The 576,716-nt window shown below is 38.8% G+C and overlaps 3 protein-coding genes and 1 pseudogene across 6 annotated transcripts; 2 read left to right on the top strand and 2 right to left on the bottom strand.

Moving 5' to 3' along the window:
• Positions 1 to 16,311: 16,311 nt before the first annotated feature.
• Positions 16,312 to 19,303, top strand: MARS2 (methionyl-tRNA synthetase 2, mitochondrial). Its single transcript, XM_058549511.1, has one exon. It carries the CDS (start codon positions 16,341 to 16,343, stop codon positions 18,120 to 18,122), a length of 1,782 nt encoding a protein of 593 aa, XP_058405494.1. The 5' UTR covers positions 16,312 to 16,340; the 3' UTR covers positions 18,123 to 19,303.
• Positions 19,304 to 27,920: 8,617 nt separating this feature from the next.
• Positions 27,921 to 90,685, bottom strand: BOLL (boule homolog, RNA binding protein). Of its 2 annotated transcripts, none has more exons than XM_058549513.1 (11): positions 90,480 to 90,685; positions 86,703 to 86,846; positions 83,917 to 84,008; positions 81,982 to 82,036; positions 80,072 to 80,147; positions 77,696 to 77,823; positions 75,350 to 75,421; positions 70,894 to 70,941; positions 69,976 to 70,104; positions 69,444 to 69,542; positions 27,921 to 29,230 (listed from the first exon to the last, which is right to left on the bottom strand). In XM_058549513.1, exons 1-11 carry the CDS (start codon positions 90,498 to 90,500, stop codon positions 29,072 to 29,074), a joined length of 1,023 nt encoding a protein of 340 aa, XP_058405496.1. In that variant the 5' UTR covers positions 90,501 to 90,685; the 3' UTR covers positions 27,921 to 29,071. The 2 variants fall into 2 exon arrangements, with proteins under 2 accessions (XP_058405496.1, XP_058405495.1); XM_058549512.1 differs by lacking the exon at positions 27,921 to 29,230 and adding an exon at positions 38,701 to 39,102.
• Positions 90,686 to 91,023: 338 nt separating this feature from the next.
• Positions 91,024 to 416,300, top strand: PLCL1 (phospholipase C like 1 (inactive)). Of its 3 annotated transcripts, none has more exons than XM_058549516.1 (6): positions 91,024 to 91,345; positions 349,131 to 351,605; positions 353,997 to 354,200; positions 372,054 to 372,129; positions 374,534 to 374,643; positions 415,830 to 416,300. In XM_058549516.1, exons 2-6 carry the CDS (start codon positions 349,185 to 349,187, stop codon positions 416,010 to 416,012), a joined length of 2,994 nt encoding a protein of 997 aa, XP_058405499.1. In that variant the 5' UTR covers positions 91,024 to 91,345; positions 349,131 to 349,184; the 3' UTR covers positions 416,013 to 416,300. The 3 variants fall into 3 exon arrangements, with proteins under 3 accessions (XP_058405499.1, XP_058405498.1, XP_058405497.1); XM_058549515.1 differs by having other exon boundaries at positions 91,204 to 91,261; XM_058549514.1 differs by lacking the exon at positions 91,024 to 91,345 and adding an exon at positions 108,419 to 109,029.
• LOC131410951 (large ribosomal subunit protein eL33-like) lies at positions 121,708 to 122,043 on the bottom strand (annotated as a pseudogene).
• Positions 416,301 to 576,716: the final 160,416 nt, after the last annotated feature.

The raw sequence follows: 576,716 nt of genomic DNA on the forward strand, positions 1-576,716 counted from the left end.
TTAAATGGAAAAATCAAAGGAGGAATTTGAAGTGGGCAAGTACATCAGTTTCTATTTTCCGTGGGTCACTGTGGTTGCTCTGAGGAAGATGGTCTTAAAGGGAGTGAGAATGGAGGGTGATCAGTCAGAGTACTGCAGTAGTCCAGCTGAGAGCTGATGACTATAGGAGTGAATGAATATGGTCCATCAAGTCCTTAAAGAATTTCTATTATCTTTAGTAAAATAAACTACAGTTCCTTTAGTTCACAAATGAGTCATCGCTTAATCATTTTTCTCTCCAAAAGTCCAACAAAATAAAATTTTACTTGACCTTAATGATATTTCAAGAACACATTTCCATGTATCAATATGGCACACATTCCTGCTATTTTAACAATTATATGGGATTTCCTTGTATTACTACAATGTTTAATAAGTAACATTTTGGCTATTTTCAAATTTTTATGGTGAAGATTTTGATAAAGATTACTTTTTTCCCCACTTTGGATTATTTCCTAAATACTTGGATTCTACTTCATATACGGTCAAAGGAAATAGTGTACTTACAAGGAAATCAGTTAGAAAGTAATAAGAGGGCCAGCCGTGTGGCTTAGCGGTTAAGTGTGCGCGTTCCGCTACTGGCGGCCCAGGTTCGGATCCCGGCGCGTACAGACACACCGCTTCTCCGGCCATGCTGAGGCCGCGTCCCACAGACAGCAACTAGAAGAATGTGCAACTGTGACATACAACTATCTACTGGGGCTTTGGGGGAAAAAAAAAAAGAAGGAGGATTGGCAATAGATATTAGCTCAGAGCCGGTCTTCCTCAGCCAAAAGAGGAGGATTAGCATGGATGTTAGCTCAGGGCTGATCTTCCTCACAAAAACAACAACAACAACAACAACAACTGTATTTTCGTCAGTAAGCTTTTGTTGGTTATCACATATATTTGCTCCACACCTCTTTAATGTCTGTATATTTTTTTCAATTATTTTATTGAGGTCATAATAGTTTATAACATTGTGTAATTTCAGGTGTACATTATTGTTTATCAGTTTCTGTATGGACTGCATTGTGCTCACCACCAATAGTCTAATTTTTATCTGTCACCGTAGATATGTGCCCCTTTACCCCTTTCACCCACCCCCAACTCCCATCCCCTCTAGTAACCACTAATCTGTTCTCTTTATCCATGTGTTTGTTTATCTTCCACATATGAGTGAAATCATGTGGTGTTTGTCTTCCTCTGTTTAGCTTATTTCACTTAACATAACACCCTCAAGGTCCATCCATGTTATTGCAAATGGGATGATTTTCTCTTTTTTTATGGCTAAGTAGTATTGCATTCTATATATATACCACATCTTCTTTATCCATTCATCTGTTGCTGGGCACTTGGGTTGCTTCCACATCTTGGCTATTGTAAATAATGCTGCAATGAACATAGGGGTGCATAAGTCTCTTTGAACTGTTGATTTCAAGTTCTTTGGATAAATACCCAATAGTGGGAAAGCTGGATCATGTGGTATTTCTATTTTTAATATTTTGAGAAATCTCCATACTGTTTTCCATAGTGGCTGCACCAGTTTGCATTCCCACGAGCAGTGTATGTATGAGGGTTCCCTTTTCTCCACATCGTCTCCAACATATGTTATTTTTTGTCTTGGCAATTATAGTCATTCTAACAGGTGTGAGGTGCTATCTCATGGTAGTTTTTTTTTTTTGTTTGTTTGTTTTGTGAGGAAGATAAGCCCTGAGCTAACATCCATGCTAATCCTCCTCTTTTTGCTGAGGAAGACCGGCTCTGAGCTAACATCTATTGCCAATCCTCCTCCTTTTTTTCCCCAAAGCCCCAGTAGATAGTTGTATGTCATAGTTGCACATCCTTCTAGTTGCTGTATGTGGGATGCGGCCTCAGCATGGCCGGAGAAGTGGTGCGTCAGTGCGTGCCCGGGATCCGAACCCAGGCCGCCAGTAACGGAGCGCTCGCACTTAACCGCTAAGCCACAGGGCCAGCCCTCTTGGTAGTTTTGATTTGCATTTCCCTGATGATTAGTGATGTTGAACATCTTTTCATGTTCCTGTTGGCCGTCTGTAAATCTTCTTTGGAAAAATGTCTGTTCATATCCTCTGCCCATTTTTTGATTGGGTTGTTTGTTTTTTTGTTGCTGAGTTGTGTGAGTTCTTTATATATTTTGGAAATTAACCCCTTGTTGGATATATGATTGGCAAATATTTTCTCCCAGTTGGTGGGTTGTCTTTTCATTTTGTTCACAGTTTCCTTTGCCTTGCAGAAGCTCTTTAGTCTGATGTAGTCCCATTTGTTTGTTTTTTCTTTTGCTTTCCATGCCTGTGTAGACATGGCATTCGAAAAGATGCTTCTAAGACCAGTGTCAAAGAGTATACTGCCTATATTTTCTTCTAGGAATTTTATGGTTTCAGGTCTTAAATTCGAGTCTTTAATCCATTTTGAGTTAATTTTTGTGTATGGTGTAAGATAATGGTCTACTTTCATTCTTTTGCGTGGAGCTGTCCAGTTTTCCCAACACCATTTATTAAAGAGACTGTCCTTTCTTCCTTGTATGTTCTTGGCTCCTTTGTTGAAGATTAGCTGTCCATAGATGTGTGGTTTTATTTCTGGGCTTCAATTCTGTTCCATTGATCTGTGTGTCTGTTTTTGTGCCAGTACCATGCTGTTTGGATTACTATAGCTTTGTAGTATATTTTGAAGTTAGGGATTGTGATGCCTCCAGCTTTGTTCTTTTTTTCTCAGGATTACTTTAGCTATTCAGGGTCTTTTGTTGTTCCATATAAATTTTAGGATTCTTCTATTTCCATGAAGAGTGTCATTGGGATTCTGATTGGGACTGCACTGAATCTGTAGATTGCTTTAGATAATATGGATATTTTAACTATGTTTATTCTTCCAATCCACGTGCATGGAATATCTTTCCATTTCTTTATGTGATCTTCAATATCTCTCAATAATGTCTTATAGTTTTCAGTGTGTAGGTCTTTCACCTCATTGGTTAAACTTATTCCTAGATATTTTATTCTTTTTGTTATGATTGTAAATGGGATTGTATTCTTGACTTGTCTTTCTGCTAGCTCGTTATTAGTGTATAGAAATGCAACTGATTTTGTAAGTTGATTTTGTACCTTGCAACTTTGCTGTATCTGTTGATTATTTCTAATTGTTTCCGGTGGATTCCTTAGGGTTTTCTATATATAGATAGGATCATGTTGTATGCAAACAGCGAGAGTTTCACTTCTTTATTGACAATTTGGATACCTTTTATTTCTTTTTCTTACCTAATTTCTCTGGCCTAAACCTCTAGTACTATGTTGAATATGAGTAGTGAGAGTGGGCACGCTTGTCTTGTTCCTGTTCTCAGAAGGATGGCTTTCAGTTTTTCACCATTGAGTATGATGTTGGCTGTGGGTTTGTAATATATGGCCTTTACTATGTTGAGGTACTTTCCTTCTATACCCATTTTATTGACAATTTTTATCATACATAGATGTTGGATCTTGTCAAATGCTTTCTCTGCCTCTATTGAGATGATCAGGTGACTTTTATTCCTCATTTTGTTAATGTGGTATATCACATTGATTGACTTGTGGATATTTTATCATCCCTCTCTGTGTCCCTGGTATAAATCCCACTTGATCATGGTATATGATCCTTTTAATGTATTGCTGTATTCAGTTTGCCAATATTTTGCTGAGGATTTTTCCATCTATGTTCATCAGCAATATTAGCCTGTAATTTTCCTTCTTTGTGTTGTCCTGTCTGGTTTTGGTATCAGGGTGATGTTGGCCTCATAGAATGAGTTAGGAAGCATTCCGTCTTCTTCAATTTTTGGAATAGTTTGAGAAGGATAGGTATTAAATCTTCTCTGAATGTTTGGTAGAATTCTCCAGAGAAGCCATCTGGTCTTGGACTTTTGTTTTTTGGGGAGGTTTTTGATTACTGTTTCAATTTCTTTACTTGTGATTGGTCTATTCAGATTCTCTTTTTCTTCTTGATTCAGTTCTGGGAGGCTGTATGAGTGTAAGAATGTATCCATTTCTTCTAGGTTATCCAAATTGTTGGCATATAGTTTTTCATAGTATTCTATTATAATCCTTTGTATTTCCATAGTATCCATTGTAATTTTTCCTCTTTCATTTCTAATTTTTTTGAGCCTTGTCTCTTTTTTTCTTAGTGAGTCTGGCTAAGGGTTTGTCAATTTTGTTTATCTTCTTAAAGAATGAGGTCTTAGTTTCATTGACCCTTTCTACTGTTTTTTTTTTTTTGATCTCTATTTCATTTATTTCTGCTCTTTTTTTTTTAAATTTTTTGTTTATTGCAGTAACATTGGTTTATGACATTGTAAAAATTTCAGGTGTACATCATTGTACTTCTATTTCTGCATAGATTACATCATGTTCACCACCAAAATACTAATTACAACCCATCACCACACACATGTACCAAATTAGCCCTTTCACCCTCCTCCCTCCCCCCTTCCCCTCTGGTAACCACCAATCCCATCTCTGTCCCTATGTGTTTGTTTATTGTTGTTATTATCTACTACTTAATGAAGGAAATCATACGGTATTTGACCTTCTCCCTCTGACTTATTTCACTTTGCATTATACCCTCAATGTCCATCCATGTTGTCACAAATGGCTGGATTTCATCGTTTCTTATGGCTGAGTAGTATTCCATTGTGTATATATACCACAGCTTCTTTATCCATTTGTCCCTTGATGGGCACTTAGGTTGCTTCCAAGTCTTGGCTATTGTGAATAACGCTGCAATGAACACAGGGGTGCATGTACCTTTGCAAATTGGTGTTTTCAAGTTCTTTGGATAAATACCCAACAGTGGAATAGCTGGATCATATGGTAGTTCTATCCTTGATTTTTTGAGGAATCTCCATACTGTTTTCCATAGTGGCTGGACCAGTTTGCACTCCCACCAGCAGTGTATGAGAGTTCCCTTCTCTCCACATCCTCTCCAACACATGTTGTTTCCTGTCTTGTTAATTATAGCCATTCTGACAGGCGTGAGGTGATATCTCATTGTAGTTTTGATTTGCATTTCCCTGATAGTGATTTTGAACATCTTTTCATGTGTCTGTTGGCCATCTGTATATCTTCTTTGGAGAAATGTCTGTTCAGGTCTTTTGCCCATTTTTTAATTGGGTTGGTAGTTTTTTTTGTTGTTGAGATGCATGAGTTCTTTATATATTTTGGAGATTAAGCCCTTATCAGAAGTATGGTTTGCGAATATCTTCTCCCAATTTTTAGGTTGTCTTTTCGTTTTGTTGATGGTTTCCTTTGCTGTGCAGAAGCTTTTTAGTTTGATGTCGTCCCATTTGTTTATTTTTTCTATTGTTTCTCTTGCCCGGTCAGACGTGGTGTTTGAAAAGATGTTGCTAAGACCGATGTCGAAGGGCGTACTGCCTATGTTTTCTTCTAGAAGTTTCACAGTTTCAGATCTTACATTCAAGTCTTTAATCAATTGGGAGTTAATTTTTGTGTATGGTGTAAGGTAAGGGTCTACTTTCATTTTTTTGCATATGGCTATCCAGTTTTTCCAACACCATTTGTTGAAGAGACTTTCTTTTCCCCATTGTATGTTCTTGGCTCCTTTGTCAAAGATTAGCTGTCCATAGATGTGTGGGTTTATTTCTGGGCTTTCGATTCTATTCCATTGATCTGTGTATCTGTTTTTGTGCCAGTACCAAGCTGTTTTGGTTACTATAGCTTTGTAGTATATTTTGAAATCAGGGAGTGTGATACCTCCAGCTTTGTTCTTTTTTCTCAGGATTCCTTTAGCTATTCAGGGTCTTTTGTTGTTCCATATAAATTTTAGGATTCTTTGTTCTATTTCTGTGAAAAATGTTGTTGGCACTTTGATAGGGATTGCATTGAATCTATAGATGGCTTTAGGAAGTATGGACATCCTAACTATGTTAATTCTTCCAATCCAAGAGCACGGAATATCTTTCCATTTCTTTGTGTCTTCTTCAATTTCTTTCAGAAATGTTTTATAGTTTTCGGCGTACAGATCTTTCACCTCTTTGGTTAAGTTTATTCCTAGGTATTTTATTCTTTTTGTTGCAATTGTAAATGGGATGGTATTCTTAATTTCTCTTTCTGCTACTTCGTTGTTAGTGTACAGAAATGCAACTGATTTTTGTATGTTGATTTTGTATCCTGCAACTTTACCATATTCGTTTACTACTTCTAAAAGTTTTCTGGTGGATTCTTTAGGGTTTTCTATATATAAAATCATGTCATCTGCAAATAGTGACAGTTTCACTTCTTCCTTTCCAATTTGGATCCCTTTTATTTCTTTCTCTTGCCTAATTGCTCTGGCTAGGACTTCCAGTACTATGTTAAATAGGAGTGGTGACAGTGGGCATCCTTGTCTGGTTCCTGTTCTTAGAGGGATGGCTTTCAGTTTTTCACCATTGAGGATGATATTAGCTGTGGGTTTCTCATATATGGTCTTTATTATGTTGAGATACTTTCCTTCTATACCCATTTTATTCAGAGTTTTTATCATAAATGGATGCTGTATCTTGTCAAATGCTTTCTCTGCATCTATTGAGATGATCATGTCATTTTTATTCTTCATTTTATTAATGTGGTGTATTACATTAATTGATTTGCAAATGTTAAACCATCCCTGCATCCCTGGAATAAATCCCACTTGATCATGGTGTACAATCTTTTTAACATATTGTTGTATGCGATTTGCTAGTATTTTGTTGAGGATTTTTGCATCAATGTTCATCAGTGATATTGGCCTGTAATTTTCTTATTTTGTGTTGTCCTTGTCTGGTTTTGGTATCAGGGTAATGTCTCTGCTCTAACTTTTATTATTTCCCTCCTTCTGTTGACCTTGGGCTTTGTTTGTTCTTCTTTTCTAGTTCTGTTAGGTGTAATTTAAGATTACTTATTTGAGATTTTTCTTGTGTGTTGAGGTGGGCCTGTATTGCTATGAATTTCCCTCCTAGAACTGCTTTTGCTGCATTGCATAAGAGTTGGTATGATGTATTTTCATTTTCATTTGTCTCCAGGTATTTTTTTGTTTTCTCCTTTGATTTCTTCATTGACCCAATGGTTGTTCAGTGGCATCTTGTTTAGTCTCCCCATATTTGTGACTTTCCTAGCTTTTTTCTTGTAGTTGATTTCTAGTTTCATAGAATTGTGGTCGGAAAAGATATTTGATATGATTTCAATCTTCTTAAATTTATTGCAGCCTGCCTTGTTTCCCAACATATGGTCTATCTTTGAGAATGTTCCATGTGCACTTGAGAAGAATGTGTATTTTGCTGTTTTTAGATGGAATGCTCTTTCTATGTGTATTAAGTCCATCTGGTCTAGTTTTTTGTTAAGTCCACTATTTTCTTGTTGACTTTCTGTCTGGATGATCTATCCATTGATATAAGTGGGATGTTGAGTCCCCTACTATTATTGTTTTGATGTTAATTTCTCCCTTTAGGTCTGTTAATCATTGCTTTATATACTTTGGTGCTCCTGTGTTAGGTGCATATATATTCATAAGTGTAATGTCCCCTTGGTGGAACATCTCTTTCATCATTATAGACTGCCCCTCTTTGTCTCTCACTGCCTTTTTTATCTTGAAGTCTTTCTTGTCTTATATAAGTATGGCAACACCTGCTTTCTTTTGCTTGCCATTTGCATCATCTTCCATCCCTTCACTCTGAGCCTGTGTTTGTCTTCAGAGCTGAGATATATTTCCTGGAGGCAGCATATTATTGGGTCTTGTTCTTTAATCCATTCAGCCACTCTGTGTCTTTTGATTGGAGAATTCAATCTATTTACATTTAGAGTGATTATTGATATATGAGGGCTTAATATGCCATTTTATCTCTTGCTTTCCAGTTGTTCTATATTTCCCTTGTTTCTCTTCCCTTGTATTTATGACTGCCATTTTAGTTTGGTGGTTTTCTGTTATGGTTTTCTCAGTTTTCTCTTTATTTATTATTTGTGTCTCTGCTGTGATTTTTTGTTTAGTGGTTACCATGAGGTTTGTATAAAAGATCTTGTAGATTAGATAGTCCATTTTCTGACAGCCTCATATCTCCATTAGCCTAAGCAGGTTCCATCCCTTTCCTCTTCCCCATCAAAGGTTTTGCTGTCACAAATTATTCTGTTTTAACAGTGTTGTGAGTTTGTGTTTAAAATGAAGTGTTCATAGTTACTTTTTTTCCTGAGGAAGATTCGCCCTGAGCTAACATCTGTCGCCAATCTTTCTCTTATTTTTGCTTGAGGAAGATTAGCCCTGAGCTAACATCTCTGTCAATCCTCCTCTATTTTGTATGTGGGTCACTGCCACAGCATGGCTGCTGAGTGGTGTAGGTCTGTGCCCAGATCTGAACCTGCGAACTCAGGCCACTGAAGCAGAGTACACCGAACTTAACCACTATGCCACGGGACTGGCCCCCCCATAGTTATTTTTGATGTTTCTCATCTCTTTATCTTTTATGTTATAATTAAGTGTTTACTAACCTGTTTTAACAGAAAGCTGCAATTTTCTGATTTTGTCTATTTATCTCCTTGCTCAAGGCTTTGTAAACCTTTGCCTTTTTGTTTCAGGTGTGAGGGCATCCTTGATCATTTCTTGTAAGGGAGGTCTGGTGGTGATGAACTCCCTCAGCTTTTGTTTATCTGGGAAAGTTTTTATTTCTCCATCATATCTGAAGGATAGTTTCTCTGGATAGAGTATTCTTGGTTGGAAATTTTTGTCTTTCAGTATTTTGAATATATCATTCCTGTCTCTCCAAGCCTGTAAGGTTTCTGCTGAGAAATCTGCTGAAAGCCTGATAGGGGTTCCTTTGTAGATATTCTCTTCTGCATTGCTGCCCTTAATATTTTTTCCTTGTTACTGACTTTTGCCATTTTTACTATTATATGCCTAGGAGAAGGTGTTTTTTGCATTGATGTAATTAGGAGTTCTATTGGTTTCACATACTTGTAAATCCAGTTCCTTCCCCAGGTTTGGGAAGTTCTCAGCTATTATTTCTTTGAACAAGCTCTCTGCTCCTTTCTCCCTCTCTTCTCCCTCCGGAATACCTATAATCCTTATGTTGCATTTCCTAATTGAGTTGGATATTTCTCGAAGAGTTTCTTTATTTTTTTTAAAGTCTTAGTTCTCTCTCCTCCTCCACCTGAAGCATTTCTATATTTCTAGCCTCTAAATTATTAATTGTCCTCCATAACACCAGCTGTATTTTTTAAGGCTTCTAGATTTTTTTTTCTCATTCATTGTGTTCTTTGTCTCCAAAATTTTTTTTAGAGCTTCAATATGTTTTGTGAAGAATTCCTTCTGCTCATTAATTTTATGAGCTCACTGAACTGTCTTTCTGAATTTTCTTGTAACTCGTTGAGTTTCTCTATGATAGCTATTTTGAATTCTCTGTCATTTAGATTATAGAGTTCTGCGACTTCAGGATTGGTTTCTGGAGACTTGTCATTTTCCTTCTGCTCTGGAGTGTTAATGTAGTTTGTTATGATGTTTGATGAAGGGATTCTTTGCTAGAACACAGTGGTAGTATCATGTTGCAGATTCCACCTGCCACCACTTGGTGGGGGGAGAAGGACCTGTGTTTTCTGAAGCCACTGCATCTGCTGGAAGTTGTGCCAATAGGGCTCATCTGCACTTGCCCACCGGCCACAGCCACTTGGCAGGTCACACATGCATGCACAGGTGCTCTGGTGTGGGTTGGCTGCCTTAGCCGGGGACTGGCTGAGCTCGTGTGCTAGGCGGTGGGGGAGGGTGTTTTCTTTTGCCTGCACCCAGGCCCACTCTACAATCACCGGTGGTTCCCCTGGGCTGCTGTGCTCAGTGGGGGTGTCCACACAGTGGCTGAGCCATGCCACTTGGTGCAGAGTGTTCCCATGGGCAGTCTTCAACTCGGAAAGTGAAAGCATTCGCATGCAGGCCTGTCTGCCCTCTCCCCTGCTGCATCCTCTTACAGTCGCATGCTGGCTGCTGCGTGAGGACCTGCGACCCAGATCGCTGCCACTGGGGAGGAGGAGGGGATCTGCTCACCTCTATCCACCGCTTCCCGGGGATCCCGTACCCCCACTTTCAGATGTATGGGTGTGTGGATCTCTCAGATGTCCTATTGTGCTTTGCAAGGAATCATCTGTTGGTTAATGAATATCTGTTTGGTTGTAACTTAGAGGGGAGAGATTAAGGGAACAGCTCACTCTGCCATGATGCTGACGTCACTCAATGCATACACATTTTTAAACAAATACTTTCAGTGAAAAAATTTTCCACCTCTCCATTTTGTCCTTAAGAAAAATGTACATTTCTTCAATAGCATATTTCTCCTTTTGAAACAAATGCTCTATTTGCTGGTTTTTGTTTTTTAAATAAATAAACTTGAAATTTTAGAGCAATATTAGGTTCATAGCAAAATTGAGCAGAAAGTACAGAGTTCCCATATATCCCCTGTCACCACATATGCACAACCTTCCACTAATATCCTGCACCACAGTGGTGCATTTGTTACAATCAATGAACCTGCATTGATACATCATTATCACCCAGAGTCCATAGTTTACATTAGGGTTCACTCTATTAGGGTTCAAAACTCATTCTATGAGTTTTGACAAATGTAAAATGACATGTATCCATCATTATAGTATCATACAGAACAGTTTCACTGTCATAAAAATCTGTGCTCCTCCTATTCATCCTCTCCTTACTTCTTAACTCTGATGCATCTGTCAATTGTAATATGAGGGATAAAATAAGGATCTAAGTCAGTTCTCTTCCACCCTGATATCCAACTGTCACAACTACATTTGTTTTCATAGATAATCTTTTATTTATCAGGTTTCTCCAGGTTTGGCATATATTGAGTACTTACAGTAATTAGGATAAACTTTCAGAATAAATGTTTTCTAATACTGGCCATTTTTTTCTGCATGTGATTATATTTATTTGCTGCCAATTGTAGATTTCAGGGTCAGCTTTCAGTTCTGTATTGTAAATGGTGTTTCCCCAAGTGCAGGCTCTTCCGTGGCTGGATATGATGGAGATGTATTATCAATTCTTGTCTGTGTTCTAGTATGGGCTCACTAAGTCCTTGAATGAGTGAATGAACCTTAGGAAAACATTCTCCATAACTGGTAGCATATTAATCTCATAGTTACTAGTCAAGTTTGGATCACCTAAGTTTGCCAAAGTCTTAAAACTTCTAGGAGGTAATTATGTATCATCCAACTCATTCCCTACAGAGAAAAGATTTTGCATAATAGTAGCTTTTAAAGCCAATCTATTTTATGTGGCCCTGCTGCAAAGAAGTAAATTCAACAATAATTCAACAAGTTTTTATGGAGCACCTACTAGATATGTAAGGCATAACATCAACACAGAGATGAAAAAGCCAGTTTATGTTCTCCAGACTTCAAAAGCTAGCAGATCAACATGGAGTTTTAACTATTTAATGTAGTGTTAGTTTCACAATGTAGTCAAGTTTCCTAAGTAATCAATGACTTATTGAAAGTACTACTTATTGAAAAAGCCATTCCCTTTGTTGTGAGTAGAAATGCCACATTCATCACAAACTTAATCGTTACATAGACAAAGATTTGTATTTTGACTTCTTATTTTGTTCTATAGTCTGGCTTCTCAACATTACATATTTAAAATTTTTTATGGCTATATAATCTTTCAATGTCCAGCAGTTCACAAAATTATTCTTTTAAAAAATTATTGACTATTCTTAACTGTTTATTCTTTTAGATCAGAAGTTTTCAAACTATGCATGGCAGATCCCTCTGGTTTCAAAGAGGTGGCAGCTTTGGTGAAGAAAGGGGGCTTGGTCACAAGGGGAAGCCGAGCAGGCAGGGCTCTGTGTCCCCCCACCTCTGTTTCTTCAAACAGAATACCTTAGATTTTATCAGTTTCATACACGAGTAACAACTAAAAAGCCATAATTTTCAGAAAAGGACACCATTTACATTATTGATAAGTGATGTAGTTTCTAGGAATAAATCTACCAAAATATAAGCCAGACTTGTTTGTAGAAAGTTATAAAACTTTACTAAACAGCATTAAAGGAGACTTAAGTAAATGGAGAGACATGCATAGTCATTTTTAGAAACAATATTGTAAATATATCACCTCCCAGTGCTTGACACCTGTAATTGAGCTATAGATTTAATGCAATGGTGACCTTAACCCCAACAGACTTTTTACATGTAATTTGTCAAGTTGATTTTAATATTTATGTGGAAGATAAAAGGGCCAAGAATGTCTACGTTACTTCTGAAAAAGAATAAGGAGGAGAGATTAGTTCTCTCTATATTAAGACTTATTATAAGGCTATGGTAATTAAAGCTGTTTTTAGCATAGCATAGACAAATTTACCACTGCAATAGAATAAAGAGCCTAGAAACAGAAACCTGCATATGTGGAAACTTAATATATGATGCAGGTGGCATGGCAGATCAGTAGGGAAATGGAGCTGAGACAATTGGTTATCTATTTGGAGAAGAAACTGGATCCCCACCTCATAGCATACATAAAAATTTCAATTCTACATACAGAAGTTGAACATCAAAAGCAAAAACTTTATACTCATATGAAAATAAGGATAAATATTTATTCTGACATCAGAGTACTAAAAGTATTTTTAAGGCAAAAAGATAATCATAAAATAATCATAAATGATTAATCATAAAATGAAAATCATTAAGATAAATTTTGATAAATTCCACTATATTAAAATTAAAAACTTCTGTTCATTAAGCTTCTTTAATGTGAAAAGACAAGATACAAATCGGTAGATGGTATGTGCAAAAATATCAACCAATAAGGGAAGAGTATTTAGAATATATAAAGAACTCCTGCAAATAAAGAAAAAAACAAGTCAATAGAAAAATAGACACAAAATATAAAAAGGCACTTCACAGACAAAGAAAAATATATGGTTAATAAGCATATAAAGAGATGCTTAACTTGCACTTCTATTTAGGGACATGCAAATCAAGACCACAGTGAAATAACATTTTATTGTGGTAAAATAAACATAATATAAAATTTACCATTTTAATCATTTTATTTTTATTTTTTTTTGCTTTTTATTATTTTATTTTATTTTATTATTTTTTGCTGAGGAAGATTGGCCCTAGGCTAACATCTGTGCCCATCTTCCTCTACTGTACATGTGGGACGCCTCCCACAGCATGGCTTGATAAGTGGTGCGTAGGTCTACACCCGGGATCCAAACCTGCAAACCCCTGGGCTGCAGAAGCAGAGTGTGTGAACTTAACCATTACGCCACTGGGCTGGCCCCCTTAACCATTTTAAAGTGTATAATTCAGTGGTATTAAGTACATCCACAATATTGAACAATGCTCATCACTACCTAGCTTCAGAACTTTTTCATCACCCCAAGAAGAAAATCTATATTCTTTAAGCATTTATTCTCCATTCTAACCCTCCCTCAGCTGCTGGCAACCACTAATTTCCTTTCTGTCTCTATGCTTTTGTTTATTCTGGATATTTCATATAAATGGAATCTACAAAATCTGGCCTTTTGTTTCTTTAATTTAGCACACTGTTTTAAAGGTTTATCCTTGTGGTGGCATGTATCAGTATTTCATTCCTTTTCATGGCTGAGTAATGTTCCATTGTATGTATATACTACATTTGTTTATCTATTCATCAGATGGTAGATATTTGGGTCATTTCCACCTTTTAGCTATTGTGAACAGTGCTTCTGTGAACATTAGTGAGATAACATTTTATACTTATTTGACTGGCAGATAATTAAGAAGTAGATAATATCAAGCATTGGAGAGATCTCTTTAAGGGTATGTTGCTGATGGGGATGTAAATTTGTTTAACCACGTTGGAAAACAACTTGCCCTTATATTGTGAAATTGAACATTAACATCCTCTATGATCCAGCAATATCCCTCCAGATATATATCCCAGAGAAACTTGAGCATATAAGCACCAGGAGATATATACAAGAAAGTTAATAGCAGTACCGCTCCTGAGAGCAAACAACTTGAACCACTCAAATGTGCATGAACAGCCATTTCTTTCAAGAAGTTCTGCTACAAAGGGAAGAAAAGAAATGGAGCAGTAGTGGGTGTTGAGAATTTTTTCCTTTTTAAGATGGGATTAAAAAATAGCATCTTTGTATGCTGAGGAATTGACTCCAAGAAAAAGGGTGAGGGGTAGGGGGAAGAGAATTGCTGGAGAACCTGACTTCTCAGGCCCTTGGCCTGGATTTGTTTCCTAGTTCTGGAGGGTGCTGCACATATCCTCTAGTTTTAAGTTTTACCTACCCTTCATCTGCCCTTCATAAACTGCTGATGAAATAGAGCACATCAACTAGGTACCCAAAGGATATTTGTTCTACCTAGTGTAACTCTTATAGAGAATTTGACTGGCCCACTTTCCATATTACCACAGAAATCAGATCCCACTTACCTTATGCCTCCATTCATAAATTATTAAACAGTAGTCAAAATGAATTAACTAGAATTACAGGCAAAAACATAGATGAATCTTAGTAACAAACTGTTGACTGAAAAATGCAAGTCGAAGAAGACTACATGTAGTATGACATCCTTTTTTAGACTGTTTAAATAAAAGCAAAATTAATGTGTTGCTTAGACATACTATATGTGTGATAACATAAATGCAAAAGTACAAAATTCAGGACAATGATTACCTCTGGGAGGAAGACAGGAAGGCAAGGAGAAAAAAGCACATAGATCTAAATCGTTGGCAATCTCCTGGTTCAGTGGTTCTCAAACTGTACTATGTGTCAGAATCACCTGGAGAGCTCAGTAAAATCTGGATTGCTGGGTCCCATCCTCGAGTTTGATTCACTAGGTGGAGGCGTGGGGCCTAAGAATACGCCTTTCTAACAAGGTTCCCAATGCTGCTATTGCTGCTCTTCTGGGACCACTTAGAGAACCACTTCTAGTTCTTAGGTTGGGTTGTGGGTTCACAGGTGTTTCATTCCATTTTATTACTAAATAAGTATAGTACTTAAATTAAATGGAAAATAAAAGCTGTCTAGTCAGACAAAAGATGAGACTCTGTCATGAAGGAAGGATTAATATTAATCCAATTCTGGGCTCCTGAGGTATCCCTCCCAAAAAGCTAGGGTTCTGTTACTAAAAGCAAATTTGAAACACTGCTGTAGAAGAGCCTCAAGACCATTTTAAAAGAAAATTACTAACAACTACTTTGAGAAATAAATTTGAAGATTGACTTTCTTATGTGCACAGAGACAACGTATTGCATTCCACCTCCCTGGATCTCAGTAATCTTTGGCACATCACACATCTACCTCTTTTGCTGATTCAACAAAAATTGAGTGTGTTTAGAGAAAAGATTTCTCTTACTTTTTCAGTTCTTATCTTTCCCTCAAGTGCTCTAGACAATTATTTTTCTTCCTTCCTTTCTCCCTCCCTTCTTCCAGGTTTATTGCGTCCACTAGGTTCTGAGATAAAATTTAGATGATATTTCAGATCCCTTCGTTGACCAAGGCATATGTAGAGGCACACTCTGTGTCCTGCAATGTGCCAGCCACTGACTGGGGTTTGAGGAACGCCTGAAGATAAAATTCTCGCCCACCAGGAGCTCAGCCTAGAGAGGAAAACAGATCCACAAACATAAAATTACAACCCAAAGTAAGACACACAGATGTTATAGAAAGATAAAAGATTTAAATGCTTCCATAACCTCTCCCAAGCCCAGTGCCTCAAAGTTATCTTCCTCGCGCGTCCACAATTCCCAGCCCAACGACGAAGCCGGCGGAGGAAGGCGGCGCGGGCGCGGCGGGCGGGGCAGCGGCGGGAGGCGGTGCGGGAGGGGAGGCAGGGGGCGGGGCGGCGGCGGGAGGCGGTGCGGGAGGGGAGGCAGGGGGCGGGGCGGCGGTGGGAGGCGGTGCGGGAGGGGAGGCAGGAGGCGGTGCGGGAGGGGAGGCAGGGGGCGGTGCGGGAGGGGAGGCAGGGGGCGGTGCGGCGGAGGGAGGCGGTGCAGGCGGGGCGGTGGAGAGAGGCGGGGCGGCAGGGGGCGGGGCGGCAGGAGAAGGCGGGGCGGGCGGGGAAGCTGAGGGGGGCGGGGCGGCAGGGGGCGGGGCGGGGCGGCAGGGGAAGGCGGGGCGGGCGGGGCGGCGGAGGGGGGCGGTGCAGGCGGGGAAGCGGACGGAGGCGGGGCGGCAGGGGGCTGGAGCTTGGGGCCGGGCCTCATTGGCTTTCCGGCCGGAAGCGGCGTGCGACAGGCTGCGCATGCGCCCCTCACACGTGCTTCCAGAACGCCCCTGCCGCCGTCTGGTCCCGGCCGGCACCATGCTGCGAGTTTCTGCCTTGAGGCTGCCAGGACGTTCGGGGGCAAGTAGGGTCCTGGTCCTGCAGGACTCGAGTCCACGCCACTACAGTTCGGGTTCTCTCGGTGCCCGCGACGATACCCGCGACGCGCGCGCCTACTTCACGACACCCATTTTCTACGTGAACGCGGCGCCGCATATCGGACACCTGTACTCGGCGCTACTGGCGGACGCCTTGTGCCGCCACCGTCGCCTCCGAGTTCCCAGCGCCGCCGCCACGCGCTTCTCCACCGGTACCGACGAGCACGGCCTGAAGATTCAGCAGGCGGCAGCCGCTGCAGGCCTAGCCCCGATCGAGCTGTGCGACCAGGTCTCTACCCAGTTCCAGCAGCTTTTCCGGGAGGCCGGCATCTCCTCCACCGACTTCATCCGCACCACCGAGGCCCGGCACCGGGTGGCTGTGCAGCACTTCTGGGGGGTGCTGAAAGCCCGGGGTCTGCTCTACAAGGGGCTCTATGAAGGTTGGTACTGTGCCTCTGACGAGTGCTTCCTGCCAGAGGCCAAGGTCACCCGGCAGCCGGGCCCGTCGGGAGACTCGTGTCCCGTCTCTCTCGAGAGTGGGCATCCCGTCTCCTGGACCAAGGAAGAAAACTACATTTTCAGGCTTTCCCAGTTTCGGGAGCCGCTCCAGCAGTGGCTACGGGGCGACCCTCAGGCGATCACCCCCGAGCCATTCCATCACGCAGTCCTTCAGTGGCTGGAGGAGGAGCTGCCGGACCTGTCCGTGTCTCGCAGAAGCAGCCACTTGCACTGGGGCATTCCGGTGCCCGGGGACGATTCGCAGACCATCTACGTGTGGCTAGATGCCTTGGTCAACTACCTTACTGTAATCGGCTACCCAAATGCTGAGTTTAAATCTTGGTGGCCGGCCACCTCTCATATTATAGGCAAAGACATTCTCAAATTTCATGCTATCTATTGGCCTGCTTTTCTCTTAGGGGCCGGCATGAGCCCACCACACCGCATCTACGTCCACTCTCACTGGACGGTCTGTGGCCAAAAGATGTCTAAGAGCTTGGGTAACGTGGTGGATCCCAGGACTTGCCTTGACCGCTATACTGTGGATGGTTTCCGCTACTTTCTCCTTCGGCAGGGAGTCCCCAACTGGGACTGTGATTACTATGATGAAAAGGTGGTTAAGTTACTAGACTCCGAGCTGGCAGATGCTTTGGGAGGTCTCTTGAACAGATGCACTGCCAAGAGAATAAATCCTTCCGGGACCTACCCGGCCTTCTGCACCACCTGCTTTCCCAGTGAGCCAGCGCTGGCGGGGCCCTTGGTTCGTGCTCAGGCAGAGGACTATGCTCTGGTGAGCGCAGTGGCCACTTTGCCCAAGCAGGTAGCAGACCACTATGATAACTTTCAGATCTATAAGGCTCTGGAGGCAGTATCCAGCTGTATCCGGCAAACGAATGGCTTTGTCCAAAGGCATGCACCATGGAAGTTGAACTGGGAGAGCCCAGTGGATGCTCCCTGGCTGGGTACTGTGCTTCATGTGGCCTTGGAATGTTTGCGAGTCTTTGGAACTTTGCTCCAGCCTGTCACCCCAAGCCTAGCTGATAAGCTACTATCCAGGTTGGGGGTCTCTGCCACAGAGAGGGGCCTTGGAGAGCTCTACTTCTTGCCTCGATTCTATGGACATCCATGCCCTTTTGAAGGGAGGAGGTTGGGACCTGAGACTGGGCTCTTGTTTCCAAGACTGGACCAGTCCAGAGCCTGGCTGGTGAAAGCCCATAGGACCTAGAAACTCAGTTCTTATTGGCTTGTGGTAAAAAGACAAATGTGTTATTTTCTTATTTTGCATTTTCAGGAAAAGTTATACTAAATGTTTTCTAAAGTGTTGCATCAAATGAGCACATAAGCAATGTCCCTGTGAAAAGGGGTTTGTAGCTTTTCAGCTGCTTACCCCTACTCTTCAGTTCTCTGTGCCCATTAACCACTGTCCTTTGCACACCAGTGTCGGTGTCTCCAGGGGAAAGATGGGTAAGAGACAACTTTGCTGATAATATTCCTCCTTATTGTGCCTCCTTCCAAACCACAGTAGTGTTATTTGCCCAACTACCTCTCATGGCTTGTTTTTCATTGGCCTGGCCTCTGCTGGGCAAATTAGTGAGAGTGGGGGTTGGAGGCCCCCTACCTCATCTTTTACAGGGCAGCCCTATTTTGTTATATATGTTGGGTCTCCTATTAAAAAGAGATTTTTATTAAACCTTTAAAAACCAGTGTCTTAGACTAGATGACTCTTGCCCATGTAAGTTCTTAAAACCATGACTTAAGTTAATAGTCCAATAGTTGTGCTTGTAACATTACACTTCAACCAGCAGATGGCTCTAGTCTCACATATTTAATTACCTAACATTGAGGTTTCAGAATATTTAGAATAAATTAGTTTTCTGCTTTCTAATTTTGCTGAATTTAAATTTGAAGAAAATTTTTATTTCTTTTCTTAAGGGATAAATGCGATGGCTACTGTTTTATGGAAAGCAATAAACAAAAGATCAGAATTCTGTTTTTTCAGACTACTGAAAAAGGACATTTACGGTATTAAATGTTTAGTAAGCTAATAAGTAAATGTATCAAGTTTGGACAATCTATGATAAATTATAAAGCTCTCTTGAGGTACTTGGTATGTTAAAAATTTTAAACTTTAATAACATTAGGTTTACGGGTATGATTTAAAAAATCTGTAAGTCCAAAAGGGCAATATATTTTTTTAATATTTCTTAGTCTTAATTTTGTTATCCACATATATAATTTACCTTACATGATTTCTTTTGGTCAATCAGGATCTATAATATAATATATAGAAATTGTGGAATAGTAATTATAAATGTTAATATGTTTACTTTCAAGTAGTTTTTACTGATTATTTCTTTTACTCTTTTTACTTAAGTTATTAAAGTTTAAAAGTTTGTAAGTACCTTATTCAGATCCCTTCTGTTGCATTTGTTAAAGGATGGTGAAGGGAGGAAATCATCAATGCTCTAGGAATCTCAAACTGGATTTAGGGATCTGTTCAAGGCTCCATAAGAGAACACCACAGAGAAGATGTTAAGGTATCAGTTTATACAATGACTACAACACAGTAAGCCAGTGTTATATCTCATAAGTGATTGAACAGCTAGGCCAAAGTTTAAAATGAGAACTTGCCTTGAAATATCCATTCTAAGCAAGGTAGCAAGCAGAGAGGGCTCACTATGAAGTAAACTGTTGTGCTAGCAGTCCCCCCAGATTTATTCTAGGTGCTACTACTCAGCTGCAGTTCCTGTTTATTAATAAGTGTGGTGAGAGATTTCTGGTTGGTTGGAAATACTGCTTAGGAAAGAATGCTTCAAGGCATTCTAAAGGTGGAAGGACCGTTTCTACGAATGTCCCTTCAGACCCTCCTTATTATTCATAATGGAATCCTGGGCTTTCCATATGACATATTCCAGTTACCTGCTGGGATTACTTAGGCAGATTACTGGGGCCTAGGATGGAGTATATCTCCTAGGGCTGGATAGAGGAGAGTGGTGCAAGAGATGGGATGTGTTTACATAGATGAAGGAAAAAAGACTTAGAAGACCAGTGGTATGATAACCTCTGCCTTTGAAGTGCCCTTATAGCAGTCTTACAGTTCCTATTATGAACGGAGAGACCGTGTCTTCCACTTCAGTGGTCTGTCTTATGGTCAATACACTGGACCTTGGCTTGCTGTGTGTTAATGGAGTTCCTTTTGTGCAGTCTGTCATTTATGCAGGCACTTAATTGGCTACCAGAATATCTGTGGTACTGGAGGGCACAAGGGAATAGGGGAACCAAAGAGGAAAGGGCATAATTATTACAGAGGACAGGATATTTTGAGTGAAGAAGAGTGGTAAGTTGGATCTGATTTATTCTGTGGTGATATGGAAGATGAACCAGTTGATTCTCTGTAGGAGGCAAAATAGGTAAAGCAAATATCCTTTGGGTACTCAGTTGATATGTTCAGTTTGATCCAGCAGTTTAAGAATGGCAAGTGGAGGATAGGTGAAACTTAAAACTGGAGGGCAAGCACTTCCAAGAGAGGGGGCATCCTAACCACTTCTGGGAGATGATGATGGCAAATTTGTAGACATCTAAGAATCTCCCTACTCCAGAACTGTTAACACCTTATGTAGCATCTTATGGATCCCTTGACCAGAAAGGAATTTTCTCCCAAATACTACCCTTGAGGCTTTAAAATATTCATTTTTGGGTATTCTCGGAGGCAGTGCTGCAGGAGGTGATAGAGGACTGGTCAGGTGTTCCCGGAATGTCATGTTGAAGTAATTACAAGCTGTCAACTCAGTAGACTATAGTCCTATCTCTGAAGTCATGCAAGAAGTTGTGGGCCACGTATATTTAAGTGGCACCATTGTATACTGGAGGGCTTTTCCACAAGTGAACTCATAGATTAGGCTCCTCATACATCAGAAGATCTATGGTTGTATAGAGGTCAAGAATAGGCAGTAACTAATAGATATAATTTCTGATTTCATTGAAATAGCAGTTATTCTGGAAGTAGGCCTCACTATTTTTCTTAAGGACTTGTGTGATTGTAGGGGCTGAGAAGGGCCTGATAAATTGAATATTAACTTGATGCCAAAGTACTCAAGAAGGCCTAGGCTGGAACATGGGCCCTGAGGCACAGGTCTTTTTTTTCGCAGTTGTACCTGTGATAGGGACACAGATCTTTAGATCTAAGTTCTGAAACTGAAGTAAAGCCTGTAGTTGGTGAGGCTGTATGCCTCTAACTAGGATGACTTATAATCATTAAGTAGCTTGGGCAGCAGGTGGCAGTACCAAGCATTCAACAGAATCCTCCTTGAGCATTACGGTAGGGATGGTTTCCTGGATCTGTGACTGCCCCAGCCCTAGTGAGTATATAGTTGCAGTGTCGGCCTGCATTAGTGTAACCTTGAGTTATGGGGGAGGCCATGCCTTTTGACTAAGACTTGGTCCATAAAGCTGCTGTATGATAATCTATAATTACCTCCTGGAGGCAATTCCTTGCTATTCATAGTTCTACCAGATATAAAACAACTGTTCTTATTGGTGAGTTCTAGGTGCTGTAAACCTTGGTGGGTCCTTGCCCTCATCTTTTGCTAGAGTGAATAATATCAGTGGACCTAAAAGGGTGTGGACATAGTGACAGCCATGTGTCTATTTTTGCAGCAAAGGTTTAGTAGTTCAGAGAGCTTGGGGGGAGCTAGGCACAGGCTGAGGTAACCAAGAGCACAGCTTAGGGGGCTCACTTCTCAAAGAAAGCCTTTGAGTCCCTTGCAAAACTAAGACAGCATGAAATATGTTATTTCAGCACAACACAGCTGGCCCTGCCCCTTCCTCTTGCAGGAGCTCTGGAGAGGTTTGGTTGACTTCTGTCAGTAGGAACATACCTCATCCTATTGGTTAATAGGTTATTATTGCTAGAAGGGCCAGAACAGTAACAACCAAGTTAATTAAGGTTAATTAGTGGGGATTTTAACCTTCCAAGAATAGTGTCTTCCTCTTTTTTGAGACAGAGGATAAGAGAAGCCCAGCCTAAGTTGCTTTCCTCTCTCACCAAGAACTACTTTGAGCTGAGGGGAAGGGACTAACCAGTTTAGAGGTGAAATTGGCTTCTTCTCCTTAGTTTTCAGGTAGTCCTGGGTTACCCAGTACAGATCCTCTGAATTAAGGGAACCACCTAACAGGGAAGAGTTGACCATATTTAAAATATTCTGCTTAAAATTATATCACCATAATCAGTTTCTGCATTTTCATGATGAGGAAAGGAAATTGGGAAGAGCTACACACCAAGAGGATCTTCCTATGGCCTTGGCAACTAGAAATAATACACTCTCTAATTTGCCTCTTGTCATGAATAGCTATTGGGAGGTTTAGCAGTACTTGGATCTCCACCAAAGTAAGGTGAGGCTACAGTATAGAAGTTCCATCCTTGCCTATGAACTGAATTTCACTCCCACTTGGTTATGTCACAGTTTACTTACCATGGATTTTAATAAGTCCACAGCTCCTCACTTAAGAACAGGATAATATGAGATGTCAGGACATTTTAGGAAACCTAGTGCGCCATCTGCAAGAAGAAAATTATAGCTCCAAGGAGAGATAAGCCCTGCCTTCAAGTCATTAAGGATTTCTAGATGAGACATCTGCAAAGGGCGTAGAAGACTCACTGGGTAAGCTGGAGGGACAGCTCTAGGAATAACTATGGAAATGGACGATGCCACTTTTCTTAGTGTATGATAGGGGAAAATGGTCCTAATGTCACTGTGCTACCACTCCTAAGGCTAGGCCTTGTGCATGTACCCCTCATTAGTTGACAATCACTGGTTTGTGGGATTACACATGAAGATGAACCTTCAAAAACTAGTTTAGGATCGACTGTTATACACTGGAATCATTGTTCTCTTAATTCAATACATTGAATAAAAATATGACCAATTACACATTTTTTCTTGATTAAAATATTTTTAAAAGGGTAATAACTTTTACTTTGGAACACATTAAATACGAAAGTTTCAGTAGTGTGGTTTCCTTTGAACTAGTTCAGAAGTGTCTCTTGGTTAAAAAGCTATAAATATTAAAAATATAAAGTTAACAAGCATGTTATAAATTTTAGGCTAATGAGTAAAATAATACAAGTAGAATGTATTTCTTCAAGCCATATGAAAAGAAATGTTAAAGAAAACTCAGTCTAACAGAAGACAGGAAGAAGGAAAAAAGGGTAAAGAAAAATGAAAAATATAGTAAAAGAAAACCCTAAGATGGCAGAAATAAATACAAATATATCAGTAATTGTAATAAAATACAATGTCATAGGATGAACCTTCTGTCAAAAGACAGCAGTGTTCAAGCTTAAATTTAAAAAGTTGGCAATATGTAGTTAAAAAGTATATACTTAACAGAAAATAAGACGGGAAGAAACACTAGGCATATATTAACCAAAAGAAAGCTGCTATTGTAATATTAATAGTAAACAATCTATGTTGAGGGGAAAACCATTACTAAAGATAAAGTGAGACAATATAAAAGGAATAATGCATCAGCAAATTATAACAATTATGAACTTGTATGATCTAACAACATAGCCTCAAAATGTAAAAAGCTAAAATTGAAAATGACAAATGTTTAAACAAGTCTGCAAAAAAACGAGACTGCCATTCCCGAGTTCAGAGAAGCCATGCAATGAGAAAGTAAAAATACAATAACTTGCACTAGATATTAGCACTGCAGTCTTCTACCAAGTGTATCATCACTGCTAAATGTAAAAAAAATAAAAATTTTATAGCAGGCAAGGTTTTGTGACTCTACAATTTTGTCTTTTTCCATGTATGCCTCTGAAAATAACAACTTGCTTTTTGAATAGAAATGACAGCAAATATACTTGTTCAGTAAATCCTCTCTATGGATTGTTAAAAGGGGAGAATCCCATGGCCATAATTTTGCCGAATTCTCTAATTGTTAGTTCAGTAATAAGCAAAGGTGACAGGAGAGAACCAACAGTTCTGTGTTCCTTATTTGTATTCTCTCATTTACTTTTCCCATCAACTCTATGAAGTATTATTCTTTCTCTATGTAACTGACAAGAAATTGAGGCACAGAGATTAAGTAACTAGGCTAAGGTTGTACAGCTTGTAAACCAGGAACACCTAGACTCAAATTTGTCTCGATGCCAGAGCCTCAGCACTATCCTTAGCACCAACACCACCATCAATCACTGAGAATATACTGAGGACATTGTATCATGGGGATGAGGAAGTAGTATAATCAGATCCAAAAACTGAAGATGAGAAGTCTTTAAGTAAGAACTCGAACCTTCAATGAAATACATCAATGAGTGTTTCAAGATGAGCAATTAGTTCTTGACAGCTAGATTACGAAACAGATGAGTGCCAAAATAGAAACTTAGAAAAAATACTTAACCTTTATCATGAAATATGTATTTCTCTTTTGCTTTCAATAGTTTCCTTTATTTCCTAAGTCTGCTTATGTGTGCTGGTATAAATTGATAAAAATTTTAATAACTCTATAGTCTCTATTTTTCTTTTTCTTTAAGATTATTTTGTTTCTTATTTTCAGAACACTGTTCCAAATTCTTTAATCCAACAGTACTCCTTTAAGTGAAAGTATGTTGTCATAAATTCATGAATCTAAGTATTCTGAAATAACATTTTACTTTAAATACACATTTATCTCTAAACATGAAAACATATCAATATTCAAGTTTTATTTCAATTAACTATTACTGTAACAAAGCCAGAGATTTTATTAGAGGTCACAAACACTGAAACTTTTCCATACATACAGTTTTAATACAGGTGAACTTATTAAAAGACTCATCTATTTACTAACAATTTAAGTTCTCTGAATTTACTGAACATTTATTACTGTATTCTTAAGATATCTTTCCTAATAAGCCTGCAGAAACCAGATTAGATGCCCCTTAACTCCAGTTATTACCAAAGCAAATACCACCCCATTAGCTAAAGTGCCACATATTAGATAATTCCTGGTAAATTATATCTCATATATGACAGTCAAGACATGTTCTAACTTCCCAAAATTAAAGACTTTATTATGAATTGCATAAAGAATACTATATTTACATTTTTTATGAAATGATAGTTATTGTGTTGGACATGGACTACACCTTGAAGAAGTGTGATGAAACCTATGAAGAATTGTGATGAAACCTATGTTTATATAGGTCTCTTAGCTATCATCTAAATTGTATTTTTAAAAATGTATCAAAAGTATTAAAGTCCTCGCTAACTTGGAAGGCCAAGAACACCTACATCTTTATTCTGTTTTAAATAATTTCTTTAGAACTCTTGTTGAAATTTAAGCTACACAGTCCCCTAGTTAAGCAAGGGATGATGGGTACTTTTTCAGTAATTTTTGCATGGTAGATTATGACTTACTGATAGAATCAGACTGATGCATTATAAAAAACATCCTATATAACATTTTTTTATGTTTCCTTTAAAAATCACTTACTAAAGGAATTTATAAAGGCTTTCATAAAGCAAAGAATCTTCAATCCTGGTAAACTGAAATTACTACATTCACTTTTTATATTTAAATGTCTATAAAACTTATTTTATGGAAACACTCTACATTTTTAAAAAGCAAAACTCTAGTCCTGAGTTCAGTTTCATTTTATAACTCATTACTGGAATGTAATTAGATAAATCAAGTTACAATGTGTAAGAAGCCTATTTTGGTATTATAGAAGAAAATCATAAGTACTAAGATAAAATGAATTATTAAAAAATATGAATGGTTAATTGCATGAAAGCTGATGGTTGGATTTTCATGCCATTTTAAGATCTGCAAGTATTTTTTTTGCTGAATATAAAGGAAATATTTTTAACATTCATTATGACATTGTCTGACCTAGTATAAAAGAAATTGTTAGTTAATAATCAAGCCTCAAAATAAAGTTTTTCTTATTAAAATATCCACATAAAAATCAGCCTCTAGAATGTGGTTAATTCATAACAAATTTTAAATAAAACATTTTTGGATGTAACTGATGTCATAAATTAGTTTTCTAGCCTAAGAAGATTATATAGCACTTCTTCCTTTTTCCATAATCCACAGAGACCATCTAAAAGTGGAGCTATCATTTCTGGGACATAAAACCAATATAAATGTAACTGTGTGTAGCTAAGTGTAAAAATTAGGAAATCAACCTAATCTCAGACTGAACAACAAAGGAAAAATAGTGAAAACTTATTGCTTAACATCAAGAGTAGTGAGAAGAGCACTAGGCAAGTTCAACCAAGTTACTAAACACATCATTCGTAAGTTTGTAGAGGTATATGTTTTAAATATTCAATATGTGAAGGTAGGTAAGTCTGAGCTCAAGAGTTTTAAACAAGTCATTCTCTAAAGATAGACACGTAGCTACGGCACAGGCATAAAAATCTATTTTGTAAACATAGGATTGTTGCTGAGTTTATTTACATTTTTCCTTTGGCACAGACATAAGGATATTAAATATTATTTTAATTGAAAGCTCTTCTCACAAACAGTTGGATATAGCCTGAATAAAATAATCCTAAGGTTAACTTTACTGATCAGTAGTTGGGCATACACAGAGCAGGAAAAATTTACATATATTAGTATCTTTTTTTAATAGTTTGCATAATAGGTCAGATACCAATAAGGATTTTAGAAAGTTTCTTTTATGTGTTGCTAAAAATGTGTTATATAAGTGGATACTGTGTAGCTTTCTTTGCTTTGGTACCAAAGTTAGACATGTTAAAAACAAAGATCCTAGTATGATTAGCAAGAAACACATTGAAAGTATTAAAAATTGTTAATGTGTATTTTAAAATTATTATCCTTTGGATGTTTTCTCAAAACATCAAAGGAAAAAATATGCTTTTTAGGCAATACTTTTTGTATTAATCAAACATTTCAATATACTACTATTGGTCATTTCAGAACTATATGAGCCTAAGGGTGCGGCTTTAGTCTCTGTATCTTTGTTCATTTTTATATTATGACTTGTAGTAAAAAGAGCCTTGGTGATTAAAAGCTAAAACATTGATCTCTTATAGTTATTAAAGCTGTTTTTGCTATCTTGGATATGTTACATTATCTATAAAAATAAGAGCAAAATATCACAATTTAAGCAGAATAGGTTTTTTTTTTTTGGTACATTAATGAATTTTCATACCACCTTCATTTTCTATACTTTATGTCTGGAGAGAAAAATGATGCAATATAATCTTTATAGAATTGAATGAATGTACTGTGGAAGTATATGAATACATTTTGGTAAAGAGCACAATTGCCTAAAATAAATTAGCTAAGAAAAACACTTCAGATGTAAATCTTTTTTGAAGCAAAATACAATTTATCTTGGACCCTTAAATTTATAAAAGTTTTAGAACAAAAATGCCTTGGCATATACTGGATAAGCCTAAGCCTGAATGATAAATATAGGAATAAAATGTATACTGAAAACACCACACAAATGGGAGCATTAAATAGATTGTTTCATGATATTTTTGACTAGGGCTCAATTATAGAACATCAGACCTTAACACACAGAATGTTACTTTTAAAGTAAATGTAGCAAAATAAAATATTCTCAGTAGATGGAGTGGCCTTAGGATGTGCCAGAATATTCTTTAATATAACTATGCTATTACATTTTATTCCTCAACCTAAATATTTTAGCCCAGAAACATTCTGGTGATATTCCCCTAAAATATATACATCAATGGATAGTTCATTATCCTTTATGAGACAGGATAAAAAACTTAACTCATTATAATTGGGTTATCATCTTCCTAATATTATAAGAAGGTTTGAATATATAATTCTTATTCTTTCCCAACAGAAATGCAAACTAGTTTTAGTTCTTGGAGTGGACATGAAATTAAAATAGTGAAAAAAAATAAGACTCTTTCCTAGTATTACGCAAACAGATTTTAAATATTGCTTATTTACATAACTTTTTATTGTTTTTAATAATCCAATCTATAAAAGGAATATAAAGTTTTTACAGAAGAAAATTGGGATATATATTAAACAGGAAGCATTTAAAAAAAAGCTGGCATGGCCATTTTTGAATTTTAAAAAGTTCTACTTTAGTGTGGCATTTTTTCATTATAAAAAACTTTTTCAATTCTATAAGAGCAGACAGTCATAGCTTCTTTGTATTTAAAAGGTAAAATATAATGTTATGGGTAAGTTTTATTCAGTCAAAGTTAATGTTTCGAGAGCCTAGAAACCTCACAAACTAGGACCTGAATGAAATATAAAAAGGAATATTAAATTAAAAAAAAAAAGGAATATTGACAGTGTCACTGTGTTAAAGGAAGAAATATGTATTGAATCTGACATGATATATGCAGTGAATGCTTCTACTTGCCAAGATGCTGTAAGAACCCTATACTTCTTGTATGAATGACAAAACAGGGCCAGAAATAGATTTGGGAATATCTAAGCATTTTTAAGAATAGTGTCAACTTTGGCCATAGTAATTGGTATCAAATAAATGGTCACAATGTGACAGATTTCCAGATATTATATATACAAATTATTTGCATATGTATTAATGTCTGTCAAAATTTCTAATGTAAACCAAGAATCTGAAATGTTTTATCAAAAACATTTAATATAGGTAAAATACACACAAACCTAAACACAGTGAAACTAAAATAAGGTGGAAGCTAGAATCTTCCACACATATTATCTCCCTAAGAAGACAGCGTTTTTTTTTTTAATTTACTATATTACAACAAATGGCCTTTTGCTATCAATATTCTGTATATGCTATAGCTATGTCTACAAATATGAAGCATCTGGAATAAAACTGAAAAATCCAAACACCAAAGATTAAGTGGTGTATATGACATTACCATGTTGATAAGATAGCCAGATGATAACCAAATTTTTCAAATTTATCAAGATGTTTGTTGTTTTATAGATATAACCTTTGTTCTGTTTGTTACAGATTAAAAATCTATGTTACTTAAGTGTGTGTGAATAAATAAAGGAAACCATGATTTTATCCTGCACCTCCAATGTTCTGGCTACCAAGATTTCTTTAATTCCCTTAAAAAGCAAAAACATTTAACCTTAAGCACATCCAAAACCCTCATATTTGTTACCAGACCATACATGGGGCTAGTTGTTTTCTATTATTGGATAAAATAGTTATCCAAGACTCTACTTAACAGAATCAGTAGAGGAAGATGGAGTAAAAATTGAATCCTCTGCTCTGAAATCTTTTCTAGGATGAAAGTGTGGGCTTCGAGAATATCGAGGTTTCAAACCTATAGATGAAGGTTGAGAAAAGCTTCTTCTCACAGAATGTAACCTTGGTTCCTATTAAGAGATTTAAAGAAAATTAGGGTTTTAATGCATTTTAAATGGCTTTTATTTTACAATTACTTAAGGGAAAGATTTAAAAAATAATATTAACTGGGTCTGGATTCTGAGGAGAGAAGGTGTGCTTCAGGAAATTCCCACTAGAAAGAGTAGGTTACCTTATAACTTGCTGCTGGACAGGAAAGCATCCTAGGGCTATAAAAAAGACTCACTACATAGGATCTGGGAATAGACAAATCTAATGGTATTTCTAAATTATTACGTTTGTGCCTTCTGAACCATCCCTTTGTGCCATCCCTGAACTTTGGTAAAGATTAAAAAAAAAAAAAGATTTATGTATTTAGTGACATACAAAATTAGAGTCAGATCCTATGGTTGAGAAAGCAGCTACCCAGAGAAAAATCAAGGAATTATTCATAAACTTTCACGTTAATAAAGTAACATGAAATTTTATCCTACTGTTAAGTAAAACATCCAGTGAATAGACTGTGTTCCAGCAAATGAGTTTTATTTGATCCACTGCTGAACATAAGGATTGCTGGACATCCTATTTGCTCAAGATACTTGAGAATAGGAAAATTTCAGCTAAGGCACCTATAATGACTAAATGCCTACTTCAGAGCACCAGTGTTGAGCCAAATCCTTTTGCCTAAAAATCGCATCATTTGCTTTGCTCTGCCTGCTTTAAATGATTTGAGTTTGAATGTTGTGATTCAAGAAGAATGCAGGCATCAAGGAACCTGAGTTTATCTCATAAAGCTGAATAAAACTTTGGAAGTAGGACATAGGCCAAATCAATTGCCCAACCGGAATCTGACAACAGAAATTTAATACCAAGTATTCTAGTAGTTCTTCTAAAAACTTAACTAGCAACTTATATAAAGTTAAGGGAAACAAACTAAATCTTCTAAGATAAGCAAAATTTCTCTAAAGAGGAATGGTTGATTCTATACTGTTGTACTTTCCATGATCTGGGCACAAACGCCACTCTACTGACCTACCAAGACTGAGCATGTCTACTAACAATGAAACAACTTGCCAATGCTAGAATAGGTAACTATCAAGAATAAGTCATAAAAACAATGGGTAATTTTTTATGGCATATCAGACCTAGATGCTTCTATGGTTAAAAATGTTTTAAATTGTGCAATTACACAGAGAGTTTATTTATATCACTCCAAGATACTTTGTGAAATTATAAAAGTCTTCTAACCAGAAAACAAACATTTATGGAGTATTGTAATGTAAGTTAAAGATAGTTATCAAAATCAGTGTTGTGAGAAAATTCACTCCAATGACATCAGGCTATATATAACCTTAGGCACTGTTACAATTTTTGAGCTAAGGGGACTTCAGTAGGCAATTATGATAATGATCCATTTATCTTAGCACCATACACATTTTATCAATATAAAAAATGGCATGAGTTTGGCACTTGTCATTAGGGTGTAAAAAAGAAAACTAAACTAGAATAACCGTTTCCGAAACAGAAAATACTACATGGAAGGTCCATACAAAGACTGATAATTGCCTATATTGCAATTATTAACAAGAAGAATGGGAAGAAAGAAGAAAAGCAACCAAAGATTCATTGGCTTTTGTTGGTGGACTTGATGCTTTCAAAAAACACATAAAAATGTGCCATGTTCCCAAAATATAAAGAGTAGATGGCACTACCTGTAGATATCTTTTGCTATCAGAGGGATTAAAATTTTGGGGAGATAATTTAGAAAGCCTTTCTTCTCACCTCGTGTTCCTTATTTTCCAAAATGATGAACTGCACAACACTTTTAAAGAAAATTTTTGACTAATAATGTAAAAATTAAATTCTAGGGTAATTTTATTTCCACTATTTTGGTTAGGAAACTGTTCATACTTAGGTTACTTGATAAAAGCATGATTAAACAGTTTCATGATTATCATAATTTGTTTATTTTAAAATTGAAATATTTTCTGATCCTGATTTCCAGATGCTTAAGGGATCAGAATAGACATTTTATTTGTGTCTAAGATTTAATTTGTGTAAGATTTAATTTTAGTGATTTAACAAAAGATGGTCCATAACTCTTGGATGAGACAAAAATTATTTCTGAAAAGTACGGTGTCTCTAAGGATCTTCCCCTCTCAACCCTCCACTCCCCAGAAATGACTTGCTTCCTTACAGGTGACAATTTATTAGTAATCAGAAGGTCTGGGTTTTACCACTTAATAGTAATGTCATCTTGGGAAATTCTCTTAACCTTTCTAAGCCTCTCTTCTCTTATAAAACGTTGCCTGATTACCTCAAAAAAATACTGAGTGGATGAAATGAGATAATGTATGTGAAGTGCTCGTAAACTGTAAGATGCTATATAAATATAAGGTATTATTCTTTTTTTTTTTTTTTGTGAGGAAGATCAGCCCTGAGCTAACATCCGTGCTAATCCTCCTCTTTTTGCTGAGGAAGACTGGCTCTGAGCTAACATCTATTGCCAATCCTCCTCCTTTTTTCCCCCCAAAGCCCCAGGAGATAGTTGTGTGTCATAGTTGCACATCCTTCTAGTTGCTGTATGTGGGACACGGCCTCAGCATGGCCAGACAACCGGTGCGTTGTTGCGCGCCTGGGATCCAAATCTGGGCTGCTAGTAGCGGAGCGTGCACACTTAACCACTAAACCACAGGGCCGGCCCCTAAGGTATTATTCTTACCTTGGAATAATATAGTATACAAAACGTGATATTCTAAGCATGATTTTATAGAAGATTATCATCAACATCAACAAATTAATACAATTTTTATAAGAAATATTATCACGGACTTTAAACAATCTTTAATGACTTAACTTTTCTTTAGAACAACCTAGTAATTATACAGCAAATTTAGTTACACAGGTTAAGCTACCAATATTTTAAGACTAATATCTTAAGATGATTCCACAGTTGTAGCTTCTTTAGTCCTTAAGGTATATGATTCCATGATTTCATGTTTATAACATAGGGAAACAGGCTTATACCTAAACATAATTCAGTTTATTTATATAGCTGTGTCAATGGCTAAACCAGAAACGATAAAGCTTCAAGGGTTAAAGGGTTTATGGTTAAACCATAAAGTAATAGAGGAGTTCAGGCCTATCTTTTATGGTTTAATGCCTTTCAGACTATACTTTTTGAAAAGCCTTTTATACTATACTAAACTATACCAGTTTAATGTTTATTCATTTTATAATATATTAATAGAGTTACCTACATCCCAATTTACCTGGGACGGTCTAGGTTTATGCCTATTATTGGAATTTCAATGTTGAAAAATAGTCTCTGAATAGAATGATTTTATAGGTATATTAATAGGATAAACTTCTTTGTTGGTCAATAAGTACATATTTCAAAAATTATATTATTTTAATTATTTTTGGTGCCCCCTTTCACTCTCAAGTATCTTGATTTGCATGATAAATGTATCATTTCTACATATGAGAAGAACTTGAAACAGAGATCAGCAAAGTCAAGAACTTTCTGACTATTACAAGGAGCAGAAGTGAAAGCAGAACTTGGTATGATAAGAACATCAGAGGACCTTGTCTATAGGTAAAAGGCCTAGGTTTCTATAAAGATAATCAAATCAAGTGTGTCTGCTGCTCATCAATGAAGGTGGGAGTGAGATTCAAGAGCAAATATGTGCTAGAGAACAAGGACTCTTAATTCTGAATCCAGATAATCATATTTCAGAGAAAGTTAAGCTAATATTCATATTGGAACTTGGCAAGTCTCTGAGAATGTAATTATCTTTGAGAAAAGACATAGTCACATTCTTAAACATGATCTTATTCAGACAGACCCTAACTGCAAGCTTGTCTTACTATAATAGAAGGAACTGTACTTTATTAACAACAGAGACTAGATTTTTTTGAAATTGCATGACCTGAGATTAAATCATGTCAGTGAAAACTATATTGTTGGTTACCTTTACCTAGAGCATATAAAAGATGTTTGGTTTGAAGGATGTTTAATAAAAGTAGACCAACTGGATAATTTATATGAAGAAATGATCTTTAGAATAAATTTTGGATACTTTCCCAAATAATTCATCATTTAGAAGAAAATAAGGAAAGCTGAATTCTCTGTAACGGGTATATAAAACTTAAGCAAAGGTGATGATGATTTAGAAAGTAATTTTCAAGAAGCAAGTGAATAGATTAAATGAATGGTACAGTGTTAGGTTTATATCCTAAATCAGAGTTAGAATCTTTAAAAGAAGTTTTTAACTTCAAAAATACAAATCTGCTAAAGTCCAATACAAAATGTCTGTATTACATTATTATCTAGGATTGCACCTATGAATTTCTTTGAGGAAACTGGACAGCCTTTTTGAAATCAAGAATAAGCTATAGATGTACAAAAAAAGATGTGTATTAACTAACATATGCTTTCCAGTTGCATCTTATCTTCAGGAATTAGACACAAAGGTAACTGTGCCTGATTATCACCTTTAAAATTTTCCTTTTATGATATTTACAATATGTAAAAAGCAAAAGAAATTGAGGATTAAAAGGATAACATTCCATGTTCAAGCAAAAGCTATCCTGGTTCTTTATTTTCATACTTCCAAAATGCTCACTCTATTACTATTAGGAGCCATTGTGAAAAACGTAGAGCTTTAAGAGTACCAATGAGTTCAGAAATGGAAGAAGGAAAGAAGCTGTAAAAACCAAGAATGACACGGTCAAGTATGAATTAGCTGCTTTTAAGCTGAATTCCTTAAGCCAAAACATCTTTCCCCACATTGCCTGAATTTTTTCATGTTACATTATACTGTTGGAAATTCTACCAAAGTGTTTCGGTTAACAGGGAATTCTCTTTAACCCTATTCTTAAGGAAGGTGAAGTGGGGAAAGATCCTTTTTTCTCCCTTGCTTTTATTCCCAAAATCTAGAATTCAAGTTAGGATTATTAGATTATATATGTAGCCCAATATAGATATCGTTTGTGGGAATATCCTATGAATTTAAATATCATTGGTAATATGGGTGGAATTGGACAAAACTTCCAAAATTAAGTATGCTTGACTGCATTTCTTTCAGTTTAGAGCCATATTTGAAAATGAAAGCAGAGATGACAATGCATAAAGAATGGCTACATAGTAAATATCCTTAAGCTCTATCATTTTCAGTCAAAGCAAGTTAATTGAATTGGGTAGATAAGAAAAGACTCAGGGTCTCTCAAAATTTGGAGAAATTCTATCCAAAATAGAAAATAGAGGTCCCTCAGAATGCTTATAGCCAGAAGAGGGGAAAGCCAGATGGAGGGAGGTCTTTCTCTTTGCCAGCATACTGACAGCATACATTCTTTTTATTGATCAAACAATAAGGATATCGTACTTGGAAACCAAGTTGGAAAGGAGATATTCAGGTGAATAGACAGGGAATTCTTCCCATATTGAAAAAAGACAACTGGTAGGCTTAGGGAATTCATGGGACAGGAATAATATAGTTTGATTTTTAGCTTGGAATTTTCCAAAGGGAAAAGTGCTTTTTTAAGCACTGAAACCTATCAAAGACAAAGATCTAGAGAGAATGCCACAAAGCTGGTTGATGGTAAATAATGGGAGGAAAATAAATGCTAAGAACTTTGAGACATTTACTTTGAAGTCTCTATACTTTAGAGCAGAAACTTGACTCTCCTTATAAAACAAAATAACAACCCAAAACTACCAGCCCCTCAAAAGCGTTACTTTCCCCAGGAAAGAAAAGCTCTTGGAGCTGTATTTTATCCTCTGTATTCCACGAAGGAAAAAATGAAGAAAAAAGTCAGAGTCTAATCAAAGGACTTTCTTATTAGAAATTATCTCTTTAGGCCTAAGAGCATACTGGAATCTTGTAGGTACATCCCAAAGGAGTGTGAGATCTAGGACCCTCCAAATGATAAGGAAAAAACCCCAGGAAGTGAAAGGGCTCACGTGAGGAAAAGATTCTTAGCAGGCGACAAAGGAAAAGGCTTTAGTCTTTAAATACAGAAAGGCACCTTCTCACATCCCTGTTTTTCAAAGGGAAGAAGTACACCAAGATGTTTATGACTCCAATTACCTTTAGAGAAATACTACATGACAATTACTTGTGGGTGCACACCTTGACAGAAATGCAAAACTGAGGTTAACATACTAGCTTCACTAAGAAAATTATGCATCAAAATATCAGTAAATAATCAAGTATTGGCACTTTTTAACTATGAAATACATATCAAATGAGGAAAACTGACAAATCAGTAAGCGGAAAAATTTTAAACTGCATGTTTTAAAAATAAGTCAGATATCAACATCACTCACTCACTGGCCTAAATAAAATGTGTTAATGACTATTTGGCCTGTTACTGTGTATCTTCACTTCAATACATTCAGGCTTGGCATTATATTGATAATATTTTAAGCAGCATGCCTAAAAAGAATGATAAAACTGGAATCCTCAATCAGTTAGTTCATTAGTTTGAAATCTATGCCTGCTATTTTATATTTGGCGATCTGACAGGTCAGAAAGTAGGTAACATTGAGATAACCATGAAATTAGTATATAGAAAACTGAAGGATTATGTCATATGGAAAGAAGAAATAAAATAATGACAATGTGAAATAAAACAAGTGATCTTGAATGGCACTTGATTTCTGAGAGGAACCAGGAGAATGCATAAAATATTAGCAAATTTATGCAATACATAAAAGCAAAGAGACACAAACACCTACAGGAGGTCCAACAAACAGCAATAACTGTAGCTGCTAATCAGAACGTGGTACTCAACATGGAAGGACAGAAGCTGATAGCACATTTTTAGGAATTTATGCACAAGAATAAAAACAATGAATAGAGTTAAAAGAAACAGCATCAGTTATGAATATTACATCCATCTTTTGGATAAAATTTTGCCCTTTTCCTCTTTTAAGTCTGTAGAGATTTCAGAATAAATTTTAGTCAAAGTATAGGTCTAGGACCAGCAATTTACTGTTATAACAATAGGGCATGTTGATGCATGATATCAAAGTTGGATTGGATGCGTTCCTAAAGTCTTTTCTAGTCCTTTGGTTCTATATTTTAATATTATCCAAGCACTACTTCTGGGAAAGATACAAAGAATTTTTGTGTATGTGACTCCAATTCTTCATTTTATAGTTAAATATAGCATATCCAGGAAACACACTCCTACATGTGGGAGTTACTATGTATAAATTTGTTTGAAAATACTGTACTGCCATTATTGGCAGTATAAAGCAATGTTTTTAACTAAATCATACCTCTTTATTCTAAGCCATCCTTCTGAAATCAGCTGACAGAGGAAGTTAGTCTTAATTTTCCAAGATCCTTTATCTTTTTTTTTTTTTTTTGGTGAGGAAGATTAGCCCTGAGCTAATATCTGCTGCCAATCCTCCTCTTTTTGCTGAGGAAGATTGGCCCTGAGCTAACATCCGTGCCCATCTTCCTCTACTTTATATGTGGGATGCCTGCCACAGCATGGCTTGATAAGTGGTGCATAGGACCGTGTCTGGGATCTGCACCTGCGAAACCCAGGCCACAGAAGCGGAGTGTGCGAACTTAACCACTACACCAGCGGGCCGGCCCCAGGATCCTTTATCTTTTGACAAGCTACCATCTTTCTATTTCGATTGTATTAAAGATTTTGGGAAACAGTTGCAAAGTTATTACCTTGTGATTTTGGTAAATGTACTAATATTTGTACTATCCATTTCACTCTAACACAGAGTGAATTTCAGATGTTTCCAGATTGGCCTTTCAAAATGGGTACTAAGTAAGTAAAAACTTACTTCTCAAATTTATCTCTAGAAGATATACTACAAGAAAGAAAAAAATAAAATGGGCTTTACTTAGTATATGTAAGGAGAATTTTCATCCTCCAAATCTGTCTGTTTTTAGAAGTAAAATGTTTGGGCTACGAAGTTATGCCATGAAGAAGGTTGATGCTGTCCTCCATGTATTCAGGTTGACAATAAATTCCACCGTTTTGATTAGCGTCTCAAAATAAAGCTAAATTCTAAGAAAGTGTATATGTATGAATTATATATGTGTGGATATATGCGTCTATGTGTGTATGCATATAATTTGTGTGTGTGTGTACATATACGTGTTTATGCATATAATCTCTAAGGCTGTGCAGAAGAAACACACTTGGGTATCAATTATTATCAAAATCCCTTATCCAATAATACATTATTAATTTTTATTAACAGTCCAGGATTTGTTTAGCATCATGTTTAACATTTTGAAAATCACAACAACTTTTTTTGTCATCAAGGACAGTGCTATCAAAAGAAGATCTCTAACATCAATGGTTAATAATTTTTACTTACAGAAGAAAAACTTTTGAAATTTCATTGTGGGACTTACTCATCTATTTATATTTCTGAGAACTGAGAATATTAATGTACATGAGGTCCTTGTATGCTAGTTTATATTCATATGGTCCTATTGTTCTCCTGAAACCATTTGACTGGCAAACATATTCATTATGGTTCCAAAAGAAACACCCTATTCGACTCACTAGGAAAAACTTTGAGGTCTATGTCCTATTATTTTTGTTGCTACTGCTGCTGCTGATCATGGAATACATTTGGGGATGGAACAGGAGAGGACACAGATAGATTTATTAGGGTAATGCTGATATTTACGGCTTTTCTCCTTCTCTCCTAAAATCAGGAAGTCAGTGAGAGAACTGCAAATCAATGTAAGAAGGACTTTTTTATACTACTACAGAAATTTCGGTGATAAAAACACTTAGGATTTGTTCTGTAACTTTTGAACAATGGCTTTTCCTCCTCACCTATTTTCCAACTTTATAATAAGAATTGGTTTTAGAATCAGAATTTAAAGTTTTTCTTTGGTGTAAGAAGTAGTTTTGCTATTTATTAAAACAATTACTTGTCCTTTTTAAAATTAATAACATGTAATATATTGGTAACGTATAAGAATAAAAGGTCAAAAGATTAAAGCATTCAAAGAACACTAAAATACAGTGGAATATCAGTCAGTAAATATCAGTCAATGATCATGTCAGAAGTGAGCCCTTCTTTTATCGAAACAATTCTAGGTGATCCAAATTATATAAAATTTGGTACCAAATGGCTTATGTTATAGGAAGGCTGCTGCAGTATTATCTCAAATATTAGAGAAAAAATTTAATATAGTGAAATTAATCACATGAAAAGGCAAGAATATTGATCATGTTGATGGTATTTCTAATATTTGGAAAATGTTATAAAAAAAAGCAGTATAAATAGTATTCAAATTCTGAAAACTGTGGCAGAAGCAAAATTAAAGAGTAGCAGTAACAATAAACAAAAAATTAGACAAAAGCATATTAAATGACAAAATAGCAAAGTAGTAGAACTGAATCATTAAGATTAAATATACTATATGCTAAAAGGCATGAAAGTATTAAAAATTCTTTTAGAATTAGGAATGACTTTTATCCTAAATATTAAAATAAACAGCAAAGAATATGAAACATAACTTCTAAAAGGTTGAGAAGAAAAATAACACAAAGCAGAGAAAATGAAAGACACCTCACTATTCCCAAGGTGGTTATTATTTACGGAATGGATAAAACATGTTGTATAAAATGTTACTACAGTTAGATAAACACATAAAAACACCAACATGCCACATCTACCTAAATAATTTTGTATAACAGCTGAAAAAGCAAATTTCATCAAATTTAGACAGCTTATAGTGGAATAAATATAGTGAGGTATTAACTAACCCTAAGTTTCACAACGGGCAGCTTCTAGCCGGTTCGTTGAAGCTGGATCTCGGCCACACAAGGATCATTGGACAAGAAATCAGTTGAGCTGGACTAGAGCTGCCCAGTTGTCTTAATAATGAATGCTCCACAGTGTCTGTTAAGTAAAGAGAAAGAAAATATAGATCAGAAAGACTGAATGGGAAAAAAAAGAGTAAGTTAGAGTAGATGAGCGTAGGATATCAATAAACATTTACTAAATACTTGCAGAACATGTGGTACTAATTATATTAGATTAGAGTATTATGAAGTGAGAGGCTAGAGATTAGGAGGGGTCCAGAGCTTCCTGCTCTCTGAGAGCTTACAATCTATTTTAGACAATCTCTAGTCTAGTGTCACAGTATAAATGTTTAGTATATAAAAATGGGGAACAGGCAACACAGAAACGAGTTATAACATTCCTTCTATTTTTGAAAATATTATTGGTGGGTTTTAAAAATATGTTTTTAAAAGGGAAGTGGAATTTGGCAGAAGGCTATTTAGAAAGTTGTCCAAAACCCAAAAAGTACCCTTCAAGTTGGCATTGGTAGGACAGGCATATAGGTACTGATGCCATATAATACCGAGTAATTCCATATATCTGTGTCATCCTGAGATTTTTGTGTGTGTGTTAAGATTAGTTTGGGTCAAAGAAACAACCAAGTTGCTATTACCTTTTCGGCACTTTGGGTGTAAGCCAGCTCCTAATTTAGGGAACCAAGCTGTCCTATGACATACTTGTAGTTTTGGATAGGCTCAAAATTCTCCATATTTGTTCAATATCTGTACAGAAGTACTGTCTGATAGAACTTTCTATGTTGATGGAAAAGTTCTATATCTACACTGCCAAATATGGTAGCCCACGTGGGGCTATTTAGCACTTGAAATGTGGCTAGTTGCTACTGAGGAACCAAATTTTAAATTTAATTTCATTTTAATTAATTTAAAATTGAAATTAACTAGTCTCATGGGGCTAGTGGTTACCATGCTAGTGAAAGCATGACAGTGTTGGTGACAGACAAACCAGTGTTGTCTGGTTTGCTAAACTCTATAGACTGGCCTGGATTTCTCTGGCCTGTTCAATACTGCCCAATACCACTTATTGTTCATTGATGTATTCTCAGTGTCTAGAATATTGGGTTGCACATGGTAGATGCTCAATAAATATTTGGTAAACGAATGAAATCTACTGTGGTAATATACAGCTATTCATGCCTAGTCAACTACTCATAGCTTATTGGCAATATGCTCTGGTTCTCTAAGGAAAAATAGATAAGTGAAGTTAAACTATTCCATGTATGTGGAATTGCTTTGTTGAAGGCTCAATATGCCTAGACAGAACAGGAGCAGAGCTTGCTTCATTATTATAGCTCAAAGAAAAGCAACATAAATAGTTGTATATGAATAATTTAGGTTGGTAAGTATGTGAAAACCGAAGGGAGAATATTTAATGGTAAAGAATTTGGTAAGGATGTATAAGAGCTGATGAGATTCATAAGAGGGAAAAAAACTAACTTCAGATTAAAAAAACTAAATTCAGATTTATGTATGACTAAAGGGTGGAAACTGAAGACAGTGACATCTTGAAGAAATATACAGTAAACTGGTTAGGCAATAATAGAGCTTAGGAAAGGTATTTGGCAGTGGAAAGAGAAATAAATATATTATTCTTAGCAAGTTAGCTGAAAAAGGGACACAAAGACAAGAGGTCAGAAAAATCACTGGTATTGTTTTGATTTTAGGTGAAAAGGAAGATGGGCAAAGTAACACATAAGAGGTGAGGATTCTGAAAATAAATGTAAGAAATTGTGTATTCGTGAGTTTCAATTTGAGAAGGTAGTGACCATCCATCCAAGTGTTGTTCTAGGGTTAAATTAGGAAGAGAATCAAAGCACTAGGGTCAGATTCACTTTTAAACACTACTAAAATGCAGAAAACTGGAAACTCCCTTAGAAGACAATTTAGAGGGCAAAGAGAATCGTGCCATGATTAGTAGCTGGTAAAAGAGGAAGAAATATATTTCTGAAAAAGACACCGAAAGATCAAACTTAATGCAAGGAAAGAGAGCCACATCTGAAAATTAAAATTTGAGCACAGGCTAGTTGACAGTAGAATTAAATTAAAAAGAACCTAAGAGGACAAGAACTACGACAAACCCTTGGGATTTGGCTAATAAGAAGTCATCAAATCTTGGCAATAAATCTTAGATAAGTAGTTTGAATAGATCTCAACACTAAAAGAACAATAATTTCATATGGAATGAAAAAGATAACCCTATACTCCTCCCTCATGTCTTTCCAAAACAGATAATTTTAAAATATTAGTGAAGTGTGGAATATAAAATCCTACTGCTTGTTATGATGTATCCTCAAAATGGGGGAAGATGTTACCCAAAAAAAGTTTAGAAAACAATTCTGTAAGGGATTAAGATTTGATGAGTTGAATCTTATGTTGTGAAGATACTCATCCAAGTAGTCTAAGGGAAAAGAAAAAAGATTGAGTAAAAGGAGAAAAAATGTTCAATTAGAGGGAATGACAGACTCAGAATGCAAGGAAAGTAAGTGCTCAAACTAAGAATGAAAACACATAACTGGATATGCAAATAAAATGTACCACACAGTAAGACAGATTTCCCCCATAAAAGAAGTATAAAATTTACTTAGAATACTGTATAAACTAATACCTATCCTTACACAGTAATTAATAAATATCTCAAATTATCTTTAGCCACACTTCCCCCCACATTAATTAAGTATCTTGGCCGGTAAGAACTTATGGCAAATGTAAATATTAAAGCAGTCCAGAGGCTAAGAGTCAATAATCCATGTTAGATTAAAAGATTAAAAAGGGAATATAGTCAATAATATTGCAATAACTTTGTATGGTGACAGATGGTAACTAAACTTATTGTGGGGATCATTTTGTAATGTATAAAAATATCCAATCACTATGATATACACCTGAAACTAACAGGATATTGTATATCAATTACACTTCAATAAAAAAATAATTAAATTTTATAAAAAAATAAATTTTATGAAAAAATAATTAAAAGTGAAAATATAACTAAAGCATTTGTACTATATTTCACATTATACTTTAAGAGGATACATGAACTTGACAATAGGTTAATTCAAGGGTCATGAAACTACGTCCTGTAGGCCAAATCTGGCCCGTCATTTGTTTTAGTAAATAAAGTTTGACTGGAACACAGTCACACTCATTGTTTCTATTTTATCTATGGTCATTTTCACACTACAACAGCAGTGTCGAATAGTTAAGATAGAGACTGCGTGGCTTGCAAAGCTTAAAATATTTACTAATGGGCTCTTTACAGAAAGTTTGTTGACCCCTGGTTTAACCTACTCAGGCTAGAAAGAAATTTTCAGGCTGAGAACTTCTGAAAATCTAGGAAAGAAAACCTTAATAAGATGCCTTAAATTCAAAGAGTGTATATACTCTATATTGTGGAAATAATTATTACCAGCCTTAAATATATTGGACTCACCTTGATTAAATGAACGTCAAAATCAGAAACTACAAGTTTAATAGAAATCTTGAGAGAAACTAAGAAGCTACTGATACTAATGCTTTTTGACTACAAAGAACAGGATTAACTAGGTATATGTTTAGTTATATAAGAAGGTAAGTATTTGTACACTAGTTACCATAATGTTTAAGTTAAATCTATACTTATTCTATGTTTTACCATCAGAAAGTTGTGGGTTTTTTAAATTTTTCTGTGAGGAAGATTAGCCCCAAGCTAACATCCGTGCCCATCTTCCTCTACTGTATATGGGATGCCTACCACAGGATGGCTTGATAAGCGGTGCGTAGGTCCAAGCCTGGGATCCAAACCTGCGAACCCCGGGCTGCCAAAGTGGAGTGCGTGAACTTAACCACTATGCCACCAGGCTTGCTCCAGAAAGTTAAGTTTTTTTTTTTTTTTTTTGTGAGGAAGATTAGCCCTGAGCTAACATCTGTTGCCAATCCTCCTCTTTTTGCTGAGGAAGATTGGACCTGGGCTAACATCTGTGCCCATCTCCCTCTACTTTAATTTTTTTTTTAATTTTTTTTTTTTTTGTGAGGAAGATCAGCCCTGAGCTAACATCCATGCTAATCCTCCTCTTTTTGCTGAGGAAGACTGGCTCTGAGCTAACATCCACTGCCAATCCTCCTCCTTTTTCTCCCCAAAGCCCCAGCAGATAGTTGTATGTCACAGTTGCACATCCTTCTAGTTGCTGTATGTGGGACGCGGCCTCACCATGGCCGGAGAAGCAGTGCGTCGGTGCGCGCCCGGGATCCGAACCCAGGCCGCCAGTAGCGGAGCGCGCGCACTTAACTGCTAAGCCACGGGGCCAGCCCCTCCCTTTACATTATATGGGACGCCGCCACAGCGTGGCTTGATAAGAGGTGCGTAGGTCCACACCTGGGATCCGAACCTGTAAACCCAGGGCCGCCAAAGCAGAGCATGCAAACTTAACCACTACGCCACCCCACCGGCCCCAGAAAGTTGAGTTTTTAAGTCTTCACAAAAGCACAAAGATCTTTCCTGTAATATTGAAAAATTTAGTACTTCCAAGCCCTTGGCTTTTTCACATTGAGACTATTAGTGTTTTTTTTTTTATAGAAAATTACATTTGTTATAATGTTTCTTGTAGAAAGCTGTGTTTACTTAATGTGGTAAACTGTATTTATAATATCTGGTTGGTATTATTCCTCATCAACTTGCTTCCTATGTCATCGCTTATCTAGTTTGAATAACCTCAACCTGTATGGAAGACTAAAAAGCTCCCAGAATTAGGAACATGTAGCTAAAGACATTCTTCCTTGTAAAAATTTATGTTACAAGTGAACTAAAGAGACTCTAACATAGAGGGTAACTGGTTTTTTTTTATTCTTAACTTTTGCTTTTTCTATATGTTTATTACAGGTACAACAGAGGTCTTCATAAATAGTTGCAAGAGGGTAACTATTTTTGTGCCTGTGTGCCATGGACTCCTTTGGCAGTCTACTGATGCCTATGGACTCCTTCTCAGAATAATGTTTTTAAATATATAAAATAAAATACACAGAATTATAAGGGAAACAAATTATATTATAATATACTTATATCCACAGACTCTTTAGGAGGGGGTCTTTGGACCAGATTCACTTTAAAACTCAATGCAGGGCTGGCCCCGTGGCTTAGTGGTTAAGTGCGTGCGCTCCGGTGCTGGCGGCCCGGGTTCGGATCCTGGGCATGCATCGACGCACCACTTCTCCAGCCATGCTGAGGCCGCGTCCCACATACAGCAACTAGAAGGATGTGCAGCTATGACATACAACCATCTACTGGGGCTTTGGGGGAAAAAATAAATAAATAAATAAAATTATTTAAAAAAAAAACAACCCTCAACGCAGGATCTTAGTATCTCTTTTCCTTGAACTCAAAGATTAAATGTAAATGATTGGAATGGAGATTATGCTATAACACCAGTAAGAATCAGTATGTCACTCTTGGGGCCGGCCCTGTGGCCTAGTGGCTGAATTCAGTGTGTTCTGCTTCAGTGGTCTGGGTTCGGTTCCCAGGTGTGGACCTACACTGCTCGTCAGCTGCCATGCTTGGGCAGTGACCCACACACAAAATAGAGGAAGACTGGCACAGATGTGAGCTCAGGGCGAACCGTCCTCAAGCAAAAAGAGGAAGATTGGCAACAGATGTTAGCTCAGGGTGAATCTTCCTCAGGAAAAATAGAAAAGAATCAGTATGTCACTCTTTTTGCTGCAAAGGTACTCATGATGGCAAATGGATCCCATCTTGCATCCCATTACTATTTACATTTCAAGTATAAAAAGTGACATAATATTCAGTTTGGCTATCTTAAGGCAATCTTAGATTTGATTTCAACATTTCAGGAAAACCAAAGGCAATAAGATTCAGGTCTACATATTTTCTTAAGAGCAGCAACTAAGTTCTGAACTTAATTAACTAAAAATGTAATTCCCTAATTCTTTTAGAGAATCTGATTGAGCTGGGATATACTACCACTTAAAATGTGTTAAGAAGATAAAAAGTAAAGTGTGGTGATATGAACTGTCATTTATCAGAAAAACAAAAACTTTCAACAATTATATAATATATAAATCTAATATATATTATAGATAATGCATATATATAATATATATAAATATAAGGCATTATATTAACTTTATAAGAAGATAGGTGTATAAAGAAAAGATTGTCATAATTATCACAGCTGTCATGGACTAGTGGGAAATAATTATTGACAGTATTTCAATGTTTTCTTTTTAGTACTGGGTACATTCACAACTAACTATACTACTAAACATAAGAATCAATAGTTAAAGGTTCTGGGTTGAAACCTGGGTACCTTAATAATTAAAAAATTAAGAGACTATTTTTTAGAGCAGCTTTAGTTTCACAGCAAAAATTGGACAGAAAGTTCCCATAAACTCCCATGTATATATTTAATATATTTTGACTGTTTACTACGTAGCAGGGAATTCTGCTTATTCCTGTACGACCTAGTTTCTTAGTGAAACTCCTGCATCATCACTTTAGGGAAATGGGACTATATCTCTAGTAAAGAAGCACAGATTGATTAACTGTTGTGATGGTAATATGAATCTTGCTTGCAGTGTACTTGTTTAGGAAAGTAAGCATACTCTTTATGATTAAATGATGGCAGTTACCTATTTCACACTCATATTTATGCTTCTGACCCATCCCATGGGTTGGAACTCAGTACCAAGACAGTCTACTTTAAGGATTCCCCTACTCTTTCATATGCCCTCATCCCATCACCACTCACTGCACTGCTTCACAGCTATTACCACTGTACTGCAAATATGAAATAAAACTGTAATTGTGACCTAGTGTCCAAGCCTAGAGTATTACTAAACTTTATTTATAGAGAGTGCATTACAGTATCAAAATCTTCTAAAACAGACTTCCTCTGATGTTAATATTTTCTCCAAATATACTTCTCTAGAAATAGCTGAAAAGGCTGCACCATATTAGGTAAGTGCTAATTATTTTCAGTAACTGATATTAAACACAAATGATTGAAGTTGTACTGCTTGAATAATTCCAATAGAGGATGGCGTGGTACTAAGAGAAATTTTGAAAGAATGTTAAGGTTAACATTATTATTTTATTTTTTATTTTTTGTGAGGAAGATCAGCCCTGAGCTAACATCCATGCCAATCCTCCTCTTTCTGCTGAGGAAGACCGGCTCTGTGCTAACATCTATTGCCAACCCTCTTCCTTTTTTTCCCCAAAGGCCCAGTAGATAGTTGCATGTCATAGCTGCACATCCTTCTATAGTTGCTGTATGTGGGATGCCGCTTCAGCATGGCCAGAGAAGCGGTGCGTTGGTGCACACCCAGGATCTGAACCCAGGCCGCCAGTAGCAGAGCACTTGCACTTAACTGCTAAGCCACGGGGCTGGCCCAAGGTTAACATTCTTAATTTAAAGTTTAATTCTTCTAGTTTAAGAGCATATACTTTTCTACGTTGTCTTAGATTTGTGAGTAGAAAATGGCAGAAATTGTACAGAGAAACTATCTTACTCTTCAATTTAATCATGTAAAAATTACACATACATTAAATATAAATCATAACAGAGGCATGAATAGATATCTTTCTTTGTGCACATAAGCATAAAACTGGAATCAGAAACCTGCTTCTCGCATGTCTATAGAAAAGCTGCTAAGAGGAACTTTACCCCTTTGATCCTGATCTTTGCTCTACTATGCAACAGACCAAAGGGTGAACAAAACCACTGACTTGTTTTGATTCAGCATTTAAGCTGTCTTGTTAAGGGTTATAATAATTCTGGTTATCACATGGGATATATCCTAGGGAATATTTTGGTTCTGCCAAAGGTAAGATTTAAGGATTAGGGAAGAGTTGAAAAGCTATGAGGTGCGGTTAACTAGCTTACTCTAAAGCCCACGTCTCACACAACTGTAATATCAGATTTCATCAAATCAGAGACATGATGGATCGTAAGACACACCATTATTTTATGTTTCACTTCCAAAACTAAAAAAACATTGCAATCAATTGTAAACATACCCTGATTCAGAGGTTTTGAAATATAAAAAAATATATATATCTCAGAACCAATGAAATTTGGCATGTTTTATTTTTAATTTAGAGATGCAGGACCATAGGAAGCTTGAGTTAGGAGGGACAGGAAAAAAAACCCCCACAATTCCCCTTTTGTTAGAGATGAGAAAAAAAAGAGAATAATTTAATAAACTTTCAAAGTCAAAACTGGAACACAGGGCTACATATAGAGTTTTATATTTCTGGCTTTTATTTTTTAAGGTGGAATGTTCTATGTATTTTATAGTCAATATTTTTCTTTAAGTGATTTGGTGGCTCTCAATAGACAATGGTGCCCCACTCAGGGACAGAAACTCCAAAACTACTTCTATACTTTTCTAAAACTATAGAACCCCATAGAAATGCTTTACTATACCAGTTTTACTCTGTGGAAAATTATCTACTTTTGTTTATAGTGCATTTCTATTATAACACAGAAATCTTAATACACAAATGTTGATATATCATTAGGAAACAATTTTTTCCTAAAATGCATTAAAGTAGACTAATATTAAAATATTGAAATTTGAGACATTAACCTTTATTCTTCCTATGCAAATTTTCCCTGGTATACCAAAAGCCTTGATGACTTAAAATAGAAATACAGAGAATAGGCTAGTCTTAATATTTTAGAAATAGATAAAATATTATAGAAATAGAAAATAGAAATAGATAAAATATTTCTTAAAATAGAAAGGTGGAATAGAAGTCTTTGGGTAGTGAACATGCTGTAGTCTACACAGAAATTGAAATATAATGATGTACACTTAAAATTTATATAATGTTATAAACCAATGTTACCTCAATAAAAAAATAAATTAAAAGAAAAAGAAAAAGTGGAAATATTCCTTGGAAGAATTTGAGCCTGTTGTTTTTATAAATGTAAGTCATTTTTAAAACTCTAATGATTATAATTTTAAGGATGTAAATTGGATTTATCCCAAAGTAGCAAATTCAGATGTCAAAACTATCTTGAAGCAACAAATCTAATCAATGAAATAGAAACCTTATTCAGAGCTCAGAGCACAAGTCTAACTGCTATAAAAGACTGCCAGAAACTGCTCATTGGATGCATATATTATAAAGCAGACCAATAGAGAAACTACTAGGTTAATATACGATTAATTAAGGCTATCATTCCCTAATTCAGCAGAGTCACATCTTATACAGAATCAAGTTTCAAGTCAATAAAGCAAAATCACATAATGTCAAAATTATCTCATTGAACTAGAGTACAGAAGGAATGGAAGGAAAATCTTTGTATATTTGGGCACTTGAACTATTATGCTTTTAAGATCGATATCAAATCCCTAGGTAAGAAGGGTATAAGTGGAGAATTATAAGTGTTTCTGTTTTCTTAGAGTGTTTTTCCATTTTTGCATTAATATAAGTGTCCAATAAATTTGTTCTTATAATAATTAATTGAGATACTGGAAACTGGGGAAATTATAATTTGAAGTTCACTTTTAAGTTAAATGTTTGTTTTATTTAACTCCAATATATACTAGCTATTAACGAAAACATTTGATATTAAGGATAACATTTAACTGCTTGCCAGGCTATGAGGAATTTCTTCTAATTAAAGCACTGATTGGACTTGAATGAAAAACATAGCTATTTGCCTGTTACACCTTACCCTTTGGAAAGACAGTATGATTCAAAAGTAAATTGGAAAGGGATTTAACCTACTACCACTGTCTATTATTTCTAGCTCAGAGACCTATAACATGCACTCACCTAAAAATTAGTAACTATCTCTACTTTACAAAAAAATTGCACTACTATCTACTTCCTAACCATTTCCTCATTTCAGTATCATTAACACTTCTTATAAAGCAATTTAGAGACGAAAATTCCTTCATATTCAGCAAGACCTTAGGGTAGAGGAGGACAAAAGGAAAGCATGGTTTTCTAAGGGCAGGGACAGGAAAGCCTGTGCTTTGTAGCTCCGGGCATACAGGAAGGTATAAGTTTTCATGCGCTATACAGAGTCAAACTATAGGTAGCCTCAGATTCTAGGGAATAAATTATTTTACTCAATGGTCAGAGAACTAGGCAGCAGGAGCAAAAAAAGCTCACCCAGTTAGGCACTAGAAAGTGCACAGGTTCTGTGAGTATCAAACCTCCTCCTTACTATAAATATAAGAGAGGGGACAGAGGACAGTAAGGTGAATCAAGGACTCATGAAACCAATCTTTTAGTATCATCACGGACAGATCTCCATTCAAGGATAAGTAAACAGAAAAGTATACACTGTGTGGGTCCTATGAAAAATTTTTCACATATGGCACTACACTGAAGGCAAGGATAACTAGCATATGTATGTGTATATATATATAAAATAACACATATACGAGGAAATTAAATAAATTAAAAAAATATATTGCATGTTCCCAGTAATTAGAAACTGAAAAACAGGGAAGATGAAATAGTTGCTGGTCAGCATAGAAAAAAAAATGTATGAAATTATTGATACGATGGAAAGAATTAAATTTATCTTTGCCATTAAGGGCCAGTAATCACTAAGAAAATCAAACCCTTGATACAGTTTTTAAAAATCCTCTCATAATGCAAAAAAAAAGATAATATGAAAGATGAAATGATGAAAGATAAAACGCGAGAATAGAGAGACAAGTAATTCTCAAAAAGAATACAGAACGTGGGCGAAGAGCAAATAGGTAAGAGTGGCCGCAGGGCTGGAGCAGGCCACGGGCCAGAGTGGCCTGGGCTGCCATTCTTCAGTTTGTAAACGTCAGCAATAATTAAATAAAACAAAACAGAGGTAATGTCAGCAACATGGCAGAGTGAGCTGTTCTCTTTACCTCTCCCCCTTTCAACTACAACTAAATGGACATTCATTGTTTGATGGAGGATACTCACACAGCACAACAGGATGTCTGAGAGACCCTAGCAGCTATACATCCAAAGGTGGATGGACTACTGCCGGAGAGTTGGTAGAGACAAGTGAGCACTCTCTGGCTGCCTGTGCATGTGTGCGAATGCTCTCACAGCTGGAGCACACATAGTACTGCTGCGGCCCTGAAGGTGGGAGTGTACCTGGGTGTGACTGCGGGAACAGGTGACAGCAGTCCTGAGCCCCTGCATGACTGCTTTCCCGTCCGCTGGGAGAGCCCATGGTGCCGCTTCAGTCCCAGGCTCAGCCCAGTGGGGAGGCCCTGCCCACCAAGCACAACAGCATGTGCAACCTAGGAAGAGGTGGTGGCGGATCTGCGCACCTGGATGAATGAATTCCCAGCTGCTGTGAACACCCATAGTACAAGCGTGGCCCCAAAGGTGGGAGCGAGTGTCGGCGGGACTGTAGGATCAGGTGGTGGCAGCCCTGAGTACCTGCATGATTGCTTTCCCATTTGGTGGGAGAACTCACGGTGCTGCTGCAGTCCCAAGGAGTGGTCCAGGTTCAGACAGGGACAACTGACAGAGATCGTGGCAGGCTTGGAACACACAGCTCCTGCCCCACCGCGAAGTGGCAGCAGGTAGAATCTGCGACCAGATACTATTACTATGCCAAAGCACAAATCCATCCCACCAAATAGTATGAAGAATTATATTAATACTCCAGACTAGAAGGAAAAAGACAAACACACAGAAATCAATCCTGAGGCCGGCCCCGTGGCTTAGCAGTTAAGCGCACACGCTCCGCTACTGGTGGCCCGGGTTCGCATCCCAGGCGCGCACCGATGCACCGCTTCTCCGGCCATGCTGAGGCCGTGTCCCACATACAGTGACTAGAAGGATGTGCAACTATGATATATAACTATCTACTGGGGCTTTGGGGGAAAAAAACCAGGAGGATTGGCAATAGATGTTAGCTCAGAGCTGGTCTTCCTCAGAAAAAAGAGGAGGATCAGCATGGATGTTAGCTCAGGGCAGATCTTCCTCACAAAAAAAAAAAAAAGAAATCAATCCTGAAGGCACAGAAATTTATAATCTAAATGACAGAGAATTCAAAATAGCTATCACAAAAAAACTCAAAGAAAACTCAAAGATAGTTCAATGAAATCAGGAATAAAATTAATGAACAGAGAGAATTCTACACAAAAGACATTGAAACTATAAAGAAAACCAATCAGAAATGTTGGTGATGAAAAACACAATGAATGAGATAAAGAAAAATCTGGAGTCCCTAAATAACAGAGCTGATTTTATGGAGGACAGAATTGGCAATTTAGAGGACAGAAATGTAGAAATGTTTCAGGTGGAGGAGGAGAGAGAACTAAGACTAAAAAGAAATGAAGAAATTCTCAAAGAAACATCCAACTCAATTAGGAAATGCAACATAAGAATTATAAGTATTCCAGAGGGAGAAAAGTGGGAGAAAGGAGCAGAGAGCTTGTTCAAAGAAATAATAGCTGAGAACGTCCCAAACCTGGGGAAGGAGCTGGAATTACAAGCAAAAGGAGCTAATAGAATTCCTAATTACATCAATGTAAAAAGGTCTTCTCCAAGGCATATATTAGTAAAACTGACAAAAGACAATGACAAAGAAAAAATACTAAGGGCAGCAAGGCAGAAGAAAATAACCTACAAAGGAACCCCTATCAGACTTTCACCAGATTTCTCAGCAGAAAACTTACAGGCTAGGAGAGAGTGGAATGATATATTCAAAATTCTGAAAGACAAAAATTTTCAGCCAAGAATACACTATCCAGAGAAAATATCCTTCAGATATGATGGAGAAACAAAAACTTTCCCAGATAAACAAAAGTGGAGGGAGTTCATCACCACAAGACCCCTCTCTACAAGAAATAATGCAGAAGGCCCTCATTCCTGGGAAAAAAAAAAAAAAAAAAAGAATGGGTTTACAAAGCCTTGAGCCAGGAGATAAACAGGCAGACAAAATCAGAAAATTGCAGCTCTCTATCAGAACAGGTCAGGAAACACTCAATTATAACATTAAAGATAAAGGGAAGGAAAACATCAAGAATAACTATAATCACTTCATTTTAACCACAAAATGGGATAAGTTGTGACAACAACTTAGATGGGGATGAGGAAAGGGATGGAACTGGCTTAGACTAAGGAAACAAGTGGGTATCAGAAAATGGACTATCTCATCTATGAGATCTTTTATACAAACCTCATGGTAACCACTAAAAAAAAAATCAGAACAGAGCCACAAATGATTAATAAAGAGAAAACTGAGAAAACCATCACAGAGAACCACCAAACTGAACTGGCAGTCCAAAACACATGGGACAAGAAACCAGGGAAATACAGAACAACCAGAAAATAAGTGATAAAATGGCATCATTAAGCCCTCATATGTCAATAATCATTCTAAATGTAAATGCATTGAATTCTCCAATCAAAAGACACAGAGTGGCTGGATGGATTAAAAACCAAGACCCAACAACCTGCTGCCTCCAGGAAACACACCTCAGTTCTAAAGACAAATAGAGGCTCAGAGTGAAGGGATGGAAGACAATACTCCAAGCTAATGGCAAAGAGAAGAAAGGAGGTGTTGCCACACTTATGTCGGACAAAGTAGATTTCAAGATAGAAAAGGCAATGAGAGACAAAGAGGGTCAGTATATAATGATAAAAGGGACACTCCACCAAGAGGACATAACACTTATAAATATATGAGCACTTAACACAGGAGCACCAAAGTATATAAAGCAACTATTAACTGACCTAAAAGGAGATATTAACAGCAACACAATAGTAGGGGACTCAACACCCCACTTACATCAATGGATAGATCATCTAGAAAGTCAACAAGGAAATAGCAGAATTAAACAAAAAACTAAACCAGATGGATGTAATAGATATATATATACATATAGAACACTCCATCCAAAAACAGCAGAATACACGTTCTCCAGTGCACATGGAACATTCTCAAACACAGACCATATGTTGGAAAACAAGGCAAACCTCAATAAATTTAAGAAGATTGAAATCATATCAAGCATCTTTTCTGACCATAATGCTATGAAACTAGAAATAAACTACAAGAAAAAGCTGGGAAACTGACAAATATGTGGAGACTTTTAAAAAACACGCGACTACGGGCTGGCCCAGTGGCACAAGTGGTTAAGTGAGCGCGCTCTGCTGTGGTGGCCCAGGGTTTGCTGGTTCAGATCCTGGGCACGCACTGACGCACTGCTTGTCAAACCATGCTGTGGTGGTGTCCCATATAAAGTGGAGGAAGATGGGCACAGATGTTAGCCCAGGGCCAGTCTTCCTCAGCAAAAAGAGGAGGATTGGCAGATGTTAGCTCAGAGCTGATATTCCTCACAGAAAAAAAAAAAAATGCTACTGAACAACCAATGGATCACAGAGGAAATTAAATGAGAAATCAAAAAATATCTGGAAAATTATCTGTCCATAGACGAGTGGGTTTATTTCTGAGCTCTTGATTCTGTTCCATTGATCTATGTGTCTGTTTTTGTATCAGTACCATGCTGTTTTGACTACTATAGCTTTGTAGTATATTTTGAAGTCAGGGAGTATGATACCTCCACCTTTGTTCCTTTTTCTCAGGATTCCTTTGGATATCCAGGGTCTTTTGTTCTTCCATATAAATTTTAAGATTCTTTGTTCTACTTCTGTGAAAAATGTTGTTGGAACTTTGATAGAGATTTGCACTGAATCTGTAGATTTCTTTAGGAAGTATGGACATTTTAACTATGTCAATTCTTCCAATCCAAGAGCACGGAATATCTTTCCATTTCTTTGTGTCTTCTTTTATTTCTTTCAACAGTGTTTACAGTTTTCAATGTACAAGTCTTTCACCTCTTTGGTTAAGTTTATTCCTAGGTATTTTATTCTTTTTGTTGTGATTGTAAACGGGATTGTATTTTTAATTTATCTTTTTGCTACTTCATTATTAGTGTATAGAAATGCAACTGATTTTTGTATGTTGATTTTGTATCCTGCAACTTTACCATATTCATTTATTATTTCTAAAAGTTTTTTGGTGGACTCTTTAGGGTTTTCTATATACAGAATCACATCATCTGCAAATAGTGACAGTTTCACTTCTTCCTTTCCAATTTGGATCCCTTTTATTTCTTTTTCTTGCCTGATTGCTCTGGCTAGGACCTCCAATACTATGTTAAATGAGAGTGGTGAAAGTGGGCATCCTTGTCTGGTTCCTGTTCTTAAGGGATGGCTTTCAGTTTTTCTCCATTGAGAATGATATTAGCTGTGGGTTTGTCATATATGGCCTTCATTATGTTGAGGTACTTTCCTTCTCTACCCATTTTATTCAGGGTTTATCATAAATGGATGCTGTATTTTGTCAAATGCTTTCTCTGCATCTATTGAGATGATCATGTCATTTTTATTCTTCATTTTGTTAACGTGGTGTATCATGTTGACTGATTTGCAGATGTTGAACCATCCCTGCATCCCTGGAATAAATCCCACTTGATCATGGCTTATGATCTTTTTAATGTACTGTTGTATCTGATTTGATAGTATTTGGTTGAAGATTTTTGCTTTGATGTTCATCAGTGATATTGGCCTGTAATTTTCTTTTTTTTGTGTTGTCCTTGTCTGGTTTTGGAATCAGGGTAATGTTGGCTTCGTAGAATGAGTTAGGAAGCTTCCCTTCCTTTGAGAAGGACAGGAATTAAGTCTTCTTGGCATGTTTGATAGAATTCACCAACGAAGCCATCTGGTCCTGGACTTTTACTTTTTGGGAGGTTTTTTGATTACTGTTTCGATCTCCTCACTGGTGATTGGTCTATTTAAATTGTCTATTTCTTCTTACTTTAGTTGTGGAAGGTTGTATAATTCTAAGAATTTATCCATTTCTTCTATATTATCCAATTTGTTAGCGTATAGCTTTTTGTATTATTTTCTTGTAATCTTTTGTATTTCTGAGGGGTCCTCAGAAATTTTTAATTTCTCCTCTTTCATTTCTGATTTTATTTATTTGAGCCTTCTCTCTTTTTTTCTTAGTGAATCTGGCTAAGGGTTTGTCAATTTTGTTCCTCTTTTCAAAGAACCAGCTCTTAGTTTCACTGATTTTTTTCTGTTTTTAGTCTCTATTTCATTTATTTCTGCTCTGATTTGTATTATTTTCTTCCTTCTACTGATTTGGGGCTTTGTTTTTCTTTTTCCAGTTCCTTTAGGTGCGCTGTTAGACTATTTGAGATTTTTCTTGTTTGTTGAGGTAGGCCTGTATTGCTATAAACTTCCCTCTTAGAACTGCTTCTGCTGTGTCTCATACATTTTGGTATGTCATTTTCATTTGTCTCCAGGTATTTTTTGATTTCTCTTTTGATTTCTTCATAGACCCAATCTTTGTTCAGTAGCATTTTGTTAAATCTCCACATATTTGTGGCTTTTCTGATTTTCTTCCTGTAGTTGTTTTCTAGTTTCATTCTGTTGTGGTCAGAAAAGATGCTTGGTATTATTTTAATCTTCTTAAATTTACTAAGACTTGTTTTGTGGCCTAATATGTGAACTATCCTGGAGAATGTTCCATGTGCATTTGAAAACAATGTGTATTCTACAGTTTTTGAATGGAATGTTCTGTATATATCTACTAACTACAACTGGTCTAATCTGTCATTTAAGGACAATGTTTCCTTATTGATCTTCTGTTTGGATGATCTATCTATTGGTGTTAAGTGGAGTATTAAAGTCCCCTGCTATTATTGTGATACTGTCTATTTCTTCTTTTACGTCTGTTAATAACTGCTTTATATATTTAGGTGCTCCTATATTGGGTGCATAGATATTTACAAGTGTTATAACCTCTTGTTGGATTGTTCCCTTTATCATTATGTAGTGCCCTTCTTTGTCTCTTGTTACAGTTTTTGATTTAAAGTCTATTTTGTCTGAGATAAGTATTGCTACCCCAGCTTTCTTTTCATTGCCATTTGCATGGAGTAACTTTTTTCATCCCCTCACTTTCAGCCTGTTAGTGTCTTTAGGTCTGAAGCGTGTCTCTTGAATGCAGCATACATGTGGATCTTGTTTTTTTATCCAATCAGCCACCCTATGCCTTTTCATTGGAGCATTTAGTCCATTGACATTTAAAGTAGCTATTGATAAGAATGTACTAATTGCCATTTTGTTACTTTTTTCTGGGTCTTTTAGTAGTTCTTCCCTGTTTCTTTCTTCTTCTCTTGCTCTCTTCCCTCGTGGTTTGATGACTTTCTTCTAGTATTATGTTTGGGTTCCTTTTTCTTAATTTTTTGTGTATTTATTATAGGTTTCTGGTTTGTGATTACCATGAGGTTCATATATAATAAACTACATATATAGCAATCTATATTAAGTTGATGGTATCTTTAGTTTTACCTCTTGCTAAAAGCTCTACTCCTTTACTCCCCTCCTCCCATATTTTATGTTTTTGATATTATATCTAATACAGCTAATTTTCGAGAAGGGAGCCAAGAACATACAATGGAGAAAGGAAAGTCTCTTCAATAAATGGTGTTGGGAAAACCAGATAGCCACATGCAAAAGAATGAAAGCAGACCATTACCTTACACCACACACAAAAATTAACTCAAAATGGATTAAAGACTTGAATGTAAGACCTGAAACCATGAAACTTCTAGAAGTAAACATAAGCAGTACACTCTTCGACATCAGTCTTAGCAGCATATTTTCAAGTACCAAGTCTACTCGGACAAGGGAAACAATAGGAAAAACAAACAAAAGGGACTACATCAAACTAAAAAGCTTCTGCATAGCAAAGGAAACCATCAACAAAATGAAGAGGCAACCTAAAAATTGGAAGAAGATGTTTGCAAACCATATATCTCATAAGGGGTTAACATCCAAAATATAAAGAACTCATACATCTCGGCAGCAAAAAAACTAACAAGCCAATTAAAAAGTGGGCAAAAGATCTAAACAGACATTTCCCAAAGAAGATATACAGATGGCCAACAGGCACATAAAAAGATGTTTAACATCACTAATAATCAGGGAAACGCAAATCAAAACTAGAATGAGATACCACCTCACGCCTGTCAGAATGGCTATAATTGACAAGACAGGGGAAATAATAAGTGTTGGAGAGGATGTGGAGAAAAGGGAACTGTCATACACTGCTGGTGGGAGTGCAAACTGGTGCAGCCACTATGGAAAACAGTACGGAGATGCCTCAAAAAATTAATAGAACTGCCATACAATATACCTATTTCACTGCTGGGTATTTATCCAAAGAACGTGAAAACATGAATGCCTGAAGATATATGCCCCCCCATGTTCACTGCAGCATTATTCACAACAACCAAGACTTGGAAGCAACCTAGGACCCCATCAAGGGACGAATGGACAAAGACGATGTGGTATGTACACACAATGGAATACCACTCAGCCATAAAAAAGATGAAATCTGGCCATTTATGACAACACGGATGGACCTTGAGGGTATTATGCCAAGCAAAATAAGTAAGAAGGGGAAGGTCAAATACCAAATCTCACTCATAAATAGAAGATAAAAACAACAACAAACAAACACATAGAGACAGAGATCGGATTGGTGCTTATCAGAGGGGAAGAGGGGAATGATGAGGGTGAAAGGGTTGATTAGGTACATGTGTATGGTGATGGACTGTAATTAGTTTTTGGGTGGTGAACATGATGTAATCTACACAGCAATTGAAATACAATGATGTACACCCAAAATATAAACCAATGTTACCACAATAAAAAAAAAAAAAAAAGAGGAAAAAATATCTGGAGATAAATCAAAACGAAAATACATCATAGCAACTCATGTGATGTGGCAAAAGTGGTCCCAAGAGGGAAATTCATAGCATACAGGCCCACCTCAATAAACAAGAAAAATCTCAAATAAGTAATTTTAAACTACACCAGCAGAGCTAGAAAAAGAAGAACAAACAAAGCCCAAAGTCAGCAGATTGAAGCAAATAACAAAAGAGCAGAAAAATATGAAATTGAAACCAAAAAAACAGTAGAAAGGATCAATGAAACTATGAGCTGGTTCTTTGAGAAGATAAACAAAATTGACAAACCCTTAGCAAGATTCACTAAGAAAAAACGAGAGAAGGCTCAAATAAATAAAATTAGAAATGAAAGAGGAGAAATTACAACAGATACCACAGAAACACAAAACATTATAAGAGAATACTATGTAAAACTATATGCCAACAAACTGTACAACTTAGACCAGACCTATAAATTCTTAGACTCATACAACCTCCCAAAACTGAATTAAGATGTAGACAATCTGAATAGACCAATCACAAGTAAAGTGATTGAAACAGTAATCAAAAACCACCCCTGGAATAAAATTCCAGGACCAGATGGCTTCTCTGGAGAATTCTACCAAACATTCAAAGAAGATTTAATATCTATCTTTCTCAAACTATTCCAAAAAACTGAAGAAGACAGAACACTTCCTATGAGGCCAACATCACCCTCATCTCAAAGCCAGATAGGACAACACAAAGAAGGAAAATTACAGGCCAATACTGCTGATGAAAAATAGATGCAAAAATCCTCAACAAAATATCGGCAAACTGAATACAGCAATACATTAAAAGGATCATACACCATGATCAAGTGGGATTTATACCAGGGACGCAGGGAGGGATGGTTCAACAACTGAAAATCAATCAATGTGATACACCACATTAATAAAATGAGAAATAAAAACCATATGATCATCTCCATAGAGACAGAGAAAGCATTTGACAAGATCCAATATCCATTTATGATAAAAACTGTCAATAAAATGGGTATAGAAGGAAAGTAACACAAACTAATAAAGGCCATATATGACAAACCCACAGCCAACATCATACTCAATGGGGAAAATCTGAAAGCCATACCTATGAGAACAGGAACAAGACGAGGGTGCTCACTCTTGCCACTCTTATTCAACATAGTACTGGAGATTTAGGCCAGAGAAATTAGGCAAGAAAAAGAAATAAAAGGTATCCAAATTGTCAATGAAGAAGTGAAACTCTTGCTATTTGCAGACGACATGATTTTATATATAGAAAACCCTAAAGAATCCAGCAGAAAACTATTAGAAATAATCAACAACTACAGCAAAGTTGCAGGGTACAAAATCAATTCACAAAAATCAGTGGCATTTCTGTACTCTAAGAACGAACTAACAGAAAGAGAACTCAAGAATACAATCTCATTTACAATCGCAACAAAAAGAATAAAATATCTAGGAATAAATTTAACCAAGGAGGAGAAAGACCTATACAATGAAAACTATAAGACATATTGAAAGAATTCGATGATGACATAAAGAAATGGAAAGATATTCCAGGCACGTGGATTGTAAGAATAAACATAGTTAAAATGTCCATACTACCTAAAGAAATGTACAGATTCAATGCAATCCCAATCAGAATCTCAATGACATTCTTCATCAAAATAGAACAAAGAATCCTAAAATTCATATGGAACAACAAAAGACCTGAGTAGCTACAGCAATCCTGAGAAAAAAGAACAAAGCTGGAGGCATCACAATCCCTGACTTCAAAATATGCTGCAAAGCTATAGTAATCACAACAGCATGGTACTGGTACAAAAACAGACACACTGATCAATGGAACAGAACTGAAAACCCAGAAATAAAACCACACATCTACAGAGAGCTAATCTTTGACAAAGGAGCTAAGAACATACAACGGAAAAAGGAAAGTCTCTTCAATAAATGGTGCTGGGAAAACTGGACAGCCACATGCAAAATAATGAAAGTGGACCATTATCTTTTGCCATACATAAAAATTAACTCAAAATGGATTAAAGACTTGATGGTAAGACTTGAAACCATAAAACTAGAAGAAAATATAGGCAGTACACTCTTTGACATTGGTCTTAGAAGGATCTTTTCGCATACCATGCCTACTCAGGCAAGGGAAACAAAAGAAAAAATAAACACATCGGACTTCATCAGACTAAAGAGCTTCTGCAAGGCAAAGGAAACCAGGAACAAAACAAAAAGACAACCCACCAACTGGGAGAAAATATTTGTAAATCATATATCCAACAAGGGGTTAGTCTCCAAAATATATAAAGACTTCATACAATTCAACAACAACAAAAAACAAACAATCTGATCAAAAAATGGGCAGAGGATGGGGCTGGCCCGGTGGCGCAAGTTGCTAAGCGCGTGCGCTTCACTGTGGTGGCCTGGGGTTTGCTGGTTCAGATCCCGGGCGTGCACTGATGCACCGCCTGTCAAGCCATGCTGTGGCGGCGTCCCATATAAAATGGAGGAAGATGGGCATGGATGTTAGTCCAGGGCCAGTCTTCCTCAGCAAAAAGAGGAGAATTGGCAGATGTTAGCTCAGGGTTGATCTTCCTCACAAAAAAAAAAAAAATGGGCAGAGGATATGAACAGACATTTTTCCAAAGAAGATATACAGATGGCCAACAGGCACATGAAGAGATGTTCAACATCACTAATCATCAGGGAAATGCAAATCAAAACTACAACGAGATATCACCTCACACCTGTTAGAATGGCTATAATTACCAAGACAAAACATAACAAATGTTGGAAAGGATATGGAGAAAAGGGAACTCTCATACACTGCTAGTGGGAATTCAAAATGGTGCAGCCACTATGGAAAACAGTATGGAGATTTCTCAAAAAATTAAAAATAGAAATACCATATGACCCAGCTATCCCACTATTGGGTATTTATCCAAAGAACTTGAAATCAACAGTTCAGAGAGACTTATGCACCCCTATGTTCGCTGGAGCATTATTCACAACAGCCAAGACGTGGAAGCAACCCAAGTGCCCATCGACGGATGAATGGATAAAGAAGATGTGGTATATATATATACATAATGGCTTACTACTCAGCCATAAAAAAGAGAAAATTGTCCAATTTGCAATAACATGGATGGACATTGAGGGTATTATGTTAAGCGAAACAAGCCAGACAGAGAAATACAAACACCGTATGATTTCACTCATATGTGGAAGATAAACAAACACGTGAACAAAGAAGACAGATTAGTGGTTACCAGATGGGAAGGGGGTTGAGGGGTGGGCATAATGGGTAAAGGGGCACATATATATGGTGACTGACAAATAATAATGTACAACTGAAATTTCACTGTTATGAACTATTATGACCTCAATAAAAAGAAAAGAATACAGAACAAATTGAACAAAAAGAATGAGCAGAAAATTTAACAGTAAAACAAAAAACACCCTTGATTTGTTTGAATTTAGAAGTCAAAAAGGATTCACCATGCTTCAAGCAAAATTAATGAGAGGCAATCTATGCATAAATATTCTGGCAAATATCTCTTTCCCTCTCCCCAATATCCTGGTCCTTTTAACTTTTTTTAACCATTTATTTTAAAATAATTTTAGACTTACAGAAAAGCTACAAAAATAGTACAGAGTTCATGTATCCCTTGATCCCAAGTTTCCTAACTTTAACAACTTATATAATCATAGAACAATTAGGAAAAACAAAAAATTAGCGTTGGTATACTACTACTAACTAAACTACAGACCCCATTTAAACTTGACCAGTTCTTCCACTACTGTTCTTTTTCCATTCCACCATCCCACATTACATTAATTTGTCATGTTTCCTTATTCTCCTCCAATGTGTGAAATTTACACAGTCTTTTCTTGTCTTTTCTGACCTTGACACTTTTAAAGAGTACTGGTCAGTTATTTTGTAGACTATCCGTATAAAAAATTTTTAGTCTGATATTTTCTTTTGATTACATAGAAGTTATGCATTTAGCACAAGAATATTGCAGAAGTGATGTGCCTTCTCAGTGTATCATATCAGGGGATACAAGATGTCAATATATCTGAGTACTGGTAATGTTAACCTTGATCACTTTAAGCATAAAAAGTAACTTGCCCAAGGTAGCATAGCCAGTAAGTGGCAAATCCAGGATTCTAACCCATGCATGGTCTCTGCCACAGAGAAAAAGTTAGCAATGGCCCACTGAAATCCCTACAGTGAAGCTCCCTGACAAACCCATCCATGCATAAAGAACTTCCCATCAGGATTTTAGTGCCTCCCTCTTCAATATGGACATACAGTCACACCAGAAGAAAGCCTCTAGAATAAGAGACCAAAAAAAAACCAAAAAAAAAAAAAAAAAAAGAAATTCAGAAGAAACATATGACGCAAGGAGCAGAAGAAAATATACTACTGTAATATAGTGTATATACTATAACTAATACCCTCTCAGAAATAAGAGAAAATTAATGAGAAGTGGTCCATGTAAAGACATCCTGGCAAACACTTCATTTTTTTTCAAATATCTTTGTCCTTTTAATTTTTTTTTAAACTTTGTATTTTGAAATAATTTCAGATAGAAAATTTGTAGAAATAATAGAGTTTCTGGAAATGTTTGACTGGAGGGCACTGGTACAGGATTAATACAATCCTCTTAACTAAACTACACACCTTATTCAAATTTCACTAGTTTTTCCACTAATATGATAATTGGAATAAATTACATGTGAAAGGGTTAGATATTATAGGCAAGAGCTTTCAGAAAATAGAACAAAAAGAAGACAGAGGTGAATAATAATAGAGAAAAAGATAAAATTAGAAGATTAATCCAAGAAGTCAAATATTAATTCCAGAAAAAGAAATAGACAAATAGTTAGGAGGAAATTAGCAAAAAAAAAATAATATAAGAAAATTCCCTACAGTGTTAAGGACAAGCTTCCCCAGATTAAAAGGGCCCACCAACTACTTGGCACAATTACTGCAAAAGAGTCACATTAAGGTAAATTATTGTGAAATTTCAGAATGGTAGGAATAAAAGAATCCTAAAAACCCCTAGAGAGAGAAAACAGATCATATACAAAGGATCAGCAACACTGGAAGCTAGAAAACAATGGAGCAAAGCTTTAAAATTTAGATAAGTATAAATTAAAAAGACATTTTCATACAGTAGAGTCTCAAAAAATTTATATCACATGCATCTTTTCTCAGGATGCTACTGAGCATGTATTTTGCCAAACAAGAGAATAAACTAAGAAAAGACATTGGATCAAAAAAAAAAAAAAACAATAAAAACCAAAGAGGCATCCAACACAGGGTAGAGGCAAAGGGAATTCCCAGGATGACAACAAAAGGAAGTCATGGTGACGGCTGTTGAGCTGATTTAGAGAGCAACCAGTCTAGATTAGAGCAAGACTCAGGATGGTTCTCTGTAGGAAATAATTTTTGTGTAGAAAATTATATTAGGTATCTTACAAAGCTGTTGAAGGGTATGGAGAGACTTAGCCATAGGTTTAAAGAAAATTACATGAATGGAGAAAAAGCAGGCAATTAGTGACAAACAAAAAGTTGTTCAAGAAAGAAAACGTAATTACAGCACACCACCTGGCTCATTAGTGAACAGTATTTCCTTAAGCATAATAATGAAAATAACATAAATTTAAGCAAAACTTATGACATAAAGAGGATGGGAAACTAAAGAGATATAAGGGGGTTAAAATTCTTACTACCATATAGTAAGTCATTAGATAACGAATGAAATCGTTCAGTTAATAGAGATAGGAATATGGAAATAAATACTAGAAGAAACAACTCAAACAAGTGAATGTGGCCACCTCTCAAGAAGTGAAGTGGGATGGGGGGGTCCCTTTTTTCCTTACTCTTTAACCACTATTTGACTTTTAAAACTACGTATTGATTACTTTAATAAAAATAAAATTAACGTCAAAAGAGCAAAGAACACCAGATTGAGTTTTTCCAGCCAATAGATATATAAGGCAAACATGAACAACAGTAGGAGAAAAAAACCCAGGATGATGTTAATACAAGAAAGTAAACTTCAAAGTAAAAAGTACTAAACAAGACAGAGAAGGCCAGTTTATTGTGATAAAAGGTTAAATCTATAATGAATAAGTCTAATAATGTAACATCAAAAACATAAAGTAAAAACTGCTAGAAATACCAGGAGAGAGACAACTGTGATGGGAGACTTTAATATCATGATCATACTCAGATTTCAATAAATAAGACCTAAAAAATATTATAGATGAATAATACATAATGAATTTTGTGCCTTGCAAAGAGAAAGCTATTTCTTTGGTAATATTTTACTCACAAAGTAAATCTCCACAAATTCAATAAATTTGTACTAGTCATATTCTCTGACTATAATGAGTACTACGTATAGTCAAAGAAAAGCATTGTGCAAGGCAGAAATATTGAGAGACTGACTCTCTGGCAGGCAAGGTTGCCTGCTGAAATGGCAACAAGTGGGTTCATAAAGCCTGGATAATGGTACCAAGAGCTCTATGTCCTGGGCATGAAAACCCCACTCCTTCTCAAACCACTGCATGAGCCAGGGCCTGGTTTGGCCCACTATCCACCCCTCTATTTTTTTCCACTCCTCTAAATATTACCAACCATCTTAAGCTGATGATACTTGCAGGAAAAAATTGTCTCAAGGCAAAAATCACAAAACATCTGAGAAGAACAATATAAGTGACCCCAAAAAAGAGAAGAACGTTATCAATATTAGCTATTCCTTACACATGTAGCTCAAAGAAGCAAATTTTTAAAATAAATAATAAAACCATCAGCTTCATGCATCTTTGAGAGAATTATCTCAGACTTCACACTCATGCTTAAATTTTTTTTTCCTTTCTCTTGATCTTATCCATTTTTAAAAATAAAGTTTACAGATAACTTTTACCTCAAACTTATGTTACCTGGACATAATTACATATGTCAGTGGACCACGTTTTTTTCCTTCGACAAATTTTTTTTACAATTGAGCTATAATTGACATATAACATGATATTAGTTTCAGGGGTACATACAACACAATGATTCAATATACGTACATATTGCAAAATGATCACCACAATAAGTCTAGTTAACACTCAAAACCTCACATAGTTACAACTTTTTTCTTGTGATAAGAACTTTTAAGATCTACTCTCTTCACAACTTTCAAATATACCATATAGTATTATTAATTATAGTCACCATGCTGTACATCAGTGGTCCACTTTTTAACAAAGTGTTCTATATTTTTGTATTACCAAAGCAGTCATTTTTCTGCTTACTTTTTCATTCCTCAGACTTAAGACAAGGTTCTGTCAATTTGAGTTAGTTTTCTCCACAAACTAAATCAGATAAAATATACTGAAATTTCTTATACATTCTCTTGGCCATTCTTTCATCAGTACTTCAGACTTTAGTTATACTCTTCATGAAACAGTACTGCTTGAGGGTGTTGTATTTGTTGCTTATCTTTAAAACTTCAGAATGAACACATCAGTAACAGATTTTAAAGTACTTGTAAATTGCAAAATACCTTATCTTTCTTTATTCTTTCTCCAATGAAATGTTCTCAACCTAAACAGTATAAGCTCTTCATTGCAAAGTGAAAAAATCCTCCTGTTTCCTCCTGTAAACCTTTAAGGAAGAGTCCTTTATGTCATTCTGGAAATTCTAACCAAGGTTTATTTAAAAACCTCCTCTCAACTTTAAAAATTGGCCAAATAATTTTTACCTGAAAAATATTTATAGGATATATTTTCTGTTTCATACCGTCCATTTTGTCTTTTTCCTATAATGTTTATACTACCTGGAAGTTACCTCAACTCCTTTATTTTCACTTCCTATCTTGACTTTTAGTAATTTATTTTTCCTTTTTAGAATGCTCCTTAAGAAAGTTTCTTAAAAATAAGGAAAGAGAGGCAAAATCAAATAAGTTTGTTTATCCTTCTAATCTGACAAAAAAGATTTAATTTGGGGCTGGCCCGGTGGCATAGTAGTTAAATTTTCAGGCTCCGCTTTGGTGGCCCGGGGTTCACAGGTTCGGATCCCGGGCATGGACCTATATACCACTTGTTAAGCAATGCTGTGGTGGCGTCCCATATACAAAATACAGGAAGACTGGCATAGATGTTAGCTCAGGGACCATCTTCCTCAAGCAAAAAGAGGAAGACTGCAACAGATGTTAGCTCAGGGCCAATCTTCCTCACCAAAAAAAAAAAAAGGATTTAATTGGAGGATGAGATTAAAACTATAGCTAAAATAAATCTTTAAATTATTTACAGATTTAAATTATCCATTGTTCTTTCTGTCACATATTACTATGTACTGTCAAATATGGTAGAATCTAAATGAATTATGGGCTATTAGTTAATTAATAAATCACATAAATAAGTTGCCCCTTGTAAAGACATATCATATGGACTTTATCTACCATATGACAAGCCTTAAGTAACAACTCATTCTCAGTAGTTCGATTCCTCAAACATTTATTGAACATAACATTTGAAAAATAATATTTGAAGTGTTATAGGTACAATTAATCAGACTTCACCCTTAAGATTACATTCAGCTCTGTTCATGCCCTGAGTCCATAGTTTTCTTCTAATTTTAACTGTTACTTTAGAATTGTTAATGGCTACTTTGTTTACGTATGGCAAAATTCATGTAGATGTACTTTTTATTGAAACTAGCAGGAGATGACTTAAATTGTTTTGTTTGTCTTGTTTTGGAATAAAGTAAAAGGAATAAATGAGAAAAATGTCAATGGATCTTTTTTAGAATATCAGGTTAAATTACATAATATCTGTTGTAATGTTACATTAAAAAATTACTTGTGTGAGCATTTAGTGGACTCAAAGGTATCACTTCTCTATTTTTAAATGTAATAAAAATTATTAATCAGGAACAAGGCAAGCATGTCCCCTCTCACTCCTCCTTCTCAACATTGTACTGGAAGTCCTAGCTAACACAATAACACAAGAAAAGGAAAGGAAATAAAAGTATACAGATTGGGAAAGAAAAAATAAAACTCTCTTTGTTTGCAGAAGACATGATCATCTACGTAGAAAATCTGAAAGAAATGACCAAAAAACTCCTGGAACTAATAAGCAATTATAGCAAGGCTGCAGGATAGAAGGTCAATTACTTTTCTATTTACCAGAAATTAATAAAAAAATGAAATACTTAGGTATAAATCTAACAAAATATGTACAAGGTCTAGATGAGGAAAACTACAAAACTCTGATGAAAGAAATCAAAGAACTAAATAAATGGAGAGATATTCTGTGTGCCTAGATAGGAAGACTCCAAATTGTCAAGATGTCAGTTCTTCCCAACGTGATCTACAGTTCAACAAATCTCAATCAAAATTCCAGCAAGTTATTTTGTGGATGTCAACAAGGTGATTCTAAAGTTTATATGATAAGGCAAAAGACCCAGAATAGCCAATATAATATTAAAGGAGAAGAACAAAGTCGGAAGACTGACATCACCCAACTTCAAAACATTACAAAGCAACAATAATTAAGACAGTGTGGTATTGACAAAAGAAAAGACAAACAGATCAATGGAACAGAATAGAAAGCCCATAAATAGACTCACATAAATATAGTCAACTGATTTTTGACAAAGCAGCAAATGGAATACAATGGAACAAAGATAGTCTTTTCAACAAACAATGCTGGAACAACTGGATATCCACATGCAAAAAAGTGAATCTAGATACAGATGTTACACTCCTCAAAAAAATTAACTCAAAATTGATCACAGACCTAAATTCAAAATGTAAAACTATAAGACTCATAAAAGATAACATAGGAGAAAATCTAGATGACCTTGGGCTTGATGACTTTTCAGATACAACACCAAAGGCACACGCCATGAGAGAAATAATTGATAACCTGGGATTCATTAAAATTAACTTCTGTTCTGTGAGAGACAGTGTCAAGAGAATGAGAAGACAAGCCACAGACTGAGAGAAAATATTTGCAAAAAACATATCTCATAAAGGAACGTTATCCAAAATATATGAAGAAGTCTTAAAACTCAACAACAAGAAAATGAACAACCTGATTAAAAAATGGGGCAAAGGCCTTCACAGGACACTAACCAAAGAAGACATACAGCTGGCAAATAAACATATGAAAATATACTTACCATACGTCATTAGAGAATTGCGAATTAAAACAACGAGATGTCATTACACACCTATTAGAATGACAAAAATCCAAAACACTGACAATACCAAATGCTGACATGGCTGTGGAACAACAGGAACTCTCATTCATTGTTGGCAGGAATGCAAAATGGTACAACCACTTTGGAAGACAGTTTGGCAGTTTCTTAAAAAACTAACCACACTAATCATAGAATCTAGCAACTGCATTCTCATGTATTTACCTAAATGAGTTGAAAACTTACGTCCATACAAAAACTTGCACACAGATGTTTACAGCAACCTTATTCATAACGGCCAAAACTTAGAAGCAACCAAGATGCCCTTCAGTAGGTGAATGGATAAATAAACTGTAGTACATCCAGAGAATGAAATATTATTTTGTGCTAAAAAGAAATGAGCTACCAAGCCATGAAAAGACATGGAGGAACCTTAAATGTGTATTACTAAGTAAAAGAAGGAAATGTGAAAATGCTACCTACTGTATGATTCCAACTATATGACATTTTGGAAAAGGCAAAATTATGGAGACAGCAAAAAATATCAGTGGTTGCCAGGGGTTGGGGAGAGGGAGACATGAATAGGCAGAGCAAAAAGGATTTTTAGGTCAGTGAAACTATTCTGTATGATAGTATAATGATGGATACAAGTCATTATACATTTGTCAAAACCCATAGAATGTAGAACACCAACAGTGAACCCTAGTGTAAACTACGGACTTTGGGTGATACTGATGTGTCAGTGTAGGCTCATTAATTACAACAAATGCACCATTCTGGTGCCAGATGTTATTGAAGGAGGTTGTGCACATATGGGGGTAAGATCTAACTAGATTACCACTCTGACCTGGATCCGATTTAGGATGCATGAGCACAATTCTCAAACTGGAAAAGTAGATCATGAACTGTTTTCATCTCCCCATAAATGTTACATGCTTTTATCACAGTCAAAATCTGAGTATACGAAATATCTAGGCAAATTCACAGAGACAGAAAGTAGATTAGAGGTTACCAGGGACTGGAGGGAGGAGGGGAATGGAAAGTTATTGCTTAATGTAGAGTTTCTATTTGGGGTGATACAAAATTTTGGAAATAGATAGTGATGAATTTGTACAGCATTGTGGATGTAATTAATACCACTTAGTTGTACACTTAAAAATGGCAAATTTTAAGTTATATATATTTTACCACAGTAAATAAAACATTTTTGACCATATGTGGTCAAAAATCCATAACTTATTCAAAATTAATTAATAAGAATTATAGTTAATTTAGAATTGTATTTCCTTCACAGGAAAGAGTTCACTAATTCACTAGTTCACTAATTATATCATCACCAATGTGATATAAATATGCAAAGTTGTTCCTTTTCAGAAGGGAAATTTAGAAAACTTGAAATATGACTGAAGAAAAACAGAAAAAAAATCAAAACAAACTGCTTACTTTAATTGGTTCAGGCTGCATCACAGGTGCAGGCATAGCAATGGCACTTGGAGCATAAACCTGGTGATATGTTGCTTGAACTCCATGATCAGAATAAGGCTAATACAAAAAGAAGGAAAAAAAAAGGTATTGTACTTCACTTATTAATTTTTGAAGGAAGAATTTTTTTTAGAATTTTTCTTCTTTGACTTAATTTTTATATGCTTTCAATTGACAGAATGTTAGCAACAATACAGATTGACAGGCAAATCAGAAGAAGCATTTGGTATCCTCTCTTAGAAGAAGATTGGGTCAGGGATTAGCTTGGTAGAGCGAACAGCTGATTTGAGAAATGGTTCAGAACTAGTTAGTGAAGGAGTCTAAGATGAAGCATTCTTACATATAAAAAAGGGGAAGAGATGTGAATAAACCAAAGAAAATATAAGATGTGCAGCTTCAATGAGGGTCTTGAACAAATACTTTTAGAAAAGAAAAAGAAATAAATGTTAAGATGAGGTAATTATAGATAAATTACTTTGAGACTAATACATACCTCTGCAATTGAAGTTTCCATCAGAGACAGTGGAGGAGGAACACATCCACCATCTTGTGCAATTTCCATTGGTTGATAAATAACCTCAGAAGGTTGGAGGTATAAGAACGGAGCAGAAGAGGCAGGAGACTAAAACATAAAACCATATTTCTAATTCAGATATGACTAGTTATTTCAATTAAACAAATGATTACCCAACAAATGAGAGAAATATTTGTTTCATATTTTCCTAAAGTTATTTTTCAGGGATAGCACAGAATTATCTTAGCAAGAAACTAGGATCTCTGGGTCGTTATAAATTCCAGTTGTGTAGATGTCATGAAAGAACTTTATCACTGGTAAGTACTAAAAGTTCTTAGTGCTTCCGAACCTCATATATAAATTCAGATAACAATTATATTGAGATCACTGTTAAAGGTTGTAATAATATAACCTATGGTATATTGCATATATATCTATTCTCAGCTTTGTGACTTCCCATGGAAGTGGGAAATGTCATTAAACAATATGTTTGGTGATATACTATTTGTTATCAAAAGTTGGGAGATGGAATACTCATTTAGGAGCATAAATCAAACTGAAGCAAAATCTGAAGTAAAGCTAGAACAATGCTAAATTTTTCCAATAATACTAATAGTAAAAATAATTTTTCATGTTTATATAGCACTCACTTATTTATAAAATGTTTTCATTTACATGATCTCATTTGATCTTCACAAAAATCATGTGAGGAAACTTACAAAGGTATAGTATCATTATTTCCATTTTACAAATGAGGAAGCTGAGAAATGTAATGATTAAATGAACCAAAGGTATCACAGTTAATAAACAGAAGAGGAAGGTCTCAAATCTAGTTCTCCTGACTTTAATATTCATGCAGTCTTCACAAAAACACAATAAAAAAAAGCTAATATTTACCTGAGGAACACCCCACTGCCACTGTCCTGGTAGACATTGTGCAGGGGCCTAAAATGAAAAAAAAAAAAGAAAAAAAAAGAACCCACCCAGATTATAAACAAGGGTTAAATCTGGTTATCTATATGCAAAAAGTTGAAGTTGGACCCCTATACCTCAAACCATATACAAAAATAACTCAAAATGCATCAAAGACCTAAATGTAAGGGCTAAAGCTATATAACTCTTAGAAGAAAACATAGGTGTAAATCTTTGTGAATTAGGTAATTTTTAAAATTATGACATCAAAAGCACAAGCAACAAAGTAACAAAAGAAAAAAGAGAAAGTTGGACATTAAAATTAAAAACTTTTGTGCTGCAAAGGACACCATCAAAGAAGTGAAAATAAACCCAGGATGGGAGAAAATATTTACAAATTACATATCTGATAAGGGACTTGTATCTAGAATATATAAAGAACTCTTATAACTCAATAATAAAAAGACAAGTAACCCAATTTAAAAATGGGTAAGGGATATGAATAGACATTTATCCAAAGAAGATATATAAAAAAGGCTAATAAGCATATGAAAAGATAATCAATATTATGGAAACCAAAACTACAATGTGATACCACTTCACATCCACTAGGATGGCTATAATCAGAAAGGTAGATGATGAGTGTTGGCAAGGATGTGGAGAAATTAGAACCCTCATAAACTGCTGGTAGGAGTGTAAAATGGTGCAGCCTTTTTGGAAAACAGTAAGACATGTCCTCAAAAGGTTAAACATAGAGATATCATATGACTCAGCAATTCCACTCCTACCTAGGAGGAGTGGACCTAAGAGAAATGAAAATATGTCCACACAAAAACTTGTATGTGAATGTTCATAGCAGAATTATTTATAACAGCCCAAAAGTGGAAACAACCCAAATTTCCATCATCTGATGAATGGATAAACAAAATGTGATATACACATCCATACAATGGAATACTATTCAGCCATAAAAAGGAGTGAAGTACTGATACACGCCACCACATGGATAAACCTTGAAAACATTATGCTAAGTGAAAGAATCCAGTCACGAAAGACCACATAACGTAGATTCCATTTATATGAAATGTCCAGAATAAGCAAATCTATGAAGACAGAAAGTAGATTACTGGTTGCCTAGGGCTGGGGGCGGGGGAAATAGGAATGACTGCTACTGGATAAGGTGTTTTGTTTTGTTTTGTTTTTTTGTGGAATGATTAAAATATTCTAAAACTGACTGTGCTGTGGTTGCACAACTCTGTGAATTTAGTAAAAACCACTCTACTGTACATTTTAAACAGGTGAATTGTGTGCTATGTGAATTATATCTAAATAAAGCTATTATTGTAAAAAAAGAAGGTCAAATTATTTAAGGTACTTATTGTAAGATGCCAATATAAAAGATAGACTTTTTATTTCTTAAATTAGTTTTATTATTTAATAATGTTTTATTCTTTACTTACTTCCCATTTTTAACAAAGTCTTTTTTCATTACTAAAGTCAAAGAACCAAAAACAAAAACAAGACCCACGGATCTACCATCTAAACCAAGTCACTGCTAATTTAGTGCTGACCACTTCAACTGCTAGTGGATAACATCACTGTATTATACTAATGAATAAGATAATGTGACATCTATATTCTGTATACTATACCATGCAAAAAGGGAGGATAATGTATAATCTCTTAAGACAATATTTTAATTAAAAATCTGAAATAAAATGATGTATACATAGATTTGTCAGATAAATGAAAATACTATCTATTTATGAAGTGAGAAATATGAAGGAGATAAATACTGATAAACCATGCCATTACCTGATTTGACTAACAAAAACTGATAAAGCTACCAATCTTAGAATTTGTAAAACGAAAGAGCAAGGTAAGAGTCTTATCAAAGTGGCAAGTTTAAGGGCGGAATGATGATGAATATATATAACTGGAAAGAAATATGTGAAGTGAAATTATTTCTTATATTACAAAATATTATGATGTTATAAACTGGTACCAAAATCTTTCCTGAGTATACCTAGGTAACATACTTTCAATTTTATAATTTATTTCAAGCAGAAAACCAGAGTCAAAGTGTAAATTTAAATTGCACAGAAACTTTTCAGGATAAATCTGGTATGTCAAGTGAGCTACAGCTGTGAATAATCAATTAATGAAGGAGGAGCTGGACTCCACAGAGCATAACTAGAAAGCAACCTTATTCTTTCTCACCCTTGCCACTTTAAAAGCACTGGGTTGAGCTGTTCTTCCTTGACCCTGGATAGAAAATTACGACGCATCACTTTATGGGGTGTGACAGATTTCAAATGCCAACTCTAGTTAGGCACTTTACTAGATTCTTTGGTGATCTCCCTGCTGAAAACTTCTGACTGCAATTCTAGCCCTTGATTCTAGAAGTCTACTTCACACAGGTTCTTTCTTTACTGGGGTCACCCTAAAGTTTTTTGGAATGAGTCTTTTCTGTGAGGTTCACATCTTGCTATTAGGAAACATAAACCTATGCTTGCTGTAAATAGAAGTTCAACACATTCCCACTGTAGCCTTCTCTCCTGGCTCTGCTTTCATAGACTACGCTAGCTTCTTCTTTGGATTTTTTTAGGAGAGGTCAGGTCCAAGTGGTACCATCTCACAAATTTCACAAGATAAAAATATTAAGCTCAGTCATTTTCCGAAGTCCTCTTCACTTGGTTAAGGAGAAGAGGAAATGCCATAGCACTCTGACAACGCTCTTTTTCAAGAAAGCCTCGTTACCAATCTCCCTCATCAAGCTCAACCTCCTCTCACATGTGCTAAAGGCGAGCAATGAGCTAAGGGTCCCCAAACTGGTTTCACAAGTTTGGCTTGCCATGTTAAATGGTCTGGTATCTGATGTTCTGTCTTTGGGGCCTCTGTTGAAATTCTGAAGCAGCTTAGGAAAAGTCATGCTACACACATATTTATTTATTTGTTTGTTTGTGAGGAAGATCAGCCCTGAGCTAACATCCGTGCTAATCCTCCTCATTTTGCTGAGGAAGACTGGCTCTGAACTAACATCTATTGCCAATCCTCCTCCTTTCTTTTTCCCCCAAAGCCCCAGTAGATAGTTGTATGTCATAGTTGCACATCCTTCTAGTTTCTGTATGTGGGACATGGCCTCAGCATGGCCGGAGAAGCGGTGCGTTGGTGCGCACCTGGGATCCAAACCCGGGCCACCAGTAGTGGAGCGCGCGCACTTAACCGCTAAGCCACGGGGCTGGCCCGCTACATACATATTTTAAATAAATACCATTAAGTTACTTCCACTTTTAGTATGTGAAGGAAACACTTTAGACAGTTTTATATTTAGCACGGTAATAGAATTTAAAAATAACTGATCTCCGCAAAACCCAGTCTGATACTATAAAGAATTCTAATAACTGTAACATTTCATGTGGGTCTATTTTTGTGTGTGTGTGTGAGGAAGATTAGCCCTGAGCTAACATCTGTTGCCAATCCTCCTCTTTTTGCTGAGGAAGATTAGCCCTGAGCTAACATCTGTGCCCATCTTCCTCTACTTTATATGTGGGACACCTGCCACAGCATGGCTTGACAAGTGGTGGGTAGGTTTGCGCCCAGGATTCGAACCTGCCAACCCCAGGCTGCTGAAGTGGAGCGTGCGAACTCAACCATTATGACACTGGGCTGGCCCCTCATGTGGGTCTATTTTAAAAGGTCAAAAAGAATAAAAAAAGAAACAGAAATAAATTCTCCTCTACTATTCCAGAGGTATGAGAGAATGTGATTTTATTTTTGAATGCTATAGACCAGAGGTTGGCAAACTTTCTGTAAAGGGCCAGAAGGTAAATATTTTAAGCTTTGCAGGCCATAGTATCTCTGTTGCAACTACTCAATCCTGCCATTGCAGCACAAAAGCAGCCATAGACAATATGTAAACAAATATGGCTGTGTTCCAATTACACTTTATTTACAAAAACCAAAATCGTCTGGCATTATAGTTAACTTATCCCCAGTCTCCCATAAGAATTAATGAAGAAGAGTGCTGGTTAACTAAGAGAGGCTGTTATAATATAAACCACAATATATTACTATTTTCATATACATTATATTAAATATAATAACAAGAAACTGACATAATGTTAACGGTAACAATAAAAATCAGCCTGTGGTCCAATATCGGTATCTTACTTTGGGAATTACTTCTAAAGACTTTTTAGATTAAATATTAGCCAGGGGAGCAAAACTGACCTCATTAAATTTGGCAAAAGGAAGCAAACAATCCACCTTCCCATGTGACGCTGTTAAGTTCCCTCATAAAAAAAAAAAAACACTGCTATCAAGGCTTAACTATTTCTTTTTAATTACAAAAGTATTTGATGAGAAAGAACAGAATGAAAGTTACCCAAAAAAGGACTGAAAGTATCAAAGAGGATTTTCATTGTAATTTAATGTTTACCTGGTAGTGATATGCAGGCTGCTGATAAACAGGCTGAGCTACCATCACAGGGGAACTAGATACTGAACGTGACTATAAGAGGAAAGGAAAATAGAAAAATTATTTTAGGCAAAATTCTTTAAAATAGTTTATAATAAAATTTATCTTCAATTGTTTCCTAAACCCAGTCAACTTATGGTTTATGATTGGAAATGTCATTTTTCCACCTCTTTATATTATCAACTCCACTTCAGTCTATCAAAATCAACACAACATTCCTACTTCCATGTGGTTTCATTTCCACAGTAATGCTAAAAAACAACCATCAGAAAAGTTGCTTTTAGTCCAAAGATTATGAAAATATAGTTCTAAGAAAATATTTAGAGGAAAACGGCAGCTAGACTTACAGTGACACTGCCTATTTTCATTGTAGAGACCAGCAGTAGATAATGTTTACATAGCATTTAGAATGAATGAATAACCGTATCTGATTTTGCCACTAAAAATCTAGTAAATTAAAGGGTTGGCATATCGCAGAGAAAATGGAGCTCTTACAAACTTTTAGCTGAAGTATAAACTGGTACACACTGGGAGGGTCTTTGGCAACTCCTAGTTGCCAAAGTCAAAGATGCGTCTACTCTATGAATGTGAAATTCTACTTATACACATATATCGCAGCCTAGACCAAGGTAGGGGAACATAAAAATTTTCCAGTGGTACATGGGCAGGAATAGGTTTAAGAGTATTAATTTTCAGAGCCTAAATTTCCTGTGTCCTCCTTCCTGATTTGATCTGTCTGAGAACGTGTCTATGTACTATGGATTCTTCTTTTCAAAACTGCCCTTTCACAATTACCCTTTTCCTTCATTATGAAAAGCACACTTCTCTCTCATTCTGATCTTGCTATAATGCTTGGTTCTGGAACGTAAAAACCAACAGGGCATCAAACAAACAGACAATGCAAGAAGGCAATGCCCTTGAGAAACAGGAGAGCAAAGCAAAAAGAGCTTGTATAGGAAATATTAAAGGGGAGATGGTACCTTATTTCATCCAGGAAGCAAAATAAATTACATCATGGTTACAGGGATATACGTTAACTCATTTATTTGAACTTAAAGCCAGAATTTTCTAAGAGAAACTAAGTTTTATTTGATTGATTAGTTTTATTTGGTTTACTAGTTTTGTTAACTGAGTTACAGAGCAGACATTTTCCAGTCTTTTTTTTTTTGGTGAGGAAGATTGGTCCTGAGCTAACATCTATTGCCAATCTTCTTCTTTTTGCTTGAGGAAGATTGGCCCTGAGCTAACATCTATGCCAATCTTCTTCTATTTTGTATATGGGACACCACCACAGCATGGCTTGATAAGTGGTGCCTAGGTCTGCCTCTGGGATCTGAACCTGTGAACCCTGGGCCACCAAAGTGGAGCACATGAACTCAACCACTATGCCACCACACCGGCCCCTACTCTTTTTTTTCTATTGAGATATAATTGACATATAACATTATATTAGTTTCAGGTGTACAACACAATGATTCAATACATGCATATATTGTGAAATGATAACCATAATAAGTCTAGTTAACATCCATCCACACATAGGACATTTTCTATTCTTAAACGAAATCTATAGCTATGAAGTTTTATAAAAATATATCTAAAGCAAATCTACAATATATAATATGTCTAAACTATTTAAAATTATGATAAATTTCATATATCAATTTAAAAACGAGTGAGAGTATTCATAATTTTTCATAAAAATTTTAGAGACTATATAAACAAACTTTGAAGACCACTGTCCTAGACAAACTCGCACACAATACATACAAGATTTGGATGTTCATTGTAGTCTTGATTGCAGAACAAACGTAAAATGTCCTTAAATAGGGGAATATACACTCATACGATGGAATCTTATACAATATTAAAATAAGTGAACTAGATATACTAGGATCAACACGGTTTACTCTCAAAAACATAACATTCAATAGAAAAACCAGATTATTTATATAACATTTAAAAACCACCCAAAGCAATACCATATATTGTTTAAGGATACCTACATTTGTAGTAAAAACATATAAAATGGACAGGGAAGATATTCTGGTTACCTCTGAGGAGGAAAAGAGGGTAAAGAGAATGGGGGCAGGGAGATTTTATCTGAATTTATCATATTTTATTCCCCCTATTAAAAGAACTTAAATATGGCAAAATGTTAACATCTACTAAATTTGAGCGGTGGCTACATGATAGTTATATTATTATTTGTACTTGTCTGTGGTTGAAATATTTCAGAAATAAAATAATATTTTAAAATAATATGATAGTAATAGATGGAAACTCTTCTAAAATGAAATTACTTACAGGCCATGGTGGTAGGACAGAAGTTACCTCTGGAGTATGAAAATAAGCAACACCATTATGATAAGTGTAGGGATATCCAGTTGAAGTTGTTAGATACATTGTTCCAGCTGCTGGCATTATACTGGAACCTAAAAGCAAAGATTAAATAATAATAATTGAAATGTTCAATTTAATTTTTCAAAATGTAATTTCTGAACACCGGAAAATGTTTGTCTTAACACACCTATATAGCTACAGTAAAAATTCAATGTTACAAATTCTTTAAAAAAAATTCCATATGTTAAAGTATCTTTGAAGTATATACAGTCATGCATCACTCAACAACAGGGATATGTTCTGAGAAATGCGTCATTAGCTGATTTCACTGTTGTGGGAACATCAGAGTGTACTTACACAAACCTAGATGGTACAGCCTACTACACACTTAGGCTATATGGTACTAATCTTACGGGACCACCGTCATATATGCTGTCTGTCATTGATTGAAACATCGTTATGTGGCGCATGACTATATTTTCAACTCACTACCTTAGAGCTTTTATTAGCCTAAGGTGAATAAAACAAAAAGAAACAAGTTTAATAAGGATTATTAAAAATTCACCAATTCAGATTTTAATACCAGTATAATGAAACACAAAGCTTAACAATTTAGATTATCACCAAAGTCATTATTTTTACAAATATAAATTATATACAATTTAGAGTTACCTGAAGACTATATAGTGAAGTTCCTAAGACCTTAGTAAGACCTATTTGTAAAAGGCCAAAGATGGTGGAGGCAATGAAGTTGGAGAAGGTTCTACTTTGCTGAAGACATTTTGGTTCCACTCTACAAATTCTTTAGATCTACTATCAGCAAACATTCATTCATGCCATGACTCTCTTTTATCCTCTATTCTCCCTTTGCTACAACTGCTGCATTATAAACACGACCACAACTCTTCACGTGGCTCGTTTTGGGTCCCCATCTCTTTTCCCAGGTTAAGTTATATATACCCCTCCCCCCAAAATAAAAAAATAATATTGTTATTTGTCAGGATGACTTTAAAAATTTATATTAGCCAAGTTAGATTAAGTACTCGACCAGCAAGGTTATATAAATTACTGGAAATGGCAATCCTCCTTCCACTGTACCAGTGCTTCTCAAAATTTAACACACTTTAGAATCACCTGGACAGTTTATTAGAATACAAATTCCAGGGCCCCATCTCCAGAGATTTTGATTCAGTAAGTCTGGGATAGGCCTGAGGATTTGCTGGCTGCAAACCACACTGTAAGCAGTACTGGCCTAGCACTTTAGGTAGCACTACCACTTCTCAGCTTTTATATTTTCAAAGCATTTCATCTAGTATTGTTACTGCTTATTTTAGTGGTTTTTAATCCAATCCTTTTGAGAATCTGATGAAAGCCACAGACCCTCTCCTCAGAAACATACACATTCAAACAAAATTTTGTACATAATTCAGGAGGTTCATGGATTTCCCTCCAACGATCATCAAGGAACCAAAGGTTTATCTGTTAAATAAATAAATTTTGAGTGAGCACAATTACATGGCATTGAACTAGGCTCTGGTGATACAGCTAAAAAAGAAAAGAAAAAATTGGACATGCCATGGTCTCTATCTTCATAGAAATTAGGTTCTGCTGGGGAAGACAGTCATTAGCTAATTACACAATTAACTAATTAAATACAATTTTGATAAATACACAGAGGTAGTATGGGGTATTATACTGGCTAGTATAGGGTACTATGCTGTACATTTCAATTACATATATATAGAGAGATTTTAATAAATAGTTAAGTGTCAAGGTACCTAATTTAATAAATGGAAAGACTGAGAAAAAAAGAAGAATAGAGTTAAAAGCATCACTGAAATTTGAGGAAGGCACATAACTTAGCCAATTCCTAAAGCTTTAAGGGATTGTTCACTCTGATAATTATGACTTATGTGGTTGGATTATAGTACATACTGTGCACAGTTTCTGAGATTGGTTCTATATTTTCACTTTTAGTATTTTTACTCTAATTTTAAATTACTTTCCTAATTAGAAAATTTTCTAATTAGTAAATCTTAATTACTTTTAATTACTTTTGAAATTTTAAATTATATTTTTACCAGATTTTTCCTTTAAAGATATAACTATATGGAATATATATAAGCATTACTATTTATGTAAATTTTTCCCTAGCCCCCCCCAAATCTAATATGTATTAATTTGTGATAAGGAATATTCATTTGACCACCAACTTTGCTAATAATTTTATTAAATGAAAGAAAGCTAATATTTTAGTAAAGTTCTATAAAAAGTCTAGTATTTCAAAAAAGAACCATGCAAAAATATTGAAAGAAAGATACGTTAGTTCTCAATACATACGAGGGATCCCTACTTGTTGTTTTCTTATTGCTGGACCAATGTTCAGTTTCTTATCCTTATAATTAAGTTTTTCAGCCTAAAATAAGAAAAAATAAATTTATTATTTTGGCACTATTTTTAATAAAACCAATAAGGAAAAACTAGTGAAAAACAATTTTTAAATTCAGACTATAACATCCTTTGAAAGCAGCAAGGCCTAGTGGAAAGGGCAAAGTATTTGTATTTAAATAGATCTGGATCTTAGTTCCAATGCTATGACCCTAACTCCTCATCGGGAATAGTCAATCCTCTATTCATGGATCCTGTATTTGGGAATTAGCCTATTCACTAAAATTTATTTGTAACCTCCAAATCAATACTCATTGGCAATTTAGTGGTTATTAGTGGACATGAGTGGAGAGGTGAAAAATATGAGTTGACTGCATTATTCACAAAAGCCAAGATTTGGAAGCAACCTAAGTGCCTATCAATGGATGAATGGATAAAGAAGATGTGGTATATATATACAACGGAATACTACTCAGCCATAAAAAAGACAAAATCTTGCCATTTGCAACAACATGGATGGACTTTGAGGGTATTATGCTAAGTGAAATAAGTTAGACAGAGAAAGGCAAATACCTTATGACTTCACTCATATGTGGAAGATAAACAAATAAATAAACACATAGATACAGAGAACAGACTGGCGGTCACCAAAGGGAAAGGAGGTGGGCGGAGGGTGAAAGGGGTGAAGGGGCACATGTGTACAGTGACAGCTGGCAACTAGACTTTTGGTGATGAACATGATGCAGTCTATACAGAAGTTGAAATATAATTATGTACACCTGAAATTTATATAATCTTATAAAGCAGTGTTACCTCAGTTAAAAAAAAAAAGAGTTTATTGACACACACGGTCTCAGCTGAGGTCAAACAAGGCTGTCTTCTTGTTTCAGCTCCTGTACTGTAAACAAGTGTCCCCTTTCATGTTCTATTTAGTGCCATGTTTTTCACATTTTTGTGTTTTACGTTGGTGATTTTGTTATTTAAAATAGCCCTCAAGCATAGTGCTGACGTGCTGGCTAGTGTTTCTAAGGGCAAGAAGACTGTCATGTGCCTTATGCAGAAAATATGTGTTAGATGGGCTTAATTCAGGCACGAGTTATTGTGCTGTTGGCCATGAAGTCAATGTTAATGAAACAACAATATACATTAGATACGACGTCTTTCAACAGAAACACACATAAAACAAAGTTATGTATTGATTGATTGATGAAAATATTGTGACCAGAAGCTTGCAGGAACCTAGTCCTGTATTTCTTCTTGGAGCAGCACTTGAATATTTGCTAATTCAGTGTTTGCGGTGACTTTACAGAACACAACTACTATGAATAATGAGAATCGACTGCATGTAATTTAATAATATGTAATTCAAATTCTATTTTTTCCTAAAAAAATTAAATGTTACGTTCATCAAATTTAAAGTTATTACACTGAACTGCAGGCTATAGATTTTTTTCTATGAATGCTCTTAGTTTATATAGTTTTTCATAGTAGTGAAATAATCTCAGATAACCTCACTCTAGGAATTCATATTTGTAGTGTTTTTAGGAATCCAAAGTGCTATTAACACTTCAGAAAAGATACATCCCCAAGTTATTAGTATAAGCAAATAAAGGGAAAAATTATATCACAACTTCACAACCATACTCATGTAACGATTTGGAATTTTTCTGCAGATAAAGTTACTCTTTAATTCTATTTTTTTGGAGACCAATGTCAATCTTAAGATGCAAATAAGTTAAAAAATTTCCTTTTTAGCAATTGATCCTTGCACTGGAACCCTACTATTAAAATAAATACCTTAAAGGATTAGTTTCAAAGAAAGAAGTTCCGAAAATGAAGTTAAATACACCAAAAGATCTTACCTCTTGTAAAATTTTTTGTGCATCTTCTTGTGTTTCAAAAGTGACGAAACCATACCTAAGTAAATGTATTAAATATTTTCTTAGGACATTATATTAGCATTATACAAAGATTTAAAAAATTTTTGTTTTTTAAGAATGGGCCACTGTAGGATTGAGCCTTTTTCTATGGTGCACCAGCATGCAAAACTTAGGAGAATCATTCACAACTTAACACTGTCACCTCCTCTTAGAGTCAGGGGACTGAAATTAAAAAAAAAGAGGGATTTCAAAACGTTTTCAGATCTGGGCTGTTACGCAGGAAAGCATGAGAGATTCATGTTCTGACTTACAAATTAGGATGCAATGAATTTCAGTCTAGAGCAATAATCTCCTTTTAAGATAAAAAACTGGCTTAAATAGGAAATCAAAGTAGAAAAAAACTTTAAAAATTTAAACACAATATTTTTAGATTGGTAAATGAGTTTACAGACATATTATTTACTATTATTAGCACATATAAACTGATAATGTAATTATTAGTATATTTTCCAAACAAAATCAATTAAAAATATATATAACCCAGACTTTATATCTGCTTTTTATATATAATTGTTACTTTCAGAGTATAATTCACATAATGTTCAAGAAACAAATACACGACGTATGCCATGTCCAAAAAGCCAAAATAGGTAGACGAAAAGAAACAAAAGAAATAAAAGGTATATTCCCCCCAAAGTTTAACTTCTTTTTAGTTAAGGAAACTCTTTTGAGTAGTACTAAATATCTTGACTACTATTTTCTTCAGTTCAATTACTGTATTATATATAAAATTTGTTTTTCTAACAAAGGAATTTTTCTTTTTCTATTTGCCCAAACATTAAACAAGGGTTAAGAAAATATTTATACACTAAATTTTTTGGTAGAACACATACACCACCCAGGGGAAAAGGCAAGAAATACAGTTTACATTTCTATGGATATTTTTCAATGATAAAAAATGGATATTACCAAGATATTGCAAATTTTATTAGCCAAACCAAAGAGGTACAATCTCACTTCATCCTAATACTGTTTGTCAGTCTGAGGAAGTATCTCATTTCTTTAAAAATAACCTCTCCGTAGGATCCCATCTCTTCCAAAGTGCCCCCTTGTCACACTTACATGTTGTTTCCTACTAATATAATTTTTTATCCACCTCATTGGTCTCTTCCCTTATGCCTATAAATATGCATGTCTTGCCTCTCTTTCACGAAAACAAACACAATTCTTTATTGATCTCCACTGCCTTACCATTTTATTTTCTTTAAATCTGCAGTCAAACTTCTTAAGTGAGTACACCATGTAAACTACCTTTTTCTTGTCTGAAATTTGGCGTTTGTATACACCAATCCACCAAAACATTTCTACGGTCATTAGACATTTCTAGACAAATCCTACTGCTTCCTTCTCAATTTTAATTCTCCTTGATTCAGCAATTAAAAATCATTCTCATTAGAATTATATTTCCCAAATTAGTCCACTAATTAGGTCTCTGAGGCACAATCTACAGACATTCCTCTGTGTCAGCTTTTTTCAAATAAAGCTCTCTAGTCTAAAGTAGGTATACAATTCCAAAAGTATCTGATTCCTTCAGCTTCTGGTTCCTTAGCTACTGGACATTAGCGACTCAACATTAAATGCTTGCTACCTAACACTGAATGGTCCCTCAGCCCATGCAAGAATAACTTCCCAACAAATTAAGGAATATTATTGTGTCCCCCTCCCTCCAAAATACATACATACACACATACACACATACACACACACACGAAATAGGAGATCAAAAGGTAGGAAGAAAGAAGAGGGTATGAAATTCTCTTTTTAAAAAATGGAATCAAAGTAAGTTAGCATACAAAACCTAGTAATCCAATAAAAATACACCTGTTAATTCTACATACTATCTATAGTGATACTAACCCTTTGGACACTCCAGCTCTGTCATTTACAATCTTCACTTCTTTTACAGACCCATACTGGGAAAAAAATTTTCTTAAATCATTTTCATTTGTCTAATGGCATAAAAAGAGAACATAAAAAATTTTTTGTAGTTGATATAAGTTGAAACAACTCTCATGCTTGTTTTGGAGGCAGAAAATTTATAAATAAATAATAATATGGATATAAGAATGCCTCTCATCATAAAGACAGGGCATGAAACCAACAGGTTATTAAAATCAATATAAATACTTCACTTTATGCAGTAACTATGTTGTTAAATTATCACATATCAATAAAAAAAACTTGAAGCAGAATTGTTTAAAACTACAAAGAAAGCTTACTGTTTAAAGGAATTCTTATTCTCTAGTTGGCCAGTTTTTAAAAAAATAATGTGAATTAGGCATGGCTATAACTAAAGTAAGGGCATATTACGATTGGTCCTTGCGGCTTACAGAAGCCCAGACATGGCAGTGCAATTAGGTTATGTTGGCCTACACCAGTCACTCTATTTTAATCAGCATTGTCTCCAGAAGAGTAAGGTCTTAGGAAAATAACATATTTCCAAAAGTACTTGAACTCAATTTGTGATAACAATGAAGCAGCTACAAGATTTAAAGTTTTTAGTTGCTTTATCTGTACTTGATATACATTTCAGCTAAATACAGACATTATGATAACATTCAAAATAAAAATTTGAGTCATAATTAGACTATAACGTACAAGATGTCTACAAAGATAGTTTTGGCATATCTGGTTTTAATTGAAATAGTCTCATAATAGACTCATAACACCTTTTCCTAGAGTACTCACACTAAATTCATTGTAATTTCATTTTCTGGTTCAACTGTAACTGCCTCCAAGAGGAACTCTAAATATCCCTAGAAAAAAATTTTCTTCATATACATAGGAAAAGACATGCCTAACAGTAGAGCTACACCTCTTGAGTTCCTCACTACTTATATACACTATTGGTTTTTAGTTTGTAACTAAAGCCTGTTAAACTAGATGATGACAAATACTGAGTTAATCTAAGAATAACCGAATGCCTCTTATTTCAATAAACACAAAATGGAATCAATGCCAGGATAAGGATTTCTATTAGAGATCTGAAAACAAATTAATTCAAAACATTGTCTGGCAGAAGAATCACTAGCTCAGTTTTGCAGCTCCACTTCTTCATTGAAAGGTAAGGAACAGAAAGTCAAGATGATTAAATATTATGAGGGATGGGCTGTAAACTTCTAAAAGGAAGAGTTTTAAAAAGTTTGAGACTGCTTGCTCCTACAATAAACTATTTCCTTGCTGGCATTTATCTGTGGTTTTGGAAAAGGTATAAGAAAGGGAACCCTAACAGTTACCTTAAAGCTATGACTGCACTGTAACAATGGTCTCCCAAAGTTCATATCATAGCAGATAGGCTCCAGTAACCTAGAATAACCTAGCCATACAAATGTTTACATTTATTGATGATTTATTTAAAAAATACACTAAGCTACAGCAATACAAATAAATTCTGAACAAGAATACTTAACTTGAATATTTATGCTCAGCCATTAATATTTTCCATAGAAACAGAAAATCTTTTTAAAAATAAGCATTTCATAATAAATCATTTCTATTTTTAGTAAACCAATCACATACTTGCTTAAGACTCATTATTTTGACAACACTAAGTGTAACATTTCTCTTGAGCAGGAAAAAAGTAATTCCATCCAAATTGTGACAGACTGATTATAGTGAAATGGTGAGTTATAAATGTCAAATATCATACCCTAATGGCACAAGGATTTTTTTCCTAATTAAGAAAGACAGCTCTCTCCGTAATTTCTAATATGTAATAGGGAAGCTTGGAAATCCTTCTATATATCCACTTGGAAGTAAGGGTAATCCATTTAAAGTGTTCAGGCTTGCCTTTCCTATAGGTGTAGCGTGCTGCAGGCATCTCACAAACTATGCCTCTCTGAAAGGGAAATGGCTGATTACATTATTTAAATATATTACTGCTAAGATTCTTTATTCTAAAAATAACATAGGCCTTTTTTGGTGATCAATTCTAAATTAGGCGCTACAAAGCAATTTGCAAAAGATGGAAGTCTAGGGGGTTACTCAGGAATCTGAGATAAAAGTTGCAAGAAAGAAACAAGAACTAGAAGGATGTGTCACTATGACATACAACTATCTACTGGGGCTTTGGGGAAGAAAAAAAGGAGGAGGACTGGCAATAGATGTTAGCTCAGGGCCGGTCTTCCTCAGCAAAAAGAGGAGGATTAGCACGGATGTTAGCTCAGGGCTGATCTCCCTCACAAAAAAAAAAAAAAAAGAAACAAGATTTTACAGGACTAAGTTTCAGGTGTGTTTTTTTTAACTGAGTCTTCTTTTGAAAATTGTAATCACTCATTATTTGGACTATTGGAGTACTGTGTAAGAAAGTATAATTAGTGTGGCATGGGAAATAAGGTATACGGAGTTATGGGTCAGAAAACTAGGATTCTAGTCTTCACTCTGTCACTAAGTAGCTAGGCGCCTACAGACAAGACAATGAGCCTCAATTTCCTTGTATGTGAAATGGGACAATTATGTATGCTCTATTTAACCTCCATTGTTGTTGAAAAGATTCTCGATATTAAGACAATTTGAAACCTACTAATCATTATGCAAATAGCAAATATGTTATTATTTTTATAGTTGCACAAAGAAACAATTTCTGAGAAATAAAATAACTTCTAATGCAAAAAATACACTATGTTACATGCATAAATAGGTACCTTAAAGTCAATTCCTCCTACAAAGATGCGATTAGGGATCACTGTTCCATATCTTGGGGCACTTGTTGGGTTATTCAAAGGCACAGGTGACACAGGATTAGGGGATGGAGATAATGAATCTGTTTGCGTCTGATTTGATGTTTGCTGTAAAATAAAACTCTTTTAAACTTTTAGCACTGGGTATAAGTTTTGATGCAGGCTGAAAAGAAATATTTTTCAAAAAGATGAATCATTTAGACAAATGCAATATTTTAGACTTTAATTTTATTCTAATATTATGAAAATTATAATTAGAGCTAATAACTTGTGGGGAAACAAATATGGGAAATGTAGAATCTACTACAGAGAAAATCTTAAATGTCAAATATATTATTTAAATATACTTATGTTAACTATTATTAAATATACTACTTAAATATTATAAATATTAAGGAGGACTATTAAATTCAAAAAGAAGTTTGAGAAAGACAAAAGCAGCCCTGGACAGCTAAGAGCTGGCCTGGCACAACCAACTAGCTCCTGATGTTGTTGGGAGTTGGCTTGGAACTCACAGCGAGGCTGTGGTGGTCTCTCATGAACACAACACCAACATCAGGCAAGGCTACTCTGTGACTGTGATGCATCAAGACAAAAAACAAGACCACTCCATAATCATGTCTGAACACTGACAAAAACAAAAGCACTGTCCAAACCACAAGAATAACCAAATATCCTCTATCCTGGCTGATATGAGGGATTGCTCCTTCTTTATCAATAACAGCTTTAGCCTAGATCTATTTTTCTTGCCTTCTAGATAAGAATTAACATACCCAATCACAGAATTACTCCCACTTCCTGACAACATGAATTTCAGAGAAAAGCCCTTCTTCCTTAAACCCTCTCTAAAAAAGGGCTTAACACGAGCCTAAAATCTATAATAAATTTTTTCTAACACTCTCTTACTGAGAGGCTCCATGGTGTATATTCTTCCTTGTTGCAACAATTCAACAGACCCAACTTGATCAAACTACAGATGTGTTCCGGGTGGTCTCTGGCTAAAGGGCATTGACAAGTTAACAAACTCTGATGTTCAAGTTCACTGTTTTTCAGCTCTAAAGTCAAATTTTTAAATGCACTTGTCAATTTGAAGATCGGACTGATTTTGTAAAAACAAATTATACTCCTTTAATTCATAGGTATAAATTTTTATACCAAAGAATTGAGCTCATAGTACATATTCACTGTTTACAATTTTAAGGACCTAATTTAGATTTTAATAAGTATATATTAACATATAAGCCTTTACACAAGGGCAAGATAGTAGACTCTTAAGGTACATCTGGAAAAAAACAAGACTTGGCGAAAAGAATTTTGAAGAGAATCTAATTCAAGAACTTGCTAATTATTTTCCTTCCAGGAACACTAAACAGACTTCTGAGGCAGTCTAACATACTAAATGAGTGCTTCACAAAGTCTGAAGTTCATAATTTCAATTATCTGAGAAACAAATACATGAAAAGGAATTTCCAACTTAGGTAACAGAGTTGTTCTTTTTCACATTTGTTCTCACCTTTCACTTCACTGGCCAGTAAAGCCATAATCCCTAAATTAATCTCTGCAAGATGTACAGAGAAATGACTAGGCCAGTGGCGACTATGGGGCTACAGGTTGGACTTAGGGGCTCTATTCCATACCTAGCATTAAGGGGGAAAAACACTCCCTAATAAGGGAGTTCATAAAAACATCCACGAAACCACAGAAAAGTCATCACATTTAATAATTGCTATGTTGTAGTTTCCAAGTAAAGAAATTGGGAATCCAATCTTAACAGCATCCTCTCTGGGCATTTGGAGGTAATCTCTAACTTCTGTCACTTTACATGTAGGACATAGTGCCCAGAATGGTTGATCCTGGGACGATTAGTCTTATTTTTCAACCCTGGATTTGTACTGCTAGAGGCAACAGAACAGCTCTGGTAGTTATAATCTTGTCTCTGCCTGCTTTCCCAGAAAATGTAGAAATTACCTATTTGCAAAATTAAAAAAAAATCAGTCTTCATGAAATTTTCTTCTAAAAAAAATGAGTTCAATAGATGAACTCATTTGTTCTCAAATTTGTTTAAATAAAAGTCAACTTCATTATTTTTCATTGAGAGAGGGATGACGTGACCGGAAGTGAAGGAGTGCTTTATTTCCAGTCTTGAGAAACTAGTTAAACGATACTGAGAAAAGAAAAATATCAACTTTTTACATCCAATTCACTTCATTCTCATGTTTCTAAAGCTCCTGCTCTATTGTGGGTTCCAACTGTTTTATTTTTCTCCTTACCACTTATCACTTTCCAACATACTATGTAATTTACTTATGTTAATTGTTTGTCTCTATAGAGTAATGTTCATGAGAAAAGGGATTTTGCCTGTTTTATCGCTGCAGCATCTAAGCAGCGACGGCAGATAGCAGGTGCCCAATACATATCTGCTGAACGAATGAAGAAACGAATGAATCATTTCCTCCTGCTCACGATATGCCAAGCATTAGGCAGCGGGCTGAAGAACAACAGGAACAACCTCGAAAGTATTTAATGTTAGCAGTAACAAGACTCAGGTAGAGCCAACACCTAAGGCCCTCGGAGGTTAGCGATGCACTAAGTTAAACAATAAAGCAAGCCTCACATTCCACTGGCAATAACTCTGCAAATGTATGAAAAGCACCCAGGCAGGTGCTGTTATTGGGTCAGAATTAAGCGTCCTTAGCTCAGTAAAACTTCTAGCCCTAAAGAGTTTATTAAAAATTTCCACCAAAGTAATGTCCCTCTCTGCCTCCTCTCCTTGAGGGTTAACCTCGAAGTCTATCGTCTACTTCGCCGGCGAGAACAACGGCAAGAGGGCGGGCTAACCGTCGTGGTCACAGCCTCGGCGCTCCTTCCCCTCCGCGGCCACCAAGTTGAGGCGCTGGTGGAAATGGCCGCGGCGACAACTTCCTCCGGCTCCCTCAGGTCATCATGAACTTGGGCACTGACATGAGGATCCACCCCCTCCCCACCAAAGTGCGGGAGGGAAAAGAAGGCTAGCCAGCGAGAAATTTTGCCCCGCGAACCCGCCAGCACCAGCGTCGGGAACCCTCAACCGCACCGACCCGACGTCGGCCTTGTGCGAAGCCAACCCCGCGGCGCTCGTGTGGTGCGCGCTGATTGGCTGCCGGCGGCGCGGGGCGGGGCGCGGCGGCACGCTGCCGTGGCCCTTCGGGCCTGCTCGGCCTCCCGCCCCTCCCCCCCCCCCCCCCCCCCCCCCGGCCCCGACCAGCTCGGCGCGCACCCGGTGGTGGAGTGTGCGGTCCGACCTGGGCCACAGGTGGTCCCTCCAGGTCCCTCAGGCCTTCCGGTCCCCACTGACCAGTAGGGGAGAGGGGGCGTCGGCCGCCCTGGCAACCCCTCGCGGGGGGCGGCATCTGGCTGCAGCGAGCGTCGAAGACGCCGCCGAGCCCGGTTTCGGCGGGAAAGCTGTTTCTCCCGCCGGATCGGCTGGCGCACAGGGCCCGGCCTCCCGCCCGCTCCCGAGGCCCCCCGGCCCGCCTACGCCCAGTCGAGGCCGGTGGCCGCACCTCCCCGACCCCACGACACAGCCGACGGGCCTGCAGGCGGCCGCGCTTCGCGGCGGTCGACGGGCACCCTGTCCGCGCTTCTTCCCGCCCCACAAGCGGCGTCTGGGCTCTAGCCCTCGCCCTTCCCGCCCCTCAGGGCCGGAGTCCACCTCGCTCCCTGCCCGCTTCCCCGGGGCCGGGGCCCTGGCCGCCTACTCACCGCCCCGCACTGGCTCTCCATCTTCCTCGACGCCCCTCAGCCACCGGGGGAAACGACCAGAAACCTGAAGTTTGAAAGGCCCTCACACCGAGGAAGCCACACCACGTTTCCCGACGGAGCCTCTCTCCCCCTGGCGGCGGCGGCGGCGGCGGCAGCAGCTGCAGGGGCGCAGGCTCGGACCCGGGGCCTGAATCTGCCCCCGGGGGGTGGGGAGGGGCGGGCGACGACGCGGCGGGGCGGGCGGGCGCCGCAAGCCGCGGAGGGGCGCGGGCGGGCGGTTTCGGCGGTGGCCCGGGGTCGCCGAGCTGGGCCGTCCCAGGGCCCGAGCGTGCGGCGAGTCGGGGCGGGCGTGGGGGGTGCGGTCGAGGGCTCGGCTCTGGGGCCCCTCTGGGCTGCTTTCCGGCGGCCGGGGAGGAGCGAGCGAGCGCTCGTGCAGAGCTCCATGCGCCGCGCGCCTGTCCCTCTCCTCCCCTGTGGAGAGAAGTCGGCCTCTGGGACGGGTGGGCTTCGAGAGGTGGAGGTGACCTCAGGCTTTACTAAGGTACAGGACGCTGGCTGAGGGGCGACTTCGGAAGGCTGGTGCCAGGCGACGAGGGCAGTTTCCAAACTCTGACCCCCGGGGCCTGACGCGCCAAACTCGGGTGCTCCGGAGACGCCGCGCTGCACCTGTTGTCGCCGTCACTCATGCCCGCCGGGCGGGCGGGGCGGCCTGGCCGGGACCCGCGGAGCAGCGCCCGCCGCCCAGCCTCGGAGCCGGTCGGGAGGAAGCCACCGCGCCGAGGGTGAGGACTGTGCGCCGTGGCCGCGCGGCAAGAGCCACCGGGAGCCTCGGGGTCTCCTTTGAAGGAAAAAGTATTTCTCAAAAGGTAGCTGAGAATGGTATATATCGCCAGTATAACATATTGACGACGTATATATTATATAACCCAGTTGTAAATGATTACGACTAGGTAAACTTCCGTAATAATGGCGATGATGGTTATAGCTAGCATTTGTCAATGGCGCCCTTGGTGCCCGGCGCAGCGCTTCATCCGTAGTATCATTTAATCTTTTCATTCCCTCAGCAGCCCCTCAGATAGATGCTCCTGTTGTCTTCATCTTACAGGTGAGGAGATGAAGATTTGGAGTTAAGTAAGTTGGTCAAGGTCTAAAGCTGTAGAAGGTTTAACCGGGGGTCTCTCTGGCAACAGTTCGTGAACGTAAGCATTTTGACATATATTTTTAAAGAATCAGTCGTAGCAACTGTTAAAAGTTACGTCAGTAATAACTTTTGTACTCTCTATTTTAAAAGTTTGACTTTGGGTTATTGTACTTTCAAGATAAGGAGTTAAAAAATAAGCAGCGTGACTGCATTGTAATCTGTTCCAAGATCAGCTCTTCATGTTATTTACCAGAAATAAAATGGGAAACATAATTTTCCCCCCCGCTGAATACAGTTCAGCTAAAGCATCTTAAAAGTCATAATTTCTGCATGCAATTTGAGCTCATTTTCTCAGGTTTTAGTTTCTGTGGAAACAGAGAATACAAACCTATTCAAATTAAAGCATATTCTGGAGCAGAAGAATTTTGCTGTTCAATACCATTAGAACTGATTTCTTTGGGCATTTTTTTCCAGTAGTAATGATGGATTTAAGTAGATATTACTATCCTCTCTTTTGCCCAAGTCTTTTTCGACTAAAAACACTTATTTTTGAAGACTGTATTCCCCACAGTAGGTGTTCAGTTGGCGACACACAAATTAACACAGTTTAGGGAACATTGATTATACTTCAAGGCCTATGTTGGGTGCTAGCGGGATATACTGTATTTACAGTATGGTTATTCTCTGTTCTGCTTCTCTTAATTCTTAAAGCAAAAGGAATTTTTTATTTTAAAACTTGGGTAAATCATGTAAAATGATTCAATTCAATTTAGTAGACATTTATAGAGTCCTCTTATGGGCAGTACATAATGCTGTGTGCTGTGGGAGATAAGACAATGTGCAAGATCAAACCTTCATCCTTGAGGTGTTTTCAATCTAGAAGGGAAGAAAAAACTACTCCAAATAATAATTATATCAAAATATGCTTGTAATAAATAAGATACAAGCAGAATAGGGTAAGTAAGATATGCACTATGATCATAGGTCTGTGGGAGCACAGAGTACAGCTTTGAGGAGCACAGCGTCCAGGGCTGGTAAGGGCACCATCAAGGCTGAAATACAGGTCTGGCTCCTGTCATGTACCCAGCACTGGGCGTGGCACATTCTTTTTTAATCTTCTTAGCTTTCATCCCCTCTCTCTCCCTCTGGAAATCTGAGCCTTAGAGGGGTAAAAGTGACTTGTGTAGTCACATTGCTGGTAAGTGGTAGATGCAATTTTCAAAACTTAGTTCTTTTTGACTCTGCTGCCCTTGCACAGTGCACTCTGCCATGTTATTTATACAATGGTAATAAGGACTAGGGATTTTATTCTGGAGGTCTTTGCAAATAGAGGGCCATTGAAGGTTATTGAATTAGGAAGTTATAGAATCAGAGCCAAAATTTAGGAAGATATTCTCAGACCAGAGAATAGTTTTTAAGGGACTGGAAACAGAATTGAATTAGGAGAATACTACTCTAGTGAAAGTATTGGGGAGCTAAAAAAAAAAGTGGCAGCAATGGGAATAAAATACTGGGAAAGGGTTAAGAAGAAACTGGAGAGAAACTGAGACTGTTGGGCATGAGTGATGATGGAGAGGGATTGGTGAGGATCCTTCAGAAGTCTCAAGTTTCAGATACTGGGGATGACACTGACAAAGATAAATATAAAAGTACAACACATAACATATTGCAAACCTAAATATCCCATTTTCTTAGTTTTGCACTGGAATCTCATTGTCATCTTTTTGCTTCACACAGTCTCCTCAGAGCATAGTTCTTGTTTCAGGGATTTGCCCAAGCCTGCTCTCCTTGTTTGCCTTCACTCACTGGCAGTTCTTCGATTCTTGCTTTGAGTTTTCTAGCTACAGAGTCTAACTCCTAGTATCTATTTCAGGCAGTCCTTTTCTTGATAACCCTTTTGATGCATTCTCTAGGTTATAGGCCTAGGTAACCATTGGCATCCATCCTGTGGACCAGCGTTTACTCGAAGGCAGGGGATATGGCAAGGATTAAGACCTGGTTCTTGCTTGCCAGCAGCCCAGGTCTAGTGGGAGAAGGAGCTAAGTTAATAGAAAGTTTATAAACTCCATGTGCTCTGTGTAGCAGTAGAAGAGTTGCCGGGTGCAGAGATAGCCTAGACCAGGGAGTGACTTAACTTGGTAGATAAAACAGCATGAAAAGACATGTTTAGAAGATTCCTCTGCTTCCATCTTATTTCTTTCTTGTTCCCAAGTCTATTAACCTATTGTATTTTGGAGGATTATTAGGTGCTTTCTTTTTCTCTATGTTGGTTACATATTTGAAATAGGAGAGGTGAGTGATGGGAGTAAAAAAAAAATCTGCCTCAAGGAAGCAAAGAGGTCAGTTCAGATCTTTCCTCTACAGGGAACACAATACTTAACACTTAGAGAGTATGTTACAGAGATGGTGTAGACTAGAGCGGTATCTGGTGTATTGGAAAATTCTTTGTAAAAATCAATTGGTTTATTTGATTATGCTGTTTACTTTGAACAATTACTTAGACACAAGAATATACAATATAGAACTCACTGTGCAGTATAAGGTAGGAACTCAATAAATATTTGTGGAATAAGAGACTAAATGAACAGACAACCCTCACTCCAACTTCCACTTTTCCCCCACCCCTCACCATTTTACTCTTCCTTCTGAACTGAGAGTGAAGAACAATCAGTCAGTCATCGCCAGAGAACCTTTTTCTTGATTCATTCACACAAGTATCGTTTGATAATTATGCACATGTTTTCAGTTGCTTTTTAGGGGAAGACTGTATGTTTGGAACATCTCACTTGCAAAATCCTTTGAACGTTCTCAGATATTTCAGTAAGAGCAAATAACATTATTATATACAAAAATAAGACATACAGCAAAACTTCAGTATAGGAATGATCACCCAGAACATATTGCCCACTGTAGACTCAGGCCTAGTGTTTGCCCTGTCTTGTCCCCCTTTATTGAACCCTTACCTACCTGCTCTCACCTCCTGACCACTAACATGGCTGATTTTTATCCTCTTTCCATTCTTATCTCATCCTTAGATTTGATCTGTAGGGGAGGAAAAAGTTTCTCTTAACCTTCTTAGGGTTCCTGGCTGGGTCTGAAAATTAAGCTGACAAAGACAGATTAACAGGAGAAAAGCATAGAAATATTATTGAATTTTTACATGTACATGGGAGCCTTCACAAGAGAATGAAGACCTGAAGAAGTGAACAGAGCAGGAAGCTTTTATATGTTTTAGAGAAAGAAACAATAAATTTATGAGAAATTGACAAGACCAAGGGGTTTGGGCTAGAGATAGCAAATGGTGAAGAAGTAACTAGGAAGATAAGGGTTAGTTTAACAAGGTTTGTTTGCAGATTCCTCTGGTGCCTTTCTCTGGGCTGATAAGAATCTGTCTCCAGTAGAAGGAGCATTTATTTCCTGCCTTTAGGCAGAAAAGGAGGAGCTTTTTCTGTGTTTACTGCTTCTTAATTGCCTTCAACTCAAAATAATTAGTATGTCAAGGAGACATATTTTGGGGTGACATGTTCTGGTTTCCTTCAGATGCTTGCGGTATTTTCACTACTATCATGACACCTCTTAATTCATTTTTCTTACACCTTTAGGCATCTTGGCAATATTTCATATCCCTAATGTCCTTCTATCCATGATGTTTCAAACGTGTATAAACATTTGTTGAATTAAATTGTTACTTGTCCACTCCTCCAGCAACTGCATTGTTTTTGAGTAGTGGGCAATTGTTCCCTTGGTGCCCTCTGATCTAAAAGAGGCCATCATGTACTGTTGTGTAGATTACTCGATGCCTAAGGGTGTCTGGCCAAAGGAGCTAGCAGGCTGAAATCCAGCCCTTGCTGCTCCACTCGCATAACCATGTAGCCACAGGCCCCCATCCATTCAATGAGAGGGCCTTTTTCTAATTCATAAAAAGGTGCTGAAGGGGCCAGTGGCAGCCCTGCCTAAATATAGCTCCTGTACTATAAGATGGTATCAGGAAACACTGGTTTATGTTCATCATGTTTTACTGTCACATTCTCAGACATCAGTTAACTGCTTGACATTTGGAAAAATTTTTGTCTTGGTGAGCGTTGCAAGTTGGGTTCCTCAGGAAATAGACTCTGAGAAATCTGAGACTCTGAGAAATGCAGGAGTTTTTGGGGGACCTGAGCTTGGGAATGCACCTGAGAAGAGGAAGGGAAGCAGGACTGAGCAAAAGAAGCTGATGTCATGTTGCAACAGAATCCTCAGCAATCCTAGGATGACCTTCAGAGTTGTCTCTAGAGAGATCAGGGTCCCCCGCATCCTCTCCACTCCCCTCTACCCATCTACAGTCATTGGATGCAGGCTGCTCCCAGAGAGGAGACCTCACTTTGGACAAGATTGTTTTCTTCCGCTGAGGGCGATTTTTGGAGGACTCAGGTGAGAACAATCCACAGTCCCAACATCTGGTGGAACAATGGCTCAGTACTGAAGGGGGATTTGGGCACACCACAGCATATGCTAAAGTGAGGTCATACCATCAAATGACTTTTTCTCCACAATAGGATTAAGCAGGTTACTACTGCTTGCTTTTGATTGAAGGAAAATATGATAGAAACAGAATAAGTCCAGGAAAAATTCAAACTTCTTTTTTCTTAAGAGGGCAGCCCAGAAGTTGCAGATGGGATGACTACCAAGAGCATAGATTCAGTAACCTAAGATTGTGACACTGAAAGTCCAGATTGCACATTGTATTTAATGACTGCAGGCTTGAGAACATCTTCCCATGAGTTTGCCCTCTGTTGATTCCCTGCTCAAGAAAATATCGATATTGATTATCGTTGGGGAAATATAATTAAAAAACAAGCTTCTCCCGATGTGGAAAACCGCTTCACAAAGGTGATAAGGGCAGAAAACAGTTTCATTATAGAGTAAACATGAAACCTGTCGTGTGCATCACAGGCAATCCACTAAGATCTTGCAGAGACAGAAAGGACTCTCACTCTCTTATAGCCCAGCAGATACAACCTATTACACATAGTTCATCTTAACTTTACCTGGTAATTGGGGTGACCATCTTATTGGCTTTATCCAGAGGAAAAACTTTTTATACGTTTGTAACAGGAGGTGTTACAAAAACAGGAGGTGTTACATTAGTTTTGCAAATGGAAGCAAGGCAACCACCAAAGTTGGCTTTTTTTTTTTTTTGAGAAAGATTGGCCCTGAGCTAAGATCTGTTGCCAGTCTTCCTCCTTTTTTTCCTCCCCAAAGCCCCAGTAAATAGTTGTATGTCATAGTTGTACATCCTTCTTGCTCTATGTGGGACACTGCCTCAGCATGGCCTGCACCCAGGATCCGAACCCTGGGCCACCAAAGCAGAGAGCACGAACTTAACTGCTATGCCATGGGGCTGGCCCCATAGGCTTCTTGATGAAACTGGGAGATTGGGGGACTATCTGCCTTGATGTTTGCATTTCAAAAAGATGTTTCTTGAGGACACGTTCCTGAGTTGTGAGACTGGCAAGAGGCTTATTTAGCCATTATAAAGATTTACGTACATTTGAAACAGAAAAATTCTGAAAGAAAGAGAGGGAGAAGTCTCTTCCCTTATTTTCAATAGGGAGAATTAAGCCTCTTATTTTAGTTTGTATTTGCCCTTACATTATATATCTGGATCTGTTTAAGGTTGGGTCTCCTTGAAGCACTGAGAAATTTTATAAGCAACTAGAATTTAAAGCCATCATTCAAGCATCTAGAGAGCTTCATTGACCATCATCTGTTGATAAGCTTGGGTAATGTCAAATTTTGAGAGGCAGTATTATATCATGGTGATTCAGTGGTGGTGGGGCTTTGGATTTTGACTCTGCTTTGTGCCCTGGAGGGAGTTATATAACCTCTGTTTTTCATCCCCAAAATAAGGATTATAGCATCTACTACTACTGGCTATTGTGAAGATTAATTGAGATAATGTATGCAAAAGTCCTAGCACAAAACCCACATTCAATAGGTGCTCATTGATTGTTTTTTTTTCCTGGGATCTATTTCCCCATAAGAATATTAAAAAGTTGATTAACTTAATTATTTTGTTTATAATACAAATATGTTCACACAAAACCCTCAGTTTAATTTAGTTTTCTTTTTAGGGTACTAGTTACTTTGGCCCACTGGATTTATTAACTTAATTTGGGTACAGTGTATTTGATTATGAAGTCAAAATGCAAGCTTTCCTTTAGCTTGCTCTTTTTTCCTTTGGAGAAAGTGGACACGAGCACTGGCTGTCCATTGTAGGAGAATGCCTTGGGAGATACCTTGACAAATTTGAATTGTTCTAATGGCTTGAATGCCTTTAGAATGTGCTGATTCCTATCAGAATGGACCAATTCCTCTTCATGAGGTTTTTGCTTTGCTCCTGTTTACTTTCCTAGACTCTTCTTCATGCTTCCTTTCCCATGATTCCACCATTAATTTCCCTCCCATCCTTTCCCCATAACTTAATTCATTGTAAAGAAACTCCTTTATTCTCAACATGTTCGATGAATACTTTCTCTACCTTCTTTACCTAATAAAATATAAGTAGACCGTGTGGACCTCACTCTTCTGTAGGTGTCTCCACACTTTTGTTTGCACACTCTTGCTGGTTTTTGAGGATGCCCATCATTTATATTTATTTGTTTATCTATTATATACATGTTTCTCTCTACTAGTACTTATGCACATCATAAAACATACACAAAAAAGAATTTTTAAAAGATGAAGTAAATGTTACTTTAACATGTTTTGCTAGTGGTCATGGCTTCATGCTACCGTTAGCTAATATCTTAAGACACAACATCCATTCAGGGCCTTCTGTTGTTTTTAGAAGTGGGTGTACATCCACATAACAAAAAGTCAAATTTTTTTTTTGCTGACTTCTTTTTGGATGTATTGTCATTGTTTTTACCTCATAATATGGCCAGTGATGGCATTGTATAGGAAGTGGAGAAGGGTCAGCTCTGCTATTTGTGAAATGTTCATAGAATTATCTTTACTTCATGATGTTTTCCAGGAATATTTTAAACTGTTCACCCATTTTGGGTTAGTTTAGTTTGAACTACAAAATATAATTTTTAAATTTATTCAACTGGGTTCATGTATCAGGCTATGAGTTGGTGCTGTCAACTTCTCCATGTTCTGGAACTCCCAATCTTCCCTCGAAATACCTCATTCTTCCACATAGGGACCAAATGATGGTACCAGTGAAATCTGCATGTTAAACATAGGCAAAGATTGATTTACTTCTTATTCAACTTAGATAAATATAAATATAAGTCCTAATATTTTCTTACCACACCCCCAGAGGACCACTGCTCTAGTTCAATAGTTTAAGAAACATTTATGGAATGCCTGTTTTGTATCATCACTGGGTTAAGTTCTCAGTGTACCAAAATGAGTTAGACCTGAATTTTACAGTCTAAAGCAGAAGGCAGACACACTTAAAAAGGTGTATCAATATAGTACAATAGGTACAAAATTTATGGGTTTTGGAAAGGCTTCCTGGAGAAGATGATGTCTGAACTGAATTTTGAAGAAAGAATAACGGTTAGTTCAGTGAAGAGAGGTGAGAAAGACATTTCATGTAACCAAAATGTGACAGCATGAAACAGCATGTGGTATTCAGTGGACTGCAAATAGTCTGATAGTCCTAGAGTATGAAGGAAGAGAAGTGGAGTAGTCAGGAAGCCAGTGATGTAGATAGGACCCGTGGCCACATGTACCAAAGAGCCTGGACCCTATTCAGCTGGCACTGAGAAGCTAATAAAGCTTTATAGTAGGGAGTCAGATTTGTACTTTAGGTAAATCCCTCTAGCTACAATGTAGAGGGAGTATGGATATTAGAACATACTGCAAAGTCACTATATTCAAATTAATATGGTATTGGATGGGTATCAGAACAGACAACCCAGAGTAGATTGAAGTACATTTGAGAATTTAACATATGATAAGAGAGAGAATTCAATTCAGTGAGAAGAGTAGATTATTTAATGAAGAAGACAAAAGTAGACCACCATCTTATTTTTAGAAATTTATTTAACACTTGTACACACTTATATAGTGTATATAAACACTTATATACACATATAAACTAAATTCAAAAATAGACCAAATATTTAAATATCAAAAAGAAAAAGCAATAAAAATTTTGCAAGAAAAGGTAGAAGATTACACGTACAATCTAGGGGTTGGACAGTGCTTCTTAACCAATGCTGAAAAGAGAGATATATGTGATAATATGAAAATTAATATAATGTATAGGCAAAAGATACCATAAACAAAATCAATAAGCAATAGTTCTGGAAAAAAATGTTATTAAAGCAGTTGATATAATAAGGATAACATCTATGATATGCCCGTTGGGTTCTCTGAGAAGCTTGTGGAGTTAGAGATGCAAAAGATTTATTGGAAAGAAACACATGTAGAGGGAAGGGGGAAGAGCAGGACTGGGCAAGAGGAGCCCAGATACAGACCTGACAAAATCTCAGCCAGCCCAAGGGGCAGCTGTGGAGCAATGATTGCCTGTTGGAGGAGTCCTGCTGTGGTGGAAATGGCTAGAGCTCATTGGCTGGAGATTGCCCAGGGAAGAGAAAAGCTTGCCCCCAGCTATCAATGCCTCACTGATTCATTGGCAAGAGGCTGCCCTGAGAAGAGCATGACCTTGGTTCCGAAGTTGAGGTGGACCCTGAGTAATCAAACAGCTGAAGGCTGTCATTGAACCGTATGCCATGCAGCTGTAGAATGAGCACTTTATTGAAACAAGATCTCAGTGTGGCATCCCTATGTTTGCTGCAGAACTGTTACCAACTGAGAAGAAAAAGGCATTCGATTCAATGGAAAATAAGGCAAAGCACAGGTGTAGAGAGTTTACTGAAGACTAAGTCCAAATGGCCAAGAAACATTTGAAACGATGCTTAGTAATCTGGAAAGTGAAAATTAAAATAACAATGGAATATAATTTTATACCTACAAGATGGGCAGAAATTAATGAGAGCTACAATACCCATTAAGGTGGAATGTGAAGTGTTGTGATTCTTTGGGAAATGTATCTAGCATTATCTATTAAAATTAGGGGCTGACCCGGTGGCCTAGTGGTTAAGTTCACGTGCTCTGCTTCAGTGGCCCAGGGTTTATGGGTTTGGATCCTCGGTGTGGACTTATGTATCAGTCATCAAGCCATGCTGTGGCATTGTCCCACATAGAAAAAATAGAGGAAGATTGGCACAGATGTTAGCTCAAGAGCAATCTTCCTCAAGCAAAAAGAGGAAGATTGGCAACAGATGTTAGCTCAGGGCCAATCTTCCTCAGCAAAAATAAATACATACATACATATATACATACATATACCCTTTGACCCATAAATTCTGTTCTTGGGAATCTATGTGATGGAAGTTAAATGACTGGTTCATAAAGACATGTACAAAAATGATTATTACAGCGTTGTTTGTAGTGGTGAAAAACTAGAAATAAATTGAATACCTCAAATAGGGCAATGCCTGAATGAATTCTGATATATCCATACCATGGAATATTATGTATTTATTTAAGAGAATCAGTTAATAGATGTTGCAGTTGAGGTGGTAGGATTCTTACCAAGTATTGTTGAGTGAGAAAAGAAAGATGCAGACAAGTATGTATAAAAATATCTCTTCCTCCCCCTCTTTTTTTGGTAAATCAAACTGACAAAAACACACTTTCTATATGTAAATATACATATATGAATTTAGACCAAATCTGAAAAGATGCATATTAGGTTGTTAACTTGAATTACCTTGCAACGAGTGGGAGGGTTGATGTGGGTGGAGGAGGAGAGAAATGTGCAAGACAGGTAAAAGAAGATAAGAAAAAATTGTCTGAATAAAAGCATGCATATGATCACGTTTATGCTATCATTTCTAAACCTAATAAGAAAGGCAAAAATCAGGGGCTTACACAGTTTGCAGGAAAGAAAGAAATGAGAAAAATATGTCACAGAAATGGAAATAACTATAAACAATTTTATTGGAGATACAAAAATTTTTAGTTTTTACTAGTTTAGTAGATGCCAAGAATGTTTATTTGCTGTAAATGTTTACATTGTTTATTTATTGTAAATCAAACAATGTCTGGCTGCATGAACCAATAGCATGGTTGTGGAAGGAATAGGGCTTTCAGTAAACTTTCGTGTCTGTATCAGTCAGGAGAGGCTAGGTTCTACTGCAGTAACAAATGACCCCCAGATCTGAGGGGCTTATAACAAAGGTGGTTTTCTTGCTCATGTTACACATCCACTGTAGATTGACTTCTGCTCTGCTCGACACCATTTTCACTCAGGATCTAGCCTCTATCTGGTGAACAATTAATCTTGTGGCAGAGGAAAATGAGATCATGGTTAAGTACATGCTGGCTCTTAAAGCTTCTGTTTAGGAGGAGTCCTTCCTCTCATCTTTCATTGACCAATGCAAGTCACATGGCTGAGCCTGCTGTCAGTGGGATGAGAATGTATAACCACCTGACCGGGAGGATCAGTGAACATCTCCCAGAGTAGGAAGATCTGTGTTTTGGCAGAGTGTTAATGAAGTATTTTTATGTGCTCAGACTAGTGAATGTTATTAATGATGGGTGAGTGTGGAGAATTAAGATGAGAAATAAGAGAAAATACTTTTTTTATAATTAAATCAATGCTACTTTTCTCATCCACTGGGTATACAGGGAGGAGGTACTCCTTTTGACTTTAATGCAGTTTCAATCACAGATCACAGACCATTCTTTACATTTTCAGAAAACAAACTAAAACCATTTTAATCCATATTTTGAAGACAGGAAAAATTAAGGTAGATGGAAGGGTAAGATTCCATTTTGTCCACATATTTTATTTTTCTGAAGCTTAGAATTCACAGCAGTATGTTGATGATAAATGTAATATCTATTAAAAATCAGAAAAATATTCCTTCCTTTAGAAATGATAGTCTAAAAAATAATAGTGTTTGGTACTTTTTGCCTAGAGTTTAAGTATTTGCTCATAAAGAATCTTCCAAATAAATTCTATCTGCAGCTATCAGTTATTAAAATCCCATTTTGCAATGGGAAAATTTAAAGAAAGCTCTATAACCTCTCATTACGCTAAGTGCAGTATTGTACTATATTTGTTGCTTATTATCCCACCTCACAGTTTAAATTAAATTTCAGTTCTTTGCTGCTGCTTAATATTTCAGATGATTCCTGCAACATGCTTTTTGTTTTTTTTCCTAATCTTTCGAAAACAATGTGACATTATCTGAACAGTTTCACCAGTACATTTTATATAGAACAGAGAATGGCAGGATTCCCAAGTGCAGTTCAACAGCTGTTGCTCCTCCACTGTGGAGAGGCAGTTGTATCCATGGTGACTTATATGAGTCAGTGAGGGTGGTAACTGTGGGATTCTCACAGGGGTTAATGACAGAGCAAATGCTAGCAATCCAGCTTTCATCAAATGGATTTTTTTTTAAAGAAAGGACTCAGTTTTGATAACTCCTCATTTTGTAAAGCAGATAAACTTGTATTGTGCTTAATGAAAGAGCTATATACCTGAAAACTTACGAGGAACTAAAAAGGGCTTACAAAAGAGACCATACTTTACTCTTGTCTTATGTTTTAATTTAGAACATGCATTACGATTTTGTGTTTATTTAAATATTGCTTTCTGCTTCTTCCTCTCAAAAGATGTGAGGTAGATTGCAACAAAAGCACATCAATAAGGTTAACGAGATAGGTATAAGAGTAATATATCATGATCACAGGAAAGGAGTGCCTTAGAGAAAAAAATTAGACTCAGTGATTTCTGCCATTGGGTCCTAGAATGCCGAAAAGCATTAATAAACTTCATATCTTGGCTTAAATTGGAGGAAAACCCCACCACCACATGCAGATGAATTAGATTAGGGGTATTTACCTGGGATGGGGGAGAGGAGGTGGGGCCTACCCCATATTCGCTCCTGCAGCACAAGTTTCAGGCATTGGGAATATGTTTGATTTGAAGAGTTTATATTATAACTTCATACCTGGAAAGATCCAAGTTGTCAAATAAAATAGAGAAAGAAGAGAAACAGGTTTTCTTGGGGGCCTCATTGGTGCCATTCCAGTGGTACTGTTCTTAAATGCCTCTATGGCTTCTGCATCAGTGGGGAACATAATCGTGACATGAGCCTCAACTCCAGGATCCATGTCAAAGTAAGTTAATACATAGAAAGTAAATCAACACTGACTGTCTATTTTTAAAAGACATTTGTCCTGCACATACAGACTGTTCCCAGACGATTGGCCTGGGGCTCCTGATAGTGTATCTTAGCCTCAGGGTCTACATGGGGTGATTCCTGATTCCCGAGAGGGCAGTGTTAATGGACAGACCCCTGGGCATTCTGTTCTGCAGATCATAGAGGTTTCCCAATACCTAAAAGAAGCAACAGCAGTCAGACATTGAAGAACATTGGCTGTAATTGGAGATTTCTTAAATTTATCACCTTTCAGTACTTTGAAGAGTTATTAAACTGGTGAATCTAGATCTATTCTAAATAATTTGTAACTTTTCATTTTTGTAGGATCTTTATCATGGAGTGGAGTTTACTTGTACTTTGAAATAAAATTAGTTGATTTTTATGTTTAGTTACTGAAATTTCCTACTTAATTGCTAATATAAGGGACAAAGGAATACCTTTCAAGAAAAAAAACCCTCTGAATTTTAAGAGTATATTTAAGTTTTGCTTATCTTTTATTAACTTTGTATATATTTACTCTAATATTTATACTACAAATTACTCTGCAAATTCTGTTTTCTTGAACTAGCAAATTGAAATGATTACCATGTGTATTGAGGAGTGCTATGGCTGAATATAAAGCTATATGTGACTCTACTGAAAATGCTGTACTCACTTTCAATGCATCTTTGAACTTATCAGGAGAACTGGCTCTTAGTACCATATTCTTTCTTATACATATGTAGATGAGAGGATAAATGTGTCTCCTCACACGGGTACATCAGCCAGCCTCATACTCTGTCTTGATGACAAAAGGTAATGCTGATGTTAAAAGAAGAGGTCATCGTGGCTAATGTGAGTGGTCCCCTATCTGAAGGAGTGGTTCTCAGAATAGGCAAAGTCTCCAGGACCGTCACTGGACTTGCACCTTGTGAGAGCCTTGTGTAGCAGAAAGAGCACAAGCTTCAAAGTCGCTGACTGGGACTCAAATCCTGGTTCCATCACTCCCTGTTGGTCTGACTCTCAGCAAGTTAACTGACCCTTTTGATCCTTAGTTTCCTTGTCTGTAAAGTGGAGATCAAATACTTCGTAGAAGATTATCTGGTACATAGCAAGCAGTTACCAGAATGACTTCTCTTCCCCATCTGTGAATTCCTGGTAGTGTGTGGAAAGTCGTAATATTCTCGCTGAATATTTTTTTAGGCTCAGGGTTCTGGAGTGACTTCCCTGGGCTGCAAGGACTACGTTGACATATCTGGTCTTTGATTCTGGACTAGGTATTTTCAGGTTTGCTGGACCTGGGTAGGTTCCTATCAGTTGTCTTTCTAATTCTAGATTACAATTTACTCCAATTTATAAGCATCCTTCCAATATTGCAACTGCTTGCTTTGGGTCGGCTCTGATTTCTGCCCTAGGACAGAATTCTAGGATCTTTGATGGTGAGAAGTTCTATTGTGTGGGCAGTGACAGAGCCATTTTTCTTTATCAGAAGTGGTTGTTTTATTCAGTCAGAGGACTGCAAAGGTGAAGATTCTGTCCACAAATATTTACTGAGGACCTACTCTGTGTCAGGCATGGTTCTGGGAGCTGGAGATAGAGCAATGTACAAAACAGACAAGGCCTTTATGCACATAGAGATTATATTCTTCATTTCAGTGGGGCAGAGATAGGAGGTCAGTATGACAGAATATCTAAGTAAACGATTCCATGGACAGGATAGTTTATTAACAGTGATAAAATCCTATAAGAAAACAAAACAATAATATGAGTAACCTGGTATGTGTGTGGGGTTGAAGGAGCAACTTGAGATTTGTGGTCAGAGAAGACCTCTGAGGTGGTGACATTTGAATTGCCAATTCATTCCTCTTCTTCACATCCCTTCCCCCTGCACCCCCCAGTTTCCAATCTGCCAGTCAAGTGATTGCAGAGTTACTTGGTGAAAGGGTAGGAGGCAGGAACTGTGGGTGATAGTAATTTGGAAAGGGGGGTTGTTAATGGAGGGGTAGGAATGTGCCTGTGGGTGCTGACTTAACCGAATCTGGCTAAACCTGTCTCTTAGTCTTGGGATTGGGGCCACAGAGTGGAATCTGTCCCCAGATAGGAGCAGGTTCAATGGAGGGTTCATTTTTTTTTTCAGTGCAAATATGAGTAACAGGAGAAGCCGCCTGCGCTTATGCTAGAAGACAACAGTATGAAAGACTTGCAAAACAGCATCCAACTATTTTCTCAAAGTAGAATGGCAGACAACAGCCTTTATGACTAGATGCTCAGAGCAAGGGACTCAGAGCTGTGCGTGTGTGTGAGAGAGGCAGAGAAAGAGAGAGACTGAGCGTGTGCATGTGTGCATTTGTGTTTCTCTCTCACATGAGGGTGAGAGAGAAGGCTGCTAAGGGAGGGAAGCGATAAGAGTCCAACTGGACATGGTCTAGTTGAAACTTAAATTTTATACAGTATATGCTATACTTTCTGGTTTCTTTCTTTTTTTTTTTTTTGAAGATCACTGCCCTTAAATGTTAGTGAGGTGACACTAATTTTAATACTTTAAAAAACAAATTATCATCAGAATGGTATACAAACCTGTAGGATGGGAAATCCTTATAAATGATATTAATATTGTAGAACAAGATGATGAATGAGATAATTACAGTTTTACATTTCTCAGAGGACACCCCAAGAATGGAATTTTTGTTAGGGTAACAAAGAAAAATGAATCCCTGAAAGCAACTGTAGAAGATGGAAGGAAACCACAGTAATAATTGAATATCAAAGAAAAAAATGATAGCCTAAAATAGGTTATGTTTGTGAGGATAGCAAGTAAAAATAGTTGCTATACAAGATAGATGGGAATTCCTTGAACTAATGCAGATGAAGGACATGTACAGTTGTTTTAAGTCTGGGGCCCTTTTCCTTCCTTCCTCCAGTCTGGATTATAAAGACAGATTAGTTGAAAAGGAAACTTTGAGTTTCCTTTCCTGTCTTTTACATATCAGAAAGAAAGAAAAAAGCATTTGCTATTATGGGTGCAGTTCTCAGGAACTCACTAGAGGGTGGTGTTGGTTCTAAAACCAGAAGTTACTAATCTACAGTACATTCATTGCTGGGCTCCATTATATTTAAAGAAAAGGTAAAGTCAAGCCGTTTCAGTCTTCCCTAAAAGTTGGTGAATGTCAAATCTGACCTCCCAAGGGCCTCATCCAGTTCTGCCTGCTTGCAGCCTCAGAGGAGCCAGATAAAGTAGTGAAGAGATTACTGGAGGAGTTCAGTGGCAGATTCTAATTTCAGCTCCTGCACTAACTAGGAGGCAAGAAACTAATGCTCCCTATGCCTTCATCTCATCTGTAAAATAAAATGCCCTAGATGATGGCTAAATCTCGTTGCATCTCTAAAATTCTGAGATTCTAACAAATTCTAGGTCTAAAAGCTGAAGAATTTTCATGTTCTTGGCCAGACCAAGGAACAAATAACAACTCTATTAAATTATAAATAATTAAAATAGAATTTAATGTTATAAATGATATTTAATATAGATTCTAATATTTAAAAACCTTTAAATTAAAATGTCAAGTCTTCTGTCATACCAGGGAACCTCAGAGCCATCATTTGCATCTATCTGAGCATTCTGTGGTTAATTTCAGTGACTTAATGCATCATCCAAAGGTATGTCTCTTCTTGGTTGCTAGCTTGCCGGAAATGAGCAACATATGTTTATAAAGGATTATTTAGAGAAAGGAAGTTGAACCATTTTCAAATAGGGATCTTTTAGGATAGAGACTAAATCCCCCACCTCACCTTGTATTTAGCCAACTTCCATCATATCTGTGGTTTGTTAGGAGTCAACCCTCCAGAGGGATATGGTTGGTTCAGTTTCTTATTACCCTCACCTCTTTTATCTGATTCCCGATCCTTGTCATATTTATTCACATTGCACAGTGAACTGAAGATCTTTTCATGGAACCTAAAGCAAATTATTCAATTCCAGGGTTCTAGTAAACCCTAGTTTATCTCTGCTTGGACTTGACTTCTAAAGGTTGGCATGAGAGCCTGCACTTAACCCCGGGTGGTGCGAAGCTGTACTCCATCACCTCAAACGCTTTGATATTAATACTCAACACCCTCTTTCCTCCAGATTGCTTTGCTTTGCAGACTGTTTCCTAATTCCCGTCCGCTCCCCCACCCCCTATTTTGTTGCATCTTCCGGCTCATTTCGAACGTCTAAACTTCGCAAAACATACGGAGCGCCTACGGGTGCGCACAGGCGGGCGCGCGCGCGCTCCCAACCTCGCTCGAGTACACGAGCGCGGCTGGGCCGGCTCCCAGTTACTGAACACATTCCATTCTTCGCGCTCGGGCACACCCCTCCGCAGTGGGGATTGGTCGGGCCGACCACCCCTCGGCGAGGCGAGGCTCCTAAGAGGCCCAGACGCCTGCCAATCCCCACGGGCTGTCAAAACAAGTCTTTCCTCCCTGTCACAACAGAGCGGAGTGGAGGCCGCCGCCGCACTTCCTGGGGCCGCTGCGCCGCCGTCCGCGGGCAGGTGGCGGGTGCGCCGGGCCGCGGTCGCCCTGCTCCGGCCCGTCTCAGGCCGTGCGCGTCCCGGCCTCGGAGGCCGCCCGGCAGGCGCCGGTGCCCTTTGTCTGGTGCAGAGCGGGCGTTTGCATCACACTTCGGACACCTCCCTCTCCTTTTCGCCTCTCCTTCTCCTTCCCGCTCACATCTCCTCCCCATCCCCGCCGCCATCCCCCCGCGGACTGCTGGCCGCCTGGACCAAAGCCGCGGACGTCTCTACCCGAGCGATGTCTCCTCTCCAGAAAGTTGCCGCTGCCGCCGGGCGATGAAACAAAGTCTGGCGGGGCCGCCTCCCGGTGCATGAGCGCACCCGTGCCCAGCGGCCGGACTGCGCTGCCGGGCGTGCCGTCTGCCCCCGGGGAGCCCGAGACGCGCCGGGCCATGGCCGAGGGCGCGGCCGGCAGGGAGGGTCCCGCGCCGCCTGACACAGCCGGGAGCGAAGACGACCCCCGAGTGGGCCCGGACGCCGCCTGCGGGGACGGCGTGGCGGCGGGCCCTGGGGGCCGGGCGAGGGACCGTCGCAGCGGGGTCGTGCTGCCCGGCGCTGCAGGGCCCCCGGCGGACAGCGAGGCTGGCCTCCTGGAGGCGGCGCGGGCGACCCCCCGGCGCAGCAGCATCATCAAGGTAAGCGAGGCCGCGCCGCCCCGGAGCGTGGGTGTGGGCTCTGGGTGGGTGGGGGACCCGGGCAGGATGTACGGTGTCGCGAGGCATCGCAGGCTCGGCATTGTTTTCTCCCACCTCCTTCATTACCAAACCTTCCTTCCTCATCCGGAGGTTCCCAGACTCAGCTCTTCGCCATGAGAAGCAGTGACTTTCTTTTTTCCTGACAGCAGAGGAAAAGTTCCGCTCTGCGACTTTGCGTTTTGATGGATGCTTTTCCTCATTTTCTCTGAGAGCTTCATTAAACCTTTGATGAAAGGAGGAAGGGAGGATTCAATATAAATGCAGACCCACTGGATGGTTGTGCACTGCTCTCCAGCGAAAGGTTAGCTTTTCCAGCACAGTAACGGAAATGCACAGTTTACCCTCAAGTGGGAGAAAAAAAAAAAAAGCCAAAAAACTCAAATGATCCCAAAATCCCAAGAGGGGTGAACTTGCTCGGTAGCTAGGCAGAGTTCTCAGTAGACCCTGCGGCAAAGTGAAGAGCCGTGGTGGAGCCCTGACTGTCTGCGCTGCAAAAAGCGGGACCGGAAAGCAGTCAATCCCCTCACCATAGTCCCGTGTCCATGTGGTTACCACCACAACCAGGGAAAACGCTTCCTGCCCCCTCAACTACCGGCCAGGGTTTTTCTCCAATCATTTGGCAAGAAATTTGTTAGGCTCGCTCCTCCCTTATCTCTTTATGTCTTCCTTCCACTTGGGGCTTGTTTCCTGTTACAGATTTCATCTTTCGGGTGCATGACATCGGGGTAAGGTTTCCTGGAAGTCAGAACCCTCCCACAGGCTTTGGAAAAGGGCCTTTTAGCATAAATGCATGTGAGTAATCATATGCATTTGAGATTAAAATCGATTTTGGTAGAGCAGTCAGTATGAAACTACTTATATATGAAAGAGAAGCCAAAGATGATAATGAAAGATGAACTTGGAACTACTCACTATTCAACTTACTTGGTGTACTAATACATTCAAAAACCCTTGTTCAGGTTTAAGCTGTGTAACCTCCGCAGAATGCATGTCTCTTTCTCAAGCTCTAAATTGGAGCTCTCAGCGCCAGTGTGTAGATTGCTCCCACACTGCATCCATCCAGCTCGCTCCAAGTATGGTCTAGGCTTTTTCCCAACAGTGACACATGGAAGTTTAGAACCAACAGGGAGGGAGATTTCTATATTAAAAGAAGAGTAGGTGGTAGTTGCAAATAACTTGTAGTAGTTTCTGTTATTTTGTGACTTTTAGATTATGTGAAAAGGAGTGTTCTATTCTGGGTGTGAATTTGGATAAAAAGGAAATGATCCCTTTTTTTTTTCCTTTTAACCCACAGGTCAGAAAACTTATTGTCTAGAAATTTAAAAAAAAATCACAATTAGGAAACATATTTTGGATTCTAAGATATCGATATTACATGTGGTCCTGTGTGTGTGAAAACAAGCATCGCAAGAGAGTTTAAAATATACCATCATGAAAAGCAGTAGGCTCTGTAGTGTTGTAAACAATAAAAGTAATGGAGTGTAAGGAATATACAAATTCTTGCAGCTAAATTTGCAATTTTTAAATTGTACTATGTGCTGGTTTATATTCTCAGAAGGGTCCTTGCTGAGTAATGGTGCCTGTTTTGTTTTGAAGTTTCTTTTTGACAAAAAAGGAGGGAGGCAACAGAGTATTGGCTTGATCTTTGCCCTATTTAATAGTAAAATAAGCATTTAATAAATGGCCTTTAAAATTAAAGTTATAGAAAATGAACTGAATTATTATTATTTTAAATTAGGTTTTATTGAAAAAGTAATATATGCATATGATAAAAACAACTGTTGCAAAGGAGTATGAAGGGAAGACCTCCAGCTACTCCACACTCCCACATAACATAGTCTACTACCATAGCTGTTAACACTTTCTTATGTATCCTTCCAGAAATATTCCATGTATATGTAAGCTTAAGTATCTGTACGTATCTTTGGTGGACTACTGATGCTCCTGATTTATATAATAAAATTTGACTAGAGTTTTATAGGCCTGTATCTTCAGATTTGCTCCAAACATTTTTGATGCCTAGAGGGTTGTCTAAGGTCATTGTGATGAGTCAGTTAATCTTCAAGGATAACCTGGTAGGTCATTAGTAGGTTTTGGTCCTCGGGGCCTGTCCCAGAGGCCTTCATTCCCTTCCAGTGGGGAAAGAGGCAGATGTTGGGCTCTGTTCCACTCCCTCTCAGAGATGAAGGACCTTTCTGTTGACATCTTGAATCTGCTGCCCCATGGTTTGTTCACTTTAGCTTAGTAAAAATGAGAGTTCCTTAAAAAGGTCTAGATCATATAAGAAATAAGTAGTACATGTTCTGTATTGAGAGAAGAATATGTTCTTCATAGTTTTTCTGAGTTCTTTTTATTTGGCATTGAAGTATACACAAAAAAGAAAGGCTTTAGTACAGATTATACTAATCAAACTATTAAATACTGTTCCGAATAGCCTTAGTACAGTAATAATTGATATTATGATCATAACTCTGAGCCCTTGAAAGACTGTGAATCATCAAATATTAAATTATTTTCAGCTCAATTTAGAGTATTGTTCTATTCTAATTATTTGACTGCTAATTCTCTATTAACTTAAATATTATATAAATCAGAATAGTGCATTCCTCTATCATGCCAGAAAACAGACTGTCTTGTATATTAATAAAAGGAATGTTTTCAGTAAATTTGCCCTCCCTAATTTGTGAAAACATGTGTTTAGTTGAGAAACAGTTTCATTCTCAGCTGATGAAAACAATGACAACATTTATCTTGACACATCTTCAGAAAGTCTTCTTTTTAGTATAATTGTGTTTTTTTCCTTTTATGCCCCATCCTAAATTTTAAGAAATTTAATGTGAGAATTAAACTAGTTTCTTTTTAATCTGTCCTTTTTCTCCCTGTGGTTTTTTGTGTGATTATTTTCAGCAGCATTGACATTGATAAATGTTGCATGTTTTTTGGTAAGTGCATTGTTGTATACCACAGTATTGCAATAGACTCCATCTTAATTGCTTCTTGATGACTTGTGGTTTAAAATGACAAGTTAGTTACATGCAAGACTGATAATATCTAACAATTATGTACTATTCTGCATTTGAATCTATTTCTACTTAAGAAATTAGACCATTTATCTATCTGATACTTGATACCAAACTTATATGTTTAAAATATTTAACATTTTAGATTCTAATTTATAGTTCTATAACTCTGTAATGTTATGGAAATAGAAAGCGGTGTAGCTTATTCCCTATACTAGGTGGTGGGAATTGAGATACACACATGTTTTTAAAATAGCAGTTGTTTTTTCTTCCCTTATATGTAAAATATTGAAGGGTTCTACTTTTTTCCATTTCCTTTTGATTCTACTTAAGTATGAATTCTCTAGAAGAAATTATCGCTTGGATTTCATGGACATAGGTGTGTGGGATGAAGATAGGAGTTGGGAACAAGGTGCTGAGACCTGCGCCGAGGCAGTTAAAGTAATGGCTTTGGTGTTGTTCATGTCTCAGTATTTTATATCATGGCCATTCTCATTCTGTCATGTTCATTGTGGGGCTGGTGCAGTGGATTTCTGAGCTACAGTCTCAAAGATGTGCCTTGGGTGCCTGTTGACCCATCTCAAAATTATGGCCCTCCTCAGAGGGGCAAGAGGAATTTTATTCACTTTTATGAAGTGCTGCCTACTATGTGTCAGGTACTAAACTAGAAGCTTTCATGCATTATATCACTTAATCCTCAAGCAAACCCTCGGAAGTAGAGAAGGGAGGCAAAGAGCTACTGATGCAACGTGAGGTCAGGATTCATACTTGTGTCTTCTTCACTCCAGAACTTGTGCTCGTATGCTGATTCTTAGGTGCAGGAAGCCCACAATCCATGAATGCTTTCTAGGTTAGAAACAACATGAACATGTAAGAGAGGGGCAGAAGAGTCTGAATCTTGGGCCCCAAGGCTTGTGGGGTCAATTCCTCCCTGCTCCTCCCCAATTCAGAACACCTAGAGATGGGTGACTCAGAAACAGATTGCAAACTTTTCTGTCTTTGGTCATTTTGTTAGGCCTGCACTGTATTGAAAAGGCAGAGCAATTTGGCAGTTGTTCTACTTGTCAAAATATGGAGAGCACACCTGTTGTTTTATACCAGGCCCACTTCTCCCATGCGCTGCAGACGGTTGAGTTTGTGAAGGGTTGTCTTCTCTTTTAGACTGATGTGTAGAGGGATCAAGTACCTGGGGGATAGCAATATGTATTATTCTAGGGGAGAGATGGAATAGATGATCTTAAGTTAGAGCTCTGAAAGCTTTTTTTATAGAGATAGTTATGATTGACAAATAACTTAATTTTAGGCACACTGTAAGTTAAACAGGCTTCTGTAGATTGGCCTGGGAATTAATCAGCATTTATAGACTTTTTTGTGTCTGTTGAAATATGTGTTAAAAGTTTCAAATAACCAACTTGTGGGTGACTTTTGGAGAAACAACCTGATTGTACTACAGAGCTGGCCAACCTTGACTATAAAGGGATGCTGTGGACATGCCTGAATGGCTTCAGTTGGGGGTGCTCCTTCTAAGGTATGATTCAGCTGTATTAATGGTATTAAACTTCTTGGGTGGATATGTTTTATTATCCCAGTAACTTCAGTCAGAGTGTTTCCTTTCTCTGAAATTGTGATAGAAACATGGTCACATTTCACCTTAGAAGTGGTTGCTTCTCATTGTGGTGCCTTTCTGATGTGATTTCTTATAGCATCTCTCAAGAGAATTAGGAATAGAATTTAGACAAAGAGGCTTGTCATTTTTTGATGAAAGATTTTAGAAGTTCCTGTTGATTACAGTTTGCTACTACGATCAGAATTTACACTATTTGTTTTCCTTCTTGGAAAATATATTAAGGTTCAAAAAGTTTAAGTTACATAGCCATTGAGGGGTTAAATGTACATTGCAATTAAGACTGAATGGTTGTTTTCCCAGCCTTTCCCTTTTTACAGTAGAGAAAACAGGTAATTAAATTTTGTGCAGTAAAATGTCAATTGAACATATATTGCCAAATAGCACCTCAGGCACAGCAGGGTGTTATGAAAAGACACTAGGAGACAGCCGACTTTTCCTTTGGTGCTACTGAACAAGCAGTCCATTAATGCTTCTAGGTAATGCTGAGCAACTGGTCAGGCCGCAGGCGGGGAGTAACTCCGGGAAAGAATTGCAGCCGTTTTCCCTGCTCCACCAGGGACTTCTGTTCAGCTTTAATAACTGTGAACATGAAATGTAATTCCATTTTCAGGAGCAATATCCGAACTGAGACACGTATAAGATTGTAAATTCAAAAAAATTATCCAGCTTAGAATTACTAAACAGAAGTAAGAGGCAACAGCAAAGTTACTTTTTGAGTTTCCTATTGGGATCTCAGCACCAGCAAATGAACCATTGGTTATTTGATGGAGAGAGAGAATAATCTGATTGTACTTTCGATCTAAATCTAAGGTAATAAATCAGTAAATCTTGCTGCAGTGAAACCTGTCAGTTCTACAAAATCCTCGTATTTTGATGTGTTTTAATAATGTAAAGAAGGTTTATTTGTATTTTTATCAATCTTATTTGTCTCTGTATCCCAGTTCATCTCTGTGTCCCAGTTCCTATAATAGAATACAATGGGCAGAATTTATTGCAATTCATGAGTATACTAAAGTGATAATAGCAATTAGGACCAGATGGTCAACTTCTATAGCAACAATATTCTGTCTTGTTTTCAGTTTTGGCCGATGTATTGTGTATTTCAGCTAACATTTGATGGCAACAAAATCAGAGTATGACGAAGCATTGGAATAGTCCCTTGGATTTAAAATTGGATTGGATTTGTAGTTGTATTTGTAACATCTTATGTGGATGTGTTTAAGAGAGACATAATCTAGTTTATTTTCAACAGTACCATTTTAACTCAACTCACTAATAATTAATCTAGTATTACTTTGAGAAAAGTAGGATTTACGTGGTGAGCAGAAAAGAATCATTATTTATATTATCATTATCACTCCAGGAAGAAGAAAGGCAAGTTAATTTTGAAAACAATGCAGTCCATTCAAAACGACATAACAACTAAACTATTTTAGTAAGTGTGCTTAGTTTCCAAAGATTTCTTCCTTTGTATTTGTAAATTTATGGAAGTGTGTAGCTATTACAGGCAAGGATATTGTGTTTTTCCTTAACCATACAACTTTGCATTCAAAAGTTTAAAATATCTTTGAAAGATAATATCTGCTTCGTTAATTCTTTCACACTGACCTGTTCGAGAGCCTTTTACAAGATGCTCAGTACGTACTGGACTAAGCACAGCTGGTAGGTATAAGTAGGTAAACTTGTATTACGGTATGGTACAACGTAAAGGGTGGAAATGATGGTGGTGAGATAGTATTCAGAACACCTTCCCTGTGAGGTGTTGAGGGAGGTAAACTAAGTGCATGAGGAAGACAAAAAGAGACAAAGGACACTTTACCGTTAGCTGTCCACATTACAAGGCAGAACTTAAGAAGGCTGCTGATGGGTCTGGCCCCCGTGGCTTAGCGGTTAAGTGCGCAAGCGCTGGGGGCCCGGGTTCGGACCGGGCGCGCACCCGACACACCCCTTGTCCCGCAGTGCTGAGGCCGCGTCCCACGTGCAGCAACTAGAAGGATGTGCAGCTGTAACATACAACTATCTACTGGGGTTTTGGGGGGAAAAAATAAATAGATAAAATTATAAAAATAAAAAAAGAAGGCTGCTGATCAAGTTGTAGGTGCTTTTCCCTAAGGCCCAAGTGACTTCAAACCAAAGCAGGCCGAATAGCCTGTGTGCTCAAAGCCCACACCCCACATCCAGATCTGTCAGCTGGTGATGAGGGTAGGCCGCTCAGGAGCACACCCCCTACGGTAGAGAGTGAGGAGTCAGCAGGGGGAGAATGTGTTTCCCCTCCAAGCCTCCCTTGGCTCAGGCTGGGTTAGGGTCTGCCTCCGGAGAAGGGCCGATGGGTGGGAAGAGTGAGTGCAAACTGCCCTGCTCTGCTCCCCTTCAGGTCAGCCCATTGTTGGGTTGAGGAGAGAGAGAGGAGACCATGCTATGTGCACTCTGACCTTTTTCTTCTTTGAAAGTTTCACTTCCATAAAATATAGGCCATCAGTGTCTTTGAACTTGCAGTTTCTTAATTATTTATCATGACTAATTTTTGGAGGAGGGAGTAAGGGTGGGGGTGGGGGTGGGACGGAGTCTGTACATCCCCTAGAGGCTGACATACCAGATGCAAAGACACTTTCAGCTTTTGGTGAACTCTCCTTGTTAAAATATTTTGGAATTATTGATTCCATGCTATAAATGTTATATATTTAGAAATGCTATTAATAATTAAGCAACTTTCTTTTTGTGTTTAATCTAATAGATAAAACACACGGTGACATCTTGAAGAGATTTTCCTATTGAGAAATCTTTATAATAATAGCAAATGCTTATATAATTTGTGTTATGAGTCTAGCATTGTTCCAAGCACTTCCTGTGTATTAACTCAGTCAGTCCTCACAATAACCATATAACCATATGAGGTGAGTATTTTTTATTATTGTCTTCATTTTTATAGATGGAGAGATGTTAAGTGACCTGCCCAAGGTCACATAGCTGGTAAATGGCAGAGCCAGTAAATGGACCCGAATAGTCTGGCTCTACAGGTTGCTTTCAATCTTTATGGTATATATTCTCTTAAATAATATCGATTTAAACCCTAGCTATTGTGGATGAATTAGCAGACATTTTATGGTTACCTTAAAAACTAAGCTTAGCTGACAAATCAAAAAGAAATGATTCTGAGAACAGTTTTGGGAAACTCTCTTAAGGATCATTTGAATAAATGTTTTTAGTTTCATAACCTTTCCTGTAAAATACCCATGACTTTACATTAGTCTTGTACCCCACTTTCTCTTGAGAGAAGTGGAACTCTTATTAGTATATTTTTACTCTTTTACCAGAATTAGCATCTTTACCATGAAGCAAGAGTTTATGATCCAACTTTGGTATAAATGACACAGGCTATGGATTTTTGTCTTCCAGCATCAAAAAATCAATAAGGAGTATCCGACTTTCTAATCCAAGGAAGTTGCAATTTTGTTAAGTGGTAGTGGATATGGTGTTGTATGATTGAGATTTCCTTCTAATTACATTTGAGGTAGGTATAGTTCCTCACACACAGGAGGAGCTTGGTAAATATTTGTGAGATTCCATTAAACTGAAAGTCTCTCTAATCATTTAATTCCTTTCTTTTTTGGTAGAAATTACAAAGTTAATATGTGGCTCATTCAAATATATGATTATGTCATGAAATTATGCTTATGGCTGCTTTTTTGTATTAAAAGTAATAAATGCCTTCTGCTGTGTAGGGATACAGTAAGGTGGCCAAATGGTACCCAGAGGTGTGTCCCCATCACTTGGAGAATGGCCAGGTGTTAAAGGCACAGTCAGCTCCTTTGTTGAAACACTCATGTTTCAGCTTTAATGATCTACCTGCAGTTATGTTAAGTTATTGGAAGGACATAGGACTTTGGCCTTTTCTTTCGTTCTCTCTCTCTCTCTCTCTCTCCTTTTTTTTCTATTGCAGCATTTGCACAATAGGGTATTTGGTTAAATTCTCTTAAAGTGGATTTTTTTTGGAAAAAAATATAAGGCTTTCCTCAAACATCTGAAACTTAAAGGAAATATTTTCCCTAACACTTTCTCATGTTCAATTAGTATGAGAGCTAATTTTGTGATAAATACAGTGGGGTGTATGCATGTATGTGTGTGTATATGTGTGTATACACTTGTGCTAGACACACTGAAAGTCAGAAGCCTCCATAGCAGGTGACCTTTTGATCCCCAGCTTTCTACCTTACAGCCGGGATGATGATCTTCATCCAGAGACATGTGTGTCACAAAAGTAGCTGCGTGGGCTGTGAGAAGCACACTCAGAAGTGTTAGCAGTTAAACTTGACCAGAAGTTGAGATTTCTGGGGTTTGGGGAGAAGAGAAAGAGAAGAATCAAGGTGGGCTAGAGGGGAATGGTGTCAGATGTGACCATATTTATAAATGGGCGGGGTAAATGGCTCAACAAATGTATGTTTACCTGGATCATTCTGCCAGAAGTTGTATATTTGGGAATTCATTTTTTTTTTTTTTATTATAATGCCTTTTTGGTTCTTTTGGAGAGCCTTTTAACTAATTAATACCTCACCCCTTAACACAGTTAATAGTAGTTCCTGGGCACAAAGCCCTTTGAACCTAGAGATTCCTGGGAAGATCTAGGAAGGATTGGTCTGGGTTGTTGGTGGGAATGCTTGGCATTAAAGATAAACTTTGTCTATTTTGCTGTTTTGCTAGCCCTAGCCCTAGGAAAGTTCAAGGAAATTCTTCATGGTTGCACCCTCAGCATTACAGGTTCACCAATACAGAGAAATGGCTTCTGACAAATAAATCTCACAGAAGTTGGTGTAACAGAATGGGAGTAGTTTTGAGTGCTGGAATTAACCATCACAGCTTAAAACAAAAGGCCTAAGACTCCATGGATTCAGGGAACCATGAACTGTCGTGTTCAGCCACCACTCTCTGTCTTATGGAGAGGCGGCTTCACTACTGCTCTTGCCCACGCCTCCTCCCCAGGCTAAATAAGAGGAGGACTGGGAGGGAGGAGGTAACCTTGGAGGGAGGTTAGGCTTCCTGAAGACAGCCTGTTCCTTCCACTTTCTTCCTTGTGGGGGGAAGAGCTCAGTCCACTTTCTGAGATTGAGAGAGAAGGGACTCAAGAGAATGTGTGATTGTGGTGGCATCCAACAGTCCCCCTCCCTACCAAGTCTCCCTATAAGTTGGGACTGATGCTCATCCCTTCTCTGGAAGGTACTGAGTTACTGGACCATCAGAGCCCCTAATGCTGTCCTGGGTTTGGAGAACACTGTAGAATATGGTCACGCCTCTTGCTGGTGCCCCACCCAAAGAGGCCATTTGGGCAGAGGGACTCTATTAACAAAATGTTGGGGCAAGGGCTGGGTAAGGGATGGGAGGAAGAGGTCAGCGTTCAAGCCAGATCTCTAACACCTGGATGATGAATATGCAGGGAAGAAGGGCACTGTGGAGAAGCAGCAACTCCACAGAGGATCAGCATTTGGATGCCTGCCTCATAGAGAGAACCAATAGTCAGTTCACTATCAACCTGAGGAGAAGAAAAAACCAACCCAGTGGGGCCTGCAGCATCCCTATGGGACCATCTATGGGGAGACCTCTCCTGTCCTTCCTCCCCAACCCTAGAAGGGAAGTGCAGGGAGGAAGAGGAAGGGAGAAGTGGGTACAGTAGACCCACTCCAGTCCCAGCCACTCTGCCCACCATTCTAGCTTGCCTTGGGGGCGAAGGGGTAGAGATGAGCACCTTGAATTGAACATGAGATTGAAGTTTTAAAATGAACAGGACTGAGTTTTTAAGGACTTGAAAGAACCCTTCTAATAACTAAAGAGACAGAAACCTTATGGAATCTGAGTGAGCTATTGGTAATAACTTGAGTACCCAGGGGGCACAGGGGATCTGAGATGGCATATGGCATAGTTGGGAGGGAGCAGTTGTGGGAAAAATAAAACTCACATGTTTATACTCCAACAACTTGAGACTGCTTAATTATCCAATTACATTATTATAGAATTGGAGAACTTAGAGATCATTCTCTAATTTTACCCCTTCAGTTACTAAGCATGGCTGTCACCATCTCTCCCATTCTTCAAGGGAGCCATTAGAGAGATTGTTTATCATGCAATCGATAGGTAATGGAGGGTTCTTTAAAAATTTCTTGGTATAGGATAATAAGGGGCACTAACATTGTCAAGGTCGTACATTATCTTTCATTCTTATAACAGCCTGGCAAGACATAGCTATCATTATTATTTCAACCTTTCAGATCAGAAAGCCAGGCTCTGAGAGTTGCGGAAACTTGTTCCAGGTCTCATAGCCATTAAGTGTGTGTGCATGTATGGTAGGGTGTGGGGAGGGCAGAATTTTCTTCCTATTTTCTTTTTCTCTTGGTGAGGAAGATTCTCCCTGAGCTAACATCCATTGCCAATCCTCCTCATTTTTGCTTGAGGAAGATTAGCCCTGAGCTATCATCTGAGCCAATCCTCCTCTATTTTTTGTACGTGGGATGCCTCTACAGCATGGCTGATGAGTGGAGTAGGTCCGTGCCCAGGATCCAAACCCGCAAACCTGGGCCGCTGAAGCAGAGCACATGGAACTCGAACCACTCAGCCACGGGGCCGACTGCCCTCCCTATTTTCTTTTATCCACCAAACCAACAATACCCCAATGCCAATACCCCAAATTTCCAAAAAACGATGATTTAAGAACATACTGATCTGGTTGGAATGGGGCCAGGCAGAAAGCAAAGTTAAGGTGGTTCAACCTTGCATTGTTCTGCAGTAAAAGCAAGCATTTATTGAGCTAGTGCACATACATCATTTCATTTAAGTTGGAAGTCAGAGGGATCTAAGAAACAACAATATATCTGATGAGATTGGGATCTAAGAAACAACAATATATCTGATGAGACTGGAGGTTTGGGCTTCTTACTCTTCAAAACCTACATTTTAGAAACACTAAATATTAATTTCCTATCGCTGCTGTAACAAATTACCACAAACTTAGTGGCTTCAAACAACACAAGTTTATTATTTTACAGTTCTAGAGGTCTGAAGTCTGCAATGTGTCTCACTTTGCTAAAATCAAGGTATTGGCAGGGCGGTGTTCCTTTTTGAAGGTTCTAGGGGGAAATCCATTTTCATGCCCCTTTCATCTTCTAGAATCTGCCTGCATTCTTTGGATCATGACCCCTTCCATCTTCAAAGCCAGCAATGGCCGGTGGAGTCTTTTTCACATCACACCACCTTAACTTTTATTTTCTATCCTGCCCCATTCTAACTATTCTGCCTCCGTCTTCAATATTTAAGCATCCTTGTTATTACATTGGGCTCACTTAGATAATTTTCCCATTTTAAAGTCAGTTGATTAGCGATCTTAATTCTATCTGTAATCTTAGTTCCTCTTTGTCAGGAAACCTAACATATTCATAGGTTGTGGAGAATAGGATATTAAGATTTTGGGGGGCCATTATTCTATCACATCCTAGTTTCAGAACTAGGTCATTGTTGTAGTGATGATTTTTTCCAATTCTAGATAAGTTTTATTAGATTCTTTAAATAAAAATATAATTTGTTAACAAATATAAACAGTCCACTGGGTTAAGATTTAGGATTTTGATAGTGGTTTTAAAGAAAATTAGTTTATGGATTTTAGGAACATTTCATTTCTAATGGCATCTGCAGTTTTACGTGATATAATTTTTATACTTTAATATATAGAACTTTAATAGAAGAGTGAACTGAAAGAATTCTTAGAGTTTACCTCACAATGGTTGAATCCACCTCTTTACAGATTTGGAAACTGAGACTTAATGACAGGGTTATGTTCTGAGAAACGTGTTGTTAGGCAGTTTCATTGTTGTGTGACATCATAGGGCGTACTGAAGGGCAACAAAATTTGCCACCCTAAAATGTATCTCTTTATTATTTTTAAAATTTTTTTACTTTTTACACATTCACACTTTTATGAATTTACTTTTCAATAAGTTTAAATCCTTGCAGGGTACAGCATCACATGGATTCTGTATCCAATGGCCTTAGCAGGAAGGTTGCTTTGGAATTTGGCACGAACCATGCCACTGTTTCCATGAGCATGAGTTACCTTTCCCCAGCATACTTTGGTTTTATTAGGTTTGCCACCAGGAATCACTGTGTTGTTCTTTGTTTGTACACATAAGCACATCTCTTGTCTAGATAGAATTCAGTTTCATCTCAAGTGTAAACACCTTCAATTTTAAGGGCTGTGTGCTCCCTCTGGTTCCAGAGAACCTGCTTATAGCCAGCAAAAATGGCCTTGGACCAGAGCCTTCCAGACATACTTATTGTTTTAGAACTCCTGTCTCTAGCATGCCTCCACAGCCTCCAAGGTGGCGGAAAGAGCAAAATGTATCTCTTTAACATGAGGATTATTTTAGACTGATGGTTTTTAAGAAACAAAAGACTCAAAGTTTTTCTTGTTACCTCTCCCTTAACTGCCTGAAAGAATTCAGACAAAAAAACCTGGCTCAGGAAGTGAGCTATCACCTTAGCATAGCATGAACTAGGTGGTAGACAGGGAGGAACCTAGAAAAGCTTGTTTGTTTGGCTCCCCTCTGTGTTATTCTGTTTCTGTGTGGCCAAACACTTGTTTTCCGAATGTTTGCTCCTTTTCACCTACCTGTGAATTGCCTTTCTTCCCTTTGAAGTCCCTGACTCTCCCCACTCCAACATCTTCCTTTGCCTTTAGCTGAGGATGGTATTTAAGGTGAGGGCTTTGGCCATTTTGGCTAGTTACTTAAGTTTTCCTGGGTTTCTCCCACGTATACATGTTGTTAAACTTTGGTTTGTTTTTCACCTGTTAATTTATCTCATGCCAGTTTAATTCTTAGACCAGCCAGAAGAATCTAGAAGGGTAGAAGAAAATTTCTTCCTTCTCTACAGTACTTACACAAACCTATATGGTATAGCCTACTACACACTTAGGCTATTTTTTTTTTTAATGTTATTTATTTATTTTTTTCCCCCGAAGCCCCAGTAGATAGTTGTATGTCATAGCTGCACATCCTTCTAGTTGCTGTATGTGGGACGCGGCCTCAGCATGGCCGGAGAAGCAGTGCGTCGGTGCGCACCTGGGATCCAAACCCAGGCCGCCAGCAGCGGAGCGCGCTCACTTAACTACTAAGCCATGGGGCCGGCTATTTGGTACTAATCTTACGGGACCACCATCATATGTGTGTTCTGTCATTGACTGAAATGTTATTATGTGGCACATGACTGTGTTGTCAGTGTTAGGGGGTTTCCAGCCTGTATGAAAATGTAAGATGTTAAAATAAGAATAAGGCCCACAGTTTCCTCAGTGCTGCATATATTAAAGGGTAGTTTCCATGCAAGCTCACATCATAGAGAACCAATTGCTATCTGGTTTCATGGATAATAAGACCAGCTTATGGAATGTTTTCCATTGCATAAAGCCTGTTAAAAGTACTCTCCACTGACGTTGGGATCAACTGAGAATGTAGTGGGTTTAGTGGTATTAAATAAGATTAAAAAAGTTGGAATCATAATTTAAAAAATTCCTGGATGTAGATAATAGATATTTATATAAAATGAAAACCACACCGGATATTTTTGTTGTTCTGAACTCCTTTAAGAAAAGTCTGGAGAAAGCCAAACTGTGATTTAAGTCCTTTAACAACTATTCCTAATATTATCTTTTAAAAATATGCTTTTTTACAAAGTACAAAAACATTGCTCTGAGGCTTCTTATGGACATAAAAGCTTAACTTTGTGTTTATCTTATTATGTCTTAAATCCTCCTGAACTCTTATTCATGGTTTCAATTTTCATTTTTAGTTTTTACAGTTGAAAATGGCTAAAGCATTTTGAAGATCAAGTAAATGACTAAGGTAGATTATTTGTCTTATTCCTATAAGGATCCTGGTGCTATGACCCTCGAGGGACTGTCTTTGTACTTTTCTTCAAGTATTCTTTTTCTTTTATCATTTGAGTCTTTTCCTTCATAAACTATTCTGTTTCCAGCTTTCAGGAAGTATGCCATTCATGGTTGTACCCAGTATCGTTTTCCTTAGGTGGTTGGTTTGATCTACATCAGAATTTAAAATTTCACTATAAAAATCTTTATTAAAGGTGGAATTTAGCAGAGAATATTTATACATAAATCTCTGAGCCTTTGAAATGAGGGAGTTCACTCTCCATGTTTATAAATATTTGCATTTATTAGGAAGTTAAGTTGCTCTAACAGAGAGATCCCAACATATAGTGGCTTAAACAGGATAGAAGTTTATTTCTCTAATAAGTAACATTCCCCCAGTAGGCAAGTTATTCTGAGTCAGGTAAGTGGCTCTGCTCCATAAAGTAATTCAGGGATCCAGGTTCCTTTTGTCTTCATCCTTTAGGATGTTGTCTTGTCCCTTTGATTAAACTGGCCCACCGCCACCACATCCTCCTTCTAGCCCATAGGAAGGAGGCAAAAAGAAAGTGGAGGGCAAGTAGCTTTCTTTTAAGGAAGTAACGTATAAGTTGCACATATTACTTCTACTCATATCCCATTGGGCTGTTAGTCATATGGCCATACCCAGTGGCAAAAGGCTAGGAAATGTAGTCTGTACCAGACAGCCATGTGCTCAGCTTACAGTTTAGGAGATTCTTTTTTTTTTTTTTTTTTTTTTGTGAGGAGATCAGCCCTGAGCTAACATCCGCCAATCCTCCTCTTTTTTTTTGCTGAGGAAGACGGCCCTGGGCTAACATCGGTGCCCATCTTCCTCCACTTTATATGGGACGCCGCCACAGCATGGCCTACCAAGCAGTGCGTCGGTGCGCGCCCGGGATCCGAACCAGCGAACCCCGGGCCACCGCAGTGGAGCGCGCGCACTTAACCGCTTGTGCCACCGGGCCGGCCCCAGTTTAGGAGATTCTTATTAGTAAAATGAAGAAGAGGAAACTCTAAGGTTAAAAGAATTAGTCATGGAATATATTCTTACCTTGAAGAAGGAATCAAAGTGTTTTGTGTGATATGAAGGAGTCAAACATGATGTTTTGAGGTCACATTGTTTGATCTGGTTAGGGCAATTGACAAGAACATGGCTTGTGTGCTACTAGGGCCTATTTCAATATTTGTGTGAACTAGTTAACTTCAAAGTTATGTCTTACAGACATGAACTGCACTTTTTATCCTGACTCGCAAATGCATACCATATGTGAATCATAGAGAAATCTCAAACAAGAACAATACAAGATGTCATGAGTAACTCCTGTGTGCCACACACTGTAGGAAAGACTCTGATGGACTGTCTTAGGTGAGCCTCTGGAGGTTGTCGGGTGCAGGTAACCACACCAGAGCAGGAGCCCCTGTGATGTGTGGATATTGGCCTCTGTTAGCAGGGAGCTCCTTCTCTCATAAGGGGGCCAATTCTGTTTTCAGGCTGCTTTTGTTGTTTGAAAACATTCTTATGTTGAGCCCAAATCAAATTCTTCTGTGATGCATTTCCTAGTCAGTTTAATTTCTATCTTCAGGGGCTAGAAAAAGTAGTTTTTAAGTCCTCATGTGACAGTTCTTGACATGTTTGAAGGGAGTTATGTCTCCTCCCACACTCCCACCACAATAATAACCCCTGACATTTATTGAGTATTTACCATGTTTCCGTGTTCTAAGCACTTCACATGTATTAACTCATATAATTCTCAATAGGCTTATGAAGTAGGCACTGTCTACTCCATTTCATAGATGAGGAAATTGAGGCACAGATAGGTTAAATAACTTGCCCGGATTCACACAACAAGTTAGTGGCATGTTCTGACTTGTCAGTGTTTCATTTAAAATGTTGTTTCTAAACCACAACACTGGTTGCTATGCTAGATGCACTGTGGTCCATTATAGTGCAATGTTTTACCTCCCTTTCTCTGGATGCTGTATTTCTATAAATATAAATTATCAGGGCAATTTTACTTCTGGGGAAAAAAAAACCATATTCCATTCACAGCCGTTCAGTAAGTTGTCTTTATATTCAAGAGGCTATGTGTCTGAATTCAAGAGGATATGATGGGTTGACTGAGGGCAGGCTTGATATGGCAGCTGCTTTCAATTTAATATAATCTGTAAAGCCATTTTCTTAAATAGAGAAGTAACTGGTTAAAAAAAAAATAGTTAAGAAATATTTTTCTTAATAACTGTGTGAAACAGTGGAAATAAATTTGGGATTAGGAGAATGGCCAGAAGTTTCTAGAATTAGGTGCTAGGTCCAGGAGGTGCCTGCCATTAAAGGGGTGGGCCCTAGGATTGGACTACTTGTAATGGAATCCTGATTCTCTTTTTTTTTTTTAGTTCTGTGACATCAGGCAGGTTCCTTAATCTTTTTGACTCAGCTTCATCACTATAGTAGAACCTACTTCATAGGGTAGTTGGGAGGATTAAATGAGAGAATTAATGTAGAGTGCTTAGTTAGGTAGTTGACACATGGTAGATAGTCAATAAATGCTAGTTATTATTTGGAAATAGAAAAGATAAAATCTGAGACTAGTTTTGAGGTAGGAATAGTCAGGACTTTTCAGAGATATAAAGGAATCAATACGTAAAAATAATTCTTAAGATTTTGATCATGAAGGTCTTTGAACAGAGTGGTATTTATTTATTTTTTTTGGTGAGGAAGATCAGCTCTGAGCTAACATCCATGCCAATCCTCCTCTTTTTGCTGAGGAAGACTGGCCCTGGGCTAACATCCGTGCCCATATTCCTCTACTTTATATGGGATGCCACCACAGCGTGGCCTGACAAGCGGTGCGTCGGTGTGTGCCCGGGATCTCAACCTGGGCCGCCAGCAGTGGAGCACGCACACTTAACCACTACGCCACAGGGCCGGCCCCCAGAGTGGGTCATGGAGCAAAACCTGTCTTTTGGCTGCTGGGTATAACCTGACTGGGGTTGAGGTGGTCACTCTTCTGATGTTATGGGGACTCCAGTGTCTCTGCTCATCGTCTTTGGAGTTGTAGAGATTGGTCATCACTGGTTTTTCTCTGATTTCTTGCAGCACTATAAAGAAAAATATGTAGAAACTTTGATGTTAGCTGATATAGTTGATAATTATAGTTGATATAGTCAATAGTTATTCAAAAAAAAGAGCTTCCCATCCCTACCAAAGAAGTCCTGTAAACCAACCAGCAGTATTTTTAATTGTGACCCTATTTGCTCCTTCTCGAAAAACAGTTGTATGGTTTTTGCTATAGGGTCAAGTTGGTTCAAAGATGTGTTTCAGCTTCCTCAAATTCTAGAGTAAAAGCATGAGCTATATATGAATTTAGTGTAGCTCCATTTAGTTCAGCAAATGATTTTTAAGTGCTTACTGCGTTTGACACTGTTCAAGTTGATTGCTTCAAGTTGATTGAAATTTTAGAAGAAGCCCCCCTAACCCCTACCCTGGCACTAACTCAGCCTTGGGGAACACCAAAAACTTGGTAAAGGCATCTATTAGAAATAGCTTCCTCATTAATGTAACTGAACTGATTTCACCTTACAATTCAACTAAATCTTTGCTTTTTATTTAATAAAAGATATCTTACAGCTAATTACTTCAGACTCCTTTTTTCTCCTGGAATTATTCTCATTTTGGGATAGTTTGTGAGTATATGCAAAATGTGAATGAAAACTTGACTAAGTTTTAAAGAAATCATGTCTGACTCAGACTCAAGTTTTCTGCACGTTTAAGTTTCTGTTTTCCTTGTTAGATTGTAAATTCCTTAAAAGCAAGAATTCTTTCAAACTGTTTGGTTTGTGGTCCTTGGAAGGGACCACAAAAGGATAGAGTATAATGCTCTGTAAAGATAGGAGCCTTAAATAAATAATGACCAATCTTAAAATAAATCTTTAAAATTAAGGAAAGGAGTGAACCGTAAAATTGGCATCTATTACTCAATTTATTATGAGTAATAGTATGGTTAAGGGGCAATGTTGTCTATTTTTTTCTGCGGTCTTTTCAACCAAGGCTACTGAGAATCCGAGAAGCCTCCTCCTGGCCTCCTGTCTTAGATGTTGCCTTTTGCTAGATTCTGATGGGTGAGGTGCAAGTCAGTGGGTGGAAGAGGATATAAAGGATGCAACATTTTCTGCCTCTTTCTTTATATTCATTAGACTTAAATACAGCTTCCTTTATTAAGGCATTCAGAAAAAATTGGAATTTCGGCTGGAATCCTTGTGCAAAACAATCATGGATTCAGTCTGAAAGGTTGTAATAAGAACTAGAAATAATGTTTTGCTGCATGACACTTGGCCCAATCCTAGCAACCCCCAGTATTCTCTCAGTTTATCAACTATAACCTTGATTTTCACAAGAAGGAAATAAGTTAGAAAATATCCTATAATCATGGGAAATTACAGTGTCCTTTGTTTTTTCTTTGTTAGAATCGTTTTACCAACTCTGAAGAGAGGGACCACATTTTAGACTTTTCTTGTTTCCTCTATAGCTCCTACTAAGTGTTACACACATACTTGATTTATTTCTCTTCCCAAATTGAACCAAGATGACTTGTTCTCTTCCATTTTCCTGAGAGGATCCTTGACCTTAGTTAACGTGGTCTGCCATCACTAGGTTCATTTGACTTAATAAGAACTTAAATATTTGGTAGACAGCTTGGGCAGGGAAGAGGACACAGACTTGAGAATTGGATCTGGAGTCCTGGAATCTCAGCTTTGCTACTTACTAACTGTGTGATCATAAGCCAGTTTTTAAATTTTTCTGAGCCTGAGTTTCTTCATTGGTAAAATGGGAATTATGATGCCTGTCCTGCAAGTTTGCTATAAAGCCTGGAGGTGAGGAATGTGACGTATCTATATAGATATATTTAAGATATATTTTAGGTATATCTGTACCTAAAAAAGAGAGGACTTGACAATCCATTTAACTGGCAGCTCCTCTATTAAAAATACTACCCATATGGAAAGTCTATAATTCTACAAAAATCTTTATGACACGGTTTATGTACTTTCCGAGCAGCTGTGGCCAGTATTTCCTTCTGAATGGCTTTTCACCCAACCTCACAACAGCAGTGAACTAGTGTTATGAGAAGTCCTACTGACTGCCACCATCTCTTAATTAAACCATATATGACATTCATTCAGTCAAATTATCCTTCAGTTATCTTAAGATGCCTTGCCTGCAATATTTTAAGTTAACGTGTGTGAATATGGGCCATACCTGGCATCTGAGCCCTGTCATTTACCTACACTTCATTCTGTGAGTTATAACTGAAGTAAAAACAATGTTAACTTTTTAGGTAATTATGTATTAAGGAATTTCTTAGTTATGGTAGATTTTGACTCTTTCATTCAAATATTGAAAATTGAATTGACATGTAATAATATATATGTCAGGATGGGGAAGGATGTGGGCCTTGTGTCTCGTTGTTCAATGTTTTACATTATTAAATGTTTAAATATGTGCTTAATATCTCTTCTGTGGAGCCAAGGCCATTGAAATTTGACTCTACTAACAGCCTTTTTGGCAGTGCTCATCATTATTTTTTCATGCTATGCTATTTGGCAAAGTTACTTTTAATGATTGATTTATTCATTTGTCTTTTCGTTGATGCTTCTAATATCTGTGACAGGACTATACTTTGTAATATAGAAATTCAAAGATGAGGCAGACATACTTTATACCTAATGTATTAAAACTATAAAAAAGAGGTGCTGTAAATGAGGTAGAGATCTGAGCTAGGTGCTTAAAAATGCTTATTGAATGAATGAATATGTCCAGGCCTGTATATTTATTTGCTGGATATTTCTATGTGCCCAGATTGCCTTTCTATGTCTTTCCCAGCCCGTGAACAGCACTATCATCTCCCCAGTTGCCATTGCTAGCAATCTGGTTGTCATCTTTGGCTCCTTCTCTCTCCCATCACATCCAATCTATTCCCATGTTCTCTGGGTTCTACCTCCTGAATAGTTCTCATTGCTACTCTAGTTCAGGATACTTCCACACTTGCCTACTATCACCACAGCATCTTCCTAGCTGACTTCTGCCTCCAACCACCTTCTTTTTCCTAATCCATTCTCCAGAATAGTAGCTAGAGTCATATTTCTAAAAGGCAAATCTAATTGTATTATTTTCCTGCTTAGAACTTTTTGAATAGTTCCCACTGCAGATCCCTTCACATGGTTCAGGAGGCCTGGTACAATGTGGACTCTGCTTATCTTTCCAGCTCCATCTCCTACCTCTTCGTACCTCTCGCATTCCATTTTATGAGATGACACCATATATAGAGCATAGTGTCCTGCCCGTAGCTGCTCGATATATGTTAGCTAGTCTTCATGTGCCTTCTCTGAAAGTGGCACAGCTGGAAAAAAATGTTTTCAGGAGCATCAAACAAGGGAGATTGAAAGGGAGAGAAGCTCAAAGTTGATAAGAGGATATAATAATATAATCTAGGTATTGGCAACTAAATGGATAATGGATACCATGACAGAGATTAAGAAATTATTAAATCCATTAAACTTTTGAAAAACATTTTTTTGGGTTGGTTTTGAAAAATAATTCAGTGTAGCATATAAAAAAGGACTCTCTTGGATCTTAGATTTATTTTTTCCTGACATTATGATCTAGTTTAGAAAAGTTGCCAGATAGTCACTCTTCAAGATTTACATTGTTTTCCAAAGCCGCCAAATGGTCATGGCACTGTTGTTAAGTGTTTAGTTGGCTACAGAATTTCCTTAAATTGTGATTTTTAGTCAATGGAATATGATGACTCACAGGGAATGTAACTGTTTTCTGATTTAGCTTACTGATCTTTATCTTTACGTGGTCAAAAGTCTACCTTTCTATTACTCTCACAGATTAGCAAATGTGTTTGTGTATAAGGGAGGAAATAAAATTTAATTTAGCTAACATTTTGTGTCTAGCCTGACAAATATTATTAACTTGAGGCTGACTCGTTTAGGTCATGCTTTAGAGATGAATAGAGAAAAATTTGTCAGTACTGTTTTTCTGTAGTATTATTATAATTTGGGTCGAAAGATTCATTTTCATTAGTTTGGAGTAAATAGACCTTTTGAAAATATCACTATTTCAATGATGTTGCTTTGTTTAATGAAACTTTTTGCAAGAGGTTGGTTGGTTTATCTGATGACTGTTGTCAAATATCTTTGGAATAGTATAAATACTACATAAAGGATTTTCTTATATTGTTGAGATGTTTTGATGATCAAAATTACCTTTGGGTTCAAAACTTAAGGAAACTGATAGTAAAAAACAAAACAGAACATATAATGCCTTTGAATTTTTAAATTGGATTCAAAGTTTTAATTTTTTGCTAATTCAAAATATATGTTTGATTAAGTAGAATTGTTATCTAGTGTAGAATTTAAAAATTCTTATGCTTGGATGATTATGATTTAACAATCAAGTATGAATTTTGGAAAAACATTCAGTAATGGTAATTTGGAAGTTTAGAACAAATCTTTTAAAATTTCTCATAGCTTTGTTATGTCAAGGAAACCTTTGTAAAAGTATCCACATAGTGATGTGAAATGCACTTGTATGGGCAGAAAATTGATTGCTGTGACCAATTTTATAATTATGTGCATAAATCCATAATTAAATATTCTAATCATTCCATTTGGATAAAAGCAAATACTAAAAGCTGTTATGCCCCCTTAAGAGGCATATTAAGAATAGATGGAAACAGAGTGTCTTTTACTGTCCTATAACAATTCTACAAATGGTTACCACTGTCTTTCAAAAGTTAGGGGTCCTGTTGAATCCATTATAGTTCTTTACAGCGGCTGCCAGCTGATTGTGTAATTATATGCCGTAGAGCACAAAGCATGATTTATGATGCTGTTGTTATGGTGTTTCTTACTAAATAGGAGAATGAAAAATAGAAAGTATAGTGTTGGGCAGAAATACTGTAGGTAGGGTTGTCAGACAAAATACAGGATGCCCAGTTAAATTTGCGTTTCAGATAAACAACACATAATTTTTCAGTATACGTATGTCTAATGCAAAAGTTATGTATTGTTTATCTGAAATTCATATTTAACTGGGCGTCCTGCATTTTTATTTGTTGAAACTGGCAACCCTGGCTGTGAGTGATTGGGTAAAATATAGGTAACAGTGAAGGAATAGATTTTTCTGAAGGAAGAGAATTTTTCCTCAAAATTCCTCCAGAATCAAATAATTGGGTGTCTTTGTCACCCAGCTGGTAAATCAATCTGGAGCTTGGATTTGAACCCAGGGTATTAGCCTCAAGAGCCATGCTCTATCACTACCTCTCATATACTGGTGTTTGTGTTAGTGAAATTAAAAGTAATTCTGATATTGCACATTATTTCATCTTGTATTATATTGAAGTTTTGACATCATTAAAGTCATTAAAAGATATCTTTTGTTTTACATTAAGAAATTAACTTTGTTCATAAATTGAATTTTTCTCTTTTCTAAAGTTAGGTATTTTTGACTTGAGAATTTTCAAAAAACATGTAGGCTTTTGTCGTTCTGTTTTAAGTGGTGTTCATTAGTTTAATGAAATGTTTTTTTGCTGCATGATTAATAGTGCTTTGCTTTTAATTTTCTTGTTAAGACTGAATTACTGTGTTTGCACCATGCAACTGGGAAGCAGCCATGATTTGGAGCCGCCCACTGCTCTGCTTGTTTCTTTAGCTCGGCTGGCCTCTCTCTCTTCTGCTGTAGCCATCCATCATCTGGTGCTCTTTCCATGCTATATAGGACATATTTTTTCCCAGGAGTGACAGTGGTTGCCTTTTATGACTTAGCCCCCCATATAATCAGGCAGGTATCACATACGATATCTTGCAATAATTCATGATCTGCATTCATTCATTTATAAATATAAATGCATAAAATCTAACAGTCACAAAAGACTAGAAACTGGAACCTCTTAAATACAAAGATGAGAACATTGCAAGCTACGTTGTTAAAATAAGTTCTTGCGAATGGTTGAAATGACTGAGCTTGATTTTTATTTTTTAACATCTTTTTGTCTTTTCTGTTCTAATGGAACCTTTCCTCATAGGGACATCCAATAGTGATACCAATTTAGAATATTCAAGAGTAGAGAAGGAGACACTTTGATTAAATGATAGAAAAACAGACTAGGAACTATTCAGAAAGATGATAAGGGCTTATTTACTAATTAATTAATTTAATCAAACATAACTGATATTGGACTATAGGAGTAAATGGACTAATGTCTTTCAGAGTTTTTTTTTCTTAGTCTACATTTTATGTTTTAAAAACAAACTCTGTGAAAGAATCTAATGAGATCCTAGTGAGTGGTATAAAAAAGTATCAATTACAGTGATACAACATTTGCGTTTAAAAATGTGTATCATTATTTCAGTCTGCAGCTTCAGATTATGTTGAAATTTCCCACTACGACAATCAGATAACTGAAATGTCCAAGATTTTCTTTTTAAATTAAGGTGGAGCTGACATAATGTTGTATTAGTTTCACTTGTACATTATAATGATTCAATATTGGTATATGCTGGGACATGATCACCATGATAAGTCATTACCATCTATCACCATACAAAGCTACAGATTTTTTTTTCTTGTCTTGAGAACTTTTAAGATTTACTCTCTTAGCACCTTTCAAATATGCAATAAAGTTTTATTTATTATTTATTTATTTATTTTTTTGTGAGGAAGATTGGCCCTGAGCTAACATCTGTTGCCAATCCTCCTCTTTTTTCTGAGGAAGACTGGCCCTGGTCTAACATCCATGCCCATCTTCCTCCACTTTATATGGAACGCCACCACAGCATGGCTCGACAAGCAGTGCGTCAGTGCGCGCCCTGGATCCGAACCGGTGAACCCCGGGCTGCTGCAGCGGAGCGCACGCGCTTAACCGCTTGCGCCACCGGGCTGGCCCCACAATAAAGTTTTATAAACCATAGTCACCATGCTGTACATTACATCCCCATGACTTATTTATTTTATAACTGGAGGTTTGTACCTCTTGACCCCCTTCACCCATTTTACGCACCCCCAAACCCCCTCCCCTCTGGCAACCACCAGTCTGTTCTTTGTATATATTAGTTTGGTTTTATTTTGTTTGTTTATTTGTTTTGTTTTTTAGAATCCACATGTAAATGAAATCATAGGGTATTTGTCTTTCTCTGTCTGACTTATTTCACCTAGCATAATATCCTCCAGGTCCATCCATGTTGTTGCCATGGCAAGATTTTGTTTTTTTTAATGGCTGATTAGTATTCCATTGTGTATGCCACATCTTCTTTATCCATGCATCCATTGATGGACACTTAGGTTGTTTCCATATCTTGGCTATTGTAAATAATGCTGCAATGAACATAGGGGTGTATATATCTTTTTGAATTAGTGTTTCCATTTTCTTGAATAAATTACCCAGAAGTGGAATTGCTGGATCATATAGTAGCTCTATTTTAAATTTTTTGAGGAACCTCCATACTGTTTTCCATAGTGGCTGTACCAGTTTACGTTCTCATCAACAGTCCATGAGGGTCCCCTTTTCTCCATGTCCTCGCCAACACTTGTTATTTCTTGTCTTTTGATAATAGCCATTCTAACAGGCATGGGGTGATATCTTTTTGTGGTTTCGATTTGCATTTCCCTGATTAGTAATGTCGAGCATCTTTTCATGTGCCTGTTGTATGTCTGCTTTGGAAAAATGTCTATTCAGCTCTTCTGCCCATTTTTTAATCAGATTGTTTGTTTTTTTGTTATTGAGTTGTATGTGTTCTTTATATATTTTGGATCTTAACCCCATATCAGATATGTGACTTACAAATATCTTCTCTCATTCAGTAGGTTGCCTTTTCATTTTGTTGATGGTTTCCTTTGCTATGCAGAAGCTTTTTAGTTTGAGATAGTCCTACTTGTTTATTTTTTCTTTTGTTGCCCCTGCCTTTGGAGTCAGATCCAAAAAATCATCACCAAGACCTATGTTAAGGAGCTTACTGCCTATGTTTTCTTCTAGGAGTTTTATGATTTCAGGTTCTTACATTAAAGTCTTTAATCTATTTTGAGTTAATTTTTGTGCATGGTGTAAGATGGTTGTCCAGTTTCATTCTTTTGCATGTGGCTGTCTGGTTTTCCCAACACCATTTATTGAAGAGATTGTCCTTTCTCCACTGTATATTCTTGCCTCCTTTGTTGTAAATTAATTGACCATGTATTTTTGGGCTCTCTATTCTGTTCCATTGATCTATGTGTCTGTTTTTATGCCAGTATCACACAGTCTTGATCACTATGGCTTTGTAATATAGTTTGAATTCAGCGAGTATGATGCTTCCAGCTGTGTTTCTTTCTCAAGATTGCTGGGCTGTTTGGAGTCTTTTGTGGTTCCATACAAATTTTAGGATTGTTTGTTCTATTTTTGTGAAAATGCCGTTGGAATTTTGATAGGGATTGCGTTGAATCTGTAGATTGCTTTGGATAATATGAACTTTTTAACAATATTCATTCTTCCAGTCCATAAGCATGGAATATCTTCCCGTTTATTTGTGTTCTTCAATTTCATTCATCAATGTCATATAGTTTTCAGTGTACAGGTCTTTTGCCTTGTTGGTTAAATTTATTCCTAAGTATTTTATTCTGTTTGATGCAATTGTCAATGGGATTGTTTTCTTAATTTCTCTTTCTGATAGTTCCTTGTTAGTGTATAAAAATGCAACAGATTTTTGTATATTGATTTTGTACCTTGCAACTTTATTGAATTTGTTGATTCTAACAGTTTTTTGGTGGCGTCTTTAGGGTTTTCTATATATAAAATCATGTTGTCCACAAATAGTGACAGTTTTACTTTTTCCTTTCCAGTTTGGATACCTTTTATTTCTTTCTATTGCCTAATTGCTCTGGCTAGGACTTCCAATACTTTGTTCAATAAAAGTAGTGAGAGCAGGCATCCTTGTTTTGTTCCTGACCTTAGAGGAAAAGATTTCAGCTTTTCACCATTGAGTATGATGTTAGCTGTGGGCTTGTCGTATATGGCCTTTATTCTGTTGAAATATATTCCTTCTATACCTACTTTGTTAAGGATTTTTATCATGATTGGATGTTGAATTTTTTCAAATGCTTTTTCTGCATCTATTGAGATGATCATGTGATTCTTATTCCTCATTTTGTTAGTGTGGTGTATCACGTTGATTGATTTGCGGATGCTGAACCATCATTGCATCCCTTGAATAAATCCCACTTGGTCATGGTGGGATTTTAACCCTTTTAATGCATTGTTGAATTGAAACGTCCATCATTTTAAAGCCTTCTGAACTCTGTGTTAAAATTATAGAATTTGTAGGAAACCAAAAAAATGGGTATGATGTTGAACGCTATTTCTTTTTCACTGTGGTAAAATATACAGAACATAAATTCATCATTTTAACCATTTTAAAATGTACAGTTCAGGGGCCAGCCCGGTGGCACAAGCAGTTAAGTGTGTGCGCTCCGCTGCAGCAGCCCAGGGTTTGCCGGTTCGGATCCGGGCGCGCACCCGACACACTGCTTGGCAAGCCATGCTGTGGCGGCATCCCATATAAAGTGGAGGAAGATAGGCACGAATGTTAGCCCAGGGCCAGTCTTCCTCAGCAAAAAAAGAGGAGGATTGGCAGATGTTAGCACAGGACTGATCTCCTCACACACAAAAAATGTACAGTTCATTGGCATTAAGTACATTCACATTATTGTGCAACCGTCACCACCATCCACCTCCAAAACTTTTTTGTCACCCCAAACTGAAATTCTTTACCCATTAAACAATAATTCCTCAATCTTTCCTTCCCCCAGCCCCTGACAACCACCATTCTACTTTCTGTCTCTATGAATTTATGAAGGCGATTTTTAATAGTGCTGAAAATTGATACTCACTATTAATAGGAGCAGCACGAGAAGGTGGGAAAAATCTGGGACTGGAGTCAAACCCTTTCTGCTATTTTCCAGTTTTGTAATCTGGATCAAATTATCTGACCTCTCTGAGCATCAGTTTCCTCACCTCTAAAATGGAACTAGTAATTTATTGTACTGTTGGGAGGATAAAATGAGATAATGTATGTAAAGCATCTGGCTCATAATAGGCATTCAATAAGTAATATTATTACATATATAAGAATATTATCAAAATATTGTCATGTTTTTAGTTAGATAATTTTTAAATGACTTCAGCAGGAGCCAGTGAAAAAATAGTTTAATATCAGGGCATTGTGAATTCAAATCTGTTTCCCAGATGGTTTATAATATGTTACAAATGACACTTTTTTACCTTGGAAAGTAGAAATTGTAAATTATTGCATTTTACAAACTGAAGTTTTAAGTGGTGTTTTTTTTTTTTTTTTTTTTGTGAGGAGGATCAGCCCTGAGCTAACATCTGCCAATCGTCCTCTTTCTGCCGAGGAAGACTGGCCCTGGGCTAACATCCATGCCCATCTTCCACCACTTTATATGAGACGCCACCACAGCATGGCTTGCCAAGCGGTGCGTCGGTGTGCGCCCGGGATCCAAACCGGCGAACCCTGGGCCGCTGCAGCAGAGCGCGTGCACTTAACCGCCTGCGCCACCAGGCTGGCCCCCTTAAGTAGTGTTTTGATATATCTGCAGAAATAAAATTTTTAGCTATTGCCAGTAGAACAGTAAATAGTGATTTAGCTCATAAATTTCATTTTTGGTCTTTTTTTTTTATCATTCTGTATTGTTTCTAATCAAATTATCCTATTTGTAAACAATCCATGTTCTTTTGTCCAAGTCACTATTTGTCACTTCCATCTTAGAGCATATAGGTAAAATAAAAGGAGGTTTAACTTAAGTTTGCCAAAATTTTGTTAGCTCTGGTAAGGATTTATAAAACAGGTTTTCTGTATTACAGGAATCAAAGAGTGTGTTAAACCACCCAAATAATAAAGTTGTGCAAATTTAGTCAAATTCCTATATTTTCATAAGTTACATATTAACTATTTTTGATTTATTCATTGACAAATATTTACTGTGCACTTTCTAATTTAAAGTATTAGGGATTAGTTTCTACGAGGGATTTAAAAAAGTCTAAATGATGGTCTTTTCCCTCAGAGAGTTTACAATCCCCTTGGAAAGGGAGACTACCTGTGCCTTCAAGTTTAAGGTAGCAGTTTGATAAGTTCAGGAGCGTGGATTTTGAGAGAGAGATGATGATTCAGGCTGTAGCTGTGTTGTATCTGAGGTGAAGATGGAGTATCCTAATTTAGATGAGGCCCTGGGCCTCAGGACAAAAGATTGGAGAGTTAGCTCCATAAAGGGTTTTATGCACATTAAAGAAAAAAGCAGAATGTTGGCAGAATTTGTAAATCTTGCTCCCTAAATAGTAGGTATATTTTAAATGTTGGACAAAATGATCAAGTTTAATAATAGTTCTCGGTTGTTACCTCTCTCTGTGGTCTCCACTTGCTTAGCCATTTTCTCAAAATCATTGCTTCTTAAAGATAGAAGAATCTATGTTTGAAGAGCGTCAAGTATATATTAGGATTGAATCTCAAGCTCAGTCCAGTCAGGCCACACATCTTCACTGCTTCTTCCAGACAGATGGATGCCAAAAATACATTTTGGCTGCATTAAAGATGGGAATTGAAGGATGAGGGGTAGAGAGCCAGCACTGAGTAGGTCCAGTAGTTTCCAGAGGATGAACCACTGAATCAACTGAGTGGAGAGTTTCAGTACACAAAGTTAGAGGGTAATACTGTTAGCTAAAATTAGGTTTCTGAAAAAATTTTTGGGACTTTATTCCAAATGTTATATATGTCGATCTTTAATTATTGTAGAAATCATTTGGTCCATATTGGAAGTGGAAGAAAACGTGCATCCTGATTAGAATATTATGCAATTTAGCATCACCAGGGAGGGGAAACAGTAGCAATATTTCTGTTTGAGATTGAGGGCTCCTTCTTCCAATTGCATTTTTCAAAAGTTGTTATAATCTGTGACTTTTTTCAAAGAACAAAAAATCATTAGTAAATTGAATTCAGCCAAGCATTAAATGATCATTGTAATCTCAAATTTGTACGTGATGCGTACGGTTTCTTTCCTCAGTAGCTGAAATTGACAGGTTGAGTTAAAGATGAAAATATGTAGCATCTAAACTGGTCTGGAAGGAGGCAGTATGTTCTGAAGAAGCCCGCCCTAGGGGCTGTGGGCTTGTTTGAGTGCTGTCGTTACTGGTGATGCTGGCCAGTCATCTCTCAGGGTTTTAGTTTCCCTTTGGCTATCTCAAGGGGTCAAATCTGATAAACTGGCTTTTGCCTTCCTCACTTAGCACTTAGCGTGCTTCTGCGCTTGAAGAGCTTTTAGCTTCTCCAAAGAAAAGTGTTTAACCAACTAATGAATCATGAGTCCTAATGCTTTTCATGGTTAATATTTAAATTTTACTTTGTAGTGGTAGAAAAATCTAGACAGTGGTTATTTCTTCAGTTTTAATGATGGGAAAGGATAAAGCTGAGATTTTCAGGAAATGAATGACTTTCTAACTTGAGAGCTATTGGATCCAAAGAACACGAGCAAGCTTTCAGTTTCTTTTAGGAAAAAAATCATGAATTGGAAAAGTCTTAAAAAGCCTTCCGTTTATACTAGGTACTTCTATACCATTAGGACCTAAGTCTGGGGACACTGTTCAATGGAAATATAAATGTGTACGTCACAGAATGATTGAAATTTGACTTTAAGGGGGTGAGCGGCAGTGAAGCTTCTGCTAAGTACGCTTCCTGTTTTGTTTTACAGGGGAGGATGGAGTTGGCAGTGGAGGGACTGACTTGGTTCTACATGGATATGTCAGTAACATGAGCCAAAGTTGGCCACATCCTGACCCACAGGAGAACCAATGGTTCAGTTTAAGTGACCAATGAATGATTTTCTCCCTGATTCGTCTAAAGAGGTCACTGAGAATTCTCTTAGGAACCTACTTTATCTTAGAAATATGGCAACTAGTAAAATTGTAAATATGAACAATCCACTGTTTTAGTGCATATGCATTTAAGTGGAAGACTGTTTTGTGGAAAAGGTATTGCCTTATATATATCCACTCTTTGCAGATTTTTAATCCCTAATGATGTTGTTTACTTTTGTAAAAGAAAAATTTAATACCACATTATTTCTTCTTATATCTAGTTTTGAAAAGCAATTGTTCTCAACACTACCCCAAATACTTAAAAAGAAAAGCATTTCACTAACACAAAATGTGTTATTTAATATCTCCCTGTCAACAGTATACAGGGTAATCTTATAAAAAACTTTGAAAACAACCTTTAGAAATAGTCCAGACTCATAGTTCATGTCAAACAAACTTACACTCTAAATAATAATTCTAACAAGCCACCTTAATATGAAATGCAAGAATACAGTGCATTATGGAGAAAAATGTTGTTTAAAGAAACAGGTTTTGTATTTCATATCTCTAGGGAGTCCTTTAAGTCAGTTAAACTATTCAGAAAAATTACCCACATATTATCTTTTAAAAATTGCATTAGTATTTTCCAAAGCTGCATTTTCATTTCTTTTGTGGTTTTAACCTTTAGGGAGCTCAGCTAGAAATACTTATTAGAGAAGAATTCTAGGAACATAAATGTAAACAGAAACTCAGGCTGAATTTGTTTTTCATCTCTACAAGAACTGTTTAAACCCTGGCAGCAGAAGACTGTTCTCTTGTTTACAAAGTATTATAGTAGAAAATGCAAGGTCATCTGTAAATACAAAAGACTGTGGATTTCTAAGGAAAGAATGTATCTTAAGAAGAGTAAATGAAATAGTTGGCTAGAGGGGAAGGGAAATTTCCTTATTTCACCCTGAAACTTGGCAGCATTTCTGAAACAGAGCTTGAAACTTTGGGACGAATTAAAGATAATTTGACTCACCTTCTTTGGAAGCTTTTTTGCACCCAATTTGCTTTACCCATGTCGAGTCAGTAAGTAACTTCATCTTCAGAGATTTTGCAAAACTTTGCTGGTTGAATAAAATGCAAATAGCAACCTTTTGATAAGAAAATAATTTCAATTTTGTCAGTTTGGGAGATCTGTCCACATACACCATAGGTGAGATAAAATGGGTTTTCAGATCTGAATATTTGTGTAGCCTTGTTCATTAACTTCTGTTTGCCAACTGAAGTCCATTCTTTCAAGCTACTTTGCTTTGTGTATTGTGGGAAGATGGAGGGTGGGTAAATAGGAGATTTTGGCACAGCTCAAGCTGCTCAATTGTATTTTAAACAAGTCCTGATGGCAGGGAGCATCCTACTCTCAGCACCATCTTCTGTAGAAATAAGATGAATAAACTCTTTTAAAATATATGCAAAGGAAGGAAGGATAGGATAGAGGCCATGGTCTCTGGGTCCAGAGATATATCTGTCTCCAGATTATCTATCTGTCTGTCTGTCTATCTATCTATCTATCTATCTATCTATCTATCTATCTATCTATCTATCTGTCATCTACCTACTTTATCTATCTATCTATCTATCTATCTATCTATCTATCTATCTATCTATCTATCTATCTCTATCTATAGAGCTCTCTCTCTATGTGTAGGTGTATGTGTATATTTATACAATTCAGCTCAAGGCAGACATTAGGTAAGTGAGTGTTTTGGTGCTGTGTGTATAGGCTATAGTAGATTAACAAGCTATTCAATCTTATTGCTGTGTTTTCGGATTTGAATCATTTAATATTTGTAGAACTTCCATAAGATAAGAAATTAAGATGTGGGGGAAAAAATGACACAGGAACTCTGAATTCCTTTCTTTGAGGAACAGCGTATAATTTTGTCAGGATAATGACATATGTGAATAAGGAGAACCCTAGACCTCAAGAAGCTGACAATTAAATCCAGTAAAGAACTTAAGATAATTGGGATGAAAGATAAAATATTTTGTGATGCATAAGTGCCCAGCAATTTACAAAATAATTATTTCCTAATTTAATTTGACATAGGTAAGAAAGAAGTAGTGCAAATATTTAGGGTAAGAAAGAAAAATTGCACAAATACAGTGGTTTGACGGTAAACGTTGGCAAAGCAGAGCCATATGTACCTGATAGACCCTTAAGGATGTTTTATGGGTTTAATATATTGATGATGAAAAGTAGGTCCTGTTCTTTAGGGAGGGATCTGGGGAGTTGGGCAGTTGTGCTGCTGGTATGAGACTTATGGCTTCTTTTCCACATTTTATAACTATGAAGTAGTGGGTTGGGTCATTGAGCAAATGTGTGTTCTTTGGTTTGCATGAATGGTATGTACTTTGAATTCTCAAAATAGAACTCCAGTTTATTTTCTCAGTAGTCCCAGTGAGAAAAGCTATATTTCTTAAATATGGTCAGAAAGCACTTGGGGAGGAGTGTTTACTAGAGGAACCTGTGATTGTCTACAGGTGCCAGCATAAATATGTTTTCATTCTTGAGCCCAGGGGGATAATCTCATTATTAAACCTGTACAACTTTCAAGTCAGTTTACTTCTTAGTGCTTCTTTTAGTACTGTAAAAGCAACAAGTGAACATGGGAAAAAGTTAAACAATAAAATAGAGTATATAATGAATAGGAAGCCCCAGATCCCCAGCACCCCAGAGGCAAAGACCATTAACAGTTTCTAGTAGTCTTTCACACAATGGATGTTTTATTTTTATAGTAAGAATGGTTTTTATTTTACCTCTGGAAGATGTAAAGGTAACTATAATTCCCCGGCAATGCAGTCAGCAATGATCTTCAACTTCTCTTTCCAAGGTGACTTTGAAACATGAGTTTTTTTTTTTTAAAGGCATATCCCTCAATGCTTCCTTTTTTTTTTTTTTTGAGGAAGATTGGCCATGCGCTAAAATCTGTTGCCCATATTCCTCTTTTTCTTTTTTCTTCCCAAAGCCCCAGTAGATAGTTGTATGTCATAGTTGTACATCCTTCTAGTTGCTCTATGTGGTCACTGCCTCAGCATGGCTTGATGGGCAGTGAGTTAGGTCCGTGCCCAGGATCCAAACCTGGGAACCCTGGGCCGCCAAAGTGGAATGTGTGAACTTAACCGATACGCCGCCGGACTGGCCCTGAAACATGAGTTTTGAGGAGTGAGTCTCTCTGACCTAAGAGACATAGATATTTGGATTTCTGTGAAGACATGTCCCCACTGATAGTGACATTTGGAAGAGCTGGAATTACTAGCTTCTTTCCTCATGCTGAAACATGGGGGTTTAATGCTTTGGCTCTAATTATGCATTTATGTTATATTCTGAATGATGCAAAGGAAAATATTCAAATATTGTAGACCATCAGAATACTTTTCCCACTCTCATTGTATTTGTGCTGAAATGACAAGCTGCGTATAAGACAGTGGAAAAGTTGGCAGTATCTCTCTTAGAATTAGCTTTCACATGCAGCTTCAAACACCTTTGTGGTTTGGGTTGTATTTTGACAGTTGTTAGGTAGCTTGAATCAGAGAGTACAGCTGTGCAATTTAAGATGATTTTTTCCTATCCCAGCCTCTAAAGAGAGCTAAATGAAATGAAACTATAATCAGACTTTTAAAGTGTTCAAGTTGACCAAACTATAATCAGACTTCTAAAGTGTTAAAGTTGACCAATCTATTTAGGACCCATACAATAGAACAAAATGGATGAATTTCGACTAAAATGCTTATATACTAAATTATACCAGTGAATATAGGTCAGGTGAAACTAGGTAGGCTCAGCATAAACAGATGAACTTCTGAAATTTTGAACTGTTTCACTGAAAGGGAAACACTGGGTTTGGGAGCACATGGACTTCTTGGCACAGGTGTGTTTGGCACTCATTAACCACTAAACTCCAACCTGAACATGCTGTTTATGATGGAGAGTCAGGGAGAGAGACTAAGATTTCTGAACAGAAAGAGTAGAAGAAAACGCAGAAATCCAACTTTCCTGGTAAATTGGGAACACTTCGGGATTTGAAACTTAGAAGTGCGTTCTCATAAAAGGAGAAATAAAGATGGCTTATTAAAAGTTTCCTTTCTGAGAATTGTTCTAGTTGATTTTACTGACCAGGACGAGGCTGAGGTATGTTTGATATAAATGAGGACAATCATTTGTTAGGACTGTAGTGGACTGCTGTTGGAGAACATTGTTCACAAAATAAATAGAGAAGGAACAAAAACTAAAAACTTCGTGGAAAGTTATTCAAGACCTATCCCGGAGATGGGAAGGATGAGAAGATAAACTAGAACAAATGACTATGGAAATAGGCTAGGTCAAGATTTTTCTGGGCAAGTGAGACAGTCAAACCAGCTAGAGGTCTTGTGTTGCTGCCTGGAAATTGATTTGGGCCTGATTCCTGTGATGGTGTCTGGAAAGCCAGACCGTTACCTGGAGAAGTATAGGGCCGTGGCGATGAGAGAAGAAGTGCTACCAGTTCTGGGGGTAGAGTAAGAAATAAAGGGAAGGAAAATTCCTTTCTTTAAATAGAGGGAACAGTCCCTGCAGCCACCTTGCAGATCTGTGTCTCTTGTGCTGATACACTTCACAAGGTATGTCTTATGCCGTAGGTGCTTAACTGAGTTAATGCTGAAGACTCTGTATTGAGGGAATTAAAGAGTAGGCAGGGCTCAGTTGCCAAGGTCACAGTCCACAGAGTATAACCCTCCTCCCTGCCTCCTTTAATCCCTGGATGATGGTAGCAGGCAAGGGAATAGCAAACGCAGGGAACAGTAGGTTTGCAGTACCATTGACAAATGTGTGTGTACACACACACACACACACACACACAGACATACACAAGAGACTGGCAGCCGGGAAGCCTGGCCCACTCACCAGGCAGCGGCATGCCTTTGGGCAAGTGGTTTCACCTTTCCTTGCTGAGGTTAGCACGACAGGATAGGATCAGATTTTCTCCAAGGTTCTGTTCAGCTCTAACCCTTCTGTTCTGAGGCATTGATCTCATTCTCTCCCTCTCACCCCACCATTTCCTCTTGCCTCCACTGTAATTAAATGATTCCCAGTTCAGACAGTGAGCTAAGTGCTTTTCTGAACATATGAACTCAAGGAGTACAGGAATGATTTGAGAAAGCATAAACCCTGCCTGGAATCCAGAATATATGAGTGCCAAATTGTCTTAATAAATATGAGTGTGTGTTTGTGTGAAATAGAGAACACATATAAGAGATGGGAACAAATGAGCAAGCTTACAATTTTTAGTAATATTTGGAATGAGAAAAATTAGGATTGTGTGGTACTTGATGAGAATTTGGGTTTCATAAAGAGATTAAACCTTCAGGAGAGTTGCTTTATTGCTTATACTTTTCTCTCCCTTCCAATCTTGAGGAAGGCAGGTCATACTGCCTATACAACAACTATACCTAGCTACTTAAGGTCTTCACCTTTTGTTTTATTTTAATGCAATTTTTGTTATATGGAGATAGGATTTCTGGAAACTTCAGACTTTGGGGGCAGTTGTGTATATAGAAATACATAGAACAAATAAAAAAACTCAGTACAGATGTTTTTGGTAATGATATCAAGCAACAGCCAGCCTAAAACCTGAAGATTTTTTCTACTGCACAGTGGTGGGAGTATTGATTAGCTAGTTGCAAAGGAAAGCAGTGTTATGTTGGCTGCAGGGGTCTTTATTTAAAGAAGGATATGAAGTAATTGGTGTTTATGAGAAGGCGTGGTGCCTGAACCACCATATTTATTGTCCTTGCTCTGGGAAATGTTTCCCATGATCCAAGTAATAACAAGAAAGACTTCTCCAATGATCCCTAAAACCTGTGTACAAGTGAGAGGAGAGAGAAGAGACAAGAAATGGGGAAAGTGGTGAAAAGCAGCAGGGACAGTGGGAGAGACAAGACAGCCGCTCCAGGGGAGCAACTTCACTTCTGGCACCCCTCACTCGAAGCTCCTGGTGCAGAAAGAGGTGTGGCAGAGGAGACCAGGAGGTTAGGAGATTAGGAGAGTACAGCTTTGGATGAAGTTCAAGGGCCCTTGAACCTGTACAAGGTGAAAAAGGAGGAGAACTGGGACCGGGCTCCCTTCACCCGACTCCCTCTCCCCCAAGCTCTGATGATTGTATATTAAGATGGAGTATCTGCGCCAGTGTGAGGCCACATGAAAAATCGCTTGTGGCCTGGCATTTGGATTTCCCATTAGCAGAGAAAGGTGAATGTAGACGATTATCAAATGACCCTCCTCTCATGTATAAATAAGTACGGCTGGCATTTGATTTTGCTGTGTGTTTGAAAGCTGTGGCAAATGCCGTGCATGAATTCAATGACAGGCTGCGGCCATGTTTTTGATGTACTGCGTGGTGATACTTGGAGGTAGGAGAGACAGAACAGCATGCAGAATGAGGGCACAAGTGTCATTCAAGGCAATGTGCCTCTCAATTCCTGGCAACCCCTGCTGCACAGCTGCAGTGTGGCAGGGTGGGGGAGGGAGCAGGGGGGACAGGGAGACGGCACCACTGTGTGCAGCAGCCTGCCCTGGCTGGCCAAACTCTGACACATCAGCTGCAGAGTACCAGTCCTGGCTCTAGATTGTCATCTGATTACGTGTTATTTTACCACCTTTGTGACTGTTATCTGTTTACTCTGCCTTTTGAATAAATCATTATGCATGTAGTGTTTAAAAAGATAGGCAGCACTTAATAATGCTCATTCATCTGCATTTATGGTAGATTAAAGGAGGAAATGAAAGTCTGTAACTATTCTTTTTTAAAATTTTTTAAGTCAAATCTTTTTAAATCTTTTTTTTTTTTTTGCGGGGGAAGAGTCGCTCTAAGCTAACATCTGTTGCCAATCTTCCTCCTTTTTTCTTCTCCCCCCGCCAAAAGCCCCAGTATACAGTTGTGTATAGTTGTGAGTTCTTCTAGTTTTTCTATGTGAGCCGCCACCACAGCATAGCTACTGACAGACAAGTGGTTTTGTTCTGTGCCTGGAAACCTGGCCTGGCCGCTGTAGCGGGAGCGCTGAACTTGAACTGCTAGGCCATCAGGGCTGGCTTTGTAACTATTCTTTTAAATCACTTTGCTATCAGGATTAATGCATCACATTGCTTCTTTTCATTTAAAAATTTCATCTTTGTAGTGATTGATTTTTCTTCAATATTCCAATACATACAGAGATATTGATAGGTGCCAGTCACTGATAATTAATATTATGATTCTAAGATGGTAGTGAGTTGTTGGTGGTTTTGGCCAAACTCTTTAAACTTCTCCTATTTTGGCCCTGAGGATGAAACTAGTTGGTAACTCTAGGAAACAGAGATGAGCTTGAGTCCTGGTGTAGCTACTAGGACAAATATTAAAAAAAGAAGTTTTTATTGTGGTAAAATATACATAACAAAATTTACCATTTTAACCACTTTTACATACAGTTCTATGGCATTAAGTACATTCACATTGTAGTGTAACCATCACCACCATCCATCTCCGAACTTTTTAATCTTACCCAGCTGAACTTCTATACCCATTGAATAATAGCTCCCCATCCTTCCCTCCCCTCAGCCCCTGGCAATTACTTTTCTACTTTCTGTCACTATGAATTTGACTACTCTAGATACCTCATATAAGGGGAATCATACAATATTTGTCCTAAGTGAAATGTCCTAGCACGTTTCACTTAGCATAATGTCTTCAGGGTTTATCCACGTTGTGGCATATATCAGATTTCATTCTTTTTTAAGGATGAATAATATTGTATTATATGTATGTATCATATAATTTTGTTTGTCCATTCATCTGTTGATGGACACTTGGGTGGTTTCCATCTTTTGGCTATTGTGAATAATGCTGCTATGAACATAGGTGTACAAATATAGTTCAAGTATCTGCTTTCAATTCTTTTGGGTAGATATACCCAAATTGCTGGATCATATGGTAATTCTATGTTTAATTTTTTGAGGAGCTGCCTGTCTTTGTAAGTTTGGGCTGCTATAACAGAATATCATAGACCGGGTGGCTTATAAACAACAGAAATTTATTTCTCACTGTTTTGGAGGCTGGAAGTCTGAGATCAGGGTGCCAATATGGTTGGTTCTGGTGAGGGCCCTCTTCCTGGTTGTAGATTGCCATCTTCTCATTGTGTCTTCATATAGCAGAATTCATATGGATTCTCTTTTATAAGGACACTATTCTCACTCATGAGGGCTCCACCCTCATGACCCAATCACCTCCCAAAGGCCCACCTCCTGTCATCACATTGGGGGTTAGGATTTCAACATATGAATCTGGGAGGACACAAACATTCAGTCCATAATACCATCATATTATTTCCTAGGACAAATTTTAATCTCTCTGAGCCTTACTTTCCTCATTTGTAAAATAGGAATAATAATCCTTACTCTGAAGTGGGTTGTGAGGGTTAGAGATAATGTAGGTGAAGCTCCAGCATCATTTCTTGCCTCAAAGACTGTAGCAACAAAATGTGTAGTTTCTGCTCAAACCTTGTTGTTTCTCACCTGTCTCTGCTCTTGCTGCCTCTCTGTAATACACCCTCTTGCCAGGCTCCCTCCTACTTACCTATAAGACTTGCCCAGGGGCTGCCTTCTCCAGGAAGTTGTCCCTGCTTCTCCCCAAGCTGTGTTACATGCCCCCTTTTATCCCTTTATGGCACCTCTATTACTACATCTATGATATTGTATGGGGATTGTGTCTTCATTCTTCTCTCTCCTGTTTGTAGATTCATTCAGTGCATACTGAAATATTTACTATGTTCTCAGTGCTGGGGATTCAGTGGTGTCACAGACACACACAGAACTTATTTGCTGGGAGCTCCTTCTGGACCAGTTTCTCATTGTGTGGTTTAAAAGACCACCTGCATGAGAATCACTTGGAAGCTTTGGGGACCCACTCTGGGCCCAGGCATCTGAATTTTTAACATTCACCTCGGGTGACTCTTGTGCACACTGGCCTGTGAGTTAGGAGATTCCACGAGGGCGTGCCTTTGTTAGTTCAGCACCTCATCCTTAGCCCTGAGCACAATTCCTGGCATGAAGTAGGTACACAGAAAATATTTGTTGAAGAAGTAGGGTACTCTAGGACTTGTATACTACTGCTTTTTGCTGAAGTGTAGAAGAGAGAGGTTTATTTTTGAGCATTAGTGTGAAGGAGAAAAGGTGGGTAGATATGAATTAAGGGACTGAAATTACTAACAGTTAGGATCTACTTGCGTTAGTTATAGAGTGGCTAAATGTCATTCTGGATATTACTTGTGTTTAAGATAAAGACAGAATTTTTGCAGCCAGTCCTATAGTCGTTGTGAATATTCTTTTAGATAACCAAATTGGTCAGGCACTGAGATAAATATCCCTGTGGTAGGAGAGGCCCTCTTTCAGCTAATACCCTGGGAGCAAATAACCTAATAAAACTCATAAGTATTCAGGTTAGTAAACTGATTTCCTCATTTAGTTTAAGGAAAATGCAGAAGGAATTTTGGTAAACTGAGCACTGGACCCAGAGAATAAGATCTGTGCTTGTGATTGGCACCTGGCATTAGTTTCCTCTCATCTGAAGTGCTTACCCTTTTTTCTCCATCTAACTAAATCCCACTCTTCATTTTAGCTTTGCCCTCTTCCAGCACTCTGGTATTTTTCAGAGCTGGAGCCACTTAATTCCTGCATATGGGTTCTGCCCTCTTTTAGGTTTTGGTGCAAATCCTGTTCTTGGCTTAGTTTGGTCATTCACAACAAATCAACCTTTGGTTGGTTTTGCTATGCCCTTATTTGATTCTGAAAATAGACCTTATTCTTGTTCCTTGTGGCCAAACTTCTCCGTTGTTGCCTTCCGTCCACCTTGTCTGGTAGCCCAGTTATTCTGGGCCTGGGCTCCTACTTGGCTTCTGGAACTGGAACAACCTGGTTGACTGGGGTTTAATTTACCTGCTGCCACGTCTTCCTAGTGCCAAAAGCTTGATTCCTCAGACCTCTGTCTAACTCTACTGGTGCCTGCATGGGCTTTCCCACTTGATGTCCTTTTCCTGTCCCAAAATACCTCCCACTTGGGTGAGTCTGTTTCATCTTTGGTCCTAGCCTTCCTTAATATGGCCCATCCTGCTTCACTTGAGTCCCAATGTGGAGAACCAAAGACCAATTCAGTGTCTAAATTATCAACATCTGTGCTTTTGATCACTAAAAGATAAATGTCTCGGGTAACTTCTGTGTCTCAAACAGTTGTTCAAATGTGCCATTTGAGCACAATAAAATATGTCATTTCATAATGTTACTCAGTAAGGGCATCTATTTTAGCTTGGCTGCCTCATTTTGACTGAAAACAGAATTCAGCCATATCTAAGCAAAGGTCATCATCACCAATTTTCTCCCATTGCGTAAGATTTACCTTCTAAAGTGATTCTGAACTGACCTTTAAGAACACAGCAGGCAATTTTGATTTGCTTGTTTAGTTGTGCTTTTTATTGTATGGATCCTAGAGAAATGACACATATGCACAACATTTTGTATTCAAATTCAGGAGTTATGGACCTCGTAGAGGTCTATAGGCCCAGGCCCATAGGCCACAGTGATGCTGTGATAGAACTTTTACCTTCCCCTCGTGGTTGTCAGGTACTATTGTAAAGGCAATCTATAAATGAGAATGGAAGTTGAAATAAGTTAGAAGAGAATGATGCTAAATCTTCTTTAGCAGCATAGGTTCTCAGATTTATGCTATTTTGCTTGCTATTATTACAATGATAATTTTATAAATGTTACTTTTTAAAAACAATCTATCAGAAGCTACATATGTATGGAATGAATGTGAAAAAATAAGAAAAACATTTATTTTGAACAGAATGTTATTGTGAAAACATTTTTCATTTGTTGTATGTATGCAGTTAGACATGATATAAAAACGAATTTTGGCCAGCAACTAAAGGCCATATTTTATTTGAATCATTTGGAATTTTATTAAAATTCAAATCTGGAATATTGTAATTGGAAGTGGAAGAATTACAGCTAGCCCAGTGGTTTACATAACGTATAAGATATGAAAACCACTTGCAAGGACATTTCACTGGTGTGTTGCCAAGTGTCTATAACCAACGTACAGATAAAGATGAAACGAGCCCTTATTTCGCCATTATTTACAAGATTTGTGACTTAGCATTTATTATCTATGTTATTCTGTTGTTTAAACTACTTGTTGAAATACATTTTGATGACGCTGTTTGAAGTTTTTTCAAAATGAGGTTTTTAAAATCTGTGAGAAGATTGTATGTTTAGAATTCCCACACTTTAAAAGTATCTATTGAGAATTGAACACTTTTTTAAAAAGATCACTTTGATAAGGATAAAAGAGAAGTCAGTAGATTCATAGAATTTTACAGCTGAAGGGACCAGAAAGGTCACCCAGGCCAACCGTTTCTGGTGGAGGCCCAGAGATGGCAAGTGGCTAGTTGACGTCTCTGATCCCGTCCTGCTTTCTTTCCGATACGCCAGGCTGCCTAGCCTGCTTTAAATCACCACCAGTACGATCTCTGCAGAGAGCTTTAGCTATTTTCCCCAGCAGCTTAATTTTTCTCCCAAGGTTAAACCTTATACAGCAAGTTTGTTCTCTGATAGGAATAGGTACATTGAATAAACTACTGCAGTACCGTTGATCAAGACTCTGACCTTGAAACCAAGCTGCAAAACACATGATCAGCTGATTGGAACAGCTTAGTGAGGTGAAGAGCTAGGAATTCCTTGCAAGCAAACAGCCTATGTAAATGTTAAACGAGAAGAAATCTGTTTTCCATGCTGTAGTAATGATTTACCGGTTTTCTAGTAGAGGTCATTTGAAAGGAGAGGGAGCAGTGATGGATATAGCTGAACACAGAAGGATTAGAAATTAAAATCTGGCTTCATTTTGGGCTGATTCTGCATAGGCAAGTTTAGATTTGCGCTTGTAGGAACTTGATATAAATAGACCAGGCAGGAGGAGACGATGCTACGGAACGAATGGAAAAATGCAATGGCCCAGGCATAAACAGGTAGGAGAGCAGTATAGCTGTACTCAATGTTTTTGGCATCATATCTAACCTTGCTATGAGGAAGTTGGCATATGGTAAAACAGATCCTAAAAGAAAGAAAGGAAGCTAAAAAAAGTCTCTGGTTTAGGGCATTCACCCTGCAGTTTCTTCACCTAATCAGAGAAATGGACAGGAAGCCAGGCTCTCTTGTTCCTGCTTCACAGGGCTGTTGAGCATACCTCATGAGATGAGAAACTCCTGGATGGGCTCTTTCAGCGAAATTCTGTTTCCATGGGGATACGTTTGGGGATATGGAAGTAGAAGTGTTTTCACTTGATATAAAACTTGGTATGGAGTAGATCACAAGGTAGAAAAGAAAGCATGAATAGTACAAAGAGCACATGTTTTGGAAACAAAGGAACCTGAGCTCAGATCCTGGCTCTTCAGCTCACCATCCACGTCCCCTAAGATGAGTGACAGCCATGCAGAGTTGCAGCTCCTCTTTGTAAAACGGAGTAGTAATGTTAACTGGTGAAGTGAATTTCCTATGAAGTTAGGGAAGCTTAGTTCGTGAAGCTCCCTGGGAAGGGCCCTAGCCATGTGTTCCCAGGCCATGTATTTTTATGAAGCCACTTTCCGTTCTGATTTCTCCTCCATCACACTTCCCCTTGTGTGGGGTGGCACTGGAGTGGCCATGGACATCTTTAGGTTTAGTGTTATATATTTATGTCCTTTGTATTTGTAATTTTGTCTTATTTTCTTATTTTTTTAATATGTAGTATTTTTCCAAAAGAGGACTCCCTAAATTATAAAAACTTTATGCCTCACAAAACCTGGGTTGGTCCTGGTTCACCTCATAAGATTCTTACCAAGATTAAGTGAAATAACCATGTAAAGCACTGTATCCATTAGTTATTGCTAAATAACAACCCACCCCTCAAATTTAGAGGCTTAGAACAACAACTACAGTCAGATATTGCTTAATGCCAGGGATACGTTCTGAGAAATGCTTCATTAGGCAATTTTGTCATTGTGTGAACACCATAGAGTGTACCTACACAAACCTAGATGGTATAGCCTACTACACACCTAGGCTGCATGGTACTAATCTTATGGGATCACTGTCATATATGCAGCCTGCCGTTGACCGAAACATCATTGTGTGGCACATGACTGTATTTCATTTGCTCACAATTCTGCTGCTCAGCGCTTTGGCCTAAGCTCAGCTTGGTGGTTCTTCTGCTGGTCTCTCCTGGGCTCACTTCTGCGGTAGCAGTCACTTGGTGGCTTGGCAGGGACTGAATGGTTTTGGATAGCTTCACTGAAATGTCTGGCAGTTGTCTGACTGCCAGTCTGATTACCTTGTTTCTTGTCCTTGGAGCCTCTCCAGTGGGCTAGCTCAGACCTGTTCATGTGGCACCAGTGTTCCAGGGGGGAGAGTGGAAGCTGCAAGGCCCACAACCCCCACAGTGCTACTTGTGCTGCATTCTGTTTGTGAAAGCAAGTCAGGAGGTCAGTCCAGGTTCAAGGGGTGGAGGAACAGACTCCACTTGTGATAAAATGAGCTGCAAAGAATTTGTGGCCGTTTTTAATCTACCACAAATTCTGTGCCTGAAATAGAAGATGCTGATATATGTTAGCTTTCTTTTCCTCTTCCTCTTCCCACCTTGCTTCTTATTTCTGTGGAATATAAATACATCAGAACTGAAGAGAGGCTTCCACGGAAGAAGAGAAAAATTGGATATAAATAAGGCTTCCACCAATGTGTCTGATATTTAATTTTGTAAATTCTTAATCTGTCATTTAAATTAGATTGAATTTTTAACCCAGTTATACCTTTTTAAAAAATAAAATGCTTAGAATTTTTATGATATTTTAATAAAAATGTTTATATATGAGACATTAAATGTCTTTCCTTTATTCTGTTTATATCAAAGAATTTGCTCAAGAAAGCTTGGTTTTGGAATAAAAGTGAATTAATAATTTAAAACAGAAAAAGGGATATGGTTAGCAGTTTATTAATGAAGGCTCATGACTCTCTTCTAGTTTAGTGGAATCGTATACATAGCATTAGGACAATCCAATAAAGCAGACTTCTAGGATTTTCCTCTTTAAGTGATAGTTAATGAGACAATTAACTTATTGAGTAATTAAATCAATCAGTCTAATGATAGATGAGTTACATGCTGGTGTTTAATGATTTAGATATCATCTATAACTTTTAAAAGCCTGTTAAATGGTTATGAGAGTCAGCCAGGTCCTCCTGGTGATGCTGTGATCATGATAATCAGCATCACAACTAAAAACAATCATTTGGAGAATGAGCTTGAAATAACTTGTTCTTTAGATAGTTGACAATAATAAGTGTTTCTCTTATGAATACTAACTTGACTTTATGACTATTGAAGGGATAATAATGAGTGAAAAGAAACAGAAATAACAGGAAAAGGAAATACAAGCTGTTCATTGTCTTTAGTTTCCTTAGTTGCAAAGGACAGAAACGAAAAATGGAAAATTACTGGCTCCTATAAAGAGAGAGTCAAGAGGAAGACGTTTGGGTATAGCTGGATGCAGGGGCCCTAGTAGGAAATCAGGACCCAGGTTTTCTTTCTCCATGTTTTGCGTCTCCTTCACCTGTGTTGACGTCAGTCTCAGGCTTAATATGGGACAGTTTGGCTGTAGTAGTTTGGCTGTAGTAGTTTGGCTGTAGTAGTTTAAAACCTCTTAGGTTTAAGTACAGTGGAAAAGAGTGGTTGTTTAGGAAAAGCCCCCGAGATTAGCTCTGATTAGTCGTGCTGGGTTTGACGTGAGTCATGTGTCTGTCCATCCCTGGACAAACTGATATGACCAGGAGGATGACATACATTAATTTTCTCGGGCCTCTTTCATGCTTCACATGCTCTGCTTCTGGAGCCAGGTCAGGGAGCCCCATCCCAACCCCACAGACTGAGGTTGGGAAAGAGTGGATCCCAAACAACAACTGGGGGCTGTTGCTAGAAGTAAGGCGAAATTATGATGGCAAGCCAAACATAGCTAAAGTCTATTACACATGTAATGTGCATATTCCCAGCATATAGTAGAAGCTCAATAATATGTCTTAAATTAGAGATGGTTGTAAGCAAAGGATATTTTAGTTACTTTTTTTATGTAGTTACTTTGCTTTCAGATCTCTGCTGAGTAGATACAGATAAGAATTTTTCACTTTCTGGTCATTTTCAAAGCATTTGTTAATGATTATGTTTCTTCCATCTAGCTACTTAGCAATAATAATGTTCCCATTTTACAGATGGAAGACACTGTATGTGATGAAGAGGCTTGATGGACAGTACTGGACAAACTTAGAAGAAAATGTTTTATCCATTAGGAAATTTTTTAAATTGTGTTAAAAAAGTACTCAAAATAGATAGCTATATTTATTATATTTGCCGTAATCAATTTTTAAACATGTGACTGTTAGTCTGATAACAGATAGATGCATGTGATATATTATTGCATTCCTTTGGGAGGCTTGTCATATGATACTATTTGTAGAATTTTGGGGCACAATTGATGTATTACTTTAACAACCACAATAGATATTCTAATTTATTTTACCTGTTGGTAAAATTCAAGTCAGACGTGAATTAGCTCTTGCCAACTTGGCCTGCTTAAGAAGTTTGGGGACTTTATACCATAAGGTATTATGAAGTTGCCTTTTATTGTCACAGATTACTGTATAAATAGGTGATCATGTAATCAATTATCCAAACCAGGACATTGTTGCGAGTGAAAGGAGAAAATTACACTGGGAGACCGAGTGTAATCTAGATAGACCAGGCTTATAGAAGTCATCCTATGTATAAATAATATAACTTTTATTAACTGTAAACTTAATATTAAATTCTCTATATGAGGGACAATGTCAGAGTACTTTTTTCTGCAAAGTGCTCTGATGAGTGAGCTCTTAGTCATGTGACTTTTTTTAGCGTGGACTGTTTTTCCTTTAAGAGATAACGATATTTTAAACATTTGTAGATCATGATAGCATTGGAAAGCCCCACTGCTTCTTTCTGCGTTTTCTGGCAGAGTATTTAGTATCTGGAAGAATTAATTTTTTGAGTGACAGATTTAGCTCTCTAACTGTGTCCCTAGTCACCTATTAGATTGATTTAGGCTGCACGAGTTCAACTATGAGAGCAATGTTTGGTAAAGGCATCATGATGGTGTGTGTAATTGACAATCCTTCAATAAGGCAGTGGAAGTTGGAAGAACACCAAGAGGTCTGCTACTGTTGTCCCACGTTGGCCTTGCCAATTTCAGTATATTATATGAAAGTTATTTGTCCCGTATCCTTGTCTCTCTGGGTGGCATTTAAAATTTGAGTATCATGGTAACAGAGGGCGAAGAATGAAGGCAACAAATCTCATATTGACTCTTCCTTTTTTCGTTGCTCTATTTCTGTTGTTTATTTTTATTTTTTAAAGAATGGACTCTCTTTGTTAAATATAATTTTTGTTCTACTACAGTAATTTAATACATATTTAATGGTGTGATTTCATATGTCAATAGCATTTTTAAAAGCCATAAAAACGTGTTAAAACCCAGCAATTACAGAAACAGCTGAGATTTTCCTTGTGAGAGCACAGTGCACACAGTACTTATCTTCCAAGTCGTTTGAGTGCTACTAATTGCACCTTGATCTGAGCTGCTTTACATTAAGCCATCTAGTTAGTTGGGTCTTGAGCCCACAGCACAAAGACCCTCTAATTCTGCATAATGACTTGCACTTTAGTGCTCAATCAGTGCTAGAATGGAGGAAATATGCAGCACACATCTTTTTACAATTGAAGAGTCTAAGGTAGAGGAAGATAAGCGACTTCCTGAAGGATAAAGAGTTCAGAATAAAATCCAAGGTTGTGGTTGCCCAGCTCTGCTGGGAGAGCTTCCCTAGTCCTGTGGTCCTTTAGTGAAACCGAGGAAACTAGCAGGGGAGGCAGGTCAGAGAGTTTATAAAGGTGAGTTACAGATTGAGTATTGTAAGGGGCATTTCTCAGCACTGGAGAAATTCCACTAGGTTCTGATTCTCCTTTTCAAATTATTAAAAACAAAACAAGATTGGCTTTTAAAAAATTAGAAAATAAACCTTACTTCTTGTTAAAAGTTTGAAAAATACCAAGAAATAAAAGAAAAGAGAAACCTCCATAATCCACTACCCAGAAATATCACCTGTTCCTGTTTTGATATGATGCCTTCTAGTTTTCAGGTTTTTTTCTTTTTCTCTGAGTATATATATGCACTTAAATGTTACAAAACATTTTGTCGCATCACACCTAGTTTTGAAGTCTGATTTTTAAAAATTTAACATACTGTGAGCCTGTTTTGATTACATCCTTAAATTATTGTTATACACACTCACACACACACATAATTTTGCATAGACTTGTGATATGGAGATATTATAATTTACTTAGAGATTCCCCTATTTCTTTTCGTTTTAAAACTGTTTTAAACACTGTATAATTCTATGCCTGTTTCTCTAGTATGCATTCCTTGACAGAAATGTAATTTTGTAAGGTTTTGGACATGTATTGCCAAATTGTGCTCTCAAAGGGTTCTTCTAATACATTCCCAGAAGCAGTGTATGAGAGCACCAATTTTCCTGTATCCTCCATAACAATAAGTAATTATAATTTTAAAGACTCTTTCCAAATGTGGTAGATAAAAAGTGGTATTTTATGGTTTTAATTTGGATTTATTTGATTTTTAGCATTTTAAATATTTTCTTATGTTTATTGACAATTTGTATTTTTTTGTGAATTGCTTGTATAGAACCTTTGCACTTTGGGGGTTCATGTCTTTTTCTTATTGATTTGTAATAATTCTTAATGTATTAAGAAAAATAACTTTTTCTATCCTCCATGGGCAAATATTTCCCTCCATTTAACATTTGCCTTTAATTTTAGGGTATCTTTTTAAAACAATGAACAGATGTTTTAAATTTTTCTGTAGTCAAATCCATTAGTCTTTTTCCATATGATGAATTCTGCCTTTACATGTGTATTGAAAAAGGCCTTTTTCTTAAAAAAAATTTTAAATCAGATACATACTTACCTATATTTTTCCTAGCTTTAAAATATATATATATTTATTTCTTGAATCCATATGGAATTTACTTTGGAGTATTATAGGAATTAGTCACATAAATTAATCCTCCCCCAAATAGTTAAATGTTATAATGACTATATAATGAAAATCCATTCTTCCCTACTAATTTGAAAAGAAACTTTATCATGTGTTAATTTCTTATATATAGTAAACGTATATTTTGCTGGCTTTCCATTTAGTTCCATTAATTTGCCCACATTTTTTACTATCTGAAAAATGTCTATCCCAATTTTGAAAAGGAAGTCTTGTTTTGCAGCATGGGTAGCAGGCAGAACAAGGACTTTGGAGTGATCAAAGTTTGAACCCCAGTTACTCCCTCTGATGAGTGGGGCCCAAGGTTCCCCAGCTGTAAAATGAGAATAATAGGTATCTGTCTACCTTGCAGGATTGCTTGAAGATTATGAATAATTTTGTTAAATGCCTGGTATGTAGGTTTTATTCTTATGCTACTCTTCCTAAAAAAATGCTCACACATCTCTAGTAATTTCCTTTTTGCCTTCTCTGTTTGGCTTACAAGCCCTATCAGTCTGGCTCTCATCTACAGGCTAGTGATAAGTGATGAAGAAGGCAAAGGAGATCTCTGTTTTTGTGGAACTTATCTTTTAGTGGTGTAGGTAGATTAAATTAATTAAGAATCTTTCCAGTTGCGTTAAATTCCATGGGAAGACAAAATGGGATTTTATGACAGAGAGTGCTGGAGGTGGTTGACATTTGAGCTAAGATCTGAATGAAGAGAAGGGGCAGCCTTGCCAAGATCCACGGAAGAGTAGTACAGGCAGAGCGAATGGGAAGCACAAAGGACTGAGGCAGGAACAGAAATCAGTCCAGAGGGGTTGGAGCATGGCGAGTGAGGGAAAGAAACATGGGAGATGGAAGCAGAGAGAGAGTCACGGCCCAGATCATGTAACTTCCCAATATACACTCCAGTCCCCTTTCAGACAGTCCCCTCACTATCCTTTACCCTATCATGCCCCCTAGATGCCTTTGCTCATGCTGTTTTCCCTTTAACTGAAATATTTTCTCCTTTCTGTGTTTCCAAATTCTATCCATTCTTAAAAACCCAGTTAAAGTTTCATCTTCTCTCTCTTTAAATGAATGCAGCCCTTACTGGTCTCATTCTTCTCTGAGTTCCTGTTGCTCTTATGCCATATCCATAGTTTTGTGTGTTGGTCTCCCTCTGCCCCCTTCACCTTCCCCACCTGCTGGATTGTGATATCCTTGAGGGTAGGGGACTGGGTCTAATATTTCTTTTGTGTTCCTTTTTAAATGTCTGGTATAGTGTTGGGAACACACTGGACACATCATTTGCTATTCTAGATAGAAGCTTAGGACCTTGAGTTTATCCTATTATAAATCTTTAAAAACAATTTTGACTAAAAAAAGTCCAAATGTAGATTAAAAATGCTAATTAGCACATTAAAATAAATGAAATGTCAATAGAATCAAACCTTATATTTCAAATGATGTATTTTAATATTTTAAATATTTATTATAGATTAAGATGAACAAAATTGAATAGCTAGGCAGAAATTTGTAATAGCTTTTCTTAGATTAAACACTAAAAGTATCCTGAACATTTGCGTTGGCTGAAAATGTTCTGGGTAAATAGCAAGAACAAAGCTGCAGTTCTCATTGTTTTTTTAGAAGAGAATTATATTTCCTTGTACTTTCACATTGAATTAGTTTGTCATTTATTCTAGTGGACAAATAAACATAGAACTAGTTTACCTGAATGTTGACATAGCACATTCTGCCAGCACACACCCTTATCCCTGGGACCTTTCACTCTGCTCCAATGGATTTCCAGCTGTCAGCATCTGCCCCTCTGTGTCTGAGGGCTGCCCCTCAAAGGCCAATTTGTCATGGTCAGCCGGTCAGTTTCGGGGAATTCCCCCTTCTCCAGCAGGCTTCATCCAATAACTCCCTGTAGCTGGCATGCAAAATACCCCAGGTCTCTTGCCCTCAGATGAGATAATTCTGAGACTGTGTTTTACACTATTTCCCAAGGTTTCCCCAGGGAATTCAACTCTAGGCACCTACCCTGGCAGCTGATTTGAGAGCTAACCCTTTATTAGATGCCTTCCCTTCTTTGTCTCCCGTCCCCACTTCCTTACCATTGTTCCCTGCACTTCCCGAACAAACAACTTGCACTTAAATCCTTGTCTTGAGGTCTGCTTCTGGAGACCCCAAACTAAATCCCAACATTAGGCATGATTGTTATTACACTTCTGTGCACCTCCTAGATTAACCCCGTGAAGATCATGGTTTAGGAGTTCTCAAGTGTTTTACATGAAAAGCATTGTTTTTAAAGCTAAAGAAGGCCCTGCAGGATCAATAGTGCACGCTAATGAACTGGAAGAGTTATCTGGCATGGCCCAAGATACATTAGCACACACAGGAAATCTGGCCTTTGGAGGAAGCCCCTCACCTGACCTGGAGAGTAAGGCTCATGTTAGAGCGATGGACCTTCCTTACGCCATGTCAACATGGCTTTGGATTTGCTGCACAGCTAGCAGTCTAGGGAGGAGGATTTCTGCAATGACTTCTTTTACCCTTGCATTTCCTTCCTTGCCTGATTGATGTTGGCAGTGATCTCATCTTAGTGTTTATTCCTAAATCTTCCAGGGCACTATACACATAGATAGTGAATACTTGTTGACTAATGGGCTGCCGTGTGCTTAACACAGTGCTGTCAGGAACTATATAAAATTCTGTTACGTCAGTTACTATTAGCAGCTATGAGTCTCTTTTGGACCGTAAGGCCCGGTCTTTGTCGATATTACATTATAGAGCATTGCCAAACATTTTATTTTATCTTCAAGGAATCCTTGGCAAGATTAGCTTCTAATTATTTATTTTTGAAAGCTAGTGATGAAATAGTAGTGAAATAAATACTACTTCTGACCTTTTGTTTCAGCTCTCATTAGTTCTGTGCAACTCTCATTAGTCCCCCATAGCAATATGGGGACTTTCCTATACCAAGGAAATCTTCAGCTTTCCCCAGCAACAGTCTGGCTGATTGCTGCTGACAACCCCCGACTCTGCACCTTGCCTCTCTGGCTGCGATTTGCTGGGATCCTCAGGGCAGCAGTTAGGTGAAAACTGCCATTCTTTCTCCTCTACTCTGCTCAAGGGTTTCCGGTGTGGCTCACCATCCCCAACCTGACGTCCTTATCAGCAGTTCCTTAGAGATGTCGCTCTGATTCTTGCGGGGATCTCACAGAAATACTTGTAAAAATGTGAGATTTGGGGGCCAGCCGGGTGGCATAGCGGTTAAGTTTGCGTGCTCCGCTTCGGCGGCCTGGGGTTCGCAGGTTCGGATCCTGGGTGTGGACTGACGCACCGCTTGTCAAGCCATGCTGTGGCGGCATCCCACATAAAGTAGAGGAAGATGGGCATGGATGTTAGCCCAGGGCCAATCTTCCTCAGCAAAAAGAGGAGGATTGGTAATGAATGTTAGCTCAGGGCTAGGCTAGTCTTCCTCACAAAAGAAAAAAAAATGTGAGCAATGCTCTTTGCCATGAGTTGCCTTTCTCAATTTGGAGTCATACCTCTGTAACTGCTCTTAATCATTTTAGTGCCAACTGCATGAATGTATTGTGTACTTTAAACTTGACCATGCTGGATCCTATAGGTAAAATACCAGATGATAATTGAAAACAAGGGGCAAGGATTTTTATAATTAAAAAACCTACCTACCCCATTACCACTGCATTATTCATTAGTCTTAGCTATTATAACTTCTTCTGGAAGTTCTGTGAACCTTTTGTGTCCCGTCAAAACTGCATACTCTACATATGCTTATGAATATGGTTTCAAGCCAAACAAGTGTTCATATCCATATTTTTCTATTTAAATACATTCTTAGGCTTTTACTGGCAAGTGAGCTGATTACCGCAGCCTCTTTTTTTTAACCAGCTGTTGCTTATCTGGCAACCTCAACTTGGTGGAAGCTAGCCAAGAAGCAGGTAAGGCGCTGCATTTATCTTGTGAGATGACTGCGAGATAGCCCATGTCTGTGCAGTACCTGTTCTCATGCACTTTACTCACTGAAGAGCGCCTTGAAGACCTCCATGCAGAATCTGCTCTTTTTCATTTTACACTTGATTTTAACAGATTTGGTTCAGTTGTATGATTTTTCTGGTTAGTAGCAAACTAGAAGGGGGAAGGGAATATACTACTAGAGAAAAACACTAAGAAACTATATTAATACTTAAATTAGATTGTTAAACTTAGTGGAAGAGTGAGTTTTAGTCATATTTTAATTGAAAAACTGGTAACAGTTGTGTTAGAAGGCTTCAAACTGACCCTTTATTGAGTGCCTGTTAATGTGCCAAGCAATGCAAGCCCTCTTTACCGATGTCCTCTCTCGTCCTGACAGCCTGTCTTTAGATACACATTATTATTGCCATTTAAAAAATAAGAAAACAGCTAAGGCTCGTATGAGGGAAATGATTTGCTCAAAGCCAAGTAGTAAGTGACTGAGCCAGAATTACACAGCACTGTCTGATTTAAAACCCTCTGTTGTTTCCGTCATACCAAGTTGCTTCCATGTGGAACATTCCAGAATGCACTTGGTGGAATTATTATTTTAAGAGCAATACGCTCCTTAGAGGGACTTAATACTAACCTCCTCTGACTCTCCTGAATTTACATCTTGTCTTTTTTGCCCGTGAATGGATATATAGAAATCTTGATTATTTTGGTTTATATTGTATAAATAACTTTCCCACTGTGTGTAGATTTGGTTTGTGACTCTAATAATACTGTTTCTGGCCTCAGGCCTGATGCCCTTTGACTCGCACAGTTATATACTTGCTCTTTGAGTGTTTGTGGTGAGCGATTGTGTGAAGGAAAGAGCAGCCAGAAAAGCATCGAAGGAACCCTTTGCAAGATAATTGTGGCAGCTGCCATTGGTGGTAGGGTGATTAAAAAGAACAGATAGTTGTGTACAAGTGATTTCTTTGCTGAGCTGTCACTGACACAGAGAGCAAAATAACGGGCACAGATGTGACTGATAGAAGTTTGATGTTATCCTAGTGTTTGGTTTCAATTTCTCCCCAGCCCTTAATACTTGTGGTTTTTATGTGTCATGTGAAAACAGAGGCAGCAACCCGAGGAGAAGGTCTGCCACAATAGCAAGTTTCATGGTGAAACTTCTTACATAATTCAGGGATCACAGGAAAGAGAACCATGTTGTCTTCTAGCTTCTTACCTGATTGAGTAAAATGGTTTGAGCGTACATTTTTTTCGTAGATGTTATTTATCAGAAATCATAAATGGTAGAAACCAAACTTTGTCACACATGAAGGGTAATAAAATTCCAGGGTGGCACGGAGGCCACGCAGCACCATGGAGTTTTTGTTTGTTTCTCTCTGGAGTTAACTGGTTTTAGTACTTCTGCTGAACTTTAGCTAAAATGAGTTAAAAAAAAAAAACTAATTGGAGTTGGTTTATGCCAGGAATAGAATCAGTAAAGCATGAAGAATTTGGAATAAATTCTAAGGGGATGTCTTCCTGTCTCTAGGGCGTTTGATCTGTTGTGAATTCTGATCTGATCACTTACTAGCGTCCATCTGCGGATTGCAGCGGGGTCCCGTGCAAGGAGCACTCAAGCACAGGCAGGCTCCAATCCCTATCTAGGCTTACATCTTGGTGAGCCAGATTGACCTTGTGTTTTGATTTTAGCATAAAATGTGGACTAGAGGCCTAAGTTATCTATCCTGTATTTCCTTTTTCTAGAGGTAGAGCCCCACCCTAGACCTGTTGAATCAGAATCTCTTGGTGTGGGGTCTAGAAATGTCCATTTTGAATATAATCCGCAGGTGAGTCTCATGAGTGTTTAGGAACCGCTGCATAGGCCTCCTAGGTATGACAGCACCTCCCAAATATGTGGCACTTCTAAGCCTCAGATGGTGTTACTGTGTTTGTTGAGAGGGAAGGATGAGAGAAAGTGTCATCCTTAAATAGGGGAGAACTTTGAACCTCTTTATTCTACTTCAAAACCTCCAAGCCCAACTGCCTTGGCCTAATTGTATTTCTTTAAAATCCGTATTTTCCTTGAGCTCTGACAGAGCTCCTTCTCCTCAGGCATGGAATTGAGGTGGAGTGGATGGCAGTGACACTCTTCCTAGAGCAGAGATTCTTAAACAATATTACAAAAAAAAAAGAAGACCAGGCTACCCCTATCCCGACCTCCCCTTTCTGATTCCCTGTCTTTGGTGACTGTAATTCAGATGCTCACCCCTGGGTAAGAGCATATCTTAGTCTGTTTGGGCTGCTATAACAAAGTACCGTAGACTAGGTGGTTGTAAACAACAGAAGTTTATTTCTCTGAGTTCTGGAGGCTGGGAAGTCTAAGATCAAGGTGCCAGCGGATTCTGGGTCTTTGAGAGCCCTTTTCCTAGTTTCCTGATGGCCTTCTTCTTGCTCTCCCTTCACATGGTGGAAAGAGAGGAAGAGAGCTCTCTGGCTCCCTTTTATAAGGGCACTATCCCATTCATGAGGGCTCCACCTTTGTGATCTCATATAATCCTAATTACCTCCCAAGGTCCCCTCTCCTAATACCATCATATCGGTGGGTAGGGTTTCTACCTAGGAATTTTGGGGGGACACAAACATTCAGTCCATAACAGAGCTGTTTTTCTAGATTAGAGTATGTGACCAAGAGTGAACATTTTGTATTTGTGTAAAATTCCATGTTTAGGCTGATGTTAGAGTTGGGGACACTTTCGTGGACTTACCACCAAACAAAGGGGCTTGACACCCTCAAGTAGAAATGAGGAGACACATTCAGATTTCTAGTCCCTAATTTAGACTTCTTCTCCTGGAGAGTTAGCCGAGGAGTGTGAAGGGCCTGTAGAGCTGCAAACTCACTGGCTCGATCCCACATAGATCCTTGCTGAGCTGGCAAGCAGTCCCTGGTCTTCTCCACATCCGTTGCTTCACTGTCCCTTGGACCCATTCTCAGAATGAGGGTCATAAGAGGGAGGCAGCGTGGCCTCCTGAGGCCGGAGGGAATAGGATAGGGCAGAGGTTCTCAGGTGTTCTTGGGCACCAGAATCACCTGGGGTGCTTGGTAAAATGCAGATTCACAGACACCAGCCTGAATCTACCAAGGGTAGTGTGTTAGTTTCCTAGGGCTGCCGTAACATGTTACCACAAACTTGGTGGCTTAAAACAGAAATTTATTCTCTCAAAGTTTTGGAGGCTGAAATCAAGGTATCAGCAGGAGGCTCTGAAGGAGAATCCATTCTATGCCTCTCTCTTAGCTTCTGGTGGCTGCTGGCAAATCCTTGGTGTAACTTGGCTTGTAGACGCGTCACTCTAATCTCTGCCTCTATCTTCCCATCCCCTTCTCCTCTGTTTGTCTTCTGCCCTTCTGTTCTAAGGATACCAATCATTGGATTTATCACTCATCCTAATCCAGGATGATTTCATCTTGAGGTCCTTAATTACACCTGCAAAGAGCCTTTTCCCAAATAAGGTCTCACTCACAGATTCTGAGGGGGCATATCTTCTGGGGGTCATAATTCAACCCACTATGGATGTCTAGGGCTCTGCTTTTAAACAAATTCCCCCAGTGATTCTGAAACAGATGGTCTTAGGACTGCACTTTGAGAAATACTGAGATGGGCGTGTCAGTCTCTGGGGCTGCCCAGGATGGATTCTTTTGCACTATAAACACTTGAAAAAGCAAATCATTGTTAGAATTTTCTGTAATAGCACTGTGTTAAATGCTTTAATATACATGATCTTGTTTAATAGTCACAATACTCTGAGAAAGAGAGATTATGGTCTCATCTTGAAAGGTTAAGGAACTGCCAGTGTCATGTAGTAAGTGGCAATGGGGATTTCAACCCAGGTCTTTGTGATAACCAAGCCAGAACACTGAACCACTTTGTTATGCAATCTCCAAACACTTCATGCATCTCAGGCTTGACCTCCCCAGGAAGACTTCTTTGAACTCTCCTTCTGCCCGCCACCCCAAACAATACAAAACAAAAACAACAAAATCTACAGCCTAAGTTAAGTTAGGTGGTCTCCTTAGTAGCCCCCTCCTTTACTGCTCTGCCTAAGTCTCTGGTTGGTCTGGTTGTAACCATTCAGCTCATAAAACAACTGGACTGCAATGCAGATGTGTGTGACGAGGAAATCTGTGCTTTCCCTTCCATACCACATCACCCACTACCCCACAGAGGCCCTGAGAAGCTCTTCAGCCGGTCAACCCTGTGAACTTTCTAAGCAGGTGGCCTCCAGTGGGTGAGAGCTGGGACAGGTAACTCCTTGACTTCTAGTTTGCTCAGCTGGGCTCTAGCTTTATTGCTGTTTATTCCAGTGTGGATTAAAAACATTTTGTGAGCAACTCTTTGACTAATATTTACAATGCAGGCAGACATAAAATAAAACAATGTCAGTTGACCTGAAATAGTTTGTTAGGTTTTTTTCCCTGGCCTAATCCAAGAGCTTTCTGCTTAGTTCATCAGGCCCTTCGGTGACCTTAATTTAGTTTTAGGTAGCAAAGTTCTTGCTCCATGCACGTAGAGGAATTTCTTTGAGTTAAAAACAGCAAAATCAGCACAATACCAATCACCTTTCTAATTAATCCTTTATACTAAGTCTGGAAGGCATTTAGTGTCTTGAATCTCTTTGCCTGCCTGCTTTGTCCCTCCCTCCCCATTTATATTCTCTCTCTCTCTGTTTTACCTCTTTAAACTGTTGATAGACATCAATGCCAACCATAAGTTGATACTGAACATGTGATTGGCACCCCTTGCTGGAAGGCATTGTACCCTAATGGTTAAGGGCTGAGCTGCAGATCCAGGTTTGTATTCCAGCTCTACCATTTACTAGCTTGTGACCTTCGGCAAGTTATTCAACTTCTCTAAGATTCAGTTTTCCCATCTGTAAAATGGGGACGATGAAGAGGAGGAGGAGGAGGAGGAGGAGGAGGAGGAGGAGGATATCTACTTCATGGGATGATTGAGAAGATTAGATGAGATAATGCTTATAAAGTGCTTGGCATATAAGTTCTCAGTAAGTGTTAGGTACTTTTGTGATTACTGTTATTATAATAATAATTATTTTATTATTGTTTCTATTGTTATCTAAACTCTGCTTTCTCTATTCTATTTTGTTTAAAATGCATATAAGATAGACTTGAAAAAAAAGATTTGTCATCATAGAAAAGAAGCCAGCGACTACAGGATGATAGGCTGAAATACGGTTATTTGGAACATGGATTAGGCTCTTCATAGGAGTTAGCACCATTCTAATGTGTCTCCCATGCATGATCTTGTTTAATCATCATGGCATGTTAAGAACTATTACTACTATCCCACTTTCCTGATGAGAAAACTGAAGCACAGAGAGATTGAGTAACTTGTTCAAAATTTCTACCAGGTGCCATGTTAGAGTCACTGCACTGGCTTCAGTATTCCAGGATAATGAAGGGAGTATTTCCAAATTACTTATTTTTACTATAAAATTATTCAACATGAAGTTTATGTTTATTCAATAAAAATTGTCCACTACAAAATTATTCAAAAAACTTTTCTATTGATATGCATATCACAAATACATGTCCTTTGGGGTAGGAGTAAAGCCTCAGTATCTGAACCTCTAGGTAGGAGCCTGCAGGCATGGAGTGCTTTGTTTCTCTCTGGTGGCTGCCTAGGCCACAGAACCAGCACGAGGTCCGGTGCCTGTGGCTGGTGGAGGAACAGCATGGACTCTGCAGTGAGATGGTACCATCAAGCTGTGATGGTTAGGTTCCTAAACTCTGTGGTAGAGAACTCCCTCTCTTGGAGAGGCTCTTCTGTGCTGTGGCTGCTCACAACCAGGCTATAACTGGCCTCTGCTAAGTAGCAAGCAAGTAGCTTTGCTACCCCCAACCATCTGCCTGTGAGTTTTACGCATATGCAAATGATGGAACCCTTATTTGTGGCTGTCCCTGGGACTTATGAGTCACGACTCATGCATCCATATGGTCTACAGTGTCACACAGCCAGGGGTGGCTGGGTGGGTGGGGGGCAGATAGAGCATTCAGATTCAGGCAGTTCTGCCTTCCTTACCTCTGTGCCTTCCCACTGTATCGGAGCACCTTCCTTGAATAGGAAAATCTTTAAAAATCACACAATGAATAAAAGACCTGAAATCAGTGTCTCAATCTTTGCCAGATTCTTGGCACAACACCATCAGGGCTTAAATTGTGATGCAGAACATTCTGGACAAGACTTTACTAGACTGAAAAACATAAAAACAAACCTTTGAAGTTTAATGGCTTAGCATTTCTAGTTGTTTACTTATTTGTTTGTTTCTTGTTGATCTCCCAGTATAGTTCATTTCGTCTTCACACTTGTTAGCTGATAACATTTTCTTCTTAGAGGGAACAATTTTTGTTTTTGCTCTTGTTGATGTGAGTAACACGATACTATCGATAGTATCTAGAATGGCTCTTTAACCAAAATGTAAGCATAATTTCAAAGCCAGCTTATGAAATTTTACTTATAAATATTTTTGCCCCTTTCAAAGATAAAATAAATGGATAAACCATTTATTTGCTGGTTTATCCAAACACACTTTATTCAATGAGGAAGGGAAACTAGATTATTTTTGAATATTGCAATTTGAAGGCTGATGAAATTATTTTCATTAAAGAAAAAAGTAACTTTTATAATTATGATAGTTATAGTTTAGGAACTTTAGAATGTGTAAATAAGCAAAAAGAAAAGAAAATAGTAATCTCTCCACTCAGAGATAACCATTGTTAAATGGTTATAATGAAATGATTTTTTAAAATTACCATTTATTACAGGAAAATATATTAACAGAAAATGAAATGATCTGTTCTGACTAACATTGATAGATTTTTCAAAAGAGACCTGAGTCCTGCAAACCATTGAAAAAAGTAAGAAAAACCTCATCTGAAATTTTAAAAGGCAAAAAAAGCAAATTAAATGTTTCTTACATAAATGTTTTATATTTAGATTAAGTTTAGGATTCCATAGTTATATTTTTGTGTTAGGTAGCATAATTTTGTGTTGGGATACAATTTGCGTATGATACACTGAGGTTTCTAATACATTGATTGTGTGTAGTCTATTTGTGCCTGTTTTCTAGGGTTTGGAGCATAATTTTATTAATTTAAATTTGTAATAGTCAAAACAATCAAAATGTTCTTTAACAGTAGAATAGATAATAATGATTTACATCATTATGTGGAATACTATGCAGCAGTGAAAATAAGTGAACTACAGCCATGCACAACAACATGGATAAATCTCACAAACATGTTGTCTGAAAGAAGCCAGACACAAAATAATACGTGTACTGTGTGATTGTATTTATATAAAGCTCAAACATAGGTATAACTAAACCATGGTTGGGATAATCAGGATAGTTAGGAAGTCAAATATTGTTGGGAAGTCAGGATACTTGTTACTTTTGGGAGGCAGAAGAGGTTAGTGATTGGGAAGGGCAGAGGGAACATAAAAATGATCTGTTTGTTGACTTGGGTGGTGGTTACTACATAGGTGTTATTCACTTTAAAAATAATTCATTGAGCTTCATTTACATTTTGTATATTGTGCTATATGTATGATATATTTCAATATAAAAATGTATGCAGTTATTAAAGAAGTCCTATTTATTTGATATTTACTCTTTGCTGGCCACATAAGATTCAATCTTCATATCATTTCCTCAGGGAAATATGATCTGCTTTACTGTCATTCATTCATGGTTTCCAAGAATGCATTGGGCTTAAAAAAAAAAAAAGGTAGAACTGTTACCATTTGTTTTTTCTCTGTTGTGATAAAATTTCCAAGTCATTTAAATATTTTCTAGATGGTTGAGAAATTTTATTAGTTCTTGTGCACAGAGGATGTGTGAGACAGGCTGGTATTGCTGTCTCCATTGTTCAGATAAGGAAAATAGACACAGGAGAGTAAATGTTTGGCTGAGCCTGGAATTGGAATGCAGTTCTTTTGACATTCCTTTGTGCTGTCTGATTATAGAGCTCTGCTACAGTCGTAGATATCTTAGAATTTCAAAAAATCTTGGACTTAGGGGAAAAAAGATGTCCATGAGCATGAACAGGCACTAACTATAAAAATATTTTTGTAGATTAAATTCATATTTGTCTCTAAGAACTGTGGATAAGCACATTGCAGGAGGGGGAGGGTATTCATTGATTCAACAAGCATTTCTGAGCACAGGGTACTGTGTCTGCCTCTGGGGGAAACGGACCAAGGAGGACGACTATAACACAATGTAATATGTGAAATGATGGAGGTTTGAAGAGGACTTTGTGGGGCAGAGGAGGGGGCAGTAACCAGCTTCATAAGAAAGGAATATCTGGGAGGTCTTCTGAAGAAGGGAATAACTGAATGTAATCTTGAATATATAAGGTTGTATGTAAAACTAGATAGGTCAGTTACATTTCCTACATTATTCCCTTGTGATATTTCCACCTCCCAATTTTAGGAAACTTTAGATTCTCAGAGAGCATATATCTTTCTGAATTTGAAACACTAGATTGAATTTCCAGAGATGGCAGCTGGATGGTAAGCTCCTTGAAGACAGGGTATCTTATTAATACTTCATTTTTTCTACAGGATACAGCAGCATAGTATCCTGTTCAGTAAGACCATTCTCGAGCTGGTTTTGGAAGGGGCTTTTCTTTTCATAAAGACTTAATTTTTTTTTTTTTTGTGAGGAAGATTGGTCCTGAGCTAACATCTGCCAATCCTCCTCTTTTTTTTTTTTTTTTTTGCTGAGGAATATTGGCCCTGGGCTAACATCCATGCCCATCTTCCTCCACTTTATATGGGATGCCGCCACAGCGTGGCTTGACAAGCTGTGCGTCAGTGTGCCCCCGGGGTCCGAACCGGTGAACCCCGGGCTGCCGCAGCAGAGAGCGTGCACTTAACCACTTGCGCCACCGGGCCGGCCCTGTAAAGACTTAATTTTTTAGAGTAGTTTTAGGTTTGTAGCACAATTGAGAGGAAGATACAGAGATTTCCCCTTTACCCCTTGCCCCTACACCTGCTTGCCTCTCCCATTATGAAAATCTCCCACCAGAGTAGTACATTTGTTACAATTAATGAATCTGCATTGACACATCATAATCACCCAAAGTCCATAGTTTACATTAGGGTTCACTCTTGGTGTCGTACAGTCTATGAGTTTTGACAAATGTATAATGACATGGATCCATCATTATAGTATAATACAGAGTATTTTCATTGCCCTAAACATCCTCTGTGCTCTGTGGAAGGGGTTATTTTTGGTAGGAGTAATTTCTTCAGTTTTATACCACATTTGCCTTATTTGTCAGCAAATATAAAGTGCTGAGCTGTTGGGTTCAAGGTTGTTCAGATGTTTTATTTCAGCCAAATTCTACCACCATCAAATCATGCATATCAAACTCCAATAGCAAATAAATTCAGTTGAGCTGCATTGAGCCTGTTGATGGTAATAATTTTTAAAAATAGGCTATGCTATGGATTTCATTTATAGGCATTTAAATGAGCTTAAAGCTCCCAAGAAGCAAAATCTCATGTATATTGCATACTGCCAAAACAGTCGACCTCCCAAGGTTGACATTTTTGTTTTTCAGATCTGATGTCTGCATCAACTTATTCTTTTCATTAGGTTCAATACATGACCTCTTGTTTGTAAACAGAGGTCAGACCTAACCAAATTTCAGCAATGAGATTCAGTTATAGAAGGAGAATACGATAGTATCAAAACCTTGATCCAGAAGTATTATTTTGCATTTCCCGACTGACATATCTTAGCATCTCTAATGACATTCAGTAAGGTGGCTCACTAAAATATTTTATAATCACTGCTAGAGAAGTTAGGTAATAAATAGGTAATTCCTTGAATCTTGCCTCTTTTTTATAGTAGGAGTGCCTTGAAAATTCAAGCGGGAGACAGCAATGATAAAGCAAAGGACACTTGAGGGCTCTGTATTCATTCATGGATTTTGATAGTTGATTATACCATTTTTTAAAAAAATAGTAAAATGGAAAATATTGGCCCATCTCACTTGGTAGCTGAGGGAAATGTCTTTTGAAAGTGATGCTTTCATACTCTGCCCCCTTTCCACATCACCTAAGTATTTGTAACAACCTAATAATGGAAAGGAAAAACCACTGAAGGTCCGTAAATTTAAAAAGCACACGTTTTAGCAAGTGAATGGTAACCTATTCTTAGCCAATACAATAGCCTAATTTATCTGCTCAGGCCTGACTGGTTTAAAAATGATTGTAATTCTCAAACATGAAAGATTATTTGAATATATATAAACAAGAAAGTAAATGCATGCAAGTGTGCTGCCTTAATTTCTTAGAGCATATCCTGAAATAAATGTTTTTAGAAGGTTAGCATAAATGAAACAAAAATGAAATTATAGTACTTTCGCAGTAGAGTTCTTAAATAAGAGCCCTTGGATGGATTTCTTCAGAGAGTCCTTGAACCTCTTAAAATCATGTGCAAAATGTGGTAAATCAAAGCATTTTTTTCGGGGTCAGGGTGGTCCTCCACTTTTATCAGGTTCTTAAAAGAGTTAAGAACCATTGATTAAACCAATGTGATCACCAGAGTGTGTTTATTAGAGATAGCAGGTAAATAGTTGGAAAATATAACAAGCCTGTAAAATGCGTCCATGTATATGGTAACAAAGATGAAAGGCACTTAGATTTCTGGGAATGCAATAAAATGCTATGTTATTGCAATGTTTGCATAGATTAGTCTTTTGCTTGAGATGCAAAACTTTTCTTTTCCTCTGTGCCATGTTGCTTTACTCTGTAAATAATGAGAAATAACATTCTCCACTCTCAGAGCTGTGTATGAATCAGGAGTTTGGACTTTTTCTGTTTATTCTTCTCCTGTTACCGTGCTTTGCTTGTACCACATCACAGACTGAATGATGAATAAAGCAAGTGGACCTGGTGGCAGCAAGCATTTGACTTATCCCTGAGAATGAGCTTATTGGATTTTGAATGGGTTACTTCATACCCCTGAGAACAATTTGCAGCTAAGTACATTTTGTTTTTTGTTAAGCCAAAGACAACTGTAATTAAGGTCAGCCTATCTTTTGGCATATAAATGTGTTTTAATGGATTTCCATTTTCTTGGGTACACGCAAGCATGATATCCCTTAACTCAGTGATGGAAGTGCTTCAGAAATGATTTGTAATCCTGGATCTGTAAAAAAAAAAATGTGTGTGTATGTGTATGTGTGCATAAAATTTGTTGAAAAAAGTATGGTAGGAAATAGTGTCTCCCTTAGGATCAAACCGAAGTCTCCAAAACATTTTTAATGTTCCTTTGACTAGACTCCCACAGTGGCCTCCAAGACTGTGCATTACCAAGTTGGTGGAGGGGGAGTCAAGGAAATATTTTACTGCTTTCTTTCTCCATAGTTTCTCTGAGATCTCAAACTGGCAGCCAGCTGGCTGAATCTGCCCACAGACATGTTTTATTTGGCCCGTGCAGTGCTTTTAAAAATTTGCTATATTTAATAGGAAGATTTCACATACTAATCTGCATTTCTGGCTTGTCTTGAGAAATCAGAAGATAGGGGAACAATTGGCTGGAGCTCAGGGGCAGCTTTCCCCCTCCTGGGCTGCAGCCCCACTCTGCAGCTCATTCAAGTGCCCCCACTCTCGAGGAACTTATATAGTTATTTACCTGCTGGAACACTGGAGGCCTCTGAGTTTCAGACTGGTTTAAGGCTGCTTTGAGACTACCTTAGTTTTCTGATTAATAACCGGGTTTTGTATAACAGCGATCTTCTTGATCGCTTCTTGATCTTATTATTTATTGTTACATTGACATCTGGCCATCAAATTTAATAATTTTCAGGTTCAAAGGATTTAGAATTCGTAATTTGGGTCCAGGATGGACAAGGAGTGCAGATAAAGAGGACATAAATGCCTAAAATGCTTATCTTTCCTAACAAACATCCAATTTCTGTTGTTTTCTACCCAAACTGGTCTGAAGCTGTAATTTTATTGGTGCTATAACTAAATCATGCTTGCTGATTTTGGAATTTGATCATGAAAAACTTTTTTTTGTTTTTGCATTAAGAGAAACAGTTGATTCATTTAAAAGGCCTCGAAACATATAGACTCCTAGGACATTATAATTTCTTTATGCTTTGAAGTACAATGGACAAAGTCCTGAGGAAAATTTAATAGATTTTGCGTTGTCTCTTTTATTCATGAGGTTGCAAATTTCTAATTTCTAAACTTTCAATTATTTTGGTCAGGATAGAGGGGTAGGCAAATTCCGGCATCCCTCCTTTCCAGTTCTTCCAAATAACCCTTTCTGGTGAAGACAGAGAAATCTTGCCAAAACTTATATTCAACTTGTTGGAGGGCTAGACTTTATCTTGTTATCTAAGGTCTATGCAAACTATTTTTAATCCCAGTAAATTATGCAGTTTAGTTATGATAGAGGTACTGAGACATGAGGTGTTTATAGTAATGTCATGAATGTGAAGGTAATTAGTAATTAACTTTTAAAAGAAAGAAGTGAAGACTTTCCAAGTGTGGTAACTTGAAGCTATAATATTTCCTTCAAAACTATTTAGTTTTCATATACTGCTGGACTAGCAGTGCAGTAGAAGCATAACAGCATAAAAGCTCAGGGAATTTGAATATGGGAATGGGTAAATATTTTATAGTGAGAGAGAATTATTATCCAACTTTAGGAATAAAAGTTCCACAAAATTATGAATGTCCAAATCAATAACATTTTTCATATCTATAAATCATTTTGCGCAATGCTTATTTATGAATAGAGAAGTGAGCTAACAATTATGAAATTAGGTGACTTGCGTTTTTACTTCTTTGTGTTTTTCTTTTCTCATAGAGGCAGCCAAGGGACTCTGAGTCAACCACTTTAGCTTGCTAATTTTCCCCCAACAGTGAAATTTTTGGAAATACGTTTGAATGTTCTGAGTATAGATTATATTATTTTTGTAATTTTTTTTCAGACTGACCAGAGGAGACGTCTATTTTTATGTGCAAAGTAAAAACAGGGTACCTTAAGAGAGTTGAATTTGGGTGCTGGCCCCGTGGCTTAGCGGTTAAGTGCGCACGTTCGACTACCGGCGGCCCGGGTTCGGATCCCGGGCGCGCACCGACGCACCGCTTGTCCGGCCATGCTGAGGCAGCATCCCGCATACAGCAACTAGAAGGATGTGCAACTATGACATACAACTATCTACTGGGGCTTTGGAGAGAAAAAGGGAAAAAAAAAAAAAAAGGAGGAGGATTGGCAGTAGATGTTAGCTCAGGGCCGGTCTTCCTCAGCAAAAAGAGGAGGATTGGCATGGATGTTAGCTCACGGCTGATCTTCCTCGCAAAAAAAAAAAGTGGAAAAGAAGTAAAAAAACAAATTCAACTCTCTTTTTTTTTTTTTTTTGTGAAGAAGATCAGCCGTGAGCTAACATCCATGCCAATCCTCCTCTTTTTGCTGAGGAAGACCGGCCCTGAGCTAACATCTACTGCCAATCCTCCTCCTTTTTTTTTTTTTTCCCTTTTTCTCTCCAAAGCCCCAGTAGATAGTTGTATGTCATAGTTGCACATCCTTCTAGTTGCTGTATGCGGGATGCTGCCTCAGCATGGCCGGACAAGCGGTGCGTCGGTGCGCGCCCGGGATCCGAACCCGGGCCGCCGGTAGTCGAACGTGCGCACTTAACCGCTAAGCCACGGGGCTGGCCCCATTTTTCCACTTTTTAAAGTCATATTATTTCTAGTATACAATGGAAAACACAAGAAAAAACTTGAATTCCTTTCCTAGTCTATTAGGGGGAAGGCAGTCTATTCCAAAAGAACTAGAGGTGAGAATATGCCCGATTAAGACTTTGTCTAGCATGTCTAGGGTTTCGGATGGAAAACATTTATATATAAAAGGAAAATGCAACATTTGTAGTCTATGCAATTTGGTCTTGCCTTGTTCCTTCACTTATGAAATGTTAAGTACATTTTTACTCTGTGCTAGTTTGTCCATGGGCTTTGTCCTCAAAGAGCTTAAATCTCCTTGAAAGTCATTCGTATAGCTCCCTTACGGGAACATCACCTGGGAAAATGTTCAAAATATAGGTGTCACAGTCAAAAGGACACATTTACCAATGCCTGACCATTTTTGTCTCCTTATAGGCAGTTGCTTTCACCTTATTAGAGCCTGATGATTGACTGGTTAGAATAGAACCGTACCTGGTTTATTTATTTCTGCTGGCTTACTTCTTTAAAATTAGGCACAAGTGAAAATGACTAAATGTGCAGAAGTGTAGTTTTTAAAGGTAAGTCGATCTGAATCTAGAGCTATACCAAATTTAGAATTTAGGGAAAAGGTTGCTGGAGTACGCTGTGGTTCTCCATCAGAATTATTAGATTAATAATCCTCTGCCAGCCTGGGAGCTCCTGAGGGCAAGGGCTGTGCTCAGGTCTGCAGTCACTCCAGCTCCGACCACATGTGTTGGCATATAGTAAATGCTCAGTGTACCCTGTCTGACTGACAGGTGATTGGGAATTAGCCTCAAGGGTTCCTGTTGCTTGTGTGTGTGTGTCTCAGCACCCTGAGGAAGCCATGTGACTTTAGGAGAGGCAGAGGTGAGCTCAACAATCATGTAAACAAACATAACATTCTTGCCTTACTGATCAGACGTTCTCTCTTTAATAAGGCGGACAGCCCCTCTTAGTGCAGAGCTCAATTTGTGAAATAGTCCATGATTTTAAGCCCTAGGTGGTGTCTCTTTTGTCTGAATTCTTATGCATCTAGTTTGGACTAGCTTTGTGGCTTTTGCCACCTACCACTCTGCATTGCAGCGGTCTGATTAGAAGAGAGAGCTGTGTGTGTGTGTGTGTGTGTGTGTGTGTGTGTGTGTGAGACAGAGACCTAGTTTTCAGTATCACTTTTGCCACCAACTGTGTGACCTTGGTAAAACACTTAACCTCTAGGCCTCAGAGTCACTCCTTTCTGGGTGTTGTCTTGACTTTAAAATGCCAGGGTTGGGGTACATAACTGCTATCTCTCCTTTAAATTCCAAGTGGCTATTTGAGTGCTTGTATTAGCATTTCTGTTAGTCTGTATGTTCCTGGAGGTCAGAGGCTATCTTACACATTTTTTATGTTTTTCTTTAAACTTTTTATTATAGAGAATTTTGAATGTACACAAAAGCAGACAGATCAGCTTAATGAATCCCCTAGGATTCATCACTCAGCTCCAACAGTCAGTCCATCAACTCATGGCCAATTCTGCCCCATCACAGTCCATTCTCTTACCCTCCTTTATTTGGAAGCAAATCTTAGATATATGTCATTTAATCTGTAAATATTTCATACTTATACATTTTTTTTGCCTCTCAGGCACCTAACACAGAACCTTGTACCCATTAGATAATGAGAAGATAAACTTTGAATAAATGAATGAGAGTGAGCTGAGAATGGATAAGAGGTTAGGCACCCAACCCACACCCAAAATTATGCATATTTTAAACACTTAATAAAATTTGCTAACCTTTAATTTCTCAGAGTAGAAGAGAAGGATAAGCCAAGGCTTCCAGTTGTTGGGAATCCTTATATGGTTGTACTATTAAAGGGCTTCCTTATCTATTACACATAATCACCCCATCACTAGGGAGCCCCAGCATGCTCCAAGAAGTTGAGGTGCAAAGATCAGCAAAAAGCCATCCAACTTTATGGGTACATCTTGAGGAACCATCTTAGTGGTAGTAGATATACAACCTAAAGGCCAAACTGTGATTATCTAATTCACTGGGAACTTGAAAATTCATAGGAAGGACTTGATCCTGCTACTTGTCTCCGTTTTCCATTTTCTAGTACCTGTGTCCTAAGCTCTCTCTATCTCCTTTACAACAGCCTCTTTACCCCTTTCTGTTCTTTTCATTATTTTCCTAACAATGCTTAAGTACTCATGGGAGTTTTGCTCAGAGAATTGAATTAGGCATAATACATTTTAGCCAAAGTATATGTGCTTGCTTTGGATGTATTACTCCCAAATGTATAGGCAATGTAGTTTGTATAACATCATGAATAAAACAAAAACAAGAATAAAAAACTCAAAGTGAAAAATCCCGCTTAGTATGCACTGAAAGACATGGATGAGAACATTCATAGCAGCATTATTTGTCATACCTAAAACTGCAAATAATTCAAATGTCCATTAACAGAATGAATAAATGGAATATTATGCAGTAATTAAAAAGAATAAACTATGGTTTTCTGGAACAATATGGATGATTTTTACATACATAATGTTAAGTGAAAATATATATATATATATATATATATATATATATATATATATATCGTGTTGTTCCATTTATATTAGGTTCAAAACTAGGCAACATGAATCTGTGGAATCAGAAGTCAGGATAGTGGTTAACTTTGTGGGGGTGATGACTGGAGGGGCATGAGGGAGAGTTCTAGGTGTTGGAAATATTCTGTAACCTGATCTGGGTGGTGGCCACACAGGTGTGCACACTTTGTAACATTTCATCAAGATGTCCACTTAAGGTCTGTATACTTCACAGTGTGTATATTATACTTGAAGGAAAAAGAAAAAGAAAAAACCTTCCCTTTTGACTACTTAGAAACACCTAAAGTTTAAGCTAGTTGTCCACTTGACCTTATAAGAAACAAGGCTTGCCTCACTAATCTAATTTTCTCTCTTTTATAGGACAGAACTGGTAGATTGAGGATGGAGTGATAGATGCAAAATGTTGTTATTGTACAAAACATTTGTTTCTCTGCTTCATGAGATAATCATCAATAAACTGTGAAACTGTGGTCAAGATGAACTGCCATTCACATCTGTTGGTACAGGGAGGTCTGGAGAACTTATCATTACTATCCTATGAGGGCGTAATTAATGGGTCTTGTGAGGGAAGGTCCTGGCTCAGTGTTGGCGTGCATAGTATTAGAATCCCGAATTACCTTAGTATGGCAAGAGGAATTCAGAGTGAAGTTCAGCATATATTTAACTACAAGAAAGTGAATAAATATAAGTAGCATTTTAATAGCATAAATATAAAGTAGCATTTTAATACCACAGAAAAAAACCTAGGGCTGAATGGATCAGGTGAATATAGTTAAAAATGTATTGCCTTTAAAAAAGGGTAAAGCAAGCATGATACAATACTGACATCATGTAAATAGTAACATCTTTATATAGGAATGATTCTTCCTTCTATCAGATGGAGTAGGGCTATTTTGGTGTACCATGTGCAGAACTGGTCCTAGTCATGATTGTGTTACTGGAGACATTTGACTCTGGTGCCTTCCTTCTCTTCTTCTTTTTCAGTACAGGATGATATAGTGTAAAAACATGAACTTTGAAGTCAGACTGCCTTTGTTTTAAATCTTGCCTCTATCTCAAGCTGTCTGACTATGGGCAAATAACTTCTCTGACGCTCAGTTTTCTCATACTTAAAATGGGGACTCTACCTAACTGAGATATTTAATAGGCATATCATATATATCTTTACATCTCTGTATCAGTTATGATTTTGTTTGGCTGCATGAATCAGAAATTCAAAATAACTATAAACACACAAGAATTTATTCCACTTAAAAGAAGCCCAGAGATAGGCAGTCCTGCACTGGTATGTCTGCTCCCCGAAGTCGCCAGCAATTTAGGCTCTATTTAAACTCTTTAATCTGTCATACTTAGCATGTGAGTTACATTCTGAACGTTACTTCATGACTCACATGGCTGCTGGAGCTCCAGCCATCTTCCACATCACAGGCGGGAAGAAGGAAGATGGGGCATAGGGCAAAAAATTACAACTCCCAGCTGAGTTAGCTCTCTTTCACTTGCCCTAGAAGTCCTGTAAATACTTCTACGTATTTTTTATTGGCCAGAATTTAGCTACATAACGTCACTTAGCAGTAGAAAGAGGCTGGGAAATGTAGTGTTTTAGCTGGAATAAAATTGGGGTTCAGCTACTTGGGAAGAAGTGTAAAGTGCGTTTTGGGTGGCAACTGGGAGTCTTGGCCACAATGTTCGCAACAGAACTCACCCTCCCCTCCTTTCCCTATCTTAGTAAATGGTACCACCATCCACCAGATAGCTTGGTCTGAGAATCTGGGATTCGTTCACCAATCCTTTCTTTTCTCTGTACCCCATATCCGAATTATCACCAAGTCTCACAGCTCTGAAATATATCCTGAAATCTGAACTGTCTCTACATCTCCACTGTTAAATTCACAGTTCAAGTCACCATCATTTCTCATCTGAATTATTTCAGTTGCCTCCTGACTGGTCTTCCTGCTTGTTGTCTTGCTTCCCTACGGATCATTACCTGCACAGTAAACAGAATTATTGTCTCAAAAAATAAGTGAGTTCATATTATTCCCTTACCTAAAGCCCTCTAATAGGTAGCTTCCCATTGTAGTAAAAATAAATGTTACCTTCTTACCTTGTCCTACAAGGCTTTACATGGTTTGGCCTCTGCCTCTTTTAACTCATTGTCTACCTCTCATCCCCGGGTTCATATGCTCCAGTCATAGTGGCTACCTTTCTTTCCCTTGAGTGTACCAAGAATGGGCTACCTCAGATCTTTGCCCTGGGACATTCTTCCCCATTTTTGTGGCCAACTCCTTCCCACAGTTTGGGTCTCAGCTCAAGCATCCCTCCCTCAGGTAGGCCTTTGCTGACCACTCGGCTAAAGTGGTTCTTTCTAACCTCATCTCTAAGTTGTAGGGGAGCAGAATTTGCCACCCCAAAATGTGTCTCTTTGACTTGATTATTTTTAAGATCAAAAGACTCAGGAAGTAACTTTGACTTTTCCCCTAACTGCCTAAAAGAATTTAAGATAGAAGGCCTGTTTTAGGAAGCAGTTGTCACCATAGATAACTATAGTATAATATGAACCAGGTGTGGTAGACAGGGAGGAACCTAGCAAGGCATGTTTGACATCCTGTCCATGTCCCATTGTCTCTGCCTGGCATGGCAAACATTTATTTACCAAACATTTGCTTTTCCATCTCCATGTGAATTGTCTTCCTCCTCTTTGAAGTCCCAAACCACTACCCGCAACATCCTCCTTTGTCTTTAGCTGGAGATGGTATTTAAGGTAGTGGCTTCAGCCATTTTGGTGAGTTACTCAGTTTTCCTGGGTTTCTCCCATGTATACATGTTGTTAAACTTTGATTTTCTCCTGTTGTTCTGTCTCATGTCAATTTAACTCTTACACCAGCCAGAAGAACCTGGAAGGGTAGAGGAAAATTTCTTCCTCCCTACAAAGTCGTCCTGTGTCTCACTATCTAATTATATTTGATCCAATGCTTGACATGTACTTCCACCCAGCTCCGCCAGCTAGACAAAAACATTTAGCCATGTGCTGCATTGACCATGGCATGGGGAAAGGCACTCTCCTACACCATCAGTGGAGAATGCATCAGTTAAAACCTGTTTGAAGGGCAATTTTACAGTATCTATTAGAACTAAAATCTCTAGCTTCACGAGGGCAAGGGACCATAGCTGCAGTAGGAATTTGGTAACTTACTGAAAGAATGGTGATTCTGAAGATTAAATCAGAAAGTGTCTGATCCCAGTTTTCTTCCCCCTCATTTTTTTCTCCATACCCTTCATCTCACATTTAAGGTCTCCTCTGCTAAGATGTTAATACATATCTTTTAAAGTCAAATTCCTCAAACTGGTGTATCTCAGTTCCTGGGGAAAGGCCTCAAGATTAACCGAGTGCCTCTTCCTGAATTGTCAATTCTACTTGAAAGATTGTGAGAAAAAAAATATTTTTCTATCAAAAAAGGTATGGACATATTAAGTTTGAGGGCCTTTTTATTTGGCTGAGGAAGATTTACCCCGAGCTAACATCTGTTGCCAATCTTCCTCTATTTTGTATGTGAGTCACCCCCACAGCATGGCCAGTGAGTGGTGTAGGTCTGCGCCTGGACCTGAACCTGAGTTGCTGAAGTAGGGCACACTGAATTTAACCACTAGGCCACAGGCTGGCCCCTTGAGGGCCTTTTGATGTACCTTCTAGGTCCCTGGGGGACTGAGCTCAGTATCTGAGACATTAGGGCCAGTTTGGTAGAAAGGTTTGAGGAAGTACTGCTAACAGGTGTTAGCTCTTGGGTGGATATTTGCATTTTAATAGAGAATTCTTCAACTATCAACAAGTGTCTATTGAGGAGTTGTGCTTGCTGGGTTTGGCTAGAGTCAGTAGGTGCTGGGGCAATAAAAAGTCTTCCTGAGCTGTTAGTAATAAAACAATGACCAGGATGCCTTACTGTTTATGTATTCTCCTCAGTAAGCAAAATGCTTTGACATACATTATTTTATCTAATTGGATTGTTACGTCAGCCAAGTTGAGTATACTTGCTAACAAATATTTAAAAAATATGTATATGTAAATATATATATATTGAGTATATAACCACTACACCACCAGGTCAGCCCCTCTGCCATATATTTTAAATATTTGTTCCCAAGTAATTGTTTATGAGCAATTATTTACTTTAAATTCAGTAAAACCACGCTTCATTAGAAACATAAAGATTTATGAGCTAGTGGATGAGAGCAGAGGCTCGGGAAAAGGTCAGGAGGTTGAGTCATGGATCTGGTGCTTTCTAGCCTTATGACCTTGGACTGTTACTTAATGTCAGGGAGTCTCAGCTTCCTCAACTATAGAGTGGGGATGATTACAGTCCTTCCTCTTAGAGTCTTGAAGGTGTAGTATCATCATGTGTGTGAAAGAGCTCTATCAATAGTACTAAGTGAATATTAGTTTCTATTACTGATTTGATAACTGAGCTATCTTGTACACTGGAGTATAATATTCTTGGAAATTGGAATTTCTGCCTTAAGTTATTTTTTTTGAAAACAAAATTGTTATCAATATATCTCAGATATTTTTTTGCCTTTAGCTTGTCTCATGATTCCTGCTGATTCAATAGTTAGAAAAGCCAAATTTGTTTCTAGTTGTGGGACTGGAAAAAACAGGTATGGTTTAATAATGCTAATGAGTAATAAAGGATGATACAATTATTGAAAAGTAAATAATTATGTTAAAATGGTAGGATTATATCTTCTTCCTTTTTTCAAAATTTTAGTGGAAAAAAATCTGTTAAAATGCAGTTCTTTTACCTGCAGTTTCCATAGATTATAAAAATATGATGTTTTCAGGTTGTGTATCTGTGGACAAAATGTGTAGAATTAGAGCTTTAAAAATTTTTGATTTGGAAAGAACCTAGACATCATTTAGCTCAAGTCTGTGTTTACAGATGAGGAAGTCAGAAACTCTGAGAAGCAAAGTAACTGACTAGAGTTGTGGGTCACTGCAGAACAAAAGGGAAGAACTTTTCTGTCTCCCCCTTTCACTATCCTGTGACGTTTTGGACGTCTAGGTTGCATGTCTGCGTATTTGGGGTTTATGACAATAGCTATACTTCTTCTAAACTTGTCAAATGAGCAGCCATGTTTCTTGAACCTAGTGAGTAATAAGTCATAGTCAAATTTTGCCTTTTTGGAGGGATTATTTTGAGCTAGGTTAAAAAAAACCCTAGCTTTAAAAATTCTGATATTTCAATTTACATTGAATTTTAATATCCTAGCAAGCCTTTTAAAGTTGTTTTTTCTCTATTTACTTTACTTTTTCATGAGGTAAGGACATTTCAGGAGAACCCAAGTAGGAAATGTGTTCAATACATACATACAATAACACTATAAAAAACATATTTTTTGTTGATATTATTCAAGAAGAATATATATTTAAAGCATTCAGAATTGATCCAAACTGTAATAAAATCCTACTAGTGACTAATAAAAATTATTTCTATTTTTTCTCTTTGCAAATCTTTGTTTTGCTTTTGCTTTAGGTTGAATGTTGAAATTAATGAAAAGAATACGGGATTAATTGACACATTCTTCCTGTTATTGGAGGTGTGATTTTAATTTATTTTAGTTATTTTTCTTCAAACCATCTTCATTTCATATAAAATGTTAATTAAAATGAATTTTGCCTGTAGGTTTCCTTTATAGTAGAAGAAAAAAGGCTGCAGGCATCCTCCACCCTCCCCACCCACACTTCTCATAGCAGAAACAATGCCCCAATTTGATGATAGTAACTGAAAGTCATTGACATCAGGTAACACATCCAGTTTTGGTATCATGCTAAATAGAGTAAAACATAGTACTTAACAAATTCATCTTGGATGGTGAACATTCTGAAAAGTAAGAGAAGAGGCAACAGGGGAAGTGAGATGAAGTTGGAAGCTGATTTTTACAACTGAAAAAATTGACATAAAGTTTCTTTATGCTGAGAAAAATTGATATTGTCCAAATTGTTTCCATTGGAAGCCATAGTTTTTATTAGAAAACTGTTATTTAATAAGATATTAAAGGACATTTAAATATTTTTCTAAATCCCAGACAATAGGAGGAACATTGGTGAGAGCCAGTTGCTAAGGACTTCCCATTTCCTACTTTCTCCTTCTTCTTAGCAACAATATAGCCGACCATTGGTTCATTGCCAACCTTTGGATCATTGCCAACCTTTGGAAATCCCTGTCCTTGGAAGCTGAATAAGTAAAGCCATCATTTACTATAACAACATTCATTCCATAAGCATTTAAAATGGGAATAGCTTTAAAATTTTAAAAAGTTATACATGCTTGTTGTAAAAAAATTCAATAATAGATATGAAGAAGAGAATAACGTCATTCATAATCCCACCACTCAGAGAGAATCATTGTTAACATTTTGGTGTAGATTCTTCAAGATCATTTTGTATTTAAGTTTGCAATTTGCTTTTTTTGCTATATATCCTGGATATCCTTCCAATCAATAAATAATCAATGTCATCATTTTTAATGAATGCGTATTATTCCACTGGATGGTTGTACTATAATTAGTTTAGGTAGTTTCCAAATGACGGAGTTCAAGGTTGTTTTAGTTTCTTTTTTCCTGGAATAAGCAGTGCTGCAGTAAATCAGCAAATATTGAACATTTACTCTGCCAGACAATGTGCTAGATGTTGGGGATACATGGATGCATAGTATGCATGTCCTGCATTCAGGGACTCAAAGGAGAAATAGGCATGGAAACATGTAATTGCAGTACTGTGTGAGGTGGACAACAAGAGAGCTGTGGATGGGGCCAGTGTTGGCACTAAGGATGGAGTAACTCCCTCTGCTTGGGTACATTGGGAGAAACTTGATCAAGGATGAGAGACTTAGTCTGAAAGGATGGGCGATTATTTCCCAAGAATCGCCTGGGAGAACTGGTTAAGATCATTCCTTCTCAGTTTTATTCCCTAGAGAACATGATTTAGAAGGTCAAGCGTGGGGCTCCAGGTGGTTCTGTTGCAGGTGGTCTGCTCTTTACGCTTTGAGAAATAGACATAGGGCACATGAAGGCACTAGAGTGGAACACCGAGTTGGAAAAGGGTTTGCTGCCAGATGATGGAGGACCTTGATTATCAAACTAAGGACTTTAGATTTTATTTGGTAGATGACGGGAAGTCATTGCAGGTTTTGATTGTGATTATTAGGAAAGTGTTTTAGGTAAACTAATCTGACAGGCAGAATATTATGAAAGTGTTTTCCCAGCTTCTTGTGCAGAGGTAATTAACTTCTTGATTTGCTGGTTATTTCTATCAACAATAAATCAGAACTAAATGCTGGCTGGGCAAGGATCAGTGCTTCTCAAACTTTAATGTGCCTATGAATCACCTGAAATATTGTTAAAATACAGATTCTTATTCAGTAGGTCTGGGGTTGGGGGACTGACATTCTGCTTTTCTAACAAGCTCCGGGGTGATATTGACAGCCATGAGCTGTGGATTACGCTAGCAGAGAAGATATACTAGTAGAAGATTTTTGATTAAGTGAGAATTTCTATTTTATTTTTCACATGTGAATGTGCCCTACAATCTTAGGACTTCACTAAGCTCACTTTGCAAATCTACTATGTTAATACCCCCAACAAAGTTATATTTCAGTTGACCTCTTTCTATGTGCAAGTATCATCCTGTTTACTCATGATTTGCTATGTGAAAGCTTCAATGCAGAGCCAACCTATATATATGTATATAACTCAGAGCCAATTTTTGACTTCAATCTTAAGCATTTTCAAAGAACTGAGAAATGCTATTAAGTAGCAGAAGCTTTCACAGAATAAGAGGTTTGAAGTTGGTTAACTGTCTTGTGTAACAAATTTCTTGCTGTAGTTGTTCCTTAATCAAATACAACCAACCAACAGATGAGTTAAAAAGTAGGATTTAGAATGGTTGTAACTTTAGAGTTTTGTTTGCCTTGACTACACTTATCCTTTGTCTCATTGGGTGGAACCTCTCCTGGTGTACAGACTCTATGTCGGCTAGAGAGGTAGCATAAGTATCTTACAGGCAAGAACAATTAAAAAACCCATTAAGTAGTATCTTGTTTAGTGTTCTTCCATCAACTCAGGGCCATTGTATATTTGCTGTAGGATTTGGGGATGGGAGAGGTGGCAAGTAAATATATACAAGGAGCATACAACTTTTACATTCATGTAGCACTTGAGGGTTTATTCAGTCAGGTCCTTCATTTGACTGTCATAACAACCATGTGACATAGGCAGGGCATGCATCATTATCCCCATTTTACAAATGTGAGAAGCCTGAGGCTCAGAGGGGTGAAATGATTTGCCTAAGGTCAAAAGCAGTCATTGTCAATGCCTGGTTTAGAGTCCAGTGTATTATCCATTGCAGCATGCAAAACTCAGAAAGTAAGGTGGGTGCTTAAATGCTCTAGTTAGCTGGACTTGAGGTGAGTACTTTCCACTGACATTGTTTGTATCTGTTAGGGAAACGTTCAACTTCAAGCAACAGAAAGCTTGACTCAAAGTGGTTTAACCAAATGGGGTTCAGTGTTTTCATACAACTAGAAGCCTGGAGGTAGGCAGTTGCTGGTGCAGGTTCTGCTGCTCAGTGACCCAGGCTCTTTCTGACTTTTTGCTCTGCCATTCTTATACTCATTGACTTTCATCTTCATGCTTGTCTCCTCATACTTGCAAGATGGCTGCCCCAGCTTTGGGCAGAAAGGGGATGGAGTGTGTGTGCGGTAGGGGGAATGCTATCTTTATCTGTCTCTCTTATCAGGAAAACAAAAGGCTGCCCAGAAATTCCGCACAGCTGACTTCTATTTAAGTTGTATTGGCCAGAGTTGGCACATGTCCCTGAGTCCCCTCTCCCCTCCTCACACCTTACAAGAGGCAGAGAGTCAATATTTGGCTTTGTCAACATTAAAAATAGAGGTAGGCAAGGGAGAAAGGTGGTTGGCAATGGGTGTTAGGTGAGCCAGCTTATAGTGTCTGTCACAGTCTTACTAGACTTACTGTATTTCCATTTGGAGCAAATAGTATTGGAAAAGCATCAGGTGAAGATCCCTGTACATTCCTGCTACTGTAGGAAGTTTGTGATTATTGCTTCTGAGTGCTGGGTAGCTTTTTCCTGATCACCTCCTGAGAAAGTCAAATTTAACTAACTCCCATTTCATTTATTTTGGTGTCATTACATGGGGGGAAGCGGGTAGGAGATTGGGTTGTTTTTGCTTAGTAGTTCTTTTCCAGCATATCTATTTCATGAGATTATTTGTGAGATCGTTACACATCTACTTTATTATCCTTTGTAAACATTCATTTTCTGCATGCTTATAAATTAGTAAAGAGAAGGAATTAAAATGTGCTTGTTGTCTCTAAGAATGGTGCATAGGATCAGCAGGCCTTGGATTGTGTGTTTGCCTAGAGCTGAGTGTTCTTAGGAAGAAGCACAGGACTATTCATGAAGCTACTTTAAGTTATAGCAAAATGATGGCACATGTTACTTTTCCCAGGTGAGTGGAGTAGGGAGAACAGTTCTGCAGTCAGGTGGACTTGTGTTACAATCCTGGACCACCTCCTGAGCCACAGTCTCCTCATTTTTCAAGTGCAGGTAACGGTGCTCACCTCCGAGCTGGAGAATTCATGATGTGACACGTGACTGGCAGTGCCACAGAGCTGGGGTAGAGAAGGAGTTTGCTGTGTCTCAGCTCCCCTTTCTCTCTGTAATTCCTTGCTTCCCTTACAACATCCTGGCTTGTTGAACTTGGAAGCAGTGTATCTGTTTCCCTTGATAAAAAGGTTTAGTTTTTGTTTCTTACAGAAAGGGGAAGTAATTTAGAAATTTTGGCCCAGTGGACTTCCCTTCTGATTAAATCCACAGCAGTCCTGTCTAATGAAAGAAAGGCAAGTACCCAATTAAATGATCGTTGAGTTATCACTTTGGAGAAAGGATACTCTTGACCTAGGATAAGAGTGCTCCCTCAAAATGGAATCCATTGCCATCTCCTGCCCCCCTTTCCTCTTCATCCCACTGTAGTAAGCTATCCTAAGTCAGAGGAAGTAAAAAGTACCATTGTAAAGTCATTTTGAAAAGAAAACTCTAATTTGGTTGTGTGAATCTAAAAGAATAATATAGGTAAATCAAACATCATTTTAATTTTTCTTTTTGTTGTGTATTTCTCATATATATGTAACCAAATTTTCATATGTAGAAATTCATGTAATTCTTAATGAAGTCAATGAGGGCTACTTTCTGAGACAGTTGGTTGTAAAATATAATTAAATGCTACCATCCCTTTGGTTTGCTAGTTCCAATGAGCACTTTAGAAAATTTCGTTATATTTATTTTAAACAGTATACTTTGAAAACAATTTCTTTTACAAATTTGGTAAACGACCAAGAAGCGCTTCGGTGATAAGTTGAATTTCACCATACAAAGGCCATTTGTATATAGTAGAAGCCAAGTTTGGAACTTTGCAGTTTGGTGTCGTAGAATGATCATGAGAACCAAAGTAAATGTGTGAAATATGGGCCTTGAGTGAGGCATGAGGAGAGTGAAACACATGGTGAAGCTCTAAGGCATTGTAGTTTTAAAGCTGATTGGAACTATACCCTGCAATTCCTACTGAATTGGTCATCTTTTGGTGATACTGTCACATATAATGAGGTCTTTTTTCAGTAACTGCTGTCCTCATTCAAGGATTATATGTCACCCTTCGTTTTATAGGCCAAAATGCATTTTTGAAATGGCTAGCTGAGATTAGAATTATAAATCTGAGGAACATAAGAAATCAAATTAGGTCTTGAGAAAAGAAAATGGAACCCATGACTTTGACCTAGCTGTCCCACGCTTTCAATGAACTAAATGAAGCAGATTATAAACTGTATGCTATTTAGTAGAGGCATTTGCATCCTGCTCATACTCTGAATTTTAAATTGTTAGCAGCGATTATTTTATCTAGTGTACAAATATATACCAAAATTAATACAAATGCAATATGTACTTTAAAAGCTCTTAAACAGATAAAAAAAAACTTTTCAGGGCCGGCCCCGTGGCTTAGTGGTTGGGTGCGCGCGCTCCGCTGCTGGCGGCCTGGGTTCAGATCCCGGGCGCGCTGAGGCACCGCTTGTCAGGCCATGCTGAGGCTGCGTCCCACATACAGCAACTGGAGGGATGTGCAACTTTATGGCATACAACTATCTACTGGGGCTTTGGGGAGAAAAAGGGAAAAAAGAAAGGAGGAGGATTGGCAATAGATGTTACCTCAGAGCCGGTCTTCCTCAGCAAAAAGAGGAGGATTGGCACAGATGTTAGCTCAGGGCTGATCTTCCTCACAAAAAAACACGAAACTTTTCATTATGGGATGTGTCAGATCTACACATAAATAAGTAGAATAGTAGAAAGAAAACATCAAGAGAATTGAATAGCGAACCTTCATGAATCTACCCCCAGTTTTAGCAATTCACAGCTCACAGCCTACCTTGTTTCACCTGCTCCTCCTTCCACTTCCCTCTTTTCCCAGTACAGATGATTTTGAAGCAAATCATATCATTTCATTCATAAATATTTCAGTATGTTACTCTAAAAGATAAAGACTATTCCCAATATTAAGCAGTTTGAAATGGCTTTTTAAAATGGTTGACGTGTAAAATGTGAGAATGGCGCTTGACATGAGGCATATCAAATTGCATATCCACATGGCTTTCATACATCTGTCTGCTTCCAAGCTCATTTTCTATAATCCACTGCTTTTGCTGCTTAACGTTTGTGGTCTTTATTTACATATAATTTAGTTACAATGTTAAAACAGCTTTGAGTTTGTTTTCCTTTCATCGGTGACTTTTTTCCAGATGGAAATTTTTGTCTCCACGGAGTAGTCGATCTTATTTTACATGGAGATATCTCTAAGGACGTTTCCACATGACCTCTGATGACTCTCCAACAGCACTCTTCTGTCATGAAACCACCCCCTGCATTTGAAAGCTGACGGAAAGAAGATAAAAACCCCTAAATTTAAGATTTGGGATTTAAGACAGATATGCCATTTTCATTTGAAAAACTATATATTACTTTTAGTATTTTTTGATTAAGCTACAAAGTATAGTTGAACATTTTCATAATGATACTTTTGGGAACAGGACTATGACCTATTTTTTTGTTTAATTCTGTTATATGTAGTATCTAGCTGTGCTGGATTAGAGGATTTGATTTGACATGAATGGATTTGCAGATTAATGTATAGGGACATACATTGTAATGAAGTTTTATTTTTGTAGAAGAGAATGGAGGCAATATATTCAGATTGTGGTTCAGATTGTGGTTTCTAGCGTCAAACTGCCCAGGGTTTGAGTACCTGCTCCACCAACTAATAGCCATGTGGTCTTGGCTATGTCACATAACTTCTCAAGCCTCAGTTTCCTTATCTATAATAATAGAATAATAAGAGTTCTTACCTCCTGTATTTTTTTGAAGTGGATTAAATGAGATGAAAATAAAAGTTATCATTAATTTTGGCTTAAATTCAATAGAGGTATTTATCTGTTACTGAACATTTTTTTTGTAATGCTGTAATTGTTTAGTAATGTAAAACATAAGGATTGTTGGTTTCTGGATGTCAGGTGAATGTACATTATAGGTTTAAAAGTATTAAGAGGCAAATTTGTTATTCTGAGGTCTGGTAGCTACTGAAAATTTTCTATGAGAAGTTTCATGCATTTCAGGCCTGTGATCCATTCAGGTCTACTGTTGCATTTGGTGTACAACTTTGCCTCAAGAAGCATGTGATGGACGCTGAGGCTGATCTTTGTCATCTTAGAAGTGGTCCTAGTTTACCTTAAATCCCATTTAGATTCATTTAAGAAGCTCTTAAGCGTGTTTGTATTTTCAGTTTGTGCCACGTGTTGGAGTAAGGAGTTCAACAGGTTCACCATCTCCATGTAGAGCAGCCAGGCACTTTAGCTGAAAGGCTTGTGTCCACTTTGAGGAGGTACAGCTTAGCTGCAGTGTTCTGGCATTTGCTCCTAAGGACTAGGCCTGGCTGGGCTCTTTCTAGTCCACAGGACTTGATATTCTACCCTGAACCGCAAGCCTTTGATTAGGTTGAATTTCAGTTCTTGGCTGGCTTAGTGGGTCGTTGGGGCCTTTAGCCTTAGCTTTGCCCTGGGATAGGTTACTGGGCCCAAGGGCCCTGATAGATCAGAGGCAAGTGGAATACTCTGAGACAGGGAAGCAGCACTGAAGTGGAAATTGGAGAGACACCTACCTGCTTCATGGAGTTGCCAGATCCCATTCTTGGGTCCTGTGAACTTAGAGCTTGTCACTCTCTAAGTATACTTTGTTTTATTTTTGTCACGTTGGCATTTCACACCCCAGAGATGCTTAATGTGTCATTTGCAAAATTTGAAACATCAGATTACTCAGTCTCTTCTAGTCCATTTATAAAATGTACAGTGAGGCTGATCTTGACATCACTCCAAGAACCCTCATGTTTTACCCTTCTTCCCTCTGAGAAGTACCTCTTCATCCCTAAATTTGTGCTCTGTTCCTGTTTCATGTTCCTGATGGGACATTTCTCATAATATCTATAATTTATTAAAATGAGATTTTGTGTGTGTGTGTTTCCTTGTGTGTGTGTTCGTTGACTCAAACATCCTGGGTTCAAATCTGAGTTCTGGCACTTACAAATTGGTCAGGTTCACCTCTTTCAGTCTCTGTTCTCTCAACTATAATATATGGATAATAATAGTATCTGCTTCATGAAGTTGGGCATGCTGCATACAGTACTGCAGAGCATTCAGCACAATGCCTGCCCTCCCTTAAGGACTCACAGAATATTATTGGTTTTGTTATTGTCATCACCACACCAACATAGCCTCTTTGACCAAAATAACACAGCACATTTCTATCTCCTTTTGGTCATATTCCTATTTGCTCTTCAATATTTATTGAGTGTCTAGTGGACACCTCAGGGACTGTTTTCTAGGCACTGGGAATGCAGGGTTGAGCAAAACAGTCTCCACTAAAATCAAGCTTTTGCTTCTATTACTTTGGTGAAATTGCATTGGCTAAGATCTCCAGTGACTTTTCTGCCAAATCAAAAGGATTTTTTGGTTCTACTTTTATTTGATGCTTCCTAATATTTGAAACTGTTAATTATTCCCTTCTTTAAATTCTCTCTTCCCTTGAATACTCTAATACCCACACTTTCTTTCGATTCTCTTCCTAACTTTCTGACTGTTCCCTCTGACCATTGACCTAATTTCTTCGCATGCCATTTGAATTATTCCCTAGGTTTCTGTTCCTGATCCATTTTTTTCTCCCTTACTCTTCTCAGAGATTGTAAACTTGTGTCTTATACATCAAACCAATATGCCATTGAGCTTCTTGGCCTGAAAAGAATTTCAAAAAAAATTTTTAATGAGTTGCCAACTTAAAAAAATTGACCGATTTTGTATAATAATTTGAATTTCACTTTCTCTTGAAAATAACACATCTCATTTTTTTTTTCCAGTAGCTTCTAGTACTAATTACATGCTATGAGACCAACATATTTTTCTTTACATCTGATGTTCTGTAGGCAACAAGACTCAATCTGTTCAAAATTAAACTCATTGTATACCTTATTTTGTCTTTTCTAGTCTAGTTAATAGAGTGCTATTTACTGAGGCACTCAAGCCAGGGCCTGATGAGAGAGAAGTCTGTGGTAGAACCCACGTTACTTCACTTGTATGGTCTTCCTATTACTCCTTGCTGTCCATGGCTCCCAGGGTCTTCTCATTACCTCTCTGCCCTACCCTGCACCATGGGATTCACACTGGCAGACATCTAGCTCTCTGACATGCTTCTTATTTTAAATGCAAACTTATGTGTTTTGGCTATCACTTTAGTAATTTTAGCCTTCATTTGGTTCCTTTAAGAATCATTTATTATTTCAGCAAATATTTATTGAGTGTCTAATAAACAGCTCAGGTACTGTGTTCTAGGTAGTACCTAGAAAGGTACTAGAAGATAGAGTGTTGAACAAAACAGATCCTCTGCTTTCATGGAGCTTAAGTTCTAGTAGAGGAGAAAGACGATACATAAATAAGTATAATGTTAGTAGTGAATAAGTATGATGAAGAATTCTTAGACACCTATCTAGTAATTTATATACATTTAGGTTGTCATTTCATTTACTGAGACAGACTAAGGCCAAGAATAAATACAAGACTTTGGAGGGACTGAATTACTATCACATGAAGTCATGCGTCACATCTAGGATGCTTTAGAGCCAGGATCTGGTTTTGTCCCTCCGGAACTATCTGAATGCTTACTAGTACTCAGCAATAATTAATTCAAGGGGATAGTGTAGTTTAGATTATTTTGCATTTTATATGGCCATTTCTATTGGTAAAGTAATTTAAAAAAATAGTATAAAGTTTATGAGCCTTAATTAAATGAAGCCTTCAGCTGGTGTAATCTGATGAGCTATAGAGTTTCCTAATTATCCATTGCTGTTCCTTGACCAGACCAAGCAGGCTCCTGCCTCAGGGCCTTGGCACTTAAGTTGTTTCTCCCAGGAATGTTATTCTAGATTTTTGCAAGATTTTCTCCCTTGCTTCACCATTCACCATGCTACCAAAAATAGTGCTCTCTCCCTAGCACTTTCTAGTTCATTACTCTGCTTCACTTTTTTTTTATAGCACTTAACACCCCCTGACATACACATGTCTGTTATCTGTCTCCCCCACTAAAATATAAGCTCTTTGAGAGCAAGAATTAGTGTGGTTTGATCACTTCTATATTCCCCAGCACCTAGAACAGTGAATGGCACATAGTAAGTGGTCAATAAATATCCACTAAGTGAATAAATCAATGCAAAAGAGTTTATTGACTTTGCAGAGGAAATGTTTTAGAATATATTAAGTAGGACAGATTAAATTCTAAGTTTAGGTGAAATGGAGCTAAAGATCATGATTGTTTTCATAAGAGGAATAAGGCAAGTAATGATTGACTTTAAATGGAATGGACTCTTGGAGGAAATAAAATAATTCTTAGTTGGGGAAATTAAGAAAAGAATAAGAAAAAGGAACGGGCAGGCAATTTAATATTATTCATTTCAGTACATTGTCCAAGAGTATAAATATTCAGAAATATCTGAGTGCAGAAGATGCTATGGCTCTCATGAGTGTCTGAAAGAACAAACCATCCTTGGACCTTGAGATCATTGTCTAACTTAGCTCTGGTGCAAAATCCCTGAAGAATCTGGGCAACATAAATCAAGTCATTGGCATCTCATTTCAGTTTTTATTATTACCTCTTAGTCTCCTGTGCTCTTATTGGTAAGTTTTTATTTTGCACTCAACTAATATATTTATTGGTTGCTTACAAAGTAAAAGGGTTACCATGGATAACTTTTTTCAAATAAAGAGAAAGCTTAATTTCTGACAACTAGTAAAACCTAAGGGCTTTTCTGGAGGATGCTTGCTTGAAGGTGCAAGAGAAAGATGGTTGAAGTGGATATCCTGTCCCCACCCCTAAAGTTTTCACATCTACAGTGATTTTTCTCCAAAGATTGTACACATTTTTTTTTTAACCCCCCGTTGCCATCCTCTCTCTTACTCAACTTCACCAGCTGGAATTTTGAAAAAAAGTCTCTAAACTAGAGAAACAGAAAAATATACATTGAGAACTGATGTCTTTTGGGATTGAATCTGTGACTAGCAGGTAATTTACTCAATCATAAAGATACGTGTTTCTAAAATGTACCCCTTTCATGGTAGGAACTACAGATGATAGAAATTAAGCCTTTACTAATCAGAATCTGGAATCAGTATATGAGGAGACTTTCAATCTATTTTATTCATCATTACATTGTTACTCAGCACAGGTTGAATGCTTATGTGTGAGATATAAGGTGTACAAAGCTAAGTAAGAAATAAGGAGTTTATAATCTAGCAGAAAGGATAAGGCAAATATACAACCACTGCAATACAGGTGAGTACTAAAGTAAATGAATAAAATAAAAGCTGACAAAGGGACTGCTCTTAGTCAGGATTCAGAAAAGGCAAGAGGCAGGAAGCAATGTTTGTGCTGGATCTTGAATAAGATTTTCTGATGAATGGATAGGCAATCCATATGAGCAGAGGTATGGAGGGGGAAAATTATGGGTCATGTTTGCAGCAACAATGTTCCAGAAGAGGCAGAAGGAGATAAAGTCGAGAGCCTGGGTGGAAAATTTACCTATGATAAGGAAGGACACCTCCAATTTAGAGAGAGAAACAAAGACCTACAGGGTGAATATTCAGAGCAATCTGAAGTGGAGGGGTGGAGGAGATTCTTTCACAGCTTCAAGCTCAGTAGATTAGGGGGCAAGGTCATCTGTTGAGAAGGAAGGGGATGGAAGTTATCTTCAGATCCACTTATTCCAAGAACTTTACTTCAGAGATATATGTCTTGAGAGGTTATGGCCTTGTCCAAGGTGACAGTTTGATTTAGGAAACTAGAATCCAGGTCCTCTGATTTCAACTCCAAGTGTTCTTTCTTGGCAAAAGTCAAAATCCCCCAGAGATCTATATACCAAAAATAATTTTCTAAGTCAAGCATTTCTCATCAAGTAAGTAACTCTGATCTGTGAACATGATAATGCAGATTATAAAAGAAATCAAATGAACTCTTATAAACATCTCTTTTGTGTGTGTGTGTGTGTGTGTGTGTGTGTGTGTGTGAGTGAGGAAGATCAGCCCTGAGCTAACATCCATGCCAATCCTCCTCTTTTTGCTGAGAAAGACCAGCCTTGAGCTAACATCTATTGCCAATCCTCCTCCTTTTTTCCCCCTTATCCTCCCCAAAGCCCCAGTAGATAGTTGTATGTCATAGTTGCACATCCTTCTAGTTGCTGTATGTGGGACGTGGCCTCAGCATGGCTGGACAAGCAGTACCTCAGTGCGCGCCCGGGATCCGAACCCGGGCCGCCAGTAGTGGAACGTGTGCACTTAACTGCTAAGCCACGGGGCCGGCCCTAAACATCTCTTTTTAAAAGAGAAAAAATGGAGGTTTATTTCTTTCAACTGAAAGACCACAACAGAAGCACTGTGTGTCAAATAAGGACGGTGTCCTGGCTGTGGCTCTGGAGACTATTGGGGTCCACTGAGTAGCCCCTTTTTCTTTACTATCACACTGTTTTTGTTGGCCTGGTATCCACCTATCCTGGTACAACCATGAAAGAGAACTCTTGGTCTGCTGCTTTTGTGGATCTATAGACCCTGAAGTGGATAGTTCCAAACGATGTCTTAGTTTTGGTTAATTTCATGGGTTTTGCATAATTAGAAGTTAGACATTCAAAATGCTTTCTGGTCATTCATGCCACTTGATCATCGAAGGATTAAGTGGTAATATCAGTGATTGTTGGACTTTAGGCAGCATGGCAAGTTTGGGGTTGGCAGCTGTCAGTCTCAAGTGTGAATGCAACATTGCCTCATTGGTATCACATGAGGGCTTAGATGAGGACAAGGTGTTAAGGTTATAGAGGAGCAAGTTTGGATAGACAACGTATCCCTGTTCTTTATCTCTGACAGAGGCAGCTCCCCAATAGTTTTGTAGGCTGAAAGATTATTTGCACAGATATAAAAGTGAACGTACTGGGATGAAGAGAAGGATGGACTTACCCCACCTTGGCTTTTAAAAACGGCAAATGCCAAGCTTTTCCATGTGCACTTGTGTGTGCTAAGAGGCTGAAAATCTCCTTGAGGTAATCCTTGGGTCAGCATTTGGGGAAACACTGGATTGAGTCCTGGGAATGAACTTCTCTGATTCTAAGTGAACCCTGACCCTTTGCAAGAGGGGTTGTTTTAGGTTCTGAGATTTCCTCACCAGGATTTCAGATTTAGTTTCAGTGACAGACCTTAGCATCCAGAGCAGGTGACTGCTGATTTTGTACTCGTTTTACTATTGATCTCGAGGAAGCTGCATTTTGTACAAAATTTGTGTCTAAAATCTGTTGACATGGTTCATGAGATTTTACAGGCTGCGGGACAGTTAACCTAAACAAACCATTTATGGAAAGTACCAAAAAGAAATTTTAGTCCATTAGTGGGCCAACTTGTGTTAGCATGTTTTGATACAATATTTTTTCTTCACATTAGTCTTTGTTAGGAGAAGTCATAATAATTCTCTAGCTCAGGGTTGGGCATCTTTTTTTTTTTTTTTTTTTTTGTGAGGAGATCAGCCCTGAGCTAACATCCGCCAATTCTCCTCTTTTTTTGCTGAGGAAGACGGCCCTGGGCTAACATCTGTGCCTATCTTCCTCCACTTTATGTGGGACGCCGCCACAGCATGGCTTACCAAGCAGTGCGTCGGTGCGCGCCCGGGATCCGAACCAGCGAACCCCGGGCCGCCGCAGCGGAGCGCGCGCACTTAACCGCTTGCGCCACCGGGCCGGCCCCTGGGCATCTTTTCTTAAAGGATCAGATAGCAAGTATTTTAGGATTTACAGGCCCTATAGTGTCTATTGCAAGTACTTAATGCTAGCTAGTGTTTTAACACAAAAGCGACCACAGACAATATGCAAACGAATGGGCTTGGTTATGTTCCAATAAATCTTTATTATAAAAGCAGGTAGTAAGCCATAGTTTGGTGATCTTTGCTGTAGTCCAATGATTGTATTTTACTAAATCCCAGAGAAGTGTCTGACTACAGGTTACACATGGCAGGCTTGGGACAGAAATCTAGATATCTTCATTTCCGTTGAAAATTTTTTTAAAAATTATTTTAATTGTTAATAATTAGAAAAGAATATTCATTAGGTATGTAGAAGGTATAAAGAATAACAATGAAGTGAACATCTGTGACCATCAGAAGTCAGTTTAAGAAGAGAACATGACCATTTCCTTTCAAGCCCTGTGTGCGCCCCTCTCCAATCCCTTCCCTTTTTCTCTCCACCCCAGAGGTATTCACGCCTGAGTTTTGGGTTCTTTATTCCTTTGTTTTTCTTCATGGTTTCACCCCAGGTATTTATATCCTTTTTGAGGGTTCAAAAAGTTATTCTTAGATGGTTTTATTTCATGTCTTTAGTATTTAAAGTTTAAAAGAAGACAGCCGATTTTCCTTAGTGAATAGTTACAGATTTCTCTTTGGGTTTCTTCTTGGCAATATGCTGAGAGGTGCAGGAAGCCAGAGTAGAGTGCCCTCAGTATCTGACTTCAATTCACTTCATGGCCTATTCTTGGGTTTCTCGTGCCAGAGCAGAGAACGTCATGGGCTGACAGACAAGTGTAGGAGTTTAGTGGCTTTCTACTCCCACCCTCCTTCCTGAGGAAATTGCTGTGGTAAATGAGGGCTGTTTCTAGAAATGGCAAGGTCTATTAGTCTGACAGTGATTTTATGTTTGAGCTGAATGCATATGATAGTACCATAAGTTTTCCAGGTTCTATTAATTGGAGAAATTTTTTTAAAGAAAAATTTTGTTTGTGGCATATAATAAATAAAAAAGATCAATCTCAAGCATGATATTTGGTCAACAATCAAAGACATAACTAATTCTAATATTTGTGAATATTAATATGTGAATATTAGATATTAGATTATGATTTAGATGGATACATTTCTTTGCTTTCTAGGTACCCAAAACTTTTTTAGAATCTAATTTTTAGGGCATTCCTGTGGTGACTCTGTATGAAAAGCATTTTTTGATCTACTTACATAAATGCTCTAGTTTTTTTTTTCATACATCTGTAGATGATTTGCCTGGCTCACTATAGGTTGTTCCCCAGGGATAGTGAAAAGTTTGAGCTGATCCATCCACATATCTCACCTGGTTGCCTCTGTGAGATGACTGGTTGGTGGGTTTTAGTCTCTGACCATGGCATGGGATGAAAAGAACCGGGGTTTTGCCATGAGAGGTTGGCACCATGCTCCAATATCTCCCTCAGATTTCCATCCTAACTGAAACTGCCCTAGTCCATAATTTCTTATTTCCCTTACTTCAATACCTTCCTATTTGGCCTGCTTACCTATTTTTCAGTGGTTCTTAGTTCTGGCTGCACATTGGAATCACCTGAGAGCTTTAAAAAATATGCCAGGTCTGTCCCTCAGAGATTTTGACTTAATGGTCTGGGGTACAGTCTGGGCATATTAAAATCATATTACATTTTTAAAAGCTCTCCAGATGAGTCTAATGAGCAGCTAAGGTTGAGAGCCACTGCTCTAGTACAAGAGCGTCATCTGTTTTAACCTATCACCTGATGTAACAGATATTTGAGAGGGAGAATGGATAGGACTTGGGGAGTGATCCCATGTTTGGGATGAAGAAGAGGGATGTGAATAGGATGTTGCTTCAGTTTTGGGCTTGTTCAATGGATAGATGGTGGTGCCATTTACTGAGATGCAAAAATAGGCACAATGCTTAGGAGAGAAAAAAATGAATCAGTTTTGGACTGAGAATTCGAGCAACCCATAGGACATCCAGTTGGAGATAAAGAACATCTCACACATTAGAGCTGCTAATTAGAATAGCTAAAATAGCTCAGAACTTCTTTCTTTCTTTCTTTCTTTCTCTCTCTCTCTCCCTCCCTCCCTCTCTCTTCTTCCTTCTTTCAGGAGGATCGGCCCTGAGCTAACATCTGCCAATCCTCCTCTTTTTTTTGCTGAGGAAGACTGGCCCTGGGCTAACATCCATGCCCATCTTCCTCTACTTTATATGGGACGCCGCCACATTGACAAGCGGTGCGTCGGTGTGCGCCCGGGATCCGAACTGGCGAACCCTGGGCTGCCGCAGCAGAGCGCGCACACTTAACCGCTTGCGCCACCCGGCCGGCCCCAGAAGTTCTTTCTTATACTGACCCCGAACATGTCTTGCTGCCAACCTCTATCCAGTAGTCCTTTTCCTGCTTTTGGAGGTTTTCATTATAAGTTCACTCTCTCTTCCATGCCTCAGAAGAAATTTATCCTCGAATGTTCTCTTCCTTGGGATGGTTACCAGTTCCTCATTTAACATGTTTGCAATAGCCATACTTTCTAACATGTCTTCTTATCAAGCCATCTAAAACATAAGTGTTAAATACCCTAAGCTTGATTAGTTAGGAGAATAAGCGTTTCCTGATCACGTCTTCATCTAAAGACGTTAAATATCATAACTCTTTAAAAAACTCTATATATGTTTGCAGTGTAGAAGAAGCAATATTCTCTGAAATAGCTGTTTTTCTTTCTTTCTATGCCGTATTAAAAAATAGATTTAGAAATAGAATATTCATGTAAAATATATTACACTTTGTTAAAAGATCACTTAAAATTATCTTAAGAATTTATCTCAGTGTGGAAAAATAAAAATACTTGACATCTTTGTTTAAAGAGAAGATAGTGGTCATTTAAAAGTCTGTAAAGTTGTAGAAGAATATCATCACTTTGAAAAAGGCCAAAATATGAGACTTTTGCTATTCCTCTTGTGGAAGATTTAATCTTCAAGAATAAATGTGGCCTTCAATTTCCCACTGCTTCTATTCCAGAAGGTATGCACACATTTGGACAACTTATCTCCCTCTTCTTCCCTTGGAAACTGTTTTGAGCTTGGAATTTGTTGTTTAGATCATGATTCATACGTCAGAGAAGAATTGGAGAGTCTCCTTTAGGTACTTGGCCGAGCCAGGACATGTTTCCATATATAGCTGGAAAATCCTTTGTCGCCCATTCTGGCTTGAGAGAATGTTATTAAAAGTTCATTCCTGAGTTCTTTTTTGCTAAGGAACAGCTGAAAATTTGTGCCTGGAAGAACTAAGGTTTGCTCAAACATACATCTATGTTGTGTGTTCCAGAAACTTCCCTAGGTGTCCCCCGTCATAGCACTTCCATGGACATCTGTGGGTGGCTGTTGTTGATTCTTCCTGGCCCACTTCCTACTCTTGGCCCTGGGAAGCCCCACAGACAGCCTTTGCAGAGATGAATCAAGGCGATGCCTAATCTCCTGAGTCATAGCCAGAGGCTTCTCAGTTACTCTCTGAGGATGGGCTCTGTTTACCTCAGAGTTCCCTTTCTGAGAGGATATTTGGAATTTTGGATGGTGGCCTGGAATTTTGGAGAGTGGAGTTCTCTAGGGAAAAGTTGTGCTAGTAGCAGTCAGCTTATAAAGTTTATACTGTCTGCCCTTTGATAAGGGTCAGATGATGTAGTAAATGTTCTTTGGGAAAATGAAAAGTCCAGTGGACCTTCAGATCTGGCTTTGCACATCTGTGACCTGCAGGCATCAGCACAGGGAGTGAGCAGGGAGCTCTCTGTACCTTTCCTTCCAGCTCCAGCTGTTGCTATTCTACTCAGCTTTCAAGTTCATCTTCAAGTCAGACTGAGACAGACCTGTGTTTGAATCTTGGTCCTTTCTTGAAATATGGAACTTTGGTAAAGTTAATTTGCCTCTTCGGACTTGTTTTCCTCATCTGTAAAAGGGAGTTAACAATGCCTATTGCACTAGGTGTTAGGTGGGGATCAAATGAGACTAGATGGATTAATGTATACAAAGTGGTCAGCAAATCTTCTCAGGAAAGCAAGTGTTTTTATTCAAAAGAGCATGAACTTAGGAACCCTTCACATTTGGGTTCTGTCCTGTTCTGTTCTTTCCTAGCTGCATGATCTCTAATTGAAGATGTTCAAGCATTTATGTTCTGTAATCCTCAGATTCATTCTAAGTAAAACTGTATTATCCTCAGAAGGCTGTTTTAGGATTTAAGTGGACCATCTTGCCCTGCTTGGGCAGCATTTAGTAGACACTCAAGAAGTGTTAGCTCCTTTTCTCACTCCCCTTCTCCAAAGGCTTTTCCCAAGCCCTCCCCCACCACACCACTCCTCAGAGATAATTATTCCTTTCCTCGCCCTTTTAGTTTTCCTTTTGTTTTTGTTTATAACTTCACGCCATAAGTTATTTCATTCTGTTTCTCACTGCATGTCTGTCTCTTCTCCACTTGATGGCAATTACTTGGAAGCAGAGTCTTCATCTCTTTGTTCCAGTAAGCCTCAGATACTGAACCACATTCCTTTCTTCCCAGCAACTTGGAAAAATCTCTTTAAATTCTTTTAAACTTGAATTCCAGTTTAATTCAAAGTTAATTTTTTAATCTTTTCTGCCCAGCTCAAATATCCTATAATAAATTACCAGAGAAGTAAATAGCTTTGTGTTCAATGTAATGCATATTACATTTGGCATTTACTTCAAAGTCCAATAACTTTGCGTCTTCATTGTTGCTCTTCAGAGTTGTAAGAGAGAAGCTAGAATAAATAAAGACTATCCAGAAATGAAAGCTTTACCCTTTGATATAAAATTAAGGGACATGGTGTTCATTTAAAACAAACTAAGCTTGCACATATTGTAAAATGAATTGTAATCCAGAATGTAGATATTTTGGGTACTAGGCACCTTATTTAAAAGCCCCAAGAGCACATATTTGTGATATTGATTCAGTCATCTTTTAATAATAATTTAGCAATTTGGAAAAGATTTTGAGAGAATATCCAAAAATCAGATTTTCTTCAAGAGTAGAAGAAAATCAGGTTTCCTTCAGAGATGATAAAGGTTTAAATACAAATTCAAACTGCATGGCACAGTAGATTTTATTTGCCTTTGAAGATCATCCCTTGCTTGTAGGTATCATAAGTATTAGGCAGGCAGAATTCAGAAGTTCCAGATACTGTGAATCATTCCTCTCTTTTTCTTCTCTTCTTTTTCTAGCACCCTGCTTAATGTATGTGGCATGCATCATATCCTGAGTCTGGTACCTTCACACTTTTAGAATATAATGTTGATTGGAACAAGAGGTCAAGAATAGTTTTCAGTAAAACATTGAGCATTTGCTCAATGACCCGTAACATAGCCTGTGCCTGTTGTCCCAGGCTCCAGTATCTGCTGCCCCTGCCAGAACACACAGAGAAGCATTCTAGGCCCCCCTGGAATGCATTCCTTGCATGCATAGCAATCTCTGGAAAGTTATGCTTTTGAAGAAAATGGAGAGAGGTGCTACAACTTCATACATCTTTACACCTCCGGGGTTATTTCCTAATACCAGACGCTTAAGGCCTCATTAAAAATAGATTTGAGTGGCAGCATTGGACACTACTACGGGGAATATTGAAGCTATATTCACTGCCTTAGCTATCACACGAAGTGATGGCTGAGGAAGAGGGTACTGTCTGTGAACTATCGACTTGGTTTTCTAGCTAGGCAAGGAATATAAAACCTTTTTCTTTTTTGCTGGACTTTCAGATTTTAGTTTGGGAAAGGACCTTTGACTTCTATAGTGTAAGCTGAAATACATAGAGGTAAAATGATGGGAGCAATGTGGAAACTATTTTAGTATAAAGAATAGGAAGTGAATAGCTTTCCCCGTAGTAGTGTGACTTCATTGGTGTTTCCCACTCTTTCTTTCTGGAAGCAGAGGCAGCTTTTAGTTACTAGGTAAGAAATACCTATGTGAAAAGACTTGGAATTGAAGCTGGGTACCTGAGGGTTCCTGTGGATATTCAGTAAGTTTTCTTGTTTAACCTGAGGGGTGACTCAGGGGTCCTGAGGATTTGGGAACTTGTTTTGCAGAACAAAGAGAATGCTTTCAGGGAGGTTGAGATCACTGGATTATAAGCCCCCAGCTGCAGTTCATGCCCAGAAGTCAGATTGCTCAAGGGCATCCTTGGAGTGAAAGATTACACCTTTGTTTCTCTGAAACTCTTCCTACCAAACCCTTAGCTCTATAAAACCCCCTGCTTTCCTCTGCTGTTAAGGTGGATTTGTGAGAACCCATGCTCCCACCTTCTTGTTTTGGCCAATTCAAATAAACCTTTCTCCATCTCCAAGCACTGATGTTTGGCTTACTGCCCACAAATTTGAGATTAAGAGATTTGGTATCAGAAGGTTTTCATGTATATGTTAATCCTATTTGGTACTCCAAATACTCTAACTTGGCCATGTTAGAGTCCTATACCCTAGGATTCTAATGAGGGTTGCTAATCTATTCTCCATCAATGATATTCAGCTGTAGAAAAGGCTGCTTCACAGTTAAAGCTTTCTTAGCATAAAGTGCTAAGAATAAAATAAAAGCAGCAACAAACAGGAATCAGTTTACAGGGGTGTTGCAAACTGTCCTAAGCCAATGTGTTATTTAGGACTATTAGGTTCTTTTTGATACATAACAGCTGCCAGTTAGAGGTGGGCAAAGGTTAGCTTCTCCACTATAGTCCCCATCCAGGTTACAGTGAAAGTAAGACTTGACCCCATTCCATCACACACACAGACAAGTTTTAGATAAATATTTATTAGACAACTTGTTCTGTAAACTTGATGGAGTTGCAAGTGATCAGGGCAGAAATGCTTTGTGCACGCATTGCATGGCAGGTTTACTCAAGGCAGATAAGACAATATTCTAGGAGCAAGATTCAGTTAACTCTTTCCCAGAATTCTCCAAACCTATGACCCAACACAGGATTATTTAGATCAGCCTTCAATGCCATCTTGAAGGGTGGAGGCGAAGGGTCTCCTAGGTCCCTACATCCTTTTCACACAAGGGCGGGAGTATCTCTGTAATATTTTCTAACCAATTCACATAGCTTGAATATCACTAATTGTTCCAATGACATTCCAGTTTTAACATCCCTTATACTAAATAATAAGCCATTATTTTCACCTGTGAAAACTCATCTCTAACATTCATTATGCTAATTAGTAAAGCCTCTGGTTATGACCAGAGATAAAGAAATCTGAAGCATTTGTAGTGGCCACTAATAGTGCGGCCTTTCTGATTAAATGTTAGCTAACCATCCCAGGGGTGTGAGTCCCTGATTAAGGTAAGTGAAACACTTTAGTGTAGCTTAAGTTAATTCACACATTCATAATGTTGAAGCATTTGAGAGTAAGCTAGAGACATCGTGAAATGGGGTATAAAAAAAAGGAAAAAGTGAATCAAAGTGAATATCTGATTTATATTTTTGTGCAAGTGCCTAGATCCTATTTGGTTTTGTATTATATTTTTATGTTGAAACATTTCCTCAGCACATGAGATACTGTTAAACAGCTTTATCCAGTAAGAACCCTGTGTGTCTCAGGCTAAGTCAGTTAATTCAATAAACATTTATTGAGTGCCTACTGGGACACACAGATGAATCTTGTATCAAGAACAACCCCATCTTCCCAATGAGATTGACCTGATTAGTAAACTTGGCGCTCAGAAGGGGTTTAATCTTCGAATAATCTGCTAACTTTTTTTTTTTAATGTTTGGAAACAATAATGATTTACATGATTAAAGCTGATCTCAAGGATCATCCAGTAAAAGAAGTAATGGCAGTGTCAACAATGAAAATAAACTAGCAGAATTTGTATATAGACAGTCCTATTTTACAGAAAGCCAAGAAGTCCCAATCTTACTTTTGTGGATATTTAAATGGGGAGTGAGTTCAGGAGGGATTTTAAGTGTTAAGTGTGAAAGAAAGAAGAGAAATAGTCAGAAGATATTCTTCCAGAAACTCTGTGGATAAAGGGAAATTTTTGTCTAACCTCAAAATTTTACTTGCCAGCAGGAGATTAAAACAAAAAAGCAAGTCCTGGTGACAGCAGGATATGAAGCGCCCAGTTGAATGGTGCTGGGATTTCAGCAGAAGAAGATGGAATGTGTTTCTTCTTAACAGTGTGTTCTCCTTTCACAGAAGTGGCTGGCTAATCCTTAGGGAAGATTTCAGACAGCCTAATGATGATTTCCAGCCCAGAAGCATTCACTTCCGTGAGGCACTGACACCCTATTTGTGTCTGAGAAGGTGGTGATTTCCCCTCCATCTCAAAGCTCCAACTCAAATGGCTGGAGGGGCTTGGTGGTGGGGAGGCTGGGAGGCATTGAGGGGTCATTCTTTTGCCAGTGACACTTCCTGAGGTATTTTAGTTGTTGTGACTTCTATAATTAGCGTAAGATTTTTCAGAGGACAGTGGGAGAAATGGCTAAATTAGCATCAAACAATACAGCAGCTTAGTTGCTACAGCTGAGGAGCCTGGTAGGTATAGGTCTGTGCTGCTTATGGTCACACAATGCTATGATTTGGAGATGTTGAAACCTTCCTTTGTGCTAAGCATTACATCCTTGAGGCAAGAACTGTGCTTCTCTGTATCTTAACTTCTTCTCTATCTTATTTAGTAGCAGTACATTTCCAGTGTTAAGATAAATTATTTTGACTACTAATCAGTTGTGGAGATGAGTGGTTTGTTCCATACCTGTTTCATATGTCGTGATGATTTTTTTTTTTTTTTACCGTTTCCAGAAATGACTGATTTGGTGTCTTGAATGAAGTATTTTAAGAACTGGGAAATAATATAAATTGTTTCTAGCTTTTTGCCTTTAGTTTCTAGGCAGCATGAATATTCCATAGTGGTTAAGATCGCAGGCTTTAGACTCAACCTCCCTGGGTTCAAATAGTGGCTCAGTTGCTTACTAACTATAAACATGGGCAAGTTTCTTAATGTTCCCTAAGTCTCAGTTTCCTCATTTATAAAACAGGGATACTGATAGTACCTACCTTTTAGGGTTGTTGTGAGGAGTAAAGAAATAATCCATGCAATGCACTCAGAGTATCTGGTACATCATTAGCACTCAAAACATATTAGCATGATCATCATGATCATTGCCATCATCATTATCATCACGAGCTGCAGCAGCTTAGAGGACAGGATGGAGTAATAGTTAAAAGTGCAGGCTTTTAGAGAAGGCCAATTCAAACTGCATACCAGATACTCCTCAAAAATTGGAGTGAAGGGAAAAATCAAGGATGGACTCTGATACCCAGTGCCCAGGAAAATAATCTATGCTAAAAAGTTATCCCTGAACAAACACCACACTAAAGAAGATATACAGATGACAAGCATATGAAAAGATATACTCAAAGTTATTTGTCCTAAAGGAACTGCAAATTAAAACAACAATGTGATACCACTACAAATCCTTTAGAATGGCAAAAATCCAAAAAAACTGACAGTACTGATTGCTGGCAAAGATGCAGAGCAACTGGAACTCTCATTCATTGCTAGTGGGAGATAGTCTGGCAGTTTCTTACAAAGCTAAAAATAGTCTTACCATACAATCCAGCACTTGCTCTCCTAGGTATGTACCAGACTGCTTTGAAAACTTACTTCCACATAAATACCTACATGCGAATGTTTATGGTAGTGATGGTGCTCAGGGCAAGCTGCCCCAGGAAGCACCACTCTGGTATGCGGATTATTTCGAGCTGAAGACAATAAGGACTCAGAGAGCTCAGGAAAAATATTTGAGTTTCCCCTCCCAAACTGCCTAAAAAATTTAAAACCAAAAAAAATCTGTTTTAGGAAGGGGTTATTATCATGACTGCTATAAAAGATAATTTAGGATAGAGGTTACAATAGAAAAGGCACCAACAAGCCCATCTTATCGGGAGTCCTGTCTCTCTGGCCACATTCTTTGGATGGCCCTGCGAGGAGTTGCCAGACAATCATTTACATTTATAAGGGAAATCTCCATTTGTAAAGGTATCTCCCTCTCTGTTTGGAGAAGAGAGGGGGGGTGAGCTCATTTCTAGTAACTTATCAATGTGGAAGATGAGGCCTTGGGGCTGTATAATAAACCTTACTCTTGTTTACTGTGCTTTAGTGGTAATCTCCTGTAATTGACTCCCCCACCCCCAAAATCCTCCTTTGTCATTGGCTGAAAATGATATTTAAGACGAGAATTTCTGCTATCGTGTTGAGAAACGCAGTGTCCCTGCTTTCTCCCATGTATACATGTTATTAAACTTGGTATTATTTTCTCCTGCTAACCTGTCTTGTTGATTATTTGGCCAGCCAGAAGAACCTTAAGGGAAAGGGCAGAGGGAGATTCTCCCTCTTCCCCCGACAGTAGCTATATTAATAATCACCAAAAACTGGAATCAACCAAGATGTCCTTCAGCAGGTGATTGGATAAAAAACTGTGGTATATCCATACAATGAAATATTCAGTGATCAAAAGAAATGAGCTATCAAGCCGCAAAATGACATGGATGAATTTTAAATGCATGTTGCTTAATGAAAGTCTACATACTGTATAATTCCAATTATATGACCTTCTGGAAAAGGTAAAACTATAGTGACAGTAAAACTATCAGTGCAGGTGACAGGATTGAATAGGTGAAGCTCAGGGGATTTTTTAGGTTGGTGAAACTGTTTTGAATGGTACTATAATTGTGGATACGTGGTACTATGCATTTGTTAAAACCGATATAACTTTATAGCACAAAGAGTGAACCTTAGGGGCCGCCCCGTGGTGTAGCAGTTAAGTGCGCGCGCTCCGCTGCTGGAGGCCCAGGTTCGGATCCCAGGTGTGCACTGATGCACCGCTTGTCAGGCCATGCTGTGGTGGCGTCCCATGTAAGGTAGAGGAAGATAGGCATGTATGTTAGCCAGGGCCAGTCTTCCTCAGCAAAAAGAGGAGGATTGTCATGGATGTTAGCTCAGGGCTGATCTTCCTCACACACACACACACACACACACACACACAAAAGAGTGCACCTTACTATATGAAAATAAAAAAAATCATTTAGGAGGTCAGGGGTTCCCAGGATTAAATGAAGAATGTGACAAAACAATCTAACTGTATTGCAAATAAGAAACAACTTCACTGAAGGGAGTGATGGAAAAAGTAACTTTCCATTACCTAAGTAACTTTGGAAATGAATGTGTAAGACTAAAGGCAAAAGAAACTGTACGTAAGCACTGTAATCTAGTTGAAGGAGTTGTTTTCATGGGATATGGGTTAACAATTCTGATATTGCTCTACACGTATACTGGAATTAAATAAATTAGTAGTGGATGGTGGGAGCCAGGTTTCTCACTTTTGGAGTAGGAGTTTACAAATAAGCCAGGCAAAGAGGCTAGAATAATCCATATGAGATTATAAAGATATAAAGATAGATACATAAATATTTATAGATATGTATATATACATGGGTTAGTATATACTCATGTATCTCCTTGCTCTGACAGCCAAGAGCATCTATAAACAATGACCCTCTAGTAGCAAATGAGCACACCTAATGCCCAGATCTTGGGCCAGATTTTAATTTTAATACCGTTCTCCAACAAAAGGAGCCAGGGTTTCTTAGAGAAATGGATGATTCTAGAACTGGGCAGGAAATATACAAGATGAGCCTGTAGCATTTTGTAGTGCAGAAAGTAAGAAAGTGCTCAAAACAAACCAAAACAACACCACCCCCCTCCTCCCCCAAAAAACCCCCCACAAAAGCAACAACAACAAAAAACAAACCCACAATGATGGGTTATATTAAAGGGACATAGGAGCCAACTGAAAGACTCCCAATGGCCAATACTGGAATTATTTGAGCAACAAAATAAAATAAAGTAGTGTTGGATTATAATCTAAAATATAAAATAAATATCCATGAGTCCATACTGATACAAAAATAGAGTACAGAAAGGAGGGAAGAGAAACTTTACAGTGGAGACACCTGACAAACATCAGCCAGGTCAAGGTGGTCAAGGTCAACATCAACAGTGATAAGTGATTTGATAAAATGTATTTTTGATATGATGTGATAAAAACGGTACTTTACTTTCGTAATCTTCCTCCCCAAAACCCATAACCCTAGTCTGATCATGAGAAAAACATGAGACAAATCACAATTGAGGGATAATCTACAAAATACTTGACTAGTACTCCTTAGAACTATGAAGGCCATCAAAAACAAGGAGTCTGAGAAACTATCACAGCCAAGAGGAGCCTAAGGAGACGTGATAATTAAATGTAATATAGTATCCTAGATGGGATGCTAGAACAGAAAAAATGTACTAGGTAAAAATAAAGGAAATCTGGACAAAGTACGGACTTTGGTTTAATAATGATTTCAGTTATGGTTCATTAACTGTAAAAAAGTACCATTCTAATGTAAAATGTTAATAGGGGAAATTGAGTGTAGGGTATATAGGAACCCTTTGTACTAGCTTCATAATTTTTCTATAACTCTAAAACAGCTCTAAAAATTAAAGTTTATTATAAAAAATAAGTGGTATAGTTAAAGGATAGTTTTTAAAAAGGTAAAATCATGACTCTCATACAGAAATAAAAATGATTATAGTGTTAAAGCTTTTGTTCATCTAATAATGAAGGAAGCAGGAAGATGTTATAACCCTTTAAAGAAGAATCTAAAGATTCGACACATTTATAGATCAAGAATATTGAAGTGAATGTACAAATGGAAGCAAAACTTGCTTCTTTCACCATGAAAGAGGCAAGTTAATTTAACCTCTACTGGACAAGATAGAGTTTGCATGTCTATGGACAAGAGTTATTTTGCATTGCAATCAGTTATCCACAGATTTGTAAAATATTGACAGAGTTGTAAAATAACACCCGTAGAATCAGAATTGGATAACCCAGAGGGGTGTTTTCTAGAGAGTGCATAGTTTTCCACTGAAGCACTTTTTCCTTCTACAACACATTTCCATTTACTGTAAAGATATTTCAACATAACTAAAATATATTGAGGTCCTTCTTGGAAGCTCCACCTTCTTGCCAATCCTAATGTTGTCCCTTTGTCTTTGAAACCCCCATTCATTGACTTCTTTTATGATTGTCATTAGTTCTCTTCCAAAATACTTTGGCTCTCTACCTTTCTGGCACAGGGTAAGATTGCATTTCCCATCTGCTCTGAAGTTTGGCATAGCCAGGTGACTTATGATGACCAATGAAATAAGAGAGGAAATGACTTTATGTTCCTTCCAGGAGGAAGTTTTAGGAGCTGTTCGAGATTTGTCACACTTCCTTTTCCTGCCTTCGTGAGTGAGGAAATACGTGTTTTCCTTCTGTATGCCTTCATGCGCCTGACTCTCTGAGTGACTGTAAAGAGCAGATCCCCCCCTGACAACCTGTGTTGGACGTATAGCATGAATGAGAAATGCACTTTCATTGTGTTAAGTCACTGGAAGAAAAATTACAAGTTCTTAAGTCAGATTGCTTGGGTTTGAATCTTGGCTACACCATTTACTAGTTTTGTGATCTTATGCAAGCCCCTTAACCTTTGATTTCCTCATGTGTAGAATGAGGATAATAATAATGCCTATGTCATAAGATTGTTGTAATGATTAAATAAGGCAATATATGCCATCCCTTGACACAAAGTTAATAACAACTGGGTCCTTGTTTATTCTTTGGTCTTTTTGCTTCTGTAACTCAAAGTATATCAGTGCTCTCACAAATTATACTTTTGAATGTAATATATTACGCACAATGCTGTTCAGAATAGTACAGCTATTCCTACAGGGACAGCTGTTCCACAGACTGTCTCAGAATGCTCCCTGGCAGGCTCACTTGTGTCATCTTTCTCTCTAGCGCTTTTGATGTTGAGTGGTTTGTGAAACATGAGGAAACTGGATACCACAATGTAGTATGAGATGCTACATTAGCGGCAGCCAGAGGACAGAGTGCCTGAGGAAGACTGAGATTTCTTTCTTGGAATTGGAAATTGTTACTATTTTTCTAGCTCCTGAAGTGGTGTCTTCATCTTTTTTTTTATTATTAACCAAATGTCCGCTTCATTTTATTGTAACATTTCTGCTAAGTGAAACAATTGAAATTAATGAAATGATTGCAAAATAGAGCAAGTATACAATAAAATATGCAAAAAGTACCTAAGGTTGCTCACATAGGTTAATGGGTACTCAAATTATGGTAGTTATTATGGACTGTGTCTGTTGTGAAAAGATACGCCTGCTATGATCTTGTGACCTCTAGAAGAATATATATATAACTAAGAATGGAATGAGTTGGCATATTTTCTATAAATTTATTGCACTGTTTTCCAAAAGTGGACAAATATCCAGCATTATTTGCAAGCCAATTTAATGTTCATGGCAAACAAAAGCACACAAGCCCTTTGTACTTTGATTTATGAGCAGTTTAATTTCCCAGCTCAGTGAAAAAGGATATAGAGGTGAAATTGAAGGTATATTTATGCCTGTTAGTATCTAGTGGTTATATTTCTTCTGAAAAGTTGGTTTATATTTAATGATAGCAAGTATCTTGGTCCATTTGGGCTGCTATAACAGAATATCATAGACTGGGTGGGCTTACAAACAACAAAAATTTACTTGTCACAGTTCTGGAGGCTGGAAGTCCAAGATCAAGGCACCAGCAGATTTGACGTCTGGTGAGGGCCCACTTCCTGGTTCGTAGATGGCTGTCTTCATTCTAAACCTCACATGGTGAAAGAGTTGAGGGAGCTCTTTGGGGCCACTTTTATAAGGGCACTAATCCCACTCATGAGGGCTCTACCAAAGGCCTCTCAGAGAGCCCACCTACAAATACCATCACATTGAGTGTCAGGTTTCAACACATGAATTTTGGGGGGACACAAATATTCAGTCTATATCAGCAAGCCACTCAGGTTATGTTAGGCATCTATCAATTGCTGAGTGTTATGTACAATGGCATGGAACCTATGAAGTAGATAAATAAGAGGCACCTTTATTAATTGGGGTCCTTTTCAAAGTTTAGGGGTGAAAAGTTGTTAGATGTGATAAGAATGTATGCCTTGATTACAAATACTGGCATGTAGAAAATACTCACATTTAATTCTGACAGATGGAAGCTTCTAATAAAGGCAACGTCATTTAATTAAACAGACAAAAGTTGAAAATAAAAATAGAAATAAAAATTTAATAAATAAAGAAGCATTCCTTTAGCTCAAGCTTGCAGAAATGTACCTGTACTTAACCAGCAAGATCTCTCTGTTTTTGTCACTTAATTTCTATGCATGCTTCACTCCTGTCCCCACTTCTGTACCTTTGATCACACTATCTCTCCATGTGAAATGCACTTCTTGAGCTTAATGGCCAACAGAAATTGTGTATCTTTTCCAAAATATCAGCTGACTTCTCTGGCCCACACTGATCTTTCTTAGAATTTCTACAAATCTCGTAGTTGGCATCTTACAATCCGAGAGTTATGCAATCTTGTGTTATTATTTCTATGTTTCATGCTTCTGTATTTTTTTCCCTTTGCATTTGGGCTGTGTTTATTTAAGGAAAGCACCCTATCTACAGAATTCTGGGCACCGATGGAGATATTAAGTGCAGATTGATGGATGAATTCTTAATTGCTGGCGAATTGAAGGCAGTTACATCACAATACACAAACAGCTTTTCAGATGAACCTTCCATTGGCGTTGACAATGGAGGAAGCTCTGATAGATTTGAGTTAATTTGAGTTGTAGTAAATTCTAATAACAACAACAATAATAGTAGCATCTAAAATGTATATAGTGCTTTCTCTGCCGTGCATTATATGAAGTATTTTATACATATCACTTTGTTTAATCCTCATAACAACCCCATGAACAAAACTATTATCACCGACACTCTACAGACAAGGAAACTGAAGCAAAGAGGGCTTAAGCTGTTTACTGAAGGTCCCACAGAGCTGGGACTGCCTCCAGAGCTGCACTCCCTGTCAGCATAGGGCAGGCGGCAGCTCAGTTAATCTCTCATTTTGTGGGTCATAAGTAGAAAAGTATTCATTATATTCTGAGGACTTAAGTGGTTGACTGAAAATTCTGACCACTTGCAGATTAAACATTTAGGGTTTCCATAATAATTGGGGCTGATCCAGAACTGACTGTAGAAAAAAGTGAAGAGAATACAGATTTCTAGCTCTGGTTTTCCTACCAATTTGTTGAACAAATTAGGGCAGTAGACCATCTTGAGATGTAGCATAAAATGGATGTTTTTGAGATGGAAAAAGTGGCTTATAATTCAGAAGATTAAGAATCCCTCTTGACTTTTCCTGTTGGTCTTTTGTGAATAGTTATATAATTCTTAATAATCTCCAATTTATGAATGTACTGGCTAGGAAATTATCAATAATACATGCAGTTTCCCACATTGAAAACATTTAAGTATTTAGAAAAAAATCTGTATTTATTTGGGTGCTTAAGTAAAAAATATAAATTCTTAATAACTGTGTAGGATTTGTTTATATGTTATGGAAGAGTGTTGGGAAGTATTTAAAATCAGTTAGCTAAAAAAATCAGTTAGCTTGAATTTTGGGTGAGGTGGCTCAGTTCTAGCCAGTGGATTACTTAATTAGTCATCAATGTTCAACTTCTGGGAAGAAATGTATTCCCAAGTGAATACAGTAGACTCTCGGCTTTCTCAGATTTAACATTTTTAGTTTCCAGTACTTGAGAATGAACCTTAAGCTCTGCAATGCTGTGATTTATAATTCTGTCAAATCATAAATATGACATTGAGAATGCAAGGCTGGTTTGTTAGAGCCACTCACAGCCAAGGAGAAAGTTTGGACCCCCATCTTCTCAATGTGTATTTTATAGAGGAAATCATATGCTGTGCTAGTATTTACAAAAACCCAGGGACATCCATCACAAATGCTAATGGTCTAGTAGTTGTACGTAAATTACAGGTTTTTCCATTCATTCATTTACTTACTCACTTACTCACTCACTCACTCACTGAGACCTCCTCTGTGCCTCCTGCCAAACCTTTCCCACACCTTTGTCATTGGCCTCTTCTCATTTTCATCTGTAACTAATAGCCTGATTTTTCTACTTAGTTTCAAATGCTCTTAAATATAAGATTTAAAGTCACTTCTTTCATAGCACGTCCATCTTCTTTTCTTCTGTATTCCAAACACATTCTGAATCAAGTTCAACCTTGTTTTGAAGGTTGTCTTTCGTTGTATTCCAACTATCTGTCTGCCTGTTACCGCTTTTTGTCCCTCTTTGAGGGGCCTTGTTTTCTCTCTCATCTTTATGAATCCTTACTTGCTGCTCTACAACGTGCGTGAACGTCCTATTCGTGGCATGTCAGCAAATAACTTGTAAAACTTCAGTGGGCTCTTTGTGATTCTTTTCAACCTCTGAAGAGTATGTAGAGTAGACTCAATGTCTACTCCAGGAGAGCAATGCTACGAAGCCCCAAACCAGCCCTGTGGGAGAGGTCAGAGTTGCCCTCAGATCCTGCACCGAAAACTCAGGAATAAGCAGTGACATCTGAACAGAGAACATCAGGACGTGTCAAGCATGGGCTGAACGCACTTCTGGATTTTGCACTGCCATTTTACTTCCCTAAGCAAAATAACAGATTTCTGTTTCCTGATCCCAGTCTCTTCTTTTAGAAACTTTCCATGTTCACATTCTTCATCTCTTTGTGCAATGTTTCCCAAATGTCAGCCATTCACAGCTATTCACCATTACATTTTTTGTCGTAAGCTTTCAAACTCAAATTATAATATACTTAATACTTAAAAAAATTCTCTCTTTAACTTTAATATATTCATATGAAGTTTCTCTTTTTAATCATTACCATAAATAAAAAAACCCACTATCAACATAAATAAGATGAATAAATAAGATTGCTATAAACATAAATAAGATGAAAAGAAAGCAGTCTTTTTATACTTTCTGCTATTAGCCTGTGCACTTGCTGAACCTGAGCCTATTCTTTTTTTCTTGAAAAGGGAAAGCAGGAATTGTTCTGGTTATCACTTGCTGCAAAACAAACCACCCAAAATTTAGCGGCTTAAAATAACATTTTATTACTGTCTCTCATGGTTTTGTGGGTTGACTTAGGTCATCTGGCACTTCTCACGTGGGGTCTTTCATGAAGTTTCAGTCAGCAGCCAGGGCAGGAGTCATCTGAAGTCTGGATTGGGCTGGATGTCATGATGGCTCTCTCACTTGGCTAGGCAATGAATGCTGGCTCTTTGCTGGGACTTCTCCAGGGGTTGTTTACTGTAGTGCCTACACATTGCTTCTTCACGTGACTTGTCCTTCTCCCACATGACAGCTGGGTTCCAAGAGTAAGCGTTCAAAGAGGTCTGAATGGGCACTATGGGGCTTCTTATGACCTAGCCTCTGAAGTCCCATAACATCTTAATCACTTTCTATTGGTTAAGAAGTCACTAAGACCAATTCAGATTCAAGCAGAAAAATGGCAAAGGATTTGTGGTCAATCTTTAATCTAGCACAGCTACAGTTCGAGTGGTATTAAAGACTAGCACCAAACTTAGATGTTCTCCATGATAGAATCAGAATGTTGAAAGAGAACTGAAAGAGGAATGGCTTTCTCACATATAATTCAATGTTATTCAATTCTGCTTCCATTCACCACTTAAACCTATCTTGGTGTTGCCAATGGCGGTGAGCCCCTCCTTAGTGTATTCACCCTCTTCTGTGTGCCTCTTGCCTTTGGGATTTCAGGTATTAATTTGGCTGGTATATGCTCACATTCTCATTCTGAGGGTTACCTTCTGCCTTTTGCTAATGGTAGTCATCCAAAAAAAAAAAAAAAAAAAGGTAGAAAGCCAAAAGAAGCATTGTAATAAAATTAGCTCTTTCAAGGCAAAGAGCCAGGTATTATATAAGTCTACTTAGAGGGCATCTATACAAAAATTCTGGAGAAATGGCTGCACTGGTTTCCAGATTTAGAAACTTCTCTGGCTCATTTGGAAAGACTATTTGGGAGGAGGGATTCTCAGTAGACATCTTTGTGTGTGTGCGTGTGAGGAAGATTGGCCCTGAGCTAACATCTCTTACCAATCTTCCTCGTTTTGCTTGTGGAAGATTGTCCCTGAGCTAACATCTGTGCCAATCTTCCTCTATTTTGTATATGGGACGCCGCCACAGCATGGCTTGATGAGCAGGGTATAGGTCCACGCCTGGGATCTGAACCCGCGAACCCTGGGCCGCTGTAGTGGAGTGTGCGAACTTAATCACTACACCACTGAGCTGGCCCCTAGACATCTTTCTTCATGGCTCGGATTTCTGAGTCAAATGTGTGTGGGTAAGATATTAATATTTTTCCCAAGGGTTGGATGGTGGTGTTCTGTTTCTAAGATGAAATAATTTGATTATCAACATCCGTATGTATTATGGAAAATTTTAAGGTTATGTGGTTTGTTGGGAATAACTCAAACAGATACTTATAATTAGCATTAGCGAAGTTATTGCAAGCTCATGTGAAAATTGATAAACAGATATGGTGTAGTTTTTTCCTCTTCTAGGAAAAGCACAAAGATCTATTTTTTTGAGAAAGGCACAAACTATTAAGCTTAAATTTGGAACCAAAGGTCATTTTAATTGAAATTTTATGGTATGAAATTTTTTTGAATTGGTGTATTGCTTTAGATCTGTTAGATCTAGTTATTATGTGCATATATTTCAAGTAAAGGTATAAGGTTTCAGAACTTTCCTTTCATACAAGTGTCAATGTTTCCTTTAGCATTGCTCAATACATTATGTTGTGGGTAAACATACAGAATGATATATTAGCTCTTCATTTTGGAAAAGCAATTTTTTCAAATTTACATTTTATCACTCAACATAAATGGCTTAACTGTCAAGGTTAAATCTCCTTGGCTCTCTACTCAGTGGCATTAAGCAAGCAAATGTTGCTATTTGGTAGAAAGTCCTAACAGTGAAGAGCTGTTAGGAGTTTCTAGGCAGTTACTGATACAAAAACTTTCTCTTGAGCCAATTACATTTTTAAAGAAGTAAGATAGCTACTAGCCAGTGTGTGGAATATATTTTGGATACATATTCAAGATGTTCTGAGTGGAATCCATGCTAACGTTATTGTCACTGATACAGTTTTTAGTTCTGAAGTTTTCTGAAATGGATTATTTTTTGAAAGTGGCGTTCAACACTGTTAAGGACCTGTCTCTCTCTCTTAAATTACACTAGATCCCACAATTTAAAAAGTGCTTATGAGAATAATATGATAAAATGTATCTTTGAACTTTTTTTTTTTTTTTTTTTTGTGAGGAGATCAGCCCTGTGCTAACATCTGCCAATCCTCTTCTTTTTTTGCCGAGGAAGACTGGCCCTGGGCTAACATCTGTGCCCATCTTCCTCCACTTTATATGGGACCCTGCCACAGCATGGCTTGACAAGCAGTGCGTTCGTGTGCGCCCGGGATCCGAACCGGCGAACCCCGGGCCGCTGCAGCGGAGCATGCACACTTAACCGCTTGTGCCACCGGGCCAGCCCCTGAACTTTCTTTTTTGTGTCTGTTAAATCACTGATGAGTCACTGTCTCTACTCTTGCTTATTTTCAAGATTAAATTCAGTCAGAAACATCGTATTTATAAAGAGTTGCTAATAACTTAGATGTTGCAGCAGTAAATGAAATAACAGGATCCACAATTATGTACACATCTGGGCACAACAATATAAAAATAAATATACCTAGAAAAATATCTGAAGAAAATATACTAGCATGTCAATAATCATTGTCTTAATATGTTTGATGATGTTTTTTTCCCTTTGGTGATTTTTTTCTTTAATTTTAACTTTTCTAGGATGAGAACATTTTGGCATACACATGCATCAAATAACTAAATGAGATCCTGTAATTGCTAATGTTTATGCTTCAGCTGAATCGTTAGCTTTTAAATTATGTTCATGAATAAACATTAAAGAAAAAGTTTCTAGGTCAGCCATTTTCTAGCTTCATTTGTGCTATAGTGACTGTTGTTATACACATCTGCCACCTGTTTACTTGTACACATTTATTTTAGCGATCTTGTAAACACTCCGGTGGAAACAGCTCCAGCTTCCAGGTGATGAGGCTGTATGTTCCTCTGCTGGTGAATGAAGATGCTCTCCCTTTTCACTCTTTGGTGGCCAGGAAGGCTCCTATTCCTCACTTGGAGGTGACTGCAGCCTCTGTTGTTAGCAGACCAGCGGGAGTGGCCTGGCCCATTTCTGTGGCTCACAGTGACTCACTGGGATCCTCAGCAAAAATTCTTTCCCTCTTCTCTTATCAGCTTTCAGGAGATTCAGAAGGTTAGGTAGAAGGGATATGAATGATTAAAGGATGGTTTATAGGAATAATTGAGAGCTGGGCATTTTATATATTTTTATTCTAGGGTACAGGATGGGAAATCTATGCATTTGGATTCTGGGCAGGTGCAAATTCTCATGAGTAACCATGTGAAACAATGTTAGGTAACCAGCAAAATGAGTGATACAGAAGACTTGATACTTGTGCCTCTTCCATGTTTGTTTCTTATTCTTTGACTTGTATCATCTCTCATCTTTTCTCTACTCTATCAGTGTGAGGTTATAGAATAATGGAAAAAAAATAAAGAAACAATATACTTAATACTAATCCATTTATAGAATGAAACTTATTGCCTAAAGTTGTTCTGTTGCCATTTTTTTTCCTGTAATACACAAATGTCTCATTGCGTGAGGGAGAAGAGGAAGTCATTCTCATGGGGTGAATCTGCGTCAAAGAGTATGCAGTAATTTGTGCAAATGACTACTAGTCACAGAACTTCTGGAGTAAAGAAAAATCCATTACTACTGCTCTGTATAAATATGAACAAGCTAAAAGTAATTGAAATGGTTTGAAATGGAATATGTGCCATTTGGGTTCTTGTTACCAGACCACGCTTTTATAAGAGAAGATAGTGGCCTTTTAGCATGTGAGACTTACCACATATCCCAACCTCCCATTTAAAGAGATCCTTTTGAAAATATCAGTCAAGGAGAATCTTCAATTACTACATTACTTCAAGAAACCATACAATTTTTGTGGTTAGAAACACTACTCCAACAGATCTGTTCTTCACAAAATAGAATATATGCAAATGATATGACTGAACTCAACCTCAGATATTTTGCACTTGAGCTGTTAGGTGCTGTATCTTGAAAGAAAGATGTTTGGGTTCTTTTATATTTGTTGACTTTGGATATTAAGGGGTTAAAAATAAAATGAACTAACTGGGTCTTTTATTTTCCTTCTTAATAGTTTATTGTGTAAAGAAACCTTATTTTCCTACTATGCCTTATTCTTTCATACTTTTCATTTCCTTGTAAGCTTAGAAAAAGTGATGTATGTTCATACATCTCTAGTTTATTGATTTGTATCAAACAGCTGCTTTTATCAGTGGCCAGGCCTGCTGAGCTACAAAGTGTGAATGCTGACCGGAACTCTAATCCAGTAGGTCATCTGCCTCCATCGTTTTCAGAGACCATTCTGCAACTGCCAGGATATATCTTGAGGGGCATGTTTGCAGTTTTATTAATTGCATTTGTAACTCACAGAAGTTCTTAGACAAGGAGGATGGGCAAAGTTTTTCTTTCCATCTGGAAAGGGTTTATTTGGTATATTGTATCTTCTATTATCTCCTTTTCTATAGAGATAGTTTACTGAATGATGTAGAAAGTTACTCTTTATGATATTCATGTTTCGTTCTGTATCAAAGCTCTGAGTGTGCATGGTCTGTGGACAGCAGGGTCATGAGGGAGGGGTTGGCTGGAGGATGGCAGGGAAGTTGTGTGAGGGATTTGGACCAAGTCACATTCTGTGCTTGCTCTCTTAAATTTCACATGGGATGAAAATAAGGGCCACGTGGACAGGGAAAGGGAGGTGGGAGGGGTCTCAGAAGGGAAGACAGTGTCTCTTGCCAAGCCCGGCCTCCCTTTGTCCCTATAAAAGCATTTAGGTGAGACCAGTGGAAGTCATTTTCATCACCACCTCCCTGGTACCTCACCCCCTCAGAGTGGCAATCTGGAACTGGTGCTATAATTTATATACTCTGAGAATACTTCAGATTTCTTTTTTTTTTTCAAGAGAATAAAGTAATTGACCTGGACTAGAATTATAGGGGGCTCACCTGTTGCTGTGGGCAGCGACAACTTATAAGGCAGTCTGCACTGGCTGGTCCTTAATTAAGTTATTAATTTCTGTCTCCGAATTCCACTTATTCTTTAACCTTTCATGGCAGAAAAACTACCAGTACCTTTACATAGATGGTCTTGGTGGGGATTCTGTCTTCCTGTTTGAGCATGTATTGAGCATGATTTCAGGGACATTAGGATGTACCTCTTGCCCTCCTCCAACTAACCTATCTACCAACTGGCTAACCAACTAACCCACTTATTTTTTTTTACCGTGGGACAGAGCCCTTTATTCCCAGGTTTAAATTCAGTGTGAAGTAAAAAGGGCCAGGATACAATTCTCTCTTTCTTTTTTTCTGTGAGGAAGATCAGCCCTGAGCTAACATCCATGCTAATCCTCTTCTTTTTGCTGAGGAAGACCGGCTCTGAGCTAACATCCATTGCCAATCTTCCTCCTTTTTTTTTTTTCCCCCCAAAGCTCCAGTAGATAGTTGTATGTCATAGTTGCACATCCTTCTAGTTGCTGTATGTGGGATGCGGCCTCAGCATGGCCGGAAAAGCGGTGCGTGGGTGTGCGCCTGGGATCCGAACCCGGGCCTGCCAGTAGCGGAGCGCGCACACTTAACTGTTAAGCCACGGGGCCGGCCCCTACAATTCTTTCTTGAATGTTTTCATCGCTACAAGTTCAGTTGAACATGAAAAGGGAAATGGAGAGGTTAAAGGTGTGAGGGAGGTTATTGAAATGGGAGGGCTGTGGTCATTTTACACATATATTCCCAATTTTGTTTAGGGCTAGACTATCAAATATCCTTCACGGATCAGGACTGGGCTATCTTAGAAGAAATTCTCTTGAGTGGTAAATGAGTAAGACATAGTGCAACTAAAGGACCCGAAGCATCACCAGGTTCTCTGTTTTAGGCTCTACATCCTCCCCACACTTTCTCTATTTGGCCATTGCTACTCATGTTGATTGCGGGGCCCTGATACTTAGTGACCTTTCCACAGAGTTACCATCTGAGGGGATTTGACTAGTTTCAGTGCTCTGATCCTGTGGAAGGAGGTTGTGTGGGAACTTGGGTATTTCTTCAGCTTGCGATGGTTTAGGAATTGCCATCGTAAGACATCTCTACCACACTGGACACAGTTATTCCCATTTCTAGGTACTTACGCTTCCTTTATAACTCACTATTTTGTGTGTGTGTGTGTGTGTGTAGAAAGGTGTTTTCCATTTAGTTTAATTCACGAGCTATTCCTTGGTCACCTATGATGAGGAAGACATTCTTCCAGGTATTGCAGGGGTTCCAAGTGAGGCATGAGTTAATATTAAAGTGACGGGGAGATGGGGTTCAGAATGGTGAAGAGAGAGAAGACAGCATTGTCAGCACTTCACTGTGAGTGTGAAAAGGAAAGGAGACCACATCTAATAGGCAAGGCATCCTGATTTGCTCAGGTCTGCTGGTTTGGCTTTGTTTTCTCCTCCTTCTTCTTTGGTGAGACTTAGGGTCAATCTATAAAATATGAGAAATTAATAAAGGAAATAGTTTAAAGTACCTGCTCCTAGAAACAAAGCAGGTCTGAGGGGAGCCGTTGCTGGCTTTCTGCTTTTTTAGAGGCTTGTCCTTCACGAAAGGCTATGGAAAGAGAATTTTTGAAAATTTTAATGAGTGGGGTGGGCACTGTTTCTTAGCTGATTCTAATATTCAGGAGCTCATTCTCTCTGTCATTTCTGTATGTTAATTCCTCTGTAGCTGGTAGAAAGGAAAATAAAAAGATTAATTGCAAATCTTTAGAAAGCTTGATTGAGGAAAAAGCTGTGATGTTTGGGTGAAATGAGGGTAATTGGTGGGTTGGCTGATCATTCTGGTTCATCATCATCATGGATAATGACTGGTGGAAGTCAAGGGAACTGGACCTGCTGAGTGACTTAAGATCAAGGTGTGTCTTGGACAAGAGTGGGAGGAAGGTTCTGGATGCCCATAGTTTTTCCTTATTTTATTTATTGTCCTGAACTATAGCCTGCGTTATATAATAACTTTATAAAGTCTTTATGCTTTTCTTTTTTTAAAACAGTATTTAAATTTCTGAGCCTAAAATAAACTTCCTGGAAGAGTAAGCTGGGTTAAAAATAGTTATGGCTGCAGAAATACATGCTGTGAGATACTTCCAGAAATCTGTAAGGCAAATGCGAGAGCATTTTGGCTCAACACACTCAATTCTAATGCGTCTCAGCCAATTAGAGTTTATGGCAACTGTCATTTAATATTAGCAGCTATAGTTAAAAAATGAGTACTTTAAAATGAATGTGTTTATGGTTCCTTCTCTTATCTCTGGAAAAATGGTTTGGTTTACCAGCAAGTGGTTTTTTGTTGGGATCCCTTCTAGGCTGTAAATAGAAAGGAAGCTGCATTCCAAGAGTTTTCTTTCTTCAGCTCTTTTAAAAGTAATGTAAGCAAGGCGGCCTGGTGGCATTGTGGGTTAGTTCCCGCTTCGCTTCAGTGGACTGGTGTTCCAGGTTCGGATCCTGGACATGGACCTACACACCACTCATCAAGTCATGCTGTGGCGGTATCCTGCATACAAAAAAAGAGGAAGATTGGCAACAGATGTTAGCTCAGGGCCAATCTTCCTCATCAAAAACAAAACAAAAACAAAAATTAATGTGAGCAAAGGATAATATGATAAAATGCCTAATGGATCGCTGAACCCGCTTTCACTGAGTTCATGGTAGTTTATAAATGTGCAGCTGTAGTGGGAGAGTGTCCATTAGAGCTGAGAAGATTCCTGTTCACGCTTTTGACTTTTGAGGTGGCAGCATGTCCACCTCCACAATGTCTTTCCCATAACCATAGCAATCAAGCCAGAAGGTCTCTCTCTCTCTTTCTTTTTCGTATTCAAAAGCACTGTTAAGATGATTGATATTATTTGAATGAGTACTTTCAGATAAGAGAGGCATAAGTTTAAATTCTGATCTCTGGATGAAATTTCTTAAGCCCATTTCTCTCCTTGTCTCATCTCCCTCACCAGCTACTTGTATAGCTTGCAGTCACCAAGTGCCCTGTGATGTCTCCGGCATACCGGCCTCTAAATGTTGCAGAGATTGTTTGGATAAAGACATTTTAGAAATAAACTTTAGACATAGAATTTTGAAAACAAACACAAACTACACACAGTTACAATGAAAGATTTAATAGAAATCAATCACATGTTTGACCTAAGGATTAAAGACCTTAAAGTCAATTTGTCCCCAAAAGAAATGGCTGTAAAATAAAACCAAAAAAAAGAGTAAAAGTTTTGTGATTTCCCATGTAGCAGAATGACTGGCTGGGGGTCCCGTACTCTTCCCTAAGTATTTAAGATGGGATTTGGATGGCTGTGCTTGCTTTGCTCTTTGTATCTGGCATGGGGCATGCAATGACCCAAGGCTGGAGATGAATAGAGAAGTTACTCCCAAATTACCTCTGGAACAGACTTGGTTGAACTTTAGATTCATGCTTTCAACTCTGATCTGACAGCTCCACATTTGTGTCTCACGGACATCTCAAATTTTACATGGTTATATTTCTTGATCTCCTAGAAATATGCTTCTCTTCTAGTCTTCGCAAGTAAATAATGCCACTATCTTCTTAGAAACTTGGGAGCCATCTTTGACACCTCCCTCTACATCCAGTGCATCATCAGTTCACGTTGATTGTACTTCCAAAGTGTACCTTCGCCCCACTGACTTCCCAACTCCACCTCCATTGCCACTGTGTCAGTCCAAGCCCCCAACTCCTGCGCCTGGACTTCTGCAGTAACCCTTAACTGATCTCGTAACTTCCATGTTTTCCTTTCTTCAAACTCTTCTCCACACAAGGGTTTGAATATGGTACAAGCTATACCACTGTAATGTAGTGTCCCCAAAATAGAGTGTTTCAGACAAGATAGACATTTAATTCTCTTTCAAGTAATATCTAAGGTAGGTAGGGGGTCTTCAGCTGCTGGGCTGTTCTGCTATCCTCAAAACACAGTTTCTATTTTGGGCCCCAGACTCCACCTGTTACCCTCTCCCACCAGCAGGTAGGAGGGAAAGGGCCAGGGGAACACATACCCAGTCCTTTCAAGAGGACTGCCTAGAAGCTTTGAGAGTTTATGTAAGTTTCCTGAAGGTCACACAGCTGTTTGGTGGCAGAGATGATTGGATCAGAAGCCATGAGACCACTCTTAGTGGGACAGAAAACGTAGAGCTGTTGCACTCCAAGTTAACATTGATCCTTTTAAAATCCATATTATGACATAATTATATGAAGTTTTCAGTTAGTACAGACAAAAATGGCAGTATTAAGAGTGAAAAGATAGAGAATTAGAAATAAGAACATTTGAAAACTATATCTGTGAATTATAGGAAACAAACGTATCACCACCATAAGAAAAAAAATACCTTCCACTGATAGGGGTGGGAATGGAGGTGAGAAAGAGTCAATGGCACCTTCTCTTGTGGGAGTTTTTAACTGGGTGAAGCAAAGTCCTCAATAAAATAAAAAACTCATTTTTCTATTCAATTTCTTGGTTATATCTATTTAATAGCTTCCGTAGGGAGATGGTACAAGGTAAGTAGCTGCTCTCTCAAGTTAACCTCAAGTAGGAAACAGGTGAAGTCAGACTTCAGGATACCTAAAGCAGTGGCTCTTAACCCTGGACACACGTTAAAATCTCCCGAGGAGCGTTTAAAACGCCCTGATCCCAGGCTGCCTCTATGCCTATGGCATCAGAAGTCTAGGGTTGGGACGTGTATTAGTTTGCTAGGGCTGCCGTAACAAAGTACCACAGTCTGGTACTTTGTTTATTTATTTTCTACGATGTGTTTTCTCACGATTCTGGAGGCTATAAGTCTGAGATCAAGGTGTCCTCAGGGTTGGTTTCTTCTGAGGCCTCTCTTCTTGGCTTGTAGATGGTGGTCTTTTCCTCCCTGTTGCTTCACGTGGTCTTCCCTCTGTACCTGTCTGTGTCCTAATCTCCTTTTCTTGTAAGGACTCCTATTCTTATAAGGATTAGGGCCCACACTAATGACCTCATTTTACCTCTTTAAAGAAGCCGTCTCCAAGTATAGTCACATTCTGAGTTACTAGGTGTGGGACTTCAACATATGAATTTTTTGGGGGGACACAATTCAGCCCATAACAGAACCAAAGAAGCAGTGTTTTTAACCCCTGCCCCCAAGTAATTCCAATGTGCAGCCAAATTTGAGTGCCCTAAGTAGGATTCTCAAAACTGGCTGCATTAGAATCACCTGGGTAGCTTTAAAAAAGTCAAAAACACCAATGCTGAAGTATCACCCTCAGAGATTTGATTTGATCTGTGTGGGATGGGGTTTTATTGTTAGATTCAAAAGGCTCCCAGGTGATTTAAATGTGTAGCCAGGTTTGAACACCACTGTCCTAATGTATGTGTTTCTTAACTGTATAAATGAAAGCATATTTCTCACCTTTCTCTAAATTTTTCTTTGAAAATTCCTAAGAAACACAGCTCCTTTTAATACATGAAAGATGTATTATATCCAATGAAGTAGTATTCAGGTCTAAAAAAGAGCTAAGTAGTTCTAAGGTGGTATAGTTTCAAATGTCAAGCATGGGTTTTGTAGTATAATTTTGCAGGCAACTTACAGTTTTTTTCTGCTTAAGGAAAATAAATCAAAGGAATTCGGGCAAACGAAGTGATGTAACTGACACTTTAATGATTAAGTTGACTAAAATGTCATAACTTTTAGTGAGGAAATTTCTTGATTAAAGAAATGGTGTTTTTCAGCTTTCAGAAGGAGGCTAGATTTTCCTTTCCAGATGATATCAAAATCTGCTAGAAATCCATTGATTTAATCAGCCCAATTTCTGTGTTTCGAAGTAAAGCCACTTATCTGGCATTTTTTATTAAGGCTTGACAGCAGCTGGCCGCTTCCCAGAATGCAGTACTGTGATGGAGATTATCTTATAAAACCAGGGATCAGCTGCCTTTGTAATTTGCTTAAATTGATTATGTGTACATTTCTTCACTCTCTGGGCTTAAAAAAAGGCTGCAACTTGGGTGAGGAAGTATTATTGTTTCAATGAAAAAAGACCATTTCTACCACACTGTGTTACACACAGACACAGTGGCTTTCCCATTGTGCCTTCATAGTATTTTTGGTTTCAGTTTTTTTCGAAAGTTATTTTTAAATACTATGATTTCTATTTTGACTGAATTATATAGCTTTAATCAAGTGATTTAGAAGCAATATTTAAGAATCAGAAAAGCATCATTTGAACTATATAAGTACCCAGTTCCAGGAGAGTAGTTAATTTTTACTTTTCTTTCTGTTGATTTCAGACATAGACATGTGAGGAAGTGAACTTTTAACTTAAAAAAAAAAAACTATTATTATATCTCTATAGTATGTCTTGCTGAAAGCTCTACAAGAATTCCAAGGGCTGAGATTAAACTAGACTTAATATTATATCAATAAGTTTAGATATGTTATTTAAGAACACTTAAGAATGCAGCCCTAGAAGTTCACTAGCAAAGAACCCAAAGAGAGGAACCAAATTATGTTTTCCTTTTATTCAAACTGAGGACTGACCTGGGACCCAAGTGCCCACGTGGACTGAGGTAATGATTTTCTCAATGAAGGGAGCTACTTTTGATTAAAATTTGTACTGAATAAAAAGGAATGAGAAATGAGGTTATGTGTTCTGGTTTTAATCATTTTTACCATGGAACCAGAAGGTGAGGTTTGGTCAGCAACTCAGTGCTGCTGTAATTCCCGGTTATTGTATGGATTATTAGCCCTCACAATTCTACTTTCTCTCTCTCTTTCTTCCACTGTTGGAGAAAATAACAAAACCTCATAAATATGACTCATTGCACACATTTACGTTTTGGCCTTACTGGTGCCTTGAATACTGTTTGGAATTCTTTTATTCGTATCTTGGGAATCCCTAGCCAGTGGCTTCCAGACTGTGCTACTGGTAGAGATCCCATGGGGAGACTGCTAAAAATTGATCCCAGTTTCACCTGGACCTATTGCATCAGAGTTTCAGTTTGACTCCCTGTCTGGGTGATTCTTGGGGAGGTCAGCCTTTTCCTGATTCAGGGAACGGTCTTTGAGGACTCCTGGTGGTCCACCCTTGAAAAATGACTTTGCTCAATTCCTTCCACTCTCGTTAAATTCCCCTTAGAAGGTGACTGGGTCCTTTCTTTCACTCAAAAACTAAGGCCATCCAGGAAATATCCTACATATTCCCTTCTTTTTACCTCAAAAACCTCTCTCTAGATAATTATCGTATTTCTTTGAATTTCACAGGAAAGGGCTCCCTGGTTGAAAGGTAGACTCCTTCACTTGCGCTTTTCAGTTTATCCATTTCCATCTTTAGTTTCCCTTCACACCACCATCTAACTTTTTTTTTTTTTATTGCATCTTTTCCCTTTCCCTTTGAACAATACAGATTTCCCCTATCTGGAAATTTGTTTTCCACATAACCCTTGCTACCATTGAATTTCTCAGTCTTTTCCCGACCAAAATTCCAGAAGGAATGATTTGTATCTTCCTTACCACCAAGTTTTGTGGCTCTTGTTCTTAACACTCTAAACTTCCGCCCTAGGTAGTTTCCTCTAATTATGAAATCAATTTTCTTTTCTAGAAGTTAGATTGATGTTTCAAAGCAGGCAATAAAAAGTATGAAGAGAATTATGAAAAGAAAAGGTTTTTCTTTATCTTTTTTAGAAAATGAAATTAGAAACACCAAAGGATAGGTTCATTTTATCTATTATGAACATTTGTTGAGTAAGTATGGTTGCCCCAGTAAAGATTATGGCCGCCCCAAAAGATAAGGTCAGAACAGAAATCTGTCCTGATTTATCCTGGACATGGTCATCACAGGTTCTCTTGGTTCTCTTGGTTCTCTAATGGTTCACAACTGGAGGCTTTGATTACAGTACCTGATGGTGGGTACTCAGATTCTTGCAAGATGTTTCAACCAGACCTCTCCCAAATTGGGAATTTTTTTCTGTTGTTACAATGTGGGAATATCTTTATTATTAGAATATCACAATAATTTTCACCTTCTTTGGAGTTGCCCATAACTTATAGATTATTTTATTTTTTAATTATTTAAATTAAAAATTATGGTGAAAGTATTACATGAACATGATTGTCAAATATTTCTATAAAGCATATAACAATAGACAATATTCTTTTCTCTCTTCTCTTATTGCCTTGTTCCACTTACTAGAAGAACCACTTCAATGTTTTTAGCTGTTTGTTCTGGTATTTAGCTCCTTCTTTGAAAATAATATGCCTCTTGATTAAACAATTTACTTCCTATTAGGGTATATTAGGATCTTCACTCACTTATACCTCCTCTTCCTTCAAGTTCAAAATCTCACCATCAACTGCTGTAATTTCAAAGCATGCTTTGATCTGAAATGTGTATTCTACAAAGCTGCACTGAATAATTTGGTCTATGTAGCAAAGTAAAAAATTTCACTTCCTTCTTATATAATTTATTATGTCTAAAGTTTTGGTCATATCTTTTTGTAGTATTTTATAATGACTGTGTGTTTTCCACAGTTGAGTGATCTTCTCTGTGACTGCATTTCTTTTATTTTTGTTGTCATTTTTACCTGGAGTTAATAATTGCCTCATTTTTTCCTTTGGTTTAATTTTCTTTGAATGCTGTGTGTGTGTCTTCCAGCATCCTCTAGCAGTTCTGTAAAATATCTCTCAGTGAAGTGTTCCACATGCTCAAGCAGTCAGATAATTTACCAGCTTCTTTTTTATTCCTGCTTCCTGGAGCCTCTGCCTCCTGCCAAGTGTGCACTGTGTTTACTAGGCCTGAGGCACAGCTGTCACTCTGGGAATGCCCATTGCCTGTCTTCTGTGTTTCCTAAATGCACATCCTCTTCTTCTTTGGTTTATTCCTTTGTTTTGGTGGGGCATATCCTGTAGTGGCTTCTTAAGAAAGTATGCTTAGGAATGAATTTTTTAGACCTGCTTGTCTGGGTAGACTAATTAACTGTAGGATGATCAGACAAGTTAGCTAGATTTTTCATTGAGCACCCCCACCCCCCCAATATCATTAAACATAAATCTTTTTTCTTAGGTAGTTTAGTTCCTCCATAGAAGAATCTCCAGTCTCCTGATAGGGGAATGCAACCTGAATGGTGATGTTCTGGGGTTGAAGGAACTCAGTGATCAATATACAGATTTTCACATATTCTTCCTATTTTCAGCACTGTACCTCTCACTTGCCCTCTTTTGTGACTGCTGTGCCTGAGCCTGAAACCCCCATGGTTCACTTTCTCCGGAGAATAACCTCAGGTTTCTAGTGGGTGGTGAAGGTTAGGACTTGGGAGCTGTGGTGTGCTGGTAAATGTTTAACAACTAGCTCTCTGAAAAAATCAAAACAAAACTCTGATTTGTAGAATTTGTCAGTTTCTGTACTGTAAATATTCCCAGTATGGTTGATTTCAAGCTACCAATGTGAGGTCACTGCAAAGTTCACTCTTGCAAGCCGGTACAAGCCAGCTGCAGCCCACCAATGATGTAGAGTCTAAATACACCTTCATTTTAGCAACTGCCTTTACTTTCATCTTCCAAAGTACCCAGTGTCTCTATTTCCTAAGCGTTTCCAGGGCAAATTGGCTTGGGTCTTGTAGTCATTGGCGTGACTTTTCTCCTCTCTGCTAAAATGTTTCCTCCATCTGCTTTCCATCTTCGAATGTTGGATTATAGTCACTTCTTCAAAGTGACTGCTTTCCAACTTCGAAGTTGGAGTTTGTGTTTTTGTTTCCTGTCATCTTTGTGGTTTTAGAATCTTGAGAGAAGAAAGGAGCAAAACTGTCTTTACTATGCCATCATGAAACTGAAAGTTCTACTCATTTTTCTAAACAAAAACTAAAGTTATAAAATGACACCTGTTGTTCGTAGTATTTTGAATAATCTTGTCTAAATCTTTAAAAATCTAATTTATTGTATAAGATGCCGAGAAGTAATTTCTGACTTGCTACATGGATCAGATTATCCTGTGCAGCTCTGTAGTATATACATTTCAGATCGGGGCATGCTTGGAAATGGCAGAAGTTCATGGTGGGATTTGAACTTAAAAGATGTGAAGGAATGTGAGTTGGTTGAGAGAGAGATCAAGTTTTCAGTTACCTTGTGTTGGACTTTCATAGGTCCTTTGTCAGATATTGTAGCCGAAGGCATTATTGACTTTTGAGTTAGGTATTTTTTTTTGGAGGCTGGATGACGGTGGGGATCGGGGCATGCTTACTCAATTTTTGTATTAAAAATAGAGAATTAGAAATACAGAATGTCCCAATAAAATGTGTACACCTTTTAGATGTTAACAGCAGAAACAGCCTGTTGCTCTTTCTGTTTGGTGGTCAACAATGATCTGCGAGGCAGGATTACCTGTGGGTTAAAGCACAGGATCCTCAGTGCTTCCGTCCCAGAGTGCGACTCTGCCAATTGCTAGTCGTGGACCTTAAGCAGGTTTCTTCATCTTTTGGTGCCTCCATATTCTCATCTGTAAAATTAAGATAGGAATAGAAACTCCTCATAGGCTTGTTTTGAGGATTAAATGAGTTAACATGTTTAACGCGCTTATAGTGTGTGAAACATAGTAAGTGCTCGATAAACATTAGTTATTATTATTGTTACTTTTGTTGGCACTAGTGATAACCCAATTGCTATTGTTTAACACCTGTCCACTTTATTTATTAAAATGTACGTTAGTATACTTTAATATCACATTAAAGTCATACATGAACACACATCTTATTGGAATGTATTGTTGTATGTGATCCACAACTATTTTATACCTTTGTCACCCTTCTGATAATTTAACAAACATAAATTGAGTGTCAACTATGTACAGTTTTATTATGCTAAATGTAACTGAGGTTAGAGTTTCCCAAATGGACTTGTTATTTGGAAAAAAATAAAACTGGAACTTTTCCTCAACCTTCACACCAAAATGAACTCCAGATGGATCAAAGATTTAAACCTAAAAAAATAAAAAATAGAGCTATAGAAGTACTGGTAGGATATATAGGTGAATATTTTAATATATTTGGAATGGAGGAAGTTTTTCTATTTATAGATGAAAATCAGAAACTCTCGAGTAAAAGATTGGTATATTTGACTAAATAAAATTTTAACTTCTGACTGAGGGAGGAATCACCAAAACAAAGTGAAGAGGGAAACAAACTGTTTAACTGGAAACACAGACTGGAAAAATAACGACAGCACATCTGATTGACAAGAGTAAATTTAGTTACCAATCAATTAGAAAATGGCAAACAGCCTAAAAGAGAACTACGAGAAGAGGCCATTTATGGAAAAAGAAGTTACAAACGGTACGTAAAGACACGCAAAGGTTCTCACTGTAATTTAAAGAAATTTAAATCAAATAAAAGATATTTCTCATCTGTGGGGAATGGCGGTGCGGGCAGAGGGTGGGAAGAGACACTCATGTGAGCAGATAACCGTGATTCCCAGAGTCCCCAGTGGGAGAGTCTCCCCAGAGTCTCCCCAAGGGAGAATATCCTTTGGGGGTGGGATTATCTTGGCCCCTGACCTGAGAGCCCAGCCTCCTCATCTCTGCTTTGAAGATACCCTCTTGAATGCTCTTCCCCTGCAGTTTTGTTTCCTTGGAAAGGTGCCCTGGCAGGTTACCTGAGATTTAATGAGGCCTTCCAGCTGTGCGTTAGTCACAGGTAGCAATTACTTCACATTCATATGAGCCAAGCCTGTTCAACATTTAAAAACGCTCCCTTCTGAAGGAGCTGGAGTTGGCTGTGTGGCCATTTGGTCGGATTTTGATCTTGTTTTCTGAGACCTTCTCCTGTAGATCCCTGTGCACATCTTCCTCAGGGCTGCTGTCTGTCAAGGAAAACAAAACAGGTAAAACAAACCCTTAGGACTTCTGGGGGAGAAAGGGACTAGATTAGTTTGTTTGTGGGTTCATTTATTCAATAAATATTTATTAAGTACTTACTGTGTGTCAGATGCTATTCTAATCATTGGGCATATAGGAGTTAAGATAAGTTTCCATGGAGCTTATATTTTAGGGGGGTAGGGACAGGCCATCAAAAAAATTAAATAAGAATTTCAGGTGACTGCTATGAAGAAGATAAAATCAGATAATAAAGAGTAGAGGGATGGAGGTGGTCAGATAAATGTATACACATGTACAAACATTGTGTGTGTGTGTGTGTATATATGCACATACATACACACACACCCAATACTGCTTCTCAGACTTTAGTGTGCATCAGAATCACTTGTAGGACTTATTAACCACAGATTGCTGGGCCCCTCCCTCAGAGTGTCCGATTCAGTAGGAGTCTGGTGTGGGGCCCGGGAATTTACACTTTTAATGAGTTATCGGGTGGTGCTGCTACTGCTGCGCTGGTGACTACACTTTGAAACAACTGGTGTAGGGTATAGGGTGGTCCCGGAAAACCTCTCCAAAGAGATGGTATTTGGGTAGCAAACTGAATGCTGAGAAGGAACCCATGATGTGAAGCTGATCAGTGTTGGAGGGTAGAGGATGGGAATGAAGAAGAGCTTTCCAGGTAAAGCAGAGAAACTGGTTTGAAGGAAGCTAAGAGGCTAGTGAGTTTGCAGTGTAACGAATGGAGGGGACAGTGGCAGCCAGTTGAAATCGGAGAGGAAGATGGATAGAGGGCAGGCCATGGAGAGCAGTGGTCCTCTACTTTGAAAACACACTTACCACCTCCAGAGACTCTGATTTGATTTATCTAGGTGGCACTTAGGTATTTTTAAAAGCTCCCAAGGTGATTCTGGTAAGCAGCCAAGGCTGAGAATGATGGGTACAGACCCTTTGTAGCGTGTAAAGTTAAGATTTTATTTCAAGTGTGATGGGAAGCCACTGAGCAGTAGAGGACATAATTGGATTTAGTTTCTAGCTGCTAGAATGAATTTTATAAGGGATTAAGAGCAAATGAAGATACCAGTTAGAAAATGTTACAATTGTCCAGGTTAAAAGTGATGTTGGCTTTGTTTAGATGGTAGTGGTGGGGATGGTGAGAAATGGGATGCAGGATGGTGAATGGGATTTCGGGAAGAGAACAGAAAGGATTTGCTGATGGATTAGATATGGGAAGTGAGAGAGAGGGAGTAGACGCAAATATGACTCCAAGGTCACCTTTCAACTGGGTAAAAGGGGATACCATTAACCAAGAACGTTGGAGTAGAAGCAGATTTGGGGGGAAATTAAAATTTTTATTTTGGACATGTTAACTCTAAGATGTCTTTTAGGAACAGTTAGGAACCAGATTGTTTGCAGGGAAAGGGCATGGGACTGAAGGTAGACAGATGCCTTGCTCCTTTGACAGACCTGTTTTGATAGCTAGCTAGGAAAGGATTACTTTTTATGTGGATTTCATGTGCATCTTGGAAAAGGTAACCTCTCCTGTAATATGTGGGTTTTTAAATGAATGAATAGAATCATGGTAGGAGCTTTCTAGAGGCTTAAACTTGTGAGCTTAAGCTGGTGGTCACTCAATATATATTTGTTGAATTAACCAATGAATGAATGAGTGAACTCACTTCTATATATCAAGCCCATTTATCATTTTGATGGACTTTGTGGATTCAGATCACATTGTAGAAGGGACATCAGATATCCAGTGGTTAAAGATTATGTCTTGATTAGGTTATTGTAAAGTATTTAACTGGTCGAATGAATCCACTGAATCCAAAAGGGCAGAGGGTTTTTTTTGTGTCAGCAATGTTGTGTTCCTTGTGTTACACAGGGCAAAGGGACAGTAAATACGATCTCCTAAGACCTGTCTGGGCCTCTAGTTCCATGTCTCTATCATTTTGCTTTTTCTCATGAGCCAATGTCATCTGTGATTTCAGCAGAATCAGATCAGATTTGGAACCTGACTTCACAGAAAGTCCTCCTGCTTCTCTGTATTCCAGGGCCTCCCAGGCACAGTGGGGAGAGGGTGCAGCGGTAAGAGCTCCTATTAGCCAGCTTGGTGCAGTGTGGAATGTTGTGGCTGGGGTCAGAGCTGATTCTCCTAAGGCTTCAAAGATGATCAACATTTGCTTATAAGTACCTCTTCTGATTAACCAAATGTCAGAATTTATTTCTGTAAAGGTGAGTCGGTTCCACAACCAGAGAGATCAGAGAAGTGCTGAGAACTGTTCGCAGACTATATTCAGATGCCCAACCTTGTGAATGAGCAGGTGGAGTCTCTCCCTGGTCCAGGCTGCCGTATCCCTAGATTGTGGAGTGGAGAGTGACCCAAACTCATTTCTCCATATTAGCTCCATTTAGGGACCAATGATTCCACTTCAATCTTGTGTAATGGGAGTCAGAAGTTAAATCTATGATCTTAACAGCTGTCACTGAAGTTCTTCTGAAGGAAGGAAAACTCTATTTGTGAAAATACCTTGATAATTCATTAAGGGGCACAAAGCAGAACTGGAGAACATGTTGGAAGCTAGACCCAAGGTAGCAGAAGAGAATGGTTAAGTTGACACCCTGCCATGAGGAGGGACATTTGTTGTGCTCTTTCCAAGGAAATATGCCTCCCTTTAAATAATGGACAAGGTCTCTTATATTCATGGAAGCTTTGTTGAATGGGGTTTATGGGTAGGGAACTCAAGAAAGCTTGAGCTTCGCATCAGGTCTAATGGTGGAGAAGAGAGAGTTGTGGAAGCAGGACTTGAGCTGACTTTGAGAATGCAAGTGCTGCCCCCATCCCCACCCTATACACACCTCAGGGATCCTCAGAAATTTTGGGCAGGGTTTTTGGTGGGAGACCCAAATTCCAGGTGACACTTGGATAGCAAAGATGATTTCTCTCCACAAAATTTAAGATTCTAGCTCTTTTAAAGTGATGTAGGCCCCACTGGATCTTCTTCGGCTCTACTAGATGTTTCATTAAACCATGATCCTGACTCGTGGATCTCTCCACTGTCTGCATCTCCAACCAGCTCAGACTTATTTGTCTGATCTCCCTTTGTTTTGGATCTGGTTTTCCTTCCCTTGCTCCTGTGGCCATGGAGACCAATTCTTCAGTTCCGCACCTGGGGACCTGTTGTACACTGTCCAGCATCTGAACCCAGGAGACCTCTGATGACCCAGGAAGGGAGGTCAGACATGACTAACATTCTGGGAGATTGTTTTCCTGAGCGTGAGTATGGGTGGGGCATTTGTTTTTCAAAGATCATGTATTGCATGATCACCTGGATTTAAACAGGTAAGGATTTATGGCATATCAAGTAATATTAATAGCTCATTTCAATCAAGAGAGGAAGAAGACAACAAAAGATTCATTATTAGCTATATTGTAAACCTCAGAACCAGCATCTTGAAAATCCTTTTTATACTGCTGACGTCAACGTCACTGCACACCTTTTTGGAGGAAATAATTACACATGCTAATATAAGATAAATATAAGATAAATAATAATATAAGATATAATATTAAAATATTTTAATATTCCTACTGACTCTATTTTTCTACTTCAAAATTTGCCAAGTATAAGTAGGCAGAATTGTAAGGTAGGAATGTGGTTTATATGTGGATACTGACCTTTTGACTTCACTCTAAGAGTTACTTAATATTCTCCTATAATTAAATTATCTCCAGTAATAAAATTGCATTGCAAAAACTTCTCAGGTTATCTGAGGCCAAAATTAGTCACCCAGAATAACAAGAAAATAATTCTCCCCTGAGGGCTGCTCTAGGACAAGAGAAGCTTAGTTGTGAAATCATTGTGAGTGTGTGCCCTTCTGTAGAAGTTGCTACTGCGGAGGTTCATTGTGTTCCAGCTAAGAGTCTGGAGGTGGGAATGCTAGGAATAGTGGGCTGAGAAGGTGAAGGATACAATAGGTTACCTGGCTTGAATGGCTGTAAAATTTATGGCCCATGGTTAAGATTGGTGAAGGTTTATTTACAAAATGAACAAACATAAATGTTTTCATACCATGCTGATCATTGAAATAAAAATTGCGTATAAATATGCAGTGGTCTGTCATTGTTGTCTATCCAACCCTCCCCTCAGCTTTGCTTCTGGGAACAGTGCCCCTTCCCTTTGGGAATGGCTCGAGCTTCCAGTGGGCACTGCCTTATTCTTTATATGCCCCTACCCCTTCCCTACTCCCTTCCTTTCCCTTACTGGGGCCACAGTGGACTGGCCAGGAGTGGGTATCTGACTCAAACTGGTCTTTCCCCTGAGATTTTCAAGAGAATTGGGAAAGAGTCAGTTCTTTTTGGCAGTGGAATTTATGAGATGTGAAACCCAGGAGCTTCTGATAGCCAGGTTTACTAGCCTGGTCTACAGTGAGAGGGTCAGACTGTGGAGAGAAGCATACTTCTTACAGTTTGAGTGTTCAGTCTCTTAGTAACATAGGATACTTTCCTTTGCTTCCCATATATTTTCACGTTGCTTAAGCTCATATAAGCTGGGTTTCTGTCACTTAACAAAAAGAATCCTGAGGGACACATAGGCACTGTACATAGGAAAGATGTTTTATTAAAAACTGGACAGCTGTTGGCATCAGAGTAATCCTGAGGTATATAACACACTGAACTGGTTGGTTGTTGGACATGACCGAGGGACATGGACTTGTGTCGGTAGAAATCCTAATGTTTGAGTGATTGATTGTCTTCCGATAAATATCTATGGTTCCACAAGGCCAGTCAAGAGACCTAGAGCTAATCAGTCTCTTTTGGTTAGTGAGGACAGTTGTCCAACCTCATTCTGTCTGTGTGATGAGCAGTCAGGATGAATTTGCTAGGACTGATAGGACTCAGTCACTGTGTGCTCTAGCTGAGAAAACAGGTCCTTTCTGAAACTTGAGTCAGGAAAGCCTAGGAGAATACACTTGAGGCTGTTTATTGGCAATATAGCCAGGGAGTGAAAGTTTATATTCTGTCTGAAACCTTCCCAGCCCTAAGTCAGTACTCTCCTGATGATCAGCTAAAAAACTGATAAACTCTCTGCTGAAGTAAAATTCATTGATGATGGCTTATTTTGTTGTCCTTTTCTGGTAGTACTTACCTTCAGTGAGTTAGTTGTGGATTTAAGGTACTGACGTAAGAAGAGGGGGACTTGACTTTTTGTGGAAGCAGCACTCAGTTACCAGTAGTAGAAGTCATTAAATTTATCAATGCGGAAATTCCTCCTAGTGGTGAGCCTCTCATAGAGCATAACCAGTCTGGATAAATAGTATTTTTTATCATATATATATATATATATATATATATATTCTGATATGTATCCTACATCATTGCTCTTGTATGGGTGAATCATACTTCCATATAGTATAATAGTAGATATTTGCAGAGCTGCCATGTGCTAGATACTGCTAGTGCTTTCCCACTTTATCTCATTGAATTCAATCTTCAGGACAATGTTATGAAGTAGATATTATCCTCGTTTTACAGGAGAGGAAAACTAAGCATAAAGAAGTTAAGCAGCTTGGCTCAGGTCGTATGGCTAATGAGAAGGCATAACTCAGAAGACACTCACCAGTGCCGCTTTTTTACAAATTGGACCTCTTGCCTGTATGACTTACCTCCTTACCTGCCTTTATGTGGGGAGTGGGCAGAGGTTGCCATGGTACTCCCAAGGGAACAAAAAGCTTCTGGCAGCTTGCATGGATCATGACTGAATCCAGCTATGGATGAGTCTTGCTATCAACCAAGAATCACTAAATGATACACACAGACTGAGTACAGGTTGATTGTCTGCTATTTTGATCAGAGGCTAATTTCTTGGGGTTATTGGGAATTATTAGGTGATACCTTATGGTGACTGAATTACTGATTGAGAACATATGGGTCTTTTAATAACTTCTTATAATTCTGACTCCTAGAAGTATATCAGAGTTAGTTCATACCTGAAAGTTCTAAATGGACAAAATCATACTTTTGCTTATATATTAATATATTAGTAATCAACATCTCATCCTCAACTCCATTTTAGAGGCATCTAGATTAATGTATTGGTATTCTTTTCTTAAATTGAATTGGATCTATAAGGATCAAAAGCTTTATGAGTGTTTTTATTCTTTTCTAAGTGTTTTTAGTATCACTTTGTGTGTTCCAGAGTTGTTTTTTCAATGTTGTCCTATTTAGGCTAGCTTCCTGAGTAGACACCAATGCCATAGAGGAGTAAATCTACATGGAATGAATCTGCATGAATGTTGACTGGTTCACAATCTGGAAACAATACACATCTCCATGGTGGGATAAAGCTGAAGCAATCTTGCCTTGTGTGTATATGGCCGGTCTTTTATTTCTCTGCCTTGACTATGACCCAGTATATAATACTGGGGCCAATACCCCATCACTTGTGTACATGGATGTTTAGAAATGAAGGCTTGTGAGAGACAATGTGGAGGGCAGTGGAAAGAACCTTAAACTGGCAGTGAAAATACTTATGCTTTGCCATACCAGCTGTAGGACATGATCCTCATTTTTCCTGGCCTTAGAATGAGGTGACTGAGAGAAAGGATCTGCAGGTTTCATTTGAACCTAAAAGCTGGAAATCTCTAATGCCAGATAATTGGAGATTTGTTTTCTGGTGTCTGGTCACAAACCCTTTTGGAAATAGAAGAAAACACCACAAATTATGTTGTTTACTGTATTGGGATAGAAATTGAAGGCAGGAAGGCCTGCAGAGAGCCTCAGCTTAGTTTCTCAGATGGCTTGCCTCCTGTTCTCTTCAAAATGATGGCAGAGATTTTAATCTCTATTGTTTCAGCCTCTGTGGTTTCTTTCATGTGGAAGCATCATAGTGGGCGTCAAGAAATATGTTGTAATTTACAATTATTCCACTGCATCATGTAAGGTGTGCATTTGAGAATAATAGTTTTAGAGGTATTTGTTTACTGAAGTATGATCATATTCAGAAAGGAAGAGCTTTCTAAGTGACAGAAGCTGCAGACTTCTATGAATTTCACGTTTTAAGCCCATTAACGGCAGGGACTGTTTTTGGCTTTCTTCAATGTGCGTTGTTCCTTGGTCTTTCCTCTACATGGCAGTTGTGGGAGAACCTCTGACAGTGATAATGGTGATTTATTTTGATGTAGAGGCTAAAAAATATTGAAAGGAAATTTCTCTTTGAGAAGAAACATTTGAGGAATGCTTTAAGAATTTGAGGATGGTATGTCAAGAATTACCATCCTGGAATGGGGAAGTTTCTAATTCTGGTGGGCATATACGTATTCATTTTCTGGGCAGTGTATAAGCTAATTAATATCAGAACATTCCACATTTTAAGAACAGGTATTGCTTCCATTAATCTTTTCCTTCCCATACCTATACCCATTCCCTTAGTTTAGGCATTCATTAGCACTCTTCTGGAATAGTGTAGGAGTCTCCTAGTTTTTCTCCAGGCTCTCACTCTTTTCTAAATGCCATCTTGAACCTCATCATATAGACCAAACCCAGCTATCATCAAGGCAAAGCCTTCAGTGGCTTCCTATTGTCTAGCAAATAAAGCCAAACACTGAGGCTTAGCAGTGAAGGTCTCTGACAGTCAGGTGGGGTTCCAGCCTTGTCCCCATAACTCTCCAGCCAGTACTCTAAGTCCTAGTGGATTAGGCTACTTGCTTTGCTTGGTTATTCTCTGTTCTTTCCTTCACACGCATCTGCCTGTGCCACTTCTTCATATGTTGCTCTCCTTCCACCTTATAATCAAGTCAAGCCTGCCTATTCAGGCCTTCTCAAAAGCCCTTAACTCCATTCCTTCTTTCCAACTCACTTCTGTTAGAATAATCCTTCCTTCCTTTAACGTAGCTAGAATACTGAAACTCACTTAAACATTATGATTGTTCCTTTGTGTCACTATTGTTTGTTGTATATGTGTTCTTTCCGTTGTATCCTTTGACTAGCTTGTAACTGTTTGGGTCAGGGGCCAAGTTTTTTTGCTTTGTTTGTGGTTTTTCCCTTGAATGGTACCTTGCACAGGGTTGGCTTTGGTAACTGCTAGTTGAATGGGCCAGTAGGTAAAGGGTTTTGATAAAACTCCTACCCTTGCAGCTTCTTTATTCTTGTTTCTTTCTTTTATCTGGAAATCCCTCACTAGTGTGAAGTTGGTGAGTTTTGTGTGCTATTGGGTACATGTAAATGTGTTAGTTGGTCGTTAGGCTGATAAATTGTAACCACTGGTATTCTAGTCCTGAATCTAGTCTCAGATTGCTGATCTTCTCACATATCCTCAGACCATCTCTTCTGCAGGGAAGAGCCACACCATCCTTGGCCCATCTGCCTATGCTCAATCAGGATGACCCTTCCTGGAGAGCCTCTCAACCCTATTCAAGCTCTAAATGGAAGAATGATACTTTTTATACCTAAGCCTTATTTTGCACACATCTTTATTTTCTTGGGTATATTCCCTCTCTTCTAAGTCAAATCCTGTACTAATAGTTGGTTTCATTGTTTTTATTTTTCACCTTCAGTTCCTTAATTGTGCCACATGGGACCTGCAAAATATTTCCCATGTTTTAAGTTGTCCTAAAGCAGACCCACTCTGTTAAAAGACTACTTTTAACCTTCTCAAATTCAAATGCAAAGTGATCTCAAATTTACATCCAGTTCTAAATGATCAAAAAGACCACAATATTTCTGGCCTCTCTCCATTTTCTCTCCTATGGCTTGCCTTTACTTATGTGCTAGTTACTGTGTTTGTGCAGGTCCAGTTTATTAGCTGATAACTGCTCTCTGGTTAAGAGTTTGGTGGGATTAAAAATTTGAAGGATGAGTGAATTGGACTTTTGTCCGGGGCAGGGTGAAGACTTAAGTATTCTATGTGTCCATATTATTTCTAGCCTAATTTTAAACTACTGTATGTATATCCTTTAGATATTATCATCACAACTTTCTAGTGAAAGAACCTAAGATCAAAGCCATTATGTTAGTGTGAAAATTTAATTCAAGAAATACTTATTTTGAATAACTATTATGGAGGCTGTCTGAGCTAGGGGCTGGAGAACTAAAACATAAATAAAATATAGCCTCAACCTTTATAGAAATAGAGAAGAGGATCAGTAGATTACAGAAAGACCACACTACCTAAGAAATCTCTCTCACTATCTTCACACTACGTGCTACACATATACAGCAAACTCTCCGTTAGATGTCATAGTCAACTGTGGTATTCAGGCTGATCAAATGTTTTAATCTCTAGGAAGTTACCATAGATATTACACACAAATTACCAAGTTGCAAAGAATTTGCATAAAATGAAATACACAGCATCTAACATTGATCTTTGCTTTAGAAAGTATTTCAAGATCTTCAAGTGCCACTGTGATCATCACTATAAATATTAATTAGCATGATACTGAAAATGTGCCAGAACACCTGTGACGAGAGAGTTTAGTAATAATAGCTACCATTAATTATATGCTAATTATGCATATGTGTTTACAACCTTTCCTTGTTCAATCCTCACATCTTCTCTGGGATGTGAGGTGTGAAGTGTACTCTACTCTGAAGCACAGGGGCAAAATAACTGGCCCAAGGTCACTCACGTAGCTGGTAAGTAGTGGAGTTGGGCTTCAAACCCAGGCAATTTGGCTCCCGAATCTATGTTCTTAACCACTAATCTGTATTGCTTCTTAATCCCTCCAGTGTTCTCACTTTGGTGTGCATAGGAATCATCTTGGGGAGATGCCAAGACACAGATTTCTGGGCCCCAATCCTGGAGAGCTGGATTCAATCAGCTGGCCTAGGAATCTGCATCTAAACAAACATCTACATGATTCTATAGTGCTGCAACTACGCTGTGAGAAATAGATGTTGTACGTGCTGTCTCAGGTTTTTGTAATGTATATACATACACATAGACATACCTGTAATGCCATCTCCCACTCCACACGAATTACTGCTCCAGTATAGTGTACTGGAACATACTCTGGACAAAGAGTTAGAGCAATTCTATTTTTTTTTTTTAACTCAAATTAGTTATATGACTTTGGCCAAATCAATTGTATTAGTTAGGTTTCTCCAGGGAAACAGAACCGATAGCATGTGTATATATATATATATATAGAAAGAGATTTATTATTAGGAATTGGCTCATGAGATTATGGAAGCTAGAGAGTCCCAAATCCGTGGTATGGGCTAGCAGGCATGGGACCCAGGAGAGCCAAGGGTGCAGATGAAGTCTGAAAGCAGTCTTTTGGAGAATTCTCCCTTGCTCAGGGATCCCACTCTTTTTGTTCTGTTCAGGCCTTCAGATGATTGGATGAGGCCCACCCACATTAAGGAGGGCAATCTGCTTTACCCAAAATTCACTGATTTAAATGTTAATCTCATTCAAAAACACCCTCCAAATTGACATATAAAATTAACCATCACATCACTCAATCCCTCTGGGTTCCATAGGTAAAATCCCATTGGTAAGATCGTCAGGGATTGGGCCAGGTGATCGTAATTATGTAAAAGAGGCACCAAACAGTGACCAGTGGGGCACACCCTGACAACTGATGGTTTTAGTTTGGCTTACCCAGAATTGTCCTACCTAGTATTTTTTAAAATTTAAATTACTGATAGTTGCTAACAAATTTCACATAAAAGTCTGTATTTCTGGTTTCTTAAAAAAACCTGATGATCTGGCAACATTTCATGGCCACAATGTAGCTGACTCACAGATGCCACCTGTAGGAGGGGTTTACCATCTCCTGGATCTCCACCACTCCCTGTATCTCACTCACTTGGTCCACAGCATTTATTTCTTATTTTCTTTGAGCTGCTGAGCCCCTGTGGGCATTTGAGTTTTTGACTCCTGCTTTGCTCGCTATTCTTTGTGGCAGCTCCACCTCTCTGATTAAAAATGACGAAGAGAGAAGTAGGATTTCTGAAACACGTGAAAGCCTGTGCTTTGTTGGGAAGTAGCTTTTCTTTATTGTGTGCGGTGTGGTTTATCACCTTTCCCAGGGTTGCCTTCTCTGGGCTCCTCAGATCACTGCCTTCTTTCAAATTAATAAAAGGGAAGCTTTTATATTTCTGCATACTTCTTTTGGTAGGAGATGATAGAAATGGTGAACTGGATTTTTCAGAGTCACTGAGTGGGGTCACCAGATAAAAAGATAGAGGAACATTGATGTAAAAAGAGCATGTGCTAATTCTGCATAGAGTTGAATTCGTTTAAGAAGCAGTTTCAAATGTGAGCATTACCTCTCCTATTGCAAGGCTGGCTTTATAGGAAAACAGAATGGGCCGTTGTTTAATAGTAAGATTTCAAAGGTAAAATAGCCTCATAATCTCCCCAGTTGCTCTCTGAATGCTGAAACTACTTCAACCAGGACAAAGCCTCTTATTTCATAATGGAAAGGAAAGCAGAGACCTCTGAGAGTAGCAACACATGGCCTAAATTGACACAGGAACAAAGTGGTGATATTAAATCCATATTGCAAATACATTTTGATGGGGACTAGGAAAAACATGAAACCCAGAGGCCTTGTAGGCCTCTTTCTGTAGAGGAAAAGAGGGTACAGTAAGGGAGAGGCTTAGAGGACAAGATTTACTTTACTCACTGCTTAGTATGGCTGGCCCAGCCACACCCTTTCTTTCATGTTAACAAACCTATGGCTACTTTTTTTTTTTGACAAAATATATATAAATTGTCTTCAGAGCCTTGAAAATTAATTCCATCAGGCATAAGGTTTGCAAACATGCTCTACTTTTCTATGTTTAAAAAAATATATTTCAGATGTATAGCATTATTATGGTTTCTCTAGAAGTCATCCTTCATAGAAGTAATTCAGGAATGTTAGAATCTTTGTTAGTTTCTTGGCGAACAGTGTTCAATTATATGTTCATGCTCCATGGGACACACAATTTTAGAAGTATTCTGGAATGTTTCCAAATTTTATTTTGGAACTCAGCATTTGGTTACTCTTTATTAATCCCAATCAATAATAGTTTACAATAGTCGTAAATGTGTTAGCTCTAAATAGCTGCTGTATTCCATTTCAGCAAGAATGTTTTTGCTGTTCTTTTTCCTAGAGTGTATGTTTGAATATTGATTTTTGTGTGCAGGGTTTTTTCTTTGATACTTGGATTCCTGTGGATAATTTGTATGAAGATCGTCCAGAGAGAGAAAACATAGGTTTTAATGTCTATCAGATTTTCTGCTTGGGGTGCATATGCTTTCCTCTGTATTTTCCATTCTTAGATCATTTCCTATTACCTTCTCTTTCTATTAATTTTGAACGTATTAAGGTCATCATTAACTCTAGCCACTTGGTTTTTTCATCTTGAATAGATTTTAGCTTTCTTATTCTTAAATCTACCTAGTAGTATATTTCTAAATCCCTTTTCCTTTAAATCATAGAAAGATATATATACTTAGCAGAAGTTTTCTGCTTCCTATGCTGTCTTGGGAGTAATTTTAGTAAATTACTGACTAGAGCTCTTGGAAGATTGCTTATTATGCCATTCTATTAGGAACTGCAGTCTTGTTTGGCTCAGTGACAAAATAAGCTTAGGTCCTAGGGCCATGGCAGTTAGCATCTTTTTCCTCCAACCAGATAATAGACTCTATGTGAGAGGTGGTTTTGGAAATGAAACTTCAGACCTCAGGGGGTTATTTTTGATCTACAAAGATAGGTGATAATGGTGCTTTCTCTTGGCTGAAAGGCTGAGATACTTCCTGCCTCTCCATTCAGGTAAAAGGTGGAAAGTAACAAGAAATATATTATGTTTTAGAAAAATAAATAAATGGACTTGGAGGAAGACTGTATCTGTTTGCAGTCATCATTCTGTTAGAATTAGAAACATGAATAATTTGTGTTTGAATAATAGAAGTGACTAAACTATCCTTGGAGTTTGCTTGGCATAGTATATAGTAAAGCTTTTCTTTTTAAATGAGAGAAAAATAAATTGTAAAAGGCTCCATGTCCTCAGAATAGCCTGCAGATTTTGTTCATAATCCCTTTCTCTTCATTCTTGTCCTCTTTCTCCCTTTAGAGATAAATTAACACAAAAGGAAAGATGTACATGTATTGATGTGTCATTTAGAGTGTCAGCGGAAAGACCACCCTGTGTGCCCATGAGCACACTGCTGATGTTCAGAGTCACCATTGCAGTTTGGGGCATTTAAACAGGAGTAAAATCCAAATAGTTTGTCTGTGTTACTGCTTGATTAACTACAGGTGAGTTATATGTGGTGGTTTTGAAATTTCTGGTTAGTTCTTTTCTTCAGCTCAGAGTTCTTCTGGACCACCCGTCATTGTGTGCTGACTAATGCCAACTAATTTCTTGTACAGCCTAGGCCCTAAAGGATCATCAGAGTCTAGGGCAGAACCAAACCTGGAAGAGATTGCTGCTCCAGCTTGGAAATTAGAGGGGCAGGGAGGTGAGCAGGTGCTGCGAGTGTGGGACCCCAGGGAGGACTTGTCCCTACAGCCTTATGGAAACCTGCTTTTCTGCAGCGGGGGAGAATCTCCATGTGATGTTAGAGGTTTCGTTCACTTTCTTCTCACTCGCTGATAACTGTCCTAAGTTTAGAAGAAACCTAGGTATCATTAGATACATACCAGCAACTGGAATACATTCTAACCTTAGTAGTTAGGACGGAAATTATTAGTCTGCTTAAAGAAAGGAACACTGCAGGGCTGGCCCCGTGGCTTAGCGGTTGAGTGCGCGTGCTCTGCTGCTGGTGGCCTAGGTTCGGATCCCGGGCGTGCACTGACGCACCGCTTCTCTGGCCATGCTGAGGCTGTGTCCCACATACAGCAACTGGAAGGATGTGCAACTATGACATACAACTATCTACTGGGGCTTTGGGGGAAAAAATAAATAAATAAAATTATAAAAAAAGAAAGAAAGGAACACTGCTTTCCATTTTGTTTGATAATTTATTTTAGGGGTTTCTGTAGTGACTCTCCAATGACTTGTATGCATATTCATTATCTATCTGACAGTTAAAAAGTTGGTCAGAAAAGTTATGTCTCCCTCGTGATCCTAAATGAAAAGGTAAGAAACCCAGAGGAAAAATTGTGTCTTCTCTCGTGGTTTATTTTTAATATTAATAAAATGTCAGTGCTTTTTAAATGCTGAACTTTGTAACGTACGTGTACTTTGAATTATTTTGTTCAATAGAGAGATGTGTGGAAAAATATTATATGCTTCCTCATGTAGCTCAAAGGTCAGATCCATCAAAGCTGGGAAAGATACAGTCATCCTGGGTGCCTTTCAGTGTCTCCCTTGTTCTGCAAGGCCCACTCTCTTCTACACACTAATGTTCTCTTAACAGCTTCCCACTGGTGATGTGTGTCTGGCTGAGGAACTTCTAGTGAACATAACCGTTAACTGTCTTTCACTTATTATTCCAGGGACATTCTATTACTTCAAGATAATTTACAAGTCTAATTTACCTATGTGGATATTGCTTTTGTACATTACGTTATGTTCTAGAATTTCAAGGCTCTGAAATTACTTTCTACTTTTTAGGGGTCCCCAAACCAAGCTGTTTTCCATTATCTTCTTTAATCTTCACAAGTAAATTGGATCTGGTTGGATGGACCTCTGGTCTTTGGAGAGCTAAGCCCAAGTGGTCACATAAAATCCAGAAACCGTGAAGTCTCCATGAGACCAATCCAGAGGTCCCAGCAAGGTGAATGCACCGCATAAAATGATCAGGGACCTCTTAATAATGATAATAATGAGAATAGCTGTCATTTTGGGGACACTTACTAGGTTTTTGGACTCTTTATATATATTATCCTAAGGCAATCAACTGGGAGCTGAGAATACAGTTCAAAATCCTTTTCTTTGCATTGAAGGGCTTCCAGCATACCACAGTGGCAACTTAGCTTTCCAGTTTTAGTTTCCATTCCTCTACTATCAAAATTGTTTTATCTAGTCAGAATGGTCTATTTATAGTTCCCCAAAAACACACCTTGTGTTTTTTTTAAAGAACAGTTTTACTGAGATATAATTCACATAACCACACAATTCACCTATTTAAAGTGTACAACTCAATGGTTTTTAGTATATTCACGGAGTTGTGCAGCCATCACCACAGTCAATTTTAGAACATTCTCATCACCCCTACTGCCCCAAAACCCCGTGCACATTAGCAGTCACTCCCCCTCTCCCCTCCACCCACTAATCTACTCTCTGTCTCTATAAATTTGCCTATTCTGGACATTTCAAGTAAATGGAACCATACCATATGTGGTCTTTTGTGACTGGCTTCTTTCATTTAGCATAGTGTTTTCAAAGTTCACCCATGTTGTAGCATATGCCAATACTTCATTTCTTTTTATTGCCAAATAATATTTTATTATACGAATATACCATATTTTTTATCCATTCATCAGTTGGTAGACATTTGGGTTGCTTCTACTTTTTGGCTATTCTGAGTGTGCTGCTATGAACATTCATGTACAAGTTTTTGTGTGGATGCATGTTTTTAGTTCTCATTGGTATATGTCTAGGAGTGGATTTGCGGGGTCATATGGTAGCTCTATGTTCAATCCTTTGAGGAAGTACCAGACTGTTTTCCAAAGCAGCTGTATCATTTTACATTCTCTCCAGTATTGCTGAGGGTTCTGATTTCTCCACATCCTTGACATTATTATTATCTTGCATTGTTATTATCTGTCTTTTTGATTATAGCCATCCTACTGTGTGCAAAGTGGTATCTCATTGTGGTTTTGATTTGTATTTCCCTGGTAGCTAATGATGTTGAGAATCTTTCTGTGTATTTATTGGTCATTTGTATATCTTGTTTGGAGAACTGTCTATTCAGATTCTTTGCCCGTCTTTAACTGGATTATTGGTGTTTTTGTTATTCAGTTGTAAGAGTTCTTTATGTATTCCAGATATAAGTCCCTTATCAGTTATATGAGTTGCAATATTTTCTCTCCTGTGGGTTGTCATTTCACTTTCTTAATGGTGAAGCACAAAAGTTTTTAATTTTAATGAAGTCCAACATATCTATTTTTCTTTTGTTGCTTTTGTTGTCATAATTAAAAAGCCATTGCCAAATCTGAGGTCTTGAAGTTTTACCTGTTTTCTTCTAAGAATTTTATAGTTTTAGCTCTTACATTTATGCCTTTTATCCATTTTGAGTTAATTTTTGTATATGTGTGAGGTAGAGGTCCAGCTTCATTCTTTTGCATATGGATATCCGGTTGTTTCAGCACACACCTTGCATTTTTGAACTTTTATTTCTTCCCGGAATGCTTGTCTATCTTCCCCTTGGCTGTTGAAATCTTTTGGGTCAGCTCACCTTCGGCTACCTCTGAGATATCTTTTGACCCCCTTAACCTAAAGTGACTTCTCTCCTTTTAACTTATCTTTTCGTAGGTATATACCTTTCTGTTCTTCAGAGCTGCGGGCGGGGGACTATATCTTATACTCTTGGTGACCCACAGTGTCAACTGATCAGTGTCCCTGTATGCCACTGTCAAGGCCAGTGGAAGGCTGGAAGAGCGATAGGTTCTACTTGGTGCTGTAATTCTGACACTCTTAATAGTCTCATATGTGCCTATGTTTGAGATGCAGAAAGTAATCAGAGGTGTTATAGCTATTTCATGGTGATATTCTGTAGGTTCTTATGATCTTATGACAATTAAGTTAAGTAGATTAAAACCTCTAGTATCTACTGAATTGTTAAAGAACAACAATACTGACATTTATATAAAGCCTTCAGGATTTAGTAAATAATTATCTAACGTTTGGTTTTTGTGTGAAAAGAATTAGGGGACAAGGTTTCTTCTGATGAGAAATTCTGTGTGTTATTATGAATATCTAATATGGTTTTACCTTAAATTTTTGACAGAATGAGATGCATCTTTTGTAGATTAGTGGATCAGTAGATATTTTGCAAAGTCTTATTGTTCTTTTCTGGATTGTACATTGGTGACCCTGCTATTTCCAGTGCAAAAAAGAATTGTCTGCCTTTTGGTTTCTGGGAGAGGATATGGTTTGGGGGATAAGGTTGTATTTCATGAGAAATACTGCAGGTTATTTTGCATATCTAATATGCTCCCTTTAATGATTGACAAAATGGGATGTGTCTTATGCAACAGATGGCAAATCAGTAGATATTCTACTAGGTGTAATTGTCTTTTTCTGAGGTTTACATTACTGAACCACCCACCTATGCAGACATATGGGGACAAGTTGTCCTCTGTTTTCCATGAGATATTCTCTGGAAGGTGGCATTCACCAGTTCTACATTCTTTGATACTTTCTAGTACAGTAATGTCACAACTCTATAATATATAAGATATTCCCAGTTACAACTAGCACCTCTATAAATGGTCCGAGAAGGCTACAAGGGCAAAGGAGAAGGTCTCTTGACCAAACAGTCTCTCAATAACTTCACAGGATATTGCTTAGGAAATGAAATTGTCTTCTTGATACTTTCCAAATTTTTCATTGCATTTCTTGTTCTCCTGGAGGTTTTCAGAGTGTTTCCAGAATATAGTGCAGTGTTAGTCACTGCAGATTTCTCCGCTGCCCTTCCCCTCTTCTGAGACCTTTGAATGGTCTCGGTGATCTGATGGCTGGTTCGGAGACGGCTGTTTTATAACTTCAGAGTGAGTGGTTTAAAAGGGTAATTTACATAAAATTGCCCTCAAAGTGCAAGTGCGAGTCTAGTATACATTGTATTGTACATTTTTATAGGGTGTGTGCAGTGGCAATTTGTACTCTATAATAGAGACGAGATATCTGGTTTCTTGAGGCTAGCCTGTGAGTTAATTAGGTGGCACCATCTTCCAGATGTGTAAGATAGTTCCAGACAAGTACTTACTATTTATAGCCGCTTCTCCATTGGTGCCAGAAGTAACTTGGCTCTTCCCTGAACACTCGCAGCATTTTATCTGTCCCTTGCTGAGTGCTGTCATCACCTCCCACCCCCTGTTGTAGCTTAGCTCTGGCTATCTACCTCTTTATCTCCCTTCTTGCATTTCACATAGTTTGACTCATGATGTTTGCTTAATAGATGTAGTAATCTTTGCTGTTGGGCAGCAAATATTCCTGCTCTCAGCTTTCTGGGCAGGTGATAGGATTGCACTTCCTGCTGCCTTTGGCTACATAACTTGCTTTGGTGCAGAAGTAATGCATGTCACTTTCAGGTGGAAGCGCTTGATAGCCAGTGTTGAAGTCCCACTTTTCCTTCCTGTTAACTGTGTGGAGATGGAGCCTGAGTCTCCCAATGACTGTGAAAACCAGAGGCCCCTGCTGACCTGCAAAAGACATGTAGCTTGAGCGAGAAATACATTTTTGGTGCTTTAAGCAGCTGAGATGTTGAGGTTGTTTGTACACAGCATAACTTAGTCTGTTCTGACAGATACACTAGACCTGTGCTTCCAATACGATAGCCATCAGCCACATGTGGCTCTTGAGCCCTTGAGATAAGGCTAGTCCAACTGGAGATGTGCTGTAAGTATAAAACACACACGGGGTTTTGAAGACTTAGTATGCAAAAAAGTATCTAAAATATCTCATTAGTAATTTTTATTTTGTGAGCAACATCGGCCCTGAGCTAACCTCTGCCAATCCTCCTCTTTTTGCTGAGGGAGACTGGCCCTGGGCTAACATCCATGCCCGTCTTCCTCTACTTTATATGGGACGCCGCCACAGCATGGCTTTCCAAGCGGTGCATGGGTGCCCGCAGGATCCGAATCAGCGAACCCCAGGCCGCGCAGCGGAGCACGCGCACTTAACAGCTTGCGCCACCGGGCCGGCCCCTCCTTAGTAATTTTTAACTGTTGAAATAATATTTTGGGTTACATAAAATATATGAAATATATTATTAAAATTAGTTTCACCTGTTTCTTTTTACTTTTTAAAAAGTATACCTGTAGCTTGCATTATCTTTCAGTTGCACAGTGCTGCACTGAACTATAAGCTTATTGAAGATAGGAGCTCTGTCTGTTTCACCCCGGTTTTCCCACAATGTCTAACAGTGTCTGGAATATAGAGTATGTTAAATAAATATAGGTTTAGTGAATGAACTACGTCTCCATTAACATTTAGCTTTTTTTTTTTTTTTGGTGAGGAAGATCAGCCCTGAGCTAACATCTGACGCCAATCTTCTGCTGCTTCTTTTTTTTTTCCTGAGGAAGACTGGCCCTGAGCTAACATCCGTGCCCATCTTCCTCTACTTTGTATGGGACGCCACCACAGCATGGCTCAACAAGCAGTGCGTTGGTGCCTGCCCGGGATCCGAACCGGCGAACCCCGGGTGGCCACAGCAGAACGCGCACACTTAACTACTTGCACCCCTGGGCTGGCCCCTCCAGTCACATTTAGTTTAACATTTAAAAAACAATGCGATCTTCAACATGAAGCTGATTCGTATTTTTGTTTAATAATCCCCTCTTTTAGTTCCTTTAGCTAAAGGATAAAAACCCTTAATCTTTTTAAGCCATCAGAAAATTGAATGCTGTTTTGTGTTATGTTTATATTATGTTCATGTTTTTAAAATATTGCACCCTGCAAACATGCTGGGATTATGGTCATTAAATACTTGCCCTGATCAAATTGTTAGCAAGGTCACTCTTTATGGCTAGCATTTTCTTATCTTTGTACAAGTAACCAAGAAGTCCCTGTTTGTTCAGTCATAATTGTGACCTTTATTTATTTGCCAATGCCATCTATTTAGATTATTTATTATATTGTCTTGCCCTTTGTATGACAACTTGTGCTATAAATCAAAAGGAAACAGAAAGGGAGAAATGGAGCAGCCCTGAGGACCTTCTGCAACTGGCAGGTGTGTGTCGGGGGTCCCTCATGCCAGGAAGCAGGGCTTTCAGTTTCTAGACAAGTGGGACCGAAAGCAAAATAGTCGGTGAAAGGAGCCCTCAAAAGTAACAACATGTCTTTAAAAAATAAAGGTTGGGGGCTGGCCCCGTGGCGCAAGTGGTTAAGTGCATGCGCTCCGCCGCGGCGGCCCGGGGTTCGCTGGTTCGGATCCCAGGCCCGCACCGATGCACTGCTTGGCAAGCCATGCCATGGCGGTGTTCCATATAAAGTGGAGGAGGATGAGCATGGATGTTAGCCCAGGGCCAGTCTTCCTCAAGAGAAAAAAAAAAGAGGAGGATTGGCATATGTTAGCACAGGGCTGATCTCCTCATAAAAAAATGAATAAAAAAAAATAAATAAAGGTGGAGGAAACACAAAGTAACAAAGATGCTGGAAAAAATTTTAAGCACTTAATGAATTAGAGCTATTGGCAAAAGAGTGTACGAACCTTGAGGGAATTATGGAAGGACATATACTAGGCTGTTCCATTGGCTAAGGAGGGGATGGAGAGGTGGTACAGGGAAAGGGGAGATAGATGCCTCCATCAAAAGACTGTAGAAGAAGCAAGGACAAACCAATCTATATACTATTTCATATGCACAAAATTGTATACGTATTTGTGTATGTGCATAGAAAGACATACAACACAGCGGTTATCACAGTTTTAGTGATGATTCTGTCTCTGGACAGTGGCTTCAGGTGATTTTTACTTTCTTTGTTATATATTTTGAATTTTTTGTGAAATGAGCATACCATTTGTATCATCAGTAAATAATCTGATCCAGCATTTTTGCATTTATGTGTAACATCAGGACAAAAGTTTAAGGACCCAACTAGAAGTTGTCTATATTATTTGTATTCTGTTGAAACAACTGTCAAATTATTATGAATAAAAAAAGAGAAATAATCAGAAATGTGCTAAGTGAACACATTCATTTCAGTTATTAGGGAATATTTTAAATGCACATATTTATAGGTGTGGTAGCCTCCTTCCTGAGTTAGGCTCCGATTGACTTCCTAACTGACAAAGGGAAATAGCTGGTTCAGATCATGGAAGCACCTTATCTGAAAGTGAACGCTTCTTCAGAAAGAAAGAAAATGCTTTTGTAAGATTATAGAGGATTTGGGAATTACGCCATGAGGGCACATGCTGAGTAATGTCAGTTTTCGAGGCAGGCTGCCAAGTTTTGTCAAAAAAAGGCAAATATGGGGTTTGTTTTGCAATATCTGGAAAACTTGGACCTCTGATTTCTTGGAAAATCTTTCCAAGATAAATTTAGTGTGAAGGCATTCTGCTTCAAAAAATTACGTGTAGCAAGAGGAAAGGAAAAACAAAGTGTAACAAGATGTGAGACTCGAGAAGGTTTTTCTTCCCCCCGAGAGATTGTGACCTTGTTAAATTCAATTACGTGTCTGACAACCTCATAGAAAACATCCTCATAAGGTTAATTTTACCGAAACTCCTGAGCTAGGACAAAGTAAAGAAAATTATCTTTCACGATCAGTTCATTTTTCTTCATCTTTAAAAATGTGCAAAAGATAAGGTGTTATGTATTAAAAACATTCTGAATTGCTAGGGGATCTTGAGCGAGTCATTTAAACTTCCTAGGTCTCGTTTTTCTCGAGTCTGGAGAATTTGGATTGTAAAACCTGCTATGGTCTTTCCTAGGTTTTATTTTAAAGTAAAACACAAACTATTTAATGATTTTTGACATATTCATATACTGTTTGATATGTATCAGCAAAGAAATTTCTTTTAGTCAAGGTCTAATTCTTCTATGGTGTGAAAAGCATTGGGGGTGATTTTATAGCATTGCCCAGAACTGTGACCTCCCCCAAAGTCCCTTCAGGTTCTCTGCACAGTTTGAAAGCTTTTGCATGGTTGTCACAAGAGTCGTGGTGATTGACAGGAAGAATCCAACTGATACAGGTTCATGTCTATACCTACAAGATGGCTACACAGAGCAGGATACTCAGCAATGTTCTCCTCATGGCAGGGGCAAGCGTCCCTTGGAATCACCCTGCTGCTGGTGACTCTGTCTGCCTGAGATGGGACGTCTGCTTGGGTTCTTCAAGAAACAAATCTGATTCTTTATCAGATGAGTCCCAGCTGCTCTGAGAGCCTCCTAGCCAGAACAGTGCGTGTAGGTGTGAATTATGAAGCTGTAGAGGCTACAAGTGCATTTTTCTCTGGGACTGTTCACCTCCATCGCTTCTCATCAGCTTGGGAGCTGGTGGGAGTCAATCCAGCAGATTTCTGAGCAACTTTTGAATTGCAGGTGAATTCCGAGTGACCTTGAGACTTGCTTGTCCCAAGCAGGATGATATTTTAAGCATGCCTGATGTGTTTACTATACTCCAATTGAAGAAAAATTGTGTATGGTTTATTCATTAATTCTACATTTATTGAGCACCTGCTCTATGCCATCTTGGTGACAAGTTTGAAAAAATAAAACAGTATAATGCAATAAAGACCAGAAGGAGATACTAATTAAAATTGTTGGGGACAGCTTCATTGAGGAGGTAACATTTCCTTCTTGGTGAAAAGAAGAAGCCAGCCATGGAAAGGTCTGGTGTTAGGAAATTTCAGGCAGAGGGACTAGCTAAGGAAGAGCGGAGATGAGCGCCACAAGTTCAGAGAGCAGAAGGAAGGCCGGTGAGGCCAGAGTGCGGTGTGTGTGGAGGAGAATGACAGGAGTTGAGGTCAGAGAGGTGGGCAGGCGTGAGGTCAGGTGAGCCTTGTAGGGAAAAGTTTGGATTTCATTGTAAGAGCAATTAACCATTAGAGGGTTTGAGCAAGAGAATGACACCATCTGAGTTGTGCCTTTCACAGTTCCTGTCTGTTAGGTGGAGAATGGATGGTGGAGGAGAAAGGAGAATGGTTAGGGAGTTAGTCGTCCAGTAATCCAGGTGACAGATGACGGTGACTCAGACAAGATCAGTGGCAACTGAGAAGGAGAGAAGTGTCATGGCTTTGGGACATATTTTAGAGGAGAGCCCACAGGGCTTGTTAATAGATGCTTGTAGGGAAATAAGAAAAAGCGTGAGTCAAGGATGATTCCCATGTTTTGGGCTTGAATAACTGGGTGGCTGGTGGTGCCATTTACTGAGGAGGGGGAAACCTGGGGAGGGACTGGTTTGGAGGCATACCAAGAGTTCTGTTTTTGCCATGTTAAGTTTGAGCTGCTATTAGATATTGAAGGGGAGATGTCAGAGAGGTCACTTGGACCTCAATGGAAAGGCCTGGACTGGAGATTTAAATTTGGGAATCATTGACATCGATCTAGTATGGATTGTGGAAGCTAAATAAAATTGTAAACCAGTAATTTACCTTGAGTGTGTGCAACTTCCAGATAGAAAAAAAAATCTCCTTTGTGAAAGGATATGGTAATTATTACTTATTACTTAGGTTTTTGTAGTAGTTGATTATCAGGCAATTGGAATAACCACATCACTTTGATAATTAGAGTTAATTTGCAAGTACTGATAATAGGCTGAGTCACTGAATAGACAAAATACAGAGCATGAAGTTTGTCTCTACAATCACGTGTGTGAAGTTTCTCTTCAGGTCTGTTTAGGCTCAGGGCTGCTGAATTATTGCAGTTCAATTCAGAATTTTCATTGCTAGGACAATGGCTTTATTCTCTAAGAGTACTGTATACTTTGAGAAGAATGCTGTTGGGGGAAATTCTTATCCCCCCACTCACCCTCATTTGAGCTGTACCTTCAAATGCTGTTTGCACTGGCAGGCCTAGAAGCTTGGAAGCCAAGTGTTGTAACACAGTGATGCTCTACCTCATCGAGTGTCCACTAAATGCCTGTCATGATGCTGGTTGTTTTGCATAGATTATCTTGAAATTTTATTAAAACTCCTGCAAAGTAGGCATTTTCATTTCCATTTTAATTGATGAGGAAACAAAAGCTTAAGGTTTCGTGGCTAGTAAATGGCAGAGCCAGGACTCAGATCTAGGTTTATCTGCTTCCAAATTTATTTACAATTTTTATCCTGCCAGACTGTTAAACTACCAAAATTCCCCTTAGTGTATTCTCCCAGCCCTGTTTTCCCCTATCAACGCTTTTATGTCTTTCTAGTCAAATACCCAGTTAACTACCACCCACATTTCTCTTTTTAAAAACAGTCACCTGAGGTACACATGTGCACCCTCTGATGCTTCCGCTTTCTGTCTATAGATTTCAGCCTGAACCTCCTGTGCCATGCCTGCCTTCTCTCCAGCCATGCCCTTCTCCTACACTCTAGTATTCTATTAGTTAAACAAACCTCACAGTCTTTAACCTTTCCTTCAACATTTCCCTATACTCTTGCCAAAACTCAGTCTTGGCTTTACTCTAAGTTATAAGTTCCTGAGCCAAATTCGTCACTAGTGGTCACTTCTTCCACTTTCTCTGGCTTTCAGAGTGAGGAACAGGGGTCAGCAAATTTCCTGCTTCCCACCATCACATCCAGACATTAGTTTGTTCATTGCCTCTCAAGAACTTGTGTTTTGAACTCCACTCTATCCTTGTATACCACACTTTTTCCATCTTATATTCAACTCATACCTTCTGCTTGTTTCTTACTTCATTAAGAATCTGCTTTTGCTTTCTTTCTCTCCTTCTTCCACCATCTTCAGGAATCTGAACACTTATCTGGGGTTCCAGTCCCTGTCCCCAGAGATCTGTGGCCTCTGGACCTTAAGCAACTTTATTTCCATGACATTCTTGCTCCTTATAGGCACAGCCACACTCGTCATGTGAAATTATCTTTTCAAATGATATTGGTTGTGGTTCTACTTCTCTGAATCTCCTCTCCTGTTGGATCTTGGTTTTATTCTTTCTGTAACAGCTCCTTACCTCACCCATTGGCTTGACATACCGCATTGGCCTCATCTATCTCCCTATCCATATGGACCTTTTGGTTTGCCATTTAAACTCGGTTTTTCCTAGCTTCATGGCCTTCAGATTTGCTCTGCAAATCTCTATTTCTGAATAGACTCTACCATCTGATTTCTCTACTCCTGCTTTCACATTACTGAGTAAAAAAGAAAAAGTCATAAACTCTGATTTCTTTTACAATAAGGAAAATTTATTATAACATTTTAGCACATAGCCAAAAGTCCCATGGTTAGTTAACCAATGACTCAATAACATCATCAAAGACCTGAGATCTTTTCATTCTCTCCCTGCCCATTAGGCCACCTTCAGTCTGACTAGTTATCTTCTTGATTGCAGGACAGCTGCTGCAGTTCCCCAGGCCAGACAGAGATAAGACCCAGCAGAAAAATTGGTCTGATTGATCTTACCACAAATATCAACCCACAGTGAGACCTCTCTGGCTCCATTGCAATGTTGTTGCTAATTAGCTTCCCACTGTGTTCCCTACTTGGACTAGTCTGAATCTTTTTCAATCCCAATCTTATCAAGCCCCACCTACTTTCTTTTTTTTTGCCTCAGAATTTTCTCCCATATCTGTTCCTGTTGCCCCTACCTATGCTCCCACCCATTTGCTCCATTTTACGTACCCCTGACAAGTGACTCTTCCTGAAGCGTGGTGCTGAGCATGTCACTTCTTTGTTCAATCCACCTCTAGTGGGTCCCTCAAGTTCAGACTCCTCTGAGTGGCATTCGAGGTCCATCATGACCTGGCCCCATGCTGTGAAACGCTTTCAATCTTAATTTCCATTATTCCTGTTCATGTACCCAATGACCAATCACACTGGAAATCCCTAGCCCTTCCTTCTGTGCTCCCAGATTTTCCCGCCTCTGTCATTGTTCCCTTTTTCTGAGGAGGACTTCCCCTCAACTCTGCAAGTGAAATGACTACACGCTTTAAGGTCTAATTCCAGTATCATTTATTGTAAAAGCTTTCCGGATCTCTCTCATTTCCAGCAGAAATTATAGTCTTTTCTGAATTCTGAAGTTGGTTTGTTAGGACATTTTTTATTTTGTAGGATTATTTTTATATACCTCCACTATCAATTCCTCTGTAGCCCGTTTTCAGTATTTCCCACTAATAGCATTCGAACAATTCTTCAAGTGCTTTGTGTTTGGTTGTTTTAGTTGTTGTTTAGACATTTTTTTCTGGCCTCTGATCCTACCAAAGCTAATTGTATCTCTTATGTGCTTAGAGGACATCTGGCTTTAGGACTCTCTGGGACTGGAAATAGTTTTGCCTGGAAAAAGCCCAAACACTGTAACGAAATTTTTCCCCTGGGTACTTAGTTCTATCGATATGAGGTTGTTTGTATCTTTTCAGTTTTAATTGAGTGTTTTAGTTAAGAAACATAGCAAAAAAGATTTAAACAAGTATTACCAAGTTAATATTGGGGTACCCAGTTTTTTCTAACATCACCCAACTTCATTGATTCTACCTTTAAAATACCTGTGAAATCTGTCTCCTTCTCTCCATTGGCACTGCTGGTACCTCATTTCTTTTTCTTTTCTTTTCTTTTTTTTTGGTGAGGAAGATTAGCCTTGAGCTAACAACTGATGCCAATCCTCCTCTTTTTTCTGAGGAAAACTGGCCCTGGGCTAACATCTGTGCCCATCTTCCTCTAGTTTATACGGGAGGCCGCCACAGCATGGCTTGACAGGCAGTAGGTTGGTGTGCACCCAGGATCTGAACCTGTGAAGCCCGGGCCACCCAAGCGGAGTGTGCGCACTTAACTGCTACGCCACCGGCAGGCCACTAGTACCTTATTTCTGACTCTCACCACCTCTCCCTGCCACCAGTTCCTTCCCATTGCTATCTGTCCATAGCAGAGTTGTCTCTACTCAAAACAAATCTGGCAGTGTCACTCCTCTGCTAATACACATTTTCTGATTTCCTGTGTCTTCTAGAAGTAAGTCCAAATTCACTTATGGGACCTCAAGTTCCCTTTAGATTCTCAGTTGCCTTCCCCAGGTTCATCTCTTGCTACTTACTCAGCTGTGTCTCCTGTCTCAGCCATGCTGAGAGTTTCACTATTCCCAGAAAAGCCCATGGTCTTCTGAAGGCTGAAATATCCTCCTCATTTCTTACCATGGCCAATTCCCATTGATCATTTAAGACCAGCTCAAATATCACCTTGTCTGTGGGGCCTTTCCTGACATCTTCAGATAGTGGCTCCTTTTCTGTTTTTCTATATCAATCATTCATTCATTCATGTGTTGAAATCCAGGTGGTGAAAAATGCTGGGTTACAATGACACATAGAGCCTTACATAGGTGCTGTAAGAGGCTGTACAGGGAGATGTACAAGAAAATGACAATACAGAGAGAATAGAGGGGATCAAATGCAAAACCAATGCGTTAGAAAGAAATACCAAGACTTAGTGCCTGATTAGGTGTGATAGGATGCAGAAAGTGGAAGAGAATAGAATAATCCCCAGATTTCTGCCTTGTGTGACACAATAGGTATATGAACATCCATGGAGATAGGAAATAAAAGGAAAGAGCACGCCAGATGGGAAGTATGAGTTTAGTTTTAAAGTGCTTCTAGGATATCTGAGTAGATATGTCCAGCACACAATGGGATACAGTAATGCCCCCTTATCAGTGGGGGATACATCCCAAGACCCTCAGTGGATGCCTGAAACCACAGATAGTACCAAACCCTGTATATACTATGTTTTTTCCTATACATATATACCCATGATGAAGTCTAATTTGTAAATTAGGCACAGTAAGAGATTAACAACAATAACTAATAATAAAACAGAATAATTATAACAATATGCTATAATAAAAGTTACTGTAGAGCTTAGCAACCTCAGCATACAATTTATTTTCTTTCCTTATAAAGTCAAGAACTTTTACCTTTTCACTTAAAGGAAGCATTTTACGGCTTCTCTTCAGCATATCCAAATTGCCAGCATCGATGCTCTTGCACTTTGGGGCTTATTAAGTAAAATACAGGTTCCTTGAACACAAGCACTGTAATACCGTGACAGTCGATCTGATAACCGAGACGGCTACTAAGTGACTAATGGGCAGGTAGTGTATATAGCGTGGATCCGCTGGACAAAGCGATGATTCTCGTCCTGGGCGGAACAAAGCAGAACGGCTTGAGATTTCGGCATGCTACTCAGGATGGTGCATTTAAAATTTAAAACTTATGAATTGTTTATTTCTGGAATTTTTCATTTAATATTTTCAGACTGTGGTTGACCACAGGTAACTGAAACTGTGGAAAGTGAAACCACGGATAAGGGGGACTACTGTATATGTATCAAGAGCTCAGATGAAATAAATTTCTGGGAGATTCCAACAAGCAAATGGCAGTTGATGTCAGGGAGGTTTCTGAGCTCACCAGTTACTTGATTTCTACCTTCCTTTTGTTTCCATACTATGTTGTAACATAATTATCTGGTGATATGCCTTGGTTCCCCCATAAGGACACAGACTCACTTATTAATCCACCTTGTATCCTATCACACTGTTTCGTACATAAAAATTCCATTTCAAATAAGAGAATGAATATATGAGTTCACGAGTGTGCCTTAATCCTGGGTGAGAGAAGAATGTAATTAATTCATTTAATAAATAACTTATTGAGCACTTTCCATGTACTGGGCAGTGTCCTAAACACTGGAAATACAGCAGCGAAAATGACAGTGGGGGGACAACAGGAAAGTAAATAAACAAGATAATATCTGATAATAGCTAATGCTATGGAGTTTTTATTACGTGTCAGGTCCTGTTCTCAGCATTTAACATGGATTTAAAATGTTAATCCTCACAGAATCCTACAAGGCAGGTGGTGATAAGTTCTATGAGGGAAATTAAACAGGGCAATATGGTGGCAAGTGACTCAGGGGCAGTGGGTTGGAACTTTGCTTAGAATGGTCAGAGAAGGTCTCCGAGGTTACATTTGAGCTGGCCTGTGAAGGAGCCAGCCATCAGGAGATCTGGAGGAGGGGTGTTCTGTGCACAGTTCAAGTAAATTAAAAACCTTCTTATGTTTTTTTAATACTAAAAGAATAAAGACTTTTCTTAAGCGTTGGAGTTGCATTCACTAGCCTTTAAGTACACCACACCTCAATCCACCTACAATCAATCAAACCAGCAGTAGTTCCTCCTGTACAATGTGAAGTTCCGGGCAAAAGATCTTTCAATGTACATTAAGACACCCGCTTAGCTTCTGTGGGTGGGAATTGGGGAATTACAGCTCTTTCTAATCACTAATGTATGACAAAGATTATCAGGGAAATTATATGAAAACAAATGTAAAGAAATGATTCTGATTTTGGGGTAGATTAAGTTTGGAAACAGAAACAGCAAAATCAGAGAGCGATGCCTGCTTTACCTGCTCAACTGCTCAATCTAAATTCTTAATGAGAAAGTTCTCAAGAAGAAGCAATTATGTTATCCCTTTTTTATTAATTTTTCCCTTATCTGTATAGGTATTTTGCAAATGAATCGTATTGACACACAGCTTTCACTCTAGGTCAATCATTTAGGGTGACTATGAAGACTTGTAGTTGGAATTCTAACTTTTATTTCCTTTCCTGTTCTCACGTAGAGTTTTTGATGAGACTGTGATGGCTAAAGGGAGAAAGGAAGTTCATTAAGGGTCTGAAATATCTGTCTGTCCTAGAAAGGAGCCTCCACTTTCCAAAATGAATTTATCTATAGTAATCAGTAAAAGAAATCCATTAGGAAGACCTCTAAAACTAGAGCATGATGAAAATTAGTACCATGCTACAGGAAAGAAGCTGAGAAGGGATCTTCTAATCCAGTTTCCTCACAGTTTATAAATGAGGAAAGGCCAAGTGTCTTTCGAAGGTCACAGCCTTGAAGGGATAGAGGGATAGGATTCTGGGTAGCATTTCTTGGCAGACTTGGTGTGTTTGCCTAGAACTTTGCACTTATAATCTTATCTATAGATTTTGATCATTTAACTTAAAAAAGAGTCTTTGTAATATAGTTGTGAATTTTAAATTTAATTATATTCTTTATTCTTAAGAAGCAATGGCTTAATTTATCTGTATTTAACCATGGGAAAGTAAAACCTCTTGTTATTATATTTGGCTTACCAAATTCATGAGGAAATTAATTTCTGTCTGAATTTTTATTAAAAGTGATATGCTTTGACCAGTATAATGTATATATATATTGTATTAGTTGGCTTGGGCTGCCATAACAAAATACTATGGACTGGGTGACTTAAACAATAGAAATTTATTCTCTTACAGTTCTGGAGATTGGAAGTCCAAGATCAAGGTGCCAGAGGGTTGGTGTCTGGTGAGAGCTCTCTCTTGGGGTTACAGATGGCTGCCTTTTCTCTGTGTGCTCATGTGGTCTTTCCTTTGTGTGTGCCCATGGAGAAAGTGAGCGAGTGAGTGAGCTCTCTAGTGTCTTTTCTTATAAAGACACTGATCCTCTGGGATCAGGGCCCCACCCTTATGACCTCATTTAACTTTAATTACTTCCTTAGAGGCTCTATTTCCAAATACACACTGGAGTTAGGGCCTCAACATACAGATTTTAGGAGGACTCAAACATTCAGTCCATAACATATATGGAAGTCTAAAACTGACAAACAAAATAAAAAGACAATGAACATTAAGGGGCCCTGTATAACTCTGCTATCTTTTTGGCTTCCTATTTTCACATTACAGTAGTCACTTGGTATCCATGGGAGATTGGTTCCAGGACCCCCGTGGATACCAAAATCTGAGGATGCATAAGTCCCTTATATAAAATAGTGTAGTATTTGTATATAATCTATGCACATCCTCCCGTATACGTTAAATCATCTCTAGATTACTTATAATACCTAATACAATGTAAATATTTTGTAAATAGTTGTTGTACTGTTTAGGGAATAATGACAAGAAAAAAAAGTCTGTACGTGTTCAGTGTAGACGTGACCACCATAGGCCTTTCAATCTGTAGTTTGTTGAATCCCTGGATGCAGAACCCGTGGATACAGAGGGCCAACTGTATTTCTACTTCCACTGATGCCCAAACACTTTCTAAATTTAAGTGAACAATTCCAGAGGACAGCTGAATTTGCTGAAGGACAGTAGAAAAAGCTATACGTGTAATTTTTTTAAACCTTCCTCCATGGAAACAAACTAAATAGATAAAGAAAATGTGGTATAACATACAATGGAATATTGTTCAGCCTTAAAAAACAAGGAAATCCTGCCATATGTGACAACATGGATGAATCTAGAAGGCATTATGCTAAGTGAAATAAGCTAGTCACAGAAGACAAATACTGCATGATTCCACTTATATGAGGCATCTAAAGTAGTTAAACTCATAGAAGCAGAGAGTAGAATGGTGGTTGCCAGGGGTTGGGGGAGGGAGAAATGGGGAGTTGTTTTCAATGAGTGTAAAGTTTCAGTTATACAAGATGAGTAAGCTCTAGAGATCTGTTGTACAAAATGTGCCTATGGTTAACAATACTGTATTATGCACTTAAAAATTTATTAAGAGGGTAGATTTCATGTTAACTGTTCTTACCACAATAATAACAATAAAAAAACCTTCCCTGTGCTTTCTAAGAAGTTAATCTTTTTCTATTTTTTGATTTCATCAGGTACTTGGCCAACTCTTGCCATTCTCCTGCAGTTTAATCTAAATTCTGTTTCTAGAATTTTATGAATCTCAAAAGTTTGAAAACTACTGACCATTCTGGAGAATATTCAGTTATGGAGCCTTACATGTATATACATTAACATACCACTTCATAATTTAAGTGGGCTTTACCATTGTTTTGCTTCCTTTTGTGATATAAATGTGAAATAGCCCGAGCTATTGAGAGAATAGGTGTGATCCGAGTTGAATGACTTGCCCCAGATACTACAAGCCAGGGTTGGAGTCTTGAATGAAATTGCTTCCATCCTAAGCTACAGGTCAACTGGCTTTTCTCAAGAAAAGAAAAGCCTTAACAATTTGTTGATTCAACCCTTTTAAATATCAATATTTTTCCATGAATAGTTTTACTTGTCTAACTTTTAAGGGATGATCTTTCTCTTAGCTAAATGGCTGCTTAATTTTAAAGAAAAAAATATAAAAAATTAGCTTACAAATTAATCATTTTGATAGAATAGATTTTAGTTTATCATTTGTAAAATATTTTTCTTCCTCCTTATACCTCTGTTCAAGAGAGGAATTTGGGAGGGGAGTGGTTATTTGCATTGTAAAGCTTCTCTTGGGTTTATAAATGGGCGTGCTGAGGAGCTCTTTGCAAGGGTGAACTCCTCATTTCATTTAAAATAGGATTACAAATATATGGGTTAACGTATTTGTTCATTTATTTAAAATTTACTTAGCACTTAGTAATATCAGGTTGTTTTGAGGCTTAAATAAGCATTTTTTTTTAAAAAGACTTATTGGCATAGATCCTGGTATATGGAAAATCTAGAATTAATATTAGTTGTTATTTTTATGATTATTATTGCCAGACCCTGTGCTAGGCACTGAATATAGAAAGCAGATAAAAGGACACTATTTCAAAGAGATCAAAGCCTGGTATGAGGCCAGAAGAGATGGAGTTAGAATTACCGTTCTTCTCTGAAAACAGAATTTTGGCTGTTTTGTAGGTTGGATCCAGAGCCTTCTGTCAGCTTACACTCCAGGTCTGTGCATCTACAATTTAATGCGTAGATCTACAAAATGCACAAAGGATTACAGAAGGATGAATAAAGCGTAATATTTTCATCACAACATAGCTTTAAACTCCAGCATCCTCTAGTTAAAAAGTTTGACTGTGCTTCCAGGTTTTTTATTTTATTTTGTCAGTTGCCTCTTCCATATCCATTCAAGGGAACCATAACTGGACTGCAACTACCAGTTGTGTTTATATTAAGCTTCATCTGATTGGTTATCAAAGCACAAATCTTGCTTTGCTGAAGAACTTTTTAGATTTGTTTTTATTAGTGTAGTGATTAAGCAGATCTGTGGAAGAAAATGGGTACTTTCCAATTTCTTGAAAATCTAAACGTGTTTTAATGGTTTGTTTCAACATGTTTTACTTTCTACGTTTCAGTAGTTAAAGGCAGATTACTGATTAGAAGACAAGGAAACTCTTTTGAATTACTTTATTAATTTTACATTTATCCCTTATAGTAATTTATAGTTAGAAAAATTTGGTTACCTTAAAAACATTTGAAACTAATTTTTCTTAGCACCTAAAATGGTGTAATGTTTAGATGTGTTACAAAACCTGCAAGAGTGACTGGCTCTGATTTCCAAGGAAGTTATGCTACATTACTTCCTTGGAAATCAAAGCCAGTAGATTGGATTTTACAAAGGATGAACTAAAATCTATTGAAAACATTTTCAATATTAAGAAAATACATTTAAAAAACCCATTTAAATATGATTTACCAGATCCTTCCTCAATAGAAAGAGTATCATATTCATGATCTCTTTCTGCTACACATTTGGATTTTTTAAATAATGGGGTTCTTTCCTTTGAATGGTTGTCTCCTGGGTTGGTCCATAATATCGATTTTGTTAGATTTGCAAAATAGATTTGTATTTCAAATTTAAGCACAAGAAAAGGCAAAACAAGTTTCTAGTGACATTGTAGTGAGAGAGTGAGAAGGCCCAGTGAAAATGCCAGAAAAAGGATTTATCTTATCTAGAAAAATCTATTGCATTAGAAATAGTCCTGTTATTACTTCATTGACTTCTTCTACAAAAGAGTTTGTAAATAAAATTTTATAGGCCCAACTGAAAATAAAATGGTAGTGAATGGAATTTAGCCTTATTTTTCCTGTTGTGTTAAAGCATGATTCATTTCTGCTAAAATTTTTTAAATACTCACTTTCATTATGAACATTCTTTAATGAAAGTTTAATGAGTATCCATATCTCAGATTAGCTCAGGAATTTTTGGAGGCATTCAGAAATTCCTGAGTATACCACATGGGCAGCTGAATGCTTTGGTGGAAGGACAAGGTAAGGTCGGAGAAAACCTAGGATGAAATCCTGGCAATGTCATCTACTAGGTGTGCAACATTGAGCCAGTTAATTAAGCTTCCTAAGTCTCAATTTCCTCACTTGTAAAATAGGGAGCAAAATAACTACCTTATAGGGTTGCTTTGAGAAAAAAGCGAAATCCATTATGTAGAGCATCTTGCAGTGTTTTGTTAGTTTTACTTGGCATCTTTTTTCATAAAAATAATTCTTCTACAAAAGTTCAATATTATCTGATTTTGGATATAGCTCACAGAATGAAATGAATACATAGTCCAAGCAAGGGGCTGGCAAACTATGGCCTTCTGCCTCTTCTGTAAATATGGTTTCATTGCAGCACAGCCTGGCTCATTCATTAGGTATAGTCTATGGCTGCTTTCGCACTACCACAGTAACGTAGTTGCCACAGAGATCCTTTGGCCCGTAAAGCCTGCAATATTTACTATCTGGCCTTTTACAGAAAACGTTTGCCAACCCCTGGTCTAAGCTGTTGTCAAGGGATTGCTGAACTGATATTATGAAGTGTCATGGTTTGCACAAATGGGAGGATCCACTTTAAGTGAGGCGCCATGGGAGTAGACTACAGTATTACTTAGCTATTCCCGGGGTTAACCAGAGAAGTCTAAGGATTATCTGTGATTAGTGGTGAGGTCCTCTGGAACAGTTAGGAATAACAAATCTAGGCCCTACAGAAGAGGATTTGGACAGGACTGAAACTCTTGTGGTTCAGTTTCAGAGAGAGGAGGAACTAGAGACTGATACCAGATCTCACCATATGGCGTCCTTTATCAGCCTACAGCTATGGAAATTGTGCAGAGCTCTCATTGCACAGTTTGCATTCAGTCATTCTCAACAGGTCCTTATGTATCATTCTATGTCCTGAGTAACAAGATTGCCACCAGGTAATCTATCCAGAGACCCTGAACTGAGTGGATTTTACCTGGTTATTGGAGTGGATGCTTCAAGTACCAGAGTGGGCCACACTAGATAAAGCTATATGTGTGCTACAAATTACCTGAAGGTTTGAAACCACATTCCACTTAATTTAATAATTTTAATAGATTTAACGTCAGAACAATTATTGGCCTCTACAGGAAGTTTTGAGAGGTCTCTTTCTTTTATTTTTCACAATAAGGAATATTCGGCTAACCTCAAAGGCTGTCTTTTCCTCCTGAATTGATCTTTGGGGAGTTAGACAATATAGGAATCATTCCTGAGAGCTGTTTAGTGCTTTAGAGTTTACAAAGTGCTTCCATTTATACAATTTCATTCAAATATGATCGTCACCCTACAAGTTAGAAGGATTGGAATTATCTCTATTTTACAGATGATGGAAATTTCTGTTTCCAAGAAGTTAAGCCATTTGCCTAAAGCCATACAGCTCTAAAGGGTGAAGGAGGGAGGAGGGACATGAATTTGTCTTCTGACTTCATATCCTGTGTTTTCTCTGCCATGTCATTTTGTCTGATGTTCCCTCTCAGCCGAGTTTATTGAAAAAGGGGTAAAATGTAAAATCTCATTAGTTTATAAAATAAGCATCTAGAGGCGAGAACATAGAGAATTTTATATTAGAAAGAAAGAAAGATTATCTAAACCCGAGGTTGCAAACTGTTGGTCCATAGGTTCCCATCTGGCCTGCAGATGTGGCTGGCTTAGCTTATACAATATCAGCTTATAGACGGTTTTATTTAAAAAAATACATAGCATTAGCTGTCAATTAATAACACAAATAAGTTCTGATTTCCAGCTTCTTTAGACAAGTCAAAAGAGCTGGCCGTACTGGGCCCACGTTCCTACATGGCAGTGGGCTGGATTTAAACACTTGTCTCCTTTGGAGCTGGCACATGATTTCCAGTTTCCGTCAGTCTCTATCTCTCCCTATTGTCCTCCCAGCCAAATCTTGCTTCAGTCATTTATAGTGTCTGTCTGACTTGTGTTGGCATGTGAGTTTGTGACTCCTGATCTAGACTAGAATACTCTGTGAATGAGGAAATGAAATCCGAAGTAGTAAGGTAATTTGGCAACACCAAGATTAGAACTCATTTTCCTCAGACAGAGCCTTTTCTTGGGCTCTGGCACTGTGTTCATACTATTCACTATTACTGAAGAACAATAGAACAGCGAGGGAATAGTAATTAGTCAAGAAATGATGCACTTTTTAATAAATTGAAAATGTTTTAGTGAGGGTCTGCTATGTATTTTATATTCTGCCATATGAGCCAGATTTCAAATATTTTGTTATCAGACTATGGGTTGTAGGTTTCAATTCAGAAAATATGGTTATGGAAATTAAATGAATGAAGTTTACTTTCTGTATTGGAAAAGTGGTTGGAAGGTGCATTTTTGAGTGGATTTTAGCACAGAGACTGAGTTTCACTTTTAGAAGCAGAAGTGTGTTTTTCTCTTGTGTGTAATGGAAGCATCGTCAGGCATGTGATAAATGCCTCCTTTGTGGAAGGCCTTATGCTGGGCAATAGTGTATGTTAAAGAGAAACTGAGGGAAAGAGGCGACCATCGATAATCGTGAGTATGTACTGAGAGACTGGAAAGAGCAGTGTAGGCTGGGCAGACTAGCACTCTGTCATAAGGAGGAATATGCAGAGGCTGAGTGAGTATAGGCGGTTTAAAGGAATTTGTGGTGGGACCTACTCAGTGATAAGAAAGGGTGTCAGGTATACAAATAGGCTGAGGGAAGCACAGTGTTTATCCCTTATTTTTTCTGAAGTGTAATTTCTAGGATGAATTATATAGTTCAAACCCAAAGAAATAAATTATTTCCTATTGAGTGAAACGACTAACTGGAGGACTTGCAAAAAATAACTGTAGTAAACAATGAATAGTTGACATTATTGTTTTGAATGAAATTTTAAAATGTGTAAAACAAAATGTGAGGTGAATACATTTCCAGATGGTTATGATTGCTGTTCTTGTTATTATTCATTCATTCGATAATTATATATGACAGTTTGCTGTGTGTAGGGCACCATACTAAGCAGTGGGGAATATCCAAAGAGAGAATTGCTAGTCCCTCCCTCTAGGTTGCTTTCAACCTAGTGGAGGAGTTAAGATAGGAAGATAGGAAAAATTCTACACAAGCCCAGCCCACGTGAGTCAGTGTTTTGACAGTTTAGGGAAAGAAACACCACTTTTCCTGGCTTGATCTGGAGAAAGACTATCTGAGGCATGAGGACGAGGGATTTGAACTAGACCTTGAAGGATGAGTAGGATTTGAAATACCAAAGGAATGGTAGAAGTTTCTTCAGAGAGGGCTAGTGGCTGAGCAAAGGCCCAGCAGCAGTGAGCTGCAAGGAGACAAATGTGGCTGAAGGACATGAACTTCCTGACAGAGTGGGAGAGAGAGCTGGGCCGGTTGGAGGGTGCTGAGCTGTGAAAGGCCTTGACTCCTAGGCTAGAGAATTTGCATTTTAAAGATATGGTTTCCATGGTTGACCAAGGGAACCAAGATTCTGGTATATATTTATAAGTGTTTGGGAATGGATTACTCTCTACGGAGCTTGTAAAATGCCTTTGTTAATAGTTGCAATTTAGAAGACAGTTTGCTCAGGAGAGAATACACACATTCCTAAGTAGAAATAACTCCCCAGACTCTCACTTGGCACCCAACTGGGGACTCTCCAAGGCATGACATAGGAGGTATAGACACCAGTGTCTCACATGGAGGGCAAATGTACAGAAGAGTGCCTACCAGGAAAAGGTTGCAGTTGGAGAATCCTATTTTGCTAAAGATAGTATGAGTCTGGAATGTCATTTTATTTTCAGTCTCTGTGTATGCCTGTGGGAGTCACCTTATATTGGAATCCTTGTCAAGTCTCTCGTGTTACAGGACACTTGCTCAATTACCTTATTTTGAACAGCAAAGTACTATTTGAGGAAGATACATTAGACTGAAATGACCTCAATCAGTGCTATTTTTATTTGCTCATAGAGGTGTGCTGACATGTGGGTAAAAAAAGAAGCAAAGAAATTTGATACAGTTTCTGTTATTATTCCTGGAGCTATGATTTTGCAGTTGCAGGTGCTAGATATAATTTTAAACAAGCAGGACAGCAGGTATTTATGTTGTGGATATCACGCATGTATACCTCACTACAAAAGACAAACAAATCTCTAACCTAATGACTGGCAGCTCCTGGCTTGTAATAACATTTCCACTGAGGGGCCGATTCAGAAAATGGTGTTTCTCTAACAATTTAGACAGATGGGAAGATGTGCTTTTGGGAAAACACAGTTTGAGTAGAAGTTTGGGTAGAAATGGAGAGTCTCAATAAAATTGTTTCATGAAATTTGCAATATTCTAAAACTAATATATCATTTTATAGGATGTGTGTTTTAAAACATGGACAATTAAATTAGTTGTAAAACCATTAGGTTTGAACAAGTATTAATCATGGAGGGTCATCATCAAGCAACTCAGTTTTTGTCACCTGCTGTTCTTTTAGATTTATTCTGTGCTCCTACTTAGTCTTCTTGCTCTTGTTTGACATTAAATACAGCCTCCTGACCCTTCCATTCACTTCCACTGCCTCTGGAAGGTTCTGAAACACAGTCTCTGTTTAGTAACTAATATGTTCAGTACAGGGTAATTATCCCAAACTTCAAATTTTATTGAAGTTAAAGCTTCCCCTTCTTTCAGTGCAGGGCTGTCACAGACGGGCCGTCCGCAGTGGGAGACGTGCCGAGAAGCTGCTCTTTCCCACTCAGCACTTCTGCTTCTTCTCCTCCTCTCCCAGCTTGCCAACCTTGAAGCACGGTGGGTGTGTAATCAGAGAGAGGAAAGGTTGGGGCGGGAAAGTACTCACTATCTTCTCTGGGTTCTGGAAATCCCTCCCTCACTGGGGATTGCTTACCTGTAATTTCGTTACATGGATGACAGCATTTCTCCTGGCTGGGTCCCTCACAATGCTGTCCTTAGCTCCTAGCTTCTGGCCATACACCTCCAGTTCCTTTTGTTAAGGCCTCTCACCTGCCTAAAAGCATTCTTTTTTTTCAAACTGTGGTAAAATATATATAACATAAAATTTACGATTTTAGTGATTTTTTTTTTGTGTGTGTGAGGAAGATTAGCCCTGAGCTAACGTCTGATGCCAATCCTCCTCTTTTTGCTGGGGAAGATGGGCCTTGGGCTAACATCCGTGCCCATCTATTTTCACTTTATATGGGACGCCGCCACAGCATGGCTTGAGAAGGGGTGTGTTGGTCTGTGCCCAGGATCCGAACCCACGAACTCCAGACTGCCGAAGCAGAGTGCACAAAGTTAAACGCTAGGCCACCGGGCTGGCCCCAGATTTTAGTGATTTTTAAGTATATAGTTTTGTGGTATTAAGTACATTCACATTGTGGTGCAACTATCACCATCATATATCCCCAGAACTTTTTCATCTTTCCAAATGGAAACTGCTTACCTGTTAAATACTAACTCTCTCTTCCCCACACCCTTCAGCCCCTGGCAACCACCATTGTCCTTTCTGTCTCTATGAATTTGACTAGTGTAGGCACCTCACATAAGAAGTGCCATACAGGGGGCCAGCCCTGTGGCCTAGTGGTTAAGTTTGGTGTGCTCTGCTTTGGTGGCCCAGGTTTGGTTCCTGGGCATGGACCTACACCATTTGTCAGTGGCCATGCTGTGGTGTCAACCCACAAACAAAGTAGAGGAAGACTGGCGCAGATGTTAGCTCAGGGCAAATCTTCCTCAAGCAAAGGGGGGAAGATTGGCAACAGATGTTAGCTCAGGGCGACTCTTCCTCAGCAAAAAAAAAAAAAACAAAAAACAAAAGAGGAGCCATACAATATTTGTCCTTTTGTGGCTAGCTTATTTCACTTAGCATAATGTCCTCAAGGTTCAACCATGTTGTAGAATGTGTCAGATTTCCTTCCTGTTTAAGACTGAATAATATTCCGTTATATGTATATACTATATTTTGTTTATCCACTCATCTGTTGATAGACACTAGGGTTTTTTTCTACCTTTTGTCTGTTGTGAAGAATGCTGCTATGAAAATGAGTATACAGATATCTGTTCAAGTCCCTGGGTTCACTTTTTTTGGGTATAAGCCCTAAGTAGAATTGCTGGGTTGTATGGTAGTTCTCTGTTTAATTTTTTGAGGAACTGCCACACTGTCTTCCATAGCAGCTGTACCACTTTACACTGTGCACCAGCAATGCACAAGGGTTCTCCACCTACACTTGTTATTTTCTATCCTTTTTTTTGTTATTATAATAGCCATTCTCATGGATGTGACGTGATGTCACAGTGTGGTTTTGATTTTTGATTTGCATTTCCCTAGTGACTAGTGAGGTTGGGCATATTTTCATGTATTTAGTGGCCCTTAGTGTATCTTCTTTGGAAAAATGTCTATTCAAGTCCTTTGCCCATTTTCTAATTGGGTTGTTTGTGTTTTTGTTGTTGAGCATCAGCATTCTTGGATGGGATCTTTGGCCACCCCATGCTGGCCCCTGTGTGCTATATCATCTGGGTCTGGGAAGAACACGGATGGCACACTCCAGCAGAGGAACCGAGGAGAATTTGGTGAAGGGACTATTCACAGAAGTGTGGGCAGGGTTAAAGGACACCAATAAGGGATGTTGAAACACCCCTTGTTAACAGCTTAGAGCCATTATTGCCCCTGGGCCTAGGGGACAAAGGAAAGGAGTGGTGACAGAGAGCCTGGAGAGAGCTCTATCTGTAGGAGAGGACTGCCCAGCAGGAGGGGTGGGCTTCACAAGAGCTTCTGTTAACTTACAGCCTGCTGTGGAGGTGGTGGGGGAAGTGGGGGAATAAACAGCCCATCTCTCTCCTCCCTTACTCTCATCTTTTGCTGGTACCTCCCATTGGCCAACCCTAACTGGAAGCCTCATTGATACAAGATACAGAGGTCAGCGTCCAGGGCACAGAGCAGGATGGTAAAAGGTAGAGGCTGGATCTGGATTGGTAAGTAAGACATCCAGATGGAGTTCTCATTTGGTCAACGGGACCTTCTATCCATGACTGGAGTGTAGTTACTTCTCAAACCACAGCCCCTCGTTTGCTGCTCCAGGCTGCTTCAGCCAGCCTCTTGCCCTTTAGAGTTCTCAGGTGTGTGAGTCAGTTGCCATTCCAGCGCATCCAGGAAACACAAGTTACTGTAAGTAGTTACATTGAAGCTCCTCACCCAGGCTTGAGGTGAGGGTCAAGTCCTTCCCGAGCCCCTCCCTCGTGGAGGGAGGATGAGGCTTGAAGCACACCAATAGCTTTCTCCAAATAGTCTCCTTTATTTTCCAACTACCTACCCTTTTATGCCCTCACTATGGAGGAGGAAAAGGGGTAAAAGCCATGAAAATGCAGGTCTTGCACAGTGATCTCACACCTCATTCTGGACTATATCAGCTATGGTCTAGGGACTTCAGCAGAAACTGGGGCTGAATTAGTTCTCTTTTATCATCCTGTTACAAACATCATATGTAATCTGTATCCCTAAAAGTTTGTATATTTGGGTTAATGTAAACTTTTTTTCAAATCATCTCAATGGAAAGTGGGGAAGATTGCTTCACATTTGGGAAGACTATATTTGGGGATATAAGATGTGCTTTCTTTGGAGGCTTTTCTGATGTAGAAACACAGGTCAATTAGGATAGCTCATGATTTCCATGAAATTTACTCAGATATTGTCTAGCTTTAAAAAGCTAAAACTTAAATTAGGTAAATCAAAATAGTTCAAATTTGATAAGGTGTGCCTAAATTAAACTTTATACTACAAATATTCTTGTTCAATTTCAGGTAAGTTCAATAGAGTATCTTCCTTGGAATAATTTCACTTCTGATTTGTATGTACTTTTTGATTTGTTCTAATTGTGACAGCCTAATTTCTGAATTTAATTTAGAATGAGCTTTAAGCCATTTTCTTCTTCATGTATATGCTCACTTGAAGCAGATGTGTTCTAGGAACTGGTTTCCTTATCTTGTAAGAGTGACAGTGGAGAAAAGCGTATCCTGTCATCTGCATTCAGAAACAAGGTATTAAGCTGTCACTTCTCAAAGCCTTCTCCTAATACTTGCTCCGTAATTTTCAGGTTTTAAAAAGATTTAGTCGAACTTTGAAGCTTTGACTTGTGACACATATCCATGACTTTAATACATTACAAATACTAAATGTTGTCCTTTCTGGTACAGATGTATTGTCATTTGCTTTGTTTTCACTTATAGCTTCAGCCTTCTTTCTGTTATTGATGTAGTTTCATGTGCTACCATTTTAGGTAAAGACTTTCCTGTTCTCTCCTGTGTATCTTCTGAGAATGGGCCCATTCTGAGAACCAGTGGTTCCAGGAGTGTGGGGCAGGGTGCAGGGATGGATAGGTGGAGCACGGGGCATTTTTAGGGCAGTGAAACTATTCCGTATGATATCCTAACTGTGGATATATGACATTACATATTCGCCAAAATCTATAGAACTATACAGCACAAAGAGTGAACCCTAATGTAAACTATGGACTTTAGTTAATAATAATGTACTGATATTGGTTCATGTACCACACATTGGTAAATGTACCACACTAATGCAAGATGTTAATAATAGAGGAAACTACAGAGGGTGGGGAGAGTGGATATGAGAACTCTTTGCACTTTCTGCACAATTTTTCTGTAAATCTAAAACTGCTCTAAAAAATAAAGTCTATTAATTAACAAATTTTTGCCTGTGATTATCAGTTATGAGCACAGCACCTTTGCTTTTGCAGAATCTCTTTGGCGAGCTTACTCTTCAGGCTTACATAATACGGTTAAGAGAAAAAAAACCACTCGTCTCAGAGAAATAATCAGTTGAACAAATCGGTGGTTATCAGAATGCAGGCTGTAGTACATCCTGTTTTTCTAACTCCTCCAATTTACTAGTAAAGCAACCCAAATTGCATGGAGGAGGGGAGGATGTTGCTTGCTTTTAAGGCTGCGTTAATGTTGTTAGGGCCCCATTAGAACACTTGAGGAGAGTCTTCAGTACAACAGATTCTAGCATTTTGAAAGAATCTTGCATGGAGAGAGACGCTGTGCTTTATTCTATCCCCTGAAGGAGACTCAACTGTAAAATATTTTCAGTGTAGTTTTTTTGTGCTCACTGAATACCAAATACCCACTCTGTACCAGGCCACTGCCACTTTCTCTATTTTCTGGTTTTGGTGTCAAAGTTCAAGTGGCAGCTGAGTGGTTTCTTGTGGTCTGTGGAGGTCAGTCTCTAATCATCAGTAGTGATAGGTGGTGACTTTCCCTTCTTAACCTGCAACCAAGACGTGTTCCCTCCCACACTGCACTCCCAGTTCTGAAACAGTGTGTAACGGAAATGGTCCTTTGTTAATAGAGCTTGTTCTGAGCACTGGAAGATCTTCCTGATTCACACCCATAGGAGGCCTTTCCGTGGCCCTGTGCCTGATTTCTGTTTCAGATAGACAGCTCCACTTGAATCTCTTCAGTTATGTGTGTGAAGGGGCAACCTGGTTTCTGAAATTTAACTAGGTTAGATTGAGTTTGCATTGTAGGTTTGAGGAAGCATGCTATTCCTGATCTTCATCTTCTATTTCATGAACCCTTGGAGTGGACCCACCAAGAAAGAAAAAACAGAAGAAAGAAGGCCTTGCGTTAGTCTGATGAGGTCATGCCCCATGCAGTGAAATTCTAAGAGCCACAAGAAGGGTCCTTTGCCACCAAAAAAGTACACTGAAGGCCGGTTCCTTTAATTCTATAATAATGTGTTTAATACCACTTTAGATCAAGGATTGTCTTACGTTAAAATATAAATACCTCATGGGTATAACTTGTTTCAATCCTGGTCTTTGTAGTGAATGAATTACTGAGCTCAGATATTGATAAAACAAGTGAAGGAGAAAGTATGAGGATTTGGTGGCCTGATTTGGGTGGGAGTGAAGGAGAGTGACACTGAGGGACACAGAAAGTGAAAACTGAAGCCAACAGAAGAGAAACTGTGCTTGTTTATTCAGTTTTCCCTGGGAGTTTCCTTGAGAGGAATTGAGCAGGGTGTGTGCGTACTATATGAGAGATTTTGTGTGTGCGTGTGTGTGTGTGTGTGAGAGAGAGAGAGAGATGTGTGTGTTAAAGGGTGTGGTGGGAAGGTTGGGATAGAAAATGACAGCTAGGAAGAGCCAGACATTTAGTCTACTCTTCTCAACTAACACACATCTTCTTAGAATGATGCTAGGTTCCCTGGAGACTTTATGACATGGGTGCCGAGTCTCTGAGGGGTGTGTGTGACTGTGGTGTGCGCATGTGCACCCGTGGGTGTAGGTGTGGGTGTGGGTGTCTGTGGGTGGGGAAGCAGGCAGTACACAGTGATACTTTCATAGATGTCCAGCACACCACTTTTGTGAAACCACTGTTTGTCTTTTCTTGATCTCTAGCCTGTTAGAGTAATGTATTTATTGCCACTTCCTCCATTATTGCCCCCACTTCATCTAGTCGTGGAGGCTTCTTGTTTCTGTGGTAACATAGGAAATCAGGACTGTGGATGATGTTGCATCAGAAAAGCTTTTATCTCCACTTGGTTTAAGCCTGACAGAGGAGTTGGCGGCATTGCACTTCCACAGACAGCTGATCCAGGGACTTAAAATGAACCTGCTCTTATGCCCCAACCCTCCACAGTTGAGATCTGCTCATTCACCCAATCCAACGTGTACAACTCCTTTACTTCTATCTCTTCACCCTCTTACCACCTTTATCAAACAGATGACACGCTCAAAGGGGTAATTGAGGGGAGTTTACAAAGATGTGGGTGGGAAAGAAACAACAAATGATGGTGAATCACCCAGAGATGAGCAACAGGTGGAAACATTGCCTCCTTTAAGTCTGAAGGGGCCAGAGAAGAGAGTTCATTCTTGGAACTAGCAAGAGCTGCAGCTCTGGGTGAGGGGCCTCCCAACAGGAGCTGTGGCCATAGGTAGAAGAACTCAACCACTTCAAGGCCGTGGCCTGGCAGGGAGAGAACAGAGGAGGAATCAGTATCCTGATATTTCTCTCTTCAGCTGATCCCTTCATTGGTGGAACCCCAAGAGAAGTGTGAGGACCAGGGTCCATAGCTTCCTGGGGAACAGAGCAGGGCAGAGAAGGGTGAAGAATCTAAGTTTCCCCATCTATAAAATGAAGATGTAGACTACCAGGATTAAAGATCTACGGAAGCATTTAGCACAGCACCTGGAGCATAATAAGTCCCCTATAAACTTAGGCCCGTGGGAGGAGTAGTAGTGATAGTAAGATTAGGGCATTTTTAGTACATTTTAGCTATATCATTGCTCAGTGGCTCTCCCTGTAGAGAGAGATAGTTAACGTCACTTTCATATCCCAACATTATTATGGAATAGACTTAAGTAAGACCTGTTTGTTTTGTCAGTCATACCTGTAGCTGTGAACTTATAGCTACATGCCTCTTCAATTTTGACAGATGGAAATGTGCAGAGTCGTAATTTAATCATTATTTCAACTGTACAAAATTCTGTAGATTAGATGTGTAGGGCATTACAGCCCTAATGGATACCTATAACAAAGAAATACCCAGTCTGTTCCTTTCTCAATGTATGCCTTAATGCCAATTCTGGAAAGGAGGGGATGGACCATGAGCTTTAAGGTGAATGGATAGATATAGCTATGGGAATTGAATAGAACCAACATTCCCTTTTTTCTCCCCTCCCTCCTCTCATTATGTGTGTATGTGTGTGTGTGTATCCACAGAATGTGTGAATTTGAGAAGGAAAACAGAGATACAGATGCCTAAGGTGGTGCAGCTGCACATAGCTAGAAGGCCTAATGAGTTGTTAATTATATTTTTGTTTGGAGCAAATTATTAAATGTATGAATTGCCCACTTTCATTGTCAAATTACCCAGAGTATTATCTCCAATAATCTTCAACCTCCTAGAGTTAATGATAGTTTTATGCTGAAAGTAGAATCTTTTTTTGTGCACCCAAAGTGTATCTTAAATTACCTACCTTAAATTACCTATAAGAAAGGTGATGCCAGAGTAGTTACAGAGCGAGGCTTCAGTTTTGTCCCAGTTCAGTACATATAACTGCAGTTCTTTGCACCCCACAGATACTCGTGAGTGCAGAGATGTCTGCTTAGTTTGGAGTTTTAGAAGAAAAAGCTAATGAGATTCCATTAGAGATATTCCCTTCTCCCCCAGGCCAATTTAGTGAGCCCCAAGTTGAAAAAGTAGTGCTATAATAGCATTATGCACTTTTCAAAAGTACTTCGACATTTAATATCCATTTGTGGGGCCTTCTTTGTGGTCATGGAGGCCTAGTATATTTGGCCCCCCTTACACTTTGAAGGGATCAGAGAAGTCATAGGGTTTAGAGCCTTGTTTTATGAATGAGGAAACTGATGCCCACAGGGCCTCAGGACTTATGCAGGGTCACAGCACTGGTGAACTAGAGAACAACCAGTCATCACTTTATTTACTTTCAGGTTTTTTTGTGTGTGTGAGGAAGATTGTCCCCTGAGCTAACATCTGTTGCCAATCCTCCTCTTTTTGCTGAGGAAGATTGGCCCTGGGCTAACATCCGTGCCCATCATCCTCTACTTTATATATTGGACACCTGCCACAGCATGGCTTGATAAGCAATGCTTAGATCTGCACCTGGGATCTGAACCTGCAAACCCTGGGCCGCTGAAGTGGAGCGTGTGAACTTAACCACAATGCTACCAGGCCAGCCCCCTACTTTCAGTTTTTATGTTGGAAACTTTTATTAAAAAGAACCATTCAAATTTTCATTTAGGCCCATATTTGTGAGATCTGAGTGTTCTAATTTAGTTATTCATTAAAAAATATTTATTAATCTTGTATTATGTGCTGGGCACTGGGCTAGATATATAATCTGTATAAAGCAGTGAAAAATATACATGGTTTCTGCTATCATGGAGCCTGCAGTTGATTTATGGATACTTATCCTGTTATAATATGAATCATCATAATAAATTACTATATGCCAGACACTATGTTCTACAAATATAAAAGCAGGAGCTGAGGGCTGTATACATCCTCTCATTTATTTAAGACTTGGAGAACTTTGTAATGAAGATGCCTCTAACACCAACCACAGGGAATAATTGAGATCAGACTCTCCAGACATGATGGGTGGTACATGAGGCTGAGTCAATTTTGTTCACCCAAGACTACTGAACTGAGAGAAGACTGGGGTGGTAATAATTTAGCTAGTTAAGCCAATTATTAACTTAGTTAAGCTAATTAACTTTTCAGAGCCTTAAGTTTACTATAGACCCAGCAAACTTAGTAAAAACTTGGGTTTTGAAAGCAGAAAGATGTAGTTTGAATCCTGTTTTTTCTGTTTTCTAGCTATGTAACCAACTCACAGTGGAAGAATAGCTTTCCTGTAGGGTTGTTTAGAGGATAAAATGAGGGAAACTGCATAAAGTACGTGCTGTTTATTTCCTTCCTACTGCATCTGTAAATTTGGGATAATCTTGCACAACCTGTCCACCACACAGGATTGTGATCGTCATGGGGACATTGGATGGGAAAGGGCACTGTAAACAATGGAGCATTACTGTTACACTGCTTATTGAAGGACTTTTTTACACTTTATTTAGTTATTTTAATATAATCCTTCTATTGAAATTTAACATGCATACAGGACAGTACACACATCGTTAGGTACAACTCCATGAATTTTCACAAAGTAAACATGCCCATGTAACCAGAACCCAGGTCGTAAAATAGAACATCCTAGAAGGTCCTGTGGCATCCTTTCCCAGTCGCTACCCCACCACAAAGATAATTTTCTTGACTTCTAATGCCATAGGTTAGTTTTTCCTATTTTGGAACTTTTTATAGATGGAACCATATAGAATGTTCTCTTGCACTTCTGGCTTCTTTAGCTCCTGTTAATGTTTGAGAAGCTGATCCATTTTGTTCCATGTAGTTCCTTCCTTCTTATGGCTTTAGAGTATTCTGTTGTGTGAATATACCACAATTTATATATCCTTTCTTTGAGTGATGGACATGTAAGTTGTTTCCAATTTTTGGCTTTTATGAATAGTGCTGCCATGATCATTCTTATACATATCTTTTGAAAACATATATGTGCATTTTTGTTTTGTATGTATCTTGGAATGAAATTACTGAGTAACATATGGGTATATATATGTTTGATTTTTTTTTTTTTTTGGTGAGGAAGATCGACCCTGAGCGAACATCTGTTGCCAATCATCCTCTTTTTGCTTGTGGAAGATTATCCCTGAGCTAACATCTGTGCCAACCTTCCTCTATTTTGTATGTGGGATGCCACTATAGCATGGCTTGATGAGCAGTGTGTAGGTCCATGCTTGGGATCCAAACCCGTGAACCCTGGGCCACCAAAGTGGAGCAGACAAACAACCACTATGCCACTGGGCCAGCCCCTACATATGTTTGATTTTAATAGATACTGACAAATAATTTTCCAAAGTGATTGTACCAATTTATACTTCCACAAATAGAATATTTTTTAACATCTGTAAAATTCTGTTAAATCCATAGTAGGATTTTACAAATATACAGTTTGAATCATATGAAAAATGGGTATATGATTTTGTCTTTTGTTGACATGCTATTTTAGTTAAATTCTTATATTGCGTGGAACAGAGCCTCATTTCCATTAACTTAGCTCGCAGGGAGAGATTGTTATTGTCAAGATTCATATGCACGTGAAATTAGAAAAAGCTGAACCTTGTAGCTTTAGAAAGTTCACAAAAATGCAGAAAGACCAGGCTGTGGGATCTTGAGTGTTCTGCTCTTTAGGCTTGCTTCTTCCTGTAAGGTATGCTGGCATCCTGAGGGACAGTCCATCCTCACTGGGCCTGTGTGTTCTGCAGGCGGTTATTACTAGTACCGCTGTGAGCTGGCCTCCATTCCAACTATTTGAGCATCTCTTCTGATTGATTGCTCCTCTGCCACATGCTTTGTTAAACATCTGATTATCACCTCTACTTAAGGGGAGCTATTCTTTGCAATCAATTGTCAGGATTTCCAGCCTTCTATCTGAGCTGTGTACCATTCCTAAGCCAATCAGCCTCTGGAAGCTGCCTGCTCCCATCAAGTCCCAGGGAGCAGATGTATGTACTAGTTAGCTTTCTAGATCCAGGAGTTGATAGATACACTTTGTGTACATTAGATGCTAAATAAAATACACAGAATAATAAGAAAGTCATAAGAAAATTTTAGCCATTTTTTGAACTTAGAACATGAAATCTTGTTTTACAATAGACATCTTAATGCAGGCCTGTATTAAGACTTACTGTTTTTATGGATCTTTATAGCTTAAAAAACAAGGGACAGGGCTTGCCATTTTGTGCTAACTTAGTCTATGCTGGTTCAACTAGTCTTGGTCAAGGAAGAAATCGATTATGGGGGGCAGGGAAAACAGGTCTAAACAGTTCTGCACTTAATGGGACAAATAAATGGATAATAGAGGTTCTCCTTATGGAACCCAGGCAGGAAACCCATTCTTGAAACTGCCACATCTTAGAGTTACTTTCTGGAATCCTTTATTGGTTCAATGGGTTTAGCTGTAATGTGGGAAGTGATAGCCAGAAACTTACACTCTTGCCTCCAGCTTTTAGACTCTCCACTCAAGATAGAGGACCCATCTATTTCAGCTATCCGCCTTCTAGTACTACAGATAATTTCCCCTGGGTATTTTCTTGGCCTAATTTATGCTTAATATTTTTAGCTAAAGCCTACTTTGTCATCATCTGAGTGGTTTGCAGAATATGGCCTATGCAGATAACTTCTTACTTTACATTCTTTATACAGACCTATACAGATATTTCCACAGCACTTCTGAACTGGAGGCGTTACAAGTGTTGTGGTTGGAAAAGGTTGGGCTTCTGATGAGTTCAGCTTTTTCTTCAAGACCTCTTTCCACCACAGACACACAACTAAAGATCCTAATTAGAGAATCCATTAAAAAGAACTTGACCTAGTCTGTGGCTTAATTTATATGTGTGATGCTTTTCTGAAAGTGAAATGATTAATATTAGTCAGTGCATACATAGGACCAGAAAGTCTTGTTCCTAATACATTATTAAATTAACAGGGTAATTAAAAATTGAAACTAAAGTGTCAGTTCTCGACTGTATTCCTAAATTAAGTTAAAGTGTAAGCATTATTTAAGGCTTCAGTGTAATATATTTAGCACGCTTTTTTTATTTTTAAAACTAGTCTGGAAGCTGGGTCTGTTTCTATACATGTTCTGCTCAGTAGCTAGCCTTTTGTGGAAACATTAGATTTTAAACACTTTGTTCTTTAAATTACTTCTCTTTTTGCTTTCAAGAAAGATTGAGAAGAGTTACAAGGAAGTTTAGTGGATTAGTCATTCAATTCCTTGATGGATCCTTCACATGTACCAATGCCAGAAAACATTTAATTGATGAAAATGTTCTGAATGAATTTGTTCTTTGAAAGTACTCTTTGAATGAATGTCTTTATTATATTGAATATATTCTACTGATATTGTTTAGGCTTGCTTCCAATATTAATTCATAATAGGCTCTGGCTAACTTCTCCATAGAATGTGTGTCCAACTCAAGTCCATGATGTATTTGGTTAAAGAATCTTTGTGGCTCTTGAAAGAAATACAGGAATTTAACAGCCAGTATTGTTTATAAAATCTAGGGTGGTCATATTTAAATGATAATAAATTTAAGAATGAGATGATTAATTTTACAACTTTTTTTGGTGACAAACCTTAAGTACTAGAAAGAATAGATTCTTTAAAAAACCCCTAATATTTAAAACTCACGTTTTTAAACATATATCAGTCTTGGTCTCATATACAAAAAAACCCTAAGCTTATAGCATTGTTGACCAGCATAAGCACCTCCTGCATCCTTTTGTATAAGAGGTTTCTTGAGAGAGAATAGATTTGCTGTGTCAGACTGGTTACTTGAAATCTAAGTTCTGTTTCCAATTTCAGATTCTTAACAAGGTCTGGCTTGGCCAACGAACATAAAAGTGCTTACTGCTAAATTAGCTGCAGAACATGAAAGGAAATCACGAGGCCATTAACACATCTAGAAATAGTCCTTTTCTAGCCTTCGGTTCCTAAGATAGCTTAGTGAAAATGAAATATTCAGATAACGTAGGGTAGGGAGGGGAGTTTTTAAACTATTTTCTTTTCAACTTTCCTTCCTTCTCACCCTCCAATACTTCCATCCCTCCTTTATTTCTCCTTCTCCAAGTGTCTTCACTTAAAACTTCACATTCAAGGTCTTCCTAGTGCTGAGTGATGGGAGCAGTGAAGTACACACTTTATCCCTGTGTATACAATGAGTGAAAAAGATGAGAATTATAGCAACTCCCCGCTAGATTTCAAAGGTTAAAATGCCCTTCTTGTACCAGGGTTTGATGTGACCTTCAGCAGAACATGCCCACTCTGTTGATGGGGAAGGAAAGTTCTCCTTGAGGGGCTGAAAAGGAGACTGCTCTTCAAATATACCCCGAGAATCCCTCCAGGCTGGTGCTCGAGAAAGATCTCTATTTCCTTCATTCTTTTATTTCTTCATTACAGAATATTTATTGACTGCCCACCTTACATTAGACACTGAGCTAGGTCCTGGGGTCCTGCCCACAAGATTAAAGTGTTAAGTGGGTGGCAGACATTAGTTACAGACTCACACAGATACCAACTGACACAAAGGGATGAAAAGGTATGAGATGCCGGGAGAGTGTGTAGCAGGGTGGGAGGTGGTCAGGGAAGCCTGAAACTGGTTAACTGGGCAAAGGGGGCAGAGAAAGAGGCTCCAGGCAGATCCCCTGAGGAGAGGAGTCAAGGCTGGTGGCCAGGAGAGTGGACTGTCACACAAAGTAATGCCAGAAGATGCAGAGAGCTGAGGGCCTCTTTCAGCTGGGTGAACGGTGCAGATTTCTTCAACTCAGACTGTCCCTTTTCTAATAAGATGGGAACATCCATATCTGTATGACACAGCCCATGTGTGTATATAATAGCTGCTTAATAAATACTTATTGAAATAGGAGGGCTGATTAAGGCACTTAGGCCAGCAGTTGAAGTATGCTTAACACATTCAAAGATGATACCTGGATGTGAAGAAAAGGATATTTTAAACAAAGAGAATATAGAGGCAGTTTAACAGTTTCTCCCCCTTGAAAAGAAGTAAGGTAGAAGGATGGGACTTGTTAAAAGTGGGGATGAGATGTCTGATGACAGAAAACACGAGAAAATTAAGTTAGTGATTCAGAAGTAAGTTATCGTTATTAAGAGTGATAACAGCATTGGTTTTGTGAAGATGAACAGTTCTTTTCTCCCCTTAAATGTCAGTGTATGTGTGTGTGTGCCATGTGTACTTGCATACTTGAGGCCAAATTAGATTTTGATAAAAGAGGGGAGAGTTGCCAGATTTAGTACATAAAATGTAAGATGCCTAAATTTGAACTTCAGGTAAACAAATAATAATTTTTAGTACACATATGTCCCAAATACCCTACAAGAGGGGCATTTTCTTCTAAGAACTTCGGGATGAGTTGTCCATTTCTCCATATTTTAAACCATTGCATATATAATGTTTATATTTATGTTTACCTCTTCTCGGTTCATTCCTGCCACATGTGTTTTTAGAATCAGAATTTTCTGAACAGTCTGGAACCTCTGGTGAGTGTGTGGTGACATGTTCAAGGATCCCTTTCCTGGGGAGCCTGATGATTTATAGCCAAGACTCTGCCTCCTTGCTCTGGGCTTCTGTCTCTCCAGTGTTAATACTCCAGGAATAAGACTGGAGCATTTTGCTAACTGTGGTGTCCCTTGAAGCACTGAAACAGAGGGCAGCCTTGCCTGCAAAGGCCCTGCAGAATAGTCATTGATCTGCCTTCTAAAAACTGAGCTCTGACTCCAAAGCCTCTTACCAGTTTCATAAGGCATCTTCTTCTCAAGAAGATCTTTCAGATAAGGGATGGGAAGCCCTATTGCCCTATGATACCAAGTAAACAGCTCACTGTGTGTAGATACCATGAAAGAGTAACAGATACAGGAAGATAAAGACTAGAAGGTAATCTACACAAAGGAAAACAATTGTTGCTTTGGGTGGCAAGATTTTAAAATGTTCCTCAATATTGATAATGATGAATTAAAAAAATAGAATCAGATTAGGACACATAGAAGCAGCTATAATATGCACAATGATCTGTTTTTCTAGAGAGGAAAGTAGAAATTTAAAAACTGGAATGTTAATATGAGGATTGATGTGTCAGATGAAATACCGTCTATAAAAATGTTTTGTAAACCGTGAAGTACTCATACCCCTACAATTTAAAGGCGACACATTCTTAGAATTAATAAATGCCATAAAGTGAGTAAATTTTTTTGCCTCAAATATTAGCACATTTTAAATTAAAATTGTAGACCATCAAATCCAGCAAGTGGTGTTAAAGATCAGCTCAGCTCTTTTCACTGATGAGGCTTAGAGAAGGGAAATGATTTGTTTAGGGTCACCTGGCTGATTAGAACCTGGTATAGCATCCACACATCCAGATAAACTCTCTAGTGCTCTTCATTCTTCATTTGGCTACGTCACTTTTGAAGCTTCCACTATGGACCTCAAATCTGTGTTGTTGAAACTTTCATACAAGGAACTGGCTATTTAGCATATTTTACATATAGTACAGATTATAGTCAAAAGGGATTACATGGTGTATTACTTTCCTAAGGCTGCAGTAATAAATTATCAGAAACTTGGTGACTTAAAACAACAAAAATTTATTTTCTCAAAGCTCTGGAATCCAGAAGTCTGAAATCAAGGTGTCGGCAGGGCCACACTCCCTCTGTCCAGAGGCTCTGGGGGAGAGTCTACTCTTCGCCTCTTCTAGCTTCTGGTGGCCGCTGGCATTCCCGGACTTGTGGCTGCATCACTCCAGTCTCGGCCTCTGTCTTCGCACTGCATTGTCCTCTGTGTGTGTGTCTTATCCTCTTCTGCCTCTCTTTTGTAAAGATACTTGTGATAATTAGGGCCCACCAGGATAATCCAGGGTCATCTCCTCATCTCAAAATCCTTAATTTATTCACATCTGCCAAACTACCATATAAGGTAATATTCACAGGTTCTACAGGACTGATGTCTTTGGGGACCACCATTCAGCCCACTACACACAGTGAGGAAATAAAACTCCTTGGAAACCTAGAAATTGAAACAAAAAGTGTCCTGATTTGTCTGTATTCTCTTCTGATAACCTACTAGCTGTTTAGTTATATTAAAGTGGTTTTGAATTTCAAGAACCCACACAGACTAGCTGGAATTACCCATCTCAATAGTGACAACTAACATACATGTGTGTAATTCGATACATGCATTAAAAATACCAAATTTACAATATTACAGGCAAAAAGGAACCCACTAATGTGACGTTTCACTGAAATGATGCAGATATTAATTAAATATCACTTTATCTCAGAGTAAAGGAACCATTGTATTAGTGGGATGTTAGTGCTCTCTTTTATGACTCAGTTATGCCGATTTCATCAAAAACCTAAAAAAATAATTTAGCAGCTAGATGTACTAAAGATTTGTATAACTGTTTTCATCGGTCAGTTGTTTAAAGTTCAGATTCTCCTCCTCATTTTCCACAAGCATTCATATTTCCTAATTTATTTATAATTTACACCCTGACTACTTCCAAAAATGATATAAAGTGGCTTACCATGAAACATATATGCAATTAGAAATAAAATTTCAAACAACTATAGAAAGAGAAATAAATATGCCTCCCAAACCTAGGCTAATATGCTCATTAAGAATGAGCACAAACACTTATTTCTCAGCTTCCTTGAAGCCAAAGTGAGAGGGGTCTCCAATCACGTAGGATAATACTCATTATTTGTGTTTATTTTTACTGCTTCCCCCGTCCCAAGCTGAGATTGTTCTAGAAATGTTAGTGATCACCTCCAGTCTTGGTTATTATCTCCAGAAACACAGTTAAGCTTTGATTGACAATCGCAATGAACTCTTCCAGTTTTACACTCTACATTACATTTGCTGGAATAATTCTTTGGGCCCGGTTTTAGATTTTTATACGGTGAAATCCATCTGTGACAGTAAGTGCTGTGACTAGATGACACTGTTGTCATTATCCTTCAACTGTGAGCACTTTATTAGGATCAGTGCTTTTCCCTCAAGTTCTTTCTTTGTTTCCAGCAGAATCCCATTAAATGACTTAAGGCACTTTGAGAAAATCTTCTTATCCCGATACTCTAAACATGTCTCCGTACCACGTTTATAAATGTTACCCTGGGAAGTGGTTTGCTGTTTTATTCAACCATTGCTTAATTGCAGATCTTTTGACTTTCACTAAGAAAATCTGAGAAAGCATTCCATAGCAGGTCTGAATGTAAGGCAATATCGGCAGTGCTTAGACAAATTCTCGATAAGCAGGTAAGGAAGCTGTGAGAAGGTGCATGAGATGCATCATGATTAAATACCAGTAAACCAGCACTTGGGGATTTAGACGTCTGTGTGGGCTTAGTGTATCATTTTATGTAGCCGAACCAAATTAAAACAATCTTTTGTGTGAGCATTAAACTTTACTTTCTTAAGGCTGAATACTATGGGGATTTGGCATCATAGAATTACTGATTTTCAGCCCAAGTAGTTCACACCTCTTTTGAGATCTTAATGCTATTTGTGGCCATTTGGGCAGGTGAGATTGTGAAGCAGTGAACTCTGCTTTCTTCGTGGCCACAGCTTCTGCCCCTAATTCCTCTGGCCTGTTTCAACTTGCATATCATTGCTCCCGGGCTGAAGTAGGTGAAAGAATGTTGATGGATCATCGCTTCTAGAAAAGCATCTCAGAGCATATTTCACATCAACAATTGGTTAACAAAGTAATCTTTTTATGTTATAGGAAGTAGTACAGTCTCATATAATGAACTGGTCTGCTTTCTATGAGGATGTGCTCTGGCTTAATGATTCTTTGGCTATCTTAGGTAGAAAGGTTTAAGTTTGAAAGAAAAGTGACATTTGTTTCAAAGGAATGGAAATTCTTAGGTTTTAGCTATAGTTTATTACTTAAGAGCTTAGCTCTGGCTCAAGGGTTAGACTGCTTGAGTTCAAATTCAAATTGCTCCATTTACCATCTGTGTGACCTTGGTCAAGTTATTCCTCGAATTGTCAGTTTTCTCATCTATAAAATGGGCCCAATGATAGGACCATATATAGGACAATATAATGGGTTATGATTAGAATTATATATACTACTCTGTAAAGCACAGTGCCTGGTACATGACAAGTTCTCAAAGGTATTAGCTCTTTTTGTTGTTGATGTTATCTTCATTATTATCGTGTGGGAAATTTTGTGCTGAATGATGTGATATTGGATTTTTTTTATAGAGAATGTGTGATAGCATCTGTAATGAGCACGTAAACAATTCTTGCATTTCCCCAAGTGCCGAATTCATTTAAATGAAAGATTCATGACTCAGTTCAAATGTACAAGTAGATTAGCCTTTGCAAATAGTTCACTTAAGAGCAGCTACACTATGTGCAATTCTTTTCAAATCCTTGATCTCTGGGAGGTGTACAGAGGGGGTCTACCTGTGCAAATTGCTTTCCTTTTTATTTCATCAATCCTGAAAACATAGGTTGATTACAGGAATGTTTTTCCCCTGAAGATTTTTGAACTTCTTGCAGTTTTGCGTAGCTGTTGCTAGCACAGTGATCCTCATCGCTTTCTCTGGTGTAGTCACTGAGCCATTTTGTCTTAATGTTTCAGAACTTATTGTCTGCTTTACCCTTGGCACTTACATGTTCAGAGGTTCAGAAGAAACAGAAATGAAGAAACTCTCTGATTCCCACCCCACTGGAAACAGGAAAGCAAAAAGAAAGTGACAAGATGTGTATCCTGTTTTCCTTTCATTTTATCAAATCTGAAACCTTGGGGAGATTATGTCTAAATGTTGGGCATCTTACTGCTCTTGCCTCCCTATCTATCTATCTATCTATCTATCTACCTACCTACCTACCTATCTATCTATCTACCTACCTACCTACCTACCTACCTATCATCGTCATCTATCTATAGCTGTCTATCCATCTATCTCTATGTATCTATCTATCATCTATGTATGTATGTCTGTATCTATCTATCATCTCTCTCATCTCTATCTATCTATCTATCTATCTATCTATCTATATTTGTCTATCTATTTATCTACTTATCTAATCTATATAATTTGTTTTAGGGGCACAAAGAGGAGTTTAATAGGACTACAAAAGCAGAGTAACAGGGTCATTGGAAGATAAATTTACAAGAGTGGGAAATGATAACTACTTAGAAAAGAAATATAAAACATTATTTCATAAAGCATAATTTTTCACAAATTCTTCACAATTCAAATAATCACATGAAAAATCAGAAAGCAGAATTTATTTGGCCTAAATCTAGTTGGTTTGTAGTAAATCTTGTTGGTTATGGTGAGCAATCAATTAATAGCTGTTAAGAAATACTTGACTTAATAAGAGATATATCGACTGTGTTTCTGTGTGGAAATGATTTATTTATTCAAGAAATATTTATTGAGTGGGCTAGATGCTATTTTAAATACTGGTAATACAAATGGTGAATAAAACAGTCTACAGTCCAAAGGAGGGGACAGACAGTTCCAAGTTAACAAATAAATAAAAATATAACTACATATGTGATACAGGTAGTGCAGACAATGAGGGGCGGTCATGGTGGTCGTAGTAACCTACCTTAACTAGTGTACTCAGAGCACTGTGCTTGATAAATGAAGCTGATGCAGCATGTTTAAACCGTTGGAGCCAGAATTTTGAGTACCCAACTGAAATCATTTTTTTTTTTTGTGAGGAAGACTAGCCTTGAGCTAACATCCGTCACCAATCCTCCTCTTTTTGCTGAGGAAGACTGGCCCTGGGCTAACATCCATGCCCATCTTCCTCTACTTTATATGGGACGCCACCACAGCATGGCTTGACAAGTGGTGCGTCGGTGGGCACCCAAGATCCCAACCTGTGAACCCCAGGACACTGAAGCAGAGCGCGCGCACTTAACCGCTATGCTACCAGGCTGGCCCCTGAAATCCCTTTGGAACAGGAGTTGCGCTTAGAATGATGCATTAAAAAAAAAAATTTATTTATATATATATATATATATATATATATATATATATATATATGATTATCTCTCTAAAGGTAAACTTATCTTACAACTTTACCTGACATGATCTGTCCAAGATTACAGTGGATTTTATGTGTTAGAAAACATTTATGTGAAATGTACAATGAGTTTGACATGTGGCTTAAAAATTTTTTTACTTTCAAAATTGCTATTATGTCCTGTATAATGTGTAAAATAGAGACATGAATGCCTTGCTCAGTGTGGAGGCAGATGCTGCCCGGGAGGGAGAGATGAATGGTTCCAGTTGGTAGCAGCACATTTGAAGTTCTAGCTGATCAATAGAGTCTTTCACTTCTAGGTTCAAGGTGGTAACAGCCAATTAATAGGAGAGCAGGCGAAAGAGTAAGAGATCTACACGCTAATGTTACTTGTGCTGTTCACACAAAGCAAACCGGTTTTGTGTGAGAAAATTGTTTTCCCCCAACTTGAAAGCATTAACAATTTGCTCCCCTGGGAGCTTTCTTTGATACTCCTCCCTCAAGTCCCATATGGCTCTCTCCCTTCTAAGAAAGCCTTTTATAAACTGCTCTTTGCCACTGTAAGCACCTGAGGCTGTGGCCTAGTGGAAGTGTTTTGGGGTCAGAGGTAGCTCTGAATTCAAATCCCAACTGTGGCTCTTCCTAGCTGTGTGATTTGAGCAAGTTAATTAACTTTCTAGATCAACTTCCTCGACTCTGAAATGGGAGAGAATAAAACCTCCCTTACAGGATTGTGTGGGGGTTAATGAGATGACCATAGGTAAGGCTTCTTGTACAGTGTTGGGCACTTGGTTGGTTCTGCTTAATACTTAAGGCTCAACTCTGAAAGCGCTTGAGGTTACAAAGCTCAGTCTCAGGTTATTTTCATGCCGTTTCATCTGTACGTCTCATTTCCCTCACAGTATGGTGAGAATCTTGAAGACAGGAAACATATTTCATGCTTCTTGTCTATCTTCTATTGCAGTCCTAGCGGAGTCTGCGTTACCAAATCAGTACTTATAAATGTTTATATTGCAACTTCCGGACTGTCTTTTGAAAGTTTCTTAAAATTAGGGACCACGAAGCATATGGAGAATGGTGCTTTTCACACTGTGCTCCCACAGACTTGGGTGGGGATGGGGGAAAGAAGGTGGCACCATATGAAATCAACTCTTAAAATCATGATGGTTTTAAGGAAAATAAAATGTGCCATGTTGTTTGACAATCTCTATGCATAGCCAAAATTGCATGATGTATTTTATTACGATTAAAACCACAATGAAATGTGTTGCCTGTTTAGCATGCTCCAAAACACAAGGGGACTTCACCTTCATGAAGAACAATAGTCATGGGGCCAAGACCAGTTTTAAACATCTGCTTTTTCCTGGGACAGTCTGGAATTATTTTATGGGATTCAGCCCCGGAACTGGGCTCAGGTGCAGAGGGCCTGGGTTAAATTATATCTGAGGAGACCCAGGTTGGCTGAACGTGTAGGGTGGCAATGTCCTTGTCCTAATAAATCTGCAGAGGCTGTATTCTGTCCTACAGTGGAGTTTTTCCAGGCTTTCTGTCAGCGCTGCAGTTACCTACCATAACAAAGGAATCTAGGAAAAATGTTTCACATAGTAGGCCCTCAATACTTATTTAATGAATGAAGGGACGAAAAAAAGAGATGTTCTCTTTGTATACCTCCATGTGACCCTAAGATTTCCAAGCTGATTTTTGGCATTATTCTAATTCAGCATAAAGATTTGGACAGACTCATGTGGTATGTTGTAATCATATTTGACTTGTTGATTTCTCAGCTCTAAGGAAATCTTAGCTTCCGGCAATAGGGACAGATAATCCTGTTCTTCTCTTTAATGCTTTGGGACTAACATAGCTGTCCAAAATGCTAAACTTTATTCTGCAAAGTTATAAGCTGAAACAGATTTTTAAGCGAGTTTATATATATTCCCTGAGCAACATTGGTCAAACATTCATTTAACAGTAAACATTTATTTAAGCGCACACTATGTACTGTTCTAGTTTGTGTGGGAGTTTCAAAGATAAATGAGGTTCTATCTTTGCCACTAAGATATTACAGTTATTTATTATATAGACACTATGTAATTTCACATCTTGAAGCAATTGATGGCTAACAATTACTACAATGAATGATAAATATTTTTATACTAATATCTCATTTATGTGGCATCATGAGAAATGCTGAATAGATGAATTTCCCTAATTAACTTAATTCCATTATTCTTAGAGACTTTAACATAATTTCTAATGATAGTACCATTAACAACAGGACTATCAAATACAATTTTCAAGATTTCTTTGTGGTTATTTTAATCCTTAGGATATTTCCGGTTGGGGTGTATAGTCAAAATTTGGTATTTTAAATTCAACTTGATATACAATTAGGTTCATTTGTTTCAGTTTGTTTTTTATTTCTAGAGATCGCCTTATTTTTTTCCTTTTGATTTAACTTTGATTTTTAGTGATCTAAAACTTGTACCTGGTTCTAAAATCAAAACTAGAAAACAAGGTATCTTTGGAGGAATTATTCCTGTCTACTCTTTACCCCTATTTCAAAAACTAATCTTTTTTTTTTTTTTTTTATGAAGAAGATTTGCCCTGAGCTAACATCTGTGCCAGTCTTTCTCTATTTTGTTTATGGGACACTGCCACAGCATGGCTTGATGAGCTGTGTGTAGGTCCACGCCCAGAATCCGAACCCTGAGCCTCTGAAGCGGAGCGTGCAAACTTAACTTCTATGGCACCGAGCCAGCCCTTAAAAAACTAATTTTTATTTTATTTTATTTGTTTGTTTCTTTTTGAAAATATAAGCAAATATATATACACACATATAAAATAAAAGATAACTATATGAATATTTATACATACATCTATTCATAAATCCCTTCCTATTCTTACACAAATGGAGTATACTGGACACACTCTTTTGGACTTGCTTTTTTCATCTAAAAATAGATCCTGAAGATCACTCCATTTCTTTTTACAGCTGCACAGTATCATGTTATGTGGTTACACAATATTTTATTCATTAGGTTGCTTATTGGTAGACATATAAGTTGTCATATCAGGCTTTAAATAATATTTCCCAAGAGGTAAAGGAAATGGGCTGATCAGCTGACCTGAACGTCTATCCTCTTGGTGGTTATGTTTCTCATTGCAGACTTGTACTTAATATAAATCACTGTTTTTGTGTGAGTTTGAATATCATTTTTTCAGTTTTGGCACAACCCTGAGGAGAACACTGGCATCACAGACCTTTTACATCCAGTGTGACTAAAGCTGCCAAGACATAAGCCCCATGGAGGTCTTATCCTGGATGGTTTGGGAAGAGTCCTATATAGATGTTAAGAACCCAGAAAAAGGAGTGTTTAGGGAGTGGTAATTATCACTTAGGACTTTTTTTTCCTAAAAATCTGAAAGATGTTAGATTATGAATTTTTAAAATAGTGATTAATAACCTGTTCTGGAGCCATTGGACCAAAAGTTTGGTTCCAAGTGAAAATAAGGTAGAGTTTATCATATTTGTGATGGGGTCATTTGTTGTCTCTTTATAGGTTTGATTTACAAGGTTGGCATTAGAGTCTTTTTCAAAAAACTTCCTGGGCACTGTGTCTGAGATCTTGGTAGAGGCAATCAGGTGGGTGGTGGTGTATATATTGGTTTCATGGACTCATACAGTATTTGCCACAGCACACTCTTGGGAACAAACTATATGCCTGGGAGCAGAGTTCCATGATCAAATAAATTTGAAAAATTGTGGCTTAGGCAAGTTTCTTTACTGCAAAATTTCTCAGAGCCTTTAATAGCTAATACATACGTGACTTCTCAAGACAGGGATATAAAATGCTGCTTTTCACAGACTTTTTTCTATATGGAGCTTATTTTTCATGGAGCACATTTTGGGAAAGTTGGATGTCATGGTTAAGCTTCTTACAGTTATGAATGATTTAGAGTGAGCTGGAAGAAGAGAGAGAATCGACTGAACAGGGTAGGTATCATTCCTATGGTACAGGGGAGGAAAATGAGGCTCGGGTGTTAGTGACGTGCCTATCATGGATTGAAGACAGATCTTCACATTGCACATCGATATCATCACCATATGTAAAGATTTGAAGAAATAAAAAATCTGGAAAGAGTTTAGTAGTTTTCTTAAAAATATCAGTTGCTATGTCTAATGCAAAATTTTCCTAGCATCACTAGGACTTTGTATTTTAAGAGCAAAAAATTTTCTAGACCTCATATAATTTCAGCAGGAGTGAGATTGGGATTGCCACTGGCCTTCCCTTTCTGTGCAGAATTTTAGATGAACGTGTAGACAGAGGATGCTTGTTCCTTTGCTTCGGATGCCTTGTAATGAAAACCCTGATAGGAGGATTTATCCTGTTTTCAACTTAGCAGAAGTAAGGAATTATTTTATCCTTCAAACAGTTCTTTTTTTCACTCTGAGTATTTCCCATTCCCTAAATTTTTTCCCCTGACTAGAGTAAAATTAGTTATTCTTCATGTGACTCTGGAAGAGAGAGGTCACAGTTGTTTTGTACACAAACCTTCTGTACCTCACATCACAGTTGACCTTTTTCTATTCAGGTAGAAGGGTATTAATTGCCTGCTTTCTCACCAACTTCCTTTGCTTTTGATGTTTGGAGTTGTTATAAAAGCAAATTTGAAATATCATGGAATTATTTTCTTTCATTGAGGCAACAGGCTTCTATCTGGTGTATTCACACAAGCTGTTCCATCTTGGAACTTCCTTTTTTTTATACAGAACATACATTTTAAGTCTACATAAAGAGAAGAGATTTCAAACAAATATACAATGATTTTCAAACATTCTGCAATTGGATAGTGTTGGATTCAGATGAATGGAATAAATAAATGAATGACAATTCTTGACTTGGTATATTTACTGCATATCAAGGAAGGAGTAACTAGATTTACTTCCTTATTCGCAGCACGGTTGTGAATTTTAGTTGGTGTTGCAATCTCTCTGATGCTGGGACTAAGAGTAGTTCATCTTCAGACAGACTTTCTGTCTTTAGGAAGGTGATAGTTCCTGTCTGGCTTTTCTGACACTTCTCACAATTTAATCATTTTTTGCATGCTCATTGCTTTCTTTACTTCATTGTTTAGGTCCCACACTAGAAAGTCAGATTGATTTTGTCTGTCTTATCAAGCTCAGAAAACAGAATTGTTTTAGAATGTAATTTAAAGATTTTTACAAACACATAACAACTTTTCTACTAGATAGCATCATTAGGAATTATATTTCTCCCGTAGTGAGGATGAGAATTGCATTCTGTTTGGGATCTAAGTTGCTTTGGTGACAGGCATTTTGTGCATTGTTATCACTGTTTCTTTGAGGGACAACCAGAGCATAGGGAAAGCAGTATTTTAGACAAATGGTAGAGGGATGTACCATGTGGGCCAGTGGCTACATTGGCATCACCACATCGAGGATTCGACCCCTTTGCCAAGTACAGGAGGTGGAAGCCCTCTGCAGCCAGTGCCAGCATGGCTGATCCTTCCCCCAGCATGTCCCTTTCTCTCTGGCTATTGTTGAGTTAGGGAGTGGCGAATGCTGCCTGGTGAGGGTGCTGTCACCTCTGTCCTCCAAAGTTTTGGATCCTAGAATTACTAAAAACTATGTAAAAGGCTTTACTCAAATCGAGGGAAGGAAGGTGAAAGAAATTTAGGAAGGAGAGAAGGCTGTAATGGAGTTTTTAATAGCCTTTGTGTGCGATCGACGTGGTTATTGAATGTGTATGTACAAATGCAACAAACTAGCAATAATAGGATGATAATGATAGTAGAAGTTATCATTTATTGAGCACTTACTGTGTGCCTGACACAGTGTAACTGCTTTACGTTCGTTATCAATTTCTTTAACCGCTCTACGGTTAAGTGCTTTGTTACTGATACTAATGAGAAAACTGCAGCTTAGAAAGTTTAGTGGAGAAACTTAGCCACGTTTACACAGTTAGAGGAAGAATTCTAACCAAAGCACTTCTTACTCCATTTTCTCTACTTTGACCCAGGAGGCATGGTAGGTACTTGTACCTGAACTAGTGAATGTTGTAACAGAGAACATAGACTTCCCATGTTCATAGGGCACCAGGGTCTATGAAAGATTTCCTCTTTTGCTTCATTTTACATTTTATTCAAAGGTTCAAAATTGGTAAGCTTAATTAAAATATTAGTTCCTTAATAAGGTTTCCTAAAGCATGTATAAATAAAATCCTGTACATCGTACCTTGGTTGCTTTAGTAATATAATGGTAAATAAATATTTTCTACTTTTTGTCATTACATTATTATTGAATTTTTAAAAGTACAGTTTAGTGGGGGCCAGCCCGGTGGCATAGCGGTTAAGCGCTTGAGCTCTGCTGCTGGCGGCCCGGGTTCGGATCCCTGGCGCGCAGAGAGGCACCGCTTGTCAAGCCATGCTGTGGGGGCGTCCCATATAAAGTGGAGGAAGACAGGCACAGATGTTAGCCCAGGGCCAGTCTTCCTCGGCAAAAAGAGGAGGATTGGCATGGATGTTAGCTCAGGGCTGATCTTCCTCACACACACACAAAAAAAAAGTAAAAAAAAAAAATACAATTTAGTTTTAACATGATGAATCAGTGTAGTGATTTTAGGATTGACTCATCTCCTGGAGTGCAGTTATCAGAATATTTTGAGTTAGTGAGTATTTAGTTTAAAACAACATTTTTGGTATTGGTTATTTTTAAATTATGATGTTTACTTTATTTAGAAATATCAGCAATGTTAAAGGAAGGGGTGGAGTTTTATATTTATCAACTATAAGGATTAACCATTCAGTAGTACTTTATCTTTTCTTACACATCACTTTTGGTTTCTATAATTGTTATTCATATATCTTTCTATCTTCTTTCTCCTTATTGAACTGGAAGTTCTTTGAGATTTTTTTTCATTTCATAGATCCTCAATAAATATTTGTCTCGAGAATGACTGAATATTTACTCTGTTATTAAATTCGTGCCTCTCAATATGTTGGGTGACAATCAGAAATTGATGATAATTGTATCAAAATAATTTGAGAGCCCAAATCCTATAGCGTTGTTATGTAAGGATGGTACCTATAGACTTAGGTGATTTTTCATTCTTTGGGCATGTGGAATGAATCCATAAAATTCAGTGGGAGTGAAGCTTATTTCTGCATGTGTATTAAGAGAGACATATATTGATTCTTCTCCTTGGAAAAAAAGAAAAGTTAATGACTAAAATTTCTTTGTGATCTCTATGATAGTTTTATCACATATGTCTCCAAAAAAATAATCATTTTCTAAGAACAAATCTCTCTGTGTGCTAACAGACTGTGAAAATTTATCAGTTGCTTTTCTTTTCTTTTTTTTTTTAACCAAAGTCAAAAGAAGTCAGCCTTTAAATATTTGAAAGTTTTTCTCTGAGGTACGGCTGTACTAGGCAAACACACTGGCATTAACATTTCTAAAGCAGGCTCAAAATAAATGAGATTTAAAAAAACACCAAACTCCTTCCAATCCCTCTGTTAATTGTTGTTTTAATTAAAGCTTCTGGTGTTATCAGTGGCAGGAGATTGCCCCAGAAAGATAAAGTAAGACTGTGTCCGTCTTTGGCTTTCATAAAGGCAAAAGGAGGGTACAAGAAACCAAATAGCCAGATAAATCTGCCATTACATTAAAATAAAATTTGCCAAGCATCAGGTGAACTACATTATTAGTTGATTAGCATCCTTTTCTGTAGATTATTGCATTTCCTAATCTAACTAAAGGGTGGATTTCTTGTCTGCGGGCTTAAGCTGGTGTGTGCTAGACTCTTCTAACACAGACTGTTTTATGGAGATAAAGGAATCTGGAAATGGAAATTACTTTTTTCAGTGGGTTTTGATTTGAAATTTTATTTATTCAGGTTACTACAAGGTTGTGAGATCACATAAGGAACATACTTGAAAGAGCTTTGTAAAATGTAGAATATTGTTATCATCTTAATTATTATTATCTGGACAACGAAGTAAAATGCCTGTGTTTATTCAACTCCTCTTTCTGACCCACATTGCTCTATTAGAAAATTGGGAATTTTCTTTAGTCCATCTGTTTAAAAGCTAAGAACTAGGACTTGGGGTTTGCTGCTCAAGGGTTCCTAGCCCAAGCATTATAAACTTTACAAAATCAAATAAATATAAGATCATATAAATATAAGGTCATATATGGTCATATAAAATCATATAAATATGGGGTCATATAAATATAGGGTCAGTAAATACAGGTGGCATGTAAAGAGCAGTGTCGTCATTTCTCTCAGCTTCTGGGCCAAGTTGAAAATGTGTTTTATTGTAGAATAGGTAAAATCTGATTCTTGTCAATGGAGAACAAAAGAATAATTTTAATGATGAAGACAAACCTAGAATCTGAACCTCAAAGATAAAATACAATCAGAGAAGCACTGAAGACTATTCAGTGCACTCAGCACACAAAATTACCAGGCGCAGCATTTGCATCTCTCTAAGGCCTTAGCTTAATTAAACCCAGTCATCTGAAATGACTTGGCGAATGCAGGTTCTCCCACAAAGACTCTCATTCCGTGCTGCAGGGAAAGCCACATTTTCCAAAGAATTGTCTCTTCACTGGAGGGAACCCAGACAGGGAGGCCTGGACTAACTGGCTTCAGGAACGCTCCATCTGAGAGTGCTGTGAAGTGCTGTGAAGATGGAGCTTTGGAGATACCAGGTGTTCTCAAGTGCAACAGATTTTACTAATACTGTTTTCTTGTGGGAGCCAGTACAATGAGAGCCCCTTGAGGACAGTGTCTGAGTTTCTGTATTTCCATCATGTATGCCCACGCTTCACATATTCGCAACATACATGTGGTTAAATTAGGACCTTTAGGCCCAAACTGCCCAAACCTGTTACTCTATCCAAGCACACCTGGTTTACTTTTGTGCAACATTGGAAATCACCAGGCTTTCCTCCTGTTGGACACTGTCCTTGACTTTCCTGATTTTCCTTTTACAAGATTTATTGCTGCTACTTCTTCTTTTTTTTCTGAGTCGTAGTTCCCACCCCCTCAAGCTGGCTATTTCCTGTGATTCTGTTCCCAGCCTTCTTCTTTATATTCTTTGTCTGGCTGGCTGTGCCTTAGAATCACCTAGAAGCCTCCTCAATCCCCATCCCGCTGTATAACACCGTGTGTGTGTGTGTGTGTGTGTGTGTGTGTGTGTGTGTGTGTGTGTTGCATACTTTTCTGAAATGTTTGTGAGTAAATTACAGACTTAATGTCCCTTTATACCTCAGTGTATATTTCTAAAAACAAGGACATTCTCTTATATAACCACAATATAATTATCAAAAATCAGAAAATTAGTTTAAGAATTCTATTATCTAACCTATAAACTTCATTCAGATTTTGCCAATTGTCCCACTAATGTCTTTATAGCAAAGGGAAAAAAACACGATTTTTGTGGTCTAGGAATTTAATCTAGGATCACAAGTTGCATTTTGCTCTCATTTTTTGTAGTCTCTTTTAATTTGGAACAGTTCTTCAGTATTTCTTTGTTTTTCATGACCTTGACATTTTTGAAGTGTACAGGCCAGTTATTTTGGGTTTGTCTGATGTTTCCTAATGATTAGATTTAGATTTTGTATTTTTGGCAGGAATACCACAGAAATGATGTTGTGTCCTTTTTTAATGTCTTGTATCAGGGGCACGTGATATCTACTTATGCCATTATTTGTGGTCACTTAGTTAATGTGGTATCTGTCATATTTCTGCCTGTAAAATTACTTTTTGTCTTATAATTAATAACTATCTTGTGGGGAGACACTTTGAGAATCTGAAAATAAATACATCTATTATGGATAATAAGGGTCAGGTTTCTTGCTGTTGGAGAAGAGAATTATAAATATGGAAAGGTAGAAGCCTAGAATGAACCCATGCTGTGTCAGATTGGGATTGGATATATCAGTAGGAACACGTGGTTTTTTTATATCTATATAGATATAGATGTCTGTCTGTCTATCTATATATCTATCTATCTTCCTAGTTCTGTCCTCTGAGAGGATAAAGAAACGATGATAACTCAGTAACAGTGAGTACAACTGGTACCATATCTTGTTTTCTAAATACCATTCTCCATTAAAAATCAACCAAATCTTCCTTGCTGTGGCAGGAAAAGAACGAGATAAGCTAGGACAGCTTGTTTTATCAGAAAGTAAGGAAGTGAGCAAAGAATGATGGAGACATGTCAAAAGGACTCAGGAGCCAGCTTGAAGGGCTAATTCCCACTGAACCTAAAAAATAATTGGTACTAACAGAATAAAATAGGAATCTATGAATCCATAAATAAATAAATAAAGAGGGAAAGTTATTCTTTGCGATAGAATTCCACCAAATAAATGTAGAAGGAAATTTGAATGAAAATCACCATTTGTCAGCTACCATAGTAATTGTTGTTTGAGGCAAGAATTATCAGTGGATTCTTCCCACTTTTGATAATATTGGATTTGCTCTTCCTGACACCTCCCCACCCAGTCATTCAATCCATAGCTTTCAGGACACAATTATGTCAAATCTGTTTTTAAGCTGGCCTCCCCTCTGCACATCTTGCCATGTGCCCGAGTGTCTGAGACCAGGAAATACCCTGCTTTCTCACTATTGGATTAATATCTTATCCCATCTGTTCAAATTCCTTAGACTTTCCACAGAAACATTTAGCTTATTTTATCTGAATAAGATGAATCAAGATGAATCTGAATCAAGATGAGAGCTAGAGAAATTCCCTGGAAGCATCTTTTCCTGCAGCTAACGTGAGTACATTTTCAAACACGCTATTGGTGAAATCCAGATAGGTAAGAGGAGGCTGTCTGTCTGGGAAGCAGATAAAACAGAATCTGTTGGGGGGAACTAAGACTTTTGGGGCTCCTCCTACATCATAGGATAGATGGGTAGATAATTTCTTCTGCCTTGGAGAAAGGCGTTGAGAACTGACCTGAGCTGGTGGTCATGCACAGCCCTGAGGTTTCTTTGTTTTGTCTTGTTTGTTTTTCTTTTTGCTTTTTCCCCCTTGGTTCATAATTTAGAAGAGATTTGAAGTGAATGAGCATTATCCACTTTGCTACTATATTATAATAAAAGCAAGTCTGGGACTAAACACTGCTACACACAGAAACATTAAGGAAACACATTAGTAAGCAAGCAAAAAACGGTTTATACAGCATGTTTTATGACTTGTTAGGAAGTCTTGTTCCACTGCCTTATATAAAGGTTCCTTCAAGGCAGACAGGACAACATTTAGAGGCTGAATTCACACAGCCAACAGGCAACCCCAACTCTTTGTAAACTGACAGGGGGATACAGGACCATTTAGAGATCAAACCTCAGGGCCATCTCCATGGGGAGAGCCTCTGTGGATCCTTATATTCTGTTCAAACTACAGTGGAGAGTGTCTCTAAAATAGTTTTGCTATTCCACATATTCTTGACTATCTTTAATTTTACTTATGAGAGTCCACTTCTAGATTCTTCATATTAATTAATAAGCCACTAGTTTCATCAATTAAAATATATTGCTAACAGTCATTATAGTGATGATCAAAGTCTTAGGTGTTAATATGGATGATAGAAGTACTCATACTGTAATAAAAATATGGATCATAGAAGTATTTACAGTGGTTGCTTCCGGTGTGTTGCCTTTCCGGTGAAATACAGGTTGAACGTGGAGTCTTGTTTAGGGCAACTTACTGCCCCCAGAGTTAAAACTTGAACTAACTGGCGTGCACCCGCTATCACACTGTCCATGTTGAGGTTTTAAAAAGTAAATTACACAAGCTGTAATGGAATTGGGGGAGGAGGAGAAGGTCTAAGCACCAGGATGTACCCAGGAAGCCCAGTCCCAAGAGGTTCTTCATGAAAACAAAGTCCTTGATCAAATGTATTAAGAAAACACTGCATTCCATGGCACCATCTTGGAAATGAAAAATGCACATTAGCTATTTAGAAGTCAGTGTCCTGCAGTTAAGGTACTTGCTTAGCGTTGTTGAATTTCATATTTCCCCAGCTTAGTTGACCACAGAGTCCTTGTTTTTCTTCTCACTCTTAAAATTAGTTTTCCCTGGGACGTACTTTAGAAAACACTGCTTCAGAGATTATAGAAGAGGGTTTCTTGACCGACATCCACTTATCTGACACTCAGCACTCCCCTCCTAAAACTTGAGATCAGCAGGCTCCTCGCTAATGCGCTCTCCCATCACTTGAGTTGTGTGCTTACAAAGAGTCAATTGAGTTTTTTCAAAACCTGTTTATTCCATTTGTACTTGTAATTACAATTACATAACTTAATTAAATATTACATAATCCTGTGACTTGTGAGTGTAAATATAAAGAGTTATTGTTTCTTTGAAAAATAAATTGAATACTTTGGAAAGACACAGTAAAGGAGAATTGTGCGAGTTTTGTTAAATTAGGTGAGAGCAGGGCAACTATCAAAGATTTGGGAAAAAAAGCAATAAAAAAGGATTTTCTATGTAGGTTGCTTTGCAAGTTGTCTTTTAAGTTATTGATTAATTTTAAAGAAACTGAAATGTATCATTATTCAAGAAAGATTAAGTGGAGAACTTGAACTGAGTGGAGCCATACTCAGCCTTCCATTTAAATAAAACATCTAAGATACTTATATACCAATTTTTATTTCCCACTTCTACTGAATTTTTTGATTAAGTGACAAATTATAGGCCCTGTGGGTGTCAGATCAAAGGGCTTGTGTTCTAGAGAGAGAGAATTGAAGACGAGACTTCACAAAGGGAAGTGTATATATACTCTGTGGTATGTTTTTAAGTATTCAGCATGGATTTTGTCCATGTCGCTAAAGCCAGGTACAGTTGCCTTTAGAATTTTGCCATTCTTGATTGCTGCCTTCATTTTTTTGGTTTTATTATAAATCCATGGGATTGCTTAGTGCCATAACACTTTCTTAGTGTTAAGAGAGGAGGATTAAAATTTTAGTTTCTCTCTGGGAGTGGTCTATACATATACACATGTGTATCCTTTTGAGTCCAGTCCTCTGTTTTTGGTTTTGTGGCTGGGAACAAATTTTATTTATCACTCATCTATTTTTTCAGTGTTATTTTGTAGTAAAAGTTCTCGAAAGAATGTGCCATAAATAACATTTGATTTCTATCTGGGTTCTCTTAGACTTGGTCCCATGGCAACCTACAATTTAAGGTTAAGGTTATGTAGCTATTTAAGAATTTTTAGGATCTGTACTCACACATGCTGTGTAAACAAAACAATTACTCTATTGTGGACCAATTTTTTCTTTTGAAATGCATAATCCAGCAGTCATTTTTCAGGCTTCATTAAGACTGTGCTTGTACAGAGATCTGTAGTTTATAAACGCTATGAAGCAAGGAAGTGCTTTTGTTATGTATAAAATGGAACAAAAAGAGACAATATTGCATGATCCTTTCATTAAAGAAAAAAGAGGACACTCAGACAAATCTGGAATTCACTCAATTTTTTATCTTATGTTTTTTTCACGAATACCAGAAACAGAGCCACAGGAGTAATTTGTCAAACTACATGTTAAGCTGGTATTTGAATATGAAAAGGATATTTCCACCCAGTGCAATATTGCTTTTTTTTTTTTTTTTGTGAGGAGATCAGCCCTGAGCTAACATCCGCCAATCCTCCTCCTTTTTTTGCTGAGGAAGACGGCCCTGGGCTAACATCCGTGCCCATCCTCCTCCACTTTATATGGGACGCCGCCACAGCATGGCTTACCTAGCAGTGCGTCGGTGCACGCCCGGGATTCGAACCAGCGAACCCCGGGCCGCCGCAGCGGAGCGCGCGCACTTAACCGCTTGCGCCACCGGGCCGGCCCCGCAATATTGCTTTTTTTAAACATTAAAAACCCTTATATTAGGATGGTAATTGAATGAAAGATTAAAAAAAAAACCCGTGTGCTTCATTTTGACAGATCCTATGTACGTTTTTTTTTGAGGGTAACCATGTCAGGATGTAGTGGGACTTGGGGGGTGGAATTGAATAGAGGTGCAGAGGTATAGCTTTTCACTCTCAAGAAGAGTAGCAGTTGGCAGGAATGTTTTGGGATCTGCATGTAGTTGTTTTAGATTCAATATGGAAAAATTATTCTACACCCTAGCAATCCACCTGCCCATACTTGATGCTGAGCAGCGTGGATTATTTGCTATCAGTACCTATAGACTTTTAAGGAGCCCTCTTGATGTTATGTTGAAATGTTATTCCTGTAGTTATTGACCTGATTTTCTACCAAACCCCTTGTGGAATTGATACATAATTATTTCTCAGGATTTGGTTGTTATTATAGTAATGGAATCTTTTCCTGTTTCTTGGTATACCTACATGTTGTTTTCTTTATTTTCTAAGTCCGATGAAAGAGGGATGACTTCTATTTTTGTGCTATTGTAATTAAATATAGCAAACATATCTCTTGATCCACATCAAAAACATCGGAGTGACATTGCGATGGGAGTTAGAGAGAGGGAATGAACCAGATATGGACATTGTGTCCTAAATAGGGCAATAAATTGTGTCCTAACTAATACTCACTTCCCAAATCCAAGAGTAATATTTGCAGTAATATTTCTTTCAGGTGTACTTCCTTTTTTAAATCTTACTTTGTAGTAGAAGTGACAAAACATGCTGGTATTCTCAGCATAGAGGGCTAGTTGAGGAACGTGGGGGAAAATGTAGGCAAAATGGGACAGAATTTTTAACAGATGAGCATTGGCTTGTTTGAAAAATTGGCTTTTGGTCTATGACAATCAGCATAGTGGTCCCTTTCAGTGATTATTTCACAGGAGGTAATATTTGTGTTTTTGCTCTCCTTGAAAATGCAGCCATGGTAATACTATCCTGTGGTGTTGAAAGCAGTGCAGGTAGAGAAAGGAGGTCTCTTTTCAGCTTTGCCCCAAGGCCTGCCTTTGGGTCTTCCTTGTCCTGGTAGAGACTGGGGAAGAGATGCAGGGAGAAACCTGGCAGCCAGCAAGGGTGCATGCGTCCAGACTGCCCATCCCTGGAATTTCAGCTCCTGATGAGGACCTGAGGAGGTTTACGAGCCTTCCTCTGAACTGCTTTCTTTTTCCAAATTCTGAAAGACTCTCCTCATTCAGTCCCAAGAGGAATGAAGCAAACGCTGCACAGCTGACTATTCTGCGGGCTCCCTGATGAGTGGTGAAGCTGCAGGTTTTCTTGTTGGAGGAAACATATTCCCATACATTTTAGCTTAACTACTCAGGAAATAGGACAAGCAAAGGGCAATAAGCAAATTATAAGGACTGTTTAAAAACCTGGTTGGTAGGGGGTTGAGGGGATTGTGTCTCTTGTGTAAGTTGCGCCCAGTTTGAAATCTTAGTACACTTCCAAGCTGCTCCGTGGCTGACAGCAGCGTTAGGCGGAGGTCTCTTAATCCCTATATAGATCAGCATCTCTCTAAAATAAATCACTTGACTTCTTTCTGCCTCGCATTACAGGGAACGGCTTAGGAGACTAACCCTCAGGTTTGAAATGTCTGCAAACTGCTTCTTTACTTGACAATTTTGAATTTTACTTAGCTCTACTAGTCTTTTTAGGTTTCTCAAAGGAAACGGATTATATTTTGCTACCTTTGTCGCTAAAGTGCAAATATAATCATTGTTATTTTCTTGTCTTGTGGAGTATATTTTGACCAAAATAAGTACATAATCTACTATTTTCAAAGTCCCAACCACAGTGTTTTTTTTACGTTTAGTAATTCACATATTGTTCTTTCTAGGCAATTATGGAATTTTTCAGTCAGTTAGTCATTTACTAAGCACATATCATGTTTTCAATGGTGTGCAAGGAACTGGGGCATACAAAAGAAATCTGAGGCGCAGTTCTTGTCTTCATGTAGGTTATGGTATTTGTAGAGAAATGAAACCAAGTCAGAGGGAACAAAGAAAAATTAAATGTTCAACTGTGTAGTACTCACTATAGGAACCACATGTAAGTAAATACTAAATATGGATGAATGAATGAATTTAAAAGATGTTCATTCAAGGAAAAAATTATTGTGGACTGGAACGTGTCACAGAGTGGATGGGATATGAGCAGAGCGATGAAGGATGAATAGGATTTGGCAAGCAGAGAGAAGTGGAGGAAAGATGTTGAGGATAAAGAGAGCAAAGTTAGAAAGGTGGAGGTGAACATGGCATATGTTTGGGACAGTGAGAGAAGAGACCAGGCTGACCAGAGGACAAGCTTAGTATGCAGGAGGAATAAAAAATAAAGTTGGGCATCCCTTCTTCCTGGATAAGTAAACCTCAGTTTTGTGCCCACCTGCAAGTGATGGGTCATGATCGGTCTAATCCACTCATGACAATTCTAGTACCTACTTTCCCAGCCTCCTTTGCAGATAGGACAGCTCTCATTCTGGCCAAGCTGAAGAATGCTGATGGCATTTCTGGAAATGTTTTTTTTCTCTTTATAAAAAGGTGGAACTCACTTTTCCCCTCTTCCCTCCCTTGAATGAAGATTGAGAGTTTCAAGCTATACAGTAACTTTGCTGCAATGAGGAAAAGACTGAGAGGTGTTGTCTCTGACACTGCTGAACTCCTGTACCTACACCAACAGCTGTCTACTTCTGGACTTCCTTTTATGTGACAAAAACCAACCTTGTTTATGTAAAACACTCTAAGTCATGGTTTTTCACTTGCAGTGTTTTAACATTATTTTAAGAAAGCTAATCTGTAATAGTGTGCAAGGTGAATTGGAAAGGGGTAAAAATTAAGGTGGTTGTTGTAGCAACATAGGCCTGAGCTGAAAAGGTTCTGGACAAGACTTCTGGGAAGGGGAAAAGGGAGGGAGGCAGACATCTCAGAGAAGAAGCAGAAGGATTCAGTACAGAGTCAATGCAGGAGAGAAGAAGCCAGATAATTTCAAAGTTTCTAAACATGAAGATAAGTGGGATAGCCATACAGCTTTGGGGAGAGGCAACTGATGATAAAGATAAATGTTGAGTTTGAGATGATGATGGGACATCCAAGTAGAAATGTTCTGTAAGTAGTTGGAAATATAGCATTTGAATTCAGGTGAGTCTATAGTGTGCGTATGACCTCGGACACAGACAGAGAGAAAAGCATTAAACGATGCCTCCAGTTATGAGTTGAGAGGAAAAAAAGAGGTCAGTTGTATAAACATGGAGACAAAGAAAGGAGATAACACAGGGTTAGAACATTAAATAGGGTCCAACCATCAAAGCAAAGGGCACATATTGGGGCATCAATAAATGCCTGTTGCAGGGATGAATGAGATCGTCATCAGTATCCAGTGCTCTAGAGAGGTCAAGGAAGGTGATACTGAGGAGAGAAGAAGTGAATCTGGTAAATGTAGGGCACCAATTATTTCCAAGAGAGGAGTTTCTACAGACTTAAGAGCCATATATCAGCTGCCCAGAGGAAGCTGATCAGGAAGAGCATGGGGGAGTAAGTGGGAAGGGAAGGGAGTAGAAGCTGAAGGTGTTAGAGAAAAGTCATTCATTGAAGGAGTTGGGAATTGAGAAGAAGGGCTGATTCTTGCAGGGGAAGTAGACTTAGCAAAAGATGGTTTTAAAAATATTGAAAGCCAAGAGGGAAGAAGTTAGTGAAAGGTCCAAACACACAGCAAAAGTAAAGGCTATAGGTGGTGCTGGAGAAAGACTTTAGTGTCAGGGAAGTTCAGATGTTCCTCTGAAGTTGGAGGCAAGGACAACGACAAGGAGCTGTGGAAACTAGTGAGTGGGAGCAAATATACTTGGGTGTGTCTGTTTCCATAAGCTAGGTGAAGTCAGGTGTTAGGAGCTGGGCTGGTGGTGGGGAGAAGCAGAGGGGGAGCCTTGGGAGAAATTAACTCTGGAGGAGCTATCGTAAGGATTTATGTTAAAGAGGTGTCCGTGCAAAGATCAACAGGCCTAACCTAGGTGAGATGGCAACAATCTGTCAAGGGCAAGGCTGCAGGATTTTGTATCTTCCTCAGGTAGACTGTAGCAGAGAACCAGGAGCTGGGGAAGAGACCCAGTATCTGGTGGAGGTTTCATGGGGAGTTGCAGAGGTGACAGATTCTAGAACAATGTTCTTGAGGGGGAGGAAGATGAGGAGTCTAGTGTGCCAGGAAGAGGGAAGATTGTCCAGAGGACAGAGAAGAGATTTGGAGGGTGTGGTGGGGGTCAGTGACAGAGAAAGGGGTGGTGACCTGAGAAGAATAAATGCAGATCTCAGATGTGGAGCAGGACCTCGAGATGGTGAGGCCCAGGCATTGCGTCTTAGTGGGCTCAGAGACAGTGGCTTGTTACAAGCAGAGATTTAATTCTTGTTCTAATAATTCTTTTTTTGGAGAAAAACACTTGGGCAAAACTAGATGGCATTTATTTAAAATATACTAGTGTATTATTTACTTAAAAATACAATTTAGGCTGAGTATAAGTTAAGCACAAATCTAATGAGCTTTATCTCATTTTGGTGAGACTTCCTAAATACGAAATAAAAAGCTACTGATGTTCCAATTCTGGCAATATTTTGCCCTTCACATAGACAACCACACTCTTGCTGGACTCAGCCTTGGGTTTCCTACAGCATTGCTGAAACCTGCCATCCATTCATAGTGGCTTCTCCTCGTAATCTCGATGAGGCACGATTTTTAAAAACCCCTTGAAAAAGCATACTGCTTTAATGAGATGGCAGATGGCGTTTTTCGTGATTTCCTAACTGGTGTTCCTTCCACGCTGTAATTGAACAATGTAAAGAACTTGCTCTCAACTCAGGAGGAATCCTGTGAAACTCAAGTTTATATTAACTTATAAAGAGATAATTTCTGGATATTGGGACTGGTTTTGTAGCACCAGTTTTATTATGTAAAAACTACACATAAACCATAAGGGATAAAAATGATAGCTGCAAATTGTGAGGACTTTAGTAGGTCTTCACATTCTTATTTTCTTTTGATTTTTTAAGAGTGAGTCAATATCATGCTAGAAAATTTGAAAAATAAGGAAAAAGGAAAAACGAAGTAAAATTGCTCCAACTTCCTGGAGATAACCACTATTAGCTTAATTTTGGGTGGGGGGAGGGGATTTTTTTCTGAAACTGGGATCATATTAAATGGACTTTTGTTTTCTACTTCAGTAGGTCAATTCAATTCTAATTTTAGTTTCGTTTTCTGAAAACTCACTGAGGTCAACAAGAAAGAGAAGGAGGTAGCATGTAACATAAGGGTTCGCAAAAAGCTTAATTTCTGTGGGAGATAGAAAAACTGACTAATTTGCCACCTCCACTAACTTTCTACTCAGAAAAATGTGGTTGCAGTGAGTAAAGTCTCCATTGCCTCTAATCTTTAGAAGATAATGATTTAACTCTATTATGATTTATACTATATTCTTTTCAGGATTAACTCTGAGTATAAAAAAATCTTAGTTTTATACCTTGATTATAATTATTTACTTACAGCTCAAAATATAGGAATTAATTTTGGGTAAAAAGTTCTTTTATGTTGTCAGGTTATTTTCTTTTTAACATTTGCATATGGTTTTTTGCGTTATATCTTCTAATGGAAATCAAATGTCCATTAGAGTAAATTAACTGACTATTCAAGTCAGATTTGCTTTAATCTTTCAGTATTTATTCAGTTTTATTTAATATTGTAGCTTTATGAGGGTTATGAATCATAGGAATGTAGAGAATATGAAACATGTTGCATTATTTTAGGCAGAAAGTTAAACTGTTTGAAATTTGAATATGTTGTCCTAATTTTTATTACATAGGATATTTTCACTGTTACTTTAACTGTGGAAATATTTGATGTGTCAGTTCATCTTTTTAGAATTTCCATTTTTAAATTGAGAATGAAAAGGAATAATTATTTTGCATTAATTTATATTGAATATAAGCACTTAAGAAGTAACCAGGAACAGAAGAGGGAAGACATTCAAGGATATGCATTCTGGAGTACGTAATGAATTTTAGTTGCCAGAAATCAGTGGATCAGCCCAAGACTCAAATGTTAATCTTTAATAAATAGACATTTGCTTAGGAATTGATTTCTTTGGACTCACATGAAACATAAAAATAACTGAAAATTGTCAATAATGGTACATAATTGCTCATTTGAGTTTAGCTATGATTATTTCAGGAATAAAATACTCAAGGATGAGGTGGGATGTAAGGGGCCACAGAAATCTTGGAAGTGAGTCCTACCTGGCACAAATGTACCACTTAATTTGACAGAGATCTTCATTGAGGTATATATATCTTATCACTGTTAATTTCAATTTAATGAGCAGTCAAAAACTTGTTGTGTTGAGTTAGAATTACAGTGGTGAGTGGTGGAGTGGCAGTATATCATTTGTCTCTTCTGATGTTTTCATAGTTTAAGTGAGGTCAGCAAACTGGCCTATAGGCTTAGTCCAGCTACCCCGTTTTTGTAAATAATGTTTTTATTAGAACACAGCCACACTAATTTGTTTATGTATTGTTTATGGCTGCTTTCACACTACAATGGCAGAGTTAAGTATTTCATCAGAAGCTGTATGGACTGCAAAGCTTATATTGACCATCTGCCTTTTTACTGAAGAAATTTGTAAAGTCCTAGTTTAAGGAAAAGTCTCAAACTTTTTCCTTCTAGTAGTCTTTAAACCTGACAGTGTACTATGGTTTATGTGTCAATTTGGAATCAAACTGTCAAGATGCTAAGAGAGATAGAAAAGAAGTGAAAAACCTGTTTCCTGCCCTGGAGAACTTTTCAGACAAGATGTACATAAATGAAATAACCAGAGAAAAACATGACACTTTATAATCAAGGACTAAATTGTGTGATAGTAGCAAAAAAAAAAAACCCCTACATTTTATATCATAAACATATGTGAATTGAAAGTCATTTGAATCTGGTCAGAGCTAGAGTTCACAAAATTACAATGTGAGCACATTAATATATTAGGATATTTTTGAATTTAAGACTTGGAAATGGGAGCATCAACTTTTTGCCACATAGCTGTATGGTTGAATATAGTTTAGGCAGGGTTCTAAAGGAGTTTGGGGCTTTTCTAGAGATTGTGGGGTAGAAAGTATGATGTACTAGGCTTTCTTGAGTATGGGCTAGGAAAGAGGTAGTTACTTCAGGATAGTTCTGTGATCAGTGTATAGGGATGCCTCCACAACTGTTCCTAAAAAACGTAGTTTTAGTAGGGACTTGGGTGGAGAGGCTTGCAATCAAAACGTAGTGGATTTCTATCTTCAAAGATTAAAAGGAGCTGAGAAAAATAACCTGGCACACAATTGAACATATGTAGGGAAAAGGGTGAACTTGGAAGGGGCACTAGAAGCAATTATAAATTGGTGTTAACTTACGTACAAGCATGAGCAACACGAGATGATGTATCTGTAATTTGTTTCATTTACATTTAATTTTGTACCTTGACTTTCATGAATTATAATAAAGCAGGTCCCAGCTTTAAACAGGGGAATGTTTCTGTTCTATATTGAAATGGCTATCACAGGGCAGGAGGTTAAAATCAGAGAGTGGGGTATCCACTCGCCTTGTATATCTCTTCTATGTGAATGTTAGCAGATTAAGAACCTTCTATAGTAGAACTATTTTGTCACACTATACCAACTACAAAATGCCAGAGGAATCAAAAGAAAGATGTCAATGTGGTGGTCTGGACTAGCTAGGAAAAACTTGGTGGAGAACATTGGATTTGATCTCAGTTTTTGAGAGAAGTATGAATTTGGTTTGATAGAGAAACAAGATGGTGATTCTGGGATTTGAGTGAACATGGTTTGTGTGGAAGATGAGCTTGGACGGAACAAATGGTTTATGTAATTAGTTGAGTAGCAAGAAAGGTGGGGAGAGGTGGGGTTAGGTGGGTGGGTGGTGAACATAAAGGAACTAAGGCGCCATTTTTGTCAGCCTGGTTTCTGTGATTCCATTACATTGTGGGATTGAGTGTTTAATGCTCAGAAGCATCACCTGATGTAAAGCATAGACACGTCACGTGTGTCAGCAGGTCTGCCTTGTTTGGGAATCATCAGGATTGTTTTGTCTGCTTCTTGTTGTAACTGATGACATAGCACATTCCTGGATGGAAGGATCATCAAGTGCCTAAAATACAACAGCATAAATCCTCTCTCTGTAACAGGCAGCACCTGTAGCTTTCTGGCCCTCTGCCCTAAACCTTTGATAGAAGAATATAGGGTATAAATAGTAAATAAAATTATCTCCTGATTTTATTTCACTATACAGCTAGTTGGGAATATCTCTCCTTTTGAGAGCAGTCACAGAGAGAAAGAAAACAAAGCAGAGATAGGACCTTTTCTGTCATTTCCCCAAATTGACTTTCCTGATGAGTATTGCCTTTTTAATGAAGGTGCACGGCAGAGCAAGCTTTTCAGTGTTGTTTAACCGTAAATTCTCTGAAGAGGGAGGCAGTGCTGTCCAATATCCCAGGGCATGGCGGTGGAGTTGGCAGAGGCTGCAGAAGCAGCAGGTGCTTATAGGTCCAGAAATCCCCAGCTCATTAGGACTCCTGTAAATCACAGCATCTTTCACGCCTTTTGAGGGAAACTTGGCACCTCCAGTTTACTACTGAGTGGTGATCACACCATCCCTGAGTTCAACAATATTAATAGATGGCACCTTCCATTGAACAATGAGACTGGGTAGGTCTGCGCCAGTATGATGGATTGGGAGGCTGAAAGGTTCTATAGAGAAGAGAGTAAGGATGCCAAGGAAGCCTGCCTTTTAAGAGTTGATGGGCGCATCTATCACGCACAGTGTCATTGCATCCCGGAAGAGCTTGTGTGAAAGCTGTGGGAAAGGCTTTGGCAAGAAAGAATGCCCCAGCACCTGGATGAGCATGGGCCTTGCAGGCTGGCTGGTTAGGGAGGGGCGAGGAGGTGAGGTTTATGACATGCAAATTGGCCTCCTGTTGTGTTCAGTCTGATGTGGAAAGTCTTCTGGCTCACACTTGCATGGTTGGGCCATGGAAATGGCTCTAGCTTAATATTCAGGGCCTCTGTCTGCCAAGGCTGTTTTCTTTTTCATCTTTTTCCTTCATGGTTATTATTGTATGTAGACAATGGTAGGTGGGATTTGGAAGAAATAAGAGACTTGAGGAAAATAGACTTTACCAAAAGAGTAAAAGTTAACTCTTTTCAGTATCCAATAACATGACTAATATGTAGATGCTTAAAGATCATTTATCCCTCTTGCATCCCTGGGAGGCGGTGGGTTGTGGGGAGCAGAGGGAGAGAAAGGAAAAAAGAAAAGAAAAGGAAGGCATCTTCTGTTTGAGTGTATAAAATGAAGATCTAACAAAGGTATCATTTTGGGAACATTGGGAGTGATAAAAAGAAAAGAAAACACTTAATAGAACTCTTTTAGTTTAAAGCTGAATGTTAAAAGATTGTTTTGCCTGATGTGTGCTGCGAGAAGATTTTACAATATGTCTTATAACATTCCTTTGACTTAGATGGTGGTATCTAAGTTAAGACTTACATTCACTCGGTCAGTTTGACTGATATGAAATGATCTCTAATTAAAAACTGCTGTCTCTAGCTTTTCCCCTAACAAGTCCCTGTCTTCTTATACTATTTTGCTCTCCTTTGCCTCTTCTTTCCTTCTTATTCTTGTATTTTCTCTCATATGCTAAAGAACATCTGGAAACTCTCTCTTTAGAGGCTTCTATGATCCTAGATTAAGCAGTTTGTTACCCAGTCAACACCTGTGTGAGCTATTTTCGATTTTCTGAAACTGGTTTTCTTAAAATAGTTATATTTGAAAGTGCTATGCAGTATAATTATTTGAAGGGGCAACATTTTAATATGGTACAACCACAACGTAGAGAGTGGAATTTAAGCTGAGTGAGTTTTCTCTCTTTCAAGTTCAAATTGCTAGATTTTCCTGGCTTGAACACAAAATGAAATCAGATGGAAGGATCAGAGGTGACAAGAAAGCTATGAGGAGAAGAAAGTCCTTGGAAAGGGGACTGAAAAATGGAGAACAAGAGGAACAAACACAGGGGTCTTCCATATTGATGGTATGACATTCCATAGGAAGCATGGACACTTTAAACATACAGTGGATTTAAAAATAAGCTTTTTATTTTGCAATAATTTTAGATTAATAGGAAAGTTGTAAAGATAGTATGGTAGTTCCTGTGAAGATAGTATACTATCTTATGGTTGTGAAGATGGTATAGTAGTTCCTTCACCCAGCTTTTCCTAATGTTAACATAGCTTTATATTTTTAATGGTTATGATAAGCAGGAGTCTGTGGTTTATAGATATCACTACTTTCTTACATCATTAGAAAGAAATTAGAAATAGTAAATTTTCTACTCAAAACTTCATATTCCTTTTTACACTTTAAGACTATGTAATATCTTCTGGGGCTTCTCGTGCCCATCAGTGTGGTCTGTGTGGTTTGGGGAGGGAGAATCGCCTTTTTCACTCTATCACAAATCCTCTGCCCTGGCCTTTCTACAAGAGTGAAGTGGGTAAGGTTTGTTTAAGGGCCCTGACACCTCTATTTTGTACCTTTTCCATTTGTTAATGGCAATTCCTGCTCAGCTCCATAGTTAAACTGAGGCACTCAACATCTCTTCTTTCTCTACTCTTAAAACTCGATCTTAGGAAAGACTCCCAACTGCATTCATATCAAGAAAAATAAGAAAAAAAATCCACAACAATAAAATCTGATAATAGCTTAAAAAAACTGTCCTTCTCCAGAGTTATTTACATTTTAGCAGGGACACAAAGCTTTATGCCCAAGCTTCCCAAATTTAGGTATGTTACCATGGCACATTATCCTGGGAAATTCCTTCTGCTGGAACATTTTTTGGGGGAAAATCTTATTATTTTTATATTGAAATGCACATGGAATTATTATAGAGTATAATATAAAATTCATGCAGTTTTTAAGGTCAAATTTATCTTAAAGTGGGACTGTGGTGTGCAGACCCTAGAGGTACAGGTTCACTCTGCCTAAAAGTATGGCTATTAGGTTGAAAAAAAAATTGAAAAACTTAAGTTTTTCAATTAAGTTAAGTTAACTGCCTCAAGTTAACTGACCTAAACTTCGAAAGTAAAATTTTAGTACCAATCGGTACATGTTCCCCAGCCTTTTACAACCATTCCTCCCTTTTGGTGGACATTTTAAAAAAGGCGCATACACACCCAGAGTCTGATTAATTCTATCTTACTGAATATCATTGAATATGTATATTTCAGCATTTGATAAACGAATTTTGAAAATAAACGAATGAAAAGGTAGAGTATTATTTTGGCATGTGGGGCCTTCCTTGTGTCTCCTAAAATCCTACCTGGGAAGCATTCACTTATTCCGGGACAGACAGGCTCCCCTGATCAATCTCATGTGTTCTGGGCCTTGGCCGGGAGGGGATTGACCAGTGCCAACATCAGCTTATGGTGCTGGGGACCTCTGAAAAAGATGCAGTACCTTACTCTTCATTTCTAACCTGGGAGAAAACTGGAACCTCCAGATGATAGTTCTAGTCCCTATTTATTATTTAGAAGTAATCAAATACCAAATCCCATTATAGTGTAAATGTTATAGCTGAAAAGCGACTGGCAAGAGAAGGCAGTGAAGGCTGGAAGAAAAAGGAGTTTAGAGTTGGAGAGATCAAGGCTCAGACTTTGGCTGCACCGTTTGAGTCCAGGCATGGTACTTGTCCTCTTGAGATGTAATTTCCTAGTATGTAAAGTGGGAGTATCAGTTATCTCTTGTGAGAACTAAATATAATAGAGTAGATTTAGCTTCTAAGCTAGTCTTTGTACTTTTTGCTATCAGAGCTATATCTTATCTCCCACTCACCTTCTCTGCATGGCAGAGGGTCCAGCCCCTGGAGACAGATTTCCCAGCTTTGATTCTGGCCAGTGGGAGGTCCTGGTAGGAGATGGGAGAGTGTGGCAGCTGTCTTTGCTTTGTGGCTCCAGCTTCTGCAAGACAGGCCCACTGTGGTTCCAGCTTCTTTCTTGATTTTGGCCTTTGGGTGCTGGTTAACACCACCTCCTCCTTTTGTCCCTCCAGCCAGGAGTGGAGTAACTACCTGCAGTTGCTAATCTCTGGGTTGCCTCTGGGCTTCTCAGCTCTTCTAGCACTTATATATCCAATGCCTTGTATTAAATTCCCTCTCTTTTAAGCACTTGAAGTGGTTTCTATTTCCCTCATTGGACCCTTATTGATACATCCATTTCAGTAGTCTAACTGTGAGCTGAGGGGAGCTTCAGCTAGTCTGGTAGTGATAGGAATAGGAGAGAAAGAGAGATGTGTTAAAGGAGGAAGGGACAAAGCAGTGACAAATTAGATGAAAGAGGCAAAGATCAGAAGAAATCAGGCAGTTCAGATAATGATGACTGCCACTGATGGAGATAGGCATATGGAAGGGGAGCTGGCTTTGGGGTAGAAGCTGTGGGTTTGGTGTAGAGCATCAGAGAAGAAACTCCATGATTTCACGGTCTTTGCGCCCTTTGCCTTTCACACTCAAGTGTACTGCAGCTGCAGGAGTATTTGCAGAGTTGCTTTTCTCTCTTGGGAAAGGGTAAGGGGAGAAGTTCAGAGGGAAGAGAGGAGAGCAGTGTGTGGCCCAGAAGAAAATGTCCTCTGGTGCCTTGCTGAGCCTGGAACACATCTTTCCAATGCCATTGCCTCCATCCCCATCCCTATAAACTTTTTGGGGAGTAGAATTGGAGGCTGGCTTCCCAGAACTCATTCTTTGCCGGTTGGGCAGCAGCTCTGCACTAAAGGGACTGAGATGAACAGGGTGTTCATCTTGCCAGTGCAGCATTTGCAAAAGGAGTGCTGTGGGAGGAGGTAAAAATTGACTTCCAAATGGCCTGCAGAAATCAAGAGACATTTTTGGGACCAGCTTTTAGGTCCAGACTCAATAAACAAAGCAGCAGATACTTGGGGTTTTGTTTTCCCCATGGGTTAAGATAGTTCCTAGTGGGGCTGGTCCATATTGCTGCAGCAGGCTGAAATCCACTTCCTCAGTGTGCGGGGCATTATGGAAAATGATCTCTGAGGGAGAAAAATGAGTTTCATCTTCAGGAACAATGTCTAGATATATTAAGAAATGACCTCAGATGAAAAACAAACATAAAGTCATTCTGGAAAATCAGAGAGAGCACATTACGTGGCATTCATTAACTGTTTTATATGTGTGTTGGGAAAGAGAAGAGTCTAATAAATGAGGACAAACAGGAAGCCCTTCCCAAACTCTCTTCCCAAATACTCTTCAGTCACGTTGTGCAGGTCGAAGGTTCTGGGAAGAAACAGCTCGTGCTCTGACCTGCCTTCTGCAAATATAATGTTTCCTGTTTTGTAGGAGCTTGGGGCTGAAAAGTGCACAATCCAATTGACTTAAACTCTTAAAGTCAAAATATTCACAAACTTCAAGGACTATTGGTTGAAGTCTTTGTGTGTGTGTGTGTGTGTGTGTGTGTGTGTGTGTGTGTGTGCGTGCGAGAGAGAGAGATTCCAGATGTCCTTGGAGGGTCACATTATATCTAACTTCCAGATAATCTCCAGTTAATTGAGTAATTGATTCAATTGAAAGTTAAGTGCATCAATATTTTATAGTTTCCCAAACTAATCTATTTTCTATGGTCTTTTTCAATTCTGAGTGAATCAGGTTTGCCTGGAGAAATGTCCTCTAAAATATGATAAGGTGAAGCGTGGTTCTCCTTGGATTGATGTTCACATTAATAAAGCTTTTATTCACAACAACCTAAATAATACAAAATTAAAATCAATTGGTGACCTCAGAGAACAAGCAGATTTTTTGATAAGGGTTGTGTACCCCCCTTTATACTTCTTCCTTTCCTTTTTAATAAATGATGAAAGCTCCAGTGTTGTCATAAAGTTGCATTTATTTACAGTGATAAGGATAAAGCTAATCCCTAGTTTCATCACTCTGGTCAGCGGTCACACAAACACAATGGAACCTGACATGCTGGCAGCCTCTGCTTGTTCCAGCTTTCCAGCTAACCTCCAAGCTCATGGCTGGAAGTCAAATGGGGTGGGCTGGTTCCAAGGAAGAAAGAAAAATAATTGGCTTTGGAGAGAAAAGGATTATTAAAATTTCCATATGAAATTTCCACCACTTCTTGGTGGAATGGTAGTTACACTAAGATGCCTCTGTTTCAATTTTGAAATCAAAAGCATTCAAAGAGACGAAGAAAATTATTGTAGACAACAACAACCACTTCCATAACATTTCCCTGTCTTCATGTTGTTTATCCTATTATTAATTACCTACTAATTAAAAACAAAATAACTAGAAAAATTCTAGCAACAAAATTTTTCATCAGGGAAGTCTTTTGGTTAAAGAATTTTTTCCTGTCCTTACAATATCAAGCTGTTCTCCCACCCAAAAGAGATTGATCAATTTTTTTAAATTGCTGTAGACATCAAGGAAAGAGCATAATGCTCATTGATATGATGTGATATGAAACATCATTTGCAGACAAAGGCAACTTTTGTGTCCATCTGGTCTTTAGAGACAAACACTTCAGAGTCTGACAGACCCAGGCTTAAATGTTCAATGATATCTCCTTGACCTAGGCTTGAACCTCAAGTCATCTCTGCTGTGTGATCTTGGGCAGGTTCCTTCATCTCTCTAAACCTCAATTTCTCCATCTGAAAGATAGAGATAATGAAACTCCCATGAAGACCTGTTGTGAGGGGAAAATAAGGTAATGTATGTCAAGAGCTTACATGACAGAGAGCCTGGTACATAGTAAGATTCAAACCATAGTAGCCGGTTTTTATCATTATTATTATTTGTCTATTTACTTTTCTGACTATTAGCATTTGGCAATCTGTTTACTGCGTCACTAAATTTTGTCTTCATAGAGTAGTCCCTGAGTGACGATTGAGACCTCACAGATTAGATGGAATCATGGAAGCATTGGGTGTTGCTGACTCTCATTTGGACCCTCGGGTACGCCATACAGCACTTGTATAGCTTTAGCAGCAATGGCAAAAAATAAATTCCATTTCAGTCAGTGCTGCCCACAATCCTTGGTTTTGGCTTTTTGAATAAAAATAGGATTTTATGCTTGAGGATATAACACTCTTTGAGCTGCTGAGTGAGACTGCACCTGGCTTGTGTGGGTACCCTGGTGCAAACCCAGAGAGCTTTGCCTTTCATTGTATTTTTAATAAAACTTAGCAAGTAGCAGAATTAGACTTGTGAAACATTCTAACAACTACTTTTCTTAATGGAGATGAGCCTCTTTATCTCTTAGTAGTTAATACTTTGTGGTTCTAAATTAGGATCCTTGATGTGATTGTATTCCTCTCAAACATTATTAAGAAATTTTACAGTAGAGAGGCTTGTAATTCAAGCAGTCAGGGGAACAAGGCCTTCCAGGCTTTTGGTGCCTCTGGGTTGAAGGAGAGGACGAGCTGGGTGGGATATGGCCAGGATGTGGTCTCTTGTGTGGGGAGAGGTAGGGAGGAAACATTTATTTACTGTGTACTAGAAGCTTTGCATACATTGTTTCATTTAGTCCTCTCAGTGCATCTTTAAGGCATGTGTTATCACGCCCATTTCATAGGCTCAGAGAGATGTTTTGTCCGGGATTACATAGTGAATAGAAAAACGGTATTAAAAGAAGAAAATACCAGTTCTAGTTACACAGTGTATTCTGTGAAAATCCATCAAGCTGTGTATTTATAATTTGTGCACTTTTCTGTGTATATGCTAGACTTCAGTAAAAAGGTACTTATTGAAACAAACTGATCTGTCTATGCCCTTTTTCTCTTTTGTGCTGCCTCCAAAGAGGCATACGATGGATAGAATTCCAAGGAATTTCCTCCATCAGTCACAGCTGGGTGTGGCCAGAAATAGTGCTACCCTTATTAAATAGACCTGGCTTTAAAAGACTTGAATATTTCCAAGGAAAGATACACTCAGAGGAGTGCAGTTTCCAAAAAATGAGGATGCGTATGTGTTAGACTTAAAAGAGAATTCTAAAATGGTGCTCTGAAAATGCATTGAGCTCGTTGGAGAGTTGTTCATAATAGTGAAAAATTGGGGGGAAAAACCCTGAAGTATCCATAAAGAAGAATTAAATAAATAAATACTAGGTGGTTTAAAAAACTGCTTAGTTTGAATGGTGCTTACCGCACCCGGGATCCGAACCCACGAACCCCTGGCCACTGAAGCAGAGCGTGTGAACTCAACCACTATGCCACCAGGCTGGCCCCTGTTTTAATTTTTAATAAAATAATACCTTTAAGCAAAGGCTGCATCCTGAATTAATTATATCCCTTCTCAAGTTGTCTACTGTGAAGGAGGAAATGCTCATTTTACTGTATGAATTCTGACACATTAAAATGATATTATATTGCCTTATAGTCAAGCCACAGGCGAGCATTTTCAGGAGTACAAAGAGCCATTTTGTAAGATGAAGCGCATGCAATTACCAGACTCCTTGGCTTCTTGAAGCATTTTAAAAAATCATTTTAAGGAAATAGTTTAAAATATTAAAAATAATAAAATATTTTAATTCTATTCTTTATAAGCAGGATGTTCTACCTCCCTCTACCAGATATTACAGCAATCTGAAAAATAGCCGTTTTACTTACCCAGGTATATGTCTTTTATGACTCAGTTTTTAAAATTCTCCATTCTCTTTAGACTTTAGTATAATGATCAAGACACATGATTGCTTTATTTTTTTTTATTCCATTTTATTTCATTCTAGTGACTTTCTTCCTTCAATCAGGCTAAACAAAGACAGATTACATATTCATGCAAAAAACATAATAGAGCAGGATATGACTTTCTTTTCTGTCTTTTTCTTAAAGATTTTCAAGAAACTAGCAGAAGAGAATCTTGAATATATCTCTCTGCGGGTGTCATTAATATATGCTGTTTCATCACCTATAACCCCCAATACACATCATGAGATCTGGCTGAGTTTGTATAATTACTACCCCTTGAGCAATTAGCAGTCTCAACAACATTTTCCCCTTTCAGATAAGAAGGTCCCCAATCTGGATTGCTGTCCCCCACACTTATCTGAATTTACCTGTCAGAAACATCTCAAGCCTTTTGGGCCCAGCAAGCTCTCTCCTTTGAACACATATAACGATGAAAGTGGACAATGTGGTCTGACAAAATTCTTTTTCTGTTTGTGAATTGATATGTATGGAAAGACTTAGAATGTATAAAAAGAAAAGCAAACATTTGTGTTTAACAAGTCTCGTTGATTAAAAAGAATGTATGAAGATCAAAATTCTTCTCTGGAAAATCTAGCTGTTTGGATTCTGTAGAGTTCAGTAACACTGATTTTTATATTGTATGTTTTATATATCATGAGGTAGGAAAATGTCTTTAGGTTAACTGTGTCTAACAGACACCATCTCTTTTACCTAAGCAAGGTATTCTGTTTGGGGAGAAAGGAATACTTTGCTTACCAGAGAAAGAAGAGACCCTGAGGAGTTCGAGTGTAGTTGGAAGAAAGCAGTTTTACCTTTGAAGGAGAAGAAAGTTGAGGGAGGACAGAGAGAGTGGAATTGGAGCCAATGAAATGGCTGTCAGGTAAGACCCTGCCTCCTCTGCTCAGGACATATACCTTCAGGGTCTTAAGTAAAATCATGAAGTTTATTTATGTGTGGATTTCTGAGGAAGTTGGGAAAGGTTCTGACTTCTATGTTTTGCATGCTGGAAACTTCTAGAATAGAGGTAGCCCAGGCAAACAGAGGCAGGAGATAGAAGACAGCCCGAGGGCATTTATGTTGCAGGAACTTCAGAGATGCATGTGGTCAGGGGCTCTTTGGGCTGTCATGGGCTGTAGAATTGGAGCCAGGCCATGCTGCTGAGCCCCATCTCTGAGAATGTGGGTTGGCAGGGCTGGGTCGGGGTGTCTGGCTGCACATAATGTTACGGGCAGGGCATGTGCCCTCCCCACATACACGTGCAGGGGTGGTATGTGCCGCTGACAGCTCATAATATCCTACTGGATATCTGATATCCTGTTGGATTTGAATCCTTTAAAAAAGACCACCAGTCAGCTTTTCTTACTTCTGTTTCCCTAAAAATGAAATCGGAAACTACCGTTCCACTTAAAATACACAGAGGGAAAGCCTTTGATGGTCTGTTGGCTCACTTCCCACCATCTTCACAACAGAAAAATGTACTAACGTTAAGGGACTAAGGTAAGGGCAGTGGATTCAAATTCAATATTCAGCGGAAAATTCTTCAGCTAATTCTGATAAAGGTGCATGATTAGTCAGTGAGTTGAAGCTGTTTCTAAGTCATTACCAATGTTAGGTTTAGCATAGACATATAAATTCCCAGACTGCAGAATATTGCAGAACACACTCCCACTCAAATAAGCTGCTTGTTGAGTTGGTCTCAGATGAATTTTCCTGCTGAGCTGCAGCAGGAGTTACAGATGAATTGGAACACTTCAGCTCTATAGTTCACCATCATGCCGTCAATGTGTCCATGGAGACGGCTATGGGAGCGCGTCAGCACATACATGTGCTCTTGAAATCTTGATGGAGTCCTTCTTTCCCTCCTTCCACCCAAACCTTCATACAGAACTTTTTGATTAATACATTTCAAATTATGTTTTGAAAATAAATGAATTAGGTTAAATTGATCAGAGCTTTCTGCCTTTGCATTACTATTTGTTAAAAGAAATAATGTCGAATTCTTTCTTATAATATAGAGGTAGATTTCATTTCCTGAGGTGACTTGAAAAATGTCTTTCTCATGTCACCCTCCTTTAAATTACCATTAAATGAAATGAACGTGAGGAATGTTAATAGGATTGTTTCAGATCAACCCACTGATATTGGTATATCAAATATTGTGGTTATTAGCAGAAAGTGTTTATCAACACTGTTGGGTATGGAAGACCCAGACCCTCTTTTGAAAATTCATTAGCAGCTATATGGAACTTTCTATTTAAGTTTTTTAGTAAGCTACTCTGGATGTAAACGAAACTGAATTGGAAGTAAGGACTGCAAATTTGACTCAGTAAGTGTAATGATTAGCATTGTAAATGTCCCATTGTGGAACTCTAGTTCCATCTGCTAGTGAAAAAAAGATTATGGGTAATTACAATTAGGAAGTCAGTGTGTGACAGTGGATTAGATGTGAAAGGAATGATTGCTGAAAGCCACTCATAATGGAGGGAGGCATAAGGAATGTGAAAATTTTGTCTGGAACCGACGCAGCACATTTTGTTAATTAGTGACTCTCAATACCTTTATCCTGCAGGTAGACTTACTATTATTTCTTGAGTATTGGAAAATGCTGGGCTGCAAGTGTTTCCTGGTATAATTTGTACTACCTACACATGTTAAAGGGTTGTTACCCATTCACATCCTCTATAATGACCCCCAACAGAGAAGGATAGTGGTGGGGGTGGGGAGGAACAGCTGTTCCTGAAGAGGGGAAATGTGAGAAGGGAGCTAAGAGGAATTGGTGAAACTGGCTTCACTGGTGTATAGGCTGGGAGAGTGGGAAACACTGGGTTAGGAATTGTCAAATTATTCCTCACTTTCCAATGCGTTATTAAGATCAATAGATATGTTGATTCTTACTTTTTCGACTGCATACATATTGCGTGATACTGAGAGAGAAGGTATTTCACCCTGTCTGGTTGGACTTTAGTAAATGACAGCTCCTTTCCTCTTCAGCTGAGTACATTTAACAGCTACAGCCTATTAACCAGAAATTAGAAACTTCTAGAACATGGTGAACGCTAGCGACTACTGCTCGGGAAATTAAAGTGGAGATTTAAAGTAAGCCCCAAACCAGCCCTTCAAGTTATTTATTTATAATAGGATTTGCCACACTTGCACATAACTATTTTTGTGTGTGTGAAATGGCAAAGATTACCCTTTCTGGTAAATTTTGTACATTAAAAAAACAAGTTTTAGCTACACTAGAAGAGCTCCAGATTTATATAAGATTGTTGTGATGAATTCTTTCTTAAAGCGAGAAATCCTTTATAATGCAAATAGAAATCCTTTATTAATTTCCCAATGCTTGAATGGATATTGGGCTTTTCTCAAAACTGCTACAATTATACGTAACTATTAATCTCTCAAACTCTGGAATTATATTAATTCTCTAGAACTGCTTATCTAAAGCAGTATTTCCTAACATTTTTCAAGTGATGATCCCTATTATTTTCCTTGATTTTGTGATACCCTTCCTCTTCTTCCTGACCTAACAGTAGAATTTAAATTAAAGTGTTGCAAAAATATGGTTTCAATATACAAATATTCCTAACTTGGAAGTATCACATAATTTTATACAATGTCTACCTTTTAAAAAAATAAGTGTACAAAGTTGAATATCCTAATTTGGTGCAGTGTTTTCAAATTTCCCTGACCATAAGAATATTTCTGGTAGGAGTGGGGTGTCATTTGTTAAAAATGTGTATTCCTGGGACCTACCTCAGACCTACTGAGTCAGATGGATAGGACCTGGGAATACGTTATTTTAATGAGCGATTCTTACGGTCAGGTGACATTGGGACCAGGAATGTAATGCAGTAAAACTTTAGGCATGAGAATCATCCTTGTCTTACTAAAACTCAAATTTCTGGACCCCACCCCAGATTCAGTGGGTCTAGGGTGAAGCCTGAAAATCTACATTTTTGACAAATTCCCTGTTGATGGTCTTGCTGCTGGTCCAGGCACCACGCTTTGGGAACCATTGAAGTAGTGAGAAGAATGTAGACTTGAGATCAGATATATCTGTGTTCCAATCCCATTTATTATCTGCGAAGCTTTAGTGTAGTTACTTAATAACCCTTAGCTTTTTTCTCTTCTTTCTCTATTTTCTGTTTTTATAGAGTTAAATAAATTTATACATACGTAGTATGTATATTATGTTTGGGAAGTGCAAGATCAGCTAAACTAGTTAATTATGGAGTACAGATGGAAGCTGAGAAGGAGAAGGCAGAAATGGGAGTAAGAGAGGAGGCTGAGAAGCGGGTACAAGGGAGGGTGAGTGGTCAGCAAAGTAATAACTATGTGCTGGAATAACCAGCTCCTAGCAAAACAACATAATCTGAATCCAACTCAAGAATACAGAGTGCATCTGTTAATAGTCAAGCTAACTTAACTTTGTGAGAAGGGAAAGGTCACTTGGCTGTATGGGTTTGATAGCATTGATTAATCTTAATGTTTTGTCTGAAAGCCTTACTGTCGAGATTCTGTAAGTTCAGATACTGAAGAGAAGAAAATAATGTTGAAATGGAGAAACCAATCATCTCAGAGCTGTTTCTCATGTCAGTTGAGGTTAAAATCATTGCTACCCGCTCTCCTTATGCATAACTGATGACATATTTGTAAATTTAGTTGAGTTCTAAGAAAGAAATAGTCATCACATTCAGGGTTCAAACACCACTATTTAAACATGGATATTTTGTTCCATGGCTTCTCATGGAAGTCAAACATTTAAGAAGTATTTCTTTTTCTCCATGATAGGAATAAAAGCCAATTTGAATGTAAAAATCCAATGTTCATGTAGAAGCCATATGTTATATGGAGATGGTGTTCTCATGGAATTAAAATCCTGGAGGAGCTGTTAAGAGAAATGGCCCAGGAGTCGGATGCCTGGGTTCAAATCTTGCTTCTACCTCTTAGGCTGGGCCCTTAGCACAGTGCCTGTGCCATAGTAAATGCTCAATTAGCTAATAATAATAATCATAGCATGCAGTTATGGAATTCCTACAAGCTGTCTTTTTTTTGGGGGGGGGGGAGACTAGCCCTGAGCTAACATCTGTTGCCAATCCTCCTCTTTTTTGCTGAGGAAGATTGGCCCTGGGCCAACATCCGTGCCCATCCTGCTCTACTTTACGTGGAACGCCGCCACAGCATGGCTTGATAAGTGGTGCGTAGGTCCACCCAGGATCAAAACCTGCGAACCCTGGGCCACGGAAGCAGAGCGCACGCACTCAACCGCTATGCCACCGGCCGGCTCCCTACAAGATTTTTTTATTCAATAAATATTTGCCGAGTGCCTACAGAGGGCCAGGCATGGTCCTAGGTGCTGGGGACATCTACTCTTAGGGAGCTCGGGGGGATAACCGATAAACTTGTGAATGAGAAAGTTGCTGTAATAACATTAAGTGCTAAAGATGGAGCAATGGGCAAAACAGAAACAAAGTCCTTATCTTTGTGAACTTCCATTTCATTACCTTATATTTAAGTTTGTTCATATTATTCCAGCTCATATAGCTTAGATTTCCGCCTCGAATTTTCTGATTTAACCATTACACTGAATTCCTTAATTCAATGATTTAACAGAGGTTAGTTTGCCACTTAAAAAAAATTATTCATTTCCGTCCTCTCTTAGGCATTAATAGATTTTGTCCATATTACCAGTGCAAATAACAGTGAACTTTCTGTTTTTACTCTCTACTTGATGTGGCTGTAATTTAAGACTTAGCCACAATTAAAATATTATAGCTATAATTCTAAAATTTATGTTCATTTTATAATTTCTTAGGAATTCCTTTATTTATAATTCAGTAATTTTCATTTTGTTGAGGACAGATTAGTCTATGAAATCTAGGAAACTATTGATTCCTACTAACCTCATCATTTTTATAGTCTTATGTTTGAAATTTTGAGTGAAATTTGTTTCCTGAGCCAAAAGGAGAGTGCTATTTTAGTTTTGCCAAAATATGCCCAAGTTGTATTAATTATGAAGCATGACTTATTTGTGACTGTACTTCCTTCTATAAGGTTGTAACTAATTTAAAGCAAAGACTGAATGAAAGTCTTTATGTTTTGCAGACGAGAGAGAACCCATTTGTCCTCAGGCATATGAATTGTTGGAAAAATAATTGCAGGGGACCGTTTGGAATAGGGAAGATTATGGAGGCCGATTTCCTTCTGGCCTAGGGACCAACACCAGTTTCTCTATGACAAAAAGAAGACACTGTAACATTATTTCTGCTCGAAAGTCTACCCACCTGGAGGATTTTTAGCATGGTCAGTACATACTTTAGATGGATAGATTTGCCTGTGCACGTGAATGTTGAAAACTAACAGAGCCCCACGGAAGCCCAAAAATCAGAGCACACAAGCAGCATAGAGGTAGCAAGAAAACACCGTACTAGAAACTTTAAAGCTTAATGTAGATATGAAAAAAATATGACAGAGAGTAATTTAGGGTTGCAAGGATAATTGGAATGACTCAGCATGTAAGTGAGATCCAAAAGCAGTATCATAAAAGATACATAATAATAAGTACTGCCCTAGGAGCCTTGAGGCCATCTTTTCACTACACTTAGCACTGGTCTGACCATTAATGATTTGTCCAGGTAAGTAAAATGCTTGTTCAGATAGAAACTGCACAGATAATTAAAGCTGCAGAAAATAGGATTCATAAGGAAAACGAAAGGCATTAAGATTTTTAAATGCAAAATAAAAGACTGAGGGCCAGCAAAGATTTCTTCTTCAAGAATGCAGATGCCCACGCATACGTTGTGTAGACCTTGCACTGTAGAGAAGAGTGGAATGCTCTAAGGCATCTAAGATGAGAACAGAGAGAAGTGCTCTCCATTGTTTGAAGGAATGAGGAATAATTTTTAGGAAGTGAGACTAGTAGAGAGAAATTTTGCATCTTCTCTGGATTGATTTAGATGTCACCTTGTGAGAAAACCTCTGCAGGAAACTTCTTTGGAAAACTTCTTTCTTTGGTTTAGAAAACTTCTTCAGTCCAGGGTTCCCTCCATCCAGGATTGGTAAGACTAATCACTTTTCTAATCCAAATGAGTAGGAAAGTCAGAAAGAGCTATTTCACATCTTGATAATCTAATTCTTACGGAATTCTCTCCAATAATTGCTTAATAAATGTCAATTCAATGAAATGACTGTTACATTTAGAATCTTGGTAAAAATTTTTTCCATATCGTTCAGAGTAATTTTTTTTAAACTTCCCTGAATATTTGTCTTGTCAATGACTCATTATTTTGTCACCCTATTAATGTGTGTTTCCTTTGTCATTCATAACAAGGTCGTATTCTTTGCCTTTATGGAAGGATGCTGACTGAGCACCTGCAAATGTTTGCTTTATTGGCATTGAGAGAGAAGAGAGAAAATGATTTGTTTCACTGACAATGAATTATTGCATCTGTTTGTGGCTGTTAAATAATTTAGTAGAATTTATAGGGTCTGTTTTCCCTTGGTTAAACTGTGGGCAAATATCCGTCTCTGCCTCATCTTGGATACAAACTTGGAAGAAAGCCATCTTCTTAATTTGTCTTTTGCCAGTTTAGATGTTGATAAGATGCTAAGTGATCTTATATCCTTTTTACATTTAAGTTGAATATGTCTTTAATTTAAATTTTAGACAAAGGAAAGATTGTTACACAGCAAAATTAAGAGGAAGGTACAGAGGTTTCTCATATACCACTTGCTCCTACACATTCATAGCCTACCTCATTATCAACATCTCCCAACAGAGTGGTACATTTGTTACAATCTATGAACCTACATTGACATGTCATTATCACTTAAAGTCTGTGGTTTACATTAAGATTCACTCTTGGTCTTGTACATTCTGTGGGGTTGGACAAATGTATAGTGACATGTATCCATCATTATAGTATCAAACAGAGTATTTTCACTACCCAAAAAATCCTCTGTGCTCCGTCTATTCATCCCTCCCCTTACCCAACCTCTGGCAACCACTGATCTTTTTACTGTCCCCACAGTTTTGCCTTTTCCAGAATGTCATATAGTTGGAATCATACAGTATGTAGCTTTTTCAGACTGACTTTTTTCACTCAATAATATGCATTTAAGTTTCCTCCATGTCTTTTCATGGCTTAATAGCTCACTTCCACTTAGTGCTGAAAAATGTTCCATTGTCTGGATGTATCACAGTTTATTTATCCATTCCCCTACTGAAGGACATCTTTGTTGCTTCCAAGTTTCAGCAGTTGTGAATAAAGCTGCTATAAACATCTGTGTGCAGATTTTTGTGTGGATATATGTTTTCAACTCTTTTGGGTAAATACCAAAGAGTGCAATTGCTGGCTCTATGGTAAGAGCATGTATAGCTTTGTAAGAAACCGCCAGACTGTCTTCCAAAGTGGCTGTACCATTTTGCAATCATACCAGCAGTGAGTGAGAGTTCCTGTTACTCCACATTCTTACCAGCATTTGGTGTAGTCGGTGTTCTGGATTTTGGCCATTCTAATAGGTATCTCGTTGTTTTAATTTGTATTTCCTTGATGACATATGATGTGGAGCATCTTCTTGTGTGCTTATTTTTCATCTATATATCTTCTTTGGTGAGATGTCTGTTAAGGTTTTTGGCCCATTTTTTTAGTGGGGTTGTTTGTTTCCTTGTAGTTGACTTTTAAGTGTTCTTTGTGTATTTTGGATAACAGTCCTATATCAGATGTGTCTTGCAAATATTTTCTCCCAGTCTGTGGCTTATCTTCTCATTCTCTTATATTACTTTTGCTTTTAATAACTTATTTGTTTTTATCATATAATAGTATTAGTACTTGTATCAAATTGCTAATTATACTAAATATCAAAGGGTTAGGTATTATTATTGAAAATTGCAAGGAATTTGATTTGTTTAGTGGAAATCCTGAGGTTATTGATATCACCGTAAGTTAATGATACTCAGCCTTAAAATGGACCCACAACAATGCCTGACAATCATTTCTCTAGTAAGTTATTCTCCTACTTTCTCCAAGGATTAATATCACTCTGTATCAGTCAGGATGCCTTTGCTTGCAAGTGTCAACAATGCAACTTATACACTCATTCTTTCAATCAGAAAGGAGTGTTGGCTCAGAAACTGATGTCTGAGAGTCTCCAGCTTCATCCAGGGCAACAAAAAGTCATCAAGATCTCTTTTTCTTTCCATCTTTTAACTCTGTGTGCCTCAGGTTTGCTTCCCAGATGTGATAAAGATGGCTGCCAGTAGTTCTAGACTTACATCCTACCGTGTTTGGAGCCCCAGAGGAAAGAGTGTGCTTCTTTCCCAGAGGCTTCTTCTTTCCCAATGGTTTCATCAAAAGTTCTTGGTTTGGGTTTCACTGGGTTGAAGCAATGACTAATGCAAGTTGACCAGACCTGAGCATGCCCACCCTAGGGTATAGGTTGGTGGTGGGAGTGATGGGGATGGAAAGGGGAGGGGAGACTAGTGTCAGCTCCATCTGAAGACCAGAGACTGAGGATGAGGAAAGGTGATTCCCTAAGGAACACTGTTAATGGGAATGTGAATGGTGGCTGAGTCAGCAAAAACAACCTAAGACTGTTTCCTCTCCACTCTTGTCAAAACTCTGATTTTTTTAATCTCCTTCTCTACCCTCAACAAATGACGTTGCCTTGTTCTTTAGAGATAAAATAGAAGCCACCAGATGGGAATTCCTCTCACCTACTTGTTTTTGCAGTTATCCTCTTTTTCTTCTTGTTACAATGGAGGAAGAATTTCTGTGATCAAAGCTATTCCCTCCACATGAGCCCTAGATCTCCTTTTCTCTCTTCTCAGTTATCCCCCACCTTTCTTTCTCCTTAGTACAATAGCAAAACAAATAACAAACCTCTTTGATTCATTTCCTTCTCAAGCCATTGTTTTGTCTCTCAATTCCCCTCAGCAAAACTTTTGTAGAGTATTCTTTACACAATTATTCTTCAATCTACTACTTTCTACTCTCTATATCCACCACTCCACCTCTCCACTGATCTGCTCTTTCTAAGATCACCAATAGCATTCATACTACCAGATCTAGTGGACATCTTTCTTCCTCTCCCTAGACCTCTTACTAGTGTTCACCACAGATGACCACTCCCTCCTTGCAATGTTCTCTTCTCTTGGCTGTCATGACAACATACCCTTCTGGTTTCCTCCTACTGCTTTGGCTTTCATTATCCATCTCCTTTGTTAGCTTTTCTTTTAACTGATCTCAAAATGTGCTTTCCCAAAGGTCGTGCTAGCTACGTTTCTCTTTTTATTCTGCTTTCTTTCCCTAAGTTATCTCATCCAGTCCTGTGGCTTCAGATACCACTAATAACCTGACAGTTCCTAACTCCCAAATTTATGTCTTGAACCCAGACGTCTATTCTGAGATCTAGTCCGTTTTCTGCATCTTCGTTCTCAACACCTCCAGAACCACCTGCAAATCTGTTCTTTCTTTGTTTTTACAAATGGCTCCTTCAACCTCTCAGTTGCTCAAACCAGAGATCTGAGGGTCGTTCGTGGTATTCCCTTCTCCCTCTCCCCATTGCCTCACTCCGGTTCCAGTAAGTCCTGAAATAAACCCGCTTCTCTCTTTTCCCACCCTAGTTCAGTATATTCTGATCTTTTCTGTAATCATCATCATCTAAGGGGAATTCCCCTTAATAGTTTTATATCCCCCAAATCCATTCTCCAACAGCTATATATATATAAGTTCATATATATAGATGAACTTTCACCTCTCTGCCTTAAACCTGCATGGAATACACTCCAGATTTTTAAGAAATGGCTTTCACAGCCCCACGTGCTCTGGCTTCTGCCTGACCGTCCAGCTTCATTTCATTCTTTTCCTTCTCTTACTGTGCATTTGCTACACTGGCCTCCTGTTAGCGCAGTTATTTCAGGATCTTCCCATTTTGTGTGTTTTGCATAGAATATTCTTCCTACACTATTTGCCTGGCAATTTGCCTAGCTTAAAAGTTAGTTCCTCAAGGGACCAATAGGACCCCACCCTTGTCTAAATTAGCCCCTCTACCTAAAATACCCTGTATTTTGTTTCAGAACATTTCTTATATTTTTTAATTACATGTTTGATTATCTTTTAGCCTATCTTCCTCCTACAAGTGCTATTACAGTGCACCTGCTCTATGCCTAGCTCATTGCCTGGTACTCAGTTGGGGCTTCTTAAATGTCTCTTGAAAGAATTTCAAATATTCCAAAATTACGAGGAATTTTCCATACCATATCCTTTTTTTTTGTGGCCCCTCTTTTTGAGGGGCATTTTTGCCAAGAAATATAGCACCATTGGGAAGAGATAACTAGTGTAAACGACAATCCCTTTTATTCAACATTCAGTGGGAGAAAATAGCGATGGCTGTAAAACTTGCATTCCTTCCCATGGTGAAGGGTGAGGAAATACACTAGGAACTGGAGGAGTATAGCAGTAAGTGCAGAGGTAGTATGAGCTTGTGGAAAGAGACCCAACCAGGAATGGGAACAGGTCCGTGTCGTGGCCAAGTCTACCACTGATCTATATGCTTCGGGCAAGTTCTTCAGTCTCCTTGTGGCGATCTCACGAGGAAACAAGTGTGGAAGCCCTTTGAAAAGTGTGAAACTTAGAAATGTGAGACGCTCTTACTCTCCTTATTTTGATTTTCATTTATGAACATAAAGTGATTTTACCTGGAGGTTGTTAAAAGAATAATGAAATTAGTCACTCTCATCAATAGGACTAGCTGTTACTTTTTCTCCATTTATACAAGTTACTATGAAGAAACCACCTAGGGATGATAATATGAAAGTAAGTAAGTGTAATAAATTCATTGTGGATTTCCTTTTTAATTCTTTACAAGCTTTCCTCATAGCAATGCTAATTTAATTTAAATATGTTGGAGTGTCAAGTCTCTTTTTCTAAGAGATTAACTAGAGATTAGTCTCTAAACTATTTGTAAATTACTATGCCTTTTTCATTGTAAAGTGGGGAAATGCTGTTTCAGGAAAATGATTACAGATTATAAATGGTTTCATTAAGTACTTTGTTTTCTTGTCATTCTACCAGTTCAATAGTAAGAAAGGATTTTAATGTTTTTTTTTAACTGAGCATTGAAATGAGATCTAAGAGATGAAACATTGTTTTGAAACAAGTTTAATTTAATTGACCCAGCATGGCTTGGAATCCTTGCTGTCCATGATCCTTTTATGATTCAGTACTAGTGAAGAATCTGTAATGTGAATATTTTTCTTTTATTTCTTCACCATAGGATTCACACTCCCTGGGATAGAATATCTTATCCTTTTCAGAGAACATTAGTAGACATATGAGAAATTTATCCTCTCAGGGGTTGTGCCAGTCAGTTTCATCAGCAAATGAGATTGAGAGCCGTTTAGTAAAGCTAATAGCTTTATATAACAAAAAACACCCCCCACACAACTCAAATTGTGTTTTAAATATCTTCATGTTCAGACAAATTGATAGGCTAGAGATCAGTATGTGTTAATTTATAGTCCTGTAAAAGGCTGTGATGTTCATCCCATTTTTAAAACTGCTAAAATGATCAAGCCTAACTATTTCAAATTTCACAGGGTTTTGTAAACTTCTCTTAGTGCCAAGAAAGCAAGCCACCTGGCAGTTTTTTAAAACAGTGAGCCAAGATTTAAGAATATGCACCAGAATTGACTGCTAATATTTCAACTGAATTTGATGCAGATTTACATGGGATATGAGAGCATTTTTATTTTAGTTACCATTTCTTATTATCTCTTATGATTATATTCTCATGTTACAGATTATATTCTCATGAGGCACCCATCCTGGTGGTAATTGAGCAGATTTAGTGTGTTTTAATATATTGACAATCATTATTTTTCCTGAAAGTGTAAAAATGGTTCAGAAAAATATTCTTCTTTTAAGTAGTGTTCAAGGTAAAATATTGGGTTCATTGGTTGGGTTTCCTAAGATTCACAAGTTAAATGTAGAGAGGTAAGTGCAGTTGGTAGAAGAGTGTTTTAAGTGGCCAAGATGGACAGAAATTACTTGGTGAGTTGAGTTTAGTTGGGTTTAGACAAGGAACCTCTATTAAAGAAGAGACTCTATAGCTATAATTAAAGAAATAAAGGAATGTGGGTTAGGAGACAATGAAAGACACTTTTTTGCACTATAATATGTTTTCTGAACACTTAGGAGTGTGTTAAGAAGGACAGAATGCACAGGCAAGTTTGGAATCACATATCTAGATGTGAAAATAGAGGGATAGGCCAAGGCTACCTAATGAAGAACTTTTTTTTTTTTTTTTTTTTTTTGTGAGGAGATCAGCCCTGAGCTAACATCCGCCAATCCTCCTCCTTTTTTTGCTGAGGAAGACGGCCCTGGGCTAACATCGGTGCCTATCTTCCTCCACTTTATATGGGACGCCGCCACAGCATGGCTTACCAAGCAGTGCGTCGGTGCGCGCCCGGGATCCGAACCAGCGAACCCCGGGCCGCCGCAGCGGAGCGCGCGCACTTAACCGCCTGCGCCACCGGGCCGGCCCCCTAATGAAGAACTTTTAAGGCTACACTTTGTATTGGATGAAAATAGTAGAAATTTTTACAATTAGGTTGTGTGCTCTGAAAGATTATAGTTCTTTTAACCTGTATGGAATTCTTGTTGAGTTCAATTTCTTTGAAATATATTTAAGTCCTAATTTAATACAACAGATTTGAATCTCATTATCAGTGGAGTGCATTTAATTGAAACCAAATTGATTTAAGCAACTAGTCAGGAAATCTCAGTTTAATCTCCTTTTCTTCCTCTGGGAACATTCATCTACTTATATCTACTCTCAAAGCTTAGAGGTAGCAGAAGTTTGATTTAAGAGGAGACATACATTTTCATTTAAATTAATTGTTTAAGTACTTATGAGATTAATTTTATAGGTACATTATAAAATTGAATTGTGTGTTGGACATTCTTTTCACCAAGGCTAATTAAAGTTGATAGTTCTCAAGTGTAAGATTCTACAATAATTTTCAAATTGAAGGTTTATCATGATATTTAAGGGATATTTTGCCATGCTATACTACGGATGCGTTGACGATTCCCTAATACCAAGAACAATAAATATTTAAAATATTGTATTTACCTAAAACAACAGCACTGTAATTATTTTAATAAAAATAAACCCATGCACTTTGAAGTTTTATCCATTTTAGTTATGCCTCAAGTCTTAAAGAGATAGATATCATTAATTATCTCTACAGATAATCTCTGCATCTTTCTGATAATTAATGAGGTAATTATTGGACTAGTGCTATGGAAATATCTTTAATAAGTTTTCTCATAATATATGCTAATATATGCTAATTTTAAATAATTTGAGCAGGACAGTGAAAACTAATTCCATAATTTTGCTCCTTTTTCCATAGAGATAACCACCATTACCAATTGGAATATATCTTTCCAGTCTTGTCAAATATAAATAATGAGATCTCATACCATATGTACCCTTCTATATTACCTACTTTTTAAGTACACAGACACACACACCCACACACACACATTATCCATTTTAAAATTTGTAGATCTATGTCATCCATTATAAGGGCTGCATAGAATTCCAGTGCATGAATGTACCTTAATTTATTTTGCCAATATTTACTGGGGATGGGTTTTTAATTTATTCATTTATTTCTATTTTTTTTTATATCATTGACAGAGTGGCATCGAATTGCCTTATATATATATCTTTGCCCATTTGTTCAAATATTTCCTTAAAATAAGTTTTCAAAAATGATATTGCTAGATCAAAGTAGATGCATCTTTAACATTTTGAAGCATATTAACATATTCTCTTCCAGAAAAGTTGTACCAGTTTATATTCAACATAACATTGTATGAAAATTCCATTTCCCCATAACCTGACATTTTTAAACCTTTATAATCTGATATGCAAAAATAATAATTTTATTTGTGTATATGTATATGTACATGTAATTATTTGTGTTTGAGCATCTTTTTATATAATTTTGAAGCAGTTGTATAATTTTGTGAATTTGTCTTTTCCAAAATTAGTTTGTGAACGCTTTTTATAAATTAAGGAACACATAGCAAATATTTTTCAGTTTGAGTTGTTTAAAAAAATTTGGACGTAGTTTTAAGTTTTTATGTGGTCAGATTTATCAGTCTTTTCCTTTATGGTTTCTGGCCTTGATATATTTGTTAAGAAGAGATCTTCCCCACCCTAAAATTATACAAATATATATTTGCATTTTTTTCTGGTACTTCTACGTTTTATTTAATCTTTAATCCATCTAAAATTATTTTTTGGTCTGGCATGAAGCAGAAATCTAGTTATATTTTTCTGTTCAAATGGATAGTGAATTTTTCAACACTAATAATTGAATAATACATTGTTTCCTTTGTTACTTGAAATGCTACTTCCACCCCTACCCCTTGAAACAATCCCATGGGGCTTTTCATTACGGTTTTATTGTATTTGTCTACTAATTAGTGAAGAACTTAAATTTTGCCAATATTATCTTTCCAGTAAGTAATTTTTTGTTTGCATTTATTTGATCCTTCCTTTTTTGACTTTAAATGAAATGAAATTCTGTGTATAGTTTTTGCATGTATCTTGTTAAATTTTTTTCTTGGCTTGTTTATAATATCTGTCATTAATTTGAATGAGATTGCCCTCACTCCCACCCACCCCTGCAATTACATTTAAAAGCAGGTTGGTGTATAAGACAGCTATTAATTTTTCTATATTTATATTTTATTTTACCACCATCACTTTTATTCTAATAATTTTTCAGTTGATCTTTTGGAATTTTCTAGGTAAACAATTATATTCTCTGCAAGTAGTAATGATCTCTCACCTTCTTTACATTATTTTATACTTAATTTCTTAACCTTGCCATATTGCTTTGGCTTAGATGTCTAAAATTATGTTCAAATTATTTATTTGAACCTATTTATTTATTGAATTACATTGATGGATTGCCTAATGTTGTTCCATTCTTACATTCCTGGAATAAACCTGAATTTTTGAAGAATTTATTGTTCTTTTAATACACTGCCATATTTTACTTATATTATAAATAAGATGGATCTATAATTCACTGTTTTGGTATTTTATGCTGTTCGAAGTGCTTTTAGCATGCTTTTTTTCGTTTGATCCTTGAATCACACAGCCCTGTGAATTAGGCCAGGAATTATTATAGTCTTTTGCAAATAAAATCAGTAGGCATAGAACTTTTTCCTTGGCACAAAGTCATGCAAGAAAGTGGTGATGGTGAAAGTAAAATCCATTAGTTTCCAATCTAGTGCTTTGGGGAGAAGGAATTTAATTATTTCATCAGCTTCTGTTGGTAAGGTTTTTATGGACTTGGAGTTTTATTATCTCAAATAAAAATTATCCTTACATAGTTTCCTTTTACATTTTTCTAAATTAAGACAATAGATTTGTTTCCACTTTGATCGTGGATATCAATGGGGGAGGGAGGGCGTTCACCCTAAAGGAGTCTCTGGGCTGAGAATGTGCGTTCTCTGAGGTCTGCCATCTGTTTGTTCCCCATGGACAGATGCTGATGTCCAGTTAATCAGAGATAATACAATAAGGATTAAAGTGTTAGATGGTTCTAAGCCATTCCGGAAGTTATGAAACCTTTAATCAGATTCATCTTGATGTTCAAGTCAAGTTGGCTATTTGAGCCAAAGCTTTTATATGTCTATGGTAACTAGTCTTGAAGGGCATATTCTATTATCACTATAAGAGAAAAAAATATTAAGGATGTGTTTGCACATTGCATTGGATCAAGAGAATTCACCTTCCATTTTATATGTGATTCAGGGATCTACCTTATAGAAAGCTCAGAGATTGCCCTTAGGGATTTATTACAGAAGAAATATTCAGTTGGGAAGTTTAAAATAATTTAAATGTAAGTTTTAGAATCTATAAAGATTTAATACAAATCAAGAAATGGTCCCTTTGTTAATATATACATCCATTTATTAAATGGTAGACTAGACTTCTCAAAGTCTAGAGAAAAATGAATTTACACTATAAATGAATTGTTTCTTAAGTTTGAATAGAATTATGCTTTTATAAAATCGACACTTAATCTCCACGTCCCAAGTCACACACATTTACAAAATGTTTTTAAAAAATAAATACATTGTTTTTAAATCTCCTGTAAAATTTTTTTTCTTAATGAGAGACCTGCATGTGTCTATTCCTATATAGTACAATAGCACTGATTCCATCTCTAAGAAATAACATTAATAGTTATATGTTTTATGTGTACCCTAATTGGAATTTATAAATGATCTATATAATCTGAAATCTTGTCCTTACCAAATATTGCACAGAAAACTATGAATTCCTGGAAGTTGACCATTTTTCAAAGTCTATTTTGTTAATAGAACTTTATGCTCTGAAGCAAGGCTGACTATATCTCTCGTTTCCATTTAAGCTAATATAACTCTAAATGATTTTTTTAAATTGAGATGTAATTGACATATAACATTGTTTTTGTTTTAGGTGTACAACATAATGATTTATATATGTATATATTGGGAAATAATTACCAGAATAAGTTTAGTTAACATCCATCACCACACATAGTTATAATTTTTTTCTTGTGATGAGAACTTTTACAATCTGCTCTTCTAGCAACTTTCAAATTCTAAATGATTTTCTTATTTTTATAAATCACATCTGTTTCTGAAACTCAGCTCCAATAACACCTTATGATAACAAATGGTAGCCCTCACATAGTATTGAAATATACTGGGTATTTCCTTTTCAGTTTTAAATATGCTTTAGTCAAATTTAGATGACTGGAGAATATGTTTAAATTCCAAAGTGACTAAAATCAATGTAATTGGTATATTGGGTTCTCATATTTGAGGGTAAATATTAGCATTAGAAATTGAAAAGTCACAACAGAGAAACTATTCTGTGAACTGGCTATTTAGTACACAAAGGACAATGGGAAATTTTGTCAGGAACATTTGTGAAATGAACTCCATTTAATAATGTTCCATCAAATAAAGTAGTGTAAGTAAATGTGCAACATTATTTAGAATGAAAGAAACAAAATTTGATTTTATTTATAATAAAATTTTTATTTATTATAAATAAAATAAGATTTGAAGGCCCAACTAATTATTTATCAATTTCTGATGGATGCTCTAATTAATACCTATGAAATAATTAGGGCATTACATTTAATCTCTACACTAATACGCTGAAAGAAATGCATTAGATGTAGGTATTAAAAGTATACATTTACATATTCTTCATTATAGATTTTCTTTTTAAAGGGACCATAACATGCTGCTTTCCATAAAGAGCCCCTCTGATTAATCCTCACACCAGAAACAACAAAGTTGGCACTGGCATAAGTTCAGCCAGGATTCCTGAGCCTTGCTGTGCAGGGAGTCTCATGAGGAAGGACCGAATCATATCTCAGTCTCCAGGCCCACTTGGCTCTTGGCACCTCTGCTGAGAGTTGCACTGGCTACTGATGAATTTTAAATGCAGTGTTTTTGAGTGTGAGGTGGACATCTGTCTTAGAGGAACAGGATTGATAGCAGCATGTCATTCCTCAGAGGCCATGGAGTAGCTGTCGGATGACCGTTATTGGTGTCTACCTCATTTTGTTCATATTGGCGCTGTTAAGGCACAGCGCTGTAGCATATCCTCCTGTGACTTATAATAAACAAAACCACACATTGCAGCAGTAGGGTTAGTTGAAAAAGGTCATGTTTTTGACTAGAAAAATGGGAGTGTTAATGTTCCTTGTAACTGTATACAAAGTAGATCGTGTAGGATGCAAGAGGAGATTACTAAGATTTAAGTGCCATACCCATGAAAGCAGTTGACACATAAAGGAGCATCTATGCTTGTGAACTTGAGGGGAAATCAGAGTTGAGAACAGAAACCTCATCAGTCAGTGAGTTTTCACAATGAACAATTGCATGTTTGTGCCCTAATGCTGTGGGGAAAACAGAAATGGCAGGAATCAATGGAACAATAGAAAGAATTGGGTGTCTGGAGATACAGGCTTCCAAAGCCATTATCTACCTGGATTCCTCTGTGGCCAGGTCTCCTGACTTATATGGACTTAATTTCCTCATTAAAAAAGAAAAAAAAATCCCAAACAGGTGAAACAGTCTTTGATTCTACCTGTTAGCATTGATCTACAATGAAAGGTCAGTGATTTTCATTAGGTTTTAATGATTTTGCTTCTTGAATGAATTACAGAGATGAAGGAATATAGAAAAAGATTCAAGGAGAGGTAATTCGTCACCTCTACTCCACTGTGGTTGAATAAATGTCATATAGTAGGTTTGTTTCAGATGTTGAATAAATAACATTTTAAATATATAAATCAAGATATGGTGTTCTTTAAATTGTGACTCAGAAAAGATATTTTGGTCTCGTTTACTGTTATTCCTACCATTCCTTTGAGTCAGTTTCTACCCAGTTTTTGTTAAAAATTTCAAACCAAAGCCTTTTTAGTCTGTGACAAACATTATGGTCTAGGGGAGGATAAAGAAACCTGATCTCAAAAATGAAAATGATAGAACGTGACTTCTTAATCCTGGTTTTGCTTTCCCGTTATCTTAGGAGACATTGTAAAATTATTCCCTGCAGCAAACTCTTACAAATTACACTGTTAGTGGCATGGTCTTTCTAGCACATCTAGGAATAATGGAGTCCCAGGTAGAGCTGTGTAATTTAAGATTTTTTCCATGATGTAAAATTATAGTGAGGATCCATGTGGAAGTCATTTTTGTTTTCTTGTTAAATGACAATGCTTTTATTCATTTATTTTTTATTTATTTATTTTTTATTTATTTTTTTTCCCCCCAAAGCCCCAGTAGATAGTTGTATGTCATAGCTGCACATCCTTCCAGTTGCTATATGTGGGATGCAGCCTCAGCATGGCAGGAGAAGTGGTGCGTCAGTGCGCGCCCGGCATCCAAACCCTGGGCCGCCAGCAGCGGAGTGCGCGCACTTAACCGCTAAGCCACAGGGCCGGCCCTGACAATGTTTTTAAAATTATTTTTCCTAAGCCCATCTTGATAGATTTTGAAAATTTCAATGCTTAGTTTGTTTCTTGTTTGGTTTTAAGTATCTCAATAAGGGCCCTAGTCTTAAAGATATAACTTAACTATACATAATTGCTGTAGTACTTCTTTTTAATGTTGCCTCATCAGCTCTTGTGCCCCTTTGTGATCTTGGTTCTCAAACATCCTTAAAGTTTTTTAAAGCTGTTATTATTTATTTAGAAGCATTCATTATATGCTATGCTCTAATTATTAAATGTGATGATTTTTGTCATTATTCTGTTTACTAATTTCATCGGTTATAAAAACCTATACATTAAAAGAGTGATAGAGAGAAAGTATTTATTCTAGGCACCATTGGTGTTGGGATTAATGATGCTTTAAAGAACAAATCACTAGGACAGTGCCTTGCGCATGGTAGGTGCTCAGTCAGTCTTTGTATAAGCAAATGCTGTATTTTGAAATAATACCTGGGCATGCATAGTAAGAGTCATACTTGCAGAAAAACTCTAAGTGGATAGAAGTCATGCCACAGAAGAGCTTGAGATCATCACTTTTATTTAGAGGCATTTCTTAATGAGTTCTAATGAGTGAATGATTGCAGTGAAATATGGCAAAATGGAACCTTGCTCTGTTCTACACAACAAATCAATGGTACTAAGAACCCACCCTGAAATGGACTCATTCTATTATCTCTCCGCATCTTTGCCTATAGAACATCGGTTATTTTTGCTTTCAAGTAAGGAGAATCATTTCAGAGAAGATGTCATTCAAGAGAATGTCTAGAGGCTTGCTGGCTTCCTATAATTCAATTGGTTTCCTTTCCCCGCCGCAGCGTGTACATATTGGAGTAGGTTTCCTAAAGGAGATGGCTTTAGTGCGTGTTAGTAAATGGATCACCTTTTATAAATGAAATATAACGTTAAATACAGCCATAAAACTTAATTTGGTGAGAGATATGTGAATGCATACACTTAGCATTGCTGTTAATTAATTCTGTTGAATTATAAGATGGTGTAGAGAATGAATGCTTCCCTTATGGATAACAAAATAGCTATTCAGCTTCTTACCAATGAGACTTAGGGAGCCACCAAGGAGAGCCTGTGGTTCGCAGAGCTGGGGTCAGGCTTCAGCCTCTTCTCAGCAGTGAATATCAGGGCCTCCACCTCCACCATACCACAGAGTGACGTTAGGGGGGTCACATGGTGTTAGTCAGACGTAGTTATGTCACCTGTTTGTGGCTTTGCATTAAGTAATTTGAGTTTACTGTGAATTTTACTTTACTTTGGGAATTTTAATGTGGAATGAATACTGTAATTCTATAGTTACCTGAAAGGTGAAGGCAACAGATGTAGTGAGGACACACCTCCCCCACCTCCTTGAGTTTTGTGTGAAGAGTTAGGCCTTGTGTGTGGAGATGGGTTTTCTCTAGACTGCCTAACTGCCCAACCTGGGTGTATTTTTGGGCATAGGCCCATTGGACAGGCTACATTAGGTAAATGTATACGTTACATATATTTAATGTATACACCAGATCTGAATTCCATTCCTTGAGGTATTACTGATCCAAGTCAATAAAGCCAGCATTTTGGAAGATAGTCTTCTCCTGGATTTTCACTCTCGGCCTCTGCCTGTTGTTCCAGCCTTATTTGGGGCCACTCTACCCCTCACTTATGATACTATAGTCATCCTGGCCTTCTTTCCCGCCAAAGGACCCTTGTACCTGCTCTTCTCCTTTCTTGAACCCTTTGCTCTCTTTTCAGGCTGCAGCTGGGCTCTTGCCCCTATCCTCACCAGCCTGAAGGCAACATAAGGCATTCTCTCATCAAGATTACTAGTAAACATCTTAGCAGCTGAATGCAATAAGCCATTTTAACCTCTTATTGTCCAGCGCTCGCTCCTTCAAGTCTGTTCCTTGGCTTCTGTGAGAGCTCATGCTCCTGGTTCTCTTATCTCTCAACCTTTTCTTTTAGGTCTTCTTTGCACAGCCTCTTCACCTAGATGGCCCATGATCATCTAAAATCCACCGTGGCCCAAAGTAAACTTAGTTCCCCTTCAACTTCATCTCTCCTGGTATTCCATATCTCAGCGATGTTTCTACTCACATGTCATTCAAACCAGAAACCTAGGAGTCATCCTAGACCCAGTCAGGAACTTCTGATTTTACCTCATATTTCTTGATACTTCCCACTTCTCTCCATGCCTTTTATTAGTAACCTACCTCAGGCCATCACCTTCTCTTTCCTTTAATGCTGCTGTGGTCACCTACTGTACCATCTTCAGTTTTGTCCATATCAAGTCCTTTTAGCGCACATCCAGAGTGAACTATCTGAGATAAAAATCAGACCTTATTAATTTCTTCAAAACTCTACACTGTGCTAGTCCCTAGCATGGAGTAGGTACCTATTATTGTTTGTTGAATGAATGAATGAAGAATGGAGACCAGAGGCCTATCAGTATCCACAATTGGGGCTCATTTGGATTCTAGACTGTATTATCCACAATCCTTTGAAGACTTCATGTATTAACCAAACCTTTTATTTCTGAGTTTTGCTTGGAAGTTCATAAAACCAGAATGAATATCATTAGTATGGTGTTATAGTTCATAGGTTGTCTATAAGAACAAGATAGGATCCGTATGGTGAAAATAAGATTTATGTGCCTATATTTTTGTTTTTTTAGTTATTATCTATTAAATTTTTATGTGAAGACTTTCTTAAGAGAACTGTTCAAAAATAAGTGTTTTCCCCTCCCTTATACTAAAAGGAAAAAGTGACACTTTTAGTGTATCTGCATTTATGTAGCTGGATTTCTGCATTATGAAACAAAGATTCCTTCTAATTGCAGTTTGACAACTGGTATTTTGATTGCTATTCTTTAAAGTTTTGTAAATTTGTTCTGTTTTAACAAAGAATCATCTTATGTTCTAAGCATCTTAGTTTGCTTAAAAGCAACTTGCCAAGAAAATGAAAAGAAGACGTGATGATATAATTAGATGTTTAAACATGTTTGTCAGGTCGGAGGTAGGGAAACGTAGATATGATGTTTCTTTTACTCTTAGATTTTTGTATGGTGGTTCAGTATACTCTTCTTTGTTGTAAAATATACATAACATAAAATTTACCATTTTAAACATTTTTAAGTGGCATTAGATACATTCACATTTTTATGCTGCTTTAGTATACTTTTTCTCATGAAATTATTATATTGAAATAATTCAATAGTTTCGTGATTGAAACCCAAAGCTGTGCTTGCAATTGAGCAAGCAGAGTTCTCTCTGGGGCTGATCAGTGTGTTCTGAAGAAAAATGGTTCTGTTTGTTGAGTTTTTGTTAAGGAACTTGCGGCATATCCAACCTTGTTGGGCTCAGAGAGCAAATGCCAATGGGAACTTATGGGAACAGGTTTATAAATTTGGCTTATTGGAACATTTTTTTCCAATTTTAGTTTAATAAAACATATTTAGGGAGCCATCAAGCTTTTACTGTTGTGTAGGAATCTCATTTAATCATGAGTGGTATCCTATTCCTAGTAGTAGATAAGTAACAATGTTGTAGAAAATAATGAAAAATTAAAAAAAACTAAAACAACATTTGGCCATTTCTCCCTAGTATTTTGAAATTATTTCTAAGATTAGAAATCAACCCTTACATCATGAGATTAGATGGAATCTTTATGATAGGAATATATTAGAAACAGTGCTCATTGACAAATTGATGTCTTATATTGTTTTAATAAAAGAGTAAAACATTTGTCTATTTTACTTTACTAGTTTATGAGACTCTTCTTGATTCTGATGATTAAATCCTTTATAAAAAGTACTAATTTAAGTAATATAAAGCAATTATTTTAAGAAGAGAGTAGATCCAAAATGTAAAGTATTATCTAGAAATGTTTAGAGACCATATAAACACAATTTGGTTTATTTGTTTTTATTATTCAGCTTTGTTTAAATGTAATCACTTCTTGTGAAATGATAATTTGGAAACTTAAACACAGAATGTTAGGAAATAGAAAGGATTGAGCTCAATGCCTAATTCTTGGACCCACTAGAATATGAGACCAAGCTCTAATTTAGGGGACAGAGGCATCACAATGTGCTGTTCATCCTAATAAATTTAAACATTTTTTGGTAAGCTGCTCTAAGAGAAATTTTGGGAGGAATTGGAACTTTAGCCTTTTCCTTTCCTCCCAGAGTGAGGAAGTTTAGCTTTGAAATGAATGGAAAGTCCTCACTTTATAATAATCTCCTGGATGGACCTTATGGTCATTAGAGTCAATTCAATCATCTAATGTGCTAGAAGCTGACAAGAGCGCACCTGAGCTGATGACGAACTTGGTTTCTCTTGGAAAGCGCCCAAAGGACCTGTCTTCCCAGTCTACAGATAATTACAATGGATTTGCTCTAATTTCATCATCAAATATTTTTTGTATTTATCGACAAGGAAGTTCTATAACCAACACTTCAACTATTTCCAGTTGGGGATATCCCCTGTCTGTTTACATGAACAGTCCCCCTTCCCTACCACCAATCTGCCAAGATCTTCTTGAGGGAAATAAAGATGTGGGGGTATAGGGCTCTGCAAAGAGGCCATGATGGTGAAGAAGTTCAGAAGGAGATTTGGAGTCCTCCATTCTCCCTGTCCACTCTAACACATTTTCCGTCTCCCCTCCTCCCAACTCTTCAGAGCTAATGCATAGCATGATCATTGAAAGAACAGACCTAGAGAAATATCAGAGTCTGAAACTTTTCCAGTATATTTTGAATACAAATAATCTTGGCTCTATTTAACAGCAGACGAGCTAATTATTTGTTCACATGTGCTATGGCCAGTTTTTTGCTCATTTGGGGCCTTGTAATAACTTTAGGTTTTGTCCTTTGTGTGAGATAACAACCTAACGTTGTATCTTTTCCACTGGTTCCAAGTTTTCAGGTGTTTTGGGATAAGTTTTAAAATCGTGTAGGAATTGCAGGTCAAAACAAGAAATACGCATTATGTGGGGCAGGTGGATTCTTTTGTAGGCTAGATATAAAACATTTCTCTCCTGAAGGCTTAACTTACTTGGAGAGAAAGTCTTGAATTAAGGAGATATCACCAGAAAGAAGAGAGGCTTATGAGAGAAAGCTATTCTGACAGCAGTAGTTTTGTTCTCATAAACGAACAGTGGCTCAAGTCGAGAGCGGTGCATTAGGCTGTGGAGGTTGGTACAGGGGCTATATACATGCATTTAGAGGAACAGTAATTTCCCATTTAAGGTTTGTTAGGAACTATTAGAGGTTTTATAACTCTGTTGACAATAATCCTTTTGGAACATGATCTGCTTATATAAAAATAATTTTTAATATGAAAGATCTCATTAGCTTGAAAGGCTAGTCAAATGGTAGCTTTAAAATCTGACTCACAGTCTAATTTACCATCAGAATTCACAGTTTCCCTCTTTATTTTTCTTGGTAGATTAATGCCATCTCACTAGTGCCATTAGGTGCCTGCCTTGTTGGTGTGGAAAATACACATAAACACCTGATATTTCTGAGCATGTGGGTTGTGACAAATTTAAATATGTTCTAATAGTTCATCTGCGTGTAAACAGCTGAAGATTTATAGCTGTTTTTTTTAACTTATGGAAGAGGAAATTGACCACGATGGGATAATTAAAAATAACAACTCTCTGGAAAAGCAGGAGCTGAGTTTTTAAATGCCAGGGCACCAAGAGACAATGTTCTCTAACCTAAATTGGGTAATTTATATCTTTGTCACTTGAAGATCAGATATATATTTGAGTTGATGCATCATCCCACCCACATCCCATAACTAAAGCAAATTTTGTTTCCTTTTCACAGGCAGGGTTTTAGTCAATTGAATAATAAATCATCCTGCCATTTCCTGAATCATAGGACAGCAAGGTTCTTACAGGCAAGACTACAATTAAATGAGGCCTTAGAGGAGAGAGTCTACCCTGTGTTAAAAGAATGCCAGTGAAGGAGACAGCCCAGACTACTTTGGCTAGAATTTTCAATGTTTAAAATAGTAATATCATGTGGCTGTTTTTAAACATTTTTAGTTTATCAGTGAAGATTTATTTTAAATGCTCAGAAGTCAGGAATGAATCAACTTCTTTCTGACCCCCAATATCCTGGTCAGTGCCTGCTGATGGTCCTGCAGTGACCAAGTGTATGGTCCTCTCCCTTCAAAAAGAATAAGCTTGTAAGCACTTACAGTTTACAAAGAATATTCATGTGCATTTTCTGTTTTGAGTCTCATGATAACACTCTATTATACATAAGGGTTATTAAATCCTATTTAAAAGCAGAAATTAAGATTCAGAGAGGCTAAGTGACTTGCCCAAGGTCATGTATCTAGTGAGTGGGATAATCACAACTTGAGGCTAGTTATTTTTGTCCTAAGGACAATGCCTTTTGCACACTGCACTTTGCTGCCTCCTTGACATGCTTATCAAATAGGGCACTATAAACATGCAGTAAGATGCTTTGGGGAAATTTGTTCCTGGGGGAATTGTCTGAATTGATGATGTGGTTGGGACCATTATTAATTTGAGTCTATGATCTGAACAGGAATGTATAAAGAAATATCCAGTTTTAAGTGGCATTGGTCAGATGTTCAGTGTAAATGAATTGGGAGTGATAGACTCAGTGGACAGTCCAGGACTAGATGAAATCCATCATCTCATAATCATGACTATTCAGGGGGGGACCTGTAATTTAGGAAAGACAATAGGTGAGAAGGCCTAGAGGCACCCAAGAAGGAAACAGATGTAAGAAATGATTGACCTGCTAAAGAAACACTAGCCCAAACAGATGACGTTCCATGCCCTGTTGTCAGTGTTGAGCAGGGAAAGGTGAAGTGGGCTGAGGAGACCGGGGTTCTGTGAGACTGAGATCCAAGGACACTTACCGAAATGGGAAAAGGCAAGGTGCAAGTGTCCCCTGGGAAATCTTATGGCAAAAGGCTTTGAAATTTTGTTTATGTTGGAAGAACCTTGAAAGTTAGTGGAGCCATTCATATTTCTCTTTGGTTCTAAGCTGTGGCTGCCAATAGCATTATACTGAAATGCAGGTGTGAATGCTCATAATCTTCGTTTAAATTATTTACCTCAGTCTGAAAAATTTGCTCGAGTGAGAGTCATTTGTCTATTGGTAGCTCTCAGTCTGACTTTCAAGACACTTATATTCTTCAAAATAATTTGAGGAAAAAAAGTGATTTTTAGTTAAGCTATATTGTAAGCCCTTTGTGATGTAAAGTGTGTTAAGGCAAAAATCTTTTATTCGAACTAGTTTTAAGTATAAAACTTAAACTGTTGCAAAGTATAAATGAGGAAAACTTTTTAAAGAAATCCAGCTTAATTTCTTTCACAAATCTATAGGGACTTGCATTAGGCAGTCGAAATACGAACATGTAGGGTTCCTAGAACATCTATTTTAATGAATAAATAACAGTGATTTGCAGTTAACTTAATACTTGATTTTATGCCAAAGAACATACAGGCATTTGAAAAATAAGCTTTTTTCTGAACCTAATAATATCAATTTTCTCAGTGGTTTTTCTTTTCTGAAACAGTGAAAAGGTAAATTTTAGGCTAGTCTTCTGTCCAAATAATCATAATATCTGAATGGAATCTGAGGAGTTCCTAGGGTGTTACTGAATTTGTCTATTTTCTAAAGGAAACTGATTATTTTCAAATTATTTTACAGGATCCTTCAAACCAAAAATGTGGTGGAAGAAAGAAAACTGTGTCTTTCAGCAGCATGCCATCGGAAAAGAAAATTAGCAGCGCTAGTGACTGTATCAGCTTCATGCAAGCTGGCTGTGAACTGAAGAAAGTCCGGCCAAATTCTCGCATTTACAACCGTTTTTTCACCCTGGACACAGACCTCCAAGCTCTTCGCTGGGAACCTTCCAAGAAAGACCTTGAGAAAGCTAAGCTTGATATTTCTGCCATAAAAGAGATCAGACTGGGCAAGAACACAGAAACATTTAGAAACAATGGCCTTGCTGACCAGATTTGTGAGGACTGTGCCTTTTCCATACTCCACGGGGAAAACTACGAGTCTCTGGATCTGGTTGCCAATTCAGCAGACGTAGCAAATATCTGGGTATCAGGGTTACGATACTTGGTTTCTCGGAGTAAGCAACCACTTGATTTTATAGAGGGCAACCAGAACACACCAAGGTTCATGTGGTTGAAAACAGTGTTTGAAGCGGCAGATGTTGATGGGAATGGGATTATGCTAGAAGACACCTCCGTAGAGTTAATAAAACAACTCAACCCTACCCTGAAGGAATCCAAGATCAGGTTAAAGTTTAAAGAAATCCAGAAGAGCAAAGAAAAACTAACCACTCGGGTGACAGAAGAGGAATTTTGCGAAGCTTTTTGTGAACTTTGCACTAGACCGGAAGTGTATTTCTTACTTGTACAGATATCTAAAAACAAAGAATATTTGGATGCCAACGATCTGATGCTCTTTTTGGAAGCTGAGCAAGGAGTCACCCATATCACTGAGGATATGTGCTTAGACATTATTCGGAGATATGAACTTTCTGAAGAGGGACGTCAAAAAGGGTTTCTCGCGATTGATGGCTTTACCCAGTATTTGTTGTCACCAGAATGTGACGTTTTTGATCCTGAACAAAAAAATATTGCCCAAGATATGACCCAGCCGTTATCTCACTACTACATCAACGCCTCTCACAACACCTATCTCATAGAAGACCAGTTCAGGGGGCCGGCTGATATTAACGGGTATGTCAGAGCTCTGAAAATGGGCTGTCGAAGCATTGAACTTGATGTAAGTGACGGTTCAGACAATGAACCAATCCTATGTAATCGAAATAACATGACGACACACCTTTCCTTTCTAAGTGTCATAGAGGTGATAAATAAATTTGCCTTTGTTGCTTCTGAGTACCCACTCATTCTGTGCTTGGGGAATCACTGCTCCGTGCCACAGCAGAAGGTAATGGTCCAACAGATGAAAAAGATTTTTGGCAATAAACTCTACACTGAAGCACCTTTGCCATCAGAATCCTACCTCCCATCACCAGAAAAATTAAAAAGAATGATCATTGTGAAAGGAAAGAAATTGCCTTCTGATACAGATATTTTAGAAGGAGAAGTAACAGACGAAGATGAAGAAGCTGAAATGTCACGAAGGATGTCAGTAGATTACAATGGTGAGCAGAAACAAGTCTGGCTGTGTAGGGAGCTCTCTGATTTGGTATCTATCTGTCAATCTGTTCAGTACAGGGATTTTGAACTGTCTATGAAAAGCCAAAACTACTGGGAAATTTGTTCATTTAGTGAAACAGAGGCCAGCCGAATTGCAAATGAATACCCAGAGGATTTTGTAAATTATAATAAGAAGTTCTTATCAAGAATCTATCCAAGTGCCATGAGAATTGATTCTAGTAACTTGAATCCACAAGACTTTTGGAACTGTGGCTGTCAGATTGTGGCAATGAATTTTCAGACTCCAGGTCCAATGATGGACCTTCACACGGGCTGGTTTCTTCAAAATGGAGGTTGTGGTTATGTTCTGAGGCCATCTATCATGCGAGATGAAGTTTCTTACTTCAGCGCCAATACAAAGGGCATTGTACCTGGGGTGTCTCCTCTGGCTCTTCATATCAAGATCATCAGTGGTCAGAATTTTCCAAAGCCCAAGGGAGCTTGTGCCAAAGGGGATGTCATAGATCCCTATGTTTGTATAGAGATACATGGAATTCCGGCAGATTGTTCTGAACAAAGAACTAAAACCGTACAACAAAACAGTGATAATCCTATTTTTGATGAAACTTTTGAGTTTCAAGTAAACCTACCTGAGCTGGCCATGATCCGCTTTGTCGTTCTGGATGATGACTACATTGGGGATGAGTTTATAGGGCAATACACAATACCATTTGAATGTTTGCAGCCTGGATATCGGCATGTCCCCCTGCGTTCCTTTGTGGGTGACATCATGGAGCACGTAACCCTTTTTGTCCACATAGCAATAACTAATCGAAGTGGAGGAGGAAAGGCACAGAAGCGCAGCCTTTCAGTGAGAATGGGGAAGAAAGTTCGGGAATACACCATGCTCAGGAATATCGGTCTTAAAACCATAGATGACATCTTTAAAATAGCAGTTCATCCCTTGCGAGAAGCCATAGATATGAGAGAAAATATGCAGGTAGGAAAAATTCCATATTCTCCTCCCCTGCCCCTACTTCTTCCTCTCCTCTCTTACTGGTGAACATTGTGTTTTATTAATAAATCTGATTCCTCAAAAAATTATCAGAAAGATTGTGTAAATCCATGAACCACTGAACTGAGTTCAGTATTGCCTGTGATCAAGCAAATATGTTTTACGTTTCTAATTGTGAATACTGTGTTACATTTGGCTTGAGCTAAGTAAGCCAGTTAATGGAGTATCAACGTAGCAAAATGCTGTATACCCATTAAACGTCCCTAGTACATAACCAAATTGATATATGTAATGTGTATAAAATAATGTGAAAAGAGTAGAATATCAAATATTATGTGTGTGTAATATATAAAATATTAAATATACAAACACGCATACTGATTACGAGTATATGTGTAAAATATTTGCAGATGTGAACATGAAATGGAATTTCAAGTTGTACGAAACAAATGTAACATCTGTTAGGTTACTTTTTAGTTGTTTAAGTGTACAACAACAGTAATAATAAGTTACTCCCCGCAAGAGCAAACAAAACTAAACAAATAAAGTTTAGCACTTGAACTTGCTGAAAACTATTTTTTCTTAAAAATGTGGTTTAATTGAAAGATTGTGGATTCTGGATTTAACTCTATCCCCATGTGATCTTGAGCAAATTATTTCAGGTCATAGTCAAACTCTGATCCTTAGTTTTCTCCACATAAGGTAAGAAAAATAGTAATACTTACCTCACAGGATTATAATGAGAAATAAGGAAGAGTTTATGTAGATTGCCCAGCCTTGGCATGTAGAAATTCAACGTTAGTTTCCTTCCCTTCATTAATGCTTGTAATCAGAGATGGCTGCAAACTTTTTTCATCAATATTATTTAATATACTTATTCTAGGCTCAATGTCACTGAGAAGCAGTCAACAACAAATCCTAAGTTTCTGCAATGTGCAAGGAGGTCTTGGCTGGCAGAAGCAGCAGCAGTCTATGTATGAGAGCAAAACAGGAGAGGAATATTTTTCAATGCACTTTATTTGCTCCTTTAGCTAACATTTTTACGGTAACCCTCACCAAAAAATCCCCACTTTCAAGATGGAAAACAAGCTTGAAAACCTTAAGTAATTTCCCAAATATTGCAGTTAATAAATAGCAATGTTGGGCTTTAAATCCAGAATTGCCTACTACTACGACCATGATCATTCATGGTTTATAGTCACGTGATGCCAAACCCCAAACCCATGACTTGGTGAAAACTTTATTTTTACAATATTTCACAGGGAAATTCTAGGACTGGCTTAAAATAAATTTTAAATAGCCAAAGTGGTGGAAAATAGCATGGTACATAAGTCATATGTAAATCCTTAGATTGTAAGCATGTAATTTGAGGTGGGGTGCCTTAGCCACTATTTTAAAAACAGGCTCCAAATATTAGCCTCTTCTACCTGACTTTTACTGACATAATTCTCTAACTATTATAAATTCATATATGAGATTAGTTACAAATCATTTCTACACCTAAATTTATATATTAGAAGTAGATTTTATATATTTTGATATAATTCTTGAAATATATCTTTTACATATATTATATGTTTAAAATACACATTAAGGAGAGTTGGTTGTGGATAAAGTTTTTCCAGGTAGTACTGATAATTTGTATCATCTCAACAGAAACTCTTTTGGGTTAAGGATTATTTAGAGCCTAATCAGTAGAAAAATGAATACCATCATTGTCACTAAATTCACAAGACACATAATAGGTTAGGTATTGTTCTTCATTGTTAATAAAACATAAAATAGTCATAATTCTTATTTCAAATGGATTTTTTAAAAGCTTGTCACATGGATAAACGTCGCCCAACATGAAATATGCTTTAGTATGTGTGTCTGTCACGTGCATTTCTGATGGGATGACAAAGGAATACCATTGATGGTTAGTTAAATGCAATGTGGTGAGTAATGGCAGCCTGCTCCCTTGAGGGGAAAAGCCCAAAGGAGGTGCTCTCCAATGTACAACCACAGACATGTTTTTATGATCATCATGATACAAATCAGATAAGATCTTCACGACCAGCCAATGCTAATTTGTGTGAATATTCCAGTGCTCTGCTTTGAAAAGCAATTTGCAGCTTTAGGTCACAATCTGCTTTGCTTTATGACGTATTTGTGTTGGTTGCTAAAAACTGAGAAAGATGAAGTGTAATAGTGAATAGCTCTGTGTTATCTCTGTGCATAACGCAATATTTCTGGTTGGTTATAATCCAGTTTGCTCCACATTATATCTGTATTTAAGGGTATACTTTCTATGAACACAGTTTTGTGTAAACCGGGAAGTGCTGGGGGTGATGTGTGTGTGGTCAGAAGTGTAACTCCATGTTTTCTTCCCCACAGAATGCCATTGTGTCTGTTAAGGAGCTGTGTGGACTTCCACCAATCGCCAGTCTAAAGCAGTGCCTGTTGACCCTGTCCTCTCGGCTCATCACGGGTGACAATTCTCCCTCAGTCTCTCTCGTGATGAAGGACAGCTTTCCTTATCTGGAGCCTCTGGGGGCAATTCCAGATGTGCAGAAAAAGATGCTGGCTGCTTACGATCTGGTAGGAAATTGTGACGCTATTTTTCTTATCTTTGTGTGTGGGAGATTGTATGGAAGGGGCTGTTTCATGGAACTCTAATGAATAACACAAAATTATTGCCATTGAAACCTGGATTGGGGGTGGCAGGCCAAGTTGGTCCTCTCAGCTTCCGCTAAGCTGCAGTTGAGACTCTGAGGCAATGCTTTGAACCCAGAGCTCCACAGGTTGCAAATGGAAAATCTCTGCTTTAGCAAAGAATGAATTGTTGATTCAGTCCTCAAAAGTATACATAATTTCTCATCATCTAAGTGACTTTAGCCTGCAATATAATCATTTAATTGCACACCTGTAGAAAGTAAACTTATTTCTCAGTGCTGCCTTATGATGGTTGAGACAAGATATTTCTCTGGAATTTTTATTTCTAAGCTAATACTGTTATCTGATTTTTCTGAATGTATAATGAAATTTATGTAGCAATTAAATTTAAGAATTACTATATTTTTGCATCTCCTAACTCCATAAAAAAAAATTGAGGAAATGCCAAACTGAGAAAATTTGTAACATGTATGCCAGATAAAGTGTAAATATCCTTAAAACAGAAAAAGCACTTAAAAATAGATAAGAAAATAAACATGGCAAAAAAAATCTTACATCAATCAGGATTAAGTTCAGCTTCATGAACCAAAAAATGCAAATCAATCGTGGCTTAAAAATACAAAGTTTTATTCTCTTACATAAAAATCTGGAGACCAGCCAACCAGGGTGGCACTTCTGCAAAGTTCTTAGGAACCTAGGCTCCCTCTAGCTTTCTGTTCCACCATCCCTGGACCATCATCATGGTCCAAAATGGCTGCTGAAGCTCCCACTTTAACATCTGCATTCCAACCATCAGGAATGATGAAGAGGAAGAAGAGGCATATCCTCTCTCTTTAAGTACATTTCTATGAAATAGAATAGATCACTTTTGCTTATATTTCATTATTCTGGAGTTGACACATAGCCACACTTAGCTACAAAGGAGAATGGGAAATGTCTTTATTTCAAGGCACTATGTGCTGAGCTGAAAATCATCTCTTCTAATTCATGTGTCTCCTTCCCCTAAAAAGAACCCAATGAAAATGTAAAAACATATTTAACCTTAAAATAAGCTTTTAATTAAAGATATTAAAGAATTGTAGTGAGATACTTCCCCTCTCCATCAAATTGGCATTTTTTTTTTCTTTTTAAAAAAGTACCTCTGATAAAGAATTTAAGGAAATGGATCCTCTCATCCATCTACCTCTAGTGGGAAAATAAATTGATATAATTTTGGGGGAGAAAACTTTGGCAATATAATTTAAAATGTTTATCCCATTTGAACTATATATTTCCTTTCCAGGGATTTATTCTAAGTCAATAGAGATGTACATAAATGTATATGTTTAATTATGTCAACATAGAGGGATTTGTTAAATAAAATATAGTAAACTATATTATGGACTCCTTTGAAACCATTAAAATCATATGTTAGAAGAATATTTAATGATGTGAAGAACTCCTTATGATATGTTTCGTGAAAAAGTCTGGTTATAAAAAAGTATACACTATAGGATTTAAATTGTACTTATACACATCTAAAATACTAGCATGATATTGTTAGTGATTGTTTTTAAATGAGAGTGAATTTTATTTTCTTGTTGATGCTTTTCTATATTTTTTTCTGTATTTGCCAAACTCTACAATGAACCTGACTGATTTTCATAATTGAATAAAAATAAATGGTAAGGAACAAAAGAATAATATTTTCTCATTAAAAACAACTTGAAAAAAGATGTTTAGAATAACCGTTCTACAGCTGAAAAAGAAAATCCCTTAGAGTGTATTCTGCTTATGGGTGATGGAACCTCTTATGAACTGTACTTCATGGTTGCTGGGGGAAAGTTCGCCTATATCCTGTATCTCATTTTTCATGAAATCAATTTTTTCATCATAAAAGTAGGGACTGAAAGCTATTCAGTGAATAGGTATAATTGCCATCTAAGAGGTGAAATTAGGGTACTTGTTGCCATAGAGACAGACGGTGGCAATCACTTATTCCTCCAAGGCCCTTTTAAGGTAAGCGAGAAAAATCATTCACTGAGAGGGGAGTCTGGTCCCCCAGAGCTGGGCCTGTAAGAAGCAGAAAATCACCTGAAGTGTGTTTGGCCCATTGCCATTTCACATCTCCAAGTGTCTGATGGTGTTTTATTTTTTCAGTTTTATCTACTGGAGCTGAATCTGAACATAAGCCTTTTCTCATTTGTATTTTTAAAATGCAATTTGTAATTGTAAGCATAGCATGGTTTTCCGAAGCTTAAAATCAAAGGCTATAGTGGAAAGCAGAAATACTTATAATGATGTCTTCATTTATAGTTCCCTATGGAAATAATTTTTCATTTTGGTAGGGAATTGAGTGCAAATATCCTTATACTAAATGGTAAACTCAGCAGACTGTGGAAACGATCGAAAACGCTGTTGACGTCTCTGTTGGTTGTTTCTTTTAGGGGGTGGGGTGGGTTGGACCAGATGCAAGTCATGACAATAGTGGCCTTGAAAATAAAAAAGCCATTTTTAGTTTCTAGGTTTTGCATTGCATTGGTTGGCATCTTGAATGCTCTTGGTGTATTAGTGTTAGTATTTATTTTAAAGAGTCTCCTAAAATACTCTGCAGATCCAGAGTGATCATTTAAAAACATAAATCAGATCATGTCACTTTTCTGCTTACCATCCTCCGGTGGCTTCCCATGAAAATAAACTCTTTACTGTGGCCTATGGGGCCATTTATGGTCTGGCCTTGCCTACTTATCTTGCCTGCTCTCCCAACCTCACCCCAGACCCTCTCTTCTGCTCACTCCCCCAGCTACATGGGCTTGCTTGCTTTCTGTACTCAGACCAAGCTTGTTCCTAACTCCAGGCCATTTTATATGTGGTTCCCTCTGCCTGGAATAGTCGTCTCTTGCATGGATAATTGCCTCTTATCTCTTAATTCTTAGCTTAAATGTCATATCCACGGAGAAGCCTTCCCTAATGACTGTCCGTACCTGTCACTCTAGCACATAGCCCTGTTTGATTTCCATCATCCTACTTAGCAGTATTGAAAAATATTTTGTTTGACTTTTTGTTTAATTTCTGTCCTCCTTTTCCCCTCAATTTGAATGTATACCCCATGAGGGCAGAGACCCTGTCTGTCATGCTTATACCATTATCTCTAGCTCCTAAAACAGTGCTGGCACATAGTATGTTATCAATTAATGTTAGTTGAATAAAAAGTAAATAGAAGCATCTACTGTTAGTGAAAATAGTATAGTTCCTATGCTATAATTGAATGTGTTTTATGGTAAATCTTTAGATCCCCTTATTTTACTTCTATGGTACCACCCTAGCCAAAGTGTTCCCTGTCTTATACATATGGTTAAAAACCTATAGACTAAGGCAAAACTACAGAGACAGTAAAAAGATCAATAGTTGCAAGGGGCTGGGGGCAGCGTGGGTGGAGGGGGGGGGATGAATAAGTGGAGCACAGGGAATTGTTAGGGCAGTAAAACAATTCTGTATGATATTGTACTGGTGGATACCTGTCATTATGCTTTTGTCAAAACCCTTAGAATGGACAACACAAGAGTGAACCTTAATGTAAACTATGAACTTTAGCTAATAGTAATGTATCAATATTGGCTCATGAATTGTAATAAATGTACCACACTAATGTGAGGTGTTAACGATAGGGAAAACTGGGAGTGAGGTGAGAGGGTATATGGAACCTGTGTGTACTTTCTGCTCAATTTGTATGTAAACCTAAAACTTCTCATAAAAATAAAGTCTGAAAAAAAAAAAAAACCCTACAGACTATTAATAAAAACGTATTTGGATGACTAATGCGGAAGACAAATCCAGGGTCTATTGCCTGGAGGTGGTGGGAGGGCAGGTATTCCAAAGTGAACCGCTTGCATGTTCAACTTAGACTCAAGTTGCTTCAATGCTTGGATTTCTCTAAAATGGTAATGAACTGTATAGATGCCATCCAAAAGGGAAAGTTGTAACCACCAAAAAAATACAGAATGTGTTTAGAATAAAAAAATGACCTGAAATCATTTCCAAACAGATACAAATGTTCAGCTTATTTCAGTATCAAAAGAAAACAAATCAGGCAACCACGTAACCTATGTTTGTTGAAAGCCAACCTGAGTGCATCAATCTATACTGCTTATTAAGAGGAAATAAAATGAAAATATTCTAGCAAACATTGACCCTGAGTTCATCTGTACAGATTTTTTTCTAAATTGAGCTTTTCCTTAATGACCTGAATTGGTCCTATTTCTTACCAAACACTGGCTAATTTAATATTTGGAAATATTTCCTCTTGAGCATTTTAAAAATTGTCTTAAAAGTCATTTCAATAGTAATATTGCAATTATGATTCCATTATAGCATCTATGTTGATATCAAGTAATCAAAACCTAAATATACTCATAGTAGAGTGGGCTTATTTCCATGGCATAATTTCAGAAGACACCCCCTCCCCTATTCCATATCTTATTTAAAACATATGTTTTCTGTCTACCCCCTGGTACTTGAAATTTCAAAATTATAATCGATTTCTTTGGGTTAAGACTTTTTATCTGTTTTAAAATGCAAAAAAAAATCCTCTGTGAGTAGTAACACATTGGGTTATCAATAATTTGTACCTTCAAATGAATTTAAGAGATCCTGTCCTACAAGCAAGTTTTTACCTGGGAAAAGGAAGAGATCCTAATGACAGAGGGTTCCCCAAGTCTGGCTAAGGTGAGGGTGAGGCTGCTCAAGGAATTACCATTTTTCCCAAAAGCAGTCCTGTCTACAATCTCCCTTACTACGCTGAGTTGGGATATAGCTATTTAAGTGCTTGCCTGATATTTAGGACAACCAAAGCAGAGATGACTTTCCTGATATCAAACACATGTCACAGCCAGAGGTGGGATGTGACAGCTTCTGAAAAGCACTAAAGCAAACTGGGAACATTATTAATCAATAGCTCAGGCAAGCAGGACAGACCCTACAAGTTGAAGGAGGAATTGATGCCTCCTTCCCCGGGCTAAGGATGCACAGAGGAGAGCTGTTGGCAGTGGGCTTCTTGCCCAGGGCCGTTTTGGTGGCTCTGTGGTTGTAATGACAGTTTTTCAGAATCTGTTGGAAGAACTTAATTTAAGATCAGAACACCATTTCTATGTGACTGTTCCCTTTATTGCACTGTGATTGTTTTTGGCTCAGGTCTCTCAAAGAGCAAGCATCACCTCCCCACTCTGGATTTTCACTTTCTCTAAGAAAATGTCCCACCAAAGTAGGTAATGTATTCATAGAGTCACCGCTAAGTCTTTTAACACTGTTAATGCAGCATAATTATGTTTTGCAGATGAAAATAATATGATGTAAGGTTTTTTTTTTCTGTTTAGGATTAATCTTATTCTTGAGGTTGTTAAAAATGAAAACTGGTTAGTGAAAGAGTTGCCTAGTGTTAGAGCCAGGAATGGAGATGTTTAATTTTATAAATGTTCACTGAGCTCCTCCCATGTGCAAGCCACTGTGTTAAGTGCTGTGGAAGGTACAGCAGACCCTGTGCTCTGGTAGCTGACAGTCAGGAGAGGCCACCTGGTGAGGTCCATCCCAGGCCTGAGGCTGTGATTGGTGATCTGCTTATGTAGCTCATCATTTAACACGAGGTCATAATGGTGGGTCATCACATTGGAAAATATTTCGCAATTTCAGTAGGACACTGTCAAAATTAGTTTATTTGAATAGGTTTGACGTTTTTCTTTCTACGATACTGTTTTTATGCAGGCAGATTGACTATTATTTTTGAAATGCATCTCTAGCCCCAGCCCTAACATTTACTCTAGTCACAGTTTTACATTTGATTACAGGACATCACCTGGGTGTCTCAAGAACAAACAGAAATCTAATAGGTCAAAAACTGGGGTCATCTTTTTATTTTGTAGGTACTTGTTCACCCTTTTCTTATCACTAAGAGAGACCACTATGCCAACAGTTCTCAATTCCTCCCAATGATTTTCGAATGCTCTCTCTCTCCATATTAACTCCAGTAAGGTCCTTTAACTTACTCTTCAACGTTAATGAGATCCATTGCTTCTTTCCTCATGACATTTCTCATGTGATTCCATTTCCTTACATTGACTTAGCCATGGTTCTCACCAGGCTCTGTTCTCCTCCTGCTTGAGTTTTTCAACAGGCTGAGAAGTCCTCCATTTAGTCTCTACCTTTCGCTAATTCAACAATGGGAATAATCGTTCTCAAATTCTACTTCTGATGTTTAGCCAGCCTTGCAGAACCCTCACCCTCAGCGGCCTGTTTTGCCAACCTCACTCCCCATTTGCTTCTGTTTGAATCCTTTCCTCAGGCAAGCTGATTTGTCTGCTGTGTTCTTTTCATTCTCCATCCTTTGTCTTGCCATTCTGTACCACCTAGAATTGCCTTCCTAGCTTTAATTTCCTCTCCATCCAGCTAAGTCCAGCCTTTTGTCCTAACCTCTCGCAAAACTGACCTTAAGAAAAGATTCATTCATTGGCTTTATTCATGACATTCAATACAGACCGTATATAAAGAACTGTAGTAGGTTCTGTGCAATACGGAGATGAGTAAACAGAGATGGGTATCAGCACAAATAGCCATGATGTAAAGCATGACACTTTTTTGACTCAAGAGAAATATAAGTAAAATGAGATGGGAACATGTAAATTTGCCACTTGTAAGACAACACTTTCTCTTTTGACATATTTTGTGTAGGTCTTCAGGCTTTTGATTAGTCAACTCAACATACACATTTTGGACACCTGCTATTGTGCAGGGTGTTGGGGGAAAGAAATTATATGAAGCAAAATTTCTGCCCTTGAGGAGCAGGAAATCCTGATGGGAAGGCAGGACTTACACCTGAAAAGGGAAGGAGCAGAGACACAGAGGGTCCGGAGTGGACCAGATGGTGTTTTATGTCCTGAGCTGGACGGAGTCTAAGGACCTTGAGGTCTGTGATGGACTTTTCACAGTGACTTGTAATACACACCCCACTCCCACCCCGTGCTCAGCAGAATTTTATTTGCAAATAATTTTTAAAGAAAAATATTGTCTTACTTTTATATAATGTTTTTTTAGATAGCTGAACTTTTACTTTTCTAATGTTCTCACCGAATTTTTCATGTGTAGTCAAGAAGTATTTGCCTAAAATATTTGGTTCTTTTAAGTGTTTTAAATTAAATTAAAATACTTTTAAGTTTATTTAAGTTATTTAAAATTATTTAAATTTAAATTAAATTGAAACACTTTTAAGTGTTTTAAATTAATATGAAAACTTTTGGTGAACTGGTGTTTTGAATGTAGCATTCAGAGGTGGGATAGTTGCAGGAGATTGCAACTATAAAAATAAACCCAAAGTGTTCTCGGAAGGTGAATTCTGTGCTGAATGATTTCACATGAACTAAGAGTTAAAACTTTACTATGGTAAGAGCAACTGATTTTCTGAAGATAAAGAAATGAAAACAATCTAGAGGGCATGAGTCAAGGGTTATTTTAATCTTTTATGAGGTCCGTGGGGTGTGATTTGGAGAACAGTTGTTAGTTGTGTTAGTATGATTTGGAATCTATCAAAAAGAGCTAATTGCTATCTTTAATCACTCTTGCAGTGGAATCAGTACACTGGCAGGTATCACAATAAAACCAAGAATAATGGGTTGGATTAAATACATTCTCTTCTGTCAGTGTTCTTACCAAGATATATTGAGCTCAGGACAGGAAAAAGTTGTAGGTATGTCCACAGTCCCCAATGTAGTACTGCTTATTGAAATCAATAAATTGAAATTAGATAGGTCGGAGATACTTTCCTTCCATCACTCTCTCTCATTGTGAAGTTTGTGTGGAACTTTATATTAGTTTGCCTTTCAAAAAGTATGTTGGCTTGTATAATAATAGAACCCAGAAAAAGAACAGCCTGCTGTCATGTGCTCAACCAGAGCTGGCTATTTAAAAACAAGATGTCCTGCCCTTAGTGCATTGAAACTGTCTTTACTCCTGTGTGTGGCAATGTCTTCTGATACATTTTCTGTATAATGAGGGGATTGTCAGCATCCTGAGGGTTGACAACATTTCCACTTGGTCCCAGGGTCCCAAGGATACTGGATATCCAAGATGCATCAATAAACAAGTATATCAGGCTGGCTCCTTTGTGGAATCTGCATCCTCAGAGTTCACTTTGCATTCCCAAATACTCAAATCCTTGCAACCCTTTTAGTTAAAGGTAGTAAATTGGCCTGAAAGTTCTGGAGAAGGTTCAGGAAGGTTAGTCACCTGGTAATTTTATGAATGAGCTAAATTTTAATCATGGCTGGATGTAAACAGACTTTTCTACTGATTACTTAAGATACAGCTGACAACTGTTTGGGAAACAAACAACTAGAGAAAAGAAAATGTAAAATGATCCCCTTATGCAGAAAGCAGCCCATGGAAGTAGATCTTGTCGCTATCATGAATGTGGAGACAACGTCCTTTGGCCTGCTCTGTGCAAGTTCTCTTGTCCTGTGCCATTATAAATCAGGCTAGGAGATTTGACTCAGAGCTAGTCCCAGGACTGAGAATACTTTGTTGTATACAACAAAGGGAGTGGACTTGCAGTAAGCTTGCAAATGCTCAGAAAATTAACAGTCTTGATAGGATTGATTTTGCTTAAAAACAAAAGATGCCAATTTGTTAACAATGCTTTTATTCATCTGATTAAAACTTTTTAAGGAAATTAAAAATTAAAGGAAATTATCTTCATTCTAGTTAGCAAATATATATGTAACAGCAATCAATATATATGTAACAGCAAATCAAGTCTTATTTCAAACAATCTGAACAGATGAGCCACTACAGAACAAAAAACTAAAACTCAGTTTTTTGATTAAAAGGAAGGTAGGAGATAGATTAATTATTTCACTCTTCTTAAGGGGAGAGAACAAAATACATCTAGAGTAGATTGGCTTTTTATTGACTCACATATTCTTAAGTGATTGCCTTTCCAAATTTGGTAACTCCTCCTAAAAAAGCAGTGGACTCAAGCAAGTACATTTCTTACTAGGTTTTATAGGAAGAATATCTATAATGGTTGATGTATGTCACAAATTAGACTTGGAGGGAGAAGCAGTTATGGCAAAAATGTGTCTTCATGATGCTTTACTTGGTGAATTCTACTTTATTAAATGTTTATCACCAACTTGCACTTGCAATAGGAGTTCTACACTTTAATGTAATATCAGTATCACAAAACAACTTGTAAGCTTAGGTCTGCTCCTCTAGAATGCTTGGGTTCTAGTCTCAACTATTTCACTAACTAGCTGTGCAGCTTTAGGCAAGTCAATTTTGGGCTCAGTGCTTTCATCTATAAAATGCGGTTGTCCATGATAGATGGTCCTTAAGGTGACTTCTAAATATAAAGTTCTGTGGTTCTAGGTGTTTAGATATAATTCAGGAAAACATTGGAATCTATGGAAGGTTTGTGAGTTGTGATATGATGAAAGCTCATCTTTTCAGTACCATTAGTTACATTGACTGTGTAACTATTGCAATGATCCTAGGCAATTAGTTAAACTCCCTATTGAAAAGAGCTGGAAGGACAGTTTTTTTTCACACAGATTGGACAATTTAATCCATCCCTGAGTAAAAGCATTACTTGTAAAAGCATTCCCCTTCTGTAAAGTTTTCGTTTTAAATAAGTGATTTTGATCTTAACTGACAACTTTACACACCCCTGTTCAGGACACATCTAATGCTTAAAGTAATGCCAACCTTTATCTGGGTAAGTCCTCTGTTCTTTTAGATTCAAAGCTGTGGCAAGGGAATGAGATCCATTCGGAGATATTTATGTGACAGAACCAAAGAAAAGCTCTTTGTAGTACTACAACCGGCAGAGGCAACGGGGGGCTCACGCTGAGACGTCAGATACGGAAATCAAGCCACTGCCAGATTCCATCGATTGGGTCAACCCAGCCTTGGCTGTCTAAGTGTACTGACTGCCCAACTGGGGGATTATCTGAGGACACGCTTCTCACCTTAGCTTTTGTATATTTCATTTCTGCCAGGATCTGTAGAGACCTAAGAATGAGATGAAACTCAAATCAACCATTTTTCCTTCCTCACAACCTAGATAAATGACTTAGCTGAGGAGGAAAGGTTGAAATTGTTGGTTTAAATGTGGTTTGGAATGTTTGGTACCTTTCAGCCATCAATCTTCTTTGTTTTCTCTACAACTACTAATAATTGAAAGTTGACTGCAGAAAATAGAATAAAATTATTCTTCTAAATAAAATGGAAGCTGTCATCACAGAAAAGATCAAATGCTCTTATGAGAGAAGTTCGCATGAGCAATGATTTTACGTTCTGAGAATATTAATGATGAGGTGTTTTAGAATAAAAATTGTGACTTTTATTATTAAGGGATTTCAGGTTATCCTCTAAGGAATCTCTAAGGGATGCTCTTCTATGTTGAAGGCTAAATCACACTTGACTGTCTTTTTAAGAAGTGATCTATTAGACAATGAAAAAACAAACTTCTTACATAATGGGGTTGATAAATATTTACATGGGGGATTTTGAAGAGAACTTGAATCGTAGGGTTTGTTGTATGTTTTGGTCTTGAATTTATTTTACTTCAAATGAGTAATAAAGTTTTAAAATTTATTTTATTTTCTGATACTTGAGTATTATATTTTCTATAGGTATAATCCTTTGAAAAGCTTTATGTTTATTTTTCAGTACTCAATTTGAAAGGGAATTAAGAACATGTAAGATTATAGAAAAATGGAGAAGCCTGGAGAAAAAGACTAGAGACAATAAGAGAGATTAGAGTTCAAAAAAGACAATTATAAGTTTGAGAAGTGATCAATAATAAATAACATATTTTATTGTGTGTGCATGTGTGGTAATCCATACGTAGAAGAAATAAGTATCACAAAGTAAGATAGGGAAAAGGTGATAATATAAATGGATAGATGAGTCTGGGGATGGAAATGTGAATAAGATGGAGTCCTTGCTCTACTAGGATTACAATTTACTGGGGAAGCGAGGGGTGGGAGGTAATATAGGTAAACAGTTAATTGTAATTTAAGATAGAAAATAAAAAATTTTGTAAACAGACTAAAAAAATAGAATGTTCTTGGAATTTGGAGGTAAGAGGGGGAGGGAAGGAGAAGAAATCAGGATACCAGTGGAAGAGGGGACATTGAAGTGAGCTTTGGGGCCAGGAGAGATGGCTTAAGAAGACTTCCCTGATAGAAAGAACTGTGTAGGCAGAACAAGTAGGGCCTGTTTGGAGGTGTGATTCACACAGGTAAACTGAGACCTAGGAGAATCGAGAAACCATAGGGGAAAGGCTGCTGAGGAGAATGCGAAGACTCCAACTCTAGGTTAGAAGCATTTTACTTTATTCAATAGGCAAGGGAGACAATGACAAAGCCAGGAAGTAACTAGTGCTATGCCTTTGGAAGATGTTTCTGGAAGCGGTATTTAGAAGGAGTGAGGTGGGAAGAACCAGAACCCACCAGTAGCAAAGCGGAGATTCAAAGTCACCTCTGAGCCTCAAAGGCAGGTTTGTGAGAACTGGGAGAAAATAGGAGATATTTCATTTTTTAGCAGTAGGGGGAATGCGGGGTAAGGCAGGGAGGATGAAATGGAGCAGAAAATATTTTTGAAGTTGACATTTGAGCTGCCTCTGGAGGGATAATTAGAATTTGAAAGACGGTCCAGGGAGTGAGAATAAAGGCTTAAAGCAGGAGTGTTGTGGTAAAGAAGGAAAGGAATAAAAGTGGTAGGAGAGGCAAGACTCGGTGACGGACAGAACATGGGGGCTCACCTTCCAGATGCAGTAGAGGCAAAGAGGATGTCTGCGATTTGAGCCTGGGTGTCTGGCTGAGACAGAGAATGCTGGAAATTACAGGTACAGGTATATAGTAGCCTAAGCATCTCCACTTTTTTGGATGGAGCACTGTCTCAGTCTCTCTGCAAACAGCACACTCAGAAAGGGTGACTAAAGGAGTGGATGGGGGAGTGGTTATAAAAGCATGGGCAGGCGTTAGGAAGCAACAGTGGGTGGTGAGCACCCCTGGAAGAGCAACAGTGGAGAGCTGTCATCACCCCCAGGCCTGAAGGGGTAAGGGGAAGAAGCTGTTCTGGCACTCAGTACTATCTGCACCTGTCAGGGACCACCTGACAGGAGCTGTGGCCTCACAGAGAGGAAGCTATCAACCACAGTCCAGCAGGGAGGGTGCGGTCAAGGGAGTAACTACCCTAAACCCTCTTGCCTCCTGCCTCCTGCCCTTGATCACTTGCCGGTGGTTCCCATTGGCTGATCCCAATGGAAATCAGAGGCAAGGGAGCCTGGTTGATATTCCCTGTAGAGATCAGCCTCCCCAGCACAGAGCACAGCAGAGAGTGGATCTGGAGGGGTAAACACAGAGGTCCCAGCAGAGGCAACTCCTCAGTAAAAATATTTTGAGAATTTATTCATTCATAAACTTACTAACATACCAATATATAGAGTATAAAACATCAAGAATAGAAATTACCATTGGATTTTAAAATACTTTTACTTATGATTAATAAAAATCCTTCTGCTCTCCCAATGTGATTGAATATGTCAGATCTGATCAGACTGTATTGTCTTCAGTTCTCGGTGTTGCTGAGGAAGAAATCATGGTGGGAATAGGATGAGCAGCTGCTCTGCCATTTTCATGTTGTTTGCTTCACTTGCGTTATTTTCATTTTCTTTTCAGGAATCCATATTAGGAAGGTTTAGTTTAAGCTAATATAAGTGGTATTTACTTTACTACTTTACAGGCATATGTAAGTTGAAATATTCTGGAAGAAACTAATAAATAAGAGCACTGCTGTCAGCCCTTCTCCAATGTGGAATTCCCTTCTTTCCTTATCTTACCTCACTTACCATATTGGAAACATATGATCTTCATTTGGCAAGGGGGCCAGGATTAATCTGTAAAGCTTAATGTCTTTTCTAATTTGACAGATAAAATAAATGTGAATAACAGTCCTCATTGTTTTTTCTCACACCTCAGTGGAATATCTTGTGCCCCCACCCCCCGCACCAGAGTGCATGTTCCTCCCCACTTTGGAAACCACTGTTATAGACCAGTGGAAGTATAAATCTGGAATTTAGGAGAGAGGCCAGGGTTGGAGACATTAGCTTTGAAATGATCTATGTGGGTGCAATATTTGATAGCTCCAGGAATGGATGAAATTACCAGAAGAAGAGATAATAGTGAAGGGAAAGAATGGAGAGCTGAGGCCAGAGGGCTTGGAGAATTCCTACATGTATGGATATAAAAAAGGAAAAGGAAGCAGTATAGGAGACAGGGCAAAGCAGGAAAAGAACCAGGGTCCTGGAAGTCAAGAAGGGATGATCAGTGGTGTCACCTGCTGAGCTGGAGAGACTGAGGACTGAGGATTGGCCAAGGAGTAGTTGATGATGAGGCTGAGGTTAAACTTCGAGGGTCTCAGTGGAGTCCTACATGAGTCAAAGCAATGAGCATGGGCTAATTTTTTAAGGAAGAATTGATGAGGACAACCACCCATAGGCCAATAAAATATTTTGTTATTGTTTTTGTTTGCTTACTCTAAGGTAGGAGATGTTGTATGGAGAAGGGAAGAACCAAGGGGAGAGGAGAGAATGTAGATAAAAAATAGAAGGAGTCATTAAGAATGGGTTCCTCAGAACTGAGAGCCCAGAAATAAAACCACACATATACGGACAGCTAATTTTCGACAAAGGAGCTAAGAACATACAACAGAGAAAGGAAAGTCTCTTCAATAAATGGTGTTGGGAAAACTGCACAGCCACGTGCAAAAGAATGAAAGTGGACCATCTGCTATCGCCATTCACAAAAATTAACTCAAAATGGATCAAAGACCTGAAGGTGAGACCTGAAACTATAAAACTCATAGAAGAAAATATAGGCAACACACTATTTGACATTGGTCATAAAGGAATCTTTTCAGAGGACATGCCTACCCAGATTAGGGAAACTAAAGAAAAAATAAACAAGTGGGACTTTATCAGATTAAAGAGCTTCTACAAGACAAACGAAACCAGAATCAAGATGAACAGACAACCCACCAGCTGGGAGAGAATATTTGCAAAACATATATCTGACAAGGGGTTGATCTCCATAATATATAAAGAACTCACACAACTGAACAACAAAAAAATAAACAACCCTATCAAATGGGCAGAGGAAATGAACAGACACTTCTCCAAAGAAGATATACAGATGGCCAATAGCCACATGAAAAGATGCTCAACATCGCTAATCATCAGGGAAATGCAAATCAAAACAACACTAAGATATCATCTCACGCCCGTTAGAATGGCTGTAATCACCGAGACAAAAAACAACAAGTGTTGGAGAGGATGTGGAGAAACAGGAACCCTCATACACAGCTGGTGGGAATGCAAACTGGTGCAGCCTCTATGGAAAACGGTATGGAGATTCCTCAAAGAATTAAAAATAGAGATGCCCTATGATCCAGCTATCCCACTACTGGGAATCTATCCAACGAACCTGAAATCAACAATCCAAAGAGGCTTATGCACCCCTGTGTTCATTGCAACATTATTCACTATAACCAAGAAGTGGAAACAACCTAAGTGTCCCTCGACTGAGGATTGGATCAAGAAAATGTGGTGTATATATATATATATATATATATATATACATATATATATATATATATATATATACACACAATGGAATACTACTCAGCCATAAAAAAAGACAAAATCTTCCCATTTGCAACAACCTGGATGGGCCTGGAGGGTATTATGTTAAGTGAAGTAAGCCAGAAAGAGAAAGACAAACACTGTATGATCTCACTCATGTGTGGAATATAAACCAACACATGGACAGAGAAAACTGTATTGTGGTTATCAGGGGCAATGGGGGTGTGGGGTGGGCACAAGGGGTGAAGGGAGACATATATGCTGATGGATAAACAAAAATGTACAACCCCAAATTTCACAATGTTAAAAACTATTAAAACATCAATAAAAAAGTAAAAAAAAAATAAAAAAAAGAATGGGTTCCTGATGGAAGCAGGGAGAGGTGGGATTGAATGTCTCCATAGAATAGTAGCTTTGGCGAAGAAGACACTTCCTTTTCAGGTTGTTCCAAAGAGACTATGGCATTTTTGGATGCAGGAAGTGTATTCCTTTTGTACTCAACACTGAGGAGATACTTAGTATAATACTGCAAAGAAGCCTGACCACAAATCAATAGGTAGAGAGTTTTTTTTCAGAGAATGATATCATCTGTTCTCTACTGAGAGCAAAACCAAGAGAAATGAATGTAAGGTATTATCAAAAGAAATTATCAAACCTATTCCTTTTTTGAGTTTTTCTTTAAATGGGTATATTTGGGGGCCGGCCCTGTGGCTTAGCGGTTAAGTGCATGCGCTCCGCTACTGGTGGCCCGGGTTCCGATCCCGGGCGCGCACCGACGCACTGCTTCTCGGGCCGTACTGAGGCCGCGTCCCACATACAGCAACTAGAAGGATGTGCAACTATGACGTACAACTATCTCCTGGGGCTTTGAGGAAAAAAAGGAGGAGGATTGGCAATAGATGTTAGCTCAGAGCCGATCTTCCTCAGCAAAAAGAGGAGGATTAGCATGGATGTTAGCTCAGGGCTGATCTTCCTCACAAAAAAAAAAAAGAATAAAAAAAAAAAGTGTATGTTTGAATCTAGTTGAAATGCATTGATTATGGGCATACTTTCATGACGGGCTGGGCCAGGTGACTTGGGAATGCTGTTTCAGGCTCAAAAGATTGCATATATGTGAAGACATACGTTCTCTCATGGAGCGTGGCCAGGCCAGACAAAATCAGAGGGTTGCTATTTTTTTATGAAAATAAGTGGTTGCCAGGAAACTGGGATTTTAATTTCAGCTTGATCATTAATTAGTTCTATTTTTTAGACAAGAATCTTAACTCCTGTAAGTCTTAGTTCCTTTTTTTAACAAAATTAAGGAGGTCATCATGATAGCTAAGATTCTTTTAGCCTTAAAATTAATTATAAAAATGTATAGAATATTACCTACTTTGCTCATGGTAAAGTCACAGAATGTGTCCATTCTTTATGAATGTTTCCCTTGTTTGAATTTCATGAAAACATTTTGTCTGCTATTTGACTAATTGCAACATCTGATAACTTTTGAAAGTATTATAAAAACTCAGTTGATGTTACATGTATGGATACTAAGCTTAGAAAAGACTAAAACAGATTGCCCTCATATTAAATCTTTCTCTGCCTGTAAGTGTCGCTCACTTGGAAGCTGCAATAACTCAGGCTACTGTTAGCCATTTGATAAATTTTTATTTACAAGTATTCCACTTCCTCTTGGGAGTTGAAAGAATTAATTAGTGCAGTTAAAAACTTTGACTTAGTCTAGACCTTCTTGGATGTCTTGTTTTCTGATTTTTATAGTCAATTTAGCCCTCCCTGCAAATAAGTCACTTTAAACTATCACTTTAGGCAGAAAACGTGAGGAATTGAATTTTGTTTGGTTGAATTAATTATCGTATTTCATTCGTTCCTTTGAGTAGACTCCCTGCTAGACTGTGAGCTGCATGGAGATAGGGATGTGTCTGTTTTTGCTCATCAGTGGATCAGACCCCTGTACTTACCATGACGCATACACATCGTAGCTGCTCAACAGAGACTTGTTAAATGAATGAATGGTATGATTTTACTCCTCTGGAGTTGGTAGGCACTAAAAATTTGTGATTCAATGTTCTTTTCCATTTGAAAATTTGTAGTCATAGACCATTTTATATTTGGAGGTGATCGTACGAGTGTACAATCTGTTCGACAGCATCGAGTTATGAAAAATGTCTTACTCAAGACCTTTTATGTCCACCTTGGATTCTGCCTTGAACTCCCTTCAGAATATTGAGCCAGACACATAAAACATGGACTGGCCAGATGAAATGGGACAACATTTATTGGGAGTAGGAGAGTGGCTGGAAATTCAGGAAATGTTGGTTTGCCTATTGGTTGCCTTTCTTTAGTCACTTCTTCAAAAGGGTCCCAATCCCTTATATTTTTTATCACAACTTCTTTACTGATTATCAACTTCCCCCTTCTTCACATACAGATTTTCTTTCTCCGTCTTTCCAAGAGTTGTCTTATTTCCCCTACGTTACTCAGTATGTTAATTACCTCTTGGACATATTTGCTCTCTACCCAAACATGGAGGGCAGGGACAACCATTTTGGTGTTATTGCCCACAAGCTCTGCCAAATTGGTGGCTCTGACATCTGACCCACTCTTCCTTCTTGCCGGTGCAGCTAGAGCCCTTCTAGAGGGAGGACCAGACCTCCACCATCTTTGGGCCACCCAAATCCAATCTGCCAGCTTCATTGATATGTTCAGAAGTCCTTTAGCTCATCACTAGGTGATTCCCTATTATGATTCTCATTGCTATTGTTCCAATACCACTTGCCTTGATGTTGCAGTAACTTTTGGGGTAAGAGGTTGGAATAAGAGGTGTTCATAAATGTGATCTGGAACTTAAGGAATGTATATGCGTTTATTCAATAGTTATTTATTTGGCACCCATGGTATGCCAGGCATGTTACATAACTGGAGCAATCATAAGGTAGGTGACTCTAGCTGTAGTGTTGGAGCAGAGACTGTCCTTCCCTCTCCCATCTCTTGTGGTTAGGCCATGATTCCCCATTACTGCCAGTATCCCATGGATCTCTCTGTCATCTTTCCAACGAGCCAGTTTAAGGACTTCTAACAACCACTTTTTTATGTTTGTTTTGTGACAGATGATTCAAGAGAGCCGGTTTCTCATAGAAATGGCAGATACAGTCCAGGAAAAGATTGTGCAGTGTCAGAAAGCAGGTAATCTCCCCCTTTGCCCAACCCCCCATTTCGTTTAGAAACTTTAGTGATAACTTTTGGCAGGTTTTTTTTTTAAGGTTCTGTTTTTACTCTTAAAATCCAAATATTTTATGTCATAGTTTAACTATACTCTGAGTTAAACTTATGTCTTTGTTTAATATATATAGGAGAAATCTAGGTGATAGCAGGTGGCCTGTAGGTGTGTATCTAGGGGGGTAGTGTCTGAAGATGTCTAGAGAGGTGAGGGGTTCTGAATCTCCTTTTGTGGTTTGGAAGCCTATCAATCCTTTTACTACACATTGCTCCTTAAAAACACTTCATTTTTACAATTTGAATTATAATCCTATTACTCTTCTAGGCGTTTGCCTCATTTATTAGTCCTCATTTTAGATTTATTCTTCCTTTAAGCATGGGATGGGACACGTGTTTGTGAGGGCACGCCTGTGTTTAAGTTCACCTTCATTCACACTCCTGCACTTTTCTCTCTCTGGGATTCATGTTCTCCTTGATCCACACACACAATAATGATTATGATGAGGAAGATCACAATATGACAATTGCTCGATTTATTTGCATATGATATACTAAGCAGATACACTATGTTACTTAGTCCTCATAACAACTCTGCAAGGTAATCATCGTTACATCCAATCTACAGATAAGGCATCTGAGATTCTGAGAGATTGAGTGAATTATTCAAGATCCCATATCAACACGTGGTCGAGCTGACCTTTGAACCCAGACGAAACTTTAAAAATGGTGCTCTTCAGGGGCCAGCCTGGTGGTGTAGTGGTTAAATTCACGTGCTCCACTTCGGTGGCCCGAGGTTCGCAGGTTTGGATCCCAGGCGCGGACCTACACACTGCTTATCAAGCCATGCTGTGGAGCCGTCCCATATAAAGTAGAGGAAGATGGGCACAGATGTTAGCCCAGGGCCAGTCTTCCTCAGCAAAAAGAGGAGGCTTAGCAACAGATGTTAGCTCAGGGCTAATCTTCCTCACACACACACAAAAAAAACAATGGTGCTCTTCCCTGCCTGGCCTGCAGGCTTAAATGTCTCGGTTGACGGGAAGCACAAAAATAATAATACCAAATACTTATATAATGCTCCCATGTGCCAGGCACACTTTGAGGCCTTTAGATGTATGGACTCATTTAATCTTCACCACAATCCCTTGAGGCAAACACTCTTGCTATCGCCATTCCACCAAGGAGGAAATTGAATCACAGAGACTCTCAGGGACTTGCTCACACTCACGTAGCTGGTAAGCAGTAGAGCTAGAGTGTAAGCCCGGGCTCCACAGTCATGCCCTTACACATGCTGTGCCGTGATGTTAGCACCAGGAAAGTTCGTGTGGTTTTAGGCTGCATTAATAAAAGCAGAGTAACAAAGAGAACAAGGAGGGTGATGGTAAATCCTTACCTCATGTGTGCTGCTTCAAGACCATTTCGAGTACAATGTTCCTGGGTGCAGGTCCCTACAGCTCAAGTCTAGGAAGCTGTGCAATGCAGTGGCCTTGCCTGGAGCTCATCCTTAAAGAAGAGACATTATTAATAAGCTGAAACATGTTAGAATGTTTAATCTGGAGAAGAGAAGGCTCTAATGGACTTTATCTAATATCTTTCTTTGAATGTTTAAAGGACTGCACTGTGGAAAAGAGATGAGACATTGTTGGTCTGGGTCTAGCTAGCCCCAAGGAGTAGAAGTTCCAGGGAGAGAGACTCTGGCTCGATATCAGTCATAGCTTTCCAAAGATGGAATGAACAGTCCAGAAGAACATGTGCTTCCCATCTCTGAGGTGCTAAGACAAAGGCTGAAGAAACAGATGATGGTTATGTTTTTTATAGTATTCAAGCTTGAGAAATGGTTGAGCTAAAAATAACTTTAAGGCCATTCTCAAATCTGAAACATGTAGGTGTTTCCAGGAATGCTATTTTTAAAAAATCTCTTTATTTTTACTCAACTTTTACTAATTACCATTGTTATCTATGTGGGCTCCAGGGTGTACTGTAAAGCCATATGGGTGGTTCATAAGGAAAAGTAAGATGTGTGCATCTATCACATGTGGGTACCATTCACACATTTCACTGTTTCATATAAAAACTAGGTAGAAGACAAACAAAATACGTTACCTGTTTGAAGAATTTGCTTCTTAACTTCTCATGTCTTTATTTATGGCTCCTGTTTACAATGTAATTTGGTCTAATGCATTGATTCTTGTCAGTTTTGTTAACCATTTGGTGGGGATGAACAGAATGGGAAGGAGAATGCAATTCAGGTATTTAGAAATTATGAGAGAAGGACAGGAATGGGAACCATATTTTTACAGATAATATTTTCATAATAAAATGCCTATTTTTTTGAAATTTATACTAATAATTCTTATATGTTCTCTTTTCAAAGGGATGGAGTTCCATGAGGAACTTCATAATCTAGGGGCCAAAGAAGGCTTGAAAGGAAGAAAACTCAACAAGGCAACTGAGAGCTTTGCTTGGAACATTACAGTGTTGAAGGTAAATGAAATTCCCAGGTACCCCCCTCTGCTTTATTTTTCTCCTCCCTTTCTCTCCAGCGTGCAGAGAAGCATCAGTGGTTAGATACGGGGATCTGAATTTTTCAGTCAGTGTGTGTCCTAATCACCAGGTTCGCGCTCTGAGTGATGGTGAGTTGCATCCTGGGATTGACACGCTTTTCACCATAATAAGGCAATGAGGTTTGTGGTGGAGGCAGAGGACAACACAACCTAATTCTCTTGCTGGATGTTTGCGCTTGTGTGTTTTCACTCACATGAGCGCTTCTGTTCAAGTCAATATGGCTGTTCTTGTTTGTGGAAAGAACAACGCCAAGTGTTGCTGGAGAAGGATCCAACACAGGTGATCTGGAAGAGCCTTAAGCTACAGAATATCTGGAGGTTAGGATTATTTTATTTTGAGAGCAGTCTCTATAAATACATTTATTTTTGCAAACAGCTTTAGAAGTCAGTTTCTCGAGATTATGATTTGCTCTGCTGAAAATTAATTTTAGGGTTTTGAAGTAAAGATGCCACTTTGCGTATTTTCTTACATGAGAGCAGAAATATTTTAGGCAGTTAGAATAATTTATTCCTGACAATGTGATGGGAGAAAAACAGCCACAAACAAAATTAATAACTGCTGACATTTAAAGAACACGTTTTATGTGCCAGGTACTGTTTTATATGAATTAACATTTTAATACAACAACCCAATACAGTCATTATTCTCATTTTACGGGTGAGAAACTGAGGCATTGAAAACTTATGTATAATGCCCAAGGTCACTCTGCTGGTAAGTGGTGGAGCTGGAGCTTGAACAGAGGCGGTCGGCTCCAGAGCCTGTGTCTTTAACCTGCTCTGCAGAGATGCTGCACATGTGTATGTGAAAGTGCTAGGTGAACTGTAGGACACATCACAAATGTTTACTAAAAATTCAGTCCACAAACATTTGTTAAGCTCCTCCTACGTACCTGGCTCTGGCTAGGCATTGGGGATCCATGGAGAACAAGAGATACAGACTCTGACCTCATGATTTAACGGTCTGGGGGCGGGGGGTGGGGTGAGAGAAAATAGGTGTCATTCGTTTAACAGACAGGGAGGAGCTACTCGGTTAATGCAAAGAGGAACTTATTTTATACTACTAGAGTACCACATGGCAGCATGGACGCTGATACAAACACTTTCTGTCCAGCGGTTGTTTATGTGGGCTTGTTAATGTGCCGATCATTGAGAAAGGTGCTAGAGATACAAATATTGAAAGAGTAATTCCTGGGCCTCTAGGGCTAGTCTGCAAGGGGAGACCAACGTGCAGCTAGTAATGGCCATCGGTGACTCAGCACTTGATGATTGACAAGCACTCACGGCTAAATAGTTTCTATGCATTTCCCCTTCCTTCTTTGCAGCAGCTGTGTGACCTTGCAGCAGCTCATGCTGACCCTGATATGACTCTCCCCATCTCACGGAGGAGGAAATTGAGGCTTAGGGAGGTTTGAGTTTCTTGCCTTCAGCTAGTAAACGGCAGAGCTGACATTTGAACTCATGCCCATGGTTCTGACACTACCCTGTCCTCCTCAGTCCATGTGACTGAGTCCCGGCAGCAGGGGTGAGGGCACAGGCTCTGTGTGCAGACTGCCCCGTAGCTGTGAGGCTTCAACCAAGTTGTGTAATCTCTCTAAGGGTGATAATAGTACCTACACCCAGGGTTTGTGAGAATTAAATGAGATAATACATACAAAAGAGCTAAGTCACAGTGCACAAAACCAGACACTATATATATATATGTATATAGTATATATAAATATACATACATACATACATACGTGTGTGTGTGTATGCTATTACTTTATATATATATAAGCTATTACTTTTGCCAAGTGAGAATAACTATTGGAAGAACAAGTCTTTTGTTATTGTTTGTTTTTTATTTAAAATTTTTTTAATTAATTATTTTTTTAATTGAGATGTAGTTGTTTGTTTCTTTGTTAACTTCCGACTGAAGCCCATTCACTGTTTTCTGAAGTTTCTTTGTGTGTTTTTTTTTTTTTTAGTGACAGGAGTTGGCTGCTAGATGGGGCCAAGCAAATGCTGTACAAATTATTCCAAGACAGATCTTTTGAAACACAATCAGTCTTCGATTATTATAGCTAATGTACTGTTGCTATTTCAGCTTAAGAGTAGTGAACTTTTCCAAACGTCTAATATTTCCTTTCTCTCCTCCATTGAGTTTGGAGGGCCTTTAATCAAGATGGCCTTTCCCTAGGTGTTGAACAAATGACCTTCTTGGAATTTGGATTTTTAGCTGAGGGACAAAGAGACTGGGCTCTTTTGGAGACTGTTTATTCCAGTGGTGCCTCTCTGAGAAGATCCTCCTCTCTAAGACTCTTCCTTTATTTTTTATATCTTGGATCTGAAGCTCTTAGTTCTTGCGTTGTTCTCCAGCCTTCCTATTGATTTTCCAAGCTCCTCAAATTCTTCCAATAAATGGCCTTTTCCTTAAGTTTACCAGAGTCAATTTACATTGCTTACAACTGGTTGAATTAGTAATAACCACACTGGTAAGACATAATCACTGAATTAGTAGGATATGACAGGGCTCGCCTGTAAAATTTTGCATTGCCTACTGAAAAGGTTTCCTTATACACAATTTATACAAGCACTCCCCATTATCTGGTGGGAGGAAGTGGAGATTGACCAATATTGGTTGAATATATGGGTTCCTGTAGCTAAAAATATTTAATTCCTATGTAATTTCCACCAAGAAAGGGAAGAGGTAGAAAAAAGGAGAAATATGCCTTCAGGATTGGCAGCATGGAGTGGTGGAAAGGGGCATTGACTTTAAAGCAAATTGAGCTGAGACTAAAAAATAAATTCTTTAGTTTATGTTTTCTGCAATTCAGTATTACATTGATCTGATATTAATAAATGATGGGGAGCTGGAGAAAAATTTGGAGAGAAAAAGATGAATGTCTACATTCATAGTTCTACAATGTAATGAATATGAATTATACTTAACAGTGTCCAAATTTTCCAAGCCGGAGATGAGGACTTAGAAGCCAGCAAGGAGGCTGAAATCAAGATGGTCCTGGAAGCTCCCATATATGTGTTTTTCTTCCATTCATATTTTAGCACTATGCATGGGTCCAGAGTGGGGACTTCCTTAGCAGATCTTTTGTACTTCCCCACACTTTTGCCATATGCCAGTAGCCAACTGTAACAGTTATTTTCCTCTTACCCTTTCTTTCTCTTTCACTGCTGAGCACAAAATTGAACTCCTTAAATAGCTACTGTGTCCATTTGGGATGATATGATGATGCATGTCTCAATGACTCAGTCTTCAGTGTCTTTTCCAAATAGTCATTGGACCAAGATAGCTCCCTCTCATCCCACCCTCACACATTAACAATTCCTCCCATCTGTCTTTCCTCCATGCTGTCCTTCAGAAATGAGTTTTGTTTGGTTATTAACATAATATTAAAATCTTACAATGGGAATTTTTCCTGTTCTTTAAGTCTTCCAGAAAGAGATACTACAACATCACCTGCATAGCCAACCTATTGTAGTGAGTTGTTTTTAATTTTGGAAGTGTTTCACTCATGAGAATTCTGAAGAGCTCTTGAAAGAGAGATATGAATTTATACTATATCACTGATAAAACACAATGTGTTATGAAGTGGAATTCATTTAAAGTCCTAGACTCCATCCAGATTATTTGACTCTTTAAGTACAAAAAGAACTTAACTGTAAGGTTGCTACACCTGTAAAACTAAAATTAGAAAGAACCCGAGAATAACATTTTAGAGAGCTTTCCCAATATATATTTTTCTAACTTGGCCTGTTGGCTATTTTAAGGAACTAAATTCCATTATCTTCACATTTTTTTTTTTTTTTATTGAGGAATATTCACCCGGCGCTAACGTCTGTTGCCAATCTTCCTCTTTTTTTTTTGCTTGAGGAAGATTAGCCCTGAGCTAACATCTGCACCAGTCTTCCTCCATTTTGTATGTGGTATGCCACCACAGCATGGCAGGTGAGTGATGTAGGTCCGCACCCAGGATCCAAACCTGAGAACCCAGGCCGCTGAAGCGGAGCATGCGGAACTTTAACCACTTGGCGACGGGGCCAGCCCCCATTATCTTTACAGTTTTAAAGGTTTGATGAAAAAGTAAATTTTAGCAGACTAGAGAAGTGTCAAGTAGAGATATATAAAAAATAGTGTTGTAGAAATCTAATTAGTAAACATTTTATTATAAAGGAAAAGCTATGAATTAGGTGATCACTAGAGCTTAAAGAGAAATAAAAGGGTTAAGAAGTGGCTGACATTTGTTCATGAATCTCATTGATTACTAGTTGAATGATATGTATTAAATAAGTAATGAATAAATGACTATTTCATCAATGAGCACTTCTATTAATTGATATGTATTTATGCTTTCCCTAGATAGATTTCTAGCTTATAATTTAATGCATTCCAGTGTATGCCATAAAAAACTGGGTCTCTTCTATTGATTTATGTTCGCTAGATATGACTAATCTTTTTTCATTCAACTTTTTGGCTTTTTATCACTGCTTAAGCTTTTGCTTCTTCTGCTTTGATCTTGACAACATTTTCATTTTCCTTGGGAAGAGCAGAGGCTGAAGCTTTTCACTTCTCTTTGGGCACTTCTGTTTCTAACCTAGGCAGATTCTCTCATTCGATCCCCAAATTTTAGGCCCTGACTTCTCTGGGGAATATCGCTACAAAAAAGAAATTACATGGATGTCAGTGTAGTAATATGCTTTCCAATAGACTTTGAAGTCTTTGCTCATTGTTGAGAGAGAGGAAAAGCAGGGAAACAAGATGACGGTCTACTGGGAAAAGAAGTACAAGAAGAGGCATCCGTCTCTGAAAGACTGAGCAACAGTAAGAATGGAGTCGCCCTCAACTGAGTGACCATAGATATTTTAAATCATTCTATGAGCTACTGTGTGTGCATGGGGGGGATCAAACCACGCTCTTCTGGCAGCCATAGTGACTGTGTCCCTGGGGGCTGCTTGAGGTTATATAAAGAAGAAACGTGTCCAGTGTCCTCCATGTTGTCCATTGAGAACTTCTCCAATGGTATTTGTAGCAGCTGCTGGCTGTTGTTGCCATAGAAGCTGGAGAAAGGCTAGGTTTCCTCCTGAGCCAACTCATTCAGAAAAGAACAGCTATCTATGAAGTCTAGAAACAGATCCCCAATGACAACAATGCATTAATAATAAACTATTCTTCATATTATTACTATCAATTATTAAGAAACATAAAGCAAAGTGGTCAACAGTACAGACTCTGGAGCCAGATGCTTTCTAGCTGTGTGGCCTTGGGAAAATTTCCTTTTGTCTTTATGCTTGAATCAGTTGGGATGTGCTAGGCTGTGCTGTGGTAACAAAAATCTGAAAATCTCAGTGGCTTAAAAAAATGGCTTCTTTCTTGCTCACTTTGTATGTCCATCATGGGTCAGCAAGGGTCACGTAGGAACTCAGGCTAATGGGGGCTCTATCTCAACAAATACTTCTGCAATCCTAGAGGCAGGAAAGCACAAGCTGGTTTTAAACACTTCTGCCAAGTAGTGTCACATATCTCTTCTATTCCCATTTGACTGGCCAAAGCAAGCCACGTGGTGAAATCTGACTACAGTGTACACTTGCTCAAGGAAGGGAGCAGATATTGGTAAGTATAGTCTACCAGTGACAGGTTACTCAACTATCCCTGCCCCATAGGGTTATAGCTAGGACTAAGTATATATAAAGTGCTGTCTGGCATATAAAAAGTGCTATGTAAGTTTCTGTTATTTTTATTATTAATAATGAGCATTCAGTGCCTACAATGAGCAGTTAAGTGATTTTCACACGTCATCCCAAGTAATTTTAGGGGTAACTTTGTAAAGTTACTGTTATTACACCCATTTTACAGGTAGGAGGACTGAGGCTCGAGAGATTAGGTAACTTTCCCTTTGCCATGTAGGTAGTGAGTGATGGAGCAAGGCTCTAACTCCAGAGCCCATGCTCTCACCCCACTATGCTATGTCTTCAGAATATTTATAGCACCACAGTAATGATGGCTTGTATTAACTGAATGCTTTCTATGTATCAACTCTTGTACTGAGTGCTTTATATCTATTATCTTAATCCAAGGGAGGAGTAGGTATCCTGTCCGGCTAACGTGAGTATTCTAGTCACTTGGCACTGCAGAAAGGCATATTGACAGAGTGTAGCTTGAGACCACGAATTCTCTTTGTTCTGGCTTTACATTCACCAATCAACTCTCTGGTGTCCACTTGGCTTCTGAAGAATACTTTTCTAATGGAGATAGCATGGGTTGACTAAATGACATAACTAGACCCATCTGCCTGGCAGTCCCATTTCTCTTTGTCAATGAGTCAGTTAACTTTCTTTTTTAATCAGTCCATCTCCCATGAGTTTGGTTAGCATGAATCAGCTCCCCAGGGCCTGATCACCCCTGAGTGAGTGGATGCAATTGAGCCCCTGGACAGATACCATTGAGATTATGAAAGCAAAACAAAACAGCAACAAAAATATCACAGCAGAGGGTCAGACCCTGGACCCACCATGAGAACCCAGCCAGCCTCCTCCTGTCTCTCTTGGACAGCTTCACTGTTCCCTGGCTTTTAGTCTAGACTCCATCAGCCTCCACATCTTGATGAGATAGAGGAAGTTTAAGAGCCGTGCTTCCAGCAAAAACTTTTCAAAGGCCATGCTCCCTTTCATAGTCCTTCCTCAGCTCACTCCTCCACAGCTTCCGTTTTGCCTCACAGATCCTCAATCTGTCCTTTATCACCTAAGCCGTTAGAGCAGAAGTGCTGGAATCTTCTTCCTTTGAATAACAAACCTGAGATGGTTCAGAAATGGAAGGTGAAGTCCCTATAGGTGAACTCCTCAGGCTTCACTGAGAAAGGAGCCTCCTGAGAGGCCAAGTTGAAGAGCCGTTAAAGTCACCAGTCTTGAGAAGTGAACATTCAAAGAGTTTAAACAAAGCTTCTAATTCTGATAAGTCTAAGGAAAATACTTCCCAGTGATACATATGAAATAATCAATTCTTGGGCTGTGAATGCCCGTCTGTTTTATCTTAGACTTATCTAAGTGTTTAGGTCTATAGGAAATTGGACTCTGAGTCTAGAAATCTGCAATTAACTAATATAATTTTTAAAAATTATCCTATCTTCTCTGGGGCTAGATTTTCTCACCTAAAAATGAGATGAGACTTTATGATTGCTAGAGTCCTTACAGGTCTTCGCATTCTATGGTTATATGTTATTTTCCATCCTTTTCTGTGGCTTAACTACATTACATTGCTAAAATACACTGATCCTTTTGTCACTAAACTTATCAGTAGTGTAAATGTCTCTACTTATGTTTCTTACTTTTTATGTCTTGCTCCCCCACCTTTGTTTTTTTTGGTTTTCTAACCCATGGCGCTATGAATCCCTAATTATATTTCTTCTTCCCTCAGCCTCCACTGTGATCCCTCCACTGCCATCTTCTCCTTTCCTGACTTCTCTTTCCAAATAAGATGGTCTGTACTTACCATCTTTATTTTTTCCTGAGGAAGATTCGCCCTGAGCTAACATCTGTTACCAATCTTCCTCTTTTGTTTTTTATGTGAGCTGCCTCCACAGCATGGCCACTAACAGATGAGTGGTGTGGTTCCATGCCTGGGAACCCGACCCAGGCCGCTGAAGTGGAGTGTGCCAAACTTTAGCCACTAGGCCATCGGGGCTGGCCCTGTACTTACCATCTTGTTGAGAATTTTTCTTCCAATGTTTTTTTATTGTGGTAAAATACACATAACATAAATTTATCATTTTAACCATTTTAAAATGTATAACTAGTGGTGTTAAATAATTAAATACATTCAATGTGCAACTATGACATACAACTATCTACTGGGGCTTTGGGAAAAAAAAAAAAAGGAGGAGGATTGGCAATAGATGTTAGCTCAGGGCCCGTCTTCCTCAGCAAACAAAGGAGGATTAGCATGGATGTTAGCTCAGGGCTGATGTTCCTCACAAAAAAATAAATTAAAATAAATAAATACATTCATAATGTTGTGCAACCATTACCATCATCCATCTCCATAACTCTTCTCATCTTGTAAAACTGAAACTCTGTACTCATTAAACAACAACTCCCTGTTCCCCTCTTCCCCCAGCCCCTGGCAACTACCATTCTACTTTCTGTCTCTATGATTTTTGACTATTCTAAGCACCTTATATAAGTGGAATCATGTAGTAGTTGTCTTTTTGTGACTGGCTTATTTCACTTAGCATAATGTCCTCAAGGTTCATCCATGTTGTAACATATGTCAGAATTTCCTTCCCTTTTAAGGCTGAATAATAGTCCATTGTATATAAATGCCACGTTTGCTTATCTGTTTATCTTTTTATAGGCACCTGGACACTTCCATGTTTTAGCTTTTGTGAATAATACTGCTGTGAACATGGGTGTACAAATCTCTTTGAGGCCCTGATTTCAATTCTTTTGGGTATATACCCAGAAATGGAATATGGCTTATATGGTAATTCTCTGTTTAGTCTTTTTTTGAGGAGCAATCATACTGTTTCCCACATTGGCTGTACCATTTTACATTACCACCAACAGTGCACAAGAGTTCTAATTTCTCCATATCCTCACCAACACTTATTTTCTTATTTTTTATTAGTAGCCATCTTAATGGGTGTGAGGTAGTATCTCATTGTGGTTTTGATTTGCATTTTCCTTATGATTAATGATACTGAGCATCTTTTCATGTGCTTATTGGCCATTTGTATATCTTTTTTGGAGAAATGTCTACTCAAGTCCTCTGCCCATTTTTGAATTGGGTTATTTGTTTTTTTTTCATTGTTGAGTTTTATAAGTTCTCTATATATCCTGGATATTAATCCTTTATCAGATATATGATTTGCAAATATTTTTTCCCATTCTGTGGGTTGCCTTTTTACTCTGATGATATTGTCTTTTGATGCACAAAGTTTAAAAATGTTCATGCAGTCTAATTTGTCTATTTTTTCTTTTGTTGCCTGTATCTTTGGTATCCTACCCAAGACATCATTGCCAAATCCAGTGTCATGAGGCTTTTGCCCTGTGTTTTCTTCTAAGAGTTTCATAGTTTTAGGTCTTACATTTAGGTCTTTGGCCCATTTGAGTTAATTTTTTGTATATGTTGTTAGGTGAGGGTCCAAGTTCATTCTGTTATATGGATATCCAGTTTTCCCAATACCATTTGTTGACAAGACTTTCCTTTCTCCATTGAATGGTCTTGACACCCTTGTCAAAAATCATTTGACTGTTTTTGTCAGCGTTTATTTCTGGGCTGTCTATTCTATTCCATTGGTCTATATGTCTGGGTTTATGCCAGTGCCACACTGTTTTGACTACTGTAGCTTTGTAGAAAGTTTTAAAATCAGGAAGTATGAGTCCTCCAGCTTTGTTCTTCTTTTCAAGATTGTTTGGCTATTCAGGGTCTCTTGAGATTCCATATGAATTTTAGGATGGGTTTTTCTATTTCTGCCAAAACATTGTTGGGATTTTGATAGAGATTGCATTACACATGTAGATTGCTTTTGGTAGTATTGACATCTTAACAATATTGTTTTCTTATTGGGAATTTTGCAAACGGAATGATCTTTTATCCTTTCTTTCATTCTGCAAGGCTACCCTGCAGTGAAAAATACTCAAAAGATGTTGTAGAGGTTCTAATAATTAAATTCAGAGTATAATTCACAAAAGTTCTATTCTGGAAATACAGATTACAGTCTATTATTCCGTAGGTTAAGTGCTCTATAGTAAAAAGCAAATTGTACGGAATGGACCATGTAAGTAATCACCACCTCAAGACTTACCTGTCTGTCTGTTCACCTATCTAGCCAGCTAGTTGTGTATCCATCTGCTCAAAGACTTCCCTACCCACCTAAAGAATGTCTTATATTGTTAGGTTAAGTGTGTCTAATAGCTAGTGAAGGGAATGTTGTGTATTGACCTAGTCTACATCTTCTCTAGGCTACATTTATTTTTTAAATTTTCATTTTATTTTTTAATTTCTTTTCATTTTTTGGCCTATTAAGTGTTTTAAAAATAATATTTGAATTTTGGCAAGCAGTTATGGTATTTGTCATGCTGTAAATGTTTGGGGACTGCAACTAGGATGGGCAAAATAATGATGATGCCAAAATTGAGGGTCTCATTCTAGCGGCAGCCAATTTAGTCTCACTCAGCCTAGCAAGCCCTAGACTCAGCTGTAATCTCAGCCCTGTGTTACAATGCATGCCATTTATCACCAGGAAGAAGGTGGCAGGTGAGAGAATGGATGGATCAGTTCTAGAAAAACAACTCTAATCTCATGTGTCAGTACCATTATCTTTATACACAAAAGAAACTTTTATTAGGCCTTATGAAGTGAAGAATATACATTTAGAAGGCATAACATCTATTCCTGGGGTTTTATAAGCTAAGTTTGATATAATTATACTTGGGCTAGGTGTTTGAAAAGGTACTCCTAGACACATTTTTAGAACCTTGTTATTTGGTTTATTAGTGCAGAATAAAGACGTTTTTCTCCCATCTCAAGAAGTTGATTTAATTTATTTTCACTTCAACATTTATAAATAAGAAGGTGCAAAGAATAAAAGAGGCTTCTAAACCATAAATTAGCAAACAGTGATTTTTGTTTTTTGGTGAAACCACATTCATCCATTCAATAAATATCTGTAAGCCCCTGCTGAGTACTAGGCTCTGTGCCTGGGACTGTGCTGGTGAATAAAAGCATGGTCTCCTCCTCTCATGGAACTGACAGTCTAGTGGGGGAGGCCGTCATTAATAATCACACACTGCATATTAAATTTGTCGCTATGATGAGTGCCATGAAGGAGAAGTTGCATGGCATTGTGAGAATGTATAACGGGTTTTGACCTAGTGGGAGAGGTCGGGGAGGTCTTCTGTGAGGAAGTACCAGTAAACAAAGAGTAAATATCTTTAGTCTTTCATGGATTCTAAAATCCTGCCTTGTATCTTGATACTTGAGTGTGGTTACCAAAACAATCTGAAAATAATGGTGAAAAGAAAACAAATCAAAATAAAGATGTGCTGCAACCTCTTCAGCCTGGTCTGGGGAGCTCTGAAATGTCTGCCTGGCTCATTTAATTACCCCTGTTAGCATCATAGCTGATTTCTTACTATATCAAATCTGGTCATGAGTCAGCTTGTTAATTACAAGTGAATGTAATCATCCATCTTCTAAAAAAATAATCTATAGCAACATTCTATGTCCATGTGTAGCCATAGAATTTGCTTGACAGCTTGTAGTTGCAGAGCAGGCTGTTAAAAGGTTGGTTTTTGAGAGATTTCTGTGATTTAAAGCTGAAAGCCTGCGGAGAAAGAATTATATAATACACAATATTAGCTGTGTTAGCATTAGAAAAAAGGGTAAATTCTTTTAAAAAGAGTATAATTAATGCATCTATGATAATAAAAACGTCGCAAATCTAAAACATTACTTCAAATCACTCTTGCCCAACAATGTGGGACAGTTCGGGTGGAGTGGAAACGCTTCTCGGTGGTGGCAGGCTGGTTCCGCGGTGTCCAGATTTCTGCTGTGGGTGCCTGCGCCCCAGCTGTGCTGCCCGGGAGTTGAGAAGAGAGAAAAGCCAGGCTGCTGACATGATTACGGAAGCACAGACCACACTTTATCTCCAGTGGAACTAAATTCAATGTCTCTCGAAGGTACAGTTTTTTTTTCAGATGAAAGCTGTATTTCATAATGATTTTGAATAATTCAGAAATGGCAGAATCCTAATGAATAGACGCATCATAGACCAGAGGGCTTGGCTGCAGCTCGTGAGGTTATGGAAGGTCTTACTTTTCTGGCAGGAAGGCTTTCTTTAGAGAAAATTTGCTTCTTACACACAGAGTCTTAGTCTAAGGTGAGTTTTAGCTAAAGTGAGTTTGATGTCTTAACTCTGAGCTATTTTCTGTGAAGATATAAGTGGAAAGAAGACATTGATAACGAAGGTGTTTCGTTCTATTTTCTTATAGTCCTTTTTGATTTTTCAGACACAAGCTCCTCTTCTTTCCTTGTTACTCTAGGGAGAAGAAGGGATACATCCATCTGATATCCTTATTCTTAACCCAAAACAGAGCAACATGAGCTCACTTCTCTGAATGTATATGTAAGTGTGGTGTGTACATTGTCAAGTAAAAACAAATCCAGGTTTAGGTAAAGAGAGATTTTATTTGAAAGGATTATTGCAATATGAGGAAGGGGAACATTGCAATAAATAGGGAGAATGCTCCTTCCATAAAATCTGTAAGCTTCTCAAAGGTCAGGCAAAAAAAAAGCATTTTTATTTTACTGGGAGGGGCAAACAAGGCTAGAAAGAGCCTGGTATGGGGAACTGGTGCTTGGGTGGTGTGATCCTGAGGGGCCATTAAGAAGGGGCTGTGTGTGGGTTGGCCGGGGGTGTGGGGTGGGGTGGGGGGGCCAAAGTTCAGGGGTCTGAAGGAGACAGAGAAGCTTAACTAAAGTTTGGCTGAGTCAAAGAAGCAGATATTTTGTCCAGATTGGTTACTGGGTACAGACAGTTTAGCTAATCCTTTCTGGAAGGGAGCTTGAGGGTCTTTGTCTGGCCTTGGCACAGGTAAAGGGAGGGCGGGCCGGTGCGGGGGGGGAGCACCCGTGAGTCCTGTCTAAGTCACATGGGGAAGGCTGGTTCTTTGCAGTGAGCCATTTTCTGGAACACAAAAGGGTGAAGGATTTCTTAACCGTCTCTGTTTTCCTGGAGCACAGGGCTCAGGTAAAGTTTAACATTCTCAACATACATATATAAATATGTATATAAAAATATTGTATATGTGTGTATGTGTATATATACACACATGTATATACATATCACACATATACGTAGCATTTACATTTCCACATGTAAATATGTAAAGGACAATTTCGGTTAAGAATAATCAAATTAGATGTTACTCTTTTAAAGCTATATTGAAAAGATCATAATGCGCAGCAAGAAAATTTCCCTTAATCCGGAAGTGGTTATCTTCCAATTTAATTAGACTTCTCTTATTTCGGGTCCAGGTCCTGGGTGCTCAAATATACATCATGTGTGACATTACATCCTCACAGAACAGACTGGGGCGGGGCAGGAGGGGGAATGGACCTTTTTTCCCCCTTATTTCCCACTTGTTGGAAAACAATTTTGTATTGTTAATCACTCCTTATGGATTAGTGATACTTAAGCGTTTATGATAAGTAAAGGTACCTAGTCACCAAAGCAGAATAATTAGGAGCTGAATTTTCCTTTTAAGGAAAAATCCATGTTTTTATGAGAAGATTAGTTATCAATTTTTTGAAAAAGAAATCCTCTTGGATTTTTAAAAGTAAGTTTAAATGCATAAAATATTTACACTTAACTGTTCAGAAAACTATTTGAATAAGGCAAGAAACATTCATCATTATCATTAGAATTATCATATTAATGTTTTGAAAGAAGATAACTTCTGAAAGGGAAAGACTCCCTGTCACAGAACTGTAACTTAGAATTGTGTCTTAGACTTTTGCATTATCAGAGGATTTTATGGAAAGGTTATCAAATCATTAGGTAGAAGCTGCTTACTTTCAGAGACAAAGAAGTGTGTAGGTTTCTTTCAGGCTGAGGAGAGTTCTTTGGTGTGCAGCAGAATACACTAACCCCTCTGATCTGGTTTGTAAATCTGCCAAGATAAAGCCATGTGTTCTAAAAATAGCCAAACTCTTTGTTTATGTGAAAGATACTATTCTCAATGGACTTTTGAGTCAATGGACTCAGGGATGGAAAGTTCTTAAATTGCTTTACAATGTATTCCAGGATTAAAAGATTGCAATCCAGATGTCTCAGAGGTATCTCTTAATCAACTAGAATATTCCAGATCTCCCAGGTGTCTGCTACTCAGCAGCTGGCATTATGGAACAACTAACATAAAAGTGGTTTGTGGATCCTGCTGCCTGGGAAAAATTAATCTCTTGGGCCAAAAAGAAGTTCCTGGTCAATTCCTAACAAATCTAGTTTCAGAAAGTTGAGCTTTTTTTCGTAAATATGCATTAAGAATTGTATTTCTCGTATACATTTAAAATATCCTAGTACCCTAAATGTATGGTGTTGGTTTCAGCAGTTAATTCTGGTTGCCTTGGATCAGAAATGTGGGTTTGTCTCCCTGTAATTTTCTACTTCTCTAGATTTATTTGAGCATCATTTTTTTTTAAAGCAAAAACAGAAGAAAGGTTGAATGTTTTAGCGAGTTACTTGTGTTCTCTGGGGGCACATAATTGAATCAGTAGTTTATTCCTTCACGCTGCTCAGATGAGTTCATTTTGAATATCTGATAGAACAGTCATATTGACACTGAAGAGCTGGAGACAGTTTATTTGTTGGTGAAATCACGGCTAGTTGCATACCACTTCCTCATCCCCTTACCTTCCAGATGGTTTTTTACACTTACACGTGTTCCAGGAAACAGGCTCTTTTGTTTATTGTGGATTTGATATCAACCAAGAAACTGAATCCAGGGCTGCTAAAAATGAAGCTGGCATGTAAATGCGTGGGTATGAAAAGTGTATTTTAATAGTGACTATGTCCTATTATTAAATCTGAATAAATGAGACTAAAGATTCTTAACAATGTATATTGTGTATCCTCTGAGTCAGCCTGTAGAGTCTTTTCATGTAATGTGAAACCGGAGAGGGAAAAAGCCAGCACCTTCCTTCCTGTTCTCTTTTATCTGTAATACATTTTTGCCTGGGAGAGGAAGAATGTCATTGAAGGGAACAATTATATGTATATATAGTGTATGCTTGTGTGTGTGTGTGTGTGTTATAACATAACCCTCTGATTCTTATATTAAACAATCCATTTATTAACCCCACTCATTGTAAGCTCTGTAATAATACACGTAGATATAATAATAACAATATACGAGAAATTACATCTTCCTCTGAGTTTTTGGTTATCTAAAACTATTCTCAGTTATTCTTGTGAAAAACATAAAAATGTCTAACAATATGATAATTACAAGCACTGCCAGGATGGAAATTCCACTTCTGAATTTTGGAAAGTATTTTCTTAGCTACTAAATTACAGTTATATCACTCAGACCAAATCATTTCTGCCATCCTTCACTTAATAACCACCACCTTACAGATTATTGGGTTCGTCTCAGAAAGTACAATTTTGTTCTAGAACTTCCTCTCTAGTCAGAGGGAGAGGGAGCAAATAGTGAAGTGATTACACTGTCCTTATTCTTTAAATAACTGCTCCTGGGAAGGTCATTTCCTTTGGCTCCTTTGTCAAGGATACCCAGGAAGAGTTTTCACAGGAGACCCTGAACTACAGCTGGCCTTCATGATTAATTACATGAGACTTCATGAATTTCATTGAAGTTAAGCATCAGTAAAACCAACATTATCTCCTTGGAGCTCTTGATCAGACATTTCTACCCCAGTGCATTTTCTTTTTTGCAACACGCGTTTTAACAATCTGATCCCTGAATTGGCCAAAGCTGCCACGTATGCTACCATGTAAATTGTGCAGTACACAGCTCTAGGGGGCGCCATTGCCTTTGAGTCTATGTGAATGGTGCCCTCCGGATTTGTCACACAGCTGCCCTGAAGTTGTCAGTCTAAGCATTTTTTTTTTATCTCTAGCCTTCTGTTTTCTGTGAAGTTTTTGAGAGTGTCTGTAAGTATTTATTACTTATATTAGTTGTAATTATCATCTACTACAGTGATTTTCCCTACTAAGGTTTACATTTAGGAGAAGTCTTTAGTAATTTCAGAAGGCTTCGTGTACAGTGTGTGACATCTTGTGAACCTGTCGTTTATTTGTATGTGGAAGCACAGTTGAGAATCTCAACAATCCAGATTATTCTATACATCAGACGAGGAAATGTTCATTTGTAGCTTAGCTAGATCTTAGCTTTGATTTTGACAACCAAACACACTTGATTTGGTTTGTAACTCCAGATAACAGAAACAGAAGCCATTGGAAAATAATATCTAATCCTCTTTTCAAGTCAAATACAACCTTCTTGTGAGAGGAAACTTAATTAAAATTTTTTTATCTTCAGAAAAAATACTCTAAATTCATTTGAGGATTGAAAAGCAAAGTCCAAATAGACTGGAGTGAGATTAATGTTTTGATGTTTGTCTGTCATCTATAGGAAATAATTCTGAGTTCTTGGCCTGGATAGAAGGTCCTCTGGGACGAGGCCTTTGCTTAGCTCTGTACCTTCACATTTCATGCTCCCTCATTCCCACAGTTCTGTGGATCCTGGAACATATCAGGCAGTTTCAGGATTCCATGCCTTTGCACGTGCTGTTCCTGCTGATTGTACTGTTCTTTCCCTCCTTGGTCAACGACCAGTTTCTCCTCATCTCTCAAATCCAGCACAAGTGGTATCTGTCACCTTTCTAGGGAAACTTTCCCTGCTCTATTCTCTCCATGCTCCCCCCGCATCTCCCAATTCTCATTAAAACCTGATACTCAGTCTCCTTTTCAGGGCTATATCTGTAGTTTATGCACGATTTCATTGCTGTGTTCTCCACTCTGACTCACCATATTGTAATGATTTGTTCCCATGTCTTTTCTCATACAAGGTTACGCTCCTTCAGGCTGGGGACTGTGCCTTAGCAGGGTGCTGAGCTTAAGCAGAGGAAACAGGATTACAGAAGCTAGGCAATTTGTTCAACATAACATAACTCACTAGTAAGCAGTGGACCTGGATGCAAAGCTGGATCTGGGTGACTCCAAAGCCGGTTGTTAAAATCCAGGGTCGTGGTGTCCAGTGTCACCATTTGATGCCCGTGTGCTACCTGGGAAGATGGGCATTTCTGCGGTTGTTGGCAGCTCCGCTTCTCACTGCAGCTCATCACAGTTCTTGGCAGCTCCGTTTTCTCATGGGGTTGACATTTTGTCGTCTTCCTTCTTCCTTCTGCCTCTGGGGAGTTTCATTTTCCCTGACCTGTCCTACTCCTACTTGTCGTTTCCTACCAGGGTGTTCTGTCTTCACAGAATGCAGGCAGGGGCCCGTGTGCCCTAGACAGGTGATCTGGTTTTAGCTTTTTCTCTCAAGAGGCCCAATGCCCACCTTTATGTTTTTCATCCTCTAGGTATCTGTCTTTTGTCTGTCAGGCAACTAACAGTGACTATTCTCAGGGTTATGTGAGGTACACAGGTTTCCAGATCACTCCTTGGGCTCCTTCCAGCCATTTTCCTCCGTTTGTGCAGTTATACGTGCAGTGTGTGCACATGTACACAAATATTCTGAATATACATTAGGTACACTTTTTGGTAGCCCTGTTCTACATTTTACAAGTCTAGTGCACACATTCAATGTTTTTTTATTACAGTAGAAACAGCACATGGTATGTGCTCGAGACATGTTTGTTGAATTATTTGAATATAAACCTAGAAAAGAATATTAAAAATTGTCTTGTGGAATAAGACTTTCATCACGATTGTCTTTAGTTGCTCATAAGAGGACTGAAAAAAGATTCCTTAATTCTCTTTGGGTTTCTTGTCTTCTTCCATCATGGTTCAGATATCATTAACAATCCAAGTGACCGAACTTTAGAATTTTTTATATGATCTTTTTTTAAAATCTGGGTAGCTTTTATCCTTGGGTTCCTTCCTCCCTTTGTGAATCATCACCATCTTCATCACTGTCACTCTTTAAATATTTATCAGGAGCTCATCATATACCTAGTGCTATAAATATATGACAATGCCTTGAGAGTTTGCTCTCCTTCTAGAATTCACTTATGCCCCAAGCAGGCAAACCTTTTCCCACTGGTCTTAGTTACACTTTTGGAAAAATCCTCTCATCTTGAGATCATCATTATTTTTATCCAGTAACTTAGAGTATTATTGAAAAACAGCTTGTATACACCAGAAAGAAATGGGACATTTTAGGGAAAATCAGAATATTCATGGTAAAACTTGAATCAAGCATATGACTAATTGGAATTGATGAATTTGATTTTCTTTCAAATATTTTTCTTAATTCGGAATGCACTTTAGCAACAGCAACAGATAATAATAGCAGTTATAAAATGCTTCTTCTCTGCTAGACAATATTCTAAGTGCTTCATACTTATTAAATCATTTAATTCTAATAAGAACCATATACTGTAGGCATTATTAATATTTCTAATTTATACATGAGAAAACTGAGGGACAGGAAAGTTAGGTAATAAGTCACCTTTAACAAGGTCCACTAGCTACTGAGTGGCAGAACCAGAATCAAAACCCAGACAGTCTGGACCTGGGGTCTTTGTCCGTAGTGTGACAAGACTACCCCACCTATTACATGGCCGTTTTGTATATAATGTATGAAAAAGCACCTTGACAACCATAAGCCATACTTTATAATAATAATTAAAATCCTAAACTTATAAGTATATAAATGCAAGGGGGTCTGCAGATGGTCAGAGAAGGGTTTGTTATTCATAGTACAATAGGCAAACTATGCCAAAATTTTAAAAACAGTTTTTCAGCGTGGTTCGATACAGATAATAAGTTAACAGAGATTGGAACATTGGGAAAGAGGTGATTGTTATGGGCTGGATTGTGCCCCCCCCAAATTCATATTTTGAAGTCCCAACCCCAGTATTTCAGAATATATTTCAGATTTTTGGAGATAGAGTCTTCACAGAGATAATTAAGTTAAAATGATGCCTTTAGGGTGGGCCCTAATCCAATAGGATTGGTGTCCTTATAAGAAGAGAACATAGACACACACAGAAGAAAGACCATGTGAAAATACAGGGAGAAGATGGCCATCTACAAGCCAAGGAAAGAGGGCTCAGAAGAAACCAACTCTGCCCACTGCTTGATAACAGACTTCTAGCCTCCAGAATTGTGAGAAATTAAATTTCTAATGCTTAATCCACCCAGTCTGTGGTACTTTGTCATGGCAGCCATAGCAATCTGATACAGTGACTGTCTTAGTCATTTTGAGCTGCTGTAACAAGAATATCATAGACTGGGTGGCTTAAACAACAAACATTGATTCCTCACAGTTCTGGAGGCTGGGTAGTCTGAGATCGGGTGTTGGCAGGTCAGGTTCTGGTGAGAACCCTCTTCCGGGTTTCCTCATACGGTGGAGAGAGAGTGAGCTGGAGTCTCTTCCTCCCCTTATAAGGTCACCAATCCCTTCACGGAGGCTCCACCCCCATGACCTCATCCAAACCTCATTACTTCCCAAAGGCTTCGCCTCCAAATACCGTCACATTGGAGATTAATGCTTCATTAACATATGAATTTTGGAGGGCCACACTCAGTCCATAGCAGTGACCCAGAAAGAGAAAGATTGAAACAAATTTTAGGGAGTTTTCTAATATAAAACTCAGTAGGAACCCCCCTGCCCCTGTTGCCCCCACCCCCCACAATTTCTGTTGATCATTGGCTGAAAAATATAATTTAACTAGAATGGATTTTTATGTGAAGTGAGTGACTTGTTCTCGATGTGGGCAGATAGGACAGTCTCCTTAGTGGTGTGACTAGAAGAATTCCACCAGCTCACATCTCCCATCAAATATACCCCTTGTTACTCCACTGGTTCCTGTCTCCCCCAGATATACCTCTTATTACTTCTCCTGATCTTGAAATTTTGCTTAGCATCATGGTCAGTTTTTGGTTGTTTTCTCTGGCAAATTCTTGTCAAAAAGGGCCTGAACAAAAGATAGGAGGCAATATTGGTTATAAGAGGTTGGGCTAGTTTTTGGGTGACTTGACTATTCCTTGCCAGAATTAAAAAGTTGGAAAATGAGATTTTGCTGGGAGTGGAAGGCAACAGTCTTGGGAAATTCCAGGCTGAGGCGAATGTGTATTCAATGGCACCCAATTTATTCTCTTGATAAATGCATTTGGATCCCTGCTTTGGGCAAGGCCCTGTGCTGACTGCTGGGGATAGAGCCGTGCACACGATGGAGGCAGCCACTGCCCTCACGGAGTGTGCATTCTTGTGGGAGATGCAATGTTAGAAAGTGCAAGCCATAATTAGTTATTTAAGTGTAATTGTGGCAAGTGCTATGTCAGGAAGGAGGCTGGAGAGAGTGAAAAATAATTTTGCTTAATTCACTATATTGCTGAAGGTCAGCATCATCTTTTAGCCTGAGATGTCCAATGCAGAAAACACTAGCCACAGGTGTCTACTGAAATAAAAATAACTAAAATTAAACAAAATTATATATTCATTTCCTCAGGGGCACTAGTCACATTTCAAGTGCTCAATAGCCACATGTGTCTAGTGGCTACCGTATTGGACAGCAGAGATAGAGAATATTTCCATCATCACAGACAGTTTCTTTGGTGAATACTGTCTAGGCTATAGAGTTATGCCAGAATTATAAAGTAAAAATAAGAGAATCCTTAACTGTTAATTCCTTAGAGAATAGAAGATTATATCTATATCTATATATATCTACATATCTATATATATCTACATATATATATATCTACATATGTCTACATATATATATATATATATATCTACATATATATATATATCTACCAAAGTAGTCCACTTTTGGCTGCAGGCCACAGCACAAATCTCATCTTAGTCTGGCCTTCAAGATGAGGAATGGGGCTTGATTTTAAACTAGCGATAGATTCCTTTTCTTTTAGTATTGTGATTAAAGAGGTTTTGCATTCTTAGGGTGTTCATTTTTGTATTTATGAGCAATTTGTCCATAGTAACTGGGGGATTTTTATATCTTTTCTTTTTATTTAAAAAACATGACTATATAAAATAAACATCCTGTGGTTTATAGATACGAGGAGTGTTAGATACTGTGACTTTAAAATAGCAGAGCAGCATTTGGACTCTCCACAGCTGAGAGAACTAACCTCGGCTTCAGTGTAGCCAGTCTCCATTCTTCCAAGTACAGCAGAAAAAGAAGAGAATGATATGCGGGCAGAAAAGGAGGGAATTAGCTGTGATGGTTGAACACCCTCGAAGTTGACATTAGTGGAAGACTTTATTAAAATATGCCACCTGAAGCTGGGGATTAAAAAAGATAATACGTCATGGTGGGGGATATGCCCTTGCTGCCACACCTAAAGATCACCCTTTGACAAAGCTGAGATGGCCGCCGGGATCCGTTGATTTCTCTCTAGTACTGAAACTTCTGTCAGGTGTCAGGCTGGCTGTTTGAACACATAAATATAGAGAGTTAAAGAGCAAGGAAGAGGGGCCCATGGGATCCTGCTGCTAGATAGTTAGAAGGCTTCAGTATTTGTTCTGAATAGACATTACGTCAATTTTTACTTAAGCAGCACAACCACCATGGTCATATGAAATAAATATTGATAAACAAATATTTTCCCTAGAGGAATATAGCTTCTCAAGCTCTAGGGTAACAAAGTTTTAAAACCCTGTCTAGGGGCTGGCCCGGTGGTGTAGCAGTTAAGTTTGCGTGCTCTACTTCGGCGGCCCGGGGTTCCCGGTTCAGATCCTGGGCGCGGACCTACTCACTGCTCATCAAGCTGTGCTGAGATGGCGTCCCACATACAGCAACTAGAAGGATGTACAACTATAACATACAACTATCTGCTGGGGCTTTGGGGAGAAAAAAGAAAAAAAGGAGGAAGATTGGCAACAGATGTTAGCTCAGGGCCAATCTTCCTCAAAAAAAGCAAAAACAAAAACAACCCTGTCTAGGTGTATACAGTTCCTTTAATTCATTTCTAGTGAGGTTGCTTCATGTCGTTAAGCAGGTCATTTTCCTAAATGATATGCTGTCATTTCTCTTGTATTAGTTTCCACTTATCCCCTATGCCCCAGCCATGGCCATCCCCCTGCAATTCTCTAAATATCTTATGGTCATTCCTTCCTTTGGAGGTGATTTTGCTCAGTGGCTAATCTTTTAGATAATTTTTTCCTTCAGTTTTCTCAGAAAATGGGGAAAGATGGAAAGAGTGAGGGGTAAAATGATCTGCTGTCCCCGGCCATGGGGATTTCCCATGGGGCTGTGTGAAGGGAGCGTCCTTACGTTGGTGCTGCTCTCATTTCCATTTGGATTCCAAACCTGAAGAGCTAACATTCCTTCTGCACTATTAGCAAGTTAAAAATGATAGCACTGTTTCCTAAGAAGATTGGAAAATGAGGGAAATTAGTTTTAGCTAGTATGTTGAGTGTGTGTGTGTGTGTATGTGCGTTCTTAGTCCCTTTGTGCACCCATAGTTGTGAAACTAACATTTGCCCTCCTCTCTCCCCTTTTATTTCTGGTGTTAGTGGGCATTTCAGGTGCAGCAGGATGGGAGAGGGGCAAAGGGAAGTATCTGTGGGTGGACCTTTTCAATTGCCCTTCAACCCACACGTCTTCCTTATTGTGAAGATTCATAAATGCATAATAATAACATTGCTAAAGCATGCTAATAACCCCTATCAAGCAAGAGACAAGATCATTATGTCTTCAACTCAACAGATTACTTAAACCTGAGAGTTTTACATCATCTTAGACTGTTGTATGTGTTAAAATTCTCCAAACAGCAGGTATAAAGATACTGCCTAAAACATACAAAAGTCGTTGATATTTTAACCTATTTATTTTTTATTACATAAAACAGATTTATTGGACATTTTGGAGTTACCATTTTTTTCTCCTTTCACCAAATTATGAAAACAAGTAGTTAGATTTTTTTTTTTGCCTTTGAAGAGGCATGACTATTTCAGATTTTGCTAAGAGAGATATTTTCCATCTGAAAATTCGTGTACACTGTTAATTTAAATGCTTACTTATACAGGTTGGTGATACACTAATGTTTTTTGATGACTTTGTAAGCTTTCAGGATTTATTTGAGATCACTTTTACATACTTGGAATAATCGGGGTGCAAATCTGCATGGAAGCAGAGAAATAAACAATGGCTTTATGAGCTCTAACTATTGGGCCAAGCTTTTTGCGGACAAAGAGCTCCCTACTTAAGCCCAGGACAGGGGAGCCACCTGGTGGACAACGTGAGAATCTTCATTTTCTGGAGGTAGTCCTAAATGCATAGACCTTTTGCAATCCCTGCTCTTTTACTTTTAAGTTTAGGTAGATTGAGTTATATATTTAAATTAATATACTTTACATTTTTAATTGCTGATTAACTTTCCCACTTCATACAAATAACAGGGCTCTGAAATAAGGAGAAAAACATTAGGCTACTATGAGAATCAAGTGAGAAGAACCATTAATCCAAGAAGCAGAGGTGTTTAGTTACTCCATTTCATAGTTTGCCTTTCCCTTTCACAATTCACTGTTCAGCCCAACTGTTTTAGACACATAAAAAAGGCTTTTATAGAAGACTCTCAGCCTCCCCTCCAGCTACTCCGCTTCCTATCGCTCTCTTCGCCTACACGGCCGGACTTCTTAACAAGATTGTTTACACTTGCTGAGTCTACTTCCTTACCTCCCAGGTGCTCCTTGGCCAACATTAATCTGTCTTCTTCCCCTGACACTCCATTAAATCGTTCTCACCAAGGTCACCAGTCACTTTCTTGTCACGAAATCTTGCGGACACTGTTCAGCTTTTATCTGACTTGACTTGGAAACATTCTACGTGGCTGATGGCGCTCTCCTTCTTACATCACTGCTTCCCTGGATTTCTGGGAACTCACACTCTCCTGGTCTTCCTCCTATGTCTCTGGCTCTTTCTTCCCAGGAGTGTTTGCAGGTTACCCTTCCTCTGCTCTTCTATTAAATGCCCGTGTTTCTTAGGGTTCTAGCCTAGGCTCTCTTCTCTTCTCACTCCATCCTCTCTCCATACTGTCCATGCAAATGGTTTTTATTACCCTCTCCAAGCTGTCAAATCCCAAATGTATATCTTTGGTCCCTGTGCCTCTCCTTATCTCTAGATGACCTCCGCTTGCCACCCCTCCCTCTCCACTACCCATCAGGCATCGCACTTTGGAGGTCTCTCAGCCACAGTGAGGTCAGCGTGTCTCAAACTGTGCTCATCTCCATCCACATCTCCTGTCTGCCCTCTGCAACATCTCTGGTATCCCTACTTGAATGAATAAATGATAACTCAGAGTTGTCTGAGGAAGAATCCTGGGAGTTATCCTTGATCTTTTTCCTAAACCTTCATTCTACGCAGTTACCAAGTGTTATTGGGCCAGCCTCTTACATATCTCCCTACGAAATCTCATCCCATAGCTGTCGCCTTGGTTCTTCTCTTCATTTATCACCTGAGTTAGTGAAAAAATCTTTCCTTTCCCATATACCTCTGCCCACCTCTGCAGCCCAGCAGCTGGGGTGACCTTTCTAAATGTAAGTCTGGTCATGGCCATTCTGCCTGCTTAAAGCCCTTCCAAGGCTTCCGATAGCTTCTCCTGCAAACTTCTGTACTTCTCCCATGGAGCTCTTTGTGAGCTCCTTCCTCTCCAGCTTCGTCTCTCATCGCCTTCCTCTTCCATGCACTGCTCCAGCCGCACTGGACTTTTTTCAGTTCCTCAGTGGCACCAGTTTTGCTCCCATGCTGAGCAGTTATGTGGGCTGTCCTTTCTGCTTCAAAGGCATGTCTTGTAGCCCTGCTCCCTGGGATCCCTCACCCTGTTGTCTACACACTACATCAGGGCGCTTCAACTGTGCTTCAGCTATTAGCTCAGGTGCCAATTCTTCAGGCCCATTTATTGACATGGCGTCTTCCCCAGCGCCTCACTCCTCAAGAGGGGTAGGTGCCTCTGCCATGTGTATCCACAGTGCCCTGTTCTTCCCTATCATAACACTTCAGCTGCTTCTTTATCTCTTCATACCAGACAGTCTCTCCTAGTTAAAATAATTAAATGATGAATTTAAACACAGCAGTTTTAAACTGAGCCGTAATTAATAAATGATAGACTTTCAGTATATAAGGTGAACTCAAAGAGCATCTCATTCAATCCCCTTGTTTAATAGTGAAGGAAACTGCAGCCCACAAGAATTAGCGATATTCCCAAGGTCACACAGCCGATTCGTAATTTCTTAATCATTCTTCCATTGCAGACAGCAGCCACAACCCCTGTCCTCACTTTCCTTTTGACTGATTCTGGCTTTCTCTACAAGAAGCTTCGAAAGCCTTAACGGGGATGAAAGCATGTTTTAAACTCTATTTTGCTTTGGTTATACCAATCACATGGTGTGATTAAAATTATAACAGGCCTGTCATTTCTCATTTAAAGTAATTTTGTTTTTTTTTTTGGCTGAGTTATAGGGAACAGGGACTCATTCAGGCTTCTTCAGTGAGACTATGTGTGACAATGCAGGACACACATCTCCTGGGGAGAAGAGAAGACACAGAATGGGCAGCCTCATAGAAGATCATGACAATTCAAGCAGGCTGTAGGGGACTGTGTTACCTTTTCCTCTCCCTCAGGAGCAAGAAATTGTGGATTTTCACTCCAGTGCTATGGCCTTGCGGGGGGGCTCAGCTCTCTCCTCTCTCTTTCTTTCCTGTGTATATTTTCTAGCTCCATTTTCTACTGGCAGCTGACTAAGGCTCTTTGAGTTTCCCAGGCTCTCTTTCTGAGAGAGTTAATCTGATTGGTTTGACTAATAACTGTCATTGCTGCCAGGAGTCAGGACAGCTCAAAGGTCACTGGCCAGCTACTGATTGGCCACTCTTGGGCCACGTGTGAATGCTCAGTCCAACCAGTTGTGGCCGGGGAGGTAGGATCCTATAGAACTGAGCAGAGCCAACCCAGCTCAAGGTGAGCCTGGGGCTAGTTTCTCTAGCGAGAGTCTGTGCACATGGACAGGACACACAAGGCTTGTCAAATGAATTTCTGGATTTTCTACGTGGTGATAATTTAAAGTTCCTCTAAAAATGTGGTTTTTTTTGGTCTGTACATCTAAGCCCTAAAAAATATCAGCTACTGAAATAGTGGAATTGCGTAGGAGTGTCCTCTTCCACTAGTTTCTGATAGTTTGATTTTCACAGTCAACTGTTCTGGGAGAAAATCTAAGGCTGGATAGGAAGAGCATGTAGGGAGGCCTCAGCAAGACACTGACAAAATTAAATGGGTTTGGTGAATGTAAGAATAATTTTTGCAGGCATATATATTCATAAAGTTGATTTAAAAATAAAAATCGAAGAGTGATGGTATTTGACATTCAGAAGAAATGTTTCGACAAGTGTATGTGATGATTTGATGGTGTGTATTCCATGGAGTGGACAGTGGTGAAACTGTGGAAATGCGTGTCTTTCAAGGAGGCGGTGCTCCTGCTGTGAGCGTGCTGTGGAGTTCCCACGTCCTCCTCGGTCACCCGAGCTTTGATTCTCACTTCACCACCTCCGTCGTCATTTTCAAAGATGCTAGTCGTGTGTGAACCTTGATTGGATTCTGGATTTAAAAAAAAAAAAGCTATAACAGATGTTTTGGGACATTTGGGGAAATTTCATACGCACTTCATATCAGATGAAATTGCTGAATGAATGTTCATTTCTTGGGTGATGATAATATTGTGGTTATGTAGAATGTCCTTATTTTCATGATATGCCTACTGGCGTATTTAGGGTGAAGTACACATAGATAGATAGACAGGAATAGATAAGTTGATTAAGGCAACATAACATAATAGGAACAATTGGGCAATACAGATGCTATTATTTTAACTTTTGTGTAGTGTAATTTTTTAAAATAAACATAATAAGTTGGAGAAAAATGTGTTGCTAGTGGTTTGGTGTTATAGATGGCTTGAGTTTCAGATCTGAAACTTGAGCGAGTCTCAGATTAGGGAAGATGATTTTGACATTTCCTTGGAGTAACAGTGGTCTGGTGTTTAACCACATGCCCTGCTGGATTTGGGCACCAACAATGAATACCTCAGTAATGACCAAATCTCCAAAGGGTCATTGTGGAGGGAGCCGAGTTGGCTGCTTCTCGTTTAATTAACTATTGATAAGAAGTAGCCCATTTCATTTGATAACTGCCTTACCACCATTGATTAAAAAATAACCCATTGGGTGGAGGGTAGAGGGCAGTTGCTCCTTTGACAACGTCTTGCTAGTAGGTATTTGGCCATCGCAACTGAACTGAACCTAGAACTCATGCCAGCATAATTGGGTGCCTACAGGACCACTGGATGGGCTAGCCCTGCACGCGCCATGATGCACTCCTAAAGGGGACAGTTTCAGCCTATTTAAGAGCATCCTGATTTTGCAGAGAGTAAGGAATAAATGTCCTTGGTGAAAGGACGTGTCTAGACCAGATGCGGCTGTCGTGGGGCTGCAGGGAATGCCAGGCACGCGGAAGGCAGTGTGACGGGGGCCCCTGGAGTGGTGCAACACAGGAGCAGACGTCACAAAGAACCTCTTGCTTGCTGAAATTCTCAGCCCTGTGGAGGTGCTTAAGTAGCTGAAAGCATTTTATGATCAGTTCACTCTGATTGTGGACTGTTGTTACTGCATGTATACTCTTATTCTGGCATTTTTGCAAATTTCTTTTCTGGATCGAGTAGTCAATAATTTAAGCAATATAATCAGTAATTTCTTAAAATGAAACCTTACCAGACAAACACCAGGATGCATTTTAAAAATATCCTTCTAATATTAGTAACTGTCTCTATAGCCTTTGTCTGCTCTGGGGTTTGGAGCGTCCTACATCTTTCAAGCTGTTGTAAATGGTTGTTTTGAAACGGAAATAGCACAAGTTGGCTAAGAAGAGGTTTCTATAAAGTTCCTTCCGTGTCTGGCTAATGGCACTCACGATAGTCGTATGAATGCAGATTTCAAGGTCATTTATTATCCAAGGAAAGTTAATTTGAGATATTAGAACTTTTAAACAGTACTTGTTTTATGTGCTGATGACCATCCATCACTAAAATTTCACTTGAAATGCAATTAAGTACCTTTGTCACCTTGCTAAATGTTGATATTAAATCTTCTGTCCTTTCTTATTAGAGCTGTTGACATAGAGGCAGATGATCACAGTAATGGGAAGGAAGGAGCAGAGAGCAGAGGAATCAGGCAGTGACCTAGCATGGTTTTATTGAAGGGTTCTTTTGTGAAAATGACTGAGAGAGAATGCTCGGGATCCCAGTCCCATCACACAAACCTAAATTCATAAGCTTTCTGCAGTTGAATCATATTTTAAAGTTTAGCTCGAGGTTTTCTATTATTCAGCTCACGGGTGTTGAAGCGATTCTGTTGACATTTTCTATAAGTGGATTAGGCTGGCAGTCCTTTGCCCAAAGCAGGCAGATGGCTTCTTAACCAGAGCACCCTCGCAGGAGCCCATCTTACGGTATCTTCAGAAATATATTGAGTCTGTCACAAAGGATAATGTTTGTCATTAATTTCTTTTGGTGACAGATGATTTCAGTTCATTTTTATTTTTTCATCTGGCTTAAATGAAACAGCTGTTTGAAATTGTCTGTTCCAATAGCAAGCAATGCTTCAATGTTTTACACTGAACGATGTTGTAACCTCTAAATTACAAATAAGAAAATAAGCTTTTGGAGAGGAGAGGATGACACATTCTGAGGTTCCCCAAGGAAAGTTCCCACATCAATGCGGTTGTTACTCCTTTTATTTTAATCATTATGGGGTCTTTCACAGGACTAATGGGTGATCAACCCTGAATTTTATTCTCAATAACAGTTTATTCTCCCCAGTTCACCAACTTGTCTTTCTTAAGTTTCAAAGTGGTTTTTGTTTCCTCACATTTTATAAGGTAAAGCGCAGTAGATGTCTGTAACGTCATTATTGATAGCAAAACAGTGTTTACTGAATTTAATTTTCCGTTTCTAGAATAATAATAATAGCTAACAGTCAGAGTTTGCCATATATGCCAGGCATTGTTCTAAATGATTCACATATATTATCTCACTTAATCATGCAATAAGCCTAGAGGTGGGTACAATTATCGTAGCCATTTTATGGATGAGGAAACCGAGGCACCAAGTGACCTGCCCAAGGTCAAAAAACTAGTGCATGGTGCGGCCAGGATTTGAACCCACTAATCTGCCAGTGGAGGTGACACTATAAGTTAACCTGTAGAATAGCAATGTGGTTATAATTCAAAGCCTCTAGGCCAAATTGTTATTATATGAGAGAAATGTGGAGTCCTTAGAATCAGATATGTTCCTTCATCACTCCTGGAGTTCTGGTTCTCCTCCTCAGCTTGAGTGTGCTGCCATCTTGGGCAGCCAACTTAAGTGGGAGGTTTTTAGGGGCTCATGGGTACTGCAAGGAGAATCAGTATCCCAGAGATCTGAGAACTAACTCCTGAGTCCTCACATTAATAGCATCCTTTAAAATGTTCAGCGGGTGCCTGCAAGAAATTCGATTCTTTTATAATCTTCTTTTTTTTTGGATCAGAACTATTAGGACTTATGATGATATCTTTAAAGTGGAAACCAATCATCTTCTCCATACTTCTCCCTCTCATGAATCTTCTACCATTGCTTTTGTATTTTAGTTTTCTGAAAATATGGCTTGGATTAAAATTATTAAGTTCTTCCAAACTGTATCCACACTGAAGGCAAAAATCAGACATCAAAGTATCAGCACAAAGGTAGTATTTATATCTGGGACTTTCATGGGGTTCTATCAGAGGATTTTTTCTTTTTTAAACCAAACAGATCTTAAGCTATTTTTTCTTCTCTATATTCCTAAGATCTGTTAGATGACATGTGCAACATATTATGTAATGTACCTAAGTGCAAAGAAAAATAATACAATGAAAGAAAAAGCATCTGTTGGCCCGGGGAGCAGGCATTATTAGTTATTTCCTTCATATTTATTTCCTGCGTGAACCTGGGCAATGTATTTATTTAGCTTTATTGAGTCCTTTTCTTCATTTGTAAAGTTAAAAAAACATTATAGCTGTTTCTCAAATGTCTCAAAAATTTGAAATAATTGCTGAGAACTCTTACTTATAGCGGAAGAACATGATACTTCACTAAATGGTACTTTATTATTTTCTACTTTCAGTGTTTTTTTCAGGTATAAATTTCAAGGAAACGAAATAAATTCTAAGTTGGTAAAATATAAGAAAAAATGGGATTGATTAGGCAATTTTGGTGCTGTGCCGTAGAGGCAGTATCCTTCTAGAACACTTTGCTGTACTATCTATATCTGTATCTGTAGGACTGTGGAAGGATTGAAGACTCAAGGCAAGCTTCAAAAGATTCTTGTATTGTATTTTACTGATTGTAAGATGCCAAGGAAGAAATGAAGATGCCTCTTCATCTTTCAAATCGTTGTTCAATAGTCACTTAAACGGGAAAGCCTAGCCTGATCCACTAGACTACATGTTCTCTCAGCATTGCATTCCTTTCCTTTAAGCACGTAACACAACTCGTGATGAGACTTAACTTCATTTTTGTGATTTTTTTATTTAAGCCTGTATTTCTAACTAGACTTAAGTTCTATGTGGGCAGGAAGGGCATCTGTGCTTACCATGGTATCTCCAAAGTCTAGCCTGATGGTTCTTCATGGGCTCAGTACTGCCTCCTAGAGGGTGTTCTGGAAATTTTGGAGGATTCTCTTGGCATTCAGTGGGAGTGGCCAGGAATGCTAGATGTCCTGCACTGTGCAGGACGGTGCCACATAAGAAGAGCGGCCCTGTGTCCTTCAAGACTTTCTTAGTCCTGCCCAACTAAACCCTCTAAAATACAAATAAGAGTGCTTTAGTAAATAATATTAATTGATTTTTTTACAGGAAGTTATGTGAAAGGCCCAGTACATGAGGAAAACGTAGTTACTGAGGGGGACGTATGAATGAATAAAGATGTTGTTTCCAAATTACTGAGTAATGCATTCACTCCGGGTGTTCTGTCTTCTTGATTGTATAATTGCTATATAGTGATATTGGAACAAACTGGAAGTGAGATAGTTGATTGTAATTTGGTACTTTATTTGTTATTATTGACAATTCACGGTAGGCATCCCAGAGTATCCTGTGAAGTGGATATTATCAATCACAAGAAAAATGTCCTTTGAGGTACTTTTAAAGATTTGGCCACTTTGGTGGGCTGTATGGATATTATTTACTTCCTCACTTGTGGGATTATCAGACTTTCCATGGTGAGAGTCTGTGCTTGTCTTGGCATGTTATCCCTAACTTAATTAAGGTTATTTCCTTCCTTCTTTTATTAAATGCAAATGAGTCTGGTCTGTTGCCATTATTTTCTTTTATACTAGTGTCTATCTGGTACACCTTTATTGTCATTTTTTAAATATTTTGTGTGTGTGTGGAATGGCATCTGATCTTCTTATTTCTCCTTTAAACTTAAATAAATTCATATTAAGTAAGTGCAGGCATCTGCCTACTTCATTATGGTTTCTTGCGTGCCTGCCTGGGTATTTACATATTGCAATACATATTGTTTTAAATGACCATTCTCTAATTTCTCCTTGTAGTATAACTAGGATACTATATTTAGTTAATTTTGCATAATATATATAACTAGGTTATATTATTTGTGACTTTCATTTTAGGATAATAAAGGGAACCTCACAAAATATTTATTTGAAAGGGGCTTGGTTTTCACAGAGTTCAGAACTGCAGGTCAAAGACAAAATCTGGTATATAGTAAATGTTTAACAAAGATTTGCTTGATGGATATATAGGTGGATAAAGCAAAAATGAAGGCCCAAGCCCTCATTGATGGCTAAGGAGATCACCATTGTTCCTAAATCAAAGGGAGGAGGTGGGAGTGTCTCAGTTCACATACATATAGCTTAGAACAACATACAACAGGGACAGTAAATGAGAATTGTAGACATTAAATTCCATACTTATATGTAAGCTCTGCTCAACAAGGGCATCTCAATGCAGTAGGTTTGTTGATGGATGCAGATGTTATCCATCTTTAATAGTACCCGTTGTCAGTACTGTGGCTACTGGATTATTATTAATTTTATTATTATTATAATATTATTAGTAGTAGTTTTTCAGCTTTATTGAGATATAATTGACATTTGACATTTTGTAAGTTTAAGGTGTACCACATGATGATTTGATATATGTATATATTGTGAGATGATTACCGCAATAAGGTTAGTTAACGTGTCCATCACTTCACATAGTTCCTTTTCTTTAGTTTGTGGTGAGAACTTTTAAAATTTATTCTCTTAGCAACTTTCAAGTATACAATACAGTACTGTTAACTATAGTCACCATGCTGTGCATTAGATCTCCAGAACTTATTCATCCTGCAACTGTAAGTCTGTAGCCTTTGACCACCTTCACCCATTTCTCCCAACACCCTGGCAACCACCAATCAACTCTCTGTTTCTATGAGCTCTGTTTTTTAGATTCCACATGTAAGTGATATCATAGAGTATTTGTCTTTCTGTCTGACTTATTTCATTTAGTATAATGCCTGCAAAATTCATCCATGTTGTTGAAAATGGCAGGATTACCTTCTTTCTCATATATATTATAGATATATATATTAAAGAAGATGTTTTATAAGCAGTCATGCGTCACTTAACGACAGGGATACATTCTGAGAAGTGCGTCATTAGCCAGTTTCGTTGTGTGAACATCATAAAGTATATTTACATAAACCTAGGTGGTATAGCCTACTACACACCTAGGCTATATGGTACTAATCTTATAGGGACCACCGTCATATATGTGGTCCATTGTTGACTGAAATGTCATTGTGTGGCGCATGAGTGTATAAAAAGATGTTATATATATGTATATGAATATATATATGTATTATATGTATATGTGAAATGTGAGATAGATATATATGTGAATGTATATATACATATGAAATGTGAGGTAGATATCTATAGATATAGATAGATAGATAGATAGATAGAGATAGGTGTAGATAAATGGATATCTATCTCACATCTTCTCTATCCATTCATCCGTTTGATGGACACTCAGATTGCTTTCACGTCTTGGCTATGGTAAATAATGCTGCAATGAAAATGGGGTGCAGGTATCTCTGAGATCCCAATTTCATTTTGTTGTTTACTCAGAAGTGAAATTGCTGGATCATATGGTAGCTCTTTTTAATTTTTTGAGGCACCTCTATGCTGTTTTCCATAGCGGCTGCACCAATTTACATTCCCATCAACAGCGCACAAGGCTTGCCTTTTCTCCACATCCTCAGGAGCACTCGTTATTTCTTATCTTTTTGATAATAGCCATCCTAACAGGTGTGAGATGATATCTCATTGTGATTTTGATTTGCACTCCCTGATGATTAGTGATGTTCAGCACCTTTTCATGCATCTGTTGGCCATTTGTATGTCTTCTTTGGAAAAATATCTATTTACGTCTTTTGCCCATTTTTAATCAAATTATTTGATTTTTTGCTATTGAGTTATTATATATATTTTGAGTTGTTTTATATATATATATATATATATATATATAATTCCTTATATCTTTTGGATATTAACCATTTTATCCCATTCTTTGGTTGCCTTTTCATCTTGTTGATTGATTCTTTTGCTGTGAAAAAGCTTTTTAGTTTGATGTAGTCCCATTTGTTTATTTTTGCTTTTGTTGCTTGTGCTTTTGGTGTGATATCCAAAAAGTCATTGCCAAGGTCAAGGTCAAGAAGCTTTATCCATGTTATTTGCCAAGAGTTTTCTGATTTGGGGTCTTACATTTAAGTCTTTAATCCATTTTGAGTTAATTTTGTGAATGGGTGCAATTTTATTCTTTTGCATGTGCATATCTAGTTTTCCCAGCACCATTTATTGAAAAGACTATCTTTTCCCCATTGTGTATTCCTGGCTCCCTTGTCAAATATTAAGTTGAAGGTATATGCGTAGGTTTTTTTCTAAGCTCTCAATTCTGTTCCATTGGTTTATGTGTCTGCTTTTATGCCAGTGCCATACTGTTTTGATTACTGTAAATTTATAATATAGTTTGAAATCAAGAAGTGTGATGCCTCCAGCTTTGTTGTCTTTCTTGGGATTGCTTTGGCTATTTGGGGTCTTTTGTGGTTCCATATGAATTTTAAGATTGTTTTTGTCTTTCTGTGAAAAATGCCATTGGAATTTTGAGGATTGCATTGAATCTACAGATGACTTGGGGTCATATGGACATTTTAATAATATTAATTCTTCTGATCCATGAACATGGGATATCTTTCTATTTGTCTCTTTGTGTCTCTTTCAATTTTAATTTCTTTCATCAATGTCTTGTAGTGTTCAGTGTACAGATCTTTCACCTCCTTGGTTAAGTTTATTCCTATTTTATTGTTTTTGATGCTATTGTAAATGGGATTGTTTTCTTTATTTCTTTTTCTGATTGTTGTTAATGTATAGAAACAAAACTGATTTTTGTATGTTGATTTTGTATCTTGCAACTTTACTGAATTAAGTTATCAGTTCTAACAGTTTTTTTGGTAGAGTCTTTAGGGTTTTCTGTATATAAGATCAGGTTATCTGCAATCGAAGACAATTTTACTTTTTCCTTTCAGATTTGGATACCTTTCATTTCTTTTTCTTGCCTAATTGCTCTGGCTAGGACTTCTAGTACTATGCTGAATAGGAATAGTGAGAGTGGGCACCCTTGTCTTGTGCCTGTTCTTAGAGGAAAAGCTTTCAACATTTCACCATTGAGTATGATGTTACCTGTGGGCTTGTTATATATGGCCTATATTATGTGAGATATGTTTCTTCTATACTCGCTGAAAGTTTCTATTATGAAAGGATGTTGAATTTTGTCAAATGATTTTTATGCATCTATTGAGATGATCATATTATTTTTATTTTTCATTCTATTAATGTGATGTTATTGTTATTATTAGTGAGTAGTATTTAAATAATGTTAAAAGACTTCATTTATATGCAGTATTCTCTATACACAAAGACACAAAAATGGCATCCTCTATATTAAAATCTTTTTTTAAAAAACATGATTAATACAGAGGTTTTCTGCTTACGATGCAATTAGTTAACATTTTGAAGTAAATAGGGTCCTTCATTCCTTCAAGTTAGTCAAGATTTCCTAATAAGAAAGATATTGTAACAATGGATGTTACAGTTGACGTGGATGATATCTGAGAAAGAAATATGGAAAAAAGAAGATCTTATTTGCCAGGTCTTAAAACATATGCTTTCGAATTTAACTTTCAAATATAATTTTCATTATGTTGAATTTTAACAGATTATGACTTCAGATTTTTTATAGACTTTTGTGTGGTTATGCTTATTAAACATGTCACTCTGCTTTATTTTGCAATATTGTGTTCTCTTTGGTATTAAATTATTAAAATTTCTTTGAAATATCTTCTATACTTTATAAATTCTTCCTTCAGAATTATATTCTCAGGTTTTAAAAAGACTTATTTATGTTCTATTTCTATAGTCTTCAGAAACATTTGATTAATTGGAGTTTATGACCAATACTAAAATGTACCAGTCACAAAACTAATTAAAAAAACTGAAGTTTATATAAAATTATAAAATCTAATGGCTCAGGTGAATGAGTCCAATGTAATTCCCTTTCTGTTCCTATAAAAATAAAATAATTTAATTGCATGTAATAAATATTTGAAAAGCAGTGTTTAATTTGTTTTGAGTTCAGAGTTTCAGGAGAAGAGTAACATAAAAAGCTCCATTAAGCAATATTCTTGGACCAGAACTACTCTACAATAATTCATCCATATTTCTTGAGTGTTCATAGAGTAAAAATTAAACTTTTTAAGTAGCGAGTAGAATACAGTTGAAATATTTGGTTGCCAAGATGTTGAAAAATAATAAATCTGAGTGTTGATAACAAAATGCAATGGAAACTTCTATTTTTGTGCAATTAAGGTATTTTGCACATAATCCCCTAATGGCTACACATTTGTGCCCTGTAACTCTTGTTAACATCTTGTATACCTTCCCTACATGGCTAGGCCTTCATTCTGGAGAGCCAATATTCCAGAAATGTAACATCAAGGGAAGTACATCTGTCATGACATCAACACATTTTTTATCTGCTCTTTTAATTTCTCAAGTGACACTGTAATAGTTGTTTCTACCTCTTTGGAGCAAAACATTTAACCTCTTTAGATAATATAGAGATTCCCCAAAAACATGGTTTTTCAACTAGTAAGATGGTAGTAGTGCACAGCCCACCACAGTATGGTCTTGTCCACCAAATGGTAGCTGGAACAAATAAAGAGCTGGTAATTCCACTGTGCTGTCTGTGGCTGACTTTTACTGCAGTATTATCCATGGGTGACTCTAGCTGTGGGTGGGGACTCTCACGTGGAAAGAATATCAGGGGAGGGGCCGGCCCGGTGGTGCAAGCAGTTAAGTGCGCGCACTTGCCTGCGGCGGCCCGGGGGTTGCCGGTTTGCATCCCGGGCGCGCACTGACGCACCGCTTGTCAAGCCATGCTGTGGTGGCGTCCCATATAAAGTGGAGGAAGATGGACATGGATGTTAGCCCAGGGCCAGTCTTCCTCAGCAAAAAGAGGAGGATTGGCAGATGTTAGCTCAGGGCCGATCTTCCTCACAAAAAGAAAACAAAAAAAAATGAATATCAGGGGAATCAATCTGCCATTGAGTGTGTGCTGAAAAATACCCACACAAATCTTCCTGGAGACAGAGCTGCATTTGTTGATGTGTGTAGTTGTGTATATGTGAGATTCTCTCCATTCCCGAGTCTCAGTTAGCTGCTTTAAATATTTGTGGTGTGCTCTGAGACAACCAGTGCATTTCCTTCACACGCGACAAGGACACTGGTTATGATGTTCTCCTGCTCTTTTGTACACTAAGGTCACAAAGGTTAGTACAATTCATGGGAAATGAGTGTGAAGGAGCCATGGGTGTCTTTTGTAAGTTACTCTGCCAGATTGTGGCCAAAACTATTTTCAAACGGTGGGGGGAAACTGCATTTCTTAGTAAGAACAGGAATAACAAAAATCCTAAATGTATTTGGGTAGATAATAAAATGTATTACTAACAGATAACTTACAACTATATGACTAACAGATAACTTACATGTAGAATTCCAGCCCCTTTTATGGTTATGATATAATGTGTGCAAATTGGTTGACACTTAGTATACTGTGTTCAATAAATGTTAGCTTCTGATAGCATTGTGTTGTGACAGTATTTTACTGTCAGTAATAAACTTATCAATAGTAATAAAAATTGTGATGGTATTGTACAGCAGCCCCGTTTACAATCTATATGGCATCAAATATGTCTCGATTTCTAGATAATGTCTTTTAAATGCCATTTAATGCAGCTGGAAGGATTTGGTTATGAATGCTTAATGTCTCTTTTTAAAAAATGTATTAATCATCACTAGGTTTTAGATTCAAAATCTCTATAGTGATCTCTCTATGGTTTTCTATGATTCTAAGCATTACCCTTTAAATGTGTTGGGATTTCCGTGGACGCTGACATTCGGAAGCCAAATAACCATGGAGGCGGAATTGGTGGCCTTTGCTCTTGAGACTTTTGATGTCCTGTTGTCCCATTAGCATCAGTTATGCCTGAGTGCCCGCTCTTACTCTTACTTTTCTTTGGGTTAAAGCAGTCCTTCTCATTTTTCTTCCTGAAGCATCCCTAGTACCAGAGGAGAGAAACTGCAAATTCCCATGAGATTGCTGGTGTATTGAAACGTCGGCCGCAGCTTGACGTTTCTTTCAAGTTGAATGTGCAATGATCAAATTGTACATTAATTTTACATTCCAAGCCATAACAATCCCAGATTTATTTTAGTATCCAAGAGGTGTTTCAATTTATATACCACCAAGGATAATGAATTCTCCTGGGCTTTTCTCCTTTCTCCTTGTCTCCCAAGACCTCTGTTTGAGGAGAATTTTTGAGCATATTCTTTAGAAACGCCCTGTACAATAATCCTTAAATACACACTATACACCAATACCTTTAAATGGCTTAGCTACTCTGAAATACCTAATATATCTTGTGGGAAATGATACACGGGACAGAGATGTTTTTTGGGAGGACATGTGGTATAAGCTGGCTAGTTAAGAGGAGTTTGAGAGGGACTCTGGGGGGAGAGAAGGATGCTAATTGGTCGGGGGAAATCGCTGCACAAAAAATGGGAAAAAGCATGAGATAGGAATGCCATCCAGGATGGGAGCTGTTAACAATAAACTTTATCCTTTACAATTTTGCCCAAAATTTGTCTTTTCTAGTTCTGGTACCCTTATTGGGAGGACTCAAGGAATTGATTCCTTGAACCACACAACAGAAAGATGACCTCTATTCCTCCTTCTTGAAAAAATAGAAAACAAAATTTTTACATGAATGTTTCCGTGTAAACGGTTCATAACTTAGTCTTTCATTTTTTCTTCTTCTCTTAGTTAACAATTTAATTTCTCTATATTTTTCTGTCTGTATTGCTCAGCCAGGCCATGTTGTCTCCTGGTTATCAGGAGAAAGCATGTTGTGTTTTTGTGCACTGGCACAAACTGTTTTCTCCAATTGGCCATTGTTTTCTAGAGAGACTGACTCCTATTTACCAGAACTGGCGCAGTCTGGCATTTAGGCCTGGATGGCACATCTCAGAACCAATGAGATGACATCCTGGTTGATTGAGTAGACATGTCTCGTAAACTGCTGCAGAAGGGATATGAGAGCGTTACACGTTGGCGTACCTAGCTTGATATTTTTGCATATTTCACTGTTCTCTTGCAGTTAGGGAAGATGCCAGTTTTGCTTTTGTTGTGCTTTTTAAAATGCTTGATGAAAATTTCAAAACTAAAAGAAAAAGGAATACTTAAAAGTAGTACTCTGAAAATGAGTGTGGGTATAATCTCTTTATTAATACAGTTTGGCTTTTAATGGAATATTTCCATTTGTAATACTGTACATATCTTTGTAAAACAGACTCTTGTAGATGCATTTTAAAGTTAGTAAAATTTATATTAAAATATGCACAATACCAAGATATTTATTATATCTTGGTTTATTATAGTTGTAGAATTTGTTAACTGTTTTTCTTATCACCTTATAGTGTAGTTTACTTGTGATTACTTAAATCACAAACAGCTTTCCAACGTATTATCTTTAATCTTTAGGGAGGCAAAAGGATATTTTTGTTTTTACAAAAGAGAAAATGGTCCAGGGAGAAGTTGTTGGAGCTAAAAACAAAACTAAGATATTCTGACTTTTGTCCCCGCCCATGGGTTCTTTGGGTACCTGATCTTCCTGACTGTAGATCCCATCTCTAAGTTCTGTCAGACTGTATGGCATGGGCAGTGATTTTCCTTTTGTCTGTGTTGTTTCCATGGGTAACAGTGAGCAGGAGGCTTTAATGTGCTCTGTAGGGAGTGCACGATTTGCCTTGAAGAGATGCCGTGTCATGTAGTGGTTAAGACTATGGCCCCTGGAGCCAGTGGCTGCACTTTATTTCAACCCCAGCTCTGCCGCTTAGCAGTGTTGTGACTCTGGGAAGGCGACTGCTCTGGGCCTCAGTTTTTTTTATCTGTAAACTGAGAATAAGAAAGTGCCTATCTCATAAGGATGTGGTGACAATTGAATGAACGAACGTATATAAAGCACAAGGAAGAGTGCTTGCACGGAGTGAGCACTTTATATGTTGTATTTTTATTACTATTACTCAAGAATTGCATTTTCAAAGTGGATATGACTTCGTTTTTCAATGTCAAGAGGGGACTCATTAGGTCTACACTGTTAAGACCCAGCTCCCCAAATTCTGCTGGTATAGTGAATATTTTTCCCTTAGAAAATCCATCTCTATCTGACAGATTGTTCCTTCTCTAGTCTTTAGTTGTAGTCTAAATTAAATTATAAATGCGGTGTGTGGAATAGGTGCTGAACTAAGAGGGAGAAGACCTGGACTTTAGTCCCAGCTCAGTCATTAACCAGCTGTGACCTTGGGTCCGTCATTTAAGGTCATCAGGCTCAGCTTCTTTTCTCCCCATGAGAGGGCTAGACTATAAAACTTCCAAGTTTACTTCTAAAAGTAAACCCATTCCATGACGCAGCCTTTCTCTGAGTCTCCACTTTGTAGAGGAACGCTCCAGCAATCAGTGTAACCTCCATATCCTCCCATATCGTCCTTCGCAGTTTCAGGGTCATACTCTCAGGCGTTGCCGTGAGAATGGAGAGGAGAGAGAGCAGGACCTGCTTCCTCTTTTGTCTGTACACTATGGAAACATGCTCTGGCTTCCCCAGGTGTAGTCCTTCAGGCCCCTGGGCCAGCATCAACATATGCACTCGATCGTTATAACGATGAACTAAAATAAAAATAATGAGAAAAGCTCTTCTTTAGACACTGATGTAACTGACGGCTGATGATTCCCCGTGATTGTCATTTGCTTTTTGTTTTGATTGACACGCTGAGCCTCTGGAGCCTCTCTTTCTCCATCAGCCAGATGGGAACATTGTCCTCAGGATGATGGAAAAGACAGAAGGAATGTGGGTAACTAACAATTTATCAAAAGACAGATTGTGGGGCAGGCCCTGTGGCCTAGTGGTTAAGTTCAGTGCGCACTGTTTCAGTGGCCCGGGTTCAGTTCCTGGGTGTGGACCTACACCACTCGTCGGTGGCCATGCTGTGGCGGCAACCCACATACAAAATAGAGGAAGATTGGCACAGATGTTAGCTCAGGGCAAATCTTCCTCAAGGGAAAAAAAAAAAAGAGGAAGATTGGTGGCAGATGTTAGCTCAGGGTGAATCTTCCTCAACAACAACAAAAAAAAGGCAGATTGCAAGGATAACCCAATATGTAAAAACCAGCTCACCAAGCATAAGAGTGTGTGATTTACTTTACCAAAGATGTTTTGCTTTGTAAGCTCTTGTACACCGAGGGGCTGACTTAATTTTCAGTTCTTTAAGGAAGAGCTTCTTTCCTTGTTTTCTCTCAGGCCTAGGAATGCTGGGCCTGGGTGGGACAGGAGTTGCAGCAGGGTGCAGGTGATGAAGGGTTGACTGTCCTCGGTACAGTCAGAGGAGGGTCCCCACTGAGGTGGTTCCCTACTACAGGAATCTCAAGGGGCTGCTGGTAACCACAGAGCTGATCGACAAGGGTCAAGTTGAGGTCTTTGGCTTAAAGAGCAAAGACTGTCAATAACGCTAGGAAAGAACCTTGGGTTAAACCTTGGAAAAGTGGGCTCTGGAGTCTGGGTCTGTTTCCTCACTGAACAACAGCACTAAGGATATAGAGTGATGTCACTTAGGATATGCCTGACCCATAACTTCCTTCTTTGATGTATATTTCTACCTGTTTGTAGGGCCAAGGAGATCTGTTGAAGAATGCCAAGAATGAAGCTATAGAAAACATGAAGCAGATCCAGCTGGCGTGCTTGTCTTGTGGACTTAGTAAAGCCCCCAGCAGCGGTGCTGAGGCCAAGAGCAAGCGCAGCCTGGAAGCCATAGAGGAGAAAGAAAGTGGCGAGGAGAACGGGAAGCTGTGACCCCCAAGCAGTTCACTCATCCTTCCTGTCATGGACTCTGGTTTTTCTTTCTTGTTTTCTTTCTTTAAGCTTTGTAGAAGTTCACAAAAAGATGCCCTCTATGGGGTATTGGACATAAACAGATATTTTCACAATGTCAGTATTTTATCATAGTTAATTTATCTAAGTTAAACCTTTAGTAGCAGTGTTATAAATTCTGAGCTGTGTGTACAGACTCATGTATGGATGTGGATGGAAGTGTGCGTATGTGTGTGTGAGAGGGAGAGACAGAGACAGAGAAAGAGAGAGAGAGAGAGAGAGAGAAAGAGAGAGATTGAGAGAGAGAGATCCTGATAAAATCTATTCTGTGTTGCATTATTCATTTAGTAAGTTATTACTTTATCATTTTGGGACAAATTTGTTAATCTGAAATTCTAAAGAGCACTCACTATAACCTGTTGCTGTGTTTAATTTTACTTCTCTACATTTTTCATTTAATGTAGAGATCTTAACATAGCTTCTCATTGAAGGAGGCCAAATTCACCAATGCACAGATGCTTTATAGATTAAATATAGATTAGAAAAATTCCTAAGAATCACAGTAGAAATAAAAGTGAATGAAAGATAAACAAATGATCAAAATTTCTGCAAAGATCAGCAAAGTCATTTGTTTCTTCAGTTAGTGAACTCTTCAAAATATTTATTAAATAAAATCAATTTTTAGAAAGTTTTTTGTAGTTGTTTACTAGAGAGATGTGACTTCAGTGGAAAAGCTGATCATAAGTGAATTTATACCCACGTATGTGGTACTCTGAGACACAGTGAAAACTCTGTTGTAATTAGGATTTTGCTGTGACAATAATATTCAGTTATGAAATTTCAAGGTTGAGATTTGTAGGAAGGTCTCATTCTTCCAAACTGAGAGTCTAGCATTCATTTTCCATAAGAGACATGGGCAGCTAGGAGGTCTTGGCTTTGACTGAATTTAGAGTACTAAATTTAAATTTCAAGACATTGTTCAAACAATACCGTATCACATTGAGCTGATATAAATTCTGTGGGTCAGATAACATCTTCATGATAATTTAAGAACTAACTGATTACAAAGTGTCTATGATATGATTTTAACACATGCAGGAAAACATACACACAAAAGAAGCAAATGACCAATTAGGGTACGTTTATAATTGCATCCATATCATTTTACCCTAATTTCTTCATAAAGTACTTGAGTGTAATATGTTTGTTACCTCCAACAGAACTAAATGTTCTATGATTATGAAAATATATTTATTTAAAACATTGCTTTTATTTTGAAAAGCTTCTTAATTAATTTGATTAACAAATATGCTAATTTGGGAGAACCTAGGGAAGATAATTTGTTGAAATTTTGCAAATATAAACATCTTCTATAGCTACCGTGTTAAGTTATTTCTGACTTCTTAACACTATTATGTTCATGTTGCACATTAATGAAAGAGTAAAGATATGAAACAATAATTTTATTGTTCTCTTTTATTGTGAATTAATTGAAAAAGGAGAGATAATGAAAATGGGTTATTATATCAAAAATATTGTAAAGAGCATATTTTTATGGACCAGATATGATGAAATTTCTTCTTGGGTTTAAAACTGGGCACTTGGAGAGGTACCCGAGCTCATTTTAAGGTAGGTTTCCAATGGTACTACAATAGCCTGAAAAAATTTCTTTACTCTCCATTATACTTAACCTGCATGGTTGAAAGAACAGTGGAATGAATGCAGGTATCTAAGCCCCTTATGATGACAAAGATGTGATATGGACAGAAACAAATACCACCTTACATCAGCCAATTGGTTGGTTTCACCTGTGGACATCTTCAACTCCCTGAATTCCACTTGGAGAAATCCATGCCTTTACTGGTGATACAGAGAGGTGGGAAGAGAAGATAAAGAGTGGCAAACTCTCAAAGAATATTCATTCATTTCTTTACTTGAGGGTCAAATCCAATCCTTGAAAGAGGCTTCCCTAGTTTATTCCATTTGTTCTGGAGCTCTCTCTCACTTAAGACCTACCCAAATATTCTTGAGAACGTGATATGGATTCCACCTCATCTAACGCTAATTCTGGCAATGGGTTGTCAGCCATTCTCTGCTCCATTGCATTGGGTATTGTGAGATAGGGAGTGAGGTGTGGCAAGGAGGAGCTTTACATTCTGAGAGTGGAGAAGTTGTAAGGGAAAAGGTCCCTATGACGGTCCTGCCTCTGGATGGAATAGCAGAAACAAACAAACAAAACTTGTTACACTGTTACAGTCTGTGAGTGTCTGTCTCCTTACCACACTTGAGCTGCAGTAGAAAAAGCCCCCTTCCATCCACTTAGCTTTTGGCCACACTAGGAAAGTAGTGTGGGAGATATTAATTCTATTTTTGTTTATTAATTTTTACGTTACCAAGGGGATTTGAGGCAGAGATGGGAGGTATTATCACTGACATTTTATAGGTGAGAAAGCCCAAGGCCGCTGACATAGTATCTGAAAGACTTGACTTTGAATTCTAGTCTGTCTGATTTTATGTGCAAGAGTATTTATTCAGTGATTTTGGTTTTTAATTTAATTCTCAAAATTTTAAACTAAACTATTAACTCTTTTCTTTATAACCACAAATAAAAAGAACTTTATTGTATTTTCTGATACTAAAATATTAGTGATCAATATAAAAGTGCAAAAATAGAGGGTTTAGTCTCTATACTCCTTCAGACACTGTTTAGAGTTTATACATACGTGTAAATAAGCTTTCATTTTTAACAAAAAAGGGATCATATTATATAAACTATTTTGTAACAACAAGCTTTTTACATTAATAAAAACAATACATCATGGATATCTTTCTATATCAATAAACGTATATGTACCTTAGAGCTCTCAGCCTTTGAATTGCATCTGGTCCATAAATGACATGTTTTATTTGGCCACTGAATCTTTTTCAAAAAATTTTAAACAATAGACAACTTTAAAAAATCAGGAGATTTCCCATAAAAAAAATACAGTTTTCTACTTCTCTTAAAATATTGGGTATTCTGACCACACCAGACACCCCCCTTCTTACTTGAGTAAGAAGCTCAGTTAAGTGGAGCTGCCCTCTCCGAAAGGGGCACGTGCGGTCCGGTTTGCCAAAGAGCCTCTTCACTCATTTGTGTTACATCCTGCCCCTGTGGACGTCTTAGGTGGTGATCCTTGATCCAAATCATTATTTATAATAATGGCAGTGACTTATGTGGATTATTATAACATAATTTAACCAATTTTCTATTGTTAGACTTTTCTCTACTGATTTCTTGTTATATAAGCATTGCAGTGATGAAAATTCATTTTTGCAAAGTTGTTCAACTTTCTCTTTAGGATAAACTTCCAGAATTAAAATTATTGGGTCAAAGGATACATATATATTTTGAGGGATATTGAGGTACATTGCCAAATAGTTTCCAGAAAACTTCTCCAATTTAAATTTCCACCAGGAGTTTGAGTGCTCAAATCTTAGTTGATACCAAATTTAATTTGTCTTATTTTCATCTTTGCCAATCTACTAGGTTAAAAATCTTATTTCTCTTTGTCTTTACTCTCTAGTGAGATTGAACACATGTTAGTATGTTCATTGACTATAAATAATCTCATATAGATTGTCTATTTTTGTTTTCTGATCATTTTTGGGTGGGGGGGTAAATGTTTGTCTTTTCATTATTTATTCTTAAAAGGCCTTTACTTAATAAGAATCTTAAGCCTGTGTCTGTCATATGTGTTTCTAATGTGTTTTGATGTACAGATCCCTAATTTAATCCAAGTTATGATTTTTTTTTCCTTTATGGTTGGTGTTAAGACATCTTTGCCTTCCTAGGCTCATGAAGATATTTTCTTATATTATCTGCTAGTAGCTGTCTTGGTTTTCACATTTAAATCTATGATCCCCCTAGAATTGATTTTTGTGTATAGTGTAAGGTAGAAGTCCAATTTTATTTTTTCCCAACATGGATAATCAGTTGACCCAGCCCATTTATTGTAAAGACTGTCCTTCGTCCATGGCTGTGTAGTGCTACCCTTGTGAAAAATGAAGCACTCATGTATGTGTGTGTCTATTTCTGGGCTCTATTTGGGTCAGTTGGTCTGTGTCTGTCCTGGCAACATTACTGCACTGTCTTCATTACCATAGCTTTATAATATTTTGATATCAGACAGTGTAGGCCTCCCCACTTCTCTTCTTCTTCAACATTTTCTTGCTTATTTTTGGCTCTTTGCGTTTCCATATAAATTCTAGAATCACCCTTTCAATTTCTATCATGCACCTGCTGGAATTTTGATTGGTATCACATTGAATCTACATATCATTTTGGGGAGTTCTGACATATTTACATTATTGAGTATTCCAATCCATTCACATGGTGTATTTCTCCATTTATTTAGGTCTTATTTAATTTCTCTTAATACAGTTTTATAGATTTCTATGTAAAGATCTTGCACATGTTTCATTAGATTTATTCCTAGGTATTTGATGTTTTTCATGCTGTTAAAAATAGTAACATTTCAAAATTTAGATTTTCAAGTTGCTTATTTATCGTATATGGAAAATACAATAGATTATTTTGTGACGGCCATATATAATGTCAAATTGCTAAATTTACTTGTTAATTTTAATTATCTGTGTATTATTTTGGATCTTATAGGTATACAATCATGTCATCTGCAAATAATGACCCCTTTATTTTTTCCTTTCTGATCCTTATACATTTTATTTATATGTCTTATTGATTTTTCTTGCTTTGTTGAAGTGGTTAAAATCTCCAGTGTAATATTCCATAGAAGTGATATTAGTAAACATCCTTTCTCATTCTCAATCTCAGATGAAAGCTTCAAATATTTCATCATTATGTATGATGTTTATTCTAGGTTTTAGAGATTATGTTGGGGAATTTAAAAGTTTTTAAATATAACTTTTGCAATTTATGAAGAGATAAAACTACAAACTCTTAGAAGAAAATATAGGAGTAAATTTTTTGATTTGGGGTTAAGATCATGAATTTTAAATACTGCATCAAAAACACAAGTGATAGAAGAAGAAATAAGATTGGACTTTATCAAAATCAAAACCTTTTGTTCTTCAAAGGACACCACCAAGAAAGTGAAAAGATGATCTACAGAATGGGTTTGCAAAGTATATGTCTGATAAGGGACTGGCATCCAGAATATATAAAAAACTACTACAACATAATAAAAAGAAAACCCAATTTTAAAAGTGGACAAAGGATCTGAATAGACATTTCTTCAAAGGGGATATACAAATGGGCAATAAGCACGTGGAAAGATGTTCAACATCCTTAATCATCAGGGAAATTTAAATCAAAACCACAATGAGATACCATTTCACACCCACTAGGATAGCTATAAAAAAAAGACAGATAATAACAAGTGTTAATGAGGATGTGGAGAAATTGGAACCTTTCTACACTACTGGTTGGAATGTAAAATGGTGCAGCTGCTTTAGAAAACAGCCTGGCACTTCATCAAAAGGTGAAACATTTAGTTACCATATGACCAGCAATTCTATCTTAGGTATACCCAAGAGAAATGAAAACATATGTCCACACAAAAACTTGTACACAAATGTTCACAGCAGAATTATTCATAATAGCCAAAAAGTGGAAACAATACAGATGCCTATCAGCTGGTGAAAGGATAAACAAAAACAGTATATCCATACAATGAATTCAACAATAAAAAGAAAGGAAATACTGAGACATGTTACAACATGAATGAACCTTGAAATACATTATGCTAAGTGAAGGAAGCCAGGCATAAAGGCCATATATTGAATGATTCCATTTATATGAAATTTCCATAATAGGCAAATCCTTGAAGACAGAAAGTACACTAGTGGTTGCCAGGGGCTGGGAGGAGGTGGAATGGGAGAGGCTGCTAAGGGGTATGAGGTTTCTTTTTGGGATGATGAAAACATTCTGGAATTAGATAGTGGTAATGGTTACACAACTTTGTGAATGTACTAAAAAATATTGTGCAGTTGAAAAGGGTGAATTTTATGGTACATAAATTATCAGCAAAAAGTTATTAAAAAAAACATAGAGAGAAAAGAGAGCTTACATAATGAACTGAGCAGCAGTGAATAGTGAAATAACTCCAAGAAGTCTAGTATATATGAAATTGGAGAGAAGGAGGGAGAAAGAAAAAGTATTTGAAAAAATAATGACTGAAAAAGCTCTCATTCTTTTATGAAAACTATGAACTCACAGATCCTTAAAAAGATTCCTTTTTAAGGAATCTTTAAAAAAAATCCCAAGGACAAGAAACATGAGGAAAACAACCAAGGCACATCATAATCAAATTGTTCAAAAGTAGTGATAATGAGAAAATCTTAAAAGTGGACAGTGAAATACGACATGTATGTACAAAGACAATAAGAAAGACAGCAGATTTCTTAGTGTAAACCACACAAGTGAGATGACAATGGAGCAACTTTCTTTTAAGTACTGAAAGAGCAGCACGAACGTCATCCTTGAATTCTAGACCTGGAAAGTACCATCCAAAAATAAAGGTGACATAAAGAATTTCAAAAGCTGAAAGAATTCATCACCAGCATGCCTGCACTACAAGAAATGTTAAAGGAAGTTGTTGTGACTTTGTTAAATTATCATTTGTTAAGTAGAGTCCCAGGGTGTCAGATGGTGAGCTGTGGTTCAACAAAAGACCACAGGGAATTGAAAGAGAGAAGTTTGTTACTCACAGGTCCTGGAGGAGGTGCATGGCATGCCTTGAGGGGCCACAAGGGATGTCAAGGCAGGGTGCAGGCAAAGAGAGAGCAGTGGGATGTGGGACATATGCCTTTATTAGGGTCTGCAGGTGGAGTGATTTGGGGTTCCTGGGCTAAGTCTGGATTCATCAATTCAGACCGAAAAGAGCAGGGTTTTGGTAAGCTCTGTGGGGGTCTTATCTAAGGAGTTCACAAGGGGAAGACCTGGGAGGTGGGAGAGACTGTTTATCACAAGGGTGGTTGGGGGACTCATATCAGGAACTTATATTTACTTATGACTCTGCAGGCTGTGATCTAGGGCATGTCCTTGAGAGAGGGGCTAATGTCTGTTGAAGACCCCTGCAGGCCACTTGGCCACACAAAATGGATGTCAAGGCAGCAATATTATCGAGTAGTTTAGCTAAACTCTCAGCAGAAGTCCTCCAGGCTGAAGGAAAATGATGCCAGATGAAAATATGGATCTGCACAAAGGAATGAAGAAGACTAGAAATAGTAGCTACAGGGGTAAATATATTAAAAATCATATTATTTAAATCTCTTAGAAAAAGAAATGACTGTTTAAATGAAGATTAGATACTGTATAATTTGCAACATGTATAAAAGGAAAATATATGATAAAAATAGGACCAAATTGGTAGGAGAGAAAGGTTTCAATACTATGTGTGAAGTAGTATGATATCACTTGAAGGCAGACTGTGATAAGTTAAAGAGTGTTCTCGAAACCCTAGATCAACAACTAACACAAGAAGGCAAAGAGTGATAACTAATAAGCCAACAAAGGAGATAAAATGGAATCAGAAAAATGCATTCAATTAATCCAAAAGAAGGCAGAAATAGAAAAAAAGAACAGACAGGAAAAATAAAAAACAAATAGCAAGATGGTTGTCTTAAAGACTAACCATCTCAATAATCAGATTAAATGTAAATTATATAAATAATACTGCAATTAGAAGGCAGAAATTGTCATACTGAGTAAAATAAAAAGACCAAACAATATGCTGTCTGCAAGACGTACACTTCAAATATAAGGACACAAACAGATTAAAAGTGAAAGGATGGGAAAAGATACACCATGCTAACAAGAGTCAAAAGAAAACTAGAATGGCTCTATTAATATAAGATGAAGAAATGTCAGAGCAATCAATAATTCCAGGAATAAAGAAGGTCATTTCATAATGAGTAAGGAGTCACTTCATCAAGAAGATGTAACAATCCTAAATGTTTATGCAACTAATATCAGAGCTTCAAAATACATGAAGCAAAAACTGGATGGATTTACGAGGAGAAATACACAATTACACAATTATAGTCAGAGTTTTCAATATACTTTTCTCAATAATTGATAGAACAAATAGAAAATAATTATGGATATAAGAGATTTAAATAATGTGATAACCACCGTGACTTAATTGACATTTATAGAACACTCTAGTCAATACAGCAGGATACACTTTTTTTTTCAAGTGTGTGTGAACATTTACCAAGATAGGCTGTATTATGGGCCATAAAACAAGTCTCAATAAATTTAAAAAGGATTAAAGTTATACAACGTATGTTCTCTGATCACAAGGAAATTATATTAGAATTCAAAAATAGTAGGATCTTTGAAAAAAATCTCCAAATATTTGAAAACTAAATAAAGCACTTCTAAATAACTTGTCTGTCAAATAAATCAAAAAGGAAATTAGAAAGTATTTTGAACGTAAGTGAGTCAAAGTCATCAAAATTCGTGGAATGACACTAAAGCCATAAAATTTATGGCAGTTAATACCTGTATTAGAAAAGAAGAAAGTTCTCAAACCAAAAATCTCAGTTTCCATCTTAAGATACTAGGAAAAGAAGAGAAAATTAAATTCAAAGTAGGAAAAAGGAAATAAAGATCAGAGCAGAAATTAATGAAGTAGAAAACAGAAAAACAATAGAGAAAATCAATAAAACTGAAAGGTGTTTCTTTGGGAATACCAACAAAATTAATAAACCTCTAGCCAAACAGGTGAGGAAAAAAGAGAAGACACAAATTACCAGTATCAGGAATGAGAAAGGTGATACCAATATAGATTTTAAGGATATTAAAAGGATAATAAGGGAATATAAAAATTTTAGGCCTATAAATTCTACAACTTCAATGAAATGGGTAAATTCCTTGAAAGACACAAACTGCCAAATCTCAAAATAATTATAATGAGTAAAAGAAACCAGACAAAAAGTATATCCTATGTATCCAATAATATAAATTTTTGGAAATGCAAACTAATGAATAGTGACAGATTAATAGGGACAGTGGAGTGGGGAGGGTGAGACTACACAGTGGCACAAGGGTACTCTTGGGGATGATGTATATGTTCATTATCTTGATTGTGGTGATGGTTTCACATGTTATACATATGTCAAAATGATCAAATTGTATACTTTAAATATGTGCAGTTTATTGTATGGAATTATACCTCAATAAACCTCTTAAAATATACGGTATTGTCTCTACATTAATAACAATTTGAGGCAGCTTTATTTATTTATTTTTATTTGTGAGTAAACTTTCCTCTGCCTATATGTTTGTGGTTTCTTTTTTCCTTTGAGGTTCAAGACTTCGCCTCTGTATATTTTCAGACAGTTCAGCTTTACTTTTATTTGGGAAATAGTGAGTTTGTAGAGTTAGGTGTTTTTTTAGCTTATTAAAGCTTTCTTTTTGTATCTTCGTGTGTGTGTGTGTGTGTTTAGAGACATATTTGTTTTGGTGTGCCTGCTCAAGTATCTTCAGGAACAGCAGTTGGCCATATCAACATCATCACCCTTTCCTTCATCTTTTCTGTAATCATGTTATTTTTCTGTACTTTTCTTTGTATCCTGGGAGATTTTCTTGTGACATTCCTTTACAACAAAAATTCCATTTTGTACATTGTCAGTTTTGCTGTTTAGTATTTGATCACATTTTTCATTTCAAAGCATTTCTTCTTTATGTCATCCAGCTCTTTATTCAAATTGCTGCTTGCCTCTCAGACAGCTTTTTCCCCTTATTGTCTATTTTCTGATCACAAATTTAATAGTTAACATTTACTGTCTCTTCTATGTACCAAGTCCTGTGCTAAATGCTACGTGCGTAATCTCATTTAGTTCTGAAAACAGTCTTAGAGATTGACGTACTATTATTTCCATTTCAGAAGGGGGAAACCAAGGCTTCGAGAGTGTCCAGTTATCTATTGCTGCATAACAAATCACCCTAACACCTAGCCGTTTAAGAAATCAAGCCCATTTATTTTGTTCACGTGTCTGTAGCTGAGGTAGGGTTTAACGTGGGTCCCCATCTTTGTTCCACTCAGTGTCAGTCGAGATGATTTGAAGGCTAGGGGCTGGGATAATCTGAAGACTTGTTTGCATCTGTAGATGGTAGGGGATGCTGGCTGTTGGCTGAGACCTTAGCTGGAAGACCTACAGGGGAGCCAGGACGAAGCTGTATCACCTAGCCTTTCATGACCTAGCCTTGTAAGTCACACAGCGCCATTTCTACCATGTTATATTCATTGAAACAGCAACAAAGGCACACGGAGTATCAAGGAGGAGGGGTGTGGTAGACTTCAACTCTTGATGAGGTGTAGTCAGGGTCTGAAAGAGCCTGTGAGACCGAAAATGTTACTGTTGCCATTTTGGGAAATTTTAATCTTCCACAGAGAAATTAAGTAATTTTCCCAAGGTCACATGATAATAATGGAGCAAGATTTCTTATTTCATAGAAATCAAGTCTTAAATTTTACTGAGTATAAAAGAGATGCTATCTCAAATTTTCTTAAAAATGTGTACGTATGACCTTCCGTGCCTCTTGTCATGGTCCTTTGTGTTATGGGGTTTTGTATTATGATCTTTAATTTTACGTTACAAAATATTTTTGTACTGATTTTCTTTTCTGATTACTCTTATGTTTATTCAAGCATTTTTTTCTTAAGAAATGGCGTGAGTTTATTCTTGCTAGATTTCCTCACCTTAGCTTGGATGTTGTTAAAACCCTTACTTAGAATTTAAGGGAAGAACTAAATCTTTGCTCTTAAGCTGCTGGGTCTCATGTTACTGATTTAGTGATCAGGTTATCTTAGAGGTAAGGCCTTGAGACTTAGCAAAGACTCAAGTGTCCCGATTCCTAATAAAAAGACAACTTTGTGGTAATAAAAGGGAATGATTTTACATGGTTTTATTGATTTTATTCCTAAATGGTGTAGCGTTTTGTTTTGTGACAGGTTTTATAATCCTCATTCGTCTGTTGGGAAACCAAGGTGTATTCCTTTGTCCAGGGGGCCTACAAGTTATGCGTACCAGCTCTCAGTGTGGTGACTTTTCATTTCTCTACAGCTATTTTAGCAATATCTTGTCAATAAGATAGACTGGAATAGTAAGTCATCCAAAATATGTTTATATCTAAGTCATGGTCGATTTAAGCTTAAACCCAAGTTCCAAGGCTGCAATGGTGGGAATGTCTTGCTTCACGTTTTCATCGTAGGGAACAGATTCCTGGCATCCGAGTGGCGTTAGGGGTAAATGGACTTCTAGATTCTAAATTCTTAAATTTCCCCAGGTTCTAATTGGAATATATATTAGAATATGTGGGAATATGTATGTGAATCTAGATATGAATATGTATTTTATATAGATATTTTGTTTGTTTGGAGATTGGTAGATTTGATGCTGCGGAACTGACTTCTTGTGTCTGCATTTGCCCGTTTCCAATATGCCATATAAATATTATCTCTTCTGTACAATCTCTTTACAGAATATAATGCATAAATGTTTAGATTTTAGGATTGCTAAAGCAAATAAACATACTAACAGCTCCTGGCACATCGCTTAATAGTCCCTTTATCTGTCTTCTATTTATGTAACCACAGATTTTAGCATTTCTCAACAAAGAATTGACAATTACTTGGTGGGATAAACAAACCGTTGACATAGGAAAGCATAACAATAGCTTTCATAAGAATATTGTACAGCACTTGTTATCTCTAAGGAAAGCAGTGAGACACAGCTGAATGGAAAAGAATGCTATTCAAATAAAATCTCAAGGGTATTGTAACTGTTCAGTGATTAGAGGTTTGGCTCAGTAGCTAATATTAATGTCCTACTTTCTTAAAGTTCTCTTTATCTGTTTTACTTAGAAGATGCAGCTGCTGCTAGTCAGCACATACAGTAGAAGTAATTTGACCTTGCCAGCTGGAGAGTCTGGATTTTAGACTTTCTGCACAGTGTCCTTCACTGTGTATCCGTCCATACCTGGGACACCACGTATTCTGATTTTCCTTCATAAAATACAATCCTGCCAGGCCTGAGGGGCCAGGAGAATATAAGAATCCTAGCACTTTGGTGAGAAGGCCTGAAAAATACATTGGATTTGCAATATTGTAACCTTATCAGCACATTTGGGTCAAATTTCAGTGCATAGCACCCATGAAGGCCTTTATACCTTTTGGCAGAGCAATAGAGGGACATGTGGGGAAAGATCCAGGTTTATAATTAAAGCCTCACCTTTGGAATCTCTTCTCTTTTCAGGGCAGTCTTCCTGCTGCTTCCCCACTACACTCTGGGTGTTTTCTACGTTTCCATGATCTGTTCATTGATTGCCTCTTGTGCTCAAATTTTCAATTAGCCTTTCAAGCAAGAGAAATACCAAGCTTTCTGGAAAATTTTTAAAAATCTCACTCGTAGACCATCAGACAAAGATAAATCAACTAAAACGCTGAGTTTGCTCTTCCACCAAATCAAACCCACTTTTACTCTTTTACCACCTTCATTTGATTTGGACTCCTATGTACCATTCCCATGTCTAACTCGTTAATTCTTCTATTTGCTCAGAGAAGCTGTGTTGTGGAGTCTGTTCTACGAGTCAGCTGTTCCACAGTAGACCGCCCTCCACTGTGAAAACAAAGAGCTTTCAAGACTGAAGCTGTATATTTTAGCAGTCACCAAATTAGGAAGGTTTTCATTTCTTTTCTTTCATTGAAATAGCACAATGGATATCTTTACTACCAATTAATTTCTCTGTGCCATCAGTTCCATTTAGTTGTGAGGAGGACTTCAACATGACTTTTTAAGGAATTATAATTCTGCTATTTTTAAAACCGAATTGTAAGAGAATATGCTTTTAAAATTGGTTTTTATATTTGTTCATTTGTTAATAGTGTCAGATTTTTACCCCAATTTTTTTGGATAGAACATTTTGACACTTCTGAGATTTAAATTAAATTTCTGAGTAAGAAAATATTGTTCATTAATTCTATCCTTTTTGAACAGTTTCTAAATAATCATGAAGAATATATTCCATAGATAGATAAAGCTTTAGGGATTATGAGCTCATTTTTCTGTCAGTGATGAATAGATTATGTTCTTTCCTCAAGGTGTGTACAAGGAATCATAAGATGGCAATACCTCTTTGTTGCAATTTATAAAATAATGCTTTATTTCCTTTTATAGTCATAAACATGCTTGCAGTATTCTCCGCCATTATAACCAGGAGAGGTTTAAAGTCAAATTATCCTGTAATAGTCTTGATTTCTCAACTCCCCAACCCCCTTACCGTCTGCTCTTCCCTGTCTCTTTCCCTCCTACTTAATAGCATCACCATCTCCCCAGGAGCTTAGGCCAGAATCCCAGAGGGCGTCTCCACTCTGCTCTTTCTCTCACACTCCTATATCCAATCTATAACCAATTCCTGTTAGCATCTTCACCCACATAGATCTGGAATCTTCCTGCTTCCTTCCGTCTCTAATCCTTTTACCTACCATCTACTATTGTCTTGCCAGGATTATTGAAACAGTTTCCAACTAGACACTTTAGTCTGTTTTTCTCCAAGTAGTCAGAATGAATGAAAAAATATATGTATGCATATATCTATATGTGTGTATGTGTATATGTATGCGTGTGTGCATATATATAGATCTATATCTCTATATATTATATCCATGTATAGATATATGTCTCTATATAGATATCTATATAATTGTGTCATGTTTCTACTTGAAACCCTCAAACAGCTTTTGATTGCACTTAAAACCCAAATTCCCAGGCAAGATCCTCATGACCTGTAAGTCTGGACCCTGCCTACTCACTGCCTGTTATGGACTGCGTGTTTGTGTCTCCTCAAAATTCTTATGTTGGAACTCTTACTAATGAGATAGTATTAGAGGTGGCCTATGGGAGGTAATTAGCTTTAGATGAGGTTGTGAGGGTGGAGCTCCCATGATGGGATTGGTGACCTTATAAGAAGAGAAGACCAGAACTTGCTCTGTTCCATCTTATGAAGATACGAGAAGATGTCTGCAAACCAGGCAGAGGACCTTTACCAGGAAGTGAATTGGCTGGCACCTGGGTCTTGGACTTGCCAGCCTCCAGAACTGTGAGAAATCAGTGTTGTTTAAGCCACCCAGTCTACGGCATTTTTTTATTTTTATTTTTTTTTATTTTTATGAGGAGGATCAGCCCTGAGCTAACATCCATGCTAATCCTCCTCTTTTTTGGCTGATGAAGACTGGCTCTAAGCTAACATCTATTGCCAATCCTCCTCCTTTTTTTTTCCCCAAAGCCCCAGTAGATAGTTGTATGTCATAGTTGCACATCCTTCTAGTTGCTGTATGTGGGACGCCACCTCAGCATGGCCGGAGAAGCAGTGAGTCGTTGTGCGCCAGGGATCCGAACCTGGGCGGCCAGTAGCGGAGCGCACGCACTGAACCACTAAGCCATGGGGCTGGCCCTGGCATTTTGTATAGCAGCCAGAGCTAAGACCCTTCCCTCGTGTTCTGCTGGCCCCTTTGCCACTGTATTCCAACCTCAAATCCACCAAGCTTATTCATGCCCCTGCACTTGATCTTTTCTTTTGTAGTGACTGGTTTTTTGTGTGTGATTCTGGTATCAAATGTCATCTTTTCAGAAAGACCTTCCCTGACCACACAATCTGAAACTGTGTCCCCAGATACTATCTAGCCCATCACTGTTTTATTTCTTTGGAGCATTGTGTTTATTTGTTGATTTCTTTGTTTATTATCAGCCTTCTCCAAATAAAATAGAAACTCTATGAGAGCAGGGACTTTATCTGTCTCCTTCACCACTATACCCCGGGCTTCTAGCACAGTGCCTGGCATGTAGGGAGCACCCTGTAAAGGTCTGTTTCCTGAATATTGTAAAGCAACTGGCACAACATCATAAGTGAGTTGACAGAGCTGCATAGGGAAGATGATATATACTTTGCTTCAGGAAAATGTTTGACTTTTACTAGAGGATTCATTCTGGAATTCTTTTATCTTCTCTTGGATATTTTTCTAGGACCAATAATTCTACATTTTAAAATTGAACTTCTTCCCAAACACATCTGCTGTTACTGTGGATCTATCTCCATGAAAAGAGCACTTAACCCCTATGATCTGAGTTCATTACAGTAGGCCGCCCTTTCTTAGCAAAGGTAGCTGATGTTTTCCATGTTTATTTAATCAAAATAATATAATCTCCTTTCCCTTGTTTCCAGACTTGGTACCTTGGAATAATGGCTAACATTAGCAAGTTAATTTACTTTAATCAGCTGTAAGAGTTAGCTCTGGGCTTGCAGATAATTTGGGCAAAAAGTGTGACAGAGTGAATAATAAAGCTCTCATATAAAGCAAAGAAAGATATTAATTCATTAGTAGAGAAAAATTTGCACAGCTCTGAACCCAACAAGAGTCTTAATTCAATACTATTCAAAGAATATTAATTGAACATCGATTATGTACTAGGTACATTTATCGAGCACATATTATTGAACCTAACTGTAGTACTGGGTACTGTATTTCATTGATCTAAGGTGCCATAAATAATATGATGTACCATTATTTTATGTACTACTTAGAAACAACAACAAAACATGCTGTCAATTCAGCAATAGGATAACATCAACTAAAAGATATATCCTAGTTAAAAAGAAAAAATTGTGGATAAAGATGTCCTTAAAGAGTTTATAGTCAATTAGATGAAGCAGAGATATTAGTAAATAAGGTTATAATACAGTTTGATAATGCAACAATAAAAATATACACAAAATATTGTCATAGAGCAGAGGAGAGAATGATGAACATTTGTACAAGGTATCTGTGTGGAGGAGGTGCACTGGTGTATCAGGGAAATTTTCCTGTAAAAGGGTATTAGGTCTCCAGTAGATAAGAGTTTTCTAGGGTGAAAATTGTAGAAAAAAACATTTCAAGCAATGGTTTATACTATAAAATGTCTTGATGAGGTCTAAGGTTATAAAGAGTTGAGTGTAATTGCTTGAATGTAATGTGTGTGGTTTAAGTGAGGAAGGGCTGCAGCTATAGTCAGGCAGGGATGGTGAGGGTGCTGCTCAGTCAGCCAGGAGCCCTGGGAAGAGCTCCAATACCTTGTAAAATGATTTGGACTTATTTAATGGAAAGCCACCAAGAGTTTAATCAGAGTGAGGCATGGTCTGATTATTTGAGCCATAAATTAATTAATTAATACAATAATGATTTATTAAGCCACTGTGATATGGCAGGCATTGGAATAGGTCTGGAAATTCAGTGGTGAGCAAATTAGATAGAGTTCTTCCCTGTCCAAAGGATACTCAGTGGAGAAGATTGATAGTTGAGTAATGATAGACACAGTATATTAATACAAAAAAGGGAAGCAATGTAGTACAAAGAGCACAGGCTCTGAAATTACATTTACTAGGTCCATATTCAAACTCCTCTACTTAATATAAAATAGAATTTCAATATGTATAAAATGGGAATAATAATAGTATAGACCTCATGAGCTTGTTGAGAGAATTAAATGGGAGTCATGCCTGGCACATAGTAGGCACTTAATAAAAGTGAATTCTTGTTAAGTGTCATGATAGAGGAAGCACAGGATGCCAACATGGCTTATGAGCATCTCCTAAACTAGTCTAGAGGGAACCTGGGAAGACATCCCACAAGAAGGGAAGCCCCAGTGGAGACCTAAGGATGAGACCACAAGTGGGTTTAGTACTTAAGAGTGTTCCAGGACAGAAGTCAAGATGGCGGCATAAGCAGACTCTGAACTCACCTCCTCCCGTGGACATAGCCAATTTACAACTACTTGTGGAAAAATTACCCCTGAGACAGAACTGAAAACTGGATAGGAGGAACTCCTGCAACAAAGGACAATCCTAATTGAGGTGGAAGAGGCAGAAACTTCCTCCTGGAGAGAAAAAACGCCGCCTTCACAAGCCACAGCGCCTCACGGCCGCCCGGGAGCAGCCCGCAGGTACGCAACCCTCCCTGGAGGAGCGAGCCCCCGAGCTGGGGAACGCCCCCACTGTGGGCATTTTGTGGACCCAGCACAATTGAGATGAGTGGCATAATATCTGACTTTGCCTGCTACTAAAACATTGGGGAGTACCCCCAGCAAAGCTGGTTCACAAAGAAATTACAACCGGCTCTTAAAGGGCCCAGGCGCAAACTCACCCGTTTCAGAAAGCAACCTAAAATCACCAGAAAGAAAGGTGCACAGTGCTGTGGTGAAAAGAGACTCACCTGATAGGCCCTGAGTGCATCTTGGTGAGAGGTGAGACCTCTCCAAGGACTGGGACATTGGCAGCGGCCATTGTTGTGGCCTGGTGTGGGCCTGCTGACACAGACGCCATTGGAGTTCTCCCTGAGGCCTGCTAGCCTGGGTCTGCTCCACCCACTAGAGCACTGATTTAATCCAGCTCAGCCAGGGTGAGCAGCCCACCCTAGGTACTGGTCCCACCCAACAACAAGCCCTCAGGCAACTTGTGGGCCTGCATGATTGGTGACTGGATTCTCTGCAGCCTGACAACTGAGCCCACTTCAGTGGGGCAGGGCATGCACAAGGAGCAGGTGGAGAGTGTGGGGCAGTGGTGGAGTGTGTGGGGCTCCCACTGTGGAGAGACTGGGTCCACTTCAGGAGGTCGGGGCACGCACACAGGGTAGGACTGTCTTGACTGTGTGTGTGAACCTGTGGGCAGCAGGGCTTGTCAGCTGCAGAAGACTTGTGCTTCTCAAAGACCCACATAGGGGGTTTGCCCCACCTTCCAAAGCCTGAAACAATTGGGTGCTCCCGTGCCTGAGGCCAGCCCCACCCAGCTGCAATCCTCAGAGAGCTGACAAGAGACCTAAAGGCTGGAGGCTTATAGCAATTGTAAGCCCCTGAGCCTAACAACCTGCCACGCTGGGGGCCTACTCACTTAAAAGAAATACTGCAACACAAATGTGGTATTAGAACTTGCAGCCAACTGTGCTGGGGCTCCCCACACCTGATAAAGAGACTGAAGGGCCCACAACAACTATAAGCAGCTGAGCATTACAACAGCTGGCCAGGAGCATAACTCGGCCTCCCTGGGCGCCTACAGGGAAAGCAAACAGGCCACAGCAGAAGGACACATGTAGCCCACATAGGGGTCACCCCTGGAACATTGAGACCTGAGGGAAGCACACTGCAGGCCTCCTAAGGCATCACTTATATAAGGTCACCTACCCAAAAGCAGGAGACGTAGCTGACCTACCTAATACGTAGACATAAGCACAGGGAAAGAGGCAAAATGAGGAGGCAAAGGAATACATTCCAAGTAAGGGAACAGGACAAAACCCCAGAAAAAGAACTAAGTGAAACAGAAATGAGCAACCTACCTGACAGAGAGTTCAAACAAAGAGTGTTAAGGATGCTCACTGATCTTGGGAGAAGAATAGATGAACTGAGTGAGAATGTCAACAAAGAAATGGAAGATATAAAAAAGAACCAATCAGAAATGAAGAATACAATACTGGAAATGAAAAATTCACTAGAGGGACTCAAAAGCAGAGTAGAGGATACAGAAGAACGGATCTGTGAGCTGGATGAAAATCTAGAAGAAATTACCCAAGCTGAACAGGTAAAGAGAAAAGAATTAAAAAGAGTGAGGACAGTCTAAGGGACCTCTGGGACAACATCGAGCACACTAACATCCATGTTATAGGTGTCCCAGAAGGAGAAGAGCGAGACAAAGGGGCAGAGAATCTATTTCAAGAAATAATAGATGAAAACTTCCCTAACCTAAGGAAGGAAACAGACATCCAGGTACAGGAATCACAGAGAGCCCCAAACAAGATAAACCCAAAGAGGCCCACACCAAGACACATCATAATCAAAATGTCCAGAATTAAAGATGAAGAGAGAATCCTAAAAGCTGCAAGAGAAAGACAAGTTACATAGAAAGGAAACCCCATAAGTCTATCAGCTGACTTCTCAGCAGAAACCTTACAGGCTAGAAGAGAGTGGCACGATATATTTAAAGTGCTAAAAGGAAAAAACTTACAGCCAAGAATACTCTACTCAGCAAGGTTATCATTCAAAATAGAAGGAGAGATCAAAAATTTCCCAGACAAGCAAAAATTAAAGGAGTTTGTCACCAAGAAACCAGTGCTACAAGAAATGTTAAAGGGACAGATTTAAGGAGAAAAGAGAAGACCACAAATAGGAAAAATTATCTATTTCCATGATAAGAGGGTAATGGATACAAATGCACAAAAAAGAGGTTAGATATGATATCAAAAACATAAAAGGAGGGAGGAGGGGAGTTAAAGAGTAGAGCTTTCAGACAGAGGTCAAACTAAAGAGACCATCAATTCTGTATCGAAGGAGAAAGAACAGAGAAGGACTACTAAAACACTGAGAAAAAAAATGTTAAAAAATGGCAGTAAGTACATACTTATCAATAGCTACTTTAAATGTCAATGGACTAAATGCTCCAATGAAAAGGCATAGGATGGCTGATTGGATAAAACAACAAGACTCATATATATGCTGCATACAAGAGACACGCTTCAGACCTAAAGACACTCACAAACTGAAATTGAAGGGATGGAAAAAGATACTCCATGCAAATGGCAATGAAAAGAAAGCTGGGGTAGCAGTACTCATATCAGACAAAATAGACTTTAAAACAAAAACTGTAAAAAGAGACAAGGGCATTACATAATGATCAAGGGAACAATACAACAAGAGATGATAACACTTGTAAATATCTACGCACCCAATGTAGGTGCACCTAAATATATAAAGCAATTATTAACAGACATAAAAAGAGAAATAGACAGTAACACAACAATAGTAGGGGACTTTAACACTCCACTTACACCAACAGATAGATCATCCAAACAGAAGATCAATAAGGAAACATTGGCCTTAAACGACACGCTAGAACAGATGGACCTAGTAGATATATACAGAGCATTCCATCCAAAAACTGAAGAATACACGTTCTTTTCACATGCACATGAAACATTCTCCAGGATTGATCACATATTAGGCCATAAAACAAGTCTCCATAAATTTAAGAAGATTGAAATAATACCAAGCATCTTTTCTGACCACAACAGTATGAAACTAGAAATCAACTATAGGAAGAAAATCAGAAAAGCCACAAATACGTGGAGATTAAAAAAAAGACTACTGAACAACGACTGGGTCAACGAAGAAATCAAAGAAGAAATCGAAAAATACCTGGAGACAAATCAAAATGAAAATACGACATGCCAGAATTTATTGGATACAGCAAAGGCGGTTCTAAGAGGGAAGTTTATAGCAATATAGGCCTATCTCAACAAACAAGACAAATCTCAAATAAACAATCTAACAATGCACCTAAAGGAACTGGAAAAAGAAGAACAAACAAAGCCCAAAATCAGTAGAAGAAGGGAAATAATAAAAATCAGAGCAGAAATAAATGAAATAGAGACTAAAAAAACAATAGAAAAAATTAATAAAACCAACAGCTGGTTCTTTGAAAAGATAAACAAAATTGACAAATCTTTAGCTAGACTCACCAAGAAAAAAAGAGAGAAGGCACAAATAAGTAAAATCAGAAGTGAAAGAGGAGAAATTACAACAGACACCTTAGAAATACAAAATATTATAAGAGAATACTATGAAAAGCTATATGCCAACCAATTCGACAATCTGGAAGAAATGGATAAATTCTTAGAATCATACAACCTTCCAAAACTGGATCAAGAAGAAATAGAGAATTTGAATAGACCAATCACCAGTAAGGAGATCGAAACAGTAATTAAAAACCTCCCCCAAAATAAAAGTCCAGGACCAGACGGCTTCCCTGGTGAATTCTACCAAACATTCCAAGAAGACTTAATACCTATCCTTCTCAAACTCTTCCAAAAAATTGAGGAGGGGGGGAAGCTCCCTACCTCATTCTACAAAGCTGACATTACCCTGATACCAAAACCAGACAAGGACAACACACACAAAAAAACTACAAGCCAATATCACTGATGAACATCGATGCAAAAATCCTCAGCAAAATACTAGCAAATCGCATACAACAATACATTAAAAAGATTATACACCGTGATCAAGTGAGATTTATTCCAGGTATGCAGGGATGGTTTAACATTCGCAAATCAATCAACATAATAAACCACATTAATAAAATGAAGAATAAAAATTACATGATCATCTCAATAGATGCAGAGAAAGCGTCTGACAAGATACAGCATCCATTTTATGATAAAAACTCTGAATAAAATGGGTATAGAAGGAAAGTACCTCAACATAATAAAGGCCATATATGAGAAACCCACAGCTAATATCATCTTCAATGGTGAAAAACTGAAACTTATCCCTCTAAGAATAGGAACCAGACAAGGATGCCCACTGTGACCACTCCTATTTAACATAGTACTGGAGGTCCTAGCCAGAGCAATCAGGCAAGAGAAAGAAATAAAAGGGATCCAAATTGGAAAGGAAGAACTGAAACTGTCACTATTTGCAGATGACATGACTTTATATATAGAAAACCCTAAAGAATCCACCAGAAAACTTTTAGAAGTAGTAAACGAATACGGTAAAGTTTCAGGATACAAAATCAACATACAAAAATCAGTTGCATTTCTATACACTAACAACGAAGTAGCAGAAAGAGAAATTAAGAATACAATCCCATTTACAATTGCAACAAAAAGAATAAAATACCTAGAAATAAACTTAACCAAAGAAGTGAAAGATCTGTACACCGAAAACTATAAAACATTGCTGAAAGAAATTGAAGAAGACACAAAGAAATGGAAAGATATTCCGTGCTCTTGGAGTGGAAGAACTAACATAGTTAAGATGTACATACTTCCTAAAGCCAGCTATAGATTCAATGCAATCCCTATCAAAGTTCCAACAACATTTTTCACAGAAATAGAACAAAGAATCCTAAAATTTGTATGGAACAACAAAAGACCCTGAATAGGTAAAGAAATCCTGAGAAAAAGAACAAAGCTGGAGGTATCACATTCCCTGATTTCAAAATATACTACAAAGCTATAGTAACCAAAACAGCATGGTACTGGCACAAAAACAGACACAGAGATCAATGGAATAGAATCGAAAGCCCAGAAATAAACCCACACATCTATGGACAGCTAATCTTTGACAAAGGAGCCAAGAACATACAATGGAGAAAAGAAAGTCTCTTCAACAAATGGTGTTGGGAAAACTGGACAGCCACATGCAAAAAAAATGAAAGTAGACCCTTACCTTACACCATACACAAAAATTAACTCCAAATGGATTAAAGACTTGAATGTAAGACCTGAAACTATGAAACTTCTAGAAGAAAACATAGGCAGTATACTCTTTGACATCAGTCTTAGCAACATATTTTCAAGCACCATGTCTGACCGGGCAAGAGAAACAATAGAAAAAACAAACAAATGGGACTACATCAAACTAAAAATCTTCTGCACAGCAAAGGAAACCATCAACAAAATAAAAAGACAACCTAACAATTGGGAGAAGATATTTGCAAACCATACATCAGATAAGGGCTTAATCTCCAAAATATATAAAGAACTCATGCATCTCAACAACAAAAAAACTACCAACCCAATTAAAAAATGGGCAAAAGACCTGAACAGAAGTTTCTTCAAAGAAGATGTACAGATGGCCAACAGACACACGAAAAGATGTTCAAAATCACTAACTATCAGGGAAATGCAAATCAAAACTACAATGAGATATCACCTCACGCCCGTCAGAATGGCTATAATTAACAAGACAGGAAACAACATGTGTTGGAGAGGATGTGGAGAGAAGGGAACTCTCATACACTGCTGGTGGGAGTGCAAACTGGTGCAGCCACTATGGAAAACAGTATGGAGATTCCTCAAAAAATCAAGGATAGAACTACCAAATGATCCTGCTGTTCCACTGCTGGGTATTTATCCAAAGAACTTGAAAACACCAATGCGTAAAGATACATGCATCCCTGTGTTCATTGCAGCATTATTCACAATAGCCAAGACTTGGAAGCAACATAAGTGCCCATCAGGGGACGAGTGGATAAAGAAGATGTGGTATATATACACAGTGGAATACTACTCAGCCATAAGAAACAATGAAATCCAGCCACTTGTGACAACATGGATGGACATTGAGGGTATTATGCAAAGTGAAATAAGTCAGAGGGAGAAGGTCAAATAGCGTATGATTTCCTTCATTAAGTAGTAGATAATAACACCAATAAACAAACACATAGAGACAGAGATTGGATTGGTGGTTACCAGAGGGGAATGGGGGAGGGAGGAGGGCGAAAGGGATAATTCGGCACGTGTGTGTGGTGACGGGTTGTAATTAGTATTTTGGTGGTGAACATAATGTAATCTATGCAGAAATAGAAGTATAATGATGTACACCTGAAATTTATACAATGTTATAAACCAATGTTACTGCAATAAACAAAAAATTAAAAAAAAAAAAAAAAGAGTGTTCCAGGCAGAGAGTGTAGGGTTGGAAGAGGGTTTGTTTATAAAGAAATTACCAATATATAAAGAACTATTATAATTCAACCATAAAAAGATAAATGGCCCAATTTAAAAATTGGGCAAAAGATCTGAAATACGACATTTCTTCAAAGAAGATATACAAACAGCCAACAAACACATGGAAAGATGCACAATATTATTAGTCATCATGGAAATGCAAATCAAAAATACAAGGAAATATGCATTTATAATGGAGTTGAAATCTTGGGCATAGGAGATCACTCAGGAAGAATGTGGAGCCCGAGAAGAGTTCCAAATATGGAATCCTAGGAAACCCAGTGATCAGAGTCCAAGGAGGTACTGAATGATGGTCTGTGCTAGTGTACACAATGTGGGTACGTAGTGAATGAATGCTTCTGCCTCTGGTTCTTCCAGGGGACAATTTTGGGAGATACTTTCTATGCTGCTCAGGAGGTCCTGGTGAAATCGAGCCTTTGTTGTCCACAGTTGCAATGTCAATAACATACATGTATTATATATACATATATATGTGTGTGTATTTTTTTCCCATTTCTCATTCTTCCTGGTGGTTCACTTCTCTCCCTTGGAATAAGCAACTAAATAAACTACTACACAGAAGTCTTGTCTTATGCACTGATGTGGGGGGAACTCAAAATAAACCAGTTGGTATCAGGAATAGCTCTAGAAAGCAGACCTTTGATGGGATTCTGGAACACTCACTGACTAGTCAAATAGCAACAAGGACCAATTGCTGGTGGTAAGTGGATGATTCCTGGTGACAACTCGGGGCATACTGAAGCATCACAATGAAAATGACTCACCTGGGGTAGATCAGGATGAGCTATAGGTGAAAGGTGAAGTAGTTGCTCTAGCACCTGAAAGGTATCGGGGTATTGGTGATTTAAAGGATTGTGGCACTGGCTGTGGAAATCTTGGTTTAGCCAACTGTCAACTCAGAGTGAGCCATAAAAGCTGAAGGTCCTTCAAGGCAGCATTTAAGGAGATTCTCTTCTCCTGAGGCCACAGGGAAGACTGTGTTGAAAATCATGCCGACATGGTAGAGCTAAAGGAGGACTCAACGCACAAGTGTGACAGGTTCCTATGCAAAGTCAAGGGCCCTGATAAGGATGACTTGGGATGGGAACATTTGGGTGGATGAAAGCTTGAACCTCTATATCCTTCTGAACTCTGGGCCAGCAGCAGTAGCCTCTTTCCTCTTGTTGTAGAGTGAAGGAAAGCAGCCTTGTTTTCCCTGGCTATTATTCAGAGACCTGGCCTGAGGAAGACACCTTGAAAGAAGATGCTTGTTCTCCTCAACATCCATCCTCACCGTGCCTGATTCCTCCAGATCAGTAAATAAAGTGAGGTCTCTTTGTAGTCCAAGATGGGGAGTGAGTTCTCCAAGAGGAAATAGTTTATTCACTGAAAAAAAAATTGGCTAATGTATACTGGTGAAACCAGGAGAACCCATGTGGGATTGGGTCTTGAAAGTATTGGATCAGGGCAACAGAACATAAGGCTTGACTGAAGGGTATATAGTCACATGGGAGAATTCTCCCGCAACACAGGTTTCCTGAAAGGACAAGGAGTTGGAGCTGGTCACAATACGCTGCTGAACGGCTGCTTGCAGCTTGGACGTGTCAATGGTCTACAATGTTAAAAAGATGGAAATGCCTTGTGGGGTCAGAAGGCTCAGAGTCCCCTGCTTTCTCTTAGTTCAACCAAAGCAGTTCTGCTCCTACTGCTTTATCACTAGGACCTCCACACAAAGTGTCACTTGCTAAGAGGCTTCCATTGCTCTGAAAAAAAATTGGAAAAGCACTAGATGAGATGCTCTTCAAGGCCCTTTCCAGCTCTAACAGGCTTTAGGACCCTGGTCGGTTAAGCTCTGGAGTCTGACTACCCAAGGTCAAATACAGGCCTCATCTTTTCTGGGCTGTAAGACATAGGGCGAGATATTTCCCCTGCTTTAGCCTCAAATTGACCTGTAAAACGGGGGTAATAATTATATCTAATAGAGTTATTGTCTTAAATGAGAAAAAACATGCATGGTACTTAACACAGTATCCAGCACATAGTAACTGTTCCATACTTATTATAGAAATATAGGAATGTCTAAGAAATAAACTCCTTTAACCAGATTAGATACAGCATAAGTAGGTGATGTAGTTATATCTATACATATTTAAATAAATTTTAAACCATACAGGATTTTTTATATCAAGGTATTCAACATCTGCATTCTAAGTAGAGCCTTGCAGAATAACAATATATTATTATTGTTAATAATAATAACAATGACTTACTGACTGTAAAAACTTTCTGTTTTTATAGGTCAAAAATGGTTGTTGATTGGAAATTTTGTTTGTTTCTACATAATATCTGGAAAGCAGCAACTTTTAGAAAAGACTGAACCTTGTTAAGGCGCAGGCTTGGCCAGTGATGACCCACTCCTGTGAGGAACAAAGCTGTACCTTGCTGAGGATTTCTCGCAGAGTGTCCATGGGCTGCTGAGCAGGGGAAATTTTATCTTGACTTCCGAACATGGGTTCCATAATAGAGAACAGAGACATAGCAGGTCAGAAAGGCTTCCTGGTCTGGTTTCTATTGCAGCAGAACATGTCAGCTAAGTCCTTAGAAGGCTTTTTTGAAACCCAGATTATGGTAAAATGCGCATGAAATAGACAATGGTGTTGCTATGCTGGTACCTACGGGCACTGTGATCGTGTGAACAGCAAAGCTTAGTACTCCTTGTCTTGGGGTAGAGTTGCAGACATGAAAATGAGAAGTCTACTGGTGTCTTCAGTGAGGGTTTTGTTATTCCGTACATTATACTTTAGGATTTAATGGTATTAAAATTTATGTGGTCTGTTGTTGTTTTCTCTCATTTTGTATTTTTGCTTGACCGAAAAAAAAATACCTGCTAAAAATAACAATTTTTGGATAGCAATCTTGTAATGCCTAAGACACATAACGGAGTACTTATATATTCCTTTCATCTTGAGTTTTCCCTTCCCCAGAGTTCTACCAGGTAAATATATGAACTTGGGGTTGGTGTCTGAGAGGCCTCCCTTCCAGTTAGCTCCTGTAGTCCCAGGAAATGTCATAGAATCTTTGGATTCGTTCCCATGGCAACAGGCAACTCTGTCACCAAGGACACTACTAACTTCTCTCTTTAAGAAGGTTTGCTCTATATTTGAGATTCAGAGCTATCTTCTCTATTAATATTTATTTTTGGATGCATTGTGATGCACTGTGACTACAGAAATGACTTATTTGTTGCATATACTTGAGATGGGAAGGCAGTCAATGCCCCTTCACTAAGGAAGCAAAGCATGGATCATGTTAAAGGGCTTTGCAATGCTGTGTGCATGGAGGTTTTTGTGCGGCTAGGCGGAAGAGAAGCAAAACGAATGGGGATAGACAGAAAATAATAAATTAGGCCCTACTAACTGGAATATATGCACAGATACACAAACCTACACATGTACGCATGCACACACACACACAACAAAATAGAATAGACACTGTGGAATAATAAACAGCTACCCTGCACACTTAAGCACTGAAGTGGAAAGGTTTAAGCCCAGCCTTCTTGACTGTGAAATTTGTAATGGAGATGAAAGTCATAATCAGCGGTGTCTTTTCCTCCAAGTGTCTGTGCTATTAGGGATATTAGCAGGGTCACTGGTTGGGGTATGACTGTTTTTATATGTCTAGACCCTCATTACTTTATCACATTTTCCATGATGTGACATGAGGGAAGCAAATTATTGGAGACATTACTAGATAAAATCTATTAAAACATTCCATTTCATGTCTTGTGAAATGGAAACAAATATGAAAGGCTGCACAAAGGAGAGCCTTGTTAAAAAAAAAAAAAAAAAAGCCAATGCCTCTCCCACCCCCAGAAGCTAATCTAGGGTAGGACTCATGTATTTCAATGTGTGAGCAAGACTGACTGATTAGTTTAATTACCTTGGAGATTATTAGCATTTCATTTGATAAAGAAATGTTTCATTTTACATCATATCACTCTGACATATGGAGCCACATTCCAGTTTTAATCAAGATACACTCGGTGTTTTTAAATATTTCGAAGTACATATATATGTATACATATTTTCTCATTTAATATTCAGCATCATCTTATTAATAGGGAAGGTACTACTTCCCCTTGACAGAAAAGGAAAGTGAGGTATTGTGTAACTCAATGATGCAGTCACGTTTGTGACTCACAACGTGACTCTAAAGCTGATGTTCTTTTTACTGTTTCATACCATCTTTGTCATCATCAGTCAAGCAGACTATATTCCAGGAACCTCGTAGCAAACAGGTTAGGTAAACGGGGGTGGGGAAATGTGAAGGGCAGATCTGGACATATTAAGGTGGACTGATTCTCCGTGTATTAGTTTCCCAAGGATGCTGTAGCAAAATATCACAAACTGAGTGGCTTGAAACAACAAAAGTTTATTGTCTTGCAGTTTTGGAGGCTAGAAGTTTGCAAGCAAGGCATCCAGCAATCTTTGGAACACCATAGCTTATAGCTGCATCACTCTAAATCTTTGCCTTCGTCTTTCCATTGGCATCTTTGTGCCTCCTCTGTGTCTCTGTTCCAAGTTTTCACATCATTTCTCTTATAAAGCACCAGACATTGGGTTTAGGGCCCTCCGTAAAACTGGGGTAATTTCATCTTGAGATCCTTTATTAATTACATCTGCAAAGACTGTATTTCCAAATAACGTCACGTTCTGAGGTTCTAGGTGGACGCGAATTTTGGAGGAACCCTATTCAACCCACTACACTTTGCAATTGACATTTAGAGACATTAGTCATTTCTCCATGAGAAAACTAGCGCTCCTGTCTCTTGTGAGAAGATTTGCACAGAATGGGAGGAACAGGCGAGAACGGGTGGCTGAGAGGCTTTCTAAGGGCCCTGGAAGAACACAGGCAAGTCCTGAGGACAGTTTCTAGGAGACCTTCTGCAGGATTCCAAGTGAGAAACAGAAGTTACTCAAGGGAGTTAACCACTTATGTATGGTAATATAAGAGGGCTTGTGCAAGTTGGTTCAATAAGAATTTATTTGATATTTGGTTTTTGCGGGCATTAAACAAGCTTTAGGGGCATAAAATAAAAAAGTTGTGGGCCCTGATCAGAGGAGTTGACCACCTGGAGAGTGAAGTAAGCTTGTCTCCTGCCAGAGGAGCTAAAAAGGCTTATGGGAATATCAGTTTGCTTGTCAGCTAATGTCAAGGGTTTCAAGTAAAAAGAAATAATACACAAAGGAAAAAGGCAAAGACTTTGATGAGGCAGAGACCCCCCCCCACTCTGAGGATCTGAGCTTGACAGTTGCAGGAGGTTCCTTCCACAAAGGATGGGTCTGGACCACATGGAGAAGTGATGTCCCTTGCTCCTTTGGAATATAAGAAAGATTCACAGATGTTGGTGGGTGGGAAGAAATCTGTTGCTATCCCCAGGAGGAAGAGCTGCTCCAAACAGACAGGTGTTTGATGAGAGATAATGGAGGTGGAGAAGGTGGAATTGCCTTGGCTAATTGGAAATACTGAGTTTGCCTTAGGACTGAAAGTCCACCGAGACTTAAAGACTCAACAAGGCACAATTTCAAAATAAGAAAAGCAACTAAGGTTAGGTAACTAACTGAAGTAAAGGTTCAGAGGGAGTTCCAGCACCTTGTTGGTGGTCTTGTAGAGCTCAGATATGTACTATTGTGTCTGGGTCCAGTGATCTAAAATTTTGCCTTTAAAAGTTTTTAGAAAGAAAAAATAACTTAAGCATGCAATTTCTTTCAGAAAAGATTTATTCTTTTATTTGGTTATCCAGAAGTCAAGAAAATACAGATAGTTTTTGTATCCTCGTGTTCTCATCAATTTCATGTAACTTGCAGTTAAGAAAATACCCTGATATATCCATGTCTACCATGATTCCCAAGGTATTTCTCTTCACCCTCCCACCCTTTTCTTTCTCTCCATTTGGACTACACCCTACAGCTTTCCCTGCTCCTATTTGTTTGTACATCGGTTCCTGTTTGCCTATAACAGATCCTTATTAAACACTGAGACTAAACCAAATGAAACAGCTTAAGATAGGCATTAGTTCCAACAGTATGGTTTTTCCATTAATGTATTTAATTACCATATCTGGATTCAGAGTTGGTGGTGATTATATTTTCTTCCTAATTAAAATATATTCAGAGAAAGTGACATTGAAGGTATTTGGCCTAATTCACTTGGGAAGTTTTCTGCTGAAGAAGCTCAGACTTTATTTTTTATTTTTTGTGAGGAAGATCAGCCCTGAGCTAACATCCATGCCAATCTTCCTCTTTTTGAGGATCTTCCTCCACTTTATGTGGGACACCGTCACAGCATGGCCTGACAAGCAGTGCGCCTGTGCGCGCCCAGGATCCGAACCCCGGCCGCCAGCAGCGGAGTGCGCGCGCTTAACCACTACGCCATGGGGCCAGCCTGAACCTCAGACTTTAAAAATGCTGAATATGCAAGGTGGGAGTACTTTGATCCCTCTTTTGTTTCTTTGCATTCTAGTCCACTGGAATGTCTATAGATGTCAAGATGTTTCTCCAGGCTTCTTCAGCTTGTGGATACAAAAGGGGGTCATGTTAAGCAAAAGAATCCATATCTTTCTGCCTCTTGCCCTCTCAGCTAACATAGAACCTGCAGTTTGAAAACCTCACCCAGGTATATCTGGGAGTCCTCAGGGAACTTCACGCATGCTCGCAAACACCTTTCTCCTCTAGCCCCCCATTTTGACCCCTTTCCCAGAATTTGTTCTTTGGGAGCACCACGTGACATGGTTATTGGAACAAACTGCACTCTCACAATAGTGCAGACAGCAGTGGTTCTACCAGTTTGGTATGGACTTCCTTCTGGAAACCAAAACTTAGTTTGAGTGATATAGTCTGTAGTATAAGTTCAGATATCTTCATCCAAAAATATTTTGGCTAATTTAAAAAATAAGTGTGATATGTTGTAAGGTGCTAGGTACATGAATCAATTTCCTCATCTCAGTGATTCATTCAATATTTGAAATTTTCATATTTAAAAATATTGTTAAAACAATAACTTATTTGCCTTCTTTGAATTTAAAATAAAAAGAATAAGTTCAACCTTTTAGATGTTGGCAGTATCTGACGCTGGGTCGAATTTTGTATCCGGAGGAAAGTAGAATAGCTAACAATCAAGCTGTTGATTCTTCCACCAGTATTTCTCAGCTCTCCTCTTGAAGTTCAGTTCATAATATTTTCCTTTATGCTACTCAAGGGATTTCTAGAACTGTGGTGTTACACTGTATAATTTGTTGTTACAAAGCCGTTTTATTTCTATTTGATCTTCACTATGTTCCACTGGGACACAGGCATGAGTATTATCCTCCTCTTAAGTTTGAAGCCCCCGAGGCTTGGGGAGGAAGGCACGTGAGTACCCAGGGTCACGCAGCTTGCCTGGGGCAAAGTCAAGCTTTGCAGCCATCTCTTGGCTCCAAATCTGGTGCTCTCTCTTAGGTGAGAACAAGTGCCCCTCTCCTTTGTACGCAATATCTGGGCACTCTTTCTGTGGGGCTGGCGAGACTTGGTCACTTTCAACAGGCTGGCATGCAAAGGAGAACACACGGCGGTCTGAGACATCCGTTCATGGCTCTCTGACTGGGAGAAAAGAAACTGACTTCGAGAGCCTACCATGTGCCAAGCATCAAGCAGTTCTCCTCACAGCTGCCCGATAAAGTAGATATTCTCACCGATTTTCACAGATGAATTACAGATTTGAAGAGGTTTAAGTGACTTGCCCACAGCCTCATCTGGGGAACAGAAAAGTCAGGACTGAGATCCAGGTCTTCTTGTTCTTTGCACACGTCACAGTTGCCTCCTCCATGTGTTTAGAGGGAATTGAACAATAAAAGGAGGCAGAGAATGAGTCATGGAAAGAAGATACTGTCCTCAAGATGAGAGGAGTTGGGAGGGTCTTCACATGTATATGGACCTTAGCAAAGGTTAGACCCTGGGCTAGCCTGGCTCCCAGGCAGAGAAGTCACTACTTACCTTGCATGACTTGAGAATCCCTGGAAGACTCCTAAACAAACTTAAAAATGTTCCCCCACAAGCATGCTGGAAACTGTGTCTTGGAGTGCTTTTTAAAAAATCCATATGCTTCTGGAAGGATAATATACATTAGGGTTAATCTGTTTAACCAGAGATTAGTAAAAGGACTCGGTGGCTCTCTGCCGTCCGTTCCCTGTTAAGGTTCTCCCAGAGAAATAAACACACAGCAGGTGTGTTGGAAAGTGGTTAGTGTGTGGGGGCTGATCAGGGCAGAGCAGGTGAGGAGGGGGCCATGTGGAGGAAGAGGAGCCATAGGCTGCCAGGGCCCCATGGCCCCACGACCCCTGTGTGAGGCTGTGGAAGAGACCAGTGAAGGAGAGAAGACACCAGAGGCCCATCTCGACCTATTTTACCACTTATTCCACTGCCAGCACTTGTCTCCCGATTTAATTTCCATGGAAATTCTAGACGTTTTCCTTCATCATTAAAAGCAATGAATTTTATTTTCATAGACCAGCATTTCAAATGTTCCGTGAATTCTGATTCATTATTTTTCCACACTGCACGAACAGTATCACTCAACAGCAAACCATTATCACTTGTCTAATAAAAGCTTACTCCTGACAGTTCATTTTTGAGAAATACCAACTCAGAGTCACTTGTTTCTATTCTTGCAGCATACTAACTTGTTGCTATCGGTATTTGGTAAAATCTTACTACTGCAGCAACTGCTCCTGAAATTCTCCTGTCATTAATCACAGAGCGGGCAGCCCACGCCCCTCCTGCTGCTTCTGCCGACACTCATTTTAAGCGCAGAGCCCCACAAACAGGATTCTCGGCCCCTGCTGGCTGCCTCGTTATCTTCTTCCAGTTTCTTCCTGCATCACACCCATGCGGTTTCCTCTAACCAGTCAATCATCCCCGTATTTAATGTACACTTCTTTACTTTCTTTTTCTGAATACGGTATGCAGTTTCCTCTAGTAGGTCAGGTATGGGATTTTACTTTTTACTTTTTTATTTTTAGCTAGCTCTTAAATCTGCCCCCCAACATCATCTCTCTCAGTGTGACAAGGCTTGGACACTTTGGGCAGCATATGAAAGGCACAAAAGATAAATAAGTGAAGTTGATCTGTTTGTAATTAACGACGGGACCCAATTTCTTTTCCCATGACTTGAGTTTCCTGCCTAGTAAAATGGTGGAAGAGACCACATTTATATTTTGCAATCTGATTTGTTTTTACATAATAGTTTTTTTAAAAATAAGAAATGAGTGTATATAACTCTTTTTAGTCACCCTGACTCGACAAGGACTGGGTGGTGGCCGCAACAGCAGCCTCCAGCCGTTAGCTCCTTCCGGGTCAGCCTCGCTGCAGAGAGGGGCTCACACCCTTTCCTGCTCGGCTTGCATCTGGTGACTGAGTGAGGAAGGGGTGTAAGTCACCAACTGTCTGGACCCAGAGCTCCCCTCCAGTTGGCCCAGGCTTGGCTGGACCTCCATCACAGTTTGGTCATCCCTCTGCCCAATCCTGCTTCTGTCCCTTTCCATCCACGGGTGTTGATACCTAATCAACTTCTTGCATCCCAGCTCAGTATCTGCTTCCGGAGACCCCAACCTGTGACAGATACTATTGTAAATAAGTCTGCACTCCTCTGGCTTCTTGGAGTCTCGAAAATAGAAGTGCTCCGGCCTCTCTCAGGACTTCTGAGAGGCCTAGTCTGGGCCAGGTGAGGCAGTCAGGGCCAGATGCGGGGGCTGAAGCCAGATGGGGGCAAACACTGCAGGCACATTCATGGGGAGGCTTGTGGCTCTGGCTCTGACGACTGCAGAGGAGCCCTGCGAAGAGGCGGCTTGTGCCATCCTAACCAGCTCCACCCCTAAGATTAGAGCATTTGGGATTGAGGGACTGCAGGCTGTTATTACATGTAAGGCTTGGAGCTTTTCACGATTTAGCTCCTTCCTGTCATGAGAGGGACAGTAGAGCATTGTGGTTGAATGTGTGGGCATTGGCCTCAAGCAGGTCTGGGTTGTTAATAGCTTCATTGAGATATAATTACATACAGTAAACTACACATTTAAAGTGTTTGACTACATATATACACACACACCCGTGAAACATCACCACAATCAAGATAATAAACGTGCTCATCATCCCTAGAATTTCTTCTTGCCCGTTTGTAATCCCTCCCCTCTGCCCTTCTCTGCCCCATCCCCCAACTGCCTTCCCCAGGCAACAACTGATTTATACTTTGTCATTATAGATTATTTTCCATTTCTGGAACTTTATATAATTGGAATCATTCAGTACGTACTCTTTTTTTTTCTTAGCCTGGCTCCTTTCACTCAGCGTAATTATTTTGAGATTCATTTATGTTGTTGCATGTGTCAATTATTCATTCCTTTGTATTGCTGAGTAAAACTCCATTGTATGGATATACCACCGTTTATCCATCCACGTTGAAGGACATTTGAGTTGTTTCCTGTTTTCCTTGGCAAGTGTGAATAAAGCTGCTATGGCCATTTGCATGCAAGTTTTTCTGCGAGCATTTATGTTCATTTTTCTAGGGAGAGATCAGCAAACTTTTTCTGTAAAAGCGCAGATGATAAATATCGTAGACTTTCTTGGCCATATAGTTTCTTTTCCAACTCCTCAATTCTACCACTGAATATGAAAAAGCCATACATTCAGCCATTATGTGAATCAATAAGAGTGACTGTGTTCCAATAAAACCTTATTTACAGAAACGAGTGACTCTTGCTCTAGAGTCAATATTTAGAAGTGAGATGGATAGGTCATGTGCAAGGTGTATAAGAATCTGCCAAACTATTTTCAAGAGCAGCTCTACTATTTTGCAATCTCACTAGGAACATACAAGAGGTCCAGTTCCTCCTAATCCTCTTTAACATTTCCTATGGACAGTTTTTGTTATTATTATTTTTTTTTTATTTTAGCCATTCTAATAGGTGTACAGTGGTCTTTCATTATAGTTTTAATTTACATTTTTCTATTGGCTAATGTTTTATGTGCTTATTTACCATGAGTATAACTTCTTTGGTCAAATGTCTGTTCAAATTTTGGGTCCGTTTTTAAAAATGGGCTGTTTGTTTTCCATTTGTTGAGTTTGGAGAGTTCTTTATTCTGGATAAAAGGCCTTTGTCAGATATATGATTTGCAAATATTTTCTCCCACTCACTAGCTTGACTTTTAATTTCTTACCAATCTTTTGTAGAGAAAAAGTTCTAAATTTTCATTTAGCAAAAGTCTAATTTGTCAATATTTTTCTAATACAGATTGTGCTTTTTGTTGTTACGCCTAAGAACTTTTTGCGTATCCAAAGATCACAAAGATTTTCTCCTATATTTTCTTTCAAAATTTTTATAGATTTACATTTCACACAGATTTGTGATCAACTTTGAGTTAATTTTTGTGTAAGTTGTGAAGTATAGGTCAAGGACCCAGCACCATTTGTTGAAAAGACTATCCTTTTTCCATTAATTGCTTTTGCACCTTTGTCAGAAATCATTATTGCACTATATTTGTACATAATCATTTCTGGATTTTCTATTCAATTCCATTGATCTATGCATCTCTCTTTTCACCAACATAGTACTGTCTTGATTGCTGGAACTTCATGCTAAGTCTCAAAGTCAAGAAGTGTGAGTCCTTCAACTTTGTTCTTTACTAAAAGTAGTATAATTGCTTTGCCTCTCAATATCCATTTTAGAATTGTCTTGTCTGTTTCTGAAAAAACTTCTGGGATTTTGATTGGAATTGCATTGAATAAATACATCAATTTGGGAAGAACTGACATCTTAACTATGTTGAGTCTCCAAATCCATGACGACGTTATGTTTCATATTTATTTAGGTCATCTTTGATTTCTTTCATCACCATTTCATAGTTTTCCACATACAGATACTGCACATAATTTGTTAGATTTACACTTAAGTGTTCCATTTTTGGAGCTAATGTAAATAGTATTTTTTAAAAAGAATTTTTAATTTCCAGTTGTTCATTGCTTGTATATAGAAATACAATTGGTTTTTATGTTGATTTGGTATCCTGGGGCCTTGCTACACTTAGTTCTAGGAGCTTAGCTGTACATTCTTTGGGATTTTCTGTGTAATAAACAATCGTGTCATCTGCAAATAGAGGTTTCTTTTTCATGCCGTATTGCACTGCCTAAGTCTTCCAGTACAATGCTGAATAGGAGTGGGTAGCATGGACATCCGTGCCTTGTTCCTGATCTTAGAAAGCATGAGGCCTTGACCATTAGGAGTGAAGTTGGCTGTAGGTTTTTTTTGTAGATGTCCTTTATCAGGTTATGGAAGTTCCCTTCTATTCCTAGTTTGCGACAGTTTTTGTTGTTGTTTTAATCATAAATTCATGTTAAATTTTTTCAAATGCTTTTTATGAATCAATTGTTACTATCATATGGTTTTTCTTTTTTACTCAGTTAATACAATGACTAACCTTGATTGATTTTGTAATGTTGAACAAGCCTTGCATTTCTGAATAAACTCTACTGGTTGTGATGTATTGTTCTTTTTACATATTGCTGGATTTAATTTGCTAATATTTTGTTAAGGATTTTTGCATCTATTTTCATGAGGCAGAATGGCCTCTAGTTGTCTTTTTTGTACTATCTTCATCTAGTTTTAGTAATGCTGTTTCATAATATGAATTATTTTCTGAAGAGATTGTATAGAATTTGTGTCATTCACCTTCATTTTTCAAAGATACTTTCACTGGGTAAAGAATTCCAAATTGCCCTGTTTTTTCTTTTGGTACTTTCAAGATATTTCTCTACTGTTTTGTAGCTTGCATTGTTTCCCACAAGAAATATACTGTAACTCTTATCTTTTTTCTTCTTTACATAACATACCTTTTCTAGTCTGCATGCTTTTAAGATTTCTCTATAACACTAATTTTGAGAATTTGATTATGAGGTACTTTGTTGTAATTTTCTTCATGTTTCCTGTGCTTGGGATTTGTTGAGCTTCTTGATCTGTGGGGTTATAGTGTTGATCAAATTTGGAAAAATTTATACCATTATTTCTTAAAATATGTTCTGTTACTTTCTGCCCTTTTAGGACACTAATTATCCATATATTTAGTTCCTTGAAGATGTCTCACAGTTCATGGATGTTCTGTTCATTTTTTTCAGTCTATTTTTTCTTGGTGTTTCATTTTGATAGTTTATATTGCTGTGTCTTCAAGTTCACTAACCTTTGTCCTGCAATGTCTAACCTGCTGTTAATACCATCTAGTGTGTTTTTCATCTCAGACGTCTCTAAAAAGTTCAAATTGGGTCATCTTTATATCTTCCATGTCTCTACTTAATGTGTTTAATCTTTCCTCTAACTTACTGAACATATGGAATACAGTTATAATAACAGTTACAGTAATAAAATAATACAATACTGTTTTATTGTTCTTATCTACTAATTATCATCTATATAATTTCTGGATCAGTTTTGATTGATTGATTTTCTTCTCTTTATGGTTTGTTTTCTTTTGCTTCTTTACCTGCCTGGCAATTTTTGACTGGATGCCAGATATTTTATATTATACCTTAGTGGGTGCTAGATCTTTTGTATTCCTGTAAATATTCTGCAGTTCAGTTAAGTTACTTAGAAATGGTTTGATCTTTTTGTGCCTTGCCTTTAAGCTTTGTTAGAGCATTTAGCCAAGGCTTATATTTTTTTCCTACTACTTTAGGCAAGAGACTTAGTTCTATAGGCAATGCTCCATGAATTATGAGGCCTTCTACTCTGACTGTTGGGAGTAGGCACTGTTCTTGATTCTGTGTGATCTCTGGGAATGTTCCCTCCAATTATTTCCATATCTTTGCCATTCCCCATTCCTCTCATCCCACTGCTGCCAAGCCTCAGGTAGTTTCCTTAAATGCATGTGCTGATCAGTACTCAACTGTATACTTAAGAGGGCTCCTCTGTAGATCCTTGGGGTGCTCTGTCTGTGTAGCTACCACCTTTCCAGTCCTCTGTCTTATGAACTCAAGCCACCTTGGCCTCCCTAGATTCCCAACTCTATATCCTCTACTCAGGGAGACCACTGGGCTCTGCTTTGGGTGCCCCTCCCTGCAGCGGTCTGGGAACTTTCTCTTGGCAGTAAGCTCAGGCATTCACAGGGTTCATCTCATTAGCTTCTGTCTGTCAGAGATCACTGTTCTTTGTTGCCTGACTTACAACATCATGGGAGCCTTTGTTTCATATCTTTTGTTTGGTTCTTTAGTTGTTTCATGGTGGAGGATAAATCTGTTATTTCATATTGGTCAGAAGTACAAGTTGAAGTTCTGGGCTTCATTCCTGTCCTATTTCCTCCTCTTTTCTCCACTCGCAAGTCTTGAGTCCTTCCATGTCCTTAGATGTGGAATTGAAAGGACTTTGTGGAAACAGCCTCTGGCCCATAGCCCCTGCACACTCGTGTCTGGCTGAGTTTGGCAAGCGCCAGCCCTCCTGTAGTTCACTCCTTTCCAGTTTGGCCTGACACTGTGGGCTCTGACCTTGACTTTTAGCTCTGTGGCGTGGCCACCAGGCTATATTCCTACCCAGGGCTGACATAGGGGTGTTCCTCTTGCTGACAGCCCTGTAGGTGAGCAGGTTCCTATTGTCCAGCATATTTTATTGGAATGTAAGGCTCTACCTTCTATTTTTGTGTAAATATTTTAATACTATTTTCTACACAGAGTAGCTCAAGGATGCCCTGGCTTTACTATGGTAAGTTGCCAAATTTGTAGTAATGAATTTTGCAAAAATTGGCCTATAACATAAAGAGACAGAATTTGAAGTAGAAAATATGGTCCTGGTCTAAGAGGGAGGAACTCTGGACCCTGTCTTCTTGTATGAACACAAAGGACTGTGCTTCTTCCTTTTCTGAGTACTAGCCTCAGAGCCTCCTATAATATACACTGGCTATTCCTGTGGCCCTGGGGCCCATGATGACAGCTGTTCTCCCGGAACATGTCCTTAACTGCTATTTCAGGAGAGCACAGGGTACCCGTGAGCTAAACAGCAATATTTTAATTAGTGCCAAATTTGCTAAAGAACTCTAGCAATATAAATAGAAGATAGCAGAAACAAGAACAGCAGTGTATTATTCTGCTAGGGCTGCCATAACAAAGTACCACAGACTTGCGGCTTAAACAACAGAAATATGTTTTCTTACAGATGTGGAGGCTAGAAGTCCAAGGTCAGAGTGTTGGCAGGTTTGGTTTCTCCTGAGGCCTCTCTGCTTGGTTTGTAGGTGGCTGCCTCTTCTCTGTGTCCTCACATGGGCTTTCTCTGTGTGAGAGTGTCCCTGGTGTCTCTCTTGTGTCCCAATCTCCTCTTCTTAGAAGGACACCATTTGGATTGGATTAGACCCACCCTAATGACCTTATTTTAACTTAACCACCTCTTTGAAGGCTCTATCCCCAAATACAGTCACAATCTGAGGTACTGAGGGGTAGGGCTTCAACATATGAATTTTAGGGAGACAATTCAGTCCATAACAAGCAGAGTTTTGATCATTGTGATTCTGTATGATGGTTATGTAGGAATTAATTATATATTTCTACTTTTGTATTATGTTTGAAATCTTTCATAATGAAAAAAGTTAAGTACTAAAGAAGGCAAAGGGACTTGAGCTAACGTGGGGAAAAATTCTGCCCAAACAAATATTTCTTTGTATAATTCTTTCTGAAAACATTGCTTTTCTGTTTATTGTCCTCTTGTGAGATGATCAACACACACACACACAAACACACACACACACAAAGCATTGTAGCCTTAAGTACTCTAAGTTCTTAGAGACAGTCCCACTATCCTGTCTAGGACTGTATATCTATCACTGATTGGCTAGCTTTGACAATAATAACAACAATGGGAATCAGCATTTGTACGGAGTTTTGAAAAGAGATTGCACGTGTTTCCTGAGTCCCTGGGAGGCAGGAAGTATGAGTGACCTTATCCTCGAGGTAGGGATGAGGAAAGGAACTCTTGGGCCAGTGACTTGCACGGGTCACTCAGGGTGGTGTTGGCAGTACCAGATCAAGGACCAAGTCTGCTGATTCCAGCCTCCATGACTTCCCCTTGGACGTATTTCTTCTGTGATGGAACAACGAGTTATAACTCCCACAGCATTTTGCTCTCCCTGTATTGCAAGAAACTGTGGTTGAATGATGATACCTCTGGCAATGACCCTTTTCAAACTGCTGCCAGTTTTTGTTAAACGTTACTGCTTCAAATTGGCACTTTAATCTATCAATATCAAAACCTACTTTTATGTTTAGCTCATTGGGTTTAATTTCTGAGGTGCTGAGCCTTAAAATGTTTTTGTCTTTTTGGAAAGATTGAATTTATGAAACGGGCACATAGGACAGTTTTATGCTGTGTAGTATATTTTGCTTTTTAATGCAATAGGCACTTTTAAGTATCACCTTTGTTAGGAATACTGATCTCTCAGATCTATGAATTATCCCGATATGAACTGAAATACTGTTCATTTCAAAGGAAGGCTGGGCTATAAATAAGGAAAATCTTTTCTGTGAACTTTTTACCTTCAATCCTCTGATACATCCTTCATCATTTTAGTTCAAGAAACAATTTATACGTACTGCAAGAATTCAGAATGATTTTTTCCCCCATGGACTCTAATACCAAATTCTCCTTTCTCAAATAACCATGTGCAGTAGAGTGAGCTATTAGAAAAAGGAAAATAAAAACTGTTTTTCTCCTTCCTGTGGACTCACTGTCTCCTTTCACTCCCCATCTTCCATCCCAGGAAGGAGAGACCAGCCTTGGTTCCTGGAGGCTGAGTTCCCTCCCTGCCCCCTGCTCCCTATCCCCATCCTCACCCTCAGCCTGCTGGGTGGAGTAAACAGTTTAAGTGTTTCTAGATCATTGAGATGACCCTGGATTTTCCTAGAGGTGGATGGGCTTGTAGATCACATAACGCAAAAATGGACAGACCCAAGAAATAGAAAGTCATCTACAGAGAGTGGGGGGATACTGGGGCCTGGGGGTTTCTTTGAGCAGCAGCACCATGCCCAACTTACATGCAGCGGTCTCATAAGGGATGGCTGGGCAATGGCTGTGGCCCTGGATGCCAAGTGCTGAGGCCCTGAGGCAGCAGTGAGGGCCTCTAGGGCCAAGCCTGGTGTTGAGAGCGAGCCATGGGAAGTGGTGGCTATAAGTGTACTCAGACAGCAGGGTTTGAGGGACAGCGACAGGCCAGGCACAACACAGCTGTGCTGGGCAGCAGAGGGAGTGACAGCAATAATGGCAGCCGCCATGGACTACCAAGTTCCTGTTCTCTTTATATCATATTCATTCACTCATTTATCGTCTGTCTCCCTCCCCTAGTAAATTTATCATTAAATATTTGTTGAATGCATAATGAATGATTCAATGAATTTTTCTGGTAGCTATTATTTAAAGCTCCCAGATTCTTCTATGATACCAGGGAGGGCTCCAAAGCATGTCTAGTTCCAATTTATTACCATCCTGTGGTTCTTGTTTGTGTCTCAAGCCTTAGCGGCACCCTCTGTCCGTGCAGCAGTACAGGCCCTTCGAGTGGCCCTGGCATTCTTTCTGTATGCCACTTCAACACTTGAATTCTTCAGAAGACTCTTGTGTGCAAAGAAATTTGTTCACAGCTTCTAGATCTTTGTATCATTTGAAATGCTTTTGGCTGTATTCTGGTTTTATATGGCTGCTTAAGAGAAAACCAGAAAAGTTAGTATTTTAAAACAGTTTATTATTATCTCTCGTGGTTCTATTGGTTGACGGGGCTCAACTGGGTGGTTTCTGTTTAGGATGTTTTGCGTGGTTGCAGTGAGATGGCAGCTTGGGCTGGAGTCGTCTGAATGCTTGACGAGCGCAGCAGTAGGAAATTAATACAAGAAAGAAGACAAATAAATAATTATAATACAAAGCAGAAAAACATTGGTGTAATTAACAATTTTAGGGCACTTCACTTGTTGTTCGAAGTCCTTTCCGTATCTGTTATCTCATACAACAATACATGAACCGTGCTATGAGTTTTAATTAAACGAGGCAAATATAGATGGTGGCTAGATTCAGAAAGGCGTTTCCAGAGGGGCTGCTGGAACACAACCTTGAAGGAAGAATGTAATTTCTATGAATGTAAAAGATGGGAGGAAAGGAACAGCATGGACCAGGATTCCAGAACATGAGAGTGTATGGTAAGGGGAAAATAGTCTAGGAGCTAGAGTAAGCGGTGCCTGGAAGACTACATGAGGGGCATGTATGAAGTATAAGTGAAACTATGAGACTTACTAATTGGAGAGAGAAGTAAACTCATTCCTTCACAATTAGGAAGTCCTGGCTAAATCTGACATGTTCAGAGCAACACACCTGACAGCAAACTGTGTCTTCATATAAGTGCTTTTTATCATATTACTAAGTTGGCAAATTTGCTTCTTATTCAAAATGGTGGCGCCTGCTCTCTGGCTGGAAAAAATTATTTGTTCTCAATTCATCAGGAACAGGTCCCCAAACGATATAACGATGACACATGTTATTAGTGACCTAGAGTTAGACAGTAAGGCCAACACAAGTGGTGAAAATCATGAAGTGTCAAATTTTTGACACTTTGACAATCCCTTAGAGAGGTGCCCCCATGGAGATCAACACACCACCTCTTGCAGGTCCAACAAAGTGTTTCTGTAATCGAGCACCAGATAAAGCAGCCGTGTTTAGACGCCTTACTCTACAAAAAATTAAATGTTTGAGTAGCATAGCTTAGCAAGATGTTCATCTTGTGAGAGGCACGTAGGTACCAAGTGGCTAAGGGAACAATGGATTCACATCTCCCACTTGGAGAAGCTCAGTTCGTGGAAAAATACTTGCTATTTCTCTCTCTCATCCCCTCTAACCCCCTTTACTCCCCCCACCCCCACTCACTCCCTGTTGTGGAGCAGAAATAGGCAAGTGGGCGGAAGTTAAGCATGTATACAATTGTTCGTCTCGTGGTTGCAGGACCGTGCCAAGGCCTCCAGCCATCCTTCCTCCCTGGAAAGTCTGGGCTGAATATGCTGAAGGGAAATTGTGGAAGCCTCCTTATCGTTCCACCTCTTGAGTCTGGCAAGCAGCCAAATTCCCTTCGTCTCTGTCCGGTTCCTCTTAGCTCTCCAGAACCAAAGACAACTGCAGACTGACGGTATCTCTAGCCCCCAAATGGGCCTCTAGCTGCCAAAACGGCCCCTAGAGATGCTAAAGCACCTTCCCAGGGCTCTTCAATCAGCTCCCACTTGACAAGCATTTATTGAACTCTTCGTGGTGCCAGACTGTACGCCATGTGGGCAAGAACACTGAGGTAAACAAGACTTAGTCCCAAACCACATCCCATCTGAAAAACAAGAGTCTCACCTCGTGCCACCAATCTCTGCACCTTATGGCACACATAGAAAAATGATATTTGTATTGCATACTTAGAGTTGTGCTATGTGGTAGCTCTCCGCAGACTGCTATTCGTACAAACTTACCAGCAAAATAAGAATTCGTGAATTCAGGAAACATACGGAAGGACATGACAAAAACACTTGTCAAGCATAATTTCACAAGTTATAAGTTTGTAAATAATTGCTTTAGAATAATTTAAATTTGGCATCACTCTAAAAAATGTACAACCATCAATCTCTTGTGGCACATCCATTACCTACTTACAGAAGCTCTGGTTTAATTCTTAGACTGTTCCCCGAAACCCCACCCGCAGCCCTGCGAATTTTAGGGCAGGAGAAAGGAGGATTCACACCACCCTCAGCCTCCTGGCTGGGCATTGTCCTGAGGCCCCTAGTGCCCATAACTATAGTGGTCTCGGGTGTTTGTCTTCATTATGGGTTGTTGACTTTCAGTTCTTTTAATCCTCCAATAGTAGGGCCAAAGAAGCCAGCTCAGACACACCCCAGGCCCTCCTTGTCCCTTACTCCTGTCTGCACACCACCTTCCCCTCTGCGCCCGCCCCACTGCACGGTGTCAGTCCTCGCCTATCTCTGCTACCCTGCGGGACTGATGACTGCAGTGGCGGGCACCCGCGCACGCTGGTGGGGATCAGCGTGGGAAGGGGAACTTCTGTGTGAGTGGGAAGGTATTAGGAGGCTGTCAGAATCCTTTATCTCCCATTTTTTTCTATGACAATAAAGACATTAGATTAGACTCAAGCCTACTTCAAGGATTTCTTCCTCCTCCTAGCACTTGTTTTTGGAAGTGAGGAAATGGTCGAGATTCTCTCTTCAGTCATTCATGTCCATTTCCATTGATGCTGCAGGACGAGCAATAGGCAGCTCTCGGCTTTTTTCTTTGTCAGCTTTCCCGATATCCTCTGGCTTTTAGCACATCTACAGTTGCCGCTGGTCCAAGTTACTAGAAAGAGGTTTCCTCAGCACTCTAGGTCCCCCTCAGAGCTTATTCTTATTTTAAAATCACACACCCACTGCCGCTGCTGTAGTTAAGTCTATCATACTTTCTCATCTGGATTATTGCAATAGTTTTCTAAGTGGTCCTCTGCCTCTCATTACCCTTAACTCCCTCTTTTGGCACCAAGCTATCAGCCAGAATTGGCTTTCAGAAAAGGAAATCTGATCAAGTCACATCCCTGCTTGAAATCTTTCACGCACGTCCCCTGTTTGTAAGATAAGGTCTTCCCTCATTTAAGTGTCTGTTCACATGCTGTGTCAGAAAGGTCTTCCCTGCCACTCTTACCATCCTTTCTCAAATAGCACCCACCCCTCACTCTGTGTCTCCTTACATTGGTTTCTTTCCTTCATATCGCCATAGGCCACACTCTATATCTGTTTACTGTCTGTCATCCTCCACTAGGATGTAAGCTCCATAAGGGTTTTCTGTCTCTCTTATTCACAGTTGTGTGCCGGCAGGTAGTAGGCGTTCAATAAATAGTTGTTGATTGTTAAATGTTGAATGAAAATGAGATAAAAATATTTTTCACAATCAGTTCACCACTCACACGGTGAGTCTCTAGCCCTGCTGCACCCCACCCCCATACTGACTACCTTCTGCACAAACCGACTATGCCATGAACTTTCAGATATCTGGAGTTTGGGGCAAATTTTTTCCTTTGCCTGGGCTTGTCTTCCCTTCCTCCACATCCCCAACCCAACAGTTATTTGGAAAGTCCCTTCCTATCACTCAGGATGAAGCTGAAACATCACCTCTTCTCTCAACACCTTCCTCAGCCTCCTCCCCAACCCCACCCTACAGCCTCACTTCTCCCACCCTGCACAGAACACTCCTTCCTCTGGCACTGGGAACAGAGTGCTCCTTTGACATGGAACACGGTAGTTACTTGTTTATTTGGAAGGCAGCAGAGAGTCCTGGTCACAAGTGTGGAATCTAGACCCGGATTGTAAGGTTTTAACTCAGCTTCATTGTTGACTGTGACTCTGGGCTTGTCCCCGCCTTCCTCTTTCTTTCTGGAACAAGCTATCATTGAATATCTATTCTGGATCAGGCACCGTGTTAGATGCTATACACATGTATAAAAAAATTCCTCTACTGTGCAAAAAGTATGCTAATAGAGGCAGAGGGTGGAAACAGAGTTTGGTGCTTTGGGAATTGTCTTTGTGGAGGAGATTCCATGTGAGCTAAGTCTTGAAGGACAACTAGAATACAGACTGAAGTCATTTAGAACTTGAGTGATAACTATATTATTTTGTAATAATAGTTTAAAGGGCATATTTAACATGAGGGAATAAAAATATCATAGACAAAAAATTTCATTTTTAATATCTTGGGTCTCTAAAGAAATCTAATGTGATTGTAATTTAAGACCCACTGATTCCGAGAGTGTGTTGGGATTTATTTTTGATTCTAGTTAAGGCTAACTTCAGACAAAATTTTCAGCAGACCAAGGATAAAATGGAGCTCTGGTTCTCTTTCTCACTCCCTTTTTCTTTGTCGTCACACCCATTCTTACCCCCCAACTTAGCTCTCAACTTAGTTTATCCAAGTAGTTTGTGATCTTTAGGAAATATATTCTGCAGCCAGTCTCCTTATTATTAAAATCTCTAATGATTCATATCCTTATTTCTCACATCTTTAATGAGTGGAAATAATTTTTAAAAAGTCTACTGCAGATTCTTAACACAACTCAGTATCTTTTGTGTGTGTGTGGTAGTATAGTATAGAAACAGTAGTGTCTCCGCCACGTATTAGCAATTTGATCTTGGGCAAATTAATCAACCTCTCTGAACATTGAATTCCTTATTTGAAATTGGGCTACTCATACTTACCTCACAGAATTAGCTTTTTGGAGAAGCGAATCTACTCATAAAGTTCTTGCCACAGTACTTGACTGGAAAGGCAAGCAATTCATGAAAGCCTGACCTCTCAGTGACTATGTGGAACTTACTGAAACAGCTCAGATTGGTGGTATCAGCTCTGTATTCTTCCTAGAATAGATGATTTAGTTTTATCAAGCCTCATTCCAACCTTTCCTCTTCCCAGCTTGCCTCAGTAATATTGTCAGAAAAATCTGGACACAGACATAATGGGGATGAGGCAAGCATGTTGTAAAATCCCAGAGGTTCTTTTAGTAAGGGATGGGCCCTAATTTTGTTCTGCCCTTATCTATGATGTCGCTTATTTGTAAATTTTTGGAGACTAAGCACCATATGTTATTTGGATTCCTCATTTTTTGGATGAGACACGTATTAGAATAGTAACTGTAATCCACGGCCACATGTAATGTTCTAGAGACCCTGCAGTGATAGGCGCACACTGATAAGGTGTCTCACTAACACGGGAGTTGCTCAAGCCTATTAACATCAGCCACACTGGGAACGCTGTGTGTGGCAAGACCAGAGCTGGAAGAGGGCACAGCAGTGCAATTTCAGGCTGTCTCCTTCTGTTTCTTCCTTCCTTGCCTACTAATTAGATTTTAGGAAGAGTGTGAATGAGGAGGAAACAAATGGAAAGGGACCAGCAGAAAGGTTATTCTAGGGTCACTTCTATAGATTCAAAAAGGAGTGAATGAGTGAAACGAAATAAAGCTGCTCAGAGAACTGAAGTGTGTCTTTCCTCCATCTAGTCCCAGAGTTCTCTCACGCTCTTGGACACGTACCAAGGGCAGGAAGCTTGCTCTTACACTATCAGATCTCTCCAGTTTAAAGAGCCAAAATATTTCAGTGTATTATTCCCTCTTAGTTAATTGCTAGAATCACAAGTTCTCAATAGTTTAGTCTAAAGTAGGTGGTAGAATGTCAATGGTATTTTACTGACTCTGTTTACTTAGCAGGGTTACAAATGATAGAAGCTTGCGAGGTAATTGCCAAAATTTGATCACAAAGCTCATATCATTGCTGTGAAAACAGCAGCCGGGCAAGCAATGCCAGAGAGAGAACGTCGTGTGGTCTGTTGTGTACATAAGCCCATCTGTATCAGCAGGGCTCCCAGGTCTTTAGGTTTAGCGAGACTTTCTTTGGAAAGAGCAAAGTACACTGTCAGCTCTGGAGCATGAGGAACAAATATGTACAACCCAAGAACTGAGACCTACTTTTTCAAAATTGATCATTGCTGTGGTGGAGATTACTAGTTATCTACTAAAATTGTTTTTGCTTGTATACTGAACACATGGGTGGACTGCATTTCCCAGACTTCCTTGCAGTTAGGTGCATCCATGTGAGTGGAAATGAATGTGCCCACTTCACCCGGAACTCCAGGCAGTGGGTGATGCTCTTCTCCGTTCTCTTCTCCTCTGTGATGGTCAGTTCTGTGTGTCAACTTGGCAAGGCTATAGTGCCCAGTTATTCAATACAACACCAATCTAGGTGTTGCTCTAAAGGTACTTTGTAGATGTGGTTCATATCTGAGCGGACTTTAAGTAAAAGAGATTATCCTCAGGACGGGACTGATCCAATCAGTTAAAAGGCTTCAAGAGCAGAATTGAGATTTCCTTGAGGAAGAAGAAGTTCTACCTGGGAACTGAAGCTTCAGTTTCTGCCTGAGAATTTCCAACCTGCCCTTCTGGAGAGCCTGCCCTCTAGATTTTGGACTTGCCTAGCCAGCCCCCATAATCACACAAGCCGATTCCTTGCAATAAATCTCTTAATATATATTTATCCTACTGGTTCTGTGTTCTGGTGGAATACTGACACATACGTTCTTTTCTCTTCTATGTCCATGTCCTCTTCTCCTTTCCCACTGGCTTGAACCCATGGTGATCCAGTTTTGACCATGTAGGTAGTGACACTAACCCCAAGAGTGGAGGAGAAGTACGGGGAGGGACTCAGGTCCCTGATTGTCCATATGGAAAAGAACTGCCCTACCAACCCGGCAACCCACATCTGAACTGTTGTGTGAGTGGGAAATTAACGTTTTTGTTCTTTAAGCCATTCTCTTTATAAGCATCATTGTTACAGCTATCTACCTTTTACCCTAAGCAATATGATTACTATTTCAGAAGTACTGTTGCTTTCAGTGTTCCTATTTGTGGATATTAATGTGGCTGAGAACCCTGATATCAGTCTCTATATGGGATGTTCACATAGGCTTTGTCTATGGTCAAACTTAGTCTGTCAGATACTCAACAAATACTGACTGAGTGCTAATTTGTACCAAATAGTCTGGAAATATGACAGCATAAAAATTAGATGGTGTCACTGCCATCATTGAGCTCACTAGTAGGAGACAGTAGCAGAGGGAAGGACAGAATCATAATCTGTTCAAGGAACAGAAAGATGTTCAGCGTGGGAGAGGACTGAGCGTGACACAGGATGGCCTAGAGATATACGAGAAACAGATAACATAGGGCATTTTCAGCCGTGTTAAGGTATTCCGGCTCTATCCTCAGAATAGTGGAGGAGTAACGTGGTTATATTTGCATTTTTCCAAGATCAGTCTGGTTGCACTGTGGAGAATGGATTGGAGAAAAGCGAGGATATAAGTAGAGGAAGCAATTTGGAGGCTATGGTGGTAATCTGGCAGGCGTCGATACCTGGGACGAAAGCGGCCGGAGTGGGCATAGAGAAAAGTGGGGCAAAGAGAAAAGCAGTTTGATTCCAGAGCTCACTCAATGACGGTACAGGGGAGGGAGGGCTCCAGACTGGCAGAGTTCCTGTTTAGGTAATTAAGCAGATGAGGTGGTTGCTGAGGGAGATCAGAGCTGGAGGAGGAGGTTAGGGGGGGAGCACAGGGGAACAAGATGATGATGAGCTTGCTTTGTGTCTGATGGAGTCTGACACAGCTATGGAAGCAGTTAGGTATATGGGTCTGCGTTAATTAAGGTAAATAATGTTAGCTGCTGAAACAACCTCTTAGTAGTTTAACACAATAAACGGTTTATTTCTCACTTACTTAAAAGTACAATGTGGGTTGGGGTGGAATGGAATCTGCTCCATAAACTAATTCAGATTCTTTCCATCTAGAACTTTCTTCTAGGTGGCTGGAACTCGTTCATTCACCTGACAGAACGAGTATTGCATGCGGGAGTTTTATGGGCTAGCCCTAGAAGTGGAAAATATCACCTTTCTCATTTCTACCATCTAGAACCCATCACATAATCACTCTGAACCGCAAAGGTGGCTGGAAAATACATTCTAGGGCCAGCCCGTGGCTTAGCGGTTAGGTGAACGCACTCCGCTGTTGGCAGCCCTGGTTCGTATCCTGGGAGCGAACCGACACACTGCTTCTCCGGCTATGCTGAGGCTGAGTCCCACATACAGCAACTAGAAGGATGTTCAGCTATGACATACAACTATCTACTGGACCTTTGGGGGAAAAAAATAAATAAAATTAAAAAAAAAAAAAAAAAGAAAATACATTCTAGCTCTGTGCCCATAAAGAACAGGAGAATACAGATATAGGTGAACAACAGCAGTCTCTGGCAAAGTTTCTGAACTTGAGAAATAATGAGGTGGAAGACAGACAGTTAGTGGTCATTTGGTTATAAATAGTATTTAAAGTAATGAATGCAGAAGAGATTGCCAATGTAAAATATATAGAATGGGTAGAGGGCCTAAGATAAGAATATTGAGGAATACTAACCTAGGGGACAAAGAAAGAGAACTCACAAAGGAAACTGAAAAGGAGAGCTAGGGATGTCAAAGTGTAGTCTCACAGAATCTAAGCGAAGAGAGTATTTCTAGGAGGAGGAAATGGTCATCAATGTCAAAGGATTATCTAAAGGGAAGGTATGGATTAAGGAGAATATTCCCGCCCTTGGCAAGAGGTATAAGGGGTGGAAACTATATTTCAGTAGGTAGCAGAACGTTTGGGAGATTATAATGCAGAAGCAGTGAAGGCAGCAGATTAGTGAACTCTTTCTAGAAGACAAAAGCAGCAAACACAGAAAATACTTTTTTAGAAAAAGATACTTGTGATATTTTGATTTATAATAAGAAATATATATTTGGTCTTTGTCCCCCTTCCTGGCACAGAACTCCTTGGAATTTCCTAAGTGATAAAGGTGCCTTTGTTATGTGAATGAGGTGACTTTTGGAAGCACCTAAGGATGGAGCTTAGGAGAATCAGGTTGCCAGGAGAACCAACCATGTGATTAGAGGGTTGAAACTTTCAGTGTCACCCCACTGACCTCTGGAAAAGAGCTGAAGGTTGACTCAATAGTCAGTGGCCACTAATTTAATCAATCATGCCTATGTGATGAAGCCTCCAGAAAAACCCAAAAGAAGGGTTTTGGAGAGCTTTCCAGTTGGTGAACATGTGGAGATGTGGGAGAAAGATGCACCTGGATGGGGCATGGAAGCTCCGTGCCCTTTCTCCTTACCTTGCCCTACGCATCTCTTCCATCTGGCTGCTCCTGAGTTATATCCTTTTCTAATAAACTGGTAATCTAGTAAGTAAAATGTTTCTCTGAGTTCTGTGAGCCACTCTACTGAATTAATTGGACCCAAGGAAGGGGTCATTGAAACCTCTGATCTATAGCAGGTTGATCAGAAGCACAGGTGACAACCTGGACTTGTGATTGGCATCTGAAGTGTTGGGGTGGGGGGCTCAGTCTTGTAGGACTAAAGCTTTAACCTGTGGGATCTGATGCTGTCTCCATGTAGATGGCGTCAGAATTGAGCTGAATTGTCGGAGAATTGCTTGGTGTGGGGAGAAAGCTAACACATTGTAATTAGTGACCAGAATCATAATACCATTTACAGTAGTATTAAATACTTAGTAATAAATCTAACAGAATTTGCTCAGCCCTCTTTTTATTCTCCATTTACTGCATCCCATATGGATCTAGGGCTTTGATTTATAGAAGGGCACGCCACCTAAATTGGTTCAAGTAGAACTAATCTGGAATTTTTGTGGAGTTTTTGGAAAAGAGTGGCTCTTTCTTGGGGGATAAGAGAGACTGTTGGATACAAGCTTGGCGCTCCATGCCACAAGTGGAGGACTTGCCTTGGAATAAAGCCAATACAGAGGAAGCTGAGGGACAGGGAGAGACCAAGACTTGTTGGCTGAGACCTGATATTTGGGATCCTGGATCCATCCAGCCTAAAAATCTACTCTTGAGTTGTTCAGTTACACAAGTCAGTACGTTATATTTTATTTCCCTTTAAGCTAATTTGAATTGAACTTATGCCGCTTGCAATCAAAAGATCTTCTCTTACATGCACCTCAATAAGATTTGACTGATATAAATAAAGGTCAAAGGTGGGGGAAGGGAATATTTTCCTTCCTGAGAAGACTTACAACTTGACAGTTAGGCAGCTTGCTCTGTGGATTGCCAGTGTAGGTTGATTTAAAAGAACAACAAAAATCATCCTTCACCTTCTAATTATCTCTTTACTAGTCTATCTCTACACTATATATCTATAGAGTATATCTCTATAGATCTCTATATGTCTCTGTACTATATACTATACTCTATGCTATTTTAACAGAAGTGTCTTGAGATTAACCTGCATAGAACTCTAGTGTATAAAACAAACAGGAACAGAGGTACTTTGGTGACTGAATTGTGGACCTTAAAATACCTCTCTTTCTCTCTCTCTCTTTTTCTTTCTCTCTCTCTCTTTCTTCCATCCTTCCCTCTCTCTGTCCTTCCTTCCTTCCTTCTTCCCTTCCTTCCATCTGTCTGTCTTGTCTTTTTTCCCAATTCATTTTTACTTTATCTGAGTCAGATAAGCACATTTTTAAAAGCCATATAGAATTTAAAGCTACATAACAAAAGTAAGTTTGAAGTCAATGAGAAAATTATTTACTATCACTGTCTTCCCTAGAAGCCCTTCCTTGCCTCACTCACGCACACCCCGGTCCCACTCCCCGATGGAGAAACCATCTTCAACATTTTTAGCTATGGCTTCTGATATTACTTACACATTTTTTAAAGGAAATGCTTTAATTACAACCTTTTAAACTTAATTCTAGACATCATTTGTTGAGCTCTCCTAGTAGACAAGAATTTAGTTTTTATATAAATATCGCTTCCAATTCTTTTCCACCCTTCTTTCCAATGTAGTTACAACACAGTTATTCAATACCCAGTATTAGTTTGAATGATTTTGGCAATTTAATATTATTCTCTGCTAGTCAAATACTGTACTGTTATTATATTTTTCATAACTCTGTGGTTTTTCTGGACTTAATAACTGCTTCAATTTTTTCATTTGCTTGGTTTTCAAAATATTACTAATTAGGTTTCAAATTCAAGTAGATCTGTCAACTCCTGTCAATATGATTTCCCAAATGGTCAATTAATACAAAATCTTTCAGTTCTTCCTACTTCTCACTCTCCTACCACCCAACCTCTCCCTCTAGAGTCATCTCTTCTCCTCTTCCATTCTATAGCAGACGCTCTTAAACCTGCTGCACAGTTATCCTGGGATTTCTTTCACCATAATCTTAGAATTTCTCTCTGCTGATTGCCTGTGTTGAATCTCCTTTATAGTGGATCTCATATTTTTCCCTTTCTATATTCATTTGATTTGCTGCATAGCTTCCTGGTAGTTTTCTGTAAGAGGTGCAAAGAAATTAATTTTTAAAAAAATCTGTGCACGTCTGAGAATGGTTTTATTCTATCTATACCTCAATTGATAATTTGGCTGAGTAGAGAATTTTAAGTTGAAAATAATTTCCCTCAGACTTTTGACATTGTTTCATTGTCTTCTAGATTCTAGTGTTGGTAAATAAAAGTCTGAATAGACCTGCTCTTTCCTTGTGGAAACATTTGGAATTTTCTCTTTATTTTTATTTATTTCTAGTTGTTGGAAGACAATTCTCCACGGGTCTCTAGCATTTCTACATATCTTGTGAGCTGAGGCACTGATAGCCTTTTGTTCTGAACTATCTTTTCAAAGATGTTTGTATAGAACACAGCCTTGGAAGATATTGTCTCTCTCGTTAACAGAGGGCATGTTTGGTTGCTATCCAGAATAATAAAGACAGTGTCTCCCTCTGGTCCAAAGTTTGGGCAGGTTTGCTTGAAGCCCACTATAAAAGAATTGGGTTTCCCAAGCTCGGGATTTCTCAGCTGTGACACAAACCCACAGCATGTGCAACATCCACTTGGGTTGCTCTGTTGCCCCTGTGGGACTTGGGGAGCAAGGAGAACCATGTGACTATGAAGCTTATGCTGCTTGCTGTGTTGTAATAAAGTCCTTTGTCTCTGAACCAGGAGTGGCACAGCTTCTGTCAGAATCTATGAAACCGTGGCAGGCTAACTTGTTTGCTTGCAAGTTGGGTAAAATTTCAGACCCTTCATAGCTGACAGTGGTGAGCCTTTTGTCATTCATTTTAAGGGCACTCAGTGAGGTCTTTTGTATTAGTCAGAGTTCTCCAGAGAAATGGAACCAATAGGATATACATATATATACATATACATATAATGAAGAATTGGTTCATGCTATTATGGAAGCTGAAAGAGTCTTGGAGTCCCAAGATCTGCAGGTAGCAAGCTGGAGACCCATGAGAGGTGATGTGTAGTTCCAGTCCATGTTGGGAGGCCTGAGAAACAGGAGGGCTGATGTTGTATGTTCCAATCCAAAAGCTGGCAGGCTTGAGACCTAAGAAGAGCTGATGACTCACTAAGTCTGAAGGGTGAAAAAGACTGATATTCCAGCCCAGTCAGGCAAGAGGAGTTCCCTCTTGCTCGGCCTCTTTGTTCTAGTCAGGCCTTCAATTTCTTGGATGATGTCCATCCACATTAGGTAGTCTGCTTTACTCAGACCAATTCAAATGTTAATCTCATCCAGAAGCAGCCTCACAGACACACAGAGAATAATGTTCAGCCAAATATCTGGGCATCTTGTGGCTCAGTCAGGTTGACACATGAAATTAACTGTCACAAGTCCAACCCTTGTCAACTTGGCACCCATATGCATCTCCTTAAACCATACTTAATCTCCAAATAAAGACAGTAATAAGGTCATAATTCCACCTAACATGATACAACTATTCTGCATACAACCAAAACGCACCTGCCCCTTCCCCAGAAGAGGAGGAAAAGTCCTTGAATGATGTTTTCTCTTCTCTTTGATATCCTGTAACTTAAGTACTATGAAGTAAAGTCAGTGCATCTTCTATTATATGATAAGGGAATAAGAGAAGGAAGAAAAAAAGATATTTTCTTAATACATACACAAATATATTCATAACAAAATAAGGAGAAGATACTCGTGACAATTATAGTCCTCATTTCTGTAACTGGCCACGTGGTTGTAGCTGGTATTTATAACTACCTTCTTCCACTACCCATTCTATATTCTTTTTGCCTTCAGCAAGCACCTCAGATGGTTGCGATTCTTTACCTGGTGAGGTGACCCAAACCTTCACTCCTGAAGGATGTGGGTCATTAGTAGTCCTGCTTGGATTGGGTTGTTGTAGTTTTCCATTGACCTTGATCACAGAACATGGTAATACTGAGAGACGCCCTAAGGGATCTCCTGTGTTCCAGACATGCTCTTCCTTACCTCCATTGTGGAGTCATAGTCCAATTTCCCCTACAGTGAAGATCAATTACCCCAGCCAGCACAGTAACTCCCTTCTTTGCCTGTTTGATTCAGAGACATGAGGAGTCCAAAGTGGCCAGGTGGCAGTGCTAACTTCCAGTTTAATGGAATCAATATTGTGTCTCCTGGAGAAAGCATCCCTCCCTTTGGAACTAAGCCGGCAGAGCATAAGGTCACAGGGACAGAAAGCAAAAATTTTTGCTAATGAGTCACTAGAGGTAGTAGTGAGTGGTACCACTCCCATTTCCACCTCTTGATTCCTGCTATGCGAGAGACTTCATCATTTTTGGTTGCTGATTCAGAGCACATAATAGCCTTCTAGAGAACCCTGCACCAGCGCTACAAGGTATTTCCCCCTAGCTGGAGCTGTAACTGAGTCTTCAAAAGGCTATTTCATGGTTCTATCAAGTCAGCTACTTCAAGATGGTAGGAAACATGGTAAGACCAGAGAATTCCATGAGCTGTGCTTCTTTTGCTGTGAAGAGAGTTCTTTGATTAGAAGATGTGGAATACTGCAACGTTTTTTGATAAGACATTCTGTAAGTCCAGGGATGATAGTTTTGGGTTGTGTTCAGGGAAGATAAATCGGTATCCAGAGTAAATATCTATTCCAGTAAGAGTAAAATGCTGCCCCTTCCATGATGGAAGCAGTAATCAACCTGCCACCAGGTAGCTAGCTGATCATCCCCCAAAATAGTGTCATATTGGGGACTCAGTGTTGGTCTCTGCTGCTGGCAGATTGGGCACTCAGTGATGGCCGTAGCAAGGTAGGCCTTGGTGTGTCCACATTGCTGAGCCCATGCATAACCTCCATCCCTGCCACCATGGCCAGTTTGTTCATGAGCCCATTGGGTGATAACAGGGTGGCTGAGGAAAGAGTTTGACTGGTAGCCACAAAACAGGTCATCCTACTCTCTTGATTATTAAATCATCCTCTGCTGATGTCACCCTTTGTTGAGCATTCACATGGGACACACACATCTTCATGTTTTTTGCCCACTGTTTGAGGTCTATCCACACACTTCTTCCCCAAATTTTCTTGTCACCAATTTCCCAATCATGTTCTTCCCAAATCCCTGACTATACAGCCAAATCATTGGCCAAACTCTATGAATTGGGATATAATTGCACATCTGGCCATTTCCCCTTCTGGGCAAAGTGAACAGTGAGGTGCACTGCTCGAAGTTCTGCCCACAGGGAAGATTTCCCCTTACCACTGTTCATCAGGGATGTCCCAGAAAGGGACAGCTGCAGCTGTCCTCTTTTGGGTGGTGCCTGCATATTGTGCACACCTGCATACCTATAGACGAGGCCTGAGTCTTCTCTTCCTCTGTCAACTGATCACAGGGAACTCCCCATGAGGCCATAGGTGCAGACTGGGAGAGAGGGCAGTGTAGCAGGAGTGAGGACTGTGGGCATTTGGGCCATTTCCACATGTAACTTACTTGTATCTTCAGGGCCTGCTCGGGCCTGATTGGTCCTCCAATTTTTTTTTTTAATCTATTGTATCCTATTTAAATGTCTTTGTCTTTATCTCCTATTTTCTAGATTTCCTTGAATTGATCTTCTAGTACTTCTTCATTATTTTCTAAATTAAACTTTTTATTTTGAAGTAATTGTAGAGTCATGTCCAGTTGTAAGAAATAATACAGAGAAATCCTTTGTACTCTTTACCCAGTTTCCCTCAATGATAATATTTTGCAAAACTGTAGTACAATATCATAACCAGGATATTGAAATCGTCGAGTAGAGAACTTCTCCATCACTACAAGCATCCCCCATCTAGGCCTTTTATAGCCACACCCACTTTCCTTCCCCACCCCACAAATCTGTTCTCCATTTGTATAATTTTGTCCTTTCAAGAATGTTATGTGGATTCATACAGTATCTAACCTTTTGGAATTGGCCTTTTTCACTCAGCATATTTCCCTCAAGATTCACTAAGTTGTTTTATGTATCAATTGTCTGTTCCATTTGATAGCTGAGTAAGATCCCATAGCATGTTTGTTTAACTATTCAACTGTTGAGAGACATCTAGGAGGTTTCCAGGTTTGGGGCTATTAAGAATAAAGCTGCCATGAAAATTCATGTACAGATTTCTGTGCGAACATAACTTTTTCATATTTCTGGGATAAAGCACAAGAATGCAATTGCTGGATCGTATGGTAGTTGCACATTTAGTTTTCTAGGAAACAAACTGTTTTCCAGTGATATACCATTTTACTTTCTCACTAGCACTGTCTGAGAGATCCAGTTTTTCTGCATCCTCCTTAGCATTTGATATTGTCACTAGTTTTTATTTAATTCTTCTGAGAGGTGTATGGTGACGTCTCATCGCAGTTGTAATTGGTATTTACCTGATGTCAAATGATGTTGAATATCTTTTCATGTGCTTATTTGCCGTCTATAGATCCTCTTTGGTGAAATGTCTGTTCAGATCTTTTGCCCATGCTCTAATTAAATTATTGTTTTTCACTGTTGAGTTTTGACCAGTATGTATTTTGACATTTTTAGTTTGGCTTTCTCTCTTACCAAGAGATCCTTCTTATCTGAATTCTGATAATAAACAAAAAAGATCCTGAACTATTTTTTTCATGGATACAATGGCTTCTTTTCTCTTTCTGAGATTATTAATCATACAGAATTATTGAAGAGTGCTTTGATTTCTGCATTGTTTTTTAATCCTGGATATTCCTTTCTTTTGTTTGTTTTATACTCTTTCTTCATTCCCTATTGAAGCTTTCCTCAAATGTCTGGTGATTTGTGGTTCAGGCCTGCCCCTAATATTGTGAGACCTGACACAAGACTGCAAATGGAAGCCCATAAACTGTTTATCTAAATATTTAGAAATTATAATTCAAGCTAACTGTTCAATTCTCCTACCTTGATAAATATACTTTCAAAACAATGACAATAATAATAAAAAAGTATTCAAAGCTGGTTTTCATAGGACTAGAAGTCATCAAAACATCAAAGACAATTGAATTGAATTATAGCTCATGTCTGGGTGTTCTATAGAGCTATAGATGTCTGGACAAGTAATAAAATAAAGACATAATTTATGAATTATTGTATATTCTCCAAATTATTTCTCTTTATTTCAGCAGACATACTAATTATGTTTTTATAAGCAAGATTTTTACATAATTTATGTTATTGACATGTAACAATCTAAAGAATTAAAAATACCATAATTGCATTCAAAGTGTATACAACTTGGACATATTTTCATCAGAAAATGTAAGTTAAAGTGAATGTAAAAAAGTAAAAATTTTATTTTTCATGTATATTGTCAAGACTTACTTTTATTCAGGATATTTAGAATGCATATTTATGGTTGTGGTTCACTATACTGTCTCTGTGGTAAGTCCAGAGTGAGAGGTATCATGTGTAATTTAATACATTTAGTTTTTTGTGCTTCTGCTATGTGGTGATGTCTAAAATGGAGGGCCAGGCCACTCCTGTCTGGGCCAAACAGTGGTTCTGCTCTGGTTTTCTATTTTATCCTTGAGCAGGGCACTAAAAGTACATTTTTCTGTGTGGAACAGTGGGGCTCGTCAACCTGTAGGTTTCTCTCTGTGGTGAATAGGCGTAAGTCTGGCCTTTTGTTGGATTCCCAATTGTTAGTACCTTGAATTCTTCTCTCTGGGTAGGTCATTTTCTCCAGAGGAGAATTCTCTAGTCTCTTCTGGCCACTAGAATTCTTTAAGTAGAGTAGGTGGAAGAGGCAGGGTGGGAGGGAAGTGGTCCTCTGATTCAGCCTCTAACACGATCCCCCTGAGTTCAGCCATACTTTATATACCCATCCTCTGCTTTTTCTGGTTATATTTCTTGAGAGCAAAATCTCCTGGTGAGTGGGGGAGGAGACCTGGAGTTTCGATAACTTCATATCCAGGCTTTCAACCAATCCTCCTGGTTAGGCCCAAATCTCTCCTTCCCCTCAGCCCTTCCCCAGTACTTCTAAGTCCTTGGTTTTCAGGGCTGTGGGTGGGGGAATCGGCTTGCCTCTTGGTATTCCCCTCTGCTAGGCTGGTTGCCTGTGCTGTGTTAATTTGGGCATCACTCCTTCATCCACTTAGTATCTTCCAAATCTCCCTAACATCGCTAGTTCGCTGTTGCCTTCTCTCCCATTCCTTGCTTTTGTGGATTGGTACCTTTTAAATGTTTTTGTTCTGCTATTCAATGGAATTTTGAAAGGAAAGGAGGTAAATCTACCATGTTTAGCTGAAAGTGACATCATCTTTTGGAATTTAAGTGGCAGCATATTTTAGTTAATTCATGTTTGCTTGCAAGGGCCACAGTCCAATCATAACCAACTACTATTACTACTAGTAATAGGAAAAATTATTGGGATGTGTCAGGGTTCCAACAGGAGACAGAATTCACCTAGATGGTCCAAATGAACATTAATGAAAGGAATGCTTTACAGAGGTATGGGCAGGGTTAAAGACATAAACAAGGGGTGGTGAGGCACCCAGAGACAAGTAACAGTGGAGAGTCGGTACCACCTCTAGGGCTAAAGGGAGAAGGGAGAAAATAGTGTTACTAGAGCCTGGTGAGAGGCGAAACCTTGGAGAAGGATTGCCTGGTAGGAGTTGTAGTTGCGGCAGACACTGCTACTAGCAGAGAAGGCACTGAAGCATGGGGGGAGGGAGCAGGGAAGAAATACTCTGGCTTCTCTCTTCTCCACTCTCTGATGACCTGCAGGTGCCTCCGTTGGCCATCTCCAATGGAAGCCAGGCGGCAAGAGAAGCAGAATGATGTAGTGTGTCTTGTTCAGCTCCTGGAGCCCAATGTAGGAGAAGGGAGGGAAGATCTGGGGAAAGTGGGGTAAGCATAGTATAACCAGTACTGAAGGAGAATAGAATACCTCGTAGAATCAATGAAGCTGCTAGACTTCAGAAAGAGTGGGAACCTGGCTGATTTCAGGAATCATAGCGCTTCATTGGACTTGATTGCTAATGTTTGCATTGATATGATTCAGTTCCCAATACTCTTAGTCTCGATATCTTTTAGTTCAAATTCTTGACAAAGATTTTTATTGGTTGTGAATCAGGCCACGAGTCAGTCTCTTTCCCTTGTCAGGTGCCACCCATGATCTAATCAGCTTATGTCATGTAGTATGGATATGGCTGTAGGCCTCCACTCCTTTGGGTAAGAAGGCAGTTTTAGAGAGAAGACCATGGCTGGGAAGGCACCCCAAAATGTATCAGCTACTCAAGTGTGTGGTAGTTATTCTACATTGCATGAAGTCATTAGCATACTATCAGAGCTCTCTCCAAAGGACAGAGGGTAAGATGGTTAATCGTAGGCACTCTAACTAAAGATCAAGAATGAGAGAAAGTACTGTGTGTGTGGAGGTGGTGGAAATATCATTGTCTCCTTCACAGCCAGGGTTATTGTGAAAGGTATGTAGGCTGTGCATGGTGCAACTCTAGGCACACCATTGCCATTCTGCAACAACGTGAATGGTGCTCCCTGGAATTTTGTGAAGTGGCAAGCTTGATCTCAACTTTGCTTAAGGACTTATTCCACCATGAAAATGACTTGGATGGCATTTATAAATTTTGTACCACAAGGCTGGGGCCATCCTGGAACCAAGTTTTACCTCTCCCTGTGTCTACCACCATGGAAAGCGATGGAGCCAAACAGAGCCTTAAGTGGCTTAACAGGGTGACTGTCCATAAAGAAACACCAAAGGGCAACAGAACACAGACAAGAGGTTCCAAGACCCAGCCATTTGGGAAAAGCACAATCCTAGCGAAATACCCATTGGTAGCTTTCCTGTGGTCAGAGGAAATGCTATTATACTCCTGTCTACTCACTATATACTGTCTCTATGAAAGAAAGAAAATCCACAAGGAGATTTTTCAATAACTGACAATTTTAGTCAAATTACTTAGGAAGGTCTATTTGGCTTGTCAGACTCTTACAGTGATAGAATTTTAAAAATACTGTCGAGTAGTGGTTTTTAATGTGTGGTCCCCAAATCAGTAGCATCAGCCTCTCCTGGGAACTTACACATGCAAATTCTTGGACTGGTGAATGTTTGAGAAACACTGCATCAGAATCACCCGACGGACTTGTTAAAACACAGCTTGTTGACCCCCCATCCCCCGAGTTTCTGATTTGGCAGGTCTGGAGTGGAGCTGAGAAATATGCTGTTACTGGAGAGAAAGTTTTTCTTAAAGAATAGTTTCCACCCAAAGATTGGTAAATGTATTAGGAAAAGTTTGTTGGACTAGTGAGACAGCATGTGTTTCATATAATCCTTTGGAGAACCTTTCCAAACATTTGGATTGTCTGCATCAAAATACAAAGGCTCTAAATTTGGCAAGATTTCTCATTTCTAGTGTTATTTGCTTTGGCATGGTGAAGTCTTAAGAAATCTTTTATCAAATATTAATCCAGGAATAACTTCAACAGCTCACAGAGTTTGTTTCAAATTTAGAAGAAAAATCAAATAAGACCCTGCATATTACACATGTAAGTAGTCACTATTGTACTTAACTGAATTTGAAAAGTGATTTCTAAGGAGCAATTGCTCTCTATATGCATTAGAGGGCTGTGCAGTTAAACACAGATGCACCAAGCCGGTGAAATGGTTTTGGAAAAACATCAGAGAGTCTGGTAGGACACTGGGTATCACCGCAGCATCCGTTACCAACTGCTCTATCATAGTAGGTACAAGATTTATGTTTTGTAGTCATTGAGAGCAGCCATGACACATATTTCCCTCCCTTTCATAAGTTAATTACTGCCACACATATCATTATCAGCCATTACCATAGATTCCAGAATGTGGAAAGTCGTTGGAGCTAGAGCAAAAGAGCCAAGTAAAACACCTGCCAGGGATTTCAAAAGTGATTACAGTTTGGTTGCTGTGTTTTGAGTGAAAAATACAGATGATGAAGCAAAGAAGCATCTGTTCTCTTCTCTTCCGTCTCTGTGCGATAGCATGTCGTGCATTCGCCTTGTGACTTCCATCAGTCCCGCTCCCTTGGAGCTCGCTGCACTCGTTCATACATACGGTCATTCAACAAGCGCTTATGCCTGGTAAATATTTAGAAATTTTATATTTATTTAGAAAATATTTAGAAAAGAAAGTACGATCGATGTCTGTAAGCAACAGTTTTTGGAGCAGATGCTGTTTTTGGAAATTGGTAGTCATCGCATAGATGACAAGAATATGACATATTTCTGTGCTAACACCTGACAATTGTACGATTTTTCTCAAGTTCTTAAGGAGATTTCTTGCACAATATTTTATGTCACCCTAGCCTCAGTCCTGAGATTAGACCAGAAAGCAATGATCCCCACAGTGAAGCAACAGACATCTGTACTGAGTGACCTGACCGAGGTCTCAAAGCTAATAAGGAGTGGGTTTTTCCTCCTTTTCCTTCTCAGGTTCAGCATTTAACAGCTAAAACAAATAATAAAAGCAATGCTGTTAGGGTTCAGTATTATCACTTTCCCTTTCTAGAATATTGAGTTTAGCTTTTCCTTTTTCATTTGGTAAATGAGAACAGCTTTTTTTCCCCAGTTCTTTTCCCAAGATACAACTGGCTGCACTATTAAAGACAGAGGCGAGAGAAGCTTAGCCTTGGTGCCCAGGTACATCGCAGGTGCCTGGGGCCCCTGGGCGGTAGGCGCAGCAGTTAGCGAACTGCAGCCATTCAACAGAGAGCTCCTTCCCCTGGCCTCCCAGTCTCTTTACTAGCCCCAGCTGCTCCAGTCCTAGCCCAGGCAGCCTACCAGGAACGTGCTATTTCTACAAAACAATGGCCCTTTTGTAAGACTAGCTTTAATGCTGCTCCCTCCTTCCTTAGATGTTGAAATTGCTATTTCTAGCTGGAAGGGACTGCAGAAAATGCCCTGTAAGAAGAGGGGCTCAGTACATCTCCTGTATAATGGCATGGCTTTTGGTTTTGCTGCAGGGGAATCTGAGAAGCTTCCTTAAGATTTCTCAAATTCCATAGTTAGTTTCATATAAGCTAGGGTAAAACTAGACAAACAAAGAAAGGGTATTCAATTTTAGCTTGGACTATAAAGTAAAACGAAAATAAACAGAATATGATTCAAGTCTTCCCTGGAGGTGCCTGCAAGTCTTGCACAAAGTATATTGGTATAAATAAAGTCATATTTGTGCCTGGTGATGTAGATGGGTGATATTTCTAAACATTTTGTGTATATAGCCAGTAGGAGATATCAATGCATGTTGATTTTTAAGACGCTTTGTGTTTAACACCCAATTTACTGACCATAAAACACGCCAGATACTAAAATCTTCAGCAAAAAAAAAAAAAAAAAGCCAAAAAGCTGACAAAAAACTACGTACTTTGCCACAGAAATGCAGATCGCTCTTCACAGGTCCTGATAAGCTGTGTCCAAGGCACCCTTTTCAAGGTAGACAACGATGTGGTGTTTTTGATCAGGGCAGGGAACAGAAATTCTTCCACTTAGTTTAAGCAGAGATGGATTGATTACAGGGTAATCAGCAGTTGATAGAATTATTGCGGAGGTGAAAGATTGAGCCTTGAAGAATTGCTCCAAGGGCCCGAAGGCCAACAGGAAACTACAGAATTGGGAAGCTGCTCGTGTCAAAATCAAGCTGCCCTGCCACAACCAGGAGGCCTTTGCAGTCAGGAAGTCCCGGACCAAAGACAGACATCTTCAGGACGCCACCTGCCAGCACGACCAGCGGAAGCAGCGGAATCCCAGCCTCCACCGCCCTGCTCCCTTCAAATGTCATGAAAGTACATCTGACAGACTAGATCAGCAGATCTCAATCAGATCCTGAGCCCCAGCTGCAACGGAGGCTGGGAAATGGGATATGTATGTTTTTCAAGCTTTCTAGCATAGAACTCAATAACATGCATCCATCCTATTTCACCTGTCTGCTCCCCCAGTTTGGGCACTGAAATTGCTTGCTTTCAGCAACCACAAAACTGCAATGAAGATTCTTCTAGATTGTGTGGTATTTTCACTGGGATATATACCCAGGGGTGGGGTAGCATGTTTCAAGTGTATATGCCCACTTTTTTTGACTAAGTACTGCCGGAATATTATTCTCCAGAATGGTTCCACTAGTATGACTCCCAAAAGTTTAATATATAAATAACCTTACATTTATGCATACTATCATCTAAAATATGAATAGTTTCTTTCTGCTTTCAAGGAAGAGCCTATTTATATTTAAAAGAAAACAGATTTTTATTTCTTAAGTATTATGTCTGAAACAGGACAATTAGAAGATAAATCAATTGATTAATGGAATACTTTCTTGAAATTTTATTTTCTTTCATAAAAATTGGCAGTAGCATGGGGCAGTAGAGAGAGCACTGCAGGCTCTTGTGTCAGATGAAACTTAGATCAGATCCTGCTTGGGAGACATTGACTGGGCAAGCTCCTTACCTCTCTTTGAGTGTCAGCAAAATGGTGGTAATGATAATAAGGATATTGTTGAAGCCTTGGAGTTAACGGGTAAGAAACAATCAGGGCAATGCCTGGCACGCAGCCCTTGTGCGGGAAATGTAAGCCGTTATTCTGATGAGCACCCATGGATTTGTCCCTACAGCAGCTCATATACATCTCCCAGATGAATGAATTTTGTGGCAGAGACCTAGGTTTTTGAATACCCATAACTAAGTTTCCTCAGGGCTGGAAGAATTATGGAGTTAAAGATAACACAAATTTTCCTTGCTGCTCTCTTGAGGACCTCAGAATGTAAAGGGGACAGAACAACACACACAAGCGCGCACACTTTTTGTTTTTTTAACTTTACAGATGACCATGAAGAAACACCCAGAGAGGGGAGCAGAGAGCAGCCACCACACTTCATAGTGTCGGCTTCAAACCTCAGAGTGGAGACTGCAGGCCTGAAGTAGCACCAGCCCTTCCCTGTCCTGTTTCATGCACAGGTGTTGTGTCCTCCCTCAACCTTCCCCTATGTCTCCCCTCAGGGTTAGTGGCCCCACCCCTGTCCTCCAGAACAGCTTACAAACCCTTTTAACATAGTTTACCATACTGTACTGTATGCTTTGTTTTTATCTTATGAATGACTGAATAGATTTGTTCAATTATTTGGCCACGTCCATGCTTGTTCTTCCTTACTGGAAGGTTCTGAGAATTTTAGGTGGCATTTTTTGCATGATTTTTATATCATTTCAGGTGCAGTCAGCAGGTAGAAACCAGACCAGCTGAACAGAGTGAATTTATTACAGAGAATTGTTACCTAGGTTGAAATTACTAAAAGGCAGAAGCTCGGAGGAGGGGCCATGGAGGTGCAGCTCAGGTGGCTGAAAGGCGGCCGTTGAGCAGTTGCTGGCGTTCGTGTCCCTGAGGGTGGTGCCATGAGGCGGGCCCTGCAGGTGTTAGAAAAACTGCAAACTGCATTCAGCTGCTGATACAGCCCTAGATGGCACTGCCTGGCCAGGTGAAGAACGTTGCCGGGGTGACAGTGGAACTACAAATGTACAAAAAGCAATACGGATAAAGAAGGAGCAAGCTCCTACCTCCTCCTCCAGCCTAGCATGCTCCCTCTAGCGCCCCCTGTTGACAGACCCTAATGGGGAGTCAGCAGGCAAAGCGGAAATTAGATTTACAGTCGCAGTCGCATTAGCCTAAAACAGAATATAAAAGGGTGGGTTTAGAGCTGAGAGACAATAGCATAATAACTGACACATTTCTTAAAATACTTTGTTACCTTAAAAAAATTAGGACCCATTTCCAAATGTTCATCCACAGATGAATGGGTAAGCAAAGTATAGTATATACACTCAATGAAACATTATTCAGCCTTAAAAAAAGAGGGAAATTCTGCCACATGCTACAACATGGATGAACCTTGAGGACGTTATGCTAAATGAAATGAGCTAGTCACAAAAAGACAAATACTGTATGATTCCACTTATATGAAGTATCCAAAGCAGTCAAACACATAGAAACAAAGAATGGGGGTTGCCAGGGGTTAGAAGAAGGGGGAAATTGGGAGTTGTTGTTTAATGGGTATAGAGTTTCACTTTTGCAAAGGTGAAAGTTCTAGAGACCTGTTGCACAACAATGTGAATATAGCTAACACTACAGAACTGTACACTTACAAATGGTTAAAATGGTAAATTTTGTGTTGTGTCTTTCTTACCACAATTAAAAATTTTTTAAAACTTATAAAAATAATTAGGACCCATAAGTACTGGCTATTTCTAAGAAATTTTAGGTCTCTACTAATTTCTCAGCCTGATTTCCATAGGGTTCTCTTTCTCCACAACCTATACTGCTATGGGATAATCTTTGATCTTTTTGTCATTGTTACTTTAATGGTATTCAGGATACAAATGATAAAAGCAAGCAACTATTTATGAAATATGGTTGCAAAATAAGACATAGTCATGTTGCAAAATGGCTCTGCTTTACAGCTGCTTTTAAGATCCTCTATCAATAGAATGGTCCAAAGTAAAACAAATGGTTTAGGAAACCAGCAAAAACATTTTAATTAGGTTTGAGGACACAATGAAATTTCTTCGTTGAAATCGTGTGTAGTGGAGCCAGGCTTATGCTGTTCCATGGTCCATTCTTTGCTAAATTGCCTGCTGGAGCCAATCCTTGCCATGCTGCCTCATAAAATTTTACAGTAAATATTCCGTTATTGGACACTGGGGTGGAGAGTGATGGAAGGGAATGTAATTGTTTTAGCTTTAAATTTACCCTTGTCCAAATATGTCTTAGACATGCGGCCCAAGACGAGCCTGTAAGTCATGAAGGCGTTCACCTCTCTTGAGGCTGGATTGCTTTTAAATCATTCCAGACAGATGAGGGAAGTGCCCCCTAGCAGAAGGAAGAAGTAATCCCCTACCGCCTCTTAGTAACTCATCCCGTGTTTGACAAATCTTGCCACCCGGGACCTTTGTAGTTAGCCCATGTCTCATCTGCTGCAATTTTCTCCTCCCCCTTCCCCCTTCAGGTCACCTCAAGAATGGAGATTGGAACCAGCTGGCCTCTTTCTTCTTTATAAGAGCCTTTTATAGATGTGAAAATGATTATTCAGTTTCTCTTCAACTACTTTGCTGAACAGTACTTTCCTGTAACTTTACCCCATAAATTTTATTTTTCAGATCCTTCAATGATCTTTTTGATGCTTCCCTGAATCCTTCGTAATTTTACCATGCTGCTCTAAAATTGTGAGGTTCCAGTTTTCATGGAACTCATACATTTCTAAACATTTTGAGATTAATGGAAGGATTATTCATTCTTATACAATATTCATTTAAAAAATAAATATCATTATTAAATCACCTCCTAAATCTTCATGGTTTTTCTCACAAAAAGGAAAAAATGTCACTCTTACCACTCTCTGCAAAGTCCTTTATCAATTCAGGTAGAAAATCAACTTAACTTTGAGAGATTTTTAATCTATGTATATATGAAAAATAAGAGAGAGATTATAGAAAATATATAAATATATATTGGTGGAAATGAGGATTAATTGGGATGAGTATAACTGTGAGATGCTTTCTCTATATCATAAAAAGATTTTTTGTTATTCTCTTATATTCTTAAAAAAAAATAAATATAAAGAAGGAAGTTAAACACCTAAAATTACACTATTTTGAGGTATCGGGATTTAACATTTTAGTGACAATGTTTTTGTGTTTCTCTTTATATTTCTTTTTATATATGTAATTTATCTTAAGTGTGATCATATCATTATTTTTATTGGTTATATGTATATATATTTTTTTGGTGGGGAAGATTAGCCCTGAGCTAACATGTGTGCCAGTCTTCCTCTATTTTGTACGTGGGACGCCACCTCAGCATGGCTGTTGAGTGGTGTAGGTCTGTGCCTGGGATTCAAACCTGCGAACCCAGGCAGCCAAAGCGGAGCGTGCCGAACTTAACCACTACGCCATGGTGCTGGCCCCATTGGTTATATTTTAAAAACATTTTTTTCTGTGTGTATTCTTATCTTCATATGCTCTCCCTCTTCCCCCAAATAACTAATGGGTTTATCCTTCCAGTCCTTTTCCATTGACATGTAATCATATTTGAGTACATCTTTAAAAGCTTGTCATTGTTTGTTTTAGAGAAAATTAGTCTTTTATATACCTTTCTTTTCTTACTAAACAAATCTTTATAGAAATTTCTGCCAAGCAATCTATATTGATTTATCTCATTTATTTTCATGGCTGCATAATGGTATGGATGTAACTCAATTCAACCAGGCCCCCATGTGTGTTTGTAATGCTCTTAGTTGCTGTATCAGGTTAGGTTTTCAGAATGTGGTTCAATAGCCATTAATATATCAGAACAGGAGTACATAAGGCTATGTACATAAATAGCTATGTAAATAAAATGAAAGTGAATGCATTATACACCTTAAACAGAAATCTAGAGAAAGAATTACAGAGGAAATAAAAAAGCAGAAGAAGGGAATTAATAAAGATTAAAACAGAAAATAATGAATTAGAACACAAAATAAAACAAAAAAGAAAGACTAATAAATAAGTCCAAAAGCTGGTTCTTTTGGAAAATATCAACAAAATAGAAAAACCACTGGCCAAACCAACAAGGAAGTAAAAGAGAAAACTTAAATACAAAAAATTAGAAATCACAAGGCGGAAGTTCAGAAGAGAGAAACCTTTAAAAATTTTAAAAGACTGCTTTGTACAAATCTCTGCAAATAGATTTGAAATGGATAATTTTCTGGTGTAATACAATTTGCTGGTAGATATGAAATGCCTAAATAGACCAAGTAACAGAGAAGAAACAGAAATATCAAAAAGCACTCTACTATAAAGCCCAGATAGTTTCATACAGGAATTTACTAAAACTTTAAAGATCAGTCAATCCTCATATTGTTTAAACTATTCCAGAGCATGGTTAAAAAAAAAAATCTTCCAAATTCTTTCTATGAAGTAAATTGATCCCAAAACCTGACAAAATGTGCACCAAAAAATAAAACTACTGGTCAGTCTCATTATGACCATCAAATAAAATATTCTAAATAAAAAAATTAGGAAGAAATATCCAACAGCCCATTAATGAAATAGTACTTTATGACCAAATGAAGTTGTTTTCCTGCAGTGTAATAATATAACTTATCATTTTAATAGACATAAGAAAAAAAATCATATGATCATCTTCATAGATGCAGAAAAATAATTTGACAAAATTCAATTCTAGTTCAATAAACTAGAAGATGGAGAATACTTCTAGAACAACTGAACAAGATAAAATACATATACCTCTACCTAAAGCCAGTTGTACTCAATTGGCAGGCATTACAGGATTTCCTGCTAAACAAGCAAGGCAAACATCTCCACACTATGTTGGAGGCAGTAGGCAGTGAATTTAGAAAAGACAAAGTAATTAGAGGTATAAGAATTGAAGAAGTAAAACTATCTCTATTTGCAGATGATGTGATTATATATCTGGATAGCCCAAAAGAATCAATGGGAAAACTGTAAACAAAAAGAGAATTCTGTCAAGTAGCAATTTAGGATATCATCATCAAAAATTAATACAAATCAATTCTACAGGTAAATATATATTCAGTGTTCAACATTCATTTTTCCAGTGCCTCTGTAGATTCTAGAAAGGCTCTTTTTCTAGAGGAGTTCTCAGGAAGTGCTGTGGGAACAATATTCATTCTATTCTTACCTATTCACAACAGTTTTTCTGTGGCCTTTGTACTTAAAAGTCAGTTTGATTGGATATAAATACTTGGCTCACATTTTCTTTTCTTGAGCAACTTGCATATGCTGCTCAATTGTCTTCTGGAGTACACCTTTGCTGTTGTAAAGTGTAATGTCAATCTAATTTTTTCCCTATAAATGACTTGTTCTGTTTGCCTAAATCTTCTCCTTTTTCTATTTAAAATGTCCAATAATTTTACTAGACAATGTTTTGATGTTCACTGCCTGGTTTTATTTTTTTTCCAGATATACAAATTGCCCTTTAAATATGTAGATTCAAGTTTTCTTCTATTTCAGGAATTTTCATTTAATGATAGATCCTTTGGCGACTCCTATTGTAGGTGTGCTGAAGCTTCTTTCCCTGTCTTCTACATTTATCACTTTCTCTTGAATCCTTTAAAAAACATTTTTTGTCTTCTTTTCCTTTAGGTTTTTAAAAATTTCTGCCTTTCATATCTTATTTCTTGTATGGCGTTATTATTTGCTTTTGTGTTCTTTCTAGTTTGTCTTAATTCTCGACTTGCCTTATTATTAGTTCTCATTTTTCTGCTCTGTTAGCTCTCTTTTGCCCAATCATCTCCTTTCTGAAATTTTCAAAATTCTGATTTATGCTATTCTTTTATATCTTCTATATTTTTCTTAAATTCTTTTAGCTTCCTTTAAAATGTTACAATATTTTTGTATTTGCACACGAATTTCCGAATGCCTTTATTGTTTGCAGCAGTATTGTTCTGCTCTTACTCACTCTCTGCTTATAATAACTTTATAGAAAACTCAGTTGCAATTGTTTTTTGTTGCTAGTGCTTAAGTGAGGTGTTGTTTCCTGGACTTTTCAGGAGGGGAGGATGAGGAGTCAGTATAGTTTGCCTGGCTTCATCACTCCAGGGCTCTCTTTTGTTCTTATCGTGAAGCGTTTAAAACGTTACGACCTTGTACTTTCTGAGATCTGTCTTCTCTACGGCCCGTTTCTTTCCTCTCACCACTCTGCTCTTGCTACCCCCCACTGCTGGCGTGTCCACCGCTGATGTCACTCACTCATTCTTTTAGCATGACCCATGGACAGAGGTCTCATCCTGCTGACTCAACCGACCCAGGCTGCTGGTGGAGCTGTAGATTCCCTCAATGTTTAGCTGTGACTCTCATCTAAACCTCGACTTGGGTGGTCAGTCCTCTAGCTCTCTGCTAGACAGTCACTTTGTCCCTGTTCAGTGACACCTTCCTCCTCCACAAGTTGGCCACCAGTACTCTCAGCTCTCCTCTCAGTGCTGCCTGCCCCGTGTGACTGGAGGGTTGAGGGAGGGAGGTTGCTTGCTGACTTTCCTAGGCCCTCTGTCTGTTGATGCCTGCCCTCACTGCTCTTGGGATCTAGGTGTATCTCTTGATGCACTGACCCCTCTCCAATATCTGTGTTTTAACTCTGGTTGGGGTCAGGAATAAAGCCCTTTTTAGATGCTCTCTGTGTCTAATTCTCTCTATCTCTGTAGTCTGACCATTTCTGTGTGTGTGTGTGTGTGTGTGTGTGTGTAAATACTGTATTTTGCATTTTTTTCTACTCCAAATGCTCCAGATTCTCGAACTTTGAGCTCAACGCATTTGTGGTCTTTTAGAAGGTCTGGTTCTTGTAATAGAAGGTCTGGCTTTTGTACTTTAACTTTCCCGTGATTGCTCCTGCTAAGGCATTTAATAATAATATTTAGAAATTTGTCTACCCGATTTTTTTCATGCTGTATCTCACTTCCCTCAAGAGCAGCACGTATGAAAGACTATCATTGTTTTTGTCTAAATGGTTGTGGAGAGGGTAATGAATATAAAGAAATGTGTCATGGAGGTTGTACAAGAAAATTGCCCCAAATCTGATCTGATCTGGGGCAGAACTTCTGTGTGGTGTAATTCACAATCTCCTTCCAGGGAGGAAAACACCATTCTAGACAAAATGTTAAAGCCATTTCCTGAGGAATTTTAATGGGACTAAAACTTATTCTGGGAACCCAGTCACCTACATACCCAGCTGATATCTGTCAAGAATTTAATAACCTTTAACCGACCATTCTTTTCTTTTTGATTTGAGTCTAACAATGATAATCTAACCCCAGAGGCAGTTTTGTCCCCTAGCAAACATTTGGCAATGTCTGGGGACCTTTTTGGTTGTCACAACCGGAATGGTCCAGATGCTCACACTTTGCGCTCAGCGCATTTTTGTTCTGTGAGAAGGTCCGGTCCTTACAATAGCCCAGGGGGAGCAGCTACTGGCCTCTAGTTTGGAGAGGCCAGGGATGCTGCTAAACATCTGTAACACACAGGACAGCTCCCCAAATAAAGAATTATCAGGTCCAAAATATCAATAGTGCTGAGCTTGAGAAATGCTGATCTAGCCTTTCTCTTTTCCTGTAAATTCCTAATTGAATCTTTGAATTGGTTTGCTGTAGGCCTTTTCTCTTAGAGCAAGATTGAGTAAAATTTTTTATGGTCTCATAACTAATTTGTTTAAAGATTTTTGTTTGTATTTTAAACAAGGTGTTAGGGGATAAATGTCAGTTAATTCCTAAAGATTTTATCCCACTACACTGGGTGTCAGGCAGCTGAGACCTGATCCGGGGTTCACAGGGGCATAATCCCCAGGCCAGGCAGGAAACCTCAGTCTTTTGCTTTAAACAAGGCCTTCTGGGGTCAGAGCTGACAATAAACTGACACAGACCTGATTTGCTGTGCTGTTGTTGACTGTTGAGACTAAGCCCAACGCATGTTGTTCACTGCCGCCTCCTAATTCTTTAGTTCCTAATCCTCCCCATCCACTTTGTCTCCCAGTTGCCTGAGTGCTGGAATTTATTTTTTGTTCTCAAGTGACTGTTCCCAACAGCACCTCTCAATTTGCCTCTCCTGTCACCAAAGGGACGCTGCTCTGTAGACACTGCTTTTCTTTCTGACCAATGGCTTGTAGAAACGAGCCTTCTGTTCCTCTCCCACCATCAGGAAGTTCGAACAGGAAGATTAGCCTGTGAGATGGGGAGTGGGAGAGACAAGGTGTCCTTCCATCCTGCCCATGGGAGAGTGCAGACAGCACGCCCAATGACTTGTGAGAAACACAGCCTGCCTCCTCTCTGAGTTTTGCCAAATACCTAGGAGAGGAGAGAATGTACCAGATCCTCAATTTTTGCAAAGCAGATGGAGGTATTAGTAGTAACACGTGAGTTCACAAGATGAGGAAGGCAAGGAGAAAAAGAAAATTCTACAGAATTGTTTGAATGGATGTAGGGTCTTTTTCTTCCTCATTATCATGTGAAAAACGAAATGTTTTTTAAAAACACAGTTCACCTGGCAAAGATCCTGTGTCTAAACCAAACTGATATAGTTGTCTTTCTGAAAAAAAAAAAGAATAGAAACAAAAGTCAAATATCCATGTATTCAAGGGTACAAAACATTGATGTGGAAACTGTATTGTAGAAAATACTTTCCTTTAAAATGATGGCTCACCTATTCCTTTGCTTTGCTTAAGGAAAAGTGAGAATATCAGAAAAAGTATGAGATTCTGAAAATACACATTCCATTCGACTTCTTCTTGAACAACATTCTTAACTGAAAAGTTAGGCAGATTTCTAGGTATTTACGATGAGTACTTTGAGCTGTTGGCTCACATCTTGTAGTTGTATTTTTTTAGCAATAACAGGCTCTGATTTTCTTCCAAGCACTCTCAAACCAGTAAGTGTGCAAATCCCAGCCAAAACTACAAGTAATCATCTAAAAATTCTCCTGCGTCCCAGCCAGCGGGGACACTTAGCCTCTGATGCCTGTGCTCGCTTTTCAACTCACTTCCCTTCACATTTCATTCTTTCTTTTAGCAATAAAAACCGTGGTAATTTTTTCTGACACAATTTCGGCTACATTCTTAAGTCTTACTCAGTTATCTCTTGTTAGTTTTTTTTTTGAGTTATTAGACTCAGTCCAAACTTCCAAGGCATTTCTGAAGGTGTTATTATGTCTGATGACAGTGACATGGATTTGAAGGAGTGCATGTTCCTATCACGTTCCTTAAGGTGGAATGCATTTTTGAAAAAGAGAAATTAGGATATTTGACTCTATGCATGCAAAAAATGACAGTGACTTGACGAAAATAAAGGAAGAGCTGTTATCTCCCCTAAAATGTGGTATAGTACCTGGCACTGGGGATGCAGTGATGAACAAGAGTACAGTCTCTGCTCTCAGGGGACTTGAGTCTAAGGGGTAATACCAGGATATTGTAACCGCGTGGAGTGTGGTCTGAGAGAGGAAGTAGAGGGGGTGATGGGACTGTAGAATAAGGGCTTTCACTTATGGGAGACTGGGACTCTTTCTTGGGAGAACAGACATCTAAGCTGTACACCAAAGTGACCCCCTTCTCGGTTTCACCATCAGCAAAATGAGAGAAGTGATGTAGGTAAGGGCCCATTGGTCAAAGCAGGACTTGGGCTAAGACCAGAAGATTTATCTGTGTTGCGTGTGTGCCTACATCTCAATATGGACACGTCTTATGTGGGAACTAAAAATTAACAAAGCTGTAATGTGCCAAACACCTGTGGAGAAGTGGGTGAATGGTTTACCCTTCTTGAACCCCACACTCCACTCTATGCGGAGCAGAAGGTCTTTGGCTGCTGCCCGGCAGCAGGCTAAGTAGGCACGGCTTCCTTCAGTCCTCCTTTTGAGTGGGGGCTACAGTTAAGCAAAATGGCTTTTTTAAGGTGTCTAAAGTTAATAACTAGAAAATTCCCTTTAGTCTTTGCTTTGGGGAAGAGAGGCAGAGAACCTGTGATGTTGTTCCCAGTGGGAGATTCATATATGTATATTAAGAAGCATGTTCAGAAATAGCTCTTGGTAGACCTGGGCCTGGTTCTCTCCCGGTTGTGATTCTCAACCCTGGCTGCACCTAAGTGTTTAGAACTGCAGATGCCCCAGGTCCACACAAAACTCATTCACTCACAATTTCTAGGCATGGGGCCCTTGTATTGGTATTAACAAAAGTTCCCTGGGTAATTTTTTTTTTTTTTTTGGTGAGGAAGATCAGCCCTAAGCTAACATCCATGCCAATCCTCCTCTTTTTGCTGAGGAACGCCGGCCCTGAGCTAACATCTGTGCCCATCTTCCTCTACCTTATATGGGACACTATCACAGCATGGCTTGACAAGTGGTGCGTCAGTGTGTCAGTGCATGCCCGGGATCCGAACCTACGAACCCCGGGCCACTGAAGCAGAGAGCGTGCACTTAACCACTACGCCACCAGGCCAGCCTCCCTGGGTAATTTTAATGGCAGCCAAGATCGATGTACATTGTACCAGGAGGTGGTATGCCAGGCAAATTGACTCTAAGTTCACCTAGTCTCTCACCTTCTTAATAGGCATTTGGGAATGTGTTGGGGTTGTTAGCAGTTACTTGTATCTAGTGGATAGGCAAGCAGGTGGCTAGCATCTGCAGACAGAAGGCAGGGCCATGCGATTAAAAAAACTCGGTGAGAGTGGTGAAGGAGAGCTTTTCCAAGGAACCCACTGGACTCTACCCTGTCTCCCCTCCTGCCCCCATTATCATGGGGGTATTCACGGGAATTTGGAAGCTGGGACGTGCTGCTGTGTAACTCCCTGTCTGTGTCTTCCTCTGCAGTGAGCTGTCTCCTTTAAGGACATTAAAGGAAACTTCGTCCATCAGCATCTTTCTGTCAGTTGCTTACTGCCAGTTTTGTGATAATCTGAAACTATACTTTACTCTTACAGAGAGAGAAAATATTTGAACCATTAACACTGTGGTAGGATGACATTTTCTTCCCTTTAACCACTTTACTTCCACTCCTCACCACTGGAAGAGATGGGAGCTTTGCTAAAAGTCAGGGTGTTAGCACAATAATGTATATTTTATTATGACATGCAGCTAATAGTAGCAAAAAGAAGACTTGTTTGTCCTTGTAAATATTTCACTCTGAAGAATCTGACTGTATTTCTCATGATGGGTTACATCTACATGCCCTGCAGACAATGTGGGCATGAATAACAATATAGAAGATTTTATGAAAGCAGCCATGATTTGTTGGCCAAATGTTTGCAATAATTACTTCCTTTTAAAACATGTAATTCTTAGATACAACTTGTAATCTTTAAAAAATAGTTTTCGGGGCTGGCCTGGTGGCGGAGCGGTTAAGTGCGTGCGCTCCGCTTCGGCAGCCCACTGTTCGCAGGTTCTGATCCTGGACATGGACATATGCACTGCTTATCAAGCCATGCTGTGGTGGCATACTGTATAAAGTAGAGGAAGATGGGCATGGATGTTAGCCCAGGGCCAATCTTCTCCTGCAAAAAGAGGAGGATTGGCATCAGTTGTTAACTCAGGGCTGATCTTCCTCACACACACAAAAAAAGAGTTTTATTGAAACATAGCTATGTCATTCATTTACATATTGTCTGTGGCCACTTTCTCACGACCACCATAGCGTTGAGTAGTGTGACAGAGACTGAATGGCCTGCAAACCTAAAATACTATCTGGCCTTTTATAAAAAATGTTTGTCAAAGCCTAGTCTGGATGATCAACAAAACAGTAAATCAAGCCCTGATTTGTAGCATTTGCTGGTTTCTGTGGTGTAAATACTACCATCATGGCTGATTTCAAGCTACCAATGTGATGTTACTGAAGAAGAAGTTGGAAAGAGATGTACAGTATTTCTGCCATACAGATACACTGGACATAACCTCAAGAATATAGGTAATAGTAAAATCATTAGGAAGTGATGAGTTTTGAGTATGTATACCCATTATTTGTAATATAATTTATTTGACTGTAAGTTTATTTAATTTTTAATTATGGTTGTGTTTAACACCCAGGTTGCAAAATTCTTGAAAATTTAACAATCGGATCTTGCAACCCAACATGAACCAGCTCCAGCACTCAACTGTTTATGCTACATATATAGTATTAAATTAGTGCTCAAGTGTTATCAGCAACTTGAGTGAATGAACTAACACTATTGTTTGCCTATCTGCATCCATTCCTCCCCAATCAGATATTTTGAAGATTGTGGGAGGTTGACTCTCCTATAGCATCTATAGCACAGAGACTTGCAGATAGTACTTGCTCAATGAATGTTTATAGAACAGCTGTGGTGATTTTGGTACATAGAATATTTGCCTATATGTCTCAGTGATTCTATAAGCCGATCCTTGTTTTCTAGTTTGTCATGTGTCTTACTTTGGCCATTATAATTTTATGTAAGCCTAAGTATCAGATACTTTGTCTAATGGAAATTATAATAACTACAATTATTTTTCCTCAGAAAAGTAAGGAAAAATGTCTGAATTCATTTGAGATCTATTCATGATTAGAAACAAGTTAAGTGAATTTGGAAGAGAATTGAGCACTCAGATTTTTCACACCTTGAATTGTATTCTAAAGAATGTCTACATGGGCTGATGCTTTAAGAATCAACATATCGAGGGAGTGATGTCAGCAACATAAGACACCCCTCATTCGTATCCTCTACTCAACAACAACAAGTTGGCATCCATCCATGGACACAACTGCCTTTGTGGGAGCTGTGGGATCCAGCACCATACTCCAAGGAACTGGGAAAAGTCTCGCCTACCTATGCATTAGGCAATAAGCATACAGACCTCGGTCCCGGCTGTGGACCCTGCAGTGGCCCGTGAACCAGCTCCAGCCCCTCTTGCCTGCGGTCCAGGATCCCCTGGAGAACACTATCTTAGACAATCACCCGTGAACAAGAGAGCCTTTGTGAAAGTCCAGATTTCCGGGGTAAACGTCCCAGTACACCAATGGAGCAAAAAATATGAGCTTAGATACATTGGAGAAGGTAAGAGGAGCAGTTTGACTTTACCTGCATCATGCCTCATCCAAGGTGGCACAGCTCAGGGGCAAGAGAGAGCTTACTGGCCTGCGATTTCTCCTGTGGGGAAAGTGAGAGCATGTGAGTGAGCCCCTGGCTCCCTCAGCTGTGCGGGATGCTACCAAAGAAGCCCATTTTTCTCTCACCCCATGTAGAGGACTGAGATGTGAGCTACGTGCCTGGGGGGTGGAAAGAAGCTAGGAGAGCAGCAGAGAGGACTCTCAGAGGGCATCAAAGGGACACGGATCCTACTAACTGTATTGTGGACTCCATCAAGAATCCCACCCATTAGCCGCTGGAGATGCCTTGCCCGTGGACCTCCCCAACTGGCCAAAGGGCTCCCCTAGTACTCCACATCCCTCACCCCCACACCCTTTGAATCTGTGGCCAGCTCCTGATGGCAGCAAGAGTGAGCATTGGCAGATGGCTAGTGAGCCAACACAGAAAGCCGGCCCAAATCTGTGGGCCAGAGAGAGACCACAAACTTGAGCTTTAGCTCCACCCTTGGGAGAGCAAAAGGGAGGCTGTCACTACCTGGCCTGGTGCATTGCAGGATCAAGTGAAGGCATATAAGCTTAAGAATTCTGCCATAAGAGGGAGAAAGAACTGTGGAGCAGGAGTATCCTTAGAAGCCTCAGAATCCCTAGCAGGGCTGACAGTAGGTATTTCTTTCCTGAAGGCAGTTAGTAAAGACTAGAGGAGGTAACTGCTACTTCAAATGCAAATTCAGCAATGCAAGACTTCAAGGAACATGAAAAATCAAGAACACATGACACCACCAAAGGATCACAATAATCTTCCAGTAACTGATCCTAAAGACATGGAGATCTGTGATTTACCTGCTAAAGAACTCAAAATAGCTGTTTTAAGGAAGCTCATTGAGCTACAAGAGAACACAGAAAGACAATTCAAAAAATCAGGAAAACAATACACAACAAAATGAGGTTAACAAAGAGATAGAAATCATGAAAAAGAAACAAATTCTGGAGCTGAAGAACAGAATGAATGAAATGAAAAATGCAATAGAGGGCATCTAACAGAATGGATAAAGCAGAAGAAAGAATCTGTGAATTAGAAGACAAAACCTTTGAAATTATCCAATCAGAAGAGAACAAAGGAAAAAGAATGAAAAAAAGTGAAGAAAAACAACTTGATCTGTAAGATATCATCAAAAGAAATAATCTGTGAATTTGAACCTGTGAATCAAAAGAAACAATCTGGAGTCCCAGATGGAGAAGAAAGTGTGATGGGGGCAGAAAGCTTATTTAAGGAAATAACGGCAGAGAACTTCCCGAATCTTGGGAGAGATTTCGATATCAAAGTTCACGAAGCTCATAGGTCCCCAAACAAACTCAACTTAAAGAGATATTCTCCAAGACAAATTATAATAAAACTGTCAAAAATCAAAGACAAAAGAGGAATCTTAAAAGCAGCAAGAGAAAAGAAGCTTGTAACTTAAAAGGGAACCCCCAATAAGGCTATCAGTGGATTTCTTAGCAGAAACCTTACAGACCAGGAGAGAGTGAAATAATATATTCAAAGTGCTGAAAGAAAAAAACTGCCAATGGGAGAAACTATTTGCAAATCCTCTATCTGATAAGGGGTTAATATTCAAAATATACAAAGAACTCATGCAACTCAGCAGCAAAGAAAAAAATCTGATTTAAAAAATGGGCAGAGGAACTGAACAGATGTTTTTCCAAAGAAGATATGCAGATGACCAACAGGCACATGAGAAGATCCTCAACATTGCTAATTATCAAGGACATGCAAAGCAAAACCACAGTGAGGTATCACCTTACACCTGTGAGAATGGCTATTATCAAAAAAACAAGAGATAAGTGTTAGAGAGGATGTGGAGAAAAGGGAACCCTTGTGCATTGTTCGTAGGAATGTAAATTGGTGCAGCCACTATGGAAAACAGTATGGAGGTTCTCAAAAACTTAAAAGTAGAACTACCTTGTGATACAGCAATCCCATTTCTGGGTATATATCCAAAGGACATACAATCAGGATCTCGAAGAGATATCTGCATTCTCATGTTCATTGCAGCATTATTCATAGTAGCCAAAATATGGAAACAGCCTGCGTCCATCTATGGATGAATGGATAAAGGAAATATCATTTATATATACACACACAATCGAATATTATTCAGCCATGAGAAAGAAGGAAATCCTGCTATTTGCAACAATATGGATGGACCTTGAGGGTATTATGCTAAGTGAAATAAGTCAGACAGGTAAAGACATATACTGTATGATATCACTTATATGTGGAATCTAAAAAAGCTGAACTCATAGAAACAGAGAGTAGAATAGTAGTTGCTAGGAGGTGGGGGGATGGGGAAATGGGGGAGATGTCAGTTAAAGAGTAGAAACTTCCAGTTATAAGAATAAGTTCTGGGGACCTGATGTACATGTGGTGATTACAGTTAACAATACCGTATTATATACTTGAAAGTTGCTAAGAGAGTAGATCTTAAATGTTCTCACCACAAAAAAGAAATGGTAATTATACGTGGCGATGGAGGTGTAACTAACTCTACTATAGTAATCATTTTGCATTATATATGTGTATACCTTAAACTCACACAATGTTATATGTCAACTATATCTCAATAAAGCTAGAAAAAAAAGAATCAACATATCTAAAGGAGGATTGGTGAACAATTTTAAGGTATATTAGATATATGAAAATATAGGTCATTCACAGCGTTGAGCATGCTGAGTTTAGGATCCCTAGCTGAAACAGAAAACACCCTCCAACACAGGCCATCTCCAAACCAGGCCTGCTGCCGGATCCCCAAATCTCTTATGCATGGGGAGGTAGACCTGCCAAATCAAATCTCTGGGAGTATGGCCAAAGAATCTGTACCCTGGGTAATTCTCATGGGCCATCAGGTTGGAAGCCATTGTAGTCCTGTTTTTCACAGACAGGAAACCAAGGTTTAGTGACTTAATTGAGGCCATGTACCTAGTTAGTAGAACAACTGAAGTCAACGTCCACATCTCCTGACTCCTAGGTTAGTGTCCTTCCGTTGTCCCACACCAGCAGCCTCTCCCTGCCATGTTGTCCCTTCCTATGCTAATCAGCTGACACTGGTTAAATCTGGGACTTCAGAGAAAGAAGGGGAAACATTTCTCAGCTCCAGCTTTGTCTGTTTAAAAGGCAGTCACTTTAATGTGGGGCTTCCATTGTTCTAAGTGCTACCTGTTATACTATTTCATCTGCATGATTTAATACTTTTCTAAATAAAGTGTTTATTATAAATATCTCTTTATGGCTTTCTGCATAAATAACTACAAACCCTTTATCTGCCTATGAGACATGCTGTAGCAGATTGGTCCAACATGAGTTCCAAAGATTTATGATTTAGGACAAAAATATTATCGTGAAGTTATAGGTAACAAGAGATCTTTGGACTGTTGAAGCCACAGGTAGCTTGCTGTCACTGGAGAGAGCATTGACAGACTCGCCTGTAATTATCCCAGTATGCCTCACCTGCACAGAATAACCAGGGATGCTTGTTAAAAATGCATATTCCTAGGCCCCAGCCAGGCTCACTGAATCAGAACTTGTGGGACATAGGGTCTGTGAACTTTCAGCAAGTATGTTCAATCAAATATTAAGAAATCAGCGCGACCTTCCATGTGACATTGAATGAAGTCTTTGGACCTCGTTTATAGCATGAGAGGCTTGAGTTCTACGATTTTATGCAAGATGTTAAGATTGGTTGTTTTCTCACAGTGCAGGAGACTCCAATGCGAAGGAGGCAAGAGCAATAATTATGCCTTTAACTCAGCTGTTTGTTTAAAAATACATGCCCGCGCCCCTTTGCGTTGTAAGATTCTAACACACTCTCTTCTCTTGCCATGAGTTGTTGGCAATGGCAGGCATCCCATGGCAGGATCACTGTTTACACACAGCCTCTTGGGTGTCAAATGGAGCATCATTGAATCCAGACATGTTCTGGATGAGAGCATCCACCCTGCACCTGCTGTATTAGCTGATGGAACAGTAGGGAGTCCTCGCTGGACCGGTTAAAGATGGAGTGTGCTACTTGAGGGTGCGGCAGAGGTTGCTCTCAAGGCAGTCACATTGGACCGTGCAGGTGGCCTGCTTCAGCTGAGTACACCAGGTGTAGGTTCTAACAAAAGGCTTCTGCTGCCAATGATGAGTCAGACTGGTGACATGGGAAATAAACAACACCAAGACTCTCACTCAGCTTGTGTTTACTAACCCATTTACACTATTTTTTTTTACCTACAGGAACTCCACAGATTGCTTGCTGGCCAAAAGTTTAGTAGTCTCTATAAAAACTTCAAAGTCAGAAAGAGTAGAAAGTTATCTACAAATTAATGTGATAGCTAAGAAGCAAAAATTGGACTACACAGGGACACAACATTATGTTCCCGTTGTCATGTTTCCACATACATAAAATTGCCTCTTTAATGTCTTTTCTAATAGAATGTAGGTCATCTTGCCGAGCCATCCTTCACAAGGTACTTAATTTTCATATTTCACTCCTTGCTTGCTTAGGACTGTACAACCTCTCTTACTCCTGCTGGTTTCCTGGATTTTTTAACACAAACAGCTTAACTCAAAAATGACAAAACCTCTTTGTCTGCCTGCCAGTGGAAAATCGGTTGCCACAGGGAAGACGTGGTGGAGGCAGGCAGGAAAGGATCTGGACTCCTAGGTTGCTCTTAAATTACTGCCAGCTTTGCACTCAAACTTTTCCAGGCACAGGCTGTGGAAAAGACTTGATTGTGTGTCGTTGCACCTTTTCACAACATAGTCTCCATGTACCAAGCCTGCCTCCGTGCAGATCAAAGCAAAGTCTGGGCGCCAATGGGAAATAGGCCACCACCTCTCATCTGCTCACATGAATACTTCTCATTGCCCTCTTCACTACGATTCAAAGAATTCAAGATAAAGTAAGATGGAATGAATTCTGAGATCCTAAGGAAAAAGAACTTTCCAGGTAGAACTTTCTAAAGTAGTGTTCAAATTAGGAACAATTCCTAAATAGTAATTGCTAAAACAAATTAGGTACATTAGTTTGCTAGGGCTGCCAAAACAAAATACCACAGACTGGATGGCTTAAACAACAGGAATTTTCTCATAGTTCTGGAAGCTGGGAAGTCCAAGATCAAGGTGTCGGGTCTGGTTTTTCCTGAGGCCTCTTTCCTTGGCTTGCAGACAGATGGCTGCCTACTCACTGTGTCCTCATGTGTTCTTTTCCTCCATGCACATGCATCCCTGGTGTCTCTCCTTCTGAGTATCCAAATTTCTTCGTATAAGACACCAGTCAGATTGAATTAAAGCCCACTCTGTCTGTCCCTTTTTAACTTAATCACCCTTTTAAAGGCCCGATCTCCAAATATAGTTACATTTTTAGGTACCAAGCGTTAGGACTTGAACATATGAATTTTAGGGGACACAATTCAGCCCATAACACTAAGTAACCCAGATTACTAGCAGTCCATGAAAGAGAACTAGTACAGGAATGATTTTAATTTTCAGACTAATAATACTCCTGAATTGTTTTTGGTTTTGGTAATAAGCCAAAGCTACAAGATTAGAAAAATAAGCCTGTTTAAAAAAATATATTTTATTATGGTTCCATGGGCTTCATCTATTGACAAGCTTCAACCATACTTTATTCAAGTTCTCTTTTTTCCAGATTTCTTAAACAGAACAACTGCAAGTGACTCCCTTTCATCCAATAAGTGTTCTCTCATCCACCTCAGCTATCCTTTCCCATGGTCACACCTTTGGCCTCATCCACAACAGGAATGCATACTTCTGAAATCTTGACTCCTTGCATCCACTAGTCTATTTTTGGCATCCCATTCAGCAATTCTTTGAGACCTTTAGCCTACTGGCCTTTCCACGGTTTCATTATCAATCATCCCTTCCTCCCCCACCGTGTCTTCTCTGTCTTTCTTATCAACTCAGAGTCTAAGATCCATCATTAGAATTACCTTCTCTCCATTTCTGCCCCCAGGGTTACAATCCTGGTAATACCAAGCCCTCTATTTCCTCCATGCCTTTTCCCCTTAGCAGCTGTAGAAAGTACAACTTTTTTGACTGTTCTCACTTCAGAGTCATAGAATGTGGTAGATAGAATAATACTTCCAACCAAAGATACCCATGTTCTGAACCCCAGAACCTGTGAACATGGGACTTTGCAGATGTGATTAAGTTAAGGATCCTCAGATGGGGAAGATTATCCTGGATTATCTGGTGGGCCCAATGTAATCAAAAAGGTCCTTATAAAATGGAGGTAGAGGTTCAGATTCAGAGAAGGTGATGTGAGGACAGAAGCAGGGTCGGAGTAGGAGATGTGGTGATTCAGGCAGCAGTCAGAGAGAGAGAGAGAGAGATTTGAAGATACTATACTGCTGGCTTTGAAGATGGGGGAAAAAGTCATGATCAAAGAAGGCAGGTGGCCTCTAGAAGCTGGAAAATGCAAGGAAATAGATTTTCCCCTGGAGCCTCCAGAGGGTGTGCAATCCTGCTGACACCTTGATTTTAGCCCAGTGAAACCCATTTCAGAGCTCTGACCTCCAGCACTGTAAGATAATAAATTTGTGTTGTTTTAAGCTACCAAGTAATTGGTAATTTATTACAGCGCCAATAAGCAACAAGTACATGGAACAAATCTCAAATGCCCACTGAACACATCTGACAATTGCATTATACCTCCCAGTTTGCTTGTTTTCTATTTTCCAAAATGAATATTTCAAGGCTACTGTCTTCTCAGATCTCCTCTCACAGCTGTTCCCACCCTAGCAGCTAACATGGCCTCACATTTCATTGAGAACCTGTCTCCCATTATGATATATGTACTTACTTGCTCAACTACCTTTATGCAATCAATCTCTCAATCACATTGCCACCTCCTTGGTCCTGCCATATCCTTGGCCCCTGGCCATGCCACTGTCTTCAAGGGAAAGAAAGGGAAGGGAAGAGGAAGAGGGAAATCAACATCCTGCTTTTGAATGTTAGCTGAGCATCTGCTTGTGACATAACACGATCTCTGCAGTACCTAAGCTGAAGCTTCTTCATATACATGCCCAAAGAACAATTCTTGCTTTAATTTCTAAAAAGCGGGTTTTATTCTTATAAAATTACAGCCAGACGTTTACTACAACTGGTGGTTTTGTGTAATGGTATTCCATCCCAAACAAAGACATTACTAAAAATATGGGTATAACCAGAGACCAATCAGTGACTTGAACTCTTTACCATAACGACAAGCATAAACCAACGTTATACCTAGGTCTATTACCTTAATGCTGGGTTTTGCAATTGCTTTTAATCATAACTTTAAAAATTTACTATGAATTTTTTTAACATAAAAAAGAGTATGGAAGTTTATATTTGTAGCTTAGAAGGTAATAATTGATGAACACTTACATATACCACCCAGATTAAGAGAGAGAAGCTTAGAAGATCCCTGTGTCCCTCCCTCACGGCATCCTCACTCCTGTTCAAGTTAACCACCATCCTGAAATTTGAGCTAATCATTTCTTGCTTGTCTTTATAGTTTTTCCACCTATGCAATATGTGCCCATGCATCCAGTTCAGCTGAGACAGTCCTGATTTAGGCCTGTTGTCTCTGAGTAACTCTTAACAGTGCTCCTTTTTACTCTCCAACGTCATTCTGTTTTGGATGATCTAAATTATGTGGACACAAAACTTACGTATAGGTCTCTCTACAGCAGGTTGTTTATTTTTGAAACTGAGTGGAAAAGTGGAAACCTAGTTTTTAAGAAAAAGGCATTATTGTCATAGTTAGCTGAAGGCTCCCAGGGGGCCTCTGGGTCATGGTTTGGCTTCGGTGTGTCTGGAAGTTCATGAGCGCATCACCTGGAGAAGTCAGTGAGCAAAGCAGTGAGTGAGGTTTCAGAAACATGGGACTCATCACAGGCCAGGCATTTGTCAGGATATAGTGTGTCAGGTTGATAATCATATTTTCAATCCTCTTTTAAAATGACTTTTAATGTTTGTTGAGGAATAATATACATACCATAAAGTGCACATGTCTTAAGTATACAACCGAGGAATTTTAACATCCAATGTACTTGTGTATCCAACATGCAGACCAAGATACAGAACACTTCTAGCCCTAGAAGCCTTCCTCATGCCCCTTCTCACTCAATAACCCCTCTCGAAGATAACTCCTGTTCTGATTTTTGTCAGCAGTGATTTGTTTTATCTGTTCTTGAAATTCATATAAATGAAGTCAATATGTACTCTTGTGTCTGGCTTCTTTTGTTCATTTCTTATGTCTGTGAGATTCATCTCATTTGCTGAATGTATCAGGTCCTTTCTTTTGTTGCTGTGCAATATTCCATTGTATGACTGCACCACAGTTTATTTATCCATTTTACTGTTGATGGACTTTTGTTTTTGGTGTTTCCCAGTTGTTTATTCTTATAAATGAGTACTAATTGCAGTATCACCAACGATATAGAATTCCAGTTGCTCTATATCTTCATTTCCACTTTGTCACTCTTTTTAATTTCAATCATTTTGGTAGACGTGAGACCAATATTTTTTTGATAGCGAAATCTCAAAAGCCCAGGTAAATTAAAATGAAGTTCACAAAAGCAATTCCTTACAATAAAATGAATTTGTCAAATGTTATTATTAGTCATACTGTCAATTATTTTAAAAATTGTGCCATTTTAGAAATTTTGATCAAAATTTTAATGAGAATTATGAAGATGTATACTATCAAGGAAGAATGAGTTGGCTGAGTTTGATCTATAACTTATTCTCTTTTACAGGGTTATGTTAACCCATGAAATGAATTGTGTCACCTCAAATTCATATGTTGAAGCCCTAACCCCCAATGTGATGTTATTTGGAGATGGGACCTTTGGGAGATAACTAGGTTTAGATGAGGTCATGAGGACAGGGCCTTCATTATGACATCAGTGCCCTTATAGGAAGAGACGCCAGAGAGTTTGCTCTCCCTCTTTCTCTGCCATGTGAGGACACAGTGAGAAGGTGGCTGTCTGCAAGCCAGGAAAAGGGCTCTCACCAGGAAACAAATCTGCCAGTACCTTGATCTTGGACTTCCCAGCCTCCAGCACTGTGAGAAATAAATGTCTGTTGTGTAACGCCTTCCAGTCAGTGGTATTTTGTTATAGCAGCCCAAGCTAATACATTAAAAACTGATATTCTACCAGCATGAATTCATATAAGATGCTGCATAGAGAAATATGTTTAGAATTATTTCTCATATAACAGGTATAATTCTTTCCAAATGACCCATCATTAAGAGGAGTGTGAAGAGGCACTTCCCTTTCCAATTTGTTGATTACACTGAAGTCTATTTGGCCACAGACAAAAAGGTGACTCTATAGTATTTAGAAGTGGGTGAAGAGAAGATAACATTACCAAGACTGATCTTTAGATCAAGCAGTGGTTCTCAGGGAAAGAAATGTAAATAAGAGTTGACTGCAGAAAAATAAATACTGAAGGTTTTAAAAAAGAAAAAGTTGGAAAAAAATTGGGAGACAAGAAGTTTTATGATTGTCTTGCAGAAAAATCATTTATAAAAGTCTTGAGAGTGGATTCAAGAAAGCTCAGATGAGCTATGAGTCCATTGAAAAGATACTATTTCTGTGTGTTCAAATTAAACTTGTTACTATTTCAGTGCAAATTCTGAAATGGGAAACTAGAAAGCATTTCTGTTTGAGACATCAAGTGCTGGCAGTGGAAGCTGAAGTGATCTCAAGAGGAATAACTACAGAACCTCACTCTGAAAAAGGATTTCTTAGCGAAAAGGTGTGCTGAAAGAGAGGACTTGGCCTTTAACTAGGGGTAGACGCAGGGGTAAATATAGGAAAAGATGCAAGAGATCATTATACCACTTAAATCAAGACCATTATATTTAATTAGTTGACTCAACACACACTGATCACCTACCATGTGCCAAGCATTGTGCTAGGTAATAGGGTATATGTGTTAAGAATTATTAGATGATTAATCCAGGTGCTCACAGTTACTTGAGTATGTATATCGCATTCCCTGACAGAACTTGCATTCATCCTCAGAGTCAGACATACCCAGGCACAGCTGCAATACTTGTGAGGAGACCTGATTAGGCATAGATTTTCATAAGTGATAAAATTGCTGATATTAACATTGATTGCTTCTCGAGTATTGCTTCATATGTTTATTAAAATAAATAAAACATACATAAAGTACCCTAGATGTGAGCACTGACTACTCACATTCCTTCCATATCAATAGTAGTCATGAAGGAGCAGGGAATTTTCTTTACGTTGATGGATGATCAGAGAGTATTGTTTTTAGCAGCTAGCTAGTGTTAGAAACTGTGATGTTATGTTCTTAATATATACATATAGACATTTATATCTATAATTTACTAGTGAAATTTAGTTACGTATTTCAGATAATTCATTAGACCAAACCTCACTGAACCCCTTCTGGTTACTGTGTTGGGACTCAGGGATACAGAGATCCACGAGAGGTGACATTTCTTGAGCAGAATAGAGTCTAGCGATGGCAGCAGCCATGTGGGCAGATAATTTCTGTATAATGTGATAAGTGCTTCCAAGGAATAAAGCAGAAGTGGAACTGTGGAGGAGGGAGTGACCAGTTGCCTAGGATATCAGAAAAGGATTTACAGAGGAGGGGGTATTTTTGTCTTAAAAGATGAGTAATCTGACTAGGTTAATGGAGTCACTGAGTTAGAAAGAGCGAGACATATCCAAACAGCCCTGTGGCATGGAGTTCTAGGGGTAGGGAATGTGGCTGGGCTGAAAACAATTGTCAAAGATACTGGGTCTGAGGCTGAGCGCATCCAGATGGGCAGGTAGGATATAGTGCTTGATTTTTTAGCATCTTTGCTAAAGATGAGCAAAGTCTATATTCAGCGCTCTCAGACAATGAACACTTTTTTGAAGTGCATTAGCCTAACCAACTATTAGGAGTTAACGAAAGTTTGATGTGAATTTTGGAAAATGGTTATAGTTAGCTCCTCTTTCCACTTTGCTAGTGACCTCCCTTGATTCTTACCTGAGAGATACATAAATACATTTAGGGAAAGAACATGAATTATATTATGCACATGCTCCTAGGCTCAGAGAGGCAGAATTACATCCATATTTCAATTCAAAATAGAAGGTGCACTTTTAAATCTGCTGCTTGACTACATTAAGGTTTAATAAGTGTGTATCAATTCCCATTGATGTGTAAATACGTTCTAAAGAAATTCAGAGATACAGACACATTTTTAGTTTGGAGTAAAAGGTCAGAGCCCAGTGTCTCAAGTCTAAGATAAGAAGAGCAATAATGAGAACATAAAGACACTTATTAGGCCATGAGGTATAAGTAATCTAAGATGGGTTGGTGTTGACCATAAATTAACTCCCAAATCTGAGCATGTCTTGATTTTTCTCTCAGTTTTTAAGAACAGTTTTGTGGGATATAAATTCTTGGTGGACAGGTTTTTTCCTTTCAGTACTTTGAATATGTCATCCCACTGCCTTCTGGCCTCAATGGTTTTTGATGAGAAATCAGCTGTTAATCTTATTGAGAATCTCTTATATATAATGACTCACTTTCTCTTGCTGCTTTCAAGATTTTCTCTTTGTGTTTGTCTTTTGACAGTTTGAGCATGATGTTAGGGGTGTGGATCTCTTTGAGTTTATTTTACTTGGGGGGTTTTGTTGAGCTTCTTGGATGTACATATTAATAGTTTTAATCAAATTTGGGAAATTTTTGACTATTATTTCTCCAAATATTCCTTCTGCCTCTTTTTCTCTCTTTTCTCCTTCTGGGCTTCCCATTTTGCACACATTGGTGCATTTGATGCTATTCCACAGATCTTTGAAGCTCTATTCATTTTTATTTATTCTTTTCTTTTCTGTTCCTCAGACTGGATAATCTTAATTAACCTGTCTTAAAGTTTGCTGATTCTTTCTTCTGCTAGTTCCTATTTGCTATTGACCCCTCTAGTGAATTTTTTCATTTCAGTTTTATTGTACTTTTAAACTCTAGAATTTCTATTTGATTTTTTTCTTTCTTCTTGTTTTCTATTTGGTGAGATATTGTTCTCCTACTTTCCTTTAGTACTTTAGATATGATTTCCTTTAGTTCTTTGAACATATGTGTAATAGCTGATTTAAAGTGTTTGTTCAAATGTTTAAAGGGTAAGTCCAATGTCTTGGTTTCATCAGGGAAAGTTTCTATCAATTTCTTTTTTTCTCCCTGTGGATGGGCTCTAATTTCCTGGATTTTGTCTGTCAGTTTGTGTGTCTTATTATTTTTTTTGTTGAAAATGGGATTTTTTAAATAATATAATGTGGCAACTCTGGAAATCAGATCCTCCCCCCTCCAATGTTTGTTTTTGCTGTTTGTTTAAATTGTTTAGTGACTTTCTTGGGCTAATTCTATAAAGTCTGTATTCTTTGTCATGTGCAGCCACTGAAGTCTCTGGTTGGTTTTCTTAGTGGTCAGCTAAGAATTGGATGGAGAATAGAGATTTCCTTAAATGCCTTGAACCAATGTCTCAGCCTTTGCTGAGGAGCTCTGTGTGTGTGTTGGGCATGACTTCAATACTTCAGTGGGCAGTTTACAACTCTGCCTTAGCCTTCACTTCTTGCTTGTGCATAGCCTCAAGGTCTGTCAGATGTGAGAGATTAGGGTCTTCTCATCTTTCCTGGGCATGCACATAGCTCCTGAATATGGGCATGACCTTCTAGATTCCCAGGAACATATAAGAGCTTTTCAAAGCTCTCTATGGACATCTTATTCCCCAGTTTATCTTTTCAAGTTTTGTGGTCAGCCTCTTGTTATTCCCAACAGGTAAAACTGCCTCAGGAGCTGTGATATAAATTTCTGCTGATTGTTTTTATCAAATACCCTGGGGAGAGAGTTGTTCTCTCAGAGTGAGCTCTCAGTTAGGCCATGTAAAGACCAGCCCTGAGAATGAAGCTTTTCAGTAATCTGCCAGACAAGACACATAGTGACAATTCTCCAGGAATGCAGCTTTTGAGGAGTTCCAAGCACATTCTGTTCCTTCCAGTGACTGCTGGGTTGCTGGTATTTATAACTACCATAGCTACAAGGCTATTGTTTTTCAAGGACACCATGAAGCTGGGGAGAGGAGGACAGGATTAGGTGAGTTAAAATGCCACAAAACTCACTGTTCTTTTTTTGTGTGTGTGAGGAGATCAGCCCTGTGCTAACATCTGCCAATCCTCCTCTTTCTTTTGCTGAGGAAGACTGGCCCTGGGCTAACATCTGTGCCCATCTTCCTCCACTTTATATGGGACACCGCCACAGCATGGCTTGCCAAGCAGTGCATCAGTGCGCACCTGGGATCCAAAGAGGCGAACCCTGGGCTGCCGCAGCGGAGCGGGCGCACTCAACCACTTGCACCACCAGGCCGGCCCAAAACTCACTGTTCTTACTGAGATTCAACCATTTTTCTTGAATAAAACTCCTTGGGGGCCAGCCCGGTGGCATAGTGGTTAAGTTCGCACGCTCCGCTTCAGCAGCCCGGGGTTCACAGTTTCGGATCCTGGGTGTAGACCTATGCACTGCTTATCAAGCTGTGCTGTGGCAGGCATCCCACATAAAATAGAGGAAGATGGGCAAAGATGTTAGCCCAGGGCTAATCTTCCTCACCAAAAACAAAAACAAAAACAAAACAAAACTCCTTGGATTGTTGCAAGTCTTTAGTTAATATCCAGAGTTCTGAACAAGTTGATCTGACATATTTCGCCAGTGTTCTCGTTGCTTTTATAAAATAGCAGGTTTTCAGAGGTCCTTACTCCACCATTCTGGTGGACCATGAGGCTGCAACCTTTAAACTAGATTTTACTGTGAGTTTGGACATAATCAAAGGGAAGTTTAACGCAAAAAAATGTACAACTGCTACTGGATGGGTTGACTTGCATAGTCCTCAGAACCAGACTTCTTGTACTGGGGATTATTACCAGAACTTCCAGGCTTAGTTCTAGCATAGATAGGGCTTCTCCCCAGACTATTTTCATGTAGCTGGCGATGGCTTGATCCTCACTACCAGGAAAGCAACAGAATTTGTTTCTTACTTGTAGGCTTATTACAAATATCCATGCGGCAAGACATAGGTAAGATGTTTTTGCCCTCACCAAAGTCCAAGGGTCCCCTCTCCTGTTCTTGGAACAATCTCTTCTCAGGTGATCGACAGTGGGAAATTCACTGCCTTCAAGGAAAGTCCCAACCCTACACGCAGGGTGTTGGTATGACCTCATACTCTGGCCTTAGTAAGTTAATCACCTCAGAATGTAATGGTCCAAAATCAGTGTTTTCCTCAAAGTCTGGGTTGTCTCATGAGAAATAGCACAAGGAGAACATTAACAGACTATTTCTGCTTAAAAGTCATTAGGTTCTGTCTAGTTTCTTTTGGGTCGTTTTTTCAATTTGACTTGAAGAAGGCTATATAAATCCTTTTCCTACATTTCTTGGTTTCATTCAACTCCTCATCTTGTGTAAGAGTTTATGTTCAAACAAGAATACAACTTCTTCACACAAACCAGGGACAAGTTTTAGGCAGAGTGCGTGCTAAATTCCAAGAGAAAAATAAATATTTTTCTCTGTCCAACTAAAAAGCAACAATGTCTGGAGAGACTCCATCCAGTTTATATCAGCAACGGAACTGCTAGTTGCTCATTCATGATGCCAGCAATAAGGGTTTATGGGGCTTCAGACTTGTTCCCAAAGAGAATGGATTAATATTTGTTTTTTATTTTTATGGCTAAAGATGCCCATTCAGTCATAATAACAAAGAAATAGCAAGTCTCAGAAAAGAATGAAAGTTACTACATCTTGCAAAACGGGATATTTTTGCAGGTTTTCAATGTTAATTTTCAGTTTATTTACAGCTTCTACCCATAAGAATATTAAAATTCTTAAGGATCTGGTTTTAAAGAGGTCATCCTGTTGCAAAAGCACTATTTTCAAAAAATTAATCTAAACACACACAAACACAAGAAGCAGGGTGACCCTTGGTTGAAAATAAAATACCGAGGAGTTTGCGTTCTCCAAAATCACAAAGACAACTCTTTGCGAAACAATGATTTAATGGGGGAAAAAAGAAACCACCACCTCTCCATTTCTATTTGGAGGGATTCAGTTTTCCCACAACTGTAAATTCTAGGTTAAGTGTTTGATATTATAAGAACTTAAAGCCCTGACAGTTGGAGACAGAAGTATGAACTACTCCCATACAAGTTGGAGTCTTTGGTATCTAGGCAACAGTCGCATAAGGTTCCCTTTAAAAAGAACAGAGAGAACATGAAGTTGAACTTAGTAGGGGACACTGTGACAATGTGCGTGGATGTCTCACTCGTGAGCGAACAGGTGATGGTTCCTTTTATAGCAATAAGCCGGGTTACCAGCACCAATGGGGCACAGCCCTGTCTGCTGTCGCTCCGTCTTCTCCCTGCCCCGATGACTTAAGCTGTGGGACTCCTTGTCCTGAATGGTTAGAGAGAAGCTCCAACAAAGGCATAGTAAAAGAACAAAAACCCTAATTTTAGAATTGAGAGACATTGGTTACATTTTTGCCTGACTCTGTAATCTACTTCACGTAAACAGAGTGGAAAGTTTTGTTCTGATTCTATCACAAGTGATGAAGTCCTTTGATTCTGGACTCATCTTCACAACTCCCACTGTCCCATCTATCACTTCTGTGACCTGCACTATAATTAGTTATGGCATGCTAGTGTCCTCAATCACAAAATGGAAATTAATATCTGATATGTAGGCATTTGAAGATCAAGTGAATAAAACAAATATGCAATTCTTACAGGGGTTACTTTGTTTTCCACGACACTTCAGTTGTCTGAGTTAAGGAAATAAAATACATAGATCACAAATACGAAGTATTTCTGATCATGGTTGTCATAGTGACGAGGCTATGGTAAATACTCAATAAATATCTGTTGAATGAGTAAGTGAAATAAATATCAAATCATTGCATTCTCTAACTGTTATTTATAATGCACATAGGATTCAGATTCCTAAAAAAAAAATCACAAAGTAGCCCCAAATCCATTACCCGGGAAAACCCTTGTTTTTGTAATGAACCCTGAGAGATCAACTATCTTCTTTATTTTTACTATGAAAAGGCTCTGGCAAATGAATCTCCTGAGGAATTTTTTTAACAATTTACATTCAGAGCAATATACTCAATTTTCTAAGATCCGTGACACTAGAATCTTGTGAAGAATGCAACCTGGAGTAAGCTTGGGGCTGGTAATTTCCCCAACAATTAGCCTATTTGCTCCCTACAGGATTTTCAGGGTGTGGGGGAGGCGTACTGGTGGTGGCGGTTGCCAGAGGGGTATTGACTTACTCCTGCCAGTGAAAACAAGCTGCTACCTTATTTTCTGAGCAATGACAACCCCTGGTTCTGGGCATAGCTTTTGTAATTCATAAACAGTCTGTCAGGAGCAGTACATAAAGAACTAAAAACAATAAAATAGATAAATTTCATTTATGAATGCTGGAAGTAGTCTGTAGGGAATGGTTCACCTTCTTATCATTAGGAATTAGCAGTAACAGGATATTGAAAATCTGACAAGTTCCATTTGAATTTTCTTGGAATCTCTTATTATCTTCCTCTAGAGACAACAGGATTAATCAAAAGATGAGATGAAAGGCTGCTGTGTTATTTTCCAGGGTCAACCAGCTCTAGGCTCCTCAATGATCTTTCCATTCCAGCCCCCTGGTCTTCCAGCTCTAGCACTTTGATGCTCTTTCCTGACGTAGGGCCTTTGTACATGATTTTATTTGAATACTCTTCCTGCCCCTCTTCACCTAGTTCACTGCTGCTCTTCAGATCTTTTAGGAAAGCTTTTTTCAATGCCCAAATGATCTTATTGTACCATGTTCTTCTTCTTGTCATAGTTTAATTTATGTTTGTGATGTTAATTGATCATGTTTGACTTGCCATTAGATTGTATATTCCATGAGGGCAGGGATGATGTGTGTTTTGACTACATATTGTGTCCCCAGAACAGTACTTGAAATGAGTCCTCTACAAAGTCAGAGAAGGAAAGGATTAATTCTGCCTGGGAGCCAGCGTGAGAAGAAATAAGCACGAAGCATAACGCAGATAGCATATCAGTTTAGCTTGGCGGACTATGATATGCCAGATAAGGAAGGTATTCCAATCATAGGAACCACATAAGTAAAGGAGTAGAAGCAAGTAAATACACGACGTGTTCAGAAGTCAGAACGTGGATGGAGAGGAAGGAATGAGTAGAGATGAGCTTACAGGGGCAGATTGCGACCAGATTGCTTAGAGCCTTGGGCTCGTTAAGGAGTTTGGACATTTTCTAGGCAGTGAGGAGCCGTTTGAAGACTATTAAGCAGTAGAATAACACAATCCCATCTGTGTTTCTGATAAAACTCTGGCAGCAGTGTGGAAGACAGTGGAACTAAAAATAGGCTTATAAGTAATGTGCTCATTGCTTTTCCCCTATTTGCACAGTAACCCAATTTTTAGCCTTGACATACATCCTGTTTGTAAAGGAAAATTCCTAAGCCTGAAGAAGGATCTCCTGATACTATCTTAAGGAGAGTTTTGCTATAAAGCAAAAGGGCAAAGTGGCCATCAGCCCTTGTATTACGTCATGTGCCAGTAAGTGTCCAATAATGAAATGATTTAACAAAAGTAATTAACTTAATTTATGGAACTGTAAAATTCAGGTATTGTTTGGACATTCTCAGAAACTGACCTTAAGGAAACATTGCAGAGAAATAGCCTAGGGAATTAATGTTATACATCTTCCAACAAAGGTCCAGGTCCGCAGGAGAAGTCAACTAATTCTAAGAAAGTGATCAGCAATATCCTAGAAATAACGAGTTATGGAAACCCATAGTCTATCTTGATATTACTAGACCTCTTGAAAGATGTCAACATTTAGGTGCCAGGGACATAGTAATATTTATTGAGAACCCATTATACATCAGATGCTGTTCTGTTTTAACGTGATTAGCCCATGTAATCCTCACAACTTTATGAGACACTATTATCAGCTCTATTTTACCTATGAAAAAATGGAGCTGCAGTGAGGGTCAGAAACTTGTTCAAGGTTCCATAGGGCATAAGTGATAGAGATGGATTCTAACCAGGGAGTCGCACTCCAGGTCCATGCTCTACACAATTCCCGCTCCGCCCATCATGCGGAGCTGTGCTCAGCTTTGGAAAGGCCCCTCTCTCCTCTTTATAGTCACACCTCTACTCAGCCTTTATTCTTTTCAACTAAAGAGAAACATTAGTTTAAATGGGTTCATGTTTGACTGGCTTTCCCTGTCTTTCACAAAAAATCACATGGATTTTTGCCTGCTAAGATTTTGTTAACACCTGTTTTTGGTGGTGATCATTTTTAAAAATTGGTTCAAGCTGGTCCTGGCTCAGGAAGTAGGAAGTACTGGAAACACAGGCCGCTAGAAATTCTGACTCACAAGGTGCCTGCAGAGGCCTGCAGCTCTAACCCAGAACCCTGACTTTTCCACATCTTGGGCGTTGTCTTAGAGTTGCTTACATCACTCTTTAAAAATTAATTTTTGGAGGAAGTGTACAATTGAGTTCTTTTTTCCTAGTGCTCTGTTCCTACAATTCATACTGTCAAATGAAAACACAAATAAAATTGCATTTCATTGTGCCTTGCTTTCACATACTGCTCATCTTGCAAAACCTGATACTAACAGACACATCTGAACTGGGTTTTCTACAACCTTCTTTCTTGGTGTTGTATTTGAAAGTATTCTTATAAAGAGCCTGACAACTCCTGGTGGCTTTGACACAGTGATGTTCAGAGTTATTGTATAAAGAAAAAACGTTTAGACTACTAAGTGGCATGAGCTATTTTGATAGAACCCATATATGTTCAAGAATGAGAATATGTGGAACAGTTAAATATTAATGAGAAATAATTTCAAAACTATTGTTATATGGTGGTACCCTCTTATCGTGATAGCCTCCTAATTTTATGCATGCCTTGGGTGACTAAAATGACTAAATATACTAAAGAAATCAATGGGAGCTATTAGGATACACTTTATCCCTACAACCTCAAGGATAATGTAGGACAATTCCCTACCCCTCCCTGACCACTATTCCCCTCTACCCCACCCTCTGCATTCAGGTGTATGGCTACCCCAGAGTTTGTAAACTAGAATGCCTGTAGAGATCAGGCCATAACATAGATGAGTAAAGCAGGCTCCGAGATCCCACACTCCTCTTTCTTGACACCAGCAGCACTCTCCTAGCTGTAATTTCTCTACTTTTGATAGGACACGGGTACGGGAGAAAGGTTCTCTTCTGTGAGGAAAATTAGAGTGCAATTAAGGTGATAAAAGGCTGTTGACTCTTTAGGTAGGGATGACCAACCGCCATGCTAGAACACTGGGCTCCACACTGCCCTCTGCTGGCCCTCTTCCTCTCAGCCAGGCCTGCCTTTTAGGGGATTATTTCCTCATTCTTAGTACCAAATTCTATGTCAGTTTGAGTGCTTTGAGTTGAAGAAATAGAAAATAGAATTAAACTGGCTTAAATAACAAAGTAGTTACACAGTTTACAAAACTAGAGGTTGCATTCCAGAGGTTGATAGGGTTCAGGTGAGGTTTGATTACGGCTCTATCTCCGGGTCTCTGTTTGGCTCTGTCCTCCTTCACGTGTTGACTACATTCTTGTGCTGACTTCTCTCAGGTAGTCAGATGGCTGCAGCAGCTCCAGGAATCACATGGGTACACCATATTGTCCAGGACAAGAGAGGGGTCCTCTTTTACCTCAGCCATCAGACAGAAGTCCTGCACATTCCACTGATGGGACCAGTTACTGTGACCAGGAGGATCAGATTACACTTCTGACAGTTTGGGCCCATCTCTGGGCTGGGGCTTATGCCAATCACACCAAACTATGGCTGCCACTTAATTGGGAAAGAGTGAAAGGATGCAGAGAGCTCTAGGCTTCAAGGTTGTCCCAGGTCACAACCCCAGAGAGAAGAGAGACAGCCACTCAGTGTCCACATTCTCTGACTCTGCTTGGTGATTTGGTCTTGTTTGACCCTGTTTGGCCCCTAGACCAACCGTAGTTTGGAAAACTACAGTTGACAAGGCTTGGGTCACTTGTTCACTCATGTGGCCAAATGTCAGGGAAGGCCCTGTAATTGGCATTTTCTTCCATACCACATGGATCAGAAAGGACAATTTTCACAATAGAAAGAGGGAGGCTAATGGGTAAAAATGACAGATACTCACTCTACTTTATATTTGAGTTATCTGCCCTTCAACAAGGAGCTCACATCTCCCAGAGATGATACCACATCCCCAGGCATTGATTTTAAGGACAGAACCATAATGTGCACTAGTGTATTTTTAAAACACATGGAATTTATGTCTAATTCTGTCTATGTGAATCTAACAATCAATGCTGTTTGGATATATTATGTACTGCAAGCTTACTGAGCACAGTCCCTGAATCATTCTACCATTCTACGGTACATATGTTCCTTAACATATGTCCAAGTTTTACTTCTTAGCACAATGTTCCACCCCACCCTTTTTTCCCCTGTAGCATGTAAACAAAGAAATCATCAGAATCAATAGACAGAAGTGGCTTCTCATTTCATTCTTTTAAGAATTTCTCTTTGCCTGGAAGGAAGGGTGAGCACCATCCAGGCTCTGGACATTGGTTCATATTAACCCACCCCAGAGATCCCTGCTAAGTGGATTTGTGGTTTTTTAAAATCTTCCTCAGGTAATCTTGATAATTAGCTATTTTTGGAAACCTCTGAAAAAGGATGCACTGTGTTCTCCTTACCAAGATATTTAGAGCCCAGTCCACAGATGACACAGCGGTGGACTCTTCGGTCTGGGAAGTCAATGAGCCTTTTATGGAAGACTTAAAAAGATCCCCATTGCTGGAGGCCTGTGTTTCTTAGCCTCACAATGTGACCATTTCTGCCAGGTTTACCCACATCTGTTTCCCTTCCAAGACATGGATTAGATCTGTGTCAAGGGGGAACACATGCAACTCTGGCAAAGTGCCTACCTGAACCTCTCTCTTTGTTTAGGGCTCATGCTCATTTCCTCTTTAGGATTCTAAAAAAAAGAAGCCTGCGCCTCCCCTCCACGTTCCAGCTGAAGTAACTGAGGGATGGAATGGCATAATAGGGCCATAATTTCTGTTCCGTGGAAAGTAATAAAAGAGGTCAGAGCAACTCCTGTCTCTTCACCTGGAAGGCTGCCCAGGGAGGCTTGTGTTCACATAAGCTCAGCTACAAGCTGTGGGCAGCTCCTTTGCCCTCTGTCCCCAACAACTGAGCGGTAAGGCCAGTTCTAAAGCTCAGGAATCTGGATAGTGGAAAGCATCCCACCTTCAGGGGCAGGGCAGGGCAGGGCGGGAGGAGAGGCGTCTGGATCAGCGCTGTCCAACGGAGATGCAATGCAAGCCACAAACGTCAGCCACGTAGGTAATTGTAAATTTTCTCATAACCACATTAAAAAAGTAAGCAAACGTTATTTGGCATTGGATTTGATAGGGATTAAAGGGAAAGTGCAATCTTTTGACTGATCTCTTTCTTGGTAACTTGGAATTTTTGCATCACTTTGATTAAATAGAGAAAAAGTAATCAGGAAAGTCTGGTCTGGAGAAAGGAGGCAAATCTTAGTTTGGCAGAGCCAAATCTAAGACAGAGCCCTGGCACCCCCTACAAGGAGTGCAGAGAAAAAGTGCAGAGGAGAACGGAGTGTAAATTCTTCCTATAGCTTGCAATGAGGGCTGCTGTAGGATGATTCGCTAGTGAATTAGAAGTGTAAGGGGAAGAAATGAGTTACATACATCTGAAAGTTAAGATCCACAAAGATTTGTCTTATAAATCTGTCTGAGCTGTAGGAGGTTAAATGATTCTTGGGATACTGTATATTTGTATTATCAGTGCACGGTCAGATAAAAATATTTGTTTTCAACTCCAAAGGACATTGAAGATTATTTTTTAAGGATTTAAATCCACACACAAGGAGAAGCAGCCTCCCTGCACAGTTAAGAGTAAAAATAACAATCTCTTTGCTGCAGTAATATCATCCCTATCACGCTTGTTTTGGGGGTATTGAATGTCTTGGTTTGTACAAGTTAGTGTACTCAACAAAGATTTGCATGAATTCCATAGCCACCCTCAATTAAAACTGAAACATTGAACTCGACACTGATTCAAAATCTAGAAATCACAATAAACTTGGTTTATCAGTGATGGCTCTATTCCCAAGTGTCTGTGAGAGTGAACATGGACAGTGTACCTCTACATTCATGAGAGGAAGGTTGGCAAAAAACATTAGGTGTTTCCTAAATTAACCAAAAATTTCCCAAAACTATCTGCCCAGTCAGGGAGAATATGCAAATGGATCATGTTCAAGATTTATTATTAAAGGTACTACAGGATGAAAGGAAATTAAATGCTGAGACTTATCATCATTCATTTTCTTACATCTCTTCTGGTTGTTGTCTTAATGGATTATGTAGTCTGGGAGATTTAAAGGAATAATAAATTTGTAATAAGCAATAAAGTTAAAGAAATGGTACATCATTAGTTGAGTTTTCCCAGTGTTCAATGATTAGAGTGCTAGGTGATGTGAATGGCGTCTTTCTTTAAATGAAACACCCATGTGGTACTAAACACCAACACCTTTTGATAGTTTTGATAGTACTGCTTGGTTCATAAACAGGTCCACCCTTCCATTTCTGCATTTTCCTTCTCCGAGTTTTGCTTCTCCATAGATTTGCTCTGGCTGAGGTATTAGTGATCAGAGGGTGGATGCTGCTTTCTTATTTTCCATCCCAAGCTCTGGTGTAGATTGGTATGTATGTAATATACAGCACTTGCTTTTATTAAGTGGAAAATATTTCATTTATTATTCTCTCTATGGTTCAGGGATGATGCTAGGTGCTGGAGGATGCAAAGATGAGTGAGATAAAATCCTATGCTTGAGAAGCTCACAGTCTAGTTGGGGATAAAACATAGACATGTCGTAATTACAATGTGACATGAAAACTGTAAGAGCAAAGGGCTTTGGAAACATTTCATACCAGTCAGCTCCAACTCCTGTTCTTATAAGAATACTTTAAGGTGACGACACCGTGTTTCTTCAATGCTCCATTCTAAAACCACATTGTGCATGAATTTGTGCAAGCTGACAACTGAAAGAAGGAAACGGGCATTATAGGAGTTTGTACCCAGACGGGGAGAGGAATAATTTGGGGGCATCAGGCATCACATAATGAAGCAGGTTTAGAAGGAGTGATGATGCACACAGCTCTGGGAAGCCAAGTGGTGTTTTTTATTTAAGAGAGTTTATTTTTTGAGCAGTTCAACGTTCACAGCAATATTGAGCAGAAAGTACAGAGATTTCCCAGATAATCCCTGACCGCCACCACGCATAGCCTCCCCCTTTATCAACATCCCCCACCAGAGTGGTACATTTGTTACAATTGATCAACCTACACTGACACACCATTAAAGTCCATAGTTTACATTAGGGATTGTCACTCTTGGTATTGTACATAAACAATGTTTTAAGAAAGCTAAGAACTAGCAGGGATAACCAGGCAGGGTGTTGAGCAGAGAAGCAGGGAGGCATCTGTTTCTCAATGTTGACTAAGACTGGCCCTGACTTGGTCCTTTTGTTTTGTTTTCCACCCACATGCATAAAGAAACGCTTACTAGAGTCAGGGAACAGGTCTTGTAGAGAGCATTGAGTGCAGTGGCTGAACGCTCATTAATATGCAAGAGGCCAATGCAATGATGAATATGCTGCATTTGGGGTTGACTAAGAACAAGTGGGGCCAGGGCGCGGCTTATTACTCTGAAAATTGACAATTAAAGGAAAAGAAATGTTCATCTTGGCTTTCTGGTGCAAACTATTTTTCAGGGTAATTAAATGGTGTTGGTGGATGAGGGAAAGTTTCTCTGTACAGAAGAATTTCAGCTAATAAATGTAGAAGGAATAACAGAATTGGAAAAAATTACCATTTTGCAAGCTCTAATGAAATAACTGTTGCAGATAATGGTCATCGATAGATGGTAAAACCATCAGATGAAGTGTTGATGGGGAAATAAACTCTCTGATCAGTCTTAGCATCACTGAAAGCGAGAAAACCAGACGAGAGGTGCCTCCGGATATGCTTGCTGCAGGATGAAATACACGCAGCACCTGTGAGGTACGCGTGTCAGAAAATCAAGCCTGAGGCTAGTTAACATTAATTAAGTCATTGAATTAGGACTCTTTCAACTCCTAGGAGACAATGGGGATAGAACCAGCTAGGCAACATCTGGTGGAGATCATCAGCCAAAACCAGGGTGTGGGGTGTTTTCTATGGTAGCTGACCAAGTCTCAAGTTTTAAATAGACTTTTCCCAAAGGATGGAAAATTTTGAGTAAATTGACTTTAGAAAAGCTAACTATGCTCCTATAGGTTTGTGTATTTTAAAAATTGTTAGTGATGGTGCACCAAGGTAAATTCCAAATTTTACAAACTAGAACATAATAAGTTGCAGAGTCTGAATTTGAAAGATTTGTAGGCAGATTCATCTGCTAATGGAGGAACCTGCATAGATTCTGCTCACAGACTGGCTTTTTCGATTGCTGGACTCTGGTCAGAAATCAGTGTAGGGACAAGGAAGAAACTTGATGCATATCTTGAGGAATGAGTTGGTTATTCTGTCCTATTGGTCAAATTAGTCCCCCATCAATTTGCTCACCTAATATTTCTTGCGAGATTTCAGCAAGTAAAATAAAGAAACTGAGATGAACTGCTTAAAAATAGCAAAAAAAAAAAAGTTAAAACAAGTATTCAAACTTAGTATATGATCTTGATACTGGAGCTTATGGTCCGATGGGGTCTATCAATTAGGATATGTTTCAGCTATAACCATGGAGAAATAATGACTTAAACAAAATAAGATCTATTTTCCTCTAAGAAATAAGGAGTCTGAAGTTAGGCAACTCAGGGCTGGTACAGCAGCTCCCTGGTCATCTTCCTGGTCTCCTTCCTTTATGCCCCACCTTGGCTCGCAACCTCAGGAGTTCTCTGGGTGAAATTTGAAATTGGCCTTTGTACAGAGCCGGCAAGGAGAGACCAAAGAAAGAGGCCGCTCCAGATTGGTAGATGGCAGGCTTAATAAGCAAGGGAACTTACATATGAGGCTTGTCTTGGCTAGCCGCAAACAAGTAGATCTCCACACCTGCCCGGTAGAATCTTAAAAGTTGATATAGAGGCTTCAACTGGGTTTGGTCACATATACTGTCCAGATGGTCTCAACAACACATTACTCTCTCAAGGCTGTGTCCTTAAAATGGCTCCAGAGTGGGAACACTGGGCAGAAAGTACATTACAAGGACAAGAGTAGGGGTAAGGAGCCTCCGATTGCCTGGATCCAGCTTGCAGGTCAACCGATGGTCATGTCCTTTCGGTGACCTCCTCCAACACCTCATCATCCTAGTTGCATCTCTCTTCGTTCTCTCTGTGATCCAGCCAACCAAAGGGAGAAGGGACAAAAGACAAAGCTTCCTCTTCTCAGCTGAGTCAATTCCTTTTAAGCAGCCTTCCTAGAAGTTCCACACAGGAGTTCTGCTTACAGTTGCACTGAGCACTGAGCAACATGGCCACTCCTAGATGCAAGGAAGGCTGGAATCGCATGCAGCATTTTAGCTGGGTGCACTGCTGGATGAAATAAAGCTCAAGTTCTGATGCTAAGAAGGAAGGGGCACATGAATTGGGGGATCTCTGTCAATGAAGAAAACAGACATATGAGAGAAAACTAAAATTACTATTTAAATAATTTCATTTCTGAAAAATGCTATGAAGTAGAACATTCTACGGGAGATCTAATTTTGTAGCATATTTTGTGTTATTTTTAACAGTGTGCCAGATTGTGAGATTAAAAGAGTGTAAATCTGTTGCATGTACTATTTTAAATGCTTTTGGGGAAAGACTACTGGCCCTTGTTAGTGTGTATAATTTTATATGTGTGTTCCATCCATTTTGATGACTTCATGGGCCATTATTTTGCTACAAACTCTTGTGTAATTTACTGAAAAATGTGTTGAGTCCCCATTAACTTCATTTTTCTTTTCTCATCTCACCTCCGTGTATGGCCTATTAGGCCAAAACAATGGCATTTGTAAATCAGAGGTTGTTTAATAGTTGAGTGGCACTGCCGTACTTTCTTGTCTAGGAAATCATAATGAAGTTGGCAAACTGGCAATGGTCTGACCCGTGGCTTTATTTATCTCACATCCATTTCTGTCATAGGTCACTTCTCTGGGGAAAGTGTATGCACAGGAGGAAGTCCATGTAGACTTCCAATCTTTGAAATCTCGTGGGTATAGGCCTCCTTAGGCTTGTTCTGCAAAACTCCATTTGTGATTGAGATAGCTCAGGATTTTAAGTTATCCCAGAGGGCTTTTGTGAGAACAAATTTTTAGGGAACAAAACTATGCAGAGTTCTCCTGCCCCCAAATACCACATAGCACAGTGCTGTATTTTGTCAAGTTTGATTTATTATGTCAAAGGCTGAGTTATTCTCCTAAACCAATCTCTCTGTTTTTATTTATATATCACGGCTTTATCTGAAAGAACTGAGGGCCTCTATGAACATGTGGAATGAAACACTGTCTGCACATGATGTTGGAGTGAGCAAAAAGTGGGCTTCAGAGTGTGAGGATCAGAGAGACGGAGCCTGCCCTCTCCTGACTTTGTGATTCTCGGCAACTGTAACTTCTCTGAGCCCTGCTTTGCTCCCTGACACTTCTAGCTAGATCCTATTTTGACGGCCAGACTTTACTATGTGCCAATCGCGTCATAAGCACTGGGAGATGACTACGAACATGATAGGGGTGGTTGTGGTCTTTAGAAAAGTTGAAGTTGAGGTTGCAAATTCCATTGCTTTCATAGGTGGGGCAGGGAGTGTGAGCGCCTGAGGAGGAGGGAAGTCAGGCAATCAGGGATAGGTGGGGATTGTGGCTGAGTTTGAGCCTGCAGTTTATCAAAAGTTATTTAGATTCAAAACAGTTTTGAAACACTAGATAGTGCTAACAATATCCCTGCTGGGGGAGAATTTTTAGCAGTCTGCTTTACCGCCCACACTAGGTATGGAGGAATACAGGCAACGTGGATACACTTGCAGGTTTTACCATCTCTTCTTGGGTGCTCTGCCCTAGGGGTTAAGAGCAGAGTTTCGGAGGCCACTATGTTTGGAGCTCTGCTTTGCCATGTATCCAGCTATGACCACTTGCTCAACTGAATGCCTTTGGGCAATTACTTAATCACCATGTGTCTCAGTTTTCTCCTCTCCAAAATGAGAAAAATAGATTTAGTGTTCTTGCAGTTAATTGGGCTAATAGCAAATAGATGTAAAACAGAAGAGTGCCTGGCACATAAGATGCACTCAAGAAATGTTAACTATTATTATGGGAGTGCAATAGAAAAGAGACTCCTCAAGAGTCCCTTTAAAGGGTGAGTTAGAAATAGTATGGATGAAACACTGGCAGCTAGAGAGTGTCTGCTTTGTAGCTAAACCAGAAAGGGCAAGTTTGATGAGAATAGCTAGAAATATATAAATTTCTTAAAATAAATCTCTCTCTATGTATACACACATCCTATTGGTTCTGTTTCTCTGGAGACACTGATTAATACAAACACTTTTGCTGGCAGGATAATGGCCCCCCAAAGATGTCCACATTCCAATCTCCAGAACATGTTACATTGCATGGCAAAGGAGAATTGAGGTTGTGGATGGAATTAAGGTTGCTAATCAGTTGACCTTAAGATAGGGAGCTGTGATATTGTGATTTATAATAAGAAATATATGTTTGGTTTTCATCCCCATTTCTGGCACAGAGTTCCTAAAACTCAGAATTTCCTAAATGGTAAGAGTGATAAAGGTGTCCTGATATTCATAGCAAACTCCTTTCAACCACACTTGAGTTTATTAATAAGGTGACTTTTGGAAATCACCTGAGGATGGGAGCTGGTTGCTAGGGGAACCAACCATGTGATTTGAGGGTTGGAACTTTCAGCCACTATCCCTCAACCTCTGGGTAGGGAAGAGGGCCTGGAGGCTGAATCAATTGCCAATGGCCGATGATTTAATCAATCATGCCTATGTAATGAAGCCTCCATAAAAACCCAAAAAGAAGGAGTTCAGAGAGGTTCCAGGTTGTGAACATATTAAAATTAGAGGAGAGTGGTGTACTCAGGGAGCATGGAAGCTCTGTGCCCCTTCTCACGTACTTTGCCTTATGTAACTCTTCTATCTGGCTGGTCCTGAATTATATCCTTTCGTAATAAACTGGTTGTTTGGTAAGTAAAATGTTTGTCTGAGTTCTGTGAGCCACTCCAGCAAATTAATCAAACCAGAGGAGGGGGTTGTTGGAATCTCCCATCTGTAGCCTCTCGGTCAGATACATAAGGGACAACCTGGACTTGTGATTGGGTCTAAAGTGGTGGGGGGCAGTCTTGTGGGACTGAGCCCTTAGCCTGTGGAATCTCACGCTATCTTCAGGTAGACAGGGTTAGAATTGAGTTGAATTGTAGGATGACTAGCTGGTGTTGGAGAGTTGCTTGGTGGTGTGGAAAAAACACATTGGAATTGGTGTCAGAATTAGAGGAGCCTAACCTGGATTATCAGGATGGGTCCAATATAATCACAAGGGTCCTTGAAAGTAGAAGAGGGAAGCAGGAGAGTTCAGAGTCAGAGGGAGATGTGACTAGAGATACAAACCAGGCAGTGATTTTAGTCACAAGGAATGGAGGGCAGGCATGGTCAGCTCTCACACCCCTCCCTCTCCTCCTCTTCCCTATGCCTCCCCTCTGGTATTCAGGTAGGGAACGTGATTGGCAGAGGCTGAGATTTCCTTGCTTGATGACTAGTTGACCTCTCCTCTGTCTGATACTGACTGCCAGTTGGATGTGTCTGTGGGACAAGCAGTGTCCAAAGGTGTGCCTACATGCAGTTCGTGGGCAGGAGCTATGGGAGATCTCGCTTGGGCTCTGACCTCTTCTTTCCCACTCCCCAACCCCCACGCTATGTGGTACACTCCATAACCTCTTGTTGTTGGGTTTTACTTAACCAGGAGTGAGACATCTTAGTTTTGAGTACTAGTGAGACTGCTCAAACCCAGTCATCTTCCTTTGGTCCACTTACCCCCAGGAATCTAGTGGATTCTTGCCCCTCACAAGGTGGAAATGTGCCCCACTGGCAATTTCAGCAGCATCAGTGGGTCCAGGATTCAGTGACTGGATGACATTCAGATGAGAGAGGAAGTTGTCTTTAGTACTTGACTTACTGGGTGAAGGTATCCCATTCTTTGAGAGTTATTTTATTGGGTCTCCCTTGGCTCTGGGGATGATAATAACTCCCTCTGCTTCCCTTCAGAGTTAGTTTAGGGAAGGGATAGTCTTTTCACAGACATTCCATTTATGCAAAATGCAGCCTTTCTCTTTCCTCAGTCTTCTTATTACTTGGTTGTGGTGATAGTGATGTTAGGGCTAAGGCAGAAATGGCAACTTCTGGGAGCCCCGAGGGGAGCCAGAAGGCCTTAACAATTGGGAGTTCTTTTGGTCTCTAATCTTAGAATGTGGAGTAGTTAGTCCCTCGAGGTCTCACAATTCCATGAAAATTGGGGGAACAAATCTCACTGGGCATTTGACACCATCCTTTACCGTAAGGCTAGAGAGGTGGGATGAGATCAGACCCCTTTGGGTCTTCCAGTTCAGTTGAGGTGGGTGAAAGGGAAGGTGGGATTTGTAGGCCATATTAAGGAGTTGGGGCTTTTACTTAAGAGCAATGAAAAATCATCAAAGGATTTTAAACAGAGGAGTGATATAATCAAGTGGTAGGATAATCTTTTAAGACGTTTTTTTCCCCTCTCCGTTTATTTTCTCCTTTCTGCATTCAATTCTGGTATTCAGGTCCTTTAAATCTTCTTGCCTCAGGACTTTTGGTAGGGGAAGGGTGGGCAACGGAGGAGCTGCTTAATTATGAGAGGTATTTCTAGATTTTGTAGAAGCTAAGCTCACAGAAGAAACTATACCTTTCTTTGAGTGGAGAGAGGGGAGAGGGAGTCTGAGAGTATTGAGGGAGAGAGTAGTTTCTCCAAGCCTGGGAAGAACCCACAGTCAGAGTGTTCTGGAAGTAGCAGGACCACATCCGTATTCCTGACCCTGCTGAGAGCTGATGTGTGGACCTGCACTGGTGATGAATGGCTGAGAGATGCTCCAGATGAGGCTGGCTGAGCGCAGGGGTTTCCAGCCTGGACCCAGGGCACAGGAACAGAGCTTCCTCAGCCTTTGAGGGACAGGAAGACTTGGACACTGGACATTTCAGTAGTGAGCTTGTATGAACCAAAGGATGGGGGACCCCACTCATGACTGACATTGAATTTCTTCACAGTATGTCTGACTATGGGCTCAGAATGGAATTTAAGCTGATTTTAAGAAACAAGATATTTCCTGTCCCTCTGAGTTTATGGTTATAAATTCATATGGGTAACGGTCAGATACACATTTTAGAAAGATAATTCTGACTACAGTGTAGATTGGAAGAGAGCAAGATGATAAAGGAATCCTAAACAACAATCCCATTCTGGTCAAAGTCTATTGACATTTTCAAGTTTTATTACTATATGCTCAGCACTGAAGACAAGATCATATCCTTGCCAAATGAGATTTTTGACATATTTTGATAATATTAGAACTGATAATATTGGTATTGGAGCCTGCCCTAAACTATGACTATATTGACCTACTAACAAAATAATTTTGTGTGGAGTGAACCTTTTAAGTTGACTATGTCATCATCTATTTTGTGGTTGAAGGTGTTGTGAAGAAAAAAGCTCCAATATAGTTAGGAAATCAGATGGTTAAAGAATTGCTGAGAGAAGACTCTTTCATCGGGCAAGAGTGGCTTGGAGGTGGCAAGAGGACGGACATTGTCTCACCTGCGCTGGGGGTTCTGGTCGCCAGAGCCCACTGAGGACAGATTTGGGGCAGAGGTAAGAGGAAAAGGGTTAGTGCTCCCGGAGTCATAAGAAAATGTTAGGGGTTCAATAAGACCTTCTCTGAGTACCATCGGATTACAGTTTGTACCTCATACACCAAGGGTGAGAGAAGGTCTTGGGGCAGCCAATGGCGGAGAGAGACATATGGCACTTTGGACGCCTTGTGCTACAACAACAGAACCACCACCATCGCCACCACCACCCGCCACCCTCCCACCCCCCCACTGCCCCCCTACCCCCCCCCCTCGCCAACTGCCCCAGAGTGGCTTAAGCAATAAAACATTTAATTATCTCATGTAACCAGAAGCCTGGAGGCAGGAAGCTCAGAGGACCTGGTTCACCTGCTCAGTGGTATCAATGTGGCCTGGGCTTCTTCCCTTCTCCCCTGCCAGCTCCAGCCTGATGGACTTTTCATCCTCAGGCATGTTGTCTCATGCCTCCAAGACGGTCTCAGGCATCAGGTGAGGATCAGTTTTGTTCATTTTTCCTTTCTTTGTTCCCGGTACCTAGTACATGTACACACTCTAGCACAAAGTAGCTGCTCAATAAATATTGTGTGAACGAGTGATTATTATGTTGCTTCTAAAGAGAAAGTTGAAAAGTGTCATTATCTGCTGGTTTTGTAATTAACTCTATAATAGAACTTTACAACTAGCAGTAACCACACAGCTACCACATTCTGCCAAACGCTGATAGTGAGGTGGATACAGATAAAGGGATTACTGAGGGTAATGTAGGTAGTTAGCCGCAGAGGACGCAGCCAGGGTGGAGCAGGATGCAGTATCTAAGCTTTTCTTCTCCTCTATCTGAAAGTCCTGCTCAGACCGTGCACAGACTTTCTCCGTGGAGGCCGGTGGTCTGGCTTTTCTCGGGTCTATTTCCAGTCTTTTGTTATGGCAGAAACTCTGGGCCTAATTTCCTTGAAGGCTCAGTCTTGAAGTTCCCAAACACTGGATCTTGCAAATTACAAGTCTTGGCTTGCAAGATCATTGCCTCTCCGCTCAATGGGAGGAAGGCGAATGAAATATGGGAGGCAGGGACTCATGATGAGGTCTTCACGGTGTAACAGGCTAACTCGGATCTTCTAGACCTTAACCCATAATAGACTAGATGCTTGCTGGACTCTCTAATCGTTTATATAAAAGAAGACATTCATACACCAACAAATCAATGAATTAATCAAAATCCAGAGGAAGAGTTGGAGATCTGGCTGAGAGCTGTCCTGTCTCAGCCTAACAGTGCTGTGTAGTCAGATGAAGTGGTCTGCATGGTAACAGTGCTGCTGATGCTGGTTAAAGCACTGCCTTACACAGCCCTGAATTCTACTCGGAAGGAGAATTCCTATGGGAGAGAATGGGGCCAAATTTATTTCTAGGGAAAATATTTGGTTAATGTAACCCCTAGGGAATCAGTGATTCCCCCTTCCCAGCTTGAAAAGTGTCTTGGGATTGTTGTGAAGACAGAACAGAAGGCAGGCTACTGTGAGTTTTCTCACAAGTGTGTGTCGCAGCTGCTCACCAACAGTGAGAAATGAGTCGTTGGAGGCTGTCCTGTGCTGCTTTCTTTTGTCTTTAGCAAGGTTCTGACTTGCTTACTGTTAAGTGTCTGTTTCAATTTTCCCCGCATATTTCTGAAGCTTTTGGAAGTGAAAGAGCAAAGTACTCTAATGGAATGAGTCTGCAGATGATAAAAATTTGGGAGGAATTCCAAATAGTTTAGGAGTTCTTAAAATGCAATTTGATCTTGATAAATGAAAGACATGGGCTGAAATCAGTAAAAGGAAATTTAATAAAGTAGCTTACATAGGGAGAAATGAAAATACAGTATTCAACTGGGCAAAACTAGCTTCAATAACACTGCTAAGTAGGCTTTTGGGGATTCGGCTATTAATGAAATGATTATGAATCATGTGTGCGTGTTAAAATGACGATACGTATATTGGTTTACATCGATAGAAATATCACTAAAAAAATTACTTTATCTTTTTTTTCCTTTTTTTTTTGTTTTTTTGTGAGGAGCTCAGCCCTGTGCTAACATCTGCCAATCCTCTTTTTTTTTTTTTTGCTGAGGAAGACTGGCTCTGGGCTAACATCTGTGCCCATCTTCCTCCACTTTATCTGGTATGCCGCCACGGCATGGCTTGCCAAGCAGCACGCCCGGGATCCGAACCTGCGAACCCTGGGCAGCTGCAGTGGAGCGCGCACTCTTAACCACTTGTGCCACCGGACCGGCCCCTAAAAAAATTACTTTAGAAAGAACATTTCTCCATATATGAGACAATTAAGTGGCTGCTGTTGATTGAAGGAAGAATAGTAGATTTGGAAAATAAAATCGCCCCCAAATAACTCATATTGGTGGACTGAATAGTCACTGATATATTTCTACATGCTCCGGAAAAAGAGGTAAGAGGAAATAGAACTGAGGATGACACAGCACCTCTCTACTGTCTACAGAAGATGTCTTGAGCTGCCTTCTTTGTAAAGACAGAGGACTTTCTCCTTAGCTTTTGCTTCTGTCTTTGCACCAGTCGCCTTTCCTCTGCCTCAACTGTGATATTGGAGATAGCTGTGTAATCAATAGAAATATTCTGTGATGATTTTAAGATCACAGTAGAACTGATCAACTGAATTCTCCCCTATACCACTACCTTGGTGGTTGGACCTCAGGTACACAGGTGTAGGTTAATCATAAATGTGATTCATAACGTGTTCCAAATTAGATCTATTCATAGCTTCTTTTAGTATTTAGTTATATTTATTTTTCACAATGTGGTAAACCCACCACTTGAAATACAAGCTGGGAAATTGCAGTAATCTCCATCTTAACCCCAGGTTCCTTCTCATCACCCTGCCTCCTTGACCTGAGATGATCATCATCCAAAAGTCCGTGTTCATCATTTTTCCTTTCTTCTCCTATTTTACATAATTTTATTGCATCTATTTAGAATCCTGAAAAGTACATTTTTAACATTATGCGGAGTATCATAATTTACGTAATTGTTTGGGATTTACTTTTTATTGCTTATATTGCCAAGATGATCCATATTGTTGTATGGTATGTAGTTCATTTGTTTTTACTGCTGTATAATGCTCTGTGGTGTGACTATGCCATACCATATCCATCTTCTCTCCTCTTGATTGATATTTGGGTTATTTCCAGGTTTTTGCTACTGTGAACAATGCTACTATGAACATTCTAGTAGATTTATTCTACTAGAAGAAAGAGTTTCTCCTGGATCATTTTCATCATCACTCAAACTGCTCTAGTGCCTCTGATGCTGGGTTCACCTGTCGCCCACCCTTACCCCACATTCCCTCGAAACTACTGTTACATCTCCTTTCCACCTAAGGCTCTTCTTATAGTTGTATCCACACAGTCTCTACTTCCTCAATGTCTGCTCACTCTTCAGCTCAATCTCTGCTGGCTTCTGCACCCATCTCTCCACTCAAACTACTTCTGTTAAATCAATGGTTTGCAAGTTGCCAAATCCAATGGACATTTTCTGGCAATCTTATTAGAGTTGTTAGCCATATTTGACTCAGTTGAACATTCTCTCCTTCTTAAAATACTTTCCTCTTTTGGCGTCCATGTCACCACATTCTCCTGGATTTCCTCTTTGTGTCCATAATTTGTTTCTTCTTCCTCCACTTACTACTTAAAGATATATATTGGAACTCATCAGAGGTCAGTTCTAGGTCTCTTTCTCTTCTCATTCTATACTCTCCCACGGGTGGCCCTGTTTTTGCTTACTGTCTCAGCAAAATTTTTAATAGCATCCCCTTTCACTCTTGAAAGTGTCCCAGTTTGGATGACAAATTATATGTTCTCCCTACCTAAATGCCAATGACTCCTAGTTCATCCATGACTTCTTATTTGTTAAATCTTCTACTAGTCATCTTTCCTTGGATATTTTACAGGCACTTCAAACTAAACATTTCTAAAATTAGAGCTTTGCTTTTTGTTTCAAAACCCATTTCTCCCCAGTCTCCACCTCAGAAAATGGCACCTCCACCCACTTAATTGCTCAAGCTCTAAACCTGAGAGACTTTTTTGTTTATTAGTATTTTTTTATAATTCCATATTCTTCAATCCATCTATTTCTAAGAGATGTCAATTCTAACTCTATGACCTTAGTCAAAGCCTCTATCCCCTCTTGCTGGGAGCTGCAAAGGGCTCTTAACCGACTCCTGGCTCCCACACTCGCCCACCTCTCTCACCCTCGTCCAGTCTCCTACCCTGATATTTTTAAAACATAAATCAGATCATGTCATTGCCTGCTTTAAACCATTCAATGACTTGCCGTTGCCCTCAGAATAAAAGAACACTGCTTTCTCTGGCTCCCATGGCTCAGCGTGCTCTGTCTCATGACCACTGGCCTGGTCTTAGCCTGGGTCATTCTGCTCCTTCTCCCCACTCTGGCCTCCCCATCTCTGAGCTCCTCCAGTGCAACAGCTCTTCCCTGTCCTGGCACCTTGCGACAGGGAAAGCCCTCGCCTACCTCCCGCTCCTCCCGCTCCTCACCTGGCCAACACTGATTCATTCCTGTGGTATCAGCTTAAGTATCACTTCTACTGGGATGTGGCATCATTGTGTTTGTGTAGTTAAATAACACTTTTTTCAATTCCAAAGTAATACATTTTATTTTTTAAATTATAAAATATAGATAAGCAAAAAACAAACAAAGAAACAAACAAAAACGTCATCCACAATCCCACCACTTGAAGATAAATACAGTTAATGTTTTAGTGTATACTTTTCCAGACCTGTTCTCTGTCTACACAGCATAGATATCAGTTGCTTAGATGGCCCCAAGTTCTATAATTGGTAGGAGTCATTCTACCCTGTCAATTTTAGTTATAATTCACACCAGGACTACTCTATTACATTGGAAAACTTATTATCTTTCTCAACATCTCTAGGGATTCTTGGTTTAGGCAAATGGGTCTCCTGGTCCCATCTTGCTTCAATTTCCTGCTTCCACTGCTGTCTGGATCTCCCTTGTGTCTAGTCTCTTGTGTAGACCCAAATATGGAACACAGCCCCTTATCCTTGATTCTGTGATTCTCCTTTCTGGGGTAGGGCTGGAAAATGCTACAGAAGAGTGCATGCTTAACACTCTCCATTTTCCAGATTCCTTTGCTACTTCACCCTGAACGTGCTTCCCTATCTGGAGCGTAAGGCAGCTGCTGCATTGCTGGGCCGGGACAGTTGCTCTCTCAACCATGCTGCTCCTCACTCAGTCCCCCGACTGCCCCAGACCCTGTGAGTCTCCTCATAGAGAGCAAGTCAACGTTCTGTCTGTTTGATAGTTCTTTCCAGACCCTTTTCTGGAAGGTCTCAGTTTCCACCCTCAAGCCTATTCAGACGTCTTTCCCAAACAACAAGTGTTTTAGGCTGGAGAGGAATGATGCCACTCCTCCAGGGGCAGAAACAGTTTTGACAGGTTAGTGTTTTAAATAGCAGGGTTTTTTTTCTCTTTATGGCACATAAAAATGCCTTTTCCTCCTCAAAATGTTATCATACAATACATACTGGGTAGAAATCTGCCTTCTTCACTTAACAATCGATGGTGAATATCTTCTACGTCAAAACATGTACACAGCGTAGTCAGTGAGGCAGAGCATTTAATGAGCTATGACGGACAGCATGCCCTGGAAGGTTGTTAGAAATGCAGATTCTCGGGCTCCATGCCCACCCTAATCCATTCATACCTGTATTTTGATCCCTAGGACATTCACGTGCACATAAAAGTTTGAGACACACTAGAGTACAACATTTATATGGCTTTAATAAGAACAAAATAGCAATTCTTACTTTTTCTTCATTGGAAAACCTGTAAAGGACAATTCTGGACATTTACAAGGCTATTTAATTTGTGCTTTGACACAGCTGGCTTTACTTATTAAATGTGACATCAATGCCAAAATGCAAAATGCTTTCCTAAAACGTAATGTCTTCCACAGCTCTCCTGTACCTCTCTAAAGTGAACTGTGGAATCCATGATTTTCACATTACATTTTAATAGAAAATTAGAACAGAAATTTGGTGGATTTAAAAATAATATAAAATCATCTCTTATCTTTCCAAATATTTAGTATAAAATGCTAAATCAGACAGTATTTTTTTTTTAGCAATTTACAAATATATGTATTTAAGACTAAAATACCTATTGCTTTGACTCGTTGAGAGCATAGGCACATAAGTAGGAGCTCTTTGGAAAGGTGCTACCATTTCTTACAGCGAGGGTGGAGTATGCACATTGGGTCAGGTCAGTGGAGCTGAAAGCTGTGATTTGGTTTAATTTGGAAACCCAAGTAAATACAGAAAAAATAAAATTCCACTCCTGGTTCTCATGTTGGAGAAGTTTATAATGAAGTGAACTGCTCTTCCCTTGAAAACAAATGTTAACTTCGCAACAGCATTACTTCGCATTTGTTTCATTTTAGAGCTCTTAAAAACTATTAAGTTAACCAGTAAGCTCTTTGCTGTGCAGAAGTAGCCGTGTGAAACCCCTGCACTGAAAAGTCATCCAGCACATTTTTGCACTCACACTTGAGAAGTTTCAGTTTCCCAGCTGGCGAAAGCATTAAGCGTGTGCATGCTTCCAATTAGAAGCGAAGTTTTCCCGATGCATGGTCCAAGGTTACGCAGTGGTCCACAGAGGATTTGTGGAGCGCTTTCCCCCTTTGTCTTCTCATTTTCTGATGCTGTTCCATGGACAGTTTGCAGAAATTTGGCTGCTGAGCAAGATGTAAACATTTCTGAACATGAATTCATTAGGAAGCAGCAATTCAATCCGAACAAACAGACTGCTGCATTTATGTCTGTTTCCTTAGAAATAACTCTCAGGAAGTCAGAGAGTTAAATACCAGAAGGGCATTGTTTCACAAGTGGAGGCTATTTGTTCATGTGCCAGCGGGAATTGTTTTATAATGTTCCTTTCAGAACAGAACAGAATTAAATAATACATTCTGAAATTTTTCACCAAGTAATATAGCTACAGGTTTTCACAAGTTGTAAAGGGAGTGGAGAAAAGCCAAAGTAAAGACTAAAGGGTATTCCTTAAGTCTTCATTTGTAACAGAGAAATCACTTCTAAACAGGCTGTGAGGATAAAAAGAGGATATTCAAATATTGCACTCAGGTATCAGAAAAAAATAGGCATTTCACACTTTGGCCTCAGACTGCCAAACACGCTCTTGGAAAAAATCCTTGTGTATGTTTTTATGTTTTGATATGTCACATATCAATTTGAAATACAGACCTGAGACTTGGTATGGAAGCTGCTTTCACATCTTTCCTAGATATCCAGGAGCAATTCGTGCTGCAGAAACCAAAGGAACTTAACCTGAACTTAAAAAAGAAATATATCTGGAGAGAGATTAGCATATTTCCAAACGTTTAGCATAGAGAAAGGAACTTTTGCACAAATAATGTTTAAAATGGCAGTAATCTATTTTTTTCGTCTATGCAGGTTGAATAAGAGTCTACCTACTTATACTGTAAAACATATATTGGATAAAATACAGAGAGACCAGCAAATGTTAGTATTTATTGAAATAAAAAGAATCAAGTTTCTAGGAATATTCCAATGTCTGTCATATAAAAGTTTAAAATTGATAGGACCTGTATTTTTACCCAATTTCTTTGTGATTTTAAAGGATCATTTACATCAAAAAATAGCTGGAAATCTGAGCTAACAGTCCACGTAGACGTACGTGAGGATTTTCTCACGTTTTAGAGTGTGGTACTGTGCTCCTCCTCTGCGAAGTGCCTGCACGCGTGCATCCACACCCACAACACTGAGCAGCATTGAACTGACTCAAAGTGGAACCCATTGGAATAGGAATGTAAGTATCCTTGCTTAACCGACTTGTGGCGGTGGAATAGAAGATACTTGTTTCACATTGTTGTTACAAAATCAGTTATTAAATGTCCTTGCCAACTGGAAGGGTCACTTGCCTCTCTTGTCCAAGCTGCCATTTTCTTTCACCTCAACTGCTGCCACGGTATTTCCACTTCTATTGTTGTCACCTTCCAATCCATTCTTCACACGAGAGCCAGAGTGATATGTGTTTTTAAGGTCTCTAGGATTTTTTTTTAATTGTGGTAAAATATACATAATGTAAAATTTACCATTTTAACCATTTTCATGTATACAATTCATTGGCATTAAGTACTTTCACGTTGTTGTGAAATCATTACCACCATCTATCTCCAGAAATTTTGCATCATTCCAAACTGAAACTCTGTACCTCTTACATTAAACACTTACTTCCCATTCCTCCTTCCTTCCAGTCCCTGGTAACACTATTCTAATTTCTCTCTCTATGAATTTGACCACTCTAGGACCCTCATGTAAGTGAATCATACAACATTTGTCTTTTTGTCTGGTGTATTTCACTTAGTATAATATTTTCAAGGTTCATCCACGTTGTAACGTGTAATTTCCTTCCATTTTAAGGCTGAATAATATTCCACTGTATGTATATACCACATTTTGTTTGTCTATTCATCCGTCAATGGACATATGGGTTGTTTCCACTTTTTGGCTTTTGTGAATAATGCTGTTGTGAATATTGGTGTACAAGTAGCTGTTCAAGTCTCTGCTTTCAATTCTTTTGAGTATATACCCAGAAGTGAAATTGCTGGATAATTCTATTTTTAATTTTTTGAGGAACCACCATACTGTTTTCCACAGCAGCTGTACCAGCAATGCACAAGGGTTCTATTTTCTCCACATCCTTGCCAACACATGTTATTTTCTGTTTTTTTGTTTTTGTTTTTTAAATAATAGCCATTCTAACAGGTGCGCAAGTGATATTTTTAAAACAAAAGCTAAATAACGTCTCTTCCTGCTTCAAACTCTCCATGGCTTTTCATGCCTCCTTACCATAGCCATCAGACCTGAACATATCTGGCCCCTGCTTATTTTTCTAACCTCATCCTGTGCTTCCCCCTTGCCTAACTCTTCCCCGTGTCAGGACTTTTATGCTTATTCATCCCTCTGCCATGACCACCACTCCTTCTCTTTGCATGGATGGCTGCTTATCATTCTTTGGGTCTCCACCTCCACAGGAGTCCCTAAGCATCCTCGGTAAGGATGCCCCCAACTTATTCTCTCCCCAGAACCTTGTTCCTTTCCTCTGTAGCACGGCCCACCATCTGCAATGACTTCATTTCTTTGCCGTTTCCTCCCTGCCTTCACCAGGAGAATGGAAGCTCCATGAGGACAAGACCAGGGGCTGTCTGCACTGTTGCCTCCTCAGAAGTGCTCAACAGCGAGTTGATAATCAAATTGCAAAAAGGTCATGGAAATCCCTCATATATTTGTGACTTTTCCCCTCCACTAATGAAACATATGTTCAATTTCTCTGATTTGTCAAAATAAAAGACTTCAGAGACTAAATTTATTGTCTAAAATCTTGTAATATTTTTCTTTTATTACACATGTGTTTAATATTAACTTAGTTACATAGCTTAATATTTACTTTACTAGACTCAAAGCTGCTAAACGGATTATAGCTAGATCGGCTGCTTTCTAATGACTGTCAGTTAAAATTACTTCTATTAAAAAAAAAACCTGGTTGATACTTTTAAAAGGTAACAAAACTCAAATACCATTTAATTTAAGCACTTTTGCCTCATCAAAAACAAAATTAACTATAACTTTTATCTGAAATCATGCCTATTTTGCCCCAGTGTTCTTCAATAAATATGAAAACACCAAATAATTTGCCAAGACAGGTTTTAAAAGTAATTTGAAGGGTATGTGGGAGAGAAATGGAGAGGATTTAATCTCTACTCATTCTAGTTCCATATTGCTCATCTTGGGCAGGAGACTAGAAGTGCTAACATCAATTACAGAGTTTGTGAATTAAAAGAGTGGTGAATTGTCTGGGATTTGTTGAACAAAAATATGTGTCCTATATGGACGATTTTAGAATGATCTGTTTGCACATTTACAGGCTGGTGTCTGGATGTGGGTTTCCTTTGTTCATCCTGCTGGGCATTTAATGGGTCCTTTGATCTGGAAACATCTCCCTTCTCACCTTCACTGCATCTGTTCTTATCTTCCATGACCTATTTTGACAGTTTGTCTACCATCTATTGTTTCACCTTTTTCTCACAATTTCTTTCTTCTTCTTTTTTTCTTTCTGTTTTTTTTCATTACATATTCTGGGAGACATCTTTACTATTTCTAAATCAGTGGTTCTCAAACTTTGCGATGCTTTGCAATCATCTGGGAAGCTTCTTAAAAAATAAATGGGTGGGCTCCACCCCTAGAATTTCTGATTCAGTAGTTCTGGATGAGGATCAAGAAATTGCTTTTCTAACAAATTCCCAGGTGACTCTGATGCTACTGGTGTGGGGACCACAATCTGAGAGATGCTTTTCTATATCCTTCCTACTCAAATACATTGGAGGATCAGCATGGCACTCCTAACAAGCTCCCAGGTAATGAAGCTACTGGTGTTTGGTGCACGCTTTGAGTAGCAGGGATCTGGAACAGCGGTTCTGAAATCTGAATCCTGAACCAGCAGCCTCAGAATCACCTGGAAATTTGTTAGAAATGCGATTTCTCAGGCCCCATCTGAGACCTACTAAACCAGCATCTGCATTTTAACAAGATCCCCAGATGACCAGAAAGCACAGTAATGTTGAGAAGCCCTGTTCTAGGTAGTCTGCACTATGCCAATGTTATTATGTAGCCCATCTGTTGCATTTATTTCAGATAAAATTTTAATTTTATGCACTCTTTTTAAATCTTTGATTACTTGTTTTCATCATTGTCTAATCTTGATTATGGATGCAATATCATCTCAGATTCTGAGGCTGCTCTTGTTCCTTTCAGGTTTCCTTGTTCAGTTTGTTAATCTTGTTCCCTATGTTTATAGCCATCCTGTGGTAACAAGTGATCCCACAAATCTCAACGGCTTATGAGAACAAAAGTTTATTTCTTATCTTTTATGTTGGCTGAAGGTTAATGTTGATTCTACTCCTGCTCCGCATGTCTTTATATCCCAGGAGGCTGAAGGAGGGGCCTTAATGGGCTATGCTTTTCTTGAGGCAGAAGGAAAAGAGCAAGAGGGCTGATAGAAACATACCAGGGCTCTTGACAGTTTTGCTTGCATACAGGCTCCATCACATCTGCTCACGTGTTATTGCCAAAGCAAGTCACGAAGGATAAATGCCATGTCAATAGAATGGGATGTATGCTTTTCCCACAGGAGGCATGTTATAGACTGAATGTTGTGTCCCTGCCAGATTTGTATGTTGAATTCTAATTTCCAATGTGACAGTATTAGGAGATGGGGCCTTTGAGACACAATTCATGAGCTCTGCTCTCATGAAGGGGATTGGAGACCGTATAAGACAATGAAGGGACAGAGCTCTGGCTTTCTTCCATGTGAGGAAATAATGAGAAGTCGGCAGTCTGCAACCTGGAAGAGGGTGCTCACCAGAACCTGACCACGCTGGTACCCCGATCTCAGATTTCCAGCTTCCAGAACCATAAGAACTAAATCCCTGTTGTTTAAAAGCCATCCAGTCTGTAGTATTTTGTTATTGCAACCTGGACTGGCTAGAGTTATATAATCCTGTTACGAGAAGGAGGAGTAAATAGTTGCAAACACTAATATAATTTACCACTTTCCTTCTCTTTTATGATGTTGAGTTTCTTCAAAGACCTGGTATATATTCATAATATGTAATGAGGCATATATCATTCATATATATATATATACACATTCATATATATTCATAATATGTAATGAATAATACGTAACATATATACATTATATTCATAATATGTCATGAAATAGACGCACAGACATACTGTTCATATATGTGACTGGGTTCAGGGCAGGCCACCCCAAGATGTGCCTCTCTGGTATGCAGATTATTTCTAGCTGAAGACAATAAAGGCTCAGAAGATTCAGAAAGAAACTTTGACCTCCCCCCCAACTAACTACCTAAAAGAATTTAAGGTAGAAGGCCTGTCCCCAGGACAGGCCATCACCATAGATAACTCTGGATGTGGATAGACTGGGAAGGTCCTTGCTAAGCCCATTCTTATCAAAGCTCTGAAAACCAAGTAAAAGTAGAAGTTACCAATTGTAAGAAACATTTATGTTCATGAGGGAAATCTCTGTTTGTAAAGGCATCTCCCTCCCTGTACCGGGAAGAAGAGGGGATGACCTTGTCTCTAGAAACTCTTATCAATGCGGAAGGCGAGGACTTAAATCTGCATACTCTTGTTTACCATGCTTTTCTGGTAATCTCCCATAGCTGACTCCCCCAGCCCCAATATCCTCCCTTGTCTTTACCTGAATATGCTACTTAAGATGAGAACCTCTACCATTTTGCCGAGTTACTCAGTTTCCCTGTCTCTCCCATGTATATACGTTATAAAGCTTTGTTTGATTGTCACCTGCTATTTGGCCTCCTTTCAATTTAATTTGTAGCCCAGACAGAAAGGACCCAGAGTGGTTAGAGGATAGTCTTCCTCCCCTACATATATATAAAACCAACCTATGCTGGTTTGTACAGGGTGTGTGAACAGGTTTCCTCTGAAGTTGTATGGGTCTGTTTTCCCTCTAGACTTCTCCCTTGAATGAGAGAGATGGCTCTTCTTGCTATGAAAGTGGGTGGTGCATTCTGAGCAGCAGGCTTCTCTGTATGCTGCCTGGCTGTGAAGAAGGCAGGTGTCATGTGCTGACAACTCCAAGAGCGATTTATGCTGATTATTCCAGAGGGCATTTCTCCACGAATTAGGAGGAAGTGTATGGGAGGGGGAGTGGAAAGAACAAGGCATCTTCAGATCAAACAGTATTGGTCTAAAGGCTTATAGAATGTAGGCTTTGTTGTGATAAACCTGTGTGGAAGTAGTGGTGGGGGTGTTACCTTTGAGAGCCTTGGGCCCAGGCTTTGAGGTTTGGATTCTTTCCAAGCACAGTAGGAAGCCAAGGGAGAGTTCTACGCGGGGGAGTGGTGGAAAAGATGCATAGATCTTTCACTTTGGAAATTATGAAATATTTGATAGAACATTTGTTATATTCATAATGTATGATGATGAACATTTGTAAAGTGAACACCTGTGGACACTTCTGACCCAATCTGAGTAACATTTTATAAGTCAGGGTCTCATTAGCAGACTAAAACCATACTAGTTTCTTGAACAAAGTTAACATAAAGAATTACCACCTACCATGAGATTGTTAACTAGATGCCTGAGGGGGTGAGGGGAAACACTAAGGAGTCATAAAGGCGGCAGGGGCAGGAAGCAGCTCCCACTCCTGGAGCTGGGAGAACTAACAGAAGAAGTTGGAATTATTATAACTTAGCGGCTTAGAAGGGGGGACCCAAAAAGCTGAAATTCAGACCTCTGAGGAGGAGCACTGCTGGGCGGGTAGTGCTGTCAGCGCCTTCAAGTTCCCCGGGAAGCTCTCCCCGCTGTGCCTCCTGATCTCCCTACAGGGTCAACACTGCCCCAAATTGATTCCCATGCATTGCTTTAGACTTTTCCCGCATTGTATGTATCCTACATTACATTGTTTAGTTTCCCCTGTTTTTGACTATTGAGGATAGTATCTTCTAAGTGCTTTCTTCTAGAACTGGTATAGTTTTAGCTTTTCTTTTAGGTGAATGATCCATTCTGAGTTAATTGTTTTAACTCTTGCATGAGGCAAGGGTGGAGGTTCACTTTTGCCCACATGGAGACCTGGCCTGGGCAGAGTCTCCGCACAGACACAAAACTGGACAACTGTCAGCAGCCACAGAAGATGGGTGCTCCTCGCACCCCATGGAAGCCATGACTGGCCCCACATGGCTCTGGGTGCTGGTGGACTGTGTGCATCCTAGCGTGGACTTAAGTTTTCTTACTTTTTCTCATTCACCATATTTCTTTTTGGTGGCTTGTGATGGTTAATTTTATGTGTCAACTTCGCTAGGCTATGGTACCTAGGTGTTTGGTAAAACATTATTCTAAATGTTTCTGTGAAGGTAATTTTTAAGATGAATTCACATTTAAATCAGTAGACTTTGAGCAAGGCACTTCCATAATGTGGGTGGTCCTCATTCAATCAATTGAAACCATAAGACAGAAAAGACGGACCTTCTCCAAGGAAGAGGGAATTCTGCCTACAGGATGCCTTTGGACTTGAGCTCCAACATCAACCCTTTCCTGGGTCTCCAGCTTGCCTGCCCACCCTGCAGATTTTGGGCTTTCCACCTTCCACAATCGTGAGCCAATTCTTTAAAATAAATCTCTGTCTCTGTCTCTGTCTCTAAATAGATAGACATATAGATACGTAGATGGATATATATATATATATATATATATATATATAAAATATGATTTCCTATCAGTTCTGTTTTTCTGGAGAGTCCTGACTAATGCATGGTCTTTTTTTCAGGGTTTTGGAAATAGGAAAACTGAATCTGCAAGGATGTCTCAGAATCCCTCTGTTGAGCTTTAGACTCATGGACTGAGCTTTTGTGTTTGGTTCCACAGTAGATGGTTGTATCTAACTCTGTCAGCAGAGGGGACAGTCTCTGCCAGGCTCCTGGTCCAGGGCTCTGTGACCGTTAAACAAGGTGGAATGGAGAGCAGGGAGGCCACCAGCAGTCTTTGCCATAGATGGAAAGTGACCTGCTTATCAGGCCCTCCCTTCCCTGCATTCAATTCTTTACCCAAAGAATACCCAATTCTTCACCCAGGCCTAAGCAATAGATGCACTTCTATGTGCGAGACAAATTTTTTCAAGATTTAGTGTGTATCTTAGTCCATTTGAGCTGCTATGACAGAATACCATAGAGTGGAATTATAAGCAACAGAAATTGATTTCTCACAGTTCTAGAGTCTGGGAAATCCTAGATGAAGGTTAGGTTCTGGTGAGAGTACTTCCTGGTTCTTTTCCTTGTAACCTCACATAGTGGAGGGAGTGGGGGAGCGCTCTGGGGTCTCTTTTATAAGGTCACTAATATCATTCATGAGAGAGTTTCATCCTCGTGACCTAATACCTCCCAAAGGCCCCACCTCTGAATACCATCACATTGAGGGTCAGGTTTCAACATATGAATGTTAGGGGGACACAAACGTTCTGCCTATGGCCGAGTGTTTCTACGATGGGCCAGGCTCCAGAGAGCTTATGTGGAAGCTGGATGCAGTAGTTTTAGCTACTTGGAGAGTCTCTCTTCTCACTACCAACCTTCCCATCCCCTTTTTCCTTTCTCTCTGTGGACACACTGCATTGGTATCTTGGCTTCTGCGGGCAGTGGCTCCATTTCCCTCCGTGGGATGGGAGAGCAGGCCTTGGAGCACAGGAATCCCCTTGGCAGGGAGGCCCACTCTCATGGTGAGCTCTGCTGCCCTGGGCTCTAAGACAATGAAAGAAATGTCTTCTCATGTTCCTAAAATATTCTCCGCTTGTCTACTTAGATGCCAAGCACCAGCTATTACATGAGGCTTGGCCAAGTCCCTGGACTAAGTAAAAGATTGATGGGATATGTAATGTCTACAATGTAAGGCCTTACACAGGAGGTTCTTACGTAGAAAACGTGCAGCACTCGTTATCTGCTTTGGAAGACTAAGGCTGAGCCAATTTTGTGGTCTGTATTCCGGACAATCGGTGGATGAAACAGAAGAGCAGAGACTATTAAGTCATCTTTGTGGCTTAGCATTACTGGCACTTGATGATCATTTAAAGTCCTAAGCCTTGACTTTTCAAGTGCTCTCCAGAGTTGGAAAGCAAAAGCAATAAACTCTAGATCATTTTGCATAGCTAAGAAGGAAGTAATTTGAAGCATATAATCAGGTAAATACTTGCCTTTTGATGTTGCAGAGTTGGGAAATGCGTTCTCCAAGGGTGTTGACTGAATTAACCCTCTCTTTAGAGCTAATGTCTGAAAAGGGGAGATATATTTGCCCATATCTAATTTCAGACCCCCAAGGCTGTCTTCTGATGTGTATAATAAAGCCGCTTCCAAACTCTAATGGAAGAGGCAGTCTCCCCGTGACTGTGTGGTGTCAGGTTACTTGATAAGTACACTTGATTTACAAATGGATTATCAACCCAGGAGAATTTCATAAACTATCCTTCACAATGTAACTCGTTTCCTTTCTAAGGGTCCTATTACAGATGGTGTCTTTGCAATATTTTAACAATGTAACCAGAGGCCAACTTTATAACCCAGTAGTATAAAAATATAAAATAACATTTAGGCACATTATAATATTTAGCAAGTTATGAAAATAAGTCTTGCCTTTAATGATATTCAGAAACAGACTTATTCCAAGGGGGAAACCTTGTGCATTCTTCATTTTCTATAAACTTACAAGTCATTGCAAGATGAAAATAATTAATCTTCACCCACCCCCGTCCCTTATTATTATTATTTTTAAATGAACCATGCCCCAGCTATTTTACGTGCACCATTTAGGATAAAGTCATAACAGCCCGGAGCATAGCTAGGCAGGTCTCCCAACCATTTGCGAAGAGGAGAGGCTCTGTCTGAAGGAGACGTGGTGGGGGAGGCTGCAGGGAATTGAGAGGACTGGTCAAGGGACACACAGAGCTTCTTTCTTTCAAAGATAAAATGACTCCATAGACTAACATGAAGATGAGACCTCGTGGAATTGTAGAAATGCCCTTGAGCCCTGGAAACCTAGAATCAGGACAGACCAGACAAAACAGATAACGGTATTAAGAAAAATTTGTTTTTTTCCCCTATTTTTCCCTCCCTCTCTTCTCTTCCCCTCCCCTCCCTTCTCCTCCCCACTCCTCCTCCCTCTGCCCTCCCCTTCCTCTTTCTTTTCCTTCCTCTTCTCTCTCTCCTCTAATGGTTTGTAGCCACACTAAAAAAAAAAAAAGAAACATTAATTTTAATAACAGATTTATTTAATACAATCTACCTCAAATATTATCATGTTAACATGTGATCAATATAAAATTATTAATGAGTTATTGTGCAGTCTTTTGGGTTTTTGTATTAAGTTTTGAAATTGGAGTGTATTTTGCACACACAGCACGTCTCAGTTTGGACTCGCCATATATCAAGTGCTCCGAGGCCCCAAGTGGTTCATGGCTACCTCATTGGACAGTGCAGATCAGAGGAAAGAAAAGAGTGGCATTGACAAATGTGTGGTTGATTACAGTTTGGGGAGAAGTGTTTATGACACCGTGATAAGAACTACTAAGTGCTCGTTTATAAATGCCGTGATCTTTCCTGCACGTTTAGATAGTTAACGATCTCAACTCTACACAGCAATGGTGTATCAATCAAAATTTCCTTCCAGGGAGACCACAAATGAATTTGTCAGGCAGAGTCTTCCCAAATTCAGTTGAGGTCTGTGGGTAGACGCACGGAAGTGGGACTCTGAGCGTGGCTTGGCAATCTGGAGCACACCACAGGGTCCTTTCTGGTCATCACAATAAAGTGAGACGGGCTGTCAAGGGCTGCGAGGGAATCATGCCATTTAGTAGCAATCACAAGCTCAAAAAACCTGCAAGGCATAAAGGCAGTAGTGGGGTAAAGTGAAGAAAAAATACTGAAGTGTTTATGTGAGGAAATCTCTCAGAGAAGATGTATATGGAACAAAATTGTAGAAGGCAAGTGAAGTTTTGGGTGGATTTTGCTTTTTAATTAGATGTGGCCAATTTGGGGCTAAGAAGACAACCACATTCCTCTTTTTAGCGTTTCCCTGATTTGAAGTCTTCAATACGCTGTTTGGGTTTGCTGGGGCCGCAGAGGTGAGAACACGGGGTTTGAGGTGGTGTGACCTGGAGATGTGACCGGTCCCCCTGCTTCCACGATGCAGCCGCCAGTCTCTTCCCTGTGAGGAGCCAGCGGGAATCTGTGAAGACATGAATCAGATTAATTTGTTTAAAAGCAAACCAGCAGGAACAGTCAACAGATGCTATACTCAGGATTCTTGGCCCTGCAGAGGAGTCTACACAGACCCCATGGGGTCGGGTCTCAGCCGGCTCCCTCTGCACATCCTGTACAACTTCCTACTTCTCCCCTACCTCCAGCCGCTCACTTCTGACAGGAGGCCACTGGTGTTTATTTATCCTGTTTAGTGCAATAAATAAATGTTTTCTGCAGAAACATTGATAAGATTATGGGGTACCACCCAGATCCTGCTGAAGGTTTCAATACAATATGCTATGTGCACTGTATTTTATTTCTAAAACCCAAAAACTCTCATCTTTCCCCAAGAGTTTCAGATAAGAGACCGTGAACATGTATTACTATTTTTCAAGACCGAGCTTACCTTTCATCTCTTTCAAGAGGCCTCTGACTGTCCTACCTAGGCAGCCCCCTCCTCTGCAGGACCTTCTATTATATGACCCTGTTGACTGTTCCTCACAGAACTTCTCACTATCTGCGATTATCTTATTTGTTTTGTGGCTTTAATGACCATTTACCAAAATTATACTCTTCCCTTGAACAGATCGTATTTACAAGTGACACCCCGACGTCTCCACTTGGCTGTCCAAGAATTGAACTTCCCATCCACCCTGCTCACCTGCCCCTCTCACACTTTCCTGCATCATGGTTAATGGCGGCTCCATCCTTTCAGTCGTTTAGGCCAGACTCTCTGGAGCCTCCCGGGTCTCCTCACCTTCTCCCATACCCCACATCCATGCCCAGCAAATTCTATTGGCTTTGCCATCCAAGTCCATCTGAGGTCTGACCCCCTCTCACTGCTCTGCCATTTCTAGTCTGGTGGAGTCATCATGGCCGCTTGTCTGGATTCCTGCCACAGCCTCCTGTCCGTCATGCCTCCTCTTCCATCTACAGTCAGTCTGTCCTCCCAGGGCTTGATGATCTTCCCAGGGCTTCCCCTCTCACTCAGAGCTAAGCCCAGCATCCCCTACTGGCCCTGGGCCCTTCCCAGTCTGGCTTCCCTCACGGCCTCCTCCATCCTCTGACTTCGTCTCCTGCCCCCTCACTGCTCATTCTCTCTGCCGGCCTCCCTGCTGTGGCCTCCAGACCTTGTTGCTATTCTCTCTTTCTAGAATGTTTCTGCCCCCGGGGTCACCCCCTAATGTTTTCAAATACTTGTTCAAATGTTCAAACACTTCTCAGAGGGTCTTGCCTGACTGCAAATCTCTTTCACCCTCACAATCCCTAGGCCCCTTGCTGCTTATTCTAACATATTCATAATTCATAAGTATGCATAGCATTTAACCCTTTCCAGCTACCCTTCTGGACCCAGTTTATGCACCTTCCTGGATTCACTAGGCCTTGCTTTTCTTCTCGGTGCTACTGATGACCCTCCAGGGAGATGACCTGGCACCACCACATTCTGGTGGCCGCAGAGGGCAGGGTTGGATCTTACCCGACAGCAGGCTCATGGAGCCCTGCCACCATCCTGGCAGGGCAGCAAGGTGGTGCCACTGCCTTGGACAGCTGGCCCCTCATGCCCTGCTCAGGCACCACTTGAGAGAGCCTTGCCTCATCTCACTCTTTGCCCCTCTCCTGTCCTTGTCGCTGCCGAGAATGGAGACTTTGCAGGAGACCTGAGCAGCACTCACGCACAGACACTAGCTCACCTGGTCAGCCCTGAGGCTGCAGGAGGGGACCCTGCAGCTCACGTGCACTGGGCTGATGTGCTCCAGAGGCTGCTGTTTCTGTCTTGGGATCTTGCCTCTAGTGGTGACCTGGAGCGGCTGGAGGGCACAACCTGTAAGACAGTGGGGTTGACTGTTCATGAGGCAAACTTCGTCTAACATGTCACAAGAGCCTTCCTGTTCTCGTTATTTATTACTGAGTAACAAACTAGCCCAAACCTTAATCATTACCCCAAACATCAATCATCTATTTTTCTCCTGAATCTGCAGTTTGGCCAGGTGTGATATTGTGATTTGCAATGAGAAACGTATATTTGTTCTTCATCCCCATTTCTGGCACAGAGCTCCTAAAATCCTTGAAATTTGCTAAGTAATGAGAGTGATAAAGGTGTCTTTTGTTGTATTAATGAGGCGACTTTTGGAAAGCACCTGTGGATGGGGGCTGGTTGCCAGAGGAGCCAACCACTTGAACAGAGGGTTGGAGCTGTCAGTTCCACTTCCCCCTTCCTTACCCTTCCCACCTCTGACTTCTTGGGAGAGGGGTGGGGCTGGAGATGGAGGTCAATCACCAATGGCCAACGATTTAATCAATCATGTCTATGTGATGAAGCCTCCATAAAAACCCCAAAAGGATGGGTTTTGGAGAGCTTCTGGGTTGGTGAACATATGGAGGTGCTAGGAGAGTGGTGTGCCAGGAGAGGGCATGGAAGCTCTGCACCCTTTCTCCAGATCTTGCCCTATGCATCTCTTCCATCTGGCTGTCTCTGAGTTATATCCTTTAGTAATAAACTGGTAATATGGTTAGTAAAATGTTTCTCTGAGTTCTGTGAGCCATCTAGCAAATTACTTGAACCAAGGAGGGGGTGGTTGGAACCTCTGATCTATAAGATCTATAGCTGGTTGGTCAGAAGCACAGGAGACAACCTCGGCTTGCGACTGGCAACTGGCATCTGAAGTGGGGTGGGCGAGGGACAGTCTTGTGGGACTGAGCCTTTCACCTGTCGGATCTGACGCTATCTCCAAGTAGACAGTGTCAGAATTGAGCTGAACTGTAGGAGGCCCGGCTGGTGTCTGAGGCTGGCTGGTTGGTGTGGGAACCCCCCCCACCAGAACTGATGGGTGTGGAAGGCACCAGGGACTATTGGGAGCGTGTTGTCTCTGCTTCGCTGGGGCTGGAGGATCCGCTTTCAAGATTGCTGTTCACATGGCTGGCAGTTGGTGCTGGCTCTTGGCCGGGAGCCTCAGTTCCTCTCCAGGTAGGGCCTCTCCACAAGACTGCCTGAGTTTTCCACAGCATGGCTGCTGCAAGAGCAAGCGTTCTAAGAGCCAGGAAATACAAGTTGCCAATCGCTCAAAACCTAGGCTTAGAAACTTGAACAGGGTCGTTTCCACTATATTCTCTTGGTCAGACAGTCACAGGCCCATCCAGATTCAAGCCAAGGGACACAGATTCCAGCTCTCGATGGGGGGAGTGTCAGAGAAGTTGTGGCTACTTCCACTCTGCCATATTCTTCCTCTAGATGAATTGTTCTGAGACACAGTAATTCACATGGCTTTGCAGAAGACCAAGGAATGGGCTATGCTGTTTATGAAGCCATAGCAGGCTTGGGAACCCATCGTCTTCCATTTATTCTCCTTCTGTCCCTGCCTCATCCTTGTGTCTCTTCTCCTGCTTCTCTGGATTTCACTCTCAAAGAAAGTGTTGGGCATAAGCTTTTGCCTCAGGTTCTGTTGTATGTTCTAGGAACCCAGTGTAAATCAGAGACAATATACTTTTTAACTTTATTTATTATCTATCTCCCCTCCTAGTATATAAGCTCCTTAGAGCAGGTGTGTGTGTGTGTGTGTGTATGTGTGTGTGTTTCATTTAGGGTTGTATCCTTAGAGCCTAGAACAGTGTCAGGTTCATTGAAGGTACTCAGCGTGCATTAGTTGAACCAATGGATGTTCATCTGAATGTTATCTGTTCCTCCCACTGGAACTCAGTCTCCATGAGAGCAGGGACATTGCCATCTCTCTCAATATTGTGTCCCAGCTCCTAGTGTGTGGCACATATTAGCTCTCAATAAATATTTTTTAGTGAATGCATGACTGAAGCCAGGAGAAAGCAATACACAGAGAGGATGTTGTTGAGGGAAGTGTAGTCATTGCAAACCAGGGACATATCCCTGGAAGTTTCTAGGAACGCCCAGGGACCATGACAACTCAGAAGGATCCACCCAAGCTCAACACACTTGAAAGATGACAGTTCCATCAGAAGTTTCATAGGATCCTTCGGATGTTATCACACAAACATTTCAAAATTGGATTTTATGGTCTTTGGCAAAGAGGAGCAAGATATAGCCCCATGACCCCTCAAGTGCAGTGGCCGAGCGGGGCTATTCCAGGGTCCCGCCCAAGGGGCTGGACATCTCTCCTCTGTGCCTTGGTCTGTGTCTTCCAGGAACATGTATCCCTAAGAGCATTACCTTACCTCACCCGCCCTGCTTTGGCTGAACGGAGCTGCTCCTTGCTGAGTTTTGTTTGTGTTAGTTTTGTATGAGGGTTTCTTTCTTTCCCTTTTCCACCCATGCAATTCAAGTCAACATTTTCTTTAAAATTGAGAGCTTATATGCCAGATACAGTTAAGCCGTTGTGATACATGCTAGTCAGGGCACCAGTAGAAAACAGGACACACTCCAACCGAGATCATTCAAGGGAGTTCTTATACCGGGGGCTGTTACACGGTGTGGGTGCAGGGGGACCACAGGGCTAGCCCAGGAGCTGGAGCCAGTGGGCAGTTCTCCAGCTGCAGGGCCTTGGGCAGGAGTACAAATGGGGGCCCATATGTCACAAATCAGAATACTTCACAGTTATAACTCAAGCTAGCACACTGCTGAATAAAACCGGTTCTATCCTCTTATGCTAACAAATGCAGTGTGTGTGTAGTGACCCAGAAGGCCAGGTCTGCATGTAGAATTATCACACTCTTCTGAGTTACAGACAGGGTGCCAGAACATGGGGGAGGGACAGCCAGCCAGTGCCCCTCCTCCTCCTCATCCTTCCTCCAGCTCCGTGCACACAGCAAACACCTTGCCAGCTCATGTCCAGACACCTTAGCTCACACGTCCCAGCTCTGTTCACAACTGCACAAACAGCTGCCCTTTGGCCACTCTTGGGTCTAGGGGTGGGCGCAGCAGGGTCACAGCCCCTCACCCACTCTGAGATGGAACTGAGGCTAAGACCTGCACAGGCCCTGGAAGCCAGCTTGGTTTTATTTGCGTGGAGAATTCCAGGTTCTGGTACGCAGCATGTTCCACAAGTGGGGACTGCAGTCAAGGTTGGTTGGGGGCCCATGGGCCTGAATCTGCTAGCAGCAGCAGAGCTGTACCCACTCGTGGAGGGAGGGGCGAGGTCTGTAGACTGCGCTGTCTTTGAACAGGGGTGAGCTTCTTTCCAGAGACACAGTCATCTGCAGATAACCTTGCAGGGAAGGGGCAAAGGGACGTATCCTCCTGCTGATACCAGAGCCCCCATTGGCTCCTGCAGCCAGAATGCAGAGGGCTTGGGAGTCAGGTGACGAAGCTCTTCAGGCTGAAGAGCCAGCAAAGTGCACAGAGGGAATCTGGAGAGGCAGAGCAAAGGTGCCAGGTAGCCTCGGTGAACAATACAGACCAACATCCCGGACCTCATCCACAGTAAATGCTTCACCAACACCAGGCAGTGCCCCAGGCCTGACGCTGACTGGGCTCTGGGGAAGTCCTGAGGGAGCCCGAGATCTGCTTGCCTTTTGATCTTCATGCTTTTCAAGAGTTGAGCACTTGAAGCCCCTAGGAGGTGGGGAGAGGCACAAAGGGCATTAGCTACAGTATTAATGGATGTGGTCACCCGGGTGAAGCCCTTGAAACAGTCGTTCATGGGGCTTTGTTTAAAATCACTTCATTTTATGACATTTCATTATTTGTAAGATCACACTGCTAATTACCTGCACTAATCATCCATGCCGACTGGTAGGTATTGTGCAGCTGGTTTGTGCAAAGCGCTGTGCCCAGTCCCGGCCTGTGCCCCGAGGAGCCTGTGGTCTGAGTGGAGAGAGTGGACACCAGCACAGGGCTCTGAGCCTTGGGTTCTCTGCATCTCTCCTGGTTTCCTCTTCCTTTCCACCCCCATCTTCCGGCTTCCTCTGGGCCCTAAGAGAAAGTGAGATAGACCCAGAGGGAACTAAGGGAAGTTTCTATGTGAGAGAAGGCAAGGGGGAGAGAGTAGAAGGGAGATCAAAACATAAGGGGGTGTGAGGCAGCTCTGAGTGTGGCACCCAGTGAAGGCGGGGAAGAGGGGGGGAGAGGATGCGGGGGAAGGGAGGGGGAGATGGTGAGGAGAAGGAGGTGTTATGAAAAGACCAGGAAGTAGGAAACAGGAAGAGGAGAAACAAGGAATGTCTCATCTTTTGCTCAGACGTTCATTTCTGAGAACCCCCACGCTGAACACCCTTTTCCCGGTTGATTCAGAAACCGTGTCGATTACCGGGCCTCCGCCGTGCGTGTTGGCAGTCTCCGATGCGCACTCACGCTGTCCGTGTGCCCCTCGCCCGGTGTCTGTGTACGTTTATTTTATAGGCCACTAGAAGCAATCTTATTTTCTGGAGACTAGAGTGAGGACAGTGAGGCACTCACCTTGGCGCCAAAAAGCGCAGTAACTAAGACAAATATTTTAATGTTTAGTTTACAAAAAGCAAATTAAGATAAAATCTCAAAAATTTAAACAAAGGCAGGATCAATATCCTAGGGCTGAAACAACAGAAAGGCTAAGTTCCCATCAGTGGTGAAACTCCTATAGGTTCCTTCGAATCCAAGACAGAGGGAAGGGGCGTGGGGAAAGACCCCTGCGAGGCGGCCGCGTTCCTCACCGCGCGCTCCGCGATGCGGGCTCCGTCGGAGCAGCTGCTCTGACCCGGCTGCTGTAGGACGACTCTGTGGTGGGTTCGTGCTGCCACCTAGTGGTCAGAGCTGTATAAACCAACCTCCCTGCTGGAGCCTCTGTTGCGGGGAAAGGTCGCGAAACCTGAAATGATCCAGGGAAAAGAGAGAGACAAATATCAGAAACTCTCCAGATCAACAGGTTTCCGGAGCTGTGCTCAGATTCAACCAACTGTTTGGTATTCTGTTTTTTTCCATTATTGAATACAAATGGCACTCCTATTTTCAAGAAGTGTGCTAGATGCTGGGTATGGAAGTGTGCAGAAGTGTCCAGAGCATTTGTCCCTGGAGCGCTCCTTTAGAGAGCCTGAGTAGGAAGGGATTGTACAATTCATCTACTAGCCCGTTTATTAAAAACAAAAACTAATAAACCAAAGAAGCCTAGAGAGAGTCGTGGAGAGTGAGATTCGTCTAAAGTGACAAGACTGGGTAGTGGGAGAGGCAGAATTCGGTTAGGTAGACTTTCCGCAGAACGCTGTTTCCCCTTTCCTCCGAGAAAACTCGTCCTGAAGAAGCTGAGAAATCGTCCTCTGATGTTCTTTGTGGGAGGAGTAATTGGAGCATATTTCAGAAATGGATGAGGAAAGCAGGTCGGCTGCACGTCTGCCAATGGTAACTCCAGCTTGACTTAGTTCTGCTAAGAAACGTGCTCCATGAGTGCCCCAAAGTCAAGGTAACATCAAATAGACGAGTCATGTTGGTTATTTATGTAATTAACCCTAGAGAAAGAGAAGCGATAACCAGTCCCTTGTCCTTATGCCCGCAGCTCTCTCCTTCTCTCCTTTCTAACCCAGCTGCTCCCCACTTCAAGTCTCAAAGACACCCAGCTTCAGGGGGTCCCCACGCGGCCCTCCCCTGCTAACCTCTGGAAAATAACTTCATTTTTCTAGATGTAGGGCGTTAGATGTTCACCACCAACACTTATTATGTTGGTGCTTCTTGTTCAAGATAAAATAATAAACTCTAATAAGGCAAAGAAATATTGAGTAAGGGCTGAGTAAACTGCATACATATTTAATATATAATGTATTCAGTTTTTATCATGAAAATTTTAAAACAGGCACAAATATAGAGTTTGCAATGAATCTCAACATATTCATCGTGCAATTTACCAACATTAGCATTACTCATTTAGCGAGATTCTGCCGTATTTAATTCATCCTTCCTTTTTCCTGAAGAATTTAAGCAAATCACAGACATTTCACTCTTATATACATTGTTAGGAATCCCTTAAAAATACGAACTTTTTATATCACAATTTGTAATACAATTAACAAGAATTCCTAGGTATCATCCAGTACTGAGTTTATAATCATATTTCCTCAAATGTCTCCAAACTCTTTTCTACTGTTGGTTTGTTCCAATCTGGATTCAAACAAGGTCCAAAGAGTACACTTGATTGTTATGTCTCGTAAGTCTCCTTAGTCTACATACACCTCTCTCCCTCCCCCTCCCCCACCACAGACTTGTACAAATCAGGTCAGGTGTCCTGAAGAATGTCCCCCGCTCTAGATTTGTCTGTTTGCTTCCTTGTGGTGTCTTGTAGCTTGTTCCACTATCCACCAGAATTACTGTGAAGGGATGTTAGCTCTAGAGGCTGGTTACATTCAACTTCTATTTTTTCTTTTTTTCCACATTTTTGTGAGAATATTTCATAGATGGGCTGTGTAACTCATACAGCAACACATCAGGAGGCTCACAATGTCTGGGTATTTCAGTTCTGGTGTGCATATGTATTTATCCAAAACTATATTTAAAAAAATATTTCAAACAAATTTTGAAAGAATAGTACAACATAAACACTCCTCATCTAGTTTCATGCATGGTGACATCAAGCGTTAAGTTTTTGCATTATTTACTTTATCTCTTCTCTCTTTTCATCCCTAAGTAACTATATTATCATCATCATCTCTAATAAATTTAACAGTGATACAGCAATATCCTATTTATGGTCCAATTTAAAATTTCTCCAATTGTCCCAATAATGTCTTTTGTGGCTTTTTTTTGTTGATTCAGTGTCCAGTCCAGGGTCATGTTGGCATTTAGCTCTCTTGTCTCCTGCACAGACACACCCAGAATAGTGTTGACCAAGTGTCTAGGCATCTGTGGCCCAGTCAAGTTGAAACATAAAATTAGCCATTGCAGTAGTGTACACCAGGCTTCTCCATGTCCAAGTGTCTTTCCAGGTGGGAATGAATGAGGACTCTGTGTGGTGATGCTCTGCGACTGTGAACACCTTGCTCCCAACAACATTTTACCCAATGGAGTTACAGATTTTTAAACTGCTAAGAGGTACTGCAAAGTGCTTAGCAGCATTGAAAAGATGGAGATAACTTCCATCAATGTCAAGAACTTCCTACAGAGTTGGGTTCAAGGTTAAGGTCCAGATTAGCAAGCTAAGGGTCACAAGTATTTGTGGATGTGACAAGGAGTGACAGTCTAGAGCCACGAGAAGGCGGGCACAGGGTTGTCCTGACTGGCGGCAGGTGCTCTGGAAAACACAGAGTCAGGCAAAACTTGGGGAAACTTCCAGTTTGCTCACCTGACTCTCCCCAAAGGCAAGGGAGCTGGAGCCTCCAGAGGAGAAGGTAGGAGGGGGTGGTGACCCTGGCTCAGCAGGAGTCTGAGATGGTGCATGCTGCTCTCATTGTAGCTTGGAGAACTCTGGGATCATTCCTGGAGGAAGGACTGTCTCACTTGCTGCACAGTGATATCTTGTTTGCAAATAAGCATGTTACAGTGCATGTTCTGGGCTTCCCATCTCTGTCACCCCGTGCGTGGAGCCTGGTGCACAGGGCGGATCCTGTGGCAGAAAGACAGGGGCCACACCACCTCCTCCCCCTGTCGTAATTGCTCCTGGGCGCCATAGTGGAGCATCGACTGTGCGACCTTGCCTTAGCCGAGGAAGCCCCGCCATGTGGCCTTGCCTCCTCTGGGCAGCTGAAGCCCCTTCTTTTATGACAGACACCTCTCTCCGGTATCCTTCCTCCCAGGCAAAGCTTTGTTGTTGTTATTGAAGTTGCTTTAAGCCACTTTGCAGGATTGTTAACCAACCAGTGTCACATTAAGCTATGGCCTTCCGAATGCTCATTTCATCCGAGGAGTTTTATTTCTCCTTTTCCCCCGTATCACCTCCCCTCCCCCACTGCAGCTTCTAACTGCATTAAATTGTACAGCATTTTATACTTGGAAAAGAAGAGTTCCACACTCTTTTATTTTATCCTCACAATAAGGATATATTGTTGCCAATTTATTTCCTGTAAACTGAGACAAATGCAGGTAAAGTAACGCACTGAAGATTCCAGAGCAACAACCCGGGTTTCCTGAGCTGGTCTGGTGAGGGGGACCGTTGAGCAGAGGCCTCAGGCCACAGTGGCGTTTCTCAGGGCGTCTTCATGCTTTATTGCTGTGCGGATTACAGACCACGACTTTCCTTATAACCCTTACTTAGGCGCAAATGGACCCAGTGACCTTTCCAAGCCATGTCTGTTTCATGTAGACATTTTGACAAGTTTGCTCACCTCTACTTCCTCCTCAGAAACATACACATACAAAAAACAAACCAAAAAAGTCCTACTTTGCTATATCCTCTATTTATTGCTCTAAAAGGTATTGATTTGGGAAGTGTTGGAAATAGAATCAATGGGAAGATGACTCCCAGGTTAATTTGCTCATAAACTCTGATGTACGAGAGCTTCGAGTTAATTTACATAAGATTTTATCATGAAGAAGAGAAATTTATCAAAATGTTATATTTAATATAATGCAAGTAAAGATTGCAACTCTACATTAGTTTTAGAATGAACAAAGAGTGGATAGATTCTTCTCCATCAAAGGGCTTTTTGAATGTGGTAAGGTATACAAAATCTCTTTGTTTGGCACTTTATTTACTAATCTTAGCTATCCAAATATCAAACTATTAGCATTTTAAAACTAACTAATTGTACTAAATATTCACATGCTACTTACAAAATGTATTTTAAAAATAAATTTTCCCAACATTTAAATAATGGTTGTACACTAAACAATTAATTAAAATCACAAGTTTAACATCAGATTATCTTAGAACAATTGGAAACCATTAAAAGCAGACGGAACACACACAAGGTGAGTACTGACCATTCACGTGGTTGAGCCCTGCCAGCTGTCCTGCCATTAGGGTTCATTGGTTAGTCTGTTAGCATCGTTACAAACGCGTGCTCCTTATTAGTATTTCATAATAATTTGTGGCTTGATGAAGGGTTTTAGCTCCTAGGAGATGAGGAAGTCCTTCTGCTTTACGAGCCCTCCTCTTTGGACCGTCTTTCCGTTTTATCATTTTGCAGCACACTATTGAATCTTCCTTGTATTTAGTTATTTTGTGTGACCATCAGAGGTGATTAAAAGTGGGTCCCTAGGATGCAGATCAGCCCTTCCCGTTCTGGGTAGAGTTCCTTCTATTTCTGTATTAGCTCAATTTGCTCCCAGTTATTTTTTCCAGTCTTCTTTCCTACTTATCCAGAACATGTATATTATTATATATTATGCACACCCCCACATGTATTTATAAACTAATGTAGCAGCAAAATATATGTGTGTATATATACATATGTGTATACATACATACATTGATATACATGTAAGAATATATGCACATATACATCTCTTAATGGAATAATGACAAACTTAAATCCTGTTTTCATCCTTCTGTTGTATTACAACTTCCTTTTTGTACTTTTTAACCTTTCTTTGACTCTGGTTTGGAACTCGTGTAATTTTATAGATCAAATCATTACAATTAATCATGATATCAAAAGCAATGTTAATTAATTAATTAATTATTATTTTATAATAATTATTTAATATTTGAATCACTACAACTTTTCAGTGAAAACCTCTTGAGTGGGATCCTTTGACATGTAACTGTCCTTATTATTCATGGCATTACCCTTGTTTTTTGACACCCACAGGATGATCCCGACCCATCCTGAGTGTTTTCCTTTAGCCCATCAAATCTGACTTCCCCCTTCCTCCTCTGTCCCTCTCAGCTATCTGCCCTGCTTATGCACCGACTCCCTGATTAGCCCTGGGGCCATAGGCAGCCCCACTCCACTGGCTGTCTGTCCAGCTGCCTTTCAAGGCAGAACGTGAAATAGCTTTGCCTGCAATTTGTGTGGATCTTCACGGCCACTTTCACTGGCTCCACGAAATCCTGCATCCTTTGCAAGACTTGCACTTCCCTTTGCAATCAGTTTGCAGTATTTCAGCACTGTATTGTTCACCATTTACAACAGCAGACCATGCAGGGGAGAACTCGTGAACAAAGACTTGACTTTCTGTGTTGGGTGGACCCAGCCAGGAGGCTGTGGGGGTGGGGACGCATTTGTATTAGTGGTTGGGTTATTAGTAAATATTTAATGTTACAATAACTTTTGCTTTCCTAAGCAATATGGCAACATCAGGAAATCCCATAATCGATGCTTGGGTAACAGAGATCTGTTATGTTAAATAAACCTGGTGGACTGAATTCCAAGACTTCCAGCCTACCCCACTATTCAAAATATAAAATTAATCATCAATCTGATTGGCCATCTGGAAGAGTGGAGCAGCATCCTTTGTCTTCTCTCCGAGCCTGGAGATGCCCAGGCTGTGAGCTTAGGAAGCCTCACAGCCTTCTGGGGCTTCCCTGTCCACACCTGGGCTCTTCTTGCTGGTGCTCACCTTTTCCTGGAGAAGGTAGCTCTCCACTCTCCATCTCTTGAAGACATGACCCACCGAGTAAGAGGCCAGTAATAGGGGCTCTCAGGTTCTTTTTGCCTCCTGGTATTGAAACAGGCCTGATGAGATCATTACACAGAGAATCTTACATATTTGCCTCATAAAAGGGGGATTGGGAGGCTGGTCCCCATGAGAAGAGGGCATGGGAGCAGCCATATTGATTAACCAAAGGGCTGGTGGAGGGGCAATTTTGGTTTCACCTTTGAAAGTGCTGATGGCCCTTGTATAAGGATGCCTCCCTTGGTTGTAAGCTCTGGGCTTTGGGAATCTGAAGAGAAACAGGGCTGCCCCCCAGTGCTACAGTTCCTAGAGAGAGAACACATTCCCTCCCTGGAGATGATGTGTTTTCCAGTAACCCATGTAAAGTGATCCCTGAGGATGTCTTCTTTGCCAAGCATCTGCAAACTCTACAGCCTATTGGTTTTGCCCTAATCGTTACTTATTTAAGATGTAGGAAAATGCAATCCTTATGCACCATATTCCATAAATTTAACTAATAAGAATGTTGTTTTGTGAGAGCCTTTTGAAGTCCAAGAAAACTTTGGAATAATTTTTATGAGACTTTAAAATCTTTCTTCTTAGGTTCAGGAAGTTCCAATTTTGCCAAGAATAAATGAACTCAAGTAGCAAAGGGATTGGGCTTGACTTGAGTTGCCAAACCCACAGTGTTTCAGTGGCTTCCTCCCGCAGCCAAGTGCATTTCAGTCCTGAGAGTCAGCGCTCGTGTCTTAAGTTTCTGACAAACATATTAGTACTTATAAATAATTATTTGAGTATGCCAGTTGTTCTTAATGTAAAAAGTTTGGCTTCTTTTTTGAACCAATTTGATTCTACAGGCAAGGAAAAGAGAGATTATTAATTTTACAAGTCATCCTTTTATTAGGATTTATTAAAGTTACATAGAAAAAAATTGAATTTCCTCTTTGGTATTTCCTTGAATGTTCTTACTTTCTTCCTTCATATTAATTTAAGGTAATTTAATTTTTTTTCATGACCAGACTCTGAAACATTTTCTAGGAGTGTTTCCTAAAAGGAAAATTACGGTAAACAACATAGTTAATGTTGGCAGCCATAAAAAAAAAAAGCATGGAAACGTCAAAGAAAGCATCACATTATGTCATATGAGGGCTCATTAATCCTAAAGAAGTTTTTCTAAAGACAAGTATGAAATAAAATTAATAGCAACACTTTTACCATTTTAAGACAAATTATTGATTTAAAAAGTGAAAACATTCCCCAGTCGCCCCTTTTCTCCACTTGTCGGCACTTCATTTCCCATCAACACAAGCTTCTCCAGTTTTCTCTGCTTATTCTCTCTTTCCTGCTATCCCTGAACTGCCACCGTTCGTTCTGTTTCAGTCTTGCTTATTATTATTGTAGTTGCTGTCACTATCATCATCGTCATCGTCACCATCATTATTTTGTTTTAGCACTTCCCAGGCTCTACATCACTCTGGACCTTCCTTTCATCAGCTCAGGCCCCGTGGCCTCTATCTGTCTTCAGTGCACACCCTCCCTCAGTCCACACCATCCTGCCCTCTTTTACCCTGTCCCCTTCCACAGCCCCTCATTCCCTGTCTCTTTTTAGCCCTACACACTCCGCAGGGCCCATGTCCCAGCCAAACAGGCACCAGATCACCAGCTCCAGGTCCCCTGACCCCCACTCAGAGGAAGATGTGAAGTCTCTCCTCTGGCTCTAGCCAGGAGTGTGCACAGACACCGCCCCATCCCCCGCAGCCCTCCCACAGTCAGCCTTCAGGACGGCGGCTTGCGCTTGGCATCCTGTGTGCTAAATCCACTGCTGTCTGGTGGTCACCCAGGGAGGCCAGCTGTGTGCCAGGCATGGGCCCAGGTGCTTTGTGGGCAAAGACGAATAAAAATAGACTGATAATTGTAATTGGGTGAAGTGCAAAGAAGGCCCCCAGAGGAGGCAGCGATGAATGCTGCTGCAAGGGGGTGGCAGGGAAAGCTTCCCAGAGGAAGTGGGTTTACGTTGATGGACAAGAGATGCTGAGTGGACAGGGGAAAATACCATTCCAAGAAGAAGTAGCCTTTTTTTTTTTTTTTTTTGTGAGGAAGATCAGCCCTGAGCTAACATCTGCCAATCCTTCTCTTTTTGGTGAGGAAGACTGGCCCTGGGCTAACATCTGTGCCCATCTTCCTCCACTTTATATGGGACGCCGCCACATCATGGCCTGACAAGCGGTGCATTGGTGCGCGCCTGGGATCCGAACCAGCAAACCCTGGGCTGCCGCAGCAGAGCGTGCACACTTAACCGCTTGTGCCACTGGGCCAGCCCCAAGAAGTAGCCATTTATGCAAAGGTGTGGAGTGGGAAGCAACAGGATATGTGTATATTTTACACATATGCATGCATACATATGTTTGTGTTTTATATATCTATGTGTACATTTTATATGTGTGTGTGTATGGGTATGTTTTGGTCAATGATGGACTGCATACATAACAGTGGTCCCGTAAGTGCCATAGAGCCTAGGTGTGTAGTAGGCTATACCATCTGTGTTTGTGTAAGTGCATTCTATGATGTTTGCACAAGGACGAAATTACCTAATGACACATTTCTTAGAATGTATCCTTGTTGTTAAGTGACGCGTGACTGTATAAAGCATACATATATATGCAGGCATATGTGTAAAATACATATGTGTTTGTGAGTGTGTGTGCATATGTATTAGCTAGGGTTCTCCAGAGAAACAGAACTAAGAGGATGTGTGTATATATATAGAGAGAGACACAGATTTGTTTCAAGGAATTAGCTCAGGCTATCATGGAGCCTGGCAAGTCCAAAATCTGCAGGGGGGGCCAACAGGCTAGGAACCCAGGGGGCCAATGTAACAGTTCAAGTCTGAAGGCTGTCTGCTGCAGAATTCACTCTTGCTGGGGGAGGCCAATCTTTCTTTTTTTCTTTTTTTCAGGCCTTCAACTGGTTGGATGAGGCCCAACCACATTATGGAGGTTAATTTGCTTTACTCCAAGTCCACCAATTCAAATGTTAATCTTGGGCCTGCCCGTGGTTTAGCGGTTAAGTGCGCGCTCCGCTGCTGGCGACCTGGGTTCGGATCCCGGGTGCGCACCGACGCACCGCTTCTCTGGCCACGCTGAGGCCGCGTCCCACATACAGCAACTAGAAGGATGTGCAGCTATGACATACAACTGTCTACTGGGGCTTTGGGGGAAAAAAATAAATAAATTAAAAAAAAAATAAAAATAAATGTTAATCTCATCCAAAAACTTCCTCACAGAAACATCAAGAATAATGTTTGACCACTTATCTGGGCACCATGTCCCAGCAGAGTTGACACATTAAAATTAACCATTGCAATATGTACGTATTGTTTTCATCATAGCTGAGGATGTCTCCAACATCCATTTTCTTCCAAATCTCATAAATGCTTTTTTTCTTCCTTTTCCCTAACTATTCTTCTTATCAAAAACCACCATCTCCCTCCTGGTGGGGGGGTGGCCAGGAGACATCTGGTGTTTCTCCTTGTCTCTGTCAGACACCTCACCTTCCGTGGTCGCCCACGTGGGATGCCGCATCTGATCTGGAAGGGTTATGGGGGAAGGTTGTTTCTGCCCGGCTCCCCCTGAATGCCTGTGCCTGCCATGAGCTCGGGGCTCAGGAGGTGATGGTCACACAGCACGGTGGCTTTAGAGCCAAGGGCCTGGTTGAACCCCCTTCCTCCCATTCCTCCACCTCTTATCTTTGTGACCTTGAATGAGTTAAGTTCCCGTGATTTACTTTCCTCTTGCGTACAACAGGGATTATAATAATAGTTACCTATTTTTCGTCTCCCATGAAATGGTGCTTGGCAAGCCTCTGGAAGAGTGCCTGGAACACAGGAAGCGTTCATTAAATGTCAGCTCATTGTTTGGTTCTCAGTAAATACTCATTGAATGAACGAATGGCGCTAACCCAAATCTGTCTCTCACTACCTTACCTGTGCCCAGTCAAAATCAAACTGTGGGCTAAATTCCCCCAACTTTGCTCTGCCTCATGAAATCTGTATCTCTATATATATGAGAGTGATTTATTTTAAGGAATTGGCTCATGGGATTGTAGGGCTGGCAAGTCCGAAATCTATAGGGTAGGCTGGAAAATCAGGCAAGGGTTGATGTTGCAGTCTCAAGTCCAAATTCTGCAGGGTAGCAAGAAAGGTTCCATGTCGTAGTCTTGAGGAGAATTGCTGCTTCTTTGGGAAACCTCAGTCTTTGCTCTTAAGGCCTTTAACTGATTGGACAAGGCTTACCCACATTATGGAGGGTAATCTGCTTTACTCCAAGTTTACTGATTTAAATGTAAATCCAATCTAAAAAATACCTTCACCCTAACATCTAGACTGGTGGTTGACCAAGCAACTGGGCACCATGGCCCAGCCACACTGATGCATTAAATTCACCATCTCAGACTGCTTGCTTTACTTTCTTTCTGTGCTCCCCTACAAAAGGAGGACTTCCAGTGTCATATAATTTGATGAGTTCATTATCTGTGTTTGGCTCCTATTATGTACTTGCCAAACTAAGGGTTTTTTTTTAGTTCTGTGCAGTGTAAAATTTGCTGTCATGTGCATTGTCTTATTTGATCTCCTCAACCATCTTGAGAGATACAGAGGTTCTGTTAACCCACTGTACAAGGGAGGAAATCGAAGCTCAGAGCAGTGTCTCAATTTGCCCCAGGGGTAAAGTCACACTCGGCACCTCAGCCAGGCTCAGGCCTTCCCCCCACACCTGGCAGGCTTCCTAAGGTGTTGCTGTAGGCCCTTGGCAATTAAAATAAGATGAATAAGACATGGTTCCTACCCTCAAGGAGCTTGAGGTCAGACTCAGCTAGCTAAATACAACCCAGCTTTAATTTTAATAAAGGCAAGAACAAAGTTTTCTGAAACTCCAAGGATAGAGGAATCCATTCTAGCTGGGAATGGGGAAGGTTCTTAGAGCCAACACAAAGCAGGAGGGGTCAACCACCCTCTTCTATTTTCAGGCCTACTAGGATGCCTTCTAATTTTCTGTACCACTCATTTGCATTATTACCTGCCTATCCAGATGGTGAAGAACTTACTGATTAAAATACTTGGCCAAAGCTTCTATTTGGGAGGAAAGGAGTTTCTTCTATTTGGGGAAAGCAAGGAAGGAAGAAGGAGGGAAATAGTTATTAAATGAAATCCTTACTTGTTCCTTTTGTTTTAATCACTGAAAAGGTTATTTAAAAAAATTGTTGAGGGAGGCAACCTGTGAAGATAACATCTATATCACAGTTTTTGACTTACGAAGAGTAGGAAGCCTTCCGTGTGGGTGCATGTACATGCATGTGTGTACGTGTGTGTGTATGTATGTATGTGTGTGCATGTGTGTGCATGCATCTTCACCCCCCTTCACAGTGGGGTGAAGAAATGAGCTAGGACTGTTTCTCCTGCTGAATTGTCCTCCAAATCCCACACCAGAACTTCCTGGGCTTGTCTTGGTAATTTTGCACTTACCTCTGATTTCAGACTAACTCCTAGGGTCTGCGAAAATAAAGACATATTCTCAAGAATGAGGGAATTATTAGTGTAATTGCTTCTAGGCCTGGGTCAAATATGAGATGCATTGATGAATCAACCGCATCTTTTTACTGGATCCTTTTCCTTGAGTATTTATTACGTGCTGTCTCATTAATAATTAATAAAGTAAAAATTATCCCCATTTTACTGGAGATGATATTGAGGTTCAGAGAAAGGACCAGATTTGCCCAAGGCCCCAGACTAGCGCACAGCAGGGCTGCGATTGAAGCCCTAGTTCTCTGCCTTTATGTCGCATGTCCTTGCTCAGCCTCACAGCTGCTTCTGCTGATAGCAGCCTCACATTGCTGTTCTTTGTTCTCAACGGTTGTCAGTCTCTCTTATGACTTATAAAGTATTTATTTTGCCTTTGCATCCTCTGGAAGCTTCTGAAACAGCCCTTATTTGTCAGTTTGCCAGTCCTCTTGCCTTTGGAGTTAAGTTGAGTGAATTCACTTGGGGAGTTTAATGATGCCTTCAGGAGAAATACAGCCCAGGCCCCAGATGAACATGGTTAAACGTCTGAGTACAGTGTAAATATAAATTGGGTGGTTAGATTTTGATGTATGCTATTTGAACTAAATTTTAGTAATGAGAAATAGGGATAGGCTCCGATAGTTTGTGATATAGATACCAATTCATATTTTATGATATCTACACCAAACAAGGAAATAACCAAGGTGGACGCCTTATTAGATCTGAATTGGGGAAATTAACTTTAATGTGCTATGAGACCTTTTGTACTGTAATCACCAACGTACTCAACTGGTCTGCATGAGGTCGTGTTTTGGCAATTTCCTCATATTCATTCATCCTTCTGATGGGAATCGAAAAGGTGGCATTAACAATTGGTGCCTAAACAAAACCGTACAGATACAGTCATTGCAGACAACATACTTTATAGATTTGTAAAAATATTTTGCATGATATTTTTCACTGTGAGTAAAAATTAATACTCTTCAAAGGGTACGTGGAGGAGAGACATTTTAGAACTAAAATTTTGAGGGATTAACAAATAAATATGAATACCTATTAACCATAAGAGCAAAAGAAAAAGCTTTTGTTTATAATAATCTACAGAAAAGACAGCTCAAATACTCAGGTAGTTAAATGGGTACAGAAATATTTATTTGAAACTTGAAATTTTATAACATGATATATATTTTAACTGAGTAACATTTTTATAACTGGTGTAATTCTTGTAGAGAAGGGAAGTTTAATTTCTATTGAGTGTTCTCTTGCAATTTTTAGGGATTGAGTGAGAGATGCTGTGGGGTGAACAGCTCAAAAATTCCGCGAACAAACCCGTCCCAAAGTGGACACAAGAGGGCGCCAAGCCTCTATGTCAAACACAGTAGCTGATGGAGCTTTAATGGACGAAATAAACTCTGGCGCTTAAAAATGAAGCCATGTTTATTTTATTCTGGGTAATATATTATGCACCTGCTTGTTTTATTTTTTAGACTGATTCGTGTCAAATGACTTTCCAGAAATATGACACGTGTACTGGATCCGGGCAGAACTAATCTTTCAACATGCAAATAGTCTTATTTTGTACAAATTATATTCCATGATATAATGAAGTTTTACTTTATTGTACTCACTCTAAAGGGAATTAAGAGAATGTAGCAAGTTGCCACATACCTTTCCAAGCATTTTTTTTTAACTTGCTAAGAAATAGTTTTTGGTTATGTGCTATTTACTACACACACACACACACACACGCACACACACATGCACACACACACATGTGCATCCATTGAAAATCCTTTGTTAGAGGCAAAGCGTAATGAATCTTTGTCCAGAGAATTCAGGGGCTAATTTAGGGATGAGACTTCTGCGGAAAAAAAGGACACAACATAGTGCCTGAAGGAAGTGGAATTTGCAGTAGATGGGTAAGAAAACGAAGGCATTTCTGTCAGGTAAATATTTGGCTTGTGTAATAGTTTACTAGGGCTGCCATGCCAAAATACCACAGACCCGGCGGCTTAGACAACAGAAATCTCTTTTCTCATAGTCTGGAAGTCTGAGATCAAGGTGTTGGCAGGATTGCTTTCTCCTGAGGCCTCTCCCCTGGGCTACAGGTGGCCGTCTTCTCTTCTCGCTGTGTCCTCACACAGCCTCTCCTCTGTGCACACAAAACTAGTATCTCATTGTGGGTCCAGATTTCCTCTTCTTACAGGGACATAAGTCACATTAGATTAGGGCCCACCCTAATGACCTGAGTTTAATTTAATCACCTCTTTAAGGGCCCTGTCTCCAAATACAGTCACACATTGAGGTTTTGAGGTTAGGGCTTTAACATATGAATTTTGGGCGGACACAATTCAGCCCAAAACAACTTGGTTCCTTATTTGTGTAAGTTTAATATTGGGGCAATGGTCTCCCTTCTGTCTGAGTGTGTTTATTGACCGGCCCCACACACAGCAGTTGAATGAACCAACTTGTGCCTTGAAAGGCTGCACATTTTACTCTGCTCAGGCTTGCCTGAAATCTTCAACTGCCTGACAGGTAGTAATTAACTGCTGAAAGAAAGGCATAAATACTTCCTTTTAAACATTGACATTATGTCCATCTGGTGAAAGAAAAGGATAGAGGCAAATAAAGAGAGTTCAGGAAACGCTAAAATTTCTTTGAAATAATTTCATTGAAAATTAACAAGTTGATTATTGTGAAAAAAGATTCCAATTTACACATAATGGCCAATCATCTAGCTTTCCTGGCCTTTGACAAAACCCTTCCTACCCAGAGCGCTCTGCTTTTTACCCCTACGTAATGGTTATCAAGGGCTTCTTAGGTTAATTTGCTTTTCAGACTTCAACCGCTTAAAGATAATACATTTAACTCAATTATAAGCATTCGTCTTGTTCTCAATGCAGTTTCCTCTGCCCAGGCAGCCACGCCCCAGCACTCCTGCTGCTGTGTCCCCCCATTATTTAAGGTATAATAACTGAGTTCCTTGCAATTGGACCACTTGCACAGGATCTGCAAAACTCGAGCAGAGAGGCCCGCCGGGGCAGAAGTCAGGGACTCCTGCTTCCAGGAGTTGTTCTGCTATTTCAGGAAGAATTTCTTGGCCACACGGACACAGAGTGAGGTCTCCACAGTGGACTAGCTGCAACTGGGTCAGCAGGCGGGCCTCATGGGGCAGCTTCCGTCTACACTGCTTTGCGGGAGCTGTTTCTTCAGGGCCGTGGACAGCAGGCACAGGGCTCAGCTTGCCCAGGCTCAAAGGGCCTGGTTGGGGGCCCAGCAGGGAGTGAGGGACCTTCAACTTGGTCTGCTCCTTATAACACTCCCTCCCTTGAAGTGTGTTTATAATAACATTCCCTCCCTTGAAGCCAGTTTCTGTTTCTCCAAACAGCTGGTGGATTCTCTAGATCTCACATTCTTTAACTGGGGGCCGTGGGCTCAACAATAAGGCCTGGAGTTGCCTTTGGATTTAAAAGGAGCACCTAGTCCTTCCAGCCTCATCTTCAACATTCCCCTGACATTTCACAAAAGATTGCTTTGTCCTCTCCTCTCTTAGACTTCCCTTTTTCAGGCTACTGTGATAAAGTTCTTGATACTTTCTTTCACAAAAGACTTAAAAAAAAAATCCTTTATGCTGGCAGGGAATTAACTCATGAATAAATGGATAATAATATCTGCTGACATTTTTGGAGCGCGGACTATTTGGCAGGCGCTGAGCTCAGGGATTTGCTCGCATTATCTCACTTGATCCTCTCAACAGCTTTGTGATAAAGCCCACTTCACAAAGGAAGAAACTAAAGCTAAGAGAGTTGAGGAGCTCGTCCTAGGTCATAGGATTAGGAAGGGGAAATGTCGAACTCTCCAGCAGGAAGCGAACTGGGTCTGGAAATGAAAATCCAGGACTCTGAAACACACACAGGGTGGAAGGTCAAAAAGCCAATGTCTGTCACTTTCACATAACAAAGGTGTGTTAAATACCTACTTAATACCCCGGGGGAGGTGGGTAACAAAAGGAACTCAATCTGCCCTTGGGGAGAGTTTTAATGGAGTTCAATTGTTCCCAGACTCGGGTGCACGTGGGAAGGATCTGGGGATCTGTAACCTATAGTAATGTCCACTAGACCCCCAGCAGTCATATTAAGTGTTAGTTAGGATGGGGTGCGACCTGGACATCAGGCAGTTTAAAAGCTGGCTAAGTGACTCTAATGTGCGGTCAAAGTCTGGGACTCGCTGGTCCACTTGAAGGGCAAAGCTATAATACATTGAGTGTGAAGCGGAAAGGCAGATGAGCACATGTGACATGGCGCGGCTGAGTTATAATTTCCACAGACATTTTCATAATTCCTTTGCCGTTCAAGTCAGGTCTGCGGACCCTCAAATCTGCTTTATTGTGTGTCCCTCACTTTGGTCTGGATAGCACATTCCTTTGGTTCACAAAGCCTCAGTCACAATCGGTGTGTTGGTACCTTTTTTTTTTTATTTTTTTAGCACAAGGTTAAATAGTCTCTCGGTCTGGGTTTCTGAGGCCCCGGCGGGCTTCACTTTCCTCCCTGCGGTTCCCCCCCCCCCACACACCTCGCTTCCTATGTACGCTTTTGTTCTTCATTTTCACTTGTTTCTTTTTTGCCCATTTAAATTTTCTCGTCATTTACTACTCATCTGTCACTCATCTATCTCCCTGATCAAAATTTGACAAGCTCAGTACTAAAAAAACAACAACAACTTTTTTTAGAAGAACAAAAGCTCAAGTGTCTGTTGGGCACTCATTTTGTTGGGAAATTTACACATGCTCTGCCCTCCTTTCTATAAAACCGTATTCCATCCACCTGTGCGTTTCCTGTGCTCCTGTTCAGACCTGGTCACCTAACGATTTTTCAGTCAGTATCTGTTGGTCCCCCTGTCCAAAGCACTGCCATTCCTCTTTCCATGGTAGTTTTTACATCATTGTGAAGACACAGAATTTTCCTTGCCTGTTACCATTACTCCATTTGGTGTTTAACTCGACTGAACATATTGAAAGGTTGAAAGAGACATTACTATTTTGGTTATTTATCTGTTACCGAATGTACATGAAAAGATGTAGCTTTTCTTCCAACGTTCATCAACAGCAGCTAGCATTTTATGGCTATAGAGGTTCTGAAAGCAATTATAGCTATTCATGTACTTTTTACCAATTGTTAGATTTTACTAATTTGAATGGCGTTAGAAAAATAGAATGGTGATTTAAATGAGGAGCCGTGAGAAGATCGTTAGGAAAAAACAAATACTAGAAAAGGAGAGCAAGAATTAAAGTATGAAATGAATTCCAAATAAATGTCACTCATAGAACTCGGGAGATGAAATACAACAAAAGTGGCAGAGACACATACACAGAACCATGTGCAGAGAAACAATTCTTAGGATAAAATGAGTAGGTAGGCATAGGCTGAGATCAAGGTAAAATCCCAGAAATTAAAGATAAGAATGGCAGAGTGGGAAAGAGAAATGAAAATAATTTAGCAGCTGGAGACAATCAAGGAGTTTTCTACTTAAAGAGTATGTACATCAAAGGGAAAAAACACAGGAGGTAAGTTGTCCCAATACTAGTTACAAAGGCACGTGTCACACTTATTAATAAAAAGGACTGTATTTGAAAACTTGGCTGAAGATTATTTGTTGTCAGAATAGTGAACTTCCAGCATTTTGACGAAAGTAGAACTGAGGGCTTGCTTTATTTGTGGAGCCAGAAGATGGCACTGTTGTCAATGTTTGCAGACTCTGGATCTGGGGAGCCGATGAAGAACAGAATGTGTCATGTTGGTTTCTGTACAGTTCAGCCCAACAGAATGGACTTAAACGAGGATTATGTGTAAGTTTTTTGTTATCTTGGTTTTCTGTAAAGTACAAGATATTCCAAAGCATTTTGAAACTCAGGGAAGATGATACAAGGTAGAGGTTTTAGATCCATATGCCTGCTACTTACCTTATGGCCAGTGTAGTTACATCTTTACATTGACATTCTATTTTGGTTAGGTTTTTAGTTCCTTTTCCCCATAATGAGAAAAATCTATTTCTAGCTGATTAAGGGTAAGTGACAGACTAATTGTATTGCATTTCTAAGTTAGTATTATTGGAAATCTATAGAAACACTTGTGTTGCTATTGTTTCGGCACGTTATAAACCTCTGCTCCCTGGCAGGATATCACCATCTCTTCCAGCTGTGATTGCTTACCTTACTATGGGAGGATGTATTATCACCATGCTTTGGACAAAAAGCTGTACAAGGAAAAACGTTTTGATCTCATTTAGAGTAAATCTTAAACAAAACGTGCATTGCTGTTGAAATTCCTTTGCATTAACACATTTCTTGGTTTGTTCTCTCCAAAATTTAAAAAAATTAAATGAATATCAAGCAAGTTAGACTTGATGAGTAATTCCTGGACCTAAAAGGGCAACAAGAGTGAAATTTCTCACCCTAAATCTTTCCTTTCATTTAACTGTGTGTGTGTGTGTGTGTGTGTGTGTGTGTGTTGGGGACATGGTGAGGAGGAAAAGTGGGGTGAGGTTAAGGTTAGGAGATGGGAGAGTGGAAAGATATGGTAGCTTTGGCTATTTTAATTTCACGTACCAAATACTGAATTTAATCACATTCTTTGATTAAATGGGACTCTAAAGCTATATTCTTAAAAATCACACAATGCTTAAAAAGAACGTATTTGAAAAGAACTTTAAAACATTAACCAATAATTAAAGAATAAGGATACATTCTGCCACGGGCAGCCTTTTGAAAAACTGCATTTGGTATTCTATTGAATAATTAATCCAGGTAAACTTCCTGCATTTATTCACACAGGTGGGTACATTTCATCGCAACCCATATGACTCAGACTTCTAAAAAGTAAAAACATGACATTTTTGGTTAATAATTATTTCAGCAACATTTCCCAAGCATCTTTTATATCATAAACAACGTGGATCCTGATTCAGCTCTTCTGGATTCCATAATAACAGATGGATTGCGAGACTGTTTACTGCTGCTTCCCACAAACTTCCTCTTTGTAAACTACTATATTATTTATGAATCAGAAAAGTTTCAAAGAAGACTCCTATCTGATTACTGCTTACTGATGAACTTGCATCAGAGAAACTTTTAGTCCAATTATACCAGTTTGTTATAAAGAACTGTTATTATTCCAAAGTCTGAATTTGTTAACTGGTTACTATGCCTGCTTCTCTGTGCCATTTACTCACAAAGACCTTGTCAGACAGATTGTGTTAACTCTCTGGGAGTTAATGTCTCTGTGCTAATTCCACGAGAAACCAGGAGTAGTGAATGCATCGGCGCTGAGAAACTAAGGTAGACTAGTAACAGAAAATGTTTGTAAGTAGCATTACTACACCAGACACTGAGAAATATTTAAAATGGACTTTAGAAAATATTGCCAATAATCTTAGATTTGAATTGGTTTATATTGATCCTTGTGGAAAACTGCATGTAGTCTTTTGCAACGACCCAGTAACAGACATTTATACACAGTTCATAGACATTTCTCGTCACCGACCTTGACACTTGGAATTGTTGGTTTGAGTGTCAGGCAGGATATGTTCAGAAAAAGAATGAAACTGAAATATACCTCTTTAAAGTTTATTTGACCCATCCTGATTTTATGATTTACTTTAGCAATAGAAGCAATTTTCTTTTGTATGGGTGTGAAGTGAGCACAAAAATATTCACACTCAAAAGATCTTAATTAGACACAAGAGAGGACAAGACAAAACAAAAACAAACAAAGCAAAAATCCCCGCTGCAATATAACCCTGCAAATAACCCTAACCTGGCCTTAAGATTTCCACCCTCTGTGCTACATCTCAATATGCAACGTGATTATGATTAATTCATCATGACCTTGATAAGAAACATATTTTTGGAGAAGTGTCCTCAATTACAATGGTTCTTGGGCTAAATCTGAGCCAGTTTGTGTTAGGTGTGTGTGTCTAACAGGGCTGGTTATGTCATCATCCTATCAAAATTGTAGGTAATTGTCAATATGCTGATTGCGTTCGGAGCGAGTTCTCACCCTGCCCCTAGATGCAGTCCTCGCTGGGGACTCGCTGCCTTCATGGGAACTTAATGCTGAGGCACACCAGCTGCAGGGTCCCTAGATGTTAAACTCAACCAGAAAGGATTCTGCGACAGATGCTTCTGCATTTTATGCAAATAACAACTTCATGGATCAGTTTTCCTTCCCTCCGTGGAATATAAGCATCTGGAAAATACAATTCCAAGAGCCTTAGCGCATTAACAAATGAACAGAAATGACCAAACAAAACAGGTAACAGGACTGAATGGGAATGTCACAGTGGAATATGTTCGTTAAAGTCCTAGTTTCATTGTAATTTTTTCCCCCTCAAACCATGTACTTTTATCACTTTCTAGTACTTTTCTTTCCGTAAATCGGTCGTAACTGAAAAGTATCTTTTTTGCATCTCTGTCTCCTAGTCACTATACGGTCGCTTCAGAGCACTGCAGGTCTGTAGTCACAGTGAAGAAATCCACACGCTGGCTGAAGATATGTTTAAAACAATTCTAAACAAAAGCAAAAACAAAACCAGAACATTCTTTTCCAGAAAAAAGTTTTTTTTTCAAAGTAGAAATAAGTTTCGAAGCTTAATATTTTACATATATGTGCAGTTAAATAATTATATATATATTTTTTACATTACTGAGCCACTTAAAAATGTACTTAGGAAAAAACATAAGCTTTATGATTAAGGATGTGGCAAATATTTATGTACATTCTGACATTCAGCTTCAGCTTTTAAATGGAGATTCCTACTATTTCAACACAAATAATTTTATAATACTCATACATTTGCCTTAATAAGGCTTTCACATTAGACCTAATTTCATGTAAATGTTATTCAGATTTCAATCCAAGAGTTTTGCAGGGGAGGTTAAAGGGTGTTTATCTTGATTTGTTAAAATGCACTATTAAAATTAAGCAATGACAAATATTATGACTTTTAAAATTGTTCTAAATGGTTGCATTTGTTTATTAGGCTTGTGTTTATACAAAATATTTTAACTCTTTAAATGTGACCTAATCTCATGAATTGTTCATACAGGAGCTGTAATCAGGAAACAGATCTAGTAATCTCATAAATTTAACAATCAGCTTGTATTCTTAGTAAACTCCCCTTTACGGTGTTGTTTAATGAAATAAAATGGTAATATCACATTCAGAAAAATTAATGAAAATGAATCCAAAAAGAAAGCTTAGATTATTTTATTTTCTAAACTGCTCGTCTTTACATAGAGTTATTATAAAGATCAGTGCTTAAAATGTATTTCTTAAACATACAGTTTTAACATTTGGGAGAACATATATTTATTCAGAATAATTATAATAGAAAACAAATACAAATTGAAAAAAATATTTCATTAGTTCATTTAAAAATACTTCTGAAAATGATATTTTAAGGGAGGAAAGGAAAGTAGTCAGAAATATTTCTCCATAAGACTATGACTATTATATTCCTACATGTTACTTATTAAAAGTAATCAGCAAAGGTAGAGCATAGATAAGACGTGGCTCTAAATGGAACCTTAACCAAAAATTCAAATAGCATTTCAGAATCAAGTATTAATAGAATAAACTTAATTTTTGTTTCTCATAAGTGCAGCTGCATTTTCTATTTAATTACAGGTTTTCAACACTAGTAATTTTTGCTTGACCTACTCAATCTCAAAAGTCAGAAAATTGCTTCTTTTTAAAAACTGACAATGGCACGGTATGTTTCCAAAGAAAAAAGACAAATTACAGAAAACCATTAGTTTAAACATATTCAAATAGCCAGGAAGAAATTCTCATAGAAAACTTGGTTGAGTATGAGGAAAAGTTATGAGTTACTTTTATTGAATGGCATAATGTGAATGTTAAGATATTATTATTTTCTTTTTTTCTAAAAGTAAAATAAAAATGTGTTGTATAATTATAAAAATCCCAATGCATTAAAGATGACCTGTTTCTTGCTTTTTGGTAAGTGGAATTCTTTACAATTGTAAATTTTTGGAGATTTCATCTGCAGCCTGGGTAGTAGACGAACAGAAAAAGGTATTTTAAAAGAGAAAAGTTTAGCTTAATAAGAGTTACGGAATAGGATAGCAAGAAAAACAAAGAGCAGAACCACTGGCCTTTGAAAAGATAATAAGATTGAAGCTCAGAATTTAGTGACAAATACAAGAGGAAAATATATTTTTTGATCTAAATTGTTAAATTGTAGTGCAGAGTGTAAATACTTAGGTTTTCTTTGAATGAAACACTAAATAATCTTCCTGATTTAATAAAGTAGACTTCTCAACCACAGAGAGGAGGGGATGGGGTTTTTTGTGTATTTAATACAGAAATTTTATGTAATATGTTTTTATCACACTGTTAAGCCTTCTTATGTGGTCAGTAAATAATTTGTGGGCAAGGGCCCTGAGTCATTGACTGATTACAGAAAGAAAAATTTAATAGTCAATGGATAATTATTCACTGTTCAATTTTCTTATTTTTACCATACTCAAACCTTTTTTTGTACATATGTATTAAGATTTCCTCTGACTCTTTACATGGAATTTAGAGCAAACTGCGTACAAATGAGTTAAATCTGGTAAAAGAATATTCTTTCTAAAGCTTAGTTATTAATAATTTTCTTTTGATCATTTGTGGTGCCAACATAAATTATGTCTGCACAGCCAAAGCGTGGTTTCAATACCCAGGTTAATTAAAAGGGCTTGGTTATAGAATCTGGACCGTTGGTACCATCAGGATCTGTTGACAACAGTACGTTTAGCCAAGGAGTCAAGGGAAGCTTTTAATAAAAATCAGGAATGTCAAGACATTCAGTGCTAATTTTGGTAGAGTTGACATCAACGGAACGACCCCAGACCCCTGTCCAAGTGCATATCTGCCAAAAACCCAGGTTGCCGGGGAAGTCAGAGGCTCATATTACTGTGAACTTCATGTGCAACACCTCTGACCTTTAGCTTCATTTTTCCCCCTAGAGTTTTAGATGGATGTGTTCTATTTTTTAATTTACTTAGTAAAATATTTCTTTTACAATCTAACATTGCTTGTGAGCAAGGTCCAATAAGGGTGGCACTCCAGTGCTCAACAGCTTCCTCAGAAGCTGTGAATTAAAAGCAAAAACTTTAGCTCAGAAAGAGAAGCTGCTTCACACTGGAGAGGAATTGAGCCTTAGTCAGATGGGTCACTGCTGAGTCTGCCTTTGAAAGGTAATCATAACATTCATTTGTGAGATAAAAACTCCTGTAAAAAGAATTCTTGGGACTAGAAGAGACCATGAAAATCTAAATAGCAAAATAAATACACATTTACACCCAAATTCTTGTAAATTATCAACCCATAAGAGGCTGAGCTGTGGGTCATAGTCACTAACTATATATATTCTTACCAGTGGATGACAATATATTGTATTGTCCTCATGAACAGTTGGGCCATAAAACAAATGCATACTAATTTTAGATGTTTTCTTTTTTATGGTGTCAGAAATTTCATAAGGAAGTCCTCATAAAGAGAAGTAAGGGCAGATGCAATGTAATAATGTTTACTTCCTAATTTGTTGAGATGCAGTAAAATGCAAGTTACAGGTGAAAATAAGCCATAGGTCTACTAGACAGAGTATTGGAATATATTTTTGGAGTCCCAGGATCTAGTACTAGGTCTGACGGAGCTCTCTCTGTGTCTTAGTTTCCTTACATGTAAAATGAGAATTTAGAGTTAGGTGGCCTCTGGGGTGCTGGCAAGCTCTATAATACTGTGACTATTGAAATTATGAATAAAATACCATTTGATTTTTCTTTTTATTTAAAAAATCCTGCTCATATTTTTCAGTTGGTTGATACTATATTACCTTACCGTGTTATATGCCCAGCTTTGTGAATGAGTTAGAAAATGCATTTTGGCAAACAAAGGAATCAATTAAAGGTCACGTAGACAATGAAGAATGAAATGACTGCGGAGAGGGGGAGAATCGCTGGAATGAGTTTATAGGTACTACCACAAACACAGATAAATGCTGAGAAGCCATCTCTCACTGAACCACAGAGATTCCAAAGTGAGTAAAATATTTCTCCCCACTAACAAAAAAAGGGCCAAAAAGACAAGAAGAGAAGAGAGAAGAGAGAGAGGGAGCAATGTGGACTCCCTGTGTTTGCGTGGCAGATTTACCACTGGTGTCCCGTTTAGGATCAAGGAAATTTTCATCTCTTGAATGCTATATTTTGTATCCACTAAAAATATATGTATGCACATTATTAAAGCGGCAAGGCACTACACTTGAAAAAAAATTTTTTTTAATTAAAAAATATTTAAATGGCTCAAAATGAGTTTGAGCAAGTGTGCACACCCGTTGTGAGGTTGGGGAAATGTCAGAGAGCCTGAGTGGCTATGCGAGCACGTGAGGAGGAGCTTGAGTGGTGAGCAAAGAAAGAAGGGAGCAGAGCAAAAGAGCCATGTGATAGAAACAACTTGATGAATAATTCAACGCTTTAACCCTTCTTAGCAGTAACGTTGACCTCTTTGCCTTTAGTCCTTTTTAAAATAAAAAAATCAGCCACAACCACTAAAAAAACCCTTTCAATCTCACAGTTGTGATCCTGCTGTGAAGGCTCTAGTTGCGTAGGAAAATCCCAGTTGACTTCTGTACCTGGGACTTGAACCTCTTCACACCTGTGATGTTACATCATTGGCCATCGGTGTCTGGCAGGCAGCTGGACATCAGTAGCTTCACACCATCAACTTTCATTACCATCTTCATTTGCCGGGAGACATTGGCTGTCAACCGAGGGCTCCGGTGGATTATTTTAGCTGGAGTCTAGCTGTGATGGAATTGGCTTAAACCTTTGCTGCAGGGGAAGATTTCTTACAGGGCTGTGAGCTTGGACTAAAATTCTTGGTGTCCAGTGTTCACTGACTCTCCAGTGAAAGATGCCCTAATAAAGGGCTCAGTTCAGCTGTCTGATAAATGTGCCGTGCAGGGGTGATGCCCCCAAAACTTCACAATCAGGAAGGCAGGGGCCCTGACAAACAAGAAAGATGGCCTTGAACTCTGCACAGCCCTGGGTTCTCTAGACTATGCAGTGGCCATCGGCAGTATGGGCTAGTAGCATCAAAATATATTCCTACAGAATGTTAACTCAAAAATTAAGTATAGGATCTAGGAAGAATCCTCTACTTTTAGCAATGGTTATTATTGTAATTAATATTACTCTTATTTAGGTTAGAATTTCTCTTGATATATTAGACTGACAGAGAGTTCTTATGAGTGTTAAAAAAACAAAATTCAAGTGAGTAAATTTTAAAGATCGTATTGGCTTTATTCAGCAATTCATGAATTGGGCAGCATGCAATCCAGCAGATAGAAAGGACCTCCGAAGAGCTCTACAAGGGAAGAGATTCTATAGGCAGAAGCAGGCAGGAACAAGGGAGTTGTACTGGGCAAAAGAGCAAACTGGTTATTGCACGGTTACTCTCCTTTAGGGGACGGCAGGGGTCTAGCAGGCAGATGACCTCACTAGTGCTGACCGGGCGATTCCTGATGGACTGGTTTAAGATTCTATTTCTGGGAGAGCCGAGACTATAATTAAGTCTCGGTTTGGTGGTGTGGGGCTTAGCGTAAGTGACTCCATTTGGGGCCTATTGTCTTGTCTTTAACACAAGAAAAGATCAGAATTTGGGGTTAATTTTGGATCCATCTTGGAATATTTCAATTTGTAATTCTTATGTTATTTTTTTAATTTGTTTAAACTTCATCATGCTTAGAAAAAATTAGGAATAGTGCCTGTCTCTCCCCCTCTCATTCTCTGCAGCTGTTTAGTTCTTTCCCCAGTCCCAAAGTCACTTGCTCATGACTGGCCACCTATGATGGGTTTGCCAGTGGGTTGTGTGCATCTGGGGATGTCCGTGTTTAACTTTCCTCATCTTTTCAGGTTATTCTCCTTAGTTGTCTAAACTTGCATCAGTTTGAGGTTCAGAATATATTTTCTTAAGAGCAGGCACAGCAGTTTGGTTAACTTTGTGAAAGGAAAGAAAAGGTGGTGTTAAAATTTTTGTAATTTAGGGCTCATTTTCCCATTTGTTTGAATTATAATTTTGAAAAAATCCTTAGATTCATTTCAAATATTTTTTCAGATTGAAAAATTTCTGAACATTAATCTTTCACATTTTTCTCCCTGCTCGACTGTCCCCACTCCTCAATTATTGACCTATAAACTAAACCAGCATTTCCATCCATAAGCACAGCACTTTGTCTCATACAGATGTCCCTTGGAACCAAACAATTTAGTTCTTATCATATGAAATTTTATAAAATTCAGTACTGTATCATCATGACATAGTACCTTTATTCAGTTTTTCACACATTTTATGTTAGTTTAGTTTTTTATTAAGGAATCTTTATGAAAAGAACAATTTTGTTCTTTCACATTATCCAAATACTTGTAGAATCATAATTAGGATGTGAAAAAATAGCTTTTTTCTTTGAAACTTCATAATGATTCATAGTGGATTCAAAAACTGACCTATTCCCATAGGTAAAATTAACCATGGAAATGTGGCTTTTGGGATTGGACACAGTGAATCCTTCCCAGATAGTAAAATGGTCGTTAGGGGAATAAAATGATTTTAATAGCATGAGCTATTTCTGGTTTTGTCTACTTGGTAAAGCTTCTCCTTTAAATTCAGGTTGCTTTGCTTATGATTGGGATCATCTTGAACGTCACTGAGATGAACTTTTAACAAATCTATAAAAACTTGTTAAAAATAGCAACAAAATTTATGAAATATAGTGGGCATCCTGTGGTATTCATATATACAATATATGTTTTTATACATATATAAAAGTAAGACATAATCAATATTTCTGGTTTTACTCATGATTTACCATATCGTTTCCTTTCACGGATAGAAAAAGCTTGGGGAAAGTTTAGTATAGGAGTTTGGGGAGGAGGCATAGCGTCTATAGAACTGGGATCTTGGATATAGGATTATATGAAGATTGTTATTCTCATTTTAGTATTTCCTCATGGGTTTAACTTTTTCTTAAATTTAACACATTCCATTATTTTTTGTGGCATTAAACACTGGTAGGTAAGGAAAAAATAGTCCTGGAAATAAACTCCTAAGTGCAGTTGCCTTGTACCTAAGTGATGAAGCAAATCTAGAAAAAGAGAAGTGGCCCAGAGACCTCTTTGTGCGAAGCATCTCAACATATTGCCGTCTGTTATATTGTACTGAACACATGCACTTCTGTTTAGTAATATTTTGGGGAGCTGAGATTTAGGGCAGAAAAGACTGGAGTATCTTTGTGACTAATTAGAAAATTTTATAGGGTTATTTATTTATTGGTACTGTGATGAACATGTATTATTTGTAATAACATTTTCAGTTTAACATCCCTTTTTTATTTAACTCTGAGTTTTAGACCTTCGAGTTTTTCTTTGCTTTAGCTTGGGAAAACCAAATAAGTGCAAGTTTCCTCCAAGACACCTCATGAAAACATTTTTTTTAAATAAAATCAAGAGTGAAACGAGTCTATATTTATTTGGAAGATCATCTGACTACTGCTAAATGGAGTATCTCAATCTGAAAGTGAAATCTGTTTCACTGCTAAAAATTGCCAAGAGTTTTTTGACTGAGATTTGGGAATCTGCAGAAAATGTAAAAGTTTTTTTTTCTACAATAATCTGTTCAGTGAACAAGCTGTGAAAAATAGTTCTGTATTTTGTCCATGTGATGCAGCAGACGGTAAATTTCCATTTTAAAGAACGATATGAGTAGCTTCTGGCATCCATCTCTGTTGCCTTACTCGAATCTACTTACACTGAGTTACAACAATGCAGTTTATTATTTCTTTAAAGCAAAAAAATAAGAAGGGATCTTATATTCTTTCTTTCTTTTTTTTTTTTTTTTACCCACAGCTCACCTCTATTCCTTTATCTGGGATCAGTAATGTGAGGTCATTCAGAGGCCTTATCAACTGCGCTTTAAAATACCACAATTGTATCAAGAAGATGCCATTTCCCTGCATTTAAAGCTTTGCATTTGAAGAGCATTAGAATTAATTTACTGTTTCTTTCTGAACATTTCTTTTGAGGTAGGTGGTCTCATAATAAACATTTATTATAAACTGTTAGAGGATATATTTTTTTAAAAGGTATAATTATGATTCTCATATAAACACAAAATGAAGTGCTTAAAGATTTTATTTACTCATTAATTAATGAGGAAGCAGTAAGATGTTATAACCTGCTCAAAGGAGAACTCAATTTTGCATTCACCATATATTGGCAGATAAAAGAATGCTGAAATGAATTGAAAAATAGATGCAAAACTGGTCGATCTATATAGGGCAATAATGAATTGCATTCTACAGGTCATAACTTATTTGTATTTCTATGGACGAGAATAATTTGTATTATTGTTAATTTTCTACAATTCTACAGAGATGTAAATTAGCTCAAAGACAATGAAAGGCAGAGATAACCTGGAAGGTGTGCTGGACTAGACAGGACACTTCACGATCTTTTTGGTTTGTTTCAAAGTCTTTCCCAATATTTACCTACAGATCCAATTAAAAAATACTTTTAACATTTTCCACTCAAATTAATCACTTTTGTTTTCTGGTTCACATTTACCT

This window comes from Diceros bicornis, chromosome 10, assembly GCF_020826845.1.
Source record: "Diceros bicornis minor isolate mBicDic1 chromosome 10, mDicBic1.mat.cur, whole genome shotgun sequence".
Lineage (NCBI taxonomy): Eukaryota > Metazoa > Chordata > Mammalia > Perissodactyla > Rhinocerotidae > Diceros > Diceros bicornis.

Bases quoted from the DNA above. Each gene is read 5' to 3' on its own strand.
- MARS2 (XM_058549511.1), top strand. From the start codon at position 16,341: ATGCTGCGAGTTTCTGCCTTGAGGCTGCCAGGACGTTCGGGGGCAAGT.
- BOLL (XM_058549513.1), bottom strand. From the start codon at position 90,500: ATGGAGAGCCAGTGCGGGGCG. The intron at 82,037-83,916 runs GTTAGTATCACT...ACATTTACTTAG, and splicing joins AGAGCTGGAGTGTCCAAAGG to GTATGGTTTCGTCACTTTTG. The intron at 77,824-80,071 runs GTATGTATTGAG...CTTTGCTTTTAG, and splicing joins ACAACAAGTAGGGATCCCTC to GTTCCAGTATAATGCCAGCA.
- PLCL1 (XM_058549514.1), top strand. From the start codon at position 108,706: ATGAGCGCACCCGTGCCCAGCGGCCGGACTGCGCTGCCGGGCGTGCCG. The intron at 109,030-349,130 runs GTAAGCGAGGCC...ATTATTTTACAG, and splicing joins GGCGCAGCAGCATCATCAAG to GATCCTTCAAACCAAAAATG. The intron at 374,644-415,829 runs GTAAATGAAATT...ACCTGTTTGTAG, and splicing joins GGAACATTACAGTGTTGAAG to GGCCAAGGAGATCTGTTGAA.